We start from the raw sequence: 487,749 nt of genomic DNA, 5'->3' as shown, positions 1-487,749 counted from the left end.
TGTAGGCCTTTTACCATCTACTTACCATTTTTTTCTCCTTGATAGCCTTTTCTTCTTCTCAGCTCATTGGAGCTGTATTAATGTCTGGCTTCAGGTTCAGAGGGCGAAGGACTCCATCAAGCATCCGAGTCACATCTGCAGACTTCCTTTTGCAGGAGGTCAGCTGAGTAATGGACTGTGGACTTTGGGTTTCTCCTGGGCAGAGATGGGGCTGCATGCCTCATAGAAATGGAAAAAATTGGAGGACTTCAGTCCTATCAATACTAATTTCTTAGTCTTTGTATTCCCTTATTTAAACAAAAACAAACAAAATAAGAGCAATCCAGATTGCAGTCTGGTGTCTGGTGTCTATCATATTTATTTATTTGAAATCATCAGGTAACTATTTTGACTTTTTTTTTCTTTTATTCCTTCACCATTTTCCTTTCATTTAAAAACTGTGGGTCTTCAGTATGGGCTAGAAGTTACTGGATTTTTACTTCAACAGAAAACAGTATATAAACCTTTCTTCTATGAAATAAACCACTAAGATTTCTCTATGTGCAGTCTTGACCAAACCATTATGATGGGGAACTGTTAGAGCTTGTACAAACACCTGGGAACAACAGTCATCATTGTACATGCATCAGTCAACACAAATTAGAAACAGTATTTCTTGCTGGCTCTGCTGAAACAGAGACTCAAAACTGTCTTCAATTTTTGTTATATTTATAAGAAGTGGTAAGATGTACTGCAAGGGGAAATTCATATTGGTTGACAACACCAAGACTTATGAGACTGTGCTTCTATTCCCTGTTTATGAAAACACGGGTGGTTACACAGTGATACTGCTTGGTGTGTAATTTAAAATCTGATGCTCTTTTACCTTCATTCATGTCTCTTACAGCCTTTAGATTTGGAGATTAATTTGAAGCTGAGCTTTGTTCTTATACCCTGATATCAAGATGACTAGAGATCCTAGGGCTAGGATCATGCAGTTGCATATACATGCTTGCAACTGTGCGGGTTTTTTGGCAGTTTGGAAATGCTGTATAGGCTTGTAACAAACACAGAACTTTGTGCTATCGAATTAGCTGAGGTAGGTGGGAAAGTCCTTGGGAGGGAAGGAAGAGAAGGACAGCAGGCCTCCCCCGTTTTGTCAGGGTGCTACAGCAATAGCTGCGTATTCTTCCACTTTCCATTTACAGAGGAATAACATTATTTATGTATATGCAGTACTAAAATTAATATGCCTAGATCAACAGTTTTCAATCTTTTTTTCAATCCATTGCTCAGTGACAGTTTTATGAATAGGCAAATCCTGATTAGACCAGTCCCAGTCAGCACTGACATGAATCGCATGGCTCCAGGGTTTGCAAAGGGGGTAGAGACAAAAACAGGGCAGGACCTTCTCAGTGACCTCTTCAAACTCCAAGAGTAATAAGAAGATGCAAGATGCAGGAAGTGAGTTGCTGGCCTGATGGGTTTCATGTAGCATCAAACCATCTCCCAGAGTGGAAGGGACTCGCAGCAGATGCAATTTCTTTCTCGATGTTAAGGGAAAAATCAGTTTTCTGGATTTCTTGACTTTATCCATGCCCTGAAGATACTTAATTTGCAACTGAAGAAAAAGTGGTCAAGAGAGTCGTACCAGTACAGATACTTAAATGTGAAATTAATTAATTAGGTACTCTGTGATGAGCAAATATAAAGAATATACAAAGAACAAAAATGTTAACTGTGCCTACACTGTGAGAAGACTTGGTAATAACTGAGAAATTGGAAGTGATCATTAGCAGGAAGATACTTGACACTTTTTTACAGAAATATGGTTGAAGGATTCACGTGATTGAAATGCTGAAGTGACTGGGTAACATGCCAGGAGGAAAGTGACATTTGATTTTCAAGTAAAGAGAACAGGATTTCCAATTCTTGTGAACTGATATTTTAGCCAACAAGGAATAAACAGATGCAGAGGATGTCTGATGTGGACCACTAAATGAGAATATAAAGCCTTTTTGCATAAAAAGGCTGTGAGACAGATAAAGGATGTGCACTGCTTCAGAGAATTTCATCCTAGGGAATGCACTTTACCAATTTCATGATAGCAAAACATTCAGAGGATTTCTAATGAAAAAGAAAAAGGTAGCTGGGCAAGTAGCTGTGTCTGACACAATCTTTAATAAGCAGTTTGGTGCAATTCTCCTTTAGGCCTCCTTTTATTTAAAATGAGCTGTTACCTGGCCATCTGTTATACATAAATAAAGGGATAGTGCCTTTGAAAGAAGAAGTTTCTCGGTGCTGAGAATTGGAAAGAAGCAGGCTTTAAAAAAATTTAACTATCATAGAATCATATTGAAAACATATGTGTGCAACATGAAAGTTTTTTATCAGATTGCAAATTAAATATTTGAGTGCCAGAAATAAAGGTTTTTGTGAAATCTAAGTTAGCTTCAGTGCATCTATTACACCATTATTTTTAAATACAATATTTTTGTGCAATATATTCCCTGGTTTTTGACATTTTTCTTACAAAAGTTGTGGAAACTGTCTTTTTTGTGCTTCAGTGATATACAGGAAGAATCTTCAGAGATTTATTATGCCTAATCCTCATTGTTCAATATATATCTTACTTACTTCCCCATAATAAATCCCTAGCTTGAAAAATAAAAGTTATTTTCTTAGTTGTGGGGATTTTTGTTTTGTATTGGTTTTTTGGTTGGTTGTTTTTTTTGGTTGATTGGGGTTTTGTTTGTTTTTTTAGAACTTGAATGTTACAGTACCTCAGTGTTTCCCAAATATTTATTAGTTTGTCTTGACTGTATTACCATGAAGGAGGAGCACCCATGTTTTACTGACAGGGAATGCAGTGACAAACAGATTAAAGTCAGAAGTACCACAATGTTAAATACTGTAATTTGAAGTGTAGCTTTGCATGATTTAAATTATATCCAGCCATACTCCATACTGCTGCAGTTCCTAGGTGCATTTCTTTGCCCTGCTTCTGTAGCACTGGCCTTCCTAGTGCACTGTGTGGTCACTGCCAGTGGCTGGGCTCTGCCTCCCACACGAAGGCAAGCCTTGAACTTCATGCTGAGTAGAACTGTGCAGTCACTCTTTCCAACCTGTATTGGAAAAGAAGAGAGGAGATGCATTTCATTCTTCAGCTAACAAAGGGACATTTGCTGCTGCAGAAGTAACAAAGAAGGATATCAACCAGCTGCTAATAATATTCAAGGTGTTAATTCTGTTGTACCACAGAACCCGGACTCAAGCTTTCTTTCAGAAAGACTGAGTTCTCCAAAAGCTGGGAAATTGCTTTAAAAAAAAACAAACAAAAAACCTTAGAAAGCTGCTGATGTTCCAGAGACAATGTGTGTGTGCTAATAAACTGCCAGTATTGTAAAATGATCACCAAATTGATCCAAGTAACTGTAGTCCTGGTAGCCAAGTACTGGAGAACTGGAGAAAGTCATGGAATGACACAGGGTACAAAGAGTGAATAATGATTTTCTGTGAAACAGATTGTAACAGACAAACTTGGTATCAATTGCAGATCAAGTTGAGAATGGCAAAACATGATTTAGCATATGACATTCTGATTAAAAATAGCATTATACAAAATCAATATGGCACCTATTCCTGCTGGCATCCTAGGAATGTTCTTGGTGTCATAATAATCAATTTTCTGGCAGAAAAGGAGTTACTGAAAAGTTTGCAGGTAACAAGCTGCTTGACAAGTCACTTGTACAAATAAAGCTCATGGTTTGATTTGTTCTAGTGCAAGATCAAGTGCACAGGAGTAAAGAAGTAGGCCATGCTTAGGCAGCATGGATTCAAAACACAGTGTAGATTATTGGATAAAGAGGCATCCCCACAAGGACAATACACTGACTGTTTTGCCCGTTGCTCTCCCAACATGCCCAGCCTCCAGAACTGGTTGGTGCTGAGGGAGGTGCTGAGGTTGCAGCTGATGGCCCAGTGCTGGCAGGTCATGTGGTTAGAAGGACCAGTTCACACAAAATGCCTTGGAATTGCCTCCAGAAATGATTCTTGAGGTGAGGGAATGTTGGCCTAATTATTTTACAAAAGCAAAGTGTGATTAATCTTAGGCCATGTGCATGGGAGAATATTGGTAATACTATGCCCCCTTAAGCTAATAAAGGCATGGTGAGAACCAATGATTGAAAGTTGGAATAAGACAAATTGATACTGAATATGAGTTGCACCTTTTAGCAAACTTATTAATGATTGAAATGATTTATCAAGAGATGTGGTGGACTCTTCATTACAGATGCCTTAAAATCAACACTTCTGGATGTCATTCTGAGGGAAAGGCTATAAAGCAGCAAGTGTTATGAAATTACTGGTTGAAGCCTTTTAGCCCAGGGTCAGATCATTATGATCTTAGAATTTATTAATCCATGAAGATTCTTTCCAGTTTATTCACAGATACTGCTATCGTGTATGTGATACAAATTAGATGCATTAGGTTGATCTTCAAAGTTCTGCTCTGAGTGACCTCAGGAAAATTATGAATATGTATAAAAAGTGGGGTGCCTAAGGGAGGGCTAAGAAAAGTTTTGCATTTTGCCAGTACTGCCTCCTGTGTGGCATCCACCTGCCAGGCAACAGATCAGCACACGGCTGTGCAGGGACTCTGCAGACCAGGGATGCGGGTGTGAATGTGTTCCCTGGGGTGCAGGGACAGGCTGAGAGCGAGGCAGAAAGCCTTGGGCTGTATAGGGGATATGCCCCACGGCCACTGAGATGTGGAGGGAACTACTTGGGAGAACATGTGTGGAAAGGGTTCGGCTCCCCCAGGCTACTCGCAGGGTTGTAGCAGCCCTCGGGGGAGCTCAGAGTCCTGCCGCAGCCTTAATTTTTATTTTTTTTTTTTTTCTTTTGTAGCCGCGAGTCGTGCCAGGCTCCCAAAAAACCGCCAAAATCTGCGGGAAAAAAAGAAATCAGTCAAAAATAAATAAATAAATAAATAAATAAAATCCCGGCTTCTGCTCTTGCGAAACGCGCGGCTCCTGCGTGCCGCAGAGCTGCCGTGGCCCGGGCTGCCTGCGCGTGTGCGTGTGTGCGAGGTGCCGATCCCGAGTGGGAGCGTGCTTGCGTGCCGCGTGTGCGCGGAGGCGGGTGGGGAGTGTGCGCGGAGCCCTCCCGCGCCGGGCAGCGGGGCTGCGTGTGCGTGTGAGTGGCTGTGTGAGTGCGTGTGCGAGGCGGGTCGCGCGTGGGGACAGTGCGCGGGCCGCCCCCCCCCCCTCCGCGCCCGCGGATGGGCAGCGGCCACCGCACGCACCTCCCCGCGCCCACCTGCGCGCGCGTCGGGAGCTCCACCTGGAGAAGGTGCCCGACCCACCGGCAGCGGACGCTGCTGCCGTATGAAGGGGATCTCGGCCCGGCCCGGCCTCCGCACACTTTGCTCTGTCCCCGGCCGCGCATCCTGCCCGGCGGCTCTGCCCGACCCGAAGGACGGGCGCAGGCGGCACCTCCCGCCCGCGGTGGGGGCTGCCCTGACTCCCACGGAATGCGGCACTAGCACCCCCGCCCCGGATCGGCACCGCTCCCCTTCTCCGCCTCCCCGGCTCTAGGGGGGGCTTTTTCCTCTTCGGCGTTTTCTGCCGGAGCATCCTTTCCCCCCCCTCCCCCCCTTTTGGAGGAGGAGGAGGGGGAAGGAGGGAGGTGTTCAATGAGGGCTGCTCGGCTCCCCCCCCCGCGCCTGAGAGGTGCTGTCCCTCCCTGAGCGGAGAAGGGGAGAGCTGCCGGGGAGACAGGTCCCGTTCCCTTGCTGTGCTGCCGGGGAGAGCGGAGGAGGGTGGTGGGGAGCGTGTCAGTGTGCGTGGTGGTGGGGGTTATTTATTTATTTATTGCTCCTGGTGGTTGCAGCTGGCAGACCTGGGAAGGAGTAGGGCGCCATTGCCAGAAGGATTATTGCCAGGAGAGGGGAGGGGGGGGAGAAAGAGAGAGAAGACCCCGAAGCTCCCGGGGAAGCGGAGAGTGACAGCTCTTTTTCTCCCGCCTTGGCTTCTGCCGCCGGGGGATGCGCCCGGACTGAGAGGGGCTCAGCTCCCTTCCGCCGCTCTGTCCGTCTCCCCACCCTCAGTCCTCCTCCTCCCCCCCATCCAGCAGCATGCATCCCTCTCCGCGGAGACCGGCCCCTGCTACCTCCAACCCTGCCATGCTACTGCTGCTCCTGTGCCTGGGCTGGGCGCCGCCGGGCTGGGGCTGGCCGCGGGGCAGCTCCCGGGGGGCGGCCGGGCTGCCCCCCAACGCCACCACGCCGATCTCCATCATGGGCTTGATGCCGCTCAGCCAGTCCGAGGAGGACCAGAAGAGCAGGATCGGCCGGGGAGTGCTGCCCGCCGTGCAGCTGGCCATGGATCAGATCCGCAACGAGTCTCTGCTCAACCCCTATTTCCTAGACCTGCGGCTCTACGACACAGAGGTAGGGACGCCGCGGGCCCCGCGCCGCCGCCCAGTCCCGGGGCGCTGCGGGTGCAGGGGCGCAAGGGCAGCGCGGACGCCCGGGCCGGGGCTGCGACTGCCGGCGGGGCCGTGCGCGGCGCCTCCGAGCCGCCTCGCCCGCCCAGCCCCGCGGGCTGCCGGCAGATGTGGGGGGACTGGCGGCGGAGGGGGAGGACGCGGAGCCGGCGGACCGTATCCTGCGCGCCCAGAGTGTCAGCGGCGGCTCCCCCGGCAGCTGGGGCTCTCCGCGCCGTCCCGGGGGCGCCCCTGCCCGGGAGTCGCCTACAGCGCGGGGGTGGGCCCGGGCGGGTGCCGGAGGTGCTTGGTGGCGGCGGTGACTGGGATCTGCTGCCCTTGGCACGCACGTACACCGGTGGGAGGAAGGCTCTGCCTCCTCGCCTGGCGGAGCCGCGGCCGCGGTCCCTCTGCCAGCCGCCACCCGCTCAGCAACAGATGCACGCCGGCCGCTCCGATTCCCCGCTCCGCCAGCCGGCACACGCTGCCAGCCCGGCTTATCCCATGCGGCGCGGGGACGCGACGGGCAGCGACCGTAGCTTAAGGAGGCGGGGAAGCTCTCACAGGGTTCCGCGGGGTCTACCCCCTCCCTGCCCTCCGGCCGGCGCGGCGGGAGCGGCTAAGCGCCCGCCCGGGAGTGCGTGGGCGGCGGGGCGCGGAGGCGCTGGCTCCTCGGAAAGAGTTAAATTTGCAGTCCCGGTCCCCACCGAGCGCCCAGCAGCGCAGCGGGATGCCTGCGAGACGCCCCGTTCCGGAGCGCTGCCCACGGCCAGCCGTCAGGGATGGGAGAAGAGGGAGTCCTGCACCGTGCTTCGCGGAGAAACATCTTCCATTTACTTGGGGCAGAGAGGCAGAGAGCAAAGCGAGGGCTTTGTCGAGTTGGTTGCCACCGCCACTCGCCCACAACTGCCTTTGATTTTGGTCATAACTTCAGTACCGGTGTGTTTGCGGAGGGTACGCGCGGGTCCGGTACCGGGGCTCCCCTGAAGATGGCAGTCGCTTCTTGTGTAATGCTGGCGGCCGGGGCTCGCTTCCAAGACAACCCCCGGTAAATCGAGTGACTGCTGAAAATCTCCCTGCCTGTAATTTAAGGAAGCCCCTGTCTGCTCCCCTTCGGTTCTCAGGGTCCGGGGCGACCAAGCTGAGAGCAGCAATGACAGGCTGTACCACTTCCGTGATAGTGTTTCTGTCCCCCAAACGGCTACCAAAAGCCTCTCCTTGCAGGGTGGCTGCTTTTTATTGACATAAATTTGTCATAGTATTTTTTTTTAGATACCTCTGAGCAGCAGTGCATGGAGGGCAATACTGCTGAAGATGTCACTTAGGAAGGAGCACTCTGCCATCCTGTTGTGTTGTGTGAACAAGACTGAGATATTGACAGGGAATAGGCTAGATCAGGCTAGAGTAGATGCTTGTTTCCTTAAAAAAAAATGAATCTCAGGGAACTCTGCAATCATAATGAAAAGAATTATGGGGGATTTTCTGAATGGCACTACCTGTCTCGTAAGGCGAGATGCGTGTTAGGAAAAAATCACAGTTCTAATCCCATTTTCATTACATTGTTCTATATTAGTTCTTCCCTTGGATGGAACTATTATAAAAACGACATATGCATAGGAAGTAGAGAAGCCTAGGTAGGATCTTTCTTCATACAGTAACATCATAATGAATAAGGTGCTGCACTTCATTGCAGTCAAAATATTTTGAAGTTCTTAATAAAGATTTTGGGTTCTGTGCTGCACTTCATTGCAGTCAAAATATTTTGAAGTTCTTAATAAAGATTTTGGGTTCTGAACTAGGTAGTTATCATTAAAATATTCGGGGGGGGGGGTGGTTGAGGGAAATGCCCTGTTTGTTCTGGAATGAGTATCAGTTTCTTAAAAATTGCATTTTTACTGTTTTGTACTCTAGGGACATAAGGAATCAGGGTCATGTTGCCAGCCTGCTGTGTTGCTTTGAATGCTTTTAAGCAATTAATAATTGGATGGCTGTGGAATGTTAAGTCAGGCGAATGCATATGTTTGGAGTATGGTTGGATTATTATTGCATGCTTAATAGTGACAAGTAAATAACTTACTGTTCATGAAGACTGCACCAAAACGGAACAGACTAATGTCTGGAATAGCCATTAAATACATAATGGCAGTGCAAACTTTTTCACTTGGTTCATACATTACCTTATTCCTTCAGTGCACTTACAGTAAGCAGAAGGGTAGCTGGCTCATCATGCCCACTTGGTCCTCAGCCTATTTTCTGAGGCCGCCAATAAATAGATATGCCTGAAGGGCCTGGATCCTTATCATTGCATAATCACAAACCAGGGAGTAGTTCTCCCTCTCAGGGCTTCACAGGTGGTGCTTGTGACATTGTTGGCTCTTGAAAGCAAGAATGTAGAGCCTTGAACACATGGGATTTTTTTAATGGTTTGAGAAATAATTGCAGCATATTTATAATGCTTAGGAAATGCACGGCAGTGATTGTGTATTCTCCCTCGTGTCTTTCCAAACTCCCTTATTTTTGCAATCTGATCTTTGTATTGCAATTTTCTATAATACTTTAACTAAAAGCTTTTGAAAAATAATAATGAAAATAAAAATATTGGATTTTTTTAATTATGCATTCAAGTACCTTTCTGTCAGAATTGAACTGAATATTCTAGCTTGCTTGATATTTCTGGTTTGTATAATGAAGCATTATAATCCCTTTACTTTCTGACAAACCATCTTAAAGAATTGTGGTATGCCCGCTAAGTTTGACTGCTGTTTGTCAGCAGCTGAACTCACTAACCTTTGAGGACATGAGCAGCAGCTCTAGTGTTTTTCAAAGCGTTTAAATTGAATGAAGCACTTAAATACAATGCTTAGTTTATGTCTCAGTTGAGATTGTGTGAATTACATCTTTGTTATGAAATATGATCACAGGCTACCTCAAGTAAAAAAATGCAGAGGCTTCTGTCTTGGGTATTTTTTGAGATTAAATGTACTTGGAGTATGATCCTGATCCAGTTTGGTAAACTCTGTTTTGCTACTCCATGGGCATCTCTATCTATTTAGGCATTCCTACTTAGTCGCAGTCAATAAAACAAAGCTCGGGTGTAGGCATTTGCAGAACTCTTGTCTAAGTTAGTGACTTTAATTTTTACCGTTCATTTTAATGAGAGCAGGAGTCTCACACTAGATGAGACTCTCAGGCAAAATTTCATAGTTATGTTATTTTAGGAACTTGAGGATTTATGAAGCAATCTTCTCTAAAGAGTCTCATCCAAACCCCATTGAAATTAATGGCAGTAATGCACTGATTCCAGCAGCCCTTGGACCAGGTCCTAGAAGTTAAGGGTGCTTGATAGTTCATGGCTTTGGATCAATGACGATGATATGGTATATCTTCTTTTTTTTCCATACCAGTGATTGTAGCTTTAGTTGGTTGAATATACAAAGAAATGTTTCACAAAATAATGAAAGAAAAAGCCCTTCATACACTAGACAAAGCTCACAACTTCATGTAAATCAGGAAAGATGATTTCAGCTAAAGCACCCTGACACACCTATGTTAGAGGCCAAAAAAGCAGAATAACGTTAAAAGAAAGGAATTAAGCATCTAGTAGACAATATTATAACTTTCAACAGTATTAAATTTGTGCATCAGGGAAAAAATAACCTTACAGGAACTAGAGGAAGAGGCATCGTGGAAGAAGACAAGGGCTTTAATGGAATTTGGATATCTGCCCTTCTACATCTGGACATCTTCCCTCAAATATGCAACGTATTTTCTGATTTCTTGTAGGAGCAGTGCTGCAAGTGGTGCATAGGCAGTGTGAATTTGTTTTGAATCTTAACATGTATAGTCAAGAAAGCAGTGTATGCAAGTTAGCATTCTGTCACTTGTTTCTGAAGATCCAAGTGAGTCTTGACAAGCTGAAAAAAAAAGTCTTACAGAAGTAAGTGGGTATATTGTTACAAAGAGGGAAGAATATTCATACTCTGGGGATGAGATTATTTCTTTTTCTCTACCTACAACAAATAACTTGTGGTAATCATGATATAATCTCCTCTTCGTGTAATAATACACTCTAATACCTTTAAATAGCAGGTTGGCATAGAAGAGGGAGCTCTGGAAAATGCAGAGGACTCTGCAAAATCTGAAGGCAAATGTGAGCTTTTTGACATTTGATACATATTTACCTTTTTCTGTTCTGTAACTAAGTAGAAAGTGCCTTGCTTAATTCATCTGATAAGAAATTACAGTCTAGGTGTATTATATGTAGACTTTCTCTCTGTTTTCTTCTTTTACTAAAAAATTACTTGTCTTTTCAGTAAAACTCTTAAAGCTTAAGAAAGTTGTACAGGCCATGCACCAGTTTGCATCATTCTTGCCAGGTGTTCTAAAATTTAAAAGACCCCAAGCCTCCAAATAAAGATGCTTTTTCCAGAAAGTCCAGTCATGAGTAGTGTCAACAAAGTCGACTCATGTCTTGTTCCTGCAAGTGGAAGTAAGAGAAGTGTTTATTTTTGCTAAGGATGGGGAATATATTCTGGAAACAGAAGAGCAGGTTTGTGTCAGTGATGCAAAATAAGGTATCTGTTTACTGGAGCTCAGTGTTCAATAGCATATAACAGTCCTCACAGAGGGACAAACAGCTACTAGTTGCTGTCTGAAAAACTCTACAACAAAAGAACTGAGCAAGGGAGCAACCCCCTTGTCTCTCTCCCCTCCCCAGTTCCCTCCTCCCCACAAACAAAAAGAAGTGCATGCCATGTGTGGATAAGGCCCTTTGTCTTAGGAGACATAGATTGAAGTCACTTCAGCAGTGGCTGGATTCGCAAGGGGAAGCATGGTGTACCAAAGTCAAGTGGGGCTCCTGGGGGTAAGCCCTGTCATGCCTGTGAATGCTCTGAGTACTAAATTGTCTGGAGCCTTATTTTCATTTTTGTAGTGCTCAAAATGGAACAAACAAGGTGGTGTTGTGGTCTTCTAAGAGTAACAGCTGAATACACAGGAGACATCAGAGCCTGAAAGGGAGTCCAGTTTATAGCAGACAGAACTGGCAGACATTTTTTCTTGTATCATCAGGTGAGCCTGTGTCTGGCATATGTTGAGATAGTTGGGTAATTTCTCACCTTTTAATATTACCAAGTACTTGCGCTGTCTGATATTTGCAGAGATTGTGGCATTAAAATGCAATACGTTACGTGTATGGTGACGATCACTGTCTGCTCTGCTGACAACGTTCTGCTTGGGAGGGACGTATTTCTTTAAATAGTCAGTGTCCCCTTTGACTTTCACGTAATAGGACTCTATTTGCGACATAACCTCTTTTTGCTTTAGAGTTTTTTAAACTTGGAGGGAATAATCTAAAAGTTAAGTGTTTATGTTAATTCTATGCTGGCTTCTCTGCTGATGTTAAGATGTGGGTGGGGAGAGGAGAGAAATCATGTATTCACTGCACCCACTCCTCTGGGTGCGGATCCCAGACCTGCAGAATGTATATCCTCTAAATATCTCTTCAAAGAGATTAAAATCAGTTTCTGGCATATGTCTTGCAATTTCTTGTATAACTTATTCTATGCATACTGCAAAACACACTGTTATGGAATCTTTTGATTCAAATGCCAAACACACTCCGTCAGCAGGGAAAAATTATTTTTTGAATAAATCTAGGAAGGAGTTTCCATTTACAATTGAAGAAAGAGGGGGAAGGCCCTATCTTCTGATATGGTTATCAACCAGAGTGATTTACTCAAGTTTGTGGAAAATATGGGGTGTAATATCCTGGTGGTAACTGTGAAGAAAATATTTGCGATAGGAAAAGGGAGAGGAAGGAGCTAGATGAGAGAGATTTAATGATGGCATTCACAAAGGAAGTTGTCCATGCACTATTTATATTGGTTTTATTAAATACGTGTAACTATTTAGGATGAAAACATAAATAGCATTGCATATCAAGGCTACAAAACACCATCTCACATTAATGATCTGAGCATGACAATGCATGTGCATGTCAAGCTTTATTCTCTGCTTTTCATTTCATTGCTCTATGGGCGTTTCCATGGCATATGGCAGAAGAACAATGCATTTGAGCAAACTGAAGAAGCTGGGAGCCAAACAGCTCTTTCATGAAAACTCAAGTGGAGACCATTGCTATCACAGGAAAGAAGATACTTTTCCTTAGGAAGGCTTGAACCATTACATACAGAAGTCTGGTTCAGGGAATCAAGTGGTGGGAGTTAAGAGAGGACAACCCTCTGTGATCCATTTTATCTCAGTTTTTGAAACAGCTGGGGGTAGCAGAGAGGTGCACTGAGGTTGGTCAGCACAGGTGTGACTCAGTCCTGTGGAGATGTGTGTTAATATATATCAGCCCCTTATATTGCAGTAGGAATATTTCAAATTGGGATTCCAAACTGAGATGGTACAGTGCACATACATCATATTTTTTTGAATTTATTTTCGTACTAGGTATCTTGGAACTAAGTCAGTCACAGATCTCAAGATTTTCAGGAACCCAATGTGCTGTTCTATGATTTGTGGGTCTAGCTGAGCTAGAAATGAGATTTGCAGTACTTTCATGGTCCCCAGACTCCAGCATTAATCGATCTGTAGCCTGACTCCTGAAGCAGCCTGGTTCAGCCACACCATTGCTCTGACTTAAATAAGGTAGTGCCCCTAAAAGTAGGTGGAATATATTTGCAGTCAAGCTCTGTCTTCCCTTACCATGCCACTGACACTTGTAGTCTGTGTTCTTTGCTAATCGGGAATTTCTCTGCTTGCAGAAGGTTTTGCTGTGGGTAAGATCTGCTGTATTTGGGGACTGCTTCATACTGCCTGTTGAGTGGAAATGGGACATACTGACTGGCAAACACTTTTTTAATTTCTTTTTTTGCCCCTTGTGATGGAATAACCATGTAATCTTGTTTCAAAGTCTGTGATTGATGTCCAGTTTCTGTGCCATTAGTTTTTCATAATCATCGGCCTAAAATTTCTGACAATTTTATCCATAGTATTTTTCAAATAAGTTTTTTCAAATGTGAAGAGGCAAATATCAAATTAAAGGCAAATATCCACCTTCTGCCTGAAAATTATACTCACAAAGAATGAAGAATATGAGGGCTAATTCAGCAGGGTTATCCAAATTGTTGTTACTGAGGCTCCTGGGAGATGAAGGCCCAGATAATGGACTAATTGCTTTAAAGTGAACATCACGAGTTTGAGGGATAGGATTAGAAAACTTAGATTTCCTACTATGGCCATGGTACTTCCCTTAAATAATTAATGAGTTCTAAGATCAGAAGACCATTAGGATTTTCCACCTCTTACAATATAGTCCATGTATTTCACTTGGGGATTTCTGCCTGCTTCACTGCCAACTAGAATATGTACTTTAGAAAACCTTCAGATCTTGTCTTAATGATCCCCCCCAAATCCTCCTTCCTGGAAAACTTCTCCCTACGATTTGCCTGAAATCCCTTTAAAAGTCCATTGCTATTTCCAGCTTAAACTCTGCTGACCCTGCAGCCGCTGAGGGCTGTGAGAGAGCAGCTCCCGGTTTTTGCATTCACTACTCGCCCTGCAATGCCTTCCTGGCTACAGACTCGGGACATCACTGGCAAGACAGTGGGTTGAAGGCTTTCTGGCTTTTAGAGCTATCCAGGGGATCCAGAGCATGCATGTAGGGCTCTGGGCTCCATCATGATTAGATCCTGATGGAATCAGAAGTTTTCTTCCCTTTGCCAGGTTGTCGCAGACCATACGTGAAAACCTTGTTTGCCTCCTTCTTTGCAAGCTGGGTCTGCTGGATTCATGTGCTCTGCCACCGAGTAGCTGGTTCTGCAGAACATTTTTTTAATTCTTGCTAAACTCATTTTCTTCCTTACATCCACCATTTTTGTAAGACCTATTTTGTCACAATCCTCATCAGAGGAACTCATCCTGTCTGCCTGATTATTTCCAGAGTCTCAATTTTTTTTTTTTAATAATCACAACCGTATACCTCTAAAAAAAATCTATTTCTTGAATGTTTTATGTCCTTAAAGTAGTTATGTACTTTAATTTACCATTTATCTAGGATAGACCTCAGCTTCTGCTGCAGCTTCATTGAACTACAGAATTATGTGAAGATTCATACACACAATAGGTGTCTAAGTAACCATTTTACATCCAAAACCTCCAGGGAGAAGTAGTAAGAGGCCCCTTTTGGGATGCTAATTAACTTCCTTTCCGCTGTTTACTGCTCCTGTTTTCACAGAGAATTAAATGTTTTTCTAGCAAAGAATACGTCTCTTTCTTTACAATTTTTACTCTATATGAAGGGACAGTTTTTGACAGACTAACACTTGGTGTGGTACAAAATACATAACATTTTTCAAGCACTCTGATTCAAACGTGCGCTGTTGCGTATCTAACGGCATCAAGTAGGGATATTTTTGTATACACATAAGGTATAAAAATATTAAGCTCTGTGTTTCTGTCGGGTCTTCTATGTAATTTTGAAGTTCTGTAAAAGCATCTTGGGTTTTGCTTTCCACTTTTCCTTGTAAATGTGGCAAGCCCTTAGTATTAATAATTTACAGGAGGTTGACCAAGAAAAAAATCCAGCTTTCTCCCCTTCTAAAAATTCCATGTTTTTGGTAAGAATCTAATCTGGAGGGATGCTCTAGTGGCAAGAAGACTTTGTGCAATGTAGTAAATTAATGTAAATTAAGTAATGTAAATTAAGTAGGAATAGGTACCACTACATAAGTGATAGAAAAAGTTTTGCATTCCAGATCTTTAAACTTAGCCAAGCTCCCCTCTGCTCCTTATTTCTTGCTGTGAAGCATGCTAATAGTATCAGCTCCAGATCACTTCTTTTTTTTTTTTGCCACAGGAAAAAAACAAAACAAAAGAAAAAGAATTTCCAGTTAGCTCCCTGAACTAAAGATTTGCTTTCCAAAACCACCGAGTGATTTGCATTTTCTGTCAACAACAGTGGGAATTGCTGAATGCTCAGCACTTTAGAAAGCCAGCCCACCTATGAAAATGCGACGTACTTCTATGAGGAGGAGACCTAGAATTGCCACTTTTAATTAAGAACAAAGGCATTCATCGTTACTTGCTTTAAAGTTTTAGATTGCCCGATGGAATAAAATGCTGATTTTGTTCAGCCTTCATGATGGAGATCCTTTCAGAATCAGTAGCAGTATTAAATATCCAGTAGAATTAGATTATTACATCTCAGATCTTGTAGTTGAGAAATATGCAAGGTACAGATATTTTTAAAAACCAGACAATTAAAAAATAGTATTTTTTATAATGAACACATATCTGAAAACGATGTGTTTGACCTTGGCAAAAATAAAAGCTGGTATGATGTAAACAAAAGGAGTGACATGGTGGGAGCGCTATTTCCCTGGGGTCTTGTTACTCAAGGCAGGTCTATATGGCTGGCACAATTATGTCACTGGTGGCTATTGGGAGGTGTCATCTCAATGTCAGCAGAAGCCCTTAGAGTAGTTACTGCAGCAAACAACTTTTTTATCAGATATAGTAAAGATAATTTCATTAAAAGGGGATAGTTTACTGAAGGGTAAAAGTGAGTTTTCCTTAATCCTTGAGTTCAAAATTTTGGCATTACTAGAAATCATTTTTTCATCTACTATGGAGCGAATTACAGATTAAGCCGCCTCTGAACATTAAACTAGATAGACTGAATTGGCTTTTGGGTGTTGTGTTTTTTTCTCTCAGATTTTTATGTGTTCTTGTGTCTTTCAATCTTTTACAATTTCTCATCTTCATTCTCAAAGTGCTGCTACTAGAATTTGATCTGTTACTTCAGGAATAATCTCACTGTTGCCGTATATACTAGTAATTTTATCTGTTTTCTTCAAGCCTTCTGTTCAGAATGGAGGAAATTAATTTGATCTTTGTGCTACACTGCTGGGAAAGAGGGAAAGGAGGCAGAGATGGGATTTTCAGGCTACACATGAGGAGTGAAACACTAGGATTTGCAGCAAAAATAAATTTTCATTTGCCTTCTCCAAGTGAATCTCTCTAGCTACAAGCAAATCTGGTCAGTCTTGGTAGAGCAGTTCAACATACACTGCCTGGTCATTTGAGTGATGCTGTGGGAGGTAAATAATTTTAGCTGAACAGCCAGCTACTTAGAAAGCTGGGACACATTACAGCAGATAATAGTGTATTGATATTAAAGCTGCTCTTGGCAATGGGTAGAGGCTTGGTCTCAGTACAAGAATAGGAGTTGCCATCCATAATAAATGTATTGGTTTCCAATATATCACCAAGGTTTCTTAGGATGTGCAAGTGCTCTGTACTCTAATTACACTAAGCGATTAAGCAGCAAGAGCAGAGACATGTGGGACAAGAAGGGTGAATGATAACCTACTTTGAAAAAACTAACATATGAGGCTGGGATTAGAACATCCTATAAATGTTAATGGGTGTTACTCAAGGGGGAAGAAACCGTGTGTGGGAGGCATGAGGTGACATATAGCTTAAATATATAGCCAGCCTTTAACATAGTTAATACACTCTGTAGTCAACCTTTTACATGAACTAATAACTCTAAGTGATTTACAGTTCAAAAATACTGATCAGGGGATTGGGAACTGAATTTTAAATGCTATCAAAGCAGAGGATAGTGTGATAGAGGAGGACAACACTGAGAAGATTTCTCCTTTTTCCTTTGGAAAATATTGGTTTTGGGGAATACATTTATGCCAGGTGTTTGGGTTTTCTTCTATTTTTAGATTCTCAGGGACTGTGCTTCTACAAGAGAGCACAATTTCCTCCTACAGTTTCCCACTCTGAAAATTACTCAGTTTGTGTGGATCTCACAAAGGAGATGCCAACAGTGAGTCATCTGGTCACCAGTTCTGTCCTAAGCCTTTCAGCTAGATCTTGTAAAATCTGCCTTACTGTGCTGAACAACAGTTATTTACCTTTGGTAAAACCTCCCAGAACAGTGAGGAAGGCAGAGTTCAAAATGAAATAGCCTTCATTTTCTGACACGGAAGTTAAGTTTCAAAATTAGTGCTATTTCAAATGATTGTGGAAATTCAGCTTCCCATTTGAGAAAGGGATGTAAGAAAGATGGTATTCTAAACCCAAAAATTATACCTGTGTGATCAATCATGAGCATAGCAAACATGGTTATTTTATCAATCAAAACGAAAACACATGGCCTTGTTTTTCCAAAAGTATTACAGGATTAATTAGCAATAAAAATACTGTATAAGAAACAATCATCTGGTTAGATAGTTAAGGTTTCTGTCAAGGACACAAGTAACAGGAGGCTGCTCAAGTACATAATCTTGTTTGCTTCTTTGTGAGGCATGGGTTAAATGCAGCAATGCTGAGGACACACAGAAGTAGCACAAGGAGAGAAAAAATACTTGTCTAGGCTGAAACCAGTCACGCATCTATAGAATAAGGTGATGTTCCCCAAAATGTATGTCCATCCATACGGTGCTGAATATGATTTCATAACCTCTGATACACCAGTGCTCTCTCATGAATTTAAAGCCACTGCCTGAGCAATGGGGGTCGTGTAAGATGTGCTGGCAGATTGGTGTTTTTTTGAACACAGAGGAGGACACTGGGTAGTCAAAGCACATTTTTTTGTTACCAACATATGGGCCAAAACTATGACTCAGTGGAGCCCCATGTATCCACTTAGCTGGTGAAAAGATTTAGGCAGAGGAAGAAGAGTTCAGAGCACTTTAGCTGCTGTGGTTTGGCAGTGTGAATACCTGCTTTTCTTCCCTCTTACTTAATGTAGTCAATGTTGAAAAAATGCTGTAAGGAAGGCTGGTCCAAGGACTATTCACCAACAAAATCCCGTTTAAGCTTCTAGGGAAGGTATTAAATAGGATTTAAGCAACATCTCGGCCTAAACTGGCCCTCTGCTCAGGGAAGAATTTAATCTTGAGTTTAAAAACATTTAAAAAATATGTTTTCAGTAATCACATTATGGAATCATAAGACTAAACAATGGAAGATACCTATGAAGTCATTGTGTAAAATTGTTGCTATGCCTATAATAAATTTTGATCCTAATGCATTTGATTTGGTCATAGCCTTGTGTAGGAAGAAAACCTGTTTCTCCTTCCCCACACAAAGTGGGAGGGGATATATATAATCAATACAGCCTTGCTGCTTTCTGACTATAGGCAATGGTGATAAAGAAAAGCAAGGGTTATGCATCAGGTATTTCTGTTTCACCTCATTTTTGTGTCAAAGAATGCATTGGGCTCTTTTCTTGCCCATCCAGTTGCACAGGTGAATTGGCAGAAGAGTCACTGTGGACAGTTAGTGATAAATTGAGCATATCTCCTGCTTGGGGCTATTTGCTGGGCCCAAGATAATCTTTTATTGCTTCTTTATTCAATATAATTTTACTCTTTTTTAAAATTTTTATTTATTTATTTACTTCCATGCCCTCATTCAACAATATATAGATTGTAATTAGAATGTTTATAATTAGAATTTATTTGGTCATTTTCTGTAGAAACTTTTTAGTTGCATGTCAGTTTCCGAATAATTTGTTGACCTGGAATGTTGTGTTTTGAAAACTGAAATTAGACAAACCACCCTTACTTTCTGCAGCAAACTATTTTTTTTTGAAATGTCAAAAAAACCCCAAAATAAGTTGCCAAGCTCTGAACATGTAATTTCAAATTTGATTTGTACCAAATTAGCCTTCTGCTTATGGCCCTTCCATTTGTTTTCCTTTCAGATTATTGAGTCATGAAAACCTTTGAGGTTTTGGGTTTCCATCCCAGCTTGGCACAGGGAATTCTTTTGAAATCTTGAATTTCCACAAGATGGCAAAACAATTTTCTATTCAACTGTATATATATAATGACACTTGCTAAAAACTGGAGCTTTATTCTTTTTGGAGAAGCAAGCATCTCCCTGGCCACATGTCCTTCCTCTTGGGAAATCCCTGCCTTGGGATTTGGCTGTTGTGTTTCCTTCCTTTGCCTATGATAGCATTCCAGTAGGGGCTTTCTGTGCCTGGAGAGACCTGGCTACTTGAAGGGAGGAAAAAGATCACCTAGGTGGCTGCCAACATGAGAACAGTGGCATTGCTGCTGTGAAAGGGGCAGGGAAGTGGTTGTCCACGGGGTGAGGTAGGCTGCAAGTCCTGGAGAGCAGAGGTTCATGTTCTTCTCTGGTGTGGTGATCCTATATATAATCCCTTCACATTCTGGTGAGTTTTGATTAGCAGCAAAGAAGATTTTCTCCAGCATTACTATTTTCTCTGCACTTCTGCATGTACAGCATCTGTTCCATTTCGTAGCCTGGCATATTACTTGGAAAACTGCAAATAGTGTGTTGAAATTACGACAATATGTGAAATGCCTATCAAAAGCTATGTGACTGTAGATTGGAGGAACAGGCCTGAATGCTGTTTTCTCAAAACTACTACTGATTTTAAGAGAAGCATGGGGTTTCTGGTAAAAGCAGAGGCAGAGGATCTACAGTTTTAAGCTGATCCAGCTTTTGCACTAGAAGTATGTAGAGTATTATCAATACACAACACTGCATATTCTCTCTTTGGTGTGTATGAAGCCAATAGAAAATGTGGTCTGTGCAAGATAAAACAAACTGAAGCAGTCTTCTGAGCCAATGGCATACAGGTTGCTGCAAATACGTGTTCAGTATGCAACCACCTTGATCAATCCCTAGAATATCTATTTTCATAGGAATCATACAAGTCTGTGTATTGATTTGTCACCTATGGTTGAATATTTCTGCTACAGAAATGTTTAAAATGACACGTTTAAAATTAGACTTGGCAGAGCAATTTGCCTAGAGATTATTCTTGTGAAGTATTGATTCACAGCACTGCTGTGAGCTGGATTACTGTCCAAATTGGAAAAGCCAGTCCTAGAGAGGTCTTTATCCTTTAATAACAATTAGCTCCTTTCTTAGAGGGACACAGCTGACTGAAGCAACTGAGAGCTGCAAAATGTCGGACAACCGGGGAATCTAAGGCCTTCTCTTCAGGGATGTGGGCTGCAGGGGAAGGGAAAGAAAAACAAGAAAAGCACCAAGAAAGATGGTTTTCTGGAGCTGGAAACTGGACACACTGGTGCTGTTTGTGTTACTAATAATCAGGTGCTCTGAGGAACTGAATCGTACTCGCCTCTCTCTTCTCGGGCTTTTACCCAACAGCTGCCTGATTGATCAGAGAAACATAACGACAGATGTGTTGCCTGCAGTCCATATAGCCTTGAAACATTTATACAAGCATAAATGGATATTGAAGAACTATGAACTCCAGGTATCATTCCATGACACACAGGTAAATGGATGTAGGTGTAGAGTTGTGTAATATTCGAGCCTTCTCTGTGAGCACACTTTGGAAATTTTCTGACTGAATCCCTTCCTGGCGAACCCTGCTCTGCTGAAATACAGCAAATGCGGCTTTCCAGAAAAGTTTGGGCTCTTGGGTGGTTGCCTGACTGTGACAGGGACCTTGCAGTGCAATCGTGTCCTCTTGGTGCTAGAAGCAGGAATAAAGAGTGTGCGAATTAGGAAGGATGGCAAACACCTATGGTATCTTCAGGTGTGTCTGAGGTACTCAGAAAGTGATCTCCAAATCCATGGCTTGCTGAGTTGCCCTGTTCTTCTGCACTGTCTTCTGTATCTTGCTCTTCCAGCTTTTCACAGTGAGAGCTTTACAGATTGCCATCTTTCTATTTCTGCTTCTGCATGAGCAGGAGAGAGGTCTGTGCTGTGCCATTGGAGCAGTGTGTTTGTGTAGATTCTTGATTGCTGGTTTAAGGAAAGTTAAAGGAAAAATATAAGAGTTGAGGATTCTGAGAAACTAGATATAAAAGGTATTGAAAGGATATCTTTGTAATAATTTCAAATTTGAGAAAATCTTCTTCTAGGATTGATATATCTCCCCATCTCCTGTGCAGAAATTAAGGCAATCTGCTTCTAAAACCTGTCTTTCAGTCTGGCCAAAAGAATTGTGACAAAATTAAGAGGAGGAACTTATATATCAGGGTGATTTGGGACTCTAAACCTGTTCTTAAGGAGATTTTCAATGATTTGAACTTCTCTCTCCTGCATTGAAAATGTGTGGTGGAGCAGTTACCTTCAGACTCATACACACGTACATGCATACAGGCTCCCTATACTGCTTAATATTTTGAAGTTGTGAAGTAGTGCGTCTCAACATATTTGCTTATATATAAACCTTTAAATATGGATTATACTATTATGATGAAGTTATTAAAATGTGACAATATTACACCTATGACAGTTGTGCTGCATTATATAATGGGAAGAAGATATTATATGTCTTCTTTTGAAGCTATAGAAAATTAGCCAAGGGAGAAATTAGAATGTAATTTTAATAGTGTATTTGGTTCATAAGCACTTATATGTAATTTTTGAAGTGCTTAACATCAAACAAACATGCTATAAAATTACCTGAGGATAGTTTCCATGCTTAATACTGGAAGACCAATGTATCAACTGCATGTACTCATTAAGAAAATATCTGTCTTGTAAATTACTTTTAATACAATTCACTGTTTTATTTATTTGTCTGTAAGTTCAATTATAGATATGCAGTCCTGAAAAATGTGTACATCTTAATTTCTCATGTAAAAAGATTAAGATACGCAGTAACATTTCAGCTTAAATAAGTCAAACTGTGGATGGGATTTTAAGTGGACAGCAATTACAACCTACTGGTATTTGTTTCATTTGGGTCGGGTGTGTATGTGTGTGTGCGTGTAGGCGGATGTTTATTTGCTGATTGTGTTTACATAGTTTCCAGTTCCAGGAGCAACTCCAAAATATTTTTCCCCACATAAACGTTCAGTGTATTTGAATTGCACAACTTCAGCTCTTTTGCACTGACCTCTACAATTTGAATTGAAATGTTGAAGTAATCTATAATTATCTTTTTGAAGCAACCCCTGGAAAAAGATGTGTTGTGGTGACTTATAAGAGATTAACGAAATGCGGGTCCTTAAGGTTTCTGATTTTTCTTCCTGGTACTGAGAGTAGAGTGCACAGTCTCGAGTTTTAAGTACTGATTACAGACAAGCTACAGAGGTCCTTGGATTTAATTGTTTCTCAGGGACAGTATGGATGCAAGAGAGCTGATTCTGTTTGTTAATGTTGTGAGCCTAGATTTGCCACATATGACCTTACACAACCTTTGAATTAACTTCCTTTTAAGCATAAAATACATATACTTTGCTTTTTGGATGCAAGATCTTTCAGGAGGGGAAACATAACTGACTTTTTGGCATAGTTAACTAGGAAGAGAGAAAAGTTACAACCAAAAATACTTGTGTTGCCTTTGCAGAAATAAAAAATGGAAAGAAATCATGACACCCAATATAAAATGTTGCACGGGGCTTGAACAATGTTGTGGCTTCATTCAAGAGCACAGGGGAGCAGGGTTGGGCTCTGTCCTGAGCCCCCGAGGTTTTGAATCCACCTTCTCTGCTGCCTACGAGAGAGCACCTTCTCTGCTGCAAGGTAGTATGTTTTTGGGAGAGTTTTTAGTCTTCTGCTTTGCTACTGGTTTTTTTAATCTAATTAAGTTGTCACTACTCCAGAATTTGAATGGTAACCATGAGACAAAGGGAGCACTCTTGCAAGAACTGTCTGAATCCTTTGTATTAAAGGAAGCTGTTTCAGCTGGAGCCTTTGGGAAAACTTTCTTCAGCAGAGTACTTTATAACCTGGTGGCTTTGGCATTGAGCTGAGAACTGAATGCTTTCTTTGACTGATGTCTCACAGGTCTCCTGTGATTAAATGTGCATTTTCTAATTACTGCGTTGTCAATTCCTTGCAAGTGGGAGTCCCTTGAACATTCATGTAGCACTTTCACATAAAAAATGCTTAAATATTCACTGAGAATGAAAAACAAGCAAGTGAAAATAATCTTGTAGTTTGGTAAATGACTGCTTATCCATCAAGTGGAAATCTATGTCTGCAATGTTTAGTTACTTATACCAGAAGGACAGTGTTAATAGAACTGATATTTCTCCTTTTTCCAGCCACCCCAAGCAGGGGCATCATGGGGAGATGTGTTTCACCCCCTCTAAGGTAGCAGGGCTGAAGCAAGGCTGAACCTGGATTGTGTGGAGAGCACAAATCCTTGAAGTGTTGCACAAAGGGTGTGGGAAGGCAGAAAAGCTGATTTGTGCAGATTTGTTAATCCAACCATGGAGTAGCTTTTTAGTGCAGTAGGGGAAATTATGCCCTTGAGATTTTCACTCATGGGAGTGGGCAGCCAGGTATAATTGAGCTGTCTGCATATCACTTTATTTCTGTCTTTCACCGTATGGCTGACATCTGGAGTCTCTCCTTCTACGCTGTCCTCAGGGTGATCTGGCTGGTGGATTCTTACAGGCTTAGGCAAATCTAAAAATAGTTTTACTGGTGTGTAAAGAAAAATATGTTAGTCCTTCAAAGTTATTCTTCTGTTCTTACCTAGATGTCAGTGAGTTAGTAGCCAATTAAAGGTATATGAAGCCAGGACTTTATTAGCAATAGTGTTAACAAGAAAGGTTTAAGTGCTGTAATTAGGACATGGCCTGAGCAAACAAATAGACTTTACCACTGGGATTATCTCAGTAGTGCTGATTTGCACTCAGATTGCTTGTTGACACTTGGCTGAGTCTATCCTAATGTGTATCATTTCTGACAGGGATGATACAACATATCTGTCTGACTTAAAGGTTTGTTGGCTTTATTTTGTTAATAAACTGGTTCCTTTGTAATGGAATGACACAATAACATGATAGGTGTTTGTCAGCTTATTTAAGACATATCTTTATGTGTTTATTAAAAAAAAAAACAAAACAAACTAAACCAAAAAAACCCCACAAACCAGCAATGGAACAGTCACTGAAAGTGACATTGATAAGCAAATTATTTCTAAATTGAAAATTTCAAGACATATTTGTTTTCTTATCCTACCTAAGTAAGAAAAAAAATCTGCTTCAGGCTTAAGATGAAATCAACTGAAGCAATTTTGTATTGTATGTGTACATTAATTTCTTAAAAGAAAGTAAAAAAAAACATATGCAATGGTGTTAGTATAAAACACCAGCATTATTTCATAAAGAAGAAAAAATAGCTATTGATTTTTGTGTGTGCAACTTGTTGCATATGATCTGTAATTCCACCTTGTACATTTCATACCTTCTGGGATGCTTTATGAAACCATTTGCCAGGACAGCATAGGAAATGAAAGCATCATGTCATTCGTGTTCTGTAAAGACTTGACATTTTGAAAAGTTCTGTAAATTGATGTCCTAGGAAGTTATTAGAAGACCATGTATTTGGTAAGTTGGTTCTTGACATCTAACATTCACTTGAACAAGGTATTGTATTCTGCCTCTCAGTACCGTATTTTAGTCATGAAAATTGTGAAGCATAAAACACTTGTCAAATGCTAATTTTAGCTTTCCTAGACTGTTGTATCACTATCCCTATTATTAGAACCGTCTAACTGAAAACAATAAGAAAAGGGTCCTGTTGCCTATATTTTCCCCCGAAAAAAGTCTTAATTATGATTCCTGGCAATAGCTCTTTGCTTTCTAAATCATATATTGAAGAAAAATGGGATAAGCCTGGCTAAATTCCTTATAAGCAATTCTTTTGAACTGCCATGAAATCTACCCCGGTACAGTTTTATTCTAATGTTTTACTTTTCAGTGCATCAGGGGTTCAGAATGCACAAAGGCTACACAGTTGCCTTAAGCTAACCCTTTCTAAATGTTATTTGAGCTAATTCACATATAGCAGAAAGAAATGTAGTCTTTCTTACCTTTTGGCCCCAGAAGACTCAGTCTTTGTTCACTGATGTAGTTTTATCTTTTTACTCTATCTTCTTAGTGTCACCCTTCATTCATTTCAGGCCTTTGAAGTTTCTGGGTTTAATGTACCTTATACATATGGGTGGTGTACATACGGACATCTGGTGTGAGAAAAATTATTTGGGCTTGGCATTTTTTGTTTTCCTGTTACTGCTTCTGAGCTGTAAGGAATTTGAGCGGATGATTGGGTTGGTGGATCCAATGAAGGCTGACAGAGCAGAAGAGGGGTTTGGCACTGTAAAGCCAGGGGTGTTCTGAAGTATGTCCAGGGCAGACAAGCTCTGGATTTCATCTGATCTGAATTTGGAGGCCTGGGCTGGGAATATCTCCCTTCAGCTAGTGTGGCAGGATTCTTGTACTGTCAAAGAGTAGGCATTTCTATGTGGATAAATTCATCTAACCTATTTTAGGTGACTATTTTAAGATAAAAAGAATTGTATACTAGAGAAACCATATTTCTTCCTATGAAGTATAAAGGGAGCCTCAGTTACATAGTGTAGATGCAAATGTCTCCTATGTGGGGGTCTGTATTGTGTCAGCTAGAGCCTACCCTAAGTGTCTATGGGAATTTTAATTTAAAAACCTGTAGTAACAATGCATTTCCATCACCTCTCGCTTTCTGTGGGGTTTCAGCAGACGGTTCGGAGTGCTCTCTTCCCACCACCCCCACTCCATCTTTCTTGGTTACAAAATATCCTTCTTTGGTCTCTCATGTCTAGCAGAAAAACCTGGAAACCATGTCAGCAATACTCTATCCTGTGTTGGGAAGCAGGATGGTGGCCACACTGTGGCCAGGAATGCAGACCAGGAAGCATTTCTGTGCCAACCCTGTGGACAGCCAGGCCACCCCTCACCAGAGGTGACCATGGGCTTGCTGCTGCCATGTGGTGTGGAGCTGTAGTTTAGGTGGGCCTCCCCATTTACAGCTTTTTCATAGACGAAATTTTGTGATGCTGGGGAAACACATCCTGCTCTCTGGTCTTGCTTTTAACTCTTGTATAAGGGGAAAATGGTAAGGAGAACTATCAATGCAGAGCACAATTTCTTTCAAAATCACAAAGACTGTGAAACCACATTACTGTGACCAAGCCTTAAGTTCAAAAACCAAGGAAGGATAATTTAGATAGTCTTGACATAATTTTTGAAATTGCATGCACTTGTATTTTCCTTTCAAAATTAGTTTCAATTGAGATGGCAGTGTTTTGCTCTATATTACATATTAAAATTCAAAATAATAAAAAAAAAAAGTCAGAATTTGAATTACTGTTTTTATGAAGATTAAAATTATTAATAACATGCAAACCACTTGCAAAACTTCACCAAATCGCTTGCTCCTGTTCTGCACCTCCCTGCTCATAGCTCCTCATGGATGTTTTCCATATGGAAATTCTACACATGCATATTTTTTGATCTGTACTGTGAAAATTTCATAAAATGCCCCTTTTCACATTTCAAAATGAAAAGGAAGATCCATCAGAACAATCAGATTCTGGAAAAGTTAGTGCATATAAACACACTTTGTTTAGGGCAACTTCAAATTTTTATGCTGGTTTATTATGTTTGTGCAATATCAGTCTTTAAAGAAAGACCACCAGTGATGTCTCCATTCTGCTGCCATTCTCAGACACATCTTGCAATTTTCTTAGCTTTCACTGCAAAGCAGTGATAAAAAAATGCAAGGACCTTCTGAAGACAAAGAACTAAAGAAAAAAAGATATTGCTAAATTATGGATCATTTGTAGCTAGGCTGAAGTGTGGCAGCCTCACAAACTGCTCTGAGAATAGTGAACTGCTGAACAACTAACACGGTGTCAGGAGAAGTAAACCAGGCTTTATTTCAAAGTAAGAGGTGGTCAGACCACGTGATTGATTTGAGTAGTCCCACTGGAGGATTAGACATTTTGGTTTTGCATGACAATTAAACTTGATTAATTTTTTTTTGCACAGGCAATCTTTTAAAATAAAAATGACTTTTACTTTCAGGTACCATCTATGCATTTCTCTGATACCAACTAATACCATACCATTAGAAACATTTTCTTGTTTGACAGAGATGCAGAGTAAATATTTTAAACATAGAGAAGGAATCTGGAATTTAAAAAAAAACCAACAAACAACAGCAACAACAAAAACAACAAACAAACAAACAAAAAAGGAATGTAGCATTGTTCTCTGAGGATGCTCATGGCCAATTCTTCTAGTTATTCTCCAGATCTTCTATGTTCACCATAGTCAAAGTACTCAGTCCATCTGTGGCTCTTATCCTTGTTTCCCAATGCTGGGGTCTTCTTGCTCACAGTTAGCATATGCTCTGTCTTGTCTTGTCTCACATCACTACTGCTCCAGAGCTCCTTTTTCCTGCCCATGACCACTGACTCTGGGTGCTCTGTGACTTCTCAGCTGCCCACAGTAAGAGAGAGAGGCAGGGATCCAAGAGAGAGCAGTCAACAACAGGAGGCTGATGAAATGTTGTGAAGAATAAGTAGGCGTTTCACAGGGTTTTAAAATGAGAAGGATCAGGAAAATATGTCACCCCAATGTCTTATGCTCAACTTCCAAGCACAGGAACCCTTTAGGAGTGCATGACTTGGTATCAGCTAAACCACAAGAAGTTCAGAGACCCAAATGTTATGATCAGAGTGCTGTATTTGAAGAAATGCAGTTTGAAGCTGTAGTGAAGGGTGTTAACTCCGAAGGTATTTAGCAACAGGAAGAAGAGAGAAATGCATTTTTATTCACATTTTTGTTTGGAATTGGCTTCTTGTTGCTGAGTGGATCCAGAATTGCTATAGTACTTTACTGAGTATATTTCATGGATTTCAGGCTGGAATGGAAGATTTTCTGAAAACTATGTTTGATGCATCATTTAAGGACAATCATGCGGGTTTTGTAATTTTTTTCCTCATTTTTGTGATTAAATCATGTCTAATTAAGTATTTATTTATTTTTACTGTGAATACAGGGACATTGAATTGCATTCACCATTTTGTTCCAAATGAAACAACACTAATAGAAATAAGAATTCCTTGATACATAACAAAACTCACATGAAGATCTGACAAGTAGCTGGAGTTGGTTTATAATACTTATGTGATACCTATTAAATTATTTAAACCTTGCTGATACAAGCAATCCTGTAGGTACTTATATAAAAATGGGAAAAATACTCTTGATCTGAGTCTTATTTATGCAAAGGACTGTTTTACTGAAACCTGACAAGGTAAAGGTGCCTTAAAAATATCTGATCTTTAAGTCTACATAGACAGAAACCACAGCCACAGCCAAAAGAAGCTTACTTCAGTGTAAGCTTCTCTCCAGAAAATGCAAACCCCAGTATTAATAAAGTAAGATATATAACCTGTGGGGTGGGTAGAAATGCAATGATAAAATAAAAAATTCTTGTTGTTTCCCTTAAGTTTGGTGTGCTGGTAGCTGCAGTCAAAGTGATGCTATAATACAAGCATTTTTAAAAGCTGGGTGATGTGCCAAGCCTTTATCCGTGGGACTAAGATCTATTTATTAAGAGATCATACAGAGAACTTTCTATATGGGAAATCAGGGGAGAAACTGGCAGAAATATCAGAAAGCCTCTCCTTTGTAGCACAACCTACATACCAAACAGCAGAGAAAACCAGATGACTGAAAAGCGAAACAAAACATAGGCTTTGAAAGGGATACTTGCATATAGATATTGGTACATCAGCAATAGTTTTTGTCGTGACAGAGATGGACATGGTGATAGAAGTGTTAGTAGGCTGAGTGTGGTATGCTTATGACAAGAACTGCTAGTTCTTCATGCCTAGTTTTTGTTGTTACTGTTGTCCGTCCTAACTTGGTCAAAAACTTACCAGTATTTGCACAATATGGTAATCTTGACTTCATTAGCCTTCCATGGACCAGTTACTCTATCCATCAAGTGATTCCTACAGCGGTTCACCAGTCTCCCTCAGAATTGTAATATATCTGTTTGAAAGATGTGCAATTTTTATTCAGTCTTCCAAAGGTGAAGAGAATTTACTGCATTTTTTGCCAAGTTGCACCAATAAGCAATTTCACATTTTATTTCTGGTTCAACTTTGCTCATTCTGTATTTCAGTTGTAATATATAAGGCTCTCTGTTAGATTTAAGATCACACTGTGATCTCCGTATACTGGTTGTGAGTTCATCTCACTACTTTCTATTAGCTGTGGTAAACAGAGGAAGTGCTTTTATTTTCTTGCTGCAAGGCAGAATTTTCAGAAGTTACACCATTCATCAAATTAGCTTTCTAGAGAGAGAACATAAGAGTATCACCATTCTCCATTTCCCTTCTTGACTCCTACTTTAACCGCACACTGTAAAAGCACGGTTCCCACAGCATTGCCTCTGCTATTACTACTGACGTGCTGAGGTCCAAAGAGCAAAAGGGATACATACCTGATATAGAAAAAGAGCCCTATTTATTTTAAAATTGTATATGAAGGTAAAAGTGTCTTTAGAAACTTTGACATGTCCTTGGTTGTCAGCACATAGAGAACACTTAGTCTTCCTTCTTGGAATAATACTGAGATACAGACTGTCTTCTTAAAATATGAGGAGATTAGACTGTAATTGTTTTAGTTTGAGTTTTCTTGATAGACAGAGTCACAGTATGACCTTTTCTGCTTGAGAGAAATTTGAAACCCATTCCCTTGATGACAAAAAGCTTAGCTTGAGAAACAGAGGGTATTTTAAGATTTTATAGTGTTTCACATATCAGCGAAAGATTGTAAATCAATAGAAATGATGCAACAGAAGTTTTGCACTTTGACTTTGTTTACCTAAAAAGCCTGTATGTGTAAATACATGTAGTTATGTATAACTAAAGGAAATGGTGTGAGACTGTGGCTAGTTATGAATATGACATCCAAAAGACCATTTTCTTGCTTCAGGTTTCATCTCTCCTGTGAGAGCTCTTTTGCTTTATAGACATTTCTTTAAATCTCTGGAAGAGAACTGCTAATAAAATTATCTAATTTCAAATGATGGTATTTCTAAAGCTCCCATTCACAGAATCATAAAATTATAGAATGGTTTGGGTTGGAAGGGACCTTAAAGATCGTCTAGTTCCAAACCCCCTACCATGGGCAGGGACACCTTCCACTAGGCCAGCTCACTCAGAGCTCCATCCACCCTGACCTTGAACACTTCCAGAATTGGGACATCTCTCTGGGCAACCTGTTCCAGTGCCTCACCACCTTCACAGTAGAGAATTTCTTCCCAGGATCTAATTTAAAACTACCGTCCTTCAGCTTATGGCCATTCCCGCCTGTCCCTGTTACTTTTTTTCTACGCTTGTGGAGTTTTCTGCCTTGATAATTATTGAGAATGCTTTCTTTCTTAGTTTTATATAAGTATGGCTAGTTTAGCCTTTCCCTTCCTAAGACCTGATCCACAATCAGGATCCATATGGATGGATAGGACCCATCAAAGCTGAACTGAACTGAGAAATGATGATGGATGCAAAGATGATGTCTGATTCATCACACCTTTTTTTAGATATGTGTCTCTGAGCTGGTCAGCCTTTGTAGTCAAGACATTTAGACATCTGCTTTAGAATGCAATGAATCTCGTACTAGAATAGTCTGTTTCTTTCCACTGTCTACTAAACTAAGCCAGAATATTTAGCATGTCTAAGTTTGGTCAAATGAATCACACTGTGTATCTGGGCATGTACTGTTCAAATACATGACAATCAGATTGTTGACCAGCTGTGTAGCAAAACTGTGTGTTTATAGTGTTTTTACTCTTTCATATTCATAAACTGCTCTTCTCTTAATCTAGGGAATACCTTCAAGTCTGTGTGTGTGCTTATAGAATGCCTGGATACTACCTAGGTTTTTACATGACAGACCATTCATTTAGCATCTGAGAAGTAAACTTGCTAATGGCAATATATCTTTGAGCCTGAGGGACTGCTACCTTCCAGGAGCTGCCTGTGTTACCTAATATGTGTTCTCTTTACTTCCACTGTAGAATTCATGTTTGCCTAATTTTCTGCTTTCAGTGCTTCTTCTAGAACTGTGTTCGCTTTGTTTTTGTTATTGATATTTTAATTTTGCAGGATGCTTTTGCTAATTAATAATTTTACACCTTTGAAAATTTTTGTTATTTTCCAAACACATTTCTAAACTGAATTCCTTGTTATTATTTCCTTGCCTTCGTTAGTATTCTTGATGGCATCCAGTCTAACAGCATCAGCAAATTTCCAGCAAATTAACTGGTTGTTTATGCCTTCCATATAAAAATTAAAATATTAAACAGGACTGTTCTGACACTGATCCTCTGGCAGTCTAGTCATATTCACTTTTCCCAAACTTAACAATTTGTTGTTCATCATCACTGTGGTCCTTCAGCCACAGTTCAGACTATCTTGTCACGCGTATGTGTGACATATGTAATTAATTTGGTAAGATAATATAAAATATGTTAAATTTCAACCATTCTGAGTTCAAGTTCAGTTTTCAATTAAAATTTCCATTGGGAAATGGGAATTGTATCAGGGCAAATGGGCAATGTATCAGGAAAGCAAATACATTAAAATCAAAGTGCAATGTATAAAAAATGAAATAGAAAAGAGTGGATACAATATTATAAACAGATATTAGACAAAACAGCGATACATCTATATATGAGCTGAACTCCATCATAAATATGAATACAGGATTAATAAAAGGGGTTCAGAGAGGGGAGATGAGTCTGGTCAAAGGCCTGCAGATGCCTCAATCAGAAGAGACACATGCACGGCTAGGATCTGATTGAATCCCCACGCTGCCTGATTTGAAAGAGAAGGTCAGTCCCAAGTATCACATAGGGAGACTTATTCAACTTAATTCCCCTAAATAAAAGCCCCCAGACTTTCTTGTTTTTTTACTTTTGCATTTTACTTGGCTTGGTGAAATCTTCTTTGGCCCAGATATCACATGTAGAAACCTGTGACAGTATTTCTGGCTTCACTGGGATATCCACATAGATTCTTGTTTTACTTGAGTGTTAGTCAATCCGCTTTTTGTATTGCCCAATATATAATGCACAGGTAGATCACACCCAGACAGTTCTGTCCTGTACCAGTTCCTCTAATTTGTTCGAACTGATGTATGAAATTACTGCTTCCATTATTATTTCAGTTAAAGATTGCCCTAGATCACCCTTTCCTTCTTTTGACTCTGCCTCTTTTGAAGCATAAGGAAATGTGGGAAGACTCTGGGTCCTTGAAATGAAGCTGATGTCTTGGACAGTTTCCATAGCACACAAGAAAAAAACAAGTAGGAGAGAGCTCTGAAGTGAGTACTGGAAGCAGTGAGAAAGGTGGTGTGATAAATGATCAGGAAGCCACTCTAATGCTTTCATTTAAAAATAGGCATGCAGTCTCTTGTGTGGTTGCAGAGTAAAACTTGAAAAGGTAATAGGAATGCACTCCAAAATCAAAAGGTAAATAAGCAATACAAATTTATTATGATTATAGGTTCAGTTTTATGGCATCTTGGAGCCTGACTCATGGTTTTCCAACATCTGTAATGGATGGTACTAACAAAACAGGAAAGAGATTCATAAGGTGTAGCAGTCAAGTAAGGACCATAGTGCCTGTCAGCCCTTTTGCAGTGAAATTTAACTTCCTGCCTTTTTGTCCTGTGCAGAGTAGACATTTTCTTTATTTTGTTCCATTTGACTTTGAAGAAATATACCTTGTTAACAACTTCACACTTAACTAAATGAATGTGGTTTATCTGTCTGAAACTTTATTTTAGATTTCTTCTTTATAACGGTAAGATATGAGCATGTATTTCTTAAGAGGCTTTTAAATTTACCTCTGGTAACTGCAATTCTTGTAGGTCTGATTGGGCTAAAGTAGAAATATGCATTGAAGTTGTGTGTATAACAGAGCAAGTAATTCTTAAACAATGAAAAATGTTGATCAGAGTCCTCAAAATTTCTGAAAACAGAAATATGTTATATTTAAACTTTGCTATACGGAATGGATTTTATAGGTCAGTAAAAATACAGAGAGAGTTCCTTAAATAGAAAACCAAATTATAAATACTATTTTTCAGTTCTAAAACATGTCACCTAGAACCTAGCCCTCTAACTAAATATATCCCTCCTAAAGACTGAGAAGACTGAGCAGTGTCCTTCTGAGATCGACCAACACTGGAGCTGATTTTGTGTAATTCCTCTATTATGTTATTGATGCAGAGGATGGGATGGAGCACACACTTCTCAAGTTTGTAGATGACACCAGGTTGTAGATGATTGGAGGCAGAGGGAGCTCAACAAGATTGGGTTAAAAGGACCTAACCTGGGGCCCTTCAGTGCAAGACGTTGACATAACGGCATGAGTCCAGCAGAGGGTTACCAAGACGGTTAAATGGTTTGGAGAACATTACGTACAAAATGTAGTTAAAAATTTAGTTTTGAAGTACTGTATGTAAGAGAAGGCAAAACAGATGGTATTTGGTGACTCACTAGCATGAAGGTAAAGTGCAACTACCATATTGTGCTATCATCTCTTCATCTCATGGGTGGCTTGTGCCATTCTCACGTCTGCAGGAGGGACAACACAGAAGGGCACAGACAGTTCAGGATGTTTCTGGAGGGCATTGGTGATAATTTGCAAACAACGTAAGTGATAAGGAGCTCACAAGCTGATGAAGGAGGGGCTAGTGGAGGGGTACTGAAAGCTGTCTGAACTGCGAGGTTCAGCGTGTGGTGATTAGTGGCACAAAGTCTAGCTGGAGATCGGACACTCAGGCATAAATACAGGGGCCGATACCGCTTAACCTTTTAATTAATGATCAGGATGACGGGGCAGACTGTACCCTCTGCAAGTTTGCGGATGACACAAATCTGGGAGAAATGGCTGATAAACCAGGTGTGTGTGCTAGAGAGATCGTGATGTGCTGGAGAAGTGACAGGGAGGAATCTTATGCAGTTCAGCAAGGGGAAGCGCAAAGTCCTACTCGCAGGGAGCAGTAACACCAGGCACCAGTTACATGCTGGGGCTGACAAGGTGGAAAGCAGCTTTCCAAAAAAGGCCTCAAGGGTCCTGGTGGGCAACAAGCTGACCATGAGCCAGCAATGTACCCTTGCAGCAAAGGAAGCCAACAGCTTCCTGGGCTGGCTGCATTAGGAGGAGTGTTGCTAAGAGGTTGAGCGAGGTGATCCTTCTTGTCTGTTCATCACTTGTGAGGCCACATCTGGAGTGTTGGTTCTGGGCACTCTGGTACAACAGAGATATAGACTTACTGGAGCAAGTCTACAAGGATGATAAGCAAATGGTCAAATGTGGTGAGGCTGATGGGATTATCTAGCCTGAAGAAGAGAAAGGTCAAGAGAAATCTTATCGATATTTATAAATGTCTGATGGCAGAGCGTAAAGAAGAAACAGACTTTTCTCATTTGCACCCATTGAGAAGGCAAGAGGCAATGGTCATAAAGTGAAACACAGAAAATTCTATCTGAATATAATAATAATTTTTTTTTTTTACTTTACTGTGAGAGTGGTTGAACATTGGAACAGGCTATCTAGACATGTTGTATAGTCTCCATCCTGGGACACTCAAAACAGAACTGAACACAGTCCTGGAAAATTTAATTTTTCTGAGCCTGTTTTCAGCAAGGGGGTTGGACTGAATGATCCTCGTCTGCTCCTTTCAACCTCATCTATTCTGTGGTTTCTGATTGTCAAGCAAGATAAGCTAAATTGAACCTGAGTGGGAAGAAATGAAGGAATTTCAGGAATATTTGGGTATCTGAAATATTGGCAAACTGATAATTTCCTGCTTTGTCCATGGTGAAAACCGCTTTATAAGAACTAAGTAAGGTTACTAGATTTACTATTTAATAGGAAACCTCAAAGATAATTCAAATTATTAAAGACTAAATATTTTATTTAACCATGTTAAAGAGTCAAAATTACTCATTACTCAACTCCCTTTTCAGCTTAAAATTTGCAAAGTTTTAGTAGCATGAAATAGTAGAGCTTAAAAAAACACAACACCTAAACAGATGGCAAGACAGGGAAGGAAAGCGCACAGTGAATTGAAGAAATGGAGGGACATTACATTCTTATAATCCATATATAACTTGAGTTCTTTAAGAAGAGTAGAAATGAAAATGGTTTCGTATTAATCAGTTATGACCAAACATGCAGTTTGCCAATTTTTATGCAAATCTGCATTTTGCCATTAATATTTTGCGAGAGTGCAGGGAAGTAAATGAGTGAATTGTTCACTACTCTTGCATTCTGTGTTGTCATTTGGCAGATAAATCACAGAATTTTTAGGGTTGGAATGAATCTCTGGAGTTCACCTAGTCCAACTCCCCTGCCAAGGCAATGTCACCTGAAGCAGGTTACACAGGAATGCATCCAGGTGGGTTTGGAATGTCTCCAGAGAAGAAGACTCCACGACCTCTCTGGACAGCCTGTTCCAGTGCTCTGCCACTCTCAGTGTAAAGAAGTTCTACCCCATCTTGAGGTGAAACTTTTTTTTTTAGTTTATGCCCGTCGCTCCTCATCCTGTCACTGCGTACCACTGAAGAGAGTCTTGGCATCCATCTTTATGATATTTATATGCGTTAATGAGATCCCTTCTCAGTTTTCTCTTTTCCAGATTAAACAGGCCCAGCTCCTACAGTTTATCCTCATAAGATATGTTCCAGACCCTTAATCATCTTTGTGTCCATCTGCTGGACCGTCTTCGGTAGCTCCTTGTCTTTTTTGTACTGAGGAGAGTAGAACTGGACACACTACTCCAGATGTGGTCTCACTAGGGCCAAATAGAGGGGGAGGATCACCTCCCTCGACTTGCTGGCCATACTATTCCCATACACCCCAGGATACCATTGGCCCTCCTGACCCCAAGGGCACACTGCTGGCTCATGGTCAATCTCTCAGTGCTCTCTGGTCCTTTTCTGCAGAGCTGCTCCCTAGTAGGTCAACCCCCAACCTGTACTGGTAGTTGGGGTTATTCCTCCCCAGTTGCAGGATCCTACACTTGCCTTTGTTGAAACTCATTAGGTTTCTCTATGCTCAATTCTCCACCCTATCAAGGGTAGATGGCGTCACAGCCTTCAGATGGCATCACTCCCTCCAGTTTCATATTGTCAGCAAACTTGCTGATGATCCCTTGCATTCTATCGCTTTGTCCAGGTCACTGATAAGCAAGTTTAGTAAGACTGGACCCAGTATTGAAGCCTGGGGAATGCTGCTGTTTATAGGCCTCCAACTGGATTCTGCTCCACTGATCACGACTCTTTGAGCTCTGCCATTCAGCCTGTTCTTGAGCCACCTCACTGCCCATTCATCTAACCCACATTTCCTGAGCTCACCTACAAGGATGTTGTGGGAGACAGTGACAAAAGCCTTGCTGAAGTCAAGGTAGCTAACATCCACTGCTCTCCCCTAATTGATCCATCCTGCAATGCATCCATAGAAGGCTATCAGATTGGTCAAGGATGATTTCCCTTTGGTGAATCCATGTTGACTACTCCTGATGACCTTCTTTTCTTCCACATGCTTGGTAATGACCTCCAGAATGTTCTGTTCCATCACTGTCCAAGCATGGATGTAAGGCTGACCAGCTGGTAGTTTCCCAGGTCCTCCTTCTTGCCCTTTTTAAAAATGGGATCAACATTACCTTTCCTGTTCTCCATGATTTTTCAAAGATGATTGAGGACAGTAGAGCAACAACATCTGCTGTCTCTCTCAGCACCTGTGGGTGCATCCCATCAGGGCCAATGGATTTATGGGTGTTTAGTCTGCCTAGCTGATCTGTAACCCAACCCTCTATGACCAGGGGGAAGTCTTCCTTTCTCTGGCCTTCTCTCTTACCTCTGAGGTCTGAGACTCCTGAGAGCTGTTCTCAGCAGTGAAGATGGGCAAAGAAGGTATTCAGTGATTCCAACTTTTCTGTGTCTTCCATTACCAAGATACTCATGTAATTCAGCAGCAGCTCCACATTTCCTCTAATCTTCCCTTTGCTGCTGATGTACGTGTAGAAGCACTTGTTGTCCTTGATGTCCTTTGCCAGACTCAATTTCAGGTGGGCCTTGGCCTTTCTCGTTGCATCCCTGTGTACTCTGACAGTGTTCCTATAGCTCTCCTGCATGGCTCCTCCCTTTTCCCACATCCCATACATTTCTTTCTTGCATTGATTTCTCTTAATAACAGGTGAATGAAAAGATCTCCCCAAAAAGAAAAGTACTTGAGAAGAGATCTGTGTTTCAGTATGGTGTTAATTCCTCAGCCTCTAGAGAAGTATTTTTTTTGCTATTTTTACAAGTCACTCACTGAATATCTAAACATAACTGGAACCAGTCAGCAGTCGGGTTCATCTGTTATATTAAACCTGACTCAAATGTCAATCTATATGCAAGATTAACAGTGGTAGAATCACAGTTACTCATCATGAGGCTCCAAATGTTTTTAGGGTGGAATTTGTAAGATAAAGCAGGAAGAAATGGTGGGAAAATCTTTATTATTTAAAAAAAAAGGGGGAAAAAAAGAAAAGAACTTTTTTGGTTGCTATGAAAGAGTCTGCAGTCTGGAAGTTGTGGTTGTTTTAAATCTGAAAGAGTGTAATTTCAACATAAAGGGGGATCATTATTATATATTTAATGTTTCTGGCAGTAATAACAGTAGTAGTAGTAGTAGGAGTAGTAGTACTTGCAGTAGTAGTAGCAGCAGTAGTATATCCTCAAACAACATGCAGTCCTGAGGAGAAGCAGCTTTCAAGTTCACCATGATCCTGAATCATGAAGATGGATACTGTTCAGTTCCTCTGCTCAGGGGAGCCCACAATGCAGGCATGTGTCAGTCTGCAAGAGGTGGCTTGGGTAAATAGCCCTGTGGGCTTTCTCACAGCCCAGGGAAGTCTACATAGTTACACAGTGCTTTGCATCTGGCACTGGTGGTACTATCTTCTGGTAGAATTCTCGGTGGGATCTGACACTCTTTTTCCATGAAGCACTGCAGGATGAGACCTTAATAGTGGGTTTACACAACAGGCCTGGTAGGAGCCTACATGGGCAGTGTTTGGAGAGTGAGACACAAAAAAACCAAAATTGTGTCAAGGGAATTCTGAGAGTGTGACCAGAGCTTGAAAACACTGTCCTATCCAGTGAATATTCAGTCCGAAACATAAGTCTGTGGGAACAGTGGCTGCTTAATTTGTTTTCTGAAGACTCTCTATGGAATGGATCTGGTAGCTGACTTTTGGTGGTATCCTGTAGCTTCAAGTTGCTTTTGCAGTAGGACTTCCATAGCTATTGAAGTGAATTGTGTAGTTTAGAGTATTACATTTTAAATCCTTCTGAAAGTCAGAAGCAGTCAGACTTGGGGCCAATAAGTTGTAAACATTTCTGCTGGAATCTAAAAATAAAGATGCAACATATTCCTCCTATCTGACATCTGCCCAGCAGTTCAGGACATGATCTGTAAATTTGTGTTGATATTTTTTTCTTTGGTGTTAGCCGGGGGATGGAATTAAAATTGAATATGATCACAATGAATTGGAGAAACAGTCTGGAAAAAATAAGTACAATTCAATACAGACAAGTTCAGGGTTCCAGCTTTAACAATTTCATTTAACATTCATTTAAATATAAAGAGTGTTTGAGAAATTGTCATATGAAGGACCTACTATTTTTTTTCTTTGCTTACCTCTTTTGCAATTCATTTCTGGTGCTTTTTCTCAGTTCTTCAATGTTGCACATCATGAATGTTGCACATTCATTGAAGATGTGCATTTTTACCTGTTTTACCATGGATGAAGTCACATATTAACAGCTGGCAAATTCTGCCAGATGTCACTGAAATTGGTTTTTAGCTTCAGTGCTGGTGATTCTATCTCAGCTTCAGATACACAGGAGGTTTGTGATTGCTGTGCTGTTCTGTCCTGCTGCTTCTATATTCTCCGTGCGCAGGGTGATCTGTGGGGGAGCTGCCAAAAGAAGAGAAATGTCAGGGGTATAAATGTACTTGCTGCATCATACAGAACAAACAGCCCAACCTTCCCTCTCCTTTCTCCTTGTGAAACAGCTAGGAAGAAGATCAAAACCTCTGGAACAGACCTTTCAACCTGTAGAACTTAGAAATATTAACTATAGTGGGTTTGTTCTATGCCAGGAGTAGTGAATTGTGGAAACCTCTGAAATCAGTTCATTTCCAGATCATTAAAAAAACCTTTCACAGTAGGGGGCTACACTTTTACCTGCTTAGAGGGTGATGATCTTTTCTGCACCTCCTCCTGTTCCTGTCACCTCTGACAGCACCCCCTGCATTCTTGCTCTGCTCATGACTTGACATCCTTAATTTTCACTCTATATGCTGAATTGTTCTGTGTAGTTCCTGCTTTCCTTCTCTACACCTTTTTTACACACACAGAGTGCCATTTCGTCTTGTGCTTGTAATTAGCCAAATGATTATCGATAAGGTTCTATATTCTGTGCATAAAAATAATATCCAGAAATTAGCTTGCTACATTAACAGCCCCACTTCCCTGCAACAGCTTGCTGAATCAGTCACTTCAAACAATACTGGAAACATTGATTGCTGCACTATTCCTAAATGAAATACAAATCTACACACTTTATCTTCCCACGAAAATGGTAGTCTTAAATTATATTTTTGAGCATGCTTTATTTTACTGTAGTTTACTTTGGGTAAATGGCTTTCAGACATAAATCACATCATTGTTCTTCCAGCCAGCCTTGCTGTAAGGTAGAGTTGTAACTGTTAGAAGATATAATGTCACTAAAATTAGAGGTGGAAGAAAACTGTTTTGCTGCAGTAGTGATGAGGTAGTATTCTCCTAGCTGAAGATATTCTGACAATACATTTTCGTGCTTACCACTCAGAAATATGGTTATTCAGACCCTTACACTTAATCATCTGATAGAAATTACATGCAGAAGTAGTACATGTAACAGACTGCGAAATGTTACCTCTTTGCTGCTAAAAGAAGATTCAGAGTTAACATTTGGCATAAAGATGACAAAGGAAGCGGCTGATCTTTCAATCAAAAGATATAGATAATTTTTGGCAGCAGGAGACTGATTCTGGATGATCATATGTTAGAGTTGTACCAGGAACTTAAAAATTTCTAGTCAGCCAAATAAGCAAATAAATAAAACTGATGCCATTATGAATTCAACTTCAGGTGCTTGACTTTAATTCTATAAAATATGAGATAGATTAAAAAATAAACCAATGCCATTGGGAATGGCACATACATGCCTTGCTGAAGAGAGGAAAATTGAGAAGGAATATTTGTGTGGAATACCAACAGAAAGTAGAGTTATCACACAGAGTTAATCCTAGGAGCTACTACACACATTTCACACAGCGACAGTTCTGCAGGGATTCAAACAGACAAAAGTGGCATCTCTGCTTTTGTGGTAAGTTTTCGCATCTCAGAGGTTTCTCTCAAGAAAATAAAGTAGCAGCGTTGTTGTTTAGAAGCCTGTGTGATCTTTGACCTGTATAGTAATAAAGCATGTAGTCTAGCCTCTGATAAGAAAAGAAAAAAAAAAGAATGGTAATTTTAATGAATGCAGCATGGTGTCAGAAAGAATATAAAATATATACAACCTTAGACTTTGAAACTTCCATTTCAATCTTCTTGGCAGATTGGGAAGGCTTATGTTTTTCCAAGCTCCCTGATTTGTGTATATTTAATAGCACATTACTATCAGAAGGTTATCAAACCTGATGTTGTACTTATTTTTTTCTTACCTTTGCAAGTGATAAATTTGGGATGGAGGAATGGGAAAGCAAATGAATGGGTCTTTCTGCAATCTGAAAGAATGTTGCCTACTAGCCATTTGAACCCTTTGAGGCAAAAATGTTCCCTTACCAGACAGAATCTGATCTCCATGGTCTATTGAGCATATAGATCCATCAAACAATTTCTTTTTATTTATTGTGAAAGGTACTAGATATTTCTGATTTAAGTCTGTACTCTAAATCTATATGCTGACTCTGGTATGCCGAGAATAGGTGTTGTCCATGCAATACATTAGCACAAAGCAGACAACATAGCTTGTCAATCACACTGATATGCATGTTAATCACTACTTTCCTAGATTCCTTGTCATCCACAAGAAATGTCTTGATGGCATTGGGACCAGCGGCATCAACACCAGTACAACATCCAACTCAACATGCTGTCAAAAACCCTTCTCATCTTCCTGCAGCTTTTGCTCCAAACACTCCTTCCCCTTCCCCCCACACAACAAGATCCTGATGTGAGATCACAGGACAAGACCAGGCATCTGCGCATCAGGTCAAGAGGAGATGTAGGAGAGGCATCAGGTACGAACAACCCTCCTGCAATAAATCCCCCTTTTTACAACTGATATTTTTGTGTGCCACGTTCATCGCAGACAGATTAGCTGCCATGACTGAACAGACTCCAAGCATATCTGAGCTGCGCCTGGGAGGTGGTCGGATCCACCAGGAAAGAGACTCCAGGCTTCAGATCTTGCACTTCACTACTCCAAGCAGAGGCCAAATGCAGCAGTTAATGTGATGGTACAGAGGGGGTTTTCCTGTTCCACTGGCATAGAGATGAACATCAACTGTATTGCTTCCAGAGACTGATGTGTCACAGTAGGGCACAAGGTGCAGTTGCCTTCTGCTCTACTTCACAATTGCTTTAAACACCCTTGTAATCATCCACTCCTCAGGACTCTTTCACGTCTATTGACTACTACATTTCCTTACTTTCTTTCTTTCTCCAAAATAAGCCTTTGAGTCCATCTGTAGGCTGCATCCTCTGGAAAAAAAAAGTATCCAAGAGGTGTCATTTGAATATTTTTTTCTTATTTAATCAAAGCAAAAACATTAACTCAGTGAAGCATAATTTAATAATAACTTACATTCTGTAGTGTTTTTGATCCAGCTGCCTGAAAACACTTTAAAACATTAGTGCATTAAATTTAACACTGTCCCTCTTGTGAAGTAGGTAGGTATTATAGCCTTAATTTTACAGATGACAAAACACAGGCACAAAGAATTTAAATACCTTGCCCAAGGTCAAATCAGAGATTCCTGCTAGTACTAAAAAACTGTGAAGAGGAAGGAAGAGTTTCCATTAGCTCTGCAGAAATCTATCCAGCTGCTAGATTTTTATGGAAGAAAATGTGTACATCTATATACATTACAAATATATTGGTCTATCTTCATATCCGTAACATGACACTCTCATAAATGCCTTCGTAATCAACATACTTTTAAATTGAGACAGTGCATCAGAGTGAGGAGTAGACCAAAGATAACATTTTGACCAGCAGGTGTGTTAATTTTTTCAATACTATAACCTCAGTATGTCTAGCATTATAATTTTTTCCTTGTTTCTTTAATACAGTTGGTTTTTTTGAGAAATAAATGCACTGAGTAAATAAGTGTGTAACTGTTGCCATGGCTGATACAGGTTCATACAAGTCTCTAGGACTACAGTCTCTGGAGAGGAACACAAAACCAGTTCTTGGTCATTCTTGGGGTGGTGTTAAAACAGACCACAGGAATGTACAAGTTTGAGACAAAGGCTTGATTGCAGAAGACTTCCATAGCTTATGGGAGTTTGCACTAAGGAAGAAGAAGGTCTGGAGTGCTGTTAGGGGCTGATTTGCAAGGACAGGGATCTCTGACACATGCCTGGGTAGGTCTGGAAATGTTAGCCAGAGTAGAGGATGTGTAAATTAATTTTTTTTCTTCTTAACTTTCTGATGTATCATGCCAGTCAAGCAAAAGCCATGCCCTGGGTCTCACGATTTTTTTTGTGGCTCTGGAAAATCATTCTCTTCTCTTCAGCTGTTCCATCTTGTTACATGAATGCGTATATTCTAGAAGCACTTGTATATTTTTAATTTCCTTGCCTCCTTTTCCTGTAATCAGTTGCCAACCTCTTCCAGAAGTGTATATTTGCTTGTCAGTTTGCCCAGCTTAATCTATGTAAATACATACAAATGCTTTTATCTCTATTCTCTTTCCCTTCTCACTTATTTCTTCTGAGGTTCTTTGCATCTACTTTGATTTGTGTTGCATGCAGCTCTGTACATCTTTGCTGCTACCTGATACCTGCAAATTTCATACCTTCCAAGCAGTGCCTGTTGCACTCATTTAACCCTGTAGAGAGGTTTGTGCTCTTTCTAGGGATCAAGCAGATCAAGTAGTACTTTTTCAAGTAAAAAAGTCCCACTAGATTGATTTTCCCTTATTCTCTGTGGAGAAGAGGAACAGAACAACATAATACTCAAATAGAAAATATTGTCTTGCTTCATATGGAGCAATCACAGTTTTTGCTTCCCAGCTGTGAGCAGTGAAGTCCCAGACCCTAAAACCAAAAGACAGAGGCTCTGTTTCTGTCTGGAAAAGTCCAAGCTCTGGAATAGCAGAGGTGAGTGAGACATGGTCCCAAGTGAGGACCTAGGGTAAATTTCTAGTTATCATTCACTCTCGTTTCACGTATTTTTTCGTACCTGTTCCCATTTGCTACTCTATCATATGATGCTCCACAAGTGTCATTTGTCCTCTGTTCTCGAGTTGTGCAAAAAGACCACAGGCCAGGGCCTCCTTCCCTGAATCTTTCTTCCTTCCCAGCCCCTAATCCCTGGCAGAACAGGAGAAACAGACCTTCCTGCTCTGTCCATGTAGTTCAGGAACGCTCTGTCCCAAAAAAAACCTTTATTTGAGGGATTGCTTTTTGTTGCTGCTCCTGAACAGCACTTCACAGTGTCTTGGACTTAGGGTAGCACATCCTCATGGTGTTACTGATGAATGGACAGTGAGAAACTCTGGTTGAAACAAAGCAAAATGAAAACCTCCTGAAACCAGCGAGAAAGAACAAAGAAGTCATCTGTGCCTTTCCTCTTGCCTTAATGTTCACTTCCTACTGAAAGCTGATGTTTTATGTAGACAAATCCATGACGTTAGTGTGACTTGCTGTGCTAGCTGATGAGGGAGGAACTGAAGCCCCAAGCCCAAGGTGTTGGGTTTTTCTTTGATATGAAACAGCAAAGAATTTTTTATTATCCAATCTGCCTATATTGGCCTTATCCATATCAATATTTATATAAACATCTAGACAAAAAAAGATGCTTCTCTTCCTCAAGAACTAGTTTTAGCATGGAAAGTCATGGAAAGTGCTATCTAAATGAAAGATACAGAGGTTTGCCAGAGAGCTGCTTATAAGGTCCAGGTGTTTCTTTACCCATAATGGGCAGAGAGTAGATATGGCAGGCAGAGGCTTATGCAGAGTCATTTGATACATTGCTCTCATGAACTTTTTTGTCATTTATAATGTACTTAATGGTTTATTGTCTTCTCACTAATATATTGATACATCAGAAAATGTAATAATAGGATGGTATATACACCATATATGTGTACTATATTGTAGCATTTATTATAAAATAAAAGTAATATAAAATAATAGTGTCAGAGATGTCTTCAGACCTTTGAGGAACTTGTTTAGAGTGTTTATTCTTCTGGATGTGCATGTGAGCACAGAAAGATGGCTCAAAGTTGGTTACAATTCTATTTTTGACCAGAACTAGGTTTATTCTTGTTATAATGCTCTATTTTGAAGCAGATATGGTCCCAAAATGTTGTAATTTTAAAGACAGCTAAAGTAGGAGTTTATTTACCACTAAGGGGAAATTCCTAATTTCTCAGTTCCTCAGGGGTGCACTGATGATGGAAGGTTGATGGGAAGGACATGGATTATCCATTGTTTATGAGGAAGGATGTGTTGTCGAGACCAAAACCTCAGGAAAACACAAGTCAAGTGTGACAGTGCCAGCGGCATCCAAAATTGTCTACATTGTTGTGCACTCTTAAAAGTGAAAATCTTTCCAGGAACTCTTTATGCCTATTCCTGCCCTTGGGGGCAGTAGGGTTCTCCTTTGCAGTTTCCTTGCACAGCTTCCTTCAGGTCTATTTTAAAGGTTGAACCTGGATCTTTTGGCATCAGAAGTATAAGCTCATGAGTTGTTAGAAGAGCAATTACATCAGCAGGTTGCAGTGCTGGGTTCTTGCAACAATTCATATGCCAGCGATAGAAAAACTGTCCATTATCTTTCTATTTTAGGAATGTCCAGGATGTCTTTTTTGAGAATGTAGGTTTTGATTTTGATCGGAGAATATTTTCTGAGTGGTTTTAAAATTGAAGTCTTTTCAGTCAAGCTCTGTGCCAAAGGGAAATCTTTTTTCCAGTTGCTCTCTGCTGTTTTGGCAGCAAATTCAGTGAGAGCAAGGTATACTGTGGGCAGAAGTCATCCTTTCAGTAGTTGTTTGCTGGTTGCTGCCTGGATTGCAGAGATCTAAGCCCAGACACACAGATGATACAGAACTAGAGCTGTTTTCCAAAATTTTTTTCATCCTGCTATTTAGGTTTAATGCAACCAAGAAAGATGAATTCTTTAATGAAGTGGAAATAATAATAAAACTTAGATCAAGGGTTTCAGTAGACAACGGAAGAGAGTCTTGAACAGACATTGTAGCATAATGAGACCTCACAGATCCATTATGTCCTATGCTCTGTTCTCAAGGTGTAAGTTACTAAACAATGATAACAATCTTTGTCCTGGGGTTTTTGTTTGTTTGTTTGTTTTTCTTTGTTTTTGTTTTTTGTTGTTTTGTTTGTTTGTTTGTTTGTTTTCAGATTTAACTGTTAATAATAATTTCATTGCATGTTACCAGATTATGTCATAATTCATATTTGCGTAGTCTGTTATAGTCCATGTATGCATTTGCTTTCAAGATCTGGGATTTAAAACACAAAATTTTAAATTTGCCCGGGAAATAAGAAATGGAGAATGACATACAATGTTTGACAATTAGGAGAATACTGTCAGAAAATTAAATAACAATATTTTCAAAGACAATAGGAAACATGATCCAAAGTATTTCCCCCTTCTTTTAAAAAGACTGATGATCCTGGGTAGGAAACCATGTAAAAAGAATCTTTGTATGAAGGAATTTGTTCCACATAACCATATTTTACTTTTCCCCTGACAAGTTCTTTGAAGATGACTATTTTAATGGCTGTTGAAAATATATTGAAGATCTGGAAGATAATCAGCATTAAAAACCTTGCCTCCTCTGTACTTTTGTAGGATTGTCAAATACAATCCTAATTTGCCACAGGCATTGTATATTTATTAAAAACGACATTTTCCCATTTTCCTCCAAGCAGATGTCTCATCTGTGCAAAGAAAGCTAAATTAGAGAACAAAGACTGTATGCATTGCCTTGGTGCTCTGCAATTGCAGTATTTCTGAATTTTCTCAAAGTGAAGACCTGAAACAGACTCTTCCAATTCCTACTTGTGTGGCAAAAGTTTTTAACTGAAGTAACATGAATTGCCTGCATAATTCTCAGATTGAGTACTTCGTCTGTGCATGTATGTGTAGGCATATACATATATGTATATGCACACATATATATGCTTACAAACTTCCCACATGGTTGACAGTAATTTTCCTCCCCAAAAGCCACATTTGCTAGTTATAGAATGGGTTAAGTTTATGTTATAGCCTATTTAGGTCTTTTATTATTAAAACCAGATCTAATATGTATTCAGCTTGATCATTTTATCCTGGACATTTGCTTTACCGATTTGATACAGATACACTTTTTTGAGCTACACTAAACAAAGTCTTATGCCTGCACAAGAGGAATTAGTGAGATTAGAGTCTGTGAGCACTCTCCAGGGCCATACTTTGGGTCACAATGCCTTATAAAATCAATAATAGTGAGAACTTTTAACATCAATTTAAGCTGATGCATCATTCCAACAAGCAAAACCTTTTGGACTTTGACCCAGTAAGTATTGCCAGCAGATTATGAATGGTTAACAACTCCTTCTGGAAAATCCATTCATCTGCCTGGGAAGAGTTTGCCAAAAGTGCTTATAGTCAGATTAGCCTCTTGCATGGATGGCTAGTTGTGAACAAGGGGCTTAATGCTAGTCTATAGGTCATGCATCAGAGCTAAGAGGTGCAAATACAAGACCTTATTTTCCTCTTTCCTAGCCAATTTTATGTTGTAGCACATCAGGTGTGTGTGTGAAAAGAATACTAGGAGTGTTGATAATTAGTTTTTTCTTTGGATATCTTCAAGTCAATAACATCAAAATTGATCAGAAACTTTAATTTCTTAGTAAAACTGTGAGTAGTGCATAAGCACTTTGCAGAATCAAGAACTCACTATTTTGGTTTTCATATATTCATTTGAAATGCTTTATTTACTTCCAAAGGATTAATCTTAATAGCTTTAAAAATGAAAGCCTAAAACTAGCCGGAATTGTTGGTTTAGGACCTACAACAGGGAATTAGTGGCTTCCCACTCACTACTAATGAGTGGATTTTTTTTTAAGCTGTTTATTTATGAGCACTGTTGAATACAAATTCTTTTTAAACAAGTAATTTTAGGGAACCTGCTCTGCTTGACTTAAAAAAATTTCCAACAACCATATTAACAAAATGCCATTTGCCCAAATGGCCACATAACTTCATCTTGTGTTAAAAATGCAGCGTGCAGAAATAAAAGCATCTAGATTATTAGTAACTATAGACTTCTGAAAAGTTACCTCTTTTCTTAGCATCAGGTACTTTTTGGGCAACTTGAGATGCAAGTATATATTATCATGCACTTTAATTATGTATACAATACTAAATGAACATTCAAGAAAATTCATATTTAAGGTGGTTAGTAAAGTGATTTACTGATATTGAAGACTACATGCCTTAAGAATCTTTTGGGTGGGGAGCAGATTCACTTTCTGGGGCAGCAAAAGTGCTCCTCTGTAAAAGATTTCTCTATTACACCCGTGTTATTTCTTGTTCATCAATAAAAGAAATTTGAACAGAATAAAACCAACAGATCATCATATTTTAACATATGAGGACAGAAGTAAAGTTTTTTGTTTGTTTCTTGGCTATTGGGAACTGAGTTAGTAGTACTTTTACTCTAGAGTTTTCTTCCAAATTTCCTATTTTGAATCCACACTGTGTAAGAGAAAACTATTTAGCCAAGCTTAAGATTTTTTGTTGTTGTTGTTCTTCCATGACCTCAGGTTTTGTTTTAATTTTTTTTTGTCGCTGTTATGAAATTAATTTTTCTTTTTCATGTAATATTTTCACCTTCTCAACTTTGTGCCTTTTTACCTGTTCCTGTTTTTCTACTTTTACGTCTTTGATCATGATCTTCTTTTCTATCATCTCCGTTCTTGTGCTGCAACCCTGGGGCATGCTGTTTGTGGTGTACAGCGTGCTTAGATCAGCGTTTCTGGGTAGCTCTGGGTGGCACGAACGCTCCAAACTAAAGCAGGAGTCTGAGCAGCCACAGGTGACCCTGGAGCAATGACAGATGACCTCAGTGACGCCAAACCCAGAGCAGCCAGCCACTTTTGTTGCCCCTTTTGTGGATACACTTTTGTTCTGGGCTGGGATTCTTAAGTAAGGGCTTGCCAGTATCTTATTTCTTTACATACCTAATGATCCTGAAAAACAAATTACTTTTTACCAGCAAGTAGAACTGCACAGCTTTGGCCATCTGCTGCTGCTTAGCAGGAGAGCGATTCTGGTCCTGGAACTGCATACCAGAAAGGTCAACTAGTTTTAGTTGCTCAGATTAGTCCATTGACAGATTGATCTATAATTGTTTTCTACTGTAACAAATTAAAACTCATGTAGAGTGGGTGATGATTTGCTCTATTATGTAAGATTGAGGTGGGATCATTTACTCCTGTTCTGTACTAGAATTGCCCATTAGATTAATTTGTGGAAAAAAATTGCACTGTGATAAAATGTAGCATTAAGTGGATTGTAGTCCATTTCCCACATCATCCAAGTGTATGTCTCATTTTGCATTTTTGAAGTGACATGTGCAATATAAAAGTGTTCTGATTGGTTAAAATTTGTTAAAATATGTTATATTTTATAATATATAATAATATATTTTTGTTAAAATATGTATACATATGCACATGCAGAAGAGTTGATCCTTGTTTGTCACTGGCAAGGGTGTATCTTGGGGAGATAAGGCTCTAGATGATTACAGAAGATATTTAGAATAATTATATATATATAACATATTAGTAATGTATTATATATATATACTATGTAAATATTTTTTTAAAGTTTTAATTAGTGCATGGTGCCAAAAGTATTGAAAGGTGTTGCTGCCTGACAGGGAGTGTTAAGCTCGTCATTGAAATAATTTTAATTAAAATTACAATATTTGAAAAATAAATATGTAGGAATGTAGGGGAAAGGAGCCATTTACATGCAACATGAAATTGTACAAGTATCTGAAAATCTAGCATTGATTTTTTTTCCTTGTTTGTTCCTTGGCAGCTTCCAGCTGAACTGTTCTGCATCAGACTCCACCATTACGTCTGTCAGCTTCAGTGCAACATGGTTTTAGAACTTTCTGTTATTTCAGCAGTGAAGCAGAGCTAGCACTTTACTGGCCAAATAATAGTTTTTAAAAAGCCCCCAAAATTTAATTGAGATATTTTCTGTATCCATGGTAATGATGCTCAGTAAGACAAGAAGTCTCTATTACATCATCATTACTGACAGCTCACGACTACTGTTGTACTGTTGACTCAGTTGTGAGTCGCCTGATACATACAGAATCAGCTCCCTCTCCTAGCATCACTTTTTGCTAATTTTTACTGTGCTCTCATACAACAGTTGGCTCCTTCTGGATCTTAAATGCAGTGGTGCTGGGAAGAAAAAAAAATACAGAAATTATAAAAAAGTATCCATCGGGTGTGGATATGGTTCCTTCAGATCCCTTGAAATGGTGACCTTTCTGGATCTCCCAAGATGAAAGATTCTTTCCTTCTCCCCCTCAAAAGAGTATATTCATGTGTATTATCAACACTTTAGATGTACTACAACATGAGAACCTGTAGATAACCTGGACCTTCAAGTATTTCATAGAAAGGCTATGTGAGCTGGAAAAGAAGCAGAAAGTTCAGGAGGAATGAGGGAGATGGCAGTATTAGCCAGAGACAATTCTGAAATATACTTTCTTCAACTTCTAGTTCTGCTGGCATGAAGGCTTTTGTTGTGTGCTTACGTTCATTTTTTTTGTTTTAGAGGGTAGCACGTTGGTAATATATGTGAAAACGATGGATCTTTTCCTTGCTTCTCCAGAGACAGTGCACATTCTTCTTAATATTTTTTAGCCTTTTTTATAAACAGCAAATGTATACTGTTTGGATTTATACCAGTAGGTTGTTCTGTTGTCTTGTTTTGGTTTAAAATCTGAATAGCATATAGATGGCAAAACCATGATGCACCCAGAATGAAATGTAGTTCCTGTCTCCTCCACACACACCTTTAAAAGACGAATGAACATTAAAGCAGTTGAAGGTAGAAAGCACGAATAAGAACAGACTTTAATTGTGTGAGTAGACCCACTTATGTAAATCTCTGAATCAGTTTTCACAGAAAGTACTACTATTGAAAGCTATAAATATTTTTTTAATTCTTTCTGAATGAGGATCAGTGTGAAGAGATGTCTAACTCCAGTTTCACTTCAGAAAAATTTTATTCAATTTTAATTTTAAACAGAGTTATTAAAGTTAGACAGTGCTTACATTTCAAAATACATCTTTAGGGTTGGTCAAAGGTAAGGTACATTTATATTTCAGGTGTAACTTCTAGTCAAGCTCTATAAACACCTGTTATGGATTTAAATATTCTCTTGTGTCCCTTCCTATCTTTGTGCCCTTAGATGAAATAGTTATCTAGTCTAACTTCCTGCTCCGAGTAGTGCTCCTGCCCAAGCTCCAGAGAGTCAGCCATGGCTCAGTTGGCCAAACCTCAGACACCTTCAGGGTACAGACTTCAGCCACACTGGGCTGTCTGCCCCAGTGCTGTTCTAGTGAAAATGTTATTCTTGGTGTCCTGATGAATCTCCCAGGATTAGCTATTTTATTGCCCACTGTTATGTCCCACTGCCAGGCCTTTCATCTTTGTAGCCCCTTTTCAGGTACTGTTATGTTGTCACTCAGCCAGGCTCAACAAGCCCAGCTCCCTCAGTCTCTCTGTACTGGACTGTGTGCTTCAGGCTTCTGACTAACCTGGTAACTGGACTTTTGCTGGACAATCAAAGCTAGATAGAGTATTCAAGACATAGTGCCAAATAGAAGAGAATAATATCTTCCCTCTTATAGTCTAATTACATCTAGTTATATTACAGGCTAATTGCATCATGTCATAGTGTTTGAGAAAAAATATTTGAGAAATATGGTAACATCATTTTCTAAAATAATGCTGTTCTTACAAGTTCCACCAAAAATAGGGTATGCTTTCAAGATGTCTTGCCAACATAAACAATACATGGAGCTGAGAAATCAATTCCTGAGCCTTATCACACTGATAAGAAATGACTTCAAGATGCAAGGCCTATTTTTCTCGAACTTAAGACGAAGTTTGAACTTGATTAAGCTGCAGAAGCAAGGTAACATGGACGATGATTGTGGGCTAATTTCATCTTTCATGCTTTCCGGCAATAGATTCAAAAGACAAGTATCCCCCACATACACATATCTTGCACTGCTGTTTGAAGGGAGGACAGCACAGGAGAGATCTATGAGTGTAGAATGCCTTCCATCTCTCCTGAAAGAGACTTTGTTAGTTTTCACAAAGGTATTGAAAATGATATGAGTGATTTGCTTCACTTCTACTTCTGACATCCATTTTTAGTTGTCTACCTAAATGGGAATATTATTTAAAAAATGTGGTTTAAAGCAGATATTAATTACTCAAAAATAGTAACTTAAGACTCATCTTAAGTCTATATAGTATATATTATAATTTTTAAGAATATTAAGAAAAGAGATGCATCCTATCACAAACTTTGTAAGTTGTGTAAGCTTCTATATATAATTTGTATTGAGCATAATATCTTCCATATATGCTTTTAATGTTTTATTTTCTTTGTCCTTTGTCCAGTTTGACATTTGCAACAGCTCTAATTTTAATAAAAAAGTGGAAACATATTTCCTGTTTTAATTGCTTTTTCTTTCAATTCAACTTTAAAGGATATTGGTTTCCTTTAGAAATGTATTTGTTGTGAGTAACTATGTCAGAACTGGGGTTTATTGAAATACAACTTGATATAAAGAGCATAAAGGTCAAATATGCTCGTAAGTACAAAATAGTTTAGGACTTGGTTTCCAAACGCTTATTTTTTTCTGTTACCATAGCAAGAAGGCTGCTGAAAAGAGTAGGTTTTCATTTGATGTAGCTTTAGTACCAAAAAGATGTCCCTATCCCAGAAATCTTGTTCCCTTGGTACAAGATGTATGATAGTAGTGGCATGTGGCCAACGTGCTAGAAAAGCACATGCAATTAGTGTAAGAAGACAAGTTAAACAGATTGACAGGTGCATAGGATTTGTAAGTGTCCTGCTGGGATAGATTTAAAGGAAGCATTTGAAAGAGCATATTTTTGTGCACAGACATTTTTCTGCAACATAATGCGCGGACGTATTAAGTGTTTTGTAGGGAAAATGACAATTGGGCCACTCTTGCTGACGGGGAGAAAACAAGACTTGATGCATTAACTGTGTATTGTATTATTTAGGGACTTATAAACAGAAGCTAGCCATAATAATATAAAAATATAATCACAGAGTTGATGAGAGGAGGATGAGTGGAGAAATCATACTTTAGACTTTCTTCTATCCTTTGGATTTGAAGAAAAAAATTAAAAATTCCACTACTAAAGGGAAAAATCTCCCCCCATACACATAAAAAATGTTATTTTCTGGGAGAAAATTTTTCTTTTTACACTATTGAAATTTTATTCATCTATGTGACAGAATATTTTGTCAATCTCACATCCTACAAAAATCAGTGTGACATAAAATCTTGCATGCAGAAAGAAATAACCAAATGGCCAAACATAATCAAGAGTTTGCTTAAAAAGAAGTGAAGAAGACTGAGTTTAGAGTAATAGTGAGTAGAACAAACTACACAGTAAGGAAATACCAGAAATATTAAAATTAAGAGTCGGAGAAGAAGAGATGAAGGGATAAGTTAAGGCTAAGTTTCTGCATCAGGTGGATGAGGTGGAAGGATAAAGGAAAACAACTATCTCAGTTGCACTGACAGACTGTAAAAGTAATATGAAAGACAGGGATGGGAATAAAACCTGACAGGAGGCATGGCCGATGGCATATTTGGTTGAGTGCTGGGGGATTATTTTAGTTATTTTGTTTATTTTTTTATCTCCTTCCTTTGATTAGAAGGACTTGTTTAGGTCAGCCCTAGATGGCATTGGGAGGCTGCTCCTGTTGGGTTAGGTTAACAGAGGTCTGCCCAGAGGGAAGGTGGCAGCAAAAGGCAAAGAGCCTGTGGAGCAGCAAGAGCATTGGGGAGGTGGTGGGGGAGTGTAGGGCAAATGCACTAGTTACACAACTGACAAAAAAATTTTCTTGGAGGCAGAGAAGGCTGGGCACAGTTTGCTGCATCTCAGAAGGTCACTCAGTTGGCCAAAAGTGGGTTGTGAAGCAAGGACATGCCTGTGTTTGCTGTTATGAGAATAATAAATTTGAAGCAGACCCAGAAGTCATCTCTCTCAATCATTTTGATGATTTCCAGTGATTGAGGGCATCTATGTCAGGTTGTCATTCCTCTCCTGAATGCAACTCTACAATGAGTATGTAGTATTAACACTTCCAGTGCCATGAAAATGAAATTATTTTAAGTATGGAGTTAGAAAGTTGTGTCTATCATCCCTTTCTCTGCCATATAAAATTATTCAGTCTTTGAATGCTTCATATAAATTCTACCTGTAAAATGTAGCAGTCCTTGTAGCTAACTGTAGGGCTAGTCTTCCACTTCCCCTGCTCCAAAAGACAGACAATGCAGCACAATTGGATGAATTTAAATATGCCAGCCAAACAACTCATATTGGAATAGTATCTTCAGATTCAAAGATCTGATGCTTACTGATAATTCAAAATGTTTTCTTTGTGAGTTTTGGTTTTGTGTTTAGTTTTGCTTGCTTTTTTAAAATATTGTTTTTTCAGTTTATTCCATAAGTTCTCCATTTGATAAGAGGCCTCCTGTTTTTTGATTGGCTGTTTTCAGTGGCCGTGAAAAGTGTCTAGAAAAACCCTAACTGTTGGGAGAAAACAAATGACAAAAAAAAAAAAAAGAATACTGAAGACAGTTTTCAGGTCACTTTTCCCAGGTTACAGTTTTTTGGAAGAGATGGAACCTTCACTGGAAACCTGAGGTGAGAAGTTCTTTTGCAATAATGGTCACAGTACCATTGTCATGGCTCTTTTTGAGATAAGGCACAACATCAATGCTTTCTCCATGGCCTCAGACACCCCAGTGGAGTTTGTGTAATACTGTAAGGGATGGTAACAGCTTTTCGATTTAAGAGGCAACTCACATCACTTAGAACAGACTGAGGTTACAGTAGCATGCTCACAGGCTCTATGTTAGCTAAAGAGCGCGTTTGTTTTGTGCTCAAGCACTGGCACTGCATTTGCACAGCTAGGATAGCCTGGTAAAGCACATGGAGCCCTTTGCCCAGCTCTCCTTCCACCAGAAACTACAGCACAATTGGACTGAGGAGATAATGCACCTGAGCCCCAGCCCACCTTAAAATGACATGGTTTCAGTGCTTCTTTGTGCATAGAAAGATGTTTTAATACACATATTCCATCAACCTAACTTTGGTTATCTAGAATTTTTCTGTTAATGAGTTTGAAGGTCTGGTAAGATTTTACTTGGTTTTGAAACTGGTGGTATATTGTCACATTCTAAATGGAAATGAACCAAAGCCTATCTCAAGCTACACTTGTCGTGTTATTAGGCCACTGCCTAATAAAGGTTATTGACCTGAACAGGATGGCTCAGTTCTTAACAAGCTGCTGGTGTGAGGGACAGGTGAACCAAGTTTACCGAGGCAGATGTGACAGGTTTTATGTTGTTTTGATTTGGGGTTTTTTTTTGCTCATTTTTCGTTTTCCTCCAAAGCAAAGCAAGTGTTTATTTGTAAATGTTTATCTTCTAGGATAATGTAATGTTTATGTTCTTGGAGTGCAAAACACTGCTATGCTGCCTGTTGTTTTCATCCTTATCATTTCAGCATCTTTTTGAAAGTATATGAATATACATATCATGCAAATTAGAGTTTATAAGTCAATAAATAATAATATTTGCATTATTGCATATGCAAATTTTGAGGTCACATTACAGTCATTTAAAATAGTCTTATAAGTATTTCTTTTTACCTTGACAAAAATAACTCATCTTTGAAAGCAATTACTGTAATGCAAGCCACTCAGCTATTTTGGATGACTTGTTTTTGCTTTGCAATGCTATTTGCTATATTCACTGTGGCTAATCTGTCCAAATGCAACAGGAAAACAGTTTGCTTACTGATAATCCTATTGTTCAACAGGCCAGACCTTGTGTGACATCTCTGTAACTCTGCTTGTACAGTGTCTGGATTAAGCAGCAATTCCCTTACTAGCAGAAACAAATATGAAGTGTATGTTACATGGGAAATTAATTCAACTTGCACGAGCTTCTTGCTCCTTGTGGTGGAGCTGTGAAACAAAGAAGAAAAAGTAATTCTACAAATAAATATCTGGACATCAATTTCAGAGTTATGAAATTAAAATCTTCCAGAATTTGTGGATGGAGAAGAATAAGTGGGGTAATAGTTCAATGTCAGTACTAGAGGTATACCCAGGCCTATGACTTCAATAGTGACTTATGTCTGCTGTATATAGAAACATTTATGAACTCATGCTGTAATGTAGGTGTCCTTTATAAAAACCCCAGAACCATTAGGCAAAGGCTTGAAGTGATTTGCTTGAAAATATCATTTGGAGATCATCCCTGCAGAAATGTTACAACAGCAGTGTCTCTGGAAGAAGAAATCAGACCAAATTGATAGCCTGGAGGAAGAAGAAGCTTTAAAACAAGATCATACGATCATCAGATGGAATGAGCAGTGTAATAACTTCTAGAGAAACATAGGTGAATTCATAGCTACTGACTCACTCATTTTTCAATGCATATTAAATTACTCCTCATTGAAAATTTTAAAAAAGCTAGCAGCCACACAAGCAAGAGACTCAGTGTTAGACATTTCCCTTCAGAATGCCTTCAAACACCAATTGACAAAGAAAAAAAAATAACTTTTTGATCTTCTGGATGGCTTTTGGCTGATACACCTGGTTTTGAAGGACATTTTGCTGTTTTCTTAGTGCTGTAATGGTGCCAATGACAGTTTAGTTATGTGGGGCCTCAGGGGGGTTAGATACAAACACAGATGACACTATAACATTTGGCTGAGGAAGTTCTTGACTGTAACCTGATAGCATAATGAACAACAGAAGGTGTCAAGTGTTATTACAGTTAATGGGCCTTAGTTTTCTTGTCATGAGCTTGAACACATCTAATCTTCTTCACAGCACAGCTTCCACCATGACAGGGCAGAAATAATTGTCAAGACTGCCAAAAACCTGGGCTTCGGGTTGTATTGTTTTTCTCTCTCCCTCCCTCCCCCCCATCTCCAGATGGAGAGAGATAGGTAAGTGGGAGCATATCAGAATAACAAAGCATGTAGAATGAATTACTACACTAAAGAAAAACACCAGCAGAAGGCAAAGGCAGCCTTCCAGTACAGCTTATGTCACACCATATATGGACTATTTTGTTTATAGCAAATGAGGCTTTGAAGCCAGCAGCAGATGAAATTGTGACTGCAAGCATTAAGCCAGTGGTAGCTAACCAAATATTATGCAGAGATAGACAGATTTCTGGGATTTCCAATATTCTTGCTAAACAAGGACACAAACTAGCATCTAAAACCAGAGATAAGTCGTGAAGGGCACAAGAAGACATGCGTGCAAGACTGATTTCTAGCAACAAAGAACAAGTGACAGATTCAAATGTACAGGTGACTAGTTCAGCAGCTACCTGGCAATATGAGTTGAGGCAAGGTGACCAAATAAGGCAATAAAACCTTTGAAGACAACTTATCAAGACAGATGTAGTCAGAAAGCTCTTACAAAAGTAACAAAATCATATAAAGAGCTGAATAAAGCAAACTGAAAAACTTTTGTTTATAACTGAAAAAATTTCATTGTATTCCAGTAAAAGCAATGTGAAAAATAATAAATATATCCTTTATGAAAGCAATTAATGTAAAGGACAGAAGCCTACTAGCATTAAATCATGCTTTGCTGTTCATTAGTCTGAGTGGTTTATGCAACCAGTATTTACAAATTTTGTTATATCTAACTACGAATAAAAGGGGAATTAATACAGAGACTGGAAACAGAAGGGAGAAAGATAACACATCATCATGCAGTTTTCTAAGCTTCAAATAGCTACTTGAGCAGAAAAGAATTCCTCTGAAAATTTTGCTTTCAGCATACTGCCGGAAGTAGGCTCATTTTCACTACTGTAACTCCTTATTGTGTGTGGTCAGAGGTACTGGCCAGCACTCAATGATAGTGACAAGAGATTTATAGCTGAGACATAAATACACTCAGTAGCAGCAAGGTTATATATAATGGAAGTGCAAATCATGTTCCTCTACAACCATAATTCTGAAAGAAGAAACTCTACACTGTTTTTCGTAGGGAGCAATTTGAATTATTCCTACGGCCTGGTTGTGAGGATAGTTATTTACTGTAAGACTGGAGGCTTGGAAAAATGATGCATGAGAAATGAAAATCAAAGCATGGATGTATTTTGAAGGTAATCATGAAACTAAAAACACTACCCAGAAAAAATCACGGGTGATTTTTAAAATGGTCTATAAACCCCTATAGACATTACATCCAACTAACACCACACTGTTTTTTTTCCCCTTGTAGAGAGAGAATCATCACAGGAGTTCCCTCAGTGAGCAGCTATCTAGGAAAGACTAGCTTTGTCACTACTGTATCTTGAGCACAACTTTTTGTGTCTCTTTAATTGTTGAAGCTCACAACTTCCAGGTGGCCCAAGTGCACTTTTTGTGTTGAAGCAAAGCTGTACACCTGGAAGCCGGCACAGATCCTGGAGTACCCAGTAGATCTTAGATGCTGCAGGCAAGTGGCCGATAGAGCTATCCTAGTTCCTGCTCCATGGCTTCCTCCAGTTCAGACCACCGCTACTCTGCAGTGAAATGGGAAGTTGTTCACAGGCAGGAAATATAAATTACTTCCAAGAGCTTTTACTAACTCTTTGCAACCTGCTTCCTTGTTGAAAGGAAGGTCAACATGGCAGGCAACAGAAAAAGAGACAGTGAAAATCTCTGGAATGCTGATGCCTACATAGCAGTAGGACTGGTTGTGCCAAGTCCTTCTCCACCCCTCAGCCAGATCTGCTTCAGAGGGAAGACATCTGTAGAGCTTTCCCACTTGTCAAGTTCTTTATTACCGAATTCAACCTGAGCTTGTAAATAGTTTACTATTTTCTTTAAAAATTAAATAATTTAAAAAAACCCTCTGCAAAACAAACAACTATCTTGCCTAGCCTTAGTCACAGCTGAACAGCTGTGAAGAAGCATTTCTGCTAATGCAGTGCCAGTCACGGCAGAGAAACACAGCTTTTCACAGGTGGCTCTCATTTTCTGGGTTGCTGACTTGCGACCTCAGTGTTTGATTTGCAGAAGCACTGAGTACTTGCAGCTGCAGCTGAAGTTAATAGGAGCTGGGCTTTGAACATGGAAGAGCACCATGGAACAAGTCTTCTGAAAAAGCGGTTTTCAGCACTTTCAGACTGAGTATCCAAAATTAGTAGTAAGTGTGTGGTGGTGGTTTTTTTTAAATCTGTTTCTCTAGGCCCTGTTTTACAATTTTTTTCTTGCTGTAGGTATGCTGCGAAACCAAATTTATTTAAAATACATTGTGTATGTAGATGCTGTAAAACTTACGGAGGAATCACAGAAGGAGAATTTTTGGAACTAGAATATGGTAGAGTTGTGCGCTGAATTAAGTAGGAAAGAAGAAAGAGCTGTCATTTTCTCTTCCCTCTGTCTTGCTCTCAGAATTACATGAAATGGTTTAATTTTATACTTGAAACTGTAAGGCCAGGTACCATCTTTCCATGTTGTGTAACTCTCTTCACTTGTATTAGTACTGCCTTATTGTGGGGTAAATCAGGAGGAATGAATCTTGAAGGAAAGAAGCCCTTCATCACAGTGCAAAGAGAGGTCCTGTGCTGTCATGGGCCATAACATAGTCTGTAAGTATACACAGAATATTATGAGCAATTAGTTCTCATGCAAGGGGCCTCTGGTAGTGCTGGGTGAGCAGGACAGTCAAAGACTGAGCTTCAAAAATTGATGGTAGCTTATAAATAATAGCACTTATAGTAAGTAGTACTATAGTAGATAGTAAGTATATAAAAAATGGCACAGTGGTTATTCCTATCTTGTGTAGTTACTGATTTTTTTGCTTTATTATCAGTACAGTGTAGGGACAGAGATGCATTAAAGAATCATTGATGTGGTAGTGTAATTAGGTCACCTCCAGTGAGAGGAGAAGAAACTAGCTGTGCACCTGAACTGCTGGGTTTCTCTATTTCTTAAAATGTTAGAGGGGAAACAGTGACCTGGAAAAAGGTAAGGAATCCTTAAAGTTTTGCACTTTCTTTCTTCTGCATAGCTGAGGCTGACGTGAGAAATGCTGTAGCTGAGTCTGATTAGTATCCATGTATCTAATTGCAGTCTGCTTGTTTATGATTGATTGTGCTTAGGATTTTATGGCAGTTTTGCATTGCAATTAGTTTGGAAGTTGGAAGGTGGGTTTTGATGTATTTGCCTGTACTGATTTAAGATTTTCCCTGGCTGTTGGAAATTACCGTCTTCATTATAGTCAGAAGAATGAGGCAAGTACCTGCAGTTCAGCCTTTCCATTTCTTAACCCACGTAGACTGAAGTGCTGATGAGAATGGGTTCCTGTTAGGAAGTCAGACTGTCAGTGGGAGGAGCTGAAGTGCAAGTTCAAGTCTTGCCCTCTTGGGCCTTTGATAAGGGCCAGCTAGAGGCAGAGCAACCGTGCTTGGTTCTTGTGCAAGTACCCGTGTCAGACTCCAATGTGAACTTTCAGAGCTCTTACCCACTCTCCCCACCCTGCCTATAAAGTTTTATGACCCTGCTGAGAAGGACTTGGGGGTGCTGGTGGATGAAAAGCTGGACATGAGCCAGCAATGTGCACATGCAGCCCAGAAAGGCAGTTGCATCCTGGACTGCATCAAAAGCCAGCAAGTTGAGGGAGATGATTCTGCCCTCTCTATTCTGCTCTCCTGAGACCCCACCTGGAGTACTGCATTCAGCTCTGAGGTCTGCAGTACAGGAAGGACATCAAACTGTTGAAGTGAGTCCAGAGGAGGGCCACCAATTGATTAGAGGGAAGGAGCACCTCTCCTACGAGGAAAGGCTGAGAGAATTGGATCTTTTTAACCTGGAAAAGAAAGGGCTTCAAGGTGACCTAATTGTGGTCTTCCAGTGCTTAAAGAGGGCTTACAAGAGAGCTGGAGAGCTCTCTTGTAGTGACAGGGTAAGGATGAATGGTTTCAAACTGAGAGAGAGAAGGTTTAGATTAGGTATCAGGAAAAAACTGGGAGTGGTGAAGCACTGGAACAGGTTGCCCAGAGAAGTTGCAGATGTCCCCACCCCTGGAAGTGTCCAAGGCCAGGTTGGATGGATCTATAAGCAATCTGGTCTAATGAAATGTGTCCCTGTTTGTGGTAAGGGGGTTAGAACTAAATGATCTTTAAGATCCCTTCCAACCCAAACTATTCTGTGATTCTATGATACTGTGAAATCAGATGCAGTGACTTTTTTAGCTCCATGCATTATCAATACAGAAGTCACTGTGGACTTAGTGCTCCTGTGAACCCAATGCATGATAAAATGTGATATCTAGAGAATGCTTACCAAAGCAGAACAATTCTTTGTACTACTGACTAAACAGTGGAAATATTGAGCATTAGCAGGATTTTGCACTCTAAGAAGTCAAAGTGTTATTTATTACGTAATACTTAAAGTAAAAACAGTATGAAAGCATGCATGGATATCTTTAAAACAGAGAAGTAAACTATTTCAAACATTGGCTGTATGTCTCTGAAAAGATAATCAGCTTTTTTAATTAGCAGCAAACTGACTGTACTTGAGCAGTTTTCTGCCCAGGTTACCATAAACCCTGGATAACAGTTCTTTTCTACAACTCAGTTTTCGAAAACAGGATTTTTGCTTCCCTGGATTTCAGCTTTGAAATGATTCCAAGCATCACCCCATGCAGCAGGATGACAATATCTGAAAACTGGGACAGCATAGTCACAAGAAAGATTGCATACTTCCAGTAAAGTACAAGTGAAGGAGACTTCCTAACTCCTAGTAATAATAATAATAGTACTATCTCAGATGGGAGAATAAATTCCTCCAGCTCTTTACTTTGCTAAGCTATATGCTCTGAAATGAGTCACCATCAATTCATTTGGTTTGACCCAATTCAAATTAAATTAGAGCTTCATCTGCCCTGATCTGATCAGAAGCTACAAAGCTCTCTGGTAGCTATAATGATTGTGGAAAGGAAGCTACATAGAGTGATTAACAAAAATATTGTATTACACCTACTGTCTTGCTGTGTATGTGTATAATATTATGTCAGCATATGGCATTTTTTACATTTTTTTTAAATATAAAGAATCTTTGTCACACCTATTCTTGTACAATTTCTTCAATTCCTGGCTATTCTCATTCCTGTTTTTTATTCTTTTTGTTAATGTTTGTGCCTGAGAGACTTCCTTACTTGCCAAATCTGTCAAGGTTTGAAAATCAGACACTGGTAAACTGAGCTTCATGGTTCTCACTGGTTTTCAGTCCAGGCCTGTGCTCAGAGCACTACTGGGGTCCTATAGCATTGTAGCAGTGTATCTCTGTATCTGCCTGTAGTGCAGCTGACAGGCAGATGGGATGCAGTGAAGAAGCAAATGTTTATATATCCTAGCATATATTTGCAGATCTGAAATGTTTTCCTTCACCTTTTTGTTACTGTTTTTTCATAAGCTGATTTGCTGTGGGCTATAAACTTGATGGTGGAACAAGGTGCAGCACAATATTCCTGCCTGATCCTTTGGTTGGTGAGTCTTAGTTCTGCTGGTCACTGTCTCTTATCCCAATTTGCCTGGGTAATATTTTTTTGAAAGCTGCATACACTTTGCCGTTAAACTGGCTGCAGCATGGGAAAAATGTGAGACATTCAAGATATGCTCATGAAGTAAACTCTGTAAATCCTTGACAGGAAAATTGGAGAGAATTGAAAGGACTTTGAGAGGCTGTGTTTTCTATATATCCGTCCAAATATAAATGGATCAATTGTAACTGTCACTGCTCATAAACATTTGTCCAACCTATTCTTAAAAATCTTCTGTGATGGGGATTCAGATCCTTTCCTACTCATATTCTAGCTTTCAGTCTTGGGCACAGGAAACTTTTTCTGCCGTAAATCTGTGATGCAAGCCCATACTCTACTGCTAGCAAATGTGGAGGGGAAAATCATACCTTAAGCTTCTTTAATTTGCCACTTAGATATTTGATGACTCTGAATGATTACCCATTTTCACTTCCCAGGGCAAACTGTCCCAACTCATTTAACCCTTTCTTGCAAATTATACTTTTCAGGTTTCTGCTTGGTCCCATTAATTGCCCAATGGCCAACTGTGAAGAGTCTGGGTACTATTTTAGTTTTAGCGGTCACAACTGCACATGCTAGTAAAGACCTTGCTAGTGCCACACAGAGCAAAAGCACTTCTGTGGTTGTCTTATGGATAATACTCTTCCTTTTTTATTTTCGTGTGGTCCTTGTTTTTTTAATTAAGAAAACAATACACCATCAGCTGAGATCAGCACCTGCCTCCTCCTCTGATTTTTCTTTTTTTCCCGTGATTTCAATGGGAGCCCTAGAAGGTTTTCCAAACTAAGCTAGTTAATGAGGAGGACTACTTTCTAAAGTTTTTTTCTCTTTTTCCCTATGTTAAACAAACAAAAAATGTGCTAGTTTTCAATCAGTTGGCTTTTGTTTGTGTTAGGCTTATTATTTTTTTCCTAATCTATTAAAGATGAAGCGTCAGAAAATTGATTGGGTTTTTTTTGACTGGAATCTGTACTTAGGTGAAGACTGGAAAAGTTTTGCTGTCAGATGATTTCACAGTGAAACAAATGGCATTCACAGACCCACATGTACAAGTGCATGTGTATTTTTGATGTATTTATGGTAATAGTCAGGGAATACACTTCTCGATTCTTCCTGAAACCCAGTTATGTCCTTCATAGTGAGAAGATGTATCTGTTCATCTGCTATTTAAAACAACACATGCACATTGGCTATATAATTTCTGGTCTGAAGTAATCTCTGTTAGACACTTGCAAGCTGAATCTTTTGTGGCTTTATTTAATTTTGAAACTTGCTAGTAAAGCCCTGCCTCTGAGTTGCTGTATATTGTCAGTATCTGAGTGACATTTGGGATACGGTATTCAAGGATTCATCTGCAAATGCTGACTTTAGGCTGTCAGCATTAAGATCTTAGCAGTAAGTATCTGTAGTTGAGACTAGCAATTTATGGAATACTTCATAAAACAGTTTGATAACCTGTCTTTCAAAACAGTGGATTTGTTTTTTTTTTAATAGATCTAATCTTCCATAGTCTGCAACTCCATATGTGTCAGTGACATTGTCAAAAATTTTTTGCTAAGAAATTTTTTGCTGTTTTGGATTGTTTTCATCTAGAAGATGAACTGCAACCACCTATGTGTTGCCATTTACTGAATGACATCTTTGGTTCCACTGAATCCCTACAAAAGCAAAGAAAGGCAGAAGATGAAAAAGACCTTGAAGTTTTTTGTGTCTGTAATTTTCTTTAGTTATTTTACTGGTAATGATTCTGATGTACTAAGCAATGTTTTTAGATCACTCACAGTGAACGTGCAAAACCCTCTAGTATTCCCAGTAAACTCATTACTACTTATGCAGACAATTATTCTCTGCGTTTGCTGCACTAACAATTTTTAGTTAGCCTCTTAGCACTGATAAAACAATTTATTAGCTGCTTCTGTGAAGATATTTTTGCAGTATCTGCTTCCTTCCAGATTTCCCCAGCTTGTAGAAAATAATTCTTACATTTAACTGTTCTTATTGAAAGAGCAGGAGACTTTTCCTTTTTACCTGTATCCTTGATATAGCTAGCGTGTAAGAGATTATCTGAACCCCTGAGCCAGGGCAGAGGAAGTTAAAGAGACTATAGGAAGCACTAAGCTGGGACTGGGGGGAGCCTGGCAATCGTTCAAAGTTCTCCTTGCCTAATCTGCTTTACTTAACTCTAGATTTTAAGTAGAAAAACACGTATGAATCTGCAAAGGTTTTGGAAAGTCTTGTGGTTATCGCCTATGGGTCTCATAGCCTTAAGGGGAGAATCCAGCCTTGCTGATAACAGGATTTAATGTGGGGAATTAGAAGCACTGAAAATTGAGCAACTTGTGTAAAATAAACAAATAACTCAGGAGCAGAGCTATGATTTAAAATCTTGGTCTTGAGTGTGACAATTTAATTCTTAAATCATGCTGTGGTGCAGTGATGTACTTGGAAAACAAACTAGCACTGACTCTGAAACAATGTCAGCTAATAAAAGTGATAGAAAAGTGTTTACCTAGCTAGTAAGCGTATTGCCCAGAATGAACTAGATGTGGGAAGCTGCAGAGTCAAGCAAAAAAAAATTTTAGGGGCATCTTGCAGATGATAATTTATATAAGGCTAAGTTAAGCCTATGCAATAAGCTATGGGTAGAACAGAACTGTATGTTCCTCCAAAAGATCCATAAGAATACCTTATCTACTCTGGTTTTCAGTGGTGACTTCCTATTTTTTTAATGTCCCTCTTTCAGAAACAAGCTGCTGTCCCTCCACTCCTTTAGCCTTGGCATGACTTGCTGTCTGATGTGTTAACAAGCAGGATCTCTCCTCTCTCCCTGCCACACCAGGCTCTCACTCTGCTCCTTTGTACAAGCTGAGGTCTAGCCTGTGGGTGAAGTCTCGCTCCTTGATCACACGTGTTCAGGACAGGCGTGATCCAGCCTACATAGTCCAGGTAAAAGAGTTCAGTACCACTGTATGAAATCTGGCAGCTGACTTGATACCCTACAAAGAGAGGAGATATCTCTTCCTCCTGAGAAAGTAGAGTAGCTTTCAGAATGAGATATAATGAAGGTCAGGAATATTGCCTACTTGTTTGTCCTAAAAAGCAGAAATACTACCTCAGTTAGACCTAACATTATGTGCAGTCAGTGTTATTTATAGACAGAAGTGTGATACAAATGGAAGTTTAGACATAAAACGCAAAGTTCTGAATGGTCTTTTTTTTCTGCCATCCTAATCCTCTGACTAACCTTTTAATTTAACTTGTGTTTAATAATTGGATTAAGCAGAGTAAAGAAGAATTTTACTTAATGTAAATAAGTGGAAGCAATGAAATGAAACATTTAAAGTAGCTCAGACAAAAACCTTTAAATTGCATTGCAGAGATGGGTGGAAAACACAAAACAAACAGACTTGTCTCATGCTCATTTATGTATATCTGAAATGGGATTTCTTTTATTCTGTGTTAAAGTTTGGAATTTATCTATTTAAACATTTCTGTTGATGATAAAAATTAGCTGAATATAAAATTTGTTAAAACTCACTATTCTGTCATAAACTAGAATTTAAGAATTAGGAGGAGTGAGTGAGATTGGTGGGCTTTATTTTGTTTTCCATTTGTTCAAATAACAATGTTGATTACCTGATTATCTTTGATTTCCTGTGAGAGATAAAAAAGCAAATGTCTTTTCAGCACATGTAGTTTTCACATAACATTAAGATGTTATTGCCTTCTGGTAGCTGGCCTGTAGACTTAGTAAATTTTTGTTTGATCCAATGAAGATAAGTTGCAGAAGCGAATAGACATAAGCTTTGTGGCATCTAGAGATGTAGTCTGGATGCCAGCCTGATAAGATTGAACCAGATACTTAGACTGGTTAGAAATATGTGGGAGAAAAGACCTGTATATATACTTTTTTTTACTATTGTATATTAGAGAACAGCTTTCCCTTGAGACATAGAAGGAAAAATGCAATATGTAGGAAATTGATAAATAACTGCTTTCGCCTCAGCCTTGTTTCTGTGTGGACTGTAGTCAAATAGCAAGATTTAGATGGTTTCTGTCCTCTGTAGAAGGTCTACAATCGCCTCAATGCTGCTGACCCCACAAAGTTGCCTATTATCATGATGTTTGTTCTCAGTCAAGAGCCAGTGATAAGCTACACATAGTTAGTCTACTAAAATGTTTGTGTTTTTAATTAATTTACAGTGATATAAACTGTACGGTCCAGTGACAAGTGCGTTCCTGGCTGCTGCATAAAGCCAAATAACTACCAAAAGGGAAGTCAAGAATTTAGAGTTTCATTGCAGCAAGGAGTTGCCTAGTAACTGGTCCAGCGTGGGGGGATAACATTTAGTGTAGTAAAGAAATATTTGCATGGTTATTGGAAGGGAAAATCTCTAAGAGACCAGCCAGACTGTCTCCCATGTCAGACAAGCATAGGAATGCTGAGATGAAGGATGAGAGTCCTATATCAAAGGAGAGCTTGGCCATGGGAGCTGACACAAGAAAAGGCTGTATGTTCTGCAGTCTTTATTGAAATTTTGAATACTGCTTTGTTAAGAGGGATCAGTGAATCAACAAATCAACAGAAATAAGTTTTAAAAAAGAATATGAAACTTCTTTTTTGATTGGTTTCGGTGTTTTTCTTTTTTTTTTCTTTTCTTCTGTTCCTCCAGACATCTCCATCTCCCTTGTTATTTGGTACTCAGCAATGGGCTGACTTGGTTCTAATATAAAATATACTTTATGTTTTTTTCCAAATATAAATATATGGATATACAGGAAATATAAAAAGCAAACCCTTTTTGCTTCCAAACAATTTACATTTCTCTCGGATGTGTGAGATCCAATTATAGAAACACATACAGGCTGCTCTGTACTGAGACTTTGGAAATATCTGAACACTTCTGTTCTTCTATCTTCTGGTTGCTTTAATCTTAATGTTTTTAAGAATGAGTTCTGAGCATGCTCTCTTACTTCTTTTTTACATAAATGGAGCATACTTATCATTATTTAGAGATTTGGATCCCCTAAAATAAGTTGTTAAGCAACTTTAAAGCCTGCATTCTCAAAATTTCAGGAGAGAACTAGACATGTGAATCAGTTTGACATTTGTGAAAATACTGCTTCGATCCTCTCTTTCATCTTGTAATTTTAAAGGATTAAAGGCTTGACTGTCCTTTTAAGTCACAAGCCAGCATTATCATTGAGAGTAATGGCACTGTATTTCAAGACACACAGATCTGTCTATCCTCAGAAGTTCTGAAAGCTTGCTTGTAAACTAGATAGATGTAAAGATCATCCGGAGAATTGCGATAACTCTGGAGACATGGGCAGTTCCAGGAGTGCTGGGTTGGGGAGCTACTCTGTTGCAACTCTTTCAACTGTTTCTTGGTGTAGTAGCCCATAAACAGAGAAACTCACACTCTTTGGTAAGAATAGAAGGAAGGAGGTAGATTTGAGGCTTGCTTGGTCTGAGGTACCACTATAAATACTCTGATAAGAGAAAAAAACTGCTGGTTGACTAAAAGATCTCAATTTTGCTATGAGAATAGGGTGACAACAAATGTATATATATATATATCAGGTGAAAAAAACATTAAATATAACTTTTTTTTTCCCCTCAGAGATACTTAGCATTTGTACTTAAGTACAAAGCAGTACTAGTACTATTAGTACTAATGCTAAAGTAGTATTCTCCTCAAAGTAGTATTGATTTCTACGTATCTCTCACTAGTTCCCAAAGTTGTATGTGGTATAAGTAAAACACTCTATCTCATCCTTGCCCTTTGCTTTCCCAGAATTAGCTGTGGTGTTGATGGATGTCTTTTTGGATGCAAACGCATCTTTAGTTACAAAATGAGGCAGAGGTCTGCCATTTCATTGGTAATAGCTCTTTTCAAGCACCTTGCTGCAAGGCCTTCCAGAGCAGTGTGTCTCGCTTTCTGTACACATTGTCTTACCATGACTTAAGTGTCTAGGTGTCACTTACAGTATCTTAGACTTTTACAGTTGCCTGGTTTACCTCTTCTTTCTTAAGGATAGTTCCTCAGATCATCCTTCCTCCTCCTGGTCTGTTGTCACCTCCTGTCTCTGGCTTCTGTGCTTGCTACATCCCTCTCAGCTTGCTGGTGCTCTGCACCTTGCCAGACTTCCAAAATGCAGCATCAAGTCCTCCTATATGCTGCTTTTCCACAGCTGGCCTTCCAGATATAGCTTTGACTTACAGCAAAAGAAATTTGCAGAGAAAGCATTTTGCTGCCTTGATTTACTCTATATCCCAAAGAATTTCTGTAAAGGAAGTAATTCCTCCTCTCTACACTGATAGAGAGGTTTTATTGAAGAGTGAGAGATTATTATACTTCAAATGACAGGTAGAATTTAAAATCACAAACTAAATTTCATCATAAACGCTTCAATTTTGAATCTTCATATCTCTTCTGCTGCACTGAGGGAGTCATAAGCTTGTGTGTTGTTTCCTACAGCTCTATGCAGTACATAAGGGAATGTGGAAAAGCTCTGTATATTACTATACAGCACGCAGCCATTAGATTTCATTAAACTTGGCTGGTAGATCGACCTCTTAAAAATAAATCCTTTCTACCCTATGGACATTTACAAATTGTGACAAAACTCCTCTGGATTTCACCTTTGATAATATAAATGGAAGGCAATCTTTAAACTTATTAGGCATGACCGCCAACAGTGGCATGTATAGGATGTATTCAGTCAGTAAGTTTATAGGTTGGATTAGTAAGGATGGTCATAATTATTGTATCTTATCCACAAAAATGATGATAAATGTCCCTGCTTTCAGCTACTATGTTGGAGAAAAAAAAAAAAAATCAAAAATGTTGGTGAATCTCATTTTCTTCTTTCTGATCTCTGTCTTCTTAAGGAAGACACAATCTTTCAGGAGCTTATTGAGACTAAAGTCACAGACTGACCAAAACCTCCTAACGTCTTGCAGCTCTTTTCGTACTGGTATGTTTTTTGAACGCTGCATTCTTATGATGCTCACAGGGAAACACAAAACATCCAGTGTCCTGTGTCTGCAACTGATGGATTCTTTATCTGATTCAAAATGGAAAATTATACTAGAGCTTTAATTTCCCCTTTGTTTGTGTATTATTTATTTATTTAAACAGTAGGATATGAAAGTAGTAAATCTAGGCAGAAAGGTTGCAAACAATTTATTATTATTATTTTCAATCTTGATGATCTTTTCTCTATAGCTTATATTGACTTTTTTTAAAGCAAGATTGTTCTGGCTGTCAGCTGATTTCAAGCTGTCTCAGTGGTTTGAAGTAATAAATTTTAAACTTGAAAGAAACTAGTTATGTTTTGAAGTTGGGATCTAAAATCAACTAGCTACAATTTACTTGTGTTCTTAATTCAATGTGTTGAGCTACCACAGCTATTTGTACTCCTGCTTTGTGTACATTATCAGGGAGTATTGGGTATAATGACAGTAGTAGCTTGAAGAAGGATTTGGGGATCACTTTATGGGCAGAACAAATATCTGTAATTCTGAAGTGTACAAGAATATTGAGTGGTAATAGGAACATTTTACAGATTTTCTTAATTGAACATTTATTCTTTTACTTCAAGAGCGTACTCAGTTCTGGTTTATGCATTCGGCAAAGAAGCTGGAAAGAATTCAGAGTAAGAAATAAGACTGATGTGACATTTGGAATGTCTCTTAATATAAGAGAAAAGGAAAGTCTGTTTTACTAAAGTGTTGCTTCAGAAGTGACCTGATCACAGCCTGGGGCAGGATTTCATTGGAGACCATTGTGCAGGGTAGAATTAACTGTAAACAAGTGGGGAAGAAACTCCAGCTGTCCAAAACACCAGCTACCTCCTTAGTGACTGTCTTTAACTTACAGTCAGGTCTTTTATTTGATAGGAAGCTCCCAGCTTTAACAAAATCCAACAATAAAATTACTTCATACCATTGTTTTGATAGGAGTCAGAGGATTTATAGGCTACAGAGAGCATAATCAGGTAGCAGGCATGTAACATTAAACAGTACATTTCTACCCACTCAAAGATTAAAACAGAATTACAAGTGACTGTTGAAATTAAGAAGCATTCTCTGAGATTTCTGTCATTTTAATTGAAGTGCCATTGTAAAGAAATTGGCTTTTTACAGTAATATAATTTTTTAATACATGGAAAGAGTATGCTCATGTAACAGTGTCAAAAATTTGGCTTAATGATTAGGAAACAGAAACCCTGAGGTTTCCTAAAAAAAAACCAAAACCCTGCAAGAACAGCAAAATTCAACCTCCAGCAAATAAATTGTGTGTAACGGAACATCCAGTTGTTGTCTGGAAAACACTGCAGAAACCTAATTTGATGCTTAATTAATAGATATTTCTGGTTGTATTCAGTCATCTTGGCCTACTGCAGAGAAAAAATGTTTTTATCTGTTAGCCACAGTGAAACAGCACAGCTTCAAGAGTGCTTACTGAATTTTCATCTTGTGTATTGTGTAAATAATTATTTATAAATTTCTGATGAACTGTACCTGAGTACACAGAGAGATGACACCATTAGTGCTAAATACCCATGGTCAAGGCCTTTCCTGGGGATTGCTAATTCCTAAATCAGAAAAAAAAGGTACCAGCCTTGAAATGCTGTATTGCTTTATTAGTAAAAACTCAACAGGTACACCATAGCCCTGATTGAATTAGGGTATAGGTTGAATATCCCTTGTTTATTTAGGCAAACATTTTTTGTGCTATCTGTTACTAAAATTATTTGATTGAAGATAAGTTGTTTTTAAGTAAGATCTCTCCCTACTTTGCAGAAGATGATATCTTTGGGACAGTAAAGCATGTTTGTGACAGAAGATCTTGAAAGTAAAACTAGGAAGCTTGTAGAGCTGGTAAGGGGCTACATTTTTAGTGAATGTGTGGGAATAGAAATGAATCAATTTGAGAGAAAAAAAGTTCTTCCTAAATAAACCAGAACTATAATTGTATTCCAACTCAGGTTTGGGTCTTTGTTTTTTTTTATAAACCTATACAAATGCTCATTGGCCCCTTTGTGTCTGTTCAGGCAAACTGTACTTTCCCCCTGTTGGAACATGGTCAGAAAACTTTCAGAAACATATCTCCCCGTGGAATGCTGTGAGGTGGGGGAGTAAGGAGGGCAGATGACTGCTGCAGCAACCAGTAGGAGGTTTGCCCTGTCCCCCACCTGTGAGCGCAGGGACGTGGTTAGGGTCCTGCTTTGAGAAAAGGACTTGTTTCTCGGCTGCAGGGTGGCACTGCAGCTGCCACAGTTTGGCTTGGGAGCCCGTGCTAGTGGTGTGAGAAAGAGAAATGAAAAAAATAATGCAGATGGCTTTTATCTACAGCAATGAAAACATCTTAAGTTTGTCCACTGTTTCCATGGTGACCATGCCATCATATGGTCTCCCTGGGTAACAGGCAGGAGGAGGAGAATGCTCAGAGTCCTGAAATACATAAACCAGCATATTCTTATGAGAAATTGTTTTGCTCAAAAAGCAAATAGATTAGGGTGTTTTTTGTAGAACGGCATCTGTGCTTGCACTTGTGCAATTTCAGAATGACAGTGGCTCTATTGATGGGACTGTCAGCTATTCAAAAAGCTGTGTATGAGAAGTAAGCCCCATTGCATCAGGGGGAATTATTCAGAGGCTTGTGACACCTGGATAAAAAGCAAATCTGCGCATTACATCCTTTCAGGTTTTGGGTGTAGTCCATGCATAGTCTGAAACGGGGTGACTGTGAACCACCTGCATCAGAGAGCGTCTCTGCAGTTTTTGTCTTCAGTGTATACTCAAAAGATACCCACCTCTTTCTCATGCTGATCAATTATTCTGTAATGTTGTTTGATTTCAGTTTTGTGTTTTAAAGGAAGAAAAGAAAGGAAAGGAAGAAAAGGAAAAGGCAGGGGAGGGGAAAAAAAAAAAAGAAAGGAAAAAAGGTATTTTGTACTGACAAGATTGGACCTGGGTGGCAGGGGAGCACTGCCTAGGTGCTGGCTCCTGCACTCTGAGGAGATCCTTCTGCTGGAAGGGCAGGCTGCAAGCTCTGCATGTCTTGGGGAAAGAGGTGCAACTAGGAATGCCCCGAGAGAGACCATGGAGGTGCAGTCAGGCATGACAAGTAAGGAACTTTGCTCACACGAGCAAACCAGAACTGGTTGGACTTGGAGGTTTCAATCTTGTGACCGCAAATTGGCTTCAGTCACTTCATCATGTGACCCTGTTGCTTCAGTTCCTTGTCAATCCCATCTCTTTGTCCTTTTCTTCTTGCAGTTAGGTGTGGGAGGGGTAGGGAGTATGACCAAACCTTATTCCATTAGATTTTAAATTTATTCTTGTTCTATTTGATTTCTGTTACCCTCTGTCCTGGCTTGCCCTTGCAGGTGGCACAGTTTGTGGGCACACGGCATTCCTATTCAGCTGGGAACCCAGAAGGACTCTGTGAATATGTGAAAGGCTGGTTTTCATTTACATGAAATGATATTATATGTACATAAATACACTGTGAATATTTATTATCTGCATCTGCAAGGCTCGTATACTGTATCTAATAGATCTTGTACAGAACTGGTAAATTTTTACCTTTTAAAGGGAAACTCGCAGGAAATGCTCAACCTGTGCTTCCTATAAAGCTAAGATACACAGAGGTGGACATGGGAATCTGCAACTCCAGCAAACCCAAGTGCCATGGACTCAGTGGCCAGTGTTGATTGGGACTGAAACAGTTTGACCTTCTGTTACTTTGAAAATCTTGTTATGGTAAGGAGGATATATATAAGTAAGCAAAGAGTATATGTATATATAATATATGTATATATGTGTAAATAATATATATATATTTATATATGTAAAACCAAACATTTATTCTTAATATAACTGAAAGATTATGAGTCTAATTATTATTAATTGTAGAAAAGCAAGACTAATAATGCTGTTAAAATTGTTACACACCAATCTCTCCTGGTGTTATGATACCCCATCTACTCTTCCTCTGGTTCTTGAGGTTAAACAATCGGGTTGGTCCAGCAGGAGCTACTCTTAGTAAACCCTTGCTGATTCTTCCCAGTCACTCGCTCCTTCATGTGCTCAGAAATTAAAGAAGACTAACTCCATTATTTTCCCAAATCTGAGATCTCTACTTTGCTTTTTCACTCCCTTCAGGATCTTGAACCCTATTTCAGGGTCACCACAGCCAATGCTACAACTGATTATCCCATGTCCATCTGGTGCTTCCTGTGTTAGTTAACTGCAGATCCAGCTGTGCATCATATCTGGTTGGCCCATCCTGTACCAATATTGACAAGTTATCTTGTCATGTGATGTGATACATACAGCCTGTATACTGCAGACACCCACAGCATCTGGCAGCTTGAGTGGTATCCCTGGGCCCCTGTGCACACCCTTCCGCTGGTAGCAGGAGTTGGGATGTAGTTTTTTACTCTGCACTCCAGAGCAGTCTGCTTTTCACAAGACTATGAGTCCTCCTGCCTGCTGCTCTTTTTACTTGTGAGGCACTCCAGTGCTGCCCTTGTGGGAAATGGTACCGAGACATTGTCTGCTGTAGGGTGAAGCTTCCCTCAGCAGGTCCTGTCTTCATCAGTAATTGGTACCACTCCTCTGGACACTCCCTGCAGTCCCAAAGTCTGATCCTGACTTAGTAGCTCTCAAATGCAGTCCTTTTCCTTAAGTGGAGAGTGTATTACTGTTTGTATTGAAAGTAAGCTCGTCTATCAGTACTGAAATTCATCTTTTTCAGCCCATCCCTATGCTCCAGAAAGCTATGTGGAGCTGTTATCTTTAACACTTTACCTGCTTTTCCTCTTTACTTCCTATTAGTTTCCCCTAGCAAATTTATCAACAGAGTTTTTTTTGTATTTGCTTTCAGCGCTGGGTCTGCCTTCTTGATGACCTTAATCAAAGCAGAGAGTTTTTAGATTTGTCAGAGTGTTTGTGTCAAAGCACGACTTCATTGATGACTTGGTGCAGCCAATGCATCTTCATTACACAAAACTGGAGGTTTAGATCTGCTCGTCTCTGTCCTAGGTAGTTTCTGGGCACAAAAGTTGGTAGCTGGGAGATTCCAAGGAGAAGTTCATATCTCTCTCTATCTCCCTATCTCTTTATCTCGTTATGATCTTCCACTTCTCTAGCCCAATCAGAAGAAAATCTGAAAATGCAGAATTAAGGTACCATTTAAAATCAAGTGATCAACAGAAAGCAACATATGCTGTGACATATCTAAGGACCTGGGGCAAAAATGGGAGAGTAGAAGAGGTCTGAATAATTTTCACAGGTGAAAAGGGAATAGGTGGTTCATTGGTCAGTCCCCAGGTATTTTTTTTGTGGCACTTAAATTACTACCTTTCAGAATCACAGAATATGCTGAGTTGGAAGACACCCACAGGGATCATCAAGTCCAGCTCCTAGCCCTGCACCTGTCCTGTTTTAGAGAATTATGGAAAGCAGAAAAGCTCTTGCTGAGAGTCCACAGCAGGTGTGTGCCTTAATGTGTAAAGTCTTGCAGTGGTGATGACTGTCTCTAGTTTTTCAATCTCTCTTGGAGCAGGTCCTGTTATTATCCCTTCCTTTTGACTTCTGTTCCTTGCCTTAAGTCATCAAACACTCCACAAGGTTCATGTCTGCATAAAAAGGAATAATTGAGACGTATCAAAGGTGCTTTTTCCAGCTTTCATATGGTCACCACTACAGAGTTTATGAGAAAAGAACATAGATGTTATGCTCTGGAGTAAACATACTACCAGATATCAGCAGTCAGTAAATCCTAGGTGAAGTTTTCATTATTTACTTTTGCGAGTAAGCTTTGACAAGAGAGTTAAGCTAAGAAACTGCTGCCTTTCAATTTTATTTTCCAGAAATTCATGAATTAAGAGTTAAGCTGTGGTGAAAAACTGAGTTTACTCAATGTTGTGGTTTGACTGGCACAGAATGGCCATGCTACCTTGGAGATAGTGTAAAGGATTGTTTGTTTACTGTCTCTAAAGTTACAAGAAAAAGAACTAGTAATACAACTGTAAGGAATTTAACACTGGATCACAATGATCACCAGGGTTTTGGGGTTTTTTTAGATTGTATTTGTAGGTTCTTACCTTGTGCTGATTCACAGCAAGGAAGCTTCTTGGAAAGTTTAATGAGAAACTTCTTGATCTTCCATCATGATTACTTTGTTCTCCTTATTTCTGTTTCAAGAGATTCCACAGAATCAATTAGGAGAGGAGTTGATTTCACCTTCCACACTGTCAGATGACTGCTCAGAAGTGCAAAGCTGTGATTTTACTATTTTATTGTTTTATAAAGTCAGATAGGACTGTTGAGGATTTTGGTGCTAGTAGCCTAGTTGTAGCACAAATAATGGGAAAAGCTCAGAAAGCGTGTAAAGATACCTTAAATTTTATTGGATTTTTTTTCCCCATGAAAAAATATCTGTGGTATTCAGTAACTGGTAATATAATTGTGGAGAAAAGGAGTAGGCACAGTGTACTTGTCATTAAATGTGTACAATCTAATTAGGAATTAGTTCTGTGAAAAAATACTTAATAAAGCCTGATGTCCTGGAGATTTGAGTCCTCTGTCCATCTGCCTGATCTCTGCATGCACTGTGATAAATATAATTTAAGCTTTCTTTGTGTCCAGTGGGATTTCGTCCCTGTTCAGTCTATATAGCGCTGCTAGCTGCCTCATGTTCCCTAATGCCTTGAGCTGTGGCTCAAGTAGAGTCTGTGTGTGGCCAGAGAGTGCCCATGTCCTGCCCACTTGGCAGATGACTGAGCGTGCAGGACTGTCTCACCTTAGGCAGTAGAGCACTCTAGTTTGCCTCTTACCGTTTCTCGGTCATTAGTTTTCATCCAACTTAATAATAATCCTTTGGGAGTTCAAAAAGGTGAAGGGTTATGAAGAGAATGATACAACTGGTACATTTAGAAAGTCACTCAAGAAGTGAAAAAACAAAGGGCAAGATGTGATGCTTTCTTGCAGGTTTAGGATTCCACACCTGGACATTAAAAAGAAGCTTTTCCTCCTAGTAGTTGTTTCCTGTAGGTAAGAAAAACCCTCCCTGGGTGTGATGCATTCAGTCTAGGGGCGAATCTGTGCTAACACCTCTGGTAGGGATTGACAAATTCTGTCCTCAGGACAGGATTTGGACCTTGCTGGTTTTCGGAAGAGGATAATCCTTTCTGGATTTCAGTCACAGTCAGCACAAACCCAGAATTTGTAAACAACAGCAGAAACGATGAACAATACAGAGGAGGGAAAAGTAATACTGAAAGAAAAATCCATCATGTGGAAATAGTGGTAAATTTTAAATTTTTCTTAAAGTCAAAGGAATAGTCACAACCAACAGCTTAGTGTAATTTTTGAAAAGAATGAACTTGTTGAAAAGTGTTGATATGGCAGAATTCAGGAAAAAAATAATATGGGAACAAGTGTGTTTGTGCTGTACGGATCCCAAAGTGTTAACAGATTTGGTATAAATGCATTTCTAAAAATATACATTTATGAAGAATGTCAGTAGAGCGAGATGAGTTTTTAACAGGGCTGACTTCCTTTCATATTTATAAATCTTGACTGCTTGTGTGGTCTCTAAAGTAATTTGAAATTCCATATTTGCATATTTATTTCTTCACCTTAACATAGCAATAAAATGTATAGCCATCTCGATTTTTATTATGCATCTCATGCTTGAATTTAAATTAAAGGAAAAGAACCAATTCATTAAACTGTAAGCTATGACAACTACAGGGATTTTTTTATTTAATGAATTTTCCAGTGAGTGAAATTATTTCTGTGGTTTTTAACTGCAGTTATATTTTGATATGATAACAAAATATTTTAAGGTTGATTTTTTTTCCTGTGTGTGTAAAGAACCAATATCACATGTATACCAGGTAATTCTACTTTTAAAACACAAGATGAGTTTGCTTCTGCAAGAATTGCCATGTCAATACTTCTTTCATCAATACTTCTATTAAGCTGCTTTATGATAGAGAATGTGCACGTATCATTCCCCAGGATAAAGGGTTAGAGAAACATCTTTTCCATTTACAAATCTTTCTGAAATTATCAATAAATAATAGCTGACTTTTCAGGAAGAATGTGTAGTATATAATGACCGCGTGTCTATTAATTCTATGATTATAACTGATGTTATGAGATTTTTCTAGAAGTAGATAATTACCAGAAGATAAAATAAGAGAAGTATTTCCTCCCTCAATGAGATTTCAGTGTCCATAAGAACACATCTTGTGGAAGCATTTATATGACAGCAGTAGTAAGTGTAAAATGAAATAAATGCTAATATTGTATGTACCTAATTCATCTCTATGACCTCCATATGGAAAACATTCACTAAAAATGCTCAATTAATAATACTGACATTTTGCACAGAAGGAAAGAATGAGTAATTTGGGTGATTTTCTTGTTTGCAGTGTATTGGGCTTATTCTCTTTAGGGAAAAAAAAAGGGAATTGTGCTAAAATTTTGTTGTACTTAAATCATGCGTTTAAGGATGCAAATTGCTTTCCCAGATAATGAACACAGTGTTCTAATAAGTGATGCTTTAAAATTAAATTAATCAGTTTAAACTTAAGCGTTTATGTAGTATTTTATTGCTATAAATATAAATTATTGGAATTATGGAATTGCATTCCAGTATTGTCTCCTCAGTCTCATATTCTTCCATTTCATGCTCTCCTCTTTGTCAGGCATATTAGTCTCTGTGAATGTCTTTGACTTCAGGTTTCAGCTTGACATGATTCAGAAATATTATTAATATATGTGAAAGTGTGACACTCTTCACATGCTGGGTCAGGTCTGATCTGCTTGACATATCTATATACTCTGAAAAACCTTTCAGAATAATTGCTTAAAAAAGAAAGTAATTTCCCATCCTCTGGGTTGCAATGAAGATCATTAGCTGTGATATAAATATATTCCATTCAAAGGTGGAATATTCAAAATGTTCCAGATGCTCAAAACTGAATGTGGAAATAGAAATTATAAGGTGTTTTAAGTTCCTAATATAATTTAATTCCATTTTGACATAGTTGGTAAAAAAACAGGACTACTCTCTGCACCTTCTATTTTGTGGTATAAATAAGTCAAACTAATATTTAGCCTTCTCCTAAGATATACTTTCCATTCTTGTTATTGTTATTATTTTAGAAGCCTTTCTCTTCATCAGTTGCACAATGAATTAATCATCCTCAAATGTTATGATTCAAGATGCACATGATAGTCCTTTTTGGATTATTTGCTGTGTCTGGAAACATTTCAGTAGATAATTTTTAAAATTGCGTTTGATGCTTTTGCATTTAAATGTGATGTTTAAATATTTACCCCTCAGTTTGCAACCAATGAGCTCCAAACCTAGTGTGTACTTCTGTTTTACTGATTTATCTTGGAAGGGAGATCATCTCATTCTAGCCCCCTTGCAGTAGACTAAGTAATTTACTGCTCATGTACATATGCAACACATACAGGTATGTTATATGGTCCAGTTGTCAGCTCTGGGCTAGAAGAATGTTTTTACAGTGCCTGCTGCAGTCAGAGGTGTGTTTGCACCCTGTGAAACCCAGTCTGAGCAGGTTTACATAGTTAGCCTTGGTGCAAGCCAGAGATGTTCTGGAGCAAAAAGCATGAGCTACTGAGCCAGTATTCATAGTCCCAGTACAAAGCCAAGGCTGCAAGAGATGGACCATTGTTATGCAAGCTAAATTAATAATAACTAACTTGCCCATGTGCACTGCAGCCCTTTGCCGCAGGACATGTGTTTGCCTTCAAAGCAGGGGAATCCCGACCATACCAATCCCAAAGGAGTTACGTGCCCGGGTGGTCTGCCCCTGGTGGCCCATTTTCTCCTTCAGAGCAATGGGAGAACGAAATTGCTCTCTGAGGATCTTTCTTGTGGAATGTTAGCTTTCTTGCATTCATTTAGGAGGCAGAGCGGAGGAGGAGTAGAAAATAAGCAGACTTCTTAGAGTTGTGCTAGAAACACAATAGGGTCCTCTGCTTAATTTTGCTTCACCATTAGGAAGAATTAGTTGAAGGACACAAACCCCTAAATTCAGATTCAAACTCTGCAGTGTAACTCAATATATTAACAGAGACAAATTCACATCTGTCAGTACAAATACAAGCAGGAGACTGTCTAGTCCTAAGTCTTAATATTTGCATATGTCCAATATGTGATATCTAAGCACGTTTAGTGCTCTCACTGTCTACCTCAAGCAGTACCTCTGCTTTAAGGATATTTGCTCATTCTAACATGTCTTCAAGAAACTAGAATTCCTACTATTCATAACAGAAATATGATAAAGGAAGAAGAAAGCTAGAACTAGAGACAGATGGAGAGACAAAGAAAGAGTGATATTGGGTGTATTATGTGTGGAACTAGAGACTTGCTGATTACAAATGCTGAGCTTAGAAACTGGGAAAAAAGTGTGACTTAGAAATGCAGACCTTACATGTCTAACATTTTTTTCTGGTGTTTTGGAAATTTTCAGAGACTGTGGAGCATTTTTTTTTTTTTTCATAGCAGAAGAACCCTATTGGTGGTCAGGGTTCTTTTATGTATGTCACTTTGGAGATGCAGAGGGAACAAATATCTCTAATACTTCTGGAAATTTGGATTTAATATTTTAAAAATGCCTATTTGTCATGCAATATGTCATTTCCACTATGTGGAAGCCCTTAGGTTCGTACTTTGGTTCAGTTATTTTTAAGATTGCAAAACTTCTTTTGTGTTGCAGATGTGTAGTGTCACGTATTAATTGACAGTGACTGACCTGAGTCCTTTTTGCATTTATAGTGTTTCCAGTTGTTATAAGTGAGTCTAGTTGGGAATGTTGCATCAGATCTATAACTTACTGAAGGAACAAAATTACTCTTAACAGTGTTCCAGCATGAGGAAGAAGGTTGTAATTTAGAGACCAAAAAAGAGAATTAAGAGGTGTTAATTATCTCATCCCTTTGTACGTTTTTCAGTTTTTAACTGGCCACTATAGTTTTAATATACAAAAGAACTCTGTCCCTGTTTCATTTTGTTACCTAATGACAATTTACTGGTGTGGCTGTGAATAACCTCAAAACTGCTTTCTATGACCAAAATGAAAACCATTTTTCAGTTTTGTAAATCAGGACATTTTAATCCAATTGAGTAATGAGATGGTCTTAATCTTATTGAGAAAACATGTAAAAAATAAATCACATCCTTAACTATGATGAAGCATTTTGTGTTATCTTGCACAGCACAGTACAAATCAGTTAAATTATTTTTTTCTTAAAAAAATAATCTGTTCATTATTATTTGAAGTAAAATTTTTTTTTTTTTTTTTTGGTTTGAGAAGTTGCAGCAATGGGAGACTTCTTTGCCTCTCTCTTTTGGAACATCTCTGTGTGATTCAGCTGCAATAAATTTATTTCTTTTAAGTTGCTTTGGTACCTACATTCTCTAGCTATTCTTATTTTCTGTGATAGAAATATTAACCTAGAGTTATGGGACAGATCTAGGTGAGTAGCATCAGAAGTATATGCTTAAATTTTTAAGTTTAAGTTTGATGTAAAAATCAAAAATAAGCTTCTGCTCCAACACTTTGAAGAAAAAGTTGAAATGTCGTTTAGTCCTTACATAAAAGAAAGTTGATGCTCTTTTGAGGAGAATGAAGGGAGACATTTTGGGCATTTTTAAGCGAAATAACTGACATGGGTATGAATTACTGATAAGCTCTTTGTTGAGGGAATGACAATAGGAATGAATGTACCATAGTGGAGAACTGAAAACTGGGGATTGCAGTGGGGCAGTAATCACAAGTCAGAAGCAGCAGTTGTGACTCAAAAACAAATGAGTTTTTCAGCTGGTTTTAACTGTAGATCAAGGATAGAAACAGTGGGTTTGTCCCATTTGATGAATGTTCTGTGTCTGACCTCTTACCGGTAGTACTAGATCTATGCCAACTTTTAACCTCTAGTTTAGCGTTATGTAGAGTACTTACTTTGAACTCATATGCCTGAATATAATTTGGACATGATCCAGTAAGTCGTAAGAGTGAAAAATAATTTCTGTATGACACAGTCTTCTAAAGGTGTTGAAGGCTGAAGTGTGTCAAAACATGTTCACCTTCTGTTCTCTGTTGGTTACTGTCCTGCACTGTGGATGGATCCAAGCATCTCTACAAACTGAAGGAGATGAGACTGTTATGACAAACTTCTAAACAGAACACGGTAGATAAGAATTTCCTACCCCATTTTCCGGACCTTTGCAGTGGTCTATCTATATCTGTCTCTGGGGAACTGAGTTTCACATTGCTATTTATAAATAGAAATTATGTGTTTGAGTAAAAGCAGGTAATGGCAATGTAGTTAAGATTCTCATAAATGCATCACTTTCAGCAACAAAGAATCTTTTGCTTTTAATAGCAAAAGGGTTATCACTTGTGTGCAAATAGGCTAGAGCCTTTATTGAGGGATATATTCGTGTAGTTGCCTTCAGGTCTGCTGAACAGGCATGCAGAGGTCAGTGCATCTATTCAGTGCTTAAATGCTGTTAAAAGAAAGAGTGGAGTTCATCAATTCTACTCACTTAAATCTATTTGATATTATAATTTGTTTTCAGCAGCCTCCTAGAGTTAACCTACTTTAACTTCCTTGTGTGTGCCTGGCAGCTTCAGAGCCAAGTGCCTGAACCATATGTTTGAGAGCCGTGTGGTTACACTGAGGCATCAGCCGGGTGGGAGAGGGAGTGGTTGTGTAAGGAGGCCAACACAGCCTCGGGGAAAGGGCCAAGGAGGCATTGGGAAGAACATCATCTTATCCTCTATTTTACTTAGTAGATCCAAAATACAACTGGTTTTGAGACAATCCTCATTACAGGTGATTCTGTGGCTGAGCCTGGGAATTTTCCGTTGAGAAATACAGAATATTTTCAATATATCTTGGAGAACTGCTCTGGGAAGGAATCTGCTTGACGAATCTGTTGTCAGGGAGGCATGTGCAGGCTTAAACCCTGTGTTGCTTCTGTCCTTAATTTTAAGGATCAAGGGATAGATGTCTAGGCTTGCTCAAAAGATTAACGTATAATTAATGTATCACAAATGTGTAACATTAAGCAGTACAGATTTAAGTATGTACTGACCACCAGCTTCAGCATGTTGTGATACTGCATTTATACAGCATCTGTCATAAGGTAACTGACTAAATGCACTACATTTATAGGATTAAATGACAGATAGTGTGTTGTTTGTTTGTTTGTTTGTTTTCTAAATAGGTTTATTAATGATAATAAAGGACAAAATAACTTTGAAGAAATTTCTTGCATGGGTAGGGTGAAGTGCAAAGAACCATTCTTGTGAAAACTTGCCACATAAATATATATGGCTAAAAAAGCATGGATTTATTGTGGAAGATTTGGGAGGGGTTCTTCTTTGATTCCTAGTTTTATTAGCCAGCGTGGTATGTAGCCCTGTGCCATAAGGCAATTAATGTGTCTGCCATTGCACTATTCCCTTGCCCTCTGGAAAGACAAAGTCTCAATGTAGCAATGTGTGTACAATAGTGCTATGGAAGCAGTCTGTTGCATTTTTGAAACATGCCAACTTAAAACACTTTTTAATGGGTACCACTCTGTCCTGTATATTCTGCAGTTTTAATGTAAAATATTGCATAGTCTCATTATTTTAACTTGTTAGAAATGTAAATGGGGAGGAAAATCTTTAAAGCTTAAATTGTAAAGATAACTTTTTTTATTGACTATTAAGTTATTACCTGAGCTACTCAAGACAGAGATTTTTCTAACTAGATCGAGAGAAGTAAATGGTGTTGGGTTTTATTATTTAATGAGCAGATGTGATCTAGCTGCAAAATAGGCTGAGAAATATTGACTTCAAGGAAGATATCAGAGGGCAAAGTATCAGTGCCAGTTACGACTGTGATCCTTCATTGCATAATTAGGGATGATTAGGATGGCTAAAGGGTTGACCAAACTATTAATGTGAGCTTACTTTGGTGGTATAGAAACGAATTGACAGTGGTTGAAGATCTGGACCTACAGGACTAATTCCAGTGAGTTCCTTTATGCTGATGCTTTGCAGCAGCACCTGTGTTTTGGAACATAGGCCACCCATGGGTTTGTATGAAACTGTGGTTTTGGTCTGCAAGGTTTTCCAGCTGAAGGAAACTAAAGAGCTAGTAAGGATGTCAGAAAAATTAAGAGAACACCCCAATTGAAATGCCTGATCAAATCACAGATGAAATAATCTAATCTTCCACTAATGTATAAATAAGCCTTTTCTGTGATTGTCCCATGGGTGCTGTGCAATAACAGATGAGGAACCAAGCGATTGCTTGATTTTTCTATGGGAGTAAGATTAACTTACAGATTGACAGAAGTTAGAGGTGGAGTGCTCTTGAAGAAATTGTTTAAGATATCATCTGTGTTTAGTATTAGGCTAAAGAAGTGTAAAAACAAATGTAATCTGTTGTGAAAGAACTGGGAGATGTGCTTTTGCTACAGTTTGAGCAAGTTTGGAATTGTGCATTTGGAGCTACTCACAGAGATGGTGAATTTTCTTTTTTTTTTTTTTTTGCATTGCTGAGATTTGTTAAATGTGACCTGATATAAAAGGAAGCAATCATAGTGAAATCTCTGGAGATGTTTAAATGTCGTAGAGGGGAAAGTAACTAGAATGCAGAAGAATTTCTAAATGTCAAGATACATGAGTAAATGTAACCTCATAATTTGTAAAGTTTGCAGTTATTTAGGTGTATTTATATATTCAGAAAATATTGTATATGATAGCCATTGAAACTGTGTAACTGTTAGGAAAACAAACAAGTTGAAATATGGCCAATTTCACACTGTAAGGAGGAAGAGACCAGATATTAATATTTAATGACACAGTGCTGGAATACACAGAAGGATGTACATCAAATGCATGCAATACTATATACATTTTATTATAAATGTTGCAGGTAACACAGTTTAAAGGTGTTTCCCCTCTATTCCCTGTACATAGGCAATAGAAACATTTAGCAAGGGGGAAAAGTATGGACACAGCCTCTATCAACTGTTGTCTTTTCCCTCTTTCAAATGAGTTAGCCTTTAAAATATAAACCAACTGTAGGTAATTATAAGGTGTATCTCATAGTTTGCTGAGAAAATATTTTTAACTTTGGCTTAATTTATTCCAGTGCCATTCAGATGGCAATGTTCATAAACATCCTTTAAATGTTCCCATTGCTTAATGAATGACTAAGTTTTCCATATACTCTAGCTGCCAGTGTAGCTAAGGGTTGTGAGCATGAGATAATCAGGATTGTGTTTTGGGTTGCACAGCATTAAATTTTTGACCTATGCTATAAACTGAACCTGGAGAGATTAAAGCTCTTGAGTTTTACAAACACACTGTCTAAATAAGCACAGTTATTTTATTAAGACTGTTAATCATAGAATATGCTGAGTTGGAAGGAACTCATCAGGATCACTGAGTCCAACTCCTGGCCCTGCACAGGACACCCCAAGAATCACACTGTGTGCCTGAGAGTTTTGTCCAAATGCTTCTAGAGCTCAGATAGTCTTGGTACTGTGACCACTTCCCTGGGGAGCCTGTTCCAGTGCCCAACCACCATCTGGGTGCAGTGCAGTTTCTAATTCAGCATGATATACGTGTAACAAAGTGAGAATCCCAACTGCTGTTCTAACTCTATTTCGTCTCTTTATTGTGGCTTCTTGCTGCTAGCGAAAAGCTGGAGATCTGTCTAAGTTTCAGACTCTGTAGCAGTTTCTCAAGGTGATGACTGTGTTTTGTTTGTTCTTTTTTGTTTGCTTGTTTGGTTTTCTTTTTCCTTTTTTCCTCCCTTTGTGTCACAGCACTATGAGCTATTTTCTAAGATAAAATACTACTGGACTGGACTTTGAGTTTAAAAATACAGTTTTCTCCCCTAGATCATTTCCCACAGCTTATTTAGGTCTAGCAAGGGTATCTTTCCATGATTAAAATAGCTCCTCTGTAAACCACAGCATCAAGGAGTCAAGCAATTTAAGCACCTATTTCTTGCTCTTCTAATTCTATATATAATTTACCTGATACTTTTCAGGATTTCAGTGCTGTACAGTGCTCAGCTTTGCACATACCATGGAGTTAAATCCTAGATTCAAGGAGTCCATGAATTCATGGTAGATTGAATTAATTCCTTTTTGTGTGACAGATGTGTGTATCAGAATAGAAACTGGACTGTTAGGCTAAGTAGTAGGAGGTGCTCTTGTGGATTGAACACAAGCGATGTGGTCAGAGAACCTTGTTAAATGCTTTTATGCTACGGTGCACTTAACAATTTCATGGATTTGTTGCGCGTTTTTTGTTTCCTAACTACGTTCTTGGAAGATGGTGAGATAACACAGCAAGTACTTAGTCTGGATCAATAGCATAGGAAAAGAAGTAGGTATAGGATATGAAAAGAAGATTTTAATAAGTTTGGGAATTGAGGTTTTGTGTGGAATTTTTATAATTACGGCAATGTGGTGTAATAATGTGAAACTACTTCTTAAGTGGCTGGCATAGTTTTTTAACTTACAACTTATTTTCATTTCTGGCTGAAGAAAGCAAATGTGATAAACTCTGTAAGGAGATTTCAATGCTTTCTGATGTACTCCAGCAGAACAATTGCCATCAGAACAACAAAAAAAAGTGTGCCCTGGTGTCTAAGGGCTGCTTGTCTGCCAAATGAAAACATCCATTTATAGAAAACGGAGCTATTAGGGCTCTTTCTAAATTGAAAAATACAACGGGGAAAAATGTATGATCAGAAAGCTTCAGGCATTGTTGTTGTTTTTCCAGTGATATGCAGGCAAAGAGATTTCAAAAATGGAGTATGAGAGCAGGGCACACATACGCAGCAGCCTGATGTCAGTGAATGGAGTTTTGTTTCTTCTCCAGCCCTGTCAGGAATGGTCACATTGGTGTGGGTACTGAGGTCTGGTGACTACTACCAGGCTTAATTATTTTACCTGATCTGACATTATCTTCCAGGCAAAGAGATACTTCTTACCTGCATCAGCAGTGTTTAACACCTTTGCTTGCTTTGTATGACACCTGTATAATTTTTGGGGAAAGCTATGGTTTTGTTGATGTAAAAATCATAGCTATTGTGGACTAATTTTAACTCTGGCATGTGGAGGTGGATGGCCAATGATCATGGTGGGTTTACATCTGGTTTTTTTCAGGTTTGAAGTTATCACACTACCCTTGGTCCCCCTAATATTCGCCTTATTTCATTTCTTATGTGTGTTTCTTATGTGTTGTAATGAAACAGATTTCTTTACCCAAATCATTAATTCAGAATGAAACTTCAACTGAACTCCAAAGTGTTAGGAAATTTAGGCAGATGAATAAATGTGTGAAAGCTCCAAAGAGAGAATTGCTTGTCTGCCAAGTCACTTCCCTGTGATTAAAAGATGCTGTCATTTAATTGAAATAAATTATTGCTTAAAAATCACGAACCAAAGACTCAATAAAATGACTTCTAGGATTAGCAGACTTTTGAAGATGACAATACATCCCTGAATAAAATCCATATTTATTTTATATGTCAAATTAAATGAGACTGTTAAAGAGTTTTTGCACTTTGCCCGTATTTCATTTTGTTTGCATGGCCTACTTTTAAACTTACTTAAATTAATGTACTTAGAACCAAGACCTCTGAAGATAGTGAAATTACTGTAGCAAATAACCACTGTAAGGAAGAGGAGGATCAGACATGGATGTGTAATATTAAAAGAATTCTTCATGAATCTGCTTTTATAATGAACTATTGAAAAATATGATTTAAAAACTAAACCCTGAGATGAGACTTTAAGAAATGCTGCCAGAAAAAGAAATCTCTTCAACTGTTGGTAGTGTTAATGGCTACCACCCACTGCCCATTTGATGTGTAAGCAATCAGGGGTGTGGATAAAACTATGGGCTTAATCATCGTTTAGTCAAGCTAAATGTAAGTGGAATTAAATGTCCTTCTTCACAGTGATACCTAGACATGGTAAGAAGATAGATAGGAACCTAGGAAAGCTAGATGATGAGTATTATTGTTTTATTACAATCTTAAGCTGAAGGCATATGTTGAGAGGTTATACATGTGTGTGAGCGCTCAAACCAAAAAATAGAACAGAAAGAATGGAAAATCAGTAAAAAAGTAAGAGAAGAGGTGTGAGTACAGCCTCAGGAGATGTAAAGACTTGCTCTTTGTTATAAAACACACTGGGGATGCATCTCTGCAGCCATCATAAGAGTGAGCTCACAGTGAAGCCAGCCCAGCTAAGGGCTTGCTGCTGCAGAAAGGGAAATTTCTTGTGCCTTCCCTGAATGAACCTCCCCATCCCGCCTGCTTGCCCCTTATTTCAGGGTAAGCTAGTTTAACTCACTGATAAGGGGAAAAGAAATCACCTGTGTACTTTTCTGCTTTTTTATAGTTTCATTGTATTCACTGCATGATCAAATGACTGTCAAAACCAGGCTTAGTGAGAGGGTGGCAGGAGCAGAAGGTCAGTGCCTCTTGCTCTCATCAGCAGTGAGGTGTTAGTTCAGCTTCAGTCATGGGGATAACCTGTACTCTCAGATGCATTAAGGGCATGGGTGTGGAAAGTGCATGTGGATTGTTATAACAACTCAATTTTAGGCTTTTTCTGCTTACTCTAGCTTCATATTTTTCAGCAAATGCCAAGACTCTAAATGAAGACTCATTAAAACAGCAAAAGTTCAACTTACATATATGATAACGTATGATAACTTTCACCCTAAAAAAGCAGGGGCATTTAGACTCCTGTCAGAGGAGATATTGGTTACCTGAAAAAATGCGTCTAGTTTGCTCTCTTGAGCACAGGCTCATGGTGATTTTATTGAAGGTCTTGTGCTTGTGAGGAGAATCATAGAATGGTTTGGGGGTTGAAAGGGACCTTAAAGATCATCTAGTTCCAACCTTCCTGCCATGGACAGGGACACCTCTCACTAGACCAGGTTGCTCAGGGCCCCATTCAACTTGGCCTTGAACACTTCCAGGGACGGAGCATCTGCAGCTGCTCTGGGCAACCTGTTCCACTGTCTTATCACCCTCTGAGTAAAAAATTTCTTCATAACATTTGATCTAAATCTCTTCTCTTTCAGTTTAAAACCATTCCCTCTTGTTCTATCACTACCTGCCTGTGTCAAAAGTCTCTCTCCCTCTTTCTTATAAGCCCCTTTTAAAGTCTGGAAGATTGCTAAAGTTTCCCGAGAGCCTTCTCTCCCGCAGGCTCAACACCTCTAACTTTCTCAGCCTATCTTCATAGGAGAGGTGCTTCATCTCTGACTATCTTTGTGGCCCTACATCTTTCCTGTGTTGAGGACCAGGTGGGGTCTTATGAGAGCCAAGGGGCAGAATCACCTCCTTTGACCTGCTGGCCACACTCCTTTTGATGTAACCCAGGATAAAGTTTAACCTCTGATCTGAGAGTGCACACTGTTGGCTTGCAGCACAGAAGAGTGTTGCTGGACACATGACGCTGAAGTAGCAGGAGTGAAAACAGACCTGGGAGAGCAGGAACATAGATACCACTTCCCAGGTGTTCACGATTTAAGGAAAGGCAGATAAAGGTAACAGTATCCTGTGTTTCCTATGGTGGTACTATCGGGTTCATTCCCAGCTTGGTCAGACTGTCCCAGCCCAGTCAGGCTGTCCCAGCCCTAGCTTGTGCACCTCTAGTGCATACAGAGGTAGCAGGCTGGGAGGTCTGATAGTGAGATTCAGTCTTCTGACTCTCATGTGTTCCTTAGGCTGCTCAATCTGTCCTCACAGCATCCTTCTTAAAGACGGCTAAATGGAGTAGTGAGTGACAGTAGTTCACCCTTCTCATTGTCTGTTCATCACTTAGATGTCAAGCATCAGTAATTGTGTAATTTCCCCTTGCATTCACTCTTTTGTTTTACCAGAAAAGATGTTAGCATAGGCTTTGAATAGTAGCAGTAGATTTATTGGTCTGGATACATCTAATCTTCCCAATGTTTGTTGACTGTTCATAAATGATGTTGTGCAATAGGTTGAAACGGATTTTTTTTTGCTACCTTGAACAATTCAGAGTGCAAGCTCCTGACGTGACAACAGCGTGTTTAGAAAGGAGAAACTTTAAATGCACAGTACAAATCATTACCTCCTCAACTAAGAATAGCAGGTAGCAGAAGTAAACTGTTTTCTTGTGTGTGTGAACAGAATTTAACTTTGACAGTGATTAATCATTACCATTAAGCAAAAATGTGGGAACTGTAGAAACTTATCTTCTACTCTGGGCCCAGAAGAACGTTTGGTCTAGTGTTGGCTGATCACAATGTTGGTTCTAGCAATAAATTAGGGTCCTATAGAGAACTTTGTGCAACTTAAGTCCACCATATTGGCAACGACAGACTGGATTTTAGCCAATTCAGAGCCTATCTGGAAATAAAATGCGGGGCTAATGACAAGCCCCAGATCAATATGAGAATCAGGAATGCAACAATATCCCCTCCTCTCTTCCAGAAAATAATTCAGGCAAAGGAGTGCATACACTGCCAAGGAGACTGAGTTTTAATGCTGGGCTTAGTGCGCTCTTCTGCTGTCTATCTTCTGACTGGCTGTACTCATTAAATTCTTTAAAAGTTTTAATTAAAGAACAACTAAGATTTTAACTTGTATTACCTGCACTAGGTGGGTGATAGGAAGCTAGTTATTCCTGACATACAGCGAAGTGCTAGTTATTTACACTCTCTTTCTCTCTCTTTCTCTCTCTCTGTGTCCTTTTGTCTCTCTCTCTCTCTCTCTCTCTCTCTCTCTCTCTCTCTCTCTCTCTCTCTCTCTCTCTCTCTCTCTCTCTCTCTCTCTCTCTCTCTCTCTCTCTCTCTCTCTCTCTCTCTCTCTACCTCCCCCTCTTCCCTGGTTTTAGTGTTTACTGAATACTGTGGGATATAGGGAAGAGCTGCGCAGAAGCTATTACAGCTGCTGCATGCTTCTGTTCTATATCAAATTTTGTCTGGTGACAATCCTAAAGGTCCTTGTATTACAGAACCATTGTACTAATCTGCTGATGTGAGGGCTTGTACTCCCTAACTTCATGATCAGTGGGCTAGAACAAAGAGGAGGAAGAAGCAAGAGGGGGCATAGCATGAGATACTATTCTTGAAACTCCTAAATTATCTTCTATAGCAAATTTCAGTCAAATCAATACAGGTATGTTACACTCAAGGGTATGCTAGTGTCATGAATGTTTGGGACTGACATCTCAATCATGTTTAGTGGAAAACAAAAAAAAAAAACAACAAAAAGAAAGAGAACATGTTGATAGTACTATATAAAGCACAGGCATAGTATATCCTGTTTTTCATCTCCTTATACTAAAAAAATTTTGCATTCAAATATCCTTAAAAATACATTTTTTATAATGATATTGCAATGTGTTGGACCACTTCCTTTGTATTTGAATGCCAACATTTGTGAATGCTGGATCTCAAAAAGCCTTATGTAAGCTACACTGAATAACAGAGCATACAGTAATGAGGCAACATACAAGATGTTCTCCCAAGTAAAATTGATACAGAATGCTCTGTAAAAAAATTTTGGATGTCTGTTAGAAATCCAAATTATCAGTGTGACAAGGCTATCTTATAAAAGTATTGAACAGATTCTCAAAAGGCTGCCACAGATGTGGTTTCTCAGAGGATATTTCCTGAATGTACATCTGCTGCAGTAGCATGCCCAGCATCTTGTACTTATTTAGACATTTCAGGTTGTACCCTTTGAAGAGAGATGCCAGTAGTCAGTGGGAAAGCAGGACAGAAGTATTGATAGGGTGCCAAGTGTGTTGGGTTAGACACAGGTCTGAGCTCAGGATCAAGTATTAGGGGAGTTAGGACACATAGGAAGGCATATAGATGCTGTATAGGCAGAGACTTATGTCTGTCACTCTTTAGCAGGAAAGATTATGATTATGTTTATATTCATTTGGGCTCTCTAAGCCTAGCCCTGGAGTAACAGTATGCAGATGGAAGGAATGAGGAAAGATTTTCGATAGAGTGTGAAGGAGGATTGGAGTGAAAGTAATTTGGATCTCTCAGGGCAGAAGTTGTGCTAGGCTTAAGGAGTACTCAGGGAAGAGATGTGAACTCTATATGATAGTACATTCTTGCACACACAACTGACATCTGCTATTTCTATTCCTATTTTAAACAGATGGTAGGAAATCAAAAGAATTTATTTGATTACCTAAAGGGAGTAATTCAAATGAGATCTGTCCTTAAATGACAAGGGCTCACAATCACAATTTAGATGGAAAAGTATTTTAGCGCAGATTCACTCAGTGAGATTTTTGTCTGCAAGGATTGGTTCAGGTTGTCTTACCTTATCTAATTTTACCATCTCTGTTCCTACCCCTTTTGCTTCCCCAACCTAAATCTCCCCCATACTATTTTCACAGATCTATAGAGTATAACAGTCATGTGAAAGACAAGATTCTGATGCTGAAACACATGAATTACATTTAAGTGTTTTTCTTTTGTAGCTGCAGGCTTCTGTATGCCTCCTGACTAGCAGTTACTCCAGTGTGAAACACTGTGCACCCTACAGCTGAGGAGTGAGGTGATGGTGATCAAGGGTTTAGTTCCACAGGATGAAACATATGTTGGCAACTTCTGGGGCTGGTCCAGTTCAAGGAACAATCTTGAAAAAGCAATGAATGGATATTAAGAGTGTTTATTCTAAATCAGATCCCACTTTTCTGCTCTGTTTACCAAGATTAGCAGATGCCTTCTTTCCAGGAATATAGCCTACACAATCTGGTGTTTTCTAGGAGAAGCTTTAATTACAATAAGTTATAAATACCTTAAATGACTATAGTATTTCAATATTTCATTTAAGTTATTACAAGGAATGTTACTGTCATTACTTTCATTGAGCTTTTGTAAACTCTTGCTTGCCAGGATTTATTCTGGGACCGCAGCAAAAGGTGACACATCCTGTGTTTGTGGACTAATAAATATTGTCGTATAGCATTTTTACTCACCTGTTTGAAGTTGCTGGGTGAACACAAGTGTGTAAAAACAAAACAAGATATCACTTGTTTGACTAAACTATGTTTAAAAAGCTTTTTAGACAAATCGAAATTCATTTAGTTAGAAAAATTACTGCATGCCAGTTTGACATTTGTACAAAGAAAACAGATGATACCAATTGTCCAACTATCCATAGCAATTTGTAAATAATACTCTTTATGGTTGCAGAGAACAAACCATGTTGAAAATGTAACTTAAAAAAGCAAAACAAAAATCAATATTTCAAATAAAATCTCACATGAAAGCCAGAGATCATGCTGTTGTTATGTTAAAATTAACATGCCTTTCTTTCTGAAACATATATGTTCCTACTGCTGTCTTAAGTAAATGTTAGCCAAAATAATTTTCAGCTTTCCCAATACAAAATAATTCTTTTCTGTGATGGAAAGTTGAAATACAGACCTTAGGCTCGAAACCTTACAGTTTTATCTGCACAGCTTCATTCAAAAAATGGGGTTTAATACCCTATTTTTTCAGCACTCATGGATGTTTCTTGAAATTTTGCAGACCTTGTTGAATCAGTGCTGGAATTGCTGCTGGGTTAGCTAGAAATAATGCTGCATTGGAGACTGCTGTGAATAGACCCATGTGAGGGTCTATTGTTGTTGTGAGGCTGAGTTTGCCTTTCTTTGCTTCAGCTCTTGTGGCTACTTATTATTGGAATATCACAATTAATTTTTCTTGAAAAGTACCTTTGGGAATCATCTGGTCAACATCCTGCTCAAAGTAGGGCTGATCTTGAAGGTCTCTCAGGCTGCTCAGGGCATTTATCTGTTGGGTGTCGAAAATTTCCAAGGATGGAGATTTTCCAGGCTCTCCAGTTAACCTGTTCTAGTCCTTGATCATTCAGCTTGCCTTTTTACCTCTTAAGTCTAGTCAGAATTGCTGTTGGTGCAACTGGTGACTGTGACCTCTTGTTCTTTCATTGCATGTCTGTGAGAAGAGTCTGTCTCCATCTGTATTCCTGCTGTTAGGGACTAGAAAGCTGCAATTAGAGACCTCGGTAGCTTTCTCTTCCTAAGGCTGAAGAAGCCCAGCTTCTTCAGTTGTTTCTCATGCATCGTGTGCTCATCACCATTTTGATGTCTCTCCTTGGTTTCTCTCCTGTTTATCGTCCTTTATATCTGAAGGCTTAAAAGTGAGCAGGCTGCTTGAAACACAAACAATGATGACTAGAAGGGAGTAGTCAGTCCTCTCAAAGCACTGGCTATGCTTTTGCTAGTGCAGAGCAGTCTGCAATTACACTCACTACTGCATAACCATACTGCTGACCCATGGTCAACTTACTGTTCACTAGACTCCTACTTTCATGTCTGTGCTGCTTGGCCTCTCAGTTCCCAGACTGAACTTCTGCATGGGGAGTCTTTGCTCCTATGTGTAAGAGTTTGTATTTGCCTTGATGAAATTCATGAGGGTACTGTTAACCTTTGGCTTGTCAAGGCCCCAGTGATGGGCAGTGCAGCTCTGCATCATGCAAACATAACAATTTTACTTGGCTGAGCTCAGGTAAATGAGTTATGAGCAAAGGACTTCAGTTTCCTGATCCAGCAGCTTCTTTGAAGGAGAAAGGTGTGTCCTTTGGGGATCTATCAATGCGAAGTTTTGGCCTCTGTCCTGTTCCATGTGGCCCGACAGTTTGTGGGGTTGCCATGATGTTCCCTTTAGCTCATCCAGCTTCTGACTTTTTGTACTTTCCAAGAAGTTCATGAATAATTGATTAACTCTATAAGAAGCTAGCAAAGTGGGTAATATTAGCTTGGAAATCCTCAAGTAGTTAAATTAATGACATGTTTTATGTTTGTACATCACCAAAATATTTATTCAGAGATCGGTGGCATCAAGGAGTTAACTGCCTTTAGATTCAAGTCTAAAAGGGTAGGTCAGACGAGCACTTGCTGGCGGGAGTTGGACTCACCGTAACAAGAGGTTTGCTGACTTTGACCTTTGTGTTTACAGCATTAGCTGATATTTAGAGTCTCATGTTTGTATCTCTTCTCAGCTTGAGGTAGTCCAGTCTTGCCATTCAGAAGAGTTTTTTTTAACTGACAGGCACATGATTGTCTAGACAAGATATATTTCCATTTTCCTGCTAAAGGTGTCCTGAAACTGTTTGAGTTGAATTAGAAGCATTCCTCTGTCTAGACCTTCAGGGGGGGAAAAAGGTGTCTTCTACTCAGGTCCTTAATGACTGGTTTTGTGTCTTATATTAAAAAGAAAAAAAAAAATTATCCTACACAAAATAAACATTTTTCATTAATACCTTCTTGAAGACTTAACCCTAAATATTTTCTTAAAGTTTGAAGTCCCAGAATGAGTTATGTTAGTAGGGGTGCTTACAGAAATTCTGTGAGGTTTTAAATGGGGCTTATTTCCAAATGGAAGGCAATTAAATTATTTATAACAGATTAAAGCTGTGCCAAGATCACTTCTGTTTTATTATTCCTGAATAGAAGCAGTGCTGTTTGCATTTCTTTGAACAAAGTGTGTCACTTTTAATGCAGATACTTGATAAAAATGTGATTTTTTTTTTAAAGGAGTTGTCTTTGTGCTGAACTAGTACTTCATATCAGCTTAATTTACACAGATCTTACATAACTTAGTCATATTGTTTTACATGCTTTGATTATATGTTCAACACCCTATCTGTTGAACACTAAGAATTTGTAATTAAGAACTTATCCAATATTTGCTGAAGATGAGAAAGTACAGGAACTAAAGCTGCTAAATATTTTTGAAAAGGCCAAACTAGACTGTTAAATGACATTTCAAGATGTGTGTGCAAATTTATTTGCAATAATAAATCATGCACTGGATGGTAACTGCTTTGAGAAATATGAGGGTGACCAGTATAAGTTGCTCCTAATACACCTGGTAGAGCTAATGCACAAACAAATTGAAAAACCACCAAAACAGGACTCTAAAGAGTCTCTCCTCTATTGCCAGGAGCTAGTCAAAAGAAGAACTAGTGTTTTGTTAGCTGCGAGCTAATATGTTTTCCGTATGCTGTGGTATAGATCAGAAGTATGCAGCACTCAGAAGTTGATTATCAGTAGGCTATCAGTTGATTATCAGTAGATTATCAGTAGGCTATGTACCCAATAATTTCTCTGAGTAACACTGCAAATAACTCTTGTAGTTTAATTTTTCTAAATTTGTTTTCTATTGTGATCTCAATTAATTGATTATGTTCATATTTGTTTCCAAAGTTTATGGTTGAACACTCACTGTTGACAGTTTATGAATAAAGAAAATTCACAGAAATGGTTACACCATAATGGAGAGAAAGCAGTGGACAAATCTTCTGCTTTCCTTTCCTTTATAGAGTTTTGTTATCATAGTGAATTTAAAGAATGAGGAGTTCTGAAATCTGGAGGTGTGCTTGTTTTGTCATATCCACATCTAACTGATATCTGGGGAAATACTCTAGTAAGCTGAGCTTAAAGAAGTGAATAAGCTTTTGTGGTTAGAGGAGACACATATAACACTTTCCCCCCACCCCCAACTCAGGCGCGTTAGCATGCTAACACACTGCATGCCACCCAAATCCATATTAATATTGTGTGTTTTGTGATTCGTGCATATCCCTGCCTTTCTCTCCTCTTCTTTGCTGTGGGTGTGAGTCTTCTATCTTCCAACTCATACAGTAGCTTAAACTACGTTTTGAACATGCTGGAAGCAGGTATTCACTGACAGAGTCTCCCATCAGTTTGCATATAGCAGTGTAAGTAGGAGGCGGTGGGAGAAATGATCCTTTTTTTTTTTGCCAGTGGTTTTACTGTTGCTAGGGAATACAGATTCCACTGTGCCCAAGGAACAACCTGCTCTGTGGTCTCATGAACTGGCACCTGATATGTCATTTAGTCACTTCATGCTTCTTAGCTCAACAAGTTGACTTGTACATCTCTGTTTGATGGAGCGATTGATGACGTGGATTTGTTTTGGGTTTTTTTTTTTGTTTCTTCACAATAGGTGGGTTTTGTTTGTTTGTTTTCTTCTGGATTCGTTTTTCATGATTAGTATGTGGAACTCTGCTAATAAATTGTCATATTCTTAAAGCCAAGTTGGGTGTTTGAAAAGAGCATTTCCGTTTGACTGCTGTGTTGTCCTTCACCTTCAAATCATCCCAGTCAAATCAGAGCTGCAGGAAGACTTGTGGCAACCAGCAACACTGTTGTCCTTATCCTTCCTCTGTGCCTGCTTCTGCATGCACATGCTGACACACACACACATGTACATACGCATCCTGCTTTGCCAAAGTGGAAAAGGTGATGCGAACTCTTATCCATTTCAATGTGAGGTCAAGAGATTTATATTCGAACAACTGTAAATATTGGTTGTAATTTGTCAACTTGCTTTACCTGAAGTGGGAACTACTTGCATAAACTCTTCTCGTTGGGCTGTGGAAAGGTAGCAGCCAGGTGATGGTTTCTGACCACAGCTTAAGTAGAAAATTCTTTTCTTGGCTCTACTGCACCATCTGGTCTATGGCACAAGAGTGTTTTTGTATTTTATCAAAGCCTTGAGATCCTAGGCTTGCTAATATGTGTTTCCAGTACTGGTTGTAAAATAGATGTTGTGCCTCTATCCTGCACCAACATTTTCCACAGCTGCCAATTTTTATGCAGCTTCCAGTAGCCAAAAGAAAACCTATTTATATCTCTTTTACTGCACCATGACTTTGTAGTAGAAGACTTAATGACAGAAATCTGTTTCCTACCCTTGAGACACTGAGTATTGCATCAAGAAAACATTTGAAATCTTGTAAGGTATTCAGAGCACTGGTTCATTTTGAGGATGGTTTCCTTGGACAAGGTCATTGTCAATTTCATATTTCACCTGGTCAGGACTTGTACATTTCCCTTCAGTTTGTTGCCTAAAAAAAGTAGCAAGAAAATTTTAACTCATTCACACCACTTCTTTTACCTTTCTGATGCCAGGGCAAAAATTAAAATTGATCCAGAGCTCTACAAAGTACTTTTTTTCACTTGACAATGTAGTGTCAGCCATGCTTGACAAAATGATTAGAATCATTCTATTAGCATTTTATACCATGTCAACCTGTTAAGATTTTGGGTGACAGTCAGTACATATTTGACAACGGAATGTCAAGAATCTGCACTGTTCCCTGGGCAAGCTTAAAGCAATTTAGCTCTGTTGGAGCACATGGTGTAAGAGAAAGCAGGCTGTCTTGAGGAGCTTGATATTTGCATTATTTTTTAAATTTCTGGGCAACTTAGGACTGAATGAGTCTGTCAAAGTCATGGAGATGTTTAAGGCAGGGGTTTTTTTGTAGACAGAAAAACTGATCTGTTCCTCTATCCAGTTATTAAACTAATATGAGAATTTCCTACTATGAGTCATTTGGAGTTAAGTAGAGTTTAGTCAAGCCCTTTTTACTAGAGTTTAGGCAAGTCAAAATTCAGTTTACAAAACCGTGAATTCTACTCATGCATATGAGCTTTGCTTGGGGGGTAGCAATGCCTAGCAGAGCATTATGTGCCAAATTAATAGCAGCAATCAGGGAAGTGTCAAATACAACCACAATGAAGGTAACTAGGCAAATGACAGAGGATTTGGTAGTTTGGAGCTTCTTTATGGTGTGTTAATGAAATTTCTGTAGAGCTTGGTTAACAGCCAGCAGGAATTACTCGTTCAGTGAGACATGTCTGAGGGAGTTCATATTGGGATTCATTATGGAGTATGGCGTGCACAGAGAGAGAACAGCGTCTTCTGTGGCTCTTGATTCATCTTGGGTGGCAAGCAGGAAAGTAGCTGAAGAACAAATAAGTTTGTTGTGAGTGTCACAAGTATATACCACATTTAAGAAATGAAATGAGATAACTAAGGAAGAGAATTAGGATGACGTAATTAGGCTAAGATGGACAGGCTAGCAGACCTTAGCTTCTGGTATGAACCTTATTTGCAGCTTCCAGACTTGCACTGAATGTATTTGCTTTTAAGCATCTGCGTGGTTGATCTGGGGCTGACTGCAGGTTTGAGCTATGCACTCCATGGGCATTGCACCTGCACACAGCCCAGCTCTATTTCAATTTTTTTCCATGTCCTTTTTTTTTCTGGAGTATAAGGAGGGAACCCTCAAGGGTCAGTACATCAAGGTGAGAAATCACAGAATATGCTGAACTGGAAGGAACCAACAAGGATCATTGAGTCCAACTCCTGGCCCTGCACAAGACTATTGCCAAGTCATAGCATGTTTCCAAGACTATTTTGCAAATGCTTCTTGAACTCTGTCAGGTTTGGTGCTGTGACCACTTCCCTGGGGAGTCTGTTCCAGTGCTCAGCCACCCTCTGGGTGAAGAACCTTTTCCTATTATCTAACCTAACCCTCCCCTGACACAATTTCAGACCATTCCCTTGGATTCTGTCACTGGATATTAGTGTCTACCCCTCCTCTTCCCCTCATGAGGAAGTTGTAACTGCAATGAGGGCTCCCCTCAGTCTCCTCTTCTCCAGGCTGAACAGACCAAGTGAGTGAACTCAGCCACTCCTCATACAGCTTTCCTTCAAGGCCCTTCACCATCTTTGTGGCCCTCCTTTGGATGATATATAAGAGCTTAATATCTTTCTTATATTGCAGTGCCCAGAACTGCACACAATATTCAAGATGAGGCCTCACCAGTGCAGAGTAGAGTGGGACAATCCCCTCCCTTGACCTGCTGACGATGCTTTGCCTGATGCCCCCCAGGGACAGGGTTGGCCCTCCTGGCAGCCAGGGCACTGCTGACTCAGATTCAACTTTCTGTCAACAAGGACCGCCAGGTCCCTTTCCATGGCACTACTTTCCAGTATCTCATTTCCCAGTCTGTACGTACATCGAGGGTTGCGTCGTCCCAGGTGCAGAATCCTACACTTGCCCTTGTTGAACTTCATGTGGTTGGTGATTGCCCAGTCCTCTAATTTGTTGAGGTCTCTCTTCAGGGCCTCCCTGCCTTTGAGGGGGTCAATGGCTCCTCTGACTTTTGTGTCATTTGCAAACTTGCTTAGTATCCCTTCCAGTCCTGCATCCAAGTCATTTATGATGTTGAAGAGCACAGGGCCCAAGATGGAACCCTGTGGAACCCCACTAGTGTCAGGTTGCCAGTCTCATGTTACCCCATTCACTGTTACCCTCTGTGCTCGACCCGTGAGCCAATTGCTCACCCACCACATGATGTATTTATCCAGCTGCGTGCTGGACATTTTGTCTGGAAGGATCCTTTGAGAGACAATATCAAAAGCTTTACTGAAATCCAAAAAGATTACATCAACTGGCTTCCCTTGATTAACTAGGTGGGTTACCTTCTCATAAAAGGAAATTAGGTTTGATAAACAGGTCAATCTTGTAATACCCTGCTCTTGGCAAACTTAGTCAAGAGATTTTCTGTGGGTACTCTAAGGGGAAAGAGCACTAGTCATTCTGCTTGTAAAAATCCCATACTGTGCTGTTGAATACAAGTGGTGAAGATTTATTTGTCAGTCTGCTAACCTGTCTTGATCTTGTAAAGGAACAGCTGTTTGTTAATCATCTTGCAATTTGCAGTGTGGAGGAAATATCTTGCTTGTATAGCTTTAAAACTATTGAAATTTAGTATCCATGCATTAATGTGACAGAACCACGAGTCAGATAGTTCCACCATTTTATGTTTTTGAAGTGGTTCCTAATCTCTACCAGTTATTTTCATAGAATATAAAACTCAGCTGGATCACAGTGAGCCTTTAAATAGGGAAAACACAAACTAAGTTGGGCAAGTTATTAAAGAAAAGCTGTGAAGAAATACCTGTGATAAGCCTGTCTGCAGAGCTCATGAAATTGGAAACTGTTTTAAATATGTTATTAGTCCAATATCTTTCTGTACTTCCAGGGCTGTTCCTTTCCTTTCCTTTGCGTCTAACGTTCAACTTTGAGTCAGCTCCTCAGTGCAGATAAGCCCATGATTTTGAGGCATTTTCATACCTGCCAACTGTGAAGCACTGCAGCTACTTACACAGTGAATGTCATGCCATCTGTGTAGTCATTGAAATAAAACTGTATTCTCTCCGTATTGTCTCTTTTGCCAGGTATTAATGGGGAAAAATCAATATAATATTTACCTGTGCTAATATACACTCTATCCGTTTCCAGCCTAAGAATTCCATAAAATGGTGAATTATTGTAATCTTGTGCTATGTTAATTTAAGTCAAATTAAAGCATACCATGAATTTAATTTGGCTTTTATGGGTTAATTTTAATGGTAGCTTATCCAAAAGATTGTGCATTATTCTTCCTTAGATAAATTAGCCTAACAAAGTTTTATTTACTGTAGACAAAGTTGAACTTTTTTACATTGTGATATAAAAAGATTTTAATTAAAAAATTGGAGATGTGCAACAAAGAATGTTACACCAGATCTTCTTGATCCTTGAGTAGAAAAAAATATTTTTTGCTATTCTTAATTCATTAGGCCCTTTCTAAACTTCTACTTTGTCAGCTGTATTTTAATTCTGATCTGTATCTGTGTTGAAATTCTTGTTGGAGAATTTTTAAAAAATATAAAAAATAAAATGAAAAAATTCAAACAATATTGCTTCAGAAAAAGTCATGCTGAGAGCTACACGTAGCACTTAACACTCTTGATGTTGAACATTGACCTCTAAAGGAAAAGAGTTTCATCTTATTTTCCAAAATTTCCAGGTGCTTTCGGACCTTTTATTAAAATTCAAATATATTCTCAAGGATGCTACACACATCCTTGTGATAGCTTAAGAGATTGCCTCACATCTTCCAGGTAAGTGACTTTCAGAAGCTATAAGAACAATTCTGAAGGGCCTTGGAGTCATCTGTGCCTCATGTCATCCCCGGTGAATGCTTATTTAGAAACGTCTGTGGTTGTGCGCACTCAGAGACAGGCCCTGTTGCCTTATGACAGAGGCACACAAGGGAGACTTTATTTCAACATGATGCTCTTAACCAGGAAAATGCTGAAGAGCTCTTTTTCCATATCTCCTCACCCTTAGAATAATATTTTTATTTCGTGCCAGAAAAGTATCAAGAAATATTTCTTTTTTTTTTCCACCTGTTTTATAAAAATAAAGCCTGTTTCAGGAGCAAGTAGGTCATGGGAAAGAAACAATTCATACAGCAGGCTTCCCCCACAACTGATTCTTGCTGATTGCTGAGGGCCAAGTTATTTTTCAAAATATCATTGCACTCCTACCTCGGTTTCAATTGCAGCTTGTTACTCAGGAATGGGATGCCAGGCATACTATCATGTGTGTCACTGTTACTTCAAATGTTTTGTAGTAGTACACTTCTATTTTCTTCCATCTAGAAGAGCTTCTTGATTGTTATTTATAAACTTGGATTTTTTTTCTCCTTCTATAATCTCCTATTTCATTCCTTCCTTTTATTTCCTGCAAAGAGCACAGCTGCAGTTAAAAGGAGTTACACATTTTTAGTATGTAATGATTTTCAGGGTACAGAAAAGACATGCTAACAGTTCGGAGATAGTACCCTTCCCTGCATCCTGCAATTTTTCTTATTCCCAAAATGACCTGGGGAAAAAAACCCACTCTTATTAAAGCTGAGTATGTAGTCAGTAGTAGACATAACAAAAGGAGAAAATTGCTAAAACTCTACTTTTTAAAGATAGTTCCAGAAAATTTATTTTACTAAACATAGAATGATGTACTTCTGTTTTAATTTTTGATTTATTTTGATTGTTCATGCCAAAAATCATATTTTTTGCAGTGCTTACACTCTAGATCTGAAAAAAGAAAATCAAATATCATATTTAAATAACACACCTTTTTACTTCTGTGAATTCTTCCCTATATTCTTAAAAGCACAGAGAATTGAATGAAAGGAAATCTAAGTGAAATAGTCCAACAGAGTGTGACTATGATAATATGGGCTATTTACGCTAGTGTAATAATAAATGGTAATGAATAAAGGCAAGGAAAGAAAAGATGAGACAAGTACAAAATTGAAGAATTGACATTTGCGATTCTGTGTTGAGCCCAGCAATGTTATGTCCCTTATGAGGTCATTTTTTACTTGAGTTGCAGCTGACAAATGCTTTGTAAATCTATTTCAGCACATGTCTGAGAGGCAACAAAATAGTAAGTAGGTGGCAACAAGAAATTTAAGTGACAATGATCTTGAGGCTCTCGAGTCTGAAACAATTAGCACCTTTTGAGGTTACTTAAATGCAAAACCACAACTGATTTCCTAGGGGAGATTTAAAAAGTCTTTTGATGCAAATAAAGCCCAGAGATATTTTCCTGGATTGTTGAATAATTAAAATTAATTCTTTGTTTAGTAAGAAATCATTGTAATGTTGAACTTCTTGGTAAAAATTGGAATAACTGGAGAAGACTGAGCCAGCTTATTCTCAAAACCAGAATATGTTATTTGTTTTCTAAATATATTTGAATACATTATTTTCTCTACACTGTTCCTCTGGACTTTTATGCTTTTCCATAATTCGACTTATTTCCATAAAACATAATGGCAATGGAGTAGCATTGATTATGTTGGGAGGAAGAAGTGAGCAAGGCAATCCTCTTCCTGTTAATACTGAATGTATCAAAATATCTGACAGTATTGAGCACCAGGGGGTTAGAAGAAAACAATACAGTTCTAGGACTTAGTTTTTATTTTATGTATTTATACTGTAAAACTCTGAATGTGAGCATCTACATGCAACTTTAAGGATACTTGGAAAAATTTCTAATTCAAGATGACCTTGTGTATGGGAACATCCATCTACTTCAATCAGTGCTGCTAATTAGCAAACACCTGTAAAACTGTCTTATGGAATATTTTATTGGATTGATGCAGAAGTGAATGACTATAACAAAATAGACTGAATGTTGTAGGTGAGCAAATACAGTGTGGATGTTATAAAATCCCCTCTGGCCTAGGAATATTTGAATCAACACCAATTTGATTTTGGTAAGATGACAGTTCCAGCTGCAGAATAATCCAGCAAAACTCAATAACTTATACAGTGGGATCTGACTAATTGCTCATATTGCACAGTAGGATCTCTCCAAGGCCCAAATGCTAGCTTTCCATTAGCAATTCACAGTGAGATGTTAATGTTTTGAATTCCTGCTCACCATCTTACAGACAACCTGGCCAGTGTTACCTGAATTATGAATTTCATCACTGTGTAGCCCTAGAACAACTCCTGCATTTGATTAGTGGTTTAGCCAGAAAAAAGACAGTGGATCTCTGCTTCATCATGGACCTCCATGGGCAGCGGGGGCTAGCCTGTCTCACCATGGGCTACAGCATCTGGAGCACCTCCTACACCTCCTTCTTCACTGACCTTGATGCCTGCAGGGCTGTTGCTCTCACATTTTTTTCTTGTTCCTCTTTCACAGCTGCTGTGCAGTGGTTTTTTTTGCCTGTTCTTAAATATGTTATCACAGAATTTCATCAGCACCACTGATGGGCTCAGCTTTGGGCAGTGGCAGACCTGTTTTGGAGCAGACCAGAACTGACTGCCAGTTCTGGGGGCAAAAATGTGGGGCAATTCCTGCTATCTTCTCACAGGAGCCACCTCTGCTGCTCCCCTGCTACCAAAACCTTGCCACATTAACCCAATGGTTGTGTTATCGAAAGGGAGTGATCTTCATATCGCAAATATGCAAAATACCTCTTGATGATCTTCTGAATTCCTGTGCGTGTAACAGTTATATATCAGGGAAAACTTCAACTTTCTTTGAGGAAAGACTTCACCTTTCAAGCTGAATCCAAGGTTACTCTGAAAAGAGGAAGACAAATTGATCTCTGTTATTACTGCATATTTAATCGGGGTAGAACCATAGACAGAGTTAGTTTTGATTACACAGGATTTATCTATTTGCTACATTCCAATTCCATTTCATATTGGAGTTCTTAAATTGGAATAATTCCGTGTAAATGTTATATTCTCCAAGAAATAGTAACAAGATGGAAACTATAAATCATATAATGAAAAAAAAACAAAGTATCTGAATGGAAAAAGTAAATATACTTCTCTTATAAGGAGAGACAGGAAATTTTTGTTTATCTTGCTGGGTGGACTCAGTTCCCAAACAGTGAACCAAGAAGAAAGAAAATGTCACTGAACAAGAGGCTGAGCCTTCACAAGGTGTTTAGACATTCTCTTAGGAAATGAGGTGTCAGAGGAGTGAGTGGTCACCCTTGCTGTGGGGTCAATGACTTAAGACACCTGAGGCAGAATATAATCTGTTAAATGGGATGCCAAGCACCAGTACCTTAGTGGTAGCACTCTGTGAACTATTCCGTGTGCAGCAGGCAGAATCAGATAAAGAAATTGCTAGGTAAAATTTCAAAGTATGTCAAGAGCTGTCAAGGTGAGAGGGTTAATTTACTGGGAAATATTTCACTGAATAGATTAAGTCCTTCTCTGCTGCGTCCACACTTTCTAAAGCAAAACCAAATCTGATTGCTAGCAGTTAAAATTAAAAGATGATAGAGAAATCACATACAGCAGAGCCCACTGTTTGGGATGAGTTAACTTCAGTTTTAAGATACAGAAGTTTGGTGTTGTTGGAGGGCGTTGCTTTTGTTTTTCAAATGCAGAATATAGGAATGCCTATAGTGGTTCAGACTAGTCTTGATGCAAGTGCTTGGCATCATCCTGAAACCGCTGATCAGCAGGAAAAGTCAAGTTTTTAATCCTACTTCCCTAGAACAGTGTCCTAGCCATCAACAAGCTGTGATTCAGGAGTTTCCTGAGAAAATTGCCATGTCTCTATTAGGAAGTTTTGAATTGGTTTTTGATCTACGAACTAGTCCCATTTATTTTCATGTATTTATGAACTTTTAACATTCATAGTAACACACCTCACACCTACTTTGCAAAGTGTGAAGAATTCTAGAACAAATGAAAGGTAGTGCTTTTTCTTTTTATGGATTATTATGTTTGTGATTGTCAAAGTGGTGGTTCCAAGAGCAGTTGTACAAACTCATGGAAAGAAAATCCAGTTACAGCTCTTTAATGTAAAAATATGATTGCTGGCTTTGAAAGTACTTCAGTTGCAGATACTTGAAAACAGAGGTAACCTCAGGGGAAGCATGCCCTGCCCATAAAACAGGCAGAGGATGCTAACTTGTTTGTAGCTCAGAGTAGTTGTCTGTGTGTTTTTCAACAAATGGTCTGTATTTACTGATGACTTTAAGGAAGTCAGTGAAAATGAAATTAAAATATTTGTTGGTGCTCCTCATTTCTTAGCTCCTTTCGAGCTGATGATGTAACACAGAGTTCCTGAGCAAGATTTTGCAGAGGATAGGAATAAAGCTTTGTACATCTCTTCTCTCTGTTTAAAGAAGTCTCTTTATATATTTATGAGCACTTCCTTCTCTGTCCAATGACATTCACAGCAGAGTGCTGCTGAAAAATCTCATATCACTTGATAAAGTTGGATATTTTATTATGCAGACGACAGCAGTTTGTTATTCCCACTCACCGTAAAGGATGTCTGATATCAATTGTCAGTAGCTCAATAGATACTTGTTCCTCAGGTTTACTTCCACTCAGAAAAAGTCAAGTTGTGCCAGAATATAGCTAACTGAGAAACAGCTTGGCATAGCTATCCAACAGCTAGAAATCTAAACATAATCATGCATCTGACCACTATATTCATCCCTATAGTTCTTATTGCTGTGCTACTCTAACAAGATCAGCTGAATTATGAGTAACTTTATGTATAGAAGCCATACCCATTTCCTTTCTGTGCACCAAGGATTTGCACTGTCTTGTGCTTAGGTCCATAAGGGTTTCAGTGCATACCCTGGTGTCTCTTTCAGTGTCTGCCAGACAGCCTTCCTGGGAGCCAACAACCCTCACCGATCAGTCCTGCTGCTTCTCCTGGCTTCAGTGATGAGTGGCTTCACATGGGACACCCTTTCTCTCAGCTTCAGAGAACCTTTGGGTACAGTGGAGAAGGTCTCTTGTGTATTCAGCTGCTGTACTGTTCTCTACAGAAATGTTTCTCGTCCTTGTGCACCCGTAATGCCTCAGGCTGTCCTTCCTCCCTGTGCATTTGGATCCTTTTCTCATTGGAGGATTATAGTTTTATTTGTCAGCCTCTCCTCTGAAGAGGATTCAGGAAGGTTAACACCTCAATCCCCAAACTTATTTAACTCCTCTCCCATGCAGCAGTTCATCTGGCTATTTTCTTAATTAAAATAGGTGGTTCTGTTTCCTTGGAAATGAGAACTATGCACACTTTGTCAGATACCAGCTGTGATATTAAGCCGACTTTGACGCAACAAGACGCAGGACACTTCACACACCTTTGATTGGTGATTTGCTAGTATTTTTCCTTGTGAATTTTCCATTTTATCTGTATCAAGTGAATGTGTTAAGAAATACACTTAACGTAATTATTTCTTTAATATATATGTTTATTATTTATAAGTTTCTTATTTCAGGCTTTTGACTGAGACTGAGCACAGCAATTGATGTGTTTGGCATAGGTAGTTCTCAGCTCCTTCCCCTGAAGAAAATTGGGACATGTGTCAAAATACATGTATTTGGAATTCTAGTTATGGTAAAACTACATTTCCTCAATAAGAAAGGTATTACAACTATCTTTAGTGTTTCAATGAGTCAAGTTCAGTGGCACTGCATAGCTGTCTAGTTTTGTATAGGGATCAAAATTGAGCTGGTTGCACTTCAGCTCAGTGAAATAGACGTGTTGATGACAATTTAGATGAAAGAGCAAAACTAGGTAGCAAAAGGGGTGTCGACTCCTTCAGATTATATCTTTCATCATATAAGCTTGTGACTTTTTACAAGGGATTCTTTCCTCTTCATTGCTTTTAGTCAATTAAAGCCAGTCAGCTTCTCATCATCCACATGTGGCCAGGACTTTCTAACCTCTGCGTTTTAGTGTGGATTTTAGTAATTAGATTGCTGCATAGCATTCTTCCTGAACCTGTTTGGAGTCACTTGGCGACAGCAACTCAAGAACTCGTTTGGTGGTTATATGATGGGAATTTCAGTGACTGTTATCTTTCAACAGTGTTGCCCTCATTTAGGGTTACATATGTAGGTTTTGGCAATAGGAGACCATGAGCAGCAATGGTGCTGCTTGGGATTTCTTAAAAACTCACCTTGTTCAGAGGGCTTCAGGAGCTCACTAAGGATACATTCCTCAGACTAGAGGCAGGAAGAAACCTTTTCTACTACTTGTCTGTCTGGCTTGGTAAGGCTATTATTTTTATCTGAATGTTTATTTTTTAATGCTTGTGACAGACTGTTCTGTTGCTTGCAGGGAAGAATGCTTTACACAGTGTATGTTGTGAAATGTGACATTAAACAAATGTGAAAGTCTGCTTTCTCCCATCTTTCTCATTTTTCCTTTCATATCTGTCCAGTTGTGGCCAGCCACAGTGTTAAGTTCTTATTCTTTGTCTCTGAGACATACTTTGGACTATTGGGATGGTTTTGCCCAAGGAGTAGACAGAGTCTAGTATAGTTATTCATGGTGGCATAAAAGACAGAGAGATAAGACTATTCAGGAGGAAAGTACAAAGGTGAGAACATGGTAGGCTTTTAACTGAATCACATTGAAGAGAAGCTCAGGTGTTATTGCATGTACTTTTGATTGATCAGTAATATCAATCTCAGCAGCATAAACCTTTCACTTTGGGAGAGACGAATAAAGATTTTGGCATACTTTCCCAAGAGAACTACTCTGTGATTAAAAAAGGGTTTTTGTCATGCAAGTGTCTTCATGAACAGGTAAAAATCAAATTAAAAAAGCCTTATAATAATAGCAATTCTAGACCTCCCAGTGAGTCAACCTACTGGGACCCATAATTGCATAAGTTTACTGCAGTGAGAAATATTTTGTAGGCAAATAATAGTTAAAAATGCATCAGTGCTTTGTGATGCAAAGGTGAATTTCAGTGTGAATTCGACTTCAGATAACATGCCATAGGTCTTTATCATTTAGAATGCAGAATTTTATTTCTCCATAACTTTTCATGTACATAGTCTTTCATGGGCTACAGATTCTGAGTGTTATTTTACATGAACATCATCTTTATTTAACATATGACTTGTATTCTTCTTGAACTGCTCCTCAGTGAGACATCTAAAATGTGACAATGCAAAAAAAAATTTGTATTAACTGGTTTTAAGTTGCTATGAAAACAAGTTCAACAATCTCTGCTACTGCACCTTCAAATGATACAGTGGACGAGGGCAAAAACTTGGCTAAATGCCACTTAAGTTCAGATGTTTGAAGCTCTAGTGTCTTTGGCTGCTTATAAAAGTCAGGATTTAGTTAAGCCTTCTAGTTGCACTTGGAATAAACTGGTCTTTAGGGAGTGGAGGAGTAAGAATAGAGGACACTGCTTCTACCAATAATCACATTCTTAATTCCTTCAGAATGTGAGCTTGCCACCAGTCCATCAAACTGATAGGGAAGCATCTACCATACTGAAGTGGTTTGGGTTTTTTTCTGCATTAAGAAGGAAGGCGTTGTGCTATATTATGCAATTTAAAAAGGTCTATGCCTTAAAAATCTCTATCCTTTTGAATAAGTGGGAGCAATAATTCTATTCTTGCAGACAGAATGCAAATAGAGTAATTTTTCATTTCACATATTAATTCAGTAAGGAGATTAATATAAGCTTCCAAACTTCTTAGTCAAAATCTTTTTTCTCTCCACAGAATGCAATACAATTACTACTTGGATGCTGATAGTTAATGAATTGTTTTATTGAATTGTGATAATGAAATATGGGAGGCTGGTGTGTGATATTTCTTATAAGGAGTATAAGACTTTGTAGAGGAAGCAAAAATGGGCAGAAAATTTTTGTTTCAAAAAGAGAGATAAGGAAGTGGCTGCTAATGGAGCAGTGGCAACTGCCATTATAGCCTGTTGGCACTTCTGACTTCCAGTATGGTTTGGAATCAAATTCTTAACTTCAGGCAAATAATTTATTAATACTTTGTTGTAAGCTCAGGAGTAAAGCCGTGACTACATGGGTTATTATGAATGATTGATACTACTCCATTCATGGATTGATGTATCTCTTGCAATACTGACTAGCATCAGCCCTTGTTTCTTAATTTTGAATCCTGGTCTCAGTTTACAGTAAAATTCTTTACATCTGAAATAAAGATCAAACTAATTATCAGAGAAGCCTAGAACAGGTCAGGTTAGAAGGACCTCACAATGTCATTTAGCCCCACCTTCTGCTCAAAGCAGTGTGAGTTATGAGAGCAGAACAATTAATTCTTAGCAGATTCTTAAAAGAATACTGTTTTGTTACCTTTTGAAGACTTTGTGTTATCCTTCTAAGTAATAGTCTCTTCATTATATATTTTTGCACAGAATGCTGGGGTTGGACTTTAAGGAGAGGTTACTTAGGAGCTTTCATTACAGACAGAACTTTTTTTACAGAGATCAGCAGTATTGTCCAACTTTCTTCCAACTATAGAAGTCCTGCTAGCAATCTGGTATTACATTACGAATTTTACTTTTGGAAATGGTAGCTCTCAATGTAGATGAGGTTTCAGTCAACCTTTTTTGCTGGACCTTTTTTATTATTTGTCAAATAGTGGTATCGAAGTTCTGGTTTTATACAATGTAAGGAGGGGGTTTGCTGTTCTTTCACTACATCACACTAGGAGTCTGGAAGTGAATACTCTAATTCTTCATGTTTAGCTTTTCAGATGTTATATATTGTACAATTTTTATATCTATGCAATTCCTGACTCTTTTTTCCTGCCTAACTCCCCAATAGTTTATTTCTTAGTTAATTATTTTATTTATGACATTAAATATTGACTCTTTTTTTTCTTTTTTTCCCCAGTGCGACAATGCAAAAGGACTCAAAGCCTTCTATGATGCAATAAAATATGGACCTAATCATCTGATGGTTTTTGGTGGTGTATGTGCAACAGTTACTTCTATCATTGCTGAATCTCTAAAGGGATGGAATTTGGTTCAGGTAAGGCATGGAATGGAATATATTCAAATGTTAACTACCTTGTATCTCTGGATCTTTTTTTTGAAATATAGAAACTTAGGTTTGATGCTTTTCTAGCTTCTCATTTTGTGTAATCAGTATGTCTCAGTTCTGAAGGCCAATGAAATTATGTGTAAAGAAGAATAGTTACTTCTATATAGTACTGGATTTTAAGGCTTGGCATTGTACTCAAAATGTGAGTATGGGGCAGCAGTCACGTGTCTCAGTAGGTTAATTAAATAAAATTAATGTATCTCAAAAAGCAACCTAAATGAAATCAAGTTCAATCATGGTAGGCGGGTGGATCTAGGACTTTTGAAAACATGAAACAGCTCCTCAGGCCTCAAATTATGGTACTTCTGGGTATTTACTCTGCCTCTACTCAGTTATAATGCAATAATTCCTATTGACTTTAAAACTGTTGGAAGTGCATAAATTCTAAGTAGTAACTGGGTTCATGTCTCAGTATGTAGCTCGCAAAGCACATTTATTCCCAGCTGTTCTTCTTCCTGACTTTCTCAAAGGTCAAGTTTGTGGAAAGGTTCCCTCTGCTGAGGAATCAGAATTTATTAATACTAATCTTTAAAATGCAGATGATAACAGCATGATTTTCATTTATTCAATCATCTGTCTAGTGTTAATTTTCGGACTGATGGCTGTTCACATAGCCATCCAGTTTCGCTTTTCTCATGTGGAAATACCGTAGCTTTCTACTCAATATTCATATTGCCCAAAGATAAGTTTGTACATTTTTTTATTAAAAAAACCCCAAATTATTCTATAGCAAAATAAAAAAATAATAATATATAAAAATTACCTGAGGTTACAGTTACAAACAGGCTCCTCTTTTCCACCTGGAATACTTACTGAGAGTAGAGCAGAAAGAACAAATGAGGCATAATTAAGTTTGTGAAGAAGATGATGATCAGAGTACAAATGGGAAAATCTTAGGAGGATAATTAAAGTAGCTTGTTAACTGAGTTTGCAATGCTTGTCAGATCAGATCTTTTTTCTGATGCTTCAGGATTTTTTTTCTGATGTGAAAAACATCAGTTCTACTGTGGAAACAAAATAATAGTGTGTTTCTGGGGAGAATGGAGAAAAAACAGAAAGCCTGACACTATCCTTTAACACTTTCTCTTGAAAATGGCCTAGTTCATGACCTATAATGAAGTATGTGCCTGGAACTCTTGTTTCTTTTTAAGTTGTCACATGGAACTTCCATATGATGTAGGATGTTTTAAATAGCTGGATTTCATTGTGCTGAAAATCTTTTCATTTGCATTCAAGTTCTACCTGATAAAATCTGAAAATCAATTTGTTCATGAAGTTGCTCAGACTAGAAGGAAGGGTGATTAGAAAGCTTTTAAATGTCTGGACTTGTCAATATATATGTTAAAATATAGAATGATATGATGCATTGCTGCCAGATAGCATTTATTTCTTTGTATTTAGCCATTATGGTTGTGACTATGCCTTAAACATTATTTATGATATCAGTCCATCAAAGGGATTCTTTACTTCTTGGGTTTAGTATCCTGTGGGCACTAGATAAGTCCTCACATGGCAAAACTGCACTTTGTGTCAGGTTTTTAGATATTGATTGGCTGGATGATGAAAAAACACAATTAGCAGCATGGCTGGGAAGTGTGGCAAGGCTTAGTGGATGGTATAGCAGCAACAGTCTAAATACTGCTTGTGAAAGTGTTATGTCATGGTGACAGGGGTTTGTGTATCTGCAAATCAGCAGATGTAGCATGTATAAGGTAGTGGGGAGAACAGTACAAATTTTTGACTCCTCAGGATACACTGACATAAGTGTCTCTGATTAAAAGCATAACTTCAATAGAAAGAAAAGATAGAAATCTGTAGTTCTCAGAAGTGGAGCAATATTCAGCCTGATAAAATACAAGATTGCCCACCCTCAAAACTTGAAACTTCACCTCAAGGAATCACAGCAAACTCACACAAATAGTTATATGAAATTATGATAAAATCATTTCAAGTCAAGAAGAGGGAGAACAACATACAGACGAAAAAGAACCTGACATTGTATTATTGAGTAGGCTATTTGCATTCGAATGTCCCCATCACTTTGTCCCTGTGCCTGCAGTCACGAAAACAAAGCTCTTAACCCTAGCAGGAACATTTGATTTGATTTACACAGGTGTCATGAGGTTGAGCGAAGTAATGACTGCCTTCCATGCAAGGGAAATGCAGGATGATACTGATAGTCCTGGGGAGAATAGAGAAGAAAAGAATAATAACTGAAAAAATTACCTCTCCAGGCAAATAAAATATGAGACCTGCTGACTGCAAAAAACCCCAAACTTTTTTGAAAGCTTTTTAACCCTGTATTTCAAGTCTCTGGGTGACTGCTTTGCCTCTGTTTGGGTAAATTTCTCTGTTCTGCCTCTTCTTCATTCTCTACAGTATAAAGTTGCCAAAACCCCAAGAGTATAAATGTGCTGGAAATGATTGTGTTGCATTTGCTACTCAGGCAACTATTGTAGTGATGGGGGAGGGAAAGGAAATAGATTTTTGCAAAGCAACTTCCGACTCTACTCTCCTTACTGTATGCTGTTGATAATGGTAGTCTGTTTTACTTAACTGGTTAAATCAGGTCACTGATGGCCTGCAACAAGGTGAAATATGCAAGACTACCAGAGGTTGAGAAGAGTGTCAGTCTGAAGGTGACTTGCCTTATTTCCATGCTGCATCAAAACAGAGTACTTTTCTTTCTGCGTCTTCACAAATTCTGGTTTAGTTATGATCAGCAACAGAAAGGGAGTTTGTGTTCTCAATTAGCTGTCTTCAACTGCTGGCTGATTTAATTATCTCTTACTGTAACAAAATTAATTATATTTTAATGGACCATTTTATATCTGCGAAAAGAGCAAGTTGTTTTAGTCTGCAAAGATTTATGTCGTCCTGAAGGACCTTCATTGAGGTATGCCAGGTGACACAACTTGGAAAATATTTTTTTAACACACATTCTTAGTAGGACATATGCAGACACCCATTCCCTAGCCTCTCAAATGAAAACCTTCTCAATGAGTAATCTCTGTGTGCCAGCAGTCCTTACTTTGTTGAGTGACAGTCTGAGCATGGGCTGGAAGATGCATGTGCGTCTTTGATCTCCAGTCTGTGGTGTGAAATCAGTTTGAACCCTTCATGTTTCAGTTTAAAAGTGTTGTTAATATTTTGTGCCTTTGACAGTGGGCCCTAAAGTCACAAAGGTATAATACTGGGTAACTGCTGTGCTGTAGGGTGAATATTTCAATGTCAGATTCTTCCAGATTAATCTTATCCTCATTGCCTTTCAATGTGTGTTCAAGGCAATTAAACAAAGTAAGGAAGAATAATGAATAGTATCTCCATCTTGCAAAAGACAAGTTATTTGTTTTGAATTTTTATACTGAAGCGTTCCTTCTAGTATCCAAGTAGTGCAAAACAGAGGAAATAATTAGCAATTCAGTCTTTCTCTTTTATTTCAGGGTTACATCTGTTTACATCTCCATGTGAATTTCTTTCAGTGGCAAAAGCATCTAATTTATATATTTTTATATTGCTGTTTCTTCTGTTTTCATTGTCATCTCTCACTTTCCCTCATTGTCATATTAACAGAAACATTTAATAGGGATGAGGATTTTGACCACAACAGTCATCTCTCTTAATCTGCCAAACTCTTTCTCCATTTTTGGAGATTTGTCATTTTCTTTTGTTGTGCCATTTACATTCTCATACAACCTGCTTCATTTACAATTTCATTTGACTCTGGAAATAAGCCTCTGCTAGAAACAAAGTATAAATATTTGTGCTTCTTTGGAATATCCTCTGTTTCTGCATATTTTATGTAATCTAGTCATAACTGCCAGCTTCTAGGCAAGTAACTGCTTCAGGCAATCCAGTGATTAGATCGTAATGACATTCAAAACTGAGTAACCTTATTTTGGATTCAGCACCTCATGTTGGAAAGTTTTCTAACAAAATTATAGGTACCCTAATCATGATGTATTACTTTTGGGCATATTAACATAGGGCAAGTTCCATGTATTAAAAAGGGGTGTTAGAAAGGGAAAACTCCTTTAGTTCTCTAGCTCATGTAATTGAATATTAAAGAACCTACCCTAAGATTTCTTTTGTTGTCCCAGAGAAAACCCATAGGTATTCAAGATCCCATCTCTGAATCAGTGAAAAGGCTACTGGTGTTTGAGAAAATCAGTGATGTTTCTAGCCTTTGGTTTCCTTCTGAAACAAGGCTGATGTGATTGCACTGTCAGTTCCTCCTAATAATTTCTGACCACTGGCCAACTGCAACCAAATTGTAACAAAGGATTTCCCAAAGATTATTAGCTTCTATACATTTCTGTGAAAATGAGCTGCTCTGGAGAAGGATCCAGATGAATGAAGGAAAGGCTGCAGCATGATCACAGAGAACTTTGGGCCAACCATGCAGTGTGGTGCTTCATGTCCAGAGGCTGTTTATGGAAAGGGAACTGACTGCGTTGAGAGGATTGTTAAAAAAGCAGCAGAAAAAAATTTAAGGGAACACAGAGGAAGGGTGAAACCCAGAAAGATATTGAGTAGGAGCTGAGGTATGTGTTTGTAGAAACCTAAGACACATGTATCTGTAGGAAACAAGGCTTTATTAGGTGTCCCTGTTACTCAGCAAAATTCTTCTAATGTTTACGGGATTTCATAGCTATATGCAGGTTATAAGTGGTGGGTTTTAACACTGCAGTAATGCAATTCATCACAGAGTTTTTCCTTTTTTTTAACATTCCTTGTCTCACTTGTTCCAGTAGAGTGAGTTTGTGCTACTTTTGCCTTCATTGCACAATTTCCATGTATTATTAGTTTGAGTAATGAAAAGGCCATTTAAACTAGTCTTTGGCTAAGAAGATTAGCAACTTCTATCTATGTGATGCAGGCAGTCCCACTTGAACAGGCCTTTCTCCCACCGGAATATGACCCAATGCACCACAAAACTAGAGTCTTTGGCTTCTTGGCCCACAAATCACCATTGTGATCTCTTCTTTTTATCCTCCTCTTTTTTTCCTCCTCTTTTTTTTCCCTTTGCTTTCCTATTTTTTCTTTTGGGATTGGAGGGATTTTATAGACTTTCTGTATTTGTGTTGTGCTTTTAATACGCAAAGTGTGTGAGGGAAAACAACTCTTGAGGTCTTATATAATAAGGTGCAAACCTGATGACATTCTGGTCCTACTTTTGGGAGTTAGCTGAGCACATAAGGAAGTTTTGCTCACTTCGCCGTAGGAATGCCCGGGAGCTCCTAAACAGGAAGAAAACACAGTAGGTCTGACCTTCAGGCAGAGTTTCATGTGAAGTTACCCCTCATTTGAGAGAAGCTCTGGTGAACTTGGAGGGAGACAGACCTTTTAGTTCTGCAAATCCTCCCCTTGATACAAGCTGTCAGCAGGAACCCTGCTGTTAATGATGGACCCTCTGAAGCTCTGTGGTTGCTGCTGGAGGAGCAGAAGCATGGGGAGTTGAAACAGATCATCGATGCCATACTTCCTAATTAGACTATGTGTCTCAGTGTGTGGACAGATGCACACGTGCACAAGATAAAGCACACTTGGGATTCTTGGAAGTAGTTGTGTGTTCACCTTTAAACTTAGAGAAATGAATGTGGCAGTGCAGCAGGAGAGACTGGCCTAAGGTGGAAGAATAACTTCAGTGAGAAAAGTTCTTTTGCAGTGATTAAAAGCACTGATCCAGATTCCCAGTGCATTATTGCAGTTGTACTCCAGAGGAGACATTAGCATTGCATTGTTGTTAATGGTAGAAATTTGGTCCACAACGTTTAAATTGAAAATTTCGGAAAATTTCCAGGCTGAGTTATGGCAAGAAGTGTACATCCCAAATTTCAGATGCCCTGCAAGAGTTAGTAGGACATTTTTTTCTCTTCTTTTTGCCTTCTGTTTAAATTTGTGGCATTGATTTCTATGGCTTAACCTGTCTTTCCATCAGTTTGAAATTAGCTTCTATCCAGTGTTCACTTTTCTTTAAATATTATTAACTGTCCTTTTTCATATTGTTTGTTCTGGAGAAAACAGCAAAACTGCAATATATAGTCTAGTTTTTGCCTTTGATCTAATGTCTAAAGTTCAGTTCATTACATAAAGCATGAGTAAAGGTATTTTTATACAGCTCTAGGGTTAAGTCAAAGCGGTTGAAGACTGAAACCATATATTTATTCTAACTATTCTAACTATTTATTCTAACTATTCTGCATGTTATGTCAGAAAAAAAAAAACACACTTTTTTTTTCTTAGCTGTTTGTACATAATAATTCAATCACTTTTGTTTAGTGTTGGATCAATAATATAAAATGAATGTGAGTTGTGGTCTAGGGAACAGACACACACTTAAAAGGCAAGGGTGTTATGTTGCCATGTTTTATAATTTGTGTTTGGGAAAACACATTTAATTCTGAACGAATTAGATATCCCCTCTCCTTCATGAACTCCTCCTGCGAATCTGAATGGCTTCTTGAACAAAAATAAAATACATTAAAACCCTCAACCCATAATGCAGTATACAAGCTTTGATATTTTTTTTTCAAATACAAAGCCTCATGTTTTAATGCTAATTCACTTTGTTGATAAAGTGTTTAAAATATACAGGTTAATTTATTATCAGAATAAATAACAGTTGTGTGCTTGGATTTTTGGTTTTCCTCTGTATAACTTTTATTCTGTCTCACTGCTTGTATTGTTGAGGGTTTTTTTCAGCCGGTCTTTTGTTTTCCTTATTTTGTTCATTTCTATAAAAGAAGGTTGAAGTCTTTTCTCATGTGGCTTTTGCAGCCCTTCAGCTAGGGTAGACTTGCCAGGTAGAATCTTGCTCACCAAAATGTTTCAGTGCTGCACCTTGCAGCTATTGCTACTGCTTCCTTCACTGCTATGAAGGTATCCCTTCACGTCCCCTCAGGCTCGTTTATTGCTATTTGCTGCTGATTTTTCTGGAGGTGGTTTTGGGAGGGGAGATAGATGGGCAGTTTTGATTGCCATGTCTTCCTTCTCTCCTCTTCCCTGTCCTGATACAATAGACAGATTTAAGATTTGCTTCTTTGTAAAATCACTTGTAGTTCAGCATCCTTTCTATGCGGAATGATGATAACTGGGATATACACTAATTTCTTCTTCAGATTTGAGATTGTTTTTATGGCACTTTTTCTAATACCTTGTCTGGGATTTTTATGGTCTAACCCACTGGACAGTAGTGCTGCCAAATTTCATTCTACTCCATAGCTGGTCATCATGTTTTCACTTGACTTTCTCTGGGATTTGTGGGGATATAACTGTGTGACACTAATACCCCATTAATGATAATATTTGACTTATTCATGGTTCTGCCAGCCCAAAGAATCACCTTTTGATTGATTAATCTCATTGCTTTCATTACTCTGTGACCCACAAACATGTCTAGAATTCTCCCATTGTTTAGTGGGAGCATTTTTATAGTTTCTCAGCACTAGCAGCATTGAATTTTGAGCTACCCCTTGCATTTTGCCCTGTGCCTGACTTTCTACAAATCTCATTTCTATATCTCTCATTTGAAAGCTAGCTCAGGGAAATCGGATGCTAATTGGTTGCTCATCTGTATACGATTTTTCTGCTTTAAAGGTTATATTGATTAAAGCTATCTTATTTCACTGAAAGTCACTTTATCACTTTTTTGTTGATTTTTGGAAGTCATTATTATTTATTTCAAAATGTTCAGACTACAGTGCTGTATTTCTCTGATTGTTGCAACATTTCAAATATTCTAGAAAAGTTGGTTTCAAGCTTCTTTTACCACCAATTCCCCAAACGTGGTCCTTATGTTTATTTTCACCATACCTATAACTTCTGTAAAGCTAGAATTGATTATTTTGGTATGCTGTTTGTCAGAGTGGTTACTTTAATTTGTTTCTGAAAGGTGGCATTGAGTGTGTTCTACAGGACCAGCTTGCTGCCCTGTTCCTCAACAGCCTTCTTGAAAAGCCCTGTGGTTGCTTTCTATCCAGTTCTTTTGTCCAGCCTGGCTTGAGTGGCCTTCTATAGAGTGGCACCCTCTGCCATAGCTACAGCTGTCCTTGGAACACACAAACCTTTCCACAGTAAAAGGCAAATACAACTAAGTCAAAATTGATACGGTACATTTTGTTGCGTCATAATACTACTCCCACAGCCCTAAATTCACTCCTTCATTTCGTTCTTTCTTATTTGAATGTTTTTCTTCAAAGTACTGTTCTATTACAGAACAAGTAAAGCATTTTCATGTGGTAAATTAACCTGCTTTCTCCTGAATGCTGTTTGGCAGCAGCTGCTTAATTACTTATTTAGAGGAATAGCATAATTCGTACAAATTCAACAACAGCAGCTCCTGCGCATAGATTTTAGAACAAACTCATATACCAAGTGCTTGGAAAAAGAAAGAGCATCTTTATATAACTTTGAAAATGAAATAAAATATTTATTGGCCTTTAAAACCAGAAAAAGGTTAATGCTCCATTGGAGAAGTAACAAAATGCTGATATGTTTACAGAAAAGGAAGCGCTAAAGTACAAATCCTCATATAATAGAAGCTGTTCTAAGGGCATGATTCTCAAATGCAGTGGTGTTCTTGATGTATGATTCATCTAGTATTGAAATCTGTATGGCATCTGTTTTAATTTTTTTGTATTTTCAGTACTTGATACCTCTAGAACAGTTCCTGGGGACTTGTAGATCTTGCTACATGCTTTCTCCACGCATCAGTTAAGTTTTAGCACAGTTGGAGAAAAATAAGGTCAATTGAACAAGAGATAGCTATGCTTTAGTTAAACACCAAGTGTCTTGGAAACACATTTATTTCCTACAGCCTTAGTTATCGCACATAGCAAAACCAGACTTTCAGTGTCAGAGAAAACAAGTATGATCAGTGTAGCTTAAGAACCTCCAGACTCTGTTGGAAAACCACTAATAAATGCATACAAAATTGTGGCTGAAACCATTTTTGTATTTGGAGTAAGATGCTTTGGCCCTAGGATTACACTGAGAAGAGAAACACATCTCACAGCTTTTAAGCATTGACTTATAATTTTATTTCCTTTTCCTTCTCATCACATTTAAAATTTACAGCAATAGAAAGCTTAAGTAACCGAGTCTAAACTTATTTTTGTACTGAAAAGGAGTTCCACAGTTGCACCTTTACAGTCTTTCAGAATCTCTTCTTGGTTCTCTATGTTTTAATTCCAAACTGTAATTGCAAATCCTAATTTACTTTGATTTTTTGTCTTGCCTTGGTTTCGTTCATTTAAGAGATGAGTAGCTTGAGATTTCTGAACTCTGTGTTAAGCTATGACACAGTCTGCTCCTAATTCTCAGAGTAAAGGAAAGCATTTCGCCAGTGAGGATTAGTTCTCATCTTCCTTTATCTTGCCAAAGAAGTCCATTAGACTTTGTTATCTGATAGACAACCTATCTCAAGCTAATTAATAAACTACAGCAAGATTGACAGTATAACCAGTATGAGCTTTGTTTGTGTTATGATACAAACTAAACTAGGAAACTTCTATGATTACTTATAATTAAACTACTGTGAGGGCACAATATGTATTCATACGGATTCATTATGTCAGTTTGCTTTCTGAAAGTAAAAAGATTAGTGGCACAGCTTCTGAAAGGTTTGTTAAAGTCCTTCAGTATTCAGATAAGGGAATAGGAATACACAGGATATGGGAGTGACAGGTCGCCACAGTCTAAAGTACTCTGTAAAGTGCTTGGGAGCTTCAACTTTGTATTCTTTATTAAACACTAGTATCTTGACATAAATATAGTGTTAATTTTTTTCTATGGAAAAGAGCAAGAAAGTTCTTCATCATAACCCTTTTGAAAATAAAAGCTTTTAGAATAGTGATGACAGTCTAAAAGTCTGAAATATTCTGCAATTACAAATAAAAAGCTGAATGCTTTTTCGTATTTGTCCAGTGAAGGCCACGAAGATGATCACTGTGATGATCACATCTCCGGTGATGACAGACTCAGAGAGCTGGCGTTATGCAACCTGGAGAAGGGAATGCTCTGGGGAAAACTTAAAACAGCCTTCCAGTACCTAAAGGGGATCCAGAAGAAAGCTGGAGAGGGACTTTTTAGGGGGTCTAGGAGAGATAAGACAAGGGGTAATGGCTAACTGAAAGATGGTAGGTTTAGATTTACTATTAGGAATAAATTCTTTACTGTGAGGTTGGTGAGGCACTTGAATAGGTTGCCCAGAGAAGCTGTGGCTGCTCCACCCTGCAAGTGTTCAAGGCCAGGTTAGATGGGGCTCTGAGCAACCTGGTCTAACAGAAGGTGTCCCTACTCATAGCAGAGGGGATGGAATTAGGTAATATTTAAAATATATTCCAACACAAGCCATTCAATGATTCCAAACAAACTCCCAGACTGAATCCACTATTCTGTCTGGGAGTATCTATAGTTGCAAGAAAAAGATCAGTTCTGAGAAAGTGGCATAGACATGCAGCCTTGCTAATAATGGGGCTTTTCACTATAAAGACATACTCATGCTAAAAAGATAATTTTCCTCATGTCTCTTGTTTAATTTAAACAATCAATCAATCCAAAGATTTGTTTGGGAAGCAAATTTTAACTCCTTCTGTTTTGAAGGCTCTGAATGCTGCTGAGAAAAGCAGAGTTACTGAGCAAGCAATAGAGATGATGTTTAGTTCTTATTAACAATATGAAAATTAAATAATAAAGTTGCGTACCTACCTATATGTGTATACACAGTTATCTATTTAGAATTATCTGAAACTGTCTTTGGTCTTTTTTATGGCACAGTCCATTTCTGATAGGGCACTGGCGTGTTTCAGAAAAAAGTAATTGCATTCTCTTACATTGCTTGAGGATTAATTCTCATTCAGAAATATGTTTGACATGCATAAGTGGGTGCTACGTAAGAGCCCGCTTTGAAATTTTCTTCCTGTGACTTTCTGCTCTCCAGTTGTTTTTGCCCTTCACCTGTTTTGCATTATTCTGCTTATGTGTGAGAAGTTGAAAAAAAATGCGATTTTCAAATCTGAAGGTGAAGGAAGGACCAGAACCAATAATTTGCTCTGACAGAAAAATCCTGTATGTTATTTGTGGATCTAGATACAGGAGGTCAGAATTACAGATTAGGGTCCATAATCAGACCAGCCTGGAAGAAATTTGGCTGTAGAGACAGAAGTTTAAGAAACAATTCTTACCTAGTACATTTCATTCAGTCTTTTCAAATGCTTGTGTCTTCTTAGCTGTTAAAATTCAGTAATCTTGCAGTTGCCAAATCTAATTATGATTAATGACATTAACATTAATGTTGATAATGAGTTCTTTGAGTTGTCAGTGTGAAAATCTTGTGACCAATGTGATTTTGTCCTTGCTTTTGAAAGTCTGTCTGACAATGTTTTAAAATCCCATCCTTCCTAGGACAGGATAAATTCCTCCCAAATCCTTAGCTTTTTTTCCTCCTAAAATCCTTAGCTTGGGAGGAAGCAACAAAATGCAGAAGATGGTTTCTTTTCTTTTTCCTTTGTTAGAGCAAAAGGCAGAAAGATGCAACTGTGAGGGTCTGAGTTTCACTGCCAGACTATTCACCTTTATTCATCAAGACCTCAAGCTACTGCTTTTGCAACTATAATTATCATATAGTCACCCTATAAATAGACTGTACGCAAAGTTGCAGGAGGCATATCCTAAATTATAAAACAAATCTTCCCTCATAACAAATGTGCTTGCACCAGCATGACTTGTCTCCTATTCACTGTACAGTGGTTAGACCACAAAAAGAGATGTGGGATTCTGCAACTTACTATGCCCTAAAAAAAACAGTATGTAGGTATGTTTGGGCTTTTTTTGGTTTTGTTTTGGGGTTTTTTGTTTGGTTTTGTGGTTTTGTGATTTGTTTTGGGTTTTGTTTGTTTTTTGTTTGAGGTTTTTTAATTTAAATCATTGAAACAGAAGACAACAAAACTGAGTAATAATCTTTGGACAAATATTTATTTCTTTGTTCTTTCTGTTAACCTCCTTCTTAACTTTTATGTTTCTTATTGCCACAAGCATTGCTAGGAGGGTTTAAAGGCAACATGTTGCCAATTAGTCATGGCTTGCACACTGCTCCTTTGAACAGCAGGCATTTATTTTTATGTCCAGAAGTCCACATTTATTACTGCAGATGAACCAACAGGGTGTAATTTCATAGTTAGTTCAATGGTCTAACTGGTTATGTGAATGAGGAAAACGAAACTTTAAACATTGTTACCCAGTATTCTACTGTTTTACAGGCAGATTATTATAGTATTATAATCACCTTAGGAAGGCATCTTGTGTCTCCAGTCACAAATGAATTCACACAGAATATGACATTCTTAGCATAGTTGTAAAGGGGAGAGGTCACTGTGCAGTAAATCTAAGAATAAATGTTTACTAAGTGATTGAGAGTGCTACTTTGGAAGTCTTAGCTCCATGTCCAGAGACTACATAAATCTTACCTGAATGTTTTCCACAAAGGCTGAATTTATAAGATGTATGCTGCCAGAAAGCAAACTTCACCCTCAAGGGTGACATTATTGCCTCAGATCCCTAGATGAGTAATGGAATGTGCATCACTTGAATTCTATAGAGCTTCAGACTTGTCCATGTATGAAATGAATTTTGGTAACCCCACTATATGAGGACACCTTGAGGCCCAGTCTCTCAAATCAAACTTGCCATCAGACTTTGCCCTTGATCCTGCCCTGCTTCAGAGTGTAAATGTTTCTCATTCTGCATCTCTTGGTAGCCAAGCACAAGAACCTCCATGGCATGCTTGCTTCTGTCAGGAGGGGTCCCATCCTAGCTGATGCTGCTTGAGTTTACCAGGAGTTTTGGCTGCAATTTCTACAGTCATTATGACAAACTAAATCACAGGGGGACCAAAACAAATGTCACTTTCCTGAACTGTCACAAGGATTACTGTGGCCAATATCACAGTTTCTGGTTTTGTACCTCCTTCAGTTTTGGCCTTTGAGGGAGGCAATTCTGTCTTACCACAAAACATCAAAGGTGCAGTGAACTGTCTCAAATGGTCATAGCTCAGTTCTTACTCTCATGAAATTAATTTTTAAAAATTGGAAGTGGTACTGTCTCATCTTCTTTTTTGGTGGTACAAACACAAACTCTGTGTGTGTACCTGTGTCACTGTAGAGAAGGGATGAATTTCCACTTCTCTTTGGGTGATCTAAACAGGATTTATATGGAATAATAATACTCACCTTTCACATTTACCTGAAAACCGAAAAGTGAAAAAGGATGAAGTGTACACATTTTCAGAGCATGCTTTGGTCCCCAAGAGCATGGACTTACAAAAACTGCTGCTTCAGCCCTGCAGAGGGTGGGATTTCAGATGCACTTGTTGGCTTGGAATGGCTCATTGCTCCAGCTCTAACCACCCCCATGCTCATCATGCCTGATGCGCTTGAATCGAGTCCTGAGGCACTTAACTTTTCCTGTGTGCTGTACAGTGAGCTTATGAGCCCAACTTTGTATTCCATTGCTCTGAAAAAGCATTGATGTTCTCAGAGTACGTGTGTTTGCCAGATATTTCTGGAACCATGTCTATCTTGCATCATACTGCAACTGCTTACTATGTTCAATCACCATATATAAAATTGCAGTTCTAATTTTATCATCACAATTGGCTTCTGTGGAAGTGACTGTAATGAACAAAATGAAAAGTTATTAGCCAAATCCTTTTTCCTGCTCTGCAATCTAATTGTCATCTGGAGAAATCTCTTCAAAGTGGTTATAACAACTTTATGGGCTGAACACAGAGGAAGTTGTATGCCTCTACTGAGGCGTACTATTAGACATTGAAGATCAACATACTGATAGGAAAAAAAAATCCCCTTTGTGGAGATTTGGCTGATTTCAGGAATGCCTAAAGGTATAAGGCAGCTCCATTTTTGTCTCAGATGGCACCACGTGCTGGATATGTATGAATTTGCTGTTGTGCATTCTATTTAGTCTTGCTCTAGTCGATGCAGGCTATCGTCACTTAGTTGCAGAAACAGGCCTTAATAAAATCCACTGTTTTTCTTTTAAGATGTTTCCAGCAGACATGATAGTAAAGAGGATGCTGATGTTTGCTAAAATAAAATAGTCAGAACAGTTGCCCAGAATTCTGAAGGTTTACAATTCTCCCCCAAGACAGTCAAAATCACATCTGAGTGCCATAACCAGTAGGCTATGGAGTCACTGTCCTCTCATGCTCTGTTTTTCTGGTCACATGAACCTTTTAAATACTGTGCAGTGAGGCACCACTGACATGGGTTAGGAGAAGATCACACAGTGTAGTTGCCACCCTGATCTTTGTATGATGATAAAAACAGTCCTGGTACACCAACCTGAGGGTTGTATACCATCTAAGGTTCCTTTCTTCTGGGCAAGACTTACACTACCTCTAAAATATGAGTGCTTCCTACATACTGGTAGCCAATGCGTCTAGATAAAAATAATGAACTATAGCCAGCTGCTTTGACAGAACAAGTATCAGTGCTCTTCAGTCTGTGATTTGCATGGATGGGTGTACGGATCTGCTCCCTTGACTGATGTGCCTGGTCTTTGCAGAGCAAGGGATTTGGCACTCACCATTACCCTTGGCATTCCCGTCAGCTGAATATGCCCTGTTTAGTATATGACTTGTTTTCAGCTGTGTTTTTGCACCACCATAGTTTCCGGTTCATGTTATAAGGAAGATAAATGTGCACAGAGTCCAGGGTCCCCTTCTGGGACCCAGGTCCCACAAGTTGTGTTCTGCACTATTTAACTTGTAGGTACTGGGATACTTAATTTTACCTGTACCTGAGTTTGTATTTACTATGCTACCTGCAGTTACCTTGTGCAATATAAACACACAGTGAGGACAGAACCAGAAAATAACTGGTTTGTTGATTGTAGTTTCAGGGTAATTTTCAAAAGCTGTAGATGTGTACAGGGCAATAATCTGTCTCTGTTCTCATGAAGATATAGCTTAAACAGTATATGACTCATCTTGTCAGCTTAAATTTTTATGAAATTTAGAATGTGATATTTGGTATGTCTGAACTTAATGGCCATGTAGAATACTGTCAGTTCCTTGGAGTCAATTCAGGATAGGGCACTCAAATTACCTGTTTTACAGGAACAAATGACTAGAATGGCTTTTTTTATACAGTATGAGACACCCTCAGTTCATTTATAATCTGTTGGATAACTTTCAAAAAATCCTTATAGAGGAAGAATATTATATAATTTAGGTATTGATTACACTCAATTTTCAGAATTTCAATGCAAGTCTTTTCCAGAGCAGACTCCAGAAGAATCAGTGTATCTTAACCTAACATAATCTTAACCACCTTAACACACAGATCACAACATTCCTTATTTTACAAAAAATTGAGCCTAAGTTTCACGACATAATATATGACAGTAGCCAAGAGGTACCAAAAGTTGTAATCTTCTGTTTCTTTTGAGTCTGTACACAATCTAGAAATACATGTTGTAATATTTCAAAACATAGACATTAATAAAAATTAATTCATTTTAATGTTTTCTAAACTTTCTTCAAGGAAATTGAGAGACTAAGTTTTTAATTTTGAAGATACTTATCTCTGGTGATTCTTAGATCCCATGTGCTACTTTAATTATGTATAAATAAAAAATTATGAATTTTTTTTATCTATGGTAGTATCTCTATTATATATATTATCTTTATATACTGCCATTTATCTATGGCAGCATCTCTATTTTTATTTTGCTCAGAAAAAGTATAAAATTCTGCACTATGAAAGTATGATAGAGCATGCAGATCAGAGCTACAAATATTGAAGTTTTTATTAGAATATATACATCTAGAATATATACATATATATATATAAAATTTAGTTAAATTGCTCAAAATTAAAACCTGATATCTGGGAGTATTTATAAATATAATATAATTATAAAAACTTCAGTGTCTTTATTACTCTATACAACTTTTTCTTGGATGAAGATGTAAATTCTTCATAATTTTTTGCATAAACCGGTTTTGAAATGTTCTGCTCTCAGGGAGACATACTTTACTTGTGTTAACCTTATTGTGGTTGGAGGTTAAAACCATTATACATATCTTATCTCCATTTGACTTCTAGTTTAATTTTTCTTTAGAAATATATGCAAAATATCTTGAGCTAGAGAAATGGGACCTATATTTGCAGTGCACAAATGAGATCTCATTTTAAGTATATTCTCTGGTTTTAGCATAAACGTATTTCCTAGTCTGGATAATTTAACAGTAGAGACAGGATCTTCTGAGTACATAAGTAGGAAAATTTTCTTTAACGTGACGGTGGTCAAACACTGAAACAGGTTTCCCAGGAGTGATGTGGAGTCTCCATCCTTGGAGATGCTTGGTACCTTGGTCTGGATGCATTGGGCAGCCTGTAACCAGCAGGTTGAGTCTGAGGAAGGTGATCCTTCCCCTCTTCTAGGCACAGCTGGAATGGTGTATTGGTGTCCAGATTTTGGCTTCCTGGCAAAGGAATGGAGGCCTCTAATGGAGGCCTACAAAGATGATTAATGGTTTGGGGTGTCTGCCATATGAATAGAGGCTGAGAGAGTTGGGACTGTTTTGCCTGGAGAAGACAAGACTTGAGAGGATCATGTCAATTTGTATAAATATCTGATGGGGGAAGTGAAGAAGGCAGAGCTGGACTCTTCTCAGTGGTGCCCAGTGACAAGAGGAAACGGGTACAGACTGAAATGCAGGAAATTCCATGTCTCATTGTAGAGATGACCAAACCTAGAGAAATTTTGGAAAGTCCATTTTTGAAAATATTCATAAATGTGATTGGACAGGGCCTTGAGCAACCTGTATGAACAGACCTTGGTTTGAGCAGAGAGATTGGACTAGACAATGTCTCAAGTTTCCTTCCTGCCTCAGCTATTCTGTGATTTTGTGAATGTAGCCCTCAGTCTTTATTTTGATTTTTTTAATGTAGACTAAAAAAATTGAAGTAATAGCAGTGAAATTCCCCTGATAGGCTGAAATCACCACAGATTCCCTTATCAACTAAAAATGATGAGCAGATTTCATTTTAATCCAGTTTAATTCAGTATGCACTTATTGTTACCGTTTTTTTTCCAAATCCTCCTTCAGGCTTTAAAAGCAATAACAATGAAACAGAGAGATATACCCTTTGAATATTGAATTGAATATAAGTGCATGCATAAATATGCATTTCTAAAAACCTAAAGATCCTAATAACACAAATAACATTGGTTTGACCCTCTTTTGAGCAGGAAGTTGGACTACTTGTTTTTCTGTTATCCTGTGATTCTGAGATTACTGAACCATGGTGGTTCCTATTGGGTTTAAAAGGCTAAAGATGGTTTATCTCTCACACATTATAATTCTGAAAGTGTTGGCATTCTTGGCAATTGCCTGTGTATTGAAACTGTTAATTCTAGCTTCATGTATTTCTAGAGAATAGCATAGTCTTTTCAAGGTGATCTCTCTTGCCATAGTTAGTAAAGTATTAAAGTTATTGTTCTAAGAGGAAAATTCTTGAGCCTCTTTGTAATTCACTACACAACCCTAACAATACAAAAATATGACAGCCAAAAGATCTTGTCAAGCCCAAAAACCAAAGAAGAGAGCAGGCAGAAATCTACAGTAATAATGTATTGAAACAATGGTTGCTTTCTGTCCTAAGCAGAGATTGAATAAATTGTATGGCTTCCTTCTCACTAAAATGAGGATGGAAATTCAGGGGGAGATAGCTTGATGAAGATGGTCAAAAGATCACTGCACTGAAAATAATAAAAGAATATAGGGAAGAGAGAAAGTCTACCTATCTTAATGCAAAATTATATTTTGCATAGTTGGTTAAATGGTCAATACATTCTTTACTTGTTTGCACTTGAGTTTCAAATGAAAATAACTATAATTCCTCATATATAAATATAAATTCAATCTTATGTATTATTGAATTCTACTCGAAAGATTGACATGATTAGACTGTAAAATTTACTCCATGATTGGAGTAAATTCAACAGTCACAGCCTCTTTAAGAAAGATTAAATGAGCAAAACATAAGAGGTATCACTCAAAAATAGCATTTCTTGTTGCGATGTCAGTGACCTTTTGAAAAGAAAACTAATATTTAAGAGATTACTTTCAGATTAGAGAATTATGAAGCATGTAATCATTATAAAGTTATTACCTGATATTTGCTGAAAACCATTAGATCATGGTAGAAAACAAGATGATGAACTCAGGATGTTGTTCTGATATATACAGGAGAAAATGAGGATGTATGATAGAGGACTTTAGTCTGGATAAAATATGTTAGAAATGGCAACTTCTTGAACAACAACAACAAAGAAAAAGGATTGTTGAAAGTAGAGGTTTGTGTTTAAATTACTACAGTTTATAATTTAAATTGTTTAATAATATTGTTCCATATCCAGACATCTACAGGCTCTCCTGATTATAAAAACCAAACAAAGGAAAAACTAACTACCATACTGTATGACATTTAATGAAAAAAAAATAAAAAGGAGAAAGTGATAACAACTGAGGGAAATCAGAAGGTAGGAATGTTTGGAACATAAGTTCTTGAACAGTCTGATGTGATTAGTGCTGCTCTGGGCAGAGATTTGTTCTAGGCAATCTCTGGAGGTGCCTCCCCACCTAAACTATTCTGTAATTCCAGGATGGTAAGAGAAACGAGAATAGCAATAAGATATGTTTAAGTATATCAGGAACTAAAGAAATCTGACAGATACTAGTTAAGTGTTAGGAGGAAATAATATTGTCAGTAACAATGTATAAACAGTAGAAGAGTTGCTTTAATAATCTTGTGCTTCCTATGTCTTTTTCAGGGAAACAGATGACAAAAAAATGCCATAAGCTTTTCTGCAGTAACTTGTGAGGATGATAGTTAGGTACTTTAGAACCAGTTGTTCTAAATAAATTTGTATTTAAGTGTTCTGAAAAGTTGGTCAAAGAACCTTGTAACTGTTTGTCATGAATGTTATCATCTAGGACTATCGAAGAACTTCAAAGAACTAGAAGGAACTCAACACTTCACTACTATGTTAAAAGACTGTAAAGGACAGTTTGAGTTGATACAGGTTGAAGTGAGTCCTACAAACAGAACACGTGATACAGGTTTTTGATTAATAATGAGCAGACAGAGGGAAAAAAAAAGGATGGATACAAGTTTATGAAAAATTACCTCCTGCCAAACTTGTCCTGCTTGGAAATTATATTTTCTGTTGAGAAAAAATCCTCACGTGTTTATAAATTGAGTTAGTTTCTAAGTAATAGAGGCATTTGCCTTGCAGAGGTTAGGGAATTAGAAGTAACAAAACAAAGTCACTAGCACAGAGTAATCCTGATTAGTGAGAGAACAACATCTTCCTACGTTTCGTACTCCTCTCTTCTGGATTATACTCCTCTCTTTTGGAAAGCAGTGTTCCTGAAAAAAAATTATGATCTCAGTAGATAATTGGTCTATCATCACAGTGTGATGCTGCACTCAACAAAACAGGATTCTTGGATGGATAGGCAGATAAATAGGGGAATTTTTAGAATAAATTCCATACCTAGTTCTGGTGCCCATATCTGAAGACAATAAATTCCAAAATTTTCACAGAAGAGCTATGCAAATAGCTAAAATGCAGTAAAAAGGTCTTCTTATAATGAGAGATTCCAAGGATTCTGTTCAAACCCTCAGACTTATGATGGTGAAATTTTGTCAGCTGAACCATATAAAAACTAACCACTTCAGACTAAAAAGAAACATATCAAACGTAATTCAAAGCTTTGAAATAAGTGGAATAAGGTTAGAAATAAGGTATACATTTTTAACAGCAGAAATATTTAATATAACAATTTACTGAAGCTTTCATTCAATTCTACCTTGCTAGCAGGTCAAGAGCAAGTGTTTTTCTAAAACTATGCTGTAGGATAAAGAAAATGCGATTTAGGGAAATCCTTTGCCTTGTCATTCATACAAGGTCACTCTAGATCCTTAAAATTATTCTGTCCAGTTTTATCTAGAAGTCAGTTGAACACAGATATTCTTAGAGGAAAAATGCAGTGTTATCATTTATAGTATGAAAACATGGAAAATTACCTTTTGCAAAAAAATGACAAAGCCTACCTTGGATAATGGAGAAAGCTACTTAGTGTCTTAAATTGAGGAAAAAGTTTTAGAAGGAAATAATTCATCTGGAAATTGCGTGAAGCATCACTGTAGTGGCTATTAACAGCTCATTGTACACAAGATAAAGTAATTGCCACAAAAAAAAAAAAAAAAAGAATAACCATGACTGACTAAGTTCTTTGCTCAGATCTTTTAATAACTTGGTTGCTTTTTTTTGTTTGTCAGAAATCCATAATGAAAGAATCTAGTGACTCTGTCCTCATTTTTGCATACAGTCTAGAGGCAGGAAATTGTCTTTCAGTAAAAAACCCCAATATTTGGCTTTTCAACAAACAGAATATTTTTCATTTTCAAGTGGAAAATGTGTTCATGTGAAGGTGTTTTCTGGGGAAAGATAGGAAGGAAATAGTATTCCAAATCACATTAGCTTGCAGGGAGACGATGGAATTATATCAATTTATTTTTGCCTTTGTTCTTAAAGTAAAAAAGAAATGATCTTATTAAATGCTTGAACACCAGTTCCTTAAATCACATAAAAAGATAGACTCTGTTTCCATCATTAGTCATTTTTTTAGCTTTTGTATTGTGAAGAAAAGCTTGTCTCTATGCCCCAAGGCATCAGACACATCACAGATTCTTCTGCAGCTGTGAAGACATGGAGGTGGCCTTTCAGGAAAATTGCCCTTGTGCTTTTTAGACTGCATCTGGGCCCAGCTGGCTAAGACTCTAAGGCAGTATCTCTATTAGCATTTTAGTTCAGATCTGGACTATGGTTTTAAAATAAATTGTATGTTGTCCCCACTTACCATGCTTTGACTCTTAGCAAGGGGAGGTGTTGGAGTGCACGAGCCAGCTTCCACAAGGAAGAATCATAGAATCATAACATCATAGAATAGCCTGGATTGGAAGGAACCTTAAAGATCAGTGAGTTCCAACCCCCCTGCCATGGACAGGGATGCCTTTCATTAGACCAGGTTAATCAGAGCTTCATCCAACCAGGCCTTACCAAATCCAGAGATGGAATATCCACAACTTTTCTGGGCAACCTGTTCAGGTTCCTCACCACCCTCACAGTAAAGAATTTTTTTCTGGTATCTAATCTAAACCTACTCTCTTTCAGTTTGAAACCATTGCCCCTTGTCCTATCACTACATGCTCTTGTAAAAAGTTTCTCTCCATCTCTCTTGTGGGCTCCCTTCAGGTGCTGGCAGGCCGCAGTTGAGTCACCCTGAAGCCTTTTCTTTTCCAGGCTGAGCAATCCCAATTCTCTTAGCCTTTTCCAGTAGGAGATGTTCTCCATCCCTCTAATCACTTTGGTGGCCCTCCTCTGGACTTTATTCAACAGGTCTATGTCCTTCCTGTGCTGGAGACCTCAGACCTGGATGCAGTACTCAAAGTGGGGTCTTACGAGAGCAGAGTAGAGGGGAAGAATCACCTCTCTTGACCTACTGAAGAACCAAGAGCCATGTGTGCTCTGGGAACACAACTAACTCTTCTTCCTCTAGAAATTGTTGCTTACCCACAGGACCCGTGTGAATCTGTACAATGTGATGGACGCTGGGTCCTCAGCAGCAACTGTTTTGCCAGGCAGAAACCTCTTCTTTCTTTGCACTGGCCTGGCAGAACTGCAAGCATACAGCAGATCCTTGTTCTCTTTCTGTGATGTGAGCAGCAAAAGCTAACTGAGGAGGAAAGGATGATGCCTTCTCTGTCATTTGTACACGGTAAATATTGTTCCTATGCAACTGCTGGGTTTCTCAGTTTTTTACTCCTGTATCTTTAGAAGCCTAAAGAGTTCTCTTGCAACCAGTATCCCAAATATTCAGAAAGCTGAAATGTGAGACTGTGTGGGCGGAGTTATCACACAGAGCTTATCTAATTGTGTATCTGAGGCTTTACTCATTCTAAAACTGGGCCTTAAAAACTTTTATTGAAACTGCTGTTTTCTAAAAGTTGAAAATAGTTTATTTGCAGAGTCCAAGATCTTCAGGCCAGAAGCAGCTAGTACAACATTTAGTTTGACGTTCAATTAAAACTCAGGCCAAAATTTTTCATCTACTGTACCTCTTTGTACATCGTAGTAATTTATGGCTAAGCTAGACTGAATCTTTATAAAAGACATCCATTTTTTATTTAAAATGTTCTACAGAGAATCCAACATACCCTTAGGTGAGGTGTTCTATTGATTAATTGCACTCACTCTGAAAATATTTCCAGTCAGGCCTTGCTTAGCTTCAGTCTCCAGTCATTTGTCTTTGTAACTTTGTCTGTCAAGGAGCTGCTTGCCACTGAAAAATCTTTTAATACAAAGGTACTTACAAACTGAGACTTTGTTGCCCTTGGGAAAATAGATACACATTTTGGAAATCCTTTAAAAGAAAAGAAACCGGCATTTAAAACATTGTTTTGTTTTCAAATCTTTCCAATTTCTGGGGTAAAACAGTTTCTTTCTATATAGTATACTTATACTGAACTTTCAAGAGATGGAGAGAGCTTTTTTACCAAACCATGGCCATGAGTTGAAATGAAGAAAGCCTGGAATAGCATTTGTTTTTGTTACCTCAGAAATGTTATAATTTTCAACATGGTTATTTTTAATTTTTTTTCAGTCAGTTTTGCCTCAGAAAGTTGTTCCTAATATAGCTGCTACTAAAAAAAGCTCTTTTTTTCCCAAATGATAAAATGAGAAAAACCCAATGGGAAGCGCAGGAATGGTAGAACCAAGCTTTCCAGCCTAAGGAGTACAATGGTAGGACAAGAAGCAATGAACATAAGTTGCAATATGGTTAGATACAAAGAAATTTATTTTATTTTTTACCATGATCAGAGACTGGAACGGGTTCCCAGAGAGGTTTTTGAATCTTCGTCCATGGTGATGTTCAGAATTTGACTATACATGACCCTGAGCTACCTCATCTAGAAGATCCTGCTGAAAGCAGGGAGTTGATCTCTTTGATCTTCAGGGGTCCCTTCTGTCCTGAATTCTGAAGTAACACTGTAAATAGGGCTACATGAATGTTTCAGCCTTTCTGTCATTGATGGAGGCTGACAAGGGCTCCCCCCTCCACCTGGTCAAGAACTTGTATGAAGTTTGTTGAAAACAGATGTCTGAGATTCAGAGAAACATATGACCAGAGCAACTAAGCTTCATTTCCCCAGGCAAGAAGTTCCAAAACAGATAGTAGGTCCCCACTTATCCATCTTGTCTATGCACATGCAGCATGTGAAACAGTGCTTTATTACACTGGTAATTTAGGTTGGCAGCTTTGTTGACATGAAACAGTAAACTACCCATATTCTATACTGCTGATTACTGAATCTCAGTTTCACAAATTTATCTTTCGACAATCAGTCACATTTGGGTAGATAGTGACACCTAAAAGTAATTAAAACTCTTTCTGGTACTAAGTAAATTGAGGCATGGCATTTGCATTTATTGAAAATTAGACAGAAAGACACCAACAATCAAGAAACAGAACCCATTTTTGTTCACTTGAAGTTTGTTTCACAATTCTCTAGCCATTACAAAATACTGCCTCTGTCAGACAAGCCAATCTACAAGCAATGCAAATTAATAGTTGAGAAAAATGGATCTCTCATTCTAGTGCACTGTATTGTGACACAACATTTAAGCAAGTATTATTCTATTATCTAATTCATTCCTTTTAATCAAAAACTTACATTCGTAATTTTTCTATAAATAAACCATGAAGTCTGGAAATTTTTAAGTCAGGGAAGCCAGGCTGTCAGCATTCAGATTCAAAGTTGTCTCAAAGAGTATACTCTTTGATATGCATCTGATAAAAATAAACTTGTTATGTAAGGTGTTGATTCAGCAAAGTGATTACATGCTTGGCTTTTTAGGCACTTAAGTGAACCTGGTAGTATTCAGTACATACACCTATGTCAGTTTAAAATTATTGAGTGTCAAGGGTCATTGTCGTCATTAGGAACATAAATGCGTTTCATCTCTACTGATCATTAACAATATGTCTGCTGGATTGGCTATTTGGTTTGATTGCTTGTTTCAGTAAGGTCAAATATTTTGGTAGTTATGGACCCACAGTAAACTCATTTTAAAGAGTTTTCAATTCACTGTTAATAGTGGCGGTCATGCAATCATGATATTTGATCAAATGTGGTTATTAAAAAACACAACACAGTTCAACTCAATTCCATGACCCCTTTTCTTTTGTGTTCTCTCTCTATGTGCATTTATGATTCTGTGTTTCAGTTAATTATTGCTAAGCCCCTCTTTTTTCTTCCTCTGTTTTCCCCATAATCTTGTCAAGATCAGTGTGACTAAAACTAAGACAGTATTTATATCTCTTTGCCTTATATATTATTATTACCATGATTAACATCCTTCTTCTACACTATATTTGCTTACCAGTAAAAGCGTGGTGATTTTTTTTCTGAAAGAGACTTTCATTATTTTTGTAGTAGTCCAAATTGAAAAATATATTAAAAAAAATCACAATGCCTATCAATTTCTAATGTGTTTTCTATATGACAGAGGGGTATGTGGTTGTTTTTTCTATTTTTTTGGTGTTTGTTTGCTATTGTTGTTCTTGTGGTGGGATTTTTGTTTGGTTTTGGGGTTTTATTTGATTTTGTTTGAGTTGTCTGAATCTGCTTGGGGCATCATAAAATGAGAAACTGGAGATTTTTTATGTTGGTTATACACAATTCTGTATATGTGGAGAGGGAGGTAGTTTAGTTTTGTTTTTGCACAGAATGATCTTTCAGCTTTTTGACTAGGAATTGCTTTGGTTTGAATGATGATGTCTACTCATGGATAAATAGGTCAGAGCATGGTAATGCACGTGTGATTTGAAGATCTTTCAAGCAAGTTGTGAATTGAAGTTTTTAATACAGGTATTTTGAAATGTAGCTGAAGTCATTTGTATTCTGCTGCGTGATGACATCAAATTCTCTGTTAGCAACTTCTGTATTTTGCAGTAGCAGCCGTTAAATTCCATGGCAATATCAATTTATTTCATTGCCAAGTAATACACTACTTTTTCCTCACTTATGCCCTTGCAAAGACACAAAATATGATTAATAGATGAAAATAATCAACAAATTTCATGTTGGATTAATATTTTCAACAAATGCTTTCCAAGCAGTAAGGCCACAACACACACAATCCCTGCCTGAACCTGCTTTTTCACATCTGCCAGAGGAGAGACTAAGCCTGAAGACTGTTAGAGCAGCTTGTCTTCACCATTTTGATAAGTCTGTACTGCTGCTCTGTTCATTAAGTAGTTTAAAGTCTGCAGTGCAATGTAAGAATCTCTGTGGAAAAAATAGCCTAAGTTTTGTGACTGACTCTATTGGCCAATTTTTCGAGATCTTTCTGTTCCCTCTGCAAGCCTAACATTAGTTTACTTCCCATCTTTTTGAACCATGCATTGTAATCTGTTTAAAGTGCTCAGTGGGCAAATCTTCCAAGAGTTATCTGCAAAGGCTAATTGCTTTCTCTTCATAAATTAGGAAGAAAAATAAATTACCTTTTAATTTACACAACTTTTTTCATGTATGTGTGTTGAAAATTAGAAGGTTTGTCATCAGCAGAGTAGTGATGGTCTGGACCTGTCTCTTATTAAGAGCAGTCAGACCTGTAATAGCAAGGGACTAGATTCTGACTCGAGAGGTTGCACCTAGTCTACACTTTAGCTAAATAGTGAAATCAGAAATTTTCAAGTCAACGTAATAAAAATGGAAAAAAGCAAGAAGAGAAAAGGCACCATTCAGGGCTGTCATTTTGGAAAAATATGCAGAGCACATATACCAATTTGTGCTATGGATTTAGTCTCTTCACTGCTGTTTAGTTTCCTTGTCGCCTGTTGATTTTAGTGTGTGATTACAAGAAGAGGAACTAGGTACCTGCTGAGCTATAGTCCAACATTATGAGACTTAATTTTTGATGTAAGAAAAAATTCTGGTGCATCATTCTGTGACAGAATGTGAATTGTGAAAGGAAATGCTTGTGATCTTCAAAACAAGAATACTCCTTTTCATACCGAAGGCCATGCTAAAAGTACATTCTCAAGCATTTCATGCTTTTGGTCTTCATAATGTTCATTTTTGTCTTTTCAAGTCTTTCTATAGCTCTTGATGTCAGCGCCTTTTCCATTCTGTGTTATGGTAGGGTTTTTCAAGTCTGATTTGCCTTGAATGTCATCCACATATATGGAGTTTAGAATTCTGAGGTTTAGAATTTCTTCTTTATTGTAAAAGAGAGGGAGTTTTATTGACATGTAATGCAATGGTGTTGAAAGCTTACTTTGGATTAAACATGATAAAATAAATCCTAATTTTATATATATTTTGCATATCAAGTGTAAAGACTTGTAGAGACTCAACATCAGTTACTTTGAAGTCGTTTGAGCAGTCTTGGTAGATGAAGTGAACACATGGTTCCATGGTTTTAATAAAGTAAATGCAAGAAAATACAGAATAAAGAAGATGGTTTTGCTTTTGACTCCAGCACAAGTGGAACTACTGGATTACCTGTAGTCCTTACATTGCAGAAACTGCAGGAAGAATAGTTTGAGGACTCAAAAATTACATGTTTTAGAAGACCATAAAATTAAAATTTATGGAAATGGTGCTGTATCTGTCTGGGAACATTTTGGCAATTTTTTTCATGTTCTTTCTTCAATCTAGTTTCTCAGAGATCAAATAAGGATTTAGAGAACTTGATTTGTATGCAAGGAGATGATTTATAATGTTACTGACCTTCTCTGACTTAGCAGGCAAAATGTAATGTGATCCCTAGTCAGCTACAAAAATTCAAATGTATGTATGAGGAGACATCTTGTTTCTGTGCAAGGACCAGCTGCAGTTTCCTGGGTTGTGGGAGCTTTGCTGTGACTGGATGTCTTCTGAACAGTATGTTCTGGGTTATGTACAGGAGGTTGGACATTGATGTGGGAAGTACTGAACGACCTTCTCTTGTCCATCTCACACGGGGAGCCGGATATAAAGACCTTTGATGCTCCTCCCGGCCTCACACCCTACCTGTCCTTCGTCTTAACCCTGTAGAGACTGTTTGCTACCACACCATTGACACATAGAGGTGAAAGTTAGATGTTATGAAGGTATATTTCTGTTTGCTTGTCTCTTCCTAGTGCCTTTTTTTCCCCAACTGTTCTTGGGAAAAGCAGTAGAGAAGGTGCATTGCTCCTTGTGCTCCCTGTTGACAGTGTTAGGGGCTTTTTAAATCCAAGTTATGGTGGTTCTTCTCTGTATTACTTTCTAATGGCTAGAGATGAAGAAGAAAACTGTCTAGACTGTTAACTGTCTTACAGACAGGAACTTCACAAGCAGTGAATTACGTACTCTGTAAAGGGAAGATTTAAAAGTATCTCACTTCCTCTGTGAGTTTTCAGCATTTGGCGTTAAAACAACTGTGTGGTAGCTATTGCAGGAAGGTTAGGCAGGTATTGCTGCTTTTCTTACAGTGAAAACAGAATCAAAAAGGATTTTGTTAGCAAGGAAAGAGACTGAAAAATGAAAAGCATCTTACTAGGAAAACACTAGAAAAGATAATGGATTTGGTTTCAAGGAGTTTCAGGTGCTTCTCAGTAAGTTCTCATATGACATATACCCTTACTGAAAATAAAATCAAATTGGAAAAGTAGTATTAGATTCCTACTGACTGCTTGGGTACCCAATCTGTTTTATTGATATCCATCATTTTTATCTTTTATTTACTTTAGTGGTAGTATATTTAGAATAACCAGTAGAATAGTTTTAAGACTGAGAGAAAATCTACTGAAAATGATGAAATTTCTTTCCACTGAGTTTCTAACTAATTTTTACTTAATCAAATGAATTTAGATTACGTGTTTTCTCAAGGGAAAAATCTATTGCACTTGTAAAAAATAAATACATGCTTAAAACACCCACACAAATTTCTTACCAAATTTGTTTTGGCACTGAAGAGTAAATCTACTTTGTAGAATGAAATTCTGATAAATAAGCTTTGTCAGCTTATTTATTTAAAGTAAGCAACTTTGTCCTTTTTGTGTTGTTTTTGCTTTTTCATGTTAGTTTTAATTGCCTAGATTTTTAATTTTTTTTGAGAACAAGGCAGCATGTGTTTAAATAAGATATTTAACTTTTTGCTTTGTTGTTTTGTTTTTTTTTACAGAGCAGGCTAAAGAAATCATATGTGTTAATAATATGTGTCTGTTGTTCTGACCAGAGAAGTACTTTGGCTGTTGTGACATTTGAATCTCCTCTGAGAAATGACTGAAAAAACTCCTTTGAATTCCCCCCCACCACCACCCCCTTCCTGCTGTCAGTATTAGTTTATGGCAATTTAACTTAATTTCAGATATTTTACCAGAAATATTCTCACCATTTGTAAGTAGGAATTTAGCTGAGGTGACTTGAAATCATAGGGGCAAGTTATGGTAAGATCCTAGTAAAGGAGGAAATCTGTACTGATGTGTATGTGTGAGAGTTTTTGAATATTCACTTTCCTTTCTTCTGGATCAAGAAAGCAAAATACAATACACTTACTGTGGTTTTACATTAAGACTATTAAAAAAGTACTCAGAAAATTAGATCTCTCTGTAGTCCCACAAAGTTTAGCATGTTCTTGCATTTTTAATTGCTGGTAAAATTATTTGGTTTTAAGTAATTAGATAAGAACCAATGTAAATAATAACATATTTCTTATAATCAGCAAATTGTCATGGCCTTTGTCTAAACCAGAGAATTTAGGAAGATTTTAATCACACCTGGTTCCAAATAAGTGCGATGTAAATACTAAATTAAATAAAAAAGGTCTGTAGGCCAAAAATCTTATACATTTATGCATTTTCCATGTATGAAAATATTGATCAGGTTTTCTTCTCTTTTCTTTTCTAACAATAACAACTTTTTACCTTGATAAAGTACATTTGTCTTTTTTACTCAGTCATGTTTTCAGATGATAGATTATGTATGTCACCTTGATTCAACCATCTTATTTGTTTTTAGTGCTGTAGCTTAATACTTGAAGTAGAAATTTTCCATTTCTGATATCAAAGGAACAAAAAGATGCCCCCTTGACAATCAAAACCTTCTTTACAAACAACATATGACCCCTGCTTTTTCTGTCATTCCTTTTAATTATCAGCAAAACTCTGAAGTCAAGAAAATTTTTAGCTGAATGTCAAAGGGGGATGTTTATCTTTTTTCCTTTGCAATGTTTAGTTAAGGTTTACTTGCTGGAATTAATTTAATTTTGCAACCATGAAAAAAGAAAGTCTTTTTTGGTGTCTATCACTCAGTGCTTCAGTATGTTAGAACCAAAATGTGCCTGCAAACCCACAGCTTTCCTCATGGTACCATAACGCATCTGAAAGAGGCCTTCTACTCTTGCATGTTAAATACTTAGCTCAGTTTCTCCTACTTGCTTACTGAACACTTGTCTGTCTTACTAGGCAATGTTGATTAATCTCTGACTGGTGCTGCCAGCAGTGTGAAAAATAAATTTGATAGCAAATATTGTAAAATTCTCCTATTGTTGCACCAATAATGTCCTAGTAAGTAGGATTTTGCAACAGTTGCAGCAAACCCACACCCGTCTTTTTGTATTTTTCATTATAACCAATAAAGTTTTCTGCTTTCTCTCCTGCATGTCATCTCATCACATATAACTGAGTACTTTTTCTCCCACAGACAAATCAACTTGCCCCCAAAAGTCAAGAGCTTATTATGCCTTCTCTGCTCTGGCAAGTTCCAGAAAAGAAAGTATTTTTTTTCAGAAAATTATTGCTTGACTTTATGCCCAGAGCACTGTAAACATTTGTAATTTTGTTTTCACGTAACAAAAATTAAAATGGCTTTCTGCATTACAAGTTGGTACTGAACACATCCTCATGGGAAGGCAACCTCTACCCTTGTACACAGCCTGAGAACTGTCCACTTCTGCCTCATAACAGATTTCCCACTAAAGCAAGTAGAAAGTTCTTAAGAAGTTGAAATAAACAATAATGTCTAAATGTACTGCTGGCATACAGAGTAAATGTCTCGGTGAGACTGAATGTCACAAAGACCTGGAAAGCCAATTTTAGAGCTGCTTTTTATTGTCTCTTTCTCTCCTGGCATTCTGAGCATTTTCTTTCCAGTTCATCCTCTGTTTCTCATTTACTTTTCCCTCCTGTGTTTTATTGCTTTTGAGAACTCCCAGCTGATCCTCCTGTGCTTCAGTTCCACTTCCTCTCACAACTGCTTTCCAAAATAGGATCATTGAACAGTTAATGCTGGCACTTAGAATGAGTGAACAACCCAATTAGATTAACCGAGGGTAGGGAAATTCATGTTTCAGACTTTTATTTTCTGCCAACTCAGGAAGACAAAAGAACATCAAACAGCTCCCCAGTTCTGCCAGGCATAGCAGTGCAACATATAATTGGGACCATAATGTCCGTGCTGGTGATGATGTCGCTGTTTTCTGCCTTTAGAGGATAAGGACATTTGCCATTTGCTGGGGAAGAATTAAGTTGAAGAATCGAGAGTATTTGACAGATTTTACTGTTAAATTTTGGGTGTGAACAAATAAAGGTAACTATTTAAACCTTTCTTGGAGAAAAAAACAGTAACCAGCCCTTCTGATCTGCCTTGTGGATGTTGACTAATTCATCCATACCTATGGCTAGCTTCCAATGGATCAAGAATTTGCATTTTTGCCCCGAGTAACACAGAACATTGGAAAGAGAACAGAGTCCCTGTGCTTGCTCTTAAAAGATAATAAAACATCAATAAAATGACTTTTCTATTATTTAGCCAAGGTGGCTGATACAGAAGGAAGGTGACTTTTACATAGCCAAAAGGTGTGGGGTTTTTTTTCTCCCTAGCCTTCCTGATCAAGCTTCCTATATTTCTGTAGGGTTTTGCAGCTGCACTACTACTAAGCTTTAAGATAAAGTTGTTACGAAATTGTTGGTAAAACACATTTATTTATATATTTACTTGTATATATCTCTATATAAATAAAATATATATTTATATGAACAAAACACACACATACCCCTCATCTCATTGAGAGATGAGTCCCACTGCCACAGAAGAGAAGTCAACATCATTACCTTTATTGGCTGCCATAACTTGTTTTCAGTTTCCCTCCTTCTCCTGGTTGGTGATGCTAATTTTTGGTGATAGGCATACACACAGGCATACACTAGTCTTCCAGGGGTTTTGCATTGAATGTAATTTGGTCTTTCCATTGCTTCTTATTGGGAGATTAGAGATATGTTGCCCTGATGAACTTCAGAGATGAGTTCTTACATTTGACTGTTTAGTGTTCTCTATATCTTATTCTTGCCTTTCACCACCTTCCTTTAGTCACTTCCTCAGTGAAGGAGATGGCACAAGTTATTTCTGCCTACAGCAGTCCCTCAAAAATGCTAAGTCAGTTTATTGCCTTGGATTTTTTAGGTGTCCTTTATTTGTGCAGCAAGGAAGGATATACAGCCTTAACACAGGCTGCTATTTTGGCAGGTTGCTAAACTCCGTTTGATACCTAATGTTGTGTCTTGTTTGCTCAGACTGGTTTGTGAGTAATGTCTAGGTTTACCTCTGGTTTTGGGTCAAGAAGCTAGTTAGATTTTGACTTAAACATGTTCTCTATCGCTGTAATCTTCATAAATTTCAGAATCAGTGCTCCTAAAAAAGTGTTTCCCATTGGAATTTTTCAGAATTTATATATTTATAATTTTTTTTTTTTACAGGACAGGATGGTAGATGAGTCACAATTTCCCTTCCTACACCTTCTTAATTTAGTTTTGAAAGGTGTAATTGAAATTTTTCTGCAATAATAATTTCTTACTGGCATAGTATTTCATTTTTAGGAGTACTTCTGCAAGTTTGCCTCACTTTAAAAGCCTAAAAGGACCTTAACAAGTAATTACACTAGAATTCCTATAAACTGATTTCTAATGGTTAATTTGTTTTGCTGTCAGTAAATTTCAAATGATAAATATTTGTCAAGCATAAAGACAAGTTTCTGGTGTTATTTTGTCAGTAAGAACAGTTTCGCTTTGCTTTAGTAACTGTTTAAGAAACTATGCCACTGTTTAATCACCATGAAAGAAGCCTTCTAACCTGCTGATGATGCAGCATTAACAGGTATCCTGGCTTCTTTGTTAAACTTGAAATATTTCACTAAGCTTTATACCTGGGACAATATTTAATTCTTTAAAGTAATTGCCCTTTCCAATCTTTCCACACACTAATTTAGTATGGAATGAGTTTATTAACAAAGGTGTGCTGCTAATTTCTGATCTTTCTAGTTTCTTTCTGTAGTCAGTGTAGAAAGAGGGAGCAAGAGATTGCCCTCTAGAGAGCAAGATCAGCCCCCAAATGAGGCATTGCCTTCAAGAAGAGTCTTTCCCTATTGACTGCAGAAGAAGGCTAGAGAAACTGAAGTATCTTGTGTGACTAGTCTGGATTTCTAACTCATTAGAGAGGCTTAATTATATCAACATGTTGGAGATTTTTCTGTGATATAAATTCACCTTCCATGTGCACAACTTTTTCATCCTTATTTTTTAGCTTTTTAGCTTCTAGTCAAAATATCTGCTCCATGGATATCTCAATCAATATGGGAATGTCATTGAAAACGGTTTCCAAATTTATTTTTGAGAAAAATGTAGAGATCATTTGCAGGGAGGCAGTAAAATGCTACATAGCCTCTTACTGCGTGTTGTTTATTTTAAGAGGAATTTGCAAGGAGCTTGGCACTCTTTCTAGCTTGTCCAACCAGTTAATAGTATTTGATTTAAAATAACCCCTGAAAGTGCCACTGAAAGTGAAACCTGATTGGCACACATGAAGAACACTTTCCATGTAGATCCATGTTCTGTATTACTTGATAAAGATCGGTCATCGCTTGCACATAATACCTGAATTTTCTGCAGGTAGGTATAAAGTATTTGTAATACAACATAACTAGATTTTACATACTTGCTTTCATTTGTTCCGTAAAAATATATGTGTTCCTGTTTAAGCTTTTGCTTTTAATCATGGATTTTTTTGTTCTCCTGATTCACTTAAAATTATCTGTCTTTGAATACAAGCTATAGAGTTTTATTCTTTGTATCAGAAATTTTAGTTAAAAGCTTTCCTTACCAAAATGAACATGCTATGATACATATTTTGAATTGCTGGTCTGTTTATTTCCCATATCAGAATCTGCTCTTTGCAGATTTATTAATTTTATATATATATATATAATTGAAGAACCCAAGGAAATATATCTTTCATCATCAGAGTCTTTTTTGCCATCTTTGTGCTGACTCTTTAGTATTTGTTACTAGTTTGTAGTTTAAAAAGGTTGGAATTTCTGGCTGAAAGTGTAATTTTACAAAACTGTCATTTGTTTTTTCTATCTGCAGTTGGTAGTTTTTATTTGCTTATGGTTTTTGTAATTCTCTGGCATGCTGCACTTTTACCTATGGATGTTTCCATTCTTCTACATTTAACAGTTTTATTTTCATACACTTTTCTTGCCAAGTAAGGTTTGTTTCTGAAAGTAACCTCACTATATTCAGATTCAATTTCATCATAAATAAATTTCATTTCCAGTTAATCCATGTCGATGTGATTTAGCTGCATGACTTAGTTGCTTATCATAACTCAGGAGACTTATGGTGCAGCTGATTTCATTGAGTGAGTCACTCAGAAATTTCAAACAGGACATCAGGTTTTAGAGATCAGTCCAGGGAAACTTATGTTGTTGGAGCAAGCAGTTGTGCTGATATTAAATGGTTAATGAAATTGGGGGAACATTGCAGGAGTTTTTGTATGAGGTTTTTCTGATGTATAATTTCTGGCTGTATAATTTCAGGGTTATCAAAATGGATGAACCAAAATTAGTAGCCTAGAGATTTTATAAATAAGAAAGTTCAATGTCATTTTGAAACTATTTTTGTTTTCATTCTTTTGTTGTAAAACAATGAAATATAAAAAGTGGAGATTAAATAAGACTTTTCAGCTAACTCAAAAAAAGATTTTTTGCACCACTGCAAATGTTGTTACTTTGGAGTTATCCAGAACAGGCTCAGGTTTTTTAATTCACCCTCTAAATTCTGTCACTCCATGTTTAGTTGTTGGCAATTTTTTGTCCACTGGTATTAAATGGAGACCAGTCACATTTCTCAGGAGAGGGTAAGAGGATGTCATCTCAGCTATCTTGGAAAAGAACTGGAAGGCATGAAAATAGTGTCTTTGGGTTAAAAGATACGAATGGAAGTATTCTGTTTTCACAGAAACACAAAATATGCTGAGTTGGAAGGGGCCCAAAAGGATTGAGTCCAACTCTTAGCCCTGCACAGGACCATCCCAAAGAATCACACCATGTGCCCGAGAGTATTGTCCAAACGCTTCTTGAACTCTGTCAGGCTTGGTACTGTGACCACTTCCCTGGGGAACCTATTCCAGCACACAACCACCATCTGGGTGAAGAACCTTTTCCTAATATCAAAGCTAAACCTCCCCTGACATAACTTCAGGAATTCCCTCAGGTTCTGTCACTGTCACCACAGAGAAGAGTTCAGAGCCTGCCCCTTCTCTTCTCCACACTGAACAGACCTAGTGACCTCAGCTGCTCCTCATACGGCTTCGCCTCAAGACCCTTCACCATCTTCGTTGCCCTCCTTTGGATGCTCTCTAATAGTAATATCTTTCTTACATTGTGGCACCCAAAACTGCACTAAATATTCAAGGTGAGGCCACAGCAGTGCAGAGCAGAGTGGGACAATCACCTCCCTCGACCAGCTGGCAATACTTTGCCTGATGCCCCCCAGGGACAGGGTTGGCCCTCCTGGCTGCCAGGGCACTGCTGACTCAGATTCAACTTGCCACCGACCAGGACCCCCAGCTCCCTTTCCATGGCACAGCTTTCCAGCATCTCATTCCCCAGTCTGTATGTACATCCAGGTGCAGAATCCTACACTTGCCCTTGTTGAACTTCATATGGTTGGTGACTGCCCAGTTCTCTAATTTGTTGAGGTCTCTCTGCAGGGCCTCCCTGCCTTTGAGGGAGTCAACAGCTTCTCCGAGTTTTGTGTCATTGCAAACCTGCTTAGTATCCCTTCCAGTCCTGCATCCAAGTCATTTATGAAGATGTTGAAGAGCACGGGGCCCAAGGTTGCAGAGGTCAATAACTTTGACGATCCCAGCAGAGGCAGAAAATTGGAATGCTTTATTGGACTTACAAGTTCATATTTAAAGGGTTTAGGGTTTACATATTCAACAGGGGGTTTACATATTCATCAGGGGCAGAACTCTTACAATTAGGGACTTTACAGGGATGAGGTAAAGGGGAAATCCTAAATTACAAACTTTTGGGTCTTAGCACTTACATCATAGGGAAAAACCCATTTTATCTTAGGGAATTTTACAGGGGGGAACAGGTATTCGGATCTACAGAATGCAGGCATTCAGGGAACACAAAGGGAGAAATAAGGTACAATAGGTCTTCTGTACAAGCCTGATGAGATCAGGGCATGGTTTCTCTGGGCTTGGGTGGGACATTCCAAACCCATGACATCAATGGATCCTTGTCTGGACTCTAGATGGAGGTTTTTTCCCAATCTCTGTCAGCCCAAGGCTTTTGTTTAACCTAGAAGTTTTTTTCTTTTTCTCATATCCAAATTTTGGAATCCAACACAAGATGGAGCCCTGTGGAACCCCACTAGTGACAGGTCGCCAGTCTGATGTCGCCCCATCCACTATTACCCTCTGTCCTCAACCTGTGAGCCAACTGCTCATCCACCACATGGATGTCCAGCTGTGTGCTGGACATTTTGTCTGGAAGGATCCTTTGAGAGACAGTATCAAAAGCTTTACTGAAATGCAAATAAGGATTACATCAACTGGCTTTCCTTGATCATCTAGGTATCTTACCTTTTCACTAAAGGAAATCAGGTTTGATAAGCAAGACTTTCCTCTCATGAAGCCATGGTGGTTGTGACTGATGACAATGTTGTCCTTCAGATGTTCTTCAATACCTCCCAGCATAATCTTCTCCATAACTTTACCAGTCACTGAAATGAGACTGACAGGCCTATAGTTTCCAGGGTCCTCCTTCTTGCCCTTCTTGAAAACTGGGATAACGTTCACCAGATTCCAGTCAGCTGGGACCTCTCTGGATTCCCAAGACCACTCAAAAATCATTGAGAGAAGTTGTGCAATGTCATCTACCGGTTCTTTGAGGATTCTTGGTGAATCCCATCAGGTCCCAGAGGGAGCAGCAGATCCCTCACAATTTCAGGGTCGACTGGGACTTGATCATTCTCACAGTCGTGGTCCTCCAGCTCAGGGCACTGTGACCCCCTCAGTCCATCATCCGTGTTGAAGACAGAGGCAAAGAATGTATGAAACACCTCTGCCTTGTCTCTGTCCCTGTTTGTGAGGTTTTCAAGAGTTCTATTTATGTCACCATGTAATTAGCATGCAACAAAAATAGTTAAAAAAATGGACTCTCTCTTAGTTCTAATCACAGTGCAGTCTGACTGACAAGTAACATCCCTTTGGTTATCTGCTGGGCAGTTATTCACTGACCTTAATGACTACAGGGAGCAAAACTGATTCTATTTTAAAACCTCGGCTGTAGCTTAGGAAAGTGAAATAATTTTATCTTCAAACTGTTGGTTCAGTAAAGCATATCAAGTTATAGGTAGTCTCTTTAGAGATTTCTTTCATTTTAAGAAATAACTCAAGTGGGAACTGTCATGTTGAGATAGAACTATTAGTTCCTTTGATGTAATTCATGAACTTGGAGAAAAGTCTTTTAAACTAATTCATAAAACTCATTGAATCTTAAGATTATTGCCCAGTGTTGCATTACAGGAGTAGAGATGAGGTTTGATATTTCATTTAGATGTATTCAAAAATGGCTGTGTGTTTCTTTAGCTTACTGTTACTTTACTAAGGTATCTACAAAATGCTGAGCTACATGTTTTCGACTACTTGTGTGCGTTTCCTTACAAACTCTCTTCAAGCCTTTCCATTTTATTCTCTTAGGTCTTGATGTGGATCTTGATATTAGGAAAATTTACTTCCATTCCTGAGTTTCCTAGTGGTTGTATAATCCAATCCTTTCTCTGCTTTTAGTTTGTCCCTAAATAAAATGTCCCTAAATAAAATGTTTCGGTTTTTTTTCCCCCTTTTTATGAGTTTTTCTGATCTATTTTCTTGTGAATTAATGGCTCTGGTTCCTCAGGTATACCATGTCACTTTCTTTTCTTAGGAATTTGTTGAAATTCCTCTTACTTCCTCAAGAATATTCATCCGTCTGCCTTTCCCCTTCTTTGGGCATGGAATTTACTTTATCCTAGTATCATTGATACTGCACTTTGACCTGCTCTTGCTTGGATGGTTATGCTGACCTTTTTCCATTTTCATATTTTTCTGCAGCAGAATTTCTTGGGGTTTTATGTATTTTTAGATCTAAATTTGTTTGTTACATCCAGATCGGTTCAACTTTTTTCTGAAAGCGCACCTCAGTGGAGCATAATTAAGTCCTATGTGAGATAATAATTTCTGTCAATACGTACTGTCTCGTGCATACTACTTGCGTCAGCAATTTAATTTTGATATTTTTTAGCTGCCAAGTAATTAAGTAATTAATTCTTTTAGAATACAATATGTAGTTCTAAGTCCCATTTTCGAATGAAAAGCAAACAGGACAAAAATTTACAAAAAAAAAAGTCTAAAAGAACTATTTCAAGTTTTCTGGGACAGATTAGAGTATCTTGAACCAGATGTCAGAAATCCATTCTTAAAATTATAAAATTATGAAATGTGTTACTAAATTGTTAACTTCTGTGTGTTCCATGCCTTTCTATTGAAATACAGGGCGGGGAGACAGGGTCAGATTTCTGCCAAAGGGGAGTTTAATACAATTTCTGTCTTTATTTGGTTTTCAACGATTCTATAGTGAATAAGAGTGTGGAGATAGAGGATTTTTAAACTATACATTTGTTCAGTTGAGGATTATTCTTTTCATGTTAGGGAGATCCTTTTATCTCTTACAGGAAAGAGAAGAAAATATATCATGATATACAAGAAAAATATACCAGACTTTTGAGTTATCTATAGATAATGAATAAAAAATGTTGATAGCTATTCCATTTTCTATTTCAATTGTTTTTAAGGGTTCATTTATAAGAAGCTTTCGGTCCCATTTGGCTGACAAATACTGATGTCTGAATCTTGATGTAATCGGCATCTTCTCCTCATACTAAATCATTCATGAATATTGCACTACTTTTAGACTCTTTATTCTGTCAATGACTTTGTAGTAAAAATAGAAATAGAGCTTTTTGATTTCAGTGATGCATTCGTAGTTGATGCAGATCATTAGCTTTTTTAAATGCATAACTCGTGGATCCTAGTTTTACAGTCATCAGGCTTTTACTCTGTTGGTAGTTTTTGTGCTCTTATTTTAAAGGAATAATTTAATCACCTTTTTTGCAACTGCAAGGAATACATAATCCTATCACAGTATAAACCAGGAGTAGTTAAATTGGAGATTTCCAGGAAGAAAGAGGAAAGATTATAAGCTACAAACACAGGCAATTAAAAGAATCAGTGTTATTCAACTTATAGAGGAAAAAAGGATAATACATGACAATGTTAAACACTATAGGGAACAAAGGAAAACAAGAACTGTCTCCCAACTCCTTATGTGACCTTTAACCAAGAAAAAGTGAATTTGTGTTTATAACTAGAGATAAGTATTTAATGCTTCACGATGTGTGCTGTGTAAAAAGCTACAGAGCTAAAAGTTGGGGAAAATGTCAACCAGAAGAAAATTTGTTGCTGCAAGTAAGCCAGTTGTGGTGCACAAATGTTTCTGCAGAACTAGCAAAGGTAGAAAAATACAGGGAATATAGCAGTGCATGCATCTTTGTTTAAAAATAATGATAATTAGAAAAGGTGCTTAAAAAGAACAGAATTTGCATTAGCAGCAGTGATCTTTATTAACTTGAATTAGGCTGAGTAATTGGAAAAAAATCTCATTTATACCAAACATTTCTGATATTCAGGAAACCCTTTTGGGTCCTGAAAAGCTTCATGACAAGTGTGGTGCATCTTCTGCCCTGTTTTTTTAAAGAGGTTTGCCCTTTTCTGTGTTACAGGAGCTTTAGAAATAAAGAAATTTGCACTACTTGGGCTTTGTATTGAATCTATGTGAGAATTCCACTAGTAAAATATTGCTCTGGAATGACTTAATAGGGATTGCCTTAAAGTCAATTGATAAAAATAAGTAGATAAAGGTAGCAATAGATAGGTATCTACCAAATCTCACCAGAGTGTGACAATATGTAAAGTTTTTGTTTGAGGTCAGTTATCTTCTAGATATCAAAAGCATTTTGTCCTTTTCCAGTGTTAAACCACTTACCATGATTGTGTGGAAAATGGAACATGTTTGGTTTCTTTTTTAAATATATGTTTACTGCTAAATGAGTTTAAAATGTAAGTCAAGAAATGAAAATGCTTATATAGCACGAAAAACAGAATTTAGATTATGTTGCTGGTTTTTGCTCTTGAAGAACAGGCAGCTGCTCCTTAGTGATTTCTCTTTTTATAGAATTGAAAGAGAAGAGATGAGCAAACTGTAATGGAAAATCCTTAACTTGAATGGTATGAGAGTGTCTTTCACAGCAGAGGAAGCAAATTGTTATATGAACTGTGTTTATTTTACTCAACATTTCTTTGATAAGATTTGCCCTTCATTTGAAATTTTGTAGAACATTAACACAACACAGCTCCTACAGAAAAGTCTGTAATAAGTGATGGTAGTCACTTATTTCTGGGCTCAAAGGATCTATTCCTCTTAGGGCAATGGAAGGGCTTCACTTGGCTTTGAGTTAGGGCCTTGTACAGGAACTGGGAGTGGGAGTCCTGTGTTATAGAGTGCTTCAGGAATTAATTTGAATAACCACAGGGATATGGCCAAAAGGTAAGAGCTATAGTGGTATCTTATAAGACGATGTACTGGAAAAAAGAACAAAGTGCAGTGGAACGTGGAATTCCACGTCTGCTGAGATTTTACTTCAACTGTTTGATGCTGGACTGTATGATTTTTTTCTTTCATTTTTTTCCCCTATGGACATAGAAAGCATGGGAGAAGGGTCATATAAGCAATGAGCTTTTTTTTTGACTTTTTTTTTTTTTAATTGTACCCTTGAAAGACCAGTGGACTGGTAGATTGGACAATGAGGTGGATTGACACTGTCTGAACAGTAGATCCCAGAGGGTTTGTAATAAGTGGCGTGGGGTCTAGTTGAAGGCCTGTCACTAGTGGTGTCCTCCAAGGTTCCATACTGAGCCCAGTGTTGGTTTTACCCCACCTCCACTTTCTTTCTTACCACCTTCTCCACTATTATTTTTATTTTCATTGCTCCTTTGCAAACTCATTCACATCTCTCCTTGGTGTATTTAGTGTCACATTGTGGGAATCATTCCATGATTTTGATCATTTTTTTGCAGACTTTTGTTGTAACTTCTTTGTTTCTACTGTCTCATTTTTGAAGTGGAGTATGGAAAAGAGAACTGGAAACAGTCAGTATTCCAGCTGAGGTGACATCATGGACATAAATACACTGTCATAAGGATCTCCTCTGTTTTATGCTATGATCTTTCTAGAAATTCTTAATATTCTGTTGAAATATTTAGCTACCAGGAAACACTAACATGATGTCTGCAGCGGCTTACCTGTCATAACCTTATAATGTTTAATGTTTTAGAGCACAACTTTGTATATAATGAATTAGAACTGAAGGTCTTGTTTGGTTTTACTACATGGATGTGGTTTCCCATGCACAAATACTACCAATGTATAGATATACTGCACTTAAAGTGTCCGCCTTAACCTAAAAATATTTATGGCACCATTTATTTTTTTACATGGACAAAGAAATCTCTGGAGAGGGAGTGATTATTTATCAATTTCATAAATTCTTTAGAGATCCGAAGACACTAATAGGAAAGCATTTCCAGTGTAGATTATGATGTTATATGAAATGCTGCATCTTAAATTTATTGGCAAATAAGGTAGCAAAAAAATCCCTCCAAATCTGATTTAGATCTCTGCAGCTAATAAGCAGTTACTAGGACAGATGTTCTCACCTGTTGTAATCTTGACTTTGAAGCTGACAGCTCAAAAATATGTGTAACTTTGAATACAAGTGTTAATAACAACTGAGACAGTAAAATGTAATTATTGCATGTTATTATACTATCACCTGTGCAGCTGCGAGGCGTAGACTGAATATTCTACCACGTTCAATTAGAAGAAGATAAAAGTAGCATCAAAGAACCGAGTCAGTTAAATGAGAATTCAAATCACTGCATCTGCAGTAGCAATTGTAAAGTCATGCCACATCCCAGCCAAGAAGACATGTTTCAAGACTAGCAAAGCATGATTTTTTATTTTTTCTGGACTAGGTAGTTTGGATGATATCTTAGGGGAGTGTTTGGCTTGTCAAACATTTGTATGATTTCTTAATGCTCCTTGAGAAGTGATAGTCACAGGAAGTGTTGTGTCCTGGCAAACGGAGCAGAAGAAAGCTCTCTTCTCACCATGTTAGCAACACTGGCCCCTTGCATGTATCTTGGTGCTTGCAGTACTCTTCACTTCCTTATCCAGTCTTTACAAGTATTCCAAGCAGCATCTACCTGCTCATTTTAATACATTTTTTCGTTGCAAGTGTTCCTGTGGGGCTGTAACACCTTTTGTTTTAAGTCATAGAGGAGTGATATTGTCTTGACTTCTGTTCTAGAAAAGAAATCAGTTATGGTGATTACAGTGATGGTTGATCACTCCTTATTGGTAAGAATTTGTTTTATAACAATGTTAAGACTTTTACCTTTATCTTGTAAAGGTAAAGAACACACTAGTGCTGCGATTATTGTTTCTGTGCTCAAGCAATCACTGGAGTCACAGGAGGTTATGAAGTTTAAGTGCTCAGAAGAGAGAATTTAAAAGTTGTTTAGAACTCCAAAATTTTAGCCATGTGTCAGATGACATTTTCTATATTATCTGTCTTTGACTAAATTGATTTCTGATAAAATAGATGTTTAGATGGAATGAATTAACTTAAAAGACTGCCTAGAAGGTCTTTATGGGCAAAAAAATTAATGCATTTCTACTATCATGACTTAGGCTTGCCTCCTGTGTATCACAAGCTGTTTAATCCAGTAATGCTTGTAACATGTCTATAGCTTCTGTATTAAGAATGAACCTACTGATTTATAAATTGAGAACAGTTAACTAATTAGCCTTCCCTTTGGTATGAGCCAGTAAGTTTCTGACTTGTTGATGTAGAGTTACCATCTGAGAACTCCAGTCATATTTGTGGGAGTTGCAGACTAGCTGAGGCTGAAAGGCACCTCTGCAGATTGTCTGGTCCGACCCATCTGCTCAAGCAGGGTCACATATTGCTGATTACCTGTGCCCAGGCAGCTTTTGTATATCCATCCTCCTAGTAAAAAGAAATGTTTCCTGATGTTCAGACAGCACCTCCTATGTTTCCATTTGTGTAGATTGCCCCTTGTCATGACACTGGGCACCACTGGGAACAGTTTGGCTTACTCTTCATTCCTTTTCATCAGGTACTTCTACACATTCATAAGATCCTCCCCAAGGCTTCTCTTTTCCAGGTTGAACAGTCCCAGCCTTTTTTCATAGGAGAGATGCTTCAGTCCCCTAATCGTTTTTGTTGCCCTTTCCCAGACTCATTCCCGAAAGTCCATGTCTTTCTTGCAGCCCAGTTTCTTCAGAAATGTTAATTTATTTTCATTTTCTTATTTGACACTTAAGTGACATATTCTAACAAGTCCTCTTTCCTATTACCTTTTCCTTATTGCAAACGCAATTCTAGAGTCTATACTAGAATTACTTTGATCCTGACTGATGCATAAAGTTGAAGTCTCTTTTCTACAGTTCTATAAATGCACATCACGTAAAATGGAAAAGTACTGCTCTTAAAACCGGGGCCTCATGTCAACCTCAAACACCCTTCTGCCAAACGACATGCCATCTCGTCAGGATCAAACACTTGCTCTGATGTGAAGTCCCAACTAATGGGAGGTGTCACGTGCCCTACCAATTTACCAAAGTTTGCCCAGATTCCTTGCCATCCAGAGACTGGTTTTCTCAAGGCTGAAAACCACAGCAATCCAGACTTGAAACTCAAAGTGTCTTTTATTTGCTTTAAACAAAGAAATTGGACAACTCCACCCAATTAATGTCAACTGAAAGGAAACCACTGCCCTATGTAAGACAAGGCAACAGTTCTTAATTTTATTACAAAATGCTTCCTAACTAAGGAATTTTTTTCTGAATCCCTCCCATTCTTTAAACTATAACCTAGAAACCCCATCAACTGCATAACAATCCTCACTCCCGCTCCCCTCCTTCTGATTCCCACTGTTAGTGCTTATTGCACAGCTGAACATCAGTGCCTAGATCCAATGCACCTTCCTTCAGCTTTAAGTTTTTCTTTTGTGTTTAATGCTCAAGAAAATGTATTTATTCAAAATATAAACAGCAGCAATCACTTAAAAGAATTTTTTTTAAAATGTAATTTATTTGTAACATGAGTAAAATTTTATATGTTTCAGAAAGGAATAAAGGTAAACCCTAAATAAAAATTTGCAACCCCCTAAATTTCTGGCCATAATATGTCACTAACTGGAGTGAATTTTGTTAAAAAAATTAAAATAGACTTCACCTTTTTTAGGCAGGAGACTAAATTTAATTTCTTATGTATTTTAATCTATTTTACCTTTTTAAATATATTTGTCTGACCTACTGTTCTAGTTGATGAAGACAGAGTGAATGCTGAAAGGAAAATCATATTTAGGAAATTTATGTCTTGTTCTCAGCTGTAATATTGAATAAAATCTGACACATTGAATATAGGAATCTTGTTATTTGGGGGGTAGTTTTTGGAGACAGAGCAGTGATAGAGACTTAAAATGCACTATTATTTATCATGTGCCATGTCTGCAGTTTAGAAATTAAATAAACTTAATTTTGACCTTCAGGACAGAATACTGCATGTGTAACAGATGGAATGTTGAAGTACAATTCGCAGTGGATTTCCTCTTATCACTGTGGAAAAATTTGAAAGATGATCTCTGTAAATACTGCTTTGTTATTGTCACTTTTTGAAACTTCCTTCTTTCAGTTAATAGAGTTAGGATGACACTTATTAATATGTCTAGTGTTTGCTTTTTATTAACAACCTTGCTGACAGTGTCCTAGAGAGTGATTTATTCTGATCAGCTGCCAACAGGACCATACCATGAGCAGAGATGTAAAATAAAATAGAAACAGGTTTCAGACACTGTGTTAAGAAATAGGTGCACAGTATTCTCTTCTGTTTCCATGAAGTAATTGCTAGTCTTATAACTGCTGCATGTCCAACAGACATCCAGACCAATCTACTTAGCCTGGTCCTTCCAGAGCAAAGGAATGCTGGAACTTTTCTGAGAATCCCTGCAGCCTACATGATATGTCTAATATGTTGCCGGACATAGAGATTTCTGTGAACATTTTTTCCTGCACTCTGTAGGCCTTGCTTGCCATGGAAGTGGCAAGCGTGTATTGTTTATACTTATAGACTGTGTGAAAATATGTGATGCTTATACTTGTTAGCTGTGTGTCTAATTATAAGGTTTGAGAACATAATATGTTTATAGAAAGAAAACCTTGAGAAACTGAAGATAATGAAACACCTGCAAATTTAGTAAAACTCTAAAAGCAGATTAATTAGAAAGAGGTTTCTATGCCAAAGATGATTTCAGATCGCGTGGACAGAACATCAGGTCCAATGAACTGGGAACATGAGACGCGTGCACAGACTGAGCTATCCAATCATCTTATTATAAGCATGTGCCCTAAACAAACTAAACTGTATAAAAGTTAACTGATTTAAATAATAAATTGACATATTGCCGACCATAATGGCCTGTGAGCATTATGTTCATGCCTCCCCATCGATAAATGGTGCCCGTAATACAGGGACTTCCTCTTCGTCGAGTTCTGAGGGACGTAAGGCGAATAGAAGGACGTGGGAGAAGCAGCCGTTTACAGGTGGCGTGACCCCCGGCGCTACGAACAAAGCCATGCGCATGGTGAAAAAGAAATCTTGCCCTGATCAGGTGAGTCGGCTGAAGAAAGGAGAATCGGGGTCTGCAGAAAGAGGCAGTGCAAACGCTCCTTTATTTTATTCTCTCTGAGAGAGATTCTAATTATGATGAAAAAGCTCTTAAGGAGTTACTAATCCCCAGAGTTAAAGCTGCCTTTGAGGTATCCATTTGGGATGCTATTAAGGAACTGTTAGGGGAAAAAATCACAAAAACACTTGACGAAGCAGCTCGTTATTTTACATTGTGGCAGCTGCTGACTGAAACAGAGCAATTTCTAAGGACTGAGAGGCAAGATACAGCTTTAGCCTATGCTGCGTTAGCAAGCAGCGAAACTGAAAGCAAAGAAAGCGAGTCATTCTATCAACTTTTATTCATTATGTTAACGACCGTGCTGCCGGCGAGTTTCGAAGTGCAGGCTTCTGCCCGACCGTCAGCCAGCGGCCCCAGCAGCAGTTCATCCTTAGCCCCGGAGAATTCCAAAGTGCAGGGCATTCGGGAGGCTACTGCCAGCTGCGCCTTCCCTCACGGCGAGCTCTCCACCACCCCGCCCGCCGCCCCTTTTCCCGCCGCTGCTGCTAAAGTTGCTGCCGCTCCTCCGCCTAAAGCCGCGCCCGACGCCGCTCGCCCGTCTACGAACACGCTCGCCGCCGCCGCGACCACCGTCGCAGCCTGATCGACATCATCACCGCGTGACGCCGACCCCGAGCCGCCGAGAACAACCATCGCCCCCCCCCCCGCCGACCCGGCAAGAGACAGTCTCGGTGAGAAGGAACGGGGAGGGGGGAAGGAACCACGAACCAGCCCGCTCCCGTGCAGCCCTGTCTGTCGCTGCTGCCGTCAGCCCCCCCCTCCGTTCCCGATTCGACATCGAACTACGAGAACAGACAGAGAGACTCAAAGACCCGAGTGCAGCTGCAAGAAAAGTTTTGCAGACATCTGTGGCAGAACAGAAGTTAAAGCGAGAAAAGCCCTCTTGCCAGCTCCCTGTACCCCCATGCAGGCAGGTTCCCCCAAGCCCTTTTCTGTCGCTTCCACCACCTCCTCAAGCTCTATTTTAGGGAGGGGGGAGGAGGGTGGGACCGTGTTGGTAAGATCTGTAAGTCTGCTGTTTGAAAGATCAGGGGCTGGTGAAAGTGAAAAGTCTGGAGTAGAGATGAAAAGAGATTCTGTGAAATGCTATAATAAAAAGTTTAGTTGTTACTTCCTAACACATTCCCAGTTATAACAGATGCAGGAGACAATAGAAGTTATTAAGCATTAAATTAGAAGATGCTAAAAGAAGCTAAATCTATAATTATTCAGTATGGGTTAAGATGAAGTTATACTACATTTGTGTTACAGCATTTTAAGAATAAGTATTATCTTCAATAATAATGACCTTTCTTTTTTTTTCTCTTAACTCTTCAAACTTTATCTGAGATTCTAGTAGCAAGAATGCTTATATAAACTAGAAACACTGAAGTCTGTAAGAGTCTGTACTGTTCCTTGCACTGCAGTATTTTAGATTTTTTTAGTTTGTAATGATCTTTAACTATTTGAGAAAACTTTGAAGTTCTTAGACCCTTAGAAGAAATATTAGAGCTTAGTTTTTATGCTCCTTGTCAATTGGCTAGCTTCCATCTTTTACTACAGTACGACAGGAGCTAACAAAACCATTTGGGAAATTTATCGGTTGCATCATGTAATTAATACCCATCCTGACCCAGATGAGAATATGAAAGTAGAATTTTTGAACATGTTAACCTATAATTTTATCAGAATTTTTAGAAGATATAGATAGTATTAGCATACTCTGTTATGAAATAGAACTGTTATAGATTTTTGTTATTAGCACAAAGGTATTAAGTAATTCTTAACACACTTTTGCAAAGCGAAAAGGGGGAAAGAAGGATATCAGTTCTCCTCTACTGACCTGCAAAAGTGTTTTATGTGTTGAAGTTTTTGCACACAGGTGTTATCTGCATGATGGATGAAGCCTTGGTAAGAAGCTGGTTCTTTAGAACAAGGTTGATGTTGCTCCTGCAGGTGACTGTGACACCAGAAGTTGTTGTAGCTAACAGTCTCTTCAATATTATTGAAGTACAATTTTTCAATACTTTTAAGGCACATAATTTTAGAAGTTAAGAGGTATATAAGAAGTTAAGAGGTATATAAATTATAGAGAGTAAGAATTTAAGTATAATGTATTGTATGACCTTTGGATTACTCACTAGGTATTGGTAAAAGAAAGTTTATCTATCTGGTTAATTTTATCTGTTTGGTTGAGAAACTTTGACATTATAAGGTACTAGAGAATAATTATGGTTTCTTAGTTCATAAAACACAGTGACATGAAATTCAAAAGTATGTTTGTGTGAAATATGTTTGGATGATGGTGGCCACCGTGTGAAAGTGAATGAATGAAAGCGTATGCAAGTATGTGTGTGAATATATGAACAAAGACACAAACAGCTTTAACACAAACACCTTAAATAAAAACAGAAGACACATAACCCTAAGTTGAGTGGAGTTCCATTTGCAGAAGTGTTTTTAGATTGAATAAAAGCTTTCAAGAATAAGTCCTATATTTAGAAACATCTTTAAGCACAGAGTTAAGAGCACAAACTTTAAGATCAACAGGTTGTTAAGTTTGTTAATGGTAGTGGTATTATTATATGTAATTGTGTTTGGTAATATGTTATAGGTATGATGAAGAATGTTGCAGGAATGCAGTAAAAAACTGTTCAAAGCAGAACTGGGGAATTGTTGCCGGACATAGAGATTTCTGTGAACATTTTTTCCTGCACTCTGTAGGCCTTGCTTGCCATGGAAGTGGCAAGCGTGTATTGTTTATACTTATAGACTGTGTGAAAATATGTGATGCTTATACTTGTTAGCTGTGTGTCTAATTATAAGGTTTGAGAACATAATATGTTTATAGAAAGAAAACCTTGAGAAACTGAAGATAATGAAACACCTGCAAATTTAGTAAAACTCTAAAAGCAGATTAATTAGAAAGAGGTTTCTATGCCAAAGATGATTTCAGATCGCGTGGACAGAACATCAGGTCCAATGAACTGGGAACATGAGACGCGTGCACAGACTGAGCTATCCAATCATCTTATTATAAGCATGTGCCCTAAACAAACTAAACTGTATAAAAGTTAACTGATTTAAATAATAAATTGACATATTGCCGACCATAATGGCCTGTGAGCATTATGTTCATGCCTCCCCATCGATACTAATATAGCTGACATGTGGAAAGGTCTTAAACTACTTGAGGTTTTGTATCTAAAACCTCTGTGGATTGCATTATTGAAAACAAAAGGGCTAAAATGTTGTAATACTGATAATAGGTGGTGAATTGTTTACAAGTATCCTTAATAACTAAATAACTTCATTCTACATCAAGAACACTTCTGATGACTGTATTTTACAAAAATGCTCCAGAGAAAGAAAACCAAAGGTAATTGCAACATGACTACAACCAGAGGGATAGAACAAGAGTGGCACTTCCAACATCAGCTACCCTTAAGCAGAGATGGCTAAAGAAAAAAAGTATCTGGATTTACCTGAATGAAGTATTAAAGAGAGAAGTATAATCAATGAATAAAAAATGGCATAGTAGTAAATTCACCAGTAGAATGGAGGGTTATTTTATGACTGCTGTTTTTGTCCCCTGAGATTAGAGGCAATCCATCCAGAAGACTGTAACTCCATGTTGCATGAAATTCTCTGCGGTCATTACCCTGGAGACCTGCCTCTCACTTTTTCTTCCAATGCTGTTCGCTTTCCACACCAGCTGTGTCCTGGCAGCTCATCTTTCTGTCAATGAGATTTCCCCAACTATGGATTCCACTGAGCCACGATGTCTGCTCTGTCTGTTTTGGTTTTGGTTTGGGTTTTTTTTGTTTGTGTCTTGTAAGTTTTACTTTCCTGGTTTTCCTTCTTGGTGCAGGACAAAAAGAGGTTACAAAACTTAATGATTTCCTTCTGCATCTTAATTCCTCCACCATTTTTTTTTTAAATACTCTTTGACCTTGCCACCTTGGAGGTCTAGAAGTCCCAGGAATACTGTGACTAAGTTCATTCTAGAGCAGAGAGTGGCAGAGATACTCAGTTGCTGAGTGTCAGCATGCAGCCTTCCCCACAAATTATTTCCTGTTGAGAGGCAGGCTAAATGAACTCAGTGTTGCACTGGGATGGTTTCAGTGTGTTGGGGGCCTGAACTAGAACTGCTGTCTGAGTTGACAGTTCTTAAGTTCTGTGCTCTTCTGCTTGCTGCCCGCACTTAAGGTAATGAGGTGCATCAATTAGGTTATACCTCCTGGTTTTGTGCATGTAAGAATGGCTATTTCCCACACAAACATGCACAGGAATCAGATTTAAATCTGTGTTAACAACACCTGTGTGGCAGGCAATGTAAATCTGAGTCCTTGCTCAGATTTATTTTACTTTTTTCAGTACAATCACATTATATTTCCCTATCTCTTTTCACAGTTAATGTTTATTTTACAGCAATTCCATGGTTTTTTTTCCTTAAACCTGAAATATACTCATGTTTCAAAGTGACTAAAATAATACTGCAGTGCAAAAACTATAATAAAGCTTTATATTTTTTTTACAGTGTATATACTAGCATCTCTTAATAGTTCTAACAGCAAGGAAGGAATTTCATAGAGGCTAGATATTTCAATGTAAGCTTTAAAATAGTCTACTTAGACAGAAAAGAGGATTGTCAACCTTTGCAATATATCAGTTTTGAGCATCTACAGTGCAACAGGGAATTTATTAGTGTGGCCATTTATTAGTGATTGTATCTTTATATCTGATAATGCTACCATGTTACATGATAGATATCTCAGCAAAACAAATGCTAGGCAAATATGAGTCCTTTCAGTTGCATAAAGGTAGCTAATGCAGTATTTTGCCTTTCCTCTTATTTTGGGAGAAAGTATCTCTACATGAGCCAGAATTGTTCCCTCTCTCTCCCAGAATCTTCTAATAATGAATCTGTCTAACTCCTCTGAGAAGATGCATCTTATAAATAACATTTTCATTGCAGTGAAGGAAAGGAGGTAGCAATTTTTCTCGGCTAGTCTTACCTTGAAACTCAAAGACTCTCCTTATCAGAAGTCATTTGATTTGAAGAAAGTATGAAGTGTGCTTTAGATAAAATACATTCTTTGAAGTTCACAATTTTCTGAGGTGGTTTCCAGAAAATTTCCTGAGTGGTTTTTGGATAGCCGTTGCGCCCTGTAATAACCAGATATTTCTTAGTCTTTGTGATTCAAAAATACTGAGTTTCATCACATCTTAGAGAATCTCCAGAGTTCACCAGAAACTGATCTTTCTGCAGCACGTGTACAATATTTTTTCCCCTAAGACCCTATGAAATAACTTAGTCAGAAACAGGAAAACATCTAAGTCTTCCTATTCCTAGTGTTCCTGTCTAAACTTATTAGCTGATTTTATTCTTGAGTATACACTTCTCAATGATGTACAGCCCTTCGGAAAAAGAGAATGTGAAGACATTTCCTTTCATGCTGAATGAAGTATTTTTAAGAATTGTAATTCTTTATGCTGCTTCAGAAAACAATTCAACTGAAACTGAAAATAATTTGATTTCTGAAGCTAAAGAGTTGACCTGGTCTTCCAGTCAATGATATAATGAACATGACTGTCATGGTCTTCTTTAAATCCATTTAAAAATACTGTGTATTTTTCCTGTGATCTTAGGTATAAGAAAGTAGTGTAAAGTACAATGAAATATTTGCCTAATCAGTGTGCCTATTAAGAGATGATTAATCTGTGACCTTACAAGTGCATACAAAGAAAGATGTTAAGTAAGGTCCTTTAAGCTATAATGAAAAATAAAAGTACCCAGTGTCTACAAAGTAGCTTTAGCAAATTAAAAATTAAATATAAATACTTAAAAGAAGCCAAGCAGCTGCATTTGCTGCAAAGATATAATTGTCTTTGATAAACAGGGAAATACTGTATAGCTGGTTTGAAATCCTGAGTTATTTATTCCTAAAAATCCAGATTTTATCTGCTGGAGTACAGATGCCACCAAGATGGACAGGCTGCAAGTTGCACCATGAGTAGTTAAGTTTGTAGGACATATGTGCAATGATGTAATAGCAGAATATTGTTTGAGCATGTAGGCACTTGACAGGATCTGCTGAAATATAGTATCTGCACAGAATAAAATTCAGATAAATGGATGTGTTTAATCTTTATATTGTTTTCTAGCTTGGTTGGATTGAAATAAAAGTTCTGAATTAAGCAGTAAAATGAGCTTAGGAATAGTGTTTTAAAGTGCTTATCATGATAGATTAGTTCAGGCACTTCAAAAATAACACTTGAATAGCAAGAGGGTGCAGCAATGCCCTCATCGTTTTTCTGTTGACATATCAAAATCTGTTGCAGTGAGCAAAACCTGATCGTGGATGGCCTTGGTAAACAAGGAGAGGATATTGTAAAGAAACAGCTTGGGTGGGGGAAGGAAAAGTGGAAAATCAAGTCTTTCAAACCAGCTCTTTACCACTAGCAACAAACAGGTTGTCATTAAAGGACAAGTAAAATATTTGTGATTAAAAAGAAGTTAAAAATCATTGTTGTCTAATAAACCAGTATTCAAAAGTCTTATAGGAAAATAGAAAATTTACATATTGAGTTAAGATAATCTTGGGGGAAAAAGTATTAAGGAAAGGAATAAATCAATCTCTAAATCTGAAAGTACATTAGTTTAGATTAGATATTAGGAAGAAATTCTTTACTGTGAGGGTGGTGAGGCACTGGAACATGTTGCCCAGAGGAGTTGTGGATGGCCAATCCTTGGAAGCATTTAAGGCCAGGTTGGCTGGGGCTTTGAGCAACCTGATCAAATGGCAAATGTCTCTTCTGTCCAGGTTTTGGCCAACAACTGGGTTAATTTTTTGCTGTAGTCGAGAGGGGGTGTGCCTGAGGGTGGGGCTAGACTCTGATTTTGCTCCATACCACCTCACATCATCGCCAGGGATGAGAGAAAGGGATTCTCTCTGGCTTCTGTGAAGAAGGGCATTCCAGTATTGTTTTACTTTATGTGTAAATAGTTTCTTTTTCTTATATCTTTTGTTATTATTATTGTTACTGTTATTGTTCGTTTTCTTATCTCATTGCTATTTTCAGTAAATTGTTCTTATCTCAACCCATGATCTCTGCCTTTTGTGCTTTCAGTTGAAGGGGGAAGGGAGTGAGCAGCTTGTGGTCTTTTTATTGGGAATACTAAATTGGGGAATACCATTCCTAAACCAGAACACCTGCCAATGGCAGAGGGGTTGGAATTAGATGATCTTCAAGGTCCTTCCAGTCTAAGCCATTATGTGATTATATCTCTCTTAAATTACTGCTCTATACTCAGTTAATAAGCTAGTAATTAAATATTGAACAGAATATTACTTCAGAGTCTGAGCTGATGTGGTAACAGCTCACCTTTTTCCTGCACCTTCCCAACTTTTGATGAGGGTCATGTGTATTTTTTGTTGCTCCTTCTGCCAAGTTCTAATTAAAGGCACTTACTCTGAGAGGAGATGATGCGGATCTGTCCAGCGGTGTACTAGAGGCAGCACTGTATGCCCTGTGCTCCTATCACTGTGGGAGGAAATCTGCTTTCAGCTTGTTCTGCCTTCAGCTTGTGCTGCTGTTATCCAGATACAGCATTCAGCAATTCCTTGTTTGTTTGGGGAGGAGACGGAGCATTCTGGATGACTCTGATGAAATGATTGTTTCTTTCTTTATCGAAGGTGACAGTGTATACAGGTACAGGAGTGCATTTCTCAGGGAAATCACGTCATAATGGTTTTCTAATCTGTTCTCACCATGGTGGCAGAAGGTAGCAGAAGCAGCTGCTTTGTTAGTGCTTCTTGTCATTAATCTTCAGTCAAGGTCTTTCAGTCTTTCTGAAATTGTCTTGAAAACTGTTGCAGTGGAAAGGCACGACTCCTGGAGATAGATAACCTGCCTAAATCTGTTACTTATTTAAATTTTGCAGTCTTGCATGAAGTTGTTCATCTGTCATGATTTATTGTTTATAAATGTGTTTTCAATAGAAATCCATTAGTATTTTAATCCTGTAGAATTAAGTGAATATTTTATTATTTTACTACTAAATCAAGTTTACAAGATCATATTTTGTCCACTTTGTTTTCAAAGTCACCAGTAACACCCTTGCTTAAATGAAGGATTCACAATACGAATAGAGATCTACAGGAGAAAAAGTGGACAGTTATATTTTTCTTCAGTCTTCTCAGGGGCATGTATCACAGGCAGCATAGACTCCATCAGCACACTGAGTGTTTAGTCATGATGTAGCACAAAGTGCAGGCATGTGGTGACCTTCAGTGCTTAGTGTTGTTGTACTTTAATGATTGGGGGTTGGTGTTTACCGATTGCAGTGTCGGACTCTGTGTGTGTATTATGAGTGTATTTCTGTACGTAATTTCTGCAGACATTTATTTTGCTTGACCAGTAGCTAATAACAACATACAGAAGGATCTGTCTTAGGCAAGTATCAAAATCAATACATGTCCCATATACATGAAACCTGCAGGCTAAAGCAAAGCTTCTAGAGTGACTTTGGCAGTCATTTTTTGGCAGAAAAAATTCCCGGATCATAAGATGCCTGAAAGTTAAATATACTGGTACTGTTAGAGAACTTTATGCCAAAGAATAGGAGGTCTTGGGAAATGTAGCACGTTGTGAAGTAACGTATATTTACTACTGCTTGTAACAAGTACATTGCAGGCATTAAGTAAATAGAATCACAAAATGCTTCCCCTAAGGGAAGCCTGAATTGACAGACAACATTACTTTTGTGTACTAGTTTTAGTGAGAATTTACTTAATAAGCAAATATGGACAAACAGGCAGATAGGGAAAATAAAAAGCCCTATGCTTCTCTCTTCAGAAACACAAAAAAAGCCCTGGCAGTACTTCAGTGTATTTGTTCATTTTGTATACATTTATATAAGTATTATCTTTGGATTTGCTATTTTTAATTAAAAATCTGGTTGCATTTACTATTGACCTGACGTGACATAACGTCCTATGCAGTCCTGATGGCAACTCAGTAGGCTACCACAGACACTTTGGTAGAGCAAATGCCAACTCACGCCTGCAGGCAGATGGGAAAGTAAAACATGCATATTATTTCCAAACCACTTAAAAAAATAACTTCTCTTACACCATCAGATAGAAACATATTAAAGAAAAGCTGTCTTTTTACACATTTAGATAAATTCATTCTGTAAGACCAGTTACATTGAATAATGTATTTGAGCAAATATGCAGCAATTAGGATATTTTGAGTTTATCTTCTGTGACTACCAATCACATCAAAGCCATGTTGGTAGCAATCTTCTTTATTATTTTTCTTGCTTTAAAAGAAATTTAGATTTTAAAAAATGAAAGCTGAAGGAAATGTTTGGCAAAATCTTCCTTTTTTTAACCAATTTTATATATTCAGTTAAAGCCTAACCAGTTATTGGTCACTGGCTACTTTAGGCTGGTGGTAGTTAGTATCTGCTCTAAGTATCATCCTTGTGGCATCTTTCAGTTGGGATAGACTGACTGTTTCAATATCATAAAATGAAAACAAATGTAAAAAAAAAATAACCAAACAAAACATCACTGTTCTGCTTTTGACCAAGGGGAATATACCTTCGCTTTGCTAAGATGCAGAAGTGCTTTCTGTAAAATCGGGTAACTGTTGTCTGCCATCATTTTGGGACTTGCACATTAAAACAATTTTTCAGACTTTTCTGCTGTTGTTCATCATAAACAGACCTTTGTTTTGGTATGTTTTCTGAGTGTGGGTAAACATTAAGTTCTTTTAGAAGTAGTTTGACTTACCCAGTGATTCAGAAATAAAACATAGATAACAGAAAATTTGTTGAATGCTGCTAAGTGTTGAAGAAAATGTAGATAATTAAAAGCACTGCCCAAAGGTTGTAAACACTCTATTCAGTGTCGGGGAAAACAAAACATTTCATTGTTGGGGAAAACAAAATATAATTTTTATAGAAACTAACTAGACTTATAGACTTATATCTTGCTTCATATACTGTCAAAATGCTTATGGTTAGAAATAGAAGTGATAAAAATATAGATCTTCATAGATCTGCCATTTAAATTTTAAGATATAATATTTTGATGTTTCTCTGACAATATATAGAAGTGGAAAATTAGGCAATTTGAGAGGGTGTTTTTGGCGCTCTTTCTACTTTACATCAAGTATAGACTGGAAACAGTTGAAATGATTTCTTATTCAAGTTTCTATTCATATTTAGTATGTTCGTTTCTATTTATTTGACAGTTTCTCACTTAATTTTTTTCTTTCTGAAGTTAGTACAATGTTTACTTCCCAGCTCTAAGAAAGGGCTTATGGTAGTATGCATGAGGCATTAGTTCGGGCATAGGGACAAAAGAATGTTTTCAGACTGCGTTAGCAATCAAACGCAATTTGCAGGCATAGACCTGAAAGAGAAGTGGTCACAGGATTCACTCTGTCATAAAACCCCAAGATTTTTATGGTGTTTGGGCATTTCAGTTTCTGATTAATTTTGCAATCCACTGGGACTATATATATGGTGGGAACGTTCACTCTTTAAAAAAATTTATTTTTATTTCTGCATTTAACCTCATAAGCACAACAGAGAGAAAAAAAAGAAATCATTATCTTGTCACCATAGCAATTCTAGTTGGAAAGGGCTTCGAGTTAAAGAAATCATATCTGTATTATTATTGGCAATGTTCTTTAATAATCTGGTTTTAAAGTTTTCAAAATGGTGATTGCGCAACCTGCCTTCTCCAGGGCTTGGCTACCAGCATTTTTTTCATCATAGCTAACCGGAATCTTTCTGGTTGCAATCTAAACTAGTTATTTCTTTCTATCTGAAAAAGAATAAAGAATATTCTTGTCTTTATGAAAGAAGGCTTTTGTATTCTTGAATACTCCTATCAGATTCGCTGTCTCTTTCCAGTGAGGTTAAACCCCAATTTTTCTTTAAAGTTGTTTTCTGGACCTCTGGTCCTTTCTCATGCTCATCTCTGGACATACTCTCTTTGGTCCACAGCCTACTTGAAGTGTTATTTCCTAAACTGGACCAACGTTCTATTCTGCAAAAACTCCAATTTCCCATTTTATGTTTGCCTGCAAATTTGATGGCTTGCCCATATTTCTGTTGAATTCCTGATTTATTTGCAATCTACTACTTCAAGTTGTTGAGATTTTGCTTATTAGTGCTAATTTTGACCTTTGATTTGATTAGCACCCATCTTTACCTAGTGCTATGTGCTGATTTAATATGTATGATCTGTGTTCAAAGACTATTGGACACAGACAAAGACGGAATCACATACTCCCTGTCCCTCTGAGTTACCTTTGCTTACTGAGGCGCGGCCACTGAAAAGTATTCTCTGGTCGGCCAATTTTTCTGTCCGGAAAGGCAATTCTGGAACTTAAAGCATTAAAAAATGGAAACAAAAATGCCAGCAAACAGAAAGAAACATGCTGACTTTTCAAGAACTATGGAAGAATATCCATTAGAAGTCCAGAAACTGACAAGTTATGAGCATTTTCAGCTCTCTTGTTCTGTGTTCAGCTAATTAGTACAGCTTGATCCACCAAGCACTGTCTGAATTTTGACCTGATCATAAAGCCCAAAGAATTAGCTCAGCTCTCTGATCAACAGCAGAAGTACAAGGGGAAATATGATAATGGGATAAGCACTCAATCCCGGACAGCCTGTGTCCATGTCTGAGCACAACACTTGAAGGCTGTGTGTTCAGAGGTGAGCGATGACAATTATTTTTGGTCCAGAAAGCTTGATCTGCAAAGAAAGGCCAGAAGACCTGAAGTTATTTAAGGAGGAATTCAAAGGAAGAAGGGAGACAAGCTTTAAGCATGAAGGAGCTAATTCTCAGGAAGAACAGAGCAGAGGTAGTATCTTTCCTCCACTGCAATGAGAATAGGAACAACTTTCCGACTTATTGTTTGTCAGATTATCTGAGGAAATAAAGCAGAGCAGTCTCTCTGCCAGGAGAGGTGACATCCTTTTCAGCCTGATGTAGGAGTCTCTGACTTGCTCCTGTTACACTGTTCTCCCATACCTGACTTAATTTCCTCTCTCATTCCTACATATTTAAAGGCTCTTTCTCAGTTCCTTTTTCTTTTGTAGTTGCACATGCGTAATGATTTTATTCTTTTTCATCATGGAAAAATACTTTTTTAAAGCTCTAGCCTCATTTTACAGGAAGTCTGCAATCATTGATTAATATTCTTCAGAAAGTAATTTTGCTAATTACTTCCCAAGCAATTTCTGCTTTGTGTGCCATAACAAGTTCTCATTCACAACAAGGAAATACAAACAAACCCCTCTTGGCAAAACAGCGGGTTCCTTACTCTGTATCTACTTTTATATAGTATTTATAAAACCAAGTAGTATTCTCTTTATACTATCCTGGTTCTTGGGCTATGCTTTTATTTCTTCCTTCTGTGTCTCATTTAGTGGATATAGTCCTCTTCCTCCAAAGGGGGAAATTTTCCTCTTTCTTCTAGACATGTAGCTTTCATACTGACACTCAACACACATGCATTTCTGTATGGATCTGTTCTAAGACTATTAAGTCAGAATCTCTAGGGGGTTTTCTAGTAGTACCTGAGACATAAAGTGGACAAAAATAAGCTTAAACTTCATTTTAGTGATATTAGAAGTGTCAGCTAACTTTTTTTTTCCAAGCAAATGTTGATTCTGTGTTCCTTCCAAACCTCTGTCGGGCATAGAAGAGCATTGCAGTGATGGGACTGAAATCCTCCAGTGGAAGATATATTAGTGTGTGTTCTGCTGAGTATAACGTTACCATTCTCCTCGATCTACTTAATCACCACATGAATTCATGGTTCTAGTTTCAAGATCACAACCAGCTGCTGTAGAAATGCTTGTTGCAAACCAAATGGGGAGTTAGTGGCCAAACCTATCCCTTTGTCCTTGACATAACTAGTTAACTGATAAACTCTTCCAAGGCAACAGAAACTCACTTACAGTACAAAACAACTTGTTTCAACAATTCCATGGAACAGTTCAAACATGGAATATCATGTGCATCTGTACATATTGGATGTAGGAAGGCTTTGAGCACCTAAAATAAAAACTGTAGAAGGTGAATTTTCATGATGTCTCTAGGTGCAGTTGCTTGGTGTGTCCCTACTTAAAGTCCTGCTGGCACCAATATTCTGCTTGTCCACAGGCCTGAACTGCTCTGATCACCCGGCTCCAGCTTTAGCCTGATTTTTTGCATAAATGTCCTGTCAGCAGTGACCAGAAGTCGTGCTGTGAAGCTGTCTGTGCTATATGAGTGTGGTCAGGATTGTGGAAGCAGTGGCCTCCACAATTTCTTCCAAGACTTAACACGAGGAGCAGAGTGGGACAAAAAAGGGATGTATGAATGCCTTGGGTGGTTTGTGATGACCTTTTGCTGTGTATTGCAAGCAGTGCACCCTTCCTTGATGGAGCTGTGGTCTTGTCATTACAGTGATGTTCTCGATGGTGTGAGGGGAAGATGGAAACACCTGGAATTAAAGAGAGGCATGCATCTTGGCCATCCTGGAGGCATCCTGAATTCCTGGCCATTAGGCTTTTATATAGAGAATAGCTGTAATCTTTGCAGAAAGGCAATTATTAGTTACATACCTGCTTTCCTGCTTGCCATTGCCCTCTGGCTACTGACAGTTACACAAATGGGTGCCCTGAGGAGATGGACTCTTCTCATGTTCTGCCTGCTGAAAGCCAAAGGCCATATACATGTTCTGTGCCATACACCAGCACAATAGGATTAGGATCTGCTAGTCTGAAGGCATTTACGTCTGTTACTCCTGGGTTTCCCAAAGCATGATAACACTTCTGAGGACACTGCAAAGGAGAAAAACCATGAATTGTTCCTGACTGAGGATCTTCCATTTTGCTGCAATTTCTAGCTACCCCAGCAGAATCTTGAGGACTGTTAGAACTACTTTGAAATGCCAGTAGTTTGTGAATCCAAAAGAGCCACTGATGGATGTAGGATTTGGGGGAAGAAAGCAGACTCTCTCATCTGCCAACCCTGCAGGTTTCAACCTGCTGGTTCAGTGAGCTCACGAATAGGATAACCATTCATGAAGGGATGTTCTTTTAATTTAATTAAGATGCATCTCTGAAATCTAGGCGAGTGATTTAGGAAGATAAGGGTTTAACTGGGATAGTTAAGGGTTAACAGAATTTTATTATTTAGCTAACATGAAAAAAAACCCCATACTTTTAAAAAGTTTTTTTATTCAAACATAGACATTAGGCTTGTAATTTGGTGACTGCTGGAAAGCCATAAATCCACATTCACACTAGCTTGTTAATTAGGACCTTATTCTTAGTAAGTGATTAACAAACTTAGTTGAGTCATCACCCACAATCTGGTCGGTGGGTACATGTCATCAGATCCTTGTTCGTACACAAACTCCCTCATTTTCAGCCCCAGCTCGTCAGCTGCCACTGGCCCTGGAGACATGGACTGAACAGAGCTGTCAGCCCTCAGGATTAACCTGTGATATTGGTGCTTTACTTAATACCTCAACTCCTGCATTGTTGTTATGCAAGAATCTTCATCCTCCCTGCAAAAATAAATTCCTGTTTTCTTTTTTTTCCACTTTAAATGAGTAGGTCAGGCTTAAACTATGAACCTTATGAAGAATGCCTCTGTGTTTTCTTTTTATGTTATTTTTATTGAAAAAGGAAGAAGTGGGGGGTTTTGATGCTTGATGTTGGTGGTACTGTAAAAATTACTGACGGTTTGTTATCTTGATCTGTTTATCTCCCATCTGCAGTGAGACAAATTGTAATAGGTTAACTGCTGAAATGGTTTCTTTTAGATAATGCTTCTGTTAATGACAAATACCTGGTTTTTTCAATGCTAGTCTAGATACATCTCATGTAAACCCCCCAGAAGAAGCATTTTGCTATAGCCATGGAGAGATTATGGTCTATCTTTAGTAGACAGTTTCTCTGTCTACTTAACGTTTAAATGTCCTTCTGAATTGTAGTTGGACACACTTCATCAGCATTATGCTGTGTCAGTGCCATGCCCATCTATCCATTTCAGGGGGGACTAGCTCTGTGATAAAGTTCAGCAGTCGCTTCTGTCATCATAGTTTGGCATGATTTGTACTAGTCTAATTGGATCAAAATTTCATCTAATAATGATTGAGACAAGCTCTTTATCAGTGTGGAAGAAGGAATCTGTTTATCCATTCCTCCTTATGGAAAACTTGTTTTTCAATCGTGAACATCATACAAACATTAAATCTGATGAAAAAATAGAGAAGGAAATGTGTATTTCAAGGTAAACGCTACTTTTAAATTTCTTTAATGGGAACGTGGTAGTCCCTCTCCAGATTCAGTTACAACAGCCTCACTTTTTAATTACCTATTTTAATCTTTTCCTCCCTCAACATTAATTGACAATTAATTATCATCCTGCACTTGGCAGTCATGAGGCCACACCTCAAATTTCTGCATTTGGTTTTGGGCCCCTCGCTATAAAAAAGACATTGGGATGCTGGAGCTTGTCCAGAGAAGGGCAACAAAGCTGGTGAAGGGTCTGGAGAGCAAGTCTGATGAGAAGTAGCTGAGGGGGCTGTGACTATTTAACCTGGAGAAAAAGAGGCTGGGGGGAGACATTGTCATTCTCTACAACTACCTGAAAGGAGGTTATAGCCAGGTGGAGGCTGGTTTCTTCTCCCAGGTAACAAGCAACAGGACACGAGGAAATCGCATCAAGATGTGGCAGGGATGTTTAGATTGGATATTGGGAAAAATTTCTTCACTGTAAGGCTGGGCAAGCGTTGGGACAGGTTGCCCAGGAAAGTAGTGGAATCACCATTCCTGGCAGCGTTCAAGGATTGAACTCAAGGATCGTTATGGGTCCTTTCCAACTCACATATTCTCTGATTCTGTGATTCTGTAAGATGTCTGGATGTGGCACTTAGGGACATGGTTTAGTGGTGCTAGGCTAATAGTTGGAACTCATGATCTTAGAGGTCTTTTCCAACCCTAATGATTCTGATTCTAGGATTTCAGGACTACCAATAGACCAGTAGTTTGCCAGATCCAGGTGTGATTTTTCTCCTCTCGTGAGTAAAGAAAAAAAAGATACTTTTTCTCTTCTGAGGCCACCTAAGTCTTGAAGGAGTAGTTTTAAAAAATGTCACTGTAATAGGACATAAAATGGGATTTTTTGTTTAGGAGGGCCACTGTCAGTACAGTCAGTTGTTTCTCCAAATAATGGGACCTCAGGAAAGTACTGACAGCCTTTAAGTTATGTGAATGCACAGGACAGTAGCCCTCCAGTTCTAAAACTGTGATGTAATATAAAATTTTCAGAAGCATATTTTACACAGGAAATATCATCTGTGGTATGCTTCTACTAACCTTTAAACCTTATGAGCTATTTAGCCGTTGTGTTTCTATACCGCGTAGGTCTGGGGTGGTTGTCATCATGCTGAAATGTAACACAAACCAGTTCTTTCACTGTACTATTCTCGTTTCCATTCTGGTGTGTCTGAACGTCTGCATCATTGTACTACGCGAGTGCATTTTTCATACTTAAAAATAGACTCAATAACCATCTTCCTTTTCTGCCTTTCATTTTACAACTGCAGTAGCAGCTACATTTCCTGTCTCAATAGCACTTATGAAGCAATTAGGCAAATTTAGGACAGATCTTGCTAGACAGATTTCTCTTTATCCTCACTAGAATTTGTGCATGAACAGATTATACCCTAATGGCCTGGTTCTTTTTCTGCCCCTGCAAGAAGTACTCTTCTTATTTTACACATGGGCCATTTGATTTGGTGCCACAAAATGAAATTAACAGATCCTCTAATTGTTCATTTTTAATTAATTAGTATCAAAAATTATCTTTGTTACCTTCTGTAGTCTTTTGTGACTACTGCTCATGATTATACAGCTAAAGGAAATTATTAGCATGCAAATTGTGGACCTGTTGGAGCATGTCCAGAGGAGGGCCAAAAAGATAATCAGAGGGCTGTAGCACCTTTCCTATGAAGACAGGCTGAAAGGTTAGAGCCTGGAGGAGAGAAGGCTCCAGTGAGACCTCATTGCGTTCTTCCAGTACTTGAAAGGGGATTATGGAAAAGGGGGAGACTGACTTTTTACATAGGCAGACAGTGATAGGACAAGTGGGAACAGTTTCAAACTAAAAGAGAAGAGATTTAGATTAGATATTACGGAGAAATTCTTTACTGTGAGGATGGCGAAGCACTAGAACGGGTTTCCCAGAGAAGCTGTAGATGCTCCATTCCTGGAAGTGTTCAAGGCCAGGTTGGGTGGGCCTTTGAGCAGTCTGGTATGAAATCCCTGGCCATAGTGGGGTGGGTTGAAACTACATGATCTTTGTGGTTCCTTTCAGCTGAAGCCTTTCTATGATTCTGTGAAATTAGAAAGACTTATAAAAAGTAAAATAAAAAGATTTGGAAAAAAACCCCACAAATATTTCCAACAGCAAAAATTTTTAGTATCTCTGTAAAATCTCACTGTTTGAACTAGATTGAGGTAGAAAATAAACACTTTTTTAATGAGGTAAAGTCAATCTTACCTAGCACCATGATTAAGTGCATATTAACAAAGCTAAGCTTATAAAAGATAAATATAAGGGCACACCAATCACACCAATCCATTGCTGTATTTAAGCCTTTTAGTAAATAACAAAACCAAATAAATCAGAATACCCCCCAAAATAGTCTACTACTTAGACCATCCCTATAAATTACTCTTCTTCCATAATAGCAATGAATATCAATGATTTTGTCCAACATAACCCAGCATTTCCTGTTATTCCACCTCCCCGCTGCTCACACACAGACACACATTTCCTTTATAACTGTTGGGAATCATAAGCATGCTATATGCAGATTTGCTGCCCTTATTCTTCTGAAGGACTTCAAACCCCTATCTATCACCTTCTTACAAAGACTCCTTAAATCATTAGCATGGTGGCTGTTTAACAGTTTGGGGGAAGTTGCATATCCTGACGTCAAAGCTGCCACATATTGTACTGCTGAAAAGAACTTTCTTGCTGTATTACAGAGGAAACACTTTTGGAAGGAGCAATAGAGATTATAGGGAAGGATTAATTGTGCAGAATTGTGCATTTTGAAACTAATAACAGCAATTTCTGCAGACAGTCACCTGTGTCTGTAAAACAGCATGTGTATGCAAAAGGTAATTCAGTTTTGTCACGGCAAGAGATTCTTTATTGGAACAGGAAACAATGAGTACCATGGTACAAGATATGGGTAGTATCTCATTAAATCATTAGAATATTCTGCAAAAATCTGGCTAAAATGTTCATATAATTTGAACTGGAACAGCCCAAAAAAGATGAAGAAGAGGATGAAGGATTTTTGGGGGAAAATGTTGTAACTTGTTTACTGAAATGATGATGAGAAAGTACATAAATATTTTCCAACTGGCTTTGAGGCTAGTTATCTTTCTGTTCAAAGAGTAAATGCATGTACAGGCTTCATAAAGTATTCAGATTTGAAGGTTTTAAAAAAGTTTCTAAACATTAAAGGGTGAAGCTCTTAGATGATCTCCATCAAAGGAGGTTGTTGAGGGCAGAGTGACTGGGAATATTTAATGGCTGTGTGTAGACTGTGTTACTGTGTTTATATAGGGAAACCAAGAGAAACTGTAGAGAGTTTGTGGTGAAACAGCTAGGCTTAGGATGAGTCATTGCATAGCTAACTGGTTGGTAAACCCAGGAGGGGTTAAGAGGTTTAGATCTCTGTTAATTGTGATGACAGTTATTATATTAATATATAATGTATATATTTTTATAACACATTCAAATAAATATATATGTATGAACATATATATAAACACACTCTCTCTCTCCATATATGTGTGAATATATAATGGACACTGAAATAGGTTGCCCAGAGAAGTTGTGTTCAAGGCCAGGTTGGATGGGGCTTTGAGCAACTTAGTCTAGTGGAAGGTGTCCCTGCTCATGCCATGGAGTTTCGAAATATATATTCTTTGAAGTTCCTTCCAACCCAAACCATTCTTTCATTCTATGAATGCTACATAAGTAATCACTTTACTTAATGTTTTATGCTAGGTGCACTCAAGGACCAGGAAAGATTTCAACCTCCAAGATTCATAATTTGTTTTTTTCTGCTTGTTCATTTCCTTGTTTATTGCCTTACTTTTAAACACTGGAAACTGTCTACAGAAAGAGACAGAAAGCAGGGCAAGTCATGATGATATTCTTCATATGCAATTCTTTCACTTTGTCTGTACTGCTCATGAGTGCAGGTGGCTGCTTTGGTTGGGATCAGAATCACAAGTCTGCCACCTCAGGCTAGTGGTGATTCCCTTTCCTTCCTCTCTTCCTCTGGCACATAGCCCACTACTTCAGGTTGTTACGGTATAAGATAAGATAAAGAGGTTGTATCCATGAGGACAAAGGAGCAAAGGGACAATGGCAGTTGGAGGAACATCAGAAGCTTATCAGGGACAGAGGTGACCCTGACTCAGACACTCACAGGTCTGCTGCAAGGGAGTGATGAGCCCCATTGTCCAGGTGTGAGGCCCATCAGGATCAGTCAGTGGGAGTCGGTCTTGGGACCACCTTTGAAAAGAGGAATCTTACTGCCTATAGGGTATAGGGGTTGCCTGGGATGCAGGCAAAGGGTGTCTTGGGTCTGTGCAAGACTTGTTATGGGATGTTTAGAGGAGGAAGCACAAGCAGGGAAGAAGGGAAGAAGAGAGGGATCATGGTGAATTGTGGAGGAACAAGAATGGGAAATAGTGGGGAAAGGGGTTAAAAGAGGCAAGTTGTATGGAAACAGGTTGCTGGTCAGTGCACTTGTCTGACCATGCCCTGTGCCTGTCCAGTACGATTTGTCCTGTGTATGAGTAGGCTGAGGGTCTAAGGCCAGTGACTGGACAACCCCATAGTGTGCCTGTATGTGCCGGAGCACCACCAACTGGAGCAGGGCTTGGGGTATCAGGGGTTTGTATGTCCAGGTGCCACCAGCTGGGGAGACCTGAGTGTCCAGGAAAAGGTGCTGGACAGACTATTTAAGTCTGTATACATGCGTGTGTGCATGTTCATGCATATACATGTATTTGTGTATTCTCTGTACAGGGAATACCTGCCCAGCCTTGCTACTGGCTTGACTTGGGGACACAGAGCTGTGGCTGCCTCTACTCTGTTGGGCCACCAGATTCAGCAAACCTAACAAAGGTCATCAGGAGTTTCACAGAATAAATTCCCTGTTTCTCTGTAGGTCAAGGGCATTGGCATTGTTTCTCATCTTTCTATGCTCTCGTTTTGTGACACATCATTGCTATCTCAAAGTGGGTTTTAGTACAAGTTTTCAGTTTAATAAAGTGTGCAGGCAGTATTCTGTGGGTTTGGGTTATTGGAGCTCATGTTCTCTAGATTCGTTTCACTACGTGGTATCCTACAATTGCTGAAATGGGATTTAATGAATAAGGTCTAGTTTTATATTCTGGTGGGCAGAATTAACTGACAATATGCCACCAAATGAAAGCGCTTTCTTTATAAGTATCATTTGGACCTTCTGTGTTGATCTCGGGCATAACCTCTGGAAAGAAGCACAAAAGAAATGGTTGACCTCTCCTCCTTTTGGTACTGGAAACAACAATATGTTCTTAGACTCAGCTGCTGTATTGGCACATGTTAGCAGTAGAGGACAAAATCTACTCCCACTAGAGTACAGATAAGATTCCTGTTCATACACAATAGCATGACCTTATTCCTGCAGAATGCCATTTTTGATTCGCATTCAACTTTCTGAACTGTTATATGCTCAGATACTTGAGCAAGACTAACAAGTTGCTTTTTAATTTTTTTCTTTCTTTTCTTTTTTTAATTTGATGGGGTTCATTGTTGCTAAATTTCATTTCATCTTACTGAATTTCATCCTATTTTCTCCAGAGTATTTATCTCATTTACTATTGTTTTGAATTATACAACTGCATTTCTGTATCTTGGATCCCTTATGAACTGTTATCTGCAAGTGTGATAGCTTACGTGTTATTTCATCACTCAGCCCCATAAGATATCACAAATGGAATAGACTGTATGTAAATGGAGTAAACCATAGGATACAGTAGGAAATTTTCATAGCTAGTTTTCTTTTGTAGTTTCCTAGGTAGTTATATACCAACTGAATGGTAGTTCAGTCTGCTTAGGATGGTCGTAAGTCTGCTTAGAAAATACCGTAAGATAGTGTCAAAAACCTTGTTAAAAATGAGATGTGTCATTTCCCTTGTTTCTCCTTCAGATACAAAGTTTGTTCTCTATCAAAAAGTGTGATCTGACTAGTTTAGCATGATTTGCCCTTTATTTTTATGAAGGAGTTAGCAGTGAAAGAAAAAAACAACTTGAAAACACAGTCAGTTATGCACTAAAATTGTGTCCTTCAACATCTGTCTGAAATTTTTTAAATCAAAATTGCCTTTAGACATACTTTTCATAAGACATCTTAACACATCTAAAAGCATTAGTGTTAATGTCACATATTTAGGTGTATAATATATAAAATCCAATCCAAGATAAACCAAAGATTTGTAGAAGCAAATGTTTAACCATTTTTCAAAATGAAATTAAGAAATCACATGTAATACACTTTTTCTATTAAGAAGGGTTAAAACAAGTAATTTCACAGGTATTCTTTAATTTAATGTGAAGGTTGTCTTCTGCCAATAAAAAAAAATAAAAAATATTAAAAAGCTCCCTTGTGCAATTTGCAGATATGGTGAAACTTGAAGATAAGGAAAGATTTTGCAAAAAAAGTTTTTCTCCTGCTCAGGGATTAAATTACACTATACCTTTCATAATATATTGCTTTTCAAAATTATTTCACTCCTTTCCTTGGACAACTCTTTATTAAGACATGATGGAGCAAATCCACAATTTGTTTATAAAGCATTGAGTATTTTCCTTTTTATTTTTAATTTAGGTTTAAAAAAGCCCCACTGTAGTTATCTTCACAAATAATGATAGTGATGTCTGAATTAAAATTTTCTACTGTCTCTCTGATTCATTAAACACATTTTTTGGTATTCAGAAGCAGAGTCTCTGTCTGTGTTCTTAGCACCCTGTTCTCTGCAGTGTAGCTTTCAATATTTTCACATTGCTCAAAATCTGTGTGACTTTATTCACACAGTGCTGAGCCTGAGCTAATATACCCTGCTGAGGGACTTAGCTGCAGCGCAGAGCTCTGGCAGAATATCTCCTGGTATTGTAAGAATGACTTGTTAAACTCTATACATGTTGTTGACATAGCAGCAGCGTTTTGAAGCACTGACTAATGCTTCCACAGCTGTAGGTAGTATCAGGCACTCGGTTATTATTAGCAAAGTTGCCAACATATTAGCAATGTTTGTATGCACAGTTACTGTAGCCAAAGGTACTCTTTGTCGTTAGGCACCACAGCTAGAAATGGTCTTAAAAGTTCTTAAATCTCCCATTACTATAACCCCAGCTGACTGTGGAAGCTAATAGCATTGGCAAAAAGCTCCTTAGAAATTATAAGCAACACTCATATGCCAGGGTTTGTTGCTAAGTGAAATAAATTGTTACTAGCACCGCCAAGTTGCTGGAACTGCTTGTAACAGCTGTGAACCCCAAATTCGGTGATTAATGTCGGCTCGAAGCGTTGCCGGCTGCCTGACAGAGCTTGTAACAGCCAGGAATGCTGAACTGCAGGGCTCCTGATGGCTGCAAGCATTGCTGACTTCCTAGTAATAAATGTAACAGCCACAGATCTCGAAATATAGGATTTGCAGCATCTTCTCTTTTCTTTATCTCTGCTTGGCTGTGGTGAAATCTAATTGCCAAGATGAAACCTGAGGAATTTTAGAACGTCCATGTAGTTATTTTTGCTGATATGCTTCATTACAAGCATTTTTTTAATAGTTTACAGCTGTCCTTGCATTTTCAAGAAAGAAAAGGGTTGGATTCTCAGTGTGGCCCTACTCTATTTATTGCCTGAGGGTGGGGATGGACTTTTACAGAACCACTTATAAAATTCATATCCTGGGAGCAATTCCATGCAATTTCCTATCTCATTATAATTGAAAGCAGCCCGAGGATTTAGAGATTTAACTTCCAACTAAGAATTGCCAGAGTTGCCGCACTGTGCCAGCAAGTTGCATCTTCTGCTTATTCTCGTTGTGAGAAGCTGCAGTGAGTATAGGAAGACTGTGAAGTAAGATAACACTCAGGTAGCCCCAAAATACTGGGCAGTGGAAGGATTGTAGGAAAATTTATTTCCAAAGTCAAGAACACTAGACTTACAGAACATTAATCTTAACAGTGTTTCAAACACTGGGCCCTGCAGTAAGACACATACCCTGTTCTTCTCAGGGTTTTTATCATCTCTGGTCCCCCACTCTGTGGGAGCCCTTCACATATCTGCAAAGACTTGTCTTTTTCTCATACCAGGGAGAGTTTCCCTGGAATGCAGGAGGAGAAAACACCTAAAACTGTCTTAGGGAAAGATGCCTCTTCTAGGCAGGAAAGTCTTTCTAAGTGAAACAAGCTTAGAAGGGTTTTCTTCCAGAAGGGTCTTCTGCCCTCACAAAGTTTTAGTAATAAAAACTAAACCTTTAAAGACATCTGTCTGTATGAACATAAAAGGTCAGTGTGTAGGCCAGTTGTCCTACAGTATTTAATATGTCATGTTGCTACACAGGCATTTTAAGGCATGCACATCATGGAATCATAGAATTGTTAAGGTTGGAAAAGACCTCTAAGATCATCAAGTCCAAATAAATTCCTGAACTGCAAATTTCTGGAGGTTGGGAGTTTCTTTTGCAAATGTTTACTAACAGATTTCTAGGAGTAGATACCTAGGAGAGAGCAGACACAGAGGTGAAAGAAACGATGGTATATATTTTTGCTTTGACCCGGTGTGGCCATCGCCCTGATATGTTAAGCTTTTTTGAAATGTGTGGAGATTGGGCACAGTGGATTCCAGCATAGGTGTTTGCCTGCCTTTGTGAACAACCTGATCGAATAAATTTGAATGAATAAATTTGAATGTTGTGTGGATTTTTCCCATTCATCTCCTCAGACTGTCAGCTCTCAAGCCTCTGTGAAGAGGAGTGAAGAGATAAGAAATTTATGGCTCATTATCTTAAATGAAATCTAAAGCTACTCTCTTATCCTCAGTCTTAGATGCATGGCAGTTTCTGAGTGCAGAAGCATTGAGAGAACTGTATTTGTGGGATTTGTCAATTTGCATTTGTGAAATCATGTATTGGAATTATGTGACTCAAGTAACACTGTTTTTTCGATGACAGCCATTTAAATAGTGAGACAGTAAGCTGGCTACCCAAACCTGGAATACTGCATGGAACTGCATATACAGAAGCAATGCAAAGAATTGCGGTTGAACACTGTTAGTTCTGATTTAGCGAAGATATTTTCTGTATAACTGTGTGTGAATAATAGGGCTAGTGGGCATCATTCTAACAGAATAATGTGTTTGCTCTACTACCAGTTTGTTGTCAGAGAGGAAAATAGAGGAATATACTATACGAATGATGTTTTAGAGCTTTAACTTGCAACTGCACATTAGTGGTTCTTAAAAGTCATCTTTATGACTGTTTTATATCTCTGGTTGCAAGTTTCTTGTTGTGGTTTTTTTTTTTTTTTTTTTGGTTACCACTAGGTCAAGGGCAGTGAGTGAGTCTTCTCCTCTGCTCAACCCTGACTAGAGCACATCTGCATTGGTGTGTCCACGTCTGGGCTACCCAAAACAAGAGATATGTGGATGTACTAGAGCAAGTCTGGCAAAAGCTACTGCAAGGATGAAGGGATTTGACCGCCTATCATATGTGGGAGCCTGAGACAGTTGGGATTGTTTAGCCTGGCAAAGTCTCAGAGGAGATCTGACGTGTGTATGAATATGTTCTTACACTGTATAACAACCTTAGGAATTTTTTTTTTTTAATACTTGGATTTTAGAAGAATGAAGACAGTGTTTGGCACTACTAACAACTACTTCATTCTCAAGAACCCACAAGGGACACAGCTCACACACTCGTTACAGGCTCTTGTTAAGAATCCCAGTTGCACTCTGCAGCAGCAGCTTGCATGTACTGCTAACACCAGGTTGGGGTGTGGCATGAGGGCAGAGGTGCCTGTCTTATCTCTGTGCTCAAACACAGGGACAGGCATCCCGCTGGTATCTGCTCTTTCTCTGAGCAGTTGTGAGGCAGGGGCTAGGGAGAGAGTGATCACTGCAGAGGGAAGCAAGGGGCAGATCAGCAAGGGCAGACACCACTTTCTGCAGCCCTTTGAGTTGTTTGTTCTGCCCTCACCTTTGTACTCCATCTTCTCTGGGGAACAGCTTCTGGTTCTTGCCTCTTCTGAGCAGCTCAGGAGGAGGTGAGTTGAGGTTATACCACAGGTAAAAAGATGGCTATTTTGTGCCTTTGCACTGCACGTCTCAAGAAGGAGGCAAATATTGTGTGATAAAGGAGAAAAGGGAAAGGTAGGAAGACATATGGGGCAGAGAGGATGTACATGTCTGTTCCCAATCTCACCCCAAAAAACTTGGAGTGGCTTCTCGCTCTTTGAAAGCTGTTGTGAAGCAATGCTATGCCTTTCCGAAATAAGGATTCAGAAACCCAGAAGCTGTAATATTCCTTTTGGAGACGTTGCCCTTCCCTGCTACTTCCTGACCAGCTCCCTTCCAGCAACTACACTCAATTGTGTCCTGCAGGCTCAGAACTTGAATAAATGCATGGTTTTACTGGCAGTGAGAGATAGAGGCTCTCAATACAGGTAGATTATGTCTATTGATCTTTATGTATTGCTTATGAGTTCTCAACAACATCAATAAGTAATAGCATCAAAATTTCTGAATTATTGTGTACTCTCTGTGGATACAGAAAAAATCCTTTCCATCAGTAACTTGAAAATAAACATCTAACACAAAAGGACTTGAGACAATTTTTATTTGAATGACATCCTGACAACATCATCATATTATTTATAGCCAGTTTAGGAACTGGAAGTATAATATTTCCCTATATTTTTCTTTTTTTTTTTTTTTTTTTTTTACTGGATCAATTAATTCAAAATATTTCCAGACCATATATTTTTGAGGCTTTACTCTGTTTTGCTTCTTTGGTTCATCCTTACTATTTCCGGGAAAACTTCTTATCTTTGTTGCACTGTTTATGCAAAGAACAGTGAGAAAGCCTTCTACCCACTTACCTCTCTTCCATGTTTAGCTGGCTGTCACAGGGGAATAATGATTCCTAAATCCCCAAGCCAAAGATTGCATTTGTTTGCAGTATCTGTCCAGTATCCTTTTTGTCTCAGTTTTACCCACTGCTGCCGCAAAGCCTTGAAGTTTAGTGTAGAAAGGGGTGGGTTAAAGCTGTAGTCTCTTCTCTCTGATTTATTCATTTAAAATACATTTCTTGTTATATTTCAAGCGTGTTGCATTTGTCTTTTGGTCAAGCAGAACACACAGAAAATAGAGAGTGAGGGCTTAGCTCCATGAGTGACTGTGAAAGCTCAAGTGCCATGCAGCAGTTGGGATATAACAGGAACCTAGTCCAACTGCAGCCTCAGTTGTGTGGATATACATACAAAACCACGAAAGGAGCAGGTGAAGGTGTATCAGCATAGTTTTGATTGGCTATTGTTTGAAGTTTAAGGTAAATGAGATTACTAGTCATAGAGGAACGTTATATGGGCATGGCATATGATGACGTTACATGCTTAATGACACTGCAAAAAATCACTGGCTCAAATGAGAACTTGTAGTCAACAAAGTAAACAGCTACCCCATAAGCTGCTTGGTAGTTTATGTAGATGTAGAAATACTATGCTATGATGAAATAGAACAAGGTAAGAACAAGGTTAAGACTGTTCTGAGACGCCTGGCCTGAATCTCCAAGTATTTTTAAGGTTGAGAGGAATTAGAGTGAAAATTCAGTTATCTAAAATCTTAGCACTATGTTAAAAGTTTTCTCAGACAGTGAAGATATGGATCCACTTGAAAATTTTGTGACATCCATATTTGTCTTTAATATGATTTTTGAAGAATTAAGGTGCTGTCAGCTTTACTAACCATCCAGTTTAACCTTTTAAAGAAATCAAATACCTAGAAATCCTCAGGGGTTAAGAGGCGAAGTGTCTTCTATGTGCCTCACTGTTTAACATGCTTAAATATTTATATAGGTCTAATAATTTTTATGGGATTCATTTGACCAGGTGCAGTGTAGGTGGCTGCATCTGATACAGTCACTGTAGTTCCCACTAGTGCTTACAGTGGTGAGAAGCAGATGCTTCTAGGGAGTGATTCATCTTACCTTAAGGTTTACCCTAGGCAAGTCAATGTAAGTTATGATGTACCAATATAAACTGCATCAAATTTGAAGCTTTACACTCCTTTAAATATAGTGGTATGTAAAATTTCTCATGTTAACTTAAGAAAAGTCTTAGAAAGTATACGCTAGTCTCTACTTTCTATCTCTGACATCCAAGTGACACAGGTTTTTCAGTGGCTGTAGACCTCTGAAGTACGTTCATTAAATCTGTGGACATGTAACGGTGCAGCTGGTTAGATACCTCTGTATGCATAATCAGTCCTAGTACTCACAAAGCCAAGCTTTCAGCAGATTACAAAAATAAGACTAAGATTCCTTTTCTTCACTTTATCTGTACATGGAATCCATCCATGGTTTGCTTTGATCTGTTAATTCATTTTTTTCCCCCTACAATGTGTCTTTCTTGTGAACAACACTTCTCATGTTCTGTCTTGTCCATCTCTCTCGCAGCCTCTTATCCAGTTCTTGTGCTGTTGCTTATATTCTGACAGGGTTTTCTCCCTGCTCTTTATCTTTAGAGCTTTTTTTTGGAATTGGTCAAGAGGCTGTATTAAGGCTGGTCGCCTTCTGGTCACTCCTTACCTGTACTCTGGGACATGCTTTTCTGCTCAGAGTAATCCGAATCTCTCTACAAGAAGAAAAACAGGAGTCTAGGAAGTTGGAGAATAAATAAACTATTAGTATGGTAGAAACAAATCTGACAATTCTAGTAATTTATGGATAGTAAACTGGGTGAATCTGATGATAAACAAAGTAACAAAAGAAAAAAAAGAAAAGAATGCCCTATTAATTTCTAGTGGTTTCTGTGAACTTGCTGCAAATGTAGCATATGCATATTAGGAAAAGTACCTTACTTTTTACTACTACTCAGTAAGCAGAAAGATAGTCTGTCACTTGTGGTTTACCTTCTCTTTTTTTATTGGATAAATGTTTAGATACACCAGGAGTCTCAATTCTCAAAGACATAGTTCTCTTTAGTAGCTATATTTAAATGGAAAAAATAAATCAATGTTCATTTAAAAAACTTTAGCGTTCAGAGAATTTCTGAATAACCTGCTTGTAAAAAAGACAGTGAAAATAAGATTTTATTTTGTTTTTCACCTAGATGCACCGTACATTAATATTGGTTGTTAATGCACCTCTTGACATATATTCTTGATAAAGCTGACATTATTTTAACTGCAGGAGGTACTTCAAAATTCATAGCGAAACCATATTAGCATGAAATAAAGTATAATTCCTTAGGAAAAGCCATACAGATTACCAGTTTAATTTCTGAAATCTCCAGCTGAATATTAACGTTTTATATTTTCTAATCTGGAATTGCACCGGTCACCTCTCTCACAGATGTTTTTCACTTTCCCTGCTGTCTGTCCCATCATTAGTTTGTCCCATGTAGAGACAGTAAAAATAGCAGACAAGTTCACATTTTTCAGGAATATGTCCAAGAGCAGTGTTCGAAAAAGACCAAAAGAACTCAGCAGTACCCAAAATAACTGATGCCCAAGTCGGTAAACTGTTGAGACCAAGCAGACAAAGCCATAGGATATGTGGTAAAAAACCAACCAAAAAACCCTGTGCAAATATAACAACAGTTTGGTCAGAAGTGTTGTATAAAAATAAATGGCAATTCAGAAAACACTGGGTTGCAAATGAGAGGGCTGAGAGGAGGCAAGCGACTTCACAAATTTCAACTTAATCACTGCACAGAGAAGTAATAAATAATGAAATATATGAGATCGAATTAGGAAAGACGATATTTAAAACAGCCTTCCAAAACTAATAAGCAGAACCAAACTCTAATGCATGTCTGAGTTTTCATATATGAGTTCCTTCTCTCAAATCAATAAAACTACTGAAATATTTAAAATCAACTGTATTCTTAAGCACTTTTCTGGCTCTGTGACAACGATCGAGCACAAAGCTGTTCCTTATGTATGAAAAATTAAGGCTACATTGGGTTTAGTACTACATATGAATGTGGAATAATTTAGTTCAGTTTTTATCTCACCTGGATGGATGTAAGTTATGGAAAATACAGTAAGAAGAGCAGATCGATAAGGAATATTTTTCAGGAATAGATGGGATTGCAGTTTTATGGAATAAGTGACAAAAAAGATAACAAGGTCTAGAGAAAACATTCCGCTTTCAGCCTGCAGGAACTAGGATGATGGCAGCAACTAAGGAAAAATGGTTGTGAGATCTAATTGAAGTGTGCATAATCTTAAATGGTGTAGATAATGTTAATGCTTTCTACCCAGCATGCATTCAAAGACCGGGGGCAAGTACTGTACTTAAATACAAGCATAAAGAAACTCTTATTAAATTAATAGTAACTGCTGAAGTGACCTGCAAGGCATAGGTATTGAGAAAACCACACTGAGGGTTACTGAGGCAATGATTAGCTTATGTCCTGCAGCCATCAGCACTGGGAGGAAACACTTGTGCTTTCTTCCACTTCCTCCGTGACGTTCAGGAGGAGATTTTTGCTTTGTAACTGTGCTTGGACCAAGACTGTTTGACATTTTTATTTCATAAAAATAGATTACAATGGCTCATTAGATTTTTTTTACAACTTCTCATAGTTATAGATCAAAAAACACAGAATGCCGCTTTGGCAGCTTTGCGATTTAGGTTGTCTGAATATATCTGCATGAACATTTCCTAGTTGGATATGTTACAAAGGTTTTGTACATGTCGATTCTTATCTAGAGCATCTTGTTAAAATCTGTATTAACCACAGATTAAGAAAAATATACATATAGTATGCGTGATCTTGGTTATTTCTTAGAGGAAGATCAATGACACATTTGACATTTTAATGCCAAATATATTATAATCATAATTGTGATTGACATTTCTGCTGAAGGTCTTTAGTGGTAACGTAACTCAAGTTGCCCTTGCTGCTGGGCAAGCAGTATTTATTTTGCTGGCAACGTCTGTTGGCAGAGAAAGTTCCCTGATTTTTTAGTTTTATTATTTTTTAGTTTAGTTTTTATTTCAACATCTCCCCTCCAGCAAGCCCTTGACTTCTGTAGCATAACCCTTCTTTATCCATTATTAGAGAAGGTACAGTTCCAAGTGACTGATGTCAAACTACTCTCTAAGCACTTCTGATTGGGTGTAACTGCAGCATGCAGCTCTGAGATATTGGAGAAGTTACAGAGCTGAAAGAAAAGGCAAATTAGCCCAGGCCAAGTACAGAATTAGTGACGGGGTATTGCTCCCAGGACCAGATAAGTCATCTCTAAGCTGTGCTGTTCTGTATAGAATAAACAATGTCTTTATGTATTGCATATGGGAGGATGTCACCTGTTTTAGCTTGAAAAATCTGGGATTTCTTGCTTAGGTTTGAAACCAGAGAATGAAGAAATGAACAAACCATTAATTCACAACTTAGGATGATGGAAAAGTATTTTTGTAAAGATTTCATTAAATCTTGAGCTAACATGGTGTGCCTTATTTCTCAAGATGTTGTAGTCCAGTAAAAGAAATAAAAGATGGAAAGGATGGAACTGGGGCTGTATTAGAGTGTCCACTCTACAGAAGAACTGAGAAATTCTCAACTTAGAGCCCACCAATGGTTCTTCTCCCCATTTCCAGTAGAGTGCAGGGTTCCTTTGCTCACAAGAACAGTATCGTACATATCCATATCACACATTTAAGGTATCTTTATATTGGGGAAGTTTTTTCCCTCCTTTGCATCATTTAAAGGCAGAAAAAAAATAGAGCAGATATTTAAAATCCAAATGTAGACAGAACAGCTGTAGTTTTAGCATGTGATAGCTGGATGAAATCTAACAAACAATACTAATAGAATGATAATAGTTTTGGGCAGCCAGCCAGGAACACACTGCTGTGAATAGGTCTGAAAAGAATTTTCTTTTTTTTTTTTTCTTTAATGGATTATAGCAATATAGCCTGTTTTATCAAAGGTAAAATATTTTATGAAGTTGTTGGTGTCTATTAAATTTTGAGGATAATCTGTTATAGACAAGAAACATGCAAACTGGATAGCAAGAGTATGAGTGGAGGAAACTCAGCTTGATTTGGGATAAACAATAATACCATGGCTGAAGGACAGCAGGGATTTGAAGTTGAATTCTAATATATTGCAGGCCAGCAGCCAAATGCTAAGCAACTGAGTGTGACGGACAAAGATATACAACACTCTTTTGCAATACAGTTCCATTTATGGAAAATTCTCAATAGATTTTGTCTTTTATTCTGTTTGGAATTGGAAACAAAATTTGCAGAAACTTCAGTAGATCTGCCATTTAATTTCAATGCTCTGTTCAACCTCTAGTAGAATATAGAACATATGTGTTAGCTGTAAATTATTTGTGTCTAATGTAGATCTGAAAATATTTTCTGGAGTGTAGAAAAAGCAATTATTGATATTTTTAGATCTGCTTCAATCTCAAATAGACCTTTTCAAATGAATGGTCAGAAGAAATATACAATGAAAAGGGGATGATAATTGCTTATTTTTCATTAATAGTGAAAGAATCAAGTTAAACGTAATGATAAATTTTGAATTTGGATAGGATAATTGGTTTGAGATGATTCTGCTTCATGTTCACTTGACTACCTACTGAAACTCTAACCATAAAGTCTCTATTAATTTTACTGGTTGCACTGTTAACCACTGAACTGAAGGGCATTCTCCATAACTCCATTGTATACTTTCTTGGCATGTTTCAGAAGTAAGGCAAATGCATTAAGTTTGTTAGGCAATATTTCTTAGAACTTACAATGGATTCTATTACTTGGACTTGGATTTGATATGTAACTTTATTTTGCTCTGAACAATAATAAATATTAAATTTTCTGTTCATCTGAAATGTTCTTCTAGGAATTCCTTTTACTTTTTCCTTTTCTACAAAGTTCATAAACACAGCTCTTGGTGGTGTGAATAGGTAGAATGAAGTGAATCTTTTAGCTCAAGAGGCAGGTGAAGCAGTAATGCTAATGTCTAGGTTGTTTTCTTCTTTTTTTTTTTTTTTTTTTTTTTGAGCAGATCTGCTACAATTTTCAGTGACTGTTTATCCTTTCCATGACTTGAAGACAAAAAAAACCCCTGTCAGCTGAGAATGAATTCATAGAATCATGGAATGGCTTGAGTTGGAAGGGACCTTAGAGATAATCTAGTTCCCCTGCCATAGGTACGGACACCTTCCACTAGACCAGCTTGCTCTAAGCCTTATCCAACCTGGACTTGAACACTTCCAGGGATGGGGCATCCACAACTTCTCTGGGCAACCTGTTCCAGTGCCTCACTATCCTCATAGTAACGAATTTCTTCCTAATATCTAACCTCTTTCAATTTAAAACCATTCCCCCTTGTCCTATCACTCCACTCCCTTGTAAAAAGTCCCTCTGCATCTCTCTTGTAGGGCCCCTCTAGGTACCGGAAGGTGCTATAAGGTCTTCCTGGAGCCTTTTCTTCTCCTGCCCCAACCCTCTTACGCTGTTTTCTTGGGAGAGGTGCTCCAGCTCTCTGATAATGTTTTTGTGGTGCAACTATGGAGTCACTCCAGCAGGTCCACATCCTTCTTATATTGGGGTCCCCAAAGCTTCAATCACTGTTCCTCATCATAACCCACAGACTTTATGGGAGTAAAAACGTTTAACATCAAAAGACCAGATTTTACTTTCTGGTCTGACTTCTTGCATTCAGACATCTGCAGGTCTTACCAAGTTACATTGGGAGTAGGTCAGGCTGCCCAAGCAGGGAACAGAGAGGACTGAACGTTCCTTTCCCATTAACCTATAGGCACAAATCTTTCAGCTGAAGTATTTCTCATATGGATTTTATTTTATCTAAACCAGTTTCTGTCTTCAAAAATATTGATTTGTTCAGTAGCCAGAATTGCTTCCTAAAATGTCTCCAGAGCAGAATGCAGCTGAATATCAGACTTATTGTGATTGGATTAATTCACTGAAATACCATCAGCATAGAGGCGGGTGCCTTCCAACCTTGAGACCAGCTGGAAGTGCTTTTTCTGAAAATTCCCAGGTGCCAAAAGGCTGTCAGTGGAAGCAATTTCAGACACAGAATTAATGAAGGTAACAACAGATGATATTGGGCAGCAGCGTTTGGCAAAACATCTGATTTTAAAAGGAACAGTAGCTCTAATCACATGGATAATGTGCTATAGATGATGAGAGGGATGTTCATCCATGAGATCGATTCTTGTCCAGTGTGTTTAATACAACGTGCATTTTATATTCCCATTTGAATGAGGCATCTTGTCCATGTACCAGCTAGTGAGCCATCATAGATATTCTCCCAGATGTTTATTTTTTCTTGTAACTGTCATACTTAAAGCCTTTACAGAGTTAACAGAACATTTTTTAATTATAATTACTTTTATTTGTTATAGCAATGAAGTTTGTCCAGTCCATAAAAACTTCTGAATGATGGAGTCTCTGGAACTTTTGTCCAAGAGTATTATATGACAGCTAAAAAATATTCAAATATTCAAAAATACTCACATATTTTAGACTATTATATGGCAGGTAAAAATGTAACCGATTTACCACTGCTGGAAAAACTGGAAAATTAATATTTTCTTCATTAGTCAAATTACGTTAGTGTGTTACCTGTGCTAGTTGGGGATCAGGATTAGAGCATAGCTAGGAGGAGAGATTACCACTGTGATTCCTGGGTCCAGTTCAGAACCTCCTTCTTTGCTGTCCTTATATAGACACTTATCACCAGCAGTTGTACAGGTAAATTGTCAAGAAACATTATCTTTGTTTCTTGATCTTCACTACTTTGTGCTTCTTTCACCTGGTTTGAAGATCTATGCAATGCAACTGTCAATGAAATTGCTGCACTTAGCTTCTTATATTGAAATATTTTCCAAATATATAGGTGTTTGCAACAATCTTTTCAATGTTATTTCCTTTTCTCTAAGTCATCCATCAAAGTTGATTAAATGGTACATTTTGTGCATTGAGGTGGGAAGAAGCAGTCTAATATATTCCTTTTTTTCTTTACATGCTATCATACATTTAAGATTCTCCTTAATATTCTTCTTGAGTAAATATCACTCTTTTCTTATTTCAAGTACTTTTATGATATTAAAATTTATTCATGACTTCACTAGTGGCAAGATCAAGTTCAGTGATAGTTTGACTGCACATCTGGAAAAGTTGGCTTTTATAGTAAAGTTACTGCAAATTAACATTTAACCTAAATATTTATATTTTATAATTACCATTCCATTAAAAATGCAATTTAATTGTTATGCTTCAATCTATTCTCTGTCTCTGGGTTAAGAATGTATTGTTTCACTCGTTATGTGAAGTCATCTAATGCTGTCTCAAGAGTTGTGGCAGGCAAATCTTTTAACTCTTCATTATTCATTAGTTTCCATTCTGTTCCTTCTAGCTCCTGGGACCATCAAGTCATCACATGCTTGCACTCTAGTATTATTGTTGGCACAGGCTTGTCAGAGCATAAGAGTTCCTGGCAAGGCACACAAAGGAGTGGTGTGTGGTGTTACAAGTACTCATTTCTGCAAATTACCATCATGTTCCTGAGTTTCGCCCTTGTTATTTATTATCCTATGACAAGATTCTGTGTCCAACCCTGTATCACTGTAAGACTATTTTGTATGGAGCTTTCTGACATTATGCCCTTTTTTCTGGAAAGAATTATTTGCATTTTCCTTTTTTTGCTGATTTATCAGCACAATTTAGCTTTATAGAAAAGGTGCAGGAAATAAAGGTGATAACTGCCATATGTAAAAAACTCTCTGTAAGGGCTAGTTTTGCAGCAGCAGGGACAGATTTAAATTTCTAGTGATCATTAATAAAATTCTTGTACAAGCCTAGTGCAGAAACCTAGGAAAATTAAGCTAATCTCTCTGGTCTCTCTGGTGCTCAATCAGCAGATTTCCCCCATTTGCAAACATGAATCAATTGTCTTAGAAGAAGACATTTTATTCAAGAGAGGTTATGCTGTTACCTAAGATGCTTTTTTTTTACTTTTCTTTTCCCTCTCCAATGTATAATACTCCATTATGTGTATAATACTCCAAGTGTGTAGCTTTGTTTCACAGTCTTCTCCTTCGGAGAGGCAAGTGCTCTGGCACCTTCTGCTGGGTGACAGGCTCCTTCTTTGATCTGCTGATGAGCTTGTGGTGGGATATGCTCTCACCACTCTACTCCACCAGCTATTTGCTTTATGAGGGGAGTGTAGTTTCCTGCCCTACTCTTTTATTGGACTTACAATAACTTTGCTAGGAGTTTCTGTTACTGATTTAGTTTAGCTGATACAGTCCTCTTAAACAAGCTTAGCTCCTAAACCGACCTGTTGCCTTAGATGAGAGTGGCTGGTTACCCAGGGATAGTTCTGCTCTTTTATTTTTCCCAGACTTCTGTACAATATTACAGTGACAAAAATTAAACATAAATACTCCCTTGAGATAATAAAACATCCGAACACCAGAAGATCACTTGTCATTTCCAGTGGCTTCCTTTCTCTTTGCAGTACTTGGGACAACAGTGTGGCTTCATTCAACCTTCCAGCTTCCAACTTCTGGACTCCTATATGGATATGCATTCTGTGTATAGTGTTGTTTCCTATTCTAATTTTGTTTTATCTTTCTAATATCCATCTGTAAGGTCAAACATACGCAGGTATTCTTCCCAAGAATGCCAAGGCAGTGGAAGGATTGAAGGTTTATTTCAGAGGCAAGGACCACTTCTAAACGATGCTGCACACACCAGGCCCCAGGGAAAAAGACAATGCCCCACCTTCTCCAAGGCTTTTTGTATCTTCTCTCTCTCCCTCCTCCCCCACCCTCTCTGTCCCGAGGAGGCCTTGCACATGTCTGCAAACATATTATCTCTCTGCATATCAGGGAGAGACAGAGCTTCCTCACAACTTCTCCCTGCAACTTTATCTGAAATGCAGAAGGAAGGAAAAAAAACATCTAACCCATTTGAGAAGGCATTTTGCAGTCTTCCTAAGCGAAACCAGTTCTAGCTTGCCATTACAAATTCTTGCACAATTGCACCTATTCCTACACCATCCTTTCTTATGGAACTCCTAGTCTTTCCCATTGAATGGCAGAGCTTATCGTCTTACCATTCCCACTTCTGTACTGACTTTCTTTAAGGGAATGCACCATTTCTTCGTTAAATAGGAGCATGCTTGCTTTAACTTAAAGTACTTCAGACTGATGCCATTCATCCAGATTTTTGACTACATAACTGAAAGTTATAAAAAGAGATTCCAGTAAGAAAAAGCAGAATGGCTTTCTGTCCTGTAGAATGAAGCGAAGAAACTATGAAAAGGCTGCAAGTTTCAAATCAGCCATGAATAAACCACTTTAGACCTAAAATACAGAGGATTTTTGTTCAGTTAAAAAGGCCTGCACCATCTCAATGCATATGTGGGTGGACTGTGTTGTGATCTTATTTGCTTTATCACATAAACTTTTAGTTATGAATATTTTCCTGATATTTCCATATAGTTGTGCTGTATCAAATACCTTTCCAGTAAGTCTACCTTATGTCAGTTCATTTATTAACATGATTTTTTCACTACCACTTTTTAGAACTTAATGAGGTTTTTCATTTTACCTCTTTGTCCCTCTGAAAATAGAATATTGAGTGCTGGTGTTTGTTGGGTTAAGTTCATTGCATGTCCCAAATTCTCACAGGGATGATTTTAGGAAAAGTTAATTACTTTCAATGACTTAACTTTTTCAGGATATTTCTCCTTCTCATTTGAGTGTCTTATTAAATGTCAAAGTGATGCAGAATGAGATCAACCATGATATATGTGATGCTTGAAAGAAAAGCCTCTGGACATATCCTAAAATCCAAGAATTGTTTGAGCATGAAATTTTCTCATTTTATATTTTAATAAAACCTTTATTCAAAAAGAAAATGAAGAATAATGTTCTTTTGTAATTAAGGTGTCATTAATTTTATGCTTAAACCTGAATTCATCTCATCTCACCTTACATGGCTGAGAAATCTCTTACATCTTCTTCATCTTTCTGTAAGCAATGAAGAAAAGTAAGGTTTTACTTCATCGTTTCTAAGGAAATGTAAGCAATTAGGATAGTGCATACAGGCACTATAAGTCACAAAAAAGTCACAAAGGAGGGATATGAGCTGTCTTGCTTATATCACAGATCTTCATCCTAAAGTGATCTCACAGGTATAGAGATGCTTGTTACTATGGAGCTTTGTACTATCGATCAGAAAAATCTACCGTTCAATCTTTGAAACCTGAGTTAGGTGAACCTTGTTTCTTGCCACTACTGTTACTTCAGTGTTGCTCTTTACTTCATTTTTCTTAAGGATCAATCAAATTATGTTTGATCCAAAACCATAATAGCTTGAAAAACAAGTCCTTTGCAGTCAGCAGGCTGCAAGCAGGTAGGCTGCTGAGAGGTATTCCTCTTCATGTTGGATTTCTAACATTGAGTTTTCTCTCTTTCTCAGTCAGAGGTACAGGTCCTTATTTCCACTTTCATTGTACAGTGAATGAATGATGTTCAACAGAAAAGCTGACTAGGTCCACCTGAGAGATATTCATTCTTCTTCCCTTATGGGAATGGTTTTGGAAAATAATGACAATAAAAAGCACCTCTTCATGCTGTACATTTTTCATGAAATCTAATAGAACATCAGTTGCTATAATAAAAATATTTTACCTTAGAATGGTCTGGCAGCAGAAGGTCCTAAAAAATATTCTGTAGCTCCTGACCAGTGAAGAGAAAGAATCTTCTATTTAAATGGTATAATGTAAACTGTCCAGTTATGCACACTTTAAGTTATTTGGAGTTTAGGGGTTTTAACTAGGAAAATAGACTGTATTCATGCCATTATTACAATATTCTTTGTGAGTCTAAAATCAGTCAGAAAATGAGTCCTCTCTCTGGTAGGCTAAATCAAGATTTTCATAAACATGAAGAAAAGACTTGAATTTTTATTTCAGATTAAACTTGTCTATCTGAATTTCCAAAAAGGGTATCTAACCCAAGTATGCTGAATGCTTGATTGAAGAAAGCGAACTTAATGCTACAGTTGGATATACTTACATAGGCTTGAATTCACCTACATTTTCTGACTGTCTTGAGTTTGAAAGACTTTAAGTAACTGTATCAAGGAGCTTATTTTTTTGACAGTCAAACCAATTTGCATTAAAACATTACTTGAAGAAACCCTTCAACCACTATGCCTGGCTGAAAAATAAAAATAATACTTGAGAAGTACTTTCCTAGCAATATAAACAGTACTGGAGGGAATGACCAGAAGTATCTTCGGAGTAGGATTGTTTTCAAAAATGAACACGCAGGCATTCTATTCATAACAATGCCTGAAAATCATTCACGAAAATATGCTGCCTTTAACTTGGGCAGAAGAATTTGGTGAAGTTTTCTGGAGTTTTCGTGTGTATGTTTTAAAGGTTTTCCTCTTTTCTTTTGTTATAACCATTGCGAAGTCATGAACAATTTCTGGTGTTTTCAGGTGTGTATTAGCCACTGAGTCCCCTTTCATAACACAAAACAGCAGGAAGCTGGAACTCAAGTAAACTTCTGAGTTGCAGCCTTGGCTAACATAATTATTTTCTCTTTTTCTGCTACCTGGAGCTGTTTTATTACCTGAAGATAGGAAGAAGTGCTACTAGAAGTTCAACCAGTAATTTAAAGATAGATAAGACTTTGAGAATGTGATATCCTCTTGGAGCTATTCTCAACTTATATGAAGAGCAGTTGGTGGGGAATTCATCATGGTGATTTAATCCCTTAGGCCTTCTTGATCTGTGCAATGTGTAAGATGCATGATCTCAAACAAAGGATTTTACACTACTGACTTTTACAATTCCCTAGTTTAATTTTGTAGACAGTGGATTATAGAGCTAAAGTTAAAAAATCTCTTTAAAAGTAAATGGTGCTGTAGGACATCCAAGCTATATGATGATGAAACTTCTCTACATGACAGCAGTGCACGGATTGTGCCTTGTTGCACCCAGAAAAGCAAAGGGTTTTTTTTCTGACTGCTAGCTGAACTTGTGTTGACTTTTTTTTTGTTTGATTTTTTTCCAGCTTTCATTTGCAGCAACAACCCCAGAGTTGGCTGATAAGAAAAAATATCCTTATTTCTTCCGGACAGTGCCATCTGATAATGCAGTGAATCCAGCAATTTTGAAGTTACTCAAATACTATCACTGGAAGAGAGTAGGAACTTTAACCCAGGATTTACCAAGGTTTTCTGAGGTAAGATTTGCATAATTTCTCTTACACACAGAGAGCTACTAATATCAGATTTCTAAAGAGTCGGTTCCTCTATTAATAGCAATTAAATAAAAAGAAACAGACCCACTATATCAGTCTTGTTTGGCTTTCTCTTAGTAGGTCACCTTTTCTGTATTGAATAAGCTTAATTCCCTTCTGGGGTTTATTTGATTGTCTGTAGTAAAAAACTACCCACACCTTTGCATGTCTGTTTTTTTACACCCAAGACCATTGCACCCAAGTGCAGAGTCCCTTTATGTTCTTTGACTTGCAAAAATGTATGTTTTTGAAGGAGGCTGGTATCCTGACATTAGCTCACATAAAAGAGAGAATAAATCAAATTTTTTTGTGCTCCTTTTGTGCTCTGATTTCTTCTAAGCATCAATCTGAACTATGACAAACAAAATCTGGTAAGTCTATGGCTGAAAATATTGGGGGAGCTTACTGAGACAGAAATGACTGAGGCCCACAGAACTATTGTGATCACATACCATGCACTCCTAAAATCTGAGTTTCACCCTGACCATCATTTTGGTCAATGTAATGGTGGTAAAGTATTGACCAAGTGACTTAAGCATGGTTTTAACAATAGAGTAAAAGTAAACACCCTATAAGTAATTAATAACAAAAAGACAAGGGAAAGAGTCAGCCCATTAACTGACAGAGAGGCAAAAACTAATAGAGGTATACCTTGTTGTTTGGTTGTTCGTTTTTTTTATCTTCCTCAGCATTCATTTTAAAAAGGCTGACTGTGTTCTGAAGACCAGCCTAATTAAAACTAGTGAAGAGGGATAAGAACAGGTTAGAGTCTGCTTAGATGAGTCAAATATTTTCAAATTGTCTCACACAATTAATTCACTATGGAATACTTAAGAAATCTTAGACTCTTCCCTTATGAGCTTCAAGAATTAAAGGATAAAAAGTAAATGAATTGTAGAGGGAGGGAAGAAACATTTGTGTCTGTCTTTCCCAAAAACACAAAAGGGCCCAGGGAATTATAGGCCAGTCAGGTTAAATTTAATTCCTAGAAAGACACTCAAGCAGATAATCTGTTTGGAATTACACAGAAGATAAAAAGATGCTAAACAATGACAAAAATGGATTTGTCCAGAATAAATCTTGTAAAGCAATCTGATTTCCCTCTATGACAAGATAACAGCTCTCAAAGAGGTGTGATAGTGATAAGTGTGGTGTTTTATTACTTACAAAAATGTTAAAAGTGCTCCTAAAGAAAAGTAGGGAAACTTGATCTTGGTGAAGATAACTGTAAGAGCAGTCTAGTCTCTAACAAATATTGCTGCCACCAAAGTTAATTGACATCAAGTCAGTAAAATATTTGTTTTTAAAACAAATGCTGAAGCTAAAAGTCACCAAAAAGTATTGTATGCTTTACCCTTCTCTGTCTTGGAATTATAATTTCAGTGAGTAGTTATCAGTGGTTTACTGTCAAACAAGAAGGATGAGATTCTGTCAAGTAGTTTTCTCCAGAAAGAGATAAGGTTTTCTCTGGACAGTGGGATAGAGAAAATGTTTATTAAATTGCAGTTGATACCTACTTGGGAAAAGCTGAAAGTACTTTGCAGAGGACAGGATTAGGTTTCAGAATTATATTGATTTAACCCCAGCCAGCAGCCAAACCCGACACAACCACTCACTCACTCACTCCCCCACCAGCAGGACTGGGGAGAGAATCTGAAGGGTAAAAGCTGGAAAACTCATGGATTGATATAAAGACAGTTTAATAGGGAAAGCAAAAGCCGTGTGCACAAGCAAAGCAAAACAAGGAATTAATTTCACTGCTTCCCATGGGCAGGCAGATGTTCAGCCACCCCCAGAAGAGCAGGGCCCCATTATGTGTTAATGGTTACTTGGGAAGACAAACACCATCACTTCAACAGTCCTCCACGTCCTCCTTCTCCCCCCTACTTTATATACTGAGCATGATGTCATATGGTATGAAACATCCCTTTGGTCAGTTTGGGTCACCTGACCCAGCTGTGTCTCCTGCCAACCTCCCATGTACCCTCAACTCTCTTGACAGCTTGGCACTACAAAAAGCAGAAAAGGCTTTGGCTCTGTGTAAGCACTGCCCAGTTACAACAAAAATATTATATTATATTATACAATATATATATTATATTATCTATATATTACATATTATATATATTATATATTATATATATTATATTATATTATCAACCCCATGCTCAGCACAAATCCAAAACATAGCCCCATACAAGCTACTGTGAAGAAAATTAACTCTACCCCAGCCAAAACCAGCCCATTGATAAAAGTTATAAATAATACTTAAGTGAAAAAAATTACTATCTAGGCAACAGATCTCCAGAGAAAGATATGGGAGACACTACAAATAACCACAAACTGAGTAAGGGTCAAGAAGTTCATAGTGCCTGACCACTTGTAAAAAATAAAAAAGAAACAAACAGCTCCCATTTCACCACACCAATGTAATGCAATATTGACACGACACACTGAGTAAACTTCAGTGCTACTTAGCGTTCATTAGATGTAAGTTGGAACATCAGATCTAGTATCGTCTTCAAGAAGGAAGCAGACCAGAGACACCTATAAAAAAGTTCAGTCATCTGTAAACAAGTTTAATGAGAACAATTAGAAGTGTAAAATAGTGGAATAGACAGGGTAGGTTTTTTAATCTTTCTCTTGTAGGGCTTTTTAGGATAAGACTAAACAAACACAATGCAGCGATTCTTGGTCTTCCTTTGGGACAGAGGGATGGACTTCATGTGTGTCAGGGTCACTTAAGAAGTGTTAAAACTGCAACTTTCAAAGGTTTGCAAGAGTGCTGCACTTGCATTCAAAGCCTTTCCATTTCTCTTGAAAGGTAATAAACAACCTTCTAAGTCAGACTACAAACTCAATTTAGTGTGATTCATTAAAGCTTTCAGGTAAAGCTTCCTTGAATTCTGATTATTATAGAGCATGTTGAGTCCTGGATCTTCAAAATGATTAGAGCTCAATCCTTCCTTTTTCAGCTCAATGCAAAGTTTCTCCCTTCCTCATGCAGGCAGTGAAAGCACAGGAAGAAGTGAAGGAAATAATTAGTTTGTTGTCTGGGATCAGTGAGGGATGGGAGCCACCAGCAACAGAGCAGGAGAGCATGCGGTGTCTGGGCAGAGCCCAGTCCCACTGCAAGGGAGAAAGGCAGACCCAGGGATCGAGGCCAGTATCAGCCAAGCATTCAGACCATCAGGCAAGTAAGTCCATAGCATTGAGGCAGGTCCAAGGCCAAGCTGAGAAATCATTCCACAGGTCAGGATCAGGTGTAGTGGCTGCTGCACAGGTCTGTGGCAGAAACTGAAAACACAAGACTAAAAGGTGTGGGTGGAATTCCCAGAGGAAGGACCATCAAGGCCTATTTGTGGCCTCCTGGTGCGGGTATAAGTCTATACATCCACTGAAAACGTAATTTTCCCTCTAAAGAAATATCAGGCAAAACTACACTTCTAACATTTTTTTTGAAAGTGACAAAATAGTTGAAAAGCATCTAAAACTTCTCTCTTTGTTGTAAAATGTCCCTGAGTTTAGGATGTGATTGGTCTTATGTATACTGAAAATGCATTACAAAGCACTAAATCAGAAGTAACTGAATGTCATCTCTGTTACTCTCATTCGAAATAAAATAAGTAGAAATAAATTAATGGAATCTTTAGAAAAGCCTGTGTAGTAACTTGGGAGGTTTTAATCTTAGCAGCAAGACAGAGCAGTTCTCTCTCTCATTTTTCCATGTCCCAGAAAGACTGTATCAGTTTGACAGATCTCTTTTTTTTTTAATCTAGAACAATTTGGATATCTATCTAAATTTCCTCCAGTGATCCTTCCACCTAAGCACATACAGGAATAGATGCTTCTTTCTTATTCTTATTGTGCAGGGACTTCATACTCAAGTAGTTTAGTCAACAGGAACTCTGATTGCATCTCTTCAACTGCCATCTAACTTAATTTTTTTGGGGGTGCTGACCATATTTTTCCTTAGCTGGATCACTGTCTTATCTCCTGAATAACTTCAGCTCATCTGATTTCTCTGCAAGTTAGCCGCTCCTCAAAGTCATAAAGCTTTTTGGTTTACGTTGCCTTGTAATGAGACAGTTGTCTCAATTGCTTAGATTATCAGTCTTACTCCAATATATCTCTGAAGGCCAAAATCACGGAGGATTTATTACTTCTATTTCAGTTGTTTCCTTTGGTAACCCTCTCTGCTGAGACTTTGCATTGTCATCCATTTCATTTTACTTGGTGATAAATCTTCTCTTTCTTTTTTAAAAATTGTTACATCTTTCTTATTCTCCAGATTGCATAGGGAAATAAAGGATAGGTAGAGAGAATGGAGAAGTTTATGCTAATGTTTCAGTTCTTAAAGCACATGGGCAACATCTACACATCTCATACTGTTAGTGTGGCTCGAGACTCCCTTTCTTGGCATTACTTGAATCTCAAGGATTATGACTTTTCAAGTGACCTGAATTCTATGACTGCCAATAGCTCAGCTCACTGTTAGCATTCTTTGTGAGTTCTTCAGGTCTGTTTGTACAATGAGAATATCCCTTCCGTTGGATTAATTTTTAAATTGTGTAAGTTGACTTGGTATAAGGATAATATACACACTTCATCAGTTCTGTTACCTAAGTAGGACAGGTTCATACCTATTGTGCTTCTGTGTCCTAGATTTTATGGATTGCTGCCCTGTTCTCATCCTCTGGGAGAAGATTGTGTTTCAAAAGTTAATTCTGGGGCAAAGATTTATAAATGAGGTTACAAAATATTTTCAGGATTTTCAGCTTAAAAGTGTTTGCTGTATATAAACTGTAGGGTAATTGAGGCTGGAAGAGATCTTGAGAGGTCTCTCGTCCAAGCTGCTGCTCAAGGCAAGGCTAACTTTAATATTTATCAACCCTGGAGAGTTGTAGCTGTTTGTCCTGGTTCCAGCCAAGACAGGGTTGATTTTTGCAGTAGCCAGGAGGGGGCATGGGTGGGATGCATAGGTTATTCTATACCACCTCACCTCATTGCCAAGGGCCAGGGAAAGAGAGTCTTTTCGAGGTTGATGTAGTGTGGTGGAGGGAATGGCCAAGCATTTTTGTTTCCATGTGAATCATTCACCTCTTTCTTGTACCCTCTGTCATTAGTATTGTTGCTATTACTGTTCATTTTCTTATCTCATTGCTGTTTGCAGTAAATTGTTCTTATTTCAACTTGTGATCTTTACCTTCAGTGCCTCTGATTCTCCTCTCCAGCCCACTGCAGAGGAGGGGGCGGGAGAGTGTGAGTGAGTGGCACATGGTTTCACTGGAAGCATTAAATTGGAGAATAACGTTCCTAAACCATAACACTGTTGCACATACAGTTCTCGGAAAAGTCCTGACTATGTCCTGTTTCCAATTCCCAGGTGAAGTTTCAGCTGATTAGAGATTATGCAGTGACTGGTGCCTCCAATTTTCGTGCTGTTTGGCACTACCTATTTGAGACTGTATTTTGAATTAGGCAAACCAAGCAATATTCCTGTGATCTGTTGTTTGCTGTTTTTCATAATTCAATGGGGAGAGTCATGAGAATGAAGTTATACTTAACTATTAATAAGTCAAAACTGATGGGAGCCACCAGTATTGTAGAAGATGTACAGGCTTCAGAATATGACTGCTAAACAGAAAAATGTATACTGTATATGTGTGGTGTATTGGGTTTCAGATAATGCTATATATGCTAATCAGTAATTCTAGTTTACCTTACTTCAGCACTTTTCTGTTGTTTCCTGCATATTGTTCATTTTATTTATACACTTTTTTTTGTTCATAGTATGTTTCAAAATGAAAGTTGCCACTTGATTGCACTGGTACACTAAGAGGGATTCTGTCTTCCTTGTTTTGTGATAGGACACTTCCCCTAGACTGGCTTCAGTTGCTTCTTTTTGCTATCCTCTCATGTTAAAATTCAGTGAAACTGCATTTTAACTTGATGTTTGGTATCATATTCATGATATTTCTAGATTTTTTTAAAATATATGTTTCCCTCCCACTGAATATCTTGTCTGGGATTGTTTTTAAAATAAGTTAAATTCTGTTCGTCTCAAGTGACTCTCTGTTTTTCTCTACTTCTTGTTAATTGTCTCTTTATGTGCTTTCTCTACTTCTTCTTGGAAATATTGAGAACTTCTAATGTAATTTTTTCAGTGTAGGTGGGATTTCAAAAAGACAAGAAATGAGAAGTGTGCAGCAAGCTAATGAAAGAGATTAACAATATGAAAAATAAAAGATAAAATATTCTCTCTTGTCACTCTGTCACAGACTTCATTGAGTTCAATAACCTAAAAATACGTTGGTGACAGAAACTAAAGAGAAACAAACCTTTTAAGTGGACAAAATAGCACTTTTTCTGGCATGATTAACACTCAGGATTTCTTTAGATTGTGTTGCATTTTGTACACTGATATCATCTGCAAAAATCAGCATGTTATCAGGGTTGGTTTTATCTAACTTAAAGGAATTGAGCATCTCAGTTCCAAGTCTTATCCCAGAAAATGTAATACTGGGAAAAAGAAAATTATTCCAAAGAAAAGCAGCTAGCAAATAAGTCTTCTCAACAGAGTCTGTTGCTCTAGAGAAAGTAGGGTAGAAGTACTGTTAATCTAGAAGTTTATTTATTGTAGCCTTACTCTCTCACTGTGGAGTCTGCAAATTTGGATCTGAGCTAGTGGTCAGTTATGATGAGAATTCAGTGAATAAGCAGAGGCAGTGAGAGAGTTATTGAGGGGCTGAGAGGGATTAAGCAGGGAAAATAAATATCTGTTGACCTTTCAAATTTCAGGCAGAAAACAAGCTTGAGACACCATTTTTTAATGACTCTTTGTATACATCATGTAGACTTCTATGTGTGATTATGCTTCTTGACATCTTAGGCTTGACTTCTGAGAAAAGAAAAGAAGAGCAGAGATTTTTGCTCTCCATCACAGTTGCTGAGATGTTTTAAGGCAGCAGAATAATGTTACTTTTTGTCCACGAATGACCTTGGAAGCCTCAAATTTGACCGATAACAGCAGTGTTAAATCTTGGAGCTCTGAATAGTACACAGTGATTTCATCCTAGAAGGAGTGCCATGCCTTCAACTTTGAACAGTAAAAAGGTAGAAGGTAAGAGAGACACAGAAGGCAGTAGAGGGAAAATGTGGGAAAAGGCATGGAAAGAAGCAAATGACAGCACAGAAACTGAGGCATACATGTAATTGTTTAACTATAAAACTTTTTAAAACTATCACTTCCTAATTTATACATTTTTTTAAAGGGTCATGTACCTGAGGTCTTCCTTCATATTGCCCTATTCCCAGTTCTTGGCTAATTTCTATAGCAAGGTCTTAGGAACAATTTAATTCAAGTTTTCTTGAGCTTGCAAAGAAGAATGAATTGCCCTGTTCTGTCTTATAACTATGCTTTCCTATAATTCACGTTGACCCATTAAGATCTTCACAGAAAAGCAGTCTCTGAAAGTGACTTCTACTAATAAAAGGAAAACTATATCTTTGATGGTGCTTGTAGGTGGTTTAAAGAAGAATCACTGCAGTAATTTCAAATGGAAATAACCAAGATATTTCTTTAAGTAAGAAATTTCAGAATCTTAAAAGAAGCTATTTAGGCAAATGGTCACTTGCTGGAATTTTCTGAAGGTCGTGTATAAGTGTGTTTTTGGCGTTTTGCACAAACATCATTCGTGCTAAGGAAATTTTTTTCTTTATGGCAGTAGTATTTTATCCAATATTTTTCACTTTTTAGTCTGTTTCTCAATACATTTCTTAAATTTTTTTAGCTTCCAAAAATGAAAGAAGAAAAGAAGAAATTCACCTGGCCGAGAATTAGAGCTATGCGGTAGTATTGTATGATTATGTCATCTGGCACTGAAGATTCACACTCCACTATCACCCTAAGAGTTCCCAGGGTTCACATGAATTGATTAGTCCTTGTCAAATTCCATGCCTTGAACAAAACCAAACCAAACTGAAGAGTTTTTTAGAGAACTGCACACCATTCTTTCATGTTTAAACCTTACACTGTGCACGTGTGATAGGTTGGTATTTGCAACACAAGATAAAACAGTGGAATGATCAGTACCTTCTATATGTCTAATACCTCATGACTGAGAATTCCACATGGTTAAGAGTTTCCTAATGGATCTGATGCAAAAATCTTCACTTTATCTGAAACCAAGACGTATTTAAAGAAAAAAAAATCCTATTTAGATTATATCAAAAAAATGTTTCAAGGCAATGCTAATTGTAACAGATGTTAACATTGCACATTGAAATTTTATTGCTTATACTGCAGCATTGTCCTGTTTCTGTTTGGAGTTTTTCTATTCTTCGGTGCTTGTTTTTTTAGAAAAGGGTAATACAAGGATGAAATGTGATTCAAAACAGTGATTTCAGATGCAACCATCCTCCCTCACACAATAATTTTGATTTGGTCTCTAATTATCTTCCATTCATCAGGCAATTACAGGATATTTTCAAATTAAAATCAATGGTAAAGTGATAAAATTTAAAAGTGCACATGATGTAGCCGAATAGTAGGAAAAATGTGATATTGCCTAAATCAGAAGATAATAAGCTTATTTCATGAAATATCCATCTCTGAAACAATTTCTCAAAATCCAGGGTCTTGATTGCTAAGAGATTAAAACAAAATCCTGGAAAAGTCACAGAATGTCCTTTGGAATGATGAACCTTCCCAGAAGAGCATGCAAATTTAACACAATCTGTTCTTTGTGAAAGATAATCTGCCAGTACTGGGGTCAAGAAGATAAATCAGCTGTTAAACTGCTTGGAGTTACCATGTCCAGGACTAGGGCCGTTACTTGAGTTCAATTTAAAAAATATGCCTATTTCCTATCACTTTCACTATGAATGATTAAAGCTAGAATTATCTCGGGTTATGAGAATAATTTTTAAGTGGTTTTGTGTGTTCTCTTCAGTACTATTGTCTGTTCATAGATACATTTATTTATTTGATTTTTTTTTAATAAAAGCAACCTAATAGTTTCTTAAGAAATGTGATTGTTTCTGTATTATTCTAGTTGTATCCAACTCAGATTTATACCATCTTTTCTCTACATTCACTCTTGCTTGTAGATGGTTTTGTGATGGTTCAGAATTGAGTTTCAGCAGGTTTCAAAACCTTTTGTGCCCTGTGAGGAAAGTGGAACCTTTGTAGAGCTAGAGATACATTTTCCTAAGAAAAGGCTTTAAGAAAAAACATCATATCATCCCTCTTGGACTTTAAAGCTAGAAATGTAGGAGAACATACATAGTGTCACATAGTCTCAATTCTGCCATCTTTTCATGTTAATAATTTTCTCTACAGGAAAAGAAGAAAGGGTCCAAGATGAGGATTAACACTATTCTAAGATTTTTTCATGTATTCTCAATCATGCCCAAAACATGCATCTGTACTCTTATTAGTACAGTACTATTCATCCTCTGATTATCTGTGCTACAGTGTTATAGAGGGGATCTTGAATGAAACAGTGGTGTGGACCACGCTGCAGCCTATGGCTCAGTCTGGCAGTCTCCCAGAGAAATAAGAACGTAAGCTGTTAACAGCCGGCCAGTCTTTTTTTATTTGTCTGGAACAGACAGATTGATCTGCATATAGTTTGGCTTCCAGTGCAGTTTCATGTTTTATTTACTTCCCTATAATTGCAGACCGCTGATGAAAGGGGCGGTCCTCTGCCCCTCTCCCAAGTTTCGGCCTTCTCTGCTGCAATTGATCTTAGCAGTCATTTCACTGTGTTGTGAATCAGCTCATCTGTCCAAAGCTAATTTTTCATTTTCAGAGTGACTCAAGCTCTAGGGTTATAACTTCCACTGCAGTTCTAAAGTCCTTTGGAAAAGTGGGAACTTAAATTTAATGGAGACTTACTGGACATCACTCAAAGTGAAGAGTAAAGATTTTGCATGGTGGGAGTGTAAAGGACTATTTTTGGGGGAGGGCATTGAGAGGTAGTTTCACATCTGAGAGGAGGGAGTGGGGCATGAAGTGGATCTAGGTATTTCTGCTAGGAAAGAGTATTGCCATGGTAAATTTCTTTTGTTGTTTGCAAAAAATATGACAATATGATGAAAACAAAACAGGGAAAAGTTATTGGTGGGATTTCTAGAGGTTTTGAACACTACTGAAGTGCTGGATCCAGCATGATTCTTCTGAGTCCTGGTAAATATTTAGAGGCCCTGAGATTATAGGAAGATCCTAGGATTATGATATAGGAAATGGGGACAAATTGGAGATGGAACCTTAGCCTTTCATTTGTCCTTCTTTCTGGGAAATGGTCTGTGCACATTCAGCTACAGAATAAGGAGTAATATTTAGGTAAAAATTGTGAATAATAAGTAATTAGAAGTGGCTGTGTCCAGGCAGACTTTTAGTACCTTCACAGATGAAGACTGCACAACTTCTCTGGGCAACTGGTGTCAGTTGCCATGAGTGATCAGTTGCCAGGTGATCCTCATGGTTACAAAGTGTTTCCTGACATTCACATGGTATTTCTTAGGTTTCAGTTTATGTCCGTTGACTCTGATCCTGCCGGTGGGCACCACTTAAAGAAGCCTGGCTCCATTCTCTTTAATCCTCCCTTCAGATATTAGTACACATTAATGAGATTCCCTATCAAGATTTCTTTTCTTCATGTTCAACAGTCCCAAATCTCTCAACCTCTCCTCATAGGAGTGATGCTTCAGCGTCTTAATCACCTTCATAGCCCTTCACTGGACTCTCTCCAGTGTCTTCATGTGTCTTGTATTGAGAAACTGAGAACTGGACCTGGCACTCCATGTATGCGCTGAGTAGAGGGGAAGGATCACCTCCCTTGACCTACTATGACAACACTCCTTTATGCAGCCCAGGATGCCATTAGCCTTATTTGCCACAAGGACCCATTGCTGGCTCATCTTAAACTTGGCGTCTACTAGGTCCTTTTCCACCAAGCTACTTTCCAGCTGGGCAGTCCCCAGCATATATTGGTGCATGTTGTTCCTCTGCAGCCCAAAACTTCGTGCTTCCCCTTGTTGAATTTCATGAGGTTCCTGTCAGCGCATTTCTCCAACCTATTGAGGTCCTTCCGGATGGCAGCATGACCCTATTGTGTATCAGTCACTCATCCCAGTTACATGTCATCAGCAACCTTGCTGGGGGTACACTTTGCCCCATTGTCCAGATAATTAATGATGATATTGAACACGAAGTTCAAGTGTACTGACCCTTGGGGTACCTTCTGGCCTCCAGCTAAACCTCATGCCACCGATCACCACCCTCTGCCCCAGCCATTCAGGCCATTCATCTCACTGCCCACTTTTCCAGCCCATACTTTATTAACTCCTCTAGGAGAATCTTATCAAAAGCAAGAACAATATCAAAAGCATCAATGAATTCTAGGTAGAAAATATGTTCCATCACCTTCACAGGGATTGATGTGAGGTTGGCCAGCCTGTAGTTTTCTCACATTTCCTTTCCTCCAGTCTTCATTCACTTCTCCAAGTCACCATGATTATTCAAAGATTATTGACCCACTACAGTATCACCTGCATTGGTGTGCTCAGTAATTGTTTGCCCATAAGATCTCAGTTGGCTCATTTTCTATCCCTAGGAAGAACTCCTTGTAGTCAGGCTGTTCTGCCTCATAAACAGCAACTCCACCTCCTCATCTTCCTTCCCTCCTTCCTAAGCAGGCTGTATCGCTCCACTGCAGCACTCAAGTGACAGGATCTATTTGACCTCGTCTGTGAGCCCCATAAAATGGTAATCCCACAACTGGTCACTGAATCAAAGTTACCATGTTTATTTTCCATGCTGCTTGCATTAGTGTATGGGCACTTCAGAGAGGCACCCCACATGCTGACTTCCCTAAAAGGATTGGAAAGATTTCTCCATAATGGTGCCTTGTAGGCACATCCTTGCTTAGCTGTTGGAAGTGACCTGCTTAAGCCTTGTTTTGTTGTTTTTGTGATCCCTTTTCAGTCACATCATTCCAAGTCCTTTGTTTATCAACCTTCCCTGCCCATCACTCTCTCACAGGGCTTGTGGTAACTCTCCTCTTTCATTCCTAATTTGAAGTGCCTCTTTACCAGGTCAGCCATTCTGCTGGCAAAGATAACTTTGCCTCACTCAGTGAGAAGGATTCCATCTCGCCCCAGCAGATATTGATCCACAAGGAGCATTCCATAATTGTAGAAATCAAAACCCTCTAACCAAGACCAGCCCCACAATTCGTTGTGGACGTGTATTAGCTGCCTCCTCCTCCCAGCCTTTCCCCTTACTGGCAGGAGTAAAGACACCACCACCTGGGCCCCCATGTCCCCGACTATTGCCCCCAGAGCTTGCAGACACTTTTGATACTCTCTTTTGATCATCAGTGCCCATGTGGAAGAACAGCAGGGAGTGATAGTCAGAGTGTCAGACAAGCCTTGGCGTCCTCTCCACATCATCCTGAATTGAGGTCCCCAGCAAGTAGCCACCTTCCCTAGGTGGTAGGTCAGGTCTGCAGATGGATGTGTAACAGATGGAACAGGTCCTCTGTTTTCCACAGGAAGGAGCCGCCCATTACTATATCTTGCCACTTCTTTCTGGTGGTCTTGCCTGGTTTAGGGTCAGGTTTGGATGTAAGGGACCCAGATACTTTACTTGAAAGTACATATGGCTCATCTTCAACTTTGAGGGTGGTGAATCTCTTTCATATTTTTAAGCCTTTAGGTGGAGGAGGAACCTTCCTCTTGGTAGCAGAGATCACAATTTGGGACAGATGGTGTCTCAATTTCTACTGAACCCTGGAATACAGAGATATTGAGACTGTAGTGTCTGCAAGAAGTTTCTCAGAGGGTTCCTAGAAGTTTCCTGTTGATGCCAGACCTTGTCCCTAGATGATTGCAAAGCAAAGCCCATAGACTTCTGCACAGACTGCCGTGTCCATGTGCGACACAGGAAAAGCAAAATCTGTAAGGAAAAAATACAGGGGGAGGCAGAGGGCAGGAAAAATATTTTCATCAAAGGAAAATTATTTCAGAGATGTTAAGCTAATTGATTTCTTAGAACTACTAGAGTGGATTTTAATGCTTAGCTGAATTTTATTTTGTTTGGCACAGTGCCCTGCAGGACCTTGGTAGAATAGGGAAGATAGGATCAGTGCAGGGATTTCTAAGGCAGTTCAGAAGCACAGCCAGAAGGAAGACTGCAGCAAATAGTATTTTCAGGATAAAGAAGTTGCCAGCGACTTTTTCTTTTTAAAGGAATAGCCCTGGGACCAATTGTTTTAATTGTATTAATTCATTACTTTGGGGAGAACAACTTACAAACTTGTGAAAGTTGTAGATGACACAGGGAATGAAGAAATTCCCGTTAAAATACCAAAAACGAATGATCATAGGGGATGTCTGAATGATCTTGTTAACAGGAATTAGAAAGGAAGTGTGGTAGGCTTCACATGTGGTAAGCTTACTAGAATTTCTAGGATTTTAATTAAACAGGTTTCAGCTCTTGCAGGACCATAATACATTGGTGACGGTTTCAAATTATTTTCCTTTTAAATTCTTTTGCTTTGGAACATTATAGCTGTAGCTTCAAATATTTTATTGCAGATTTAAGTTTTGGTTCTGTAAAATGTTTTACAGCCTACAGCACATGAAGAGACTTCCCATGTGTGGATTTTTTAAAACTATGTATCAACTGTCTGGTTGTCCCAGGCAGTCCCTTTCAGTGGTAAATTCTTGTGGATTTTAAACACACCCCATTCTTAACAAGAGTGTCCTTTCCTAGTTCTTTCTTACATCTAATCAATCAGAATTGTAACCATGAGTTCCTTCTGCAAGTAAAAATTTTTTATTTGTTTAATCAGTATTTCATCACTCTGTGAAGAACTTATTTATGAAAAATGTATTTTTTCTTTTTGCTAGAAAATACAGAATTAGTCAAATCCAAATTATTGAAAATTTTATTATAATAATCATTCTGTTTTGATATTGAAGCTACACTTGAAGGTGTTCTAAGTTTTGCCAAATGCCTCTTTTAAAGTCTGGATCAGACAAACTACTTGGACATTGTATTAGTATTGCCTGGCTGAATGAATGCATGAAGGCTTCCAGCACACACATGTCTAAACTTTGACTGCAGTCAATACAGTTAAAAAGAACTTGAGATCAACCTTTTTGTAAATGTCAAAAGCTAAATCACATAAATGTTAAATTGGAGTTAGATTCACTAAAAATGTTGTTGCAGTGGCTATGTTGGCTTCCTCTCCAGAGCTCTTTGCAATTGCTGTGAAGGAGCTTCAAGGAGGCTCAGAAAGCTGGGTCTGTAAAAAGTATTTAGGCTTCTTATTTCTAGCTTCAAAACCTGTGGAGTTCGGTTGTTCTTACTCCTTACACAATTGATGGAGTAGTGGATAAACGATTTTTGGATGCATTCCCAAAATCAGTCAGAGATGACAGCACACAGACCAAGGAACTAGTAAAGGTAACCAAGAGTCAGCACTGAGATTTCTACATATTATAAATCCTGACATTTTTCTAGGAAGTTAAAGCCTTCCTCTGGGGCTATACAGATGTATTTCTGTTCATGCAGAATTCGCATCCCTGAATAATTTTCTGGACTCCAGAGTGCTACTGTCTGTACTTCAAAGGCTGAATGGAGGTCAGTCCTTTCTCTCAGAAAGCTATTTCTGCAGATGATGATATTTTTATCTTAATTTCTCTTTGAAGAAGACACCAAAGAAGTGGAATTTCTCTTTTCTCTTCCCTTCTCTTTGAATCCTCTAAAAGGAATGCAAACTTACATCAGCCCACTGTCAGGACCAAGTGGCAGACATCTGCAACCTTTTCGGGCAGTAAATCCAAGTACTTTTGGTACTGTAATAAATGGGAGAGTAACACATTCCAGAAAGGTACAGTGTAGGTGGAAAACTAGGAATATGTCCAGATATTCTTAAACAGATCCATAACAAGAAATGCTTGTGTTTGCTCTGCACTGTTCTGAGGGAGGAAGGTGGGTGGTGAATTCCTGTATTTCATTCTGCAAATTGCACATGTACTAAAGAGAGGAGGAATACAGAGCAGAATTAGACAGCGTTGTAGAGAACATTTCACTTACAAAACTTTTTAAAGTTCAGCCTGTACATGAACATTGAGTTGGCAGTTGTTTGGATGATGAGAAATGAGCAGATGTTGGTCTTTCTTCTGGAGAGACTGTTCTTATCATTCCTTCAATATGTACAGTTAGTAATGTGGCATGAGCAGGAGTGCCTTTACTGCACCTTTGTTTGCCATGCAGGTATATAGTGGAGATTTGTTCTGGCATGTTTTACATCCCTGATCTAAAGAGGGGTTGCTAAGAGAAAGTAAAACTTCGTGATGACAGACAAGACAATGTATGGCATTAACAGGTCCTAACAGTCACAACAAAACTTCCTTAAAAAACTCTGTGGTCAAGTGCAACTTGCCAGACTGGAGAAATAGGTGTCAAGGACTAGGGGAATCTGTTAAGCCATCTCAATTGCATACCTCAGGATGCAGTTACTTTTCCTAATAAGTAAAAAAACAGAAGCATTTAAAAAATGCATTAGTCAAAGGGTATGTTGGGAAATGGGAGGCTATGGCTTTGCAGTTATCAGGGGTGGTGCTTTGCATGGTGATTGCTGAAACCATGGCTTCCTACTGAAGCAAGAATCCATCCATAAAACAAATGTCCTATTCAATATAGAACTACACTCCCCCACAGTTCCTCTTGCCTTCAAGCTCAGGACACAACAAAGTTCTTGTTTGCAGTCACTAAGAAGGAAGCAGAAATGTTTTCTCCAGACTTTACTTGGCCCACTTTCCCCCCTTGCTTTGTTTTGAACTCTTCTAAATCTTGTCATGCCTCCAGCTTGAAAACTTCCCTTCTCTGATCCTTCTGTTTCTTGAGGTTGCATACAATAGAGATATGGTCACTGTACCCTTCATCTGTCTAAAGTGATTCTGTATATGAGATGCTAATTTTAAACAGAATAGGACTGCAGAATCCAGCTGCAGCAACTTTATCAATGAAAAGCCTAGCCTTTCATGTCCTTCAAGTAATTTTCATCTCTTCCCAGCTTCATCAAGAATGTGTCCATATGTCTTTTTAAGACATCTTCTCTCTAAGGCTCTAAACCAGCAATTCATATAAGCATTAAAATCATTAGTTGGAAGGTATAAGAGGGTGAAATATCTTTCAAAATACAAAAATTACATAAATTTTTATTTTCGCTACATGGTTTTCTATCCAGTTCTGACAATTACAGTAAGAATTCAGAGACCTGACCCCTAGGTTAGCATAGTTCCAAATTGCCATGCTCATGCAGTGTTACATGCAAAGTTCCCAGCTCTGATTTGTTTCTTTGTCTATACTGCAAAGTTATACTTGCAGTACCGGAGATTGTAGGCCTGTTGACATCACATTGAAATGCTATGCCCTGGAGAAGGAGAGGAGGGAAATATATGAATTATCTTTTGATTATGATACTCTGCAGTGTAGCCTTCAGCTCTTATTTTGTTTTCCAGACATTTTCTTCACTTTAGCGTTATTTGTTTAATTTCAGCCTGTATAATGTTCTGATGCACTAGCAAACTAATCTGCCTACAGCCTAGGAAAATATTCATGTTTTGCCTCTGTCAAGTCTAATGATTGCAAGTGTTTGCTCTTGCACTGGTGGAACAGACAAGTGCTCTGTGTTAACTCGTCAGCCTTCTGCAATCAGTCCTGAGGTCTGCCCTCAGAGCAGCTTTGCTTCTTTTGTCCATCTTGCTGAAATGAAAAACCATCGTATTTGTTATGAAGGTTTCTGTGATGGATGCCACCATCCATGGGTTCACTGAGGCTTTTGTTTATATGAATGTTAGACACTTTAGGATGAATGCAAAGACAGAAAGCAAGAACTTCACAACACCCTTTCACCTGGAAACTGGTTGGTTTTAGCTTTTCATTTCTCTTGAAAGTACTTATCCTATGTGCAGCTCTACAAATACGAATCTAAAGAAATCTCTCTACCTGGACTCCCTTGTTTAGCTTAAACTTTGTTTCCTTAAAATGCTTTGCATAACTTGTTTAGCTCTTTCCATAGAAAATACTTGCCATCATTTTCTTAACTTTACCTTCTGATTGCACCTTTCTTTCTCTCTCAGGCAGGATTCCTGTATGTTATCAAACAACACTTTCAGGCAAATTTTTTACTACAAAACTAGGTAAAGGTAGCTTCTGAATAGGCTTGATAAAACAGACTTTTTTCACCATTATTAAATGGAAGACTAGATTCAGAATTGGTCCTCTTAAATGTTTACGGTATTAATGGGGTGTGACCTACGTAAAGTTTTGACTTTAATGATGAACTGAACACACCCAAAACCGGGGCCAGAATGCTCCCTTTGCTCACAGGAATTGCTCTGTGTTTCGGATTCCTTTCTGTATAATGTTAGCATCCTGAACAGTGCTGTGTAGCGTAAGCTAATAATTTATAGCCTGTGGGCACCTCTCACCCTAAGGTAAGAGGGTCTCAGTGGGAAAAAATTGGTGATGCTTCTGGATTCCTACAGCATTGCATTGGTTTACCTAATCTAGGAACCATAGGGGAAGGAGATTATCACAGCTGAGTGAGATGATGGTAGGCAGGAGCTAAAGCACAGGGTGCAGGGTGATGGGAACAAGAGAGACTACAGGAACAATATAGCAGGGTGAAGGGACACCTGCCTCAAATATCTGTAGTCCCTTACTGAAAAATACAGTACAGCCTTGGTATGTTGTGACAGCTATTCTCATCGATCAGAGTTTGGTGGAAGTAATCAGGCAGCCTGAAATGTGGAACGTACTGAGCTTTGAACACTGGCTTAACATATTTGCATAAGAAAAAAATAGTTAATTGAAATTAAATGGATTATTTTTTATTTCTCTAGTGGAAACATCACTTCTGCTGAATGAATAGTAAGCAGTCTGGTAATTTGTGATGAAGTGATTCACATTTATTAGAAAGTAAACTTAAATAAAGCTCCCAGATCCTTTGAATCTGTGGTAGAAATTCTATGTCAATTTAAATAAAACTGTAGACAAGTACAGAATGCACATTAATTTTCAATTATTAATTTTACTATTTCCTTTAAAATTCAATGTAGAGAATGAAAGATAGGCAAGGAAAAATAATGCAAGTCTTTTCAGGTGTACACAGTATGGACGTTTGCATTTCAGTCAGCAATGCAACAAAAGAAGATCAATCTGTAGTAAGGCTTAGCTGCAAACTTTTATCTGTGAAAAAAATAAAGCTAAATAGAATTATTTGATAAGCAAATGCTAAACTCTGTGGGATCAGAGATTCCAAGTGTGATCTTAATAATATTTCTACAAGAAAAATTAAAAGTTCTTAGTTGCCTCCAAGACAGAAAGAACTTTTAAAAAAGGATTTTGTTTATTAAGGCTGAGATACTGTCAGCCTCCATTACATAGATTTGATGCAGTACTTTCTGACTAAAGTATTATGCCCTCTATTTTGCAGCTGTTCAGACTGATAGATTTCCTTCTGGCATCTTTTTATTTTTCCTTAAAAACCTGTTACGTACCAGTAGATCTTAATACAGTATTATGTGGTATAATGCAAAAATCTTTTCTTGAGCTTCTACTGATGACCATAACATTGTATGATAGGGAATACCCTTTCAGTCAATTTGGATCAGCTGTTCTGGCTTTGTCCCATCACAACATTTTATGTATTGCCCATTTACTGATTTTTGGGAGCAGCAGACTGAGAGAAATCCTTGATATTATGCAAGCATGTTTTAGCAACAGCCGAAACATTGGTGGGTTATCATTGCTGTTTTAGAGCACAGCAACACACAGGCTGCTGTGAGCAAAGTTGACTTCGTAACTTCATTCCATCCAGACCCAGTACATCATGTTACTCATTTGTACTCAGGTTGCTGCCAGTGAAATGGAAGCCATTAATGGTTTTAATCAGTAGATCTTAAATAGATCTACTTTTTGCAGGGATTTATTATCACTTTGACAATGCAGACACCAAGGTGAAAATACGTGAAAGAGTTAGACAGGATGCCAGTAAGTACAAAATATGAAAGTTTTGTTATATCTAGTCAAAATGCACAGAGTTTCTTGGTTTGATAAGGAAAAATGCTACAGAATCTAATTAATATATGTATAATCCTGGTTTTTTGCATGTATTCATACTCAAGAACACTAGAAATCTGGGAAATTTACTATATTTTTGTCACTGTTTTAATGTCCAATGATACACATTTTAAAATTTTTTTTTTATTTAATCTTTAACTTCCAGGCACCATATTTTATGTATTTTTGTCTGCTAGATTAAAGAGATGGGAGTTAGAAAATCTCCTTAAGTAGGTAATTTATCATGTACAGACTGTATCATCAAGATTCAGTTCTGTCTTAATCCATCTTAGAGCTCATTTAGCCTCTCACTGTACAGTCTATTTCCAAATTGCAAATCAATCTTACAGTTTTCATCTAAAGTTGGAGCTTTATCTTGGTATTGCTTTTAGTGGAAAAACTGGATACAATTAGCTATCTTCAGTTTTGGGAGAGTAGGTACTTTAGCAGTACTCCAGGTACTGTAAGCATGTCTTTTTTGCTAGGCATATATCTTGAAGTGCACATCTTTTCAGATGGGCACAGACTGCTTTCAGTCCATGCTGCAATCCAATACATGCTGGCATACTCTGAACTGTGCCCAGCAAAAGAGTGAGTAAGGCTAAGGATCTCCAGAGCAGTGATCTCCAGATAGGGGTGTCTGCACCCCAGTGGATGATCTGTTGGGGTGCAGGAAGAAAATGGCTAAATTTGCGTTTATATTTCTTTTTATATTAAAAATAAGAAAGAAATTAAGCTTTACTAATATTTAGTATGCAAATTGACACTGGTGCATTTAGTTGATCCATGTGTCATATGGTCATGTAGGGTTCATGAAGTGTCCTGAGGGAAAAGTGGGTACTTTGCAGCGTTGAGGGGTTGAGAGGGGTTGGGCATGCTCACTCATTCATTCACTTTCAGCATATTGTGATGTGTTACAGTTTACATGTCCACAGTTAAGTGGATTTACGGATTATATTATCTAGTTTTACTAAACTACAAAATGGACAAGTGGCTTAAAAAGATTCCTGCAAAGCGACTGCAGATCAAAGATAATACTGATAATGCCAGTAGAAGTGAACAAGAAGAAAATGATAAAGCTGGCATTTTTTCTCCTGCTAGTATGAGCTTTTCATCAGCTACGTTATGGATAAAAACAAGGATCAGCTAACGAGATCTGACAAGAAGAGAGCCAAAAAAACCCACCCCAATTACAACTTGAAATAGAGATTTATAGCTACCGTTGCTAATAGTGAACCTTTCTCTAAAGTTATTTTCTGCCTTGAGATGTTTGGTGTTGATAGCATATGAAGACATTGCAATTAGAAAGATGTTAAGTTAAGCATCCAGAACACGAAAACAAGCCTCAAGTGATATTTAAAGTCATGTGATACTCTGTCCAGTACTTTACATAACTAAACATAATGATAAATGTTTAAAATCAAATTCTGATGTTTCTTTATAGGAAAAGACAAAAAGGCCCATATTATTGGGGCAACACCTGTTCTTCTTGTAGTGAAAATAGCTGAAATGACACATGGAAAACAATATGACAAAAAAGTCTATTCCTTTGTCAGCATGTACTGTTGAAAGATGCACTAAAGAATTGCTGAAGAGTTGAAAATCAGATATTAAAACAAAGCATACAGTGTAGGAGGTTTGGTGCAGCTGGGTGAAAATACAGATGTTTCTAATGTGTTTCAGGTATTTGCTAGATTCTGTTTCAATAATGAAACAAATAAAGAAGTACTTCTTTGTAAGCTATTGAAGGAAAAATGTACTGCAGAAGATACATTCTTGGCAGTAAATGACTTCTTTAATGAGAGTAATGTTTTATGGAAAAATCATGTAAGTGTAACCACTAATGGAGCAGCTGGGACAAAAATGTATTCTAGGGAGTTGCAGAGCTAGCATCACACATGAAATTCCTTTGCTATGTCAGCTATAGACAAGCTCTTGCAGCAAAGCAGCTGGAGCCAAAAGTGTATGAAGTCCTCCAGGGTGCTATCGATGTGGTTAGTTTTATGTGTAAAAATACCTTTAAATAGTAGTATATTTACAGTACTCTCTAATGAGGTGGGGAATGACCATGAACATTCATTGTAGCCCATAGAAGTTCACTGGTTTTCTTATGGTGAAGTGCTTAAAAAGGTTGTCAAACTTGAAGATGTTACACATTTTTATTTTACAAACAAGTGTTGCAAACCTGCTGACCTTTTCTATGATGAAAGGAAGCTGCCCATAGTAGATATTTAAAAAAAAAAGAGACACACACTTAAAGTGTCCCTTCAATATGAAGGTGACATTTTAACAGTGAATGAGAAAGTCACTGCTTTAGAGAGCAAACTTGTACTACGGAGAGCACATTTTGGAAACAGATGTTCACAGCAAGGGCTCCACCCTTTACGTAATCTAAGTACCCCCTGAATCGAGCACAGCTTCTTTGGGGGAAGTTATTCAGTTCTGTATATCGTTATTTCTCACAAGGATAAAAGGCCTTAGTAAGATACCCTATTCAATTCCTGTAGGTTCTTTTCACACCATGACACCATATGAAGACACTTGCATGCCACTTCCTCTTGTAAAGCTGAAAATTAATCTATTACACTTTATGGTATAACAGTTTGGAGAAACAATTGGAAACTAAGAGATGCATTGCATTGTAAGATATTCTCACTTTCTTCATTTCTCCTTTTCCTTAGGGCCATTACTTATGAGTATCACATCATCTGGTGACGTAGGGAATCAGGGCAGGGAGAGAAAGAGGGAGGATTCCCCTCCTCCTTTCTCTAATATACATTCTTAGACCCAAATGTCAGCAATAACTTTTGTATTTCCCTTACTTTGATGTGTTCATACAATGTGAAGGGGATTCTGGTTCCATGTCAATAAATCAATATTTACACATTTATTCACGCAAATTAGTGATGGACGATCAGTTTCCTGAATCCTCTAATAACACCTACACTCTTAGATATTATCTGTCAAATTTTCTGAGCATTAAGATTAATAAATAGATGACAATGTAAAGAATTATTCAGGTTGCAGGATCCACACATCTAAATTCAAATAGGCCTGCAGAGCTTTAACAGAAATGTTCTGTAAAAAAGAGAACATCCTTTAAACAAAATTAATGGCTTTCTCCTAACTCCCAGTCCCAGCTTCTTGCCAGAGTTTGCTTGTGTGGACTACTGGGATTATTGCCTGTGCTTCTAGATCTCTTTCTGGTTTAAAGGATCCCTCCTTACAGGCTATTAATGTTACAGTTTTGGGGGTTTTTTTAATGCTAAATGGGCATTATCCTTCAGACCAATTAAAAACATGTAACAAATGACACGGAATTTGTATAAAACTCAGCAATAGATAAAAATTATTTTTAAAGAGATTGTCCAATTCTAGTGAGGTCAAATGTGTATCCCTAAATAATGCTACAAGGATTCTCTCCTTCCTAAGAGGGAAGCATTACATATGCTTATGAAGGTACCAAACATTTTTTATACCAGATTGCTGTTAGTTCTTGTGGGGATATAGAAGGGTAAAGTCTGATTGCAGGTGTTTTGTGAGTTCCAAGGACAGCAACAGTAAAAAGTATTAGCACACATGGTCAAGGAGATGACCACACACATATTTAGCAAACACACATATTTACCATCTGAAGTTGCCAACAAGTTGCCCAAAGACACAGATTGAAACTGCTTCCTTAATTTGTAGTATAAAACACTTCAAGTAATTCTTAGCAACCTAGAAGATTTTGTTTTCTTACTGTCTTCTTCAGACAGTACTGATAAACTGTTTATATTTTTGTATGATTTTCCAGTTATGGATAAAATTTGCTTTAATTTCTTAAACCAAATAGCTTGTATTAATGTGATCCTGGAGGATTTGACTGCAGAAAAAGAGAAATTGAAACTAATGAAGTGAAAAGATGCCACCATGTTTTTTCAATTACGTTGCTGTAAGAATGAGTGCAACCCCCGCAAGGCTGCTTAAGACAATATACCAAGTTGTAGCACAATGCCTATTCAGAATCTCACTGAGAATAACATAAAATAATGTGCAGAATTTATTTATGAAGGACTTGATATGAGATATACCAAGAATTATTGTGCTTTAGGAAGTTTCAAGAAAAGATACTGGAAGGAAGAAATCTCAGAACACAGAAGTCTGTCAAAGGGCAATTAACAAAGATATTAAAGGGTTCAAAAAGATATGTACAAGAGCCAGAGGAAAATCTCTTTTCTAGAAGGACTTTTCACAGGTAACTGCAGTACAGCTTCAGCCAACAATTGAAATCTCAGTGGAGGAAGTATGTGAACCAAACTGAGACGCTCAAGTACAGTAAATTATCACCACCATATGGCATCCTTCTGAGGATTCTGAAGTAAATAAAGTGTGAAATAACAGTCATACGCCATTGCAGGAAATGTTGCTGCAAGGTTTTCTTCAATATTAAAAGAGATGTTAATAGAGTTTTCATATTTTCTTTAATCTTGGAGAACCAAGGGATAATCCCCAAATTCCCAAATAAAGTTTAATCATCTAGTAGTCCTAGAAAATAGGATGAAAATGCTCTAGCAGTGACACTACTTTAGCTTGCTTTACCTTAATTTAACTTAAAAAGTGAATTTAATTTAAAGTTAGCATAGCATATATTAACCTGATTAAATTAACTGGAATGGGTTAACTGAGCTATTAACTAACTCACCTAAATTCCTGCTTTCCAAAGAGGAATTTGGTTATGGCTTCTACACATTATTTAGTTACTTGGTTTTTTTGACAGAAGTAGTTACTCTCTGAAGCCTTTAGCAGAGGACAGTCATGTCTCTTATGATGAATTTGGGAAAATCAGTGTTGTAATATATGACAGAGCCAGTATCAGTTTCTAGGGGAAACTGGTGGGGAGAGACAAAGAGAGATTGGAAGCAAAAATGATAGTTTAGTCTGTAAATTTCTTCTCCTTGGGAGATAGCACCTATTGTAGTTCCTTTTATGCCAGGGAGTGCCATTTAAACACCAATTATTTTTTCTGATGCAGACTCTTAGCAACTTCCTCTCACACTCCTTTAAGCAGCCTTGAACTTCAACTTGCTCCTGTATATAAGAAAGAGGGAACAGGACAACCTCATGTGCTTCCCAGAAATCACAATTTGATGATTTGCATGGCACATCTTCAAAATACGTATAAGTAGTTAAAATTGTATGCCTGGTCTTTTATTAATTTTGCCAGCTTTATTTTCAGTTTTATACTTTTTTCTGAGACCATAGGTGGCATTATCATGCTCACTAAATGTTAGATACCATTAATTTTCCACATGATCCATTTTTTTTTTTTTTTTTACATTTTCTAGGATTGCCTCTCTTCTTTTTTGTTTTGTTTGGAAACAGAGCAGTAAAATAAAAGACATTTCTTCAGGAAGCATTCACTGATGGGTAGACTCAAGTGAGGTTTCCTACAACAATTAAGAGCTGGGTGCATAGTTGCCATACAGCTCCTACAAGACTGCTGCTTCTTCCTGCAGGTATAGCATCTGCAGAAATCAGAAATCAGTGTTAAGGTTAATGTCTTTTCCTCAAAGAGGTGATTAACAACCTTTATTGAACAAGTCTTGGCATAGAAAATCTTACATATGAATGTACTGCTTTAAGAAACAGGAGAGTTTGGATGCTTGAACATCTGTCTTGTTCTGTTTCTTTATTAAAAGTAATTGTTGGTTATGTATTGTTTTTCTGCTTATTCTTGTGCTGTCCTGAACCAAAAATTCATCTTTAGCTAGTAGAATCGGTTTGAGAGGGTAATCTGGTGAGTGGCCCCAATTTCTTAGCAAGTCCATGGTTTTATCTAAGAACTATCTTCAAGTAAGTATAGTAGTTTCAGATGAGACAGAATACTCCATCATGTGTATGCTTGTTTGGGTAGAATCAAGACATCAAGGACTAATTCTTAAAACATTCTGACTGTTCCACAACTTATGAAAATACTTTTTAGGGCATTTATTTTTCATACAGTTAAACGCTGGAACAGCTGTATCTTGCAAAAGTTTTAGTTGTAGCATTAAGCTGTCACTACAGGATGTCTTCAAAAGACATAGAGAACTGTCTTAATTAAATGAATACCATAGGAGGCTCTGTGAACATTCTTGAAACTATACACTGAAGTGACGCTTTTTCAGAGGTTACTGCACTGAATAATAAATTTCCCAAATAGAAAAGTATTAATTGTCTTTGGCCATTTGAACTCTCTTGCAGATCAAATGACAATAAAATTCAACTGGGGATGATTTCCCCCCTCCCCCCCCCCCCCCATATCCTAGGTTATGTAGCCTTTCAGCTACTCTGTGAGATAGTATGTCTATTATTTGAAATATGGAGTACTTTGAGGAGATCCAAAGGGAAGGATGTGGTTCCTATTATGAAGACTGCCACTAGTAAGACTGTGAATTTCAGCTTTCTTCTGGGTTGTGGGTTTGAAAGCAGGAAGAAAAGAGATTTCCTGTAACACTGACAGTATCTCAGTTTTTCAAGATTTCATAACTTCTCAGTTCCTCCAGTAGAGATGGGTGAGTGCAGACTCTTGATGCCAACTATTATAATCAGATTCACAATCCTACTTTCAAAGGTCTGAGCTGCTGATGTTTTGCTGTGTCTCACAAACAGAGAAGATGGAAAAAAAAATAAAATTGCACTTTTGAAATATTTGTGAAATTATTTTCATTTTTTGCATTATAAAAATAAATAAACCAAATATTGTGTCTGCACAGAGAGCTGATGCTGAAGCATTTTGATAGAATGATCAGATCAGCAATGCTTGCATGTGCAGAAAGTAGACTTTTGAGTTTGTAAACCAGTTGTTTCCTCAGATAATAATCCCAGTGATTACAGGAATGGTATTAGTAAGCGTCTGAGACAGAAGAAAATCAATCAGTGACTAATTATTCCTACTTTAAAGACCTCAAAAAGTTACTTAGGAAAATTATACATTAGTATGAAATTTCAATATGTAACACTAAGAAATGCATTACTACTTGACTGTCATGAACCTTCAGTTTAGTTTTTTTTAACTTTAGTTTCCAAATGGATTAAGTTTACAGTCCTTACTACAATGTGCTACAAAATTCCAATCTTAAGAAAACCAAAAAGGATGGCTCAATTTAACAGACAAGTGCAAGTGAAAAAGGTTCTTTGAATGTAAATGATACACAATGGAGAGAAAGAGGAATATTTATTTTTAAAATCTTATTACTACTTGTCTCTGCCCAGTAATATCACTTCAGTTAGCATCCAATTTAGTTCTCTAATGTAGCAGAACCAATTTGACTCAGAAGAGATTAGAAGGTAACTTCTGTATTTTTCCAGAAGAAAGGAACATGGGGCTGAAGAATGGTTCATATGGTAAAATTTTCTTGTCTATTTATAATAGCATTATCATTTGGGCAACATTGTAATGTGATGACCTTTGACCCTAAAATGATGTCTTTTTACCGTTTTTCGTCTGAAAGAAGAAATAGAGACTTATGATGTTTTAACCACAGGGTTTTTTTACAAAGTTGATTTAACCAAAACTGTTTGAAGCAGCGCATTGCTGCGTGAAAGTAAGTTAATGAAAAGCTTTATTAAACTGTTCTCAAACTTTATGCAAACCTCCACTCCTGAAACGCCTAAAGCCCAAATACCCCAGTGTGTTGTAATAAAGGCAAATACTCCCATAGTTCATGCACAGAACGGAATTAAACCTAAGCTTGATATTGCTGACCTTTCGACATTTAGGAAGCCTGAGGAATGTGGACTGATATTTTTGAGTATTTCTGAAATAAGTTTGTAATAATTTCTCATCATCTGTATTCTCACAGGTTCTATAATCTCCCTTTCTTCAAAATGTCATCCAATTTTTATATTAGGTAAATGTTTCTTTCTTTTTTAGTTTCCCACTGAGGCTTGTATTCATAGTTTTCAGTTGATAACAATATGTACTCCTGGATGCAGAGATTTTCATAAATGTTGACATAGTCCCCTGAGTCTGATGTGATTAAACCATTAGTAAACCGCTGTAGCTTTGGTACAGCAACTGAGTGCATGGTAAAACTTCAAACTTGGCCCAGGGTTTCTGAAAGAAAAAAATCTCAGATACATAAAGACTTCCAGGTTTTTCAAAAACCTCTCAATTTGTACAAACCTCCTCTAGCAGCCAAGAGGTGGCTGGAACATGTGTGTTCTCCCTCAGCTGTTGGGTGGTCAGGTTGAGAATGGGTGCAGGAAGGCAGCCCACTGCTCTGACCTTGCCCTGAGAACCTTTTATGAGAGTAGGAGATCTCTGGGTCTTCTAAGTTTCAGTGGATGCTGGTGGTACACCGGCATTTTGAGACAGGTTAGATTTTGAGGCCTGGAATTCAGCTACAGTTCAGCTGCTATATCTGAGAGTCATCTAGGCTCCATTTATGGTTAATGGAGAAAGAAGAGAGGCTTTTCCAGGGTGCAATTTATCTCACCTGTTCCAGGCATATATTTATGGATGAGATGATTCATTCCTTAGAAATGCCCATTAACTTTGCCAGCATCCATGTAACATCCTTCCTAGTTAGTGTTGGAATAAAAAATATTTCATCCTTCGTGGATGAAGAGACTGTAAATGTATAAATGTTACTGTTGCTTTCATTCTACCTAATCAAGGAGGATTTGCATAAAGGCACTTCCTTTTGTAATTCTAAATAATAGCTCTTTTCGCACTGTTAACATTTTCTTAAGCAATATTTAATTGTCATTCATGTTTGTTTGAATTATCCCTGTCAATGAATTCTGCTTAGAATTGTTTTAGTAAATAGGCTCTTCCTGAGTATAATAAATGTGCTTGAAATGTGTAGGTATATAAAAATTACTAATGACTACTATATGTTGTCCACCTGTAATAATGTAATTAGATGTTGAGTCCCTAATTTTTGGTTCAGTAGTTAAATGGTCTATTTACTACATGAAGACTACTATAGAAATGGTTTTGAGGGTGGTGTAACAGTGTGTGTTTCAAAAGAAATTAATTTTCTTTTTCTAGGCTGTGATTTATTCTTTTCTTCTCTGCTGCCATGAGATTTTTCTTCTTTTTCTGTTCTTATTTCCTGATCTAGACCAAATTCACCAATGTAAAGCAGCTTTACTATGTATTCTAAGTAGTTGTTGGTGTTTTTTTTAAATTTCTATAAGTATTTTTTTGTCTAAACACATAGTCTAAACCCTGAGAAATTTTATTTTTCAGAAAAAGATGCAGGTATAGCCTATATTTTGCTTTATATGTTCTGACTATACTCCACACATAATAATATAGAGCACCTTTATTTGTCTGCCTCCACATTCCCTCCAAGATCAAATGCTGAGTATTTCAGCGCTCCTAGTCACTTGAATGCTTCTTGCACCAACTTTCAGTAGTCCTGTTGCATTCCCTTGCTTTAATAAACAAGCAGTTCTAAATGCTTGCTTAATTACTTGCACTTCTGGCATTGGTTTATGAATTATTAAATAATCTATTCCCAATATGACCCCTATTTACTTTCATAATACCAGGCGTGAAAATTACTGTTGTATAATATTACAACCTCCAGAGCCTTTGCTTTTGTTCTGCTATCTGTAAGAGTCAAGTCTGATAAACTTGTAGAAGGGTGGTTGTCCTATTTATCTGGAAGCCATCAGAAACCACACTGCCCTCAGTTTTGTAGATAGTGTCTCACACTGAAGGATCCAGAAGTATGTTTTGTGTATATTTTCTTTCTCCATTTTCTTCATTGGTACCTCTGAACTCCTCATGTGAACAGATGTTATTTTTTATAGCATATATCACTAATTTTCAATCCTTGCTTTTATAGCTTGACAATATGTTATGCATTTTTTCCTGTAAGGAATGTACTGTGTCTTTTCCCCTCTCTTCTGTACTACTGAGTTGTATGTTAACTTGTCTTAGAGTCCAATCTTATTGAAGAGAGCTTTTTTTTTCAGACCAAACAAAGTCCTGCTGAACATATTGAGCATGTTCCTAGCATGCTTGTAGATTAAGTGGCATTTAATCTGTTCATATTTTGTCATAGTGCAGATCCCTGGTTTTTTTCCCTAGTTAAATTTTTATTTCACTGTAATATGCTGGTGTCTTCCAGTACCTGATAGCAAGTGATCCACCTCTTAATAAGATGAATGGATTTTATCTTTTTCTTGCAGAGAAATCACCTCCTAACTTGAACTGTTTGTAAGTCACCTTAAAGCCCCCTAATTAAGACCCCCCTACCACAAGACCCTACATTCCTATCAATTCTTTTTACACACAGCTGGTAGGTTTAACATCAGAGTTCCTGATTATGTTTAGCCACTGTGACCAAAAAACATGAGAAAGAAATTTTCTTACTTTAATTTTTTTACCTTGGAGAATTTGGGGGAAATTAGGGACACCTTACTAATAGCTAAAATAATATTTTACTCTTTCCTCTTGGTTTATTTATGCTTCATCTTTTGGTTTTGCATTGTCTCTCTGCTTCAAATAAGGTTCTACCCCATCTCATCTTTATAGTCCTAAATGAGGTGTATATCAATGAAAGTGTGTCTCTCTAATTTATCCAGATAGAGTGTTTCTTGAAAGTAAGTTTCACTCAATGCTTCTAAGACTCTAAATGTGAGTCTTAAACACACATGTGAGTGTGAGTGATCTATGTGTTTGTTTCATTGGAATGAAAATAAGGATAATTATGTTTGCTTGTAATGCATCATATATGGTGAGATCTCTACTAATCCCAGAAATTGTAATCTGTCCCATGCAATTACTCACAATTTACATTTTGTCCATGTTGTGAGGAAGTATTTTTTTCTTATCATTCAAACTTTTGTTTTGTACACATATATTTATAACTCTGTACTGAAACTCCTACATCACAGCATTTCAAAGTACACAGTATACTTTGAGCAGCAGGAAATCTTAGTAAAATATCTGACTGTGTAATCCATCTGGTCTGACCAGTTCTCATTTGTTAGGAGTCTCTTATGGTCAGCATCTGGTAGGATTAAACTGCTCTGAATGACAAGGATTTAGTTTGCTGTACTTACATGCAGCTTTAGTGAACCAAAAGGTCACGGGAAATATCTGTTAAAAGCAAAGTAGTATTATTAATCTAAAAATTATTAAATTTATTTAGTAAATAACTGGCAGAGTTAGGATTGACTGAATAAACTGTGCCTTTGAGCATATATTTTGAAACCTAGTCTGAAACCTTGGTCAGTGGAGACCCCTGAACCCAAACTACCATCACTAGAGTGACAATTCATCAGGAATATCACCTTTCTTTACTATTTTACTAGAGAAAAAAAAGGATAAAATTGGCTTAAAAAAAATGAAATACTGTGGTCAAATGGATACTATTTACTACTGGTCAGCAGGTGCCTGCTCCAATTGAAGTGAGAATTCTCATTTCACCTAAAATAAGATCAACGTGTGTGCAACTTTTGTATCCTTGTGAGGTACAGGATCATTTATATATTGTATGCAGAGAATCATCATACATACTTCACATAGGAAGTAAAAAACAACCAGAATTCAGTGCCGGGGCTCTGAGAGCATCTAAAGGCCTTTCTGACCAGCCCCCCAAGACTACCTCATCGTCCATAACTCTATTTCAGCTCAGCCTGGTGCCATCAGCCTGTGCCCCAGCGATGCTGTGGGAGTGTTGGTTTCTCATTCTCTCCATCACAGCCATGCCTGGCACGGACCTTGTTGGCTTGGATCCATGTCTTGGCTTGTTCCCAGATCTGTCTTGTTGGTATGGATCTGCCCAGCAATCACGGGTTGTGTCTGATTCTGGTTGTTCTCACCAGACCCCGTCCTGTCCCAGACTTGTGGATGGACTTCCCAGCTTTGCCCTGGACCTGCCTTATTGCTATGACCTTGCATGGAGGTGTCACCTCATGGCTGAAACTGGCTATTCTCTCCAAGGCTCCCTTTGCTGGGGTGTTGGCTGGTGAGATCTCTGGCCCAGGGGCTCTGTGACTACACTTGCATCCCTCTTCCCTATGGGGCAGCCAGCGCATGCTTCTCCCCAACATTTACTTCCTTTCCTTAAACCTTCACCCACCCCTCCTGATACAGAGCACAAGAGTGTCGCAATTTGATCTCCTCTAGATTCATTATTTTTTACAATCCACTTAGTTATTTTATCTACTCTCTTAATTTACTAGATATTAAAGAAATTAATTTCTTCCTTGGCAGTGCAAGTTCTTGACTCATCAAAACCCCTGTATTTCTTCCTTCCCAGGTGCAGGGTCAGGGACTTTGTTGTTTGCCTCTCAAACATCACTGAATCTGATACAGCAGCTATGAGGTAGGCAAGTATTGTTGCCATCCACTTCACAGGAAAAAGATACAGCCAGACTTGGTAGCAAACTTTAAAACCTTTCAGTCATGAGCTGAGTGAAAGAGGAGCTCTGGCAGAATGAGGGAAAAAGCAGTTTTCTTGCATCCCACCTTCTCTTGTGCCTCAAGCACAAGGGCCATCCTTTCCTTGCTGCAAATGTGTCCCTTACACATGACACAAACCCTTAATATTTTTTTTTGGAGCTTGCTCTTTGGTATTTGCACTCCAGTAAGTTTTGAAGTTGACCACACATAGATTAAATATGTAGTCTGGCAAAATATTTATTTCATCTTTGTAGGCAGAGTAAAATTGTCTTTATTTTAATGATGTTTTTTTCTCTGAGTTACCACCTAGGGTCTCTGAGAGACAGAGTAGGGTCTCTGAGCAGTGATTTGTGAAAATTTCCAGTTTTATTGATGATCAGGTTTGGTAGTTCCTGTTTAGGAAAAATAAAATATTGCTGTCTTCAAGGTATGCAAAGTTGATATAAACAGATATAGATCTACAACCTTCATTAAATTGTTAATGAGGGAATAAAATCACATGGAATTACACTACTTCTGTATTATAAGTCAGTGCAATATTTACTTAGGAACTGTGGATTCCCCACAAAAACTTAATGCGGTTTTGTTACAATTTTCTACAGCAAATTCCTCAAGTTGAAATTATCCTATTCACACAAAAAAAGAAGCAGAAGTATAGTAGTTCTATAATTCTCTTTACTTGGAGTTGCTGGAACGAAACAATTGCTGCTGAGCTCTAAAACTGCTTGTACTGCTGGTGATCCCACTTTCCAGGACTGCAAGCATCTGCTAAAACAAAATATCCATAATTTTGTGTTCTGAGTTTCACAAATTTCATCCAAAATCGGAATGTTTGCAACAGGAATTGGCAGCTCTAGAACTGGAGGTGAGGCTTTGCAAATTCTGACTTTGGACTCAAATCCAAATCAGAAGATTCCGTAGTTAAATTTATTTGAAAGAAATTAATAACCTCTGTAGAAAGAAAACCAGAAATTTCCATTCCATTATATATTTAGAGTATTTATAAAGAAAGAAAAGACCCTGAGGATGGTGAAAATAAAAGTATGGAAAGAGGAAACAAAGACTGGGAAATATAGTATAAATACCCCAGACCAGGCACAAGATGACGTGTCGGACTAGTGGTTAGAACATTGAAAGCCATTGCTTTCTAGAAAACCAGTGTAAACCTTGCTTATAAAGCTCTTAGTATCTTGTTGGGGTAATGGGAAAGAATCACCTTTCTTTGGCAAAATCTCCACAACACATGCATCTGGAAAATATCAAATGTGTGATCGTAGCAGTGAAGGAAAAAGTTTTTCAACTTCTTTGGCATAAAAATCTAGTAAGGTACGTCTTTTGGGAGGTTGATCAGTAGTTCAATGAGCTCTGAAAGCTACAGAGGACTTGGCTTCTAGCAGATGAGCCAGGACATTTTAGAGAAATTTCTCAATGGCTGAATTTAAATGCATGTTACTCAGAAAAAAACCCAAACATATGCAATTGTATTCTTCAGTTGCAGAGCTCATGAATGAGTTCTGAAAGGATGGAGTCACAGCAAATCAGTAGACAGTCTGAAGCGTAATTTTTGTAATTGTCAGCTTTATGCCCACCATTGAAGCCTATCTATAAGTGTTAATCTATTTTAATAATATTTAATGTGGAATTTTTTATCATGGTTCTCACGTTAATAATGGTCTAATTTGACTAAAGAGTATTTGGGTAAATCATGTTTTCTGCTCAGAGTAGCTGAATAATATTAAAGTAGTCTTTTTTTAGATTAAAAGAATGACTAGAATAGGTTTCAGTAGAAAATCAAGAAAATATCAGAAAAGCAAATCTAAAACTAAAAATGTTCTTGTACAGAAGAAAGTAGGACAGTATGGGGTAGAAGCATATGACACATTTGCTTGGAAAGTACAGTGCTGATAGCTAAGGAAAATATTACTTTTTGTCAGTAGCAAATGATAGTTTTAGTGAACTTTCATACTAGGTAAAAGGATTTTGGACATTAGCTAAACTATGATCAAGAGAGGTCTGCTTTCTTTTGTTATCACTAATGGTTTGTTTCAGAAAAAAAGATTTTCTTTTTATTGAGAAAAACCTGTATCGTAAGGAGCAGTTAATGGCATTGTTGGAGCTAAAATAACAATAATTCATTTTTACTAGTAAACTAGCAGAAAAAGGAGTCATTACTGATCATTTTTGTCAGTGAATATATTTTCACAGAATTAGCTTAAAAACTGATAACATCACAAAAAGATAAAAAGTTTTAACTAAAATGTTGGTGAGCTGACCATTCTGACTTGCTTCTTTAAGATAAACTATTTTTTAAATTAAAAGTTACTTATATGTCCTGTTTGTTTTAATTGTAAAAGGTTATAATGTAAAAATGCATCTTAGTGATTTTAAAGTATGGTTAAAAGGGATAAAATTACATAGAGGTCATGGAAGAAGTAATTAAGGCAGCTGTTGTAGTAATGATTGTCAGGAAATGACCCATACAGAGGGTCATCGAAAAGTATCTTCATATGATATATAGGCTTCTAAATTTTCATGTTTAATACCACATATCTTCCATCTTCTATTTTCTGTGTTTGCTTTTGAGATACCTGTTTTACACTGTGATTTACTTCTCCTATTTCTGTCATTAAAAACAAATTAAATATATAATCAGTGCCATGAATGTGATCATAATTTTATTAACTTAAAATTGGTGTGCCACTCTGTTCATTTCAGTCTGTAATCATGTTACAGACTAAAATTATTTTTGCTTATCTATTAGGAATAGTAATGTGAAACTAGTTTTGCAGTCATGTGGCTGGAGGAAAACCTTCAGTGATTAAGACAGAAAACCTTGAAGTATTTATATGAAACAAACCCCTTAAATCGGTAAGCCAGATTGCTTTATATGTTACCTGGCTTCTTTATGCTATTACACAGCTCAAAGAGGACAGTCTTGCCACTATTAAAAAAAAATAGGTGCAAAAATCTGTTGGTACATGGTTGTATGTGTCACCTTTAAACAACCTATACCACCTGCTGCTCCATGGTCTAAGAGAGGGTGAGGGCACAAAGGAGTTCATTAAGCTTTATCAGTCCCTAAATGCTGGAAACTAAGCTCTGCTGATTCATGCTAGGACCAGCTGACAGTGGTTTCAAATCAGTACTTGAGAATGTGTAAGATTTTCCTTAATGAGTCTTTTGCCTTTATAGAGTCTCAAACATCATCTTGGCTGCAACAAAGTTTTTGGTCCTAACAGCCTAGGAAATATAGGAGAATTATCCATCCCCATGGTGCAAAGTGGGAGCCTACTGTGAACTCTTTGCCACACATAATAAGACTTCTTGCATAGTATAGCCATTGATAGTAGATTATGGTCATAAAGGAATAGTGCCTTGATCAGATTCTAGACAAAATGGAAAAAGATATGCAGGTTCATATATCATTCTCAAGATCGTTACTTGTCATCACAGTGATAAATATATTCCATCTGCTTCCTTCTCACTGGATCTCAGTTCACTAGTTTGCCTTTTTCTCAACTTCTGACAGGTGAGGAATGATCTGACTGGCGTCCTTTATGGTGAAGACATCGAGATTTCAGATACTGAGAGTTTTTCCAATGATCCCTGCACAAGTGTAAAGAAGCTTAAGGTATGTGCTGCTGTTTGAGGAATAACAAGAAAGCGGCAATTTTTTTTTCCGATGAAGAGGGCTAATGAAACAAAATTTGTGTTAGAATGACATATTATTACATTCCATTGCATAATAAGATTAAAAAAATGGCATTTTGAAGGCCTGGTCCTGCTTAAGTCAATGAAGGTCCATGCATATAGTAAATATTTTTAATAGTTCCCAATAGTGACCATAAGTAAAGAAAGTTGTTGCTGGCTTAATATTTGTACCTAAAGCCCCAATCTTAGTGATATAAGTGTGACAACTTTTGAGGCTTTGAACCAGAACCATTTTAAGGCAAATTATTGTAGCAAAGGTAAATAAATGTAGCAAAAACATTGAACCTCTTTCCATTACCTTCATTACACATTTTAGATTGAATTCTTTGCTTACATCATCTGCATTATTTCATATGAATTATAGGGTGAAAAAAGGAAAAAAAATTATAACAGAATAATTTACCACCTTTTCTTACTATAATGATTTATTAGACTCCTGGCATCTCATAAAATTAAAACTATATTTTAGCATTACCACACAGTGCAACCAGCAATAAATTATTGAACAGCAGGAGAAAGCATTTTTAAATGGTGATGGTCAAATCGTTGCTGGCACTAAGTACATTTGACATACAATCAAAACCATGATCCTGTAAACACTTAAATATCTGTAAAACAGGTTACAAAAATCTTAGTAAACTGTTATTAAAAAAAAACCCTCAAAATTAAAGCAAGGATATTGATCTGTGTAAGACTAGACTACTGAAGCTAGCTGGAAAAGTTCTGGAGCAAGGTAAATTAAGTGGGCTTTATTATTCCCACAATCTAGAAATGTAAACTGGAATATTTAAAGTATTAATGGGTAAAGTTTATCTTTACAGGAAACCATTTGTGTCTGCCCAGATTAAGCCAGTTTGCGTTTCTTATGTGGGATTGAAGAGACTCCGGTATGTCTTATCAGTGAAGTCCACATTTTTGACTAACAATAATGAAGGAAGAACTATTTTAACCCATAGATAATGTAATAACAAGAAAAATTCATATAAGCATATATACTTAGGCTGAAAGTTAGGTGTGATTCTAGCTTTTCTGTGCGTCAACAACACACTGGGTTGTTTTATAGGGAAGACCAGAAGACTCAACTAAAAATATATTCATCTCTTGATTTCTTCTTCAAAACAAATTAGTAAAATAACAAATAAGAAATTATCCAGACAATTTCTTCTTCTTGACTGAAATATAAGGTTAGTTGTCATTAGGTACACACAGACATAATAGACATTAGGTTAGACATAGAACATAGCTATCCAGTTCTAAATATGTTCATTCTTTTCTTCAAGATGTAAACCTCATGTAGGTAAACTGGTATCTGCTTACTGAAATACCTTTTATTTTCATAAACACAGTTTAAATTAATGAAATAGATGATTATGTGATGGAAAGTAGAAAAATCTGGTATGATTTGCAGAAATGTATTTTATATTTTTCCCAGTAACAGTTTCTACTGCATTGACCCCAGCCTCTTTGAATCACAGCTGAAAGGTGAAATTAGGCTTAGAGATATCTTGAAAACTCGTTTTTGTGTTTACAGAAAGGGATGTTAAAGGATATGGTTTTGTACATCAACTTAAATGCTTAAAAATTCTAAACATGCACAGACAAATTGTATCAGCAATAACACTTCTGCTTCCAACTTTTTTGTCTTGCATGCAGGACAAAAAAAAATTGCAATATATGACTTCCAATTCAATGAAACAGTTTCCAAATGATTTTCCAAGTACAGTAGGTTTATTGAATACTGATTGAACATGATCTCTCATTCTAACAGTCAAGTTTAATTAATTTTAAAATTTTGTGCCTTGAACAGGTTTGGAAGTGGCATCAATCTCAGTAAGTGACATGCACACTAAAAGGCATCAACAAGTTTTGCCAGCGTGTTATGATGCTGGGAGTTGACATCCTCTAGTTCACCTTCACCGTCAGTGATTCCACAGTTAGGGTCAGGCTCATCTATAGTGCTTCAAGTGGACATTCAGGTATTTAGAAGGCAGAACGTGTCAAAGTTACCCAGCTTTGTGTAGATTTATTGATAACCTCTTGACTATCAGATACATGGTAGAGAATAAGACAGAGTATCTGAGCTGTTCAGTTTAGGTATTTCATAAAGAGCATGCCAAGACATTGACTTTTCCTGGCATATAAGATATTGTAGCAATCCTTCTCCGGAAAGCTCTATAATACAGCACAGTCGTGTTATTCATTAGAAATGAGACAGATTAAAATCTGAGCAAAGAAGAGAAGCTCTGCAGGCTGAAAAAAATAGCTGCCTATTCCAGCATAATGTGCATCACTCAAAAACTCTGAAAAGGCTAAAGAGTGTCTCATGTCTGTGGCTGTTAGAAATGGCAGTGCAGGAGATAAGTTGTTCTTCATCCCTCGGTGGTACATCTTAGAGGTGTTGATCCTCACTGTTTTCAGGGTTTACAGTACTCGGCTGATGGTGCTACCAAAGACACTTTATATTTAGTAGCCGAATAATATCCTCACCTATATGAAAGAAAGAAGGGAGCAAAAGAGTCATTAATTTTCGAGGCTGTGCTATTGTCTTTATTTTTAAAACATGTTTTTATGCAGAGGCTGCCACAACTGTGGGTAAATGAAATGTACATTATCTTGTTTGAACTTTACTCCATATGGGAACATATGTATTTCTTACTGAGGGGCAAAGCTTAAAGGCTGATATTGCTACTCTAATCTCTGAGAAGAGTAAATATGACAGCTCACCATCTGGCAAATGGTCTAAACATTGGTCTTTTTATATAAGTGCAGTTTTGGGAGTTGCCTTCCCCCAGGATGTTTTTAATCATCTTGTAGATCACCTGCCTAGTTCCATGAATTAAAAACTCTTCTGTCAAATATCTTTTAGCTCCATGCAAGCAATTTACAACTCTCTGAGAAAGACACTTGACACTTCCTGGGATCCAGTGGGTGACTTCTTTGATCCCTACCAGAAAGTTCCACCGTGTTAACTTGCATCAGCTCAAGAGGGTTGATGTAAAGGAAGAGTATATCCTTGCCAGGAAATCATATTGATTTATAGTCAGTTGTCAGTATGAATGAAGGGCAAAAAAAGTTATGCCCAGAAAGTGGCTGTTGTATTCTTTGTATAAGACTATAATGTGGGCATATACTTTGACCCACAAGCGCTGACCTTAACCCAGCTCTGACACACCTGTACAGACTTCATTATTAATCCAGATAAAACATCTGCAAGGGACTTGAGCTACATCTAGTTGAATGAATTTGTAGCTTCAATGTATCTTATGCAGGATGGAGACAGGATACCCAAGCCTGGCATCAAATGGGTCTAGGTTTATTTGTAATCTTGAATACAATTCTTCAGGAACAAATCTGGGAAAAATGTAGAAGGGATTGCCAAAAGCAGAGTTAAGAGAAAGAGGCTTACTGAGGAGTTCATCATTGCACAGAGGAAGAATGTTATGCATGGAAGAGGAAGAGCTCTTGTACAGACTTTCCTAAATTAGTTCCTTCTACCTGTGTTCTAACACACAATTCTTTGGTTACATGATTTCTTACTAAATTATATGATAATCAGGTGCAAGCAAAGTCTTAAGGAGTGGAACCACACACCACAGACACTATGACTTCAATCTGAAGGGTTTTGCACAGCCAGCAGGCAGCATTGCTGTATGTTCACTGTGGGATTATTCTCTACACCCTGACTACAGTCTTTGGTACTCATAAACTATGAGGCCACATAGTTTACATCTTTTGTTGTTGTTTTTTTTGTAAATTGGTTCTCATCATGTTATAAAATGAAATGGAATTTCTTCAATTTTAAGTTTAATAATTAGGCACTGTGCCATTTATTTTGTAATCAAACTCTGCTACTTTTTTTTCAAATATCAGATCTGCATTTTTATGTTCAGAGCAATCAAGTGATTCAGACTTGGGGTTCCAAGAGTGACAGAACTATTTTTAAAATGTGAAAAATAGAAATAGTAGATGAGGTGGGTTTTTTCTGCATAATTCCTAGATCTATTTATTGTCCTTACAAAAACTGTAATACTATTGATGTAATTTGTGTAATTTGTTTGCTTAGTTTCATATGACCCTGTTAGATTTGTTTAAAAAAAATTTAATCCACTTGAATAAGATTTACATTACTTTATCAGTCTGTGGCTAAATATAAAAATGAAGAGAAGCAGGCTTACTGAAAATGCACAGATTCAGAATGAGCAAAGAAAATTACATTATTTCTGACTTTAACCATGCTAAGAGTGATAATAATTTCATGCATTCTATTGCAGAAGCATTCCAATATCTTTTTGCACTGCCCATCATAATATTTTCTGCTGAATGGGAAATAAACATTGGAATTATCTAAACTAAAAATCTTTGATACATTGATTTAATTAAAATTGAAATGTTTTTCACCACTGAAATTCAATCTGAATCATATGTTTGTTTTTTCCTTGGAGAGGGAAAGAGCTATTAGTAATTCTAACCAGGTGTTTCATGAAAGAAATGAAAAATTTTATGTGCTCAAGCTTTTGCCAAGAACTCTGCCTTTGTGTGAAAGAAAAGGTAATATGAAGTCATAAAAAGCTATCTGTTCTGTGTTTAATAGATGTTAGAAGCAATTTTTCATATGAGAAAAAGGTTAGCCCTGCTTGTTCCTGGAGAAATATTTTCCTGCATATGCTTCTGAATTTAGGAATACTTTCTAAATATGTTTCTAAATATGAAAGTAAAATGTCATCTTTGGACTTCAGTCATGGATTCTTAAAATGTGGTTTTTTTTAATCTACGAAGTTGATTAAAAAGAGGGAGAAGAGGGGGGATTGACAATATCTTATAGTGACTGTAGAGAAGATGCTGTATGATTAAAACCTTTAAAAATTATTAAAGCAGGCATAATATCAGGGCATTTTATCTCACAAATCTAGTTTCTTAATTTTACAGCATTTTTTCATGTGAACAGTGAAAAGCGTAAACCTTCAGCTGGTTTTAAAATGCAAAATTGTAAAAGAAATCTTGTAAGGAATCAAAAGAATATTTGATATTTTAATGTTATTGGATAGTAATATATGACAAGTAATATTTGACTGTAATATCACAATTTTATTCTAATTAGTGCTATTGCTTAATCATTTTCTTCGAACACCTCAGCTTCTTTCTTTTGCTGTGCTTCAAGTTCTTGAATTTATAGAAAGTTAACTAGTTCCTTATTAATTCTACTGTCCGCAGTTGTAATCTGTGCTAACTCCCTACGTGATCTGACTGGCCAATTGAAGTGGTATCTGGAAAGTGACTGTATTTAACTGCCACATATTTTATTCAATCTGCAGGGAAATGATGTTCGGATAATCCTTGGCCAGTTTGATGAGGAAATGGCTGTGAAAGTTTTCTGCTGTGTAAGTAAATATATTTAATTGCATTATCAGAATAAAGAATGTGCTACATTTAAATAAAAAGTAACTCGAGCATAAACATTTCTTCGTGGAGTTTGGTTCTGTGAAGATTTATATCCCAAAGAAAGGTTAGACATGCTTAGCTCCATTCCTCTTTCAATAAAATACTTCATACTTGAACTCAGTGGAATTTAGGCATGGACTGCAAGGTTAGCTGCTTCTTATTGCTTTCCTGTAGAGGAATTAAATGCCAAATCACATTTAAGCATTTCTCTTCACATCAGATCCAGGGAAATACTTGTATACGTAGCGGCAGATACAGAGAACTGCAAGATTTGAATCATGTTTAAGAGTTGTGTTATGGTGGCAATGTCTGGGTGTATGCGGTTTTGCATGGTTAGCTTTGAAAGAATAAGAAATTCAAACCAGTTCTTATACATCGGAACTCAGCAACACCAGTAATTTCTGCTACTGAAAATGTTGCTAACTGTATAGTTACCATTCCTGGCTGACTGCTGTACATATTAAATATATTACACAAAAGTAAATTAATTAGTTTGTAAAAAATATGGTTCTTTATTAACATCATATAGTAACACTAGCAAATATAAAATTCCCTATCCTCACCATTTGTTTGTGTGTGCGAATGTGCTGCAAACATGCACGCTGTTATTGCCACTGGAAGTAGCAGGATTAAAACGTGGATCTGTATTTGTACCTGCCTGAAAAAAAAAAATCCCAAAGAGGCAGATTTCAATGACCTAAATTTTGTATTGGTATTGAATTCTTAGTCTAAATAGTTAGATTAATCCTGTATGATTCAAGAACACAATAAATATAATGGAAAAGCAATAATGATGGCATCTAAATTTCAGAGGGTGTTTTTTAGTGTTCACTTTGGGAGACAGTTACCTACCCAAGAAAAGAAAGGAAAGGCAGAAATTCAAAATTTGAGTGCTATGTGTGCCCAGATGCGTTTTGGCTCATACTCAGCAGCTGTCCCAGTTGGTGGCAAAATTTGGAAAGTAAATTTTAGAGTATATTTGGAAGGAACAAAATCTGTTTTCATCCAAAAGGAAATGGAAAGTATTCTTTTATTTTTCATTCTTCTCATCTCTAGGTCTTTGTATATAGATCTTTTTGTTCTGGCATTTAAATTGGATTGACAGAGATAATATGCTATTTTTTCATTCCTGGAAGAAAGAATAGTCCTTCGCAGCCCATCTCCTCTTCAGATCTCTTGGAGCTGGGCTGCATTTCCCCAGCTGAGGGATCCTGGTCAGAATTGTCTTGCAATCCAACATTAGCAAGAGATTGATCTCATTTATGCCTCTGCCCCTTATTTCTAGTTGTCTTCCTCTATAATTCTTTTCTAAGTCCACATGCATGTGAGGCCACTGAAGAAATCCTGGAAGCCCTTGGAGAAGCAGGCTGTCCTCTCCTCTGCATCACTCTAGTCTGAAGGATTTCGGGGAGACGATGTCTCTTTCATACAAATGCCCACCAGAGCTTTCTGTGGCTATGGTTTGGTATGATCATGGGAGACATGCGTAACTCTGAGCAGTTTGAAGAATGATGGCTGCTTCTAAAGTACATTAGTGTCAAAAATAAAAAGGTGGATTTTTCTGAAGCCTAGATAAATTTGAGAGATCTTGTATTTAGACTTGTATAAATGTATTTATTTGAGAGTTTCAGAAGGAGACTATATGCAGAAGAGGGCACTTCAAAGTAGGTCATTTATATTTTAATGCACTACGATATGTCAGAGAGCTTGTTATTAGTCATAAAATATATTGTTGACTCATGCACTCCTACAGATATATGTCTAAAAGCACAATAATTTAGATATGTCAAGGTTTTTAACCCCTCTTTTCCAGGTTTATCTTTGGGTAGGTTTCACTTGTGATTCCCTATTATAGATTCCCTATTATATTTTGCAGGGTGACTGATGTCAGCCAGAGAAAGGCTTTGAGTTTATTAAAAGAAGATGTTATTTCACGAGTGCAAACTTTATTCTTTTTTTTCTGATTGTGGTTATAACCTGAATATTTTTTACTAATGACTTATGTAGGTGGTAAAATCTTTGAAGTCTGTCTCACTTTTCTGCCGGGATTCAACAGTCATGTGCTGCGAGGTTTCCTCAGGATATCCATTCATTTGAGTTTATGTAGAATCATAGAATCATTTAGGTTGGAAAAGATGTGTAAGATTATCAAGTACAATTAACCCAGCACTGCCAAGTGCACCACTAAACTGTGTCCCAAAGTACGACATCTTTTAAATACCTTCAGGCATGACGACCCAACCACTTCCTTGTTTCTTGATAATCCTTTCAGTGAAGAAATCTTTCTTAATACCCAATGTAAACCTTCCCTGGTGCAACTTCAGACCGTTTCCTCTTGTATTGCTTGTTATTTGGAAGGGACTGACATCCACATAATAAATGTGCTAAAAGACTGTATAGTTCAATGGCAGACTTTAAAAACCGGACAGGACTGGTTCAAGCCAAAGTGAATATTAGGAGGTGTTTCCTACAATGATTTAAATAAGCTTAGCTATTCATTTAACACCAGTGTGAAACACAGTAAGCAATTTAAGTTCTATGGGAAATATTAGCTTTGTAATGTCATTTCCACCTCAGTGGGATGAATTTGATGTTTTTCATGGAATAGAAATTAGAGTTTTTTGCTCAAAACCTAATACTTCAGCAATCAACAAGTTGCCAGTAATTGTTTACTACATATAAGAAAGATCTCTTACAGAAATTTCTTTGCTGTAAATAAGCATCTCTTTATTAATTGAAGCACAAATCTGTCTTTTTAAACTTTAAAAAGTTTAAAAAGAAAAATAAAAATTCAATTTCACAAGGGCAAAAATTGTCAATGACAGTTTCCTGGCTGTTTGACAGCAACTCAGAGCTTTGCAGCCTACATAGGGCATGAGAAAAAGTAGGGAAGATATATGCTGTTCTGGTGGTACAAAGTACTTGTAAACCTTCCTCACCTTTCTCTTGTGTGTTAAAAAATCTTCCTTTAGAAACTAAAACTTGTAAGAATTGGTCTGCATGCATTCAGACAGTTCAGCAAAGGTCCACGTATTTCAAGCGATTGTATCTTTTAAGCATCAAAATCATCTCCATTTAACAGAATGAACAGGGAGGAAAGGGTGGTAAAAAGCAGTATTTTGCAGTTAAGTCTTCTGGAACCCAAACACTGTTACTGAATGCTATCAACTGTGCTACCACTAGAAAAAGGACTGTATGGTCATGGTACTAAGCCACAGAGGAGCTGATTTTCTTCCTTCCTTTGTCTTCCCCAGACTACCCTTCAAGCCCTGCCATGTCACCATATCTCTAACAATGAGCTACCAGCTCATCAAGTGTTTGTTTTGGTTTTTGTTAAACCAAATTATTGCAGAAATGTGAAAATGCAACCAGACTTTCAGTGCACCCATGTTGGGAATGATCCCTCATTTCCAGGATGGAGTTCCTGGCTTTTTTGAAACATTCAATTTTCATCACATATCCCAGGGCATTCACAGATTATGCAGGAAACAGTTCAAGTGCTTATGCAAACAGAAAATTTCCAACAGCTCTAATTTCAGAATAGTTCACAGCCAATACTTTCTGGCAACACACAATTTGATACTTTAATCTCTATAGAGCAGGGGGAAGCTACATAAGTTTGTCCTTCTCTAAAAGCACTATTCTGTGTCAGTTTGTGTCCTTAGTGATTTGAAAACTGTCAAATAAAGGACACTGTGTCACTGAAAGGTCTTGAATAACCTAATTGTGTAATGGAAGCTCTTTTTACCTAAGGAAGTACTGCAAGATGGGATTGCTGTTTTCCACCCACGTGGATCTGGGATGCAGTGTTGCCATAGCTGTGGCAGGAGTGGAGAAGGGCAGGAGGACAAAAGCAGATGTGTTTCTGGAAGGGTAGAATTAATGAGTAAGAGAAAGACTAACTATTTCTGCGGATTCCAACTCAGTATATTCTATGGTTCTGTGATTGTGGAATAAGTAAGTGTAGTGGGTTGACCCTGGCTGGATGCCAGATGCCCACTGAAGCTGCTCTCTCACTCCCCTCTGCAACTGAACAGAGGAGAGAAAATATAACAAAGGGTTCATGAGTTGAGATAAGGACCAGGAGAGATCACTTACTGATTACCAAAAACAGACTCAAAGTGGGAATATTAATTAAATTTTTTACTAACTGAATCAGAGCAGAAGAATGAGAAATAACACAAATCTTAAAAACGCCTTTCCTCACCTCTCCCTCCTTCCAGGTTCTTCCTCCTCCCCCCCCCCAGCAGTGCAGGGAGATGGGGAATGGGGGTTACGGTCAGTTGTTTCTGCCACTGCTCAGGGAGAGGAGTCCTTCCTCTGCTTCCTGCGGGGTCCCTCCCATGGAACACAGTCCTTCACAAACTTCTCCAGCATGAGTCCATCCCACAGGCAACAATTCTGCACAAACTGTTGCCATGTGGGTCATTTTTCCATGGGGTGCAGTTCCTTCAGGCACAGGACCCAGCATGAGTCCCCCACAGGGCCACAAGTCCTACCAGGAAAACCTGCTCTAGTGTGGGCTCCTCTTTCCATGGGTCAGCAGGTCCCTGCCAGGCCCCTGCTCCATCTTGAGCCTCCCACGGGGTCACAATCTCCTTTGGGCATCCACCTGCTCCAGCATGGGCTCCTCCATGGGCTGCAGGTGGATCTCTGCATTCCCGTGGTCCTCCATGGGCTGGAGCTGCTCCACCATGGTCTGCAACACAGGCTACAGGAGCCTCAGCTCCGGCACCTAGAGCACCTTCTCCACTTCCTTCTCCACTCACCTTGGTGTCTGCAGGGTTGTTCCAATGTTCTCACTCCACTTTTCTCTGGCTAAATTTTCATCTGCACAAGGAGGTTTTTTTCCCTTCTTATTTTTATCACAAAAATGTTACTATCATTCCTGATTGCCTCAGCCTTGGCCAGCAGTGAGTCTGTCCCTGGAGCTGGCTGGCATTGGCTCTGTAGGACATGGGGGAAGCTTCTGGCAGCTTCTCATAGAAGCCACCCCTGTAGCCCCCCCATTACCAAGACCAGGCCACAGAAACCCAATACAGTACGATATGACATGCAAGACATGAGGTTTCAGACACGAGGACTTTGAACAGCGTTGTATACAAACGCATTAAATTTGATTATAGCTGAACAAAAGCTCCTGTAACCAGTGGCCAAACAAATCTGCTTTGTGCACAATACAGTTATGAACTGAGTTGGCACCACTATAATAGAATTCACAGATTTAAAGCCCATTTTTAATTTAGGTATTAACATATTTAAGAGGTTGCCCTATTTAATATTTTCTGTTATTCATGTATAAATCTGATACGCTTTTTGTATGATCTTTGGGATACTTTTCAAAACAGTTATTTCTGAATGACTAATATGTCCTGTTTGCATTCTTATAATTTCCTCCTTCTGTAATATTTTCTGTGAAAATGTTACCACTTTCCTGCTAAGAGCTCTAAGCTTGTGCCATGTATTTCTGAAAATTGGAATTTTTGTCTTATGCCTTCTATCTCCAGTATTGCTTCTATTAGGATCCCAAGAAGCATGAAATGTGCTGTTTTGAAATGGAGTCTGACTGAAATGTCAAAAGAAAAATATCTAGTTGCAAGACAGTGAGAGAAACATCTGAGATAAAACTTGCTAATTTTATCCTAGAACACTTTTCACAATGAAAAAGAATATCTGTTGTGAATAGATCAGCTTTTAGGTACAACAGCATATGTGTCTGACTAAGAAAGTATTTCTGTTTCCAGTTATGTATATCTGCTAAGTATTGAAAAGAGATAACCACCACCTCAGTATCTTGGAGTACAGTGGGCTGTATTCAGTATTCAAGCAGTACAGAATTTCACATGAAGAAATTTCTTCCTAAAAAAAAAAAAGAAATCACTAAGATTTTGCTTTATCAATTTACTATTGATTCATGCTCCTTAGAAGAAACTCTGCAGTCTCTGTTTTAGCACAGTCATCTAATCCATCTTTGCCACATTGTGATTTGATGGTGCCTATGATCCAAGTTTTCTTGTTTAACCTAATCCTAGTTTATGTAGTCTTTAGGTTGATATAAGGGTGATAATAACTTAGTTTAAATGTGGTAGCATGGTGGCAGTCCTATCACTCATGTACTAGTTGTGTTATGAAGAATTTTCTGTGCACAACTGTGCCTTCTGCCAGTGTTCCTCTTTAAGTCCGCTGGTTTTAGAATATAGTTTCAGTTTTCTGTTTTTGAAGAAATGATCTACTGAAAGCAGAACAGGATTTAGTAAATTCTCTTCTAATTTCCTGTATTCTAAAGGCAGGAGGCTTCAAGAAAAGAGTCTTCATTATTAGCAAGTGACTACTCTAAACTGTTCAAAATACTTGTGGATCCTTTGATTATGCCATAATTTCATTAATAAGGAAAAAAACGCTAACAGAAAGCAATTGCTTTTATGTTCAATACCTCTATTACAATGACTATTATCTTTTCTGTTTTTCTTTATTTACAGGCTTATGATGAAGAAATGTATGGCAGCAAATATCTGTGGATTATTCCGGGGTGGTATGAAAATCTTTGGTGGGAATCCTGGATTAATTCCTCACAGTGTCTCAGTAAAAATCTTCTCGCAGCCATGGAAGGTTATATTGGAGTCGATTTTGAGCCTCTCAGCTCGAAAACATCAAAGACTATATCAGGAAGGGTTAGTATTTTTCCTCCATCTATTTTATTATACCACCAGTTGTCTCACCAGTGCGTTGGCACAATAAAGCACTAAGAAGGGAGGTGAAGCTAAATGATTCTTCTACCAAGAGACCTGGCAGGCATCATGGTTAGTCTCATCTTTTCACTGGTTTGCAATTTTAAATATTTAAAAATCAATTCAAATTCTCTACAGGGTGAGAAAACACTAAAGTCCCTTGCTTCAAATCTGTCCTCTGTCTTCCCTCTGTATGAACATTATAGCCAAATGTACATTAAAGCTTGAATTATAATTGCTGTATAGTGCTGTGTCATGTCAAGTTAAATGGTTGAGCACAGAAAGAGAAAACTTTTATATTTAAACCTATTCCTGCAAACAGCTAATTTCAATGATGATTTGTGCCTTTCAGAACTAGGGGGCAGTAGGTGAGGCTTGTTTTTAATATATAAATATGTGGTATTTCCATAAAGCACATAACATCTGATCACAGAACAAATCCATACAAACTCTGACCAATGAATAAACATGCCTGATTTTGCTGCTTTTCATATTTTTTTTTCCATGTGCCTTTCATGCCTTGCTGAGTGAGCGTGAAAGGCAACTTTACTGAAAGGCAACTCATCATAAGAGAGCACACCATCAAGAATGTAGTGAACTTGTAAAACATAGGCAAATTGCCACTCAGATAATTTCATATTAAGCAAATGGTTGCTTAAGTAAAGATTGATTTGCATTATCCTGTAAAGTGTAATCAGACCAATAATTTGCAGGGATACAGACTTATTCTCTGTTCAAGTATTATAGTTCACTAGTACACTGGTAGTTTTGATTGAACTAAAGCCTTTTGTACAAAAGCAATATAAAGCAAGTTGTTCTTCATACAGAGAAGCAGCACAGCTGCTTTCAGTCTCTCTTTCTTCTAGATCTTTCTCCCACTCTCACCAGCAGTTTTATAAGTCAGGCAGCACGTTTTTTGAATTTTAGTTTCATAATTTTTGTTTTGGCGGCCTTTTCTGTATTAGTCATGCATGTCTCTGAATAGGAGGGTGCAGTCTGAGGTGTTGGTTTGGATGCAACTCTGTAACATGTTAAGTATTGAGGTAAAACAGTTTTTTCTCCTCTGCAGACTCCACAGCAGTATGAAAAGGAATACAATGCTAAGCGTGGTGATGGACAATCCAGCAAATTTCATGGTTATGCCTATGATGGAATATGGGTGATTGCCAAGACCCTGCAGCGGGCAATGAAGTATCTGAATGCCACCACCAAGCACCAAAAAATTGAAGATTTTAACTACACAAATCACAAACTTGGCAAAATTTTCCTGGACGCTATGAATGAAACCAACTTCTTTGGAGTAACGGTAGGTCCAAATCAGATAATTGTGGGGTGGAGGAGGCTTGTGATTCTGTGTCAGTAGTTGGAACAAGCATTAAATATTAAGTACTCTTGAAAAAGAAACACAGTTGTGTATTTCTTCTATCTTCAGAGCTTCCACAGTTCTACTTTATATTAAAAATTAATATTGTTGCCTTGAGACTCTTGTGCATTACCTATCTTCTGATGCCAAATGATGACACTGTACAATTCCTTAGTTGTCAAATTTTTAAGCATGAATGTTGTTTGAATTAAGAACTCAGAGTGGTCTCAAGGGAACCACAAGTGTTACGAGATGCAGTGACCTAAGTGAATGTTCAGTTAAGGAGTAGATGGAATGAGATCTGAGAATACATGTTTCCCTCCATCGTTAATTTTTGTTAATAGGTTATAGTACACCATCTCTAACTCCAGTGCTGAACTTAGCAGGAGGCAAAGAGGCTAAGACAAAGAAAGAAAAACAAAAACTGAACAAAAAAAAGGAACGACATAGCAGTATGCAATTTCAAGCCTATTGATAAATGCTATACTTGGAATAACTCAGGACAGGTATATCCGAGTCCCTGTAGAGTCTGGTTCATAGCTACTACTTATCAAAGATCCAATCCTACTATGGATGCAATGGGATAGCAAATTATGGTCACATTGATAGATTTCATTAGTACTGCTTAATTGCTCTTTACTGCTCCCCCTCCAAAATCCAACAAAACCAAACCCAAAATCTCTGAGACTGAAAAAACCGTTTTTTCATTAGTTTCATTAGTTTCATTAGTTTCACCAGCAAAACCTCACACACATCCCTTTAGGGAGTGAATGAATCAAAGCTTCACCAACGATATTCAGCTGTTTACTTATTTTATTCTCGCAGGTATAATGGTTTTCAAAGAAATTACTGCATGATTATTCACTGTATTTAGTGCATGTCTGAGGTGCTTTGTAAAATCTTTCTCTTTAACATTGCTCTACCAAGTCATAATGACAATGCACAGCCCAAATCTGGTACATACAAGGATCATGCTTCCTGTTCCCATAATTCACAAAAACATTTTAATGTGCAAGATATGGAGACAAAAAAAATCTGTAGCAGCTACACTTTCTTAGGACATAATTAGAACAAATGATACTCAGGTTTTTCCAGACAGCACAGAAAAAAAGTGTTTTAGAGGAGATATTAAATGTCTTTCATTGAAGTATTCAGAAAGTTGAAGGAACAGATTGATTCGTACCAGAAATATTTTTAAACTTTTTATTCTTCAGTGTAATAATCTGCTGTAATTTTTGACCTAATTTAAAACTTTCACTGCAATGTAAGTTTTAAGTCTTGGAGTGCCAAATCTAATTTTTTTTTCTTCCAGAAAATGTATTTTAGTATAGAAACTTATTCTAAACAGGGAAAGGACATTCCTCTTTTCAAGAGTATCTATGCCAAATATAAAATGAGTTTCTGAAAAAAAGAAGACATAAAAAGGACTAAATTTTATCAATATTCAAAACCTCATCCAATAATATTGTAAACTTTGATGTTATTTATTAGGTAAGAGAAGACAGACAAGAAGCTGTAGCCAAGAATCTAAAAATGTAAAATCTATTAGGTAGAGGCATCTTTCTTTATGCTTTCTGTGAATATGATATCAGAAACACTGTTGTGTCATAAATAATAAATCCCTTTACCCAGTTTTCATTTTCTTTGAAATTATTTATAGCAAACCAAACTGTTGAGTGGTGTGTTTTGTGGAATTTTTAAATAATTTTGAAAAGACTTGTTGGGATGAAGTGGTCTAGTTCCTGATTATACAGAATATCATTCTTTCAGTTTTCTGTTATTTTTTTTTTCTTTATTTTCTAGGAGGAAACATTTAGAAAACAGTTAGGGCTATTGCCCAGAGACTTGACATGACTAATCCTATTTTTATGCATCAGAAACTCAGTGCATAAGTGTTATTTATTCTAATTCTGCTGTCAGAAATCTATTGGAAAAAAAATTATGGACATTTTTTAAATATTCCTGAGTGTTCTGCTCTCTTTCTGGAATTTTTTTTTTTCATAGCAAATTGATTCCTTCTGTTATTTTTCCTTTGTCTTTATCTGATTATCTGTGCATATCAAAGTCATGTTTACCATATGGATTTCTTATGCATTTTGAATACAGAGCAAGGAAACATAAATTTGGTGTATTATCAGAAAATAGTAATACAGTTATCTGCTACACTTTTTCAAAGATAAACTAGATACCGTTTTACAGGTACAAAAGTACTTTGTGATAAGAAATGAAATATGAACAAACAAAAGACCTGCAGGGATGTTCCTACAGTTTTATTAATCTAAATACTCTAATTCTGGAGTCAGATTCACTGGTGGTGTCTGTTTTCTAATTGAGTAAGGCATTGTGTGGTTAGAATGGTCCATCTGCAGTGACCAGCTTTCAGGACTAGAGTTCTTTTGATTTGGGACTAGCTTGGTCTTCATGGTGTACATTTTTCTAATTCTTTGGTTATCAGAACACTTAATTATTTATAAATGGGAAAGTTATTGAAATGGGAAAATACCTTAAAGGGTTTTGGACAATATTTTTCCACTTTTCCTAATTCAGGTAAAGGCAGTTGTGTAAACTGAATGCAACACTACCACCTTAGTGGTTTATAAAGTACAAGGTTCCTGTTTCCTTGCTAAATATATCCCTCTTCTCAAATAGTACACATTCTTTCTGATAACCTGTTAGAAAATGGAAGATGAGAAATATTCAAACAATTTATTTTGACACAGTTTAAATGTTTGAGGAGCTCCCTTATATAGTTGGTAGAAGCAATGAAAGTAATTTAGAGTTGGAGGATCTACCGAGGTCTCTGTTACTACTTGGAATCAGTACAGAGGGATAAAGTGGTGGGAGACAAAATATATATCTGGGATATGTATATATCTTCATTTCAATTACTCAGCAGTTTATAGCATGCTACCTATAACATGCTCATCAAGTATGTATGAAAGCCGAAGAGAATTTTCCACAGAGCTAGAATAATTCTCCTACAGCAAGATTGTTTGTCTAAAGGATAATTAAAAAAAGAGAAGAAGAAAAGTCAAACTTTATTTTGTGTAGTACTACCATAATAGCACTACCTAGCTAGTAGGCTTAAAAATTAGTGAAGAATTAGTGCTGTCTTCTCAGGATATCAAGTAATATTTAGTGTATACTGAATTGAAATCCATCTAGAGAACAGAAGGATTTTGTTTTAGTAATCTTTTTCCTTTTTTTTCTCCTTGTAAAGACTATCAACGGCTGCACAGCATTGATACACTTACAATACAGCAGCATTGATATTTGTTAGCAAAAAAAAAGGTTAATTATACCTGGGAAGATGTCATAGAATGGTTTGGGTTGGAAGGAACCTTAAAGGTCATCTAATTCCAACCCCCCCTGCCATGGGCAGGGACACCTTTCTCTGGACAGGGAGGCTGAAAACCCCTTTAAACCTGGCCTTGAACACTTCCAGGGATGGGGCATCCACAGCTTCTCTGGGCAGCCTGTTCCTTTGTCTCACTACCCTCACAATAAAGAATCTGTTCCTAATATTTATCTAAACCTACTCCCTTGAAGTTTGAATCCTTTCCCCCTTGTCCTATCACTACATCTCTTATAAATAGTCCCTCTCCAGTTTTCTTGCATGTCCCCTGTAGCTACTGAAAGGCTGGTGTATTAAATACCTCATTTGTTCTCAGAGTGGTAGAAGTTTGTATTGGTTCCAGGGGGTAGCCAGGTAGTGGGAAAAATACAGTGCATTTTGGAGGTAATTTTTGATTCCTTTTTCATGCAAAAAATGTCACTGCTCTTTAAAAATGTTTTTCTCTAATTTTCTTTTAGTTTCACCTTTGTCACTGATGTGAAGTCATGAATGTTATCATTCTCATTGTTTTATGCCTGAAGTCTTATGACTGTTGCAGTGGGGTATTCTGCTCCTTGCAATTATTGCTATTATCTGCTATTATAAATCAGGTTTCAAATTTGTTAATTTATTTCTCATCCTCATGGCCTTCTTTTTTTCTATGTAATGGAAAAAGAATTGCAGTGGAGGAGAGAGAAAATTAAATACAGTGTTGTCTTTTCCTTTTATGTGAGCCAAAGACACTAGCACAGTAGGGTAAAATTCCACCACAGTAGCTGCTACACAATTGAAACCACAGCCATGAAATAGCTTTCAAGTCTGTCCCTGGCATTCTGCGTTTGAAGGGATCCAGTCATGTTTCATAACTGAAAAAATGCCTATTTATATGACGTTCACTTTCTATTTTGATGCTGATTGTTTCTGAAAATTTATCTTAGTAACTTACCTCCACTTTCTTTGTTGATAAGCCTGAGGTAGGGTAAATAGTATTGGGGTGAGGGCAGAAGTTTCAATCAAGCAACTTCTTGTTAATCTGGAATAGAGCTTTAAAAATACATTTAATTTTATAAGAGGGAGTGGGAGAGGTGGGGGTTTACTGTGCAATGGAATACTTAACATCTGTTCCTGAGAAATGCTTTTAGATTCAAATTTTGACTTAATTTTGAGCATTTGAAAAATTGTAATTGGACATTAATACTAATGAAGTGGTTTGAGGGAGTACAATAAGCTAACAAAACACATAGGAAACTATATGTATGTACGCACACACATGGAGATGCTCACAACCCCAGCAACTCTTGGCAAATCTGTTTGTTTTCCACACCTAGACCCATGGATTATGAATGTGAACTATGCTGACTTTAATGCCTTGTGTTGTCTTTTGATTTTCCAGAACTTGATTCATGTTATGGAATTTCTTGTGTAGCACAAGAGAGAAAAATACTTGGGGTCTGGCTGTGTGCAAGACCCCCTACACAGCTTTTTGTTTTTCCTGAATTTTGAATCTCAGTTTAACTGAGCGGAGATAAACATGGTGAATCTCTTACTTCTTTACTTCCTCTAGACTTCCAGTGCATTATCCAACTCAGATGAGCAAGTGAGAAGAGTGAACTGGGTTGGTGAACTAATTTGCTCTCTATCTGGCTGGTTCATTTAGGAGACTCCTCAAAATAGAGAGCTCTTAAAGTAAGCCATCAGCAAGTTTGCATAAGGTCATAAGCAATGTTTGCTCATTAGGAAAATTCAGTGCAAATGTTTTCATCTGCCAACAGTGTAAAACTGCATCCAGAAGGAAATCCTAACTTTTTAAAGTGAGAACTGAAATTAACTATGACATTTCAAAGATTAGCCCTCAAGCTAATCAGCAGTTGATGATTTAATAGTTATAGTAGGTGTCAAAGGAAAAAAGGCTTTAGTCTGAAGTTGTAGAACACTTATTGCAGCATCTGTCATTTTAATAGCTGGATATTTGATGAAAATAAATGAACAACATATATTTATAGAAAAGCTAGTGAAATATTTTCTAGCTACCGTCTCTTAGCTTCCTCTGCTTTGGTTTTAATTTTTTCTGTATCCAGATAGTGTTCAACATAATGTTTAATATGCCCTAGAAGCTGCTTTGTTGCTATTTTGTGTACAAAGTGTGGAAGTCCCTACAAATAATAAAGAAAAAAAAGCCAAGGAAAGGTGATTGCACTGTATAAATGATGATGCAGGTTGTACTTCACAGGGTAATTCTCCTACAGGCTTCTGAAGAAAGCAAGCACATTTCAGTAATTCCATCACCTTATTTTTTTCTGAAGTGTGATTTGTTTTATAGCTGTTTCTAATCCATCTTTGGTTTATATTTTCGGACTTTTTCTTCTTTTGCTCTGTTTTGGTTTTGGTGGTTTTTTGTTGTTGTTGTTTGGTTGGTTTTTGTGTCTATATTACTTGAATTTGAAGGATGAAAGACTAAAGAAAAAAAATATATATTTGTGATATTTGAGATCTCTGTTCTACTCCAGATCAGCATTTAAGATGGGAGAAGGTATCAGTGGTTTTAAAGACAGTTTTCAAGATGGTTTCTACCTCTACCAGTTGGGTTTCTCTGAGTTTGGTGCACAGGGCTGTTTGAAAATAGAAGGATACTGAAAGAGTGGACAGCGTATACATTTTGGACATGCTATATGGAACTACAGGTTCTGGTATCTGTTGCATAAGTAGGAGATTGTTTTTCCTGATGATTAGATGGTCTTTTGTGTTCTACTTAGTTAGAAGTACTAGGTAGGTAAGCTACTCTTTTGACACTCCTTCAGCGTTCAGTAGAAGAAGAAGGAAAAATGTTATGTACATTCTTCCACTGTGGTAAAGCCCTGTGCTCTGCTTCACCAAGGTGTTTTGGTGTTTTTTTCTAAGAGATAGGAAATGTTGTTTGTGTGCCTGTTGAAAAAGGGTGATAGAATAAAATCCTACAGACACTTATGAAGAAGTGACCAGCTTGTAACAATCGTACCAATGAAATACCATCTCTTAAAACTTATAGAAAACCTGGAGTAGCTCCACTCACCTACACTGTGACTTCAAAAAATGTCAGTATCTTATGATCAAAGGCAGATGACACATCAGTGTGGATCTCTGGTGATTATCCCATATCAGCAAGAGATTATACACATAATCTTCATCATACAAAAGGCCATAGGATAGACCTAAGGATTTGCAATATATGCTATAAAGAACTGTTTTGACAGAGTCTTTCCTGCAATTATTATCCAAAATGGAAAATGTGGTCCAAGGTATGTGATGTTGACAATGTTGCAAAGTTCTAATTTGAAATGTCACCCTTACTCTTACTGAAACTGCAGCTGCAACCTCCCAAGGAAAGATTAGAACACTGCTGTTAAGGCAGGTGCAGAAGGAAATTGAGGTGTGATGGAGAAAGAAAAGTTCGAGGTGATTTAGTTGCCCTGGGACCTGATGCAGTTCTTGGTAGCTGTGGTAGCTGACATAGTGTGTCAGTCAGTACAGTAGCCTAGCAAACAGCTGTTTGCTAGGGTTATGTATCATAACTTGAGTGCTGTGATTACATAGTGCAGGTTAAAATTATTTCAAGGCCCTTTCAAGTAATGTTGCCTGTAAAGGAGGACTGCCCCTTCCCAAGAGAGGGAACAGATGAAGTGTCAGCAGAGTCTGAGTTCTGGGTGGAGAAGCCCTGGGAGAGGAATTGTATCCATAGCTGTGTCCCTTACCCACAAACACCTTTTTTTTTTTTTTTTTTTTTTTTTGAGAAGAACAAGTCTGGAAAGAAAGACTGCAGGAGAAGGTGCATTTAGGATAATATAATATGAAGGAAAAAGATTTCTTGGAAGGCGTTCATCTAATCTGCATCACTGAGCAGTTCTGAGTTTCCAGTCTCCAATATCTCTTGTTCTATTTCTGATTTGCTTAGTACTGCTTAGAGTTTAATAAACATTTTCTCACCTGACTGCTTTTCTTGAAACTGATTTAACTGTCCTTGTTGAAGAGCATATCACTAACAGATTACGATCATTCCACAGAAATATGTTGAGATATAGATGTGTTTAGAAGATGGACAACATAAGTGTTTACTAGATGGAGCTTGGTGGTCCTGAAGAGTCAGCTAGGCTGCTTTATGGCTACTTGGCAGACGGTGTGTGACTCAAGTGCAGGCTAGTACAGGCACAGCTGAACCATACTTCCAGGTGTGTATTTGCAGGTGGTGCAATGAAGCATAGGCAAAAATCTATGAATTATGGACATTCCAGAGTAACTGTTTTGCAGTGGTATAGTTATTCCTGTATTTGGTGCCCCTAAGAGAAGGAAAAAATATGCATGGCAAATTTAGGGATGCTACTATCTGCTATATCTCCATTTGAAATTACAAGCAAAGTGGTCTTACATGGATATTTCCAAGCCCTCAGCTGCCCAGTTTCTTGGGGATGAAATTCACCAAACAGTACAGCCTTCAGCTGCACCATCCTGTCTTGCTAGGTACAGTGGTCAGAACAGCAAAATTAGTTATTCTGCATCAACCTGAATCTGCAAACTCTTTCCTCAGACCTGTCTCTGATTTATCTCTCTTCTCTCCTAGAAGAGGAGTACCTGATTTAGCTTAAAGTTTGAGATGTGAATGCCTTTCTGTCATGATTCTAGAGTTAAAAGCCACTATTATTTTAGAGAAAACATATTTTAGAAATAGTATAAAACTGAATTCCTGAGTGCTTGAGGGAATTACAGTTCTTGTTTTATTTTCCACGGGAACAGATGTTAGCCCTGCTGCCTTGGGAATGTTCCAGCTCTGGTAATTCTGTTCTGTGTACCTAAAACCCTCACTGAGATTTCAGATGGATAAGGAAGTTATTATTTACTAGCTTTACACCAGGACTTCTTTGGGACAAAGTGCCATAAAGATGCAAAATTTTAGTATTATTGTTCTCCCTTCTCTTAGTAGACATTGTTTTTATTATTATTTCACTTCATAGGCAAAGTATACTAAGATCTTACTGGTTTGATCCTGTTCTTTCAGTCGGTGACAAAGCTCTTTTAACTTCATTGTGAGAAGGAGGTGATCCTTACCTAGCAAAGTGCTTTAATAAATAATTTGCAAATACAACTCAAAATGTTATTCCAAAATCCTTTTTATTCACAGAAAATTTAAAAGAAACTTCTTTTGAAATGCTTTCTAGAATTAATGAATATAGTCTAAGAGTGTTGATCAGGTGTAGTGCTCTAAGTTAGTTAGCTCTTGATTAGTCTCAAGAGCTTGTTCAAGCGCATTTAGAGAATGTGTCTAGATAGTACACTACGTGGAATTAATGACTCAGATGTCAAATAGCTGTGAGCAATTAAAATGATGTGGTGGAGTATAGCAATTTAGAAGTAAAGTCTAGTGATGACTATAAAAGCCTGCAACTTTTAATGCAGATCATGTAAATCAAAGAAATGCTGAATATTTTAGTGATCAGTTGTGCTCATTATGTATAGTCCTTTGGCACAACAGTGTAATTCTTAACTGGGTATCAGTTGGCTGGGAATGTGAAACACAGAAAAAAGATGAACGAGAAATCTCAAAGCATAGAGATAATATTATGAAGGTTGAAGCAATAGGAAGACTATTCATAAACCAGTATGTCGAAATCTTAAGAATATGATTTCTACAATTTTTGAAGGGTTGTCATCATACTACTCTATCTTCTCAACATCTGACTTTCTTGAGAGTTTAGAGAATGAGTAAAGCACACAAATAATAAATATCTTTCTAAATATGCATAGATCTGAAACCAGGTTCATTTAGTAAATAAATTATGAAGGATAAAATTTGTTTTAACATGCTTACTTTTATCCTTTACAGCACTGATTTGGATACTTCAAGAGAAGAAATTAAATAAGTACATTTTTATGATAACTTTTGTACCATATTCACAAAGATCAATTGATTTCGGTAAAATATACTTCTTTCCATTGCTGAATAGTTGCATGGCAAACTTTAATTTATGTTCTGCTTTCATCTGGGTTACCCCATCAGTGGACAAGTTTAAAAGGGTTTTGAAAAGAGTCTTTTTTGTCTTCAGTGAAAGTGACCCACATTGATGTTACGAGAATTAGAATTTAGCCTGGTGGGAATTTTTGTGTGCACTTAAAAGCAAAATTTTCCCTTGGGGAATATTTTACAATGTGACATTTTTACTTTATGGCTAGCAAAAAAACCCTTAACTTTCAGAACTGTATTTTAATTCTCTGTTCACACTGCAGTACTTCTGAAATTTTAGCTTCACCAATTAACATACTCTCTGCTGTTGTTAGTCTTTATGACAGCTCTAGGCAAAAATATTCCTTAACTTGAATATGTCATTTTGCTGAGTGTGAATCCACCTGCAATGTTAAGAGTGGCATTATTAGCTGACTTAGCCTGGAAATGCTCTGGGGTTGTCAGGTCTGATGTTCAATGGATTATATTTTCATACATCACTGCTCCTCTTTTCTGACAGTCATGATTTCTATGATGAACTAGTTTTCTTCCTTGGAGAGGTGCTCCAGTTGCAAATAGGATTCTTGGAGCCTGCGAGCATTTTAGTGAAACACAAGAAAATTTAAGTATTATAATGACATTTAATGCGGACAAATGCACAGTATATTTTCAAATAGTTTTTTAGTATTTTTGGAGTCAGCTTTTAGAACTTCTGTATTTGTTACCTTCTGCTCTTCTCCCCACCATCTTCTTAGAGGATGTTGTTTCCTCCGCTGCCGCTGGTGATGAGGATAGGTTTTGCATTGTCTAGCCTCTACTATAGCAATGTAGAGAGGGTTCTTTTTTTAAGATTTCGTAAAACAAGAAAGATCTTGCACTTAGTAGAGGATATGGTGTGGTAGGACTTCCCCCTTGGAGTTCTTCACATGAAGAAACTTGTGAAAGGTGATGAAGTAGAAATTGCAGCAAGGCCCTTGGTGGAGCTCCTTTAGTACAGGACAACATGTTCCTTTGTGCTGTGTCCCAGCTTCAGATCTGCTATGACATAGCAGGCAGAAGCCAAAGGCAGTACTTTGCAAATTAAATGAGTTTGCCTTATTTTTTTTTATTTTTCCGCCCCGTCACCTAATGTGAACTATTTGTAAGTATTTCTGATCTATAAATTTTAGCAAAACAATCCTAGGAGTCTGACTTCTACACTACCACCCACTTTATATCTGGTCTGTAGTGACAGCTGAGGTTGTTGGCATATGAACTCAAAGCACTGGACAGAAAGCAGGCTCATTTTTTTAATAAACAGTTTTAATCAAATCTCAGAGCTGTCGTTTCACTTGTTGAATCTCTCTGTGTGACAGTAATTTTTCCAATTTTTTAATAAGTATTGACCTCAAATGCACCAAAAATTATAACCATGCCTACTAACCACTGTCAGGAATCAGATCGTTCTTTTCAAACAGTCTAAATAGAAGTTCACGTCTCTGTGCTGTTGATCCTTCCAACAGCATCTATATTTTTATATATCGGCTTTCAATATCGAGTCAAAGCTTCATGAAACTTTATTGTCTCTCTTAAGAAGTCTTCCTGCCTCTCATCCAAGAACTTGCTGGACTGCTTTGACAACCTTTAATTTTGTGTCTGTGACTAAGACAAGCAAAGCTGTACACAGCTCTCTTACTTATACGTGATCAAACCTTTTTGACTGAGTGACCCTTCACTCTGAGCATAACCTCCACAGTTTCTGTTTCATGTCACTCATTTAGTGTCAGTAGGTGTCATAACAAGTAAATAGATTAAGAAACCTAGCTCTAACCAAAAAAAGGTAATTTGAATCTGAAGAGGGAACTTACAGCTAAACAATATCATAGAATGTGTAAATAAACCTGTCCAGGGCTGACATTTCCTCATCACTGAAGAGTACACTCTACAGTGATGACATGTAAAATTCTGAGTATCACTGTAATGCTGAAAAACTGAAGAATTTTCCAGAGTAAATCAACAGAAATCAAGAGATTATAGAGAATGATTTCAGGGAAGAGTGGTCCATAATAGTGTATTTCAAAATCAGCAAAACCTTCAGTGGTTTTCCATCTATGATGGACTGAGAGATCGTTTTTTGTCTGCTTAGATTAACTATATAGGAGCCAAGCCTTTAAATGGAAATTTTTGAAAAATAAAGATATTATTTTATTCCTTGTAAATTCTACACCTTTTCTACCTTGTAAATTGTTTATCAAAAACTTCTGGCAAAATTCTTCTGCCTGTGCGATTTCAGTTCTGCTTCATTCATTCTGACTGCTGAATTAGACAGTGGTTCAGTTGTGTTTGATCATGTAATTAGGATGATGTTGTGCCTAAGCAGTCATCATTGTGAGTGCTGCAAAATATACAGAGCTAAAAACCACAGCTAGAGACTGCAAAGAATATTGTCCCAGGAGTAAGAGACAGCAGCAGACCCCGGCAATTTTCCCTCCCTCCTTCAGCCACCCTCGGTGAAGGACAGGGTCCTGCTCCATGCAGTGGAGGAAATAGCTTGTTGATTTGCCTGTGAAGTCTGAAGAACTGAAGGTCTTCCCCCAGCTGGCTTTCTTGTCCTGTGTGCCACTGCTTGACTTGCCTTCTGATGCACGGTGGTGATGCTGCACCTACCTGGTGACTGTTCATGTTTGGTTGAAATGTTCTTCAGGAGTTACAAAGGGGAAAGGAAGTTTCAGTGGTCAGAAGTGCATGTCTCAGGTGAATGTGAATTTTGTGAGACAGAGGTGTTCTTCTGTAGCCCAGACGTTCTTGTTCTGCTGAACTCAGATGTTTGCTGCAGACCAGAGAAGCATGTGAGTGTCTCCAAAGGAGGCTGCAATGATAATGGTGTTTTCTAATTGGAAGTGTTGGAATTTCTTAACATTGAGTTTTCTAAGATCACATTCATATCTCATAAATTTTGTTATTAGTGCTTTTGTTATGAATGACACTGAAGCTTGGCATTTGAGATCCAAAATATCTAACTTGTCAGTTAATTTCCTTTTTTTAAATTAAAATCTTTTCTCGGTGTCAGGCTACACAATTTCTTCTCCATTATGACAGTTTCATTGATATAGAAGCAAAGCAAAAATATAAGAAAAGCAATTATGGCACCACAAAATTTGATCGGGGATTAAAGATATAAATTGCCTCAGGTAAGAACACATAGATCACTTAAGATGCATCAAGCTACACATCAAGCTACACATACATCTGAATAATAATTGTTTGCCAGTCCCTTTATATGAACACAAAACAAACCAACACAGCATTAATACTAGATAACATACTGATTGTTGTGAGCAGACCTCAGCAGCATCACAAATGCGTTGTAAGGACCTTTCCACTGTAAATTCTGGAGATGTTAATTGATTCATGATTTTATTATGTGATATTAAAGCTGCTTGTTTTAATGTGGCACTGTGGAAATTTTGCATCTAGATGATGTTTTCTGTTAGTTTCCATGTTGAAAATGCAGGTTATTTTATAGAGGCCTAAAAGCTGCAATTAGTATCCTAGAAAAGATTCAGTGTTCAGTTTTCTGCCTAATGTTTCAGACCTGTGCATATTAGTTTCAAGTTTTTCCTCTTACAGAAATTAAGGGGAAAGTTTATGGGAAGAAAGACATACATTAGTGGGTATTACCTAACAGTGTAGAGCAAAGCAAGCTCTTTCTTTCTCCTTTAGGTCTATTTTCCATAACACAGGTGTTAAGTCCCAAGGGACCCAGCAGGGGCCATTTCCCCAATTTGAGTCAACACTTAGCCTATGAGGGAGGGGAGGGAACCTGCTTCAGAGCACTTCTAAAATGCATCCCAGCTGCTCCTGGGCTGTGGGAAAAACTGTGACAGTGGGAACAGAAATCCCTGTAGATGTGGTTCAGAAAACATTTGGATAAGTAAGTGTTATGAATCATGAATATTAAGCATGCTTTCCCTTAAAACCTGAGTAGTGGCATCTGAGTCACTGAGCTCATGAATTTCTGTAGCTCTTACTACAAATAGCATATACATGGACAGAAAGACGTAAGAAAAATGTAACAGAGTGGGTTAACAGAGTTTTTGATATTTGGTCTTGTTAATGTTAGTAAATATCTTGTGATTTGTTAATAATGTGATAATGTAAGCTTGCACTGTAGAGGGGATCCCTAGTTACTCATTTTAGCATAAATCCTCTTATCTAGTGTAAGTTGACCTATTAAGGGAGAGGGAATTGTGGGGAATTTATATTTTTTTTTGGTGTAGAGCTTTGGTGCACTCTTTGATGATGGCTGCTCGAAGGCCCACAGTTAAGGTATGAATTACCTTATCTGCTGAGAAAGAATGTATTCTTTTTTAAAGGAGCTGTACCTCCTTTAAATTGCCCTTAATTCACTTCATGTAGGTTGAGTGGGGTCCTTGGAGGTGAATTAAGAAAGAACCAAGATTCGTTTCATAGGCAACCAGCTATCACTCAGCTCAGTTGGCTTTTCACCTCTACCAACGAGTCATCCCATTCTTTTGCGACAGAGATGGGTTTGCTCAGTAAATAGCTGCTCATAAGTAGCTCACTTGGGTTTCGGGATGGTAAGCTTAAACTAGCGTTTTGCTTGGGTGATTCTTGCTAAATTATGATGCAAAAGGTACAAGGATTAGTCCTTGCTGTTTAGTGCTTGGTTTGTCATTGCTATTTCATTTTTCCCTTTCGGTACATGGTCTGTATCGCATCTTGGATGTACCTTTCTATCGCCAATACTGGGTCGGGTGAAGATGTTTTAGTTTAGTGGGTGAGGTTGATTTGGTTTATATGCTGGTGGGTGGCATATAAAGCTACAGTTAGGCTTCAAGACGATCTGGTGTGGAGCAGGTATCTTTCAGGTGTAAGCTGAATGCTTTTATTATAGCTATGTCTTGGTAGACTAAGTGCACCTTCCGGTACACTTACCTTGTTACGACTGGCCTCATCTTTAGCTTGGGGGTTTATTAGGAATGAAATAGATTATGGCTTGTGAGGAGGGTGACGGGCGGTATGTATGTGCTCCAGAGCCAACTTAAAGGAGGCATTATTGTCCTGCTTTACTGCTAAATCTGCCTTTCAGAAGTGGTTTCACATTCCTTGTCATGAAGTTTTCTATGTTAGAAACTGTAGCCCATTTCTTCCATCTCATAAGCTATACCTTGACCTGTCTTGTTAGCGTAGTATGGCTATTGTGCTCACTGTTAGTCCCTCAGTTTAGGGATGAGCTGGTGATGGCACTATATAGGCTGGTTTGGCAAGAGGTGTTTGGGTATGTTGTGGGTTATCCATTATAGAACAGGCTCCTCTAGGTGGGTTTGGAGCACCGCCAAGTCCTTAGAGTTTTAAGCATTTATGCTCATAGTTCTCAGGCGGATGCTTGAGTGATGAAAGCATCAAGATTTAGGGCAAGGCATAGTGGGGTATCTAATCCCAGTTTGTGTCCTGGCTTTCTTGGAGTTTGGTTGGTCGTGAAGCTAAGATCGTTTTAATGGGAGTAAAAGTCTGGGGTTTTTTATGTTTGGGCATTTGAGGTTTTTAACATCTGGGCATTTTAGGTTTCTGTATTTGTGTGGGCATCGGTGAGTAAATGTCAGCTGTTAAAAAGTTCAGGCAAGTAAAGATGCAGCTAAGCACTTAGAATATTGATTTTATTATGAAACTTATTATTTATATGTATTTAAACATAAGCGTACCATATTGTATTTCTGATTGAAATAAAGTATTGCCACAGGAAAGTGATGATGATGCATTTTATGTATATCCTGATAATCATGTTATCTGTCTTATACGTTCAGGGTTTTTTAGATAAGGAGTGAATTTAGATGTGATAAATTTGTAAATTGGTCAAAGGCTGTCACAATGATGAGTGATAAAAAAGAGTGGTATTAGAAATAACTCCATAAAAATTGTAAAATAAACATGGAAGATCCTAACTGTTGCTCATCTACAAATGTCAAACTACATATCTCTCCACTGTAAATCAAGGGAATATGTACTGTGAAACCAAATGTTTAAAAAACGTAGAATATTTTTCTTTACTTAATACAGATACTTAGAAACATCAGGGGCAGAATAGCTGCATTTGATATTTTATTTCTGAAAAGTATTTTCTCTGAGCATTTTAAACTGCTTATACTTGTCTTTCTGTTAGGTTCTGTTTAAGTGAAGTGCTTAAGAGCACCCTGAATATTGCGCGTGAGTATTCCAAATGGACTAGTGAAGGGCCGTATTGAGTCAAGCCTTAAAAGAGTAGGCTCCTTGTTTTGCAAGGTAGGTTCTATTCAAGTAAGAAAAACATATCCCTTATAGAGTTAACATTCAGTCTCCTCTCTCTGTGGAACTGTTTTACAATATCCCAAATGCTTGCAGTGAGAGAGAATAAACTTGGTTATATAAAATGCAAATATTATACAATTTTTAATGTGCATCTCAGTGAAATTAAAGGCATGTCAGGCTTAGGTTTTTAAATAAAGTCATGCTACAGCCTGGGGGCTTGCCATGGCTGAAAAACTAGTCTGTGACATGCTTTTCACTTCTCCAAGTGACATGCGAGGCAGTCCTACATCAGAGATATCGTGTGTTAGGCTTTCTCAGACTGCGTGTATTTTATGATCTTAAGTTATAATAGAATCACAGAATATCCTGAGTTCAAATGGAGATAATAAAGCTGAATTTATTATTGTAATTTTACATTGGCTTTATTCTTTGAGGTCTACAAATGCTTTTTAAAATACATACACCATGGATTCCTCTCATTTAGTACTAAAACACAGCTGTATGTAATGCAATCCCAATACGACATAAAAACCTTATTTTCTCTTGTGTTTGTCATACCAACTACATCTCAGGCTTCTTTCCACAATGCTCAGCAACTCCTGGCAGGACATAGGCAAGAGTAGCCAGGAAAGAAGGTGCTCCAAATGCCCTGTGCGTCACTAGTATAAACTCATTCAGCAGCGGATCTCATACAGGAAGGACAACAAGAGAAAAAAATTCCCTCATGCTTTAATGAGATTTTTAAGAAGAGAAAAGAGGGATGGCTATCTTTCTCTGTCAATTGTTTTCTCCATTTTTTAAAATTAATTGCCTCATGGCAAAATGTTTAATCTCTCTCACGTTCACAAGATTTTGTTGTTTCAATTCTTTTAGTTATAACAATGAGAATTTACCTTTAATAACCACAACCTTTTAGCTAAATGCACCTTTAAGTTCATGTCCATTTACCTTTTGTTAGCTGACAACCAAAATAAAGCCCAGTTTACATTCAGAAATCAGACAACACTGTCTGTTTGACTTAAACAATGATTGTAGTTATCAAATGTGCTTAGTTTGCTCTTCAGATGCTGTAGTGTACAGCCTTGAAGTGTCCCCCCCCAGGATATGCACCTTATCACCATCTCTACCATCTCTCTTCCACTCTGAGATGGCACTATCTTTTGCTCCTATTTTTTGTGTTTGCAAAAGAATTCTGCTGGTCATGACCAAAGCTTGAAGTCTTTATTAAAGATATATTTCTCTCTCCTCGCCTTTGTGCTGTAGATCTAATCTGCTTCTCCTGCTATAGTTCTTCTTTACCTTTGCATCTCCTAAATGAAAAAGCTTTTTCCTTTGCTGATTGCCTGCTTCAAATATTTTAGACAATATCTCTTTTCACTTCTTATTCAACCATTCCGTATAGATGGAAAGGTCTTAATCCTCCCCAGGAAATTAATCCCTATGTATTTAATTTAATTTAAATTCCTCTACCAATGTGTATGTTGGGAAGTTATGTGGCAGTGAGTAGGCCATTGATTTAAAGTCTGTGATCTGAGAGGAGAAATAGTATTGGACATTCATGATGTTGGCAAAAGCTGCTTTTGTGTTTTGGCTTTCTGAATTCGTCTTCATTAATTCACATCTTTCTGCAGTGGAAGTGTTTGTAAGGGATAGGAGTTTTCTCAGTATAAGTTATTCTAAAGCTTACTCCAGACAGATGAGGCAGTTTTCTTATCTTTCTCACTCTTTTTCCTCTTTGCCTCTAGTTTGAAGATTATTTGTTTAGATATACCTTATTTTGTTGTAAACACTGGCTATTTTTCTGCCCTGATTTCCAGATTCCTGAAGCCTGTGTGTTTATCTTAATCTTGTAATCAAATACATGAAGGTAGTAGTGATGTAGGTGGGTACAGCTGGAACCCTCTCCAGGCTTCCTTGGTGAAGTCTCTTTGCAGACAGAATAACAAAGATGCATTTACTGACAGAGTATGTCCAGTGTGTTGCTCTATACTTATAAAACTTTCAAGTGATTCTCATATTTGCTGTATACCTCTTCTAAATGCGCAGTAACTGGCATGCATTCATATGACTGATGGCAGGTTTTTAACATTAAAAATACCAAATATTTCTTTCAAAGTTGGATGTGTCAAAATTCTTTCCAAAACTGTAATGCTATTGTTAGCATTTTTAAGTTCTACCTATGTAAGTAGAAAGAAATTGTAAGAGTTTGGGGGTTTTTCTGAATTCTGGGTAAAGTGGAAACCACTTTTAGAAACCCTCCGAACCCCAAAACAGGTTATTAGACTTACAATAAATTAACAGGAGAAATATGGAAGCTTGTTCCTGCTAGTTATTTAGAACAGCTATACATCGAATGCTGCTCATAGGAAGTTGTTTTTAAAATCTATTTGAAAAACCTGACCTGGCCTGATTTCACTGTAGAGCAAAGTTTAAGTTTAAAGATTATGTAACTTGCAAACCAACAGTTTTTTAAGGGCTGTATGTCTTCATACTGCTAAAAAAGGTGAAAATAAGAAAAAGTAAAACTTAATTAGAAACCAGATGGTACTGTTTGCTTCAGCAGAAGGGGTCATAGTTCTCTTCAGATTAGCCATCCAGGATATGCAAGAAGGAAAGATGATTCATCGTAAAAAACGGTGTCTCGTGTTCTTATTTCAGGGTTGCTATTCTGCTCCCCCCCTCATTTTGTCTTACTGTTTCCTTTTCAACTCTGAGATACTATCAAACCCACTCTGCTGGACAGTAAACTGAGCACGGGTGGGAACTTGGAGTCTGAGAACTGCTCTCTTGCCATTTAAGGGAGCTGTTTCTTGGTGCAGAGGTAGAATAACCCAGCAGCAATGGGCTTGGGCTGGCATGTGAGAACCATGATACAGCACCCTGCAGAGGCAGCACTTGAGTCAAGGCTGCTCTGCAGTAGGCACCATTTGGAACTTTACCTGAAGATATGTTCCGTGATAGCCTCTGTCAATTGTTGCATGGTGAGAGGGCTTTGTTTGAAGGTCAGACACAAGAGTCAGCGTGCGGTTGTGGAGTGTGTTTGAAGTGTAGCCAGCATAATAGAATTTAAATGCATTTTCTTACTGAGTGCATATCCTTATAAGAACTATCTGCATGATCTTTCTTTTTAATGAATGGTGTTTCATGCAGTGTGTCTGAATGAAAACCTTCTCATGTTTGCTGCTTACTGAAAAAAATGCAGATTTGGCAAAACCTGAGAGCTTTTTCTGGATTTGATGCTTGCTGAAGTTTTTGCCGTGTTTGTGGGCTAAACAGGAAAAGGAGAGCTAACACGAGACTTTTGAATGTACCTCGCTCTGAGGAAATCTGCAGCTTATTTTAAATGTTGAGGGACAATATTTTTGTTCAGTTGATTTTCTGTTTACATTGGGTAAAAGACATAGGTAATAGTAAAGAAACAAAAGCTTAAAGAGTTGTGAAGTGCTTACTATGACAGCACCCTTAGTTCATTACAGGGTGGACTAAAGTTGTGGGGTGATAACATGTTTCCCTGATTAGCACCATTCTCAGATATACTAACTTTGTTTGACTGTATAGAGTGACCAAACAATCTTGATTGAAGTTAATGCACGTAAAAAAAAAAAAAAAAAGGACAATTTTATTATAACTAATACCTTTTGGGAAGAAGAGAATCAGAAGCAGGAGGTTTATAGCATTTGATGTGCAGAAAATTTTAAAATAAACCTCCAATAGAAGGTTGAGCATTTGAAGACTACTTGCTTTTCCTACCATAGATTCCTTAGACAAATTTGGAGCTAAAGATGGTTCATCTCAAGCTATAATTGGAGTTATTCTTTTAGGAAACAATTTCTGATAAAATGAAAATTTTAGAGGAAAACTCTGTAATACTAAAATAGCATACTAACTCCTATATATTTGATGTTCTGGGCTACTAGACTATTACAACATGGAAATTACAATTATTTCATTAAATATAAACAATCAGAATGGAGAATGCTTTGCCTGTAATTTCCCTATTCCTCACCTGTATGTACTATTAAGTACATCTGTGATGTGTGAAAGACTGATTTTTTTTAGTACACTCTATTTATACATTTTAAAAGAGGGAATGTTTTATATCCACCTGACCATCATTTTTACTCATGAGGACACAAAGAGTTATCATAGTGCTTTACTGCATGTGTAAATTATATAAATTCAGCACTATTGAATAAAGACAGCAGCTGGCTTCTGCTTTAATTTCAGTGGGAATATTTAGCCCCATGTAAAATGCATGTTGTTTTGACATGTTATAATGGCATCTGGAAGTCCACAGACAAAATAAAAGTCTCATCCTTCTCACTGAGAGAAGTTAGCAAGAAAGTTTCTCTTAGGTATCATCTAGAATATTTAGTCCATTACTTTCCATGGGAAAATTCCATTACTAAAATCTTGGTGAAGTGAGAAGTGGCCCAACTTCTAGGAATAAATCTTAAAGATGTTCAAAGGCTCAGAAAATCTCCAAATTATGGTCTTTATTAATAAAGTAGTGCATGTTCTGGGAAAAAATAGTCATCATTTGGACACATTTTGACAAAAAAAAAAGATGAATGCTGTCTTGAGACAGAAATTTGTATTAGACATCACTGATGTCAGTAGAAGACTTCAAATATTTTCTATGATACTGTTGATCAAATGCTGGTTAGGATGTCTGGAGACATGAATTTTCTCTCCAGACATCACCTTTAAATAGGATATTGATAGTCTTCTGGGGCTTAGATATAAAAAGGTTTGCAAATAAGAGCAGCTTTATCACTGGAGTCGCTATTCCCTGTGTGCACTGTATGGGAAGCAAATAAAATTCAGTCTTTAAAATATGAGTATGAACACTGTATCTCTCTTCAAGAGTATGAACATGCCTTGTCAGGAAAGAGTCTGAACATTGTGTCTTTGTCTGTAGGACAGGCTGTGTCCACCCTGGGAGATAAGTCAGAGAGTGCTGGAAATTGTTCCTGGCTTCCAGCCCAAAAATTACTGTCAGGGTTTAGTAAGTAAAATTCCTTTTCTGAATACATTGAGTCAAAAAAATCCCTTTGTCATTAGCAAATGCCTCAACTCTACTGTTCCTGTATAGTCCCCCTGCCACATTGTAGAGGGAAGATTTCTGATGAGGAAAAAAAGACCATGATAGATAAAGCCCTCTTTGCCTCTAGGGGTTACCAATGTACTTTATCTGGTGGATGGTAATAGAAGAGAGAGAAATAGGATTGAAAAACAGTGCTGCATAAATTCCTTTACCTAATGTGGACAGTAACATAGCCCAACAGTACCACCTGGTACCCAGATCTGCATTGAAACTTCCTAATCATTTCCTACAAGTACCTCTCCAGAGGATAACGATTTTTCTGATATCATGAGACACAGCAATATGGCCCTTCCAGGGAAGTTGACTTGGCTCAATGGCTTCAGAAAAATGTTTTGGAATAAGAGGTATCTTCCTTATATGAACATTCTAAGTTTTTGAAAACAACATAATTTATATGTTAATAAGATTTCCATTATTGCAATGATTGTTTTCTTGTCCATTAATTACATATGCTTTGATCAGTCAGCATTAGTGCTATACATAAAATAGTTTTACAAATATTTAATAAATGGGTTCACATTATTAGTGTTTTTAAAGATAGTTATTGCTATACATTAGGAGATTCCTTTTTCAGCATAGAATATAAATAAGATCTAATTTGAGAAGTAATTGTTTGTTAGCTGTTTTGCAATTATTAATTCCTTTTATGAGTGATAGAAAGAGAGTAGAATCTCCTTTTAAGTGCTGTATCCTCATTCTAGCTGGAATTCAACATTGTCATATCACTGCAATATAGTGAAAAACATCATAAATATTCATTGAATGCCAGTGGCAGAGAAGGAAACACTTTCTTATTCTAATACCACTTTCATTTGAGACAGATGAAATAAAAGAATTCTCATTAGTTATTTTGGGACATTTAATACTCTATAGGCATGCCATACACTTGGCCAATTAACATAGATGATTGACGATGAGTGTTAAAAAGTAGAAGTAACTGATTTTTAAGGGCAGCTGTGAATACGAGGTTTGCTGCTTTTGTACAGAGCAGTGCAGTTTGTCAGAGCATTAAAAAGAAATTTAGTCCCATTCCATTCAGTGTGAGTGTGTTGACCAAGATAAGGAAAAGGTTACGATACTGGAGATAGCCAGAAAAAATAATGGAATCTGTCATTTGTCTTCCTTCAGGCTGTTTAGATATTATTGCTGTCTCTCCAAGAAGCCAAGCGCCTGATGCTGAAATGCTTTAATTACAGAGGTGTCAGCGTGAGCTTCAACTCATGGTGCTTATTTAGAACTTGTAGTGTTGGATCTCTTGTAGGAAAATGAATAGTACTGCATCTTTAAACAACAGTTTCTCTGTTTTCCAGTGAGATCTCTTCCAACTGTGATGCTTCCTATACCTTGAAGGTCTGATCTCTTAAACAGGGGTGAAGAAATCAGCCAAGCTGATAAGATGAGGCTTTTGAGTGTGAGGCAACTGTCTCTTTCCCTGGGAATAGAAAAATGAGCAAAGCAATGGCTGGGTGTCTGTGCTTGTCTTTGAAAATCACTTTAAATCAGTTCAGCACCCTCTGCAGAACAGTTTCAGTTTCAGGACTTCCTTCAGCATGAGTTGAGGTGCTGCCAGCAGTGGTCCCAGTGGATTTGCCCTGGCATTGGCTTGCTCAGTTGCTAGAGCACACTGCTGAGGCTCTAACAGCAGTTCAGTGCAGCTCAGCGGGATTCAGGTCTGTGGGGCTGGGGTACCGCTGTTGGGAGGGAAATGAAACCTCACCTTGTATTCAAATAAGTGCAGTCCTTTCTGAATATAAATTGGGGAACTTGGTGTACACATGTGCACGTTATTCTCTAAAGAGTGCACTTATGAGTTAAAGATTATTTGCTCTTTTGAGTGATATTTTGACACCATCAGCCTTTTGATAGACACACTCAAATATTTTTTTCAAAATTGAAGTATTAGTATTTTCAATATTTAAAAATATGTAGAAAATTATTTTTCCAGTTTCAAAAGATAACATTTAACATTTTTGTTTCAAATAAAGTATTTTTAAAATCTGAGAATTTATTTTAGCCTTTTTTCATTAGGAAAAATTTGTGCATTTTTCCTGTTTTCAAGCATTTTTTGTATGTCTTTTAAAATTTATTCTTTTTCCTTTTCACTGCAATTAAGTAAAAGGGATATACCAATTTCAAATTCTCTAAAGTATTAAATAACTGAATTGTGTTGTTTGCCAAATAATCAGAGGAGAGCTGTCTACTACCCGTCTACTTTAGAAATACCGGAGGCATTTAAAGAGAGTTTAGGTGTCCAGGGTTCAAAGAGGAGCAGCCCAGAATGCTTGCTTCCTCTCCAGTCTCACTTGCAGGATGCTGAAAACCAATCCCTGCCTACGTTCTGGAACATGAAGTTCCTATACACTTTGTGCATGAGAGAGACATTTCAGACCAGGCAGGTAAAAGTCTACCTCCTATATAATACCAATTTTTGTGATGGAAAGATAACTGAGCTGGTTTGTTTTTCGTCTCCCTGTTGCAGCTCCAAGAATACCTAGTATGCTGAGTGGAGAACTACTTGTTCTCTGCGTAAATATCAGCTAAAAAAACAGGGGGAAAGCTCCTCCAAATAATACTGTGTGCCTAAAAGTATATGGCCAAAAGTAAGATGAACCCAAAAGCTAGAGGAAAGCTTAAAATGATGAGAAGATTCAGGTTCAGAAGCAGTCTTCTGATGGAAATAATGGAAGCAAAAAAAACTCCCCACGCTGAGTTTTATTACCCCAAGGACTTAGATATGAATACAGCCCCGCGCAAATGCATTGATCGTAGTAATTCCCTTCCACTTCCAGATTTACTCGCTGATTCTGCCCGAACTCCTCTTGAAGCTAGAACTGGGAGCAGTACCTTAAAGATACATGCAAATCCTTTTGTTTGTTTTTCAGGAAGGGATTGGTTTGGGGGGTTTTTTGTTTTGGTTTTTTTGTTGTTGGTTGGTTAGTTTTGCTGGTGGGGTTTTTTTGTTTGGTTGGGGTTTTTTTATTTTTTTTTTGAGGGGGATTGTTTTTTTGGTTTTGGTTTGGGGAGGGGGTGTTGTGTTTTTTGGGTTTTTTTCTGCTTTGGGGGGTCTTTTTGGTTGGTTTTTTTTTTATTTGGTTGCTTGGTTGGTTTTTTGTCCAGAAGCAGCTTTGTAGTGTCTCAGCTGAGAAAGGAGATTCATTAGACCAAGCTTGGTAGTCTGGGAATCTGACTGTACTTTCAGGCTGAAACCAATCCTTTTTTCCTATGTAGATCTACCAGTTCCCTTGCCTGAGTGCATCTGAATTAGCCTGCATGATATAGTGTAGATACCGTCTTGGATGTGGGAATGTTGGGGGGCAAGGGTAAAAAGAGACAGAGATGTCTATCCCTTAGCTATTTTGTATCACTGACTGGACTTAGAACACTACTTTGAATTAGAAGAAAACCAAAAAGAGGACTCAGTTTACTAATAACTTGCATTTATTCTCATTTTGGTAAATTAGCTAGCGTGAGTTAAGGGGTAACAATGAGATATTATCTGTTGTATTATTTTCGTCTCCATCATCTTATACATAGGGAATCTTAAAGAGTTCTCAAATAGTATATTTCTTTTAAAAATGCACTGTTTTCTCTGTTAAGTGACTCAATATGTCTCAAATTTTTGTATGACATTGATTTTTAATTAATTTTGGGTAGAGTATTTGTTTGAAATAACAAAGTATTTCACAAGGTTTTTTTAAGCATTCGTCACAGTGGGAAGATATTTAAGTATCAGTAAGCCTTAATTTTAGTATTCTGAAAATGGAGGAAAAGTGACCCCAAAGTAACACCGTTACTCTAAGCATTGCTTTATGAAGAGAGCTACACCTTTGAGAGCTCTGACATATGCCAGCTGGAAAGATGTTGTGTAGGATCTAATGGTATATGATGCTCATCACTCCCAACTCAGAAACCAAACTGAACCTCTTCAGCGTCTTTGGATCTGACTGTTTTACAAAGAATCTGGAGACTGCCATCTTTTCTCAGCAAAACTGCTACAAGGATATAAACAGAGAATCCTTAAAGTGTCAAAACTATGCCAATTATATCTCACTGATTTTCTGCAGGTTGTTGGCACAGGTTAGAATAGCCTGAAGGATTAAAATAGACAATGAAAAGGGCTGAATTTGATTTTATTAAGAATATGCTGCTTAGACTTCCTTCCTGCCACTGCCAAGCCTTTTCAAATCTGTGTTCAGCAATGATAATGCTCTTCTCTGCAGATTTCAGTCAGAATTTGATGCTGATGAAAGCATCACCTGGAGGGATGCAGCACTGAAGAAATGGAAGAGGATGAAACTTCTACTTCATTATCATCAAATATAGCTATCTTCAGGAGTACTTTCTGATAGCAATATAGACAAAAATCTGAAGTTTTAAAGAAAAGTAGTTCTGAGAGTTCTAGCATTGGAAATAGCTTAGTCTCGGCTTTTTAGCTTTACAGAAATAGCCATCTTAAATGTCATAGCAATTCTGACAGTTGTCAAATAGAGCTGAAACTACAACTGGGCTAAAATAAAAGGCTGTTAGAAGCTTGCTGTAAATTTAAATGAACAAACATTATGGTTGTTTCATTCTGAAATGAAAAAGGGACCCATTTCAGTGACTGTCACTGGGAAACATGTATTAGAAAGTCAGTGTCCTGGAAGTTCCAGTGTGCTTTGAACTGCCTTAGTTGATTTACCAAAGAAAAGTTTAAAATCCTCTAATCACTAGAAACATTTTATGAATATTGAATAAAATATTTTGAGTTTCTGTGTAAGAGCTTGTACTGAGCAAAAAGAGGGAAAATCGGGTTTAGTGTTCTAGACATGGATGGCTGTTCACTAAAAAACCCTCATCTTTTAGCTGATTCGAATAGTCTTTCCTGGTCAGCATCAGCTCACACTTCTGTCTGGGGAATTTTCAGGTGTAGAGCAGCCATTTAACACTGGGAATGAGTCTGCTGTCATAGCCTTTTCTCTAGCCAGTAGCAAGAATTGTCCAAGACTGACAGGTATTCATACTTAAAAGGAGGTTTGTAAAGCTGTCTGGTCTTTGTGCCTTTTTTAATTCCCCTTTCCTGTTAAGGCAGTTTTGAATTAAAGTTCCTCACTTAGAAAAATAATAGTCTGAAGATACTGTGCTCAGCACTTGCACATGGGTAATGACAGTGTGTTCTACTTTGCATGTCAAGAACTGGCTAATAACAGAGGCTGCCTGCTCTGTTCTTAATAACAGAGGCTGCCTGCTCATTAGAAAAAACATAGTAAACAAAGTAATCTCCTGTGTCCAGCCAACGTGACAGAGCCTGGGCAGGAAGTGCACAGAGAAGAGGTTGTAGCTCTTGCAGTCGTTTGGGTCATCATCAGAAGAAATGAAATACAGACTGCACAGTTCTGCTCTCTGCTGAGTTTAATGTATTTTAAAGAAAATAGAAGAAATTACTTCAGAACATCATCTGAAATTGCACTGGTGAAGAGATGGAAACGCTGCTTAATGCAGTGTCCTTAAAAGGCTTTGTGCCATCTCTTCTGATTCATTCTTACAAAAGCAGTGGGGAAAAAAACTATGATGGTGAAATATAATGTGCTGTTATGCTGTTACTACAGACACACAGAGCTAGAAACTGAAATCTTCAGGGACTCAAGCTCATGAGAACAATTCTGAACATCACCTCAGCAGTTCATATTTACTTTTTAATACACTCTTGAAAGGGCTTGAGCTCCTAGTCCCAGTGCTTCAGACAACTTCCTTTTTTCTTGACACCTTGAAAGACAGGTTGTTTACATCAGTGATTTTATGCACTCCTGGAAGAAATTGAATCAAGGGTAAAGGAATTGTTTTGCTCATGCTTCAAGGGCCAACCACAGATTAGGAAATTGGCTAAATACTACTAGTCCGCTCTCAGTTATATATATCACCAGACTTGAAAGCATTTGTTGCAAACCGTTCCCCTGATTGTCATTTTGTTTCTGAAGCATTGAGAAAAAAAAAACCTTGCCAGAAAGTTTGTCAAATATATATGTTTCATTTTAATTTCTTTCCTGCCATGCTTTTAAACTTAGGATCACTAATGATGTCCAATACAGAGCTTACCTGATCACTGAAAGAGGTGGCTCACAAAAAGATCTCTATCACTGGATTAAAAAAAACTTCTTTACAAAAAAACTCCATCACTGCATGAAAATGATATGTCAAAAAAAAATTGGTAAAAAAGAGCATCTAATTGCTTTATCTTGTGCTGACCCTAAGCTCAGATGAATGCGTAAAAGCACATTAATGAGTGACAAAGCATAAAGGTTTTGTCTTCAGTTGCAATGGCCAGCAAGTTTGATACCATTCAATACATGATTTCCTGAATAGTATCCTTTTCCCCACACCTTTACCTGCTTATGAAATGTTAGTACCTTGTCAGGAACATTATTCCCTTCTGTGTGTAAACGGAGAGCTCAGATGTTTGTAAACGATGCTTTTGCTTGCTGTGCTGAAAGAAATGCTATGATTATGCTGTCCTATTTCAGCATAGCTGTGTAAAATTGTGTAGATGCATCTAAATGCTAATCTAATGGAGCAGCTTAGTCTGAGCTTATGTCATTGTGCTGGCAACAGCACACTTTTATGCAATGACAACTGAAGACAGAGGATAATGCTGAAATGGAGGGAAGAAATTTCAACTAAAGAATTTCTGTTCCCTATCTGATTCCTTCATTTCTCTAAAAAAAAAAAAAAAGAGAGAGAGGAAGTTCTGCCCAAAAGGTGATAAATATCAGATAGCAAAATCATAGTTAGAAATAGAGGCACCCTTCTACACAGCAAGAGCATCTGTGTTTGAGCCTTTGTCAGAAAATAAATAAAATTTTTAAAGGGACTTAGAGAGTGGAGATAGTGAAAAAAAACCCCCCTGTCCATTGAAGAAGAGACTGAATAGACTGGACCTCTTTCTTTAGAAGGGAGTGAAGCAGCAACATGGTGAAACCATGATGGTAGGGCCTACAGGACTTTGTATTTTCACATAATCATAGACTCAGAATGTATATGAATGATAGGCACATAAAGATGTTGTTATACTTGATCACCTTTCCCAGAATTTGAAGGTGTTGGTCTTCACATTGTAAATCATGCCTATAATGATACTCATGACATTAGGAGATGCACAGTGTAGACTTTTTTTTTTTTTAGGAAATTATTGTAACTGAAGATTTATTAAGGGAACCAGGGATTTCCAGCGATTTTTATACGGCGGATTGGGGATATTGGGGGAGACCTCCAGGCCTTAGGTTGCTTGCTCCATTACCTGCGAGGTGTATGCCCTTCCCCCCACCCCAGCACGTGGTCCGGTGGCCCCGCAAGGAGCACACACAGACCACCTGGGAGGGACGGACGAAAGAGGAAGTTTATTGTGGGGTTTGGGTTTATAAGGCTTTTAGGAGGGTCAAAGGGGACCAATCACAAGTTCAGGGTCACACAAAAGAAACCATCAGGTAAGGAGTCAACAACCAATAGGAAGGGGTTAACAGGGGACCAATGGGACACCTCAGGACACCTTGGGTGGGAGACAATAGCTTCAGAGGGGGGTGTTGGGAAGAGGGAGGCAGTGACACTGCAGAAAATACACAAACATGTTGAGACATGTTTAAACTACAGTAAAAGCTTCTGTTTCCATAGGGTTAGAGCTGTTTTCCTCACCAGTCCATCTCTGACAGGACTTTTTCCATACAGCATATGGCAAGTTCATTGCCACATTTTTATATATATATTTTTTTTTTTTTAATTTCTAGAAACTCTATTGCTTATTCTGTAGGCATTTAAGGTAGATGAGTGCCAAAGCAGAGCACAATGGGCCAATGCCACAGACTACTTGAATCAGCTGATGCTAACAAAGATCTTGGCAAATATGAGACATCTAGCCCATCTTTTTATTAAAACTTCTGGATATTTTTGCCCAGAACTGTTTTTGCCAGGGGGGAAATATAAAAAGGAACTTATATCTCTATCCTGTGTTCTTTATCTCCAAATGGCCTCTGATGTTAACCTGTACATCTGCTTATCTCATACTTCACTCATGTTAGAGCAGTATCTGTAACCAATTTAAAAATCATGAATTTTTTCTGATCTCTGGGATAATGCTGATTTTCCATTTACCTTTATGACTAGAGTTTGCTAAGTTTACTTATACAGAGAAGATACATAAGAATATGTGAAGTGTTTCATGAGGCCAGTAGACTGGCTCACCTCCCAGTCCTCTGTTTCTAAAAGAAAAAAACAAGGACATCTCACTCAGTATAAATTTCAGAAGGTCATTACCTGTTGTGCAAAGGAACAATATGAAAAACATCACTGATTTTTCTGTTTTAGACTAACATCCTAATAGATCAGTGCCTCCTAGTTCCAATATTATGAGATCTGATGAATGCCAATTCTGCGTTCTTCTTTTCCATCACTGTCATGATTACCAGAAATATTTTTTCTGTGCAATTCTCTTCCAACAATTTATCTTCCTTCACAGAAAGTCCACACTTTTTTCCTCCAGAACCCACATTTTTGTGTTTGGGAAACTTACTTGTTTTGAGGTATGTTTTTTAAGCACACACAGCATGTTTGCTGTGGTGCAGACAGATACTTAATGCTTGTAAGTAATCATTTTATGCCTGCTAAGTAAGCACATTATGCTGCTATTTTATGTCTGCTCTGTCATAGCTATAACACAAGTTTCTGTTTAGATGAGAGTGATGTTATTGCTTCATTTAGAAAATGTTAGCCAAGACCAGATTTTTAGCTGTGCTTCACCCTCCTCTTTGAGCTGCCCTGCTGCTGCTGCTCTCCAGAGTTCAGTTACTCAAAGGTTTTAGAAAATGCCATAAGAGAGAAAACAGGCAGGGAAAAGGCATTCCTTTGGATCATAAACTATTTGAGATTTTAATCTTCAATCTTGAAAATTTTCAATGAAACACCTTTTTTGAAAGTAGTCTCAAGCCTTGAAAAGCAGCAGTCACTGGACCTGCTTTGACCAAATGTTCTGGAAACATTTTATCCACAGTGGACTAAGGACATAAAATCATGGACTCAGCAGCATTGTTGATTTTATGGAGCATTTTAATTTTCGTCACCCTCTGCCTTCTGCTCTCCTGTCATTGATCCAAAGGTGACAGTTACCTCTTTATCCCACAAGGGGTTACAACTTTACTGCTGTCTCCCTAATATCCTTCCTCTCTTGCACTCTGCTTACAGCTCCTGTGCTTAGTTCTTTGCCTGTGTCTAAATATGGCTAGTGATGTAACTACGTTGAAACCACAAGAGTTGTGCACAAGCTGCCCCCAGCTGGAAGTTTGCTGTTTTGTTTCAGAAATGAGGTTATACTTGTAGCTAAAAGCCCTTTGGGTAGACTAAATGATATTCCCTTTCTCTATAAAACACTGCTCTCTTGGACATGATGTTTGGAGGGTGGAAGGGGCTATGAATTGCAGAGTATAGCTCTTCACCTTCCAGAAGCTGCAGAGCCAAGACCCCTAGAATGCCAGCTTGCTGTTTTGTGCATGTCAGGGAAGGCATTTTGGCAGCTAAGGAGTCGTGTGTGAGTAAACCAAGTACAACATGTGAGTAGCAGGCTGTGTGAATTACATGATAAAACAGCAAGTCTTCTGAAAGCATCTGGGACTAACAAAGGGTATCTTGCTCCCTTCCTCCTCACTCTTTCTGCATCCATCCGGGCTTCCTTTGTGCTGGCTCCGGTTTTGACAATTCAGAAACAACATGTCGCCCACTTGCCAAAACAATAAGAAATAAAATTAAAAACCCCAAACAAACAAAAACCCAAACCAAACCAACCAACCAACCAAACTATTTTGATGGTTTAATAGGCCACTGCAGTTCACACAAGAGGCCTGATGAATGCTGAGCTACCACCAGGTAGCTGTATAACTGTGCAACTAGGAGCAATGTGGGAGGGCAGTACTTGCCCTCTGGATGTTAGCTCTTGAGTTTCCTGTCCTGTGATGCTTCACCCTCCTTGGCTTCTACTTTTGTTGGACATAGTGCCATAAGGAAACTAAAGATTCAGAAGTACACCTTGATTTCAGCAGATGTCATATAGCTTAAAGAGACAACTCTAAGTTTATACATTATATAAATATATAAATAGTATATAAAATTATACATATATATATATATAAAATTGTATAGTAATATCATTAAGTTGTCATAGTTATCCCACTGCTTTTCAGGTATTTCTGCATGCATTTATTTAGATGGTTTACATGATATCAAATATCTAACTCAAGTACCTGAAAAGCAACTGAGTTAATTTATTTTAGAGGCAAGTTTAGTTGTGTAGGCTCAGACATTAGAGGGAAAGCCACTGGGTTTAAACACTGTTATGTGGGGAGATGATTTGCCTACCGGACAGAGTAGCCCAGAGCTAATAATTGTTTGATGCCATGTGGGGGAAGAGTGTTGGAGAAGGAAGTGAAGATGGTCTAAAATAGACCTTTTTTGATGGAATAGTACTGAAAATTGTGAAGTAAATGCTATATATTTATTTCTCTGTTTACTATATTTAAGATACTTTGCAGAAGAAAATACACAGAAAATCAAATGGTGGTCAAAGTGCAGACCTGGCCCTGACTGAGAGAGCAGTTAAGAAATTTCTGAACTCTGGTTTGCTTGAAAAAGATGAAGGAAACTAAAGACATCAGTAAAAAAAATGTGTTGGCTGTGAATTTCAGCATATGAAGAATGAAAGAATTCTAACTTTGGCATGGGCCTATGTCCAGAGCTGAATAATAATACTGTCAGAGATAATACAAAGAAAGTTCTAGTAAATGCCAGTATTCTATAGCTCAAAAAGAGCTTAATGACATGTTCACAATATAGCAAAGATATCTACATTTTATCCACCATGAAAAAAATATAGAAGTATAATAAACAGCTGCTTCCAAGTGTAGGCAAATAACTGCTATAAGACAGGGGAAGTCCCATGTGTCTGAAATAAAGCTGATGTCAGCTAATAATTTGTAACTGTGAATAGACGATGTGAATTTGTTATTCTGACCACAAATAAAGGACTAATTACTTAAGGAATATCAATTCAAGATAAAAAGTTAATATTGTACATCCAGGGAGGGTTGAGACTGTCTTTCTATTAAGGAGATGAAAGAGTTATTCTGTATAACTAAGTACATAAATTGATGTTAGGCTTGTAAAATAGAGAACAAAGAAGATGATGTTACTCAGAAGAACCAGGGAGATGATGTCCTTGCATGTGGCAGTTGGGAGACTGACACTACTGAAATGCTTGGTTCTGGTTTTCGTAATTTGTAAAGGACATTCAAGAACTGTACCTTTTGGGGAGGAAAAAAAAAGAAAAAAAAAACAATTACAGGAAAAACAGCTGGACTCAGAGATGTATAAAAAATACCTAAACAACAAACTAACCAAACCAAAAAGCTACAACATAAGCTTCTATATTTCTCTTGTCCAAGCTACCTAACTTGCAATGTGAGGCTAGAATTGTTTATGCTTATGGGGTGATTGTAAATTTAGCCAAACTGAATGAAGTACACCTGCATAAGGCTGCATGATAAGTTACACAGCTGCAGTGAATCCCAAATACAGGGATATATCTGGGCCAAAAAAACTAGGACACTGTGTGCAGCGGTGGCTGTACACACCAGTGTGCCACACTGTGCCAGAATGAGCTCATGTAGCTCCTCTTCTACCCTCTGTTCACATTGCTGTCTATTGAACTCCAAGCCACATACTTTCTATATCCTTCCCATCAACTTTTCGAGGGTCATTGCTAATGTAAACATGCCTGCCCACAGCTAAAAGCTGGACAGATCTGTTATAGAACTGGTGTTTACTCTGGCATTGACTTTTACAACTAGTAAAAAAAGAAAAAAATTGTAGATGGTAGATTGAAGAAAATAAAATAGGCACTAAGATACCAGTGTGGTTTCTGTTGGTCTCCCTTGGGATGATCTGTGTGTAACAGAAGAGGAAAATTTTGCTGATTAACTATTTAATATATAGTAAAATGTGTGGTTTGGTCTAAGTGCAAGTTATTCACTTTTGTAGTTCATTTAAATACCAGTTCAGGACAGAGTTCTTATTTTACATCTCTCGAATTAAAATATTAACTTGTTTGGGAAATATTTTTTTTAATCTGATGATCATATTCTAAAGTTAGTATTAACATTACTTCCATTATTTTCTTTAATATGGTACTTCTCATCTATACAACCACTGATCTTTTTGCTCGTAAGTATCTAAATATGCCTATATAATGTCACTAAAACACAATGGAATGTCTGTTGTTATGTTCATGTGGATTTCATAAGATCTAGGTTTTGTGATCGCTGCAGTCTATACTGGCACATGTGCTGGAGGACAAAATAGTACTAAGACTAGCTTTTGTAATGTCAGAGCTTAATGTGTGTATTAGTAATATCTATTATTCAAACATCTGCTACTTTAAATAAAGGAAAAACGCTTTTAGTAATTTATGAATCTTAAGTCTAAAGAAGTTAATTCTCTAGCTAAATCTTATGGTAGGTTACCTCAGTGGCAATGAAATGGCTTGATGAGAACATCATCAAATTATAACTCACTTCCCATGCCATAAATAAGCACAATAATTTCTAGAAAACAGATTTCTGAAACACTGGTTGACTTATTTAGTCTAGTGTTGCTGTAGTTTATTAAATTAAATTCTACAACATTTTATTATGTATTTATATCACCTCAAATTCTTTTTTTTTTCATTAAATAGCAGGGGAAGCATAGAGCAAGGGATGACTATCATTAATTTTCCTCCTATTCCTGTTTGAAGAAATGAAGGTATTGCTATTTATACAGTTTCTCAGTGTTCATGAGGAGCACTCCTTTCTGCCACATTGGCAGAATCAAATACTGCAGCAGCAACACCATATCTGTGTCTGCTGGGACTACCTAAAACCCCAATAAACATCTAAGAATGTTTCCTTTCCTAAAGGAAACCCTCAAGATTTCCTCAGCTCTCCTTTAGAACCTTAGGGGTTGAAGGTACTTGAGGCACAGTAGCTAATTGTCACATGTTGTTATGAAGCAGCCTGTTCCTGAGGAGGAAAGAACCAAATGGTAACTGCAGCTGTGGTTCCACTTTTGGTGCCTGGGTAATAAGTACGAACTGTCAATCTCAGAGACTTCAGTAGAGAATCCTGCTTTGAAAATTATTGCTGTTATGGATTTTTATTGATTTGACCTTCGAAAACAGATTTAGTAATTCAATTACACACAGAAAAGGTAGCCTATTTTAATTTATCCACTTTCTTTTCCTGTTAGTATCTGTATGTGTTACATACAAACTGTAGTTCGTAAACAATAGTCATGACAATGTCATCTCATAAAATAGTATTTACAAATTGTTATTCCTTATAATAACCCATTTGATTTTTCAGGATTTTCCAGTAATCTTTAATGAAAGTAAACTGCTGATTGAATAATTTTGCAGATAATTAGGACATTTTTTCATAATTTGTTCCATGACTCTTTCATCATCATCATCCATATCTTTATTTATCTGCTGCTTAGATCAGTATAAGCCATAAAATCCTGTTTATATTTTTAATCCCAAATTTTGCATTTATTCAGACTTGATTTACATTCTGTTGATAGTTTAAGAACATGCCAGCAGGAATGTATGTATTTATCTCTAGTCAGTAGATGCATATGGTGTATGTCTGTACTACTTAATGATGAAAATGTGGGTGATTTACAGGAAGCAATAATATTTCAAGCAGCTGCACTTGGAATCTAGAAAATTTCTTGAGTCTGTATACACTATACTATCAACAATGGAAGAAAATTGTAGAGGCCTCTCACCATAGATGATGACAGTGATGCTTGCTGTATGTTTGTCTATAAAGAGCTCTCTAGTAGACTCTTACCTACAGCCCTGTTAGCTTGTAATAAATGAATAAGAGGAGACAGAGTTAAAGTAGAAGGCAGTAAATTTAAAATCAAATAAAAAATAATCTTTCCACATATTGAAAAATTTAACTACAGCATTCTCCAACACAGGTCACAGAACCAAAGTTAAGACTGGATTGATCATAAATATATGTCTGCAATAGGTGATACTTGCATAGCATCTTTACAAGTCTTTTCTTTAACATTTTCTACTACTTTTTACTTAAGCCAATTAGCAAAATATGTTATGATTACATTCAAACCAATGAAGGGATATTAAAAAGTATTTCTCCTAACTAAAGGGGATCTGGATGAAGGATGATAAGATGCATGCATAAATCTGCCTGCTAATGTTTTATATTCTCTTCTGGAGCTGCCTTAGCAGCCACTAGATGAGACTTATCTCAACTGGATTTCAGCAGGTGTGGTTACTGTGTCCTTTGGCTACTGTCACCAGAAACCCTCCCATTACCAGTGTTCATTTCTCTCAGTCCCTTTTAGACACGGATCAGGGCTTTTGACTTTTAAGGCTTAGCACAAGGTAGCTTACACTTATTTAAGAGTGTTGCCTTCTATTTATCAAAGGGAAATGGTGTTCTGTGGCTTGCAGGAAATGGGAGGTATGTGTGCTGTACTACCAAACTGTTGTTGCTCCACTCAGTTCCTGCAGGGAGCTGATTTCAGTAATTCGGAGGCCTTCAGTGCATCTCTTCAGTGACCAGAACAGATTATTCAAGAAAGGGCAGGCTTGCACAGAGAAATGTACTGGTTTTGCACAGAGAAATGACATGTTTGCCATTTGTTTTTTTTTACCCTCATGTCTGCCAAAACAAAGATTAATGGCAATGATGTTAATAAACCAAACCAGGGATGCAGTAGAACAGCAATCCATCTTGACAACACTCGGACCTCCACTACAGGTTCAAAATATTAAAAATACTTCTTAGCATAAATGAATGAAACCCTCTTCTTTCATACTTAATTATGAAACAGCTGAAGTAAGGAGGAAATTTAACAAGATCTTTTCTTAATTTATTGCAGAAAGATGTGAAGAAAGATGGGAGTAATTTCCTAGGGATATGTGAGGAGGCTTAAGCATTGTATGACCATTATAATGAGAATAACAATTTGTAGCACCACAAACAGTAGTACTGACTTAAAGACATTACATTTAAAATGAATACTAGGACACACATGTTGGCATAGTACAAAACCAAGCCACAAGAGCCACTGGTATCCCTAATCTAGTAGGATAAGTATATAAGATATGATAATTATCTTTGGAGAACTGTATGATGAATAAAATGGAGAATGATTTTCTTGCGTGATCTTGGATAGATTCATATATTCTTGATAAAAACAGTCAAACCGTGAAAATTGTTTGTTTGCATATCTCTCATCTGAGATTCAATAAGTTACTGGCTTTATTGTACTTCCATTTCCATCCATGAAAAATGGGTGGTAACACCAGTCAACTTTCTAAGGCCATTTGAAGAAAGCTTTAAGGAGGTGTTAATTGAGTTATTTTGTCCTTGGTTGAATCTACTATCTACTATGTTCAGAGTTTAAACATTGTTTTGGTAATTTTAATAGTTAATAGAAAATTACAGTGTTAATGAAACTATATTATGAGAGATTTATAAAACTTTTAAGGTATTTGTTTATTTTATTTAGGGTCAAGTTGTTTTCAGAAATGGAGAGAGGATGGGAACCATCAAATTTACACAATTCCAAGGTAGGTTGCAAACAATTTTCATTATAATTATGTATACAGTTTCAAACTTGTGTATCACTTGCATTTGTTTCAGGATGTTTTAAATATGTACAATGAACTGCTTAGAAGATGCAGCAAGGTACTTAATAAGTTTTTGTTAGCTTTTTAAAATACTATGTTCTGAATCTTGAGTTCTGTGAGGTATTTCCAAGAATTTTTCTTGACAACAGTCCACATATTTATAGAAATTACTGATCTTTAACAACCAGCAGCTGTTTGAAAAACCCTCCTGGTCAGCTAATCATCCACTTCTTGATACAGTTGTTTCTGAAAACGAAATCTGAAGGGGAATTTAAAGAAGATTTTTGCTGTTAAGCTCTTTCAAGTTAGTGTTGGTGCTCTCTTAAGACTCACTTTTGACATTCTGCAACTGCTTGCTAAAAGTTGCTTGAGGAGTCAGTCCCTCAGCGTGCAGAGGACACAAACTGCTGACCCCATCCCTTGGAGGCAACACGCTCGAAAGCACAACTCACCAAGCCTGCTGCATCCTCTCAGCCTGAGCTGCGCCTCCAGGGAATGGTCTCAGCAGCAGAGACCACAAATGCAGCCGCAGGGATTTGTCAAGGGCCATTTGCAGCCAGGATGAGGTGCTTGCTGGGAGAGTTTTTTTGCAGAAATGGTGATTCATGTTGTAGTCGTTTCTGCAGTTTATAGTATGCAATTTTGTTCTTAGGCTGAGGCCGAGATAAAACTGGAGATGATTGCATTTGGATGATCTCGTGAGAGTAGTAGTAAGATGGCAAATTCTTTTCAAACAATCTGTGAGAGAGAAGCTTGCACTCCCTTTGTTTTCAGGAGATCGCTTTAAACATAATCCTGCTGACCAAGTTACAAAGGCTCATTCTTTAAACAGAAATCATCTGCTGTGTGAGCATTATTATTAATGAACAGCAGTGCACTTGAGGGGATCTGTTACTCCTTCTAAATTACTGAAGCAATGGTCAGGATTGCTCTTGCCTTCACAACTATAACTGATGCTATTAACTCTTGTTCCCGGAAGCATTTCGACCCACTAAAACATTGCAGACGTCATCTCATGGTAGTATAATTTAGCAATTCTTGCTCAACACTAGTAATAAATATTGATTGCTTCCTCTTCTTCCCTTCCACCACCCTTTTTTCATAATAGCAGTGTTTACAGCCACATGCAAAAATCATGAGAAAAGTTTTAAAAGATGTGTTTATTCCTCAGAAGCCTGAAGGAGCTCTTATGCATTATGACTAAGGCAGCTACCTTTCAGAACGTCTGAGAGAGGAGGGAATTTGGCGCATTTCCTTTGCGCATTAAGGATATGATTTGGAATCATGGGGAGCTCCAACATGTATCTTCTGAACTAATCTGGAGGAGCAATACAAGTCCAGGATAACTGATTTTGTACTAATTTATACTTCCAACCATTCAAATTGAGCTTCTTTATGTCTTCAGTTTCATATCAGATACTATTTAATGCCAGTGGTTTTACCATAAGTTAAAGTACTGTTGGATTAATAAGAACATAGGAGATATATGCCCATTTTATAATTCCTTGAAATTAAAAAATTACTATTTCAGAACTGATTAAGGCACATACTTGGGATTTAGATCATCAAACAAAGGTTTCCAATTAGCCTATGGGAAGAAAATAACTCAGTCATCCAATGGAGAAATGCCAGAGAAGGGCTTAATTTTTTTTCTTGTGTGTACAATAGTCTGTCAACACATCTTAAGGTTGGTCTCAAGTTTTGTTTAGTTTCTCAATCCTTTTGGAAATGAAAAGAATGTACAAAAATGTATGAGAAATTGAAATAAGGAGCAGTAGAACGACACAGATAAAAGTTATCTTTTTAAAAACTACAAATTATATTCTAACTATTAACAGGGATTTTTTCTGTTCTTCTTTTGTTGGTATTGTTTTTATCCAAAGCTTTCATATTCAATACTTATGGTATAATTGTAGAAATTATTAATTTGTTCAAAAGAATCCTTTATTGGTTAGGAAGCTTCCTGAAACAGTCTCATTAACTTTTAATAATTCTTGGACTGTTGGGAAAGTTCCTAGTAATGTAAAGAAGTTAATTAAGTCCAGTACTTAAAATAGAAAATGGGCTTTTCCTTTGTAGTTATAGCTATTAGGTACTACCAAGCATGAGACAGATATACAACTCATTGGTTAAATTTTTTTTGGAATGTAATAGTAATCATGATGATTTCAAGGAAAAAAGACCACATCAAAGATGTCTTGGAAATGCTTTTATAGGATTAATTGTAATTATTAATATAGAGTATATTAAATGTATTAGTAGCTTATTATCAAAACATAATATCTGGGAATCACCAGTTTTAGTTCTCTATGCCTCAAGAATCATTTTTTCATTTACATAACTTTACAGATTTTTTAACAATTTGAATGAAAGTTATCACAGTTGTCACAAATAATTCAGTGCAGAAAAATAAAGCAGATAAATAGGGAATCATATATCAGAATATGGCCCAAACCTCTGTTCCTCATTTTCTAGGGTAGAAAATCAGCTGGGCAGACTCAGGAGCTAAATCTTCTCTTCTTTGCTGGAAATTTTTATTTTAATGAGACTGTCTGCAAAAGTTTTAGTTATGGAAGAAGCAGACAGTCATGTCTACCAGAGGCAAGGGAAAAACAGCCTGTGAGGCTTCAGGGGATAACTGCAGCATGCCTGACTCACTGTGATGAAATTTTGAATATCTGGTTTAATTTTGAATCTAGATATAATTTTTCCCAAACTCATGCTAGTCATGCCTCTTTTTCTGCTTCTGTGCAGTCTGTTACTTTTACAAGTGGTCAAACAGATGGTGCCAGAGATAGCTGTGACCAAACTACTTAGTGCTTTATAGATCATGGATACTACCCAGGAACAATTTAATATGTAACAAAGAATTCAAAGCACATGTAATAGCCTTTTCTTCCTCTACCTGGTAAATAAAGAGCAGACTGCCAGCATAGCTCAAGTATCCAAGTGATGTTTGAAGCTGGCATCCTTCCAAATGAATGGCAATTTTTCCAGAGGTACAATTTAAGGACTATTCTCATAGTCAAACATGTAGTTGAAGTAGATTGTAAAAATCTTTTCTCTAGTAAGAGCTGAAAGCGAATCCTGACAACTTTTGTGTGCATATCAAGGAGCAAGGAGGACAGTAAAAAAACTGAGATTATAGATTACCGGGATACAGGAGGCCTCAAGAACAGATCTATACCTGTCCTTCAAAATGTTTCACTTTGGCAGGTCTTTTCTGATTAATCAGACTGAAGCCTAAAAGGCTTTCAGTCAGATGCCTATTCCTGTCAGGCTGTGGAGAAAACCTAAGAGACATCTGTGCTTAAATAGGTTCAAAAGGAAATTTATAGGTGAATTGTAAGCAAATACCATTGAAATGTGTATAAGTCCTGCTTCATGTAGATAGGCACAAAAGTCTGCGGTACTGCATATTGGGAAAACTTTAAGAAAGTGGGTGATCACCTGCTGTGTCTTTCTGGGAAGACTTTAGGAGTTTCAACTCGTTTAGCCAGGTAACATGGCATGACATCTGTTAGTGTTGAAAGGTGATCTGGGTGCTGAGTAAGAGGAAGAGTGTAACTTGTCAAGTGTAACCCCTTTGGTCTTAGAAAAAACTCTACTGAATTTCTGCAGTAAGAGCCCCAGATACACTTAAACTCTTCTCTGAGTTTAATCAAAAGACATAGACAAATGTCTACTCTACAGTCAAGAGAAAGGTACACAAGAATCCAGGATTGCTGTCCTTGAGCCTCAGTTCATCTACTTAGTTCTGACTTTTTTACTGTCCTTAACTGCTTCAATGAAGGAGAAATTCTCCAGAATCATCCACAGATACAGTAGCTTCTTCTCCAGGGGCATTAATCCAAGCCTGGAAAAATTTCCTTCAATTATTCTAAGTACAGGTCATCATACTCTTAACTGCTGTTGGTCCTTGCTTCCATAAATGTTCATTTAAATAATGAGACTATTTGCCTTTGTTTGTTTTTTTTTTTTTTATATTTAACATCTGTCCAGAATAGATGCCAAAGAGCCAGTCTGTGGATTTTATTTCTGTGACAACGTTGAAGGAATACAGTTCAATAGACAGAAAATATTTAGTAACAACTCTGAAAACTTAGATATATATATCTGGAAACTGTGGTGTCAAATATCCAGAATTGATGGATTCATATTTCACTGCTTCTGCAGAAAACTTAAAAATTCAGAATACAATTTCCTTGTAAATATTAAGTGGTTTTTTGAGGTTGAGGAGTATGTTCAAATATCTGGATATGAACTTTGGGGAAAAGTATATAAAGAAATTCAGAATTCTGTTGGTAGACTTCTTGTTGTACCGTATCAACTTCATTTTATCTCCATATGAGTAGTGTAGTTAGATTGTAACTATCTGTATCTTAGTGACCAGTATTTTTTTAGCTTAGTGATCAATTTATAGAATCATAGAATGGTTTGGGTTGAAAGGCATCTTAAATATAATCTAGTTCCAACCTCCATGCCATGAGCAGGATCATCTCCCACTGGACTAGGTTGCTCAAAGTCCCTTCCGAACTGGCTCTGAACACTTCCAGGGTTGGGGCATCCACAGCTCCTCTGGGCAACCTATTCCTCACCACCCTCACAGTAGAGAATTTCTTCCTCATATCTCATCTAAACCCATTGTGTTTCAATTTTAAGCTGTTCCCTGTTTTCCTATCACTACAGTTCCTGCTGAAGATTCTCTCTCTAACTTCCTTGTAGGCCCCCTTCGGATACTGGAAGGCTGAGAGGTCTCCATGCAACCTTCTCTTCTCCAGACTGAACAGCCTCAACTTTCTCAGCCTGTCTTCATAGGGAGGGTGCTCTTGTCCCTTTATGAGCTTCATGGCTCTCTTCTGGACTTGCTCCAACAGTTCCATTGCCCTTCTTTGTTGGGGGCACTAGAACTGTATGCAATATTCCAGGTGGGGGTCTCATGAGAGCAGAGTAGAGGGAGAATCACCTCCCTCAGCCTGCTGGCCACACTCCTTTTGATGCAGCTCAGGATGTGGTTGTTCTTCTGGGCTGCAAGCACACATGTTGAGTTTTTCATCAGCTATCACCCCCAAGTCCTTCTCCACAGGGGTGCTCTCAATCACTTCTTTGCTCTAACCTGTAGGTGTGTCAGACTAAGTCTGTCAAAATTAAATGCTGTCCCGTCAAAATTAAGTCCCATTAAAATTAAATGCTGTCAAATTAAGTCTGTTAAGCAGTGCCCATGGTGATTTGTAGCAATTTTCCAATACACTGACACACATGATGACACCCCGGCCCACTCCAAATATTTTTCAGCTCCAGGGCAGTTAGTGATGACTTTGGGGAACATTTCATAGGTCCTCCCCCATTGAAATATCCCCTAAATAATAATTTTCTACATTCTGTCAGATATTTCAATAGCAGTTTATTCTGTTGGTATGAACTATGGTATACAAAACCCCAGGGTGTTATCTTGTCTTATAACTTGTCATTTAGAACACTGATTCAAAAAATATTTTAGGCATTGCATTTCAGTCACACTAACTCTGCAGAGTACTACTTTTGTCTTTTTTTGTCAATACCATTCTCTTAAGCAGTTTGGGATACTATCATCTATATGATCTCTATGAAAATAGAAGGTGTCCACAAAACTGAGTTGAAGTCCCTTTTCAATGAAAATAATAGCCTCCTCATATGGAGAGGTATATCAAGCAGAATTCTGAAGGTGCCTTCAATCTTGAGTCATGGAATATTGTTATTACTGATAAAGAAGATGAGCTAGAAAATATAATTATCAAAATGTACAGTGGTCTCTGAGAGAGTCAGCAGGCACAAGGGGGACTAGACAAGGACTCAAACAAATATGAAGAAATTGAAGTAATCAGGAAAAAAAATAATGCTGTTATTTTAGGTCAAATGTCTCGTGCTACATTGGGAGTAAACTGCTCTGCAAAAACAGAATGGGAAACAATTCACCAGGCTATAATTATAAAAGGAACTAGGGATTACAATAGGTCATAGGCTGAACATGAATAAGCAAAAACTTGAAAAGATAAAAAAAAAAAATTCTGCACTGGGATGTATAAATAATAGCATCCTTTTAATTTCCCCGGTACCAAAAGGCTATAGCAAACTCCTATGTCCAGTGCTGATTTAAGAAATATGTGCAGAGATGACAGAAGACTAAAAAGATACATCATTGAGAAAAGCAAAATATCTAGGCTGCTTAAAGAAGAGAAGATGGTTGAAATGTGTGACAGTTGCTGATAAAACCTTTGCTTGTCCTGCTCTCATCATCTGACTGAGAATTAAGGGATTTGAATAGTAGCAGTGGAAATTTGAGCCCAATGTTAGGAAAAACTTTCTAATGAAAGGGATATTTAAACACTGGAAAATGCATAAAATTTTTACCTCTGGAAATTTTGAAGAACAAGTTAAACAGACCCTTGAAGTGCTGTAGATGTGCCTTGAGACAGACAGATCACTTTTACTACATATTGAGTTCTCTGCTAGGCCAGCTGTATTTAATCTTAACCTATTGCTCCTCGGCAGCATGTGATTCTGGCACTTTATTTACAGATACTTGTCCACTATATGCTACTAATACCACTTGGTGTGTTTCTTTGTGTTGTTTCTAGTAAGGATAATCATGAAACCCTAGACTGGTGGTTAGATTATTTGTAAGGAGAAAACATAAGATTTAATTGCTCTTCCAACATCAGTTCTATTTTTTTTGGTTCTCTATTTTCCTTTAAATCCACAGTATTTGAATGTAAATCTCTGGGGCTTAGGTCTCTCATCCAAGTGAGTACCATAACTGCTAAAAGTTACAGTGTCAGGGCCTCTTACTCTTTTATCTTCTGTCTATTGGTCTGGATTTTTTTTCTATGTTGTACAGGATTTTAGCAGGACAAATAGTGAAAATCTTTATCCAGACTTATGTATCGCCTGGTCATAAATACAAAGAAGTGAAAACTATAATGCTCCTCAGGCAGAAAGTGAATTGAAGCTGAGATTTCCCAAGTGTGTGAAGACTCTATATGTTATGGGTATCTGTATCAGAACAGGAGTATATAGAATTGTTTTTTGTCTGGTTTACACTCTGAGTTCCCAAAGGCAAATGTTTTCATGACTTTTTGAGCTGGAAGGTGTCTTTGGACCATCAGGTTTAATAGTTGCGTGTGAATTTATTGTCTATAAATTTGTCATATCTTTCATTAATCCATTTATACTTTTGGCCTTTAACACATCCACTAGCAATGAGTTTCACAAAATAAATATGCATGTAAGGATTAAAGCCCTTCCATCTGTTTGTTTGTTTGTTTTAAATTAACTGTTTTACAATTTCATTGGGCATACCCTGATTCCTGTAGTGTGGGAAGCAATTAATAAATGTGTCTTACTTTCCACACATTGTTCATGTTTTACAGGTCTCTCTTATCAATGAGTCTTTTTAGAAACGTGAGTCTTTGTCATCCATTTAGTTTTTTCATCTTGTAAAACCTGCTCCATAATTCTAATAAGCCCCTACCTCTCATGATACTCTTATTCCCTTTCTGTGAGAGCTTAATGAGAGCCACACATAGCACTGAAATATCCACCTCCATACCTCACACTCTGAATGACCTTTCTGTATTATTTTAACTGCTTTCCCAATATTCTGTTCTGCCACATTCGTCTTCTTTTTGCTTCTTTGGCCACTGGTGAGCACAACACTGATGTTTTCAAAGAACCAGCCACAGTAAGTCCAAGGTATCATCCTGGATATTATTAATTAATTAGTACCAACCACTACATTTGTATACTCAATATTCACTTTCTCTTGTATGTTACACTGTACCTTACTAGCACTGAACACCACCTGATAATTTTATTATCAGTATCTGAGGCAATTTTATAACAGTCCTCTGTTAGATGAAACCATAAAGGTGGTTATATTTTAATATACGTTTATAGTGGTTTCCCCCTTTTTTCAGATTATTTTTAACATATTTCCTGTTTGATTTCTCTTCTGTTCCATACCTACCAGCAGCACTGTTTCCCCCTGTGCCAGTTATTCCTCTTGTAATCTGTTAGTATTACTTACTAGTAGTTGGGGTTTATGTTCATTGGGTTTGTTTTTATAAATAAACATGGAATAATGTATTGAGATTCAGGTACCTAAGTCGCATACATGTGCTGTCAAACTGAAGAAAGGATGGATAAGGGCTATAGAAATTGTTTGAGGTCTTAGGGCATTACTTACAAAGAAAGATTAATGGGATTAAGTCTGTGGAGTTACTTGAGTCACCTCATTTTGAGCAAGTGGTATTGTGTGGGTATAAATTGCAAGGCCAGTAAGGACACACTGAAAGGGTATGCTGATACTGCAGTTGCTGGTTGTCATGGCAGCTTGTTTTGTTTTACCTGAGCTAGCTTTAAACAGGCCAACTGGGGTGCTGCTAGCAGTGTAGCAACAATAACAGGGAGCAGACTGTAAGCTGGAAATCTGCCCAGGAGCAAAATCAGCATTTGGTAGGTAACCTTTCCATTGGGAGCGCAGCTATGGGAGACCACAGCTTTGCAGCTGTCGGTATTCGAGACAACCAATTTCAGCTTAGATGGGTGTACTTCTGTGCCACTGAAAGTTGCAGTAAGCAGGGTTGCTGAGAAGAGTTGGATTCATTGTTTTCCCCCGGGCACGTGAGGAACAGGGGAGACCTATTTTTCACTGTGTCTGTGCCTGTGCTTTACAGAGCTGTTCATCCCTTGAGAGGTGGCTTGAACTGTGCAAATAATTATTACTGGGACAAGCACATGCATTATAGAGATAGCTACCATTTTTATAGGATTCTGTTTCAGTGCATCCAGCATACTCTGAGGCACACGGTTTCACAGGATCTGATAAGTCTCTGTCACTATGCTGTACAAAAATGTCTTAGGAGATGTCTTAAATACCAAGAAAAAGGACTAACTTTCAAACATAACAGCAAAGAAAAAAAGTTGGAAAGCAATGGAAGTAATTTTACAATAATTAATTTCTACAAAAGACTGAAGTACCCAGCTCCAGAAAGTTAACAGAAATTAGTACCCTACTAAAGAAATGGTGTCTAAAAAGGACGTGAAAGAATTGTCAGGTCTTTCCTTCAGAAATCTCCAACTTTTACTGCAATTTAGAAAACAATTTTTTTTCAATTAGTATTCAGAATCCTACTTCTACTAGAGCTAACTTGTTCAGATGTTCCATTTCAGGTGATGTACAACGCTACCCCACCCTGTCACCACCCAGTCCTCCCAGTCTTTTGAAGAGAGGCAGAGGCTCTCTTGAGGGCTACAGGGCTGATCTCTGCAGAGCTGTGTGCTGGCAAATCTCTCCCCTCGACATCTCAGAGAGACATTTTTTTTCTGGAAGGATTTTTAATACAGCTACAGGGGGATAAAAAGAGTCAGAAGACTTACAAAAAATCTCTCTGGTATATTCTGGTATATATTGTGGGAAAATATTTCATTTGAGTTAATAATTAGAGAATGCCATCTATTGCAGTGGCATCATCCCTAACTTGTAGTTCAAATATTTCCCCAAGAGACAGAGAACATTGACTTAGAACAACTCAAGTTCTTAATTAATGGAAAAGTAGAAAATGAAGTTTATCTAGGTGACTGAAAGGACATAGATTTATCATTTGATGTCACCATTTGAACAGACGAAACAGAATATTGTTTAGTAGTACAGGAAGCCAGCATGTAAATGTTTGTATAGATGTAGGCTGGAGATGCCAAGATAAGGTTATAAAGTCTAACAGATCTCTAAATCTGTGGAATTTTATAACAAAGTACATTTGACAAAAGTGTCCTTTATAGAACTACTTCTGAGATGGTAGACAATTTCATCACAGTTTTATGAGAAAACAACTATGACAGGCAGACCTATCATAGATAAGGGAAGTAAAAAAGGAATATTTTTTTTAAAAACAGTGAATATAGATTCATTCACTGTGTAGGTGACCAAAGGCAGTTGTGAATCTTATGCTCCAGAATTTGTAGAGACGTTCATACTAAAAGTTTGAGAGCACAGGAGCAGTATTAATCCAGGTGTTAACTCCTTGTTAAGCTTACAGAAAGACTGAACTGCTTTTCAGATTTACTTGTCCTTCTTTTTGCATCCTAATCATAGTTTAGTTTTGTTCTGTCATTACAAATGGTAATTTAATTTCAAGCCATAGCAGATCATGCAGTCATTGTATTGGCACCTTGTTCTCTAAGCTGACTTTTTTTTTTCTGGAAAAACTATCTATTTCAATACATCATCACTGGACTCTAGTTCAGAAATTAAAGAATTCTGATTCTGTAAACATGGTAATAGAAAATGAGCACATGTAATTAATAGATTTGGAAGGAAAAAATCTTTTTTGATTTTGTTTCTAAATGTCTGACCTTAGGTAGTACTCCACAATGGTACAGGTGTCATTTTCTGGCTTGAATCATGTTATTGGATACTGAATTGTTTACACATGTGATAAGCATTTCTCTGTTTATTTTCAGTGAATCCTGCTGATTTCCTTGAACAGCAGTTTATCACCCTCCTTTTGAAAAGAAATGAAGTGGGGATGCCAGTTCAGAAAACAGTAGCTTTCCATTTCTTTATTCCAAGTGGCAGTATAGACCCTTTGTAGTCACATAATCTGACTGAGAGTAAGCTCATTTTTTCAGACTTTTCTCTTACAGACTCTAGGAGTCAAGAAAACCACAGCAACCACATTCCAGATATTTTGGACATAGGCAAAACATTTTTAAAAAGCTTACTATGGACCAAAACATCCCCTTGCCCCTGGAATGAAAGGACTGAGTAATAATTTTCCTACTCTTGAGTTACTGGTTCAAAGATTAATGCCAAAGGTAGAACATGAGTGTGGATTGTTGAGAAAAATGTCTGCTTACAATTCTATTCATCTTGGTATATGCTATCTTCAACTGGAGTGCATTTATAATTTTTTCCTTAAATGATTATAGAGGACAAGGGATGAATTCCTCATGAGTAAGTTTTTTCATTAGATTGATCTAGTACATCTACCTGTAACAAAATTATTTCACCACGGATGTTTTAGTAGTGGTTTAGTTCAAACTACTGCCAGTATGAAAAATGTATTGAATTAATACTGTACATGTAAGGAACAGGGTCAGGCAGAGAAATAGGGAACTGTCATTCGAACATAAAACTAAGTGCTATTTTATATGATCCCAAACTACTGACACAAAGCTGTTTGATACCTTACTGTGTTCTCACTATATTCCTCCCCACTTTGTTTAACCTCTATGCCATTGACATATTTTTCCTCCTTGAGCTGCTTTCTGCATATCCAATTTAGAGCTATCCAGGCCATACTTGACCTTGACAGACTGTACAGTCTTTACCGGTTAATCTCTTGTGTAGGAGTATTTATGTATAACAACCAATTTCCTTTTATTTTGCAAGATTTTGGACTTGACTGGTTTTACTAGGTGGACTTGGAAAACCCACATGACATTAGAAGCACTGGGACAGCTTCCTGCCAGTGGCTTGGCCACTGTGAATCATCTCAGCTTTACCAATAAAGGCTAGTTTGAAGGAGGAGGAAAATAACAATACCTCATGAATAGCAATACCTCTAAATTCATAGAATCATAGAATCCTTTAGGTTGGGAAAGACCTGCAAGATCATCTAGTCCAACCTTTGTCCAATCACCACCTTGTCAACTAGATCATAGAACTAAATGCTGGGTCCAGTCACTTATTGAATGCTTCAAGGGATGTGGTGGCTCCTCTGCCTCACTGGACAGTCTGTTCCAGTCCTTCTGCATAGCTGTCCACAAGCTTTTGCACTGAGGAGGCTGGATAGCTCTTCCCTGGGAAACATATTCCCATCTATCATACAGTCATGGTGGATCCTTGCTTCAGTTAAGAGTACCCTATAGGTCCCAAATTAGCAATTCACATACCCTGTTCTGACCATTTTAAAAGGTCAAGCTATTAATAAACCTGGTGAGTCAAATAACTTCACATACTGCCCTAAACAGTGTCAAAATGAAAAGCTGAGTACGTCAGGGGAAAACAGATCCCTGTGCTCCTCAACCTGCATATTGGAAAGAACAAGGTGTCTGACATAAACAGACCGAAATCCACAAGTAATCAATTTTAATCTTTTAGAAGACTGCTTGTACCCACAGGTTATAGGATGGAGCCATGGAGAGCTCAGTGGATTGCAGAAATGTCACACATTCATAAAATCTGACAACTCTCTCTTGAATATGAAGCCTGTGCTTCTCGCATTTTGGAGAGAAAATAAGGAGATGCTCCCTGCATGGAGCAAGGGGAGCTAAGCCTTCCTCTCATTCTGGCCCTTCAAAAGGTCGGTGCAGACAGTGTTGTAACACAAAGTGATTTTAACCTGACTTTGCTAATGTGACATTTGGAGCATGGCTGTGGCAGTCTGATGTGACAGCAGGCGAATGTTGCATTGTGCTGTGTTAGTAAATGACAGAGGGCCCCATAAAAAGGAGGGACTTGTTCACGTATTTAGTCTGTGCTTCACCCCCTTCAAAGGGTAAGACTTTGAAAAGTCCCTGAAGTGTGAATCCCAAAGGTCACTAAATACACAAAGGTCTTGTTGAATTCCGAGAAGAAAGCAAAATTTTTGAAAAACCATATGTGAATTTTCACATTGAGAAAATGTTAAGGTGGATTTAAGGCTGCAGTTGTATACAGAAGTTATAAATCCTCAAAAGCTCTCTAACTGCTTGTATCCAGGTTTGATAAATTAAGCTGACAACCTAAGTGATAACCTGTAGCCAAATGCTAGACTATTGCCTCTGTGTTACAGGTTCATTTTTCAGCACTTTAGTCCTGTTTTAATCCCTGGAAAACTCAGGCAGCTTTTGGCCAGCTGATGTACTGTGCTAGCTAAAATCAGTGGAGCACATAACTCTAACTGTGGGCTGGCTCTGGAATTAGCGGTGTTTACAAAAGCGTGAGTTCTGGAGAAGACTCTGGGCTCGTAAGCCATAAATATGTAGACGTGTCCTATGGATGTAAAATGCCCTACAGATGCCATGGACCACTGAGGAAGTAAAATATTTCATTCCTCCTCTGGGCTTGAGTTGGACATGTGCTTCTGTTTCCCTTATTAATATATATTTCAATTTTTTTTTAATGAAAGTTCGATTTTATTTTTTTCTAACCCCCTATGATCTATCTATATGTATGGAAGAAGCTGACTAAATGTAAGAAATATAAAAGATAAAATGTTAGGGGGAAAGACAAATGAGTTACAAGGCATGTATTTCTAAGTCACTCAGGCATTTTGAAAAGGCTACCCAAAATGGGTTTTCCCAAAAATTAGCTTAGTTGGTTAGAGCCAAACTCGCGGATTTGATCTCTGTATGGGCCATTCACTTAAGAGCTGGACTCAATGATCCCTGTGGCTCCCTTCCAATTCAGAATATTCTGTGATTCTGTGAAGCTAGCTGGCAGCCAGGTCAATAAACACATCCCCCATCCCAAATGGAGCAAATCCAAAACCTAACTCTTTCGTAAGATGATGTAGCCAGATAAATGCATCTCCCTCAGCTTTGTAAGTGAAGACTTCATCAGGCAAGCATTTTTCCAAGCTTTTCTCCCCTTAGACATTTGTTCTGATTGACAAAGAAGATCTGGACAGAATAATGATAATGTTTTCTTTCTCCTTTACTGAATAAAAGAAAGAAAAACAGTCTAGGTAGGAGCGTTGCAAAGTTCCTCATCTCTGCCTTGTGAAATTTTATGTTGAGATTTACTTAGCATGAGATCCTAAAAGGAATAAAAGTTTATCTTAAATGATCTGTCAGGTTCAATTTATTTGGCCTGGAGCTCTTCCATTTAGCAAAACCTTGGCTTCTCTTGCATGGGCAGAGAAGTTGGAAGAAAAGGCTCTTTTTGCTGCCTACAGATGCATCCATGCAAAGCAGTCCAACTAGCATCCCTGGCAGGACTTCCTATCCCTCAGGGACATGGACAGATGTACTGGAAGAGTAACTCTGAGCCTTCACAATCTGCATACATTCCTCCTTGTGCTGGGCAACAGATACTACAGAAATATGTACTGCCTCTTTTTGTGACAGACTTGAGGAATTCAAGAAATGACTGGAGATGATACTTTGTGCTATGGTCGAGTTGACAAGGTGGAGATTGGTAAAAAGGTTGGACTTGATGATCTTGGAGATCTTTTCCAACCTAAATGATTCTGTGATTCTGCAATTATGTTCGGCCTCCTTCCCTTAAGTAGCATTGCCATAGCCAGGCATGGGTAATGGCGGGAAGGTGCACTCAAGCCTATGGGCTGATGCCAGCTGTGGACTCTTGGCATGTATTAAAATTTTGCATGTTTGAACTCCAAAATTAACAGTGTTTTTCCTGAAATTCAGATAACTACAGGGTGCAGATGCAAAGGATGGTGAGAGAAGAGATGATTTCTAGGCCTTGGCAGTATCTGTTGCTTTGTGGTTTCACCAGCTCCCTAACACATAGACTAAAAGAACAGGTGTAAAAGTAGCTCATCAATATTCTTCATTAAAATGTAATTGATTTTGTGACTATCTGTAATTCACACTCATTCAGGAGTTATTCATTCCAGATGACATTTATATTCTCATTATTTTGGATAAATTTAGGATGAAATATTATGCTTTATTTAAGACTAGATATATTGCACTTGCTTGGTTTTCTTTCATCTTGGCTTTGCAACTATTATTAAAAACAAGCAAAAAACAGGGAGATGGGAGTGTGGGACTGAAATGCAACATTTGCATGCCATAAACCAAGCACTCAAAAGTCAGCACTTACAGGATCAAAGGTAAAAGCTCACAAGTACTTTTTTTCCTTCTATTCTTAAGTATAAAATTACTAATGCTGAAAATCTCTAGTAATTGAAAAGTTACATGGAGCTGAGGTAAACTCATTCAAGGTCCAGATAAAGAAACTGGAATGATTTTATGCTGAGAGACATGACTTTAACTTGAGTAAGAGATTAGACCATAGAGTCGGTTTTAGTCGTTTTGCATTAAGAAAGTGAAATTGTGTCCCTATTTTGCATTCCTCAGGATGGAGATGGAAACACAGAGTTGAAATGTTTCATAATGTTACTCTAATTCAGTCAAATTGTTTGCCACTTAGCATACCAAACAGTTTCTTGACTAATACAGAAATGGGAAGGCTTCCCAAGATGGACAGAAAAGAAGTACAATCAGGGTTCTCTGAATTTCCCCTTTGTTGATCGTTTTTTATTCATCTTTGTTGGTATCTTCCCAGAGCAGAGGACTACTGGGAAACTAGACCTTGAAAACTAGGTTTAATTCTTCCTGTGGGAAAAAATGCTAAGAATTTTACAATCGGTTAAATTTTATATAAAAGATAGTCATGTGCATATACTGTTGTCTCAGATACAACATAAGCAATATATAATATGTCCTCTGTCACCACCGTGTGTGTATTTTCCACTCTTTGTAGAGGGCCAGTAACAATCAGTCCCTGGAATAGTGGTAAACTCCTTTGTGCTTTGACTGGAATATTCTCCCAGGTATTCCCTTTTCTCAGATGATATGAGTTTGCTGGGAATTCTCCTCATCTGAGATTTGTAAATTGCTGTTCAAGAAATTGCCACTGATTCCCTAAACTAAAAGATGTGAGTGCATCATAAAGGTCTGAAACAGGAGGAAAGCTTCCTGGCTTGTACACATGATAAGTTTCCATTCCTATAACACAATTTAGCTGCCATTCTCAAGGAAGGATTTTTGCCTGTGGTCCATAGTTATGGAGCTAGAGAAGGACATAGGGGAATATTTAGATTACACGTCAGCCAAATCACTGGATAACTGTGTAATGGTCAAGTAGTAGAACAAGCTACCAGGGAGGTTATGCCATCCACATTTCATTTTTCAAAACAAGCTAGCTAGATGATGTTAGATAATTAATCCCGATGGAGAGACCAAGGACAAACAAAACTGAACAATAGTTGTTTCTCCTTTTCGTCTGGAGTGATTCTATAAGTTGTACTGTTATGTAGAAATCAACAGCTGATCTGTTAGATGGATAAAACTCAATCAACAGATAAAATATAAATGAAGCTGCATCAAACTGAATTGGGTCAAATCGCATTGGAAATGGGTCAAGCACAAGGTTTTAAAACCAGCTTACAGGTTTTAATCAGCAATAGCTTATGGTATGATGAATTACTGCTGTGTATGTGCTTTAATTAAGCAGTGCTTTATGAAGCAGTGTAGTTGTACCATTGTAAACTCTGAGCCTGATACAGCAAAGTCCTGAGTCAGTCTTGAAATACTAAATTGATTGGGCTTTCAGGACTTTCAGCATCTCACATAGTCAAACGTGTAATCTGACAGACAATGCAAGAGACTTTATTTTGCATGTGGATTAAATATTCATCTGGGACTATAGCTGCTTTTAATTTTTAAGATATTGTTCCACAGACCACTTTGATCTCTGAACCAATATTAAGTGCCCAATTGTAGAAATTATGTTCTTGAGGCATATGAAATACAAATCCTTATTTCCTTCAAGAAACGCTTTTATACCAGCATGTGAAATTCTGTTGTAATGCCTTCTCCCAGGACTACAAACGTAAAAGGTGTACATAGAATTTAGTTATTGCAAAAGTGTCTGTCATTTTGAATTGTTTTTTGTGGTTCTGCTTTGTTTTTGACACATGCACAAACTGACTGTCCTTGCCAGATGAAAATGAACTTCTAAGTTTGAATGATAAATGTGTTTTATTCGGTAACTGAATATTATGGATTTAATTGAAATTGATTTTGATTGGTTTACCAATTAAATGGTAAGAATGTAGATCCTCAGAACTGTTCCTCAGATATTTGCCTGTTCTATAATTCCTTGCATGCCCATAATTACACCAGCATTTTTCTGCTCCGCATTTGCACTGAAATATGGCACTTCTAAGTCCTAACACCTCAGGACAAATTAGGCGTTTTCTTACAAGAAAGTATGCTGTCGGATGCAACTTTGCTCAGGACGCTCCTGTGCCTAGTAAGCAGAACATCCACATGAAAAATGCATAATTCAGACATAGTTCCATCCTCCACTCGATGCAAAGCAGGAATTTGCATAAAAACATCTCTTTATTCTAAAGTTACTGAACTGCTCCTGAGATATATCTGGGGTGAATTTCTAAGAAGTCATTAATGCTGGTGCTTTTTTGCTATGTATAAGTAACTAAATATTAATTTACTACACAGAAAGAGCAAAATGACAGTCCAGAAGCTGGAACGTTCATTTAGAGTAGGGGAGAGCTGAGTTTAGATCCCTCATCCAGATTTTTCTGAGAGGGAACTTAAACTGTTCTGAATGTATCTCAGAGGGGTGGTCCTGTGACTGACCTAAGAGACTGATGTCAAAAAATCCAGTACGAAGAACTGCTCAGACACTTTGGATCTTTTGAGCAGCAAAGGTATTTATTACAACGTTGGGAGCAAGTGTGGTTCGCACCACAGAAAACTTGCTCAGAGGTATCACAAAGTCAGGGGTTTTATACAATTTTCATATATAATTCTTATACATATTCTTATACATATGATTGCAACATCTATCTATACATATTAATGATAGGTGTAGTATAGGCAGAGCTCAGGCGGTGCTTAGGGCAGTGTTTTTCCTGGCCCCCAATTTCGGTGGGGGTTCTGGCATTCAGCCCAGGTTTTGGGGTCTTCTTCTCATCTTCATGGGTCTGACCTCTCTACCTTTCCATTGTTCTCAACCCGCTCACTGAAGCTTGGAGAAAGCCTTGGCTCCAGGCTTATTTCTCCTATTCAAATGTCTACCTTATCTTACCTTATCCTAATTTATTACCTCTAGGCCTATTGTATACTGCTTCTAGCATTCTTCTAAGTTTTGATCCAGTAGGCAGAACAGAATGAGTCTTGGTAGCTCAGGCAGAGTAGATGTTAGGGGGCCTATCTTAGTTAACTCTCTTAGGCCTGACTCTTGTTTCAAGACTAAATAGGGTTAACAGGAATTCCTCTTTCATGGAACAAAAAAAGTACTGGGTCAGTTCTAGCATATATTTGCACTATTAATTATGCCCATATTTGTGTTTGACCTTGGTGCCTAGGTCATTGAATGTCCTGGCCAACAAAACTGGAAACAGAAATAGAAATTCCTTAATGTATATTTGAACAGTCATAGACCTTTGAAGTACTTTGAAGTATTTTGAAGTACAGGAAAACCTAAAAAATTAGCTTAAACTAGTTAAACCAGTAGGAAATTTCAAGAAAAATCCTAAGCCCAAATATATCTGTATACCAGCAGCCATCTTTGGCTGAGCTCAGTTTCTGTTTGTTTGTGTGCTCCCCTCTATTTGTACAGGTGTGACAGCAGGATTATTGTTTATGAGCTGGTATTGTTTTCTTCAGTGGCCTTTTTGGAAACCTTTCTTTCAAACATTTGTTCTTCAACTCTTTTCAAAGCTATGCTACTACGTGCAATGGATCATTTTATAAGAGAATATGTTTTAACTCATCTTTCTTTTGTAAGATGGTCATCTCAGGAGATGAAATCTGTGTTACCTGTGATATGCATGAAAAGTCAAAGAATTTACCCAGATATTTGCATCCAGGCAAGTTGTCTTGATCCAAGTTAAGGAAACATACTGGCAATTCCAGAAGAAATTGAATCTTATCTTTTGGTATGTGTCTGTGGTAGATCAAGCAAATCATCTCAACATCTTGACAGGCACCCTAGACAAGGTAGTTGTGATATAGAAGTCTACACTGTACTCATCAAAGTTTGGACAGAGGAATTCCATCAAATCATCTTTTAACTAATAAACAGTGTAGTAGCTATGAAAGGGAGGAATTAACTACAGTAATATTTCAATAATTATAAGTACTATTCAGTTGCTTGTTCTGTAGGTTTCAAATCTGCAGTCGCTTTTCGTATAATAAAGTTTAAATAGCCAAGTTCAGACACTTATTATTTACTGGATTTAGAGCTTGAGAAAATAATTTGGTACTGCTGAAGAGTAAATCAACCAAAATTAAATCTGTAGATATGAGAACTCAGAATCCTTGCTGAGAAAGCCCAAACTGTACTTTTTAGTAATGCAAATTAAGATTAATTTTAGATTCCTCCTCAGCACAATAATTTGGAGAACACGGCAAATCTGAAGACTAGTTCCTCAGAGCAAGATTGGTAGGAATATCACCCTAAATGACTTATTGTAGAAGGACAAGGGAAAAAAGGAGACTTTACCATCCTAACTTATACTGCTTTGGTTCATAAAGTTTTCTTGTACATGCAAATCATGGTAAATGTCAAATAGTACACCATCCAGAACCAGGAATACTCCAGCAAGGTTGTTAATACCAGGCTCTGTTGCACTTCTTGCCCTCTCTATGGCAAACTATGAATGGGAAGGTCCATCCACATTTTCCACCATTTAGGCTGACTTTAAAGCTGGTCGGAAATAAACATTTGCTTTGAAAAACTGAGCAAATTAGGTTTTTTAATAGATAATGGTCTGATAAATTGTATTAAATGTGTATTTATGATACTTAAGCTGAGTTGGCTAAACCAGCATAGCTGGGTTAGTGACCCAACAGCCTATGAAAGGGTGCAACTTTCTTCTGTGTGGTACCTTGTGTCTTCAGCAGAAGACTGTCTTGAGCAGTCTTGCGGGATGTATCACCTCAGGCTAGTAAGTTCAGTTTTAGAATGAATTTTAAGAGCACAGAAATTGTTAGTGCCATACTTGGGTTTTGGAGATTTTGTGGGCTCCCTGAAGCACCTCACTAATTGCTCATTGTCTTACACTTGATGGACAGCTGTGGTTGACTCTGTCCCCATGTGCCTGTCCAGTACAATAAGCCAGTTTGGTATCTAGTCGCATTAGTACAGATTCCTGTGCCTCTCTCTTCAAATTCGTTACTAACACAGAATGTCTGGGCAATCACAGAAAAAAAAACAAAACCAAAACAAACAAAAAAAATCAAAACAAGCAAAAAACAAATGCTGCATTTGGTTATAAGTATATAATTTTAAATTTTTCTTCTCTGCAATATTATTTTTCTCTTTTAAAAATAGTTGTTAAAATTTACTGAATTTTGCTACATGTAGTAATCCTGTTTAATACCTGAGAAAGAGATTAAATATTTCAAATGTAATATTTTACATATTTTGATGATCAAATAAAGTTGCAAGAATAATTTATTTGTAGTAAGAAAAAATCATTTATACAGTATTCAGAACTACAAGCTGATCTCATTAATTCATTATTTGTTTCCACCAAAAATTAAATACTGACAAAAAATTGTAATTTAATTTGGAGACAGTCCTCTTTAAACTGGCTTTAAAACTTTATTTGTGATTGATACAAAAGCAATAGCAATTTAATGTTAGAAAAATATCATCCAAGCTGGCATGATGATACAAAAATTTGTTATGATAATTCTGTTCAACTTTATCTTCAAGAGGCCTGTTTTCTTTCAGATATAGAACTAAATTAGTCATACACAGATTCCTCTAAGAAAATGTCTCATACAAGAAGCAGAGAAATTCAAATGATTTTTCACCATTCAAATTATGTGTATAGTGCTCTCTTGATTGTTAAATTACACTCTATGCTAGGTCAAGGTATAGAATAAATTATTATTTTTTTTAAATGAATTAGATAATTTAGGAGCATATTACTGGGTTTCAGAGAGCAGGTAATTTTGTGTTTAAGCTCTATGAAAGGTTTGTATGGGGTGTAAAGAAGGAGGATTTTATTAAGAAAATAGGAGCAGGAAATTGAACCTCCTCAAAACAGACTTACCCAACTTCTCTTACTAAAATCAGGTTTTCATAAAGCCAGTATCAACTATTAAAGGTAACAGACAATGCACAAGCTAGATCATAAGATAGATTTGGTGTTTCCTTTCAATTGGATGCAATTGTCTTTCGACCATATTTGTTTTACAGCATGTCCTGTAAAAACCTAAGACATGAGAAGCCCCACTGAAGGAAATAGAAGCAGTATATCTGAGAGTATCATGCCCCAAGTTAAAAAAAAATCATAATGATTTTATACATTATCAAAAATGTTATATTTTCTGCTTGTTCATTACTTCATCTTTATAGGCAAAATCAGGAAACTCAATAGGACAGTTTTATAAACCAAAGTCACAAACCAAGTAGTTATGCTGTTCTGGTTGGTGAATTGCTGCCTTTGAAATGGACCTAGTTGAATGATACCTGTAACTCTCTCTTTGGACCTTTTCTGTAAAACTTCAAAATGGTAGAGATATGCCCAAAACAGTTGATTCGTTTTGAGGAACTTAGACTCTCCACATACGAGATTAAGGACTCAACAATAGGTGAAAAGGCCTATAAATAATATTTCTCTTGGAAGTACGTGAGTATTAAGGATATACATTGCTGTTTCTCGGGGCTCTGATATCTCCAGGATTACCTGCTGTAGTTTTTGGGATTGAAGCATGGCTAAGCAGTGTCTGTGTCCTCCCATCATTTCTCTGTGCCTCCCACCGCCTGTGCCTACTGGTCACCAGGGATGTCTCTTGTCACTCCTTCTGGTCTTGCAAAGTATTTTTGGTATGCTGGAGGTGGTGGGGTGTGTGTCAAAGCTGTGAAGGGATTCAGTGTATTGAGGGTAGAAGTAAGAATGGGAAATGACTGTATTGTTAATGGGTAGTACAAGAGTCCATGAAGTTTTCGCAGAATCACAGAATATGCCAAGTTGGAAAGACCCATAAGGATCATTGAGTCCAGCTCCTGGCCCTGCACAGGACCATCCCCAAGAGTCCCACCATGTGCCTGAGAGCATTGTCCAAACTTGAACTCTGTCAGGCTTTGTCTTTATGGTAGGTCTACTGTCTCTCCCACATACACACACAAGAAATACTAGAAAGCCCATGACATGCTATCCTTGAGTAAAACAGCAGCTTAAAATTCTGCCAGAATGCCTGAGGGCATGCTGCACAGGGAAGAAATAACCCAAGTAATACAGCACGTTGACAAGGTTTCGATACCAGTTGCAGAAGTGAGAATTGGTTTCCTGAGAAATTGCAACACTGCTATCCTTTGCAGTTCAGGGATGAAAAGCATCTGCAGAAACAGTCCATGAATAGGATATGTGAGTTATAGAATATTCTCCATTTAAGTGAGAAATTTCCATTTCTGGGAACATATCCACTGCTGCGTGCCAGAAATAATTCAGTAGAGCAAGGCAAACTAAGATACAGTTCAGTGTTGATGCTGTGCATGGAAAACAGAGGTGCTGCCAAACAGCAGCACTTTCCCACCAATGGTGTGATTGAAAAGGAGCCAGTGACTCCTCGCAGCAAGGCCAGAGCAGAGGAGGATGCAACACAGCATTGTTCTGTTCAGCAGCTGTGCTTTCCCCATGCTTACTCATGCTACTGATGCAATGAGGAGTAACATGGTCTAGTTGAGTGAAAAAAGTAATTTAGGCAGGATGAGTTTTTGGCACAGGCAAAACTTAGCAAGGGGCATGCAATATGTGCCATAAATCCTGGCCCCTTTATTGTCTCTTCTCTTTCCTGGTACTGGTCCTACCAGGACCAAGACCAGGACATCTCTATTCCTCCAAGAAAGTCAGATGATAATACCATTGAAGGCATCAGGAATAAGGAAAGGACTGAGACTAGAATTTGAGGCCCTAGATTTCCAAATATTCAAGTGAAGATCCAGGCACCAGTCTCACACAAGAAGGGCGACCATTTCTTTACGTTACGTTTCATACGTTTTTGGCTTCTGTGCGTTCATAGTTTTGAACTTTATTGTTTTACATCCTATGTTTCTTGTTTAAATCAAATGTACTTAAATCTAGAAACAAGAAATTTGTGCTAGATTTTTGTGTACCTAGCCAAAACACCGGAAAGCAAGACAACTTTTTTGCATCTTTTACTGAAAAGCGGTAAGAACACTTGCTTGCATTGCTAGCTCTCACTAATCTGTACATGCTATTGGAGAAGAAGGAATTTTGTATAAGACGATGAAAAGACAAAAACTGTATCTAAGTTTTAGTAGTATTTTTCTAATATAGTTTTGTACTGAGATTCTTAAAATTTGGGTAGTTAAAGATTTATGGTCAAGTATATAAAGTACTTGCTTTTCATAATTCTGCTACCCATATAAAACACGTGATATAGATTATCATTCTGTTCCATTCAATCTCTTTTTTTTTTCTTTCTGGAAACATTCTATGACTTAAATTTCCATTGAATGCTGTAACTAGTGGTAAGATATACTCAGATACAGATACACTGAAGTACTCACTTCATACATACTCACTTCAAGTAAGATTTTAAAACCCTTCCCACAGTTTAATCACCATGGTTTTGACTTTCGGACTTGTCAGAAATAAAGTCTGTGGGACAATTGGGTTTTGTAGGTAGCTTTTACTAATACTTTGCTAGCAGTTTCAGGGAAAAACTTTTAAAAATATTTTTAAACTGTTTTTAGCAATTCCTGCTTCTGAAATTCCTCTTACTCTCATACTCTTAACAAGCTTCAGCTTTCTTTACTTATTGTGCATCTACAATTTTAACATTGTCTCAGGCAAAAGGCAAATCATTATGTTAGAAGAGTTACACAAATATCCCTCTCATTTGAAGCACTAGAATTTGTCAACTTTTGATGCCAGTTGTAATAAAAAGCTGATGACATCAATTTTGTACTGTGGTTTTCCAGGGTTTTGTTCCTCTTATGGAGGTTATTGAACCTAGTCTTTTATGCCCAACCCGTTGTAAAAATTTCTACCATTCTTCACTCTCATACTGCAATAGTCATACATGAGAAAAAATGCATACTTCTGGTTTTCTAGTTTTCATCCGCTTTTCAAGGACATTTGCCTTATATTATATTTCATTCCTACAGGGATAAATCCTGTCCTCTTCTAACAAGATAATGTTCAAACTAAAAATCATCATTGCTGTATGCTATCAATTTTCTGGGCAGAATAGATTCTTTCAAACTATGAGTGTTTTGTCAAACTGTTTTCTCTCAGTACCTAAAATATCAGTTTTGATTCTGGAAGCTCTTAGAGGAATGTATTTAATGTTATGAACAAAAACAACACTATGCTTATCCATAAATGCTTGTGTGCTCTGGCTGTGCTGTGCCAGGCAACGTTATTCCAGAGGTTGTATTATATAACTGCTCTATATTAATTATTAAATCCTTTATTATTTAGAGTAATTATAATTTAATGGCTGTAGCTTTCCATGGAAAGTTCTTTCTCTTAATGCTAGTCTGTTTCCTGTAGCTATTCCAGATGAAGAAATAAAAGGAAAAATAAATCAGAATTTAAAATGAAACAGCACAACAATGATATCTACCATATTTTAGGAAATTTTGGAAGCAATCATTATGGATATAATCAGTGGCTTTTACTTCAAAACTCTTCTTTGTATCTTAATCAGTCTTCTACACCACTTTTTTTGCTCTTAGTAAAACACATTGTTCCTTGTTAGTACTAAGAGGAAATCACTGTTGTATCTTTTTCCTCCTTTCTGTTTTTCCTAGTGGATTAGTAACAAAGAGATTACTCAAAACAGGTTAAAGCAAGTGGAAGTTTACTGAATTAGCAGGAAAATGGAATTATTTCTCTGGAACTTTGGTTTTTAAAAAGTTTCAGTTGGAGTGTGTTTCTTATCTCTTGAATACAAGATCAGCTTTCAGATTAAAAAAAAATCTGACTATACCAACATAGTTTTCTGAATGAGCTTTTTTTGCAAAGATTTTTTTTTTTCCCCAGTAAGTTTTACCACCATTAGATTTTAAAAGGAAAAAATGAAGGAATAGTAGTGTTGATAAATTTTGAAATTCAAGACTAGAATGCATCTTACTAAAATGTACTGGTAGTACCTGAAGGAAGCCACACTACTCTGTCTTCATGAAAAACCTGTATCAGAATAGATAAATTCTGAATTGACTGTTACTATCATCTTATGTTTCAAAACTGCTTTGGTCTCATCCTGACATACAATTTGCATACACTTACAGTTTAAAAAAAATGGAAATTTATAAAGTGAAAAATATCATTGTAGGAGTCTGTTGGGCTGGGCTGGCACACAAAACATTTCAAATGCTGGTGTTTGAAAACTCACCACTTCTTTTGTAGACAGTACCTTTGTGAGGTGATCCATCTCCCAGATCTGTCTCTTAAAACCTGTGAGAACTGAGTAGGCCATGGTCATTTTTCCTAACTGCTGAACTTTCACATCTTCCAGTGCCTGAGGGCATGGGGTTACACAGCCTCACCACCTGCACCCCTTGGCCAGTGCCCCAGGCTTCGAGCAGCCACCTACTGCTTGTAAAATGCATCTCTGCCCATGGCAGGGGGGTTGGAACTAGATGATCTTTAAGGTCCCTTTCTATGATTCTAGAAACACTCAAAGTAGCACTCATGCACACACTTTTCTCACTCTACTAATCATGTAATTCTTGAGTTAGATGGGCATCCTGGCATTGCATAACATTTCTTGTTTTCTCGCTCCCTAGTGTGCCATCCCTAAATACAGCAGTGACAACCCCGTCCCTGATGGGAGCAGAGACTACCTCCCTGAGGACAGGGAAATCCAATCTGTTATCCCATGTGACTTCTGGATGGGGAGCTGATTGTCAGGGGTAGGCAAGAGTTGGGAAGTTTCAAAGTCTACGGCTTTCGATGGCACCTTGAGTGACAGCTCTCTTGTTCATCTCAGCAGAGGAAACTGAACGAGTGATCTAGGGGAGTATCACTGCCTGGGTGCCTTTGTAGTTTCCCCTATACCTCGGTGAGGGTGCACTTGCACTTGCAACTTATTACACAAGTGGGCTTCTTGTTGCTCTAAGTTTTTTCCTTAATGATTTCCCTACTCTTCTGGAATAAAGTATCTGGAACAAACTGGCCTGAGTGATTCAAAATGGGATTTCTTGTACAGGAAAAAGCCCTGGCAGTTACAGCAGAAATGACAAAACAGAAAAGAGCATAGAGTTTGCAGCGTTGTATGAATGTGTTTAACACTGCCTCAGATCCCTTATTTAGTATCTTAGGACGAAGGCAGCAGGAATTCTGTCTTTGGTTTTGACCCTGAATAATGAAGATATTCAAAGCTCTTCATGTGCTACAGTGTTTTCACAGGCCACCTGGTGTAATGGCAAGAGTGGTTATTCAAGGACATAATGAGTAGTTGATATCTAACACACATAATATGCACAGCAGCTGCTGCTCTCCTCCCATCTCAGGCATAGTAACTGTGAAACTCCAACTTTTAAATAATGCCCTCTTATCTCTGAAAAATTTTAAGGATGCAGTGTGTAAGGAAGAAGCCAGAGCATTCCATTTTCGGACCTCTCAGCTGAAGCAGAGCAGGCACTGCCTGCTGGGAGGCTGCTCAGCGGTGTGCTGAACATTCTTCTCCCAGGGGAGGGAAAACACAGCCCTGACAGAAGGTGAGGGAAGGCCTTAATTATAAAATCGTGTGTATGCATCCAAATATGCGATAATGGAGCCTTTGCATTGTCCCCGTGTGGCGTGAGATCACCAGAAAGCAGGCACGCCTTGCTAAGTGGAGGGAAAACAACCTTGTTGAGAGGCACGATTGCTGGCATGATCCACTGGTCAAGCAAACATCTTCTGTGCTGGGAGACATTTTTATTTCTGTCATGTTATGCACTTAAGTTTGGTTATCATATGAATTAGGAAGGGCCAACGAGCCCTCAAAAGAACTGCATCGTGCAGTTCATTCTGTACATTTGAGCAGCCACTGAAACCACTGTGGCAGAGACTTGGCAACCATGTGCAGGTCAGCTGAAGCTGTCCACAGACTAGAGCTTCTGTCAGTTCTTGTGCTGTGCATCCTCACACTGACAAGAAATCACCACACAGACAAGAAAAGCCTCCCTGGGAAAAGGTAACCATGCAAGGTTTTCTAGGTATCTGATGTGGGTTTTTAAATTTGTTTTGTCTACCGAAAAAAAATAGTTGATCTTCCACATTGAACTGAATTTAAAATTTCAGTTACAAGTAACATGTTTAGGTAAGTGTAGTGAAACATTTCTTTTGGGCATGCACAAGAAAATCAAATTAAATGCTAGAATATTAAACATGCCAGAGAAGGAAAAGCTCACCTTGGTCTTCTGTCTGATTCAACCAGAGTGTTCAACTGGGCTAGAGACTAGGTCATCCGGGTCTCTACGGGCTCTGTCTTTCCCGTCAGGATATTCCCTGTCACATCTTCTGTCATGTTTGTATGGAAAGCTTAAATGCTGAGCTAGCAGACAGAAACTGGGATTAGGCCACTATCTTGGGTGTCTTGCATTTTTCAGCTGCATTTGCATTTAACCCTGGTGAGTCAGAAAAGACCGACAGCAGTGCTATTCATAGTTTTTTCTTCCTAAATGACACTGCTTGGTGAATTTGACTTAAGTTCATAAGTAACTTTTAGGTTAACTAAAAAAAAAATTATCTGGTAATTTGATAATGATTCAAATCTTTCTTTTGCAAAACTCTCCTGATAATGCACACTGTGCCTACTCATACTGAGTTTCCAGGACACTAGAAAGACAATAATTACATTTATTCCCCTTGAATAAAATATGTGGATACACTACTGCTTTGTCATCTTGGGTTTTTTTGGAAGCATCATAGATTGTCAAAATGGATACGCTCCCATCCTGTGGTTTGCTGTCCCTTTACCTTTGAATGAGTGCAGTATCGTGGTATATCTTGAATTGTGCCTCATAGCCTCTGATCTTTCACACTGAAATCAAGCTCATGAAGCAACAGAACGTGGCCACACCCTCTGTCACTGGCACCTCCACCCCCTGTTTGGTCCTGCCTTCAACTGTCCCTCTCCCAGAGAGACTCTGACAGATGGAGCTGCTGCTGGGCCCTGGGATTCTGCCAGGAGGGCTTCTCTGCAGATCAGTGGCATCCACGTCCAAACCTGTCACTGCCTGGATGGCCTTTCCAACCCAGGAAGCTCTTGGGAGTTCTCCCGGGAAGTCAGCCCAAGCCTGTGTGTCTGCACAGGCTGATTGCCTAGCACACTCACTGTAGAAAATGGACTAGTGTATGTGACTAGAGTACATGAAGTACTTAAAGGCATATAACAAGTAATGAAGTTATTATTTCATAATTGAGAAAACGTCTTCTCATGATGACTGCCTGTAGTTTTACATGTAGAGTGTTATTCTCCACTCTAAATTCTGAGTTAAGAAAAGCACTCTGGGTTTGGCCTGTGATAAGAAGAGGTGATTCCAAGTGATAAGTGAAATAAATATAAATTTTTGTTTGTAGACCATGATACATTTAGATAAATATTAATACTAAAAAACATATGTATAATTACACTGTATAACTTCAAAGAATAATTTACTGTGGCAGATAAACTCTCAGAATGATGAAGATTTACATTCTCTCAAAAGGTAAATCATAAAAGACTATAAACAATGGAATAGGAGAACCCTTAGCTGGACCGAGACGTTGCAGTTATTGCACATGCATGTATCCTAAAATATAATCATACTGTACCCATTTGAATATATATTTTTGTCTGTTAACTTATTTAATGGAGTTAGAGTTCATCCAAAGTACTGCATATGTTTCAGTGGTTATACAGTTTGGTATCAGTCAAGACTTAATGCTAAAATTATTAAACCAAAAAAAAAGTGTGACCTCATATACAACCTCATGTAAAACTATCAAGGATTTTATTAAGCACCCTAAGAAAGAGGAACTTCTATGCAGAAGTAGTGTTTGCTCTGTACACTTGCTTCATCACAACCATTGTTATGCTTCATGGATGATCTGCCTTCATTACTGTATATTTGTTCATACAGAATCACAGAATATTCCAAGTTGGAAGGGAGCCACAAGGATCATTGAGTCCAGCTCTCAAGTGAATGGCCCATACAGGGAATTGAACCCATGACCTTGGTGTTATTAGCACCCAGTTTTAACCAACTGAGCTAATCTCAGGATTTCTCAGCTTCCGGAATGAAAGCTATAATGATGGTGTTAACAATTCTCATTTTAAGAAATAATTGTTTTAAACTCAAAGCTTTTATTTTTTATTTCATTATATAGCTTTTTGATGCATAATATATAAATACCTAAGACATTTAGGTATTAAATCCACATGAACTATATTACTAAATTTCTATGCAAATCTAGACATAAGTCTAACAAACAAAATAGGAGGCAGAGGTATAATCAGGAAAGTGAAAACAAAGAATCAGTAAAAATACAAAACAAAGTGAAAAAAAGAATCAGTTAAAATAATTTTTGTATGCTCTTAAAAATGCAGATTCTTGAAATTTTTATAGAAAAATCTACTCAGGCTACAAAATTACTAGGGTTTTTTATGAGTTCAGGTTACTTAATGATATTTTATTTACAACTTGCCTCCTTGCTTGCTGTATCTGGTTGGCTAAATACCATTACTAACATAGTGAAATAAGCCCAGGGTTAAGACTGCTTAGCTTTTATCCCAACTCTAAGGATACCCTGTTTGGCCTTTGTCTGGTTTGTCCTTTCTGTCTGTTTTGTTTTATGGATGAATGAAAGATTCCTAGCCAGAGAACTGACTATGAGGAGTAATTATCACTTGCTAGATATACTACTTGCATAACTCAGGATTTCCTGTGTGCTGTGTATGTATGTTTCCAAAACAATGGAATATGGGATTTCATAAATAAAACATTAGACAATAACTTCAAATGAAGGAAATAGTTATGAAGGAGTTAAAGATGAAGATAATATTTCTTAAGGCAAAACAGATTTTAAACTCTAATTACAAGGGTAAAAACTGTGGTAATTCAAATCCTTGCAAAGGTAACCTATTTTTCTTCCTTGATTCTCTCTTTTCTGGCAGCTTCTGATGAAGAATAATCTTTTATCTGACCTGACATTTTCTTCCTTATTTGAACTGTGATTCTTAATCTCAGCATTTTTGTCTTTAAACAAAGAAATAGTTGCCTGCAAGTGGATGAAATTCATGAAAAAGGCTTTGCTCATTCATTATTTATAAGCTTCTATTGTGATTTATTTTTTTTTGACTGGAAGCTTTCAACTTGTGTTGGTTATTGCTGATATGTGATAAGGATAACTGAAAAGCTTCTCAGTCCTGTCTGACAAGGATATATTATGAAAGTTAAAATTACATTAATTTGCTAAGACTTTCTACATGAACCACAACATGAAATGTTTCTGTATTTATTCTGAAGGAAATTAGCTTTCATCATGCTTAGTTTCATTTAGCATTGTAAAGGCATTTGAAACAGCATTTCCAGCTTTTGTGATATATCATTATTTTGTGAAACAGCTTTCAAAATGAGTGAGACAGGTGGGGCAGGTTAGAAGAGACTTTGCAGGCAAATTGCACAGGATTTACTGAAATATGGGAAGTGTTCTCAAAGTTGGCATCAGTTTGCAGTCTCCAGTTTAGGATTTTCGCTGCTTATGTTTGGCCCATCTTCCTTACTGTGTCTTGCTCTCTGAACACTCTTGGTCACAGGATTGCTGTCACTCAGTGCGGCACATGAGCTCTTCAGAAACCTTCACAGAAGGCTATAGTGGGAATGAGATAGAAGACCTAAGACCCAACAGTGGCAAATGATTGCTAGATGAGACTGACAGCGTAAAGTGTTACAGAAAAGCATTCACTCTTTAAAAGGGAACGTGAGCAGAGGCTAAAATGGAGAAAGGCAAGCCTCTGGACACTAATGTAATGTTTCTGAGCACTATTCACCCTGTCTCTGGACTGAGCCCATCAATGAGTTGCCAACAGCCTGTGAATGGTGAGCTTTCAGATAGGTTAGATGTGTCTTTGCAAGTGTGAGTAGTTGTGCAGTGACATGATTTCTGGTTCATGTCTAGGAGACTGATTTGAAATTTGAGATTAAAGTCTTTCCAAATTTCAGAGTCATTCTCTTCCTAAGGGTTTTTAAGCATTTCAGGTGTGTATGGACCCTGCTTAGTTTTACCAGTTTGCAATCACTTGGGCATTTTCCAGAACTCTTCTGAGATATGATGGGTAAATTTTCCCTATAGCTGCCAGCAGTCCTGTTGAGCTGTGATGCATGGAAGAGGAACAATGTCCAGGGAACTAAATGATTCTGTTGTAGGACAAGGTTTAATAACATTGGCTCCTGAGATAGGCTGCTAAGAGCTGAATATGCAGCAAGATTTTCTAACATGCTAAGCATATAATCACTCCCACTGAATTCGGATGGTTAAGCAAGAGGGGCAGTTGACAAAGAGTGGGATAAGAGATTCTTAAACTGCTGTCACAGGGAGGTTTTAAGGGAGTTGAGAAGTAGGAGGAGGTATATAAAAAAATTTTGAAAAGCTCTTTGAGGAGAAGGAGTCATGGAGGCAGCACCTTATGCAGGGATGTTTTTTCAAAACAAAGACCCATCTCTTATGCATTACAAATGCTTTCTCTCATCCTTAAATATCTCTCAGTAGAAACTATCTTCATGAGGTGTAAATTAAATACACTTACAAAAATGTGGTAAAAATGGAAATTATGTAGTGAAAGGAACTGAACCTAAGCACTGTCTTATCTGGAAATTCTCAGTGTAAGTGAATAAGTCATACTGGCAATCATAATACTGCTGTGAATTTTGCTAAGTTTGTTTTACTCAGCTAATATCTGTTGTAGGATGATTCTTTTGCTTTTATTGAATAAGAACATGTAACTACCTGATATGCCATTGAAAATCTTCCGTATTAACTTTGTGAAATGTGAGCCAATTATTTAGTGGTAGTGTGTTGTCTGGAGTTGCTTAAAGTGGGCTATAAAATTCTGTAATAAAATATGTAGAAGAAAAAATTTTAATATTCGTTTAAGATTAGCTCAGTTCTTTGTTGGTAGAAGGCTTTCATCTTGGCCACATAAGTAATCTATTCTGAGATAATTAATTAAAATCAAGGATTAGTTGTTTATAATTCTGTGAGATAGGCATACATTTCCCTCACATATTTCTGGGGCAGTTTTCTCTGTGTTGGTTAGTTTTCATACTTTTTTGTTCCTGTTTGAAAGAACAGCTGCAGATTCAAATTCCGAAATTTCACCACTCCTGTCATGGTATTGACAAATATTATCTCACAAACCCAGTGTATTTTCCCCCAATATTTTCCTTCCGCATTTTAACATGAGCTGAGGGATTTCAGTACAATCTCTCTATCATGAATGCGGAAAGATCTAGTTAAAAATAATGGAAGCACTACAAAAAGAAGTCAGCATCATATTGTGAATATTGTACAAAGCACTTTGTTGTTGTGTTTCTTTGGAGGAGTTCCACTTCCTCCTATCCTTTTGTTGTTGAACACTCAGAAGTTTTGACTGAGCTACATTATACCAACAGTATACTAACTTGAATAATTCAGAATTTTCAAAGCAAACTGGATGAAATGACACATAGAAATATAGAGCCTGCACTTACATCCTTATCTATGTTGACCTATGCAAGACAGCAGAGAGCCATAATGCTGCCTCCTTGCTTCCTTTATTTAGTATTTGGAGGTGACTTTTTCACTGATCAGCACTTGTGCTTGGGGATCTGAAAAACCAACAACTGAGTTGTACTCCTTGCTGGGAGAACAAAGAACAAAACCTTTTGATGTCTCCCTCTCAGCACCCCTTTAATCATACCAAGAGGATAGTATATCCTTCCTCTCAATAAAAATCTGGTTTATTTCCTTCATAGACTAATTCCCCCAGTTGTTTAAGATATCAAATATCTTTATGGCTTTTCTTGACTTCAGTAAAGCTTGGCATGTTCTCTATGAACTCTCCTTTCCTTTTTGTAAGGGACAAGGCATTGATAATGTGGTTCCCTGGTACTAAATGTTGCAGGTTTTCCCCACAGTCTTGGGTTTCTCGGTCAAAAAAGTCTTGATCTTCGGGCTGGCCTGGAAGTTTGTTTCTCCAGCTGCCAAGCTCCATTCCAAGGGCTAGCTCCTGGTACCCAGGCTAGGTAGTTGTAGGCTACCTCATCAGGCACATTCTCGGTGTTACTTCATCTGCGAAGGAAGCCATGTAAGAATATAGAAATGTTGAAAAGGAATGACATATTGTATGTCACATGAAGTAATCACAGAAAAACTTTCTCAACTGCAGTACTTTAATCAGACCATGGATTTACACTGTCTTTTTTGTATGCTTCTCCACCTGTTACATGCTTATCACATCTCACCTAGTCCCAGCTCCAGAAATAGTTGCAGAGTAATTACTCTTTCCTCCTCTACATTTATCAGAGCTATCAGGCTTTAGACTGTTGCTGTAAAGTTGTGGCTAGACCAACATCAAGGTGCGCATCTTCCCTCTTTCCTATCAGTAGATGCTGTGGACCATCTGGCATCTAATATGCACACTGTATATCAATAACGCATTCTGATGTTTGTCTCTCTTCTCTCTAGGTTGTGTTTTGATGTTTTAGATCTACAGGTAAAAGTTGTCATGATACAAATACAAATGGAAGTGAATCAGTTCTGTTTTTAGCATTAAATGACATTTAAAAGTTTAGCTTTTAAATGACTACTGGGAATATTTCTTTTACAGTTTACAACTATCAGGAATTTATTCATGCACCTATTTCACAGAGAATTGCAGTCAGTGACAGAAATTACAAACTTATATTCACTCCTAAGAGTATATGATACCACATGGATGGGCTCTGTAAGCTGCTGCTGGGGACCAGGGGATTCTGCTTTTATTCCAAACTAGTCTTAGGGCCCTCCAAGTAGATCACACTCATGTGAAACAAAAATTAGTCTTCAGAGCTGCAAACTCCAGCTTTTGATGGGGGGGCAAATGCCTAGGTCTCCCTGCCAGATTTGCAGCCCAATCTACAGTTCTGTGTAGACAATTTTAACAATAAAAATAATAATTTATGTAAGGAAAACTTTTACCTCCTGTGAGCTCTCAGATTAGTATTAGTCAGCCTGCAGATTTTACTAAAATGGAGCTAGGTGCTCCATTCAGCAGAGCTGAAGAGGAAAAAATCACTTTGAGTGAGAAAGGAGAAAAGGTTACTGTGGATCTGTTGGGTAAAATACAGACTTTTCAAATTCGCAATCTAGTTCAAGGTCATCAGCTCCCAAAATCAGTGTCACAAATAGGGTCATAAGCTCAGAATTTAAATGTAAATTGCATGCCCCAATATAGAGGCCTGAAGGGCCTACGTTTCTGTTGAGCTAACTCATCAAAGAAAACTTTATCCAGTGTGCCTGGGGTTTATAAGTATGATCAAAATGTAAAAGTTTTAGTGTAAGAGTGATAATTTAGTAAGTTCTTGCACTTCTAAGCCATTCCAAAAACCCAACAGAAATGGCAGAAATTCGTTCGTGCCAGATGCTATCAGATGTGTGGGAAAAATGCATGTCAGAGTTCCAGCTACAGTGGCCAAGGCAGCAGACAAACAAATTAAATTCCTCTATCTGCATACTCTATTCTGTTAGGTGCAGGAAAGTCATGTATGTAACCATAGTCCCAAAATAGCAGATGAGACTAACTGTAAAATTTTATCTCCAGTGCATGTTGGCTTTAATTATATAACATAGTAAGGTTTGCAGTCAGGGTACTAATGAGTTGCTAATTCCCAGTTAGAGTAAGAGATTTGATTCCTGGCCTATCTGCTAACTAGCCAGTCTACTTCATACTGGCTGGAGCCTGCTGCTATGAATCTCCTGGGAAATACTTCACTAAGCAAGATGTCCTAGTTGTTTAAATGGGAGGGGAATGTGTGATTTAGCCATGCCTGTTCTCCCAGCAAAAATGTCCTGCATAGTGTGAGCCAGTAAGAAACTGTGTGATCTTTAAGCTGGAGATGTCTGTGCCCAATAACAGTTTCCTGATTATGTAAATGAGTTCTTAAAAGTACTTTGCATTTCTTTCAAGAATCAGAAATATTTCTTTTAATGATGTTAGCTGTCTGGCATTCTGATTTAATAATTCATGCCCTATTCTTTCATACTTCTTTTCCTTTTGACGTACTGTCAAAAAAGAAGAAAAAATCAGTTAAATAATTGAGAACATGTGAACTGCCATAAACAATCACTCTTGTTTGTTTCTCTGCAGAGCGAAAGGAAGTAAAGGTGGGAGAATACAATGCTGTAGCTGACACACTGGAAATAAACAACAGTGTCATCAGATTCCAAGGTAGGAGAGAAGATTGAAAAAAGGTATAGGAGTGACATGAATAGATGTATGTAGTTCGTAAGAATGCATGCTCTTAAAGAACTATCTTAGTATTTTTAATAAAAAAGTATGACACTGAAGAAAGAGAAAGGGAACTGAGCTGTGCTTAAAAAATAGGATTCTGAACAGAAAATCGCAATATTTGGAAATTGTATGCTTGGTTTTTATTCCAGTGACAGGGCAAATTCAAATTTATATGTGTACACAAATGTTCTTTGATATTTCAGCAAGCAGATGTGTCTTCTATTTCATCTCCACCAATGAATAATGTTCTTATTTAATCCGCATTTCCCACTCCCCCAGCTCATCTCACCTGAGGGATGTTCTCATGTGCTATATTTGCAGACACAAGAGGGAGGTGGTTGTTTTTCTTTGGGAGGTGTCTTTTAGGTAGTTAGAAAATAGAGTTTTAAAATACAAAGACTAGCTTTACATGGCCCATGTGAAACAGGGCCAGAGAGGGTGTTTAGCCCAGCAACGCTCCCAGGGTCCACAGCACGCATATAGCCTTGTTGCTGTATCTTCTTGCCTTTTTTTATCCCATGCAGTTCCAAAGATAACATGGGAACTTCGTCTGCCCTCACAGCAGTTGGAGTGTGGGCATACCCATGGTTTTCAGAGCATATGGTCATGGCAGTCAGATGTGAGCTGAAAAGAGTTTTAAGGGTGTCTCCAGTTGAATATAGGCATACATACTATTTTTTCAAAGCTAATATTTAAGATTTATTCCTAAGTTCTGCTATGGTGCAGTTCAGTAAGATAAAGTCGACTTTGTCAGTTCTGTGTGGTTTTTCTCTAGGAGTGGTGAGGTGCATGAGTATCAAGCTGCTGTACTCTACTACACCTTCCTCTAGTGTCCCAAAACCCAAGGATGGCATGAGCATGGGTGGAGTTTCACTGCAGTGATCTAATTCATGGCTGCTTTTCCACCTTTCCTTTTGGTATCCTTTGCTTTAAAGGACTTTAAAGAGCACAGCTACATAAACTCACATCTGTCTGGAGAATGAGGCTTTGGAAATGAACTGTCCCAGTTGCCAGAGTCTGGGACCTAGCAGATTATTTTTGCTGCAAGGAGGAACTAATGATGTAGTTGAATACTGAATCAATACCATTAATTTCCAGAGAATGTATGCAGGATGAATCAAGTAACAGGAGACAGGTTTTGTTCATAATTCCTTTCCTTTATAGACAGTATACGATGGGAAAAAAATCTCTATACAGTTTTTTTCAGAACAAGACAGTTTTTGTTCTGACCACATCTGAAGGTGTTCTTATATTTAATAAGTGCAAACCATCAGTATACTCTCTATGGTTCAGATACAGCATTGTGAGGTTTTATTCCTTAGTGTTAGTTATTTTAAGTCAGATGTGTGCTTTATTATCTTTTTGTTTTGTTACTCGTCTAGTTTTGTGAATTGCCATAGACTGTACATGCATGCTCTGTGGAGGGAAAAAGAAAAGAGGAAAATTCTCCACTATCAAAACAGCAAATGATCCCTTCACTGTCACTTTATTGTGATCACCTAAAGGATTTTTTTTTTTAAATCTTTGGCATAAAGACAAAAGGATAGCAAGTTTCCATGGTCTGAATTATTTCAACTTAACTGGTATGGGTAAAGTTATTTTGTTGTATAAATCCTTGAATATTGTTTTAGGTGCAAAGTAAAAGAGTGGACGTAAAAATTAGCCATGGCAGCTGCTAGTCAGTTACTTATAGCTCTGTGATCTGTGGTTCTGCAGAGCTCTGCTTCTGCAACCATGCTGTGAAGTGGAGCTTCTTGGCCCCATGTGGTCACCCTTGCAGCCCCACAGAGGATTGATGAAAAAGGACAGGCTCAGGCAGTGTAGAGCACACAAATACAATTCTGAAGGAAGACAGTGATGCAAAGGGCCTTTTTCCAATTCCCTGCACCAAGGAAAAAGTTAGTAAGCAGGTAAACTGAAGTGTGGGAAGTAGGGGATGCAGAGCTTTATTGCACTTGTTAGACAGTGATTCTCCTCATTAAACCAAGACTTTTAATAGTGGGAGCTGACTGTCAATCAAGCTCATGGTTTTAAACATATCTTTTAAGTTCATATGTTCAAGTCCACATCTGCAGGGATTTGCAAAGTGGATCTGTTCCTATAAAACTTCTGCCAAAAAATATTTTTTCATATTGTTCCATTATTCTGAGGGCACCAACAGTCCTGCCTCCCCTTCTCCCAGGGCTTCCCCCACCTTGCCCTCAGCTCAGGACCCCATTTCATCCCACAGGGCTGTCATTTCCTGTCCTAGTGATGTTACACCAAGAATGGTCTCAACAGGCCGTTTGAATTTGCTCCGGTAATGACAGTATGCACAGAAGAGATCCTTTCTGTTTTCTACTCATTGTTCTGTCACTTGTTTCAGAAAAGCAATAACCTCATGTTAAAATTTACTGTCATAGTATTCATTTTAGTGTTTATCTAAACTTTAAAATTAGACTAGTTATCATGTATGAGTTTCTGCATCAGGGTTTTGTTGTGGTTTTTCTTCCAAAGAGTATATTTACCTGTTCCAGAAATACAAATCTTCATGTCAATCTATGTGACTAACATATGTCTGTCAAAGTCAATGATTTCATCAACTACTGGTGTAGTTCATGGTTGCTAAATGTACTGAATCATATATAAGGCAAAGTTTCTTACAGAAATTCTGCATCTGGTTGAGGTTTTGCCTTTTTTTTCTTCATGTAATTCTAGGAATTGAGCCTCCAAAGGACAAAACAATTATACAAGAGGAGCTGCGCAAAATCTCCCTGCCTCTCTACAGCATCCTTTCTGCCCTCACCATCCTAGGAATGATAATGGCCAGTGCTTTCTTGTTCTTTAACATCAAAAACAGAAATCAAAAGTAAGACACTTGTGTTACTTCTATCACTAATTCTTTCATATTTAAATGCCATGTTTGTAGAACCCGTCACGTATATATATCTATCTACATATAAATATGTAAGGAAAATGTTAAAACTGTGGAAAGATGATATTTTAGAACTGTTTAATTGAAATCACTGTGTAATATATGAAACAGACTGTATTTAAGTTCTTTTATACTGTCTGAAAAATGTAAGTTTTTTAATATATGTTTGACTGTCTTCTAATAGTATTAACCCTTGCTAATTAATTCATCAGTAAAACAGGAGGTCTTTTTAGTAAACATTCAAATACTAAAACAATTCTAGACAATGCTAGACTTTATAAAACACCAAATACTGTGCATGCCTATAGATTTCACAAAGTTCTACAAGGTTTATCTGTTTGCCTGGTTACAAAAAGCTCTTCATTATTGCTCTAATAGCCTAGCAGTAATCTTTTCCTCTTAATGCACTATCACCTTTTGTCCATAGACTAATAAAGATGTCCAGTCCCTACATGAACAACCTTATTATCCTTGGAGGGATGCTTTCTTATGCATCTATTTTTCTTTTTGGTCTTGATGGATCCTTTGTCTCCGAAAAGACATTTGAGACACTTTGCACAGTAAGTAACTCCATATATTCTAGTTGAAGATAGTTTTACAGAAAGCCCTGTGAGAAATGCAAACAGAAAATGTAGGTAGTTGGATGTCTTAGTCCTTTTAATCACTGAATCTCTTTGTTCTTTACTGGGGTATTTTCTGAGACCAAATTCTGAGACCTGCACAAAGCTTTATTATTGTTGTTGACGTTGTTGTTGTTAGTATTAGTATTAGTATTAGTATTGAAAGCTTCATGTGCATTGGTATTTGACCTCAGACTGAAAGGGTAGATGTACTTTCTTGTTTTGAAATCATATATATGAAGATGATTTACTAAAGGTTGTGTTCATAGCATGACAACTGTAGTACCTGTAAAACTACTATGTTGTCTTTATATATTCTATATTATTTTAAACTTCATGACTGCTGTTTGCCTAGATCTTTTTAGTCAATCTTTTTGGCTGAATCTCCAAAGACTTCTACTAGTACTTCTAGGCTACACTATAAACTCACACACGCTTAGATCCATATAGAATACAGTCTAGTTAAATCAAAACGAGCAACTCTGAAACAAAATTAAATATGTCCACCTAGAAACCTAAAATGTCTTAATTACTCACTGTAATGTGCAGCCTAACTTACAGAGGACATTTCAAAGAAGGGAAAAGAGAAAGAACTTCACTGCAAGGATATTCCCTCCAGAAACAATACAAATCAAACATTTTCTTCTCAAAAAATTTGAAGACTGTGCTTAGACCTGTTGCCTAAGAATATTGGACTTACTTCGGAGTTATCTTCACTATGGTTTTGATCCTTCTTCAAGTCTGTAGAAAGTTGCAGTTCACTGCACATTTTTTTTGGGAGTCTGAATTTCTGATGTCATGACTGGAGACAGGATAATTCAAAGCGTGAAAGTTGGATGCATAAAGCTAGTTGATGCGAAGACATCCAAATATGTCAGCTGAAACCCTCCATACTGTCTATTTCACTTTTTCACATTAAAAAAGTGAAATACCATGTGACTTGTTCAGTTATACCATTTCAAAACACTGGAGATTCTTTAGCATATGCCAAGATGGACTAGAAGATACAGTATAGGTGAACGTACAGAATTGTCTGTGGAAAGTCCTACCCTCCTTAGCTGGGCATGGACACAGCTGTATTTTAGACACTCAAACATTAGCAGCAAAAGAAAAGAGAAAGAAAGAATATCCAGTCTTTCTACAGTAAAGCACTAAATCTCTATAGAGCTAGTAGAAACAAGTGCCACAAAGACTTGAAAAGGATGATCCTGTTCACTTCTCCCAAACTAGTATACAACTCTGTGAATACATGGGGGCCATTAGGAAGTGAAAGATGCCATCATCTGTTTTTTATCCAGCAATTATACCATTTTTTGTGAAACAACTTCTAGTGGAGCAGAATCACCATTAGGAAGCCAAGTCTTTTCTCACCCTCCATTGCAGTAGTGGCAAGGGATGCAATATCCATGACCTGATGTCTGCTCAGCCTTGAGGGGCTTGTATTCAGAGCTCCTGAGTTCATTGCCAGGCTGCAGGCCATTGTATGACTGGGCTACAACCCTCCTCTGGAAGCAGCAATGCACTGCTGAATAGAAGGAATGTGGGAACCAGACCTACTGATCAGAATTGAGCTGTTCTAGGGAACAGGCTTCCAACCAGATGTAGCTATATAAAACTAAATTTAAGTCCTTCCTTAAATGTGAAACAGCTCAGTCTTAACTCTGAAAAATGAACCAACATCTAAAATCCCATGCCTCTGAGCTAGAACCTTTCTTCTATCTGATTTTTCTCTAATTCGCCTCTCAAAATGTAATCACTACCCTTATATTCTAAATGCAAAAAAAATTAACTGTGGGCTGTTTTGTTCTGTCATATCTTACATATCTCTTCCTTTTATTCTGATTTGTATCTGTCACACTATGTTAACTCTGTTTGTCTATCTGCTGAAGATGGATAGATCTGGACTGGCACTTGATTAATATAGCCACTTGATTAAATGACCAATAAAAGAAAAGGGTGAGGGAGAATGCTGTGTCCTAAAGCCAACTTTGATTAAGAAGTAACACCACCTGCCTTAAACAGAGTTTTTGGATTTATTTTTTTTTAAATAGTTAAATGCTATATCTGTGAGATTTCTTCCCAATCTTGGCTTTCCACATTTTCAGCATTTCTGATTGTATTTTCCTGTGCACAGCTACCGATATACCTTATGAATCCTAGCTCTGTCAGCAATTAGTTTTTCATCCATAGATGCAACAAACCCTTCTGTAGCTGCCAATCAGGAATTTTTTTTTTCTGACTTCCTGATCATTAAAACAATTCTTATAAAATTTCCTTCTCCAGTTATAATTTTTTAATGGAATAGCTTATGCTTCTCTTAGAAACTTAGATAATAATCATAGATATAGCATAGATAATGATAACCATCTTTACATGGCTATCATTGACTATGGCAATGCATTTTTCTTATATCTAGAAAACTCTGAATTAATGCTGGGAAATTCATAAATATGAAAGACAAACATGCTTTTCTGTTCAATAACTCTTTTCTCTCTCCTCCTCTCCTCAAAACTTCCACAAAGTGATGGGTACAACACATACATTTGGCTCCATGTCATAAACATCCAGATTTCCATATGGGCAATATGCTTAGTGGTTTCATAAGGACTGCTTACAGATACCAGTGCTTATAGGATCAGGCCATTACAAATCTCTCTTCATCATCCATCTCCCTGGAAATGCATGATTTTGATTACCCATTCTAGCCATATGAGAGATTAGTTTAAAATTCCCGTTTTATGTAAAACTGCGGCTTAGTCTTTGAAAGAACTAGCTACAATGGAGAATGACCATAAAAAACCATTGAGTCAAATCATGGGTGTAATAAATACATCTCAGGCACAGAGAAGAGCCATGTCAATGAAGGGAGATATTTTTTTTGGTAGAGAAGTAAAAATTTTCATTCAGCTTTCATAAGCACATGCAAAACTATAAAGCTGTCATTAGTGTTATCCCCTCTCTGTCATTAGTGTTATCCCCTCTCTAAGCCAAGTAATCACCCTCTTTGTCTTCTGTATTTCGAAAGTGGTTAGATTTCACCAGGGTAGCAGTATATACACAAGAGCAAGTGTACCTAATTAGATACGTTATATACAGTCTCTGTTTAAGTTTCTGACAATTTTTGACAACAGCTATAGGAAGTCCTTTAAGCTACTCTGTTTACTAATGTGTCCATGCCCATGGAGGGGGAATTGGACCTAAGTGATCTTTAAGATATCTTACAACCCAGGCCATTCTGATTCTATGATTCTATACTCACAAATGCAAGAAAAAATGTTTTCCAAATTGTACGTATTACTTTCAACTCTATTGGGTGTGTTTCCTTTGTAGTACAGTGTTCATACCACTGTTTGGAGGGTGAAATGCTTTGTAATGTCTGTTTTATACTTTTCTAAAATCTAAATCTACGTATGCCATATGCTTACTGCTGTAATATTCCAAGGACACTGAAATATGATCCAAAATTAAACCATTAACACCTGGAAGTTTCAAAGGATTTATTTGATAAACTGTAGTACCATTTTCCATTCTATAAGGCACTTGTTGTGGGAGGATATGGTGTATAAGTCATTTTGCTGAAACAGAAACAAGTGTAAATGTATTTGAGAGTCAGCAAGCACTTCAAACATATGGTCAAATAATTTGCTGAATAGGGGTATTATATTTGTCTTTGAAATTATATAATGTTAACTCTGTGATAGAGTGGGTAATTTGTTCCCAAACACACTTGTTTTTATCTTGGTATGCCCATTTTTTATGGAAAAGTAATCAAATATATGCATAATAATTGTTTGTACTTGCAGTAAGAATTCATAATAGCAAACGTAGCATTGTTTAGTTTCATGTCAGAGATTAGGTATCATATTTTAAAACTCCAGTTACATGGAATTGAAATGATCCAGAACAGTGAGTTCTGAGAAAGTGGTCAGTGTATTATTGAATCATTAGATCGTGTCTTACTTAATGGCAACTTTATTGGTCGTACAGAACAAGGAAAAGCAATACAATATTTCATTAAATGCATGTATGCTAAAGTACAAAGTGCTTCAGATATGAGAGAGAGAGAGAGAATGAGAATGTTTTGTCTTTGTTTTTAATCTCAGAATTACCATGATATCATAGCAAAAAAAAAGTTAGAAGTAAGGGTGTGAAACGAGATGTGATGCCAACTGGAAAAATGCAAGCAAGTGGAAATATAATTGGAAGCATTCATTATATGGAAGAGAGAGACTCAAAATTAGCAATGCCAGTGACATATCCTATGAATAGAGTTTAAGCTGACATACTAAATGTAGATACTTAAAATAGAGAGAATATTAGATATGATCATAACATTTAGACTTCTGCAATACATTCCACTGAGAGTTTTATGGTTTACATTTAAGATAAGTAATGTCTTTGCAAGTTGGAACTGCTATGGGATGAAAGACTACTATGGTCCCGAGGAGGACCATAGTCTTCTCTGTTATGCATTTTTCTCAAATAGGTACTTCTAATTATTAGGTTGGGGCTGAAGATTGAGTGCTCCACATTGGAGTAAAATGCCCATAATCTCCGCAAAGAAAGGTCTGCTGCATTAGGTAGACTGAACATCTCTGCTTCTCCTCAGTCTTGGTAGTTCTGATGTGTAGCATCACTATCTCCTAGAGAGTGTGCTGCACTGGGTGATGGCAGTGATAGAAAAGGGGCAAATGATATGTTTAGAATAATTCAGTATAGGACTCATACTCTTCTAGGAGTACTTTGTACATAAGGAAGAAACCAAACAGTGGGGTGAGATGGGATAGAGAGAGAGAAAGAGAGTATAAAGATACCACTTTGTCAGACCACTGAAAGATCCAGCTGCCTACTGCAGTGTGTCTGTGCTAGTATCCAGAATTTGTGTTTTTTCAGTCAAACATTTTGAGAACGTGTGCATTCTTGGCAACAGTAGATGTTATAGACCTTATCTTCTCAAAGGTGTACTTTAAGATGTGACCTTTAAACGTATCTAGATATTCAGAAGCCCTTTCTAGTTTTCAACTAGTATTATTCTTAGTTATGGGTCACTAACACTTTTGACTCTGTACCATGTAACAATGTGAAAGGCAGGTTTTGTTCTTTTTTACTGATTTTTCATAGTGTTATGTCTGCCATGCTGAGAGAACAGCTAGGCAAGGTGGAACTCCATGGTCCACATTGCATCTTTTCTTGGGAAACCCTGAACCTGTGCAAGGTGAGGATTGCAGGGTGGTTTAACAGTGGAGAGACATCCTAGAAAAGACATCAGACACTGAGAGACTGCAGTGAGGAGCAGGCAGGAAAAGACAGTTTTGAGATGTTATGAAACAGATTCCTAGGAATGGGAGCAGGCTGCAGGGTGAGGGGCATGGTGGGCAACTTGCTAAAACTATGAAAGATGGCTGAGAGCAGTTCTGGAAGAAGGGACTTGCCTCTAATGGTTAAACGGGGAGAGGGAGAAGACGTACGAACCTTCTGCCTAATTATTTATTTCTGCTTTGTCTTCACTTGTCACTTTGAGTTTTCTCTGTTTAATCATTTTTGAGGCAACTGACTGAAAGTAAAACATCTGGGCAGTGCCACCTTGAAGCCGTGGTTTTCTCATTATACTATGGGCAAGAGCCCCTGGGACTAGATACTGTGCTACCAAATAGCGTCTGGCTTTGATATTTGGACAGTAGTTGAAGATGTGCTCCTTATTCATGTTCTTTATGCTCTTTAGACATTTTTCAAAACTCAGGTTTTGGGGTGGGGTTTTTTTCCCATCTTTAGACCTCATACTTGCCTAATTCTTTTCCACAAATTGTTTAGTTTTGGACAGGAATTAAAGAAAACCCAAACAGACAGATACTCAAATTTTACTGAACTGCAAGAGGATTTAGACATCTAATCTATTTCTTTGTCTCCAGAAACCATAGCCTTTGTTTATTTTTTTTTCATCTGGCCTTTTTAATTTTGTGTGTATTCTTCAGTTTATTTCCTACTTAATTGTTTAGCTGTTAATTTTAATCCCTTTTTTGTATAATCACTTCCATAATTGTCCTCACTGTCCTTCAGCCTGAGACTGATCTCACTCCTATTTAATTCAAAGGCAATTCTCATTGCCTTTGAAAAACTCATGTTACTGAGTTTAACATAAGCCTGCTCAGCTTCTATTTTAGTAAATGACATTTTCTTGGGGCTTAAAAAAAAGGATTCAAACAAAAGTTATGAGGCTGAATAGATCCTAGAAACAAAATTATGTTGTGTGATGAAGTAAATATACCACAACCTTGCCAGAGATTTATTAAGGTAATATTTTTAGAGTGTTTTACCTCTTCTACAGTAGGACAGCAGACAGATTTTAGAAGCTCCTTATAGAAAAAGGAGAAAGTGTAACATCTTTTACTCTGCCCACAGATTAACTCTGAGAAATGATCTAAAGTGTATTAAGAAATCACCACAGGAGATCACACAGCGTGTGATGAGCCACTGTACTTAATTTATGTGAAAACAGCAGGATTCAATTCTATAACATTATTGCCACTTACGTTTTGCAGGAATCTGTGCTGGTGCCACACAAATTCTAAAAATGTGTTAAGAGTCATAAAAACTTGTCAAAAATGTTTGATATAAATGAGAAAAGTATAATTCAAAGGGATGAACTCATTCTTTGTGGTCTGCTTGTGCAGACCTGTGCAAGGAATTTTACCATGGTTAATAGAAGCAGGATCACGACCCAGTGAAAACTTGTTGAGATGACACATTTTTGTTCATAATAATTGTCCTTTACGTCTCTGGTTTGCCAAGAAAAATAGAAGGTACTTAATTTTCAACTCATGAGTAGTCCGTAAGAATCAACAGAATTGTCCTCTTAAACATAATTGTGCTCCCCAGGGCTAAACCAACAGCATGATTTATTCTCACATTTGTCCCTTTTAAGTGCCTAAGTCTAGTACGAGATGCCTCTAAGATGCTCAGCAGTAATATTCAGCTGCAGCCTAACCCTGTGGGCACTGCAGCTTCCACCCAGTGCGTGTGTAGAAGTGGCTAATTATTGATATTCCCTAAATTAATCAGTCTGAGTCTCGTATATTAAGCTGGAGAGTGTCTGGAGTATCAAGTCCTACAAAAGAAAGATGTGCAAGTTTTTATTAAAAAGCAAAGCAAAACAAACCAAAACAAAAACCAAAACCAAAACAAATCCAAAACAAACAACCCCCCCCCCCCAAAAAAACCACAACCAACCAACCAAAACCAAACCCCCAAAACCAACAAACCAACCAAAAAGCCAAAAAAACCCTAATCAAAAAAAAAAAAAAAAAAAAACCAAAAAACACACAATAAAATTAACATTTTGAGATGGTAAAAAATATATTTCAAGAATTTTAAATCTAAGTGATTCCACTACAGAAACATAATTTAAATATTTTACCAGCTGAAGAAGGAGTTCTTAAAGAATCAAGTTGTTTCACTATTCCATTAAAAAAAATTACCCAGAGAGGTCTGTTTCTCTATGGAGACACTTTCAGTGTTTGGTGATTGTCAACAGTGTTGTTCATCAGATAAATGATTTCTAGTTTTTTTAGTTATCACAAGCAACGCACCTGTAAGAGCTTCTACTTATAAAAAGCACAAATTCCTACATGATACTTTCAAAAACAGACCCTAAACCAAAATAGTGTAGTAAGTATAAAGGAAAGAGAACTAGGAGACTGCATTTTACTATCTGTATAAGTATACTTGATTGTTGTATACCAAAGAATATAATTTCCTTTGACACTTCTACATTGTGTTTGAATAATACAGAAAAAAATATTAGTAGGAAATATTCAGTTAGTCAGTATATCCGAAAATTAATTGAAGGCATGAAGAATTTTGTTATGACCTAACCATTTAATTAAAAAAAAAAAAAAAGAATGTTTTTAAGTTTTGTGTCTAGTTTGGAATACATATTTGAATGCACGTTCTTGTCTACTAAGAGACCTCTTTCCTGCTCATTTGGTGGGTACTGGGTGAAGGGCGATCTTCTCCAGCTTTTTCTGTCGAAATACGTCATTATAAACTTCCAACATGAGAGAATTACTGATCAATTCTATAACATAATGGTCATCCTCTATGATTATTGGTGTTATTTTTATCATGTTCTTTCAAATGAGTGGGATTTGGAGGTATAATACATTTAATAATATAAATGAGCAGATATATGAATTTCAGAGGCTTCTGCTGTTTTCTAAATTTTTCATTTTGCCAGCTGCATTAATGAATTATAACAGACAAATTCGAGGTAATTTTCTTCAAAGTTAAAAATTTATTTTCATATGAAACTTACCATCTCCTTCTTAGCAACAGTGATCTCATTTTGACAAAATCTCCTGGTATGTTTCAGCTAGAATGTTTCCAATACAGACAGTGGTTATGTTATTCTAATATGCACAATCCAGATCAGGAATATATAAAACTTTTTGAATTAAATATTCTAGAAATAACATTTTTTTGAATATTGGGTTAGAAACATATTATGAGCATAATTGAATTTATTACTATTCCCAAGAGACAATTACTGTCTCAGTGAGAACAAATCAGACTCTTATTAGAGACACGAAAATACCATGTATTTGTTTGCCAAATATATCACTAAACTGTACAGAAAAGAGCTGAATACTTATTAATAGCAGCAAAAAGATTGAATGCTAAGTATGGTTATTGGTGTCAAGTCAAAAAAAAATATAACTGGCTAAGATGAACATGTTGATATGAAATGAATTTGTTAAATCACTCAGAGTGATTTAACAGTGGTTTTACTGAAGCATAATGTATGATAGTGGATAATGAGCAAAGACTTGAGAAGTATTTCAGTTAAAAATAATACTTTGCTGACCTAAATATCTATTACTTTTTTTCTTTTTTTTTTTTTTTTTTTTTTTGGTTAGGGGTTTCTTTTTCAATATCACATTCAAGAATGTCACAAAGTGGGGTTTAAATCTAATCGCAGTTGGTTTATCAGTTTTATTAACAACAAGATTAACCAGCAATCGGTGAACTCTACATTCAGGGTCAGTATGAGCAATGCTAAAGATAAACCACAACATTAGATGCCACTATGATGTTAATATATATCTAAACAGTCTTCTATACATAATCCCAACCATTATGGATCAAATGTGTCTTATTTACTTATTTATTTGTTTGCTTGTTTCTTTCTTTCCTGCTTTGATGCCCAATCACTAATACTTACGAAAACTCAGAATTTCTTTTCCACAGAAAATTTTGGGAGAAAAAAACCCACGTTTTGAATACTAAAATGGAAATTCTGAAAAAATTTGGAAAAGCAAAAACTAGATAGCATATATTTAGAAATGAAGCACTTAGATTATTACTCATATTTATCTTAGATGCCAAGCTTTTCATCTTACTAGAACACCTGGTTTCTCATCAATATGCATATCCTGAAGTTACAAGTTAAAAATCCCAAACTCTCCAGATGTTAGATGTGAAACTAGCCTGGTTTCCAATGAAAAACATTCCCTTTAGGTCATCTAAAGGTTATTTTCCAAATACTTTCTCAGAATGTGCTGGTTTCTCTAAATCAGATTAGTTTTACGTCACAAAACACCACTGGCCAAGGATGCATGATCAATACGGCCAAAAGAAGTCTGGCTTTCCCCTTTTATAGCTTTCCCTTCCCTTTCTTTAGTCATTGTCTCTCCCTCATTTTTTTCATCTGCAAGGGTCTTCTTTCTTTGTTTTTGTGCAGTCTCCCTTTTTGGCAACTGGTTCACGTGTAGTCTCTAAAAAGAGGATGAGATTGTTCCTCCTCCTTGTGATTTCTCAGCTATTGGCTTCCAGCTCCATGCTGTACCTCTTGCATGGTCTTCCACCTGCTATGCTCTGTAGTGTCTGACGAATCTCTGGGGAGGAAGATGGCCTGTTGAGGGCAGAAAAGCTTTCAAACAACCAAACCTATAGGTAATGAAAAGAGAAACTTCCAAGGAATTAGAGAGGATTGTGCAGAACTTACTACAACTCTGAAAGTCACTGTCCTAGCTCAAAGCAAGTCTGAAAGCGAGGGCCTATGTACAAGAGGCTATGGGCAGTTGGGAAATTGCAGAAAAAAGCTTTTGTAACTTGTGTTCTCTCCTTCTTGATCAATTTGAAGCTTTTCTATTAAAAAAAAAAAAAAGCACCTTATTCTCCTTTTTACATAAATACATCAGTTCTATTTTATTTTTTAAATTTTCTGTTTTTCTCTGTGAAGCTCACTATGAGGAAAATGTCTAGATAGGTCTATGTCATAGCTGTGGCCAGCTCAGGGTCCTATTGCTTCATCACTCTGTGCAAGCTCACCATCTCCAGGGCCTGCCTACCAAGACTATGTTCCTGTTTTCTTATCTTTCCAGAATGCTCAGGGTTTTCACTGAGTGATGCATATCTCATATAGTACAATTTTATCTTATTTAGTATGAATAACATCTCTATTTCTCTGTTCATTTCTGATCAAAATGTTACTGTTAATGTTAGCTCACTGAGTACTGTTTATAGTCTGTCTCGAGTTCCTCCATTAGTTCTTTCCTCTATCTGCACAGAACACAACAAAAGTGAACAAAAATGCAGAATATTGTAAGAGATTTGTGATTTTATATATGAAAGAGAGGGTTAATTCAGCATCCAGATTTGTTTCGGTTGGAGAGAGGATGGAGGGAGAAGTTAAAAAAGCAAGTAAGCAATGAGAAATTCTGAAATGTTAAAATTTTTGTCAAGTTCTTTGAATATTTTTTTCTCGAGGCCTTGAGAAACAAGTTGGCTTAAATTGTGATATCCACATTGTGCATTGAAAATTAAATGACTTTCCCTTTATTTATGTATATATATTTTAGGTCCGAACATGGATTCTTACAGTGGGATACACAACTGCATTTGGAGCAATGTTTGCAAAAACATGGAGAGTTCATGCAATTTTCAAAAATGTAAAAATGAAGAAAAAGGTGAGAAGAAACAAACTCTTTTCTTATTGCTTTTTAAATATAATTTTCTAATTGTTTTGCTGCCTTTCCTAATTGACCACAGCTGTGCTGACTCTGTTCATGTGTCCTGTTCAAAAATCCTGAATGGTTTAATACTGGGGCTTTCTTGATCTCCTTTTTAGTCTCTGAGAGTTGGAGTCAAGCATCCTCTCTTCAGTCTTTATAACGAGAGGTGGGCAGTGGAGATGGTTATAAAATGTCGAAGTGAATTCGAATCCCTACTCTCACTTAGTATGTTGTTTCAGCATCCAGAGGGCTCCTTCTGGTAGATTCACAGCTGTTATGAAATGTTTTCTTATTACGTTTGGTTTAGATACAGATGTTACACCCAGATTTCTCATGAATTAGTAGGAGAAGGCAAGAGAAAATGTTGTTTAAACAGCTTTCTATTTCTAATTTTGATTGAAATTCCACAGGTTTACTCTAAGACTGATCAGAACTGAACTACAACTGTCTCTGTCATTTTTGGTACAGCATATTTTCTGTAAACAACTAGGCTCAGCTCAGGAGTAGTACAGCACTTCATGTATGTATTGTTCATTTGATATTTTTCTCCGTGGAGCTTCTTTTCACACATGAAGTACTTTTAATCAAATGGTTTTATTTAAAAATTGGAAAAATGGTGAATAGAAATTATTTTGACAGAAAAAGCATTAAGAGAAATGCACATGAAACAGAGAAACAAAATCAGTATTATTATAGAGTAGTGCCAAATGCAGTTCCTATGTGCATCTGAATATATTTATTCTAATAAGCGATAAAGAGTCACATCCAAAATAAGTAGAACAATATTCCAAAACCTCATCAGATTTCTCTTTTTATTTCCCTCTATGTGTGGTCAGAGATCTCTATTATTAATTTTTTTTGTCAGTACTGTGTTATTTTTTCCACAGTTACAATGTGTAGGGAGTCTGTTACAATGGGATACATCATTCCCTTAAAAGGTTTGGACTTCAGATAGACACAGAGAGTTAATTCAGTTTCTAAGAGGATTTATGTCTGAGGTTATTAAGGAATTGCATCTGGAACTGGATCTAGCACTCTGGCACTCTAACAACACAACCACCTAGTACTTCCCCCTACTATTCTGTCCTGTCAGGTTTGCTTAAATGTTTGTTAATTAAATCCCAAATATCATTCATTGTAAAAAATAATGAAGAGTAAATACAAAATATGCTAAAAAACCCTAAAATTATAAAAAATTTCTGCACCAGAAACAGGATAGTCTGGATGGAGGGAATTGGAAACCACCCTTTCTTCACCTGTGCAAAGAGCCCACTGTAATATATCAGTTTATGCTACCAGAGTCTTCTATATATATTTGTCAAGGATCTTACACTTTCTATATTAAACTTCTTTAATGAAAGATGAGCCAGTATTTTACCTTTCTGAAAAATTAAATTTTATATTGCAAATATGTTTTCAGCTATGTTGGTACAAGTTTTTGTAAATCAGTGAATTTACAGAAGATATTCTCAGTCTAACACATAAAAGCATTTACTTAATAACCTTATTATCCTCAGAACTTTATCATCTTCACAACACATACATTTCAAATAGGAATTAACAGGTACTACAATGAACTCTTATTAAACAATTACTTTTTTTTTTCCAATTCTACAATGCCCCTGTTCTTCAACAAATTGCAAATTGCAATTGTTTATGCATGGCTGGATGTTAAAAATTATTTAAGATCAGTTAAAAAGACACCAACCAGTATAAGGGAGATAAACTTTCAGATATCTGGATGCCGACTAATGAGCTATTTTGCTCTGAGTGATACTGGAAATTCAAGGCTATTAGGGTGCCCTATTCAATATTCTGGAATTAAGTAAATAATGCATTTTGTTCTGTAAACTTGAAAGAGTGTTTTATTTGGCTATCCCACTCCAAAACACAAACATGAATCATAGAAGACAACAGTTTTCTTAATGTAAAACAAATTAACTATCCAGGATAAATATTTACTAGTCATACATTTTCTGTCTTTGATTTGCCAGGATAGATAAAACTGGTTTTAAGACTTGATTGAAAAATGTGGCACTCTTTACTTATGTCTTACAAGAATGCCATTTCCATTTTCTGCAGATATTATTTACAGATATTTTCTATCTTTGGGTGCACAGACATTAGAAATTTTCACAAACAATATCTATACTGACAAATAAACAAAAGTAGTGCTGCATGAAAAAGCACATTAATGTTTTTTGAATTAGCTGTCTCAGATAGAGCAGACTGGTGTTACAATCAGAGGAGTACAAAGTTCCAAAATTATTTAAGTACTGTTGATCCTATTAATTTGTAATCGCTTCAGTTACTACTCGTATGTAAGTGTGACAGTAAAATCCATATAACATTTAGGCCTACCACTTTTGCCTGTCATCCTCAATATTTTCATGAGGAAAATTTTTCCCAACAGTGAAATTTCTTCACAACGTGGAAGAATCTCTCTTCAGCTTTTGAAAATATTGGTTAATTGATTTCATTAAAGTGAGCATTAAGTAAGGGAGAGAAGAATATGGTGAATAAATCTATCTTCATCAGATAGGGCAAGCTTGCTTCCATACATTTATTGGACACTTATCTTAAGTGTACAGCGTGGCTTTGTGAAGAGATGAGTGGATTTCTGTCTCATTGTGAGAAAGTGTACAGATTTTTAAATAATAAAAATACACTATGGCTCCATTTTAGTGCAGTGGAGAGTGGAACTAAAGTATTTAGAGTGTCTTGAATTAGTCAAAGATTCTCATTAACTGTTGTTTATAAAGCTTTCAAAAATCTCTTTTATTTTCACCCATTTATACATCCACTCCTCTATTATTGGAAAATAATAAACAAAAAAATTAACAATACACTCCTTCTGCTATCAGACTACTAATGAACAAATTTTGCAAAATTCCCAGAGCTTGGTTACCATCTTTGATCTTCCTAGGGCTCAAAGGAAGCAAATTAAAAATGCATTAATTTTAGCTGGAACAGAAACAGAGGGGTGCAAGGGAATCGATTTTGTCAAATGGAAATTACGAAGTCAGTAGGGGGAAATACATTACTTTTCAGTTTTGAAAAGATTAGTAGAGGTAATGGAAAGTAGAATAGAATTAGTATTAAAAATAACTGTGCAATTCTGGTTTTGATATGTCTCCTTTTTGTTGGTTTGGGCAGCAGAATGTCTTCTGCTCAGTGAGAGGTGGGAACTACTTTTATGTTTCCCTTGGCAGTGGGAGGGCTGGCAGCAGATGAGAGGAGAGAGAGGAGAATATCAGTGGCAGGAGAGCACATGATGTCCTGAGGAAGCTTTAGCGAGCTGAACCATTTGAAGAAGCCAGACCTTCTGGTAAAATTTAGAAGGATAAGAAGCTGTCTGTTTTGATGGGAACTGCACTGTCTTGGGGTTTTGGGGGTGTTAAAGCAGTCCTGCATAATGACTGCTCCTGCACAACTCCTGCATGCCAAATAAAGCCCATACACTTTTGATAAATACCAGAATAGTAAGAAATTCAAAGTCATGGTATTTAAAGCCTCCATAAGTTTTATATATTCTGCTCCTACAAAGACAAGCATTTGGCCATTTTTAGATGGCTACAATAAAACACAAATACGATCTGGGTCACAATATTGCTTTGTCGCAGTTCCTATTTGAAAGTGGAATACATCTCAGTTGACGTTATAAGCTTGTCTTACTGTTAACATAGTACATTCTGGCTTTGTCTGTTTGGACTTAATTCTTTAACTGTGGCATCAGAGTGGGGGTTTTTATGTTTAATTTTCATTGAAAATAATTATCCTTGTACTCAATTATTACTACCCCTGTAGACTTCTGGTGGCATATGTCTTTATGCTGACAAAAGTTGTTACAAGACAAATACAGAATATAGTTACACAAGGGATGTATAACAGCGTCTTTTCTTGAGGCTTGTGCTGCTGCTATAATTTTGCCAACATTATTCTACTCCTTCATGATAATTCATAAGCTTTTCTCTGTATTGGTACTATCACAGGGCAAGAAACCAACCACAACAGAGAAAAATGACTTATCAATCTAACCCGACTTAGCTATGCCTGTCAGGCTGCCATCTGGCAAACTTATTTTCATGTATTTGGCCTCCTAGGTCCTTAAAAGACTACTGAAGAGAGCTATGGTCTTCATGCCTTACAAAGATGGATAGGAGATTGTACAGACTATGTTGTTGACATTAGGATGGGAGGCTGGCACTGCAAGGGAATGGTAGGGCCAAGACATTGGGAGCAGGAAAGAGGCTGAAGATGAGAAATCGGGTTTGCTACTAGGAGCTTCAACAGGGAAACCTGTCCATGTGAAAAGGGTAGGGAAAAGCTTGGAACTGTATACTGGGAGAAAATGTTGAAGAGGGAGACTGAATTTGTATTAAAATTCCCCTAGAATTAAACTAAGTTTGCAAGCCAGTAAAGACAGGAAAGGCTGTAAGAACTGATGAAGAAAGATGACTATGATGGAATATAGAGCCTGAGTTCGGTATTTAAGTGGCAAACTAGCTGAGAGACTAGGTCTGACTTAAAATTAGATTACAATTGAAATTTAGAGGCAAAATGGGAGGCCTGAAAAGTAGGGACACAGACTGGGAAAGGAAAATAGGAATTAGAAAGGAGTAAGAGGCAAGAAAAAAGTTGAGATTAGGACTGGCAAAAATGGTTGCACAAGAAGTGTGGGTAGAGCATAAAATCTGAACACAGGATTTTAGAATTTCACTGTTCTTGTTCTATTACTATGTACCTATAAAACCTACAGGCAAAATCTGTACCTTGTGTTCCTGTTATGTGGTTGTACAGCTCATGATAGCTACTAGTGACTGTTTTAGCTCAAGCTGATGAGGTGTGCAAAGATGTAAAGGCTCCTTTTGCTGATGCATGCAGCTCTTAATAATTGAATTCTCTTTCTTTTGGTTTTCTTTATGAAGAATGGGCTCATGAAAACATTAAAAGTTCTATGTTGTGGCTAAATGTCAATAACTGAAAAACTACAGCTTGCTCAGATCTCTATAATTTCCATTTCTTTCCCCATGTGCATTCCCCAGTTCAGCCTTAGTTTTCTACATAATCCCACTGTCATGGAGCAAATGTGGAGTTTTGAGAAAGATAGTCTCATGTATAAGACAGTTAAATGCCAAATGAAGAAAAATAATTACTTCACAGAATTATTTGTTATGCTTTAGGAATATCTTTGAGCATAGTTTTCAGAAATCATTCTTTTGTTTCATTGTTTCTGAGAAGGAAATTTATTACCTGAGTGAAACAGAGCAGGAATTCTCAAAATTGTAGCTCATTGCCTTCCCACTCCATGTTTAACACAAATCTGGCCACTCTACCTCCATAATTTGTATACCTTATGTCTTGTAAACAGGCACATGGGAAAACTGGAAGGAGTAAGACCATCCAGGCTCTTTCTGGGGAGCAGGGCACACAGATTACTCTGAGCAGCCCCCGGTCCTGATCCCCCCAGGTCAGGGTGGGCAGCAGCTGGCTGTGTGCTCCTATACCTGCATGGTGCCAGCTACAGGGAAGCTGCCAGTTCCTGCAATTGCACAGTGTCCCTGGGGGGAAAGAGAGATTAAAGCAGTTGGAGTGTGCATGATTATCAGCTTTTTTGCTGCTCTCTTCTCCTCACAACTTGTCTCTGTTGATTGCTATCTGCACCTCTCATTTGACTTCCTCTGTGAGAAAGTTTATAGAATGAGTGTAATCTCTAGACATAAATTTGCTATAAGTTTTTTGAGCCACCTGTGGAATTTAGAATTTATTACAATCTATAATTTTTCTCACAAAAGTGCTAGAGGTTTAAAAAAAGTTACCCATTATCTTAATCATTTAAAAATAGATGAAGCCAAGTTCTCCAGATTATAATGACAGAGGGCTTAGGTCAGAACCTCACAGGCCATGTCTCCTTTATTCACTTTAATCCTTTGTAGACATGGTTCTGTATTAGCATGAATATAGTTCATGTCATCCAATAGTTCTTTCTGTAACCACTGCTATAATATATTTTTCCAGGTCAGTTTTCAGACAGTAAATATTCATACTTTTGCAGAACATTTTTGTTCAACCTAGCCAGAGCTTTTTGTGTGTATGAAAAAAAGTTATACGATGGATTTCCCCTGGAATACACATGTATTCTACTAAATACATATGAGAGATCATAAGTCTGAAGACAAGATGTGTCAGGATCCAGAAATTTACTTTGGGTAACCATACCAACAGTATAACAATCTATTAGGGACCATCTGCTGAAAATGAACCAGCATATGGATACCTAAAGCAGTGTTCAGTGTTATTGTTCAGTTCCTGAGAGTAAGAAATAAGACAGCAGCTTGAAATTTGCTTATGTTTAGGATTTTTTTTTATTATGAATATTTACCACTGGACAAAGTAATCTATGATACGTACAGTGCAGTGTGTAAATTATTCAGGTGACTTCATGGGTTATTAATATACAGATACAGTATTTCCTAAAGCGATATAAGCAGAAAGCAAATTATTTTTTCCCCCAAATAGCTACAACTATAAATTTTAAGTCCAAAGCTTCAAAAATAGTCAATGTAACCCTAGAATCCATATTTAGATGTAAAATAAGCATCCTGGTTTTCATAAGAGCTGATCAGCCAAAGTGCCAACCAAGGAACAATAGGAATCATATCTCTAAAATTTACATTCATATAAATATGGATCAGGGAGCTAAACCTCAAGCTCCTGTCACAGAGAGAAACTGAGCTAATGAACTGTACATCTAGGAGAAAAATCTGCTTTTGAAGTAATTTATGTATGTAAATTTCTGCATGGTACAGTTTGATAAGGTTCAAACTCAGTAGTGACAAAAACAATGAAAACTGTGTGTGAAATGTAACTGCTCATAAATGGTACTACAACCATAATTTCTATGTATTATGAGACTAATGGATGACAGGGAAATAAAGACATGTCGCTACAAAGTATGAGGCAATTTTTTCCTGAATAGCTTGAAATTGGACTGTAAATGTAATCAAGTGCATTGATGTTCCTAACTATTTGGTAATGATGTAGTATGCTTTCCCACAGAATTTTTCATTAAGGAAAATATTAAAGTCTAGGTATTTTAATGTTATCACAAACAAAATCAGAACATTTCTTCTAGAACATTCAAATCCTTTATGCACTTTCATTTTTTTCCTGAAGATTGGGATTCCTTTTAACAGTAAACATGAGAATTCACAGCTCTCGCAGAAATTCCTTCACCCTTATTGCCAATGTGATGTTGGGCTCAACAGGTACATTTCTTTCAAAGGTGAATTTGACCTGCTGTGTTGATGTCATATATAGCTCTCTCAAGGCAAAATGTCTTGCTTTATTTATGGTAGTGAGCAGAAGTTAACACAATATTCAAGGGTGTTTGTAAGACTGTTCTCTAAAGCACAGTTCAGCAAAAACGGCTGGTTCTGATTTTGTCAAGTTAGATTTCTTTAGTGCCATTTTTAAACAAAAATGCTTTTTATTTTTGTCCTTTCGAAAGAGTTTTGTGAAAAATAACCATGTTGTATCACTCTGTGGGCTCATTATGGTTGGATTAGCAATATTAGTAAAACAATCACCTCTCCAATTCTCTAGTGCATTGTAGTCATAACTAAGGCTCAGGCTTTCAAAAATGAGGATTTTTATAACTTTTTTTAACCCGTCACTGAATCCCTCTCCTTCTCTAACATCTGTATAGTTTCTATCTTCTACATCCCCTAGGGAGCATTACCACTAGGATGCTCCTGCTTTCTTTCATATGAGTTGGAAAAGAGGAAATGTGTCCTCTGATTGGATAGCTTCTCCTGGCATCAAGGCATAGAGTCAACAGATCCACATTCGCAATACTGTTATTGAGAGGATGAGTCTGCCCAATGATGCAATTATCCTAAATAGGAGTTAGCAAAGAGAACGTGCTTTAGAAATGTGTTCTTTAACAGGCTAGTGACTGTAGCTATTTAATTCTCAAAACCAAGCTTTTTGATGATATCCAATTGTCCATTTTTGTCAAGAGTACTACACACTCCACTATCCTGGAAAGCAGAAAAAGTCATCAAGTTCCTAGACTAGAGGGATCACAGTAGATTCTCACAGGAAACAGAAATGTAAATTTTTTGTTTGTTTTTTATAAGTAGATATACAAATCTTCCATGAAATTAATCCAAATACCTCTAAGAGAGTAAAACTTAGCTTTTTACTCCCAGTGACTTACTGGTCAAAAAACCTTGTTTCTACAAAGCATGCTTTCTAAAATGTTAGCATTCACTCACTAAAGCTAGTGTAATTGCAGCATGATGTGTTCCCAATACTAATCATAGAATCTATTATAGGAAATACTCATAATAGCTGTTGAAAAAAACATTGTGGAGTTATTTGGAACAATGTATAATGTGTTTTCAATAGTCCTTTTTTCTCATTCCATTACACAATAGAAATTAAGAATGTATTACAGTACAGTTCTCTAAAATATTAATGGCTTTAATAACTATAAGATAGATATCTCCCTCAACCCACATATGGCAAAGTTCATCCACCTACCACTGGCTCTGCATCACCAACCTCATGGCGCCATCCCACTTGTGTCAACCCACTTAATGCAGGGGACCAACCCAAAGGTGTCTATTAATCATACTGAGGGAAAGGAAGGAGTAGCTTATGCAATGGAGAGAGTATCCTGAAGGCAAATTCAGGAGTGGTTTTATGGTTCCTTTTCCAGCCTTTAAGACTTTATAATTTTTTGCCCCCAAAACTCTATTATTTTTTCCCTTTCCCCTCCAGCTCAGAGGAAGAACTCTTATCAGCATGATTTCTCTATGTACCAGGGAGAGGAATATTTGGTTTCAGATTTCTGAGGGCTTTTATAATTGCTGTCAGTGCTATTCATTTAATTGAATAAGGTCTAGGAAGCTTCACAGAGGGATCCTTTAAAAAGGTTTTTTCTCTACAGATTCCATCCCCGGAGTCTGGGGAAGAGACAACTGAAAAAAAGTTAATTAATACCATTAAGTGTTTATCCAGCTAGTGCCAGAAGGCAAGGGACAGCTCTGTCAGCTAGACTAGAAATGGTTGATCTACATGAGAGAAACCAGAATCACCTTCTTAAACAGAAAACCCCTACATTTTAAATGAAAAAGAAAATATACATATATTTATATCCAAACCTATAAATAGATACAAAAATACTCCCAGACTTGCTATGCTTCTATGAATTCAATTAAAAACCCAACTAACCAACCAAACCACAAAGATTTACCTAATAATTTACCTTCCTTTAAATCTAAAGATATTTTCTTCTGACAAAGGCAGGTGAACTTCCTGGTAACAAGAAACTAACTCTGTTACCAGGAACAAACAAACTTAACTCTGAAAAAAAGACAGGGTAAATTAATTCTTCAGTCGATGTTGAAAAGCCATTGGTGGAACTCAGTACATCACTAATGTTGCATCCCAGAGGAAAGGGTTAGTCTTCATATGCAAGGCTCTTTCTTCTTGGTTTAGAATGAAGTTCAGCTTTAAGTTCTACGTCATATGCATTTGCAGAGTTGATTTCTAATAAGGTAAGAAATAACAAAAAGTTTTCCCTAACCATAACTATAAAAAACAAACCTAAGGTTTAATTACTGTTGTTTGCCAGATTGCCAAGTAATCCCATAAACTGATTGACAATGGTGTCCTTCAGGGCACAATGGATGTGTTTTAGGAAGCAAAGGAAAAAAAAGCCCCACAAAAAGTCTGTGAAATAATAACTAAATGGACAATTGAAGTTACTGTGGCACGTAGCCTGTGATAGTTCTAGAAAATCCTCTGAAGTTTCCATGAGCAGAAACTTTATCCTAGAGAGATTTAGAGAGATTTTATATCTCCTTTGATCTGACTGCAAGGTCTATGGAAGGTAAAGATTTTGATCTGTCTTCATAGTCACAAGTTTTCAGAATAATTTTTATTTGCTCATGCAACAATGTTGCTGAGAAAAGAATGGCTTACCAGTTTCTCTACTGAGTGAATTTGTTTTGAGGACATCGTTTCCAGATAATAGTCCAGACTGGTAGCAATGGCATTTATAACAGTGGGCAGATCTGCCAGGATGAGACAGATTCACCTATCCAATCACAGATGGTAGAAAATATGACTCACAGATGCTGCTGTGTGAGAGCTTGGCCTCAGGAAGGATTCAGAAGCACTTGCAAAAATGGATTTTATTAGCTACTGTTCATTTCTCCAAAAGCTGATTTACTGTATGCTAGAAGGAAAATGAAAAGGGAAAAAATAAGAACTTTCTTCTTAAAGAAGAATGATATATTTGATTGTGAGGAGCCTCAGTTGCTTGTGACTATCTTTTGTCAAACAGAGAATTTTTTGGATTCACAATATCTGAGTCAAGACTCCTTCAGTGCATCTGGTGTTTCCCAAGGAGTGAATGTACTGAACTTAAGGAGTGCTGGTGGGTGGGAGTGATGGCTGGGGAGAGGGAAAGCTGGGCTTCCTGCGGGTGGAAGGAGGAGAGTAGCAAGCCTTTTAGAAATGCTGCTAGTGATATACCAGCAGCATTTCTCAGAGCAAATTTATGTTAGGACAAGCTGCTAATCATTGACAGAAATGAAAAATAATTGAAGTTCAGTGTCTTGTTCTGAAAGCTAGCATTTTGGTGGAGAGTTCTGCTTCAGCAGAAAAAAACCATTCCAGCAATGGTTTTGCCAGGGATAGACCAGCACTGTGCTGAGCGTGTAAGGCAGCCCCAGGCACAGTGCATTCAGCCTGCTCACCCTGCACACAGCATCAGTACCCCAGTGTTTTACAGAGCTCATTACAGTAGTGTAGGTCACTTTCTCTGGTTATCTTATGGGCTCTCTTTTGCTTGCCTTCCTCCTGGCTGTCTGGCAGAAGTAAGGGACGAATAATACCCACTGCCAGTGACAGCTGCTCTTAAATAACTCTCCCTTTCTGTCCAGAAAAGGTCCATTAACAGCATAATGTAGAGAAAATAGCTCCAAGAGGTATCCAAGGAAGAGCTCCACTGTTTGCTATATCTCTACTTTTATTTGTTCTAATAACTACCTCTCCAAAAAAGGTTACCAAACTTACATGTGAACTAAAATACTGACAGTAGTGCAAGGTCAGGTATGAATGAAAGAAAGACATCCAAGAGCAAGGAGGAGTGGTTAGCAATGTGATCATGAAGTGATTTATTTTGATCCTATGAATGGATTATGAGTATTACTGCTTTTAATAATATCCTTTCATTCTTTTGCTTCTGACATTGTGCCAGTTTAATTAGTATTGTCAGATGTTGGTAAATCTGCATCTAAAATGCTCACTATTTTCATTAGAAAGATAAGATGTTTTGGGGTTTTTTTTCAAGGAACCTTTTGGGTTTAGGAGGGCAAAAGGAAACATTTCTGGCAGATGCTTGTCACATAGCTTTAATTTTCTCAAATACGTATTTTTAGCTGAAGTTAATTGTCTTCACATCCTCTTAGGGTGTGGGGAGGGAAAAAGAGAGGGACATGTTTCAGAATAGTAATTTTTCTGATCCTAAATTGTGCCCCAGATAGGTGGGATGAATTGTCCTTTAAAGGCTTCTGTCCTTGCCCACTGGTTCTGAGAAAGGGTAGACATGTAATAGTTCAACAGCCAACTTCAGTATAATAAACTCCATCAGTTAAAAAGAAAGACCAACAAAAGTATGCCAATACAATAATTTCCCTAGCCATTTAAGAGGGAGGAAAAGAAATTTGAGTTGAGGTGTCTACATGTCATCTAAATCCAAATTCTCTTTGGACTTGACTTCCCATGATTTTTCTCTTCCATGTCTCCACTCATACTAGGAGCAGCATTAGGTTTGTTTCACCCAAGACCTGTTTAGAGGCATTGTAAGGGAGATTAAAAATGCATGGGGTTTTTTTTACAGCGGATAACCTGACCCTTTTCAGCTTTGATTGTCTCTTGGTAAACAACTAAAAATTTAGGCAATAGTTCTGTTTTCCCAAAGAAGACAAGGGACCAAGCTGTGTCTGAGAATCTTTGCTTAATATCTGCTTTCATTTTAGCTTAATAAGGAAACACATTTCAACAGTCTTTGTCCCTTTGCACATCCCACCAAGGCACCTTTTCCTTGCAAAGTTCTTCTTGCCAAGCCATCCAGCAGCAAGATGTCCCACCATGAAAGTTGCAGCCTTCCTCTTCATCTGCCCTCTCTAGGCATGCCTGTGCTATCTCTGATGAAATGGATGTACTGCTTCATTACTGCTGCAAACATGTGGAAAGCATAATTTTCCAGTCCTTTATAATGATGGTGGCTACATGGATTTAAATAACTTATCTCGGGAAATGAAAATAATGTATTGAGTCCTTTAACTCATTCTGATTGCTATCTTAGTCTACTCCAAATTCTATAAAATAAACCAGCAGATTAACAAAAAGCAGTGCACAGTGTTCCAGAAGCGTCTTTCAAAATAATGTATGACACCAAACAATATGAAAACCAAACTTTCTAAATTTCTTCTTACAATATTTAAAATTTTATTCCTTTTTTATAATTTCCTTAAACTTGATAAGAATTCAATGCAAATACAGTTTTTTCTAGGCAGAAATAGTAACCTTGCCAGTATTAGCTGACACTAATACTTCATAATGCATTTTCAAAATCCTAACAATTTCATTAAATTGAACTGAAATAATCACAACTTTATTAAGCTTCTCAGTCTCAATATTTTTGAATGTTTCATTTCGATTAAGCCAACTATTTCTGAGAAACAAAATTTGGGAAAAAAATATGTGGCTTTGTCCACGTTAAAGCAACTTGGCAACATCTTGACTGTTGTATGAGTGTTCATTAGTAATAGAGGTACATATTAATTTAAAACCCATGAACATAGGTTCAAGAGCACCGACATAAAGTTAATTTAAGCCTGATATTTCAACATGTTTACAACTTAGCAACTAAAATAATGTCTTTGCAGTATATTTTTTGTGTTGCTATGCATATAACATAGGAATTGCATAAAGCTATACAAGATTGTAATATGTGGTTTGGCTTGTTATTTTTATCAGCAACTCTTGTCTTTCTTTTTTGAACCTAAAATCCTTGCAGAATTAAAAGCATGTCTTACACTGGATGTGCATTAAGGCCTCTGACCTTTGTTATATAGAAAAAATACATCATTCCTTTCTACTCCTTGGGTAACAAAGGCAAATGTTAAACACACAGACACACAAAAACTCCAAAATAAACTTATCTTTTGATACCTTTTGAGTGTGTTTTCCACATCCAAGAAGGTTATGAAGAAGTGATCACTGTAAATCTTAGTGAAAACTATCTCAACTCCTGCTACTCTGAGAGGTGAGATGAACACTTTTCCACATTTGCATACATAGACACAATAGTTGCACCCTAAATTTTTTTTTCTTTTTCCAGGAGTTAATAATAAACCTGGACTTCAGTATTAATATTTAAGAGTCCTCCAAATATCTTTTTAGAAATTGGAAAGCACTTTAGATACTTCTAGAAATGATGAAATGAAATAAAATAATTTATGTATTCTTGTTTTCAACTTTCCATATTTCTGAAACTTTTCTTTGTTCATTGTTAAAAACCTTTATTATTAGCAACCTGTATTTTTCTCCCTGTATAGGAAAAAAGCTGTACAGGGATCTATCTATGGCTCATGGGAATCTCCCTGCTTCTTTTTTCTTTTTTTTTTTTTTTTTTTTTTTTTTTTTGTCTCTCCAGATCATTAAAGACCAGAAGCTACTCGTGATAGTTGGAGGGATGCTACTGATTGATCTTTGCATCCTGATTTGCTGGCAGGTTGTGGATCCTTTGAGGAGGACAGTGGAAAAATATAACATGGAGGTATGTCCTCAAGCCCAAATAATACTTGTGGTTGCATATCAGTATCTACAGCTTTCTATAAGACCAAGCTACAAATGCAGTAGGTTATATGAAAGCAAATCAAACTGTGTATTTTGGGGGAGGAAGGGTTCTGTTTTTTAAATCAAATAGAAATGAAATAACTGCAACCAGAAGAAATTGTATCTGTAGTTGAAGGTGCCACAATTCTGTCACTTGTGAGAGATTTTATTTGAAAGGGTTGTAAATACAGGAGAGTCCTCTGCTAAGACTCTCTCTTAGAGTTTGTTGCAATAAATAATAGATTATCAGAACCCATTAGTGGATTTCAGTAACAGCTCATTCAACATAAGTGCAGGAGAGGTCACTGCTTAGACTGCATTCTTTGTGGAGGTGGTCAGGAATTATGTTACCTAGTGCTATATTTATTTTTAGTAATTTTATATTCATACATCCATACTGATTGTTCGTATTTTAATGTCATTCTCAGAAAGGTCACAATTGCGATTTGGATAGGGAGGAGGTAATAGCTTGGTGCTAACTGTACATATTTTCCAGCATTCTGGTTGGTTTCTGGAAGGGGAGCTGAAGTAGACCTCTCTGGACAAAATGACAGTAAGAAACAGGACAGCAGCAATGCACAACCAGAAAAAAATAAAAACTATCTGTATGTAGATAAGCAGTTTTTGAGAGTTTATTGCTTCCAACGTGGAAACTGGTGATATCTGAAAACTAGATCATATGAGGACAGTCTAGAGGTGTTATTCTCCAATATTTGGCAATCAGTAAGAAAAAGAATGGGAGCTTTCTGATGTTAACATACACAAGAAAAGATATGCTATTTTACTCCATTGTTTTTACTTTGTTCTTACTTTGCAGGGTAGCTCTGGAATTTTATTAGGAGAAGATTTTAATTTTTATTTGAATGTAATTTGTAGAAAATAACTTAGAACAATGCCTCCTGAACTGCAAGGGTTGCCTTTCAAGAAATCATTTTAGAGTCTGAAAAGATATGTCAGTCATTCCATAAAGTTTGAACTTTTTTTTTAAAGACTTCTCAATTAATATGGTTTTCAATAAAAAATGGAAAATGAAATTTGTCTTGTGGAGATGTTGCTGCTCTATGTGTGTACTTACTAAGCTTGAAGCCATAGTAGCTTGTTCAGAGCCTTGTTTACATCATTTTGTTCCAACTGTATCGCAACTGATATTTCAATTGTCAATATTAACAGTTTCTCTGCTCATCTAAAACAAAACATGAAAAAAGTCATGAAATCCAATTGAAATAATGCTCATTTAGAAGGAATTTTACTTTTTACTTTAGTATAACTAAAAATCCTGATATCTAGTCTTACTAGAATCACTTAAGTGAAATGTCCATAGACAGCAGCAATTACTGTGAAGTTATCAAACCATAAAATGCCATATATTTGAGAAATAATGTCTACTGCAGTTTTAAATTATTGCAATTTCCATCTGAACTTTTCAGTGTTCTTTTATCATGTAATGTATAATACTAAAAACTTAGTGTAATTGTTCCGCGTTTGGAGCTGACTAGACCATGGGGCTGCACACCAGTTGCCTGAACTTTTTAACAGAACTGAAATTCTCTGGGAACTATGTAATCCCATGCAAAGTCACGTTCAGGGAATGCACACATGAGACTGTTTAATATTTTGAGCACTCAGCGTAGAATTGACTTGAACGTACTGTTAAAGCTCTTAGCTGTTGCTATAAGTTGTGTAGAATGTTTTTTAAGCTGGTGGATTTGGGGTGGGAAGGAAATAAAAGTATTATGCAAGCAAGTCATTAAAATATTGTATGTGCATAAAATATGTTTATTATATAAGCCATGAGGTGAACTGCAATTTGCTTTCCTGAAGCACACCTCTTCAGGTCTAAAGAACTCCTTAGTAGAGGCAAATAACAAATTTTTTGCCCCTATTATTATTATACTATAATATAATTAATATCATATCATATCATATAAATAAATTTTAAGTGCAATGGTCAATTATTTAGTTGAGCTTGACTGAGCAGGTATTATCTTTTCTGTGTTTGAAAAGTACTTACCACATAGTAAACACTGCTGGAGGCAAGTTTCTGTTTTATTTCAGGAATATTGTGTAACGTATATTCCTTGTCCCACTTGCTTCTATGAAATAATTTCAAAGGGATTACTTCCCTCAGTTAAAGCTAATCCAAGTGATAAAGACTAAGTTAACTGTAGGCTCCAAAGTTATGAATGCAATCAGTCATTCTAGCTAATGAACCATTTGAGTGCTGTTTAGGAATACTCACTGGCTTCCTACATGATAGTTCTGCATTTGGTGTCCTTTGCTGTTTGCCATTATTCACAAAATAGTTTGTTTCAATGAATTAACAGCAGTAAATTATCAAGAACTTTTAAAAATTTCTTAAATCCAGAATGTAAAAATTCAGGCTCCTTTTCTGGAGTAGTTTGCAAAGTCCAAGCAACCCATGCCTAAAAGCTGAGGATAGGCAGTCTAAATCTAAAAATACAAAGGGAAGTGAAGGCTTTTGTGGAGATTTTCTGGCCCTTACAGAAGACAAAAGTCACATGGGATGTTGGATCTGTCAGTTTTCAGACTTGTCTCTGGCACCCTGACCCCAGATGTATGGGTTCTTTATGAAAAGCACATCTGTGGCTGCTATAAGACACAATTTTAAAGTTTTAATGACTGAACCATAAAGCATCCAGATCCTCCGGTCATCATTAGGGTGAGTGGTATATGATATATAGATAATAAAATTGCTGGATAAAAGCAAACAGGTTAAAGATCAAGGCAGGCACAACTTTAAAATTTCCATAACTATATGTTGATCTCCTGCAGAAGAACTGTAAGGTTGCCCCTATGTACATTTCATAGAGTACTGTAGGCTTGATTTTCACATAACACAAAAGTTTACTGATAAAAAATGCTTCTCAACTTCAAGCAGCAGTGCAAAAAATAGGAATTAATCCATAATATTACCCCTATTCATCTGTTTTGCTAGTTGCACTGGCTGTAACATTTTTCCTTTTGCTAATTTTTCAGACCAGTGGAGAGACCAATCGCTTTTTTTCTCACTAGATTCTTCCTAGGCTGAACTAGGAATTTGCTTTTTTCATCATAAGTCACCTTTTTTTTCATCGTCAAAATGCTCTGTGGTTATGATCAGATCTGAGCTAGGTTCCTGCCAGACTAAGTGTCTCCCAGTTGTATGAACTGGAGCATATCCTTCCTCTCTGTCTTGCTGTCTGGGTTCTTCAGCTCAACAGGCCATGAGGAATTATGGTGCTTCTGTGTATGTAACTGTGCAACAGCTTTGCCCCAGCAGAAAGGCTTTACCATCTTTTCCCAACCATCTGGATTTTGTCCTGGTTTCTTAAGAAGGCCGCGTTTATGTACAAGGGGCTCTGTGTGGTTTTTTCCTACTGCCTTACAAACTTTTCCTGTTTCAGTCAAATCTGACAGATTTGAGAAGATACAGCTTTTAAGGACATAGCACTGCAACAGATTTGATGGAAACAGCCAGCTGTGTGGAGGAGAGATTCGGGTAGTGTCTCCCCAAAGAGAAGGGCCACAAAGTGAGTTTATCCCTTTGTCTAAAAACAGACATTTTAAATGACCCAATTCAGGGGACCTTCACTCTTAGACCAAGAGAATCCAGCCACAAGACAAAAAATACTTAGGAAACCAGCTTGCTGTAATTTCAATTGCTCAGCTGCATTGGACTGAAACCACAGTCTGAAATAGCAAAATCCTTTACAAAGTGGAGTCTGTGCAATAACCATAGCATAATTCATTTAGGTACTTAGTACAGTTCAAAGGGTCTGTATGTAGACATACAGTCACACTCACCTCTTGCTCATAATGCAATGGTGTAATAACTCTTTTACTTTATAGTTTAGCTTGAAAGCCTCTGTCTGGCTTATCTTCTCACAACACAACAGACTGAACCTCTGTGGCCAGGGAAGATAGACAATGATAGTGTTTAATAAATAATAACTTGTATACTAGGGGAGATGGACTAGATTTTATAATTCCCAAGATAAAAAGTGTTAGATTCAATAAAAACAGTACCTTGCACACTGGATTCTACAATATTTCTTGTAGAATTTTAAAACCTGTTAGTCCAGTGCAGCAGCCTTTCCATTCCTTGACATCTTAGTACCAGTTATGTAGTTATCTCTGTGATGTTGTCTCTTATGCATTCTTATGACAACAATATCAATACTTAAAAGTTAACTTTATTCTGGTATCTGGAATACTAGTATTTAATGTTTCACACTGAATTGTCCTGGGATGGTAATAAATGTGAAATGGAGAAAAAGTGCCATTTTAGAAGACACAGAAGAGAAAGAGAGATCAATGAAACCCAACCTATTTGGGCTTCTAGCATTGATATAGATGCAAAGTGAGGAGACTAAGAATACCCAACCTTATATGAGGATATTGCAATAACAAAAATGCCAATATGCAGGAAAAATTGTGTATGCCATGCCAGTGTCAGAGTAGTGCAGTATGTCAACGAAAAATCAATTCAAATTACCATATTAATAATTTTTGTGCATTCCAAGTGTATAACTATGCTGTTGGATACATATTACTAACCAACAAGCCAGAAGGCCAGCTTTGACTGATAAGTTGAGGGAGTCATAAACATCACAGAAAGCAAAAAAATGTATATGTGAACTAGATGAATGTGCTGCTTAGACTAACTCATTTGGTAACTGCTTTATAATTCAACAGATTAGAGAACCTACAGAGAATTAACCCTTCATTTCATTCTGAATAGCGTACAGAATCTGTTCCAATGTCTAGATATCTGAAGGAGTTTTCTCCAATATATTTCCAAATATATTGTTCTTAGTTTTCATATTTTGAAGAAGCAACAGCCAAAAAAGAGCAGTAGACAGATACTCAGGCTTCAGAAAAGGGAACAACACTAAACTGAGGAGAGACTAAAGAGGTCACTGTAGAGAGTTAAATCTTTGTGGGTGATCTAGAGATTAGTAAGAATACCACATTTGAGACACAGAGTAAATGCATGCCACACATTGAGTAAGACTTGAAAAAGAAGAGACTCAGCATGACAAAGCAGCAGGAAGACATCCTTCAAAAAAATTAAAGTTGTATCCAAATGAGGAAAATAGACAAGATCATAAAGTCTGCTAAGTTAAATGTAGAAGACAATAAAGCAGTCTAAAAAAAAAAATCTTGCAATGAATGAAAAACTAATAATAAATCTTTCTGTAAATACAGATAGCGGGAAGTTTGCCAGGGAACCTTTGGAACAATATTTGATCAGAATAGAAGAGCATTACCTGCAGAAAACAAGGTCGTGTAGAATGATTAAATGATTGATTTGCTTCATTCAGAAAAATTCTTAGTGGAAGAGTTTGTGGAGATTGCTGTGCTAGAACCCTTCTGATGAACTCACTGAGGAGTAACTGGAGTTTCTGGTAGGAATAGAGAAACTGATCAGAAATAAATCACTGCAAAAATATTATATTCTCCCAGGCTTTCTAAAGTAATTCAAAAGAGTAATAGTCAAACTACCGACAACAGTATGTAATCATTAGCTCAGAACTACTTTGATATCTGAGCAAAATGTTGCAAATGTCTTGCCATGTTTTCAAGACAGAATGGAAACCTCAGACTTGTAAGTTAAAGTCTGTAGTAGGCCACCTTATAAAAATTATAATCAGCAGTAGAATTAGTAATTGATATGCTACATTGAGGAGGAGTTGACATGGCACTTGTGAAGGAATAAGTCATTAAAACTTATTTAACTACTTTGAAGAAGCCAGCAAACGTGAATAGAAGCTGACACAGCCTGCTAGGTCTCCAAAAAGGACTCATCAATTTCTTTCATCAAAGGCTCTCGTGGATACAAAATAACCACGGAATAAGAGAGAAGCCCTGAAATGGTTATTAAGTTCTTTAGAATAAGGAAAACAGAATTAAGAAATAAATAACAGTTCCTTTTCTAGTATGGACAGATGTAGCCAGTAGAGTACTTCAGGACAAGTTCCAGTCTTTGTGCTGGTACCTGTGTTGTTCAGTGGAAGAGAAGGTGAATGACAAGATGACAACATTTTAGTTGTTATAGTAAGTTATTTCAGAAAATAAAAATGAGGGCTGATTGTGAAGAATTCTGGACAGATCTTGCAAAGCTCAACATAAAGTGGAATTCTCTTTCCTTATTGCAGCTGCAGAAGCAAACCTAAAGGTTTCTGTCTCATAACTGAGATGTGATGTAAAGAATACTCAGCAAGGAATGCATGCATTAGGTGTGATAGAAAAGGAAGGGTAAAAGCATGTCCAAGGTAAGCATGCTTCTATACCTTGATGGACTAGTTAACTAAGAGCAGAGGCCATCAAATATAAAACTTTTCTTTTGGACAGACTATTGTCTTGTAAAATTGACTTGTCTCTACATTTTTAAATGAAAGTTATATGAAAATTTGGATTCAACCTGCACAAATGTAGATTTTTCTCTTCAATATTCATGTTCATTAATGACACTGCTGCTGTAGGAACTGGAAAATACCCTGGTTCAAAATTATATAGAGAGTGCAGGGTGTGTGTGTGTGTGTTTGTATACACATGATAAAAATGTGGGAGTAACATAGGTATGGAATTGATAAAGATGTCTGTTTCAAATTCATGTACTCAAATAAAATTATGTAGATTCTTCGCCATTTTGAAACAATCATATCATGTTCTTTTCTCTTTCTGCATATGCATGTATGCAGAAACAGATGTGTTTATGGGGTGTTGTTTACATTGTGCTGTTGGGCTATTCAGTCAGCTAACAGCTGGATTAGAGAGAACTTTGTCAAATGTGTAATATGAAATGAAGAATTTAATTGGCTGAAGTAGTTTCTGGGGGTGTTCAGACTAATGCAGGTCAGAGCTTGTTAGTCAATTTGTTCTCTAAATATCATTATGCCCATCTGTTTCCCCTACTATTTTTTAAATAAATTTAATTTCTTTCCTTCCAATCTGAAATATTACAGACTGTGGGAGCCAAATGTCTCCTGAAATCTGTAGCCTGCTTCAAAATCCTACCATTGTAGTTCACAGCAGGCGGCTGCCAGCAATAGCTGAAACTGAGAACTCTTACTTGCATCTGCTGGGACCCACCGGTGGCTGGCAGACGTTCCAAAGGAGAGGAAAATGAATGGCCATTAAAGTCAGCTCTAAACCTTCCACCAGCCCAGAGGATGTAGAGCAGGTCCAAAGAAAGAGTAACTATTAAAGAGTAAAAACTGGTTTACTTCTCTTTCTCATTTGACATCAGTTTCCAAGGAAACAGAACAAAACGTGAGAACTGGGAGCCAGCAGCTGAGATTGACTCAGCTGGTGGCTAGTCCTGCTTCTGTTCCCATGGAAACACATATCAAATTAGAAAAAAAAAATAAATGGGGCAGGGCCAGTTACAAAATGGCAGGACAATGGCTGCTGCTTCAACTACTTAATAAGATGAGGCTTGCTGGTATTTATTCCTCTTCAGTATGCAAATCCAATTTCAGGTTTGCCTCCATTATTCACTTCCCAAAAAGCACTACTTCCCAACATCAGGAATGTAGGAACCACTATCATGGACAAGGCTTGTAATTCCTCTTGTCCAACAGGTTGTTTAAAACAATGACTGGCCCGAATACCTTCAGAAGTGGATGATAGAAGTGTGTACTGCACATTTGAGAGTTTACCAGCCACACTTGAAATTTTGGCCATAATTCATAATGAGTAGTGACTTGAAGTGTACGGTTGAGTATATCTCATAACTCTTTTATTCCCTCACTAGTTGAACACTTTTGTTATTCCCATAAATGTCAGGGGTTTTTGACTCTTGCTAACATTGCACAGTTCAGTGTAATTGCTAACTAGGCAATGTGTGAAGAAGTTCTTTTTTCACTTTTGGAAGTGTCGTTTTTCAATCTCACTGAACGTACATTATTTTTCTTTTAGGGAAAAAAAGAGAATTGAATCTTCCATGTCTCCTTTTGCAATACCAGTTATTACTACGCATCTGTGTGTTTGCAACATTATTTTCCTCTTTTCTCTTTGGTAGGCAGCCCCAATCTTATTAAGCTCTTTTTCCGATGACATAGAAACTATAAAGCATCCTTTTTAGTTAGGATGACTAATATTACATATTTTAGAAGATCCATGTAATGTGTTTTATCTATTATTCATCCTCTTCTTTATATTTAGTGTATTATTTTTCACTGTTGCACACCACTGAACAAAATTTTGGACTTTACTGTCAAAGCAATTCCCAGATCAATTCCACGAATTAATTATGACTCTGAGAAAATATATAAGCAGTTTCACTGTTTTTAGGTGAAAATGGCATTACAGTTACTGAAATCAAATTATATTTGTCATCATAGGGCCCACTCAGTTACTTTCCTCACACATTTTTAGACTCAATTAGCTTCAGTATTTTTGTCTGCATATTTTCATGCTTGTGCTGTTGAGCAACACTGATTTTAGTATGGAATTATGGTTCTTAGAGTGGAAGAATTATTCTGGAATATGGAAGCGTGATAGTGGAGGAGTTTTAAAATACAATTATTGTTACTTGTGCTACAGTTATGTAGTCACACTTCTGGCATGTCACTGCTGCTCTGTGAACTCTTTGCTGTAGCTCCTCCAGTTCTGAGGACTCTGCTACCAGAGGCACCCAACAGAACCCATCCTTTCAACTGCATTTGGAAACTCAGATTATTGTTTTTCCTCTGGGAATTCCAGGTATAATCCCTAGTTCTAAGTGAAATTAGTCTATTGGATGAAAGGAAATCAGATGCCAGAATCTAACACCAGGAAGTCAACACATAAGCACAGACTAAAGCAATTATTTACCTCTTTTGATGAGGGTGTAGAATACATAGTTTTAGTTATACCCACATAGTGATAAACTGGTCCCAGTCCAGGTAACTAGGACATAGGCTTGGTGGCTATTCCTGACTTTAAACGTCACATACATAGGATACAATCATTCAGGTTTATTTCTCTGAAACCTAAAGCCAGATCCAAAGTTAATACTGATTTTATGCACCCTTAAAAGGCTGCAAACAACTACAAAGTTGGTATAGGACAACACTGATACTTTTTAGCAATTAGAAACTGACTACCAAATAGCAACATCCCTGGCTTTAGAATATTTCAGCATTTGTTAAAGCAGGTCCCGTAAGAGTCCAAGCCCCAGGAGCTACCAGGTCACCAGCTTGGCTAGGAGTTTTACTTTAATATATAGATATAGGGTTCCTTAATACCTTGAGATAGCATCAAGAGAATAAGCCATGAGTTTATTCTCAAGGGATTTCTTTATTAAGTTAGGGAAGCAAATAAAGGAACTTGGCCTAAGTTCAAAAGGACACTACACAAGCTAGACAAAAATGTTCTACCACAATACTGACTCAGCATATACTATTAATCCACAACACTTAAGTCAAAGTCCAACCAACTCACAACACTGAAGTCAAGATCCAATAAACCCACAACACTTAAGATCCAATAAATCAACAACACTTAAGGCAAAATCTAACCAATTCCACAACACTTAAGATCCAATCCCTTCAGCTCCAAGCCACCCTAAGCATCAAGAAAGGAGAAAAGAAAGAGTAGCAGAGGGAGTAAGAAGAGAAAAGGAGAAAAAGGGAGAGAAGTGTTGTAGAAGACCAGCTCTCACAAGTCCACGTGGCAGGGCCATACCATGAGGCAAACCATATGCCTACGGTTTTATCTGCTCTGGTCCCTGTGGCCAACCCCTCCAGGTGGGATCTCTGACCCACCAGCCACTCTGGGGTTCCAGGCCAGGATGAGGGACAGTGCCTTCACTGCCCCTGCCAATCTGAGCCTGGCTTAGGGGCTGCAGGAGATGTGGTGTGTCACAGTTTTCCCAGGCTGCTTGTGACTGACAGCTACTCTGGGGATTCCCCATGTGGGCTTCAAGGGCCTGCCATGAGGGATACGACGCCACCCCACCTCCGTGAGGTTTGACCCATTCTTTCCGCCTACACACACACACTTACACACTCCCCACAAGGTGGTTCTGACCCAATAATAACTGGTCTGGTGTCTAACAGTGCCACATCAACAAGGGCTTAGAAGCTCATCTCCTCATGTGCTTTCTTTTTTCTTTCAGAGAACCTAAACTGTATATTGAGAGTCAAGATTTACAGGCTTTGTAATCCAGACAGGAACATTTTTTGCTCTTTTGTCACTGATTTGAGTTTTCTTAATATCAGAAGCAAAAAAGACAATAAAACTCTCTCTCCAAATTTTAAATCACAAAAACCTGATTTAAAAAAACTTCCAGAAAACAGACTCTAGGAACTGATTAATCTTCCTTTTTGCATTCTATCCTGGGTTTTCAATGTCTAACCCTTTCTAGTATTGTAACATATCTCTTGTTTTCTGGAAGAAAATCACCACTGTATAAAGAAAAACAGACTTTAATGTTTATGTCAGAAAACACATACTGATGTGGATGAAACAAACCATAATGAATTATTCCAAGAATATGCTGAGGCTGCAATAGAGATCAATAAAATCCTTCTCTGAAGATAGAGAATCTTGCATTAAAATATCTATTTAGGATAACAAATTGTCTAATGTAATTAATACTTCTTTGGGGGGAAGAATATTCCCTTGTTCCTTCAAATGTTTAGATAGGCTGGTACTGAAAAGATATAACATGGGTATCCTGGTACTTCTTTAAACTTTCAGTCATAAGCAATCTTATGGAGAAGGCAAGCCTCAGCTCACGTTACAAGCAATAATAGTCAATATTGTTCACCTGGACTGTCCTGAGTTCTGGTCAAGATATTGTGCTGGAATGGATTAATGGCAGCCATTAGTCCTGTTGTCAATTGGGACAAGCAAGCCATTGAGTCACCAGCCTCAAGATCTTTATGCAGTGCTTGATCATCCCAAAGGTGCACATTGGCTTTGCACTAAAACCACTTCAATGCTGCTCAAACTTAAAAGATACTGATGTATTTTCACTTACAGGGGAAGTACCAGGTAGAGTACGTCTGATCCTAGCACACCCAGGGAGATGTGGAACCCAGGGAGACAGGGAGTACCAGCTAGACAGCATGGGCACACACACAGGCAATAAGTAGATGGTGGAGTGCTGCAAACTTAACCCAAGTAAAATAGACTTTGTGCTGCTGGGGAGAGGCCTAAAGAAGAGCTTCCAAGACCAAAGCCATCCATTTTACTTCTATGCACTACAGGTCATTTCACTTCTGTATTTAGTTGTCCTGGATTCCTCATTGTTACTAGGCTCTCTTACAGAGCAGCATCTGTAAGCAACGTACTCTATTTCTTGAAGACTCTGTCATACCCTGGCAAAGGAATGCAGTCACAGTTGTTTAGACCTTATCATCTGCAAAACACAAATACAGTGTATTTGGATGTGAAAATATAGATATATTTTGAAAATTATTTAGGAAAAAAGTGCTAGTGCCAACACAGGATATTTACTGCAAGTGCCTTGGGCCATTCTCTGCTTGCGTTTCCCATATGGTAGTAAAATCAGAGCTTTTATATGCCTGTATGGTGTAACTAAAGCTTGCTTTGCTTTTGAGGATAAAGTTGTTTCTTCTCTGATAAGCATACTCTAAAATTTAAATGGACATTTCATACATGAGAAAAAGCTTTTTTTTTTTTTTTGGCTCTGCCAAACATGAGAATGAACTTTTCTACAAAAACTTCAGATTATCACAAATCTCCTCACTCCTACAAAAGCAAGGATTGTTTCTCAATTAGCTTTCTCCAGCATCAAGATCAAGCAGAATGTGTTTATGCATATGCATTTTTATTTTAAAATGTCTTTCTGTATATACTCTCTGTGGATAAAAGAGAAGAAGCACATAATAGCTGTTAACTGCATTGTTAATGAGGCCAATATGCATTAACAACACTTCAATGACATATGTATTTTTTAAAGCTGTAAAATGGAGGATGTCTTGCTTTTTAATGACTTCAGTCACCCTGAAGTCTACTTTCCTAACTGTCTTTGTTCTCATTCCTCCAGCAGCTGTAATACGGGCAGTGCATGCCTTCCTTCCATGCTTCTCTACCCTCCTGTAATGCTTTCTCCTGCCTCTGTCCATGAACTCTCATGCTTACCAAATCTTACCTCATGCTCACCAAATCTTACCTCATGCTCATTTTCACTACTCTAATCTTCAGGTCATTCATAAAACTGACTGTGTGAAAGGACAGCTTGGGTTAGCTCAGCTTTAGATCGCTACCCGCTCTTATGCAGCTGTTAGAGAGTGGTAATGACCTAACTGCAGGTGACCATGGGTCAGGAGTAAGTAGAAAAAATGAAGAATGGATGCAGATCTGATGATTTTCCAAAAGAGGTACGAGGCTTATGTTTTTGTTAAGAATGCTCAGGCTGCTCAGATCCAATCATTCATTTTTTTCTTTAAAGAAAGAGTTACAAATTGCACATCAACCATGAGCTACACAGGTTGGTATCGACATGCTTTTGCTCAGTCAACCTGAGGCTTCCCAGTAAGACCTGATTTAATGGTTGTAGTAAGACTCAAATATAAATGCTTACTAAGTTATGTGGAAGAGGTGGAGCAAGTTGCTAGTGGATGAGGGTGACTCATAAAGGGAGAGACCCACTCCCCACAGCTGTAGCTGCCAGGCAGCTTTGTCCTTTTTTTTGGTGGTGGTAATCAAGAGTATTTTCACCAGAAAATGCTGAGACTTCGTTCTATTGTCACCATTACTTCTCACCTTAAATCCAGTCAATGGATCCATGTCATGGATCCAGTGTTTTGATTTTTCACATACATTTAAAGAAACAGTGTTGTATTTTAGATACTCTGAAAACCTGTATTAGCCATCCAAATATTTCTCATGTAATTTCTGCTATAATATATAACTTCCTTATAATGATTGTGTTATAAGGGACTCTTAGTTATCTCAAATAACATCTTGGATTTAAGTGATTGGTGTATTTGTTTCTTTAGAATTCCCATTTTATTCAACAGTTTGCATTCACTCTGAGATATTTGCATCTGTGACCCAAGTAAGCATTTTTGAGAATTTTAGGGCTCCAAGAATCTTTCAAAGCAGTCGATAGTTCCTTTATTACTATTATTATGTCAGGTTAGAGTTTACAGGGCTAGAATCCTCATTTTATGGAAATACCCTGCTTACAGTTTAAAATCATTATGTCTGGGTTTTTTGTTAACAAATGAAATATTGTGTAATTTGTCCTGGTGTGGAAGAGTGTCTTCTAATGTATTCAGAATTAGATACTCCAAAAGACACATATTTGTGAAAAAATGCTTCTCTAAATATTTAATTTCAGTATGTTGCATATAGATGTACATGTATATGTATGAATGAGTGTTAATAGATACATATATATGTTTAATGTTTTGATGATATTTCAGTTCTGGCATCTGGTCAGGGATGATTCAGATGACCAAATGTCCAATTAAAGAATTTATTTTTTTTTAATTATTTTTTCTGTTCCTATGTTTTTCCAAGAGGCACAGAGCATGGAGTCTCTCTTGTTTTATGGCAGTCTTGAATGTGTGAACTCCTAGCTTATGTGAATTTTCAAGAATCTCTAATGCAATGGTAGAGGACCTAAACATAATTAAAACAACCCATTTGTTGTCCAGATTGTGGTAGGTGAAAACTGGATATTCCTCCTGTTATTTATTTCTGCATGCTGATTACTTCTCTGCAGAAAAGGAATTTTTAATTTAACAGCTCTGATTGGTCCTCTCTCATTTTGTGAGACTGTTGCAAATAAAAGTGGAACAGTACATCTAGGACCTAAATTGGTAGAGCTAATGATTGAAAGTTCCATTTACTATGGAATTTCTGTTTGCAGTAATGCCATGGAGCTAGCACATAACTTTGTGCAACAGGTGAAAGCAAAATGAAAATTTCTTGCTGCCAAGGCAGAGGTATTCTTCGCCTAGGTTATATAGGTTGAAGGTACACATCTTTAATGCTTTCTTTGGAGTCTAATCCTACAATAATGCTGTGAGCAGTTTAAAGCAAAGTTTTGTCATATTCTTTATTTCCATACATTAAAATAGAAGAAAGAGGAGCCAGTTAAAGCACTATGGAGAAACATTCAGGATGGAAATGTACATGTGCTGGCAAACCATCAAAGAACATTATAAGAAATGGCATTACAAAGGAATTAAGCTGGAATAAGATGGAAGAGATCACTGTGGGGGCAACAGTGTGATAATTTGGATATTCTTTCCATATTTTCCCATGTTTGGAGGTTTTTTTAATAAATTAATAAAATTTTAATTAATATGAAATGAGATCCATATCAGAAATGATCAAAGTAGTTATTTAAGCTGTTAAAATAATCACCTTTGACAAGTCATTTCCACAAGTCCCTATGACACTGATTTCATAAATTGAAATGCCAAGCAAGATTTCTGGTTTAGGTGAAAATGAAATGATAGGTGAAACTGAATGTAAATAAATGCCAAGTGATGGTTAGATCTTGATAAAATAGCACACAGTTATAAGAAAATATCATCTTAATGCACAGTAGGAGTCAAAAGGCAAACCAAGTGTAAGGAATTATAAGACCACAAGTAGGCAACAAAATATAAAGCAATATTATGCCAGTGTTTAAATCCAGAGTGGAGTTATACATCTACTGTGTACAGTCCCAACACACTTCCTTACCTTCAGGAGGTGGAAAACATACAGAGCTACATAGAGCCTTGAAAGTGCAGAAGAGCCCCCATCCAAGGAACAGGCTGTGATTGCTTCTGTCTAGAAGAGAGATTGATGAGGACAGGGAAGAATAAAATCTTCAGTGGCTTAGCAAATGCGATTAGAAGTGATCACACATAGTCTATTCCAATACAAGAGCTAAGGAGCATGAAGTGGAACTGGCAGGTTCAAAGAACAGACAACACATAGTGCAGATGGAGAACTTTTTCTGCAAGGTGTTGTCCATCCTAAATGTTTACACAGGATTTAATATAGCAACTTTTTCAGGCACACCAATGAAAGAAAAAGCTGTCTTGAGATGTTAAATAAGAAGGCATGACCTCACTCTGAAGAAATCGTTGAGTGAAAGAATATTATAGAGAGTTTTTTCCGTGTGCTTGGCCTTTTTCAGATCCCTCACTAGGGAAGGGATAGTTTGGTAGAACTTGAGATATGTATTAGGCTAGATAGACCTTTGTGAGTAAGTACGCCTCTTGTTATATGCATCAACTATGGAGAGAGAAAATGCCTTTGTAATTTTTTAATTCTCTTGACATTTGGCATTTAATTTTGTTTCTGTTATTTATAATGTTTTCATGGAATAAAGAGAGGTGTTCTGGCAAACTGCAGATAGCACGTCTGAACTTTGATGGAAGAATGTTTAGAAAGTAATTCTCAATGCCAGGTTCCCTGCATTCTTTTCTAAGTATGTCACAATATCATATTTTTAGAGCACTTGATAGTAGTGCTAAAGTGGGAAAACATGTTCTTCTAATGTCATAAAGAGGAAGACATCTCCAGTGTTTACCCAGTTTTTATTTAATTCATACAAACTGACTTCTGAAAAGGAAACTGAAGTTGAGAACTGAAATATAGAATTATAGAATCGTTGGGAGTGGAGGGAATCTCTGGCTATTTTCTAGTCCAATGCCCCTGCTCAAAACAGGGTCACTTTGTTCAAGACCATGTCCAGTCATGTTTTGAACATATCCAAATGTGGACTCTCTACAACCTCTCTGGGCAACATGTTATAGTGTTAAACCACCCTCATAAAACAAAAACTTTTTTTCCTGATGTTTAATTGGCACTTCCTGCACTTCAAATTGTGCTTTTTGTTCTTTCATTGAATACCACTGACAAAAATCTGGTTTCTTCTTCTTTAGTTCCTCCCATTTTATTTTTATGCACATAAAATGCTGTTTCTCTAAAGGCTTCTTCTCTAAGGCAAAACACCAGCTCTCAGCCTCGTCTCGTGTCAGATGCTCCAATACCTTGAGCATTTTAATGCTCTATTCCTGGACTCAATCCAGTATGTCCTTGCCTTGTCACTATGGCATTAGGGATCCCAGGCTTGGTCACAGTACTCCAAATATAATCTCACCAGGGCTGAGTAGAAGAGAAGAATCACGTCCTTCACCCTGCTGGTGACACTCTCCCTAATGCAAGGGCACACTGCTAGCTCAGAGGCCACTTGGTCTCTGCCAGGAACCCAGGACCTTCTGCAAAGCTACTTTCCAGCCAAACACCACCCAGCCCGTATGAGTGGGTGTCTGTGGTTCTTCATCCCCAGGGATAGGACTTGGTATTTCTCTTTGCTCAGGAGATTTCTCTCAGCTCAGATCTCCAGGCTGTTGCCATCCCACTGAATAGCAGCACAACCATCTGGTTTATCAATGTCTCCTACTTCTATATCATCTGCAAACTTGCTGAAGAAGCACTCTGCCCTACAATTTACATCATTAGCATGTTAAACAGCATTGGCAACAGGTTGATCCCTAGGAAAAATCACTCATGACTTGACTCCTGTTGAATATTATGCTGCTGGATATCACAATCCCTTGAATTTAACAGTTTAGCCAATTTCCAGTCTCTCTCATGGTCTATTTATCTAATCCCTACTGTTTGTTCCTGAGGAAATTATGGAACAATGTTGAAAGCCTTACTCAAGTGAAGATAAGCAGTACCAACTGCTTTCCCCTAACCCAACAAGCTAGGCATTTTTCACAGAAGGCTATAAGGTGGATCAGGCAAGGGCCTTTATAATCCCCTTTATAATGATCCCCTTTATAAATCCTTGCTGACTAATTCCAGTTGCATTTTTGTCCTTAATGTGCTCGAAAATAGCTCCCAGCAGGATTTGCTACATCACTATAACAGGACTTAAGGTGTGGTTGACTGGCCTGTAGTTCTCTACATCCTTCTACTTGCCCATATCAATGGTAACAGAGTTCTTGGAATTTCCAGTTCTCTAGAACCTCCCTCAGTCACCACAATCTTCCAAAGATAATCAAGAGTGGCCTCACAATGACATCAACCAGCTCCTTTAGTCCTCATGGATGCATTCAGTCATGTCCCACAGAATTGTGGATGTCCGCTTGCTTTAATGTTCCCTAATGTGTTTCTCCTAAATGAGCATAAAACTTCATTGCTCCAGACCTTCCCACTGCTTTCAGGGGCTGCAAGTCCTCAGGGTAAATATTATCAGCCAAGTCTGAGGTAAAGAAGGCATTGAGTACCTCATTCACGTCTTTTGCCACCAGGTCCCTTGTTCCATTCATATTCAACTAATGAGGGCAGGCTCTCATTTTCTGTAGTCTCCCTTTTGCTGTGGAAAAATCCTTCAACAATCTGCTGTCCTGTAATCCAGCTTTGTTATCATGCTATTTGCCTTCTTTCCTCCTTCCAGGATCACAAACTCCACTATCTCGTGGTCACAGCAGCCAAGACTGTCACCAACCTCCTCCACCGTTTCTGCCTTTTTTCTGGGTCCAGGTGTGTGGTTCCTGTCATCAGATTATCCATCATCTGTGTACGAAAGTTCTCATCGATGCAATCTACAGAACACCAGGATTTGTGGTTTCTTGTGTTGTATTTCAGGATATATCGAGGCAATTAATTCCCCCATGGGAACCAGGATCTGCAAACATGAAGCTTTTTCTCATTGTCTGAATATGACCTCATCAACTTCTTCCTAATTGGGTGGTCAGTAGTAAACACCGACCACAACATACACCACTTTGTTCTGCCCTCTAATTTTAACCCCTAAAACCTGGATTTATCATCCATCCCAGGGCAGAACCCAGTGTATTCCTGCTGCTGAATCATGTAATAGACAACTTTCCCTTTTTCCCTCCTCAGCCTCTTCCTTCCTATTTATCTTTTGCAACACTCCAGTCATGGGGACCTTCCCACCACATCTCTGTGACTCCAGTGAGGATGCAGCCCTGCAACTGCGTACATACCTCTTAATTCCACCTGTTTTTCCTCCATGCTGCATGCATACATTTATGTACAGGCACTTCAAAGAGATGCTCCATCATGCTGACTTCCCAGAAAAAGTGTGAACGCTTCCCCCGGTTTCACCCTCGTCCACCTGTCATTTGCACATATACGCTTTATGTGGGCTTCCTTCCATCCTGTTTTGTTGTTTTAAAGCTTTTTCTTGTCTACCTCACCCTGGTCTTTCACTGTTCAAGAAAATATCAGTGACTTATTGCCTGTATCTGGTGAAATTATCAAATATCTGTGTTTCTGATAACTATTCCATGCTTCACTGAACTTAACTGTGCTTCATTGACTTTCAGAAATAGAAGTGCTGTGTGAAGCCAAAGGCTTCCAAGATTCAGTACAAATATGTACAAGGCCTTCTTGCTCTCTACAACTACCTGATAGGAGGTTAGAGCAAGGCAGGGGTCAATTTTTTTCTCTCAAGTAACAATCCATTGGACAAGAGGAAATGGCTTCAAGTTGAGTCCCTCAAGGGGAAGTTTAGATGGGATATTAGGAAAAAAATCTTCACTGAAAGGGTTGTCAAGTACTGGAACAGGTTGCCCAGGAAAGTTGTTGAGTCATTATCCTTGGAATTGTTCAAAAGGTATGTTGATGTGGCACTGAGGGACATGGTTTAGTGGTGAACTTGGCAGTGCCAGGTTAACAGTTGGACTCGGTGATTTTAGAGGTCTTTTCCAGCCTAAATGATTCTGTGATTCTAATTATTGCACAGAAAATCTAATTTCCACAGATTTTGTTAATAAATTCTAAATAATGGTATTTTCTTTAAGTCTGGTCACCTCTGATTAAAAAAAAAAAAAAAAGAGCTCATAAAGGAGGAGGTGCATGCAAGAAATGTTGGGTTAATTAAAAGAAACCTGAAAACCACTGTTATTAAAGAAGTTGTAAAAAGTATAACTTGCTTAATTTTGCAGAACTGATGACAGGAGGATATATGATTATTACGTCTAAATTTCATGGATATTATATACCAGGAGGGGAGATGAACTATTCAAACTGTGTGTCAGTGCTGACACATGAGAAAAATTGTTAAAAATTGATCATAAGTGAACAGACACTGGAGTAAGACTATGTTTCTAAGGCACTACATTAGTTGAAGATCTAGAATTGTCTTCTTTTAGGGGAGTAATGATTTAACATTTGAAATTCAGAGTTTAATAATAATATGAAGAATCTTATATGATGTGTAGACTGGACCCATCATTCTGTGTTTAGGAACTGGTTCCCAGATTTTTACAAAGACCTTGTGAGAACTGCTTGCAGTCCTTTTATTTTCCAGTTAAATGTTGGTTAGTTTCACCTACATTTTGTGATATTTTTTTCAACCACAAATGGCTAACACAAGAGAGAGAATACCACTGCTATCACTGCATCTTCTTTAAAATGGTTCATTTGCCTCAGGCTTCAGGATTTAGCTGTAATGAAGATGAAAGATTGATGGCTGACTGCTGACCTACTTTGAGGAAATGAAAGAGCAGGTGGCATGCTGCTGACTAGGAAAGTAAAAGACTGTACTAAATGCAAAGAAATAAAGCATGGCTAAATAAAATCTATTTTAGATCACAATTTCTTTTCAGTAGCCCAACACAGAATAATACACATCTGGAAACCTCAAAACCTCTTTTATATCTGTCTGTGTGTAAATATATTTAACCTATTTGAAATAGTTATTTTCATTTTACATAAGAAGGCTCTATGAGTTACTGTTAGGGCTCTGAATGTATCACACTGTCACAACATATTGTAGAAACTAATAGGAAAAGCTAGACAAGGCAAATTAAAAAAAAATACAAGGCTTAAAGAGTGACAGTTGTGTCAATGCTTGTAACAAATCGTTCCCCAAGTTTTGTTTAACCTTTGGCAAAAGAGAAGCATGTTCATCTAAACTCAGAATTAAGGTGCTTTCAACTGTGTGACAGAAATGTTTAATAGTTGGTGACAACCAGTCCTTCAGCAAAGAGCTACCACCTTTTAACTGGGAGCAGTGTACTCTAATTTCTGTCAGGAACTTCATACATGAATCACGAGGGACTAAATGAAAACATTTTTAGTTTCTTGTTAGCAGCCTTGTGTTTGAAGCAAACTAGTAGTACATTGGCAAATGAACCTAATGTTGACCATCAAATAAGTTTACAACTTCTCATAACTGCCAAGTTTATAGAGAATGGCATAATTTTTTAAGCTAATTGCTTTCATTACAAAGCAGCTATCTTCTATGTTTTGGAGCAGGTAGAGAAGAGAAGAGCTATATTGCCTATCAAATGGGAAATGGACTGAGATACAAGCCAAGAGACTGAGTTGTTAGTGATTGTCCTCCCCTTACCTCTTGCATTTCTGCACTTCCAACAGCCCTCTTTGTTAACTACAGTGTCATGCTGACATTCTGAAGTGAAAGGAAATATTACAAACTAAGTAGGTCCCTCTGTATTCAGCTTCACATCACAACAGGACCCTAGGATGTCTTTTAAGACATCCAATTCTCATTCCTTTGGAGAAGAGTCAAGGGTGTGTGCCATTTGGAGAGTAGCTGAAGGTGTGTTGCTCTGATTTTCCGTTCAGTAAATTATTATAAAGGTCCAAGAGTGTGATAAAAGGCACCTTTGTAGATCTTTACACCCTTATTCTTTTACATGGAGAGCTTTTAGTTTAGTCTTTGGGTTCAATTCAGTCATGGGAGATACCAAGATATTAGATGTCCAGTCTGTAAGTATTTCTAAGACCTTTCCTTTTTTTTTAAGTCTGGGAATAAAATCTGATTTTAGTGTCTGACATTTATCCCATACTGTGAAACAGCTTAGTAAGGCATAGTCATTTTTGTAGTGTCTTCCTTTGTTTCCCGTCTTTGAAAGAGGAGACACCTAGAGGAAGTGGCCACATTATTTTGGTGTTATTCAAAGCCTCACAGTGATTTAGAGGGATAAAGGGGAACAACGGGTATTTGTGTATCAGGGAAAATGCCAAGTGCAGGTGCTGAACCTTTTTTTTTCCTTCTTATCCTGTAAAACATTCTAGCTAGAAGAAAATTTGCATTTGTTTTTTTTTATATTTGTGATGGATAGAGGAGAGCTGCAAGATATTTTGCCTTTGTATCCAAATAGTTGCAAACATTATGTACGTGTATCCTGTAAAGGACAAAATTTAATTTCATAATTTCTTTTCTCAAAAGAAGTTTGCTTTCCAAGTTGTATTAATAATTAGGGTGTGGTTGCCTTAGGGTGTAGGAATTGTGCCATGAAGACTTCCTTTTCTCTGGTTTTTGATCTATCTCACCAGGTGCCTGGTAGCTGTTCATACAAAGCAAACTTGCTTGCTTGCAATCCTACAACCTACCTCATAGACTCTCTATCACATGTTTGCACCATATTCAACTCACTGAGAATACAGCCTTATTTGAAGCTCTGCATAAAAGCTCTAGAAAGGACAAAAAATTAGTTACTTTTATAATGGTAGGGTTAATACATAAAACAGATTGAAACCTACATATTAATCTTTTTAAAATAATTTGATGTTAGGATTTCAGATTCTTTTAATCTTTCCTGAATTGTAAGGCTTCCTATATACAACGGTGTCGTAGAAAAAGGATAAGCCCTTTTTCTATTGCTCTTAAGTAGCAGAAAAACATGAGAAACAGGAGTGAAGGTAAAAGTGACTTCAAGAAAAAAGGTAAAAGGAGCAGAAGAATATTCTTTTGAAACAGAGTCCCAGAAGCCAGCAAAGAAAAGAAGGCAAAAGTACATGGCTACCAATGAAAATGCCTGTGCCTGGACATAACTCATATACATCTATAAAGAAAATATCAAGATAATTCTTTTATTGTCTTAAACACAGACTGAAAAGTATAACAGAATATATTCCTTTTAAAAGGTTAATGAAGTATATCCATTAAAATTTTGGGGCTTGGAGTGTGTTTTAGAAGTTAGGACTATTTTAGTGCAGTTTGTAAATATAAATTAAAAAGAAGACTCTTGCCTTAAAAGATCTATTCAGAAAATTGCCTGCTGAAATGATGTCGATATTATTCTGTGTCAGAAGTCATAGAATTATAGAATAGTTTGGGTTGGAAGGGACCTAAAGATCACCTAGTTCCAAACCCCCTGACATGGGGACGCCTTTCTCCACAGGGACATCTTTCACAAGATCAGGTTTCTCAGAGCCTATGTTTCATCTATGAGAAAGAGATACAATTTTATAAAATTAGAATGCATGGAAATTTACTGCCATTGGTACTGCAAGATTTAAGATATGTCTTTATCCTTAGATTTAATTTGCATATGAAGCTTAGAGGCTTTAAGTAAAGGTGAATTCTAAGATGGACATATTTTGTGACATCTCTAAATTGATTTTGACCTAACTTATAGCCATTTAATTCACATCAGAACTCTTGCCAGTGAACAGTTATTAATGTAAAACTTTTTCTAATTCTGCAATTTTTTTCACCGGTTTAACTGAAATATTTTTTAACTAAAATAAATTAAACCAGTAATGTTTATTATGCAGGGAAGATACAAATTTCCAAGCTATCAAGTTACCTGTCGCAAAAATATATTCATTCTAGGTGGAATAAATTGAAGGATTGGAATCTTGTCTATTAGACATTTGAATATTTATCAGAGTTTATTAGGAGCTTGTGTACAAAGGGATAAAAAGTATGACTTGTGAAAATCTAGTTTGCTTTGGGATTCAGTTTTTACTTGATGTTGTCAATGGAATTATTCATCATAAACAATTTGTGGGATTTATGATAGGAGTGGTCTGCAAAAAAAGTGTTCAGTAGTAATTTGATTCCTTTTTTGCCCACATTTTCAGTCATGACATTCCTTTTTCTTTTTTCCATGTTTGCCTAACTCTTTCAATGAACAGAACTGTAGCTTTTTCTCTTTGATGTATGTCCCTTTTGATTAGGCGATCATCAATTATTTAGATTGTTCCAAACCTTGCAGCCTAATACTTTGAACATAAGACTGTAAGTAGAGCATTTTGAAGATCAGCGTTTAAAAATAGGTCATGTTTTTCAAGAGACCAGCCAATTCAGTGCTTGAAAATCTGGAAAATCTCCTGATTAACATTCAGCATTTTTTAACCTAATACGGACCTCATTTTAAAACATTAGCTGTATTATTTTCTCTATTTAGAAAAGTCACCTAGCTTATGCACAACATTTAATGCCAGTTGTATTATTAACAGTATCTATTAAGAAAACAAGAACAATGATATTCAAGTGGTTTTGCTGAAGGAAAAGAAGGTATTTTCTCAACTTCCTTTTAACATCCATTTCATACTGTTTGGAAACCTTATAAATTATCAGTGTTGTTTTGCTATGGTAATTATTTGGTGCATGTGCTTTATTACTATTATTAATAGTAATAATAATATTTTGCATTTCTGAAGCACTTTTCATCTGCCGACCTCAGTTCTTTTTGCAAACAGCTAATTAGACTTCAAAACACAGTAAGTGGTGTTATACCCACTTTTCTGCAGGGCACTACTGGAGGGTAAACCATGCTGCCTCTCAGTAGGCAGTCCAGAATGCTTGAGAGGATGAGTAGGAACCCCCATGAATATGCATTGTGAATTAATGTGCCCTGAGAGAAGTTTTCGTACTTATTGCAACTAATTAGCTCATGGCCTGATAATGAAAAGGACAGAAATTTCAGACTGTTTCCTGCAACTGTGTGCTTAAAAGTTTTCATCTTATCGTATGGCAGTGCAGTCATGGCAACAACAGTGCTTTTCACAGTAACTTCATACACCAGAGAGAAGTTCAGATAAAACTGACTACTTACTTATTTGTCGATTAAATGGTATTTTCCATCCTAACCTGTTTAAATGGTGATAATTCTATTTCTTCCCTCTTTCCTTCTGTAGTTTTGTTCTTTTTCAAATGAGTGCTGGCCAAGTGATTTCATCAATATAGCTATTGATACTTGACTGGTTTTGGTGGCTCTCCAAGCAGTGGCTGTTGCATACAAGTACATTAGCAATTTTCACTGCACATAAATCCTGATAGAGAAATAACTATCTTATCAAACCACAAATTCAGTTTAATATTCTCCTTTTAAGTAAGGGGGATAAATTTCTATGATGAAAGGACTGGCCTGGTAAATGAGGGAAGGGAGGTGGATACTGTCTTTTTACCTTGACTTTAGTAAGGCTTTTGACACTATCTACCTTATCTTCATAGAGAAACTGTTGCTATAGGGGCTGTACGAGCATATAGCAAGGTGAACTGAAAACTGGCTGAATGGCTGGGCCCAGAGAGTGGTGATCAGCAGCACGAAGTCCGGCTGGAGGCAAGTAGGTAGCGGTGTACCCCAAGGGTCAATACTAGATCCAGTCCTGTTTGACATCTTCAATAATGATCTGGGTGATGGTGAGAAGCACACACCCAGAAAGGTTGCTAATGACTCATAACTGGTAGGGATGGCCAATACATGAGGGGGTTGTGCTGCCAGGCAGAGGGTCCTTGAAATTCTGGACAAATGGACTGACAGGAACCTCAGGCAGCTCAGCAAGAGGAAGTTCAAAGTCCTTCACCCAGGGAGAATCAAGCCTGGGTACCCTTACATGCTGGGGGCTGACCAGGTGGAAGTAGCTTGGCAGAAAAGGAGCAGGGCTTCTGATAGACACCACATGGAACAAAAACTCATGGTGTGCCCTTGCCGCAAAGGTGGCCAAAGATATCCTCGGTTGCATTAAGCAAAGCATTGAGAGCAGGTGAAAAGAGATTATCCTTCCCCTCTAGTCAGCACTGGCGAGGCCACACCTGGAGTATTGTGTCCAGTTCCGGGCTCCCCAGTCCAGGAGACACACGAATATACACCAGAGTCCAATGAAGGGCCACAAAGATGAAGAAACTGAAACCTTTCTCCTATGAGGAAAGACTGAGGGATCTGGGACTGCAGAGGATCTTGTCTATGTATGTAAATACCCAAAGGGAGGGAGCAAAGCGGATGGTGTCAGGTACTTTTCAGTGGCTCTCAGTGACAAGACCAGAGGCAAGGAGAACAACATAAAACACATGAGGTTCTATCTGAACATCAGAAAACACATTTTCACTGTGAGGGTGACTGAGCACTAGCACAGGTTGCCCACAGACATGGAGGAGTCTCTGTCCTTGGAGATATTCAAAAGCCACCTGGGAAGCCTGCTCTAGGTGGCCACGCTTGAGCAAATGAGTTGGACAAGATGACTTCAGGAGATCCCTTCCTACCTTAGCCATTCTGTGATTCTTCAAGTTTGTAAAGTAAAAACGTGAATTTCCTAAGATTTTACCTCAGGGCTGCATGGGATTTCCTTTCTGCTACTAATTTTACCTTGGTTGGCATGAAACCAAAGGCAGAGAAGCAGAAGAAATCAAGTAATGAAGCCTATAAGTAGTCTTTCAAGGGAATGAGGAGCTGAATAAGGGAAATTGATAATAAAGAACACAGAAACTATTGCTTACTTCATTGAATGCTTGAGAAAATAACAGAAGTATGTATTTGAATGCAGTATGGTCTGGATTTGTATTTTGCATCTTTTTTTAAAATCTGTAATTTTTCCTTATCAGCTTAGATTTATTAGTGGTATCATATTTACACAATAACACCATTTAATGCTTTCTGAAATATGTAATGGGAACAGAGGAAATTAATAAGATCAGTGAAGCTATCTATAATTTAGGTCTTGTTTTAAGATCAAATTAGGCTTAGGGGACTGTCCTATGCACAGATGCATTTCAATGTAATTTTTTAACTTACGTTTTAAAAAGAAAGTATTCGCTATTAATATTTGTCCTGAAGATTGGGTAGAAGATCATCATGAAACAAAATACGTAATTAACATGGTCAGCACAATCTGTGAAATTTATTGTATCTAATGTTTAGTGTTTGAAAAAGAGTAGGGTAAAAATACTGACAGAATTTCCTGTCCTTAATAATGACAGTACAGAATGTCATTTTGTTGTCTCTGTCTCATGAAACAGCTCCTCATAATATATCATAGATTTTTATCCTCTCTCTTTTCTTCTTACCAGTAATACTGCTGATTCAGGCCCTGACTCTGCAAGCTGTTGTGCACAGCTACCAGCATGTGCTCACTGGCTGAACTGTGACTTTTCTGGACACATGCAGTACTCATTTTACCACCAAATTCTGCATTAAGATACTGAAGATTATTCTGGGAAAGGTGGTGGGGGTTTTCTTTTCCCTTTTTTTTTCTTTTTCTTTCTCCTTTTTTTTTTAATTGTATTACTACTCTTCAAAGAAAATAAATGCTCACTTGAGACAGTCTAGATGAAAAGGTACTGCTTTAGGGCTTCAGTGGTTAAATACAGTTACAGAGGGAAAAAAACATTAAGGTAGCATGTTGTAAAGTCAGTAACTACTGAGAAAACTCCAATGAGAGACTGTTAATCAAAGATTGTAATGTCTTATAAGGAAAAGCATTAGAAAACTGGCAAACTGACTCTTTGTTGAAAAGATCTCAAGAACTCAAAAACCACTAAGAACCACAGTAACCAAAAATTACATGGATCATCAAATACAGATTATAGACTCTGTGAAAACCAGTATTCTGCTGATTCCTTATGGACTTACATGAAACACTAGGAAGAGTGGCTTACCTCAAGAGAATGGCTCCAAGGTCTTCAAGCTACAGAATAGTTGTACCCCGTTATGTTTTCTGTGTTTTGGCTGGTACAGCTGGTACAGCTGAACAGCTGCAGTCCCTCTGATCTCCTCTGTTAGTTTTGCAAAGGAAAGTTGGTGGATGTGTAGGAATAACTATTTATCAGGCTATCCCTAGGCTGCCCCAGGGGTAATTCTGATGGAATAAGGGCTATAGCAGTAGATGATATCACCTGCTGAAAGAACAAGCTGTGAATAATAAAAATAATAAGAGAGTTTTGTTTAGGCAAACTACAAATCCATCTTTTTCTTCTCTTGCTCGTTGTTTTCATGTAACATGTCTGTTATTTTCTTCGCAATATCCAGCAATATTGGAAACTGGAAAAAAGAATACAGTACTGTGTATTTTGACTTTTTAAAATTTTGAAAAGCACTTGGTGCATATCCATGTTTTGGCAAGATGTGGTTTTGGTTGTTTTTTCTTTTTCATTTAACATTATGGCAATACCTGTGGCTCTCCTGGCTGGGACATCAGAATGATTAACACATAAACTTTTGCTAACTTAAAGTGGTTATCATGTAATACCCAGCCATAAAATATACTGGGTATATACTGGCAAAATTCATTTGATTGCAGGTGTATCTGCTGAATTGCTTCCTTTAATGTAGATCAAGTGCAATGGCACTCAATGCAGGAGCTCACACTGGTCAATGTTCTTCCCAGAAATCCCTAGGCTGTGTGCTGTAGCTCTTCTGAGGCCAAAATGGACTGTTGTCCTGAGAAAGTGCTTTGGAATGACTTGTAAAAGACCTTTAACTTCTTACACATGATATTAATATACTACAGGTTTTGATTTTGCACTCTGTTTTTACTGTAAGAAGTCTAGACTGCTTGTGTTCTTCTCACACTCTTCTTTGATTCACCAGTTCAGCAATTTATTATGCACCCTGGCAACTTTCAGCTTGGATATCTCCTATGAAGTCTACTCTCCCTCTTTCCCCTGTTGCCCTCCTAAGCACCTTCTCCCCAGGCATGTTGCACCTATAGGGAGAGGGCAGGAGGAAGGAGCAGAGAGGTGCAACCCGTTTTTCAGAGCGGGGAACGTGGCGAGATGACTGGTGCCAGTTATCCAAGGTCTGACTCTGTCACTGTTGTAAGCTACATGTGCTCATGAGTTAGGTTCTCTGCAGTTGTGGACTTTGGTGAGCCAGTGTAATGAGTCTCTTTTAAACTTCTCAGAAAAAGGTGACTTGGTCCTTTGGGATGATTATTTGATTTGACCTTAAAGGAAACTTGAAACTTTTTTGCCTGAGATTACCAGGTCTTGGGTTTTGTTTTCTTCCTTGAATGAAAAAAAATATAATAATACCTGTCACTAAACTGAAAGAACTCTGGATTTTGTGTATACCTAAGCCCTGAAGGGGAGTTGTCTTCCAAGCTTTTCTTCACTTTATAACACTTATAGTATACATTTCCATCTCAGCACACGTCAACTCCTTTTATGTTGTATCTGATGAAATGGTACCAGAATTGTCTGCTACTTCTTGCTTCCCTTCCAGATACAACTTGTCCTAAATGAACTTTTATTCTGAAAAAATACAGCCACTAAAGGAGCAATGAGGTGTGTATTCACCACTTCTGCACAGTCTTTCCGACTGAACCCACATGAAACACACGTGCTCTAAGCCATTTTATTGCTTGTGTGGGCAGAATTGTTTTCCCCCAGACTTGTCAGCCCAGCATTCCTGCTATTTTGAAACAATCAGATCCCACTATTCTTTTCCTTTTGCTTCACACAGTTACATGTCTAACAGAAATATAAACTCAAGTACAACCCAGAGCCAATTCCTCTTGAAACTGATGAGAAAGTATTACAAAAATTAGTGGCTTTGGACTGATCCAGATAAGTACTTAAATGTTCTTATTTCCTCGCCCTCATTCCTTGGGTTCCTCTCTCTCTGTCTCTCATTTTCTCTCTCTCTTTCTCTCTCTTTCTCTCTGGATGTTTTGCATTTTCTCTTTTTCTCTTTTCATTCTTTCAGCTGCCTCCTTTCCATATTACTCCTTTTTTCTTTATTCATTTATTAATTTTTGACCTACTACATCTCTTGACTCAGCTTTTGCCATCGAAAGCTTCTTCTTTCAAGGAAAGATGTTTGTTTTCCTCTCCTCTGTTGAGGACACACCTGTGCTTAGTTAAATAGACTGCTTCCTTTTCTGCTACTGTACCTCTGTAACTAGCCAGATGTGCACTGATTTTGTCCAGCTAGAATGTTCCATAATGTGATTCTACAGCAAAAACCTTAGGATCACTGCTACTGTTTCTTCTTATTGTTGGAGTTTTGAAGTTGACTATATTGCTGCAAAACAAGCTGTAAAGCACACCCCCTGTTTTGTCCCTGAATCATCTACATCCAATACAGATCAGATCTTTATCAACCTCTGAAACTATCTTGTTTTTTCTCACTTTCCTTTCATGTATAAGCAGATAAAAAGGAATTAATCTTTGGAGAGTGAACAATACACTTTCTTAACAGAAGTCCATCACAAATGTTCAGACATGCAGAAAAATGCTTGTTTGAAGAGAATTGTAGAAGGGCACTCTTGCCGTAATGGCAGCGTCAAAAGTGCACTTATTGGTGTTGGAGCAAACAAAGCACTTGTTTTTCCAGACTACTCTGCTCAGTACACTGGTTTGTTCAGATTCAAACACTACTATAACCCTTCTCCAAGGCACTTTGCTTGAAAGCTTTTCCAGCCATTGACAGTTGTCTTACTCAATCTTCACTTTCACTTAAACTTTTATACAAGCTTAACACCTTTCCTGGGCCTTTGATTCATGTGTCAGCCTTCAAATATGTCTTCTTGTGCTGAAAAAAATATACAAAATATTTGATCTCCTTCAAACCGAGAACCCCAAAATAAACAGCAGAAAGAAATGTTTCATATGACAGCCTATCTCCTACAGAAAACAGAGTTGTGAAGTGCAGAGACAGATGGCTTCTACAGGCAAAGCCTATTCTCAATGTGCGATAAATCAGATTTTTTATAAATATTCTTGTCATTTTTTTAAAAATTGCTGTTATATAAAGATTATTATTAACTTTGAAGAATGGGCTATCGATTTCATCCTCACTGCTGAATGGGAGAATACCATATTTCAGTTGAGACTTCTCACTGGCAAGGCTCTCCTGAGGCAATTCAGAGCCAACCACCTTTGACAGTTCTAACTCCATTCTTTCTGTTAACATATATACACTTATTATTAGAGTACAAGCATCTGACACTTAAGGAAGAGCCTATTTATTCTTCCCTGAAATACAGAATTTCCACTGCTCATTTATCAGCTCATACCAACAACAGTGAGACTTCTGAACCAATGACATTTTAAGGTATGACATTTTATAGTGCTTATTTTTTTCACTTTACTCAAGTGTCCTCTCTTAATATTGCATATTTTCCATCCATCAAAATTAACTGCTCACAGTATCAAATTAGCACAAACACTCTCTTTAGTGTGAAATTTTGCATACCTGTGCCAAGTAATTTAATAGTTAAGTTGAGCAACATAGAAAATTTGCTTAAATAAAATGTATGTTGTAAAAAGTTGAACTACCTGGACAACTATTGTGGTGGGGGGAAACAATTTTCCCCCAGCAGTTATAAAATGGTAAAACCCCAGGAGGTGGTGACCCTTGAAGTTTCGAGGTTTTACCCAATGAGCGCTTCTGCAAAATATAAACATATCACAAGCAGAACGGAAGAGAAGGTTGTTGTTGAGAGGGGTGGCCATGTTCTGAGGCCACGAAGAAGGGACTCGGAGCCCCTTGGGGCCTCTGGGCCCCCCCAGCCCCTGGCAGGGGGGCTACAGAGACTTAGAACAGTGTTAAACTAGACCAAGTATCTGTAGCTAGAAGGCTGGGAGTTTTTGTCCACTGTGAGTGAGCAGCAGAAGCAGCGGCAGAACAACACTGGCCGGAGTGGTGGCAGAGAACCAGAAGAGATAAGACCAAGCAGCAACAACAGGCAGGCAGCAACACAGAGAGAACTCCTGGAAGGAGAGAGAGAAAGAGAACAAGAGCCAGCAGCAGAGAGAGAACTGATTTCTACAGAGAAAGTTTGGGTAAGAACTGAAACTAAAACCCCAAACTCCTTGGAGACCCCTCCTAGAAAAGGAGGAGGAAATGGACTCTTACCTAAAAGAGTGCTACAGCACTGCAGAAGGAGCTGAAAAGCTCAAAGAAAGAATGCGGAGAGTGTGACCTTGCCCCCCTCACCCCTCGCTTGAGACAGAGCCTAAGAGCTCTGTAGGGAACTTGAATCCCCTGAAGATAAGGACTGTCACGAAGAGCCCTGTGCTTCGTGGTATGACGTGATGATAGCACCCTTTTCCTGGGAAACGCAGCCCATGGAAAAGAAGACCCTCACTTGAAGACGAGTGGCCGAGAGGGCTTGGATACCCTCTCGTGAGTACTGGCAGAGATCCAGCCACAGCTGCTGCATACATGAGAAGAAGAAAGCCTACTGCCTTAGAGACTACTGCTCTGAAAGTAGAAAAGATCATTTCCTTCTTCCCTCCTGGACTTTTATTTGGAGGGGAGAAGAGATTTGATCCATTGTAAATACTTTTATGTCATGGTAGAGATAGCTAAGATTGTATATAATGTATTGTAATATTTATTTGTACAGTCACTGTAATATATTCCTTTTCCACCATTCTGAGTCTCGTGTAGTGTCTGGAAACCATATCACACTGGGTTGAGGTGTGGGAGGGGGTTTGGACTAGGGAATTGGATTTTGGGGTCTCTCAAACCATAACAACTATGCTCTGTAATTATGAATGCAAGAAAACCTATGTTTTCATTTTCCCACAGGGAATTTGCTTTTCTGTTTGGTCTTCCAAACTTAGGACATGAATTGTTTTATTCCACACTGCATGCTCAGAAAGTAGAATCCAGTGGACTGTTTTCCCTTTTTTTTCTCTTCTTAATAGTCCCCTTGGCACTCTAATACATTTTGAAAGAGCCATGCCTGCTTCTCCAGCCTGGGGGAACTGTCAGACTTGACAGACTGCTGAGCCTCTCCCCTTTAGCCAGCCGAGCCAGGTCATAGATTGAAAAAAAAATAAAAAAAATAAAAAAAGACAAAACACATTTGGGAAAACTTGACACTGAGGCTTCATCCTGGTAAAGAGGAATCCAGAGCCAGGCGTGAGCGAGAAGCCAGGAAGAAATGTTTCAGAGAAAGCAGCATAAAACAGAAGTGCTGTTAAATTTGTGGTGGTGAACATAGGTAATAACCATGGTTAAGCAAGGTCAGTATTTGTCAGCACCATTCAGTAGCCTGAGATGAAAACCCTCTCACCAAAGACAGAAACAGTTGCTGACCTAGGAGTCTGGGAGGGAAAGGAACTGTCACCTGCTGTTGCAAATGTAATTGGTTTTGTTAATAGTGCTCTCCATTCTTCTGAGATATTAGTATTGTGTCTCCTGCCTTTGCATCATGTTTTGCATGAACTAATTAATCATCAAGCATTCACCTGATTTCAGTGGGGGGGTTTTGAGCAGTGCTTGGATTTAGGTTTTAAATCATGACTTTTCAACTAAGAACAATGTGTACCTGTCAAAGGCAAGCTTGCTACAATAGTGAAGGTATTGTAGGAATCCAAATCCTATCCATAATCTTCCACATAGGTAAAAGTGCTATCCCTTAAATACTACTTTAAAACTTTTCAGAGCCAACAGGAGTACCACAGACATGGTATTTGTTCTCAGACAACTGCAAGAGAAGTGTAGGGAACAGAACAAAGGTCTTTATGTAACCTTTGTCGAGCACACCAAGGCTTTCGATACTGTGAGCAGAAAAGGTCTGTGGCAGATTTTGGAATGTTTAGGTTGTCCCCCCAAGTTCCTTAAAATGATCATCTCACTCCACGAGGATCAGCACGGCCAAGTCAGGTACGGCAACACACTTTCTGAGCCCTTTCTAATAAAGAATGGTGTGAAACAAGGCTGCATTCTCGCTCCTACCCTATTCACAGTCTTTTTCAGCATGATGCTCCAAAGGACCACAGCAGACCTCGATGATCAGGATGGTATCTACATTCGATACCATACTGATGGAAACCTATTCAACCTAAGGCAACTGAAGGCCCACACCAAGACCTTAAACCATCTTGTCCGGGAGCTGCTTTATGCTGATGATGCCGCCCTTGTCGCCCACGCAGAAGCAGCTCTGCAGCGTTTAACATCCTGCTTTGCAGACGCTGCTGAGCTCTTTGGGATGGAAGTCAGTCTAAAGAAGACAGAAGTTCTCCATCAACCTGCACCTCAGGAAGTCCCCCATCGTCCCCACATCACCATTGGCCAATCAGAGCTCAAATCAGTCCAGCAGTTTAATTACCAAGGAAGCCTCATCTCCTCGGATGGTAAGATTGACGGAGAGATAGACAACAGGTTATCAAAGGCATACAGTGCTTTCGGAAAGCTTCATAAAGGAGTTTGGCGAAATAAACACCTGAAGAAAAGCAAAAAGATCAGTGTTTACAGAGCCATAGTGCTGTCTACTCTCCTATACGGATCTGAATCATGGGTCATCTACCACCACCACCTGCGTCTCCTAGAACGCTTCTATCAACGCTGTCTCCGTTCAATCCTAAACATCCACTGGTCAGATTATGTGACCAATACATCTGTTCTTGAACAAGCAGCAGTCACAAGTATTGAGGCCATGTTACTAAGAACACAGCTGTGTTGGGCAGGGCACATCTCCAGGATGAAGGACCACCGCCTTCCTAAGATCTTGCTTTATGGTGAACTTGCCACCGGCTGCCGCATGAGAGGAGCCCCGAAGAGGAGATACAAGGACTCCCTAAAATAACATCTCAGCCTTGGCCATATTGATCAACATAACTGGTCTACTCTGGCCTCCAATCGGGAGGCCTGGAGACACACCATCTAAAACGCTGCTGATGCTTTTGAGAAAGCACACAGGATCACCCTTGAGGAGAAAAGGTAACGCAGAAAGAATCGTGCCTTGCAGAATACACCATGTAAGGAGTCTTTCTGCTGTGCCTTCTGCAACCGGACATGCCTGTCTCATATTGGCATTTTCAGCCACCAACGCACTTGCAACAAACGTGGGTAGAGCTCTTCCCAGATCTTCATTCGCATAGCCCAGCCATGAAAAACTTTACAACTTTTATTGGTCTTTAATAGTGCAGGGAGGGTTGTACATAAGGTGTATGCAGTAGCATTGTATGCGTGCACTAAAACAGAATCTGCCAAACATCACCTTTGTGATTCTGCCATTAAGGTGAATTACTTTCCCTATCTTTTTATTTCTATTTTTTTGCTAAGATCCTGGAACATTATGAGCAGGACAATGTCTTCCTGTTTATCAGTGCACAATGAGGAAAGCAGTTCTCACACAAGCGAGAACTAGGAAGAATATAGACAAAGAAGAGCAGCAGTGGTGCTGGTTGATTATGGTAACTAGCAAAGGTGAATGAATGAGAATTGCAACTCACAAATTCTTACATTTTAGGGTATGATTTATGATTTTTAATAGGCTTAACTCTTAGAAAGCCACAGTAGTATTCCATCTGTGGATGCAGGACTTTTCTCAGTGGCATGTAATCCTGTACCAGTTTTCTGAAGTTCTCTCATAACCAAAATAGTGGTGATTTTTCGCAATTATTTTATGGGTTTGCACTCACTCTATGTTTTGTCGTCCTCTTTTAATGTTACATTATTTGCTTTGCAGCCTTTAAGGGCAGGCTCTGGTGGCCTATATGTACTCAGTGTAGCTAGTATATTTGTCTAATTCACACTTCATGTGTAAATTACACCATAGTTTGCACCTCTGATATTTAAGAAAAAAACCAAAATTATCTTTTGTTGTTTGTTTGATATTTCCTTCAGTTCTGTCCTTTCCTGTTTCTCAGTTTCATATTCTGAAAAGACAAAAGATTTGTACTCCTGGAGAGCTTTAGCAGTATTTATACTTCATTTAGAAATCCCTTGTTCTGCAGCCCCTTGGTCTGCAGACACTTCAGTTTCACCAGTTAGTTCCCTCATTAGTTCCCTCACATCTGAACTTCTGCATCTGGGCAGACTCCATGTGACTGGATGTTCACCACCCATGTACCTCAGGCCTTTCTCTACGTATGTCTCTTTAGGCATTCAGTCTTGTGTCTGTTGTCAGAGCAAGTCTAATTCATTCAAGGAGAATAAAGTCAGCTGAAAACACAGCAGTGTCAGATGCTTTAATTAAAAAAGTAGAGGAACTGTTCTCGGTTCACCCACCCTAGTTGAGATGTGCCCCATCAGCCCGCCTGTTGTACTGTACTTTGTACTGTACCTTTCTCTTTGTAGCCCAGCATATCCAAGATGACTTCTGTTAGGACTAATTGCAGTTTCTGCAGCTGGAACTGAAGGTGTGATGGCGGTTCAGCATCTCAACATCTACACTTCCCTGTGTCCTTGAGAAGACATGTATTATACAACTGGGGGGTGATTACTGCAGCTGCGCTATCTGGGTGTCCCAGTCCCATAGGTTGGAGTAAAATCTCCACAGATTTTGCCTGAAGCTAGGAAGCTGGTTTACTGTACTGGAAAGACACCGGTGTGCGATTCCCTAGCATAGCTAATCCTCTTCTGAGAGTCTAAAGCTGAAGGAAGATGTAATTTCAGACACACCTCTGTTGTTAGATTTTTTTCTTGGCATAGTGTTTGTGGCTCACTGCTCAATGTGCTGCTGCTTTGAATCTCATTCGGAAGAGCGCTGTAGACAGTGCAGGCAGCTGACGTGGGGTGGTAGATTGCACTTCAGAAGCAGATGCCAACCACTTCAAAGTCAGGCACCACAATGCCAGGTCTCACACTGTGTCTGCATCCTTTTGCGTAACACACCTTTACAATTTTAATTTTAATCTTTTAATCTCCCACTGACAGAAAGCATTTGAGTCATCTCTTTCATCTATTGTGCATTGCAGAAATGCGCTTTATGCTAAATGCCTTCATGCAGTCCATTTCAGTGCGCAGCAGCTCAAGGCAGCCTGTCCAGTCATCAGCTTAGTAATCAGGCAGGCTGGCAAAAGGTAGGGCAGGACTCCGCAGCCTTTGGATGAGCGACTTGGACAAGCCAACAGGCTCCAGGCATGTTGAATTCCTTGAGCAGAATTCTCTTTTCTTGTTGAGTCACGATGTACTTATCAATTGTCACTTCCCACTTCTGCACCCTCACTCTGCTGGGTTTCCCTTTGTGTGCTTGTGCAATGGTATCCCCACACAGCATAAAATATCTTCCAAAGTCATCATACGTCCCAGACCATTCCACAGCTAGAGACACATCACTTTTCTTAAAGTTTCTGCTTTCAGCAATCTGAATCTTCCCTTGTTTTAGTTTACCTTTAAACACTTTTAAGATATATTATTAATATAAATATAAAGAAACACTTTCTTGAAGTTTATTTCTTTTAAATTCTTGTAGGCAGGTATCCAGGACACACTTACTCTTCATATAATTTTGCTAATTATGTTTATTTCTAAATTCACTACTAAAGTCTTATCCATGTTAGAATAATTTCTGCTCTTGTTGCACTGCTCCTCCTATTTCATCAACTGTTCTGGCCCTGAACAGGGAGAGCCATATGCTGAAGACCTCATTACGACTCTTCTGGAAAGAGAAGCAAAACAGAGGGATGAAGATTCTGTTAATATTTCACTAAAAGCTTTTATCCACTTGATTCTCCACAGTTCTCTTAATATTACTGGTGTCTGATGTGTAGAATTTTTATGGGCATTGTTATTACAGGTATCCTGAGGATAGTTTTATCTTTTTATTCCCCTGTATTTCACACCCCTGATCATCCTCTGCAAGTACCATAAGTCTGCTTTCTCTTTACTTTTGTAGGTATACAAACACTTCATAGTCTTATATCACCTCCAGATTTGGTAAAAATTTTTCTATAAAACTGTTAAGGAGTACATTAGTAATTCAATCCATATTAATATTCTGTGACAGGCAATAGCACATGCTTTAGAAGATGGTGTGAAATCTTCAGTCACACACACACATCAAGCTATTATGCACCCATAGAGGAATTTTATTTCTTTACTACAACAATCTGTGTCTGACTTATGGCTGCATAGTGTCCTGTCACAGGTCCAGTCGTGCTGAACTTGCAAAAGGGTCACTTGAAAGTTTTTAGTTCCTAGGTCTTATTGAACACCAGTGATGGTTGTGTTCCTGCTTCCTTTGAAGTCTCCAGATTTTGACATTTCAGTAACCTCTTTTGGTAGATTTTTATTCCTCCCCACCCCACACACCTACTTGTGAAATTGCACACATTTCTGTAGAGATTTTAGTATCATTTTGACAGTGTAATTTCTGGGTTCTGAATGAGGATATAAATATTTTCTGGGAAATTTACTGAATTTCTCTCTTCTCTTCCTGGGACCATACTTGACCACACAGTAACAAAGGCTAAAGGGCACCTCTGAACAATTTCAGCCACATTTCACCACCAAAAAAAAAGAAAAGGTTATTTAAAAGGAGGCTAAGTGCCAAAAGCTAATTTTTGCTTGGAATGAAAAGCCACAGAGATTAACAGTTCCTGGTCAAAGGGAGTACTAGCTGAAGAACAGGATTAAACATGAAACAGATTTTTGCTAATTGTGTCAAAGAGACCATTTTTTTCATCTGACCTACAAATCAAAGACTGGCTGCACTAATAATAGCAAAATTTACTCTTTCAAATTCAGCAATTAAATTTTTTAAATGGAATGATGAATATGTGTTTTGCTAAAAGATACTTATCAATTTCATTATAGAAAAGATAACCTTATGGTATTTTGCATATTAGCTGCCATAAAAATAGAGAGGTTTGGTTTTGTTATATCTCGAATATATTGCTTTTCAAAGACTAATACTTTCATTTTTAATTTTCATAAGTTTAAGATTATAAATTCTCTTCAAATCAGTGAAAATGGGAGATAATTACAGATTTTAAAATCTTGATATTATTTATAAACATTCTCTTCATATGGAAATATACTATAAATATTCTAGACAAAAAAAATAGTTCCACTATGATTCCAACTATTTTAAGGCTGCAAATGTATTCCCAATGCTGACTTGTATTTTTTAAAAAGACTAAAGTATATACAGCATGAAGCAGTAGGCTGTGAACCAAACTCAGACATTTAAATGTGTGTGCTAAGAAAATGTTATTTGATTTAACAGCTAAAGATCCTTCCTTATCAGAGACAGGTCTAATAAGACCTTAAAAGACGTGAGGCTAAATTCAGATAATGTTTGTGTACTGAGGGTAAGCTGTCTTTGTGAGCAACAATCTCTGGCAATAACAACAATTTCTTTGGATGGAAAGTGGCAAGACAGAGGTCACCTCATGTTGTGGTGAAGGAAGGGTGCTTCAGTGCCTGGTGTTTCACTCAGACACTGCTGAGCTCACCATTTACCACCCAGCTGATGTACTGCCTTCTGAAGGGATCGCATCCTTTCTCACCAACTAGAAACACTGTAGTTGTAGATGAGTTTAGGTAGGGGCAGGCTAGTACTCCTGTAGGCAACAGTGATCTGTAACCAATGACCCTGAGCTGCACAGTAAAAATTTGTTAATAAGATAGTAGTACAGAAGATGAAATCAATATAAAATTAATCAGATCTTTTCACATGACAAACCCAGCTTTCTTTGGTTTCATGTTTATAATGGTAGAGATGACTGAATGTATTTTCTAGCAGAAAAAAAACCTAAAAAATCTTATGCATTTACAACTTGCTTCCTAAGCTACTGGCCACCATCACTGCAACACATCACTAGCAACCTAACCTACATCTTTCATGGTTTTTTCATCAACTGAAACCAATTGTGTCAGTAACTTTTAAACATCAAAAGGTTAATTAGCACCCAGCGTTCTTCACAGAAGCATTTTGTGAATGCTATCTAATGAGTTCTGAAAAAACCAATGAAGCAAAATAATTTATTATTTCAAGAAGGGTATATTTACAGACAGAGAAGTTTAGTGATTTGTCTCAGACCTTAAAGAATTGGCTATAACACCCTGGTTCTATAACATAGGCTGGGTAATTTTACTTCAGTGTCCAAACGCCTATTAGTTGTGCACAACTATTCATTCACTATTCATTTATTCACTATCGTTGTGTCCAAGTTGTTGTTGGGATCCTGTCTGTTGCCTACCTAAAAATGTCACCAACTGGCTAAGGAGAGTATGACTTTAGTGTTTACCTGATATACTGTCTACCCAGAATTGTACAGATACAGTGCTTTTGCCCTGGGTTATGAACCTCTGAAAACGAAGATCTAAAATAAAACTGATGATGTAGCCTTAGCTACAGGAAAACTCAAAGTCGTTTCTCTTACAACACAAAGTGGAGACTTTTTTTTTTCCTCTACAGCATTGTGACATGCTTGGACTGAGTCATTTCTTTGATGTGTAAATGCACCTTGAGAAGGACATTAAATATTTCAAGTAATTGGTATGAACATGAAATCTCTCATTAGTGTCTGCTAGGCAGCTGCAAAGTGCAGATAAGAAAATGCATGTGCTAGTACAACAAAATATTCCAAAATTCTTGAGGGAAGCTTTCTGTCTAGAAACACCCAGCTTCTTTTTGCCCTTCCAGTCTGTCTCTGCAATCCATGTCTACTGAAAAAATTCTGGTTATGTGGAAAAGCGAAGCGCTGTGTATGTTAATCTCCTTGCCACAAAGGCTTTTCCATACAGTGATATGATATCTAGGCTGTAGATCAAAATTATTTTCCCACCTACTTGCAGAATCAAATTTGAATGGTGCTTATTTGAAACACTTTAATTTGTCACATGTTTTACTTTGAAATGCGTTTTCAATAACATCCAGTGAAGTCCGTTCTGAAACTGATGTGACTGTCTAAAATGAAATGACAACAGTAATTAACATTCCACTTCATGGTTAATTAAAATAGATTATATTCCAAGAAAACACAAACTTTATATCGTAAAACTAGTTAATTAGTCTACTGAAAGCTGCCTTTATGAAGTCTGTTGCTTTCACAAGCTTAAAATCTGTCTCCCAGTATACGTAAAGAAATCCTCTGGACTGTTTCTATGAAAGGAGAAAGTTTACTTCCCCATATATACTTCTGGCAGTTTCTGAGAAAGTCTAGATATATAAAGTCATCCTTCCTGAGACTGAACAAAATGTCATTGGGAGTTAAGGAAGAACCTTGGAAGTGAAAGGAATTTCATAACAGACTGATTTTCAATGTTCATTGTGGTTATTGCACTGTGGAAAGGGCAGTCAAGTGTATACTGGGAGTATAACCATTTTGAATAATCTAGTTTAGTGAGGAGTCCAGAGATGAAGGCTGGAAACAGAACTTGAAACCTTCAGAGAACTGGATGTTTAGAAGATACATGACAGGGTAGAGTTGCCCTAGTGAAAATCTGATGGGTTTTAGTGGTGTTCTGAAAGTAAGGCAGGATGATGTCCTTTCTAGTGCAGAATCCCAAGGTACTGAAAGAAGCTGCCCCTATTATCTAATGTTGTGAACTGCATCATGCATTAACCATTAATTATTTTACAAAATTTTTTAAAAAAATTGCAGATTTCTCTGAAGATTACCTTCCTTCATATAAATTTTGTAATGATGAAAGACTGCAAGTTGGTAATTTTGATGAATGAAGCTTTATGTCTACAGACTGGGATTAAGGCTAATTTTTCTCTGACAGTGGTCAGTGTGAACAAACTAAAACCAGAAGGGAAGAGGAAATTCTTCTGTAGGTAACAGGCATTTCAATCACAATGATTTGTACAGCTTTGACTTTCTAGTAAGCATGCAGACCATGCTGATGGACAGGGAAGCTGAGTCTGGCAGCCAACAAGCTCACCTTGTGAGTCTTTTAAGCAAGAATGGCTCTAGCATCCTACTGAACGGGGCTGAAGTACAGTAGATATTATATGGAGGAAATGTTCTGTTGCCAGTGAGGCCAAAAGACAAAGCTAGTTTAGTATTACTCATAAATAAAATAAATTTTAAAAGACCACAATAGATATCATCAGGTAATCAAATTCTAGAGCAATGTTTGAGCTAAGCTTGAGCTACTCCTTAGATCAATCTTCTTGCATTTATGTATCTTATATCCTGGGGACATTAGTAGTTTTTCCACCTTTGGAGCTCTCTGGTATTCAGAAGAAATGTTTTCCTTTAATGCTGTAAGAAGAACCATAGCGCAGCACCTACTAGGAAGTACAATTATAAATGATGCTGAGAGAGTACATTAGATATTTGATGCTTGGCTTGCCTTCCTCAATCCAGGAACAAGCAAGTGATAAAAATACCTGGTTTAGCCATTAGTGCTAACTATCTATTTGCCTCAAATTGTCTTAAGTGCATAACAAAATTCAGTCTAACTCGGAACATTTTTTCTCTTCCTGCATTAGTTTGAAATTTTTGCTTCCTTTTCAAACCTGATGATAAGCTCATAAATCCATAGATTTATTTGATTTTCCAGGCAATCTGACAAAATGTATCCCCTCCTCCTACAAAACCTGCGTTTCTATGTCATTAAAACAGTGAAGCTGGAACAACACTAATATTGCTTATCTTTTAGGAAATTTGTTCTGTGGCGCAGCAAGGGAAAATATTTGTAACTGCTTCATTAAAAACCTGCGTTTGTGCACAGCTCTGCCAAAAATATCCTTATGTAACCTCATGAGTGAAATGGATGATACGTACTTACTCCTGAACAATAGCACTAAGAGGCCTTGCCTGATGCTAAGGGGTTTGAATATTCAGAAATATTACCATATGTAAGTGGGAGAGCTGGGACTCCACACCTCAGAGAATATTCCTCTGAGCTATAAACAGCTTTTGGAAAAGGTATAAAATGCAATTTAAGAATGCTCAAGTACACCCAATTCATAACCCTGTTATCTCGCATTACTGAGTAGTTTTTATCTTTTTGGAGTCTGATCTAACTTTTGTGCCAGATACTACAATCTGTGTTGCTTATTTTCCAATACAATATTAAGGCAAATTCAGAAATACATTTGCTGAGAGAAAAGTTAACTAGCCTTTTGATCTGGCAAACAAACAAAAAATTATTTACTGAGTGACAATCAAAATTATCAATGCCCACATTAAGAAGCAAGACAGAACATTTTAAATACACCAGTAATGAGCCATGAGGCCATTCCTCTTTTTTTGCAACCCTCAATTCAACAGTGCCCTGTAGCATTCAAACTGCAAAAGACAGAGTGATCCAATTTTGTATTACTGTGAATTAATTTACTTCTAGTCATCCCAGAATATAGAAATTTTCTTGCCATTTTTGCAATCCCTTTCTTTTTCGTCTTCCCAATTGCATTGATAATCATCTTCTATTTTTCATTATCCTGGTATAATCTGTAAATCTTTTATATTGCAAACTTCACACCATTTCAGGTCTCTAGAAAGATCTGTTTTGTTTCTAGCTTTGGTTCCAGACCAAGATAGTATTTCAATATGTTGTGCACCTTCAGCATATGGGTACTCATACTGAAGTAAACAGGTGATTCATACTTAGAGAAAAGCATATGGCTAAGTAGTGAGGTTTTGGGGCTTTTTTTCAGATTTGGATCTAAAGCTGGAGAAGCTTGAATGTAATGAAACTACTGTTATTCCACCATGTGGAAGAGCAGAACACCTGACATATTTCCGCATTTTCTGTCTGTGTGCCATGAAGTTATGTTTTGTGGGATTTCTTTCTATATAGGTGTATGAGCTGATGTAGCATCATCCTCTACAACCATAAGCAAATTTTGTAGACTTCATTGTGTAACTGGAAGGGTGGATGAACAGTTTGGCTAATGCTTTGCACAGATAATCTATTTAACTTCTATGAAGACTGATAGCGTAATATCAGGTTTTGTTGCATAGATACTAAACAAGATTGTGTCCTACCCTGTACTCCAGATTTATTTCTTTGTACAGCCCTGCAAAGAGTTTCTATTCAGGTCATGAAATAGTGCTAGGTTTTCACTGTTCATTCTATTCATTAACTTTGAAGGAGCTGGATTCAAATGCATCAGTTTGCAGCTTCTCTTACAGATTCATTCTTTATCTGTAATTGTAATAGATGAATTGTGTTAGGGTAATATATTTAACATAATCTGCTCATGAAATCAGATTTTTTTATTTTATTTTACATTGCCCATTAGTGTAATGGAAAGCAGAGAGATTTCTGAGGGCAGGGTCAAAACCCAGCTGTGTTCTCTCCATCTTGGATTTTAGCTAAGCAGTAAGTTTTTACTCTCTTTGGCATTCGTGCATAGACGGGCCCATGTCAACAAGAATACTGAGGAATTCCTCTTTTTTGTCGAGTTTGCTGCTACTCAGTGCTGTTGCTTACTGTCTATGCAGTCTTTCTCCTGTTTGAAAGGAGATGCAGGTAGCTGCAGAGGATTCTCAGTTCTGGATTTGAGCAGACCAAAGTGCCTACCATGCAACCTTCATTCACAGGCTGAAGCATCTGGGAGGGGTTGGTGGTCAGGCACAGTTTAGCACTCCTTCTAGGACAACTTCCACTATGTAAGAATATTGAAAGCACTTCAGTTGCCTTTTCAAGCACTTCAGTTGCCATCAGTTGTGCTTTAAGCAGATGGTCTCTGGGCAATTTACTGCCACCAAATATCCAAGTCTGATATCTGTTGGCGCTCTCCAGATTGCTAACAGAAGTGACAGAATGACATTTTGGCTGCCATAGTGTGCCACGTAAGTCATTAACCTGAAAGAAAGTCAGCAGTGATTTTAAGTTAATGTGTGAGAACTGAATTGCAGCAAGTATATCATCCATTCTGCCATGTCTGGTATGGTGGCAATAGCCTGTGCCAGAGGTAAATGGCTCAGATTGGTGACCTCTTGAATCCTCATGAATTCCTGGTGATTACAAAAAGACTAGAAATCTGTCATTGGCTGCACTGGGAATTTAAATGTCTAACTTGGATAGTTTAACACTTAGGTACTTTGAATCAATGTCTCTTTGAAATAACAACAACAACAAAAAAAAAAAAAAAAAAAAAAAACCACACAAAAATAAACACCCCTTCCTGCCTCCCCACCTCACCCATCCCTCACACCCCTACACTGAGCTTTTAAAACAAATATTTGGAAACAGCCCCTTGTGTCAGGTGCATATTGATACTATTTTTTTGCAGTTCACTGTTTTTGTATGCATTTTGCCTATCACCTCACAGCTTTGCAATAACCTCTTTTGTAGAAACTTAGATTTTAAAATGGAATATATTAATTTTTTCTCACATAGCCACTATTCTATTTGCAGTCAAAGAACAGTGAGAATCCATGCCAATTATATCGTGTCAGCAAGCCTGGTCTCTCAGGTCTCTTTTCCTTCTGCTTAATTTATCATTTCAGCCCTTTTGTCAGGTTTAGATGTGAAATTAATTAGCCTAGAATTGCCAAGATCAAGCTCTGAAGTTTTTTAAAAATACAGGCATAAATGTGGTTATGCTTAAATAGGGCTTCATTTTGTAACTACTTTTTAAGTGCATCTGTTTCCAAAACAGCCTTTTTTCTCCCCAGACTGCAATATTTGAGAGATGTGGAGGAAATATGCACTGAAGTCCCAGCTGGTAGCAAAGGGAATCAGTCACTGAAATTTCCCAGATTCTTTTACAGTCTTGCCTGTACAGTGAAATTCCAGCAAGACAGAGGCTTCACAATAAGATACGAATTATTGTACTGAAGGTGACAGTCACATAAATGAAAACTGTGATCTGCCCTTCTAAAAGGTATTTGCTGAAGCACAGTTGATTGTAGAGGATGAAAATCCTGATCTGAGCACTGACAACCGCTGTAGAAATATGCTGGTTTCATCTCCATGCTCTTCAGCCCGGTACATCCTGCCATTAGGTTTTGAAGGGTGCTGAAAGTGCTGCCATACCTGACAGTTCAGCTCTAAATAGGGATGTGTTAGTGTTGCTGACTTGTGTGTAGGTCTTGGCTATTGCACTGAGAGTTTGCTTCATTCTGATGTTCTGCTAAACACAACAGAACCAGTGAATACACTTCCAAATCCAATGGATCTTATAACTCAGGTGTAAAATGTATTATTAGGAATGAGTGTAAATCACATGTTCTCAGGTGCCAAAGTATTACATCACAGTAAAACTCCTCTATGGTGGATTGTACTCTTTCACTAGTACCATAAGGGATCCATAGCTGGCTATTTAAATGCCATCACTGTTGTAAAGGGATATGAGGAAAATATTCAATATACACTGAGGAACAAAATCTGATTGCAGAACTTTTACTACAAGACTTGGCCTATTCAAGTTCATACAGTAGCAGTTCAAAGCAGAGGCTCCTTACTGGTCATATTTAAAGAACTCTTATGAAGACAGTGAACAAATTTAAACAAATTTAAAACAAATTAATTATAACGTGTTGCAATTTGGACAACAGATGTTGCTTCATTCAACAGCTGGTTGAATTCAAACATTCAACCTTTTTATCAGCTGGTTATTCATATACAGCTGATTTTAAATACACTTGTTCCCTAATCTCAGACTATGGGTAATGGAGTTAGGCTTCCATGGGAAGGCTCTGATGGCCATGACATAAACCTGTACAATTTGAAATAGTTAAACCTAGCAGATTAAGCTAAAGGAAAACGCAGCATTCACTTGTGTCTGTTGTTTCTGGTGTAGACATGTCTGATGAATTTAGCCAGAACTGACACATTACTTTTGTCGCTTTTGAGCCTTGTCTCTAATGTTAGCTCCCTAATATTTGAGCTCAGCTCATTCTGAGATGCCTGTAGCCATTCTCATTATTAGTATAGTTCCCTAATAGTATGTCAGTGTTAAATCAGTGAGGTAGAAGAACAGCTTTGGCACAAAAGAATAAGAGGGAATCTTTTGCTATGGATACTAAATGTTTCCTGTGTGCTGATCATGAATGCTGCAAATTACAATCTACGATGTTCCTACATATAATACACTTAAAACCCATGAAAATATTTTCTTTATACCCTTAAATGTGTAATAAAAACTTGATCTCTATCACTGTTAGCAATAAGACAGAATAGCAGCAAAACTTGGGACTATTTATCCCAATTTATTATGATTAAAAATATGAAAGAAATAAATTATTATGGAGGAATACCTTTTACTAACCAATTTATTGCTCGTCCTTCTGTTTGAGATTGCTTGTGGACCAATATACCTAGTAATATTGCTATTTACTTGGAAAATATCAGCCATATATTTCTCTTGACCTTTCAGTCTATTTAAAGCAAAAAGGAAATAGATATTTATTGTTTGCCAGCCCTTTTTTCTGTCTCATTTCACTGCATATGTTCTGGAATCCAGTTTTCTAGGCAAGCTGACTGCATTCATTCAATTCGCCATTCTGCCATCTGTGAAGTAATTAACTTTTGACTTATGGAAAAAAGAAATCAGGAAGAATTACAATAATTTTGTTTCCCAGTAACTCCAGAAGATGAAGAGTAGTATTGTTTCTATTTAAGCCAGGGGTATGCATGAACATCTAAAATCTGGAGGTTGCTCACAGTTTCTATTACGGTAGTCATTTTAATTTTACCATAGCTAAAATTTTACTGTCATAACTATGAAGACTGCTACTGTGAGCTGCATTTCTGCATCTGGGTTGAGTGTGGCCCTGAAACTTAATATGAAGACTGAACTAAACAGTTTGATACAGACTGATGTCCTTCTCTACCAAACCACAGCATCCCTATAACCAAGATTTGCAAAAGTATTTAGAGATTTGTAATGTTTTGTGTGCTTTGGGACAGAAGATAAAGATATTATACTTTTTCTGTTATTTACAAACAGATTTATGTTACTGTCAATATTAAAAGAAGATGCTGCTGACCATCCTTACAGGATATTAGTTTTCAGTTAAAAAAAAAAGCACTTTATGGGAGTGTTACAGTGTGGATCACATTAGAAGATCTAAAGGCATGTTCTGTTGAGAGAATAGCAGAGAGCTGGCAAAAATTCTGTTTACCTGCTTTGACTATACCAATTCACAGTCTGATGAACTAGCCTGAAGCATTCAAGTTTACACTATGGAGAAACCATGTGTAGCTACTCATCCAGGTTGGTGCAGTGATTACCTTTCTTCCCTTCTGTTTTAATCCAGTTGAGTTGACACAGGGTGAATTAACAGATATGGAAGTGCGTGTTGCCTTTACCAGTTTTCCCACTCCTTGCCCCAGATGTTGCCCCTTCCAAAGCAGGTGTGGCTGGACCATACATGAAGTTTTCAACCCAGAAGATGAAAAAAATTATAGTCTCTGTCAGAGCATTTTCTGCAGCTGTTTATGGACTGCTGCAGGTGTGGTTCAACCATCCTTTGGCATGGTTATGTAACAGCTTCAGGCATCTTACTGCGATCCTCACTGTGAGTCAACAATCTCAGAATTACAGTCCTTCCTTTAGAGGAAACATTAGCATTTCTGCTAATGTTGCAGAAAACATTTCCTGGGATGGTAATTTCATGACCTTTTCCCTGCAGTACTTTCTGTGGAAGAATCTCTTGTTTCAGTAACAAGCCTGTCAAATATTCTCATAAGACTGCCAGGGATATTTCACCTATCAATGAGTGAACTGAACAGACTTTATGGAGAATAACTGAGGAAACATGGTTTCAAGCCAGGGATGACAGCAATTTTACCCAAATTAGGGTTACAGCATAACAAACTATCCATAAGCCAGCTCTCCTGGTGTACCAAAGGCCATCCTACCAGCCAAAACAAAGAACAAAGATTGGTAAGGACTGTCAGAATGCAGGTGTACTAATCCATAGTCAGCCTCCATCAGACGGGATTTGGAACTGCTGTGTCTGGAAACAGAGTGGCAGAGTCACTGCCACTTTCCACTCAACATATTCTAGACAGGAAAAAATTCATCACCGATAACTATCAAAGCACAGAAGCATGGCAGCTACTCATGTCTCCAGCCCTTGCAAATCATGTAAGGAATCATAGGTAAATTGTTAAATGGAACAGGGTACATATTCTTTTTTTGTAACAGGTTCTCCATCCCAGATGCTGTGAAAACTCTCTAGCTATATTCAGCAGGTTTTTTTTCTGAGGGGACAAGAGGGATTTTAATAGACTGTAAACAATACATGATTTTTAGTTTGATTTCAGATTTTAGATGGCTGGTGAACATAACACTCCAAAGTTGTTTCCCTTTCAGAGAGCTACAGATTTAGGTCTTGTTAATAAAATTAATAAATGCAGACTTGCTTACTTGCATTATCTTACAGCTCCATCTTGTAGTTTCAATTATGCATTCAAAATTATAAATATATGGGTCTGGATAATATTTTTGAAAAATATGGATCAGTGCTGTGGAACTGCTGGAATAAAAAACCTTACACAGTATTATCTGGCATAATCTTTTCTCTCAGTTTTCCCACCTAGTTCATTAAATGTGTTTATTCATACTCCTGCACAGTCCAAACCAAAGTTAGTTTTCCAGGGATTTAGTTAATGTTGGCATTATGCTTTCAGAAGTTGAAGAGCTCATTTCTGTAACATCTTGTATAAGATGGTCCAATCCCCCCAGTTTGTGCAAATCCTGCTGTAGTTTAAGTACTTTGTAGTGTTTTAATGTCTGAAATCACTTAGTACAACCAGCAAACTCTAGTAATGTACAGTCCAGTTCTCTCTTGATATAAATACGTAAAATAAATATTCCTAATAACTCTGAAGGACATACCTTTTTGACCTTTAACCCTACTAAATAGTGTGAAAATGGCAGATTCCTGCCATTCTGTGTTCTAACCTAGTATAAAGCTAGATATATTGTTACTCAATTGACTTATCAGCTGTGGGCATCCAGGAATGGGATTGGCTTTTTGGGTAGAGATTGCTGGTGGTTGCTGCAGAGACACTTCACATAAGAAAAGCTCTGTAAGTACAGGGACACTTGAGGGAGGACAAAATGTGCCAAAATTTGTGCTTCTTTTTTTTTTTGTTTGCTTTGTCTGATAGATCAGATGTTAAATTTAATCATCTGAAATAGTATCAGCATCTTACTAACTTATAAACTAGATTCTTAGACTGTTTTCCTGACTCTGATTTAAGTTGCCTCTGTCTACAGATTACAAGACTGTCTTTTTAGGAGCAGCCTTGCTATCTTTGGAAACAGTTGCTATTTTAAGAATAACTTGCATAAACAGTAGGTTTAATTGCACTGAATTATGCACAGTAGTTTCTGGATATATAGCAGAGCTAGCTCAGTATGCACATGTGCCCAGAAAAAGAAACAAAACATGTTAGAGATTGGTCTCATCTTCAATATTTAATCAGTTCTTATTGGCCAGCATAGCATGGTTGAAATATATGCACATTCAGTGTAAAATCCTATGTATGCTGCCTATTGAAATAGTTGTTATCAGTCTTAAAGGTCTGAATTTATATAAGTCTTCATTTATCTGTTTATTTTTGTTTTCTTTACATTCAGCTAAAATTTTCTTCCCCACCATTGCTGGCAAGAACCTTATGCTAAATTTTGGGCAGACAAAAAATCAAATACACAAAACTCAGTCCAAACTTGCAGACCATATAAGACCGTATATATGGTCAACAGCAATAAAGCATTTATCACTTAACAGAATCTAAGAGAGTTTCAGGGACAACTCACAGGGAAGAACTGGGTTTAGTTCTGAAGAATCATACAGTTTACTCTGGGATGGGGCAATATGCCCTTGGGTAGTCCTGTAATCCTGTGGCATATCCTTGACATGAGAGTTATACTGTACCTGTTTGCAGATTAACATCAACCAGTACTCTTCGCACTGGCACATCTCTTACTAGCCAGAATTTTATATTTACTTCATAGATACAACCAATCCAGCTTGAACCACATGGCTTTCCTCTTTCCAGAAGGAACAAATGCAATACCTTCTACATTTCTACTAATTTTGCTATCTGAGATTATGGTAGAGTTTGAGAGTTTCAGCTTGACCTCTTGAAACCTTTTTCTCAGTAGAAATCACTTGATAAGAAAGTAAAATTTTCTGCAGAATCCAAATGTGTTGAATTTCAGACTTACAGTATAAAACTCATTCTTTTTCTCAGGGAGCAGCAAGGACCCAGAGACCAGAACTTGCTCTTGTGTCACCAGAGACTCGGTGGACAACTGTCAGGGACTATTCAGTATGCTGTTCACTCTGCTGAGAGAGTCAAACCTGCCTCTTTGGAAGCTGCAGAATAAATATCCTCTTCAATACACTCTTTCACATTATTCCTTTCAATCCTTGAATGAAATACCATCTGGTCCTGATGACTTACTGTAATTGCGTCTCTAATTGCTCTGTAACTTCCTCCTTAGAGAGTTCAATCTCAGTGAAAGACGTATTCTGATTTACCATTCAAATTGCATTCAGTACAGCAATTCAGTCACCAGGTCTCTCCTCTTTCTACATCTCACTGTATCCAAATTTTGTAGAAGAATAATGACTACCATAAGGATTTTTTTGGCCTACAGGAATCCTGCTTTGGTTAAATAGAGGTGTTTTTCTTGGAAAATATGTTACGATTCAGACAAGTAGAGAAAGAAGATGGATTTGGAACTCCTTAGAATTGAAAAAACTGATATTTATTATCAGTTCTGTTGATTACATCTCTCTAGACTGACATTACCATTGGCATTACCATTGTCAATCACATTGACATTATACCTTTACTGTGGAATGCTTTCCTACATTTTAAATCTCTGTCCCTATTCCTTAATGCTCTGTTCTGATATTGCTCAAAGTCACGCTGACTTCCCCTATATATTTAAGAAATCTTTTTGAAATACTGGACATTACAATATGTACACACATTTTTCCATCAATGTGCACGCATCTTTCTGGCCCTGCAATTACGATGTAATGCCTCGTGCCTCATAGATAAAAGTTGTTGAATCATTCCAATTAATGACGGATGTCACTGAAAGGTAGGAATTTCTTTGTGAAAGCTACACATCCATTCTTTTATAGATTTCAAGCCCACACTTCAGTTAAAGGATCAGACAGAGGGATGTTTCTTGATCCGTAAATCAGTAATGGAGATCCTAACACAAGACGATCCTGCAAACAGGGAAGACACAAGACATCTTTTCCTAAAAAAAGGCAGCAAATTTGTCCCTTCCACTTGCTTTCCACATATTACTGCTGCCATTTCTTCTTCTTCAATTTCTGAAATTGTTTGCAAATAAGTTTTGTAAACCAGTGTATCTTATGGAAATACATATCTTACTTCCATCTCAGAGCTACAGGAAAAATTCCTGTTGCTATCTGTATCGCTTCGTTATGCACATCCAAGAGAAAATAGGATGATGTAACCAATATGGCTCAGTTGGTTTTCCCATATGGATCTTCAGCTCAGGACTGTGACATCAGCCCTGTCATGCTCATTAGGATCTTGGGATATTTTGTCCAGATATTGTGTTCAGCCCCATTCTTGGTTCTATAGGAACTGTCCTGGGATCCTGAGCAATTTCATCAAGAGTTTTGGTCAATATCATCAATGTGGTCAGCTTAAATCCTTGCATTGCAATGTGATTATAATCATCATTATCCCATGTGGCTTCACTTGCAAGATTTCACCTGAGGCTACTTCAAAGCTGGCTGCCAGTTCGAAGCAGCATGTGGGCATTCATAGTATCACTTCTTTTACGTTGTCTTCACACAGGAGTGGTGAGCAAAACCAGTCACAGTGTCATATTTCCCTCCCTTTAAACGTATGGTCTTAACACATGCCTCAACACATGCAAACAGGAGGCATATGGACCCTCAGTCGTCCGCTCTTCCTGAAAACGCATTGAAACTCAGACAATCCAGTTCTCCTGCAATGATTTTGTTTTCCTAAAAGAGAAGTCACACTTTGCATCCTGACAGACTGCACTGTGCACATTACACTGGCCGTATTCACTGTGTAAGGGAGCAGTTTTCACCCTTATACATTCAGCATGAAATAACTTTCACAGCACTGCAGTTACCAGGTGTAAACAACAACCCACCAGACTATTTTAAACAGTCAGTAATCCCCAGGCTTCCAGGTAATGTGAAAAACCAATCCCGTCAGTACAAGAAGGAGAATGAGTAATGACTTGAAAATATACCCTTTTGTGCCATAAGAGGCCACGCTCCTGGCTCTTTCTCAGATGCCCTTTGGCATCCTTATAAAAAAAACCATTATTACTAGAGTCTAAATCTATTTGCTCTTAAGAAATGACAGTCATTAAAAATGTTTTGTCTCTGTGGACCCTATTATCTATTTTTCTTTCTCTCTATCATCACCTTGCTGTGCTTCTAACGTCACTCAAAGTGGTAGATGGAATACAAGTTTCTACAGACTCTGAGATGGGGCACTTGAAGTCCTTAAATGTATGTGCCAGTCAAGGAGTATGAGAGACATGGGAGTGTCCCTATGTATAAGGGATGCATAAAGAGTAGTATTCAGAAAAATATAGTTATAGAAATTCAGTGAACATGTGAATGTTATCTGTTTTGGTTAGTGGGAGGAGGGATTATACAGAAATAGCCTGGTTTATTGAATTGCTTTTTGAAGTCCTCTTCCTCTTTCTGGAGTTTGTGTATGTGCAAATCTGAATGTTAACTGTGCAATTCTTGGTGTCTCCCCTGTTGAGCTATACCACTACTACAATGACATTTATACTGTTGACATTACTATAAGTAATATAATAGGTTAGCTATTGTATGAGTCAGAAAATACTTCCCAAACTAGATTTATATTTCTGTAATTTGTGAGGCACTTACTTATTCTCAATTTAACTTTAAAAGACTTAGGAAAATTGGTCTCCAATCTAAAAGCATTGTGAACTTTATGGCAAATTAATATATACTAATAGAGCAAATTTATTTTTCCGGAACAGTGACTGTCCACTATTTGTTCTCCTTTTCTTAAAATATTAATCATTCATGCAAGAAATTCAAACAGTGCTCAAATGATAGGCAATAAATCAGAAAACACTATTTCTTTCTTGTTTTGATAAGTGGCTCACTATTTGTTTTCAGGTTATTTTTGGTGTGAAGGAAGGTGCTAACATTTATCTGGATTTGTTCAGCAAATGCTGGAATGGAATATTTTAAGTTAAACTGCTCAACACTATGACAGTTTAAAACCTATGAAATTTATAAATAATTCATATTTAATAAAGAGAAGGAAACATGCTGGCAGAAATCTAAGTTATGGACCTTTGCTTTTAAGATACAGAGACAAAACACATGGTTTGTCTTCAGACAAGAATAATTGATATGTCATCCGAGATCCGTGCACCTTGACCTCTTTTCACTGAGTAACACACCAGTTGAATGACAGGTGCATTTGAAATATTAAATTTTGATGGAACTGGAAAATACAACAGAGTTAGATATATCAGCAGATATGTATGTCAAAAGAAATGAAAGACGTGGCTAATCTACCAGGAACAAAAAACTATTCTACCCACTTCAGACAGAGCACCCGATCAGACATTGTATCACTGGAATGGTCATAAAGTTCCAATCAGTTTCTCTGATAGGATGATGAATTCTGTCAGATTTTTACAAGCAAATGACATGAACTCACTGGTCTGGGATTTGAAGAGAAAAGGGGTTTTAATCCAGAAGTAACTGACAGCATGAGAGATGGAAAGGGTCAAAGGGGGAAAAGCAGAAAATGCTTTCTTAGAAAAGTAATTTTTGTCCAATATAACTAAATCAATCTGGATGAGCCTTCCAGAGAGTCAGACTAGATAAAATATTCAGACAGGCTATTTTAATCTGGTCTCTGTCTATTCTGTATAAATCTGTTTTTAATCTATGCTCCCTTTCCCAATATAAATAAAATAAGAGTAAGATTGTACAGCTGAGATGAAAATATAAGGCCATAATAATTCCTCAATGATCGCAAATCCAGCCTAAATGCCTGGATTCTGAGGCCACTTTCTGAAACTATTGCACGTCTGCTCCCGTGGGTAAATGGAGGGGAGGTGTTCATTACTGTACAGAGAAAAGCCTGACTTTTAAGACAAAAAGGAATTTTTCCAGAAACCTCTCGGTTATATACTCTGATACTCTCATTGCATTGCTACAGGCATGTCTTTAACCACACTGTTACTAAAAACAACAGTATGGACTGTAATATGCAGTCCATTAGCCAGAGCAGCTCTGCAGAAGTGAATATAGAAGGAACTACAGACTGAGAAGCATGCTACCCGCTGACATGATATTTTGCTGCACACTAGCAGTATTTGCCTCTTCTGCATCACCTGAAGTCAGTTATCTTTGCAAACCAGACTAAAAAATAGTTTTTTCTTCTGAAAGATAACTCCCATTCAAACCAAAAAGCACACCACTCCTCCAACCGTACTTACTTGTAGAAGTTTATTGGTGCAGACTTATCAGAAATCCTTTCAGGCATTACTTAATCTTATTTGAAGAGAAGCAAGCAGTGGCAATGGCACCTCCCTTCCATGATGGAATAAAGTAGCAGGAAATGGAAACTGAGACTCCATCCCTCCACACCAAAAATATCTGGGGCCAGAAAGGCCAGATATCTTTTTCAATATCTGCATCAGCCAGTGTTGAGCTGCTCAGTTTGATGCTTTCTAAGTCCAAATATCTTGAATTGGTGTGCATAAACATCAGCACAGCTGATTTCACAGACTGAGTTACATTAGGGTTGAGTAAATTTGGTTAAGACTTGAGGCTCTATGAAGTGAAGTTTGATCCTAAGAATAATATTACTGATTGCCTTCTTTTATTCTTAGTTTTGCAAATCTGAGCTGATATACAATATGAAGAAAAAGGCTATGTTAACAGACAAATTAAAAACTGGAATTAAAGAGAAAAAGTTCAAGCATCTTAACTGAAACTTGAGCAGAGTTATGTAATTAAATCCAAAACTGCTGAAGACTATTGTGCAGCTGTGACCTAAACCAGTAACACTCCATTTGTGGCTTCAAAATCTTCCAGAATGATAATACATATGATGAGTTGCTTCAATCTTGAGAGGATGGAACAAACACATACATTGTTTTACACCAGTACTTGGAAGGGAAGCATCACTTCTCTTATTAAGTTTGAACAACTTAGACTTCAGTAAAACCAACAAATCTCTGTGGCACTTACTCTTTCCTTGTAAAACATAACCCTTTATATGGCACAAGATGATGGTGAGCTTGTTTGCCCAAGAACTGGAACACCAGTTTCAATTCCCTGCTCTGAGTTTAAGCTCCCAGTTTCAGGCATTGACTCTTCTTTGTAGGCACATTTTTCTGTCTCCTGGAAACTTGTCACTTTGCATTATTATTTGGAGAAACAAACTGCTTTTGTAGATGATTGATTCTTAATCTCAGGGTTACTTTTTTTTTTGCATTTTATTCAATGAACTAGGAAGTGGTTCCCCTCTCCCTGATCAGAGCTCTAAGACACCAATTTTTATGTGGGACTTCAAGACCACTTCTTTTGTAGCTTTGTTTTTAAAGAAAAACTCAGAGGTAAGTTTGATGAATGTATTTCATGCTGGAGAAAAAAAAAAAAAGCGAAATCTGGATGATATGCCTAAGAGGCAAGATTTAATGATCCTGCCATCCTAATGCCTAACTCTAGGAGGCTTTCCACTCAAGATACTGATTGTGCTGGTTTTTATTTGAGGATATCTGTCTACAGCCACATATCTAATCTAGCCACCAAACCTGTGAAGGCAGATGCCTGAAAGATAGCTATCCCTGTCCTTACATTTTGGATCATCTTGTTGGATACAGCCTTGAGAGCACATTGCTGTTGGGCAGCAGCAAATCAACTTTATGAAATATAGGGTTTTTAAATTCCATCTTATCTATCTAATATATTACAACCTTAAAAAAGAGAAAGAATCTGGCCTAGAGATTTAAATTTATCATGACATTAATCTGACTGTTTTTACTCTGCTTAAAGTTTAATTTGATTCTTTCCCTCTAATAAATCTCATTTTAATTAAGACAGCCCAGCATGAATTATAGGGACAGTTAGTGGATGCTCATTGTTGAATATTTCAGAGATAAATGAAGCTGACTCCTGCCCTCAAGTGAAGCATAAACAGCATGAGGGCATAAACACTGATGGACACAGGACAGCAAATTGTAACATGAATGAGAACTATGAGGCTTCTACCAGGAGATCTTGGCTAGCTGACCCTGTAAAGGCAGTGAAAAAGTTTGTAATTTCTACAGGGAATACATAAGGTGTACTGTCAGGAATACATCAGTGTACTGTTTAGCTGTGTGGTATGGGGGTTTTTTTGCAATGACCATCCATTCAAGTACCACATGCCAGATGTACATAGCATAACTGGATTAGTATATACAAATTCATGTACAGATTTGACAGTATCACAATACAAATGCACCAATTAATTTCAACATTTATCTATAATAGTCTGAACATCCCAGTCAAGCACTTTTCCTCTCCTTAGAAGAAGGCTATCAGGGATGCCAAACTATAAAAACAGCACAGTTCTTCTTTCTAATTTGCGTTGGCTTGAAACAGAGTTGTTCAGATATACTTGAAGGTAGAACTGAGTCTATAAAAAGCTCCATTGCTGCAAAGTGTGATGTGTGTGGAAACAACTCATCCTACAAAGATTCCCAATGACAGCATTAACTATATAGCCAGATGTTTTGTGAGATGAATACCTTTGACAAGAAGTTTTTCAAACATGAGACACGTTTTTTCACAACCATTATAAATGAATATTCAGTAAAATTCCAAGATTTGAGTTTCAGATATTACAAAAAGCAGTATTTCTTCTTCATAGAATATGACTCATTATAAAGTTTTCCTGGTTTACCAGCAGATATTGACAGGTATAAAACAAGAAATACCTTTGGCAGTACATGACTTCATACTCTAAAACTATCTTTTTATTTATAATCTGTTGAGCATAAATGGTTTATGAGTCCTTAACAAGTTTACTAGACTGTATGAACTGCATAAATAAGATTTCTTTCAAGTATTGTGCAGCTGGTGCTGTATGTTGTAGTGTAATTAAAATCAGTTACTGAAATGGCGATAAGATCACAGTTAGTATCTCTATTAGGATAATAAATTGTTAACTTTTTTCCCAAAGGCTGCTCTCACAGGATTGGTGTTTTAGATGAAGAGTGCACAGATTTTATAGTAGCAGTAGTAAATGGTAGAATAATCAAAAGAGTGTGAAGACAAAAGCAGCAGCAACTGATAATGTTACAGGTTGATGCCATCCAGTGGTTCAGTAGAGCACTGAGGGACAGGTTTTGAGCAGTATCTGGCACAAGGTACCATTTATAGATCACACTACAGAACTGCTCCTCTTTGATATTATCATTCTAATTGAACTTGCTTGTATTTAGTCATTATCAATTTATTTATGCTCTTAGCTATAGTTGTGCAATACTCCTCATATATGCTTTTACCTATATATGTATACACAGGCATACTTGGTCTTCCATACGTCATTTGTCTGTGTGCACATACAGACAGCAATAATGTTATATGGTACAGTTTCCCTATGAAGGGTCATGCCCCAGAAAAGCACAGTTATTCGAAGAAAAAGCAGTTAATTTTTCTGTAAATCAGGTTAAAAGATATGTGCTCCAGAACTGGAGCAATTGCTTTATATCAGAGTTCTACACAACAATGAACTTTTTATCTTAACATATGTAAAGTGAAGACATACTAAATAGGTTGCAAGCAATTCTGAATGCTGTAAGAAGTATCCTGCCTACACCATCATAACAACACTGCAATTTATTTATGTGTCCTCTATTTAGAAAATAAGGAAATAAGAAAGAACTTAGAGTAATGGGTTTCAGATGGATGCATTGCATTGCCAAGTTGCAGAAAAATTGCCTGTAGATGTTAAATTTATAATATTCAGTAAGCAGAACTGATATTATGGTTATTTTCAAATAAGAAAATCAGTGCAAAATTTTAAAAAATTAATTCAACTCCTGAAAAGAAATCTACTTGCTCATATCTGCGTTGTTACTATTCATCCTCCAAAATGTTATTCGCTTTTAAGAACTTTAGTTTTTCGGTTTTATGCTAATAGGATTGTTGATTTAAAAAAAAAATAAGTTTCAATATAACAAAACATTCATCAAGAAAAGTACTGGTTGCATGAAAATCCATTATTAATCATCAATGATTAAAGAACAGTAAGGTGTTTGTGTCAAAGTTGGAAGTCTGGATTTTGTCCCAAGTTTGTGTAGATTCACAATGAACCTCATACCTTCAATCAAGTGTGAAAGAAGAATACAAGCCATAATCTGAATTTCCATATCTGAAGAGTTCTTATGAGACAGGAGCTTTTAAGGGGGCATTTGTGCTATCTGAGTTACTCTATAAAGCCTCCACTGACAGTATCTGAATACTGTGCACCTAAATCAGGCATCTCAGCTGCCTTAAGTGAAAGTTCTTCATGACCAGGGTGCAGTCTGAAGAGCAGCACTGTAATCCTGGGGAAATCAGAGGCTGTTTCCCCTTCCTTCAGAAACATTGACATTACTGTCACTGTCTTATGTGTCTCAACCCTAGCTTGTTCCACTTGAAGGACAAGAACAGGAGACCCTGTCCAGGGTCAGTAGTGAGACGTGGTCACATTTTCGTCTACAAGCATTCAACAAACATTGGAAGAATAATTTTCAGCTCTCTCTTTCAACAATTTCATTGCCCAGACCTCCTACTCTTCTTCCACTTCTTCCAGACCCCATCCTCCTCCTTGCCATGGGACATTCAAAGTGTCTTTCTTTCTAAAAGAGCATTCAGCAATTTCTTTTTAAAGCACATAGAGAAGTGGTAAAGGCATTTAGCATCTGAAAGCACTGTAGGGCACTGTGTTCCAAGCAGAAGAGGACCCTTGTCAAAATGAACATATCATCTGGAAAGAATAGAAAAGAAAATATATAACAAAAAATATAGTGTAAAGATCAGAAAGAAGTAAAATGTATTGGTACTAGTTAACTCAAAAAGCAACATGATAATTTTAAACTACTCTAATTCCATCTGTCTGCATTGTTGATATCCTGTCTGGCATCTTTGAGACAGGAAAATGATGAGCTGGAGGAGAGCAGAACTTTTCTTCTTATAATGACTAAGTCTGTATTTTTCCAAGCTGTATTTGGTTTCATAAAAGTGGTCAATTCATGTTAATATGGTCTGTGAAACACAGTTCTGGATTACACAGTATGCAAAGACATTCATTTGGCAAACCTGACTCAGTCTTTACAGACATTTTCCTTAAAATAAGTTCTAAGAAGATAGAATCATATAATCATAGAATCGATTGGGTTGAAAAAGACCTCCGAGATCATCGAGTCCAACCCTTGGTCCAAATCCAGTCCATGTACTAGATCATGGCACTCAGTGCCACGTCCAATCTGCGTTTAAAAATCTCCAGGGATGGTGAATCCACCACCTCTCTGGGAAGCCCATTCCAATGCCTGATTACTCTCTCTGTAAAGAATTTTCTCCTGATATCCAACTTAGATGTGTGTATCCTCTTCATAAATATGTTTATAGGATATAGCAAGTTGATTTGAGGGGTTGAAGGAAGTACTTAGAGTTGTTTCTTCTTTTGAGAATGGAGATTATTGTTAAACAGCTCTGAGAGACCATAAATAGTTCACACTACTTCTCCATGCAAAAGCAGCTTCAGGAGTGCTCTGTATTGGAATGCCTGCAATTCCCTGTGGAGTGACAAGGGATGGCATCAGCACACAGTAAACACATTTTGAAGTGCATTAGAGGAATTTTTAGATTATATTGTCCTATGGGAAAATTCCATTAATTTCAAAATTGAAGATTTGGGTGGGAACAAGTGTGCAGCAATGAAGGAGAAAAAATATTTTCTGTGTACTCCTTTTTTTATTTCTCTAAATAACAGAAGCAGAAAGAGAAAGAAAAGGACTGCAAAATGCAAAACGGCTGACAAATGAAGTTATCCCATTTCAATTTTGACAGGAATATAAAGGGTGTTGAAAACAAGCCATTTTCTTGGCAGTCTGTTTCATAGGAATTCCTGTCTGCTAACAGCAATGATTAAAAGAGCAACTGAAACTTAAAATTTGAATTACCTAAAAAGCCTTTTGAAAACTTAATTGTTGCAGTTTTTCTATCCCCTTGAGTGCCAAGCAGCACACAGTTAATGTCAAGCCAGCCTTCCCCCCCACAAACTTGTGAAGTCCATGGCATTTCAAATACAGACCTAAGGTTTTAGTGTGTCGATTAGCAGGGAAGTGCCTTCTCTCATTTAGCAATTATTACTTTTTTCCCTAATCTCAGCCACAGGCGGTTTAATTTTACTTTGATCAACTGTCTTGTCTTTCTATCACTTGTCTGAGATCTGAAGAGAGAGAAACATCACTGAAGAAATGCTTGTGAGCTGGCATTAATGTTTGAATAACTTTTGGATTAAATTGGGCACTTCCTTATCTGTAAGTTTGGATAGATAGTTTTCATAGATGTTGGGATGAGAAAGTATGAACACGTGGATTCACTGCAATAGTTACAGGTGCCCACATACATCTGTCCTCTTAGTGTATAAATCTTAGTACATAATCCTCTGCTCAGTTGTATACTCACATCAATTATTCCCCACCTTGTCAGACTTTGATCTTGCCTTTTCCTCTGAAATACAAGAAGAGTATTGGTAGTTACAGCATGCTAAAAGTCAACAAATGCCATGGGTGAGAAGAGTAAGAATGAAGATCCGTTGGGGCAAAATGCTGGCTGCCTGTCATGTCTTCTGCAGAGACTCTTCTTCTCTGGTACCCTCACAGGCTACACAGCAGAATAATGATTTCAGCAGTTTATTCTGCAATTATTATTTAGATCCTTGTCAGACTACTTAGGGCTTTATAGGCTTAAACTGTCCCTTTCACTTCCACCCAAGAGCTCACTGAAGGCCAGTGGTGCTGAGGGTAGTAGTGTAATGGGCTTAACTCCTACTCATCCTTCCATGTAACCAGGTTTCAACATCTCAGGCATCACAAGGAAGCTCTTTCTGAAAACCCTGTTATAGTGACCTTATTTTGACAAATCCTGCAGTGGAGAGGAAACAGCACGGAGAAGTGAACTGGTCCTTGCATTAAGAGTGCAGGAGCAGGCTGACCAAAAAAAAAGAAGGCCTTGACTTATGAAAAGGAGTCTTTCTTGTTTAAAATAAGTTGCTGATATAAACTAGGATGATGTTATCTGACTTGGTTAACTGTGTAGCACCTCAGTGCTAAATTCATACAAGTATTGGATAATATATTCCACTAACTCAGCAACTTCAGACAAGATGAAGCCGTAGGACTGTGTACCACAGGAAACTCCTTGTCTTCCTTACTCCATCCAGAGTAATTCCGGGAGTCACACAGTAAGGGAACACCATTCTGAATAATGGTTAAGACCAGACAGTTCACAATATAGTTAATCCATCATTCCAAGCATCCAGATTTCTTACAGCAACCTCAAAGTATTTTGTTACTGAGGTTTTTGTAAGAATAACACTTGTAAACAATATTTTCCTGAGGCTGAAGCACTTTCTGGTTTATTATTTCTCACAATACTTTGCTGCAATGTGTTGTCCTATGAGCTAATTAAATCTCTTGTCTCTCAGAAATTACAGATTCCTTGCTTCATGCTTATCTAGTCAGGCTAAACACAAAGAAAAAGTTTGGAGGTAAAGGTAGATCTGTAATTGCTGTAAATAGATCTTACTGGATCTCTTGTTTAAAACCATCAGGCTGCACTGTCCAAACAGTGAGATGGTTTGAATTCCTGAACCGTTGGGATATGCAAAAACAATTGGCAGAGGAAGGATAAAACATACAATCAGTAGTTTTGTTTTGTTAATTGTTGTTAGGAGTTTGCAAACAAGCCCATAGTAAACTACTTCTGCTTTGCTAATTCTGTGTAAGGATCATGAAGGAAGACCTTCCTGAGGAGGACTTCAAAGGGAGGTAAGAAAAGCGGTCTGTGGCATAATTCAGAGGGGGAATTCAGAAATTTCTCTGTGGAGTCCTCATAATTTACCATAGACTAAAGAAACAGGCTTGGGGCACGTATAACTGCAATAGTAGAAGAAACAAAAGGCAAAACCCAAATACAGAGGGACAGAGATACAAAGGTTCCTGTTGAAATTTGTAATATAGTTTAAAAATGTGTAATATTTACAATTACATTATAAATTGTAGACTTTGAACTTGAGCATTCAAGAATGCTTTGACTACAATAGAAATTATCATTTTGTGAAATATTATCAATGACAAAATACAAATTGTAGAACAGTCACTCTGCCTTTGATACTGAAAAATGTACCAAAACAAATTGTTAAATAATTAGTTTATAAGCACATAGATAATAAAATAACAAAGTGATATGAAACAGCCAACACCAATTTATCAGGAACAAATCAAGTCAAATCAATCTGTTTTCCTTTTTGACAGTAAACTGGCTTAGTGGATACAAAAGAAGCATTGGATGTGATATATTTGGACATTAATAAGGTTTTTGACACACTACCAGTTATATTCTCGTAAGCAACTTAGGGAAATGTTCTGGATGAAATTGCCATCTGGTGGGTGCACCCACTGGCTGCAGAAATGTACGAAAAAGCAGTTATGACAGTTCACTGTCAAAGTGGGAGGACATTTTATGTAACATTCTTTACAGACTTTTCCTGTGTTTTGTTCCAGTTTCATTAATTATCAGAAAATGCTCATCAAAAAATGGAGATTTTTTTTCCACTGATAAGATGGGAATATTTTGGAGGAGGGGATTAAAATTCAAATGTCACAGTAGTTTGAAGAAGTGGTCTGAAAATCATTAGACATGATAGAAGTGCTACACTTACTAAGGAAGAATAAAATACCCAAACAGAAGATTTGAAATAACGGTGATTATACTGTACAAAGGAGCAGGGATAGCTCACAATCTAACTATGAAACTGCAGTTTAATACTGCTAAAAAAAAAAAAGTGATGAATTGCAATGTTTTTATGTAAAGCGTGGGAGATAGGACGTACTTTATTTTATGTATGATATTTTAACTAGACAACTACATTGGATGCCTGGCCTTCAGGAACAGGTAAGCAAATTGCTATGAGTCCAGCAGAAAGTCAGAATAGGTACGAGAAGTTTAGAAAAAGATTTGTGAGGGAGGTTTGAGAATTTGCTGATTTGTTGTACCTTCTTTGTTCTAAACAAAACAAGTATAAGAAAGCTTGTCATAAAAAGAACCATGAAATACTAAGATTATTATAATGACGAAAAATCCAAATTTCCTCTTATCCACTGAGTATAGAACAAAAATAGTTAGCTGGATTTATCCAAAAGAGAGTTAAGTTAGATGCTAAGAAAATGTGTGGGGACAGATTGTGCTAGAACATGCTAACTGTGCAGTCTCCTTCACTGGAGATTTCTGAGGACACATTAGATGAATGTGTAATCAAGAGTGAGCTGAGTATACTTCATCCTGTCTCAGAGATTTCTTTCAGCCTAGCTTTGTGTGATTTCTACTTAGTAATGCAAATGTCTGAAATTACTACTTAGGTGGATTTTAGAAAATAGCACTGAGGTGGATTCAGGCAAAAGTATCTTTGCCAGCAGACTGGCAGTAAAGCCTGCTGAGGAGACTGAAACTCGGAATGAGGGGGTGAAGAGAGATGGTGACCCACAGTCCATTGCGGAAGTGGTGGGCTGTGTTGGCAGGAAAGTGCAGTAGACAAGACAGAGCTTAAGAATGGCAAAACAGGGTGAAGCACATACATGCAAACAGGGAAGTGCCACAAGGACGGCATCATGGGGGAAGCTCTCATAATATCTGAGAAATCAACAGGCTGGAGCACCTCTCTGAAATGGCTTTACAATGCTGCGTGCATGTAGCATGAGACCAAAAAAAAAGAGGGATCAAAAGCGTGTATGCAGGTGTGGGTCTACAACCTTGCAGACGTGGTGGGAAGGCTCCCACAACCAGTGTACTGCAATGGATGGACACATGCTCTTTAGCAAAGACAAGTGATGAGGAAGGTTGTGGAGTAATTCAGCTTTTTGTGAGAGACTGGCGGACTTAATGGAACCTTGCCCCGGGACACACAATAAACCAGTCAGCAGTTTATGGCTTCGGATTAGAGGGTAGACCATGCTGTAGCAATATCTGTTACAGACTGCCTAATTGGAAAGAAGATGCTGCTGTCTTCAGACAAGGGGAAGAAGCCTCATGTTCAAAAACCCTGCCTCTCATAAAGGGCCTAATATGTGCCAGACACAGCATTAAACACGCAATCCTGAGGATACATGGATTGCATTGATGACAACTTTTCAGCAGGGTTGGCTGGTCATCCAGCAATGGCTGACCCTCCATTGGACTGGATGCTTCCAAACAAGGAAGGATTGGAGGTAGGAAAGTTGGGGGCAGTCTTGGCTGCAGTGACCTCGAGGTGATGGAGATCCCATTCCTGAGTGACAAATAGGAGGAACACAACTTTGGATTACAGAACAGTAGACTTCAGACTGTTGAAGAATCTACTTGAAAGGATCCCATAGGAGATGGTCATGGAGAGAAGAGCAGATGAGAAGCCCTGGATGATTTTCAGGGTCACCTTCTCCATGTATAACAGTGAACAAAGCCAGTAAGGAAGAAATCAAGCCTAAGTGGCAGAAGGCTTATACCCGTGTTCAGGTTTGGACCCCTCACTACAAGAAAGACATTGAGGTGCTGGAGCATGTCCCAAGGAGGGCAGTGGAGTTGGTGAAGGGTCTGGAACATAAGACCTGTGAGGAGCAGCTGAGAGAGCTGGGGTTGTTTATCCTGGAGCAAAGGAGGCTCAGGGGAGACCTTATCTCTCTCTACAACTACCTGAAAGGAAGTTGTAGAAAGGTGGGAATATTCAGGAAAGTTTCTCCATGGAAGAGGTGGTCAGGTGTTGGAACAGGCTACCCAGGAAAGTGGGTGGAGTCACCATCCATGGAAGTGCTGAAAAAACGTGGATATAGCACTTGAGGACATGGTTTAGTGATGAATATGGTGGTGGTGCTAGGTTGACGGCTGGACTTGGTGATCTTAGAGGTCTTTTCCAACCTTAATGATGCTACAATTCTGTGATGAATGAGGAAGAGCTTCTTAGTCAACTCAGACCTGGAAAGGAATAGCAGAAGAGATGAAAGCTGGAACAGGTGAAACAGAGGAATAAAGAGATACTCTCTGACTGTGCAGAAATGGCATTAGGAAGGTGAAAGCCCATCTGCAGTTGAAAAAGACAGGAGGGGCAGCATGAAGGAATTTTACAGGGTTATCTACTGGAAAAGGGAGATTGACAAAAATGAGGGCCTGACACGGAAAGGGGTAGGGGACCTGGTGACAAAGGACATGGAAAAGGGTGAGATACTCAGTGCCTTCTTCACCTCAGCCTCTACTGATAAAATCTGCCCTGAGGAATTCTATCCCCTGAGACCCATAAGAAAGGCTGAAGCAGTGGAGCTTTATGCTCAGGAAGATCACACTAGGGAGCATTAAACCAAATGGACATATACAATCTGTGAGACCCAACTGAATGCATCCCTGAGGACTAAGGGAGCTGGCTGATGTCATTGTGAGGTCACTCTTGATTATCTTTGGAAAATTGTGATGGCTGGGGGAGGTTTCAGAGGACTGGAAAACCAAAGGTCACAATATCTTCAATAAGGGCAAGCAGAAGGGTCTAGGAAACTACAGGCCAGTCAACCACACCTTGATCGCTGTGATAGTGGTGGAGCAAATGCCACTGGGAACCATTTCCAAGCACTTTATTGTGGTTTAGGCATTTTCCAATCTTTTTTCAGAAAAATGCAAAACACGTTTTTATTTGTAGTATGATACACGGAGGTTACCTGTCTACAAGGTTGAGGCTCTATTCAGTTCAGTGATCTTGCTAGTCAAATGTCACTTACCTTTTTCTGCCTCAGCAGCAAGCAGACTACAACTTTTAACATCTCACAAATGCTGGTGAAGCTCCACATAGTCAGACATTATCCTCCAAACAACACACTCCTGCTTTGTAGTAGGGATCAGTTTTCCAAAAACAATACCTACTTATCCTGAACTCCCCCATTTCTGCATAGCCATCCTAATGCCATAGTTGGGCATAATGAAGTGGAACCATCTGAGACTAGCAGATATATATGAGAGAGAGTGACAATGAGATTATCTGGGTGCAGACTGCAGCAGCAAAAGTAATAAATTCATTTTTAAGGGAACAATTTTTAGGAAGTTTAATTTGCAGAGTGAGAAAATGAATTGAGACCATGGGCAATTTTCATCTTTCCATCCAGCAAGGAGAGAAAAGTAAGGGAAACAGTGAATATAATTGGAATGGCAGGAAAAAGAAACAGTCTTTCATAATTGTTCTTGGTGACAGCATAATTTTTCACGAATACAGAGGTATCTGAAAATTACTTTCACTATCTCTGAAAATATATGAATGATATCCAGTCAACTATTATCAAAACAGTTACACAATAAGTCAGACACTTGGAGGGGAAAAATCCGTATTCCCGAATTGAAAATATTTTAAAAACCGATAATTAGCATATGGATGAGGCACATACTCTCACACAAATTCTGTGTCTATGCATAATCTGTATGTAACTCCTGATGCCAAACAAAAAAAAATAACCTGTGTAATTCGAGGGGAAGAATCATACAGCTTTGTTAGGCAGGGCACTGCTGTGAACCTCTATTGAGGCTGCTGGAGAAAACTGTCTTGAAGAAATTAAGATATTGTAACATTTGCATTTTTTTTTTGAATTAGCATGAAATTAAAATATCTAATTTTTTCATAGAACAAAACAACTTTTTGTAACAAGCTTGTTTTCGCATTCACAATGATCATGGCTGAGACTGCCTGTTTGCTGATTCCAAGAATGGTTTTGCATGAGTTATGGTATTGGGAGAATTTAGTGCTGATCAGAAGACAGCTAATTAGCAACTGGTCTAAAGGAGCTGTTTGCCAAACCAAGCAGAGTGCAAGAAAACTACAGCCCTTTCCAATATGTTTCCTTTTCTTGGAATGGTGGGATACTACTGTATTTGTGATCATAATGAACTGTCTTGTACTGAAAGAATCCCTAGTTGGCAAATGTGTCTCATCCTCGCTACTAGCTGAGCTGTGAAAAGTTATTGAAGCAAACTTGATAATCTGGACCACACGTCTCCTTTACATTATCAATGAACAGTTGACTTCCGGTATCCTCAAGAAAAATTGTTTTGGAAGAAAAGAATGCTCATGAGTGTCTTTTGATAGCGTGTTTTCCAGTGCTTATCTTCTTGGATCAGCAGGGTAATTCAGACACATTTGTATCTTGGTTTTCATCATGTCCTGCTCTACTGTAAATATCAGTTTTATTGTCTCTCTGATACTCCTCTGTTAGCTGGAGATGTAAAATTCCCCAGCTCCGTTTTTTGTCCAAGCATCTCCCAGAGATACAATGAACCGCAGCAAGGGTTGGAAAAAACACTTTATGAGTGCTCAAAACCCAGCTTTGTTCATTCTTTATGGCAATTTGCTCTAACGTTTGCTGTCTCAAAGTGCTTGTGCTACAAAACAGTGCTTCCTACATGATTAGCCTTTTCCACTATTAAAATAACGTATTCTTTTTGTTTGACCTGATTGTAAGAAGAACTTCCACACCAGGCTGCTGTTGGAATCATTTTACATGAAAAACACTGCGACTGTGTTTCAGGCACTTCAGAATCTCAAAAAACAATACAAAATAAATAAGCTGTCACTATCAAGGACAGAAAACAAGTGTTGTCATGGAAGAGATGCCATTTCTGCATATTCAGGTTATCTGTGTAATCTTTGCTGCATAGCACAATTATTCTGCAAATTGCAATGCTTTTATTGTTTAAAACGTAATGTCTTTAATTGCTAAAAATAGCTGTCTGTCTGAGTATAACGTTATGCGCTTCTGCCCTATAGAATTAGCTTTGCAGGAAAAAGCCTCAAGGCAAAAATTGGCAAGTCTGAACTTGACCCACATCTAGAGTTTTTTGTGAACACAAACCCCATGGGCTGTTGAGTTGGTCACGATTAGAATTGCAGGAAGTTTTTTCTTATTCTATTTTTCCTCATGGCAATGCAAAGAAACAAAAAAAGGAAAGCAGAAACTACACTAGTGCATTCATATCACAAATTCAAAAGCACTAAAAAAGCAGAAAGTAGAGAAATATTCTGTCTTCAGAAATAATACCAGGTAATACTTAAATGTATCTGTAAGTCCAGCTGGATATTAGTCATAGCAAATAAGAAAGATCAGCCTACTGCCTTGGAGCTTTCACAATGTTATCGTGAGTTTCATACTTTTGAGGGTTTTCTTGGTTTTCTTATCTCTTCTCTTGAAAAAATTTGCCTTTATTCAAAATTGTTTGCTTGTCCTATTAATTTTAGCAGGACACTCCTCATGATTAACATTTGTCATGACCATGCATCTTTGAAATTAGAAGTAACTCATTCCCAACATTACACAGTCTGCTCTTCATTACATCTTTCGAACAACGTGACTGCTACTTTGTTCATTGTCCCCTTAATTATCCTTAGGACACATGTAGTCTTCCAATTAAAAAAATTAAATATATTTATTTTTTTAAGTGCCTGTGAAGTCAATACCATATATATTTTACAAATGCACACACTAAAATTAAAGTAGGCATAAATAAGGGACATAAATTAAGTTTCTGCATACTACATTTTGCTATGGCCCTTGCACCTTAAGCTAGAATAGAGTATTGGGAGATAATTTTTGTATTATTTTAAAATCCTGACAACTGTAATTCTATAGCATGGGCTCAGGTGTATGTGTGGAAACACACTTGCTGCTGGCAAAAAGCATCCCCGGGTCGCCCATGCTACCACCATCTGTGACATATGTGCTATTTGGCAGAGGGATTTCTCTGTATTTCCTAGGAGGCAGGCCCCATCCATCCCTTTTCTGTTGCCATGGCCACATTCTCTCTCTTAGCATCCTTGAGTGGAGAAGAATGTGATGGTGTTGCTTCCCCAGGAGATTGCCTATGCACTTTCCATTTCCTTGTGTGCAACATCAGCATGTCAGAATGAGGATTTTTGGTGATGCACTTGGTAAAATATGGCAATGTGAGGAGACTTTAACCACAGAAGTGGGCAAAACAGAACCTGGTTTTCAGCTGCAGACAGTTTGTGCTCCTCATTTCAGCATTGAATTTAGAAGTCTTCTTACTTTAAAAAAAATTAATACAAAAATGTATTTATAAAGATATACTCTGTCTAAATATGAAGTCATTATGTAACACATTATACCTAGAGGATAGATTTCAGTTTCCCTGGATTATGAAATTTGGGGTTGAGTTTTGAGAAAAATGAGCGGCACCTGTGATCTGGTTCAGGGATTATCTCCTCATATACTGACCACTTCAGCTTGTTTCACAGAAATCCCATAATATCAGTCAATATTTCCATTTTTGTGAGAATAGCTTTGATTGTTCAGTTAATGAATCTCTTTTTGTTAGCTTGCTTTGGTGATAACATTTTACATTACAAGCAGCTGCTTTGCAAAGACTGAAATGAGGACGAAGTGTTAATCCCAAAAAGAAGCAAGGCCAGGCTGCAAAGTACCCTTTCTTTGTCCAGGTGCCAGCACTATGAAGAATCAATACAAAATGAAAAATTAGGGTGAGAAAGAAAACAAAGAGAAGTGTGCCCCCATTGCTTCTTTCTCAATGTTAAAAACCTTGTTGTTGAGCAGGCAGAGGGGAAAAGATGATGTAATGCTGTGAGGTATGAAAAAATGAAGCACTTGGAATCACGGACAGTGTCTTCCTCTAAAATGGCAAAAAAGACCAAGGTCATATAAAGTTAGTGCAACAGGAGCCAATCTGCTGTGTCCTTCAATTAAAGCAGGGTGCACATAAAGGTGATTTTCTCTGCTGCCTCCTTTTCAGACTCTGACCCAGTAATGACATCTCAGTTTAGTATGATGACTTTGATAGTCATTGTTATCTCAGGTGTGCAGGGATGGAGAGGAAAACATCTTACAAATGCCTGCCACCATAATAAAGCAAAAATATATTACATTATTAAGGAATGGAAGCTTTATTTCAGAGAAATTGTGGAAACAGTTTAAGCAGTCGTGGGTAGGGATAGAAAAGATTTAAAGAGAAATACAAGTTTCAGTCAAAGAGCAAAATTATATTTCATAAGCCAGATTTCATGATCCTTTATTTGGGATATTAGAGGCGCCCAGAACTTTAGCCATATTATTTTTTATAGTAGACAGGCACCCAGCAAACTCAGACACACATTCTGTTTGCATGTACTGCAGGATATGGAGTTGAGTAAGCAGGGGGTTACAGTCCTTCCAGATTCAGAAAATAATTCAGAAATAACAGCCTCTAAATAAAGAGAAGAATTGAGTGTGAGGCTGTTGCACCATCTCCTAGTCTGAGCATCTGTTCAGCAGATGAGGTGGATATTTAGATTCAGAAGAAAATCTTAGTATTTTTGCATAAGCACAAACCCCTTTCTCCTATGAAAAGGGATTTACCAAGCTGCTATGTTCCAGAGTGGAGAGCCACCTGGTGGGAGTTGACAGCAGTGCCTTGACGGATTCAGCTACGGAACCCAAAATACTGTTTGCAACGTTCCTTTGGTTATTTTTCATAGAATTTCTGTTTGCAAAATCTTCATGGCCTCCCAATTTTTAATGCTGTTTTTTTCTTCATTGTGCTTTTGTGTTTGTGCGACTGTAGTTATTCTTTGCCAACAGTAGTCACTAACAAGACTTATTGCTAGCGAGCAGTTTCAGAGTTGGACAAACTGGTTTAGAAAAAAAAAATTAGTTACTTCCAGCAGGAAACAATGGTAAGTATAGTTATTCTGTTTTCTGTTATTTTAAATTGTCACCTATATGTAATTAATTAAATATGCAATGCAGAACTGCTACAGGAGGGTTGAGTGTGCTAGATATTGTAGCTTTTATCTTGGAAGAGAGGTTGGAAAACCACTTATTTATATCCTTCTGCAGGACATTCCACCTTACTTGCAGTGTCAGAGTGAGCTGTTTACTGCAGCCTCCCCCATGTCACCTCATCCCCTTTTCTACAGCACCGTTGCATTAAATTCAGTCTAGGCCTGCATAACACCCCTCTCTACCCACTTTCCTGCAGCGTCAGGTGGACCACATATCGTCAGATCAATCACATTGCACACATCTGGCTGCTCTGACGTTGCTGCTCATTCACCATGAAGTTCTAATGAACATTTTCAGCCTGCAGGCCATTTCTTCGCTGCTCTCTGGAGCAGGTGGGACAGATGTGGCCTGAGCGACTGCCCTGCCAGGGTGCACATGGCCCCAGAGGCACAGATGAAGCAACCAACCTGTAGAACAAAAGTCAGTGTAGAGTTAACATCCGGACTCTTCATATTTCTGTTTTTAAAATATTGATCCTTGAATAGATTTTTTTTTTCCATATTTTTGGTCCAGTTTCTCTTTCCTTAATTTAAAAAAATGCATTCCCATATATTTTATGTCAGAGGCATTTCTAATCTGAATGTCAGACTGTAGTTCCTCCACTTAATACATAAGCTGCTGTTTTTTCTGGGCCTTTCAAAACATCTCAGAAAGGTCTCATCATCTCAGAAAAAAAGATGATAGAGTATTCACCATGCCCTTGCATCATATTTCAAATTATTATATAACCTTGTTGCTAACTATTTTCACTGCAAAGACAATGAAACAAAAAAATTGTGTTTGCCAGCAAACACAAAGTTGAACATCAACTTTTAAAGTCATTGTCTCAAATAAAGTGTAAACCACATCATATGCTTCAGAATAAACCTTACTTCTTTGTATTTTCACCTGGTTTGTTGTACATGGAAGACTTTTATTGCAGTTCTCTTTTACGGAATCAGCTACTTGCCATGAGTGTTCAAGTAGAGTTGTTGATTTTACAAACATATACATCCACCTGTCAAAACCATAATTCACATTAAATGGAGATTATAAAATTAACACTCTTTCATGTTCTAGGTCACATGCGATCTTAGATCTGATGAAGCAAGACACTAGGACAGAGCTAGTTTGTAGTCCTAAAATTCTTGCTGCTAATGTCTAAAATTCATGTGATTAAAATTTCAATTTTTTGAAAATCATTAAAATTATATTTGAAAATTTCAATTTCAATATATCATTTTTAAAAAATGCAACTTTTTTTGAATACCATTCCTTTGAGTTCCTGTACTATTCCAGGAATCAAAGCAAAGAGCACCAACATGGTAGTGGCTGGAGCATTTCACATAAGAGAAGAGGTTGAGGGAATGGCCTTGGGAAGAAGAAGCTCCAGGTTGGCTTAACATCAGCCTTCCATTACCTCTAAGAACACTACTGAGAAGAAGGGGTGAGCTTCCTCTTAGAACTGCATAGTGGGAGGATAAGGAACAATGAACAAAAAGACAAATGAGAGGCTTGGCCTAGACACAAAGAGAATCTTATTTTGCAGAGAGCACAATCCTGCCTTAAAACAGGTTGCCAAGAGAGTTTGTGCTCTGACAATTTAAAAATTGAACTGGATGAGTAACTGGATCTGATTCCATAGCTGACCCTGCTTTCAGCAGTGGTTTAAACTACAGACAGGTCCCTGAGGTGTCTTAGAATTTTCCTGTGAACCTATGATATACTGTTTTAAAGGCAAATTGTCTATCAGTATGTCACAAACATACTTAAATGCAATATTGACACAGTAAGAGTTACATGAGAAAACCCCTGAGGTTTAGCCATCTCAAGAGACCTCCAACAATGTCATGCTAAACTGGATTTGTTCTGATAAAGGAGCTTTGCCATGATTACACTTAATGATCCCTAAAACCACAGGAGAATATTATTTCCTCTCCTTGTCATAGACATGGAAATGTCTACAGCAAAGTTGACATTAGGGAGGAAAAATTACAATAAGAAGTTCTGACAGGAGGAACTCATGAAGTGTATTGCCCTCGTGTAACACTGGTTATACACTAGAAAGGATTGCTTCCACTTCTGCCATTCTTTTTAAACAGTTTAGCTTAAAGACTCTAAATCTTTAAGGCTCTGTAGCCTTTATGTAGTTATTTGAATTTTATTTAGATGTAAGATTCATGTTAAGTGGAGTTGCTTCTGTTTAGTATGAAAGGGCCCTTCAAAATAATTTACCGTGGCTGTCATAGTTTTCTCTTCTTCCCCAGCCAGCAGGGTGAAATCCTACATGAGATGTGCTTGCAGATTTCATGTACTGTTGAGTTTCATATTTAAAATACAGATTATTTGGGGTGACTGCAAAGCAAGCTCTAAACATAACTTCTCTTTTCTGTATGCTTTCACTGCACAGTATAGGGAAGTTCGTTTCAGAGCACCTTGAAGGTTCCTTCTTCTTCTTGATGTTGTTTTTTTTGAATAAACAGAGACTTGCTTTAAGGTAGTAAATCTATGCTTTTTCCAGGGATGAATGTGTTCCTGGATTTAATTCATTAATTTAGCACCTATGAACAGAAACAATTAAAATCCAAGCTGAAATATTCAAAGAAATCTAACAATACCACAGACTCCAGCAAATTGTCAAATGATACGTTTCTGCAAAGATGCCCTTTTTTCAGGCATATAAGAAATAATTGGCTGACAACCTGGGTATATGAGCCTTTGCAGGAATAATTGCTTTGAAAATGAAAAGAACAGCCACAAAGTGTGAGTCACTACATCCAGTTGTGAAAAACAGAAACTAAATATATCCGACATGCTCTAGTAGTAATATATGAAGAAAGTAGAAACTTTCAAGCACTTTTGTAGGACAAACCTCCCACTTTCAAGTATGAAGCCTAAAGAGAAATGTAATTCTAATAAATAAAATGTGTCGTAGTCAATGGGGATACCTTTGGAGTTTCACTTTTCAAGCATAGCAGAAGCTGAAATACCCTGCTTTCAAATACCTTTTAGGTGTTTTGAAAGAATATGGGATTACCATTACTTTCAGACATCACTAAAACAGCAAAGCATTCCTGTCTTTTATATCTTTAAAGCTTTAAAACTTCTTAAACCTTTAAAGAATATACTGAAATACTCTCTTCTCAAGAATATCTGAGAAAAAGTGTGAAGAGCAGCAAAATTTGAATGTATGTAGGCTTGAGCAGTTATATATATTTTCCAAAGATTTTCTTACAGGATCTATCTCACTTATCACAATATACTAAATCATGATTATATCACAATAATAGAACTTATATGTATTACATAAAACAGTGATCCAGGCAGTCATTACTCTATTACAAAAAATGCACAGTGGTATTATTACCTTACATTTTACCAGTGAAAGTGAGAGGATGGTGCTTTTATTCTGCTACTTTAGTTCAAAAAGTGACTAACAGATTAGAAAAGTTGGCTTCATACATCTATTGGTTAGAAATAAATAGAAGAATGTATATATTTCATCTAACAATGAAATGCCTCAAAATCAGCATTAAGATCATAGGTATTTAACAAGTTTAAAAGTTGTCATGTTTATGTAGTGAAACTTGCATCTGACCATAAGTTAATCAGTTCAGTTAAATTTAAATTGTTGTGAGACAACTTAAAAGGACTGAGGAAAGGGCAGCAAAGAGAAGCATAATATAAGAGTTTCCATTTTGAACAGCAATTTTACAGCTAATAAGAATGGTAGATGTCTGTGGCACACAGTGATGAAAGTGGAAAATATAAGGAACCAAGATCAGAGAGATGAAGGACAAATTTCAGATAACAGGAGGACAACAAAAATGATAAAGCAGTTTAGTTCAGATACTTTTGGAAAATCTCAGAAAATACATAGGAGGTAAGATGAGAGTAGTATATAAGATAATTAATGGTGAAAATTGCCAAACAGTGTATTTACTCTTTCTAATATGACATAAGCAAACTTCCAGCAGAAGTCTTTTTTTAACACAATTTTAAGATAAAAGGATATACTTTGCAGACTATGAATAATTAACCTGTTGAAATAACTTGTGAAAGAAATGCAGAGGAAAAAATGCAGTTTAACCATTATACAAGTAAAAAAGATTTTTAGAGAAAATTCCAGCACCTGGAGAGAAGGATTTTATTTTCATTTTCCTGGAAATATGTTTAGCTAACAAGTTTTGGACATTTTGCAAAGCACCTCTGCAAGAAAGGTTCCAGCTAGCTATGCTATTGGTCTTAACTACAGTGACAGTTCCTTTGTCTTTGCTGTAGTGCAGTACAGATATACTAATTACCCTAAAAAAATGTAAAAACATTGAAAGAAAATGTGTTTTTAAGTGTAAATTCACACCTGTCTGTGAAATATAAGCATTATTTCTATATAGCAACAGCAATAATGAAGACCTAACTTTTTCTGTTGTGTTCTATTTAAAGTCCACTTAAATTAATCTAAATAGTCTTTACTATCAGTAATTAATTCTTTGTGTAAATGAAGCAACTCTGCTACCACAGCAGATGTTCATGCTGTTTGTATGTTGTCATGACACTTCTGGGTAGGTTATTTCTTTCCCCACCCTAGTTCTCAGAGGCACTTCAGATATCAAAGTGTAAGGATGAAGCCTCATTTCCTACCACGTTTGTCCTTGAGATTAATTCAATAATTGTCATTTATGCCATGAAAAAGTGTTTTGCAGCAAGGAACAGGTAAGATCTTATGATGCTCGGTATAAATTACAATCAAACCTATCAATAACTAGGGTAGAAGATTGGCATAATAATCTGATAACTAACTCAGGATTCCAATTAAGTCCACTGGAGTGTAGCTACAGCCTTTATAACTTTTGGATAATAACTTTGGATAATTTAGTCTTTTGCAGTTCCCCACCACTAAAATGAGACAATCACTCTTTTCTCCAAAATATGCTGGAGGTATATACTCTGCTGTTGGGACTGGAGTGGGAAAATTTCAATAACAGACCCTATTTTAGGGTATTATTTCTTCACTCTATAGGGGTTTTAAAAAGATATTTTTTATTACTTAATAATAAGATGAATAGTTAAATGTCTTTGTGATAAAACTTGTCATTCTTACAAAATTCTTATGAAAAATACGTGGTTTTTCTTCTCTCTTTTTAGCCAGCCAAATGAATGGTGACACAGATAATTGAGCAGTTTCATATTCTACCAAATGCAGCTTACTTCTAATTAAGTGTTGTCCATGTACAAGAAGGATTAGAATATTAAGGATTTAAAGTTAGGATTAGCTCTAGAAGCTGTCTGCATCCTCAGGAAACAAATTAAAGGCATTGACTGTTGATTAAATGGATGATTTCCAATAGTCAATGTAGATTGTACATGTACATCTTCCTGTCACCATCTTTTCAAAAAGTGACTAGTATATGCATGAATGACAGCATTACTCACATTTAGAAGAAATTAGTTGTTTGCTGTGCGCAAGGAAGCATTGGAGATAATTTTGTTTAAAAAGTATAAAGAGATCTGTTGATGGCAGTTCAGGGTGTTGATGACCACGATGCCTCTTTATTTTATTACCTCCTTGGTTATTTGAGTCACATAGCAATTTGTCAAGAAATGTTTAATTTACCTTGACTTGTACCACATTTTGAACTTGTTTTTCTCCTTAAAGCTAGCCAAACAGCTGGCAGGATGGATTTCAGTGCCACATGTTAGACCAAAAATAGAAGAGGATTAGAGACACTCCATGGCCAGTGATTTCCATATTCCAGTACACATCACTCTCACATCTGCATGTGCATTTCTTTCACTGCTGTGCAGCCACACAGAGAACTAGGTCCATTTAAAGTACTTGCACTAGTTAATAGAATTCCTGACCCAAAATTAGGTTTTGAAGTGCCATCCTCTAGCTGACAGCTATACATCAAACTGTAGGGTAGTGGCAGTGGCAGTTTCTCTCATGCTCTCTATTCCCAATTTGGGTATTAGGTTTTAAACACTACTGTGCTCCATCAAGTTAGTGTGCTCAAGTGGAAGATGCTGGTTTAAATACAATGAAGAGCAAGAGAGTTAGGATCCCATCTCTATTCCATCCTGACAGACAACAGCTGGGATGGGGTGAGGGAAGAGGAAGAGGAAAAGGACGCCTCTCTCTCCTTCCCACAAACTGTGTTTTACAAAGGCATAGGTACTGGCTAAGCAGATTTAGAAAATCAGGCCTCACAGGTCAGTCAGTTGGGAAGCATTTTGTGGTGAGGTTCATCATAAAGCAAGCTACAGGTGAACAAATGTCCTGAGGTGCCATGCATGCACCTAAGCCGCAGAAACAGTGGTGCCTACTAGAAATATTTGCAGAGAAAACTGAGGTGTCACAGGGATTGGGTGCCTACAGGCTGGCCTGCCACAGGTACTGATGATATCAAAATGATGGACATGCATCCTTGAAACCCAGCACTCCTGCCCTCTTTGTAAATACATCCTTGAGCATCTTTGTAACAGTTCTCTTCTTCTCAATTGTTCTGTTTTGTTGTCTTTGGCCTTGGTGAGAATGTCTTCATGAAATGTCCTCCATCTAACACTTTTAAAAAAATTGCCTGCTATTTATTCCTGTGTTTATATACCCATTGGCTCTTCATGTTCTAATGGCTGTGTTTGAGATGGGTTTAAATTTTCATGATAGGCATAAATAGAAATTGCACTATATCCTTCTCTATTCTTCAAGGAAATTGGTTATCATTACTATTTAAGGTTCAACTCTAGTTACTGCTAAAACAAACTCCTGCTTCTAGATTTAGTACTGAGAACTGAAATGCAAATAAACATGAACTGAAATAATTAAATCAATTGCTAACTTTGACTATTTTACTGTTAATCTGTGTAGCCTTTATAGTTTCAGAATAATAATGTCCAAATGCATCTTAGCTGAAGTAATTTTTTTGCTTGAGATTCATTCCTTCTTCTCAGTACTTGGAACTAGGTCATGCTTGAGGCAGTTCATTTAATTTGTAAAGAAATTTCTTCTCTAAACTTTGTCCCAACGTGACTTTTGACCAGTTTACATGTGGATAGCTGAAATAATATGTTACTAACAGTTTATTAGCTTCAGCTGCCATTTTTCTCCTTTGGTATTATATGTTAAATACTTTTGATAATTTAGAGGCCATCATTATAGTCTGCCAAGTATGCCTTCCAGATGGAGTGAATACACGTGTAGTTTTGAAGTTAAACATAACAACTGCTGTTTGGCTTGGGGAGTTCTGGATGCAGTGGGCAATTATTACTAGGTCTCTGTAGCTTTACTCTTCCAACCTTCTCTCAGACATCTAGTTCTCTTTCCCACTTACCATGAGTAGAAGAGTGCCTGTCGCTCAGTTTCCCATAAGTTGAGCTGCCCTGTGCTGCGTGGGCAGTGTGGCATCCTCTCTGATGCTTCCCAGCTTTTCTCATCCCCCTAAAAACCTGGCTGCTTTGTGTTTACCTCTGTCACCAGAAAGGAAGTAAACGGTGAGCAAGGAATGTGTCCACAAATGCCAGGGATGCATGAAATTAGGTTAATTAGCTATGTGGATAATGTTCTGAGCTAAGGAGGGGATCTGCTTTGAACAGAAGAAGATGGACAGTGGCAAGGGAAGCAGAAGAAAATGAGCTGGTGATGGCAGACATGACGGTTCTGTGTTGACAGTATTTGTTGCATGGTGGTGCATTGTTTAGGGAAAGCCCACAATAGCCAAAGTACTGTAGGAGGCATGTGGGAATATAGGGTCAGGACCCCAAACTAATTTAAATTCTTAATTGCCTAGATTTTTCATAGGCCCCTAGGTGAAAATTAATCTTAACACAATCTCACTCTAGCTGCCACTTCTCCTTTCAGGCTTCTGAAATTCTAGCTCTTAACTTTTCAGATGCCCAAGCACAGTTTCTAGGGCAGAACTGCCTAAGCCATGTTTGTTGTTGAGCAGCTGGGCTCTTCCAAGTCTGCCAGGGTTTACAGGTTGAGCACTCCTCCATCTGATATTCTGTTTGTGGTCTTGGAGCATATTGTCTGTATTAGAGGACTCAAGATAAAATAGCACCAAAGTCACAGGTTCAATCCCCTGCATGGGCCATTCACTTAAGAGTTGGACTCAATGATCCTTGTGGGTCCCTTCCAACTCAGAATACTCTGTGATTCTGTGAAAATAGATACCACACCAGCAGCAGTTTCTACTCTAGTAACCTGTTGAAATACAGGAGGCACATTTGTGATTTTTTTCTCCTGGTTTTTAGCACATTTCTTGGAGAAGTACCTTGGTCTTTCTTTTTGCAGGAACAGGACCTGAGAACACCACATACATTCAGTGAAGTGCTCAGCTTTTATGACTCCCAGTCTGACATTGTTCCTCCTCACTCCACCATTTTTACAAAAAAATATACAGCAGATCTTAAAGTGTAACATTTAATATCCTAGGTTCTTGCTGTGAGCCTCACCCATAGACTTCCCTCCCAAGGACATTGTGACTTACAACAGATTGGGCATGGAAACCAGAGGAAATGGCTTCAATTTTGAATCTGTTATTGATATATCCACCAACAAACCGAGTATAATTTCAATGCTACAGGTGTACGTTCACTGTACCTCTGACAACAGTTTAATTCTAACGGTTGGCTTTATTTTTGAAGATTAATTTTTTAATTGGAGATCAAATCACTGCTGCCTGACTGAAAGCTGCTCTGATTTATGTAAGTGTGTAGCAGCTCTACTCAAGCCATTGGAGTTGTACTGGGGCTGCTGAGAATGTTATCATCTTTAGAACAGTATAAACTTATTAGGATAATTGTTTGATCTTATAAGTGAATTCAGCAAGCTAAAATCACCCTTCTTCTAAAGCAGATAATTACATTAGGGTTAAATTAATTGATTTATTTGATAGTTATATCCTGGAGCCTACCAGGATCCTGAGAGTACCTTTCTCCTTACTGCCTCGTTTTGCTTCCTAGCATGAAAGTGATGGGACTGGAAGAAATGCGCAAGTTGCAAAAGCAAATGTGCCACCACCTACTTCTCTGTTACTTATTGCTGTTTACATAGCAGCTCAGGTTTGTGTGACACATCAGGCAAGTAAAGCGTCAGGTTACTGCCTGACAGGATGGGAAGCCTGATTGTTCACCACCTGGCTTAGGCATTACTGCTCGCACAAAATGAAGGTGATGTGTGCATAACCTGATGGCAAATTTAAATGCTTCATTCGCCTACTCTTCATTAGATTTTTGCTTTATGCTGACTGCTCACAGAGGTATATCAGTGTAAAAGATGTGTGCTGTACCAGTTGTGGTCCTGGAACAGGAATCAAACATGATGAAAGTTTGCTTTTGTGACAGCAAAGGGGCGGGAGTAATAGCTTGCAGTTGTGGAATCCTTTTCAGAAGTGACATTTAGAAAGGCAAAATGCAGATGAAAAACAAGTGAAAATGTACAAGGAAGATTTTTTTTCCATATCTCCCCTGTATTCCTTTATTTGTATATAAATTTCCTCTTTTAACTGCATTGGTTTTTCATTCCTCCTTGAATCTCAGATGTTTTCGAAAGTGTTTAAATTCACCCATGTAGAAGTATGGCTCATCAATTCATTATTGCTAGGTGCATCATACTTCACCTCAAGTCCCTTTAATTTTGTTTGACGCTTCAGCATACAGACAGTTATGTTTGCTTTACCTATCATTATGTCATTATGAATACTGGTTGAATATCAGGCCTCTTGTAAGCATGTTCATCCTTTAGAGTCTCCTGAGAGTAGAGCACCTGTGTAAAAGACCCAGAGGGAGAGAGAAAGAGAGAGAAAGAGGAGGAGAGGCACCTTTGATCTATTCCTTGGAAGTTGAACCTTCCTAAACACCTGCATCTATCAATCAAAAACACTGATTCTGATCAATCAGGCTACATTAGCTCCATTTGATACAGGACTACTTATTTAAACACGGTGAGATGAAAGAAATAATAAACATTAATCTGTTTGTTAAAACTTGGCTTCTGATGGATGATTTGGTAATTTTTGTTGGAAATTGAATTGTAGAAAGTCATATGAATGTGGCTAAATACAGCCTGGGAAATTGTTCCAAAAAGAATATATTCGATATCTTGGGACAAAAGTAAAACATCCTGAAATCTAGCGGTTGCTATGGAAATGCTTAAATTAAATGTAAAGCATGCATAAATTTTCAATATACTCATCACTTTGGGAATCGAGGACATATGTTAGGGGAAAAGCCATATACATGAAGACTAAGCAGAAGGTAAAACATGGGATTTTTTGTCTGTGGATCTGTGTTTGGAATATTCCGCTGGCATATCTATACTTCATTTTGAGTGCAGAACAAAGCCCACACTTGAATACCATATTTCTATGCAAACCTCAGGACAAGCCAGGAGCTTGGGTCTGAGCTAATTGTGCCGTGAGTACCCTGTGCTGTGAGTACCCTATATTCACTTGCAGCACTACAGCTTGGCCAGCTTTGGGCAAACAAGCTGAATATTGGGTCCTTTTTAGAAGGGTCCTGCGTACCACCACAGGAGATAACAATATGTGGTCAATTCTAGCTGACTCTGTGTGAAGCAGAGAGGACAAGATGAATTCCAGAGGTGCTTTGTGACCTCAGCTATTCCTTGCTTCCCTGAAATACATGAATAGCTTGATATCTTGTTGTCCTTCCAACAGTCTATGCTAGAGACTTCTTAAGACATAAAGTGAAAAAGACAAGAAAGCTCTCTGGGTAAATTCCACTCCCTTACCACCATTCTCTGTGCATTGTCAAATTGACATAGACTAAGAATTTGAAAATATACTTCAAAAATTGCTAGTTAACTAACCAGACATGCTTTTTGCCATACAAAGAAATGCCTGGGGGCAATGCCTTTTGCTAGGTGCTCAAGCTGTTGGCTGTGTAAGCTTTGTGTACTAAGGAGAGGACAGCACACCGTGGCTTTTCTCCTGATCACCTTCAGAAAGTTCTGTACGTGTTGCACATGCACAGGTGTACCTGCACATACCACAGTATTACAAGGGACCAACTGGATACAATGCCTCAAAGGCACTGCCAAGAATGACTGGTGTTCTGTATTACAGTACATGGGAGCAACCCTCACAAATCAGCCTTACCATACAAGGTGGTTTGACATAATTCAAAAAACGCAGATCAGGAGTGAAGGTATAGCTAAAAAGACCCTCCAGGTTTCTGTCTGTGGTGATGCTGACACAGGGAATATCTAATCAGCCTGAAGACTGCAATTTAGAGAAACATTCTGAATCTCTCTATATGCTTGAAAGACAGCTTCTGTAAGGTAGTTCAGTTTTCTGTTTTGATCTTCTTGTTAAATCATAGTTCAGCTTTCTAATGCAAATTAAAAGAGAAACTCTTAATCTTCAACTCACAGCTTCTTAAAAGTCAATTTAAAAAAAAAATCCATACCAGAGGTATGTCATATGAAACTACAGACATACAAACACACATGTACCTTTGCTAATCAAGTTATTCAGTTTAATGTAAATCTTGAAATACAATATGAAAAAGCTTCTCTCCTCAAGGAACTTTGTCTACATCAGCATTTTGATTTGGGAATGCAATTCTGATTTAGCTTCACTTTTTCAGTGAAACTGCATCAAGCGTGCTCTAAAAGTGTCCCTAAAGTGCTCCATCCACTGGTGGGTATTAAGACCACAGGTCTTTGAAATTATATGACTAGCCCAGGCATTAATACAGGTGGGGATTCAAAGTAGTTGCAGTTGCAGGAATCCTGTTATGCTTGAAAAATGCAAAAAATCACCAGCATAATCCTGACTACACTCCAGTGAAAAATAAGGTGCCCATTCAATTTAGGGAAGGCATGTTATATCTAGACTAGGCACTCTTCCCACCCCAGCAGCTGGGTGACAAGAATGAACAACTACAGCAATCAATTTTTAGTTATGGCTGCTGGATCCAAACCAATAATATGCTCTGAATTGCACTTATCCACAGAGCTAGAAAAATACACCCTTTAACAAAGACACATTAACCCTGCTGGACAGCCATGTTAACAGATAGATTTAATAACATCATATCTTGCTTGTTTGCCACTGTCCATGCACACAAAACAAATTCCTCTGCGAACACAGCCTGCACCTGCCTGTCTTTTACAGCCATTTTAAGCACTATTTTTACAGATGTGAGTGTTCATCATTTGTTAAAAAATGGCATGATGATGGTAAAAAAAGCATATTCGGTCTTGTCCTTCATCTGTATATTTATAATTTCTGTTTTTGTTGTTTCATTTAGATAATGCTTGAAAGCTAAGGGTTGAAGATAGCCATTCACATGTGCAGATAACCCCACATCTGTTCTAGGAGATGCCAGTAAGGATACTCTTATGTCCATATAGGCAGGTGTTTGATCAGAGAATTTCAGGTACATGTTTATATTAATTCTCCACCAAGTAAAATATTCTGGAAAAAAAATCCAGAAGCAACAAATGGTACCTCATGGATTTGATTTCAATCTGTATGCTACATACTGTGTGTTTGTAACCCGTGGCATAGGCAAATGATTTTAGCCATAGAGTTAGATGCTACTGGATTCTTTTGAGACTATTTTGGCAAACATAGAGAGAACAAGGAGTCATATTAAAGTCTATCAAACAGAGAACAAGGTGTCATATTAGTGAAAATATGTTGGGAATAGAAAATAAACTATAACATCTGCATCTTAAAAAGAACATTTAATTAAAAAGAACATATTTACACGGCTAATATATATCAGAGAGACTTGGAGGAAGCTTCCTATTGCTTGTCACAAGAGATACTGATCCTTAGAGTTTGATTTGATTCACATGTGAACAATGCATATCTCAATGTTTAGACTCATGGTTGCTTGATTCATTCTAAATTGCATATTGTGACTATTATATTTGGTACAGTATTTGAAAGGAATGTATTTAGAAATACAGCATTGAAAATTGAACCCTTTTATTTAATCATAATTAGCAGATATAGTAATCGAGATACCACATACTTTATTTCTTAAGGAGAAAAACGTATTCAAAGAACAATAAGAAGTTAATATGCCTCCATAAAAACTTAAATGCATAGGGCCATATTATGACAATTTGTTCATACACTACTAAGGTGCTATTTAACATGCAAATTGGATAATGTGATCTATTTTGGCTTTTGAAACACTAGATTACATTATTCAGGTAATTTTTGCTTAATTAATTATTCCATGGGTTGCCCAAATTACTTCAGAAAAGAATTATTTGTGGAATCTGGTTCTATTTAATTGGAGAAGGCTATCATAAATTACATATCATAATCTATACAGAATGGGTTCTTGTAAATTTCAACTGTGATAAAAAGTCCAGGTAAAAACTATAATATTCTGAAATTTAAGGTAAGAATTTGTTTGGGGTTTTTCCCCTGAAAATAATATTATGAATACACCTTTGGTGGCTCTATGAAATTTTTTTATAAACAATAAATATTCTAACCCCTAAACTGTATGCAAACAAACCATGCTACATATTCACTATAAGTTATATATAAATTTTGATGTTTTAATTTTAACAGGTTAGCTAAATCATGGTCCACTCAAATTTTTTACATTTGTTCACCCCATTGAAGATATCCTAGCACTACTCAGTGGTGGATATACTTGTCTATTCAGAAATAAGTGTATGAAAAACTGTCGCGTGTCTTTCTCTGTCCATTCGTCCCTGGACAGTAATATTGGATGGATATTTTTCAATTTAATAAACATTGGTTTTGTTAAGTCAAGCTCAAAACAATGCATTTGTGTTTTGCCTCAATAGGAGTTCCTGTTTCTAAAATACTAATACAGTTTTTGATTCCTATAGAGGTAGATTTCATAGCCTTCAACCACCTCCTAAGAAAGTTTTCCATCTCTAACAAATAATTCCTTTTTTTTTTTATTGAATGCCTCATGTATTCACAAAGTAATGTCAAGGTTATTGTTGGAATATCAGGCCTTGTTGCCATGAAAGCACACATTTACTTATACAAACACATTTCAAAAAAATCACTTTTATAAAAGTTCATTAAGAGATACTCTTTTTTTTAATATATTGATCGGGTTACAGAAAGAATTCTTTCCTATTTTTAGTGTGTATATGTTAACAGGGAGACTGTGTATGAAATTTATATTGAATCAATTCATACCCCGCTTGGTGCAGGAAGTGATAGAAGGAAACACTATTTAGGGGAGCATGTGAACCTGTCCACTTTCCGCTTTAGCTCCCTCTTCCCTTTCTCCTTAATTTGGCAGGCAGAATGAACTATGTTCACCACCATTTCCTTTCTTCCCCACAGTCTTCTTGAACCAAAATGTCTAATGTTTCAGTCTTCTTCAATTTTCATATTTCCCTTTTTCTATCAGATCTCAGCATTTCTCCCAAGGTTTACTTCTATCCTTGATTTGTGAGATTCTTACTTAATTTCCTGATTAATTTAACAAAAATCTACTCTGCTGTATAGAGAATCAAGTGGTCGAGAATTGTCACCACTGACCCCTTTTCAAGCCTCAGATGAGTTGTGAACACCAGTTCAAGCTTCAGTTTCTCAATGGTAAGGAAAGCTTCTTCCAGCAGAGGAGCCAAGACATCTAACCTTGCTGAGTTGGATCATTTTGCTCTTACCATACCTGCTCCAGAGATCCTCAGTGTGGATTTACTTCAGGGAAGATCAACTAAGAGCTTTGTAGCAGAACATTCTGCATTTTCATCAGCTTTTCAGAGCACATCAGTGAAACTGAGATTTCCTGGGGCAATACTGCTGCTGCTTACCCAGCTACTCAGGCTGGTCCTGCTCCAAGGAGTCCTATAGCACTGCCACACACAGCCCAGTGCAAAGTGCCAGAAAGTCACACCTCCCACCTCTCGTAAAGTCTTGTCACACTGCTACCTTTAGGTGGATATGGTGATAGCATTATATTTGCTCAGGTAGCTCAAACAGAAGAGGTTTGTTCAGGAATGTGTGACGGGTTAGTTAGTGGCTGTAGGTGGATATTGCAAAGCAGGTGAATGCCAAGTCAGAAAACCCAAGTTGACACCAGCCATCACTGTTCAGAAATGTGCTGCTTCTCCTGCCCTCATGGTAATAATGCCTGTCTCCCTGTGCTTATCTTGTCGTCTGATGGTCTCTCAGTGAGCAGTGAAAAGTGTCATCAAGAACAAAGGCATCAACCCCTTACTGTTTCTCTTCAATGCCTTGATCTCAGAAATTAAAACTTGGGTGTAAATTTAAGCTGTCAGGGGCTATGCTGAGAGAGTTTTTGATGGCTTTCATGGCAGCTTTGGAAATGCTCTGTAAGAATTACACGTGCTCACCTGCTAAAATAAAACTGCAATAGGGATGCAGTAGGCAATGGACATCCCTAAAAAAATAACAGGATGAATGATAAAGTTGCTAAGTACACTCCATTAAAAAAATGATAGATAGATTCAGAAAATGATGGAAGCACTTTACCACAGAAATAACCATCTCAATAAATTCTTCAGGTCCAGTAAAGATTACAAGCTTTACTGCCAGTACTGGAACAATACAGTTTCCTGAAACATGCTGATGCCTGACACAGTATGATACACCTCTACTAGGAAGATGCTTGTAGGTAAGATCATTTCTACCTACCAGGACAGCTTCAAGTGCTCATGACAAGTGAAAAATGTATAGCTATAGATATACACTGTATATTTAGTTATAGAAAAAAAATATAAAAATACATCAGAGAATCGTTACAGATCAGGTTTTCCAATAAATTCTTTAGTTTGAAAGCAAACATTTTGTCTTGTCAAGATCTTCTAATGCAAGAATTCACTGAAACAAAACTTTAAAAATAAACAAATGTACTGCTTTTGTCAAGAAGATTTAGGAATTGCAAGGCAGAGTATGTTCAGAGTTATCTGCTTGTGCTACATATTTATCAAATATGTTTCAAAAACAAAACAAAAAAACTATATGATTTGGAATTTAACAAAAATCTATGGAAATATAAAATGGATTTTATGGTTGCTAGGTTTTGTTTCACATTGGCTTGCTTTATAAACTGAAAATTCTTCTGTTGTATATCAGAGCAAAGGACCTGTAACATTTAAAGTGTGTGGTAGACTTGTGTTAAATCAAATCTGGTCTGACAGATGCTGAAAGAAGATAAATTATTTAAGAAAAATGTTGCATAAAAGTTTTACTGAACTGAGAGAAAGAAAAAAATTCCCATGACTACCTACTTTGCTCTGAATAACGTCAATAGAAATAGTGACACCGAAATAGCTATTTGTAGAAGAAAGGTGTAATGGAAAAATCAAAATCCCTGTAACTGCTATTCTTTTTGTGTTTTGGGGGCATGTAACTTTCAAGCTACCTTAGTGGAACTATTATGGGTTCCTACTCATGCCAAACATTCATATGAAGTCAAGAGAAGTATTTGGTGAATAAGATTTCAGAATTATTTTTTTCTTTTCTGTAGCTTTTAAACTATCTTCACATTTGTCTATCCATTTAGAATAAAGAGAAATTGGGACATTTTATGGCATCTGTGATTTCATATGTATATATTGATCTAACCTGACCTTAGGTATTATGATGGTATTAATACTGGATATGTCTGCAGGGCTTAGCATGCTCCATTCCAGTCTTCAGGAAACATGCTGGTCCAATGATCCATTGAAGACCAATAAAACATGTTAATAAAGACAAAACATGTCCATGGTAAAAAACATGTGGGTGATCAAGGACTAAAGGAAGAGTTTATTGGGCCAAAATCTGTAAATACCAAGATAGGAACAAAATTTTGTTATGTAGCCTTTCAAGTCAGTAGACAAAACATAGTAAGAACAAAGGGAACCTTATTCATTTTAGACATAAGAACAAAAATTAGGTCCTTTTTTTTGCAGTCAACAGAATTGGCTCAGCAAGAGCTATATAAGTTCATTGTCACTGAATGTTTTTTCTAAAAGAGATGTTTTATTTCAAACTGAAGTTAAATGCAATAAAAATCTATATACTGTGTTTTGCTGAAGATAAAACAGTTAAGATGGTATAATTTAACTGTAATGTCAATATAACTATGAAATACTAAGCCTCACTTTAGAGTCTTTCTTTAAGGTGGGAAAGACTAATGAGATTCTTAGATTTAAGATTCTGAGAGTAATTTTAGTTTATTGAGGCCTACATCTTTCATACCTGAAGCAGGACTCTACCAAAGATGAAGGCATACTTTGTGTGCCTTTAATCACCTGTCCTGGCCTCCAGTCTGTAGGCTTTGCTGGCATAATTGTGCCAGTAAAAGTTGTAAAGCTCTGTGGTTCGTTCATTGGTGTCACTGCTCTGATACAGGATCAGTTATACTAGCAAGTGTGAACATTCAGAGGTAATTTTCAAGATGGTGGATTTGCAATCTTATTGCTGATGATATTCCTTAAGTATTGAGATATTTTTCTCAGAAAACGTAGCGTAGTTGTAAGATTTATATACTTGTTAAAAAAAAAAAGGCGATCTCAGTCAGTTTCCTCATGCAAAATTATTTTGGTAGAAAAGTGCTAAAATGTTCTTGTTGACCTTTGTTAACTAAAGAACATCTCTTTTGAATTCAGCATGACCTTTCTTCTCAAAATGGAGTTAGGTAATATCAAAGAAGGTTAGCAGTTTTAGAAGGTCAAAATCAAATTAAATCTTTTGAAGTAATCAAAATATTTCTGTTGACTTGACCGTTATTGATTTATTCATTCACCCATTGTTTGGTTGAAAAATGTATGTAAAAATGTTTATATCTGATACATTACTAGTGTTGCAAGGTGGGAGAAAAAATTGAAATCTTCAAAATTATTATAAAAGACAAATATTTTCATGTACTTCTGTATATTGAGATGCACCTTACGTTTGACTGTCAACAAGAAACTGGAAGTTGATTTAAGATGGCAGCTTTTGTGATGGAGAAGTTGAATTACCTAATTTTAGACAGACTTTGGAGGAGATATACATGCTTCTGCTACAACTATAATGATGTAATTATGGGAATATACTTATTAAGTTAGTCTTAGCATTTAGAAATTAAAAATTTCACTCAAAATTTTTGAAAACAATGGAAAGACCTGACTGTGATAAAAATAACTGAAAATCCTCCAGCAGGTCAGTGGACCACCATCTTATCATTTTGGACAATATAAAAGAATAACTGAGGAAGTTAAAATGTTCCTTAATGTTAAGAAATAATCCTTTTTTTATTTGCCCCTGCCCAGAAACTATTAATTTACCAGCGACTGCACAGGGTGATAGTGGTCTCCAATGATGTTTGGCTCTGAAAATGTCATACAACCCCACATTATGCTTCTTCTCTCTTCTCCCACACCTCATATGAATCTTTTTACATCCTCTTAAGGAATGGATTTTTCACTTTCTGCAAGAAGTCAGCATCCATTTGTTGCTGTTGTCACTGCAATGCAAATAAGCATAGTAACAAACATTTTCATAAACCATAGATCAAAAAAACTATAGCATTAACCATAGGATGATCATAGAGGTGAGATTGTTTTCCTCCTTGACCCAAATAGCTGGGCACAATAGAGGACCTGAGCATTTTTCTTACAGGAAAAAGTAACTGATGATAGATTCTGCTTGTTGTTGGTTGCAAATCTGCCTTACTTACAGGAAAGGTGTTAAATCCCGTTTCTCTGAGTGCCACAGAAAGGATGGTAAGTCATATCCTTGCTTACAACCCAAAACCTACCCACTAGCAAAAAGAGCCCCGTTATCTGCAAAAAGAGCCTCTTCCTTGGTTCCATCTGGGACCACCCAAACAGTTTGCTCATGGCTGTCCCCTGTGGTTTGGCTCTAGTCTTCTTCTTTATGCATTTGCCATACTTCCACAAGAAAGCTGTCTGCTTCCATTACCATAAGCAAGGAGATTCCTTCAGTCACCAGAAGGAGTGACTGGTGTGGCCTCCAGTATAGCTGGAAATCTAGCCAGGAAAGGAAAAAAAACTGGAAACAACTGCCAGTCTGGCTTGTGAGGCACAGTTCTGGGCAGCTTCATGGGAAAGGAGGGGAAAATACTCATACTCAGTTTGTGAAGCTGATACCAAGAAGAGCACATTTCTGGAAGAATCTGTGCAGCTCAATAGTGAATAAGTCTGGATAGTGAAAAAGGTCTTCATTCCTCTGACCTACTTTTCTTACACATCTTAGCCCTTTGCCCTCCCTTCACAGAAAAGGACGTGTTCTACTGCTGAGAATACTTTATTAAGTCTTTGTAACACTTGTCCCTCTGCCGTCATGCACATACATGGAAACGTTTCATTATCCAGTCACTAGATATGCAATTGGGGCAACATTCTCTGAGGAAATAATATGATGTGAAATTTCTACTGAAGCAATAGCTGAGTGGAGTGGGAAGACTCAGTCACAGTTGTTTGAAACACTTCATGATACAAGCCAATTTTGCCTTTTCCCTTTCATTTCCTAGTCTACAGTTGTTCGCAGGGATCACAGGGGTTTCTTTACTCAGTCAAAACTACTATTTGGCATTTTATGTTAATGCAAATAAATGAAACTGCTTGGATTAGGGGATGGTCTTAATAAAAATAGCAAGAAATCTCTGGGAACCTTTTGGTTCTCAAAAACCAGTTTCATCTAAACAAAATGAACCACCTCAACAGGAAAATAAAACTCATTAAGTGAAGTGATGTTATAAATAATGCTGATGGGAGATTTTTTCTATAAGTAAGTGTATGGACAAATTCACTATACAAGAGCTTATAAATAGCTCTCCTGGCATTTTATCATCTTTAAATCATGTTAATTTACAGTAGGTACACTTGCTGATTTATGGAATTATTTATACAAAAGACAGATGGGGACCTAAAAAGTAAGTTTCTTTTAAATATATTGCAGAGTGATATCACTGTGTCTGTATTACCAAAATTTATTGTTTTGGGATAGTAGGAATTACAGTGGTTATCTTTGACACTTTGGGGTTTTTTTCCTGTCTTTCTTTGCTCCCATCCACTTGGAAGTTTAGACCTGGATTCTGTATATGTAACAAGCTGAGTAATGTAAAATAGCATCGTCAATATCCTTGAAGCCCCCAGTGTATTATTTCTTTTTTCCTTGACTTACATGGTACATCTTTTTTATTCTTTAGAAAACCAAATTGAGAAAAATGATTGGATAAAAAATAAGAATATATATATATTGATATTCTGGCAAATGTCATTTCATTGTGGTATGATTTCTAGGTAGCCAGCCGTTACAGAGTTACTGTTCCATACTAAAATACCACTTAGAATTATTATTTTTTTTTTAGAAATTAAAATATAAACAGGATTTCTTTTGAATTGTGGGAAGAGTTTAGCTGTTGAAGTTTTTATGCAGCCAGATAACGCTCAAAATCCAGTCCATTGACTCAGGTGGGGTGGGAAGAAAATGACTGAAGCAGAAAATGCCCTGTAATCCCACTGGACAACCTAAAGATATCCTTTAGTTCACGTCATGAGGGCAAGGGGTGTGCATTCAGATCTACATGCATTCAGATCTTCTGTCCTGAAACACTTCATACCTCAGTTCTTAATCATTAGAATGTTACAGAAAAGTTCAAACTCCTCAATTAATCTTGAAGAGAAATTAAACTGGTCACTGGACTGTAAGAATTCAGTAATAGTTTTGTACTTGGTTGAGCTGCTGCATAACATACAATGTGATTCGTAATGTATTTGAACCCAAATTTAAATATGAACAAAGACAAACAAGTTTTTACTCTACCAAATTTTTAATTGGAAGATATTCCAAATGAGCTACCCCAGCTTAGTATTGCACTTCCTAATTTGCATTAGTGGAAGCTATGACTGCACAACATAAAAAATATATGAAACAAAAGGGATCCATTTCCTGGAAAATCTCTTTTTCATATCACAGTTGTTTTGCTGTAAAAATGCCTTCAAATTATTAAGTAATTGGAAAGTCAACAGAATCTGATCCTTCTTTTTCTCTTTTCATCAGTAATTAAGAGCCTAGCTCTCAATTTCACACTGCATGCTCAAACTGTTTAAATCTGTTTGTGGAACACCTTTACAGAACTTATAGAATAAGCCAACTATAATTATCCTTAAATAAAAAAAACAGTTAATTTAAGAAGTAAGGATGATCTTCTAATTTAGCAAAGTCTGAATTTTAAGACAAGGAATCACATTTGAGCTCCATATGACTGTTAAATGTGCCAAACTAAAAATGCCAGAATTATCTAATTCATGCTGGTTCGATTGAAACCATTTAAAGGGAAGATAAAACAGACACTGGGATGGTATATGAAGACCATGTTAACAGTGCGACAGGAGAGTATGATCCTGTGTTTTCCTGTACTATGGGGACTGCACAGTTTATTTTAAACCTAGTAAACAGAAGCTGCAACTATTTACCTTATGTTCCACATCCACCTCCGGAAAAGTCTGGGGCCTAATGTTCTGATTCTCTCACTGGTGAAACTGCAGCTTCAGAAATGGCACAGTGTCACACCAGAGATCTGCAAAGTTTCTTCTCATGCGTGCTGAGATTGACCACCTGCAAGCTCTGTCACACAAGCAACACCACAGTTCTGTAAATAGAATCATCTACTGTACTGGCCAAGGGACCTGAAGAAGTGACCGTGTAGAAGAAGTACTTTAGGAGGGTCAAGGACTTTTGAGTACTAGCCCACTCTGTTTTTCCTGGACATTTGCTGGAGGAAGTTTCCCATGGAACATAGACCCTTTTAAGACCTCTGTGGAGCTATAGAAAAGGAATGGCTATAAAGAACAAATAAGTCAAAGATACATTAGCCATCATACAAATATCTCCCTTTTCCAGGGGGATTTTGGCTACAAAAGTAGCCACTAAGAAATTATAGTTATAGAATAAAATAAAATAAAATAGATAAGAGCTGTTTCTATATGGATCATATAGCATCATTGTGCCCAGAAGGCACAGTTGCCTCAGTCTGTTTTACCCTGTCTTCCCACACCTGAGCTTAAGACAAGGAATTCATTGAATACATTTGTTTATTCAAGTGGAACCAGATTCTTAAAAGAAATGGACATAACCATTCAATTAAAATGGCATTTGCACTTGAAGCACTGTCTTTCTGCCTCCCTAACACAGGACACTCTGAAAAACAACCTAAATCAAGCCTGTAGTTTGGTATTGCAATCCATACATACTCGAAGGAAACAAGAGTCTCGGTGCTGCTCAGTTATTTGGAGGGGATGTAGGAAGGTAGGAGGCACTCAGCAGTCTCTGTCATCACAGGGTCTCTCCTGCAAATTTCCCTGATGGTTCCAGGTAGTTTTAAGCTTCACTCTTCATTCTGGCAATACCCATCTAAGTCGTCGCTCACCTGTTATGATGAGGATTTGCCAGCGCTCCAGGCAGACTGAAGAGCAGAGGCCTACAGAATTGACTAATAATAGTTTGAACACACACACACAGAGGATATAAACTTTCTGTGGATAATCTGTTTACCGGTTTGGGTTGCTTTCTAGACCTAGCTGATCTCATGTAAAACAAGCATTTTACTGGTGATGATACACAACTCTTGTATGAAGTGAACAGATTAAACTATTTATGTTCAACTGCTGAAAGCACTCCAGAAATTGATGTCAGTGTCAGAAATCTTATTAGGTTTCAGAAGAGGTAGGAAAGCTTCAGACTAATCACAAGGCAGAAGGTCTTCAGGCTTTTGAGAATGACATCTGAAGGGCATTGAGACTGTTTTCTATAAAAGGAAAGGGCAAATTTCCAGTACATATATAATCACTGGTAGCATTTATGTTGTCATCCTCTCTAAAGCAGTAACAAAGTGCACAAATGGTGGATGATTAGAGAGGTCAGTCAAGTGTCCCATTCAGCTGTAATTGTAGAGTTTTTAAAAATTCTTTTGACATCAGAAAATATCATATTTTTTTTAACCCAGCTTTTTGCTATGATTAGTTAATTCATGCAAAATCAGTGAAGAAACAAAATGGCAAATTAAAGGCAGTATAACAGGAATGTCATTTTGCAGTAGCAATAAGTAATCAGCAAAATCAGTTCACTGTAAAATTATTGCTACCTGTCAATGTTTAACTCCACATGCACAGAACTTTGGCAAACTTTTGTTTAAAATACCACTACCTAGCAGATCTGGAAATTGTTTTGAAAAAGTGCTGCCCCATGTACATTTTTGCTAATGCTGCAATCATTATCCTCTTTCCCTGCTCCCACTAGAGCACTTCACGAGATTTCCCTATCTCCCAAAGAAAATCTAAATACACTGTTTTATTTAATTAACATAAATTTTAAACTATCATGCCTCACAAAATCTGACAAAATTCCTACTAAGGAAATGATGGGTTTTCTCTAATAGTATTTGAAAACAAGTTATGTTTTCCATTTCATCATTTTTCTGCCTCGGTCTTTAAAGAGAGTTTTTGAGTAATGAATGGACATATGCTTTCCAATTTTGAAGCAAATTAAATTAGAGAATACCCACATAGGGAAAATAAAAATATAATCTGCCAAGGATCAAATAGCAGTTTTCATTTCAGTAATATTCTTAGAAACAAGGAACTATTCCAGTTACTTATAGCTGGTTAAAAGTGGTGGAATCCTTCAGTCCAAGTGTGACTGGAGTTTTCAATCCAGGAACAAGTGAAATGAACCACATGACATTGTCCATTGCACCAGGTGGAAGACTAAATTATTTATACACTTTCTTGTTTCAGAAAAGGATGAAACCAAAACAGAAGGAATACATGACAGGAGTGATATGGAACTGGGGAAACAAAGAGAGACTCTTGTGCTGACTCATCAGTGTGAAGGAAATAATAAAAAAAACAGTCTGATGACCACATCCTTAAATTTTATGTAACTTCCGTAATTCCAGACCATGAGGGATGAAGTTGTTGGCAGGCTTAGGTGTAAATTAGAATTTCAGAAAAATGACTCTGCCGTACAGCCCTGTTCACACATCAGATACATATTCAGAGCTCTATGTGAATGATTTCTCCTGTGAACTTTACTTCATAATAGAAAGAAATTATGTTGAACATAACAGGTTGTAACTTTGATGTGAAACAGTGTTTTCAGTGTACCTAAAATTTAACATTGGGCTTGTGTCACTGATGATGGAGAATAAGGGAGTTCAACTGATCCCCAGACAAACATTTGTAACATCTTAAATATTGTGGATGACACTTAATGCTTACAGTCATTTCAGTTCTTCAGCTAATGGTTGTTTGCCTGACATCAACAACCATTAGGATGGAGTCTCTCTGGGAGACTTAATATTGCTGCCTTCAGTTTTATCTTATTTTATTTTAAGACATCTTTTTTCAAAGAGCTTTATTTTGCTGTTCAGGGTTCTACCGAAGTCCAGGATAGGAAAAGGTTTTAAATGTTAATGTCTTGCCTACTGAAGGATTTGCAAAGAAAATTGTGAATCCTTTGACTTTGCAGTGCAAAGCACAAGATTGTTTGGGTTTTTTCCACCACCATCTATATACTTATTTGTTACATTATTTTTTTACAGTATATGGGGCAGTGCCACACATACAAAAATACCAGTGGAAGAAAGTGAGATGCAGATTAATGCTGTGACCACTGAAATCCATGGCAAAAGTCATGTACCATCAGAGGCAGCAAGAATAAGCTTTAGGAAATTATTCAGATCTTTCCAAAGTCCTTCTACATACAATTCTACATTTCATTCTACATTAGTAAAAACATTAATTTTTCTTATATAATAGTCATTATACTTCTGTATGACACATTTTACTCATGTTGTTCATCAAAAAGGAAATTTGCAAAGCCCGCTGAGACAACCAGGTACAGAAAGTTATGTCTGGGTTGATCTTAGTTTGGCCGAAGTTCAGATCCAGTGTTTCAGAGTAGAAAGGAAAAACAGCTTTCAATATTATGTAAAGCACGACAAACTGCAGGTACACGTCTCAGAATAGCCAACAGGAGTGTTCTGTGGTATATAAGTAAAACAAGATCTCTTAGAATCACATACAAGAAGATCCTTGTGTTTTTATATAACGTACATCATTAACAAACAGTTTAACAGTTTGACCAGACCCTAATATATGTTCTAATTGCACACAGAATAGTAGCTAGTACCCCTTTTCACTGTATGTTCTTTCCCCTGTTTAAAAAATAAAAAAAAAGGAGAGCAAGGGGTGGTTCTTGAAGGTTTTTCTGAGTCTTCATACAAACAGTCCTGATAATATCCAAGTCCTCTTGACTCTGCAATATTATACAATCTCCTTTTCAAAATAAATGGAAGGCTACAAAGCTTCCAGCAGTATTGCATTTTTTATAGGCAATCCCTGGCTCTAAAGGACTTTTTTTTTCTATTTTTATGATTTATGCTCTCTTCTAAGCTACTGTTGTAGTTTCCATAGTAAATGATCTTTGATTTAGCTCATGGTTATCAATGAAAAAACACCTGAAACACAGCAATGTTTCATACATTGTTTATCAGCCACTCGCCAGTGACACAAGAACCACAGGTGAAAGGAAAGATTAATTTAAATACATTCATTTTCATTCCTGTGCTTTCAAGCTGTTTGCCTTGTAGAAAAATTAGACGTCCTAAAGCTGATAAATGTGACTGACAGTGTTAAATACAGAGTGACTTCAGACATTTTCTTTCTGTTTTGCAGTAGATGTGACCTCACCATGTGGTAGCTGTCAAGCAACTGTTTCCTCAGATCTTTGTTTTTCACCGTATTTCTCTGCAGGTTCGGGGGTCTCATCACAAGTTATTTTAAAGTTGTCCACTCTGTATTCTACACATCCTCAATCAACTGAAAATAGATTTAAGATCCACTGAGGTGTGAATGCAAAGGGAATCTGAATCCAAATATTTCATATTTTATTTTTGCAGCCGGACCCTGCAGGCAGAGATATCTCCATCCGACCAATCTTGGAGCACTGCGAAAACACCCACATGACAATTTGGCTTGGGATTGTCTACGCTTATAAAGGGCTGCTGATGGTAAGCATAGCTTTTTCTGTACAACACGGATTTCAAGCTGTTATTTATGATAGGCGTGAACTCAATTATATTTACTTTCCTGATGGTTGGGAGTGAGTTAAGACTGCATTGAGTACAACTTTTATAATCAGATCTGGTCTAAAGTTCATTGGGCAATAATATGTGGATATATGCACGCCTAAAATAAATAAGACATTAATAGCACTTAAGCGGAATACCATAAATATACCATGAACCAAGAAATTCAGTAATGAAAAGATGGGTCTATAAATGAGGCAACTTTATAAATAAAGAGGCCAAATCATCTGAATTCCTGTAGGTTCTCCAAAAAAGTAGGATGAGGTTGTTCTAGGTGTTTGCCTCTGAGTTGAAAATGTCCTTCAGGAATAGTCACAAGATACAAGATTAATTTGGGGCCTGAATGAATATAACCCTTTTATCACTGAGGCCCATCTCCACAAAAAGATTTAGTTATTAAAACAGACCTCAGGAACCAGGAACCTTGAAGCTTGATAGTTAATTAAAAAAAAAAAAAAAAAAAAAGAGAGAAATTGTAAAGATGACTATTAGTGATTAAAAGCTCCCGAGCCTGAAGGTTTTGAAAATATCTGATTTTGACAGGACTGATCAGCAGAACACCTATCTTGAGTTGAGCCCCATCTGGATCCTAAGCCTAGATAAACATTAGTATACACTGCCCGAAGGATTCAATCTGTTCTGTGAATTTGTAGCGTGCTGGTTCATTAGGACATCCATGAAAGACTGGATCAGCTGCTTCCACTTGGCATGGTTGGTGCTGCTGCCCAGGGCTAAGCCAGGGAGACGGAGTGCTGGTGCCTGGACTCCTCCTCTTCCTTCTCCACTGTGAATGACTGCACTGTTGAGTCCTGCTGCTTTTCATGCTGCTTTTTTTTCAGGCTGAAAGCTCTTTAAATATCCAATATAAGGTTTAACAGGGAGGGATAAATTCTGAACGGTTGTTTTGTCATCAGACTGGTCTGCTGGGGTGAGCTTTCAGGCAAAAAAGGCACTAGCACCAAGTGCTTGCAGCTCCCAGGTGAGAGCTCTGATCCTGGAGCTACTAGCCAAAAGGAATCCTTCTTATATTTCCATTTAATAATTACTTTTTTTAAAAACCAACTTTAGGTGTAGATTCTTCTTTTTCAGAGAATGTCCAAGCAGGCTGTGAAATCAAGAGCTAGGACATACTTGATCCCTCCAAAGGGATCAGGAATTAGCATAGATTCCACACCTCAGCATGTGTTACTGGGCAGCTCTGAGTGGCTCTAGATTCACAGTAGCCTCAGCATGTAGCACAGAATTGAGGGGTATGTGCCTTGAAGGCAAGGAACCAGAAGTTAGGAGCCATGACATTGACCAGCACTGGGGCCACAGCTTTACAGTAAGATATAACTGTCCATTGGCATAAAACATTATTCTTTATGCAAAAAACACAGCACACGACCCAAAATTGTACCTGAACGTTACACGTTCCTTTGCACACCAAGGAACTAGTCCAGCTCAAAACAGATTGTTGCAAACAAAAGGGAGTGAGGGCTCCTTCAGGCTGTCAAAGCTGTCATACCCCTCTGCAGGGCCCATCTACAAAGACTTTTGTGGAGCTGGGAGCTTCTGAAATTCCTACTTATATTTCTTTGTTTGATTCTTCCTAGTCTGAATAGTGCCAGTTTCTGATTTTGTCTCTTTTTTAAGACAAATCTTCCAGAGGTATAGTTAAACTGGAAAGCATAGCTTTAGTACTCAGTTGCTGGCAAGTTATTTAACTTTATTACAATATTTGCATACTTTGTGCTGGTATCTGTTTGGTCTGTTTGTATCTATTGGGTCATTGATTTATCTTCAGGGATGAAGTTCTTAACTTTTCATCCCTTTTCTAGTATACTGCTTTACTCATGGTTTGACATATCTGCCCTTAACTTAGGAGGGCAAGTTTAATTTTACAAGATTTGTCTTAGATAATTTGTTAAAAGGAAAAAAGTTTTTCCTGCTTCTGTTACTTTCCAATCCCCTTGTATAGAAATTTTAAACAGTTCATTTTGCATTTTTCCAGTTAAAATTTACCAGTGTTCCTTATACAATTGCTTAAGGTATTTTTGTCTGTGAATATGTTTGAAAAGTAACCAAGTAAATATGCTTAATTTTCCTAAGGTTTTGTAAATAGACAAATCAAATTAAAATCCCTTTAAAAGTACTCAAGGACTCAAACAAATGGTAGAGGGGTTTCTGTTTGGATTGGTTTGGATTTGGGTTTTTGGTGTTTCTTTATAAAAATAACTTCATTAATGTTTTCGATTAAAAATTAGGAAGGGAAAATAGCAGCATAAATTTTTAATTTACATTCTCAGGCAATTTTCTTTGATGTTTCAAGTTTGAGTTGCGTTAGACAGTAACCAAACTGCATTGGTTCTCACTAGTCTGTCGCCCTAGATTCATTTGTCAACATATTTGTTGGACTATTTTCTACAAGGTATTTGACTCTCTTTAAGTCTGCAAGCATCATTTGCAAACTTATTTTGCAAATGCCATTACTCACTATACTTATTTCAGGTGCAAACTGTTTGATAATCAGCAGTGAAATATACACTTTTTATTACTCCATTGCCCTCTTATCACACAAATCACTACATAAGAAAAAGGAATATATTCATCTGAGTCATTTAAATAATTGTGATGGTGAGTGACATGAGGACAAGAGAATTGATGCGTTTTATCTCATCCCCAAAGATGTTTCTGTATGCCACAAATAATTTGACTTCAGAACAAAAAACAAAACCTCTCATGTTACTGTATCATTTTATAAAAGTTTACCTGATACAAAATTTTGTGGTTTGTAATAATGAAATATTTATATATAATTTAACTTGCTATATACTAAACATCTAGTATTGCTCATTACAATTAGCAAAGCAATATTTAAGGTAAAATGACTTAATGATATGCTTGGGCCAAAATTATTTACCATGACTTCTTGTCTCAAAATGGGAATTCAAAAAATTGGGTTAACCTAAAAAAAACTTTTCTTTTGAAGTATGAAGCAATACTGTCCATTTTGATGTTTTAAATGCACTGATGCAATGAATAAATCACTCAGGGTAGGGCAGAGCACAGAAGGGGAGGAAAGGGCAGGGAAGGCAAGGGAAAGTAAAATAAGGGAAGGCATTACTCGCCAGGATGCACCAGATCCCTCTATATTAAAGTAAGCAAACTTTAAAAGTCAGATTCACAATTCTTCAATTGCCTTTGAGGGGATGTGAGGAATTGCTTACTAACTGCTTGAAGGCTTCTCAGTTATTGGATTCATATTCCTCAGGACTGGTGACTAGAGAATAATAGGAAGGTGATCATCCTAAATCTTGCCTTTACCATTGTGTAAGTCTTCTTAATGACCAATTAATTAGTCTTCTCAAATTCCCCCATCCTTATGGGATTCCGTGTTTTCTCCCATCTCAGGTTCAGCTCCTAAAAGGCTACATACGAGTTCAAGGTCTCTCTACATGTACATGTTGACCATCACAGAATCACAGAATCAATTAGGTTGGAAAAAACTTCTGAGATCATCGAGTCTAACCTATGACCAAACACCACCAAGTCAAATAGACCAGTTGCATGTCAACTAGTCAATGCTAGTATGTCAAGCTTTTGATTTCTGATGATATAGACATAGTTGAAAAGTACCTTTTTTTCATACATTCCAAAGGATGATAGAAAACACACCATCTTAAACTTGTCAGTGATGTGTTGTTAGTGAATGCACTAACATATTTCTGAGGGGTATGAGTTATTTTTCTGATCTCAGCCAGAACAATACCGGATTAGACTCCTCTATAATGCTTTGCTTATTAATCACACAAACTAGTCTTGTCTACTATTTGATTCCTCTCTTCCTGATAATGCTTTTAATTACCATTAGACTCAAGGTGTACATATGTTGGAAGTTTTATTTTGTCCCTGACAAATTATTACAGGTATGTTATTAAGCTACTGAGAAACAGGCTTTTGCGGCAAAGGTGTGTTTTCGGCTTGACTGTTACTCTCTGTATCAAATCCTACTGTTTCCCTGTAAGTGTTAATTGAGGTGTTTTTAAGCCATAATAATACTGACCACTTCTCATACAGTGTTTTTAACGTATCATCCTTAGCTAACCTTGCTTGGGATGAAAGTATCAGAATTTCAGGTAAGGAAAAAAATAATGCATATCATGGGACTTGATAAAGGTCACTAAGAATAAGAAATTTAATTTCTTCTAATGATTCCTATTCAAAAATTCCAGTGGCCGCTATAGTTGATATACTGCACAACACAACTCCGTAGTTGATTTGTGAAGCCAAAAAAAGTATTAATTCAACTAAAATATATCCTTGGGATAATGTTCAATCTCAGTTTCAAGTCTGAAAGAATCTTCTGTTTTCTGAGGCTCTCTAATCGCTAAGTTGAATTTCTCTTACTTCCAAACCTTGAACCTTGGTGGTCTTGCATATATTTTATCCCTCTTTCTCTAAAATGACTTGGTGCCTTAATTTCTAGGCAAACTTCCCTGCATTTGGCCAAATTTCCGTGACTTTTCCAAAAATCTTGCTCTTTATTGAAAATGACATCTATGAGTTGCTCCTCCTCTTCTTCCTCTGCATCGTTTTCAGCTGTGATATTATAGTCTCCTTCAAGTCAATGTACATCTATGGGACAGCTTAGGTTAGGAATTTTTAGAAACCTATCATTATCTTTTTGAGTGGCTTCTTGTTAATAGTTATATGTTGAGATCAATTATGCAGATTTCAATCAGTTTAAATTTGTTGTATTGATTTTATAACATTCTATTTTTAAATAACAATACCGTGCAGTATTAAGACAAACAGTACTGAGAAATCCAAGTAAGCTGTGTGAATGTGATTGACTCTATTCAGTTTTGCAATCTCATTGAAAAAAATAATAACACGTTGAATTATATTCCTATCACTTTTTTTTTTCACTTATTGCCTGAGTTCACGTGTCAACCATTTTATTAATTTGCTTAGGATAGAAATTATAGTAATAGCTCTGTAATCACTGAAGATGTTCCACTTTCTCTTCTCCCATATGGCGTCTTTGTATATTAACTGGAGCTTTGCCAGAATTCCAATAAATATCAACAATTAAGCCCAGCAGTTCAGACACTACCTAAATCAATTCTTAAAACTCCTGCATGTAAGTTCCCAGATCTTGGTGATTACAGCAGCTTGCCTTGACAGGGTTTTCAATGAGTCCTCTGTTTTGGCAAGATGGGAGTGGATTGTTCCATCTCTATGTAAATATAGGATAAAAACACTTGTTAAGTATATCTTATCATTCATCATTACTATTGAATTTGTGATCTTCCAAGGAATGAATCATTATTACAATTCCTTTTTCTCCACATACATTTTTAGGAATCCTTATGAATTCTGTTAATGCTGCTAGCTATTAATTTACTATTATATATTTAACTACCCTTTCCACTATCTCTATTTTAGACCTTTAATTCATAAACATTATTATTAATTTCCTCTTTTTAACCTTTGTTACATTCTGTCTAGACTTTGGCCAATTTTTTTGCTTATTTGTTTTGCATTCCACAACACCAAAACAATTTTTAAGGTAAGAAAAGCTTTTTTACCCATGAAGTTTAGGGCAGATTGTTTACACACGTACCCAAACATTTTTTACTTGCTGTTTGTAAATATTCCTGTTACTTCCCCTGCTTTCTCTTCTAATAGGTTCCTTTGCTTTGGTGGCTAATCCATAAACATTACTTTTCCATTTTTTTCATGCATCTGGAAGTAGATTTACGAAAAAGGAGTTAGATACCATGATTTAGACCTTGGGCTGCAGTCGGTGCCCAGTGGCCCAGTCTTTGGTTAGCACTCCATGCTCTTGCCATGGTAGGCAGGAGGGCAGAGTGTTTTTCTGGGGGTAGAAAGTCCTCACTAGCTTCTCTGAACTCCAGCAGAGGCTGGTTGTGTGAGAGGCACCGGTAATCAAATACTCAGCAGAAACTCAGTCACTAATAGCATTTAGGTACCTACAAATGGGGATGGACTGATTGTCCTTGCTGGATGCTGGATGTAGCTTCTTACCACTGCTTCGGGCTCTTATGCCCTCTCTATATGTCTAGCTCAGGAGCTGCTTATGAATCATATAGCTGTGGTGTGCAACACATGCTCCTCCTTTTTACTCTTTTACTATATTTACTCAATGAAGGCTGGATATAAAGAGGTTTTTTTTGCTCTGAGGAAAGTGAAGCAGTGGAACAAGTTCCCTAGAGAGGCTGATCAGCCTTTGTCCTTGGAAGATTTCAAGACCAGGATGGATAAAGCTATAAGCAGCGTAGTCTGATCTCACATCTGAGCCTGCTTTTTGAGAAGGAGCTTGCACTAGATAATTTCCTCAAGTCTCTCCAAATTATCTTACGATACTATGTCAACAGTATTGTTAATTAATCTCTTTAGCAAATTAATAAATTTGATGTGTATAAAAATTGAATAGTTTTCAAAAGTTAAAATTCCTAATTATTTTCTGAAAATACCTTTGATTTTTAACACATTTACTTGCATTCTTTCCTAATTTCCTTCATGATCAAAAAGAGTACTTGGAAGAAGGGACTGCCCCCCTCCCCAATTTTCATAATTCCAGCTCGTATTTATGATGGGTTTAGCAGTAAGCCATCTGTCCCATCTTACAATGCCTAGAGAGGAACATAGTTAAGCTTTCTGGTATAATTTATAGTGGTACCAGATATTATATCTTTAATAAAACATTGACGGTATTTTAGTATCCAAACCCACATGTTTTCATATGGTTTTGTTCGATAAATTTTTCCCTACTATGGCCATAAGGAAACTTCAAATATGTTTTTGAACTGTTGCAGATAGTGCAGTATTCCCTTACATGTCTCTTGACATCAGTATTTGTATAGCAGAAAGACTTAAAATGTAGCACACACTGGTTTTGATGAGACGTGCTTCAGTTCTTTACAGTGTTATGATTGTTTGTGGTAATCTCATACCAGAGAAAATATAGAGCTATTCCAAATGGATGTTTGCTAATAACCAATTGTGTATTTGTTTCAACTTAGTTATCATAATGTGTTTAATGACTAAGCAGAATTTTTATAATAGAAAGTCAAATATAGTCTGAATGGAAAGAAGGGAAAATAATTTATTGACCCTTTGATTTGGAGGTTGGAGTTTAAAGTGAAAAATTTTATCTGGGCGCCTATTAGTGTTCACAGCTTTGTGCAGCTGCCTTTCCATCTTGCACTGGGCATAAAGGGTTTTGCCAAGACCTTTGAGAAGACAAAGTCCTTCAGCTGAATAGCTAAATATCATATCTTGCAATTAAAAACAATATTTAGTTGTTGTCCTAATGATCAATAGAAATATTAAGCTTCCTTTTAGTAATGTCTATCTAGAGCAGCTCTGTGAAAATGAACTAAATACACAGCTGACTCATACCAGATCAAGGGAGTGAGCAATGGTTTAATATCAGATTAATTGTGTACTAATTGTGTACTAATTGTGAAGGTAAGAGACCTACAAGGCCATAGTTTGTCTTTCAGTTTTCTAATCTTACTTTTTGTGCCGTTAATTAAAAAAAAAATCCCTTTTCCATCTTCCTGGAAAATGCTCAATATTTTTTACTGCCCAATTCTCCAGTGAAAACACGAAAACCAAAAATCTCTTTTTTTTTGTTTTGAAAAATCTCATTGAAAAATATCTGCAGCCATTGTGCCTATGTCTGTGATGATCTGGATTTAATGACTGAAGATAAGTGGGGAAATCCACAAGTCCAGCTTCACAGTTACTTCAGACTGAGACCTCTTTACAGGTCACAGTCCAGAACTACCTTTGTCTTTAGGGGAGACACGAGGAAAAATCTCACGGTAACCTAGCTAAGGAAAAAAAAAAGACAATTCTCCCCCCAAAAAAGCCCCAAACCAAAACCAAACCAAGCAAAAATCCCCAGATGTAAAATCTTTGTAGTAAAGGCTTGTTTTTACTCTTTCATGTGACATAGCAAGGCTATGATGCACAAGTGAGCACTATAAGTGCTACTACAGTACAGCAATTAGCTGCAGCCCGGTCCAGTATATAATCTTTCTAAAACCATATCCACTAGTTATTGGCAAGCATGACTTCTGGCAACACTGGAGACTTTTCCTTTGGTATTTCTCTACTCCTGTCTGATATCCTCAGTATAATTTACTTTCTTTATCTTTCTTTTCCCAATACTGCTCATAACCCACGCTCAAAGTAAAAGCTGACGTGACTTTGAAATGAAACATATAAAAAATGGTTTAAGGGCAGTACAGGGAAAGAGGGAATGGAGAAGGATAAATAATTTCCTGCTTGTCATCTGACAGTCTATGCAGTCCAATATCAAATTAGGCACTTGGTTGTATCAATATATGTTGTGCATCAGTAGGCAATCGTTATTGTCTTTAACAGTAATTCCCGTGAACAAGCTTTAAAATTAATTAGCTAGTAGAGTTTTAAAAGACAGTGGTAAATGTTTTCCAATACGTCAACTACAAACACTTTTATTATACCCCCAGCTATCATAATTTGGTTAGTACAAGATTTTTTAAAATTCAATTTTTCCTGTTAAACTCTATAAACACAGGTATTATATTCACCATAGTTCTGTTATTCCTCTGAGATTTTAATACAGATTTCTTTTAGTGAGTAGTATTCTATCATTAGTCACAGTGTATTCACAATATAATCCTTCAGACTATGTGGTCTTCAGGTACTGTTTTCCCCAAATTTATACAATCATTGTCTCATACCCTTTTCAGGTGCACTGACAACACAACCTAAACTACCATACCAGCTACTACAAAGTTAATACTTTACATCAATGTAGTGTCAAATAGAAGCTGCCTACCCTCAAACAAAAATGAAACAAACCAATCTCTTGCCTGTACAGCAGTCCATACCTTCTGAGAAAATCCAAAACAACATTTTATGACACTTTCTATATCAGTAAGATGTGTATTTAGAAGATCAAAGTGGAAAAAGGCTTTAAGTTCATGACTAAAAATATAGAAAGCCTTCCCAGTTACATACTTTATAAGTCATTGGTTGAGATCCCCAAAGGGACTTAAATTAGGCCATTAGACTTGACAGTAGACTGTTATATCCTTAACTTTTAGACCACTGCTTTCTATAGGAGAATGCGTAGCCCTGAGTTGTTCAAACTCCTTCTGTGATTCACAGGGTCCATCAGAAGCCTCAGGATGGGAATTGTAACTGCCAGCAAGGAGCTGCCTAAGTGAGCTGATATAAAGCAGTGGGACAAATATGTCCTACACCTCTCTGAATCCAGCACATTAGCACTGCTAAGAGCTGCCTGCCTCTATCCCAATGTGTATTCATGCACGCCTTCTCTAAAGACTGTTTAATCAAAACTCCCAGCAGAGATCAGAACTAACATCCCACGCAAATGCCCAAGTAATTAAGACAGTCACTCCCTGACTACGTAAAATCTGACAGCTCTGAAAGAAGTTGAGAGCTCCTTCTGAAGCCAGCCTCTACTCTGGGACTGGGGAGCACATCTTGGTCACATCACTGTGCTGTGTTCTCCAAACATGAAGATATGCAATGGTCATCACCAGCATCATTTTGTGTGAGGCCCAAGCCAGTAGACAGTCTGAGAAGACTTTAGCAGCCTGAGCCCTCTAGGAGCAATAGGAAGAGAGACAGCTGCATTGCAAATCCCAGCAGGCAGCCTTAAATATCAAATAGTCCTTAAATTTACAGCAGTCTCAAGAATTAGGTGCCCCCAAGCATAATTTGAAATGTAATTTACTTATCTAGAGAAGATTCATGTTTAAAGTTTAGGTACCAGGAGTAAAGAGGAGCTGAACTAGGTACTATGGGTCTGTGTTTTTAACTGAAGCTCCTAAGTTTCATATTCAAAACTTGTCAAGGAATCACAGCAATCTGAACCTTTCACAAGCAATGTCTGCATCCCATTCCTCAAGCAAGCCATTTTGGGGATTTACAGGATTTTTACAGTCATAAAACTGAATCTCTTATTTGTGCAGATTGTCTGAGCCTCAGGAAGGGGGAAAATAAGAAGGGCAGATGGGGAGAAAGCAAAGCATCATGTTCCCTTGGGAAAGCTTTATCTCAGAGGAGAAATCTTACCAACCTCATGGAGCCCTGCAGGCATCTGTAGCAGGCAAACAAGGAGCACCTCTGCAATCACCACTACCCTGGCAACAGGCTGCAGAAAACTCTCATCTTCTATCCATGTTTCAAAGATGAGCTGTGACTTCTAGAAAAGGAGATCTCTCTTCCTGAGGCAAGCATTTTACCCAAAGGGGTAATTAAAATTTAAAAAATGCTCTCAAATTTATAGTTGCTGAGATCTGATTATTGAGAGATGCCTCTGCCTGAATTAAGGTGCAAATGAGACCATATGCCAAAGTCAATAGTCAGATAAAATATGAGGTATAAAGACAAAAAAACATAGAAAAGAGAGGAGGGAGGAAGAGAGAGAGAGACAGAGAGAGACAGATTAAGCAGAAGATAGTCATCACTCATGGATCCAGCGGCATCCTTTTGGTCCTTCTTCACCCTGGGATTCTCTGTGTTGGAGGTCCCAAGGTTGTTCAAAATTTTTCACTATTTATACATTTTTGCAAACAGAGGAATTAATGCTCATCGGCTAAACAGTTCTCTAATGCTAATTAATTTGCATGCTGACTCTTTCTTTCCTTTTGAGTCAGTGGGTTTCTTGGGTCAGTGGGCCGTGAGTCAGTGGTCACGGTCTCCCTCTGCTGGAATGACCTTTTACCTCCTGCAGATTTCAGCACAGTTGCTGAATTGGCTTTCTCTGTGGAGTGTAAATTCTGCATTCTTCCTGTCAGTTATCAGTGATGCATTCTTCTCCCACGCTTTGTTTATCTCCCCATAGGTCTGAGATAACACTCAGACAATAGTACCCCCCTTATCCTATCTCAAGTTCCCATTAAGATGGCTTAATTTACAGTCCAAGTTTCAGGTATACATGGAGGCCTCTGTCCCATGGCTTGGGGTGATCTTTGTTTGACCTGTGATGTGGTGATATGCGTACAAGTAGTTGCTTCTTTTCCCACTACCACAGTGGGAATTTTTGTCTGGATACATTACCCAGGATGTGCTAACCAGATCTTGCGTCTGCTGGGCCTGGACTTAGCACCATCCTGTGGCTCCATTCTGTGCTTTTCTCATGACTAAATCCTTCTGTGGCCTAAACAGTGCTTGAGACAGGCAACTGTGATCCTTAAGCCCTTATGATAGTGCATCATTCTCAGGAAACCCACTTGCTGCAAGAACCTCTCCCTTTCTTTAGTTATTGTATAAATAAATATATTCTTTTCATCTGGAAGATACTTAACTATTTTCCATGCTGTTCTCTATCATAAATGAGAATAGGCCAAACCATAACCCCCACAACACTCTTCAAACCATCTTTTTTCCATTATAATTGATATTTTAGATCGCTTTATAACCGCCTCAGCTATAAATTAATCCCCATTATTTGTAATAAGTGCTGTCCTCACATAAGTATATTGGCTGTATTCCCAGAATAATGCTTTTGGAAGGGAATTTGTTCATACTGGGAGAAGTGGAGGAGAGTGAGGGATGACCAGTAACCCTAAAAATCTCATTAATAATGAACAGTAGTAGGAGAAGATAGAAATCTTCTCCATAGTTAATCAGGGTGTCATCCTTTAAAAATGTGATGTAGAAATACAGACAAGGATTCCTTCTATCCTTCAAAACAGCTCAGCCCAGACCAGCCTATTTGTCATTTCAGGGGCTGGTGAAATGCAAATTTGCAGCACGGCTGAGCTGCGCAGCACCAAGAGTGCAGGGAGTGCAGGACAGGCAACCGCTGAGACAGTGGGATGTCTGGGAGGAATAGGTTTGTGTCCTGCAAAAAGGTACCACCACTCTATGTCCCCAGTGCAGCCTGAATACAGTGAATTCAGTGAATGATTTGTTACTGCAGAGCCTGTAAAGGAGTCTGCACATTTCCTGCTCTGCCTGTGCACAATGCCGGACCCACCCAACAGCAGAGGAGTGCTGTCTGCATCCCTCCTTATTGGAGGGATTACCTTGTTTAACAGAGGGGCTCTGAAAATGTATTAGGGTATGAGCTGCTGCTCTGGCACAAAGCTACGCAGCTTGATAAATGGTTCACTCTCCTCAGCTGCCTTACCCAAATGTCTGAGACTCCTTGCTGACCCAGGTAGCTCTCTACACACACCTTGACCCCTTAAGAGCCCTCTCCCATGCTCTGACTGCAGCAGCCACTACTGTTCTTCCTGCAATTCTTAGGCTGCTGGGAAGAGCTGGAGAAGAGATAAGCAGCTAGAGTGAGGTGTAAGCTCTAGTCCTACAAGAGGAGATGGGTTAAATCAAAGAGGCAGGACTGCGATGATGAGACAAGGGAATGCTCTGTATAGGACCATCTCCTGCAGCAGTGTGTACAGGGGGGAGGGTGGGTCTTAGTGGTGGTTCCTCTCTCTATACTTCCCTTCCCTCCAATACCATCTGCTGTCTGTCATTCTTCCCAAGGCACCATTCACTCCTACAAGAGTGTATTCCTTTGCCTAGACTGCAGGCTGGGTTACCGATTTACAACATCTTGAGTTTGTTTAGGGTTTTACTGCATTGCCAGAACTTCTCTGAGAAATGCAAGAGAAAGAAAATAATTGTTTGCAGCAGTTCATGTTGTAGAAAAATCTAATTAAATTTCAAGGGATGAAGATGGTTTCCTTCCACTAAAGACTTTCCCCTGCTGAACTGCAAAAGCATATTGCAAATAACAAAAGGGCTAAAACTTAAAAATACACCAAAGAAAAAAGCAAACAAAAAATTGCCACAAGAATGTTTTATGCCAGAAATCATTAGACAACTGCAATTGAAAGGCCATTACCAACTCCCACTATAATAAAAGACATTATAATTGCAATCTGAACAACTGGGGTGACACTTTCTATGTTGCTTATTTATGTCCCATAGGGACACATCTTGGCACTGCTGCTTATTAATGTAGGTGATAATCATATAATGAATGACTGGATTGATAAGTGTATATTGAGAACAGCTGTTAAAAATAGCTAAAAGAACAGTGCACTTTACATCTTTATTGGAATCCTTGAAAAGAAAGAGGAAGAACTGTCTTTAAAAATTACTAAAAGTACAAAATAAAGATAGCCATAGCATTTAGAGTAATTTTTTCCCATAATGACTAATTCAAAGTTTCCCATTTCTCTCATGAGAGGGAGAGCAGGAATCTATCCTAGTGAGCAAAACAGATCACATATGTAATTAGATACTGAATAAAAGGTAGGTGTATACCTCTGTATTGTAATAGCACCTGCATTTGTTAAGTTAAAAAACATACCTGTTTTAAATTAATGCTTTTTCTGGATGACAGCCAGTTCCTCTTATAATTACCATCTTTTCTCTCTCTTTTAACATTTCAGTTATTTGGGTGTTTCCTAGCCTGGGAGACACGAAATGTCAGCATTCCTGCTTTGAATGACAGCAAGTACATCGGAATGAGTGTATACAACGTGGGGATAATGTGCATCATTGGTGCTGCTGTTTCATTCCTTACCCGAGACCAACCCAATGTGCAGTTCTGCATTGTTGCTTTAGTCATAATATTCTGCAGCACCATTACTCTCTGCCTTGTGTTTGTACCTAAGGTAAGTGAATATGTTTTGCATGGATCTGGATTTTTTTCTTCTGTTTTGTAATCACAATTTTATATATAAATGTTTATTTCCAAGTGGAGGGGATGTGTGTGAATTCTTAATCAAGCCCATCTATAAACTCTTGTTTCTGGACCCTGAGGGAAAAACAAAGCTTCATGAGATTTTGGAGCTAATGGATATGCAAAGTTACAGGAGTGTGAATACATGAGTTTCTAATGCCCATATTTTTACTGATACCGTGACTGGGGAAACAAACATTGTTTTCTGTAGTTTCAATGGAATAGTCTCTATTTCCAACTTCCAGGAACTTTTTGGAAAGAATTATAAGTGGAGATTCAGGAGGACCGGGTCCTGTTATCTACTCCGCCATGTTTCTTCTCTCTTCTCTCTGGTGACCAGCAATAGGACTCAAAGGAATGGCATGAAGCTGTCTCAGGAGAGTTTTAGGTTGGATATTAGGAAAGGTTCTTCAGCTAGAGGGTAGTTGGGCACTGGAACAGGCCCCCCAGGGAAGTGGTCACAGCACCAAGCTTGACAGAGTGCAAGAAGCATTTGAACAGGCGCACGGTGTGACTCTTGAGGTGGTCCTGTGCAGGGCCAGAAGCTGGACTTCAATGATCTTTGTGTGGCCCTTCCCAGGATATTCTATGATTCTTACATATCCTAAGCAAGATAATCAAGATCTCTGTTTCTATACCTACAAAACAATAAGATCATTTTAGTTCACTGGCACTATGTAAGGTTAACTGTGTTGAAATCTCTAAGTATTCAAGTATGGTGCTACAATAGGCTTTTTCAGTACTTAAGAGGAAATCTGTATGTATACTGCAAGTGCTGAACTTATATTTTTTAATGTGTATATTAATGGACTAAGTGAGGCACAGACTGGAAGGCATATGTTTTCATTTCTTTTTGCTCTTTTGGGCTCTAAGGGTGCTTTCATTGCACCTTGTCAGAAGAACTGAGAAGACCCTTACCCACAGAGCACTGGAACTTGACCATTTTCCTTGCAGAGTTAAGCTTTAGATGTGAATATGACAGATCTTGAATGAAGGGAAAACTGGTTTTTACGTAAGCTTACTCTAGCAAAGCCTCAAGTGCTAGGGAATGTATTTGATATTTTGAAGTAAAATGTGCAATTGTATTAATTTTAAGTGACTTGCATAAATGTAGCTTATCATCCCAAATCAGACGTATATGCAGTTGGATGTCCAAAATGTTTGCAAGGCAAGAGCCAAAATGTAGGTCCTTTCACCTCTCAGATCTGTTTTTAGGTTTTTCAAATGAGTATTGATAAAAAGTTTACATTTACTGGACAATGTTCAATCAATGTATTGAGCAAATTGTAGTCAGTAGATTCTGGTGCTAAGTGGCATCCCATCTACTGAGGGGGGCAAGAACTATGTGTGTAAAATAAAAAAATAATAAATTCATATAGAAGTGTACCCTATGAAGGAAATTAGAGGCATAGACTAGCAATAGAAGCTGATTTCTGATCTGAAAAAAAGCGAAATAATTCATCCTCCAGGACTGACTAAATAGGATGGCTTTACGAGTTCTGCAATTCCCTTCTCAAATATTAAAAAGCCATACATAGACATGCCTAGTCATATTTTTATTCTGGATCTTAGGGAAGAATCATAACTTCATTCTAAATTAAGGGAACGTTCACAAACATAATAGAGTGTACTTCAAAATTCTGCAAGATTTAAGTGCGTAAGCTGTATGAAAATGCATATGTCATGGTTTGAGAACTCCAAAAAATCTAATTCCCTAGTCTAAGCCCCCTCCCACATCTCAGCCTAATGTGGGATGATTTTTTTTCAAGACAAAGCACGAGACTCAGAATGGGGGAAAGGGAATATATATTACAATGACTGTACACATAAATATTATAATACATTATACACACGATCTCAACTATCTCTACCATGACGTAAGTATTTACAATGGATCAGATCTCTTCTCCCCTCCAAATAAAAGTCCAGGAGGGAAGAAAGAAAGATCCCTCTAGTCTCTGAGCAGCAGTATCTTCTAAGGCAGCAGGTTCTCTGTGTCTTCCATGCAGCAGTTGGAGCTGGATCTCTGCCAGCACACGAGGGAGGCCTCCAAGCCCCTCTCGGCCCCTCGACGCAGGCAAAGGGGTCTTCCGTGGGCTACGTTCACCCCAGACAAAGGTCGTTCCACCACGGTCATACCACGAAGCACAAGGGGTCTTCGTGACGGTCTGGTATCTTCAGGGGACTCAAGCCCCTTGCAGAGTTTCTGTGCTCTGCTTCAAGATGGCTGTGAGCTTCTTTGTAGCTTGCAGCAAGGGAGGGCCCCAAGGTCAACCTCCTACACACCGTCCTGGCTGAGCTCTCAGGACAACCGAGCTTCTTAGCTCCTTTACTCCATTTAGGACTTCTAATCAGTAAGAGTCCACCCCCTCCATTTTGGAGGGATCTCAAAGAAAGTTTAGGGCAGTTTTGCAGTTCTTACCCCCGAACTTTCTCTCTGTAGAACTTAGTTCTGCTCTCTGCTTCTGTTCTTTCTCTCTCAGCTTGCAGAAGTTCTGTCTGCTTTGCTGCATGTTTGTTTGCTGCTCTCTTATCTTTTGGCTCTGTGCCACCGCTTTTCCTCCGGTCAGTGCTGGCTGCCGCTACTCCGGCCGCTGCCCACGGTGGAGAGAAAACTCTCAACCTTTCAGCTACAGACACCTGGCCCAGTTTAACACTGTTCCAGGTCCCTGCAGCCCCAGCCAAGGGGCTGGGAGGCTGGAGCCCCCCCAGGGGGGCTCCTGCTCTCTCCTCGTGGTCTTACAACATGGCTACCACTTCAACAACCAAACTACAACTACTTCTCTTCCGTTTGCTTGTGGTATGTTTTTATTTTGCAGGAGCGCAGATTGGTTTGAATCTCAGGTATCACCACCCCCTGGGGGTTACCACTTTCTTAGCTTCAGAGGGAAAACCTGGTTCAAACCAGTACAGCATATTAAAACTCTGATGCCAAAAATACCTCCATAGAATGTCAGAACTCTCTTCAAAGAGAAGCATTAATGCTGTCCAAGCTCTTTGCCCTTTTGCTTTCATGTTCCTTTGCCCATCCTTCTCTTACATTGTCACAGGCTCTGAAATTACTTTTCTGTTTCCTTTTTTAACCCCTTCGTCTGATCTTCTTTTAAACCCCAATTTCCCTACCCTTATTTTTTCTCTCAGTTCTTTTTTCCTCAAAATACAAATATGAAACATAGCCATCTAGTGTGAAGTACTTAACCTCTTTCCATGTATTCTCAGGTTTTCAAATGCTTAGCATTTTTGCAACAAAATTCGTCGTTGGATAAGACACAAAAAAAAAATGTTGAAGCAAGGGCTGGAATGCAGCACTTCCAATGCCCATGGAGTGCTTCCACAGCTGGAGAGTTCTTATTCTTACACTCGTATACTTTGTCCTGTGTCTCTTCTCTCTGTGCTGTGCCACAGTCACAGCAGGATGGCTGGCAAGCGCCCTCTCCTGCAACCTGCTTCAGCACAGGTTTCACAATAGCCCTTCTGGACCCCACAAAAGATTGTATCTGACACCACCCAGTTTGCACATCTAGGTGAGATGTTAGTGTGAGACAGGCACCAAATCGCTCCCCTTAACAAGTATGTCCTAAATTAGTACAATTTTGGTGACATAGGAAGATTGCTAAAGCCTGTGGCTTGTCAAGCACAGGAGATGATAATGAAGACTTGAAAGACTGCACTTTTTCATTTATTAAACTGACCAGACAGATACAAGCAATAATGTGGTTTTGAGCCAGGTGAGTGCTACTACTTCTCTGCTATACCAAGTAAAGTGTATTCCTTTTAACTAATCTTCAGCAGTCCCCTGGGTCAACAGTGCTGAAATTCAATTTTGCCCCACAGTCCTTTTATGAATCTGAATAGGCAACTATTCAACAATGTAGACACATTAGGGAATGAAACATGACATTTTCCCCTTCCTTCTTCTCAGCTCTACTAATCTTATTTACATCTAACATGGCAATTGCTATACTTCTCCAGTTAAATGTCCACTTCATTCACTGCCATTTCATTCGGTACCAAGTGCCTCAGAAAAAAACCATGAAGAAAATCCCATAGCAGAGTAAGACAGATCAGGGAACAAATGCTCATCACTCTCTCCATTTAAAGGTACAAATGTTGATAACATTAGACTGCATCCTACTGACAGTAATTGTAGACATTCTTGTTATCCAATAAAAAAATGTCCAAACATTTTTAGACCTATTATTGATTTCTGGGTTCAAGGATATCTTGTAGAAGTGACCTTCAGAATTGAAACATGTTATGCATATATTTCCTGTTAGAAGTTAACTGCTACATCTGATTATCTTTTTAAGGACCGACATGTCTATAGTATTTTTCAGCATAATCTTCACTTCTTTAAAAGAAGAAAGCCTAATATTAATGAAGTAATTGTCCCACGTTTATCCATGTTTATCAAACTTCCATGTCCTTTTATTTTTTCTACTCTATCTTTTTTGAGAGAGAACATTGTGTTCACTTGTAGTCACCCACTGAGCACATACCATTGTTAGATGCAATGGCATTACCACATTAATTCTGATCCAGTTTCCTGTAGAGCAGCAAGGCAAAATCAGTTCTACGGATTAAAACATTAATTTTCAGTGTTGGTAGCAATTTTTGTCTATTCACAATTGACCCTTGGTTGAAATTGAAACTGCACAGATGTAAGACAGCAAGATATAAGTTTCACTGATTTTATGGCCTGAAGAACAAAAAAAAAAAAAAAAAAAAGGGAAAAAGAAAAATGCTCATTTAACCTCATTCTTTGTGCAGTGTAAGCCAACAACATTGCCCATGGACAATCCTCACCATGTGAATAAATTTATTGCATCATATGTCCTTGTTGCAAATCATCCAGTTTTCAGCTATAAACTTCCAGGTGAAGAGGATTCAATCTTATACTCAGTTTGAACTTAGACCACAACAAATTGCAGAATTTTTATATTGTAATGCTTCTACCTGCTAAGTTAATAAGCCTTGTTATTACCATTCTTCACCTTTAACTTCATTCTCATGTAGTTTTTGGTGTGGGATTTAGGCACACCAGTCATTACAACCAGCCTAATTAGAAATAAAGAAGGTGGAAGTGAAGATGCAGGGGTTCAAGGAAGGCTCAGCTACAGTAGGATACCCAGAGTAATTGCAATTGAGCAATTGGGTCTTGGTTATCTCCAGAGATGAACACTTTCCAACCCCTCTGAGCATCTATATAAGCATTTGACCATGTTCACAGTATGAAAAGGTTTTTTCTGATGTTTAGGTGAAATTTCTGTTTTTTCAACTTCTGCCTCCCTTCCTTTCATTGCACACCACTGAGAAAGGTCTGGTTCTATCCTCCTTACTCTCTTCCGTAGTACAGTTACACACAATGTCATTCCCCCACCAATCTCTTCCATCTCAAGGCTAAGTAATCATCAGCCTCCACTTGTATCATAAGGCTCCAATCTCAGCATCTTTGTAGCCCTTCTCTGGGCTTTCTTCAGTATACCTTTGCCTCTCTTGCTCTGGGGAGCCCAAACCTGGACACAACACTCCAGCTGTGCTCTCACTCAGGCTGAGCAGAAAGGAAGGATCATTTCCATTGGCCCAGAGTACTGTTGGCTCATGTTATACTTGTTGTCCACCACAATTTCCAGAGCTTTTACTGAAAAGCTGCTTTCCAGCCAAACACCCCTCATGTTGTTTGGGTGGGTGCTTGGAATTTATTTCTCCTCAAGGGTGGAACTTAGTATTCCCCTTTGCCTAGCTTCGGGGGCAGATCTGGGCCTAGCTTATTGGCCCAGATCTCCAGTCTCTTGACATCCCACTGAACTGCAGTGTAATCATCTGGTGTATCAACGCCGCCGCTTCCTCCTCTTTAAGGATCATCTGCAAACTCGCTGATGAGTCACTAACAAAGTATGGGTCCTACTGTGGTCCTGAGGTACAGCACTGGTGACTGGTTATCACAATCCTCCGAGCCTGTCAGTTTAGCCCGTTTTGAATCCACTTCAGTGGCCACTTACCCAGTCACTATTTTATCAGTTTGACTATGAGGATGGTATGGGACACAGTGTTGAAATCTTTGCTTAAGTCAAGAAAAGTAATTCTCTCCCCTTATCTATCAGCCCAGATATCTCACTGAAGAATGCTATATATCAGGCTGGTCAGGCAGGATTTCTCCTTCATAAATCAACAATGACTGCTTCTAATCACCTTCTTGCTCTTCATATGTTTGGAAATGGTTCCCAAGAGGATTTGCTGCAGCATCCTCGATGGACTGAGGTGAAGGTGGGAAGAAGGCATTTCCTCGAATCCTCCTCTCACTCTCCTGAACACAGCTGTGACATTTCCTTCCTACCAGTCCTCAAGAACTTCTCCCAATTGACATCATCTTCCAGAAGTAACTGAGAGTGGCCTCACAATGACATTGACCATCATCTTAGTCCTCAGGGATGCAACTTGTCAGGTTGCCTGAACTTGTTGTGTTCAATTGCTTTAGGGTTCTGGGATTTCTGAAGGCAAGTTTTACCAGTAAAGATTATGGTGAAGGAGACACAGAGAACCTAAGCCTTCTCCATCTATTTTACCACCGTAAAAAGGAAATTTATTGTCTGCAAGCATCATCCCAATCTGCAGACTCGATCTGTAGATACATGCCAGGGACCAGATGCTCCAGTGTCTGCCCAGTCAGATCTCTCTCAATCAGAAGTTTGGGCCTTACTTCATGCCACCAGAGCTGCAAAATTTTAAGAATGCTCTTAAAAATAAGAGGAACCAATTCCAAAATGCAGCTATACCACAAAATCTGTCTAGGCTATGCTTTAAAAATTATTGCCCCTTCCCTCTTTTCAGACAGCTTTGGATTTATTATGCCATGCCTATGCTCTCAGGGCAGGGAGCTCCTTCAGCTTGGTCTGTATACAAATGTATATGTATGCTGCTTGGCAACTAACATAAATTTTGTATTCTCTAGAGTAATCTGAGAATCTCTCTCCCCCTTGCCAAACAGCAGTAGCTTTCTCTCCTCATGTCGAGGTGATATTTTCACATTGTCACTGAGTGTTAAATTTTACTTATATTTGCTTAAATTAAATATGTTTAAGGTTAACCTTTTTTTAAATGGCTTATTTAATTTGTTTGAACAGATTTGGTTTATTTTTGGTGGCTAAAAACTAATTAAGTTTCTGTTATCTCCAGAGTGCAATCTCCCATGAGTTCTCTCTGTTAATGCTCCTGCTTCATGTCTCTCTCTGCCTGAGTGTAACTTGTAACAGTAGGAAAGGAGAAATTTCAGATGAAACTGTGCTTGAGAAGAGAAGGGCTTGGTGGATTGGTTTTTTTTCTTGGGGAAGGAATATATCCTCTGAAAGTAAAAAGATATCAATGAAGGAGAAAAATACATTTGATAGAATGGTACAATATATTTATTTCAATGTAATTAAAATCCAGATAAATATATTTTGAATTATTTTTTCTAAATTTTTTTAATGCTTCCGTTCTCATAATCATTTTCATTCAACCTCTTCTATAAAGTTATTCAGAAATTGTCTCAAGTACTGCTTATGACAAGCAGAGCTCACTTTCCAGAGTTTTGTACTTGAAAGTCAAAAAGGAACTCTTGGCTTGCCTCTCAGTATTTTGAGATACAAAATAAATAGCTGCAAAAATAAAACAGGATTTCTTAAGGCTTTTCAACCTTTCAGCTCATCACACTGCGAACAAATCCAGATGCAGCCACACAGAACAGAAGATTTCAGTTCACTCAAAATCAAAAGAAAGAAGATTCAAAAACATCCACATCAGTCACCAGCGTCAATCAGGCCAGCACATCTCGACTAGAAGGATTGCAGTCAGAGAACCACCGCTTGAGAATGAAAATTACAGAGGTATTGTTTATTGCATATACTGCCCAGGAACTTTATCTTTTATTATTTTTTTTGGTAGCAATTCTGAAATCTGCTTAAATGCTGACTACTTTTTAGAGAGAAAAAAATAGCTTTTCCCACAGAAAAACACTAAAATAATAGGAAAGGGATGATTTATATGAATAGCTAATTAGTACAGCGAATACTTAGCAGGTGTGACAAAATGAAAATGTACCTCAGCAAAATAAGAAGAAACATCCCCTATTTATTTGTAACAGGCCAATTACCCTGCTGTTTCACATGGGCATGCTGAGCACCACAGAAGCAGTAGTTCTAGGAGTGTAACCTTTATGTGCAAGCGTAACAGAGTCCTGCAGCCCCAGGGGCACTTAAGTCTTTGTTCCTGTTTACGGTTGAGTTCAGAGACTGCTGTTGCTGTTATTTCTCAACCTCTCTGAGAGTTTGCTCAAAAACTTCCTAGATGGGTTTTTACATCTTCTATGAAACAGAATTACATCTTTTCTTAAGATAGAAAAGACCTTTATGATCATGTAAGCTGATCCTTTTGGCACAAAGGCCATGAAGCTCCTTCAGTGAGGAACTCCACCTACTGAGGGAAAGGCTGAGTACGTGGAGTACATGAATCCCATTAGAGCTACAGGATGTACATTTATAATTATATACATCCTTTCTCAGGAGACCTGAAACGATGACAAATCAGTCTTGAAGACTGTCCAATTTGTGAGATAAGATAACAGACCTAACCTGTTCTTGCCCAATCTGTAAAGTACTCTTATACCTTGAAGAAAAGGTATTTTGTTGCAACAGTTACTTCTTTGTCCAGATCTTAAGTAACAACAACTGCGTAGGTAACTAGAAGGACTTTACTCAGGCTACCAAAGACTCCAAAAGAAAAGTTATCTCTGCCTTGTTAAAGAAAAATTAGTTCAGCTTTGCCAGCTCCCTTTCATGTGAGAGCCTTGAAATTTTTAATGAATAATCTGCCTACTGGCTATTTCTGTTCCTTTACCCTACCATAGTTTTTTCTACTAAGCCTCCTAACTCACAAGATCTCAGCCTGTGCCTTGCAAGGCTCATGATGGTGAGCACAGGTAAGGCTGATCAGAGCAATTGAGCCACATTAGTGCACACAGGGCTCTGCTGATCTCATTTGGACCTTGCTTGGATAGACTAAATGCCTAGAACCAGTGGATCCAAATCACAGTTTCCTTGTCACAGCTGACTTATACTCTCCTGTATGCTTGATAATTTGATGGATGAAGTGGTTATAGCTATGTATGCCACAATCTTACACATAAAAAATAAAGAGTTGAGGGGTTTGTAGACTGGGCTTTCAGATGCCCATATCTCATATCTTTCTCATTCACCAGTAGCTCTGAATTGCTTAAACTGCTAACTACTAAAGCATATTCCTCTCATACGGCTGTGTGCAACAGTTGAACACAATTTGTTACTTGTAGCATGATTTTTAGAGGTAGTGTAGTAGCGCTATAAGAAGACGGCTGTATTTGGCACAGTGTAGTAATTGCATTACCACCTGCCCTCTAGTCTAATTATGGAAAGCTATGCAGTTAGTGCAGATACCTGAAGAAATTACTTCTGAATTTTTAGGGATTTGTACTCTCTTTGTTTTTCAGCTGGACAAAGACTTGGAAGAGGTCACAATGCAACTTCAGGACACTCCTGAGAAAACAACATACATTAAGCAGAACCACTATCAGGATCTTAATGATATTCTTAGTATACGGAACTTCACAGACAGCAAAGGTGAGAGTTAGTAAAATCCATTAGTAGCTTAACCCATCAAAACTTTGAACAGCAATCTCATTGGATTGGTCCCAGAGCACTCAGACTTTGGAAAGACAGAGCTTTAAATATTTTGGTTGCATTATAGAGAGTATGCAGATTCACATAATAAACAATAGGGTACCCACTGAGTAGTTATTTCTGTAGGTATGTATGTATGTATGTCAGCTATTGTAATACATATGGTAAAGTGGGAAACTTCTAAAAGAGTACTTGTGTTCAGAAGTCAAGTTTTCTGTGCTGCGTGGAGGGAGGAAAGTCACAGAATGTTTCAGATCTTGCAAGAGTTAAGCCTTCATCAGTAGGAAGCCTAGTTTAATATGTGCTTGCTTCACTAGGATGCTCAAATCCTGCTTTTGGACACTGCTATCAAGCACATAAAAGAAAAGAATGTAAATATTTCAGTGCTGATTTGGACTCTAAATGCAGAATTGAAGGCACTCATGTATGAAAATTCTTCCCTTGGAACTGATAAAAAAGGATTTCATGACAACTGTAATATTCCTAAGTTGTCTCTTGCATCGCTCCCTGAAGAAATACATGCGAGAGAATTGCTTCCATTAAAGCCATTTCGCTTCTGGGAAGCAATAAGATCTGGTGCATAGTGCAATAAAAGTGGAAGCCAGGACACCCACCTTCCATTTCAAACTCTAGAATGGATCAACTTTGTGGCTTCTGGCAAATAACTTTGTACAGCTGAATATTACTATAGTATGTGAGAAACCAGTTGCCCTGTGTTGGGAAGTTGTAGATTTGCATGTTTGTTACACTGCAGGCTTCCTATCGATGTGAAACCATAAGCTTGGTTAAGTGGAACAGAAGCTACTCCTGTAAATATAGTTGTTGCAAAATAATTTTAGAACAACAGCAAACAGTTCACATATGTTTTTGAAGTATATTGAAATTTTGGTTGGATGAGGTTACTTTTTCTTGCGCCTTTTGTTTTAGCCTGGATATACACTGGGTTGTGTAACTTGTGGCAAAAAAAAGAAAAAAAAAGGAAGAGTTTCCAGTGTCCTTTTTTAAAAATAAAAAACAGAAGGGGGAAAAGGAGGAAAATGAAAACGTAAATAGCTGCTGGAGGCGTGTGATTATTGGGCTGAGATCAGGAGCAAGAACTAACATCAGTGAGTGGGATGAGGCAGTTTTACCAAGTGTTTGAAAGGAACACATAGAATGTTCCTCTCATGTCAGATGCTCCAGGAAAAATGATAAATCATGAATAATATTTCAAGCAGAAAAGATACATTGCATTGTGCCAAATGCCCATCTGAATTTGGGTATGAGAAACAAAAAATTATTCTCAAGAGATACACTGGGTATAAATTTAGGATGGGATGCTTCCCACAGTAGGATACACTCCATTAGCAGTAGGATGCTGGCAAAGAAATCAAGGATAAAATATAACCTTCCTGCACTTACTTGTGGCTATATCTACAAAAGACATTGCTGCCTAACTGCTGCTTTAAACAGCACCATCCAAAATTTTCTGTGTTTTTGTTTTTCCCACAGTAGAGTTCCCTGACTTCGACATTTCTGCTGTGGGGTACATATTTAAAATCACCTGCAGGTACAGAGCCTTAATGTCCAGAGTAGCTTGAAACTATGTATTACTGGGATTTGCAGGGTAGATATTCTTCTGCATACTGAAGTTGCCAGATAATTTTCTCAATGGACCTACTGCATAAATCTTCACCCAAAATGTGGGGAAGGGGGAGAAAGATGTTTTCCCTTGGCCATCTATGTATTGAAAGATTAGAGTATCCATTTACCTGGGAATGAGAAAGACCTGGATCCCAATTTGAAGCAGGTGTTCGAAGCTTAGTCCCATACCTGGTGGCAAATGCTCCAAGCAGCATGCATATTATGGTGTATCCTGATCCTGAATCAAGTGACATCAAATATTCATATTTCCAGGCTCTGAGCCACCATGACCAACAACCCTTGCTAGCCTTTTTCTGTCCCTCCATTTCCATTTCTTTTGCCTCTTGTTTTCCCTCTTTCCACATTTCCCTGTCCCTTAGCTACATGTCTGAATGTCCTCTCTCTCTCTCTCACTGCATCCATTCCCAATAGTCAACTTATGTGCTTAATTTAAATTTGCCATTCCAATCAAAATAACAAGGCTTTGGACAATTCATGCTGCTGAGTCACTGCTGTTCCTGTGCAGATTCAAACAGACATCACTTAAATGGTACTTAAAAAAATTCTGACCCTTACGGCTACAGATAAGCTAACTCTGAATGACATAACTATGCTTTCTGTAGCTATGTATTTCATGTAAGTTTCTGTAAAGGAAAGTACAGAGTCTTGAAATTATGCATGCCTGATGGTATTTGAGTGAAGCTTCAGAATTGTAAATAAACTATTAGCATGACCTAGAAGCAACCATGTCTCTCATCTGCACCGTGCAACTGGGGAAGCCAGTCCAATATTGTTTTTAAGGCGATGATGAGGTTTGTGCCTACCTTGACCTTATGAAAAACGTGAGCTGAGAGAGCAGGAATAGGACAGTGAAGAGAAACACTCATAATAGGGGCTGGCTCGGAGCTAAAAATCGTAGCAGATCATTTGCCACATTCACTTTGTAACTCAGTCTCTCGTCAATTGCCTTTATGAAATACCTTGCTGTTCTGGAGGAGTTCATGTAGAGAATGCCATGTAGTGCACTGTTATTGCTTACACAAACTCAGGGCACAGCTCTTCACACTACAGATCACAACATGGGACTTGGGCAATGCATCTCTAACAAGCCCTAATCAAACTTTCATGTCATAGTACACTTCAGTAGGCTTCTGATCTGTAAAAACTGTCCCGAGTTAAAATTCCTAACTCCTATAGCCAAGTGCCAAAGGAGGTTATTTGACTCTTCCTTCCCCACCACCCTCATTTATATCAAATATGGATTTAGGATACAAGTTTTAAAATGTTTTAGCCAAAATAGGTAGACACAGCTGTGCACTCCTATACCTGCCTGACCTCAGGCAATGTTTCATAACTTTGGGATTCCCAGTTAGCTATTAACAGCAACAGCTCCCAGTGTAGCCCAGGAGCTCTTTCCTGGCACTGGGACTGCTCCTTTACAGCACATTTCAGTACATCTCATTTAAAGAGAGATATTATCTGAAACACTCATCTCTTGTTCACAAATGCATAATGTCCCTGAGACATCTACAGCAATTGGCTATGTAAGAAAAGCAATTAGAAAAATGTGATTTGTGGTTTATGGTTTGATTGCTTTCTTTTAATGCAGGCTTTTAGCTGTGCTGCTAGATAGCTTTGTGTGGTCAAGCAGTTCTCAACATGCTCCACAGACTGTGGCTCTGGGACTTCAGATGGCTTTCCCTGTCGAATTTAAAAGGGTATTCCCTTAACTTCATTCAGTACTTTCCTTGGATGACTTTGAGTCACTATGTCTGCTAGTGACCTCACCCGTGTACACAACGCAACATTAACTTCTGTCCCCAGCATTTTTTAGATCTGGTGGCCTTCCTGGAGCAGCAGTCACATTAGAGCCTGGGTTTGAGGCAGGGATGGGCTATGAGGTAGACCAATGCTTGGATCTGTAACTGGCAGTGCCATTCAGCAAGAAGAGTCAGGCTTGAAGGCACAGCTGTGTTTTTCAGGCTGACATTTGGAAAAAAAGGAGGACGAATGCTTGTAACTGTGATTCTGCGTAAAGAGGAAGGTTGTGTCCCACAGTTCCAGGGAAGAAATACCCTGACACGGACAAAACTGTGGGAAATCAAACGGGTGTTCAGGCTAGGGAGCCTGAAGCAGCTGCCCAGCAACAACCAGAGCTTCCCAAAAGGGCTCCTTGCACCCAATCAGTATGCCAGAAACAGGAGAGACTTCATGAAAGTAGAAGTTATTTCTGCTGTGCAAGTTCCTTTAGAGATAAAACTACTGAAAAAAACATACACAGAGGGAAGATAGTTGTAGTTGGGGGAGGGGAAGGGGGCTGGATAATTTTGCTGCACTTGGAATCTTACTATTTTACTCTACTTGACTTCTATTTGACATTTTAGTACATGAAATCATTTCCACATGAAATAATTAATAGATTCATAGATTGCAAGAGTTTCATATAAAGTGAAGCTCAGAAGAAATCCTGCAGTAGAGTATCCATCTATCACTACCTTGGCCAGTACATTTCAGAGTAGCATATTAGGGAAATTAATGAATGACAGCCATCCTATGGGAAGTACAGAAGAAGCAAGAGACAGCCTTGCCATAGGCTCCATTTATGAACAAACCCTTTTCGCAAGATCTCTCTGCAAGCACCCTTCCTTGCTCAGAAAGCCTGTTTTAAGCCAGAAAGCAGCCTTTACTCATTGCTGTAAATGAACTGGGAGCATTCATTTACATGTCAGATATGCCTACATACTGTCACCTGTCACGCCACTATGATGTTCCCTAGTGTTAGTTTTTCCCCATGTAAAAGCAGCTCAAAGAAAAACAGATTTCAAAGGCATATTGCTCTCAAATGTGAAGCAAAACAGAGTTCATCCGTGATAGATGGGGGAAATATCACTTTTCTGAAGTTTGTATGATTCAAGTATTAAGCTTGAGATTGAAATACTGATTCAAAGGTAAAGGTTTTCAGAAATAACTCTTGTAAAAGAATACTGTTTTAAAGAAAGGATAGATTTCCTTATATCCCTTGTATATAGAGGTATATAGAGATATGTATACTAGTTTCTATAAAGCCTAGCAAATGGATTTAACCCCGAGATAGGAGCTTGTTTCTATTTCAACAGGGAGATCAAACTGTCAGAAGTTCAGTGCCTGTCCTTTCTTTCACAGAAATTAATCTGTAGTAAAGGGAGTTCACTTAAAGTAGTATAAATCAGAGCAGAACTTTGCTGATTTTTCCTTTCTTCCTCTCATAACATAACTATCAGAAGTCATAATTTAGACTACCTATGTGGAACGCTTACTTCAGGAGAACTTTTTCTGATTACCCAGCAGACAATGTGATCATTTTCATTTTTCCTTTAATTTTACTTTCTTTATATCCAATTCACCTGAAAAGCAGAGACTGGCCAGTCATGTTTCACAGTACAAGCAACAGAACTGGGAAATATTAGAGCAGATTTTAAAAATCTACCTCTAAGCTTTAAAATTTCTAGACCTCTTTAATACATCAGCAAAGTTATCTCTGCCAGCTCTTCTAAGTCATTATTAAATCACACTTACTTCTTTATGGGGCATAAAATACGATTTATAGCAAAGAGAAAACAACAGTAAAATTGATGTTGGATGAAGAGCAGTTCTGCCACCCAGTTGTAAGCCATCAGAGGAATATTGCTGCTAAAATGTAATGATGAAGATGTTCAATAAAGCTGCAGTGTACAAACATCAACAAAACAAGCTTCTACTTAAGGAAACATGGTTTCTAAACTCTTGGAAGAAATTGAAGTAGCATCAGTCACCTGGTGCTTCCTGCCTGCAGCTGAACAGGGGTCATTAAAATGCATGGCGCATTTAAGCCTGCCCAGGTAATTTTGGCAGCACCAGGCTGCGGAGTGATGATATGTCTGAAGCGACCGTCACCCCTGGCAGAGGGAGAGGCAGCAGCTGGGAGCAGTGACCTCCTCGCTGAGCCCCTGGGCAACCTGCATCGGGTGTGCTCTTGCAGCTCAGAGCTTTGTAATTGGAAGCTTTGCCACAGGTAGGAAAAAGTCCTGAGCTAAAGCCTTCTGGCTCTCACCAGCAACTGACAGCAAGCTTTGTTTTCTAATGAACCCATCAGTGAGTGCAGTTCGAGGCCCTTGAGATCTATTTGTCTGTTTTCCCCGACAGTTTTTTGAATGGAAAGTGCTCAGGCATCACTTATCCAGACTTCTGAGTTCCAGTTTGAGGTCTACAAAGGTGAAAATTGTTTAGAAGGTGCTTCTGGGTAATGTAAATTCAATTTAGAAGGTAGTTATATCATCCCAGTGCAACTTTCTCAGTAGTATCTGCATTGGAAGATAGTACCCTGAGAATGGAAAGCATTTTCTAAGTGGTATAATTAATGGACAGAGGAGGAGAAGCTGGGAAAGTACTAAAAGCAGTGCTACGCTTTCCAGAGGAAACTGGGAACTCAAATGCTTACGACTAACCTTAATTTCTTTTCTTTCAGTTGTTCATATATATAAAACTAGTTTTCTCCATCTGTAAGTTTTTTAAGTGTATATGATAAGTGTTTTTCCTTTAAGCTCCAGCTCCTAGAAGCATATGACTAAGTGAGAATCTTGCTCTTCATTATTTAAATGAAAAGTAAATGACAAATGAAGATATTCTAGTTTCCGTATTCTGCAAAATAAAAATCTAACCATTCCTCTCCCAAAAAGCTTAATAAATAAGAATTATCTCCCCTTTTCTTTATTATTTGTATTTTGAAAGAAGCAAAGAAAAAAAGGAAAAAGGAAAAAAAAAAAAGAAAGTGACAGTTTCATGTGAATTTTGTGTGTATTTTATGCATATACATTAAAACTTGCATTTGGTAGCCTTGTATACAGAAATTTATTCAGTGTATTAAGGGAGAGTCATCTGCAAGGGTGGTAGAAAAGGGTCTATTAAGAATAACACACGGTGATAAATGGACGGTTGGTGTTGAGAGGTGAGTAGGCAGAGAATATATGATTTCTGCTCTACTCTAAGCTAAATCCCCCACCTTTTTGACAGGGACCACCTCCTTCTCTCTCTCTCTCACACAGTGCATCTGAAAGTACATGAAACTCCTTTAGTGGCATACAACACAGATTAATATATTAAATCACATATTCTCAAACGTGAACAGTTGCATATTCCAATCATTTGATGAAGAATTATATCTTCAGTGGCTTTGTAAAATGTTAAGTTGCTTATCTGGGCCAAATGAGTTGGAACCCTAAAATAATTAAGTCATAGGGCTTTTCCATCCCTAATTACAAGGGTTACTCAAATTTTTACTTTGGTCTATATCAAAAAGTCAGCAGTTTTCATTGTCGGCTTAGATCAGCTCAGGACTGATCTGAACTAAACTGAACATTGTTTTTAATCATAGAAGTAAAAAATGTTCTTTTCTACGTGACTGTTTATAGACATCAAAAGCCTTTTATGCAAAAAATGTCAAACTCAATATACAAAGAAATGTGCTATATAGAAAATAAAAACTGAATTCTTGTAACAGCAAATGCCACACCAGCAAACTTCAGGCTGCCCCGAGACAATAGACTTCATTGCTTAACCACTGTCAGATTTGACTCTATGCTGTCTTCCCTTCACATTTAAACCATCACTGAATCTTGCCATCTCTTTCTTTTAAACAGTCTTCTTGCCACACCTGAATTCCTTAGCTCTCTTTTACTGACATTTTCTTGCCCCACTCAAAGCAGCTTCACGTGTTCTGGTCACCTTTCTCACCAAGACCCTTCTCTTCAATGCAACATAAGTGCAAAAATTTCTCTTCTGAGCTGTAGTGATCCTCATGTCTGCACATTGTTGCATCCTCACCTACACTCCTCTTTCCACGTTGCTTGTTATGTTTTTCACAGCAGAAAGGGAATGCTGTCAAATAATACCAGGGATGACCTTGCTGGGAGAGCAATTATTCGTGTTGGAGTTTGCCTTCAAAACATTTCTGTTTATGCTTTCAACTTCTTTCCTCACTTGGTGTTTCTGCTGTTTGTATTGTCCCACCAGTGCCTGTCTATAACACATATATTCCTTGCATGCTAGGAGAATTAGATGGGGCTTCTGAGCACAAGTAGAACAGAAAAGTAACTTAAGCCTTCAAAATGCACTGGCTTTGTCATGCTATTTTCTTTTCCCTTTACTTTTTTTCTGTTTTTCCCTCTCATGCCCATTTTTATGTTCAAATCCTCCAGTATCCTATTCAAGAATTTACCTTAGACTTCTTTTCTTTGCTGCCTCAATGCCTGCAGCAATCACTGTTTCTCTATTTGTGTGGCAAACAACTGCTGGTGATGGATTTGGAGCTGCTCTGTAATTATTTATGAAAGCTGTGAACTGTCCTCATTATTCAGATGCTTTCCATGTGATTTTATTTGGCTTAACACAGCAGGATACTTTGGAAAAGCAGGCAGGAACAGAAAGGATCCCTGGCAAAGATGGCCTTCTTAAAATGGCTGTGTTTGCCCGTGTTTCTCAAGGGGAATGATACCATGGGCTTCAGCACTCACAGGGACTCACAGGACACCCAGGGGAATTAAGTGAAGTGAGAGATGGGGAAAATTATGATCTTCTTCATTATCACTGCACAGAAAAGAGAATGGCAGGAGAAAGCTTAATGACATCATTAGCTGTCCTTCCTGCAGACAGCCTATGGACCAGTGCAACTGATATGAATCATATTTCCATGCTAAATGATAGCAGTAGCAGATAGTCAAATGACAGCACCTAATTGCCTATGTGATTATGAGAGTACCAAGGTTTTATACATCAATGATATTATAGTTTTTCTAGGAAAAGATTTAACAAAGAAGGGTGTTTCTTATGAAAAGGTTACAATTTCTGAATGTAAGAACAGTACAGTTACATTAATTTTCCCCTTAGCCTCAGTGTAGATAAGAGAGCATTATACAGCTACAAAGAGGTGGGCAACAAGGTTTGGTTTGTGGGGTTTTTTTAAAGGTGGAGGGAACCAAAGGAAGGACAAAAGAGTTTTTGTCACTTTTCTGTTTCTTCAAGATAGTTTTTATGGAGGAATACATCATCCAACACATAAGAGTACCAAATTCTCACAGGAAAACCTGAGAACAAATTGGAATATAGGTAGAATAATTTTACTTTGTGTCACTATGGATATCTGGGAAATTTTAAAATGGAACAATTTTAAAATTGTCACTTGGTCACAGTAAAATAAAATTGAATGTCTTGTCCATCCAGATGGTGAGAAAGCCATTTTGAAAAATCATCTTGATCAAAATCCACCAGCACAGTGGGGTTCATCAGACCCTTGCAGAACAAGTAAAGATCCCATAGAAGACATCAACTCTCCAGAACAGTAAGTATATATCATTAGCTGCTGGTACAATATGAGGTACTCCTTGCTCTCCTGGGTATGCACATGCTTGGGTGCAAATATTTGCTACTGTTTTAGACGTATATTCCATCCTGGACACCAGCTGCCTTGCTGACAAAATGTTAATTTAAATTATTACATTTCCTCAAAGCCCATATTTCTCTTTCATGCATTTTTTATGGGAAGATCTTCACTGTAACCCCCTTTCAGCCAGCCCCAGCTACAGAGAGGGCCTGAAACATCAGCAACAGAGAATGTGAATGGTGCCTCCTAAAGCACCAGTAGGCAGCAACGTTGCACTGTGGTGCCTCCCTGCCACCTGGTCACCACCTCAGTGAAATTTAAAGGATATCAGGGGTATGAGATCCAAAGGTGCCCCAAAGGCAAACTAACATATTGCTTTTCTTTTGTCAGAAACATCCATAGCTAAAGTTTCTGTAGAGAGAAATGAAGAGGATGTACATAAGTGCACACATGTCTTATGGCTCTTGTCAAAAGTCCAAGTCCTTCCACACACCTGCCAGAGGGGTTCATGGTGTACATAGACATTTTATTCTTCTCCAATCTTAAGCTAGCTGAGAAATAAAAAACATTCTGAGGGCTTTTCAACGTTGCCATAGCAGCTGGACCTGAGTTTTGGCATAGGAAAGCCTGCACCAAGTAGTCTCCCTTAGAAACAATGCTGCAGCTACAAGGAGAGGGTGGCACAAAACAGTGGCTAGATTTTTGGAAGGGAAGGAGTCTTATGGTGTCAGCCTTTCTCTCTAGGAACCTATGCAATAAAGTCATGTCCTACCCTCTAATAGATGATCGGGACCTGCCATAGGCCAGAACTCAGAGAAGTGCCATATTCATTTGTCCCTGGATCATCCATTTCCTCATGGCAGTCTGGTGACACGAGCATTGCTTCATCAGGATCTGAGCTAATAGTTGTCGGACTCCTGAGCAACTTAAAAGCTTATTTAAAAACAGAATAAATTAAACAGATTACTAGAATGAGTCACATGTTACATCTGTGACAGCAACCCTAATTTCAGATAGTAGCTACTCTCTTGTACTACCTGGTGCAGGAAAACACGTGGATTTCTAACTCTGTCCTTACACTTAAAAAAAAAATCTCACAAACCTGCAAAGAAGCTAATACACACACACACATACACACATACACCAAGAAAAGCCCACAGCATATGAAATATCCTGTAATTTCACAAAGGCAGGGCTCTTGCTGAGAGAGCTCTCGTGACTTCATGGGGTCAGCAGAGTGCTTTAATGCACAGCTATTAGAGGCCTGTGTTTTTTTCAGCACCATTTGTCAGAAATAATGTTTTGTGAATGCAGACTCACCCACATGTGGCCTCCTTACATTAAGAAAGATGCTAAGAAAAAGACAGACACTCAAATAATCCAATTGTCTTGATATAGGTTTAATACAGACAAAAAAAAAGAAAGGTGATGACAGAACTTCTTCTAGGCTAGTGATAACCGATGACAAGACTGAGATTTCCTAAAGGTCCTGAAGAGTGGGTCAGTACAAATCTGAACAGTCACTGACATTTATGGAAAGCAATTAATAAAATCCTGCTAAATCGAAACAGTGTCATTCAGCATTTGCACAGCAGTGAATGTGCCAGGTCCAAGGATCAATGTCTCCCCTGAGGGTGAGCTGGCAGTTTGAGAGCCACACTGCCTAGGCACAGTGGACCTGACAGAGAGGAGAAGTATAGCCATCTTCAGGACTTCCTTCTTTTTGACAAGAGATTGCCTCTCTCCAAACTTTTTACTCTTTAAGATATCCTTCTGCAACTGAGGGCTTGTTTATCAGCTTGTCTGGTAGGACTTCTGGCCTTCAGTGGTTACTAAATATGCAATTTTTGTCAAAAATAAAAGAAAGAAAGGAGTAAGAAGTAAGCTGTAGTTTCTGTCTTCTCTTTCTTATTTCACTTCATACATAGGGCACCTGATAGGTATTTGCACAGTCTGAGAAACCTATTTCTTTTACAAGAACACAAATCTCAAGGATATTAGTCTGAAAAATATTTCCTCTTTGTCACAAGCCTGTGAAAGGAGGATGTTAAGACAATAATTTGCCTGCAGATCTGTTAACTCTTTGATGGCTGTTGGAAAAAGAATCATCCCAGCTTCCTGTGCTTGTCAGCACTCATTACAGCTGACATCTTCCAGAATAAAAATTCTTATAGAGTACAGAAAAGAGTTGATTTGGGATTTTTTCATTCTTTCTTACCACTACTGCTATATTTCACTGTTTGCAAGTATGATTTCTTATTCTACAGTTGTGTCCAAAGTGAAGGCACAGCAGTATACATGCACTTCAGCCTCAGTAGTGCAGGAAGCTTTTTCACCTTTGTTGATGGTGTGATGTTTACATCATCTCAATCAGAATGTGAGAAACACTTGGTTTGTGCTTGCCTTAGAACCCCACACCTAGGGAAAATGTGGTCTGTATGACCGTAAAGCAGCCCTAGAGCAGGAATATAGATGATTCTCAGTCCCTGTTGCATCCCTTAGTCCCTTTCCTGCTGGCCAGGATGCCATACATTATCCATACTGCCGTGCAAAATTTGCCATACCTAGTCAGACCATCAGATAAGAAGAGCAAAAAGTGGATGCTGACTGCTTTCTCTCCTGTTTACACTGGCTACACAGTGTAAATTAACACTTCCTACAGTAGGCAAAACAGTGCCAGTGCACAGGCTCAAGCCCTGTGCTTTGATTTTCTATTGTGCTTTTTAGCATACTCCCTAGCACAACTGTTTCAACTTGTACTCTCCTGGGTAATGCTCAGCAATAATCTGGTGTTCAGAAACCCTGTTTGGGGGATGCTTAGCTGCGCGGATGGATGTTGCACCATGCCAGTTCATCTGAGGTCCAGAGAGCAGCCTGAATCAGTTCAGAATAGATACAATAGTTTGTTTCCCAGCAGACTGAGTTGTCTCTCACACACACAAAGTCAACTTTCCTGCTGGGCAGTCCTGCTTGCTTATCTAAAGATCTCATCAGTCAGCTTATCTGTGTGATGGCTGCATGAATACATTCAACGGTTTATCTTCTGTGACCCTCAAAGTCATCCTTCTGTGCACCTTCATTTCTGTCTATTGTCCTCTCTCATCCGTGACCTACATCCACTGAATTAGTTTTTGGCACTGTTAAAAATTTATACTGTTCTCATTTTAACAGCAACAGTATGTAACAGCCTTCCAGATCTCTAAGTAAAGGTGATGATAGATTTCTGAAGGAACCCACTGAAACCTGCCATTTTAATAGACTATTTCTATATGCAGGGTTTTTTTGTAACCTTCAAAGCATAACTGGAGCCAGTTATTTTAATTTTAGTAACTAAAAATTCTAATTCTAAGAAGTTGGTTGTGGTTGGATTATTGCATTAACAGCCATATGCCTCAGCATGAACATGCCTCTGTTATTCAGTTTCTTCATTGACAGTGGATCATATTAGTCTGTGATCTTACTCAAATCTGTCATTAAAATATAGTAGATTTAGAGTGATTAATTTACTTGCTTGTTCAACATCTTGCTTTATTGTAGTCTTTAAAACTACTCCAGCTTCCCTGCAGCTGCTAAAAATCAACATTTATGGGCTGCAGAATTAACTGAAATAATCCCTAAGTGTTTAGACACAGCTTACACACTCCCGCAGAACTTTGGATGCTTGACAGTTACAGTACTTGTTTCTGTCCCCCCACATACCAATAGATCTCAGTAGTAGTTTTCTATTACAAAACCAAAATATTTTTTCAAATGCCTCTGCCCCCTTTGTGGTATTGTGCATCCCCATGTGCATTGCATTGTGTTCCCATTTACACTGACGTTGGAAGTCAAGATTTTATCTGATTTATATTTTCCTAAAAAATGGTATTTCTGTACAGAGCTGAGGACATATGCCCTGTCCTGTTGGGTGGCTGCTCTGTGTGTGGCACCACCTTTCCTTTCCATGTCCTTCAGTGGTTGTCTATGATTCTAGACCCGCTAATACTAACCATTCCCTCTTCAAAATACTGGACCATATACATGCTTTCATATTCATAGAATTCTGGAAGGGACCTTGAAAGGTCAACCAGTCCGATCTCCCTGCAATGAGCAGAGACAACTTCAACCACATCAGGTTGCACAAAGCCCCATCCAGCCTGGCCTTGAATGTTGCCAGGGATAGGGCATCTACAACCTCTTTGGGCCATCTACACCAGTGTTTCACTACCCTCATCATAAAAAATTTCTTCCTTATATCTAGTCTAAATATACCCCCTTTTAGTTTAAAATCATCCAGTGTCCTATCACTCCATGCCCTCTCCATCTCCCTTGTAAGCCCCCTTTAGGTACTGGAAGGCTGCTGTAAGGTCTCCCTGGAGCCTTCTCTTCTCCAGGCTGAACAACCCCAGCTATCTTAGCATCTTTTCATAGGAGACATCCTCCAGCCCTCTGATCATTTTTGTGACCCTCCTCTGGACTCATTCCAGGTCCACATTCTTCTCATGTTGGAGGCCCCAGATCTGGATGCAGTACTTCAGGTGGTTTCTCATGAGGGCAGCATTACCTCCTTTGACCTGCTGGCCATGGTGCTTTTGATGCAGCCCAGGATACAGCTGGCTTTCTGGTGTGCAAGTGCACATTGCTGGGTCATGTCTAGCTTTTCATCCACTATCATCCCCAACTTCTTCTTAACAGGGCTGTTCTTGATCTCTTCATCCCCTAGCTTTTATTGATACTGAGGGATCCCCCAAAAGCACTGACAACACTGGTGTGGCAGGGGAGGGAGAAGAGAAAAATCACTGATATTGCAAAAAAAGCCCTAGAAAGAGTGAGGCAAGGCACAAACCCTACAAAGAGTGAAGCAGGTCACAAGATTTACTTTCGCTTAAGGAAAAAATAGCAGGTTTGTTTGGATTTTTCACTTGTTTTGTTTTGTGTTCCCCTTAAAGGGTTCTGTCTAAACTCTTTATTGTGTGTGAGTCTCCAGGCTACAGTTCTCTGCCCCAATTCCAGGAACTAGTTTTCAAGTGAAAGCAAACTTTTAAGTACAGTTAAAGGAAAATTTGCCACTCACTGCAGCCACCATTGGCATAGCTAAATAAACATGCTTTGTCCATGGTATGGCTAACACTGAAATGGATGAAAAAAAACAATCCTATTCACTTGATTATGCAACTGGATTCTTTTGGAATAGCTTCAAAAAGCTCTTTAATGAGAAGTCTATAACAGTTGAACAGAGTAAGCATTTCCACTGGTGGGAAAATAAGCACAGGCAATTCTGCATTTGACCCTGCAACAAGAGATGGAATGACAATCCGCAGCATCAGGCTCATAAGGATTCAGCACATGGAAACAGCGAGCCATGCCACCTCTGCACTCCTTGGGAACAAGGCATGATTTCATTGATAGCATCAGAAAGAGCTGGGCACAGTAGCAAAATAACAATGAATGGATTTTGTTTAGCCCCAGGAATGCATTGCCAGCACTAGAATGATCACCACTGTGGATTAACATTGCATGAAACTTTTATAGGGAGTTTGAGGGTGAAAAACAATGAGAAAGAGTTTCCTGAATAGACAGACAACATCTATTTCTACTGCATATCTCTATAAGCAAGCCATAATTTGTAGTGAAGAAGCAAAAGAGAAGAGTATTACATTTCTTTCTGTTTGAATTTAAAAGCTGTACTGCTTGGTCCCTGAGCAGTGCAATGGATGCCTTGGTATTTGTCTCTGCTTCCTAACACAAAGCAAAAAAGAAATTAAATGTTGTTTAAATTAGAAAGGCTGTCCAAAGACTAGCTTTCAAACATACACCTCTTATAAAGGCCTATACACAGTCATTATATCAGATAACAGGGAAACATAAATTTACTGATAAAATGCTTTCTATGGGCATTTTTCTTCTGGAATCAAAAAGCCAGTCTTCAGTTCAGCTCAGTCACCTTGACAACTGTCTTCTCTTTAGAAAGTGCCTCTGTGTTTCAAGGGTGACTGTCTCCAAATGCTAAGCCATCTTGTTGATAACATCTTGATGACTGAAAATATCTCTTACACTAGCAAACATCAACTGGATTTTGATTTTGTGAAAGGTGCTAGTATATTCACAGCACAGGGGTAGCAGAGCCCCTCATGGCACCATCTTCTCCAGGGAGAGGGGTTAGATGGGATATCTGTGAGCACAGTTTAGTATCCATTTAAGAAAAACCTAATACAAGATATCATTATGTCAACCTGCTTGGGAAAATGAATAGAGAATGCTAGGTTCTTAAATACAGAATTTTGGTGGTAGGTTAGACTGCTTTTATAGTGCCAACTCCTCAGGCCCATAGCACTGACTGCTGGAACTCAAAAGTGTCCATCACCTCAAAAGCACAGACAAAAGCTTTAAAGAGGAACTACTTGGAAAAATCCATCAGTCCCAATTCCCACCCGCCACGCACCTGTGTTTGCCTTAGCTGGAGTTGCAAAAATGCCATCCTTAATCCTTGTGCTAAGTGGTGCATGGCTTAAAACTCTGTGACCTCATACATGTCTACACAGTTAGCCAGGGCTCTGCATGCAGTCGATAGCTTTACAAGGGGCTGGGGGATCACCAAGCCATTCACCCCTATTGCAAGCTTAAGGTTTTCCCTTTTCATGGCATCAGCACTCTAGCAATTAACCTGAATGTGCCTGGGAATTTTACAAGGTTGTGGGATGCTGAGAAAGCACCCTTAGATTCCTCTGTCATGTCTAACCTGTCAGAAAAATTCCCCAAGGGGAAATAACATCATGGTGGCATAGCTCAACAGCAGCAAGTGCAATGCTCTTGGCATTAACCCTCCCAGTCGCAGCAGCAGGCACAGGAAACATCCTAGCAGCAACCTGTGAACACATCAACCATGTAATGTATTGCATCTTCCCCTTGGCTAACCCCTCTCTCTCTCTCCGTCTCTCCTTCAGCATACAGCGTCGGCTGTCCTTGCAGCTGCCCATCCTTCACCATGCCTACTTGCCATCCATAGGAGGAGTGGATGCGAGCTGTGCCAGTCCGTGCGTAAGCCCCAGTGCCAGCCCTCGGCACAGACACGTGCCGCCCTCCTTCCGAGTGATGGTTTCGGGGCTGTAGGAAAGGGAGATCAGTGCTTCCTGAACTGCTTTTAAGTACTCAATGACTGGACTAAACATCTGACCTGGAACTCTGCTACAAACATGTAACATTGGCTCTTACCACAGAGGAACTGCCGCTGAGGCCCTCATCACAGGAGTGCCCGTGTAACTCATGTGGGAAGGCAAAGGAGAAGGACACAAGGAGTTTGATCTGTAGCCTTATTCATGGAGTTTTTATTTCTTCACCTAGAAGTCACTGAAAAAAAACATTTCTTCCAAAATTTCTACTAGCAACAAGAAGGCTGGGAAATACGGATCTTGCAAAAAAGACACTAGGGAAAAAAAACCAAACACTCAAATGTCACTGAGCTTTGTGTGGCTGCTGAGAACATGCAATTCTATACTGTATCCATGTAAGGAAAATGCGGTGGTTGACCTATACCATGTTGAAATAGATACACTCATTTTTACAAGAGTTGTGTAAAATTGCTGGAAACATTCTGCACTGGTTAGTCTTGCTTGTTTTCATTTCAGGTGATGATGTTCAGTAGGAAGGAATTGTGAGAAATGATTCCTCAGGTGTCATTGAGACTGCAGCGCTGTGAGCAGGGTCACCTCTATCTTGCAGCTGTATGTGAAACCCAAGCAGAGCCAGAAGCTCCAGCTCTCAGTTGCCACCGGCTGGAGAGCTGCTAGTTGCAAGAGGAGCACTTTGCCCTTCTCCAGGGGCAATGGTAGTAACTGCTGACCATCTGCAGCTTCATTTTAAGCAAAGTTTTTGCACCTATTTCAGAATAAACACCACCAATCATAACATACTAAACTGTCTGGAAAAGTCCTAGGGCTGATAACTCAGGAAACTGAGGACAGATGGGTAGTAAAGTCTTAATGTCACAGGATGAATTGTTTTTCCTAATTTGTTTGAATTGTGTCACACATAATTACAATAAAATTAATTTAGTTGACTTGGAGAGGGGGAGGGGCTAGGGCACAGCACTTTGCTGCTGCAGGCAAAGCCTGCAGAGCACATAGATGTGAATATACACCATGTTTGCTTCGTACCTGTGTGTGACAGTTGTAGCAGATAATAGAGAGGACAAATCCAATTTACCAATAGAATATTTTATCTGAAGCCTAAAAGGACTGTGAAAAAAAAAAACAAAGGGTTTTATACTTTAGCTCCATTCCCTGAACCGAAGCAATTAGGAGGAACGATAGTGGCGTACCGTCTGAACCAGCTCTGGAGCCAAACCCTCAGGCACAGGTGAGACACACATGCAGCTTCTTTTTCCAAGGGACTGGAAATGTGTCCTCTGACTTCCAGGGCTGTTTGCTGAAAGTAGGGGGGGAAAACACATGAAGCACCCACTGGGCTCTCAGTTTTCTTTGACCGACACCTGTGCATCTCAGACCAAACCTTTGGAATGACATACCTACAAAGGTTTACAAATAGCAATGACTGAAGCACAGTTGAAGGGGTTCATTAGCTGAGGGACTTAACTGCAGCTTTGACAAGCTAGCATAAATCTCCATTAAAAATAAAATACTCCTCATAGTGGCCAAAACCAACATGAATATGTATCTGAATCTTACAATCAGGAGCATCACAAAATATTTCACTTGGCACATACAGTAAGAGAGGGTATGGAAATATCTGTAGTTTTTAGAACAAAAAAAACCTGTAAGTATAATCACAGATAAAATAGAATTCATTACTCTGTTTAAGCACTAAACACTGACGTTGTCACTCAATGTGTGTTGACAGTATTCTCTTGCTTTATTAATATCATCAGGGCCTGGTTTATTTTAAAAGGAATGTTAATTTTTAAAAAGAGAAAATTACAATATTGTATATAATGTATACACAAAGATCTCTGTAGAAATATTATTCCAACTTAGCAGGAAAAAAATTCAGAAGTATCAGACCATTGGAGGTGAGTGTGTGTGTGTGTGTGTGTCTGTAACTTCGTGAATACTGACTGTGTGACGTTTATTAGGTTTAAACCATGCAGTACATTCTTTGTCTCAATGATACTGTAGTTTCTCCCATAACATTTTTTTTACTTTACTGCAGATAACAAGACCAACCAAGTGAATATAGCTATTTAATGTTTCTGTTCTTTTATACTGCAGCAAAAATGTACTGTAAATTTATGAAGAGGCTGTGCCCCAATGGCATTTTCCAATGATGTTAGTGCACAAATGCTTTAAACTAGACTGGAACTGCCAGAATAAAATGTAAATGAAGAATTTCTTGTATAACCTTATACTGCATGAGATCAATTTTTAATAAATTGTTGCAAATCTGTTTTTATGAATAAAATATGTAAAACCTAGCCTTTTGGACTCAATGCCCTCTTCCCCATAGCAAAACCATTTTTAATGAGAGTGTGTGTGTATATAAACATAAGTATATATAAAAGCCTCCTTGGAGAAAGAGGAATCCTATTACAACACCACATTTTAATAAAAATGTAATATGTAATAAAAATACACATCCTAGGAGCTGAAGGGTTTGCATTTTGACAAAATAGATAGATGAGCCTCTGCCCTAAAACACAGTTATTGCAATACTCATGAGCGAAGTCTAAGACCTTTTTTAAATGGGAAAATAATATAACATATACTGAACATTTATATCCAAACCATACTTAATCCACTCATTATTCTGTCTTGCACTACAGTGAGTGTGAATTCAGAAGAGAATGATTTTACTATTTCACATAAACTATTGAAATTGAGTCAATCTTCTAGCTCAATAGTAAAATCTCTTCTTCACCAAATGAGAAGTTTCTGAGAATAAACACTGATCCAATTGCTTCATGAAGGCAAATACTAAATTTCTCCATCTAGTTTCATTCATGTAGTGGGGTTCGTGTCCTAAAGCAGGTTCTTTTATATGGCAAAAGAGGAAGAGGGAGAAAACGTAGGGCAATGAGAAAGCTAGAAGAAAGAGTATTTTGAGATTTCTGCTTTTCAACAGGGCAGCATCCTCAAGCCCGCACAAAATGTCATTAAGCCCAAGGTGAAGGAATTAGACCCACAAAAAATGTGTTTTCAGTAGATTTCTGATGCAGCTTAGGAGTTCCACCAAATATACACAAAAGAGAAAATACCAGAGATGAGTTAACAGTGTGGATTGTGGCTCTCAATGCAGAATACCTGCTGGAAGGAGATACTCAAACAGATACATCAAAGATCATTCAAGAAAGGAAAAAAAGTCCAGAACAACTTTAATGTGAAACCTATATTCAACCAGAAGCTGTGGGAGGATGTGAACATCTTAGACTTGCTCATGAGTAATAGGAAACCAGAACAAAACAAAACATTACTTTAAGAAGTCATGAAAAAAAAATAAGAGGGAGATGTCAGAGAAGCAAGTTTGCTTGAACCATTGAGTTTACAGAGCCCAACAAATACACTTCCTATACAATCATAAAATTGCCATTGAATTCATGAAAGATTGCTAATCTTGCAGCACTACTTTCAAATAATTAAAATAAAGGATGATAAAGAAAGAGTAGTTCCTTTTTCTTTTAAAAATATCTCTTCCTAGACATTGATAGTCAAATATTTTCTGACCTTTTCAAAACTTGTTTGTTCATTACAAATCTCAGGACAGTGAGCCTGTTCTCCCCAAGACTGGATTAGTGTTTCTGTCGTCTTCTGCTCAGGCTTGCTTAGCTACTGGAAGCCAGCCCAGCAAGACCTGTCCCAGCATTTCCACAGCACCCTATAGATATTGGCAGGGCTTTATTTTGCTCTCATGCCATAGTCCAAAGGATGGTCTGGTTTGCCTGTTCAGTGAGCTGACTTTCCTTGTCACTGACCAGTTTAATAGGGATTTTCTGCTCAATATCTGAGAAGAATGGTAGGTTTATTACAATGGCTTAAGCATCATGATTTTTGTCTAAGTTCAGTTCTCAGTTACTGACTGCCTTTTCTATCTCTTGACATAGTGAATAGTATTTAGAGCCATTACTTCAATATGTAGGAATATTATACAAGAGTGCACTTTTAAGAGCACCCTGCCTCTTGAGCCAATCAGGATTCTGAGTGCACTACTATGTTTATCACTACTCACTAAATGACATTGCAGAGGATCAGTAGAAGGTCTAGGGATGCATTGGAAGAGTTGGGAAGGAGATAGCCCAAGCCCATGTTGGGCTGCTGGCAAGGGCAACCCTGGGTGGCAGTACCCTCATGTCAGTGTTGCCACAGACCTCTCTTACCTGCAGACATTTTGAGCCACCATCTTTGCAAATTGTAGCTGGTTTAAAATCCGTCCTTTGGTGATGAGGTGCTGAAGTAGGCCTAATGAAAGGAAAGAGGGAAGGACAGACAGGAGGATAAAGGAGGGAGAGCCATCTCCAGCCACTGAGAATGTCCTTCACTGCCCCAAGAAAGTGGCTGCTACTGATGCCCATCAAAGCCGAGCATCACACAAGGATTTAAACAAATTACTGAACTTAAGAGGCTAAATTCAGTAGAGATCAAATAGACCTGAGGACAGAATCTATAGGTACCAGCAGTAAGCAGCCTCTGGGCTGACTCACTAGCAGAAATGAGCATAGCAAAAAGGAGCTCAGATGACCTTGAGCTTCAGGAGAAAGGACAGACATCTTCATGAGTCAGCAAACACGAGCTTTGGCTAGAATTGACCCTGTACCCACATGCAATGGGAACAACTTAAGAAAAGTATCAATTACATTTACAACCCACAGCTGCAATCACCTCAGCAACCACATGGCCCACCTACATACCATGGCCCTCAGCAGTGTGGGATGCCTGCTTGAGCAGAGGAGCTGCTACTGGCAGCAAACCATTCCACAGAAGTGAAGTTGTCCATTCTGGCAAGTCTAATTGACTGCAAAGCGGCGGGAGGTTGGAGGTGGAGCAGGCAGTGTGTGTTCATTGCAGAGAGCACTGGCAGGACACGGAGAAAGTACAAGCAGCCCGACATTAATGGCCTCGGAAAACACCATGAGGGTCAAGGCAGAGACATCCATGCCATCTCCTGCTTTGGGAATTCGTCAAGCATCTAAAAGCAAAAGCTATTCTAAGGACTTACACACACAACCCATCCCTAGATCAGAATTAATTCTCCTTGGCCCTGGCCCGCTCTGCCACACAGCGCAAAACCCTGAGCCTATGCGACTGAATATCCCCTGTTTTTAGGGAAAAAGAGCATGAAGCAGAAATTAAAAACTGGGAAAAAAGCAGACAGGAAAACATGCAATAACTTTGTATTCTTAGAGTGCTCTGCTGTAGTTACCCAAGTGGTTCCTACTCTGCCTGTCTAAGGATATTCCAATATTTCCAAACACCAGGGACCTGTCACAGCAGACAGAGGGATGGATACATCTGTTCTACATGAGGGAGGAACCTCACATCCTTACCAAACAAGCTAGCTGACATAATAACTAGTCCAAATTATTAAACAGGCTATCAACTGGTGACACAAACCAGCACAAGCTTTGTAATAGGAATGTGTTCTCCAGAATACAAACATCGCTCTTGCTACTCCAGAGAACAAAACTGTTCCTCCAACCTGAGAAACTTTTCACTTTTTCCCCTATTAGAGCTGTGTCTGAAGCAGAGAGCCACAGACAAAACAGAAGAGGTGAAAGTCGTCTCTTGAGCACTTCAGGAAATAAAGGCAAGGGGGGGCAGCAGTGCAGGGGCCACGTGCCTGAGTGTGCTCTTAGGGACAATCTGCACATGGAGGTGCCACTAACAGACCTGCTGAGAAGACCAAATTGCTGAGCATAAATCAGCTTCTCCTCAAGAAAGGAGATTTCCAAAGACCTTGACTCTCCTCATAATGAGTGATGGGTGGAAGGACACTAACAATAACAGGGGAAGCAAGGACAATAGCTTCACACTGGGTCTGCAGAGGGAGGCTGATGAGATAAAGGTTAAATCTTTAGGCTAAGAATTCCATGAGCCCCACAACTCATCCTGACTCAACACTGGAAAGAAATCCTCTTCAGTTTGCCTTGGCTCAAACTTGTGTCACTGGAAGACACTATTTGAGAAAAGTAAAAGAGTTAATGGGAGAAAAGGGGAAAAATATCAAAACAACCAACACAGATATACAAGAAGATGGCTTGAGAGTCATAAAGATGCAAATGAACAAGCAACTCAGCTGCAATCACTTCTGAGGAAGATACATCAATGTCAGCATCAAATACGAGCATCTCTAGCAAAAGATAGTAGTCACTGTCATCCCACAAAGCTAGCTGTACAAATAAAGCTGCTAAAACTGTCAGAAACTCAGCCAAGACCATCACTAACTGCCTCAGTGTTGCTAGTAACTAAAATGGGAGCAACTTTCCTCCAAATTTTGACCTCAGTTTCTGGTAGGCCTGAAGTTTGAAATTCAATCCAGTACCTCAATATCCTAGGCTGTTTCCAGGCTTTTGTTATTACTGGAGGGCTGAAGTAGTGTGAAGCTTGCAAATTATCAATCCTTATGAAAATTTTACGGAAACTGGTTCTTACAGACAAAGAAACATTTTTTAACCAGACTGCCTTAGTCAGGGCATGGAGAGAGGGCTTATTTCTCTATTCTCCCTACGTATACATACGCTATTGTTTTCAGAGGCCTTTCAGAGGCCTTTCAGAATTTTCCTTTGAGGTTATAGACTCTCCAAGCTGAAAGTACAGCTGAAAATCTGTCGTACTGCTGTGTGACAAGGAATATTTCTCTAATAAGCATCCCCATTCTTTGAGGAACTTTCAGTTTCCCACTCTTCTCTCAGCTAACATTCTATATTTACTGCTTTGTTTTAGTTTTAAAACCCACAAATTTATTTACCTAACTGGACTTATTTACTGACATTTGAACTTAAATA

The 487,749-nt window shown here is 37.9% G+C and overlaps 1 protein-coding gene across 2 annotated transcripts; it reads left to right on the top strand.

The window, feature by feature from the left end:
- Positions 1–5,276: 5,276 nt before the first annotated feature.
- GABBR2 (gamma-aminobutyric acid type B receptor subunit 2) lies at positions 5,277–483,228 on the top strand. 2 transcript variants are annotated; one of them, XM_064659230.1, is made up of 19 exons: positions 5,281–6,433; positions 110,497–110,634; positions 195,570–195,740; positions 230,865–230,966; positions 236,359–236,424; positions 242,965–243,156; positions 244,283–244,519; positions 280,871–280,931; positions 316,080–316,160; positions 318,921–319,071; positions 319,565–319,697; positions 330,614–330,721; positions 344,505–344,627; positions 441,191–441,301; positions 454,822–455,046; positions 462,797–462,979; positions 464,617–464,746; positions 473,663–473,780; positions 480,746–483,228. In XM_064659230.1, the coding sequence occupies exons 1-19, from the start codon at positions 6,119–6,121 to the stop codon at positions 480,909–480,911; spliced, it is 2,811 nt and encodes a 936-aa protein (XP_064515300.1). In that variant the 5' UTR covers positions 5,281–6,118; the 3' UTR covers positions 480,912–483,228. The 2 variants fall into 2 exon arrangements, with proteins under 2 accessions (XP_064515309.1, XP_064515300.1); XM_064659239.1 differs by lacking the exon at positions 344,505–344,627 and having other exon boundaries at positions 5,277–6,433.
- Positions 483,229–487,749: the final 4,521 nt, after the last annotated feature.

The sequence above is a fragment of the Pseudopipra pipra genome, chromosome 1, assembly GCF_036250125.1.
Source record: "Pseudopipra pipra isolate bDixPip1 chromosome 1, bDixPip1.hap1, whole genome shotgun sequence".
NCBI lineage: Eukaryota > Metazoa > Chordata > Aves > Passeriformes > Pipridae > Pseudopipra > Pseudopipra pipra.
This window is presented reverse-complemented; position numbering and strand designations above follow the sequence as displayed.

Bases quoted from the DNA above. Each gene is read 5' to 3' on its own strand.
- GABBR2 (XM_064659230.1), top strand. From the start codon at position 6,119: ATGCATCCCTCTCCGCGGAGACCGGCCCCTGCTACCTCCAACCCTGCC. The intron at 110,635-195,569 runs GTAAGGCATGGA...ATTTTTTTCCAG, and splicing joins AGGGATGGAATTTGGTTCAG to CTTTCATTTGCAGCAACAAC. The intron at 464,747-473,662 runs GTGAGAGTTAGT...TTGTCCATCCAG, and splicing joins GAACTTCACAGACAGCAAAG to ATGGTGAGAAAGCCATTTTG.